The sequence below is a fragment of the Chanodichthys erythropterus genome, chromosome 10, assembly GCF_024489055.1.
Source record: "Chanodichthys erythropterus isolate Z2021 chromosome 10, ASM2448905v1, whole genome shotgun sequence".
Lineage (NCBI taxonomy): Eukaryota > Metazoa > Chordata > Actinopteri > Cypriniformes > Xenocyprididae > Chanodichthys > Chanodichthys erythropterus.
Genome location: NC_090230.1, coordinates 6,350,846 through 6,903,163, shown reverse-complemented (window position 1 = coordinate 6,903,163; position 552,318 = coordinate 6,350,846). Strand labels below are relative to the sequence as shown.

At 37.9% G+C, this 552,318-nt stretch overlaps 5 protein-coding genes and 2 long non-coding RNA genes across 23 annotated transcripts; 4 read left to right on the top strand and 3 right to left on the bottom strand.

The window, feature by feature from the left end:
• Window positions 1-127,482: 127,482 nt before the first annotated feature.
• On the bottom strand, window positions 127,483-128,958 carry LOC137028088 (uncharacterized). Its single transcript, XM_067396848.1, has 5 exons — window positions 128,875-128,958; window positions 128,451-128,783; window positions 128,175-128,309; window positions 127,759-127,823; window positions 127,483-127,572 (listed from the first exon to the last, which is right to left on the bottom strand). The coding sequence occupies exons 1-5, from the start codon at window positions 128,897-128,899 to the stop codon at window positions 127,483-127,485; spliced, it is 648 nt and encodes a 215-aa protein (XP_067252949.1). The 5' UTR covers window positions 128,900-128,958.
• A 3,097-nt stretch (window positions 128,959-132,055) lies between these two features.
• On the top strand, window positions 132,056-408,203 carry dock3 (dedicator of cytokinesis 3). Of its 11 annotated transcripts, none has more exons than XM_067395896.1 (55): window positions 132,056-132,185; window positions 132,776-133,014; window positions 210,143-210,226; window positions 221,367-221,407; window positions 249,558-249,613; window positions 258,353-258,449; window positions 290,594-290,742; window positions 301,675-301,759; window positions 307,024-307,065; window positions 308,339-308,490; window positions 331,283-331,364; window positions 331,491-331,551; window positions 335,646-335,793; window positions 352,729-352,817; window positions 355,180-355,305; window positions 363,143-363,267; window positions 363,740-363,902; window positions 364,240-364,346; window positions 366,778-366,949; window positions 367,044-367,141; window positions 367,236-367,319; window positions 368,160-368,260; window positions 368,392-368,473; window positions 370,479-370,649; window positions 372,453-372,545; window positions 373,803-373,995; window positions 374,266-374,393; window positions 374,492-374,638; window positions 376,410-376,508; window positions 376,598-376,692; window positions 377,043-377,118; window positions 378,085-378,185; window positions 378,899-378,957; window positions 379,473-379,621; window positions 380,352-380,437; window positions 380,734-380,829; window positions 382,316-382,376; window positions 382,483-382,576; window positions 383,032-383,180; window positions 384,175-384,261; window positions 384,438-384,542; window positions 384,711-384,852; window positions 385,684-385,850; window positions 385,945-386,031; window positions 387,133-387,312; window positions 387,550-387,633; window positions 387,714-387,830; window positions 388,467-388,606; window positions 390,099-390,231; window positions 391,292-391,373; window positions 391,603-391,721; window positions 391,877-391,964; window positions 392,904-393,023; window positions 400,032-400,114; window positions 402,505-408,203. In XM_067395896.1, exons 2-55 carry the CDS (start codon window positions 132,978-132,980, stop codon window positions 403,087-403,089), a joined length of 6,297 nt encoding a protein of 2,098 aa, XP_067251997.1. In that variant the 5' UTR covers window positions 132,056-132,185; window positions 132,776-132,977; the 3' UTR covers window positions 403,090-408,203. The 11 variants fall into 11 exon arrangements, 10 of the variants coding, with proteins under 10 accessions (XP_067251997.1, XP_067251996.1, XP_067251999.1 ...); XM_067395895.1 differs by lacking the exon at window positions 132,056-132,185 and adding an exon at window positions 132,345-132,681; XM_067395898.1 differs by lacking the exon at window positions 132,056-132,185 and having other exon boundaries at window positions 132,345-133,014; window positions 374,492-374,596.
• A 1,940-nt stretch (window positions 408,204-410,143) lies between these two features.
• On the top strand, window positions 410,144-412,540 carry manf (mesencephalic astrocyte-derived neurotrophic factor). The gene is made up of 4 exons (XM_067398523.1): window positions 410,144-410,371; window positions 411,319-411,446; window positions 411,545-411,686; window positions 411,867-412,540. The coding sequence occupies exons 1-4, from the start codon at window positions 410,284-410,286 to the stop codon at window positions 412,049-412,051; spliced, it is 543 nt and encodes a 180-aa protein (XP_067254624.1). The 5' UTR covers window positions 410,144-410,283; the 3' UTR covers window positions 412,052-412,540.
• Window positions 412,541-413,205: 665 nt separating this feature from the next.
• On the top strand, window positions 413,206-417,108 carry rbm15b (RNA binding motif protein 15B). Its single transcript, XM_067398522.1, has one exon. It carries the CDS (start codon window positions 413,410-413,412, stop codon window positions 415,855-415,857), a length of 2,448 nt encoding a protein of 815 aa, XP_067254623.1. The 5' UTR covers window positions 413,206-413,409; the 3' UTR covers window positions 415,858-417,108.
• A 6,408-nt stretch (window positions 417,109-423,516) lies between these two features.
• LOC137029021 (uncharacterized) lies at window positions 423,517-426,594 on the top strand. Its single transcript, XR_010896248.1, has 5 exons — window positions 423,517-424,174; window positions 424,802-424,908; window positions 425,067-425,172; window positions 425,490-425,602; window positions 426,174-426,594. It is a non-coding gene; the product is annotated as an uncharacterized lncRNA (long non-coding RNA).
• Window positions 426,595-428,357: 1,763 nt separating this feature from the next.
• LOC137029020 (uncharacterized) lies at window positions 428,358-430,613 on the bottom strand. Its single transcript, XR_010896247.1, has 3 exons — window positions 430,537-430,613; window positions 429,962-430,034; window positions 428,358-429,450 (listed from the first exon to the last, which is right to left on the bottom strand). It is a non-coding gene; the product is annotated as an uncharacterized lncRNA (long non-coding RNA).
• Window positions 430,614-443,642: 13,029 nt separating this feature from the next.
• pcbp4 (poly(rC) binding protein 4) lies at window positions 443,643-540,721 on the bottom strand. 7 transcript variants are annotated; one of them, XM_067395887.1, is made up of 16 exons: window positions 540,599-540,674; window positions 519,396-519,441; window positions 485,516-485,695; window positions 483,024-483,047; window positions 475,505-475,537; window positions 471,599-471,715; window positions 464,589-464,720; window positions 463,134-463,262; window positions 461,901-461,975; window positions 457,886-457,957; window positions 453,129-453,170; window positions 452,845-452,923; window positions 452,150-452,227; window positions 450,890-450,945; window positions 447,698-447,867; window positions 443,643-445,891 (listed from the first exon to the last, which is right to left on the bottom strand). In XM_067395887.1, the coding sequence occupies exons 3-16, from the start codon at window positions 485,621-485,623 to the stop codon at window positions 445,543-445,545; spliced, it is 1,464 nt and encodes a 487-aa protein (XP_067251988.1). In that variant the 5' UTR covers window positions 485,624-485,695; window positions 519,396-519,441; window positions 540,599-540,674; the 3' UTR covers window positions 443,643-445,542. The 7 variants fall into 7 exon arrangements, with proteins under 7 accessions (XP_067251988.1, XP_067251987.1, XP_067251990.1 ...); XM_067395886.1 differs by lacking the exon at window positions 519,396-519,441 and having other exon boundaries at window positions 540,599-540,721; XM_067395889.1 differs by lacking the exon at window positions 519,396-519,441 and having other exon boundaries at window positions 450,890-450,942; window positions 540,599-540,721.
• Between the last annotated feature and the right edge of the window lie 11,597 nt (window positions 540,722-552,318).

Sequence of the window (552,318 nt, the reverse complement as noted above, 5' to 3'; positions counted from 1 at the left end):
ACATTAATTGATTTTGATGAAACTTTGGCTTAGTCTTCGTTGTACAAGGCTGATCACATGGATTTGACTATTGTGATTCAAAGTCATAGCGCCACCAACTGGAAGCAGAAAATGTGTCACTTTCAGCATACATTGAGATCACCCTCTTATTTTTACCTGATTTGCTTCAAAATTCATCAGAATAATGTTAAAACTTGGCACATGTAATCCTTTGAAAATGGGCAGGGAGGAGGGGCTCTATAGCGGCACCTTGTAGTGCAGTAAATGTGGAGTGAATTTGACATAGTCCTTTGATGTTTAACCGTTTTAAGTGCCTATTGCCCGCTGTGCACAGTTGCCCTGAAGCCACCGGGGTGGCGGTGCCACCGGGCTTGGGCCCGCCATCGCTGCTCGCAGCTATATTTATTTATTTTTTTTATTTTTTTTTTTTTCCGTCTTCCGGGGCTTTTTGGGGGCCTTAACATGCTCAAAAACTCTTGAAAATTGGCACACACATTGGAATCCGCGGCCATTAGGACGCCGGAGAGGCTGGTACCCGGGCGTGGCAGGGGGGCTCGACAGCGCCCCCTTGAAAAAAGTCTGAAAATTTGGTCCATATATTAAACATGCTTGCACGTATTAGTATGAAACTCGGTACACATATAGACCTCATCGGGCCGAACAACTTTCGCGCTCTAAGTTAATCGCCACGCCAACAGGAAGTCAGCTATTAAGGGTTGTTTGAAAAACGCATGCTCTGGAATTTGATATACTCCTCCTAGACGATTAATCCGATCGCCACCAAACTCGGTCAGCATGAAGTCAAGACACTGATGATTAAAAATTGCCAGGGGATTTTTGATATCTCGAACGGTTTGGCCGTGGCGAGGCAACGAATTTATGGCGAGAAAAAGGAAACAGGAAATGTGTTATAACGTCTTAATACATATATTGATCTTTATGAAACTTCACGAGTGTGTTCGTTATAGGAGTCTGATCACATGGATGTGACTATTGTGAGTCAAAGTTATAGCGCCACCAACTGGCAGCAGGAAGTGTATCACTTTTTGAAATGTTTTGAGATCACCCTCTTATTTTTACCTGATTTGCTTCAAACTTCATCAGTGTAATGTCAATACACAGCAGATGTAGACCTATGACAGGATTTTTGATATTTGAAATATTGTTGCCATGGCAACAGGTCAAACTGTAATAATATTCTTGAGTGTTTTTGAGGCTCTTAACATGCTTCAAATTGCATGAAACTCGACACACACATCAATATTGTCAACCAGTAGACATGGACAAAGCCATAGAAATGGGCGTGGTGGAGGGGCTCAGTAGCGCCACCTTTTGACAAAAGTGGGGGTTAGTTTTTCCTACAGTCACCAAACTCGGTACACATATTATTCTCATCAAGCCGGACAATTTTCTAATTTACATTCATTAGCTCCGACCAACAGGAAGTCAGCTATTTTGGTTTGAATGTTAATTTTTTTAAAAAACAGGCTATGAATTTTATACTACTACTCCTACAGGGTTTATCCAATTTACACCAAGCTTTTTTAACTTGTTGCTAACACATTGAAGTTGTTTAATTGCAAACGGATTTTGGATATCTCAAACGGTTTGGCCGTGGCGAGGCAACGAATTTATGGCGAGAAAAGGGAAACAGGAAATGTGTTATAACTTCTGCATACATTGATTGATGTTTATGAAACTTCAGGAGTGTGTTGGTTGTAGTAGTCTGATCACATGGATGTAACTATTGTGAGTCAAAGTTATAGCGCCACCAAATGGCAGCAAGAAGTGTATCACTTTTAAAATGCTTTGAGATCACCCTCTTATTTTTACCTGATTTGCTTCAAACTTCATCAGTGTAATGTCAATACACAGCAGATGTAGACCTATGACAGGATTTTTGATATTTGAAATTTTGTTGCCATGGCAACAGGTCAAACTGTAATAATATTCTTGAGTGTTTTTGAGGCTCTTAACATGCTTCAAATTGCATGAAACTTGACACACACATCAATATTGTCAACCAGTAGACATGGACAAAGCCATAGAAATGGGCGTGGTGGAGGGGCTCAGTAGCGCCACCTTTTGACAAAAGTGGGGGTTAGTTTTTCCTACAGTCACCAAACTCGGTACACATATTATTCTCATCAAGCCGGACAATTTTCTAATTTACATTCATTAGCTCCGACCAACAGGAAGTCAGCTATTTTGGTTTGAATGTTAATTTTTTGAAAAAACAGGCTATGAATTTTATACTACTACTCCTACAGGGTTTATCCAATTTACACCAAGCTTTTTTTAACTTGTTGCTAACACATTGAAGTTGTTTAATTGCAAACGGATTTTGGATATCTCAAACGGTTTGGCCGTGGCGAGGCAACGAATTTATGGCAAGAAAAGGGAAACAAAGTGTTATAACTTCTGCATACATTAATTGATTTTGATGAAACTTTGGCTTAGTCTTCGTTGTACAAGGCTGATCACATGGATTTGACTATTGTGATTCAAAGTCATAGCGCCACCAACTGGAAGCAGAAAATGTGTCACTTTCAGCATACATTGAGATCACCCTCTTATTTTTACCTGATTTGCTTCAAAATTCATCAGAATAATGTTAAAACTTGGCACATGTAATCCTTTGAAAATGGGCAGGGAGGAGGGGCTCTATAGCGGCACCTTGTAGTGCAGTAAATGTGGAGTGAATTTGACATAGTCCTTTGATGTTTAACCGTTTTAAGTGCCTATTGCCCGCTGTGCACAGTTGCCCTGAAGCCACCGGGGTGGCGGTGCCACCGGGCTTGGGCCCGCCATCGCTGCTCGCAGCTATATTTATTTTTTTTTTTAATTTTTTTTTTTCGTCTTCCGGGGCTTTTTGGGGGCCTTAACATGCTCAAAAACTCTTGAAAATTGGCACACACATTGGAATCCGCGGCCATTAGGACGCCGGAGAGGCTGGTACCCGGGCGTGGCAGGGGGCTCGACAGCGCCCCCTTGAAAAAAGTCTGAAAATTTGGTCCATATATTAAACATGCTTGCACGTATTAGTATGAAACTCGGTACACATATAGACCTCATCGGGCCGAACAACTTTCGCGCTCTAAGTTAATCGCCACGCCAACAGGAAGTCAGCTATTAAGGGTTGTTTGAAAAACGCATGCTCTGGAATTTGATATACTCCTCCTAGACGATTAATCCGATCGCCACCAAACTCGGTCAGCATGAAGTCAAGACACTGATGATTAAAAATTGCCAGGGGATTTTTGATATCTCGAACGGTTTGGCCGTGGCGAGGCAACGAATTTATGGCGAGAAAAAGGAAACAGGAAATGTGTTATAACGTCTTAATACATATATTGATCTTTATGAAACTTCACGAGTGTGTTCGTTATAGGAGTCTGATCACATGGATGTGACTATTGTGAGTCAAAGTTATAGCGCCACCAACTGGCAGCAGGAAGTGTATCACTTTTTGAAATGTTTTGAGATCACCCTCTTATTTTTACCTGATTTGCTTCAAACTTCATCAGTGTAATGTCAATACACAGCAGATGTAGACCTATGACAGGATTTTTGATATTTGAAATATTGTTGCCATGGCAACAGGTCAAACTGTAATAATATTCTTGAGTGTTTTTGAGGCTCTTAACATGCTTCAAATTGCATGAAACTCGACACACACATCAATATTGTCAACCAGTAGACATGGACAAAGCCATAGAAATGGGCGTGGTGGAGGGGCTCAGTAGCGCCACCTTTTGACAAAAGTGGGGGGGTTAGTTTTTCCTACAGTCACCAAACTCGGTACACATATTATTCTCATCAAGCCGGACAATTTTCTAATTTACATTCATTAGCTCCGACCAACAGGAAGTCAGCTATTTTGGTTTGAATGTTAATTTTTTGAAAAAACAGGCTATGAATTTTATACTACTACTCCTACAGGGTTTATCCAATTTACACCAAGCTTTTTTTAACTTGTTGCGAACACATTGAAGTTGTTTAATTGCAAACGGATTTTGGATATCTCAAACGGTTTGTCCGTGGCGAGGCAACGAATTTATGGCGAGAAAAGGGAAACAGGAAATGTGTTATAACTTCTACATACATTGATTGATGTTTATGAAACTTCAGGAGTGTGTTGGTTGTAGTAGTCTGATCACATGGATGTAACTATTGTGAGTCAAAGTTATAGCGCCACCAAATGGCAGCAAGAAGTGTATCACTTTTAAAATGCTTTGAGATCACCCTCTTATTTTTACCTGATTTGCTTCAAACTTCATCAGTGTAATGTCAATACACAGCAGATGTAGACCTATGACAGGATTTTTGATATTTGAAATATTGTTGCCATGGCAACAGGTCAAACTGTAATAATATTCTTGAGTGTTTTTGAGGCTCTTAACATGCTTCAAATTGCATGAAACTCGACACACACATCAATATTGTCAACCAGTAGACATGGACAAAGCCATAGAAATGGGCGTGGTGGAGGGGCTCAGTAGCGCCACCTTTTGACAAAAGTGGGGGTTAGTTTTTCCTACAGTCACCAAACTCGGTACATATATTATTCTCATCAAGCCGGACAATTTTCTAATTTACATTCATTAGCTCCGACCAACAGGAAGTCAGCTATTTTGGTTTGAATGTTAATTTTTTGAAAAAACAGGCTATGAATTTTATACTACTACTCCTACAGGGTTTATCCAATTTACACCAAGCTTTTTTTAACTTGTTGCTAACACATTGAAGTTGTTTAATTGCAAACGGATTTTGGATATCTCAAACGGTTTGGCCGTGGCGAGGCAACGAATTTATGGCAAGAAAAGGGCAACAAAGTGTTATAACTTCTGCATACATTAATTGATTTTGATGAAACTTTGGCTCAGTCTTCGTTGTACAAGGCTGATCACATGGATTTGACTATTGTGATTCAAAGTCATAGCGCCACCAACTGGAAGCAGAAAATGTGTCACTTTCAGCATACATTGAGATCACCCTCTTATTTTTACCTGATTTGCTTCAAAATTAATCAGAATAATGTTAAAACTTGGCACATGTAATCCTTTGAAAATGGGCAGGGAGGAGGGGCTCTATAACGGCACCTTGTAGTGCAGTAAATGTAGAGTGAATTTGACATAGTCCTTTGATGTTTAACCGTTTTAAGTGCCTATTGCCCGCTGTGCACAGTTGCCCTGAAGCCACCGGGGTGGCGGTGCCACCGGGCTTGGGCCCGCCATCGCTCCTCGCAGCTATATTTAGGGCCCAAGCGAATTAAGCGCAGGGCCCTCTTGTTCTTCTAAGGATTATTATTATTTTTATTTTTTTTTATTTTTTTTTTTTTCCGTCTTCCGGGGCTTTTTGGGGGCCTTAACATGCTCAAAAACTCTTGAAAATTGGCACACACATTGGAATCCGCGGCCATTAGGACGCCGGAGAGGCTGGTACCCGGGCGTGGCAGGGGGGCTCGACAGCGCCCCCTTGAAAAAAGTCTGAAAATTTGGTCCATATATTAAACATGCTTGCACGTATTAGTATGAAACTCGGTACACATATAGACCTCATCGGGCCGAACAACTTTCGCGCTCTAAGTTAATCGCCACGCCAACAGGAAGTCAGCTATTAAGGGTTGTTTGAAAAACGCATGCTCTGGAATTTGATATACTCCTCCTAGACGATTAATCCGATCGCCACCAAACTCGGTCAGCATGAAGTCAAGACACTGATGATTAAAAATTGCCAGGGGATTTTTGATATCTCGAACGGTTTGGCCGTGGCGAGGCAACGAATTTATGGCGAGAAAAAGGAAACAGGAAATGTGTTATAACGTCTTAATACATATATTGATCTTTATGAAACTTCACGAGTGTGTTCGTTATAGGAGTCTGATCACATGGATGTGACTATTGTGAGTCAAAGTTATAGCGCCACCAACTGGCAGCAGGAAGTGTATCACTTTTTGAAATGTTTTGAGATCACCCTCTTATTTTTACCTGATTTGCTTCAAACTTCATCAGTGTAATGTCAATACACAGCAGATGTAGACCTATGACAGGATTTTTGATATTTGAAATATTGTTGCCATGGCAACAGGTCAAACTGTAATAATATTCTTGAGTGTTTTTGAGGCTCTTAACATGCTTCAAATTGCATGAAACTCGACACACACATCAATATTGTCAACCAGTAGACATGGACAAAGCCATAGAAATGGGCGTGGTGGAGGGGCTCAGTAGCGCCACCTTTTGACAAAAGTGGGGGTTAGTTTTTCCTACAGTCACCAAACTCGGTACACATATTATTCTCATCAAGCCGGACAATTTTCTAATTTACATTCATTAGCTCCGACCAACAGGAAGTCAGCTATTTTGGTTTGAATGTTAATTTTTTGAAAAAACAGGCTATGAATTTTATACTACTACTCCTACAGGGTTTATCCAATTTACACCAAGCTTTTTTAACTTGTTGCGAACACATTGAAGTTGTTTAATTGCAAACGGATTTTGGATATCTCAAACGGTTTGTCCGTGGCGAGGCAACGAATTTATGGCGAGAAAAGGGAAACAGGAAATGTGTTATAACGTCTGCATACATTGATTGATGTTTATGAAACTTCAGGAGTGTGTTGGTTGTAGTAGTCTGATCACATGGATGTAACTATTGTGAGTCAAAGTTATAGCGCCACCAAATGGCAGCAAGAAGTGTATCACTTTTAAAATGCTTTGAGATCACCCTCTTATTTTTACCTGATTTGCTTCAAACTTCATCAGTGTAATGTCAATACACAGCAGATGTAGACCTATGACAGGATTTTTGATATTTGAAATATCGTTGCCATGGCAACAGGTCAAACTGTAATAATATTCTTGAGTGTTTTTGAGGCTCTTAACATGCTTCAAATTGCATGAAACTCGACACACACATCAATATTGTCAACCAGTAGACATGGACAAAGCCATAGAAATGGGCGTGGTGGAGGGGCTCAGTAGCGCCACCTTTTGACAAAAGTGGGGGTTAGTTTTTCCTACAGTCACCAAACTCGGTACACATATTATTCTCATCAAGCCGGACAATTTTCTAATTTACATTCATTAGCTCCGACCAACAGGAAGTCAGCTATTTTGGTTTGAATGTTAATTTTTTTAAAAAACAGGCTATGAATTTTATACTACTACTCCTACAGGGTTTATCCAATTTACACCAAGCTTTTTTTAACTTGTTGCTAACACATTGAAGTTGTTTAATTGCAAACGGATTTTGGATATCTCAAACGGTTTGGCCGTGGCGAGGCAACGAATTTATGGCGAGAAAAGGGAAACAGGAAATGTGTTATAACTTCTGCATACATTGATTGATGTTTATGAAACTTCAGGAGTGTGTTGGTTGTAGTAGTCTGATCACATGGATGTAACTATTGTGAGTCAAAGTTATAGCGCCACCAAATGGCAGCAAGAAGTGTATCACTTTTAAAATGCTTTGAGATCACCCTCTTATTTTTACCTGATTTGCTTCAAACTTCATCAGTGTAATGTCAATACACAGCAGATGTAGACCTATGACAGGATTTTTGATATTTGAAATATTGTTGCCATGGCAACAGGTCAAACTGTAATAATATTCTTGAGTGTTTTTGAGGCTCTTAACATGCTTCAAATTGCATGAAACTTGACACACACATCAATATTGTCAACCAGTAGACATGGACAAAGCCATAGAAATGGGCGTGGTGGAGGGGCTCAGTAGCGCCACCTTTTGACAAAAGTGGGGGTTAGTTTTTCCTACAGTCACCAAACTCGGTACACATATTATTCTCATCAAGCCGGACAATTTTCTAATTTACATTCATTAGCTCCGACCAACAGGAAGTCAGCTATTTTGGTTTGAATGTTAATTTTTTGAAAAAACAGGCTATGAATTTTATACTACTACTCCTACAGGGTTTATCCAATTTACACCAAGCTTTTTTTAACTTGTTGCTAACACATTGAAGTTGTTTAATTGCAAACGGATTTTGGATATCTCAAACGGTTTGGCCGTGGCGAGGCAACGAATTTATGGCAAGAAAAGGGAAACAAAGTGTTATAACTTCTGCATACATTAATTGATTTTGATGAAACTTTGGCTTAGTCTTCGTTGTACAAGGCTGATCACATGGATTTGACTATTGTGATTCAAAGTCATAGCGCCACCAACTGGAAGCAGAAAATGTGTCACTTTCAGCATACATTGAGATCACCCTCTTATTTTTACCTGATTTGCTTCAAAATTCATCAGAATAATGTTAAAACTTGGCACATGTAATCCTTTGAAAATGGGCAGGGAGGAGGGGCTCTATAGCGGCACCTTGTAGTGCAGTAAATGTGGAGTGAATTTGACATAGTCCTTTGATGTTTAACCGTTTTAAGTGCCTATTGCCCGCTGTGCACAGTTGCCCTGAAGCCACCGGGGTGGCGGTGCCACCGGGCTTGGGCCCGCCATCGCTGCTCGCAGCTATATTTATTTTTTTTTTTAATTTTTTTTTTTTCGTCTTCCGGGGCTTTTTGGGGGCCTTAACATGCTCAAAAACTCTTGAAAATTGGCACACACATTGGAATCCGCGGCCATTAGGACGCCGGAGAGGCTGGTACCCGGGCGTGGCAGGGGGGCTCGACAGCGCCCCCTTGAAAAAAGTCTGAAAATTTGGTCCATATATTAAACATGCTTGCACGTATTAGTATGAAACTCGGTACACATATAGACCTCATCGGGCCGAACAACTTTCGCGCTCTAAGTTAATCGCCACGCCAACAGGAAGTCAGCTATTAAGGGTTGTTTGAAAAACGCATGCTCTGGAATTTGATATACTCCTCCTAGACGATTAATCCGATCGCCACCAAACTCGGTCAGCATGAAGTCAAGACACTGATGATTAAAAATTGCCAGGGGATTTTTGATATCTCGAACGGTTTGGCCGTGGCGAGGCAACGAATTTATGGCGAGAAAAAGGAAACAGGAAATGTGTTATAACGTCTTAATACATATATTGATCTTTATGAAACTTCACGAGTGTGTTCGTTATAGGAGTCTGATCACATGGATGTGACTATTGTGAGTCAAAGTTATAGCGCCACCAACTGGCAGCAGGAAGTGTATCACTTTTTGAAATGTTTTGAGATCACCCTCTTATTTTTACCTGATTTGCTTCAAACTTCATCAGTGTAATGTCAATACACAGCAGATGTAGACCTATGACAGGATTTTTGATATTTGAAATATTGTTGCCATGGCAACAGGTCAAACTGTAATAATATTCTTGAGTGTTTTTGAGGCTCTTAACATGCTTCAAATTGCATGAAACTCGACACACACATCAATATTGTCAACCAGTAGACATGGACAAAGCCATAGAAATGGGCGTGGTGGAGGGGCTCAGTAGCGCCACCTTTTGACAAAAGTGGGGGTTAGTTTTTCCTACAGTCACCAAACTCGGTACACATATTATTCTCATCAAGCCGGACAATTTTCTAATTTACATTCATTAGCTCCGACCAACAGGAAGTCAGCTATTTTGGTTTGAATGTTAATTTTTTGAAAAAACAGGCTATGAATTTTATACTACTACTCCTACAGGGTTTATCCAATTTACACCAAGCTTTTTTTAACTTGTTGCGAACACATTGAAGTTGTTTAATTGCAAACGGATTTTGGATATCTCAAACGGTTTGTCCGTGGCGAGGCAACGAATTTATGGCGAGAAAAGGGAAACAGGAAATGTGTTATAACTTCTACATACATTGATTGATGTTTATGAAACTTCAGGAGTGTGTTGGTTGTAGTAGTCTGATCACATGGATGTAACTATTGTGAGTCAAAGTTATAGCGCCACCAAATGGCAGCAAGAAGTGTATCACTTTTAAAATGCTTTGAGATCACCCTCTTATTTTTACCTGATTTGCTTCAAACTTCATCAGTGTAATGTCAATACACAGCAGATGTAGACCTATGACAGGATTTTTGATATTTGAAATATTGTTGCCATGGCAACAGGTCAAACTGTAATAATATTCTTGAGTGTTTTTGAGGCTCTTAACATGCTTCAAATTGCATGAAACTCGACACACACATCAATATTGTCAACCAGTAGACATGGACAAAGCCATAGAAATGGGCGTGGTGGAGGGGCTCAGTAGCGCCACCTTTTGACAAAAGTGGGGGTTAGTTTTTCCTACAGTCACCAAACTCGGTACATATATTATTCTCATCAAGCCGGACAATTTTCTAATTTACATTCATTAGCTCCGACCAACAGGAAGTCAGCTATTTTGGTTTGAATGTTAATTTTTTGAAAAAACAGGCTATGAATTTTATACTACTACTCCTACAGGGTTTATCCAATTTACACCAAGCTTTTTTTAACTTGTTGCTAACACATTGAAGTTGTTTAATTGCAAACGGATTTTGGATATCTCAAACGGTTTGGCCGTGGCGAGGCAACGAATTTATGGCAAGAAAAGGGCAACAAAGTGTTATAACTTCTGCATACATTAATTGATTTTGATGAAACTTTGGCTCAGTCTTCGTTGTACAAGGCTGATCACATGGATTTGACTATTGTGATTCAAAGTCATAGCGCCACCAACTGGAAGCAGAAAATGTGTCACTTTCAGCATACATTGAGATCACCCTCTTATTTTTACCTGATTTGCTTCAAAATTAATCAGAATAATGTTAAAACTTGGCACATGTAATCCTTTGAAAATGGGCAGGGAGGAGGGGCTCTATAACGGCACCTTGTAGTGCAGTAAATGTAGAGTGAATTTGACATAGTCCTTTGATGTTTAACCGTTTTAAGTGCCTATTGCCCGCTGTGCACAGTTGCCCTGAAGCCACCGGGGTGGCGGTGCCACCGGGCTTGGGCCCGCCATCGCTGCTCGCAGCTATATTTAGGGCCCAAGCGAATTAAGCGCAGGGCCCTCTTGTTCTTCTAAGGATTATTATTTTTATTTTTTTTTTTTTTTTTTTTTTTTTTTTCCGTCTTCCGGGGCTTTTTGGGGGCCTTAACATGCTCAAAAACTCTTGAAAATTGGCACACACATTGGAATCCGCGGCCATTAGGACGCCGGAGAGGCTGGTACCCGGGCGTGGCAGGGGGGCTCGACAGCGCCCCCTTGAAAAAAGTCTGAAAATTTGGTCCATATATTAAACATGCTTGCACGTATTAGTATGAAACTCGGTACACATATAGACCTCATCGGGCCGAACAACTTTCGCGCTCTAAGTTAATCGCCACGCCAACAGGAAGTCAGCTATTAAGGGTTGTTTGAAAAACGCATGCTCTGGAATTTGATATACTCCTCCTAGACGATTAATCCGATCGCCACCAAACTCGGTCAGCATGAAGTCAAGACACTGATGATTAAAAATTGCCAGGGGATTTTTGATATCTCGAACGGTTTGGCCGTGGCGAGGCAACGAATTTATGGCGAGAAAAAGGAAACAGGAAATGTGTTATAACGTCTTAATACATATATTGATCTTTATGAAACTTCACGAGTGTGTTCGTTATAGGAGTCTGATCACATGGATGTGACTATTGTGAGTCAAAGTTATAGCGCCACCAACTGGCAGCAGGAAGTGTATCACTTTTTGAAATGTTTTGAGATCACCCTCTTATTTTTACCTGATTTGCTTCAAACTTCATCAGTGTAATGTCAATACACAGCAGATGTAGACCTATGACAGGATTTTTGATATTTGAAATATTGTTGCCATGGCAACAGGTCAAACTGTAATAATATTCTTGAGTGTTTTTGAGGCTCTTAACATGCTTCAAATTGCATGAAACTCGACACACACATCAATATTGTCAACCAGTAGACATGGACAAAGCCATAGAAATGGGCGTGGTGGAGGGGCTCAGTAGCGCCACCTTTTGACAAAAGTGGGGGTTTGTTTTTCCTACAGTCACCAAACTCGGTACACATATTATTCTCATCAAGCCGGACAATTTTCTAATTTACATTCATTAGCTCCGACCAACAGGAATTCAGCTATTTTGGTTTGAATGTTAATTTTTTGAAAAAACAGGCTATGAATTTTATACTACTACTCCTACAGGGTTTATCCAATTTACACCAAGCTTTTTTTAACTTGTTGCGAACACATTGAAGTTGTTTAATTGCAAACGGATTTTGGATATCTCAAACGGTTTGGCCGTGGCGAGGCAACGAATTTATGGCGAGAAAAGGGAAACAGGAAATGTGTTATAACTTCTGCATACATTGATTGATGTTTATGAAACTTCAGGAGTGTGTTGGTTGTAGTAGTCTGATCACATGGATGTAACTATTGTGAGTCAAAGTTATAGCGCCACCAAATGGCAGCAAGAAGTGTATCACTTTTAAAATGCTTTGAGATCACCCTCTTATTTTTACCTGATTTGCTTCAAACTTCATCAGTGTAATGTCAATACACAGCAGATGTAGACCTATGACAGGATTTTTGATATTTGAAATATTGTTGCCATGGCAACAGGTCAAACTGTAATAATATTCTTGAGTGTTTTTGAGGCTCTTAACATGCTTCAAATTGCATGAAACTCGACACACACATCAATATTGTCAACCAGTAGACATGGACAAAGCCATAGAAATGGGCGTGGTGGAGGGGCTCAGTAGCGCCACCTTTTGACAAAAGTGGGGGTTAGTTTTTCCTACAGTCACCAAACTCGGTACACATATTATTCTCATCAAGCCGGACAATTTTCTAATTTACATTCATTAGCTCCGACCAACAGGAAGTCAGCTATTTTGGTTTGAATGTTAATTTTTTGAAAAAACAGGCTATGAATTTTATACTACTACTCCTACAGGGTTTATCCAATTTACACCAAGCTTTTTTTAACTTGTTGCTAACACATTGAAGTTGTTTAATTGCAAACGGATTTTGGATATCTCAAACGGTTTGGCCGTGGCGAGGCAACGAATTTATGGCAAGAAAAGGGAAACAAAGTGTTATAACTTCTGCATACATTAATTGATTTTGATGAAACTTTGGCTTAGTCTTCGTTGTACAAGGCTGATCACATGGATTTGACTATTGTGATTCAAAGTCATAGCGCCACCAACTGGAAGCAGAAAATGTGTCACTTTCAGCATACATTGAGATCACCCTCTTATTTTTACCTGATTTGCTTCAAAATTCATCAGAATAATGTTAAAACTTGGCACATGTAATCCTTTGAAAATGGGCAGGGAGGAGGGGCTCTATAACGGCACCTTGTAGTGCAGTAAATGTGGAGTGAATTTGACATAGCCCTTTGATGTTTAACCGTTTTAAGTGCCTATTGCCCGCTGTGCGCAGTTGCCCTGAAGCCACCGGGGTGGCGGTGCCACCGGGCTTGGGCCCGCCATCGCTGCTCGCAGCTATATTTATTATTTTATTTTTTTTATTATTTTTTTTTTTCCGTCTTCCGGGGCTTTTTGGGGGCCTTAACATGCTCAAAAACTCTTGAAAATTGGCACACACATTGGAATCCGCGGCCATTAGGACGCCGGAGAGGCTGGTACCCGGGCGTGGCAGGGGGGCTCGACAGCGCCCCCTTGAAAAAAGTCTGAAAATTTGGTCCATATATTAAACATGCTTGCACGTATTAGTATGAAACTCGGTACACATATAGACCTCATCGGGCCGAACAACTTTCGCGCTCTAAGTTAATCGCCACGCCAACAGGAAGTCAGCTATTAAGGGTTGTTTGAAAAACGCATGCTCTGGAATTTGATATACTCCTCCTAGACGATTAATCCGATCGCCACCAAACTCGGTCAGCATGAAGTCAAGACACTGATGATTAAAAATTGCCAGGGGATTTTTGATATCTCGAACGGTTTGGCCGTGGCGAGGCAACGAATTTATGGCGAGAAAAAGGAAACAGGAAATGTGTTATAACGTCTTAATACATATATTGATCTTTATGAAACTTCACGAGTGTGTTCGTTATAGGAGTCTGATCACATGGATGTGACTATTGTGAGTCAAAGTTATAGCGCCACCAACTGGCAGCAGGAAGTGTATCACTTTTTGAAATGTTTTGAGATCACCCTCTTATTTTTACCTGATTTGCTTCAAACTTCATCAGTGTAATGTCAATACACAGCAGATGTAGACCTATGACAGGATTTTTGATATTTGAAATATTGTTGCCATGGCAACAGGTCAAACTGTAATAATATTCTTGAGTGTTTTTGAGGCTCTTAACATGCTTCAAATTGCATGAAACTCGACACACACATCAATATTGTCAACCAGTAGACATGGACAAAGCCATAGAAATGGGCGTGGTGGAGGGGCTCAGTAGCGCCACCTTTTGACAAAAGTGGGGGGGTTAGTTTTTCCTACAGTCACCAAACTCGGTACACATATTATTCTCATCAAGCCGGACAATTTTCTAATTTACATTCATTAGCTCCGACCAACAGGAAGTCAGCTATTTTGGTTTGAATGTTAATTTTTTGAAAAAACAGGCTATGAATTTTATAATACTACTCCTACAGGGTTTATCCAATTTACACCAAGCTTTTTTTAACTTGTTGCTAACACATTGAAGTTGTTTAATTGCAAACGGATTTTGGATATCTCAAACGGTTTGGCCGTGGCGAGGCAACGAATTTATGGCAAGAAAAGGGAAACAAAGTGTTATAACTTCTGCATACATTAATTGATTTTGATGAAACTTTGGCTTAGTCTTCGTTGTACAAGGCTGATCACATGGATTTGACTATTGTGATTCAAAGTCATAGCGCCACCAACTGGAAGCAGAAAATGTGTCACTTTCAGCATACATTGAGATCACCCTCTTATTTTTACCTGATTTGCTTCAAAATTCATCAGAATAATGTTAAAACTTGGCACATGTAATCCTTTGAAAATGGGCAGGGAGGAGGGGCTCTATAACGGCACCTTGTAGTGCAGTAAATGTGGAGTGAATTTGACATAGCCCTTTGATGTTTAACCGTTTTAAGTGCCTATTGCCCGCTGTGCGCAGTTGCCCTGAAGCCACCGGGGTGGCGGTGCCACCGGGCTTGGGCCCGCCATCGCTGCTCGCAGCTATATTTAGGGCCCAAGCGAATTAAGCGCGCAGGGCCCTCTTGTTCTTCTAAGGATTATTATTATTTTATTTTTTTTTATTTTTTTTATTTTTTTTTTCCGTCTTCCGGGGCTTTTTGGGGGCCTTAACATGCTCAAAAACTCTTGAAAATTGGCACACACATTGGAATCCGCGGCCATTAGGACGCCGGAGAGGCTGGTACCCGGGCGTGGCAGGGGGGCTCGACAGCGCCCCCTTGAAAAAAGTCTGAAAATTTGGTCCATATATTAAACATGCTTGCACGTATTAGTATGAAACTCGGTACACATATAGACCTCATCGGGCCGAACAACTTTCGCGCTCTAAGTTAATCGCCACGCCAACAGGAAGTCAGCTATTAAGGGTTGTTTGAAAAACGCATGCTCTGGAATTTGATATACTCCTCCTAGACGATTAATCCGATCGCCACCAAACTCGGTCAGCATGAAGTCAAGACACTGATGATTAAAAATTGCCAGGGGATTTTTGATATCTCGAACGGTTTGGCCGTGGCGAGGCAACGAATTTATGGCGAGAAAAAGGAAACAGGAAATGTGTTATAACGTCTTAATACATATATTGATCTTTATGAAACTTCACGAGTGTGTTCGTTATAGGAGTCTGATCACATGGATGTGACTATTGTGAGTCAAAGTTATAGCGCCACCAACTGGCAGCAGGAAGTGTATCACTTTTTGAAATGTTTTGAGATCACCCTCTTATTTTTACCTGATTTGCTTCAAACTTCATCAGTGTAATGTCAATACACAGCAGATGTAGACCTATGACAGGATTTTTGATATTTGAAATATTGTTGCCATGGCAACAGGTCAAACTGTAATAATATTCTTGAGTGTTTTTGAGGCTCTTAACATGCTTCAAATTGCATGAAACTCGACACACACATCAATATTGTCAACCAGTAGACATGGACAAAGCCATAGAAATGGGCGTGGTGGAGGGGCTCAGTAGCGCCACCTTTTGACAAAAGTGGGGGTTAGTTTTTCCTACAGTCACCAAACTCGGTACACATATTATTCTCATCAAGCCGGACAATTTTCTAATTTACATTCATTAGCTCCGACCAACAGGAATTCAGCTATTTTGGTTTGAATGTTAAATTTTTGAAAAAACAGGCTATGAATTTTATACTACTACTCCTACAGGGTTTATCCAATTTACACCAAGCTTTTTTTAACTTGTTGCGAACACATTGAAGTTGTTTAATTGCAAACGGATTTTGGATATCTCAAACGGTTTGGCCGTGGCGAGGCAACGAATTTATGGCGAGAAAAGGGAAACAGGAAATGTGTTATAACTTCTGCATACATTGATTGATGTTTATGAAACTTCAGGAGTGTGTTGGTTGTAGTAGTCTGATCACATGGATGTAACTATTGTGAGTCAAAGTTATAGCGCCACCAAATGGCAGCAAGAAGTGTATCACTTTTAAAATGCTTTGAGATCACCCTCTTATTTTTACCTGATTTGCTTCAAACTTCATCAGTGTAATGTCAATACACAGCAGATGTAGACCTATGACAGGATTTTTGATATTTGAAATATTGTTGCCATGGCAACAGGTCAAACTGTAATAATATTCTTGAGTGTTTTTGAGGCTCTTAACATGCTTCAAATTGCATGAAACTCGACACACACATCAATATTTTCAACCAGTAGACATGGACAAAGCCATAGAAATGGGCGTGGTGGAGGGGCTCAGTAGCGCCACCTTTTGACAAAAGTGGGGGGGTTAGTTTTTCCTACAGTCACCAAACTCGGTACACATATTGTTCTCATCAAGCCGGACAATTTTCTAATTTACATTCATTAGCTCCGACCAACAGGAAGTCAGCTATTTTGGTTTGAATGTTAATTTTTTGAAAAAACAGGCTATGAATTTTATACTACTACTCCTACAGGGTTTATCCAATTTACACCAAGCTTTTTTTAACTTGTTGCTAACACATTGAAGTTGTTTAATTGCAAACGGATTTTGGATATCTCAAACGGTTTGGCCGTGGCGAGGCAACGAATTTATGGCAAGAAAAGGGAAACAAAGTGTTATAACTTCTGCATACATTAATTGATTTTGATGAAACTTTGGCTTAGTCTTCGTTGTACAAGGCTGATCACATGGATTTGAGTATTGTGATTCAAAGTCATAGCGCCACCAACTGGAAGCAGAAAATGTGTCACTTTCAGCATACATTGAGATCACCCTCTTATTTTTACCTGATTTGCTTCAAAATTCATCAGAATAATGTTAAAACTTGGCACATGTAATCCTTTGAAAATGGGCAGGGAGGAGGGGCTCTATAGCGGCACCTTGTAGTGCAGTAAATGTGGAGTGAATTTGACATAGTCCTTTGATGTTTAACCGTTTTAAGTGCCTATTGCCCGCTGTGCACAGTTGCCCTGAAGCCACCGGGGTGGCGGTGCCACCGGGCTTGGGCCCGCCATCGCTGCTCGCAGCTATATTTAGGGCCCAAGCGAAAATTCGCGCAGGGCCCTCTTGTTCTTCTAAGGATTATTATTTTTTTTTTTTTTTTCCGTCTTCCGGGGCTTTTTGGGGGCCTTAACATGCTCAAAAACTCTTGAAAATTGGCACACACATTGGAATCCGCGGCCATTAGGACGCCGGAGAGGCTGGTACCCGGGCGTGGCAGGGGGGCTCGACAGCGCCCCCTTGAAAAAAGTCTGAAAATTTGGTCCATATATTAAACATGCTTGCACGTATTAGTATGAAACTCGGTACACATATAGACCTCATCGGGCCGAACAACTTTCGCGCTCTAAGTTAATCGCCACGCCAACAGGAAGTCAGCTATTAAGGGTTGTTTGAAAAACGCATGCTCTGGAATTTGATATACTCCTCCTAGACGATTAATCCGATCGCCACCAAACTCAGTCAGCATGAAGTCAAGACACTGATGATTAAAAATTGCCAGGGGATTTTTGATATCTCGAACGGTTTGGCCGTGGCGAGGCAACGAATTTATGGCGAGAAAAAGGAAACAGGAAATGTGTTATAACGTCTTAATACATATATTGATCTTTATGAAACTTCACGAGTGTGTTCGTTATAGGAGTCTGATCACATGGATGTGACTATTGTGAGTCAAAGTTATAGCGCCACCAACTGGCAGCAGGAAGTGTATCACTTTTTGAAATGTTTTGAGATCACCCTCTTATTTTTACCTGATTTGCTTCAAACTTCATCAGTGTAATGTCAATACACAGCAGATGTAGACCTATGACAGGATTTTTGATATTTGAAATATTGTTGCCATGGCAACAGGTCAAACTGTAATAATATTCTTGAGTGTTTTTGAGGCTCTTAACATGCTTCAAATTGCATGAAACTCGACACACACATCAATATTTTCAACCAGTAGACATGGACAAAGCCATAGAAATGGGCGTGGTGGAGGGGCTCAGTAGCGCCACCTTTTGACAAAAGTGGGGGTTAGTTTTTCCTACAGTCACCAAACTCGGTACACATATTATTCTCATCAAGCCGGACAATTTTCTAATTTACATTCATTAGCTCCGACCAACAGGAAGTCAGCTATTTTGGTTTGAATGTTAATTTTTTGAAAAACAGGCTATGAATTTTATACTACTACTCCTACAGGGTTTATCCAATTTACACCAAGCTTTTTTTAACTTGTTGCGAACACATTGAAGTTGTTTAATTGCAAACGGATTTTGGATATCTCAAACGGTTTGGCCGTGGCGAGGCAACGAATTTATGGCGAGAAAAGGGAAACAGGAAATGTGTTATAACTTCTGCATACATTGATTGATGTTTATGAAACTTCAGGAGTGTGTTGGTTGTAGTAGTCTGATCACATGGATGTAACTATTGTGAGTCAAAGTTATAGCGCCACCAAATGGCAGCAAGAAGTGTATCACTTTTAAAATGCTTTGAGATCACCCTCTTATTTTTACCTGATTTGCTTCAAACTTCATCAGTGTAATGTCAATACACAGCAGATGTAGACCTATGACAGGATTTTTGATATTTGAAATATTGTTGCCATGGCAACAGGTCAAACTGTAATAATATTCTTGAGTGTTTTTGAGGCTCTTAACATGCTTCAAATTGCATGAAACTCGACACACACATCAATATTGTCAACCAGTAGACATGGACAAAGCCATAGAAATGGGCGTGGTGGAGGGGCTCAGTAGCGCCACCTTTTGACAAAAGTGGGGGTTAGTTTTTCCTACAGTCACCAAACTCGGTACACATATTATTCTCATCAAGCCGGACAATTTTCTAATTTACATTCATTAGCTCCGACCAACAGGAAGTCAGCTATTTTGGTTTGAATGTTAATTTTTTGAAAAAACAGGCTATGAATTTTATACTACTACTCCTACAGGGTTTATCCAATTTACACCAAGCTTTTTTTAACTTGTTGCTAACACATTGAAGTTGTTTAATTGCAAACGGATTTTGGATATCTCAAACGGTTTGGCCGTGGCGAGGCAACGAATTTATGGCAAGAAAAGGGAAACAAAGTGTTATAACTTCTGCATACATTAATTGATTTTGATGAAACTTTGGCTTAGTCTTCGTTGTACAAGGCTGATCACATGGATTTGACTATTGTGATTCAAAGTCATAGCGCCACCAACTGGAAGCAGAAAATGTGTCACTTTCAGCATACATTGAGATCACCCTCTTATTTTTACCTGATTTGCTTCAAAATTCATCAGAATAATGTTAAAACTTGGCACATGTAATCCTTTGAAAATGGGCAGGGAGGAGGGGCTCTATAACGGCACCTTGTAGTGCAGTAAATGTGGAGTGAATTTGACATAGCCCTTTGATGTTTAACCGTTTTAAGTGCCTATTGCCCGCTGTGCGCAGTTGCCCTGAAGCCACCGGGGTGGCGGTGCCACCGGGCTTGGGCCCGCCATCGCTGCTCGCAGCTATATTTATTATTTTATTTTTTTTATTATTTTTTTTTTTTCCGTCTTCCGGGGCTTTTTGGGGGCCTTAACATGCTCAAAAACTCTTGAAAATTGGCACACACATTGGAATCCGCGGCCATTAGGACGCCGGAGAGGCTGGTACCCGGGCGTGGCAGGGGGGCTCGACAGCGCCCCCTTGAAAAAAGTCTGAAAATTTGGTCCATATATTAAACATGCTTGCACGTATTAGTATGAAACTCGGTACACATATAGACCTCATCGGGCCGAACAACTTTCGCGCTCTAAGTTAATCGCCACGCCAACAGGAAGTCAGCTATTAAGGGTTGTTTGAAAAACGCATGCTCTGGAATTTGATATACTCCTCCTAGACGATTAATCCGATCGCCACCAAACTCGGTCAGCATGAAGTCAAGACACTGATGATTAAAAATTGCCAGGGGATTTTTGATATCTCGAACGGTTTGGCCGTGGCGAGGCAACGAATTTATGGCGAGAAAAAGGAAACAGGAAATGTGTTATAACGTCTTAATACATATATTGATCTTTATGAAACTTCACGAGTGTGTTCGTTATAGGAGTCTGATCACATGGATGTGACTATTGTGAGTCAAAGTTATAGCGCCACCAACTGGCAGCAGGAAGTGTATCACTTTTTGAAATGTTTTGAGATCACCCTCTTATTTTTACCTGATTTGCTTCAAACTTCATCAGTGTAATGTCAATACACAGCAGATGTAGACCTATGACAGGATTTTTGATATTTGAAATATTGTTGCCATGGCAACAGGTCAAACTGTAATAATATTCTTGAGTGTTTTTGAGGCTCTTAACATGCTTCAAATTGCATGAAACTCGACACACACATCAATATTGTCAACCAGTAGACATGGACAAAGCCATAGAAATGGGCGTGGTGGAGGGGCTCAGTAGCGCCACCTTTTGACAAAAGTGGGGGGGTTAGTTTTTCCTACAGTCACCAAACTCGGTACACATATTATTCTCATCAAGCCGGACAATTTTCTAATTTACATTCATTAGCTCCGACCAACAGGAAGTCAGCTATTTTGGTTTGAATGTTAATTTTTTGAAAAAACAGGCTATGAATTTTATACTACTACTCCTACAGGGTTTATCCAATTTACACCAAGCTTTTTTTAACTTGTTGCGAACACATTGAAGTTGTTTAATTGCAAACGGATTTTGGATATCTCAAACGGTTTGGCCGTGGCGAGGCAACGAATTTATGGCGAGAAAAGGGAAACAGGAAATGTGTTATAACTTCTGCATACATTGATTGATGTTTATGAAACTTCAGGAGTGTGTTGGTTGTAGTAGTCTGATCACATGGATGTAACTATTGTGAGTCAAAGTTATAGCGCCACCAAATGGCAGCAAGAAGTGTATCACTTTTAAAATGTTTTGAGATCACCCTCTTATTTTTACCTGATTTGCTTCAAACTTCATCAGTGTAATGTCAATACACAGCAGATGTAGACCTATGACAGGATTTTTGATATTTGAAATATTGTTGCCATGGCAACAGGTCAAACTGTAATAATATTCTTGAGTGTTTTTGAGGCTCTTAACATGCTTCAAATTGCATGAAACTCGACACACACATCAATATTGTCAACCAGTAGACATGGACAAAGCCATAGAAATGGGCGTGGTGGAGGGGCTCAGTAGCGCCACCTTTTGACAAAAGTGGGGGTTAGTTTTTCCTACAGTCACCAAACTCGGTACACATATTATTCTCATCAAGCCGGACAATTTTCTAATTTACATTCATTAGCTCCGACCAACAGGAAGTCAGCTATTTTGGTTTGAATGTTAATTTTTTGAAAAAACAGGCTATGAATTTTATACTACTACTCCTACAGGGTTTATCCAATTTACACCAAGCTTTTTTTAACTTGTTGCGAACACATTGAAGTTGTTTAATTGCAAACGGATTTTGGATATCTCAAACGGTTTGGCCGTGGCGAGGCAACGAATTTATGGCGAGAAAAGGGAAACAGGAAATGTGTTATAACTTCTGCATACATTGATTGATGTTTATGAAACTTCAGGAGTGTGTTGGTTGTAGTAGTCTGATCACATGGATGTAACTATTGTGAGTCAAAGTTATAGCGCCACCAAATGGCAGCAAGAAGTGTATCACTTTTAAAATGCTTTGAGATCACCCTCTTATTTTTACCTGATTTGCTTCAAACTTCATCAGTGTAATGTCAATACACAGCAGATGTAGACCTATGACAGGATTTTTGATATTTGAAATATTGTTGCCATGGCAACAGGTCAAACTGTAATAATATTCTTGAGTGTTTTTGAGGCTCTTAACATGCTTCAAATTGCATGAAACTCGACACACACATCAATATTGTCAACCAGTAGACATGGACAAAGCCATAGAAATGGGCGTGGTGGAGGGGCTCAGTAGCGCCACCTTTTGACAAAAGTGGGGGGGTTAGTTTTTCCTACAGTCACCAAACTCGGTACACATATTATTCTCATCAAGCCGGACAATTTTCTAATTTACATTCATTAGCTCCGACCAACAGGAAGTCAGCTATTTTGGTTTGAATGTTAATTTTTTGAAAAAACAGGCTATGAATTTTATACTACTACTCCTACAGGGTTTATCCAATTTACACCAAGCTTTTTTTAACTTGTTGCTAACACATTGAAGTTGTTTAATTGCAAACAGATTTTGGATATCTCAAACGGTTTGGCCGTGGCGAGGCAACAAATTTATGGCAAGAAAAGGGAAACAAAGTGTTATAACTTCTGCATACATTAATTGATTTTGATGAAACTTTGGCTTAGTCTTCGTTGTACAAGGCTGATCACATGGATTTGACTAATGTGATTCAAAGTCATAGCGCCACCAACTGGAAGCAGAAAATGTGTCACTTTCAGCATACATTGAGATCACCCTCTTATTTTTACCTGATTTGCTTCAAAATTCATCAGAATAATGTTAAAACTTGGCACATGTAATCCTTTGAAAATGGGCAGGGAGGAGGGGCTCTATAACGGCACCTTGTAGTGCAGTAAATGTGGAGTGAATTTGACATAGTCCTTTGATGTTTAACCGTTTTAAGTGCCTATTGCCCGCTGTGCACAGTTGCCCTGAAGCCACCGGGGTGGCGGTGCCACCGGGCTTGGGCCCGCCATCGCTGCTCGCAGCTATATTTATTATTATTATTTTTTTTTTTTTTTTTTTTTTTTTTTCCGTCTTCCGGGGCTTTTTGGGGGCCTTAACATGCTCAAAAACTCTTGAAAATTGGCACACACATTGGAATCCGCGGCCATTAGGACGCCGGAGAGGCTGGTACCCGGGCGTGGCAGGGGGGCTCGACAGCGCCCCCTTGAAAAAAGTCTGAAAATTTGGTCCATATATTAAACATGCTTGCACGTATTAGTATGAAACTCGGTACACATATAGACCTCATCGGGCCGAACAACTTTCGCGCTCTAAGTTAATCGCCACGCCAACAGGAAGTCAGCTATTAAGGGTTGTTTGAAAAACGCATGCTCTGGAATTTGATATACTCCTCCTAGACGATTAATCCGATCGCCACCAAACTCGGTCAGCATGAAGTCAAGACACTGATGATTAAAAATTGCCAGGGGATTTTTGATATCTCGAACGGTTTGGCCGTGGCGAGGCAACGAATTTATAGCGAGAAAAAGGAAACAGGAAATGTGTTATAACGTCTTAATACATATATTGATCTTTATGAAACTTCACGAGTGTGTTCGTTATAGGAGTCTGATCACATGGATGTGACTATTGTGAGTCAAAGTTATAGCGCCACCAACTGGCAGCAGGAAGTGTATCACTTTTTGAAATGTTTTGAGATCACCCTCTTATTTTTACCTGATTTGCTTCAAACTTCATCAGTGTAATGTCAATACACAGCAGATGTAGACCTATGACAGGATTTTTGATATTTGAAATATTGTTGCCATGGCAACAGGTCAAACTGTAATAATATTCTTGAGTGTTTTTGAGGCTCTTAACATGCTTCAAATTGCATGAAACTCGACACACACATCAATATTGTCAACCAGTAAACATGGACAAAGCCATAGAAATGGGCGTGGTGGAGGGGCTCAGTAGCGCCACCTTTTGACAAAAGTGGGGGGGTTAGTTTTTCCTACAGTCACCAAACTCGGTACACATATTATTCTCATCAAGCCGGACAATTTTCTAATTTACATTCATTAGCTCCGACCAACAGGAAGTCAGCTATTTTGGTTTGAATGTTAATTTTTTGAAAAAACAGGCTATGAATTTTATACTACTACTCCTACAGGGTTTATCCAATTTACACCAAGCTTTTTTTAACTTGTTGCGAACACATTGAAGTTGTTTAATTGCAAACGGATTTTGGATATCTCAAACGGTTTGGCCGTGGCGAGGCAACGAATTTATGGCGAGAAAAGGGAAACAGGAAATGTGTTATAACTTCTGCATACATTGATTGATGTTTATGAAACTTCAGGAGTGTGTTGGTTGTAGTAGTCTGATCACATGGATGTAACTATTGTGAGTCAAAGTTATAGCGCCACCAAATGGCAGCAAGAAGTGTATCACTTTTAAAATGCTTTGAGATCACCCTCTTATTTTTACCTGATTTGCTTCAAACTTCATCAGTGTAATGTCAATACACAGCAGATGTAGACCTATGACAGGATTTTTGATATTTGAAATATTGTTGCCATGGCAACAGGTCAAACTGTAATAATATTCTTGAGTGTTTTTGAGGCTCTTAACATGCTTCAAATTGCATGAAACTCGACACACACATCAATATTGTCAACCAGTAGACATGGACAAAGCCATAGAAATGGGCGTGGTGGAGGGGCTCAGTAGCGCCACCTTTTGACAAAAGTGGGGGGGTTAGTTTTTCCTACAGTCACCAAACTCGGTACACATATTATTCTCATCAAGCCGGACAATTTTCTAATTTACATTCATTAGCTCCGACCAACAGGAAGTCAGCTATTTTGGTTTGAATGTAAATTTTTTGAAAAAACAGGCTATGAATTTTATACTACTACTCCTACAGGGTTTATCCAATTTACACCAAGCTTTTTTTAACTTGTTGCTAACACATTGAAGTTGTTTAATTGCAAACGGATTTTGGATATCTCAAACGGTTTGGCCGTGGCGAGGCAACGAATTTATGGCAAGAAAAGGGAAACAAAGTGTTATAACTTCTGCATACATTAATTGATTTTGATGAAACTTTGGCTTAGTCTTCGTTGTACAAGGCTGATCACATGGATTTGACTATTGTGATTCAAAGTCATAGCGCCACCAACTGGAAGCAGAAAATGTGTCACTTTCAGCATACATTGAGATCACCCTCTTATTTTTACCTGATTTGCTTCAAAATTCATCAGAATAATGTTAAAACTTGGCACATGTAATCCTTTGAAAATGGGCAGGGAGGAGGGGCTCTATAACGGCACCTTGTAGTGCAGTAAATGTGGAGTGAATTTGACATAGTCCTTTGATGTTTAACCGTTTTAAGTGCCTATTGCCCGCTGTGCACAGTTGCCCTGAAGCCACCGGGGTGGCGGTGCCACCGGGCTTGGGCCCGCCATCGCTGCTCGCAGCTATATTTATTATTTATTTATTTTTTATTTTTTTTTTTTTCCGTCTTCCGGGGCTTTTTGGGGGCCTTAACATGCTCAAAAACTCTTGAAAATTGGCACACACATTGGAATCCGCGGCCATTAGGACGCCGGAGAGGCTGGTACCCGGGCGTGGCAGGGGGGCTCGACAGCGCCCCCTTGAAAAAAGTCTGAAAATTTGGTCCATATATTAAACATGCTTGCACGTATTAGTATGAAACTCGGTACACATATAGACCTCATCGGGCCGAACAACTTTCGCGCTCTAAGTTAATCGCCACGCCAACAGGAAGTCAGCTATTAAGGGTTGTTTGAAAAACGCATGCTCTGGAATTTGATATACTCCTCCTAGACGATTAATCCGATCGCCACCAAACTCGGTCAGCATGAAGTCAAGACACTGATGATTAAAAATTGCCAGGGGATTTTTGATATCTCGAACGGTTTGGCCGTGGCGAGGCAACGAATTTATGGCGAGAAAAAGGAAACAGGAAATGTGTTATAACGTCTTAATACATATATTGATCTTTATGAAACTTCACGAGTGTGTTCGTTATAGGAGTCTGATCACATGGATGTGACTATTGTGAGTCAAAGTTATAGCGCCACCAACTGGCAGCAGGAAGTGTATCACTTTTTGAAATGTTTTGAGATCACCCTCTTATTTTTACCTGATTTGCTTCAAACTTCATCAGTGTAATGTCAATACACAGCAGATGTAGACCTATGACAGGATTTTTGATATTTGAAATATTGTTGCCATGGCAACAGGTCAAACTGTAATAATATTCTTGAATGTTTTTGAGGCTCTTAACATGCTTCAAATTGCATGAAACTCGACACACACATCAATATTGTCAACCAGTAGACATGGACAAAGCCATAGAAATGGGCGTGGTGGAGGGGCTCAGTAGCGCCACCTTTTGACAAAAGTGGGGGGGTTAGTTTTTCCTACAGTCACCAAACTCGGTACACATATTATTCTCATCAAGCCGGACAATTTTCTAATTTACATTCATTAGCTCCGACCAACAGGAAGTCAGCTATTTTGGTTTGAATGTTAATTTTTTGAAAAAACAGGCTATGAATTTTATACTACTACTCCTACAGGGTTTATCCAATTTACACCAAGCTTTTTTTAACTTGTTGCTAACACATTGAAGTTGTTTAATTGCAAACGGATTTTGGATATCTCAAACGGTTTGGCCGTGGCGAGGCAACGAATTTATGGCAAGAAAAGGGAAACAAAGTGTTATAACTTCTGCATACATTAATTGATTTTGATGAAACTTTGGCTTAGTCTTCGTTGTACAAGGCTGATCACATGGATTTGACTATTGTGATTCAAAGTCATAGCGCCACCAACTGGAAGCAGAAAATGTGTCACTTTCAGCATACATTGAGATCACCCTCTTATTTTTACCTGATTTGCTTCAAAATTCATCAGAATAATGTTAAAACTTGGTACATGTAATCCTTTGAAAATGGGCAGGGAGGAGGGGCTCTATAGCGGCACCTTGTAGTGCAGTAAATGTGGAGTGAATTTGACATAGTCCTTTGATGTTTAACCGTTTTAAGTGCCTATTGCCCGCTGTGCACAGTTGCCCTGAAGCCACCGGGGTGGCGGTGCCACCGGGCTTGGGCCCGCCATCGCTGCTCGCAGCTATATTTATTTATTTATTTATTTTTTTTTTTTTTCCGTCTTCCGGGGCTTTTTGGGGGCCTTAACATGCTCAAAAACTCTTGAAAATTGGCACACACATTGGAATCCGCGGCCATTAGGACGCCGGAGAGGCTGGTACCCGGGCGTGGCAGGGGGGCTCGACAGCGCCCCCTTGAAAAAAGTCTGAAAATTTGGTCCATATATTAAACATGCTTGCACGTATTAGTATGAAACTCGGTACACATATAGACCTCATCGGGCCGAACAACTTTCGCGCTCTAAGTTAATCGCCACGCCAACAGGAAGTCAGCTATTAAGGGTTGTTTGAAAAACGCATGCTCTGGAATTTGATATACTCCTCCTAGACGATTAATCCGATCGCCACCAAACTCGGTCAGCATGAAGTCAAGACACTGATGATTAAAAATTGCCAGGGGATTTTTGATATCTCGAACGGTTTGGCCGTGGCGAGGCAACGAATTTATGGCGAGAAAAAGGAAACAGGAAATGTGTTATAACGTCTTAATACATATATTGATCTTTATGAAACTTCACGAGTGTGTTCGTTATAGGAGTCTGATCACATGGATGTGACTATTGTGAGTCAAAGTTATAGCGCCACCAACTGGCAGCAGGAAGTGTATCACTTTTTGAAATGTTTTGAGATCACCCTCTTATTTTTACCTGATTTGCTTCAAACTTCATCAGTGTAATGTCAATACACAGCAGATGTAGACCTATGACAGGATTTTTGATATTTGAAATATTGTTGCCATGGCAACAGGTCAAACTGTAATAATATTCTTGAGTGTTTTTGAGGCTCTTAACATGCTTCAAATTGCATGAAACTCGACACACACATCAATATTGTCAACCAGTAGACATGGACAAAGCCATAGAAATGGGCGTGGTGGAGGGGCTCAGTAGCGCCACCTTTTGACAAAAGTGGGGGTTAGTTTTTCCTACAGTCACCAAACTCGGTACACATATTATTCTCATCAAGCCGGACAATTTTCTAATTTACATTCATTAGCTCCGACCAACAGGAAGTCAGCTATTTTGGTTTGAATGTTAATTTTTTGAAAAAACAGGCTATGAATTTTATACTACTACTCCTACAGGGTTTATCCAATTTACACCAAGCTTTTTTTAACTTGTTGCGAACACATTGAAGTTGTTTAATTGCAAACGGATTTTGGATATCTCAAACGGTTTGTCCGTGGCGAGGCAACGAATTTATGGCGAGAAAAGGGAAACAGGAAATGTGTTATAACTTCTACATACATTGATTGATGTTTATGAAACTTCAGGAGTGTGTTGGTTGTAGTAGTCTGATCACATGGATGTAACTATTGTGAGTCAAAGTTATAGCGCCACCAAATGGCAGCAAGAAGTGTATCACTTTTAAAATGCTTTGAGATCACCCTCTTATTTTTACCTGATTTGCTTCAAACTTCATCAGTGTAATGTCAATACACAGCAGATGTAGACCTATGACAGGATTTTTGATATTTGAAATATTGTTGCCATGGCAACAGGTCAAACTGTAATAATATTCTTGAGTGTTTTTGAGGCTCTTAACATGCTTCAAATTGCATGAAACTCGACACACACATCAATATTGTCAACCAGTAGACATGGACAAAGCCATAGAAATGGGCGTGGTGGAGGGGCTCAGTAGCGCCACCTTTTGACAAAAGTGGGGGGGTTAGTTTTTCCTACAGTCACCAAACTCGGTACATATATTATTCTCATCAAGCCGGACAATTTTCTAATTTACATTCATTAGCTCCGACCAACAGGAAGTCAGCTATTTTGGTTTGAATGTTAATTTTTTGAAAAAACAGGCTATGAATTTTATACTACTACTCCTACAGGGTTTATCCAATTTACACCAAGCTTTTTTTAACTTGTTGCGAACACATTGAAGTTGTTTAATTGCAAACGGATTTTGGATATCTCAAACGGTTTGGCCGTGGCGAGGCAACGAATTTATGGCGAGAAAAGGGAAACAGGAAATGTGTTATAACTTCTGCATATATTGATTGATGTTTATGAAACTTCAGGAGTGTGTTGGTTGTAGTAGTCTGATCACATGGATGTAACTATTGTGAGTCAAAGTTATAGCGCCACCAAATGGCAGCAAGAAGTGTATCACTTTTAAAATGCTTTGAGATCACCCTCTTATTTTTACCTGATTTGCTTCAAACTTCATCAGTGTAATGTCAATACACAGCAGATGTAGACCTATGACAGGATTTTTGATATTTGAAATATTGTTGCCATGGCAACAGGTCAAACTGTAATAATATTCTTGAGTGTTTTTGAGGCTCTTAACATGCTTCAAATTGCATGAAACTCGACACACACATCAATATTGTCAACCAGTAGACATGGACAAAGCCATAGAAATGGGCGTGGTGGAGGGGCTCAGTAGCGCCACCTTTTGACAAAAGTGGGGGGGTTAGTTTTTCCTACAGTCACCAAACTCGGTACACATATTATTCTCATCAAGCCGGACAATTTTCTAATTTACATTCATTAGCTCCGACCAACAGGAAGTCAGCTATTTTGGTTTGAATGTTAATTTTTTGAAAAAACAGGCTATGAATTTTATACTACTACTCCTACAGGGTTTATCCAATTTACACCAAGCTTTTTTTAACTTGTTGCTAACACATTGAAGTTGTTTAATTGCAAACGGATTTTGGATATCTCAAACGGTTTGGCCGTGGCGAGGCAACGAATTTATGGCAAGAAAAGGGAAACAAAGTGTTATAACTTCTGCATACATTAATTGATTTTGATGAAACTTTGGCTTAGTCTTCGTTGTACAAGGCTGATCACATGGATTTGACTATTGTGATTCAAAGTCATAGCGCCACCAACTGGAAGCAGAAAATGTGTCACTTTCAGCATACATTGAGATCACCCTCTTATTTTTACCTGATTTGCTTCAAAATTCATCAGAATAATGTTAAAACTTGGCACATGTAATCCTTTGAAAATGGGCAGGGAGGAAGGGGTCTATAGCGGCACCTTGTAGTGCAGTAAATGTGGAGTGAATTTGACATAGTCCTTTGATGTTTAACCGTTTTAAGTGCCTATTGCCCGCTGTGCACAGTTGCCCTGAAGCCACCGGGGTGGCGGTGCCACCGGGCTTGGGCCCGCCATCGCTGCTCGCAGCTATATTTATTATTTTATTTTTTTATTTTTTTTCCGTCTTCCGGGGCTTTTTGGGGGCCTTAACATGCTCAAAAACTCTTGAAAATTGGCACACACATTGGAATCCGCGGCCATTAGGACGCCGGAGAGGCTGGTACCCGGGCGTGGCAGGGGGGCTCGACAGCGCCCCCTTGAAAAAAGTCTGAAAATTTGGTCCATATATTAAACACGCTTGCACGTATTAGTATGAAACTCGGTACACATATAGACCTCATCGGGCCGAACAACTTTCGCGCTCTAAGTTAATCGCCACGCCAACAGGAAGTCAGCTATTAAGGGTTGTTTGAAAAACGCATGCTCTGGAATTTGATATACTCCTCCTAGACGATTAATCCGATCGCCACCAAACTCGGTCAGCATGAAGTCAAGACACTGATGATTAAAAATTGCCAGGGGATTTTTGATATCTCGAACGGTTTGGCCGTGGCGAGGCAACGAATTTATGGCGAGAAAAAGGAAACAGGAAATGTGTTATAACGTCTTAATACATATATTGATCTTTATGAAACTTCACGAGTGTGTTCGTTATAGGAGTCTGATCACATGGATGTGACTATTGTGAGTCAAAGTTATAGCGCCACCAACTGGCAGCAGGAAGTGTATCACTTTTTGAAATGTTTTGAGATCACCCTCTTATTTTTACCTGATTTGCTTCAAACTTCATCAGTGTAATGTCAATACACAGCAGATGTAGACCTATGACAGGATTTTTGATATTTGAAATATTGTTGCCATGGCAACAGGTCAAACTGTAATAATATTCTTGAATGTTTTTGAGGCTCTTAACATGCTTCAAATTGCATGAAACTCGACACACACATCAATATTGTCAACCAGTAGACATGGACAAAGCCATAGAAATGGGCGTGGTGGAGGGGCTCAGTAGCGCCACCTTTTGACAAAAGTGGGGGTTAGTTTTTCCTACAGTCACCAAACTCGGTACACATATTATTCTCATCAAGCCGGACAATTTTCTAATTTACATTCATTAGCTCCGACCAACAGGAAGTCAGCTATTTTGGTTTGAATGTTAATTTTTTGAAAAACAGGCTATGAATTTTATACTACTACTCCTACAGGGTTTATCCAATTTACACCAAGCTTTTTTTAACTTGTTGCGAACACATTGAAGTTGTTTAATTGCAAACGGATTTTGGATATCTCAAACGGTTTGGCCGTGGCGAGGCAACGAATTTATGGCGAGAAAAGGGAAACAGGAAATGTGTTATAACTTCTGCATACATTGATTGATGTTTATGAAACTTCAGGAGTGTGTTGGTTGTAGTAGTCTGATCACATGGATGTAACTATTGTGAGTCAAAATTATAGCGCCACCAAATGGCAGCAAGAAGTGTATCACTTTTAAAATGCTTTGAGATCACCCTCTTATTTTTACCTGATTTGCTTCAAACTTCATCAGTGTAATGTCAATACACAGCAGATGTAGACCTATGACAGGATTTTTGATATTTGAAATATTGTTGCCATGGCAACAGGTCAAACTGTAATAATATTCTTGAGTGTTTTTGAGGCTCTTAACATGCTTCAAATTGCATGAAACTCGACACACACATCAATATTGTCAACCAGTAGACATGGACAAAGCCATAGAAATGGGCGTGGTGGAGGGGCTCAGTAGCGCCACCTTTTGACAAAAGTGGGGGTTAGTTTTTCCTACAGTCACCAAACTCGGTACACATATTATTCTCATCAAGCCGGACAATTTTCTAATTTACATTCATTAGCTCCGACCAACAGGAAGTCAGCTATTTTGGTTTGAATGTTAATTTTTTGAAAAAACAGGCTATGAATTTTATACTACTACTCCTACAGGGTTTATCCAATTTACACCAAGCTTTTTTTAACTTGTTGCTAACACATTGAAGTTGTTTAATTGCAAACGGATTTTGGATATCTCAAACGGTTTGGCCGTGGCGAGGCAACGAATTTATGGCAAGAAAAGGGAAACAAAGTGTTATAACTTCTGCATACATTAATTGATTTTGATGAAACTTTGGCTTAGTCTTCGTTGTACAAGGCTGATCACATGGATTTGACTATTGTGATTCAAAGTCATAGCGCCACCAACTGGAAGCAGAAAATGTGTCACTTTCAGCATACATTGAGATCACCCTCTTATTTTTACCTGATTTGCTTCAAAATTCATCAGAATAATGTTAAAACTTGGTACATGTAATCCTTTGAAAATGGGCAGGGAGGAGGGGCTCTATAGCGGCACCTTGTAGTGCAGTAAATGTGGAGTGAATTTGACATAGTCCTTTGATGTTTAACCGTTTTAAGTGCCTATTGCCCGCTGTGCACAGTTGCCCTGAAGCCACCGGGGTGGCGGTGCCACCGGGCTTGGGCCCGCCATCGCTGCTCGCAGCTATATTTATTTATTTATTTTTTTTTTTATTTTTTTTTCCGTCTTCCGGGGCTTTTTGGGGGCCTTAACATGCTCAAAAACTCTTGAAAATTGGCACACACATTGGAATCCGCGGCCATTAGGACGCCGGAGAGGCTGGTACCCGGGCGTGGCAGGGGGGCTCGACAGCGCCCCCTTGAAAAAAGTCTGAAAATTTGGTCCATATATTAAACATGCTTGCACGTATTAGTATGAAACTCGGTACACATATAGACCTCATCGGGCCGAACAACTTTCGCGCTCTAAGTTAATCGCCACGCCAACAGGAAGTCAGCTATTAAGGGTTGTTTGAAAAACGCATGCTCTGGAATTTGATATACTCCTCCTAGACGATTAATCCGATCGCCACCAAACTCGGTCAGCATGAAGTCAAGACACTGATGATTAAAAATTGCCAGGGGATTTTTGATATCTCGAACGGTTTGGCCGTGGCGAGGCAACGAATTTATGGCGAGAAAAAGGAAACAGGAAATGTGTTATAACGTCTTAATACATATATTGATCTTTATGAAACTTCACGAGTGTGTTCGTTATAGGAGTCTGATCACATGGATGTGACTATTGTGAGTCAAAGTTATAGCGCCACCAACTGGCAGCAGGAAGTGTATCACTTTTTGAAATGTTTTGAGATCACCCTCTTATTTTTACCTGATTTGCTTCAAACTTCATCAGTGTAATGTCAATACACAGCAGATGTAGACCTATGACAGGATTTTTGATATTTGAAATATTGTTGCCATGGCAACAGGTCAAACTGTAATAATATTCTTGAGTGTTTTTGAGGCTCTTAACATGCTTCAAATTGCATGAAACTCGACACACACATCAATATTGTCAACCAGTAGACATGGACAAAGCCATAGAAATGGGCGTGGTGGAGGGGCTCAGTAGCGCCACCTTTTGACAAAAGTGGGGGGGTTAGTTTTTCCTACAGTCACCAAACTCGGTACACATATTATTCTCATCAAGCCGGACAATTTTCTAATTTACATTCATTAGCTCCGACCAACAGGAAGTCAGCTATTTTGGTTTGAATGTTAATTTTTTGAAAAAACAGGCTATGAATTTTATACTACTACTCCTACAGGGTTTATCCAATTTACACCAAGCTTTTTTTAACTTGTTGCGAACACATTGAAGTTGTTTAATTGCAAACGGATTTTGGATATCTCAAACGGTTTGGCCGTGGCGAGGCAACGAATTTATGGCGAGAAAAGGGAAACAGGAAATGTGTTATAACTTCTGCATACATTGATTGATGTTTATGAAACTTCAGGAGTGTGTTGGTTGTAGTAGTCTGATCACATGGATGTAACTATTGTGAGTCAAAGTTATAGCGCCACCAAATGGCAGCAAGAAGTGTATCACTTTTAAAATGCTTTGAGATCACCCTCTTATTTTTACCTGATTTGCTTCAAACTTCATCAGTGTAATGTCAATACACAGCAGATGTAGACCTATGACAGGATTTTTGATATTTGAAATATCGTTGCCATGGCGACAGGTCAAACTGTAATAATATTCTTGAGTGTTTTTGAGGCTCTTAACATGCTTCAATTTGCATGAAACTCGACACACACATCAATATTGTCAACCAGTAGACATGGACAAAGCCATAGAAATGGGCGTAGTGGAGGGGCTCAGTAGCGCCACCTTTTGACAAAAGTGGGGGGGTTAGTTTTTCCTACAGTCACCAAACTTGGTACATATATTGATCTCATCAAGCCGGACAATTTTCTAATTTACATTCATTAGCTCCGACCAACAGGAAGTCGGCTATTTTTGTTTGAATGTTAATTTTTTGAAAAAACAGGCTATGAATTTTATACTACTACTCCTACAGGGTTTATCCAATTTACACCAAGCTTTTTTTTAACTTGTTGCTAACACATTGAAGTTGTTTAATTGCAAACGGATTTTGGATATCTCAAACGGTTTGGCCGTGGCGAGGCAACAAATTTATGGCAAGAAAAGGGAAACAAAGTGTTATAACTTCTGCATACATTAATTGATTTTGATGAAACTTTGGCTTAGTCTTCGTTGTACAAGGCTGATCACATGGATTTGACTATTGTGATTCAAAGTCATAGCGCCACCAACTGGAAGCAGAAAATGTGTCACATTCAGCATACATTGAGATCACCCTCTTATTTTTACCTGATTTGCTTCAAAATTCATCAGAATAATGTTAAAACTTGGCACATGTAATCCTTTGAAAATGGGCAGGGAGGAGGGGCTCTATAGCGGCCCCTTGTAGTGCAGTAAATGTGGAGTGAATTTGACATAGTCCTTTGATGTTTAACCGTTTTAAGTGCCTATTGCCCGCTGTGCACAGTTGCCCTGAAGCCACCGGGGTGGCGGTGCCACCGGGCTTGGGCCCGCCATCGCTGCTCGCAGCTATATTTTTATTTTTATTTTATTTTTTCGTCTTCCGGGGCTTTTTGGGGGCCTTAACATGCTCAAAAACTCTTGAAAATTGGCACACACATTGGAATCCGCGGCCATTAGGACGCCGGAGAGGCTGGTACCCGGGCGTGGCAGGGGGGCTCGACAGCGCCCCCTTGAAAAAAGTCTGAAAATTTGGTCCATATATTAAACATGCTTGCACGTATTAGTATGAAACTCGGTACACATATAGACCTCATCGGGCCGAACAACTTTCGCGCTCTAAGTTAATCGCCACGCCAACAGGAAGTCAGCTATTAAGGGTTGTTTGAAAAACGCATGCTCTGGAATTTGATATACTCCTCCTAGACGATTAATCCGATCGCCACCAAACTCGGTCAGCATGAAGTCAAGACACTGATGATTAAAAATTGCCAGGGGATTTTTGATATCTCGAACGGTTTGGCCGTGGCGAGGCAACGAATTTATGGCGAGAAAAAGGAAACAGGAAATGTGTTATAACGTCTTAATACATATATTGATCTTTATGAAACTTCACGAGTGTGTTCGTTATAGGAGTCTGATCACATGGATGTGACTATTGTGAGTCAAAGTTATAGCGACACCAACTGGCAGCAGGAAGTGTATCACTTTTTGAAATGTTTTGAGATCACCCTCTTATTTTTTCCTGATTTGCTTCAAACTTCATCAGTGTAATGTCAATACACAGCAGATGTAGACCTATGACAGGATTTTTGATATTTGAAATATTGTTGCCATGGCAACAGGTCAAACTGTAATAATATTCTTGAGTGTTTTTGAGGCTCTTAACATGCTTCAAATTGCATGAAACTCGACACACACATCAATATTGTCAACCAGTAGACATGGACAAAGCCATAGAAATGGGCGTGGTGGAGGGGCTCAGTAGCGCCACCTTTTGACAAAAGTGGGGGGGTTAGTTTTTCCTACAGTCACCAAACTCGGTACACATATTATTCTCATCAAGCCGGACAATTTTCTAATTTACATTCATTAGCTCCGACCAACAGGAAGTCAGCTATTTTGGTTTGAATGTTAATTTTTTGAAAAAACAGGCTATGAATTTTATACTACTACTCCTACAGGGTTTATCCAATTTACACCAAGCTTTTTTTAACTTGTTGCTAACACATTGAAGTTGTTTAATTGCAAACGGATTTTGGATATCTCAAACGGTTTGGCCGTGGCGAGGCAACGAATTTATGGCAAGAAAAGGGAAACAAAGTGTTATAACTTCTGCATACATTAATTGATTTTGATGAAACTTTGGCTTAGTCTTCGTTGTACAAGGCTGATCACATGGATTTGACTATTGTGATTCAAAGTCATAGCGCCACCAACTGAAAGCAGAAAATGTGTCACTTTCAGCATACATTGAGATCACCCTCTTATTTTTACCTGATTTGCTTCAAAATTCATCAGAATAATGTTAAAACTTGGCACATGTAATCCTTTGAAAATGGGCAGGGAGGAGGGGCTCTATAGCGGCACCTTGTAGTGCAGTAAATGTGGAGTGAATTTGACATAGTCCTTTGATGTTTAACCGTTTTAAGTGCCTATTGCCCGCTGTGCACAGTTGCCCTGAAGCCACCGGGGTGGCGGTGCCACCGGGCTTGGGCCCGCCATCGCTGCTCGCAGCTATATTTAACATTTAACATTTTAAAGTAAAAAATGTAAAATACTTACAGTCTACACAACAGTCTCTGTGCTCACAGCGTCACTGACATTAATATTTTAACGATTTATAAAAGATTAATCACTGTCTGGCCATCTGCAATTTTGGTATGGAGATAAATGTTATGATTATAATTTTTTGGAAGTATTACACCACATCGTGTGTGTATATCAGCACCATTTGTTGTTTTCTTGTGGTATGAGACAGAACTCTTGGACCCAGAAGTGCTGCAGCATGAAGTCAGACTTAACAACCGAATAGGATCTAGCATACCCAAATTAAACCCCAGTTTGCTGATTTTTTTTTGCCAAGTTTGCTGTGTTGTAAACGTGCACGCGTCCGATGATGTAAAACACAAAGCTTACCTCATTCATGTGCAGCAATGGTTAACACAAGGCTTTTATTTATTTATTTTTATTTATTTTACGTTATGAGTGTTGTACACCTTGCATGTTAACAAACTTTCAAGACTATCAAGTTTATAAATGACCAACTTATAAAAACAAATTTATAGTTGTCTTTGTAAAGAAATGCTCCCTTTATGCAGCTTGGAGCCGCTGCTGTGACGCTGTACAAATGCTTCCACTGTGAATATTCACCATAGACTGTAAAAAAATATGGACGTAGCATCCGTGACGTCACCCATAGAGTTCTGATCAGCAGTTTTGACGCCTAAATGAGGCCGCGGCCATCTTAGCTGCGCGTCACCGCACGTCACTCCCGGATAACTGAAAATGGGCAAAGAGGCGGGGAGGTGGTTTGAGCTGATGTGATTGGTTGCTGAAACCACGCCCGCCTAGCTCGACGTGACCACGTTAGCAAGCAAAGGAGCTATCTATCTAGATATTATCTAAATTATTAATGAAGATAAGTTTTATCATCAGAATGTTCTAAAGGTTTACTGTCAATCTACGGTGTTTCTTTAAGATATAGATGCTCCAACACCAGTAATTTGTGTTGGGTGTATAGGCCAAAACCACAATTTGAACCAACTTGTAAACATGTTTTTTTCTGCTATAAACTTGGCCAATTTAACATGGGACTCTATGAGATTCTGCTCTCTTTTGGAGCCTGTCCCTAGCGGCCAGTCGACGAATCGCAGTTTAAGTTACTTCCGTATTGGCTTCACGAGAGAAAGGGGGAGGTTGCCGCTTGATATTCACGCGTCTCTGCAGCTGCAGTTCACTGTAAAGCTACGGTCACACTAGACTTTGAACGTGCAAAATTTTTTCGGATGCTTGTGATATGACGTCATGGTCTCTTTTATAAACATGAAATCAACACACGACTTAAAGTAATACATTCAAAATGTAAAAATATATAACCTACTCGTCTTTACTGCAAAAATATAATTCTTTTAATTCAGCCAAGAGGTCATGCTCTGACGAATCCATCTCCTACTGGTCGCACATCTTCACGTGATGTGAATTAGCAGGTCAGAGTTCACCAAACTTGAACTTTGGAATTGGAACGCAGCGAAATGCGAAATTTTTCGCACAAGTTTGTGTTTCCCGTCTGACGCATTTGCATGTGTTTGAATGGAAGTCAATGGAATGAAAAGTGCAGTGTGACTGCACCTTAACGCTTGCGGTGTGAAACCGGCATTATGCTTCTGTCAGCTCGCTTTCTGATTGGATATAGTTTAGTTTCATGTCATAATCTCCAGAGCATGCGCACGTTTGTCCTTGGGGTTCCCCCACACCTCAGGATTTCTGATCCACGATCAGGGCGCCTCCGACGTCCTTCTGAGCAGATTCAGTCAGCCAGTCAGCCAGCATGGCTTCGTACACATAAACATTACAATTCTATCAAACAGAAACAAAGCACAAACATTTGCTTGACCATCCGCAACAGCAGCATATTAAAAAGTTATGTATTTAGCTCCAACTGTCGTTGCAGAACACACAATCCTTGTTCTTCGCGTCTCCCCTATCCTCTTCCATATTCTTCTTTTCTTTTTGTTGTTTTCGCTGCAAATTAGCGCACAGGCAATTTGTATTTCAAGCTTCTTGCGGGCTACTATTTTAAATAACAATCCCACCGTGTGTCTCAATCAGCTCCCAAGTTCAGTAGTCAGGGCACTGATCAGGGTATCAGCCATATTCACTTTCATTATACTGATTCACGACCTAGGGAGCTGATTGAGACGCAGCCAGGGCCAGTCTCACGTGAGAACTCCTGTCTTGAACGCGTGATATCGAGTTGTTTCCTTGTCATGTCTCGCATGTGTTTGGTTGTGAAACGCAGTTTGCGTGCCAGACAGAGTTGTTGGTGATTCTTCCTATTGTAAATGTAATTTAAATGTATTGTAAATATACAAATCATTGTGAAACCTTCTGTCGCCAATCCATCGTGCAGTTTGAACACTGCAGCGACTGAATGCTGGCCAAGATAGTCATGCAGTGTGAAAAGAACAGTGACCCGACTACTTTGAAAATCGTGCAGTCTGAACTCTGCATTGACACACCTCACACCACAGGAAAATCTGATAAGATAATCTGTAGAACCACCTAGGATTGTCGAGAGGGGAAAATCAGGCCAAAATCAGCCCGATTATCTTGTTGTGCGTGTACTTTTTTCTTTTTTTGGTTGTTGAGCCTTTCTATCCTAAATGTTTACGACAAGGCTACTTCACAACCCACCACATTTGAAAGAAAATTGATACTGTAAATGTACTGTACAAGACATGAGACGCGTGACAGCTAACTACGTGTGCGACAGTGAGGAAATGGCTAGCATCAATTACTTTGGTAGCCTATAGGTAGCAACGACTCTGCTGATTATATTAAGAAATTAACTCTCAGTAATGGCGAGACATTGTTTTCTGCCCCCTAGTTCCGCACACATCTCTGTGATGACGTTGCACAGAAACCTGTCTATTATTCCATTCGTAGAGTGAAAATTTCACTGATTGTTTACAGTTTAACAGAACAGTTTAACAGGAGCTCTGATGACGACACAGCTGTTTCACGATTGGCCGGATTCACTGCATGACAACAATCACGTGTGTTTGTGCAAATTCTGAAACCTTCAGTTCCACTAATGATAACAAATCTGTATTTTTTTAACAGTTGAAGTGCTTCTCATTTAGTCGCGATGTTACATTGTGTCATGTTTATCAAAATAAAACTGATAAAAAAATGTAGACCCCACTACATTGGTATTTAAATAATATATAGTCCAGGTGAAATGTGCAAAATTTGAGGTGAAATGTTCACTTTTTCATAGAAAGCATGCAATTTGGTACACTTGTACAGTTTGGGGCCCTCTACATTTTCAGAAATGGAGACATCACAAAAATGCCTCAGGGTAACCATGGCGACCATTTTACTTTCTGCCATAACCAAATTTTGTATTTTGTATCATATCTGAATCAAACATGATAACACAGAAAAGGTGATGTCTACCCCTATGTTTTGATGGTCAAGGATAGTGATACCATATAAAACATCATAAACTGTTCAGATGAATGTTTATCAAAATGAAACATTGGTACTTAAAGGGTTAGTTCACCCAAAAATGAAAATTATGTCATTAATGACCCTCATGTCGTTCCAAACCTGTAAGACCTCCGTTCATCTTCGGAACAGTTTAAGATATTTCAGATTTAGTCCGAGAGCTTTCTGTCCCTCCATTGAAAGTGTATGTACGGTGCACTGTCCATGTCCAGAAAGGTAATAAAAACATCATCAAAGTAGTCCATGTGACATCAGTGGGTTAGATAGAAGTTTTTGAAGCATCGAAAATACATTTTGGTCCAAAAATAACAAAAACTACGACTTTATCCAGCATTGTTTTCTCTTCAGAAGGGGGCGGTAATGCACCAATAAGCTAGATGCCAAACGCCATAGAAGAAGAAGAAGCAGCGTCACTGTGGATATACACAGACCCGGAAAAGAAGACAATGCTGAATAAAGTCATAGTTTTTGTTATTTTTGGACCAAAATGTATTTTAGATGCTTCAAAAACTTCTATCTAACCCACTGATGTCACATGGAGTACTTTGATGATGTTTTTATTACCTTTCTGGACATGGACAGTGCACCGTACATACACTTTCAATGGAGGGACAGAAAGCTGTCGGACTAAATCTAAAATATCTTAAACTGTGTTTCGAAGATGAACGGAGGTCTTACGGGTTTGGAACGACATGAGGGTGACTCATTAATGACATAATTTTTCAAAAACATTTTTGGGTGAACTAACCCTTTAATATAGTCATAATATAGTCCAGGTGGAAAAGCGGCTATTGATTCTCGTCTACCCAGCTAACACACAACGTAACAATTACATAGTGTATTCATACTTTTTGGTCATTTAATGACTTACTGACAACATAACTAGATGTTGCATGCCTGTAATTTCATTACCTTCAAATTACCATCTCACAAAGTCGTCAGTACGATCTCCAAATGTTATCCACCTTATTCCTGAATAGCCTAGCCTACTGCGTTTCGAATTATGGGTTCCACTTCCGGTTAGGGGAACTTCCATTTAAAAAGACTGAAACGAATCGTTTCAAATCATAAGGTTGCCCTGCAAATAAAGCTTATCCGTCAGTTTGACTGAATGAGCTGTCAATTTTTCTTTCATGTTTTATTTTCAGACATCATGAGAATAACGTAACGCTTAGTATTTTAACATAACATGTTATAACAAGAATATCTATGGCAAGAGCTCTTTTCAGTCGTCTGCTTTCTTTTCCTCGTGATTATTTTCTTTTGTCCCTTTGCATACCGTTGTAATAGTATGAAAAAGGACAACATACTGCACATTTGTGGTCTGTTCTCCCGATATAGTTTACAATATATCCTATTAAAGGATTAGTTCACTTTGAAATAAAATTTTCCAGATAATTTACTCACTCCCATGTCATCCAAGATGTTCATGTCTTTCTTTCTTCATTCGAAAAGAAATTAAGCTTTTTGATGAAAACATTCCAGGATTATTCTCCTTAGAGTGGACTTCAATGGTCTTTAAATGGTTGAAGGTCAAAATTACAGTTTCAATGCAGCTTCAAAGGGCTTTAAACAATACCAGAAGAGGAATAAGGGTCTTATCTAGCGAAACGATTGGTCATTTTCGAAAAAAAATGTAAATGTATGCTTTAAATAAACAAATGATCGCCTTGGAACTGGGCCTGTATTTGTTCCGTAAGTAGAATTGGAAAGGCATAGGACATACAGCGTAAGCTTTTTGAAAATACGAAAGTGCGGTTTTGGCGGAACCACTTGGAAGGCGATCATTTGTTTATATAAAGCATAAAATTACTTTTTTTCCCCCTCTGCCATGTTTAAAGTTTGTGGCCTGGACATCTTGGGAACTTGGGTATCAAAATCATCCCCAAGCTTCCCAGTGATAAATACGACTTGAGAGGGTGTTTGTCCAATTTTTAACTAGTATTTATGATAATTCAATAGCACTTGAAGGCAGCATTAGAGCTAACATGTTTCCCAGTTCATTCTCATGGACTTGAATTATATATTAATACACTTATATAAGAAATGTAGAATTTCTGATGTAGCCTACAACCCTCCAATAAACTCTGTAGCTCAAACAGTAGAACTTTGCGCTAGCAACACAAAAGTCATGGGATTCCCAGGGAAAGCAAGAACTGGTAAAACGAGTACCTTGAATCCCATGTAAATCGCTTTGGACAAAAGCATCTGCCAAATGCATAAATGTAAATGTAAACCCTACACACTAAGTTTTAAGTAACTAAACACATCATCTGGCAACTTTGGTCATGGCTGTAAAGTCCCTGTTCCCACACAAAACTTTCCCTTTTCAACCCATTCTCACTGCTCACACTGCGTATGTGTGCGCGCACATCTTTCGTGGGAGACTGCGGTGGTCCTTCTTTCTCATGGGGCGTAGGAATAAGGTGGATAGATTACCAAGAACGTTCCAGATACGTAATATATTGGTAATTCCATGACGCAACTACAACGCTGTATGCCCGTAATATCCATAAAATTACCCACTCACAACGTCTCCAGGACGATCTCCTAACGTTATAAGAAAACCAAGGACGTTCCACCTACTCTATTCGTCATTCCATGACTTACTGGCAACGTAACTGCATCATGTGCTCGTCATTTCATTACCATCATTTACACGTTATGTACTTATTACCAGAATTTGCTATTTAAAATTAAAAATTAAATGGCAGACACAAGACTTTCATATGGTCACGTGACAGCGTGCGCCTCCACAACTGGAGTGCAATACAGCAAGTAAAGTTAATTTTTATATATATATATATATAACTTATTTGTTTTGGATAAATATTTAGGCGGGACACTACCCCATCTGCCCTTACAGACAAGATATTTTACAATTTAATAATGTAAAGCAGCTTTTATAGAATAAAATAAAATAAATAAAATCTATAAAATAAAAGAGCTATCTATAAATAAAATTTGACTTCACGGCCAGCGGCAATCTCAATCGGTAAGGCCGGACTTAGAACACACCTAATCAATTACGTATTCAAAAAAGTGGTAGCCTGTGTTTAACGTAACTTGTCAACGCACAAACATAGGCCTACCTTAGTGCCATAATTCATGTAGCTATCTTCACCTTGCCTTCTTTGTTTCGTTTCTCTTTCTTCTTCTTCGCGTTATTCGCTGTTCAGCGGAAATCCGGTAACGAGGTTACAGCAAAGCCAAAAAAACGGCTAAAGCTAACGCTCCGCCCCCCGCGGTACACAGGGAGGGAGACCGGTGTTACAAAATATTCGGTTCCTGAAATATTCTGTTCCACTGGGTGGCGCTTACGCGAATATTCATGATATCTTTCTATTGTGGGCGTGTCCTTGAGAGAACGCGCAAGCGAATGGAACTGAAAATATTAGTACACGCTCCTCAAATCGCATCGGTTTGATGGATTATTTCGAAAAGGTAATAAAATATTACTTTGGAATATAAATCTTTGGAGCTTTGTTTTGATGACAGTCTTCATGCCAGCAGTTACTTAAAGAATGTTATTTTTGTTTAAAATATTATAATTATGATAAGAAAATTTTGTTTGACAAGGCAGAATATTGCAGCACAAAACCCTGAAATGTGTCAAACATAACACATACTCAAATAACCTTATGTACCTGATTTAAAACAATTTCAAAAGCAGTCAAATAAAAAAAATCTGATAATAATCATATAGGCTAATTTATTCTGTGAGGTAATACAGGACAAATGCACAGAAAAAAAATACACAGCTACTTTACAAGATGACGTTATACTTGTTGTTATCACCAATGTCTATGGTTTTGTTTTGCTTTTGTGATGTTTCCACATTACGCTAATCATCTTGTAAAGTCACTGTCTGTTTCAGACTAGATGTGAGAGCTGAAGTCTTGAAGAGCTCTGGCAGTGTGTGATCTGGACATGCAATGAAGGCTGTTCCTGAGTGCCAAGGCCCTGTTTTAATATTTACCTCATCCTCACATTTAGCATTGCTTCTTTTCACACATTGTTTTGAATTTTTAAATGTCTTTTCAGAGACATTTGTGTTACATTCATAGAGTAATTACTTCTGTACTTTTCTATGACTCTGAAAAACACCAGAATAAAGATGCCCAGGGTCTCTGATCACCTGTGTGAACGTGCCTTAGTCCTGCTGCAGGAGGTATGAGGACTGTAAATGTGAACACAGCAATAAACTGCAATGTTCCTAAAATGTGTAAAGGAGTCAAAACAGCGGCGGGAATCCCTCCATCACACACACACACACACACAAAGATGCCTGAGACAGTGCTACAGGGAGACAGAAGGACAGCTGCTTGTCCTTCCAGTACCAAACCACATGTAACCATAAGTCCCACCAGACATGTTTGAGAATGTGAAATGCCTTGATGGAAGAGTGGATTAACATCTCACAGCAAGAGCTGCAAATCTGGTGCTGTCCATGAGGATGAGATGCTCTGTAAAGCAGCTGGTGCCACATCAGACTTTCAGATACTCTGCTGATCAAACGCCTGTGAAATTTGTTCAGTTTATGTCTGAGTTGTTGAATCTTTTTGTTTGTACAAATATTTACACATTAAGAAATTTGCTGGAAAAACAGTTGCAAGTGAAAAACTCTTGATGTTGCGTTGCAACAAAAATATGTGACTGTAATGATATCCAGTAAAATATGAGAAAACAGAAAATATTTGTAGTTTGGTGTTGAGAAAGGGTAGCCTATGTAAGTCTTACTGTGGTGATAAACACTGAAAATATCAAAATAATCAAGAAATTAAGGATGACAGAATACTCACACCAGGCTATAGCTTTTTATTAGGCCACAGATAGCCTACATTTGTAGAGGTTTGTTTCAAGTTGTCAACACTATGCAGTAGCCTGTAGTCATAGAATTACAACAAAGGAAGCAAACTAATCAAACTATTCAAAAACTTTTTAAAGCCTTACAAATAAAAAAGCTTAACAGAAAACACATCAGTGAAAAACAAGGTTATTCGCTCATGTTTGCTCTGATGTATCATTACGTTAACTGTTTATCTGAATGCACTCAATCAGTCAAAATAGCTCTGACGATTTATCATATTATTACACAAAGTATGCATTGCTTTGAACATGTGAACTGTTGCTTAACACTGAATACTTTATTACCTTTTCGAAATAATCCATTAAACCGATGCGATTTGAGGAGCGTGTAATAATATTTTCAGTTCCATTCGCTTGCGCGTTCTCTCAAGGACACGCCCACAATAGAAAGATATCATGAATATTCGCGTAAGCGCCACCCAGTGGAACAGAATATTTCAGGAACCGAATATTTTGTAACAACTGGCATGACGGGTATGTTTAGGGCAGGTTTAGGAATCAGGATTGGGTGTGACATGGCCAATGAAATGTTTAGAGTCGGCTCCAGGGCGGGATTTCCGCTGAACTGGTTGGGGGGTTTCTTCTTCTGCTTCTTCTTCTTCTTCTTTTGGCTGATCGCACCGATTTCGCGCATTATCGCCGCCTGCTGTGAACTCAATTCACTTCATCTACTTATTATTATTATTATTATTATTATTTTTATATATTTTTTTTCCAATACATTTATTTAAACTTCAAACCATACAAAACAAAAAGACATACCACATAACAAACGACTATCTCACATTACACCTTCTTACAAAAAAATACGAAGGAAAAATTCTCCCTAACCAAAATGTATTAAGCACCAGTTATTTAAACAAAATAGTTATACTTTATCAGCATAATGTATTTAAATTAATAAGTACATAAAACAATAACAACTTAACCAAGGAATTAAAAATCAAACAAACTTAAGAACAATACAAGTTCCCTAACATAGGGGTTTATATCAACTGATATTCTAATATAAGTGAGAAAAAGTTAATAGCAGGGACTGTATCAATTTTCTTTAAGGCTTTACAAAATAAAGAAAAGTAATTTTTTACTGCATTCACATTTGGAAGAGATTTTGTGAAACGACATTTGTGGATATAAAATTTAACAAATAGTATTATATTATTTATCAAATTTTCCACTTTTTTATTCTTCATTAAAAGTCCATATTTGATCCCATTCCGGGAAAAAAAAATCTATTTGAATAGACTTAGAAATCAGCCAATTATGTATTTCCTTCCACAAATTATGTACAACTTATTATTTTTTAACGGCGGTTGGCATCCAGCTTTTGGTGCATTACTGCCACCTTACTCAGTGTGGATCAGATGAAGCTCAAGGGTGGAGCTTAGCCCGTTTAATGGGTGGAGAAGGGTTATGATACACGGGGCAACTTTTTGAGCAATGTTTATGGGGTTAGATTTCCGCCAATAGTGCGGTCATGGATCAAAAAAATAATAAGCGTGAATCAAAAATGTAAAAACAAATAAAAATATATAGCACAAACTTTAAAAAAAAAAAAAAGCAAAATAATCAGAATGCCAAATAACGTGGTCACAAATCGAAATATAATAACCATGAATAGAAAAATTAAAAGCGCATTTAAAAAAAATTACAAGCATGAATCAAAACTTTAAACACATTAAAAATGATATTGCACAAATCTTAAAGGTGCCCTTGATTCAAAAATTGAATTTACCTTGGCATAGTTAAATAATAAGAGTTCAGTACATGGAAAAGACATACAGTGAGTCTCAAACTCCATTGTTTCCTCCTTCTTATATAAATCTCATTTGTTTAAACGACCTCCGAAGAACAGGCGAATCTCAACATAACACCGACTGTTACGTAACAGTCGGGGTGTACGCCCCAGTATTTGCATATGCCAGCCCATGATGTTCCCAACATTATGAAAGGCATTAAACAAGGGCAGCCAGTTAACGTCTGGAGCTGCACAGCTGAATCATCAGACTAGGTAAGCAAGAACAACAGCGAAAAATGGCAGATGGAGCAATAATAACTGACATAATCCATGATAGCATGATATTTTTACTGATAACGTTAGGCCTATTTGTAAATTGTCTTTCTAAATGTTTTGTTAGCATGTTGCTAATGTACTATTAAATGTGGTTAAAGTTACCATCGGTTATTACTGTATTCACAGAGACAAGAGCCGTCGCTGTTTTCATTTTTTAAACACTTGCAGTCTGTATAATTCATAAACACAACTTCATTATTTATAAATCTCTCCAACAGTGTAGCAATAGCCGTTAGCCACGGAGGACAGCCTCAAATTCACTCAGAATAAAACTTTAAAGGGATAGTTCACCCAAAAATGAAAATTTGATGTTTATCTGCTTACCCCCAGTGCATCCAAGATGTAGGTGACTTTTTTTCTTCAGTCGAACGCAAATTATGATTTTTAACTGCAACCGCTGCCGTCTGTCAGTCAAATAATAGCAGTAGATGGGAACTTCAACTATAACAGTAAATAGAACTTGCTTAGACAAATCAAAATTAAAACCTGCGGCTCGTGACGACACATTAATGTCCTAAGACACGAAACGATCGGTTTGTGCGAGAAACCGAACATTATTTATATAATTTTTACCTCTAATACACCACTATGTCCAACTTCGTTCAGCTTCCTGTTAGTGGAAGCTGAACGAATTTGGACACAACACCACCTATTCGTCAAAAGTGATGAACCAGTAAATCCCCATTTTTGATCATTTTTCAGCTCTTTTGCCTAAAATGATCTTAATATGTCTTTAATTGCTCACTGTTGCAGTTAGTCTGATGCTCCCAGCCGTGTTGGCTGGCTTCTTGTGCCGTTTTTGTGCTTGGCCCCGTAATTGCTGCTTGCAGCTATATTTTACTCTTTTGTGCGCTTGTGCTGTTTTTCTCTTTGCTCTTCTTTCCATGTTCTGCTCTTGTGTTTCCAAATGTTGCAGTTTGAGTTTCATGTAAATTGGCCTGCGCTTAAGCGTCACCATTGGTCCACTAGTTCTAGATTGACAGCTCCACCTCTAGCTTATCAATCGAAGAGAGGGAGATGACATCACTTCACTTTGATGAAAAGAGTATCAAACAAAGCCACAGCAATTCCCAATTTGAATGAAACATTTAAATGAAAGACTCACTCATAAAGGCAGTAACTTTCCACCACCTACTGGCCATTTAAATTAATATTTCTATAACATGGATGGGCAAGTGCAGAGTTTAGCTTCAACCCTAATCAAACACCCCTTAACCTGCTAATCAGTGTCTTCAGAATTATTAATACTATAGACGGGTGAGTTTTTTTTTTTATTATTATTATTTTATTGCGGTTGGAGCTAAACTCTGCAGGACAGCGGCACTCCAGAACTGATGTTGCCTATCCATGATCTATAATTTTGTTTTTAAAGCTACATTTAAAACATTAATCTTATAGTATTGTGTAATTATGTTGTTACGTAAATAAACACAACAAGTGTGTGAATAAATCACTGCATATCAAATCCACCTGGTTTCTGTAACACTATCATAGTCAATGCAGAAATGATACATTCAGTCTTAGAATGAATTTACCAGGTTACCCATGATCGTTTAACAACAATTAAGTATATTAGCTACAGTAGCCTTAGCATATTAGCATCATGAGCTAAGTAATATTTTAACACCAAATACCATATTATGAACATAAAGATTAACAATCATAACAAGAGTGCACATTAAAAAGAATATCTCAAAAAGAGGAATTATTTGTCCATAGTTCAGATAACTTTACAGCTTGAAAGTCTTTGTAAAGTTTCAAATTAATCTGTTATCTTCCCCGTATGAGTGTGAGCATCAGTAGCCATGAGTCGCATTGAACTGATGTCATCTCTCTCTCTTCGATTGATTGGCTAGAGGAGGAGTTGTCAATCTAGAACTAGTGGACCAATGGTGATGCTTTAGCCTGGCCCAATTTACATGAAACTCGAACTGCAACATTTGGAAACACAAGAGCAAAACGTAGAAAGAAGAGCAAAGAGAAAAACAGCACAAGCGCACAAAAGAGTAAAATATGAGCAGAAAATGTAAGAGAGCCGAAAGAACAGAGTAATAAAAGCAAGGAAAACAACTTTTAAGAACACATATACACAAGTTTAAGATTTCTGCAATATCATTTTTAATGTGTTTAAAGTTTTTATTCATGCTTGTTATTTTTTTAAATGTGCTTTTAATTTTTCAATTTACGCTTATTATATTTCGATCCGTAACCACATTCTTTGCCATTTTTATCATTTTGCATTATTTTTTTTAAATTTATGTGTTTTTTAATTTTTTATTCACGCTTATTCTTTTGATCCGTGACTGCAATACTTTAGGTGGGAATCTAACCCCATACTTGAGGCAGTGCAAGCTGGTTAGAAATATTAGGCTTGTTCGACTTGATGCAGCGCCGCAAAGACCGATCGGCAGCTGACTTGAAGCAGTGCATGCCGGTAATAAATGTTGTCCGACTTGAGACAGCGCTGAAGTCATGTGACTGTGACGTATGGCTTTAAAGTATTGCGAGAGCGATTCGAGATCAGCCGCCTGAGTTAGCCAGCGCAGTTTCTCAAGAGGAGCTGGACGAGCGCTGATGACGACACAGCTGTTTCATGATTGGCCGGATTCACCGCATAACAACGATCACGTGTATTTCGTGTTTATTATCACGCCTTCAGCTCCACTAATGCTCAAAAATCTGTTTTTATAACAATTAAAGCTCTTTTCATGTAGTCGTGATGTTGTATTGTGTCATGTTTATCAAAATAAAACGGATAAAAAACAAAGACCCCACTACATTGTTATTTAAATAACATATGCTTATGTTGAACTTTATTCTTGTAAAAACAGACGCTGTAAGCAGTACATAAAGTTTTGACTGAAAAGGTCTCTGAAACATCAGTGTATTAGTCAAATATTGCATTTATTTCACTTCAGCTGTGATAAAGTATGCAAACCGATGCAAACGCAGCGCGAGCGTCACTATGGGAAGCAGAAAAGGCTTGTTTGAGATGGGCAAATTCTGCGCAGAACCGATCACCGGTGATCAACGCAAGATGCATGCCGGTTAGAAATGTGTCCGAGGGTGGGCCGCCTTGCTCTGATGTCATGCTGACGTGTGTCAAAAACCTCTCGCGAGGGCAAGGCGGACGTGTCGGATTCTGCAGTCGAGCGCAGTTGCTCTCCACCGACTGCGCTGACCAAAAGCATGATGGCAAACGACTTCATGACGACACAGCTTAATGCTCATTGGTTTTAACAACAGTGATGTACTGATCTCTTTTAAAATGTTTTATTTTAATACTCTAATATCATGATTTTATGTGTATAAATTATGTGTGATTACTCCCAAAAAAATCGGTTACATGATTGTTGTCACATTTATAAAAATACATAAAAACATGTTTGTAATTAAAATTGATACACATGCCTTTCGAATGGAAATAAATAACAAGTACTTTGGGTGTATTGTTCATTATGTTTATTTTCATCTAAAAGCAACAGAACTTAAATGAGCATTTAAATCAGCAACACAGCGCACAAGTGTGAATTCTACCGCGATATCGTACTCGGTTACGTACGTAACCTCGGTTCCCTGAGATACGGGAACGTGTACTGCGTATGGGGAAAAGCTCCTTTTTCCTCCTTGCTGAAGCCTTTTTCAATAGCGCAGTGAAACTGCACGTCTATTGGCTCAAAGGAATGGAACTCTTTGAACCAATGACGGCGTGGCGTAATCGCGCGAGCCAATGGCGAAACAGCGCGCCAACAAGCCCGCCAAAACGGGCGTGGCTTATGGCTATATAAGCCGGTGTTTCGCCATGGATTCAGTTTAACTCGACTGAAGCGACGATACTGAGCAGTACTCGTTCCCGTATCTCAGGGAACCGAGATTACGTACGTAACCGAGTACGTTCCCTTTCGATACTCTCACTCATACTGCGTATGGGGAACGAATTCAATCACGCCGTGCCACGACAGGGAACGACAAAACATAACGTGGGCGCCAGGGGGGCCCAGAGGATATGTGAGTAGAGGTCTTCACGGGTCCAAAAATTCATACCCGAACCCAAAGAGACCCGTAAATGTGCTACACGGAACCGACCCGGCCCGACTATTATTGTGAAAGTTGGACCCGAACCCGTGCAGAACCGAGAAATGCCATAAATGTACTACCCGGACCCGTCTAAGCTGGACCCGAACCCGACCGGACCCGTCTGGAACTGATCGGCACATAGGTCTATTCCACAGCAAATTGCTATTAATAAGTCAATAAACAAGTATTAGTAGGCTATAGCTTTCTCCCTTGTACCTGACTGTGATGCACTTGCCAACAAGTTCATCCGTTATTCCTCTCTTGTTGGTTGAAATGCTTAATCCACTCATTATTCCAGCTTTAAAAGTTCACTTGCTGTCATGATGACAAATGCAGATGACAATTGCATTATTTTGTTGTATCTAGAGACTCGAGTCAACTCATATAATAAAATAACTTTGACTGTTTGCCCTTTTGAACTATAATAACGATTGCTTGTTCAGTGACATGGCCACTGACGTTAGCATTAGCCTACTTATTTGCGGTCATTTCTGTGCTTTCTGAGTCGAGTCTGACCAAAACTTTAGATATAACAAGACGGCATAATGTTATTATAAAAACAGGAGAAAGAAAGTGTGCTCGCATGAGACATGCGCGTTGGCTGGAGCAACCTGAAACATAAGCTTTAAGCGTCACAGTTTTGACATTCGTGTGATAGTTCATATTTTGTTAATGATTTGAAATAGGCTATGTTAGCGAATGCGAATGTGCAAGGCTACAAGCAGTTCTTGAGATTTGAAGTTTGTTTGCATTACTGTTGCACACGATAGGATTAGTAAAACTCGATGATCACTGTTTGCTTGCATTAACTCCGCCCGCTCTGCTCTGCTTCTGATGGCTGGGGTCACTCGTGTTTTTTCACCTTATTTCCCGGCTCATACTTTGCAAGTTACAAAACACGCACAGCGCTGACTGATTCCCAACACGGCCGGGTGATCTCCGAATCATATCGGCTCGGGTATACACACAATGTTAATCAGACCCGGGAACCGAAGTAATAGATTAGGACCCGACCCGGACCCGGCTGACCATTTAAAATATAGTCCCGAACCCGTACGGGTCCCAGGTCAGGTCCCGGGTCTTCGGGTCTTCTTTGTAGACCTCTATATGTGAGGGGCTAAAGCCGTCGAACCCTAGATGCACAGGGGCCGGAAGGCTCAGAGAGGCCGTCTTTTCACACCGAAAGGACCTGAGCATGTATGGTTGGGATGTCCAAATTGTAAAATCTGACAAAAGTGGACGGCGAGGACCAGCCGCCTCACAGATGTCTTTGAGAGAAACGCCACTAGATCACGCCCAGGATGAGGCCATGCCTCTAGTGGAGTGGGCTCTTACTCTTATGGGGCAGTCCAGGCCCATAGAGGAGTAGCATAGAGCAATTGTGTCGACTATCCAACGCGAGAGGCGTTGCTTAGAGACCGGAGACCCTTTGGTGTGGCCGTCAAAGCAGATGAAGAGCTGGTCTGACTGACTGAACGGCTGAGACCGCTCAACATAGATCCTCAATGCCCTGACGGGGCAGAGTAAATGCACCGCTCGCTCGTCCGTGGAAGGAGGTAGCGCTGAGAGGGAAATAACCTGTGCTCTGAACGGGGTTGAGAGCACCTTGGGGACATAGCCATGTCTGGGTTTCAGAACGACCTTAGAGTCGTTGGGCCCGAACTCAAGGCATGCAGTGCTCACAGAGAGGGCCTGCAGGTCGCCGATGAGCTTAACTGATGCTAGCGCGAGTAGCAGAACGGTTTTGAGCGTTAAGGGCCGAAGGTCAGCTGACTGCATTGGCTCAAAGGGCAGACCCTTGAGGGCTGCAAGGACAGTGGAAAGGTCCCAAGAGGGAACGGTAAGTGGTCTAGGGGGGTTAAGACGCCTAGCACCTCTTAGGAAACGGACAATAAGGCCGTTTCTGCCCACCGTGTGGCCAGCAATAGGGGCGTGGAACACTCCAATGGCTGCAACGTAGACCTTGAGCGTGGAAGGGGTGAGACCACTATCCAGCCGCTCCTGGAGGAAAGACAGTATCTGGGATACGTCACTCTCCACAGGGTCGACGCTGCGCGTTGAGCACCAGTCAGCGAAGACCGACCATTTCTGGGCATAGAGATGCCTGGTGGACGGAGCTCTAGCCTGAGAAATGGTGTGCAAAATGTTCCCAAGGAGGCTTATCGGCTCCCATCGAGGGACTGCCAAAGTCACATGATTTCAGTAAACAAGGCTTTGTTTTGTCATAACTGTTTTGAAACATTTTGGAATTTCAATGGTTCACCACTGGGGGCAATCTCTGTGAATCCATGAATAATTTAGATTCACTGATTGCCCCAGCGAATCATTGATCAAGTGTCTATGTCTAATATCTGAGTATTAAGTCTTAATGCACAAATCTGATCTTTTGACCATATCCGATTTTTTAGTCAGTCTGTTTACATTCACTTCAGATGCGACTGGTATCCGATATCTGTGTTTACATTAATTCCCTTAATAGACCGGACTGAACGGAAAAATAAAAACCGTAAAATAAAGGTAATTTGCGTTTGTTATTTTATCTACAGTTGTTAGATCTAGAATTCTTAAGATAAATAAAGTAGCTGCTAAGATTACATTTATTTGAATGAATTCGAATATGAATGATAATGAGCATGGGCGTCGTAAGTCGGGGGGAAAGGGTGACTGAGTGCTTAGGGCCCTGGCATGTGAGGGCAGTGAGGCAGACAGTATGATGACAGTGGTAGAGGAAGGAAAAAGTGATGTTAGTGCCAAGTATGTAACTGATGATCCAGCATTATGGCCAGAGACACAATTCTATAACTCTTAAAGTCCCCGTGAACCGGAAGTTCCAAATGACCAGTGTTGTGAAGTATTTCCAAGTAAAACGGAATATTGAATAGAGGGCAGGGTTTTACTTTAGTGCTCCTCCTTTCCGTCTCTCTCTCATAGCAGACTAATGTTTGGAGGGGAGTGGTTTAAGCATTTTCATCCCAAGCTGTCAAACTGACGTCATCTGAGAAGGAACACCATTCAAGACCGGAAGTAGCTTTTCAGATTTTTATTAAAGATTACTGCAACAAACTATTTTTTTCTGTGTATTAACTTGCACGGATTAATTGTTCACCACAAGACTAGTAATATGCATATAGTAAATGGGATCAATTTTGATTTCGTGACGACTTTAAACTGGCAAACACAAATCGTGAAGAAGCTGATTTGACTAAAATTGCTCCAAAAGATAAGACCATTTCCAAATTATGTACAATATGCTAAAGCAGCCAATGGCCATGAAAAATAAAAAGGGACTGACTAATTTGCAGTGAAAGTGAGGCATCTCTGTACTGCATTCTTATTTTTATGACCTGTACTGCATCCAGCCTCCAGGGGGCGATCAAAGAGCTCGCAGCTTCACTTTTCAGGACGTATGAGACACACCTGGTTTTAACTTTGGTCAATCCTGCTGTATGTACTGAGCTGTATGTACTATGTAGCTGTAAAGCTCTTTGCTATGGCACACTGGATTAAAGTGTACACTACATTAAGTTAGATGAAATGTTAAATTTTACATTGTTGGTAAAAACTGAGTTGTTGCATAGTTGTTTATAAGTAATTTAAATATTTTAAATGTGAAATATTTTTAGTCAGTGAAACTTTTTTTTATTAAACTTTGTTAAACACCTTTGCTGAAGCATTGTCTGTTTTCTCACAGTTTTTTAGTCTTAAAATGTCTTACAATTTTGCAATATTAAGCTTTAAAGGTAAAATTGTCAATAATTTAATTAATAGGGTCTTGATTACAACAATAAATGTTAGCATGTTATTTCAGCCATACTGATGTCTAGAGAGAAAGACATTTTCCCTGTCCCACTTTCTGTGGAATAAAGTCCTGACTCCTGCTCAGATGTATTACAGTAGCTGCTTTCTGTCTAAACAAAAGGAAACTTAAACTTAAATGATTCCTGCAATGTGTTACATTACCCATCATCTTCCAACCTAAATTTAACATCTGTACTGGACAAAAGATTTAGCACTGCCTTTTATGCTTAACTTGAACAAGAAAAAAAAAAATATATATATATAATATATATATTAAATATTAAAATATGAAATAAATGTCATAAAAAACATTAAATTTAACTTTCTCATGCCATATCAACACATTGTTACGACACTAAATTTGTTTTAAAACAAATTATAAGTAAACTGTTTGTGTTTCCTGAAAATTATTGCTTCAAATAATTTTTGGGCAGATAGAACCCTATAATTCCAAGAATTAGAAGGTTATATCTGCGTTTGAGCCATTCCAAAAATCCCCATTTACAAAATTTGAGAGGATTTTGATATTGTACATTTAAAATACATTTAGGGTCCCTGTCATTTTCATGTTTGAAAGAAACTTGTTCCCCATATCATTTTTGCTATATAGAATGCAAAGACTTTGAAGCTCAATATCTCAAAACAAAAATGTTGACCCAGGAACATGTTGAACTCAGCAATATCAGGTTATGCCACACAGCTCTGTGTCTGTTTTATTATTGGCTCATTTTATTTATTCAGGATTTTTTCCATTTGTTTGTTTACTGTTTAAAAATATTTTCTCTTTTTTTACCTAAAGTGAAACAATGTGCAGTCAAGGGACATTGATGTAGGTTGATAAACTATTTTTCAAAAATGTAATTTTAAACATGTACTTTTGTTTAATAAAATAAAGGATATGTTGTAGATTATAAAACAACTTTAAATTGTAGCAGATAAATATGGATAATTCAAAAAGTTTGAAATAAATTGCAGACATCATGTACAGATCATGTACAAAGTTTTACATTTACAGAGTTCTAGATTTGAAAAAACTAGAAAATCCCGCACACTATCAACTTGCAAAACATTAAAAAAGGTACTTTATTAGCAACGTTTCGATCGTAAGATCTTCATCAGGCATCAACATTGTATTCAAACTCCATAAAACAACATGACAAATCACAAAGAATCATCAATATCCAATCAAGATTAGTGATTGAATAATCATTAACACCACATCACATTGTTAACTCGACAATTACATAGTAAATAGAAAATATATATATATATATATAATAAATAATATAAATATAAAGGGATATTATTTATGATATCATAATATGTAATAATCATATTTCATAACATCACATTAAATAATGCTTCATCATTCATACCATAGGTGATAGTCTGAAGGGTAAAAATCCAGAACAATTCATGTTCAATTAAATATCGCCCCCTCTAGGTGGCACACTCACTTTCTCAATCCCACAGAAGCATAAGGAGGAAACATCATGATTACAAGACAACAAATGGGCAGCGACTGGATAGTTAACATCTTTTCTTCTAATATAACTTTTATGTTCACTAATTCTTTAAGTTGAAATTGTGTAGTGACTGTAAAATATGTATTTTATGTATGGCAGTGGAATATTTTCAGTTTTGATATTTGGCATAGAGCCATTTGGCTATTTGGGCTTGTTTTGGCCTGTTTTTGTTTTGGCCAATTTGCTTGTTTTGTTTTGCAGACCTGGCAACCCTTATCCTATTCATGATTCTAGCCCCTTTTGCCAGACTTTTACAAACTGTTTATACTTTATATTTGTAAATAATTTTTGATGTTTTTAAAAGAAGTTTCGTCTGCTCACCAAGGCTACATTTATTGAATTCAAAATACAGTAAAAACAATAATATTGAGAAATATTATTACAATTTAAAATAACTTTTTTATTTGAATATATTTCACAAAGTAATTTATTCCTGTGATTGCAAAGCTGAATTTTCAGCATCATTACTCCAGTCTTCAGTGTCACATGATCCTTCAGAAATCATTCTAATATGCTGATCTGCTGCTCAATTTTTTTTCAGGATTATTTGATGAATAGAAAGTTCAAAAGAACAGTGTTTATCTGAAATCTAATCTTTTGTAACATTATAAATGTCTTTACTGCCACTTTTGATTGATTTAATGCATCCTTGCTGAATAAAAGTATTCATTTCTTTTATTTCTTTTCAAAAAAATAAAAATAAAAATTCTTACTGACCCCAAACTTTTGAACGGTAGTGTATAATGCTACAGAAGCTTTGTATTTCAGATAAATGCTGTTCTTTTGAACTTTCTATTCATCAAGGAATCCTGAAAAAAAAAAAGTACACAACTGTTTTCAACATTGAAAATAATCACAAATGTTTATTGAGCAGCAAATCAGCATATTAGAATGATTTCTGAAGGATCATGTGACACTGAAGACTGGAGTAATGATGCTGAAAATTCAGCTTTGCATCACAGGAATAAATTACTTTGTGAAATATATTCAAATAGTACACAGTTATTTTAAATTGTAATAATATTTCACAATATTACTGTTTTTTACTGTATTTTTATTTAAATAAATGTAGCCTTGGTGAGCAGACGAAACTTCTTTTAAAAACATTAAAAATCTTAGTGGTTCCAAACTTTTGGACTGTACTGTATGTCATGATCATCAGGTATGCATTTCAATTACTCTTGTCTAATATGTCACACAGAATTAGGTATACATAGAAATCGAAAATAAGCAGTACATTGATCCAATTTAGTGAACAAGCCTTTGCACGATATACTAATGTATTTGTACTACTACAGTAGAAAGAAAACACAACATAGTTTCATTATAATTTAGGTCTAGTCAGACATGGAATGTTATTTTTTTTTACCAGTAGTGGATAGTAAAGGGGAAAATGCTTAGAGAGTCTGCTGGAGTAGCATAACTAGCATGTTTGAACTTGTTGGGTACAGTTGGGCTAAAGGCACATAAGTACAACATGCTTTTCCTTACTACTCCAGTGTGTATGATTGCAGAATATAATATTCATATACCCCACACTCATGGTAAAAGCCTCACCAGCACGGTGCAAAAGGCATCCAGAATTACAAATACTTTAACTAAAGTAATACGTTTTGCATAATAATAATACTTGTTCAAAACAATCACTTCAGCAAAGTTTGAACTAGTCTGTACAAGAGCAGAGCTGAAACCTTCCCTGAGGAATATAACAAAAAAGACATTCAGTTTTTCCATTTGTTTCAATTTATTTTTTATATTTTTTTATTCTGTTAATTGTTGGCCAAAGCAATATGTCTGATATTTTTATGTTACTACCTTTGTTTCCATTATAGGGAATTATTTTATTTTCATAAATGTTGTTTCTGTACATTTTGCTGAAAGCCATTAAATATTCTGGTATCATCCAAAACAGCAGATTAATGCTTAATCGATTTACTCAAAACTTTAACATTAATGTTAAAAATAGAAAGGTTTGTACCGTTTTAATTTTCAAATTTACTTCTTAATCAATAAGAAATGTGATTTAAATTATTTAAGTATATAAAAGAAGGGACTGGTTTATCATAGCTATAACAGAGCATAAAATAAACAAATATACACATCCATAACACTGTATTATAAGTAGACTACAAAACTAACAGTATATTGCCGCAACCCAAGGGCACCATAAGAACACAAAGTGCACACAACCGCACACTTACATTTCACAAGATGATAAAATAAACATTGCACTTCAAAATAAATGCAAAAGAAAATGCCAGAGAAATTAAATTCCCAACAAGCACTGCACATATATCATTAGACACATTGCATTGATTGAATCCAAACAGCACAACTAAAATTGCAATAAGAATAACAAAATGCCGAACATCAAATGCAGCCTTACTACAACAAACAAATTCCTCTCTCCAAAAATGTCCACACCACCACAACATTACTTATGGCCTATACCATAATAAAAAAACATGATTACAGCCACCTAACACAATGTCAGTTATAAGCAACATGATTAATGTGACACTCAAAAGAGAAGAAAATTTAGAAATATAGTATGATTTATATTAGTAAACATTTCAAAATTATAACCACAAATGCAATGAACTGTTAAAATACAATAAAGATTGTTACCTACTGAACTGCAACTGAAACCTGTTGTCTATGCCGGATCACATGCAAAAACCACTGTAGCTGATACTCCCACAAGAATCACTTCCTTAGTCTCCTGTGTAAACTGTCCCTCCCACACAACGGCGTCTGTTTACATGCCATATCAGTCAAGTGCTTTTATAAGTGACATATAAAGAACATGCCTGGGTCACATTTCACACCAGAATCAGAAAGAAAGGTGCCTTAAGATTTGTTATTACTTGGAAAAAAAGGTGGTTCAGAAGTAGAGGTGAGAATGAACTCAAAATGAACAGAATAAGAAATAAGAAAAATGTCTAGGTTGTAGTGCAATGCAGAGCAGTAACAGAAAAAAAAAGACCAGAAGCTGAGATGAAAATGAACACAGAATTAACAAAAATAGATTTATTTCTAATAAGAAGAAGAAAGATTAGTACAATACTTATTGGGATGATAAAGGAATTAAAATGACAACATTATAAACGTTCTGTTTTCACGCTCATGCTGCTTCAAATGGTACATGGGAAGAATGAAACAAACACAAAGTGACATGCTTCGCATCTACTTCCTCAAAGTTTATTGGTCAGCTACACAGTTTACATACTCTGCTTATTATACATATTCATTTATCATAGAACAAACACTATCAAAATTGCTTGGATAAACAAATGATCAGATTATCATAAGGCCTTGTACTTCTGTTTATCATGTATGTTTTTACCTCAACCATATTTGAGGAAGTTTCAGTCTTTACAAGATTGAAATGTGTCAATTTCAACACAATTGAAGATGAACAGGAAATTCTGTGCGCTGTACACAAACACAGGAAACATTATTTCGTAATAGTGACTAAAAAGGCTAGGCAAACAATATTTGAGTCTTCTATCTATCCAGTTATCTGAGGCCTAATAATAATAAATTACTTTTTATTTATTGTTACAGTACACTGGAGACGGACACAGACGTAATAGGTAATGTAGAATTTATTTAACCACAGCAGAGCAAATGGATGAAACAGGTGAGTGAACAGATACTTGGAATTCGTGGAGTAGATATGAATGAGATAATTACTGTCCTTTCTTTTGTAGTAATGCTGAAGACCGCTGGAGAACAATGGAGTTGGTATGTGTATACACACGCACACGGACACGCGCACGCACGCTCGCGCACGCGCACGCGCACGCACACACACACACACACACACGCACGCACGCACGCACGCACGCTGGAGACAGGTAAGTATATGAAGAGTAGTCCTTGAGGTAAGCATCACACTGGGTATATGCGAACGAGACCAGACAAGTACTGCTGTGTGTGTGTGTGCTTTATACTGGTGATGATGAGTGAGGTAATGAGGTGCAGGTGGCGGTGATCAGTACTCGGGAGATGGCGTGCGCTGTGATTGGTGGAGGTTGGAACCTGACGTGTCTGTGACATTTATAATGCTCTTTTCTAAAATCCAAAGCACTACAAACAATAGCAAATAAAAATAAAATACAAAAGTACAAAATAATACAATACAAATCAACTATAAATCATAAAATAATCATTAAAGTACAACACAATAGAATACTAATCATCACAGTCTATATAAGCAATTTTAAAAAGATAAGTTTTTTACAGCATATAGAGTACCTCAGGAATGACGTGTTTTTGTAGGCCAACCCGGAAGTTAACGGCGCACGGGTTCCCTCAATCAAAAGCCTATGCATTTTTTCCCATAGACTTTTGGAAAATCGCAAAAAATAAGCTCTGTGTTTAACAAAGGGTTATGACACTTACACGTTGTGTCTATCAAGATAATCTTTACAAGTTAAAACAACATTTATACATTTTGAAGCCTAAATAAAGTCGTCAGATATAAAAAGTTAACAGTAGACTATAAACGGACTACAGCACACCATGGTCACGGATCAACGTCGTCACCACCAAGCTAGTAAAGGGCTTTAAATGGTACCAGACGAGGAATAAATGTCTAATCTAGTGAAACGATTGGTCATTTTGTATAACGATCGGTCAACTATATATGCTTTATAAACACAAATGAAAAGCTTCAAAAAGCTTACGCTGTATGTCCTACGCCTTCCCTATTCTATTATGGAACGAATGTGGTGGCAGTTTCGTTTTTTTCCATAAGTTGAATAGGGAAGGCGTAGGACATACGGGGTAAGCTTTTTGAAGAATATGGAAAGCGGAAGCACATGCAAGGTGATCATTTGTGTTTATAAAGCATATACAGTTGTATTGTTTTTCAAAAATGACTGATCGTTTCGCTAGATAAGACCCTTATGCCTCGTCTGGTATCATTTAAAGCCCGTTGAAGCTGCACTAAAACTGTAATTTTGACCTTCAACCGTCTGGAGGCCATTGAAGTCCACTATAAGGAGAATAATCCTGGAATGTTTTCATCAAAAACCTTAATTTCTTTTCGACTGAAGAAAGAAAGACATGTACATCTTGGATGACATGGGAGTGAGTAAATTATCAGGAAAACTTTATTTGAAAGTGAACTAATCCTTTAATAAGTGTTTTACAATGCGTCTCTAAGCACCTTTACCTTATTTTTTATTATTCCCAGGTTAGGTAAGAAAGTCAAATCTGACTTAAATTATAAGCATTTTAAAAATACTTACAATCAGACAGAAGACTTCTCTGTGGTCTGTTCAGGCTCAACGACTTAAATTAATGCCACATGAGGCCGAGTTTAGTTATAAAGTTATAAGTTCATTTATTTATTACATTAATACTACTAACATTACATATATTCTACTAACATTCTATACAAGTAATTAAATAAAGTATAAATATTAAAAAGTTCTTCAGTCAAGGCAATATCAGCGATGGTGGCGTGATCAGCATTGGTTCTGGTGTCAGAGGTACAGCCTCAGGTGTGAAGCAGCCCCTCCTGTTCTCTTCATGGTCCAGCCTTTTATAGACTATCTGACCACTTGATGTCATCTTCTTGGGAATTCCCCTCATCCGTCTATATATAGAGGCCTTGTCTCTTTGTTCTGGACTCTTCTCCTCTGCTGCGTCCTGTGCTTCTGATCAAGACATCCTTCAACGGTAAGACTGCCTTTCTTTCTAATACACATTAGTTCCTTTCTAATCTACTTACATGTTACTAACAAATGCATTACCAGTTGTTTTTTTATTCTTTAATAAGTGATTAATATATGCTGTAATAAAGGATACAATACTGTGTCTTCTCTTGCTTTTAATGATTAATAAAGGATTACAATACCGTGTCTTCTCTTTATTTAATGATTAATATAGCCTATATACATATACTTTTAGGCTCTTTCTTTTTTTTTTCTTTCTATATTATTTTGATGTGATCACATCCTTTCTATTGACCTGATCAAAAACCTCTGTTCTTATACACAAATATCAATCTCGTACAGACATCATTCTCGTATAAAAACAAATATCTTTCTCGTACAAATATACCATTCTCGTGCAAAAACAAATATCATTCTCGTACAAAAATAAATATCATTCTCGTACAAAAACAAATATTATTCTCGCACAAAAATATCACTTGTCTGTCACTTTAATACAAACATCTGTTGTTGGGGTTTCTTTTTCTTTTCCCACACATTACTTTCCAATCTATCAACAGTTTGTTTTTATATAAAAGTTATCTCTTCCAATTGTTTCACTGTTTACCCATAAACAAGTTATCTATATATCTCTCATAACAGCCGTACTTCATGAACAGCTAACTTCTTTTCACTTGTTTATAAACAAACATGTCATTGAACATGTTTCTTCCTCCAAGGTATCTCTTTATGATAGCTGTACCTCATAAACAGCTTACTTCTGTTTATCTTCAAGTCAAAGTTGTGTTGTCATCATTATTCTTTATAAGCTGAAGAGGTACAAGTAGCATAGAAAAGTTGCATTTCCTAATGAAACAGGGTGGCTCATATCAACATAAGACATGGGCTCCCCTGAAAACGCGATTTGTGAAATTTTGGGAGGGGGGAGGTCTCAAAAAATATTGACAATGTGTTATTTTGACGTGCAATTTCAGTTTTGTGTAATGTAATCATCGTGGATTATTATGTGTAAAATTGCAAAAATATAATTAAAGTGAGACACATTAAAGTGTCCTATGGTGGGTCATTGCTGCCCTCTTGGTGGTCAAAAACAATAATAACAAAAGGTAGGAGAAAGAGAAGGGTATTTGAGTTTAAATGAAAGGAACTAATGAAAGATGTCATATATCATATGTTGTCTACTTATAATTTCAAGTTGTTGTTTTCTTGTTCACTTTTTAAACTTTAAACTTTTTTTTTTTAATGACCTTATCCACCGTCTTTATGACCTTTGGAATTAAACAGGCTGAGATTGCTGCTTAAGAACAGTGTGCGTTTACTGATAAGCTTATGCATAGAAAACATTTACAATGTAGTAAAATAAATAAAAAGTTAAAATACAACCCCAGTTCCAGAAGAGCTGGGACATTTTGCAAAATGTGATAAAAACCACAATCTGTGATTTGTTGATTCTCTTCTTCTTACTGACAAAAGTACAAAGAAAAGATTTCCAATGTTTTCATTATTTTGTGAATATAAACAAATTTTAATTTTGATGGCTGCAACACACTCCAAAAAATTTGGGACTAGTAGGTGAATTGGTAATAGGTGAGGGTATAGTATTTGGGTCTAAAAGAGCTTCTCACACTTTGCAAGAAAAGATGAGTCATGGCTCACCACTTTATGCCAAATGTCATGAGAGAATGGTCAAACATCAAAAATCACATTTCTCAATGCAAGATTGCAAAGAATTTGTCTTTCTCCATCTACCATACATAATATTGTGAAAAGATTCAGGGAATCAAGAAAAATCTCAGTCTGTATAGGACAAGGTATAGGATACCTCAGCTGAATGTGCGTGACCTTTGAGCCCTCAGATGACATTGCATTAGAAACCGTCATGCTACGGTGTGCCTCATGGATTTAGGATTACTTTGGAAAACAGTTGTTACTTAACAGTCTGATGCTGCATCAAGAAATGTAACTTTAATCTCTGTTACACAAGGAGAAATCTACACATCTGTATAATGCAGAGATGCTGCTGAGTTCTCTGGGCCTGAGCTCATGTCAGATGGTCCAAAAGACAGTGGAAAAGTGTGCTGTGGTCAGATGAGTCCATGCTTCAGCTTGTTTTTGGAAAAAAAATTTACATTGAGTTCTTAGTCCCAAAGACGAAAGGGACCAGCCAGACTTTCATCAGCGACAGGTGTAAAAGCAAACATCTGTCATGGTATGGGGGTGCATCAGTGTAAACAGCATGAGTGACTTGCATATGTGTGCAGGTATCATTGATGTGGAGGCATATATTTAGATTGTACAGAGACATAAACTGCCATCAAGATGACATCTTTCCTGGGTAGCAAGACAATGCCAGGCCTCATTCTGCATGTGATACATGAGAGTGGTTTCTAGACACTATACACCATAGAGTGGATGTGCCTGACTGCCAGCAGTCCAGATCTTACTCTTATTGATAATGTATGGCCCATTATGAAAAAGAGAATAAGACAATGATGGCCACATCTGTTGTGCAGATGTCTTGTATCAGGCGAGATTGCGTAAAAATTCCACTTGCAAAACTGCAACAATTATTATCCTCAGTTCCCAAATGAGTAAAAAATAAAAATTAAAAGGAAAGGTGATGTGACACAGTGGTAAACATGGCTCTGTCCAAACTTTTCTGGAGTGTGTTGCAGCCATCAAAATCTGTTTATACTTATAAAATACAATAAAGTTGTTCAGTGAAAACATTGAAAATCTTTTCTTTGTACTTTTGGCAGTTATAGATTAGAGAGAATTAACAAATCACAGATTCTTGATTTTATTGCATTTTACAAAATGTCACAACTATTCTGGAATTGGGGTTGTAAATTAAAATAAGTTTTAATGTGACCTAAATTTAACAAATAGATAAAGACAGATTTAGGACATACACAGGACCTTGTGTTTTTAAAGCACATATGATGAAGGTTCACAACACAAAATACAAACTGATTTTAATCTTAACATGTATTGCCTATGTTTTTTATGAAAAATAAATAAATAAATAAAAAATCCTGTTCTTTTATCTCAACACTGCTCTCTTGTGGTCAGGAGGTATTTCTTTTGTGCTGTGGCTTAATTTTCTTTTGTTTAGACTGAAACTTATAATTAAACAGAAATAAACAAATTACAAAAGCATAAAACAAGGCCAGCAGAAGACATGAAAATATCATTATTTCTGGCCATACTGATTTTAAAACAGATTAGTAATCTTACATACATAATTAGGTATTATGTATTTTATATATACTTGCCCCTAAACAGCATAAAAATTGATGTATAAATCAATATCACACACTTAAACATTGAGACATAATGGCCCAGTTTCACAGACAGGGTTTAGCCTAAACCAGGATTAGGCCTTAGTTCAATTAGGGCATTTAAGTAACTTTTATAAACATGTTTTAGAAAAAAATATTACTGATGTGACAAAACAATGACACTGACATATTTTAAGATATCTCAGAGCAAGTTTCTTTCAGTTGAAACATAGTCTAGCTTAAGCTTTGTCTGTGAAACCGGGGGAATTTGTTCTTTATATTTTCATGTAATATATCAGTGTTTGTGTTGAGTCTTGAGGTTGTTTGAAATCCAGATCTTGAAGATTCTCTAGGTTTGTATCTTGAAATCGTTTCAAGTCATCTCTGTTTCTTGCATGAACAAACACCTTTAATAGTCCTTAAAAGTGACAAAGTGAATTTAGACAGATGTGACATTTAATGAGTAGTTTATCCAAAAAATTTGTATTTATTCACCCACATTTCATGTTTTTGTTCTTTTTGTAACATAACAATATACAGGTGCTGGTCATATAATTAGAATATAATCAAAAGTTGATTTATTTCACTAATTCCATTCAAAAAGTGAAACTTGTATATGATATTCATTTATTACACACAGACTGATATATTTCAAAAGTTTATTTCTTTTAATTTTGATGATTATTACGGAAGCCCTGAACCGCATGGTGAAAAAAAAAAAAAAAAAAAAAAAAAAACTTGGTAAGGAGAAAAAAAAAAATCGAAATGTTATCTCGTTATTTCAACATAATAAGTCGTTATAACGACATAATATCTCGTTATTTCAACATAATGTAAGTTTGTAAGTCTGTAAGTTTGACACCCCTGACATTTGCACTGTAAATTGTTTTATTTACTATGGTCTAATAAATTTAACCTCAATAAAGGTTAGCCTGGGATGAACGCAAATTCCCATGATAAACCTCTGGGATTTTGGAGCACCAAATTGTAACAGTAGTTCAACATAACTATTGCATTCTTTAATTGATTCCCTGTCTTATTCTGCCCTCTAGTGTGTAATATCGAACATGCTGCTAACCCTGCCCAATAAATACGTTTAATGTTATTAAACACTCTTTAGGCAGGTTATTTGCACTTTTATAACGTTGTTTTAATTTCTATTGAAAATAAATGCGTTTTTTGATATGTGATGTGAAACTAGAGAAGAACGAACTCGGCAAAAGGCGGATTCGATACCGCGGCGATCGCAGATTGCGCCACTGGGGACATTAATAAGTGCACCTCCTGTATCAAACTTGATAGATAATGGAGAGTTATTATGTTGAAATAACGACTTATTATGTTGAAATAACGAGATATTATGTCGTTATAACGACTTAATATCTTGAAATAACAAGATATTATGTTGTTATAACGACTTAATATCTTGAAATAACGAGATATTATGTCGTTATAACGACTTATTATGTTGAAATAACAAGATATTATGTCGTTTTAACGACTTATCTTGAAATAACGAGATATTATGTCGTTATAACGACTTATTATGATGAAATAACGAGATAATATGTCATTATAACGACTTATTATGTTGAAATAACGAGATATTATGTCGTTTTAACGACTTAATATCTTGAAATAACGAGATATTATGTCGTTATAACGACTTAATATCTTGAAATAACGAGATATTATGTCGTTATAACGACTTCATATCTTGAAATAACGAGATATGTCGTTTTAACGACTTAATATCTTGAAATAACGAGATATTATGTCGTTATAATGACTTATTATGTTGAAATAACGAGATATTATGTCGTTATAACGACTTATTATGTTGAAATAACGAGATAACTTTTCGATTTTTTTTCCCTCCCTACCAAGTTTTTTTTTTTTTTTTTTTTTTTTTCACCATGCGGTTCAGGGCTTCCGTAGATTATAATTGACAACTAAGGAAAATCCCAAATTCATTATCTCAGAAAATTAGAATATTAATTAAGACCAATACAAAAAAAAGGATTTTTAGAAATCTTGGCCAACTGAAAAGTATGAACATGAAATGTATGAGCATGTACATCACTCAATACTTAGTTTGGGCTCCTTTTGCCCGAATTACTGCAGTAATGTGGCGTGGCATGGAGTCGATCAGTCTGTGGCACTGCTCAGGTGTTATGAGAGCCCAGGTTGCTCTGATAGTGGCCTTCAGCTCTTCTGCATTGTTGGCTCTAGCATATCGCATCTTCCTCTTCACAATACCCCATAGATTTTTTTATGGGGTTAAGGTCAGGCGAGTTTGCTGGCCAATTAAGAACAGGGATACCATGGTCCTTAAACCAGGTACTGGTAGCTTTGGCACTGTGTGTAAGTGCCAAGTCCTGTTGGAAAATGAAATCTGCATCTCCATAAAGTTGGTCTGCAGCAGGAAGCATGAAGTGCTCTAAAACTTCCTGGTATACCGCTGCATTGACCTTGGACCTCAGAAAACACAGTGGACCAACACCAGCAGATGACATGGCACCCCAAACCATCACTGACTGTGGAAACTTTACACTGGACCTCAAGCAACGTGGATTGTGTGCCTCTCTTCCTCCAGACTCTGGGACCCTGATTTCCAAAGGAAATGCAAAATTTACTTTCATCAGAGAACATAACTTTGGACCACTCAGCAGCAGTCCAGTTGAGACGCTTCTGACGCTGTCTGTTGTTCAAGAGTGGCTTGACACAAGGAATGCGACAGCTGAAACCCATGTCTTGCATACGTCTGTGCGTAGTGCTTCTTGAAGCGCTGACTCCAGCTGCAGTCCAGATTGTGAATCTCCCCTACATTTTTGAATGGGTTTTGTTTCACAATCCTCTCCAGGGTGCGGTTATCCCTATTGCTTGTACACTTTTTTTCTACCACATCTTTTCCTTCCCTTTGCCTCTCTATTAATGTGCTTGGACACAGAGCTTTTGTGTCTTGCCCTCCTTGTGCAAGGTATCAATGGTCGTCTTTTGGACAACTGTCAAGTCAACAGTCTTCCCCATGATTGTGTAGCCTACAGAACTAGACTGAAGGTGCGTCCCAATTCGCATACTTATGCACTATTCTATGACTTTTTTAAGTATAAATAGTGTGAGTGCGTTCACACTGAAAATTCCAAAAAGAAAAAGTGCACTTTAAATACCCGGATGATGCATTAAAAAAACTGAAAAAATGAAGTGTGAAATGTTGGACACTTCGTGCACTCAACTGTCGCAGCTTTAATTACGTAGTGGAGGGGAAGGGAGGATCGGACTCCATTATTAAATGACAAAATAACCTTATATAATTTACGCAGTACATGGATGAGTGCATATTGCACAAGTACATTGTGTATAAGTGCATAGTGTATAGTGCGTCATTTGGGACGCAACTCATGACCATTTAAAGGACTTTACAGGTGTTTTGAGTTAATTAGCTGATTAGAGTGTGGCATCAGGTGTCTTCAATATTGAAACTTTTCACAATATTCTAATTTTCTGAGATACTGAATTTGGGATTTTCCTTAGTTGTCAGTAAATCTCCTTTATATCAAGATCACAGGTTATTATAACATCAGCTCCTAAAGTTACTGGTATAATGGGATTAATATCCTGCCATGATTCCAAACTGAAAATAAAGTTTTGAACGGTTGAAACTAAGGGCCCTATAATACACCCGGCGCAATGCAACGCAAGGCGCAGCGCAAGTGTGTTTGCTAGTTTGCGTCCGGCGCCGTTTGCGTTTTCCCGTTCAGCGCCACGTCCTTAAATTAGTAAATGCATTTGCTCCAGTTAGTGCGCCCATGGGCGTGCTGGTCTAAAAAAGAGGTGTGTTCAGGTGCATTGCCGGCGCATTGCTATTTTAAGGAGCTGAAAATAGACTGCACCATAGACCAACTCAAACCTGGTCTAAATTCAATGGTGCAATATTTTTTTGTTAGAGCGCGTTGGTAGAAACTGCGCCTCCGGGCGCGTCCACAGTGCGCGTTGACTTTACTTATTACACACAGGGAAGTGCATCAAACATGCCAAATATTAAAAACAAAAGGATTACAGTGTAAAAGAATATTATTGTGTAGGCTACATAAATATACAAATGTAATGATGAATAGTCATTGCGTGTATTAGAATTAGGCTACCAATTTAAATTCAGCCTATTGCTACTTATAATGATGAACGAAATTGGCTAATTAATTGAACAATCATGCCAATACACACACATATATATTAACTGACTAATCGCGCGGCGCTATTTGAAAGCCTGCATTTGCAAGCCCCCTTTAACTTCGCGCACGAGCAGATCGGTTTCTTCGCTTGAAAAGCGTTAAGCTTTTCCGCCAACAAATTCCGCCATGTAAATAGCAATCTGCCATGGCGCGAGGGCATCTTGCTCTTAAAGGGAATGGGAGATGACACTCTGATTGGTTTATTGAACGTTACGCCCATTACTCATTAAGAGAATAGGGACAACCCATTTCAAAAATGCGCCCCGGACACGCCCTGAGTGCACCTGCGCCGTGCGCTTCACACTTTGCGTTTAGATCGTTAAAATAGGGCCCTGTGTCTTCCTATTTTTAAAGACAGAACAATACAATCCCAAAGAACTCACCCGTGATCACAATGATCAGAACAGCATTCAACAGAGCAGATATGAGGCTAATAACCTGCCAATGTGACTGATACTTCTCAATGTACTTCATCGCTGTATGATTCTGGATCTCTGGACTTGGAGTTGGTACTGTACAAACATTGAAGGGGTTTAATATTTTTACCTTTTGTGTCTAACAAATTAATCACTGAATGGTCACTCACCAATGATTTGCAGTCTAGTGCCGTTGCTGTATTTTGGAGGTGTGCCTGTGCTCACACAGTAATAAAGTCCTAAATCATCAATAGTGACATTATTTATCAACAGATGATGTTTACTTTGCAATAAATATTTCTGCCTAAAAGTTTTACTGTAGTAAAAAGTAGCTGAAGTTGTGGAAGAGCGTAATATCAGAACTGGAGGATCTGGAAGTTTCAGTAATAACCAGTTAACTTCATTTACATCAAGATCACAGTTTATAGCCACATTTTGACCCAAATCTGTTAGTTGATCTGTTAAAGTCTCTGCAGCTTGACACCATATGAACAGATCTGTGAAATAAAAACACACATACACCTTTAACATTATTGGGTCATTAAAATAAAAATCATTGTGTTAGTTGATACACAGCACATACAAAATATTTATAAAGTACAATGAACTCACAAAGATGAAGCTGCATGATCTTCATGATGTTAAAACACTTCAACATGATGCAGTCTAGATTTCTGGTGCATTTGAGATGAAACTTTACACCAGAACTTTCAAGAGGGGAAATTCAGCCACATCAAGAGGAAGTTGAAGTCATGTTTGCACTGACCACATTTTGTAGATACTTATTCCACTGTGCATTAACCAAACTACACAATTCATATATATTTGCAATTCAGTTAGCGTTCAGTGCACTTTTTTTTTTATTATTATTATTATTGTTGTAGTTATATCAAATGTTCTCGACTGGTTCAATTCTACTTCAGAACTCAGATTTTATATTGACATCTAGTGACAACCCAACACAGAACCAAAATAGTTTATCGTATACAAATGTAACTAAAGTCAAACTTTGAAATTTCATACAAATGTAACTAAAATCAAACATTGAAATTTGTTAATATAACATAGATTCACAAATATGCAAAATTGTTTACATGACAAAAGCTGAATTTCACTTGTTGGTGGTTTATTGCCCTCTGCAGCCGATACACCACTAGCTCATTGTGGTTAGTACAAAACTTGTTTATTCTCATACCATGTGAATACAGTTTTTATTTTATTTTATTTTATTTTTTTACTTGCTTAGAATAGTTCATGGGTCTTCGTGGACACAAACATCCGAGGTCTTTTACAGACCTAAGGTTGGTGTCTTTTTAAAAAAGACAATCAGAAGATTATTGCTGAAGTGAAATCACTTAAAAAATTTAAAAGTGTAAAAAAGTTATAGAAATTTACTGTGAAGTAAATGTAAACTATGTACTGCACTAGACATTTTTTATTCGATACAAAATATATATTTTACAAAATAATTTGGAAAATTGCTATAAGATCAAAGCCATATGTCTAATCAAGTTGTGATATCACACAAATTGAGGTCCTGAGAGATTTAGGCGCTAAACCAAAAATAACCAAGGGTGACCCACACTTAGGGGCTGTTTACAGGACACCGTTTTCAACTAAAAACGAAAAACTTTTTATTTGTTTTGGCCACTCATGGTTGCCTGAAAACGTAAAAGTTTGAAAAAGGGTTTCAAAGTGGACATTTTTGAAAACAAAGCTGTTATCATCTCCATGTAAACCAGGCCTGCCACACAAGTCCTGAAAATGTACAGATACCCCTTGCTGCAGACTGTAGCGCGGTGACGTCACGTATTTTGACGTCAGGTATGTTACATATTGCATGTCTTTAAAACGCATGCCCCATAACGTGGTGACAGGCTGCAGACCATGGATGAGTGGAGCTCATATGTCACCTTCACTTGTCTTTTACTAACATCTACACCTACCCCAACCCTAAACATACCCTTACAATAATGCAAATACAGTAATTAAACTAGTGGAGTTGATGTATTTCCTGTTCGAGAGTGGAGCTCCACTCCACTCCACTCATGAGAAGTGACACAAACGTGACGTCATTGGCGTGCATGCGTATTACAGACGATATGTCATTCTTTGTGCATGCGCGGTAACACATACGTGACGTCAAAATACATGACGTCACCGCGCTACAGTCTGCAGCCAAGAGTATTAGGGAAAATTTAAGCCAAAGCATCTCAATCGCCCCCAGATGGCTGGATACAATATAGGTCAAAAACCCCGCCCTCTCCTTGTAATATAATGAGATGTGAGACAAACTAAACAGTCAAATTAAATGTCAATTTTTTTTTCCCCCAAAAGATGGTTTCTGACATTTTAGACAGTTTTTATCACGCTGATGATTCAATTGTTCGTTCTTTAAATAACTTTGTTTTTAGTTAGTTATTTGATGCTATGAAAATGAAGGTGTGTCGTTTTTTTTTAATTATTATTATTAATGCCAAGGTATCAAAAATACAAATACATATCAAAAATGTAAAAGTTACATACAATGAAATGATAATAAAAGCAAAGCATCATTTATACATATACTCATAGGGCCTGTACATACACGTTTCATAGCCTATTGTAATGTATGGTTTTGTTTCATGTTTCATGGTTTATGTCTTTAATTTTGAATTTTGATTCGTTGCTTGTTTGTGTCATGCTTCCCATGCTCCTCATGCACTCCCTTATGCCTGGCTCACACTACAGGAGTTTTAGGCCGATTTATGCCTGATTTTCCCCTCCCGAGAATCTGAGAAAAAATCTTGTCCACGACCTCGATCGGTTCCGATGTTCGGCGCAGATTATCTGTTAATGTGAGACGTTCACAGATAAAATCTTGCACCTCCCAATCTGATCTCACACAAATCGGGCTCACCCCGATCATATCAAAGATGTTTGATATTTATCGGGATGAGCAAGATTGTAATAACATCAGTACTGTCACAATAGCCAATAGGAAACAAGTATACGACGCGACGGAAGTGACAGACATTTCGAAATGGCGACCGCGAAACCAAGATCAAGGAATCTACAATGTAAAAGGTGACACTAGCGCTTTGGAACTACAGTAGGCAGGCAATATTATAACGGTAAACATTCTGGCACACTACGACAGTAATAAAAGGTCAATTTTACCTCCATTTATCGCTGAAGAACTGACAATCCACGTTGAGCCCGTCTCCTCAACCATTTTTTTCATCCACACTCGTTTATTCTTCCGCTTTTGTGTTTTCTCACAACAAACGATTATTATTGCTACAGCAAGTTTCCTTGTTTCAGTAGCCTATCCATTTTGTTTATCCGCTTTCGATCTGCTGCGTAGATCACGTGACGCGCTTCTTCTGGCAGATAATCTTAGTAACATTTTGTAGTGTGTGATGCTCCGCGAATTTCAAATCTTGTAGTGTGAGCATGTTTAAGATGTGAGGGAAGAAAATCTGCAAAGATTCTCCTGAAGTGTGTGCTGCAACCAGATTTTACAATTGGATAGGATTTTAAAACTCCTGTAGTGTGAGCCAGGCATTAGTCAATGTGTCATGTGCTGATTGGTTGTTTATGGTTATGTGGTTTCTCAGTTCGTTTCTGTCATTGGTTCCCTTGTTCCTTGTCAAGTCACCCTTATTTATATAGCGCTTTTTACAATGCAGATTGTGTCAAAGCAGCTTTACATTGATAATTGGTATATAATTTTTCCTTTTAAAGAATAGTGTCAATGCAGGCAGATCAAAAGCACTGTTGAATAAATGTCAAGGATACTGTTGAATATCAAATGTCAAGTCAAATTAAATTAAATTAGGGCTGCATTTTATCACGATAATGATATCTGCTTCTCTCGATTGATTTTAAATAATCGTCACGATATTGGCCCGCTCTATGAAAATGAACATAATTTGGAAATATTGGAAGTAATATTAGGAATTTCGCTGTTTTATCATTGTGTCACTTGCCCATTGGTTGTCTTAGTCATGTGTTCACTAAGTCCTTGTATTTAAAGCCATTGTTATCCATGTTATTTTGTCTTGTATTGGATTAATGTAACCCTGCTGTTAGTGAGTGTTTTGGTCAAGTCTGCTCATTGTCAAGTCTGCTGATGTTCAAGTCAAGTGGTTGCTTTGTTTGTTTGCTCACTTTGGATTATGAATAAACTGCACATGGGTTCATCAAGCTCGCCTTCAGAGGACTTAAAGGAATAGTTCACTTTTAAATAAACTTTTCCTGATAATTTACTCACCCCCATGTCATCCAAGATGTCCATGTCTTTCTTTCTTCAGTTGAAAAGAAATTAACGTTTTTGATGAAAACATTCCAGGATTTTTCTCCTTATAGTGGACTTGAATGGGCACCAAACGATTGAAGGTCAAAATTAGTTTCACTGCAGCTTCAAATTGTTCTACACGATCCCAGATGAGAAATAAGGGTCTTATCTAGTGAAACCATCGCTCATTATCTGAAAAAAAAATTTAAAATTATATAAGTTTTAACCTTAAATGCTCATCTTGAACTAGCTCTCTTCTTCTTTTTCTCTATTAGAATTCCATCAGTGTAGACACTGCTAAGCGTATTACTGCCCTCCTCAGGTCGAAGTTTGAACTAATTTTTATATGCAATATGCTAGTTCAATTTCAAAGAAAATATCCTAAGCTAAAAGATGATAGTGTGACTAATTGAAGCAGCCCTTATCAAAAGTGCGGGGGTCGATTTCTGTCTTTTCAAAACTGCGGGGGTCCTCATGTTCTGGATGTTGTGTTTTCCATTTTTTAATGTAGTGTAATGAATGATCTGTTGTGTTTAAATTTAATGTGTGTATGATCTGAAAGCTTTGTTTGATTTTGCCATAAGAGTCAGAAGTTTTGTGAAATTAGTTTGAAGATTGGATTTGTGTTTAATGTTTTGAGAAAATGAGTGATGGTTTCAAGAAATGTGTTTTAGCAATTGTGAAATACTGTAAGAGCGCTTTCTGCGTGCGAGGTTACGAACGCTCGCTGCAATTCCACGTGCGTTTCCCCAAAATGCCCTTAACATGAACGCGCGAGAACGCGTTCTACGTGCTACTTAAGTATGGCGGGCCGGAAGGTCCAAAAATATGGCCACCGACTTGTCGCGGGAATTCACTATTCAATTGCCAGTAGCCACTGAATTTGCCACTGAATTTACCACTGATAGGCCGGCGGTGCATCTGTATACACACTCTCCTCAAGCAGCGAACGACTCACTTTCCTAAAGCAGCTGACCACTGACTCTCCAACGCTATCTCACGACCAATTCGTACTTATTCTACGAGGTGGCTATTTCGTATAAATTCATACAACCTCACTCGTGCGAATTCGTACGATTTGTCTAAACCCTAGTGACGGTTAGGTTTAGGGGCGGGGTTTGGGGTAGGTCATTCGTATGAATTCATACAAATTTGTCAACTCGTAAAATACATACGATTTAGCAAAAAACGTATGAATTAGTACGAGTGAGGTCGTATGAATTCATACGATTCGCCGCGAGCGAGCGAACTTGCGCGAGAGAGACAGAGTGTGCGAGCGAGCGAACTTGCGCGAGAGAGACCGAGTGTGCGCGCGAGCGAGCGAACTTGCGCGAGAGAGACCGAGTGTGCGAGCGAGCGAACTTGCGCGAGAGAGACCGAGTGTGCGCGCGAGCGAGCGAACTTGCGCGAGAGAGACCGAGTGAGCGAGCGAACTTGCGCGAGAGAGACCGAGTGTGCGCGCGAGCGAACTTGCGCGAGAGAGACCGAGTGTGCGCGCGAGCGAGCGAACTTGCGCGAGAGAGACCGAGTGTGCGAGTGAGCGAACTTGCGCGAGAGAGACCGAGTGTGCGCGCGAGCGAGCAAACTTGCGCGAGAGAGACCGAGTGTGCGAGCGAGCGACCTTGCGCGAGAGAGACCGAGTGTGCGCGCGAGCGAGCGAACTTGCGCGAGAGAGACCGAGTGTGCGCGCGAGCGAGCGAAGTTGCGCGAGAGGGACCGAGTGTGCGCGCGAGAGAGACCGAGTGTGCGAGCGAGCGAGCGAACTTGCGCGAGAGGGACCGAGTGTGCGCGCGAGAGAGACCGAGTATGCGCGCGAGCGAGCAAACTTGCGCGAGAGAGACCGAGTGTGCGCGCGAGCGAGCGAACTTGCGCGAGAGAGACCGAGTGTGCGCGCGAGCGAGCGAACTTGCGCGAGAGAGACCGAGTGTGCGAGTGAGCGAACTTGCGCGAGAGAGACCGAGTGTGCGCGCGAGCGAGCAAACTTGCGCGAGAGAGACCGAGTGTGCGAGCGAGCGAACTTGCGCAAGAGAGACCGAGTGTGCCCGAGAGCGAGCGAACTTGCGCGAGAGAAACCGAGTGAGCGCGCGAGCGAGCGAACTTGCGCGAGAGAGACCGAGTGTGCGCGCGAGCGAGCGAACTTGCGCGAGAGAGACCGAGTGTGCGAGTGAGCGAACTTGCGCGAGAGAGACCGAGTGTGCGCGCGAGCGAGCAAACTTGCGCGAGAGAGACCGAGTGTGCGAGCGAGCGAACTTGCGCAAGAGAGACCGAGTGTGTCCGAGAGCGAGCAAACTTGCGCGAGAGAAACCGAGTGAGCGCGCGAGCGAGCGAACTTGCGCGAGAGAGACCGAGTGTGCGCGCGAGCGAGCGAACTTGCGCGAGAGAGACCGAGTGTGCGAGTGAGCGAACTTGCGCGAGAGAGACCGAGTGTGCGCGCGAGCGAGCAAACTTGCGCGAGAGAGACCGAGTGTGCGAGCGAGCGAACTTGCGCGAGAGAGACCGAGTGTGCGCGCGAGCGAGCGAACTTGCGCGAGAGAGACCGAGTGTGCGCGCGAGCGAGCGAAGTTGCGCGAGAGGGACCGAGTGTGCGCGCGAGAGAGACCGAGTGTGCGAGCGAGCGAGCAAACTTGCGCGAGAGAGACCGAGTGTGTCCGAGAGCGAGCAAACTTGCGCGAGAGAAACCGAGTGAGCGCGCGAGAGAGACCGAGCACACACATTTAATGTGTACAATAATTGTACAAAATATTTGTGTACAATATATATATATATATATTTTTCAGGATTCTTTGATGAATAGAGCGTTCAAAGTTCAAAAGAACAGTGTTTATTTGAAATATTATTTTTTGTAACATTAGAAATGTCTATGCTGTGACTTTTGATCGTTTTAATGCATCCTTGCTGAATAAAAGTATTATTTTCTTTAATGTCTTAAAAAAATCTTGAACTTTTTATTAATCAAGGAATCCTGAAAGAAAGCTACACAACTGTTCTCAACATTGATAATAATCATAAATGTTTCTTGAGCAGCAAATCAGCATATTAGAATGATTTCTGAAGGATCATGTGACACTGAAGACTGGAGTAATGATGCTGAAAATTCAGCTTTGATCACAGGAATACATTACTTTGTAAAAATATACAAAAAATAGAAAACAGTTATTTTAATTTATTTATTGTAATAATATTTCACAATATTATTGTTTTTACTGTATTTTTAATTAATGTAGCCTAGGTGAGCAGACGAAACTTATTTTAAAAATTAAAAATCTTGGTGATCCTGCACTTTTGAATGGTAGTTTATATTGGGATCAGTAAATATATATAAAAATGTACATGTATCAGTATATATACCTGCAAATGTACATGACTCTGATCTTACTAAATATAAAGCTTTAACAAAAAAGCTCTTCCTGTCTGCACTCAATTCATTACATAGCTGGCATGTTCATGTGCGAAGTAGAAAGTGTATCAAACAATATCAGAGCCCTGGTTAGAAGGACTAGTTTACAGGTAAGAATGTTACTTATTGTTTTGTTTTTGTATATTAATCACAAGTGGGACCCATTTTCTTGCATTGTATGCAAGAAAATGCAATTTCCTCCAGATTTAAAATATATATATATATATGCATTTGATAAGAGAAGTCATGTACATGAATGGGATCAGGGTAAGTAAATAATGAGTCTTTATTTTTAAAACTATACTGCTTTATATGTTAATCAGTATGATAACAGTTTTAAAAGGAAAATAAAAAACAATGTTAAAGAAAAAAAAAATGTAAATTGCACAGTCCAATGAGAAGAACTAGTGTGTCAATAAACCTAATTAAAAAAAAAACAAAAAAAAGGCCAAGACCTTACAGCAACTTTGAATAGATCTGATCACGCTGAGGAGGTCTGAGAAGAAAACATTAAGAAAATGTTAGTGAATAAAGCACATGCACATAAAGCAAAAATGTTTTAAATGAAAATGAACTGTTTAGTAGATTGAGACTAATAAAGTAAATACATGAGGGTGTATGTTTGTTACAGTATTGAAAACAAGACAAAATATAATCTTAACAGAATCTTTTCTTTATCTGCATGTAAACAGAAGTTGAGAGGAGTGAATAATTAAGTAATTGAGTGTGTGTCTGGAAGCTATGCTGTATGCTACACACAGCAAAACCTCCAGTGTTAAATGAACACTGTTAGTGTTTAATTAACATTGCCAGTGGATCCAACCGGATTATATAAACACTGGCAGTGTTAATTTAACACTGGATGTTTTGCTGTGCAGGTAACATGCATATGTAAATTTGCACATCTCACAAAGTCTACAAATGTACATGACTGATTTTACTAAATCAGAAACAGCCTACAATGTAAATGTAAATCATCTCTCTCTCTCTCTCTCTCTCTCTCTCTCTCTCGCAGGTTCGCTCGCTCTCTGACAAGCTCGGTCTCTCTCGCGCGCTCACTCGGTTTCTCTCGCGCAAGTTCGCTCGCTCTCGGGCACACTCGGTCTCTCTTGCGCAAGTTCGCTCGCTCGCGCGCACACTCGGTCTCTCTCGCGCGCACACTCGGTCTCTCTCGCGCAAGTTCGCTCGCTCGCGGCGTTCGCCTCGCTTTTGTCCAGTATGGCGCCTCATACTTTGAAGGGATTAGGGCATAGGGATGAGCCCTTCCGAAAGGAACGCAGGGACTTTCCTCACGCAGCGAACGACTCACTTCCCTCACGCAGCGAACGACTCACTTCCCTCACGCAGCGAACGACTCACTTCCCTCACGCAGCGAACGACTCACTTTCCTCACGCAGCGAACGACTCACTTTCCTCACGCAGCGAACGACTCACACAGCGAACGACTCACTTCCCTCACGCAGCGAACGACTCACTTTCCTCACGCAGCGAACGACTCACTTTCCTCACGCAGCGAACGACTCACTTCCCTCACACAGCGAACGACTCACTTTCCTCAGCTGGCGACTCACTTTCCCTCAAGAATCTTGCTAGCAGTCATGGGCTTGATGTGGCACAAATCATATCCTTCGTGGTGTATTTTTCATTATCACGAGCAGTTGTGACACGAGGGGTAGTCGATTAACATAATTAAGTGATATAGCATAAATGTTTTATTTTCAACAATATAGATTTAAAAACTAAATGGTCGCTGACTCTCAATAAAAGATTACAGACTGACTGGCTCCGTACTAACCTTATTTTGTGCTCTAAACACTGACACATTGCATGATTTTGTGTCATACAAGGTCATCGTAAAATCTAGAGAAATGTTCGAGGTGGTCAGCGGGGTACAGTTGAGACACATACCCACACCATAGAATCCTATTGCGACCCATGCAGTTTAGTTGCACGATGTAAGTTCTATTAAGATCTATTAATCTATTAAAATTAATAGATTTCATCTGTTTTATTATTGCTGTTTCCAGTTGTTCAATGTTTTTTACTGTTACTCAACTTTTCAACTGTTAATATTAAATTTATGGCCTAAAATTAAATATTGTTTCACTGTTTGCCATTACTGCACAATGTTTTACAAATGGACTACTTTTAACTAAACAAAATAATAAAATAAAATACTAAATGGAAATAAAAACTGTTAAATTCTCATTTTTAAAGGTATTTTACATTTGTAGTGAATTGGTTAGCATTCCGGATGGGTTTCTCAACTGGTACTGTTTCAACTGTACCTGCCTGTTTTCGACATGGGTACAGTTGGAACAAAAAAGCTTCTTGTGTTTATGAGCTAATTGTGAAAAATATGACCTACTTATGGATGTTAATTATTAATTATAGTTTAGTAGACAAGTAAAAGAAATGTCATATGAAAAATCACTTCGTTTCACTTCTTTTCAGTCCCATAATTTTGGTGTGGTAACAGTGAAAGCAAAAAGTGTATCAACTGTACCTGGTCTACCCTACACTGTGACATATTATACCCAAAAAGTCTTCATACAATGGACTACCAGTAAATTTGATAAAAATTTGGGACCAAAAATTATTCAGACACTTTGACCTGAGCATGTTTTGCTTAAGTGTTATCTGACATTATTAAGATTAATGTTTTCTGACACAGTTTAAAGGTCCCGTTCTTCGTGATCCCATGTTTCAAACTTTAGTTAGTGTGTAATGTTGTTGTTAGAGTATAAATAAAATCTGTAAAATTTTAAAGCTCAAAGTTCAATGCCAAGCGAGATATGTTATTTAACAGAAGTCGTCTACATCGAACGGTTTGGACTACATCCCTCTACTTTCTTCTTTAATGACGTCACTAAAACCGTTTTTTGACTAACCTCCGCCCACAGGAATACACAAGAGTTGCGTTTGTAGAGTGTGTTTGTCGCCATGTCGTCGAAACGATGTTATTTTCATCCCGCAGTCCAATCACCGGGTCTGATTCCGGCTCAAATTGATAGGGTAAAATTAAAGACATGTTTACAATAACACTGAGCGCATGCATCTCCACGTTATGGTAAGAGGCGTGACCTTTCCGGGCAAGGAGCGCTAAGCTGCTGTCGAATCACAACACAGGAACCGCTGGCACAATCAGAACTCGTTACGGATTTCTGAAGGAGGGACTTAGAACAAGGAAGTCATCAGCCCGTTTTTATGACAGTGGAAACAGCGGTATACACATAAGTAAATTATGTGAAAAATACTGTGTTTTTTTACACGCGAAACATGAACACATGTTATATTGCACACTATAAACACAATCAAAGCTTCAAAAAACCACGAAAAACGGGACCTTTAACTCTTAGTCCTTGTCATATTTTATTACCATTTTTTAAAACTAAATAAACTAATGAATGAAATGTTCAATGTGTACAAATAAATTATGGTTTGACCGTATATTCAAATATATTATGAAAGGGATAATGTGCAGTAAAACTGGCTGTTCTTTATCCCACTCACTGACTATTTAGCAAATGAATACATTTTGAACTGAAATTAGTTTATTATGTGAGAGAAGTGAATCCAGAGTAGAAAGACACTGGAAATAAGTTTAATGATCAGTCATTAAACAAAGATATCTGAACACTTAATGCCCCTCAATTAGCAATTTATCACAAACAAGCATATCAAGCAAAACATTTCTAATGCAAACTGTACATTTTGAGGTTGTTCTGTTGTTTGACTTCTGGTCTACATTGACATTCAACATCTGCCTGTAAACTCAATGCTATTGTTTAGCACAAATCAAATCAAAAGTTATCAACATTACAGCTATAATGTAAGAGCTCAAACTTAAAATCAGTGAAAGAGTTAAAATGACAAGTAATTAATTACAGATATTGTTAGCTATTGCATCCAAGATAAGCAAATAACCTTAACTTATAATTTAATATGCTTTACTTTATACTTTATTTATACTTTAATATGCTTATTTTAAATAAACAGTCACTTGCACAACCCTTGGTGTCAAAAACAACTAGCGAGCTAACTATGCTGATTAAAGAGATAGTTATGCAATATGTGACACTTTTTCAAATACAGTGAGAACAGAAACTAAATGGTGTTAGATTTGATTATGTGTTCTTGATTCTGGCAGCTATAGAAGAGCATATGTGCTGTTTATTTGTCTGGGCTGAAACCTTTTACATGGAGTGGAAGAAGTCTGCTGCAGTGTACTGAAAAAACAACAGATAATATAATTTAATCTCAATGCAAATGTGTTACAGTTTTATGTAACATGTAATCCAAACAATTCTACACTGACAGAAAGAATAGCAGTTTTAAGTTTAAAAAATAAACACCTATAGTTATTATTGACATCTATAGTTCCACGAAGAATCTTGAACATCCATGGAATCTTTGCATTTCACAAAATGTTCTCAATAGTGGATTTTATAGCAATATTATAATGTTCTTCATGCACTACAAAACATGATTCAAAAATGATTCTTCTGTGTCATCACTGTGAAAACCCCATTTTGAAACCTTTATTTTTAAGAGTGTATAACAGGTACTTCAAATGGTACCCCATGAAGGGTGCATATTAGATCCTTAAAGGGATACACTTGAAAACGTATACTAAAGCTTAAAGGAATAGTTCACCCAGCAATAAAAATTCTGCCTTTTTAAAAAAAGGTTTGGAATGACAATTTTCATTGTATTAATCATAGTTTTACCTGCACTTGACTTGAGTCTTGTGGCTGTTCAGAATCCATGTTCAGGATCCATGACTTCAGGCTGTTTGTATCTTGAGATTGTTTCAAGTTGTCTCTGGTTCTCTTGCTTCCAAGAGCAAAGACCTTTACTAGTCCTTTAAAGTGACAGTGAATTCAGATTATTAAAGGGTTAGTTCACCCAAAAATGTTGTAATTTATTAAGTCGTTATTTTGTTTTTTTGGCATACCAAAAATATTGTTGTCGCTTTATAATATTAATATTGAACCACTGTACTCACATGAACTGATTTAAATATGTTTTTAGTACATTAATGGATCTTCAGAGAAGAAATGTCATTGCTGGCAATGGAGGCCTCACGGAGCCATCAGATTTCAACAAAAATATCTTAATTTGTGTTACGGGTGTGGAATGGCTTGAGGTTGAGTAATAAATGACATTATTTTCTTTTTTGGGTGAACTAACCCTTTAAGTCTTCCCATCTTTACAGACAGAAAAACACAATCCTATCAAAGAACTCACCCATGATCACAATGATCAGAACAGCATTCAACACAGCAGATCCGAGGCTAATAACCTGCCAATGTGACTGATTCTTCTCAATGTACTTCACCGCTGTATGATTCTGGGTCTCTAGAGTTTGAATTGGTTCTGTGCAATCATTGAATGAGTTTAATATTAATATTTAATATTTCATGTCTAACAATGATATTTAGCTTGATCACTGAATGCTCACTCACCAATGATGTGCAATCTTATGCCATCGTTGTATTTTTGATGATTATCATTGGTCACACAGTAATAAAGTCCTAAATCATCAATAGTGACATTATTTATGAACAGGCGATGCTTACTTTGCACTGAATATTTCTTCTTTAAAGTTTGATTGAAGTAAAAAGTAGATGAAGTTGTGGAAGAGCGTAATATTGTAAATGGAGAATCTGGCAATTTCAGTAATAACCAGTAAACCTGCTTTATATCAAAATCACAGTTTATAGTCACATTCTGACCCAAATCTGTGAGCTGATCTGTTAAACTCTCTGCAGCATGATGCCATGTGAACAGATCTGTGAAATAAAACACACATACATTTAACATGATTGTGTCATTTAAACATTATAAATCATTGCATTACTTGATACACAGCACATACAAAACATTCATGTAGTACAGTAAACTCACAGAGATGAAGCTGCATGATCTTCATGATGTTAAAACACTTCAGCATGATGCAGTGCAGATTTCTGGTGCGTTTGAGATGAAACTTTACCCCAGAACTTTCAATAGGGGAATTTCAACCACATCGAGAGGAAGTTAAAGTCATGTTTGCACTGACCACATCTTGTAGATACATTCCACTGTGCATTAAACAGACTTTACACTATTCAAATATATTATTTGCAATTTAGTTAGCTTTCAAAGTGCTATAAACTATTCTTTTACAGTAGTGTTTGTTATATCACTCATTCTCAGCTGGTTTTACTTCAGATTTTATATTGGACATTTAGTGGCAAACCAACAAAAAACAAAAACATGTAAACAAAAAATGTAATGTAATAAACTTTAACATTTGTTAATATTACCATGAACTGCACAGATTCAAAATTATTGACATGACAAAAGCTTTATATGAAAACATTTTTTTTATTACATTTAAAACATTCATCATTTTATTACATTTAAAACATTCATCATTTATTTTGAGTTTGGTTTCTAAATGTCGCTTGCCTGTTGGTGGTTTATTGCTCTCTGCAGCCGATACACCACTAGCTCATTGTGGTCAACTCAAACCTCGTTTCTCTTCACTGCAAGTGAATGTAATGTAATGTCGTTTTTTTTCTTTTTTTCTTTTGCTTAGTATTTTTCATAGATTTCATAAAATCAGATGTTCACACCTGCAGTCTTTAACAGGGTGTCCGCCAATTAAAGTCTGATAGCAAACTAATTTGTGAAAACAAATACAATTAAAAACAATAAAGTAAACAAAATATTGTCACAGAGTCACAACCATCATCACTAGATCTGCCCACTCGTTCACTCTCCCCAGAGTTCTGATTCACTACACCTGTACCTCCTCATCAAGTCACCACATACAAAGGGTGCTTCTCAATATCCCTCCTCGTTTCCTCGCTCCTCCGTCCTCCATCCTATGACCAGGAAAACGATCAAGCTCAGCCATCTTGAATGACATCTCAATTCTCTAACGGCACCACAAGGAGGCGAGGATCGAGGAGTGAGGAAGCTTGCCGAGGAGTTATGAGCGAGGATACACAGGTGCATCCTTTGCGGAAGTCTTTCTCATTGAGAAACCTGATGCACGCATATATTCTCCTTCCCCTTCATATCTGTCACAATAATTTAAATGTATGCTTTAATGTATGCAGTTTAAATAAATTTTACATCTCACATATTTCAACGGGGCATCTTGTATTATTAATATTTATTATATTTGTTTTAAATAACAAACTTTATAGATCCGTCGAGTGCAGCTGATGATGCTATGAAGTGACGCTAAAGGGAGTGAGGATATATAATTTTACTTGATTGAATTCCTCTGTCCTCGCTGTGCCCTTCCCTCACATCCTGAAGTGGTGGAGCTAAGACGAGAGGAAAGGAAGCGAGGAAAGGAAACGAGGATGCACAAATAAGAATTGAGAAGTACCCAAAGAGTATAGAGGGTATGCATCGACGTGGATGAAGTTACCAGGCTGGAGCACAAGCACTTCCACATAAAGGCGATAACCCAAGGCAGTCAAGGAGCCTGGACACAATGGGACATGGCTGTGAACAGGCGCATAACCTGGGCAGATATCTGGAGGATGCCACAATCCAGGCTCAGTTTCCTGTTGAAGGCGACCTACGACACTCTTCCATGACCCCGTAACCTCTGCCAGTAGTTTGGAGATGAGGTAGGCTGTCCCTTGTGTGGTAACATCAAGGCAAGCGTCCAGCACATCTTATCAGGGTGCAAAGTGGCACTGACCCAGGGACGCTTCAGGTGGCGTAATGATCAAATCCTGGCTAAGCTCCCAGCAAGCAATAGCCGTCATTTCAATTAACGTCTCGGTTAACTATAGACCCGATATAGTCCGGCTATGTGTAACCCACTTTTAGCCTAAATAATCTTTCATTTGGTTCCATGTCGTTTTTGCCAAAATAATTTGCGAGATGTATGATATTGCATCATGTAAGCAAAGTCAACAGTGATTACAAGGTGTTTGGTTTCATATCTTTGGCAAGTTATATTGCCTAGGCAGTGCGTAGCCACGATTTAGCTCGCACTCATACTTGAACAGAAAAGTGTGAGAGACACATTAAAAACGAGACAGTTTATACACAATCTCTAAATCTAGTGTTAAGAACTATTAGCGGGCTCACTACAAATTTGAGGTTTTGACTTTAAAATGTTGTCTTGTTGTGTTTTTGGCTGCCAGAATAGAAACAGGACTTTTGGTTAAAAACTAAAGTTTTACCAGATCCCGGCAGACATTCCTTCACAGAAATCAAAAAGAGAATTGTGGTTGAAAGCAATACAGCGTATAGACTGGACGGAGACGATCATAAATAATACTCGTGTTTGCAGTGCACACTTCAGGTAAAATAATCAATGCATATGTAATGGTGTGTTGGTTTTATCTAGTACAAATCAGCAAGTCAGAATCAGAAACAGCTTTATTGCCAGGTATGTTGTTTACACATACTAGGAATTTGTTTTAGTGACAGAAGCTCCACAGTGCAACAGAGTGACAGCGACAAGACAAGACACATAATAAAAAGAATAAAATAATAATATACAAATTTACAAGATGGACAAAGTGCAAAAAAAGCAAAAAACAATATATAATATAGACAACTGTGTTATGTGTGCAAATTGAGATATAAATAAGTGTTTTAAGTAAATAATGTGTAATAGTTGTGTGTTCCGTGTTTGTCAAGTGTTCATGAGATGGATTGCTGATGGATTGAAGTTTCTGTTTTATAGGTGAAAATTCGCCAACTTTCAGCGCGCTGTCACAGACACGTCAGGTTCCACCTCACTCCCTTACCCACGCACTCAATCACCGGAATTCTAATCACCGCCACCTGAAGCTCATCACCACAGTCATCAGCCACACTATAAGAACCCCACACTCACACACACACATTGTCCGGTCTCGTTCGTGATACACCCCGTTGTTCACTTACCTCAAGGACTCTCAAAACGATACTTACCTGTCTACATCATCTCCTTCGTCTCCATTGTCTCCAGTACTCCTCGTGTTCCTACCTGCCTGTGTGTGTGAGTGTTCCTGTCTGCCATCTCCAGCGTCTCCTTCCACCATCACCTGCATCACAAGGAAAAGGACAGTATTACCTCTCATTCATCTCCAAGACCTTCCATATCTCTATTCACTTACCTGTTTGCTCTGCTGATTGTCACAATAAACTGCCCAACTGCTTTTATCTCTGCTTCCGGTGTCTCTGTTGTAACAGAAGACCGGACCTTAACAGCTATACATCAGCATGAGCTACAATGACCCATTTCAAGAGCTCGTGGACGCATTGCGCCGAGCACTCACCCCTCAACCACAGTCACCGCCGCCAGGACCCCTCACCGCTGCCACTTCCGCATCCACTGTCACCGCTGCTTCACCTGTTTACACCGCCAGTCCCATGGCCAAACCAGCGCCCTACTCAGGATCGGCGGAGGACTGCAGCGGATTCCTTCTTCAGTGCGAGTTGGTCCTGGAGATGCAGCCGCACCTCTATCCCACCGAAACGGCGAAGATAGCGTTCATAATCTCCCAACTGCAAGGCAAGGCCCTTCAATGGGCGGATTCCCTCTGGACTCAAAAAGGCTCAGTCGTAAAATCCTATCCAGCGTTCGTCTCCCACTTCAGAGAAGTCTTCGGAAGACCTTTGGCTGATTCTTCTACTGGTGAGAAACTGTACAATTTAAAACAAGGAAACCAGACTGTTAACGATTATGCCTTGCAGTTCAGAACGCTCGCCGCAACCAGCGGCTGGAATGAACAAGCTCTCATCACCACCTTTCGACAAGGTTTGGAGCCTAATGTGCGGTTGCATCTCGCTGCATACGAGGACTCCATGGGACTCGAACAATTCATCCAACTCGCCATCCGTGTGGGTTCTCGTATGCAGTCGTGTCTCCTTGAGCACCAGGGCCAACCACTGACCACCACCCTCCTCCGTCGGTCCGAACCCGTCAGCTCTCCAGAACCAGCCACCGAACCCATGCAAGTGGATAACTCACGTTTGTCTCCAGCAGAAAGGCAGAGAAGGCTGACCCTGAATCTTTGCTTGTACTGTGGATCCCCTGGGCATGTCATCTCCACATGCCCAACCCGTCCTCCTCGACCTGTGGTGAGTGCTATCATTCCTTCAATCCAAAAGATGAAACCACTCACTACTATCGTAAACCTTACTGCTGCTAATGCTTCCGTTCCAGTGGTGGCGCTCCTCGATTCAGGGTCAGCAGGAAACTTCATCTCCGGCGCCCTCTGTTGACACCTCGGGCTCAAGACCTCGCCTTCTCCGATTAACTACCAGGTCCACTCCATCACGGGCAAACCCCTAAGCCGAAAGATGATTCGTCGCGTTACTGGTCCCCTTCAACTGCAAGTGGGTATCTTCCACTCTGAGAACATCCATCTGCTGGTTCTGGAGGAATCCACCGCTGACGTGGTTCTAGGGCGCCCGTGGTTGGAACTCCACAATCCCACCATCTCCTGGCGCACGGGCGAAGTCCTGAAGTGGGGCGACCACTGCTTCTCCAGCTGTTTCCCAGAACTTCCTGTTCCAAGATCTCCTCTCTCCAAGAATATCTCCGTGAACGCTACCTCCATCGAAAGTCCTGTGGAAAAACGCTCCGTCGATGTTCCACCCGACTACGCCCCCTTCAGTGACGTCTTCTGCCCGCAACGCGCCTCCAAGCTTCCTCCACACCGGCCATGGGACTGCGGCATCGATCTGTTACCGGGTGAGCCAGTGCCTAGGGGACGCATTTACCCCCTATCTGTACCGGAGGAGAAGGCCATGGAGGAATATATTAAAGAGGCCCTTAACCAAGGATACATCCGCCCGTCTACTTCCCCTGCTGCTTCAAGCTTCTTCGTGGCCAAGAAGGACGGAGGCTTGCGGCCCTGTATCGATTATCGCTCATTAAACAAAATTACAGTGAAATTCAGGTATCCACTTCCCCTCGTCCCAGCGGCCCTGGAACATCTCCGCGGTGCCACTGTGTTCACCAAGCTGGACCTCCGCAGCGCGTATAACCTCATCCGGATACGCGAGGGGGACGAGTGGAAGACCGCCTTCGTCACGCCCACCGGCCACTATGAATACCTCGTGATGCCGTATGGCCTGGTCAACGCCCCCTCCGTATTCCAGGATTTCATCCATGAGGTGCTTCGGGAGTTCCTCCACAAGTTCGTTCTGGTGTATATTGATGACATCCTCATCTACTCCCGGAGCTTGGCCGAACATCGCCACCATGTTGCGGAGGTCCTCAAGCGCTTACGGCAGTTCCAACTCTTCCTAAAAGCAGAGAAGTGTTCCTTCCATCAGCCCTCTGTCCACTTCCTGGGATATGTGATTGACCACAGTGGCATCCGGATGGACGAGGGGAAGGTTTCCGCCATCCAGAACTGGCCAACTCCCACTACCATTAAAGAACTCCAACGTTTCCTCGGCTTCTCCAATTTCTACCGTCGCTTCATCAAGAATTACAGCACCATCGTCAGCCCACTCACCAACCTGCTCCGTAAACAGCCCAAGTCTCTGTCCTGGTCCCAACCTGCCACAGAAGCTTTTGAGACCCTCAAGAAAGCCTTCACCACCGCTCCCCTCCTCGTCCACCCCAATCCAGATTTACCATTCGTCGTGGAGGTGGACGCCTCCACCACCGGAGTGGGAGTGGTCCTCTCACAGCAGCAGGGGAATCCAAGTAGGCTCCATCCATGTGCCTTCTTCTCCCGCAAGCTCAACCCGGCGGAGGTAAATTACGACATCGGAGACCGTGAACTCCTGGCTGTCAAGCTCGCCCTTGAGGAGTGGAGGCATTGGTTGGAGGGAGCTAACCACCCTTTCCAAGTTCTTACTGACCATAAAAACCTTGAGTATCTGAAAGCTGCCAAACGACTCAACCCACGTCAAGCCAGATGGGCAATGTTCTTCTCAAGATTTAACTTCGCCATCTCATACCGCCCTGGTTCGAAGAACCTCAAGGCCGATGCTCTCTCACGTCTCCACGCTACCGAGGAGAAGAATGATGACCCTGAAACTATCCTGCCCGAGTCTCTCTTCATGAGCCCCATCGAATGGTCGGAAGAGACCTTACCCTCCTCCAATGCCTCCTCACGCACTCCGCCGGGTTGTCCCCAAGGCTTGCGTTACATCACCAGGACACGACGCACTCCACTCCTGCACTCCGTTCACTCATCACTTGGCACTGGTCACCCGGGGGTCAATGAGACCCTCTCGCTGCTCAAACAGCACTTCTGGTGGCCAAACATGGCCAGCGACTTCAGAAGGTACGTGCAGGGCTGCAGGGAGTGCGCCATCTCCAAGAGCCCACGCCATCTTCCAACCGGCAAGCTCAATCCTCTGCCCGTTCCTGAGAGACCCTGGTCACACCTGGGAGTAGACTTCGTCACCGACCTCCCTGAATCTGATGGTCACACCTGTATTCTGGTAGTCGTAGACCGTTTCTCCAAAGCCTGCCGTCTGATCCCCCTGGAAGGTCTACCCACTGCCATGGCCACAGCGGAATTAATGTTCAACCATGTCTTCCGTCATTATGGAATCCCCGAAGACATATTCTCTGATAGAGGACCTCAATTTATCTCTCGAGTCTGGAAGGCGTTCTTCTCCCTCCTGGGTGTGACCGTCAGCCTATCGTCTGGATACCATCCTCAGTCGAACGGGCAGACGGAACAGAAGATCCAGGAGATTGGCCGCTTCCTGCGTACCTTCTGTCATGGCCACCAGAACTCCTGGAACCAGTACCTGGGCTGGGCCGAGTACGCCCAGAACTCCCTCTGTCAAGCTACAACAGGATTAACACCTTTCCAATGCGTGCTCGGCTTCCAGCCCCCACTGTTCCCCTGGGACGGGGAACCCTCCAACGTGCCAGCGGACGACTACTGGTTCCGGGAGAGCGAGAGGGTATGGGACTCAGCTCATCACCAGCTGCAGAGAGCCCTGCGCAGGCGCAAGATGACAGCCGACCTTCGGCGCTCCCACGCTCCTACCTACCAACCGGGGCAGAAGGTCTGGCTGTCCACCAGAGACATCAGGATGCGCCTGCCCTGCAAGAAGCTGAGTCCCCGCTTCATTGGCCCATTCACCATCCTCCGACAGATCAACCCCGTCACCTACCGGTTACAACTTCCTGCACAATATAAAAGAATTCATCCAACCTTCCATGTGTCACTCCTAAAACCTCACCACCCTTCTGTTCTTCCTTCCACAGAACCTGACGTGGCAGCCGTCGAGCCCCCCCTTCCACTCATCCTGGACGATGGGACTGCCTACGAGGTTCGAGAGATCCTGGACTCCCGGCGCCGTGGTGGTCTCTTAGAATATCTGGTGGATTGGGAAGGCTACGGTCCCGAAGAACGCTCATGGGTCCCTAAGAATGATATCCTTGATCCTACTCTGTTACAGACTTTCCACACCAACCACCCGGACAGACCTGCCCCACGACCTCGAGGACGACCACCACGACGTCGGGGTCCTCGGCCCTCAGGAGCGGGCCGTGGGAGGGGGGGTACTGTCACAGACACGTCAGGTTCCACCTCACTCCCTTACCCACGCACTCAATCACCGGAATTCTAATCACCGCCACCTGAAGCTCATCACCACAGTCATCAGCCACACTATAAGAACCCCACACTCACACACACACATTGTCCGGTCTCGTTCGTGATACACCCCGTTGTTCACTTACCTCAAGGACTCTCAAAACGATACTTACCTGTCTACATCATCTCCTTCGTCTCCATTGTCTCCAGTACTCCTTGTGTTCCTACCTGCCTGTGTGTGTGAGTGTTCCTGTCTGCCATCTCCAGCGTCTCCTTCCACCATCACCTGCATCACAAGGAAAAGGACAGTATTACCTCTCATTCATCTCCAAGACCTTCCATATCTCTATTCACTTACCTGTTTGCTCTGCTGATTGTCACAATAAACTGCCCAACTGCTTTTATCTCTGCTTCCGGTGTCTCTGTTGTAACACGCGCTAGCTTAAATGTTAAACAAACATACAGCGATAGATGTGTGTGCCATCCTTTGAATGGTCTCTTAAAATAATCCACATTGCTAGCAGGCCCGGTTCTAGGATTGCGTGACTGGGGGGGCATTTCGAAAACTTGGTGGGGCAGCGTAATATGATTTATGATTCATAGGTTTATGATCCCCCTACCCCCTTTTAACTACTAAGCGGTTTCCTCCATTTTTCCGATTAATAACCGCTTCAAATTTAATATTAGCTAATCACAAAAGTACTTTCTATAATTCTGAAATTGAAACATTTGTTTTTTGACTATTTAGTTAGTACAACTGTTTAATTGGACTGTTTAGAGACTTTTGGTCTAAGATACGAATGGCTTAAAATTACAATTAATTTGATTACTTTATTTTCTAAATATTACATAACTTTTGGTATAATAATGGAAGATGAACACATTCAATGTCTACTGAACAATATTTTCATTTTGGGAAAATGTTATATTCATGTTATATTAATTTACTGTAAGTTCCTTAAAACAAAACCATTGTTTTCTGTTTTGCAGAAAGAATTTTGGATTTACTCCAAATCTTTAAGAATGGTCAAATTTAAAAGTGGAAGAAGACAACTTGGTTCATTGAAGAAATTTAAACGATTAGAAGACCTGGTTGCATGATTCTTTCCTTTTTCGTGTTTTATTATATATTGTGGACTATATGTAAACAAATCATAATAATACATTTTTGTTGCAGTGCCCACAAAAAAAAAAAAAAAACAATTTTTGATCTCACTTATTTATTTTTTAAATTATTGATATTTTGCAGATTCTGAAAGGTGTTATCACATCAGATAATAGGCTACTATTCAACAAACAGCGCAATATGCTGATAGAATATTTTAGAGCTGAACATAACTTAGCAAAACTATTTTATATTTTACTATAATAGTTACATCTATATTTTTTTTTTTAGTTTTTAATCTATTAATTTTCAAGATTTTTCATGACTTGGAAATCACATTTTTAAAATTCCAAGCTACATTTCCAAGTGTTCCATGATCGTGTAGCAATATATTAACGGTGTGTGCGCGTTTAAATATTGACTAGAGTGCATTTATAAAGGAGCTGCATGTCATCTGCTCAAGTGATTGTCAATGGCCGTCTTGAGAAGTGATCAGATAAGGTGTGTCTTGGAAAACTGCTTAGAAAAAGGATGTGGATGAGGACATAAATGCTTTTTACAAGTTGAAATCTTGTAATTATGGCAATTCTAGCATGGTGTGAGTAGGCATGTGACGGTGACAGAAAGTTTTTTTTGTTGTTAATGTTAGTTTAGAAACACAACTGATTATTGTTAGTTTTATCTCAGGTCCATTAAATAAGTTATTTTGATTTTAGTAATGTTATTAAATAGTAACTAAGAAATTAACATTATTTAATAATAATTAATACTTTATAAGTATTTTTATTGTCAGTTTAGTGATAATGAATTAACATGTTAACTAATGAAGCTGTAAGTTTTACTGAACAATAACAAATAATCAGAACATTTCTAATCATTAGGTCATGTTGTAGTCCAGATTAAAATATAAAAATGTTTAGGTTTGAAAATAAATTACTTTTAAGTAGTTTTTAAGTATTCAGTATTTGGTGCTGTGATGAACAACACTGAGATTACAAAAAAATGAATGAAATTACTTTGTTTGCACGGTTTCCGTGGTAACCGCTGCACGCTGCTGTTCCATCAGCGCCCTCTGCTGTCAGAGAGTGAACGCGCACTTTCATTCAGCTCGTCTCCTTGTTCCGCCATGTGCTTCTCGTGCACGTTGGGATTGTTTACATCTCTGAGCGCGTGTCCTTTTGACGCAGAATACAGCGGTGTTGTGCATTTTTTACGATTGATGGGTAAAGTATTCTTAATTGCCTTATAAAAAATTAATAATTGGTAATAAATTATTATTTACGGTATTCTGAAGTGCCGACGATTACAATATCGTGAATATTCATTATCGCGATTTATCGCATTACCGAATATCGGCATAAGTCTAGGTGTGAGTGAGCACCTGAAGTGCTGAGCATGTCTGTGAGGGAGAACTGTAAAAGGATGCGCGCCGCGAGGCGCGCCAGAAAAATACAACCGCACAATGTTTCTAGTAATTCGCGTATAAACTAATTTAGTGTTTATATATTTTTTTACATTTTGAGTGCTATCACAAAAAAATTAGTATCCTGAAGATGTTGGAGGGGCACAAGAGAAATCTGGGGGGGGGGCATTGCCCCTCCTAGCCCCCCCCTAGACCCGGCCCTGATTGCTAGCCATAATCATAGTTAGCCCAGCGTTAGGTTACATTAGACAATAAGCCTTGACAAAATTCCCCGAACCACCCGAAAGTAATTCATATGTTGTCTAGGAAATATCCAAAACTTAAGTTAATTTACAAAAATAGCTTTTACGGTCCCGCAGAGTCAGTGACTGTACATATTCGGACAGTTCTAAACCTTCTTCTGCATCTATGTTTAAATCCCTCCTAAAACATGCTAGCTTACGCTTGTCAACATTGAGTCCAGTGTCTCTTTTTGCCTCCAGCTAAGCCCCGCCCACCAGGAAACGTTGCAATGTTTACAAACTTTTAAGGGGTCTATAGGGCGTCTACTATGGAGTCAAATGAATGCCTTAAAGTTTTGCACAAAAATAAAGTTTTGCAAAACAAAACAAAAAAAAAGAATTGAGCAAAAAAAAAAAAAAAAATGTTTTGCAAACAAAAATAAAGATTTGCAAAGGAAAAATAAAGTATTGAACGGAAAAAAAAAATTTGCAAGCAAAAATAATAAATTGCAAAATAAAATAACGTAGTGCAAAAATAAAAATATAATCAATTACAAAAATCAATGACAGCTGTAATCCTATTTTATCTTTGCCACATATTTTTCATGCTCAAACCTACTAAATCATTTGCAATGCTCATTTTATTCTGCGTTTCAGACAAGCGTGCACTCACTATACCGGTTTTCCTTTGCGCTGCACTTTTCTGTGCGGTTCTCTTTATGGCACTGGTTTGACGTGGGGGTGGAGTCAAGAAACGGGGGCACGCCCCCGTGAACACGTCATCGGCAGGAGACGCAGATCGCAACAGAACAGATCAAGCATAGAAACAGAGCGCATTTATTATAATCTGAAAACCACGCCCACCGGGGGAAAATCAATCCAACCGTCTCCATTGACTTTGTATTGCGTGAGGCTGCCTTCTTGTCTTTTCTGACTCATTACAAAAAAACAGAACAATGCCTAAAAGCTGCTGTGTGACAAGTTGTACAGCTATCAAGCTAAAAAACCCAGAAATAAGTTTTTATACGCTGTTGACCCCAAAAAAACGAATGTTTAAGGACACAAAAGTGGATACAGGCAGTGAGACAGAGCGCAACGGGTCATATTACTATAAGAAATGCACTGGAGGGTGTCGTAATCGGCGACAACATATGCTAAACAAACCAACAAAAACAAACCATTCATTATTTTTAACCATGTCAAAGAATTATTTCACCTGTCACCGATTACGTTCCCCTCCAATGCATTTCACGGGGGCGTGCCCCCGTTTCTTGACTCCACCCCCACGTCAAACCATTGCAATAAAGAGAACCGCACAGAAAAGTGCAGCGCAAAGGAAAACCGGTATAGTGAGCGCACGCTTGACTGAAACGCAGAATAAAATGAGCGTTGCAAATGATTTAGTAGGTTTGAGCATGAAAAATATGTGGCAAAGATAAAATAGGATTACAGCTGTCATTGATTTTTGTAATTAATTATATTTTTATTTTGCACTGCTTTATTTTATTTTGCAATGTATTATTTTTGTTTGCAAAACTTATTTTTTTCCGCTCAATACTTTATTTTTCCTTTGCAATTCTTTATTTTTGTTTACAAAACATTTTTTTATTGCTCAATTCTTTTTTGTGTTTTGCAAAACGTTATTTTTGTGCAAAACTTTAAGGCATGAATTTGACTCCATAGTCTACCTATATGATGTCTATGTGTTGAACACCCTGTTCTGATGACGCAAGAGATGCAACTATGGCAGCTGAGATGGCCATTCTTTGTGTTCTTTTTTAAGAATTCTCGGAGCCTGATTAAGTCGGTATAAATACGTGTTTAATACTGCAAAATACACTCAATGTTACAGTTACTGCCCTTGCTGTCCAGAATAAAACATCTCAAAAGAGTGAAGGGATTTGTGGAAACTCTGGTTCCTAATTATTGTGATCCAACATTTGTCTTTATGTTTATGAAAGTTTATGAAAGTATCACACCACAATACAATAGCAAAATATATAGCCTAAGTATAGTATTTTTGTGTTACATTAATCAGTGTCTAGCACACCTTCCTAAGGAAAGGATATGGACCAGAAGACATTGCAATTACTAAATGATATTTAGACAGACTTAAAGAAGTTCCAGATCTATACTTGTGCTCTTATTTAAGTTATTTTGCCATTAATGTAAATAAACATGTGCAAACATATACTTGCTCTTGTGAATTTATTTAGATGTTTATTACATTTATGAGCTGTTTATTTAATACCGCGTGGTTTATATGCATGTTGATGCTGATTGGGCTAACATTTTTGACACACCCACCAAATGAGAGAAAACGTATCTCAAACCTGTTGCACACAGTTCCAACATGTCGTTCAACAGGGACTCTGTAGCAAAACGTTGCGCACCGGTTTGAGCTTGAACATGCCCCAGGGCTGCGTTCAGCCCGACAAAACGTTGCAAAACATTTTTTAAACGGAAACGGTGGTGCGTTGAACACCCCGTTCTGATGATGCAAGTGTTGACACTATGGCAGCTGAGAAGGCCATTCTTTGTGTTCCTTTTGAAGAATTTTCGGAGCCTCATGAAATCGGTATAAATTCGTGTTTAATACTGCAAAATACACTCAATATTACAGTCACTGCCCTTACCGTCCAGAATAAAAGAACATCCCAATCGAGTGAAGGGATTTGTGGAAACTTCTAATTATTGTAATACAACATTTGCCTCGCATTTCAGCATGGAAAGACAAACATTTCAGGTCAAGGATAATCCACTTCTTTATCTATATATTCTTTATCACTGTGTTATGATCTGTATTATTTTTATTGTGAGTATTAGGCTTATCATTATTGCTGGTCACTATTGTTGTGCTATGGTATTGTAATATTTACCGTTATATAATCAGAGGAGTATAGAAAAGTTTATTAAAGTGTAACTTCACAATACAATAGCAAAATTATAAAAAGTAAAGTATTTTTATGTTACATTAATATCCATTGTGTGAGATGTGTCTTTAATACCGCGTGGTTTATGTATGTTGCCGCTGATTGGGCTGACATTTCTGACACACACACCAAACAAGAGAAAACGTATCTCAAACCTGGGGCACGTTCAAGCTCAAACCGGTGCGCAGTGTTTTGCAACGTTTTGTCGGGGCTGAACGCAGCCCTGTTGCACACCGTTTCCAGGAAGCATGTCGTTCAACGCGGAAACCGTAGCAAAAAGTTGCGCACTGGTTTGAGCTTGAACATGCCCCAGGTTCTTTTTACCACTCACTCCAGCTGAGGGAGCACGTTCCGGCGGGAAAGTAACGTCGATGCATACCCTCTAAAGCCGAGTTCAGACTGCACGATTTTAGCCCCAATTTTGGCTTGCCGACAGGTTTTGAGAAATCGCAGACAAATGCCCGAAATCACAGGCAAATCGGTGCTCGTTCACGCGAGTGACAATCACGCAGTGTGAATGAGCAAAGACGCGATCTGAGAGAATCGCAGACGAGTCGCTGACACCCGTTAGATATTTGGCATGCTAAATATCTGGACCTGTCGGCGATTCAAAATCCTGCTGTGTGAAAAGTGTTCTGACTGAAAACTACATCGGCGATGACCGACAGCCAATGAGAGAGCAAGATACAGAGCAGCGGGGAGTTCGGGGAGGAGTTATAGACCACAATATCAGCCAGCATGGCTTCATTCACATAAACATTACAATTCTATCAAACAGAAACAAAGCACAAACATTTGCTTCACCTTCCGCAACAGCAGCACATTGAAAAGTTATGTATTTACCTCCAACTCTCGTTGCAGAACACACAATCCACAGTCTCCTCAACCATGTCCTCCTCCATATTCTTCTTTTCTTTTTCTTGTTTTTGCCGCAAATCAGCACACAGGCAATTCGTATTGCAAGCTTCTTGCGGGCTACCCTTTTTAATAATAATAATAATAACTCAGGTCTTGTACGCGTGATATCACATTGTTTCCTTGTCACATCTCGCGTGTGTTTGGTTGTGAAACCTAGTTTGCGTGCCAGATAGAGTTGTCGGCGATTCTTTCTGTTGTAAAGTCATGCAGTGTGAAACCTTCTGTCGCCGATCCATCGTGCAGTTTGAACACAGAAGTGACTGAATGCTGGCCAAGATAGTCATGCAGTGTGAAAAGAACAGTGACGACTACTTTGAAAATCGTGCAGTCTGAACTCGGCTTAATGCAATAGTCTGGGGTGGAGTGCCCTCTGGTAGCTAATACGGGCACTCCAGCAGGTGAGCATGACACCTTGTACTTCTATTAACCTTATTTTCCGCGACAACAAGGGTGGCGCCATTACGTTCGTTTTGTCATCTTACTTCCGGTTGAGGGACTTAAGCTAGTAGTCGCTAGTGGTAATCCTATATCTGTAATGGGAGTATTATGCTCAGTTACGGGCTGTCATAACAATTAGATTAAGGAAGAGAGATCAGTTGCATCAACGATGTTACGAATACAATGTGAAGTGATAGGAGTGTTGCGGTGCACTTTATTTATACCCACCACCTTAAGACGAGGAGCACCTGAGACAATGGCTGAAGGCGCTAAACTTGAAGTGCTCACCCAAGCGCCCTTATGTGTGTTCGTACCATTTCATGGACGGGAAGACGACTGACGAATACTTTACCCCAAGAAATGTCTCGCCTACGATATTCCAGTAAAGACGTCACGCCGGGTGCTTGTTAGCCGAACGTTAGATTAGTGAAGTTCATTCTATGAATACATTTGAGATTAGTAACGAGCAGTTCACAAAATACAACAAATCTTGCATTATTACAATTGCCACCTATACATAGGCGTAATTTGCGGGTGGGACGGGTGGGACATGTCCCCACCACTTTTTGAAAAGGTCGATATTGTCCCCACCACTTTTTGAAACATCTCGCGGATATCTAATATAAAAGAAACACCTCTAGTTGATTATCAATTTGTGTTAATAATAGGCGATCTGGCGCTGGGATGTTGTGTTTGAAATCATGTTGAGTGCTCATTGTCACTGTTATCAGAGGCGCAATAGTGTTCTCTTGGCGCTTGTGCACACTGCGCAGTGTTCACACGGACAAGCGCTTCAATCTATCGCTTAACTGTTGCAGAGACTCTCTATTCGTTACGTTGAATCACAAAACAAAATACAAATAAACGTGTCCCTGCTCTTGATATACAATCACTTACAAACATCTTTGGTTTTAATGAGAGAGAAAAAAAAAAATCATAGTACATGGTTGGATTCGAACCCAGAATCTCTTGCATGCTAAATTAAAATATTGCCTCCAGTCAATCAGAACAATCTATTTTTAACAGTGGATCCACGTATTTATTAACTAATATACATACCCTCGTATTGTATTATAGCAGATGTAAGGAAGAAACTATCATATTAATTTTATTAACATATTATTATTATTATTATTATTATTATAATTGTAATAATACAATTACAATACCCCCACCACCCACCACCCACACACATTCCTGTCCCACCCACTTTTTAAAACAAAGTTACGCCCCTGCACCTATATTTTTCATATGTAAGATACAGGGGCATTTCCTCCGAGTAGGCAAGGGAGGCAGTGCCTCCTAAAAAAAATAGGATAAGAAAATAATCCATATTACATATAAAACAAAACAAATATTACAAATTATGACATTAAAAAGAGCGCAAGTCATGCGTATTTCTTAAAGGGCATATTGCAGGTTAGAGCTTTAGTGATTCAATGTATAGAAAAATAATGTATGAAATAGATTTTCTTGAAAAAACACGCATAAATACGCTACATAGCCTTCTGGAGTCGTTTTTTATGAGAAAATTTAACTTCCGCATCTGAAAAATGCCCAATCAGACATGACGTCAGTGAAGGGAGCGCGATCAATATAAACTATAGGAAAACAATGGATCGCAATGACAGTTCGGACGCTGAGGAAATTGTAAATGCTTATTTATACTCGTATAACTAATCACAGCCATACAATTAGCCTGCTATGTGGTCAAGAGTCTCCATCGCGCTGTCATTAGATGTAATTGGTTGTGATTGGATATGACTGGCCTATGCGATAAATCCTGCCTCTCGTTGACGTGTGCGTTCCGCGTGTAGGTTTGACAAATAATGGCGTCAATGGGAAGACCATAGACTGTAAAAAAAATATGGACGTAGTGTCCGTGACGTCACCCATAGAGTTCTGAACAGCAGTTTTGACGCCTAAATGAGGCTGCGGCCATCTTAGCTGCGCTTCACCGCACGTCACTCCCGGATAACTGAAAATGTGCAAAGAGGCGGGAGGTGGTTTGAGCTGATATTACTGGTTGCTGAAACCACGCCCGTCTAGCTTGACGTGACCATGTTAGCAGGCAAAGGAGCTATCTATCTTAGATACGATCTAAAATAATAATGAAGATAAGTTTTATCATCAGAGCGTTCTAAAGGTTTACTGTCAATCTACGGTTTTAAGATATAGATCCTCCAACACCAGTAGTGTTGGGTGTGCAAATAACAACATGGAAAATCAAATGGGACTTCATACCTTTATAATGAAATAGAGATCGCGAGATGAATCCCATCTGTGGCACTTGGGTAAAATATGATTGTCCATTGCAAAACTTAAAAACATGTCCCATTTCTTCTGAATGATCTGCTCTCTGTCATCGTTCTTCAAGAAAGGATGCAATCTGAACAGCCTTTATCTTGTAAAACTGTATACGATCGTACCTAACAAACAAGTGAGCCTGTGTCCAAAGTATATTTTTTTCAAAATAGTGCAGCAGTTTTAGTTATAATATCCAAGCAGTGCTGTCAGATTTTGATATCCTCCCGCCATTGTCATTGTAGTAAATCTCACAACCAAAACTTTCAGCCAATGCCACGATCCAACAACGTGTGTTCTGTTTCTTCCGCATGCATGCACATCTACACAGACACACATCAGTCTCGAATATTATGCAGCAAGCCATATTTTATAATTGTATAAAACAATCAAGAAAAAAAAGCACAAAAACGGCTGAGATGCCAAATTCAGCGACAGCTGAAGTAACATGATGGCTCACAGACAGCAGCGCAATCTACCTGTCACTCAAGTGACCACGCCCTTAATTATGCAGAACTTTAAGGCTTAATATAGAGAATACGAACCGACGTCATGCCTCGTTGCATGCCGGGGCGGCGCCGCCATTTTGACAGGATCACCCTCTATTACTCGTACTGAAATTAATACAGATTCTTGCTTACCTTTTGTTTTGTTTCTGCCATTAAGTGGAACGTTAACATTTTTAATGGTATCATTTGCAGGGAATAGAAGCTATTTTATCGCATAGCATGATCATTTTATTTATTTTTCTTTTTTTCACTAAAGTTTTGTAGAATTTCGTTTACAATGTTGATCTGTTTACCGTGTCACACGCTGGACGCTCACCGCTGCTTCAGCCATCGTATGAATATCCAAATAAATCTATGTGATCAACACACTGAGAAAGTCGATTCATTTATTTGTTGGAAACATTTAAATGATGCTTAAACGAGCATATTGAGTAGGCCTACAACTTGTCATTGTAATTCCCCTTTTCCATGATCACAGATGAGGAGAATCAGAGATTATGGGTCAAATTCAGCAGACAGACGGACACAAACACACTGTATTTTTATATTTATTTAACAAACGACAACCACACTAAGCAATTTCCTACCTTTATAAAACCGTTATGAATAAAATGTATGAAATGCTTGCATTTTAAGTGATACTGAAAGTTTATATTTTGGTCTCATCCGTTTTTCTGCATGTGCTTTATTTGTAAATAGAATTTGGTCTCTTTAATATTGTAACGAAGCGGGACTGAGGCAGAGATCCAGTTGCAAGCTTTTATTCAAAGTGAGCATAGTCGTACAGGCTGGGTCGATCAGGGGCAAACAGGAACAGCAAGGAACAGGCAGAGTCGTAGTCAGAGTACAGGCAGTAGATCGAGGCAGGCGGATATCATTCACAGGTCGGTATACAAGGCAAGAGTCAGGACAGGCAGCAACAGGTCAATAAACAGGAACAGGCAAGATCAAACACGGGCAGACAGGAAACACAGAAACGCTCAGAAATGACACACTGGGAAATCAAGACTTCGCGGTGAGGTGCTGTGTGAGACAGTCCTTTATAGTCCTGGTAATGAGTGGCAGCTGGGTGTGGTGATTAGTGTGGAGTGATTGTGAAGTGAGTGCAGGTGATGAGCAATGGAGGATCATGGGAAATGTAGTCCGGGATGTGACAGGAACAGACGTGATCGTGACATAACGCCCCCCTCCCGGAAGGCGCGTCCTCGCGGCGTAGATGACACCAATAGGGAGGGGGGGTGGGTGCATTGGAGCTCTAGTGGCGGACAGGAATGGAGTCTCCAATGCAGGTTCCCGGGCCGCCATGGCGGGTCAGGCGCTACGGGCAGCCATGGCGGGTCAGGTGCTACGGGCAGCCATGGCGGGTCAGGTGCCACGGGCAGCCATGGTGAGTCCGGAGTGTCAGAAGGCCATAGGGGATCAGGTGGCTTGGGTAACCTCGGCAGGTCAGGTGACTTGAGCAACCACGGCAGGTCAGGTGGTTTGGGTAACCACGGTAGGTCAGGTGGTTTGGGTAACCACGGCAGGTTAGGGTCCATAAACGGCCATAATAGTTCAAAGGCCAATGACGGCAGTGGCCAGGCAGAGTGCCCACCCACAAGCTCCCCACCCTCAGGTATACTGCCCCCCCCCAAAAAGTTCTTGGGGATTTCAACGGGGTCTGTTGCGGCCTCGTGGGCAAGGAGTACAGGTGGTTCCGGCAGGGCGAGACGCCTGGGTTGCGTTGGCAGGGCTAGGAGCTTGGATGACGCCGGCAGGGCCAGGAGCTCGGGTGGTGCTGGCAAGGCAGGGAGTTCAGGTGGCGCCGGCAAGGCAGGGAGTTCAGGTGGCGCCGGCAGAGCGAGAAGCGCAGGTGGCGCCGGCAGAGCGAGAAGCGCAGGTGGCGCCGGCAGAGCGAGAAGCGCAGGTGGCGCCGGCAGGGCGAGGAGCGCAGGTGGCGCCGGCAGGGCGAGGAGCGCAGGTGGCGCCGGCAGGGCGAGGAGCGCAGGTGGCGCCGGCAGGGCGAGGAGCGCAGGTGGCGCCGGCAGGGCGAGGAGCGCAGGTGGCGCCGGCAGGGCGAGGAGCGCAGGTGGCGCCGGCAGGGCGAGGAGCGCAGGTGGCGCCGGCAGGGCGAGGAGCGCAGGTGGCGCCGGCAGGGAGAGGAGCGCAGGTGGCGCCGGCAGAGCGAGGAGCGCCGGTTGGGCCGGCAGGGCGAGGAGCGCAGGTGGCGCCGGCAGGGCGAGGAGCGCAGGTGGCGCCGGCAGGGCGAGGAGCGCAGGTGGCGCCGGCAGGGCGAGGAGCGCAGGTGGCGCCGGCAGGGCGAGGAGCGCAGGTGGCGCCGGCAGGGCGAGGAGCGCAGGTGGCGCCGGCAGGGCGAGGAGCGCAGGTGGCGCCGGCAGAGCGAGGAGCTCAGTAGGCGCCGGCAGGGCAAGACGCTTAAGCGGTGCTGGTAGAGAATGACGCTTGGGCGGTGCAGGAGAGACCTCTGGAGTGGTCTCCAGGCCCACAGCGACCTCTTGAACGGCGTCTGCGTCTTGAGGAGAGGAGGACGCCTTCTTCCTCCTCCTCCTCCTCTTCCTCCGGGAGTGAGGCGATGGTTCACCGACTGGAGCGGTCTCTGGAGCAAACTCACTGGCTGAAGCGGGTTCTGGAGCGGACTCAATGGCTGGAACGCCCCTTACCTCCGTGAGCACTGAAGGGGCGGCCATCTTGCCCGTAGGCACTGGCAAAGCAGCCATCTTGTCCATCGCGTCCAGGGCGCTTGAGAGCGTTGCAACAGGCGAGCCTGAGAGCGTTGCAACGGGCGAGCTTGAGAGCGTTGCAACAGGCGAGCTTGAGAGCGTTGCAACAGGCGAGCTTGAGAGCGTTGCATCAGGCGAGCTTGAGAGCGTTGCACCAGGCGAGCTTGAGAGCGTTGCACCCGGTTGGCTTGAGTGCGAAGCGGCCGGCGGGCTTGAGTGCGAAGCGGCCGGCGGGCTTGAGAGCGAAGCGTCCGGCTGGCTTGAGAGCGAAGCGTCCGGCTGGCTTGAGAGCGAAGCGCCCGTGGGTTTCGGAATGCCAGCTGCTCGTGCTGTAGTCAGTGGAGGATCATTCATGCTGGCACGCAATCCTCTCCGCTCTCTGACAGGACCAGCGACGTGACGTGACTCTGGGCGATCAGCGGAGACGTGACGTTGCTCTTGGCGATCAGCGGAGACGTGACGTGGCTCTGGGCGATCAGCAGAGACGTGGACTGGTGTTGCTGTTATGGAAGCCGCCATCTTGTGAGTGTCCTTAGGTGCGGCGGCCATTACACAGCCAGCCGAGGAATCGCATTCCACCGCGACACCCACAGTAAATGGAGAACCAACTAACAACAGAGCATAGTCCATAAAACCGCAGAGTGATGAACGCGGTCCCTCTCGTCTTAATCTACTCTGGAGAGGTTGGTTGACGCCATCACAAAAGAAGTCAATCAGAGCACAGTCCGGTAGATCAGAGAGGTAAGCAATGTCCAGATATTCCTGCACATAATCCTCTAACGATCGCGTGCCCTGCGTACTCCACAATAACAAATGATCAATATCCATACCATACAAATGTTCTCTGGTAAAGCTGCTGGATCTTGGTGGTGGCGAAGTCTTCTGTAACGAAGCGGGACTGAGGCAGAGATCCAGTTGCAAGCTTTTATTCAAAGTGAGCATAGTCGTACAGGCTGGGTCGATCAGGGGCAAACAGGAACAGCAAGGAACAGGCAGAGTCGTAGTCAGAGTACAGGCAGTAGATCGAGGCAGGCGGATATCATTCACAGGTCGGTATACAAGGCAAGAGTCAGGACAGGCAGCAACAGGTCAATAAACAGGAACAGGCAAGATCAAACACGGGCAGACAGGAAACACAGAAACGCTCAGAAATGACACACTGGGAAATCAAGACTTCGCGGTGAGGTGCTGTGTGAGACAGTCCTTTATAGTCCTGGTAATGAGTGGCAGCTGGGTGTGGTGATTAGTGTGGAGTGATTGTGAAGTGAGTGCAGGTGATGAGCAATGGAGGATCATGGGAAATGTAGTCCGGGATGTGACAGGAACAGACGTGATCGTGACATATATCAGTCTAAGTGCATTAAGCGTTTTCTTGAGAGGACATGAGAGGAAACCGTTTAAGATATAAACGTGTTGCGTTCATATGTTGGGCTCATTTGCGTATCTCCACACAGTATGCTTTAATAAATATGTACAGTTTGTCACATGAAGTGTTTTTCTTGTTAAGCATTTGAATGTCCCCGTCAAGTTCTGCTAATTCACGAGCGCAGTGAAAGTCAGACTTGCAAATGAATGTTAATTATTAAACCAAATGAAATCAAAACGTTCAAAAACACTTAGCAATGTCAATCTTTTATTGAGTGATAAGCAGTGGGTTTAATCAGTGCCATTAATAATGTTGAAGTTTCATGTACTTTTATTATTCACCGTACTGACTACAGGAAGTAACAGAACAACAGTGATACGCTAGATGGCTTAGTATAGTGACACCTATTGGTAAATTACTATATTACAACACTCCCACTTAATTTACAATATCGAGTCATGTTATAGTAAAGAACATATTACCTTTGACAAAAAAAACAAAAAACAAAAGAAAAAAGTTCAATAGTGTCAAGATACAATAACATATACTAGCACAAACTAGTAATATCTTTTTCTTCTTTGTCCCTTTTTGCCATGTTAACACTAAACACAGTCTAGCCTCTTTAGTGTTAGACTAAATAGAATTAAATGAAACAAAGTCCTATCTCACTTCTAAGATACTCAAACCTCTGTTTTACCAATGGCTTGGTCAAGATGTCTGCCTTCATGTTATGTGTAGGACAGTATTGCACTTGTATTTGTCCATTCTGCACACACTCACGAATGTAATGATAGCGAATGTCTATGTGCTTAGTTCTTGAATGATCAACTGGATTCTTTGCAATTGCAATGGCTGCTTGGTTGTCCTCCAGGATCACCACTGGCGTAACATCCATTCCAAGATCACTCAGTAGTCGTCTAAGCCAGACATATTCTTGAGATGCTTGACTAAGTGCAACATACTCAGCTTCTGCTGTCGAAAGAGCAACTGTTGATTGTTTCTTGCTGAGCCAGCTCACGGCTCCTCCACTCAGTAGAAACACATTGCCAGTTGTTGAGCGACGATCGTCCTGATCTCCAGCCCAATCAGCATCTGAGAATCCGATCTAGGTTCCAGATTCTGACTGCTCATACTTGAGAGCGAGTTCTGTCGTACCCTTCAAGTACCGTAGTATCCTCTTCACAGCTGTCAGATGTGCAGTATTTGGATTTGCGTTGAACTTTGATACAACACTCACTGCTTGTGCTATGTCAGGACGTGTTGCCATAGCAGCATAAAGTAAGCTACCTACCATAGACTGGTAGTTACTTGAGTTCACAGGCTTACTGACACTGTCGTCCTTTTTTAGCATCTGATTTACATCAGCTGGGGTTGCAGCGGGGTTAGCATCATGCATGCCATACTTTCAAAGAATTGCTTCAATGTAATGCTTCTGATGAAGAAACATACATTTCTTCTCCTTGTCTTGGATGACAGAGATACCCAAGATATAGGAAAGTTCTCCCATGTCCTTCATCTTGTAGCGCTTCTTAAGAGCAAGTTTCAGCTCTTCCATACTTTCCATCGACTCTGTGATTAGTATCAGATCATCAAGATACACAGCTAATATCTCCAGCTCCTGTCGAGATCTTACAAACACACACGGGTCGGATGTACTCTGATTGAAGCCAATGTTCTTCATGAACTCTGTAAAGGTTTTGCTCCAGCAGCGAGGAGATTGCTTCAGCCCATATATTGATTTCTTCAGTTTGCATACCAAACTTTCCTCTCCTGATTTGATGTATCCCTCTGGTTGTTCCATGTAGATTTCCTCATCCAGATGTCCATTCAGGAATGCAGTTACTACATCCATCTGATGTACATGTAGATTATTCTGAACGGCGAAAGACAGTAATGTACGAATTGAGTTAAATCTTACCACGGGTGAAAAAGTCTCATCGTAGTCAGCACCATACTTCTGTGAGTATCCTTTAGCAACGAGTCTACACTTATATCTTTCCACTCATCCATCACTTTGATGCTTGACTTTAAACACCCATCTAGATCCTATAGCCTTCCGATCCTTTGGTAGCTCAACTAAATCCCACGTCTCATTTTCCAACAGCGATTCATATTCCAAATCAGCCGCATTCCTTTGCGTTAGGACTCATCATTGCTTCTTTCATTGTGCTTGGTTCTTCAACACAACAAACACCAGCATAATGATCAACTGTCACCAGATCAGCAAACTCATCATATCCAAATCTCTTGGGTGGTTTTCTGATTCTGCCGCCTTCTCTAGCAGTCATATCGACAGTAACATCGACTGATGTTGTCTTGTCAGTTTTCATGTTAACTTCATTCTCAGAAAGAGAAATGTCCACTTCTTGTTTCCAGTGAAAGTCTGACTCGTTGAAGATCACATCCCGACGAATTAGAATCCTTCTTTTTTCTTCATCGAACAATCGGTAGCCCTTCGCATTGTTGGCATATCCCACGAAACGTAGCTTCACAGCCTTCTTGTCCAGTTTTCTTCTTTCTGCGTCTGGAACATGTGCATAAGCTACACAACCAAACACTTTCATGTGACTTACATTTGGCTGTTTATCATACCATCTCTGGTGGGGTGTCTCTTGCTTCAGAACAGATGTGGGCAGCCTGTTCTGTATGTAAGCTGCAGTCGCTACTGCCTCTGCCCAATACGTCTTTGGTAATTTAGCATGAGAGAGCATGGTTCTTGCTGCTTCAATTAAAGTGCGATTTTTTCTTTTTTTTTGCCACACCATTTTGTTGAGGTGTGTGAGGCACAGTTGTTTCATGATGAATACCATGAGCCTTCAAGTATTCTTGAAACTCTTTAGAAGTGTATTCTCCACCATTGTCCGTTCTTAGTCTTGTCACTTTCTCTCCACACTCATTGGAGAACGTTTTCTCAAATTCTTTGAATTTGTTAAGCACTTCACTCTTCTGCCTCATAAAGTATACTTTGCAACATCTAGAATAGTCATCGATAAAAGTCACAAAATATTTTGACCCACCAATAGACTCAATCTGCATGGGACCACAGACATCACTATGAACCAACTGCAATTTGCGTTTGGAACGGATTTCTCCCACCGGCTTGTGAGGCTTTCTAGACAGCTTGCCTTCAATGCAGGCTTCACAGAAGAGAACTTCTTTCTCTGCAGAAAAGTCCATTCCATTCACCAGATTTTTAAGTTCTTTCAATTTGGTGGTGTGACCCAGTCGCTGGTGCCACACACTGGCTGTTACTAATGCACTTGACGCACAATGACAGTCAGGTGAATTTCCCTCGACATCCAGCTGATACAGCCCATCAGATCTTTGTGTTCCCATTCCTCGGAGATCTCCATTTTTACTACAGATGTAACAGCGAGATTTTTTGAACTGCACTGTATTTCCTCTTCTAACAGCAGCTCCCACTGAGAAAAGATTCCCAGATAGCTTTGGAACATACAGCACATCAAACATTGTGACATTTTTGACATCATCGACTTTGAATGTCATTCTCAGCTTAACATTACCAAGTCCTAGGGCATCAACCACTCTGCCGTCACCGAGTTTCACTGACTGTGGTTTTGGAAATTGCTGATAGTTTTGGAGAATTTCTTCATGACACGTCATATGCTTTGATGCTCCAGAGTCGATCAACCACTCGATATGTTGTGTCACTTTATCCTGGTTAGTCTCTTTAGAAATAAAAGCACTCTCAGACGAATCTTCTGAATGTTCACATGTTATGTTTTTTGCTTTGTGGGTTTTATTCCTTTGGATTTTATTCCTTTTAGTTTTACTTGGACAATCACGCTTGATATGTCCCTCTTTCCCACAATTGTAACATCTCCACGAGTTGGATCTATCAGTTCTCACCGTCTTGGAGTTGGACTGCATATCACTGCCAATCTGCATTGACATCGCTGACGCACCACCGGACGCAGCACCGCCATAGTTACCATCTGCAGACATTCGCTTTTGTTCTTCATTTATTAATGCTTGCTGAACAAACTGTAGCGTTAAATTGTCCAACTTGGTTTCCAGAGCAGTGACAATTGTAGCATAGCTTGATGGCAGACTACCCAGCAGTGTTACAATCTGATCCTCCTCTTCAATCACAGCACCTATCGCTCCTAGCTGGTCAGTTAGTTCTTTCATTCGTTTCAAATGTTCAGTTATGCTTTCTCCTTCCTTCATTTCACATCTGAAGTACTTTTTCTTTAGAAACAGCTTATTCGCAAGAGTGTCTCTCTCAAAATGTCCTTTTAGCGTATCCTACGCTTCTTTAGGTGTCTTGCAGCTCGTTATCACATATAGCTGGGGTGTACTCACATTTAGCACCAACACAGAAAACGCCTTTTCTTTTCGTTTTTCAAATTCTGCTCTTGTCTGTGCATTTGCTCCCTCTGACACGTTGTCAGTCTCCGTCACCATGCCCCATAGTCCTTTTGCTTTCATCAAATGTTCCATTTGAAATTTCCACGTTGCCCAGTTCTCTGGCCCGCTCAGCTTTTCAATAAACAGTCTATCCTCCATTGTGAATTCCACAACACTGTTTATATCACACAAAATCCTGTGTAGAAGCAACCTTTTTTTAGCGAGGATCTGGGCCCATAACCTGTTGAAGTTTCATGTACTTTTATTATTCACCGTACTGACTACAGGAAGTAACAGAACAACAGTGATACGCTAGATGGCTTAGTACAATAGTGACACCTATTGGTAAATTACTATATTACAACAAATAATATATTTGCCATCGACATCTCCCTGACCTGCTTTTCCTTGGTGTTTTTACACGTAGGAAAGGCGAAAAAACGTTTTTCACTGTCTTGTTTTCTCTCAGAATGATGATCTGAGTTACTATCACAATTATCAATGCAGCATTAATGACATACAATGGTGACATTTTTCACAATCATGACAGAAAACCAATTACTGCACTAAACTCAATAACGGAAAGGCTGCGCGATCCTGTCAAGATGGCGGATAAACAAAGACGTTACCCAGAACTCAATGCGGCGTGACGTCAGATTCGTATTCCCTATAATTTAAACGGATTAGTTATAAAAAAATTCACCCCCCTAAGAGTTGTCATGAAGGGCAAAAATAGCAGTATAGACCAAAACCACAATTTGAACCAACTTGTAAACATGTTTTTTTCTGCTATAAACTTGGCCAATTTAACATTGGACTCTATGAGATTCTGCTCTCTTTTGGAGCCTGTCCCTAGCGGCCAGTCGATGAATCGCAGTTTAAGTCACTTCCGTATTGGCTTCACGAGAGACTGGGGGAGGTTGCCGCTTGGGGAAGACTAATTGAAAAGTAAGTAAACAGATCACCCAGTTAGATATCACCACTTTATGTCACGACAAAATCAAACTTGAAATAGACTGAAAACATGATGGCTGCAGCAATATATTTTATACAAATAAAATATATTGTTTAAATTATTATTGCCTTTAGTTATTATTTTGGAATTAATGTAGAAATGCTTAAAACACTAACTTGATGAGATTGACTTTGTTTTGATAAATAGAACATTTATTATGATACATCGTTAATGTAAAATTACAAAATAGAATTGTATTTGGTTTATTTTTTATGTACTGTAAAGTAATGTTCATTTAAGAAGGAAGATGTGTCAACTTTAATAGTAATGCACATTAAATTACATTGATTCATAAAAAAAAAATTGCCTCCTCATTTCAGAACACCACTGCACGCCACTGGTAAGATAGTACAATGGTACATATTTACGATAGGATTATGGTACATTATAGTCTAACAATACCTAACATTATTCCTGTAAGTTACAGAGATTGCAGATGATAGCAGGCCAGCTACATCTCTCATTGATATTGACCTAACTATTAACACTAGAGATTGTGTTAGAGATTGTGTATATACTGTCTCGTTTTTAATGCATATCTCTCTCACACAGTTCTGTTCAAGTATGAGTGCAATCTTATATCAATTCTCGTGATGTATTATTACTAATGTAAAAATATGTGTGTATGGTATATTAGTTCCACAGATGCATCGATAAGCGTCAGTGATGCAGTGGACAACTGTGAGGATGATCACATCCACATGCCCCTGAACTGTAACGCAGAAATACAATAGGAGGATCCATCTGTCTCTGACCACAACTACAATTCAAAATCACATCTCGACCTGAAGCCACCTACATCTGATGTGAGAACACAATGTGTTGAGCCGGCGCCATTGTACACAACTCTGTAGAGAAACAACCACCATTCATTCAGTCACCAAGCACCTTACCAATACATACTTCAATACACACTTGGGATCAGCTCCTGAGGACTCTGATAGAGCTGCGTCTTAATTTATTGCAGGGATCTTGCTGAAAGGTTTGGTGTTTCAAAACCTGGTGTATTGGTAAATTCAAAACTGCAAATTCAGGGTTTCTGGAATATCTTCGTCCAGGTGATGAAGTAACTGCAGACAGAGGCTTCACCATTACTGATCTCCTCTTTGTCAAGTATAATGTGGCCAGATGTTAGCTGTCAGTATTTTTTAAATAAAACAATATAATGTGAGCTCTTACAATTTAAAGGAATCAAGTCTTCTGATTTAAATAGAATAAGTCATGTCAAGTTTGCAAATTATCTTGGTTTATATGAAAATTAAATGGTGAAACATCTCTAGTCTACATGAAGGTCAGTAAAAGGTGTCTAGCTTTCTGATGACAACACTCTTACAACTGATTTTATCACAACTTATTAAACATTTTCTAAAATACAAATCACAAAGTTATTTTGTTTAACAAAATTGATTTAAAATAATTCAAGTAAGACAAGTGGCAGTCATGTGATATTAATAAGAAAAGCACAAATACAACAACCTTCAGTCTAATTATGATAGTCAATTTTTGCTGCATCATAAAATAAACCAGAAATCTGGTTTTGCGTTAAATATGTTAATAAATACATTTATTAAGCATTTATAACATGTGAGTTAAAAACGGCTCACTATTTGGCAGGTATTGCATTAAAATCGCCTTTTTATTCATGCAGTTATAACTGCATTATTAATGATTTATAATGCATTTGTAAATGACTTATTACTCATTAACAAACACCTTTATAAACCCTTTACAAAGGGAACCTTAATGTAAAGTGTTACCAAAAGTTTTAAAGGGTCATGAACATTTTTTTTTAGATGTAAAAAGATAACGTACTCGGTTACTAACGTAACCTCGGTTCCCTGAGATACTTCACTCGTACTGCGTATGGGGAAAGGTCTCCTTTTTCCCTGTTACTGAAGCCTTTTTCAATAACGCAGTGTAACTGCATCGTCATTGGTTCACTCATAGACAAGTTGTTGAACCAATGACGGCGTGGCATATCTGCGTGGCCTATGGCGACAAAGCCCGGGAATATTCCCGCCGAAATGGGCGGGGTAGCTATATAAGCAGGCGCTTCGCCATAGGATTTCAGGTCATTCGACTGAAGCGACGACACTGAAGCCGCAGCCTCGTGGCACGGCATGTAACGCAGTACTCGTACCGTATCTCAGGGAATCGAGGTTACGTTAGTAACCGAGTACGTTCCCTTTCGATACTTCACTCGCACTGCGTATGGGGAACGAATTCAACCGCGCCGTGCCACGGCAGGGAACGACTGGACTTGTCTTGGACACCGCGAGGGAACCAGAGGACAAGTGAGAAGGCCGGAGCCGTCGAACCCTCGTTACACTACCAAAAGGGGAGTAACTCCCAGAGTGGCATGAAGCGGAGCTCGATAGAGGCCGCTAGATCATACCGAGAGGACCCGAGCTTGTAAGGTCGGGATGTCCAAATGATAAAATCTGACAAAAGTGGGCGGCGAGGACCAGCCAGCCGCCTCACAGATGTCTTTAATCGAAACTCCACTAGACCTAACACCTATGGGGCAGTTGAGGCCCACGAAGGAGTAACAAGAGTAATAGCATTGACTATCTGACACGCAAGACGTTGCTTTGAGACCGAAGACCCTTTGGTGCGGTCTCTAAAGCAGATAAAGAGCTGATCGGATTGCCGGTAAGGCTGTGATCGCTCAATGTAGGTCCTTAATGCCCTGATCGGGCAGAGCAATTCCAGCTCTCGCTCATCCGACGAGGGAGGAAGCGCTGAGAGGGAAATAACCTGTGCTCTGAGTCGAGAGCACCTTAGGGACGTAGCCATGCCTAGGTTTCAAAACGACCTTGGAGTCGTTGGGCCCGAACTCAAGTCATGCAGGGCTCACGGAGAGGGCCTGCAAGTCACCAACATGCTTAACCAATGCTAGTGCAAGTAGCAGAGTGGTTTTGAGCATCAGGTGTCTGAGGTCAGCTGAACACAGTGGCTCAAAGGGAGGCCCTTTGAGAGCTCTGAGGACCAAAGAGAGATCCCAGGTGGGAACGGTGAGAGGATGAGGTGGATTCAATCGCCTAGAACCTCTCAAGAAACGCACCACAAGGTTGTTTCGTCCCACTGACTGGCCAGCGATAGGAGCGTGAAACGCTGCGATGGCTGCTACGTAAACTTTGAGCGTTGAAGGGGAGCGACCCAGTTCTAGACGCTCCTGAAGGAAAGACAGTATCGGAGATACATCACACTCCACTGGGTCTATGTTGCGTGTAGAACACCAACTAACAAAGACCAACCATTTCTGGGCGTAGAGGCGTCTCGTGGACGGAGCTCTCGCCTGAGAGATGGTATTTAGCACGTCCCCGGGGAGGTTAGCAGGCTCCCATCGAGGGACCAGAAGTGCAGAGCCCAGAGTTCTGGCTGGGGATGTCAAATTGACCTGTTTGCCTGAGAGAGGAGGTCCCGTCTCAGGGGGATCGGCCACGGAGCTTTCGTGGAAACCCTGAACAGCTCTGAGGACCAACTTGGCTCCTCTAGAGCAGGACCACCAGGAGAACTCTGTGCTTGTCTTCCCTGATTCGTCTGATGATCTGCGAGATCAGAGCAATCGGGGGAAAAGCGTAAAGGAGGGTGCTGGGCCAGACGTGAGCCAGCGCATCTTCCTCCTTTGAGAAATAAATTGGGCAGTGAGAGTTGTCTTCTGAGGCGAAGAGGTCTACCTCTGGGGGTGGAGCATCCACTCGTCTGAGGGGACATTGCTCCAAGATAGCATATCTGCTCCCAAGTTTGTTCTCCCGGTTATGCGAGTCATTCTGAGTGACTGAAACCTCGGTAATGCCCATTCCAGAAGACGCTTCGCCAGAGCGCATAAGCGGCTGGACGAAAGACCGCCCCGGTGATTTATGTATGACAGCACTGTCATGCTGTCTGACTGGACTTAAGATGTGGCATCCCGTCAGGTGTGCCTACACGCGTGAAGGGCTCGAATCACTGCCAACATCTCGAGGCAGTTGATGTGCAGATGGCTTTCTTCGTGAGACCACGAGCCGAAGGCCGGTCTGCCCTTTCAAAGAGCACCCCAACCTGTGTTGGATGCATCTGATAAGAGCACCGTCCTTCTGGACACCGCCTGTAGGGGTACACCTTGACTGAACCATCCAGGGTTCATCCAGGGTTTCAGAGCTGTCAAACAGGCCTGATTGACCCCGAGACGCAGGCGGCCGTGCCGCCAGGCATGAGGAGGGACCCGGAACTTCAACCAGTATTGCAGAGGCCGCATCCGAAGAAGGCCGAGCTGCAGAACCAGGAAGGCGGAAGCTATCAGCCCTAGCATCCTCTGGAAGTACTTCAGAGGAAGATAGGCTCTGTTCCTGACCAATGCCACGAGCTGCTGAATGGCCAGAGCGCGCTCTGATGATACTACAGCCGTCATACGGGCTGAGTCGAAGACTGCACCCAGGAACATTACACGTTGGCTGGGGAGCAGTGAGCTCTTGGCAAAGTTGACCCTGAGACCCAGGCACTCCATGTGGCCGAGTAGCACGGATCTGTGATGCTCCAGCTCGGCTCGTGACTGGGCTAGGATGAGCCAGTCGTCGAGATAATTGAGAACCCGGATTCCCAACTGTCTCAGTGGGGAAAGCGCCCCGTTCATGCACTTGATAAAAGTGCGAGGAGCTAGGGACAGCCCGAATGGAAGACCCTTATATCAAGAATCACCTGTGATGGAGGGCTATCTGGATGTGAAAGTATGCATCTTTCAGGTCCAGCAAGCAGAACCAGACCCCGGGGCAAACCTGCACGAGGATCTGCTTCAGGATTAACATCTTGAACTTCCATCGCATGAGGGAAAGTTTCAGGAGTCTGAGGTCTAAGATGGGTCTGAGGCCGCCATCACTCTAGGGAATGAGGAAGTAATGGCTGTAATCGCTCTTTGAGGGAGAGACCATTTCTATAGGCCCCTTCTCTAACAGAGACATCACTTCGGCTTGGAGGACATGAGCGTCGTCCGTTTTTACTGAAGTGGGAAGCACCCTGCCAAAACGCGGGGGTCCGCGAGCAAACTGGAGCGAGTAGCCTGAGATATTATCCCCAGAACCCACTTGATACTCCGCGTGACAAGGGGTTGAATGGCGCCGGGTGGCGGGCCGCTGGGATGGGGCCTGCACACCAGCTAGTTTTTAGAAATGCTGACACATCCTCATGAACGTGGTTTGCAGGGTGAAACCGGCAAACGACACAATGAGAAACTCAGCAAACAGATATACCGTATTTTTCGGACTATAAGTCGCACCTGAGTATAAGTCGCATCAGTCCAAAAATACGTCATGACGAGGAAAAAAACATATATAAGTCGCACCGGACTATAAGTCGCATTTATTTAGAACCAAGAAACAAGAGAAAACATTACCGTCTACAGCCACGAGAGGGCGCTCTATGCTGCTCAGTGCTCCTGTAGTCTACCACTGAAAACAACTGAAAACTGTTAACTGAAATATTAACTTAATTTTTATTAACTTAATTTTTTAATTTTTTAACGAACTCACGGAAACTGTCGACCTTAGCTTGGAAGTCTGCTGGCAGTTTCTGACACAATGTTGTCCGTGCTCTGATAGAGAGGCGGTTGCGTTGCATGAAGCGGTAACACCAAGAAGGCCCGCCAGCAAAATCATTTACCGGTATATTCATCTCCTTGGCTACTACCATGGCGTGGAGACGCAACTGCACTGTTGACAAGCCTCTCCCGGCAGCGCGTTGTTCAAGCACCCATCTGTGGACTCGTTCCTCCAGCTCTGGCCATCTTGCTTTCAGCCCGCGGTTAGCTTTTTTTGTTTTCTTCATTTGAGTTAGAGTAACCTCTGTTTTACGCCAGTCCCTCACAAGTTTCTCACTCACTCCAAACTTTCTTTCTGCTGCTCGATTACCGTTTTCGGCTGCATATTTTACTATCTGCAGTTTGTAATCTGCAGAATAGGATTTTCTTTTTGGGGGCATTTTATTTGCATTCAGTCTTTCTCAGTTGTCTTTAAGTTAATATTTCAGTTAACAGTTTTCAGTTGTTTTCAGTGGTAGACTACAGGAGCACTGAGCAGCATAGAGCGCCCTCTCGCGGCTGGAGACGGTAATGTTTTCTATTGGTTCATTTCTCTCGGTTCATTTCTCTCAGTTCATGTCAAATAAATTGATAAATAAGTCGCACCTGACTATAAGTCGCAGGACCAGCCAAACTATGAAAAAAAGTGCGACTTATAGTCCGGAAAATACGGTATGCTCCTTGGAAAAAAATATACATCATGTGTCCCACCTGAGTTAAGGGAGAGCATCAAGATATATTCAGCTGAGCGGTGTCGGAAGTGAGACCGCTCTTCCTCAATGAACATGGCTTGCAGGGCAGAGATCCAGCATAATGAGCATTTGAGCATGATATTTCTCAATAAACACGGCTCGCGGGCAGAACCGTCGAACAACGCGTAGAGAAGACTCAGTGCAAACAGCAGAAATATACATTAAATTAAGCATATAAACATGTTTCTCACTCAAGCTAGGGAAGAAAGTCATGTCATATTACTGAACTAAGGCGGCTCGCGGGGGAGGAACCGGCGAACGACGCGCATTGAGATAAGAAATACACTCACCCAGATAGAAAATGTATCATGAGTCTCGCCTAAGTCAGGCAGAGAGAATGTCAAATTCAGCTGAGAGTGAGAGCTCGCTCTCGCGCTCCCGAGTGAGAGCACGCATCCCCAACGAATGCGGTTTGCGGGGGAGGACCCGGCAAATGACGCATTCGGAGAGACGGCGTTTGAAGCAAACGCCAGCGAGAAAGTAGAAGAGAAAGTAGAAAAATAAGCTCTGTACTCACCTGACGGAAGACGGCAGGGGATGAGCTGAAAGCTCTCAAATGCTGAAGGCGGCACAAGGGCGGCGCGGCGAACAGCTGCTAGAGAGCGAAGATGCATGTGCCACAGCTGTGGCGCAGCATTGAGGCAACGCCGCCGCCATGAAAATGGCGATTATAGCTCTTTTAGAGCGGCGAGAGGGGAAAGCTCTTTAAACAGCGCCAGATGGCGGCAGGAGACGCGCTGAGAGATGGCCGGAAGCGGGCGGCTCGAGAGCGGCGCTCGAGGCGGCAGTCTGCGAGGGCACTGGCGCTATCTTCGTTTGGCAGTCTCAGCTCAGTCCGCTGCGAGTGCCTCTTCGACGGCGGCGGGAACTTCTCCCAGGCGAGCTTCTTCCAGGCGGCGAAGGCTTCAGCCGGAGATCAGCGAAGAGCGATATGAAGTCGTCGCTGAAGGAGAGAGAACTGAAATCCTATGGCGAAGCGCCTGCTTATATAGCTATTATTTCGGCGGGAATATTTGCGGGCTTTGTCGCCATAGGCCACGCAGCTATGCCGCGTCGTCATTGGTTCAACAACTTGTCTACGAGTGAACCAATGACGATGCAGTTACACTGCGTTATTGAAAAAGGCTTCAGTAACAGGGAAAAAGGAGACCTTTCCCCATGCGCAGTACGAGTGAAGTATCTCAGGGAACCAAGTATGGGCATGGTTGAACATGCTGACGTAGACCGTTTCGAGCGATTCTCACATAATAGTATGTAGTATGCATAAGATTATAATTGCGGTATTATGCATGAGGAAGTATCACTTCTCTCGCCTCGGTCTCTTGTCATTCAGAGACATATCGTTGGTGCTCGTTTCCTCAGTGCTACAACACAAGGTTTGTGTGCATGTGGATTGTTTTGCTGTAATCTACCAGCACACATGGAAAATATGTTCGCGTGAGATCGCTCATTCATCTCTGCCTGCTCTAGCTGCATTCAAACACGTGAGCCGTGTGTATGTTTCCCCAAGCAGCACGTGTTGTTTGTATTTTGCTCGCGATGCGGTCAGAACTGGAGTTTGAATACAAACACATGAAAAATACGACCGTTATGCTATACACGCGGAGCGCGCATATGATCGGTTTCAGCGCGGAGCTCCGCGATGAGTTTAATAACACTAGCCACGTGGCACATAGCTCATACAGAATAAAGTGTCTGTGTTTAAAGTTTTTATTTCACACATTCTCCTGGAACAAACATTAACCAGCCCGGTGTAGTTATGCACACATATTTCATCAAGTCTTCTTCAAATGAATTATATGTGCAAACTGGGCACTGATACGGTGGTGTAGCCTATCAGAACGCGACGACACGATTATTCTAATTGACAAAAAAAATGATTTTGAGTGCTTGTAAAGCCCTATTAAATATTCTTTCGCATTTCTCCCTTGTGCTTGGGAGTTTGTTGTCATTTTCTCCGTGCTCATATATTAATATTCATTATTCTGTATTATGTGTGTTCTATGTTCTCTCCTCTCTTCCCCCCCTCTACACTCCCACTTTTCCAGAGCTTTAAAGGGGCTCTATGTAAGATTTTTACTTTAATAAAGCATAAAAATACCCTGGTATTTTTGCAGATATTTAGGAAACATGATGAATTCACCTACTTGTTTCTCAGAAAAATAATGCTACAGCCACATATTCTACTTTGAAAATATGCGTTCAGTGTTGGAATGTCTGTTTTTGTTTTGGTCTGTGTGAAACATGTGCTGCAGTTTGTCCAATAGAGGGTATGCATCGACGTCACTTTCCCGCCGAAAGCGTGCTCCCTCAGCTGGACTGAGTGGCAAAAGAACCTGCTGCGTGACTGGATTTAACAGGGAAAACTGCGAAAACGCGAGTAAAACTAACGAATTACACTAAAGGTTGGAATTGAATGTGTTCCTTACAACTTGTCAAATAAACCTAATCCATGATGTGCAAACAAAGTTTTACAGTTATAAAGTAAATAAATTAGTCTTCATCAGAGCAGAAACCATGATCCTCTTACATTACGGTTTATTTGTAATTAAATAAACTTACGTTTCACCAGATTGGCCCCTCATTCGAGTCCTCTCATAGCATCAGTTGTCCTAGTTAAAGGTGGTAAAGAGGATGTTTTGTTTTATACATTTTTGCAATATTACTTGAAACTGTCTTTACTAAAAGACTATTTATTAGGTGCACTGAAAGGAATATTATTAATATACATAATCTGTGCTTTAAAAACATCAGCCAATCGTTGGCTAATTGGCCCTCTGGCTTGTCCATAGACAGTAAAAGAAATGGACACAGCGACCCCATTGGAACTCAATTGAGTCAAGTGAAGCCCATTTTTAGCGATTTTTAGCACTTCCGTTTCTGACGCGCAGACTCACACTAAGCTTGATGACGTCCGCAACCTGTCTGACAGATGTAAATCTTCTAGTAGCTGTGCGTGCAAACTGCCATCGTTAATCTTGCAGAGATGGCGAGCTTGAGCGGGGAGTTCTTTGGCGTGAGTGAGCAGGAGTAAGGATTCTGATTAATCATTTTGTATAGTATTTTAAAATGTAACGCCAGTACGCCATATTAAGATAATCTCCCCGATTGCCTGCGAGCTTCTCCTCCTGTCTGTACGGTAATTTCTCTACTGTGCGACAGAGAGTCGTGTGGTTATGATGCAATCGTTAGCTTATTTTTACAAAAACTGTTTCTACGGGGCCATAATGTAACATAGAAGGTAATGGAGCCTTTTATACATTGTCGTGTATCTTTGGAAATAAATAATAGACAAATGGAGTCTTTAAACGCCTCAGATGTACAGTTATTCACTGTCAAAGTGACGCCAAAATGAATGGGAGTCAATGGGGATGCTAACGCAAGTGAAGTTCTGCTACAAGATGGCAAGCACGCGGCCGACTTCAACTTCCGGTCGACTTCCTTGGGCACTGGGCTTGTCAGTCACTGCCATTGTGAGAGATGTGCGCGGATTGGCCCTCTGGCTTGTCAATCACTGCCATGACGTTCCTTGTGAGAGACGCGCGGCTGCACGCTCTAGTAACTTTCCACACTCTACATGCGCCGCATGCAATGTTTTTGACGGGAGACAGGAGTAACAACTGCAGATTATGAGTTACCTGCGGTGAGTCCGACATAATGAATCCACTAAGTGTGTACGCCGCGCGCGGCTTAACGATTGTAAGGCCGATTATGAATGTAAATTGATACTTATGATTGATCGCGCTCAAACGCGTCCAGTCAGAGCCAGTTGCGTTCAGTCTGCGATTACAGTCGGTGTTCAAATTCAATGTGAAAGAATATAAATCTGCTTCAGAAGCAGGAAACAATCACTGTATGTTGAGCATAGTCAGAATGTTTTAGCTAGTCGTAAAATGTGTGCCCGGCTTCATAACACAGCGAATGCTCACTGTATCACTGTGACGAGCAGGGCAGGCGAGAGCCGTGAGGGAACGGCGCGAGGCCGGTGACGCGAGTGATAATGAGCGTCACCTGCGAGGCGTACCGGCCTCGAGTCTCTCACGGAGGAGCTCCGGAGGCATAAAAGGAGGAGCGACTACGGTGAAGGACGAGAGAGGACCAGGCCTGGACTTTATTTTATGTTTTATTATGTTTGTGTGGCCGGCAGACGTCCGCGAGGGTCTGCCGGCATTACTTTCGTTTTGTTTGTTTATTTTGAGATTAAAGTTACGTTGAATGTTCGCCGGTTCCCGCCTCCTTCTTCCCACAACTACTAACCGTGTTACATTGGTGCCGAAACCCGGGAGGAAGGAGGGACATGCTTTTGAAGAGCCCTCGCTGCTGAGGGGGATCGCGGTGCTGCGGAGTTCGGGCAGCGCGGGAGTGTGTGTAGACCGCGAGAGGCTGCCCGAGGCGGTGGTGCTGGAGCCTTGTGAAAGGTGGGACGGAGACCCGGATGCCGTGCTCCTGGGACGAGGTGGGGTGGCTGCCGTCTTGGACCTGGAGGGAGCGGAGGAGTCGCTGCCGTGGGCCGGAGCCTGCTGCCGTCCGCCATGAAGGGGAGGAGCAGGGGACGGGGGACTCGCTTCCGGCTGCCCTCAGTCGGAGGAGCCATCGCCGGCCGCCAGGAGGCGGTCGAGGATCGGGCCGTCCACCGAGCGTCCAGTGCCACCGCATGGCACCGCGAAGAAGAGCCTCTTGGCAGGCTGAGGACCGAGCGGCAGTGTGTCGGGGAACCGGACCAAGAATTTTTTTTTTCTCTTACCTCTCTCTCGTCCTGTCGCTCCCCTTGCTTCCGTCTCCTTTCTCTCGTCTCGTCTGTCCTCACCCCCAGGTGCTGCGGCCGCCGAGACAGGCCCCGGGGGGGAGTAAGCGCAGTCGCGGGAGTACCCCCCGGCCTGCGAGGGGCGTTGGGGGTATGTGACGAGCAGGGCGGGCGAGAGCCGTGAGGGAACGGCGCGAGGCCGGTGACGCGAGTGATAATGAGCGTCACCTGTGAGGCCTCGAGTCTCTCACGGAGGAGCTCCAGAGGCATAAAAGGAGGAGCGACTACAGTGAAGGATGAGAGAGGACCAGGCCTGGACTTTATTTTATGTTTTGCTATGTTTGTGTGGCCGGCAGACGTCCGCGAGGGTCTGCCGGCATTACTTTCGTTTTGTTTGTTTATTTTGAGATTAAAGTTACGTTGAATGTTTGCCGGTTCCCGCCTCCTTCTTCCCACAACTAATAACCGTGTTACAATCACCTTGTTTAGAAATTAAATAAATTGTCCATGGATTATTTATGAAATAAATAAATGTTTCCAATCTTTAACAAAAAACAAACAAACAAACAACAACAACAACAAAAAACTTGAAAGCACAACTGCACAACTTTCACTATATTGCATTTTAAATAACATTAATATAGAAAATTAAATTTGTAGAACTATTTCTGAACATTAGTTTGATCTATGTACAAAATATATGTTCATGTTGGCATGTAGTTTATTATGTACAGTATTATGTACAGTAGGCTATTATATGCTATCAATCTGCTATGGTGTATTTGGAAAAGCACAAAAAAAATTGTAATTTGAATTGAGTCATAAACATATTTCCAGTATGTTTTATATTATCACACTGTCCGATGCTCAACAAAACTTGACTAACGTGTTTTTCATTCTCTTGAAAAGTTAAACGCATGCACAGTATCATCACATCTGATGATCCGAAAACCGTTGCAACCGGTTCTTGACTCAAGAATGAGAACTGTGACAGGCCGTGTATGTTCGTTCGTGTGCGCCGCGCATGCGCACTCATATCAGCTGCTCTGCTGCTCGTGCTCATCATCATCAGTTCTCTCTTTACAGCAGGTTAAGTCACTGTACTGGTGGAGTAACTGAATAACTCTGGAATGTTGGTTTATTTCGAGAGATAGTGTCACAAAAGTAGTAGTAGTAGGTAGTAGGTAGTGTCGAGAGCACGTCAAAAAGTCAATAACTTTAGTAATTTGTGGATTCGTGTTTGCTTACTGGAGATGCGAACTTTGGAACGATTCAGACTGATTTGGTGAACTGGGGGGCGTTGGGGGGCGTCAGCGCCTCTGCCTTTCAGCGCCTATGCCTCACGAGTGGATGATAGCCCTGAAGACGCCTAGCAATGATATACCTTTAGTGGTAGTATACCTTTAGTTAAGTTATACCTTAAGAGTCCATAGACGTTGGCACAGGGGGCGTTTAAAAAAATAAATGAAAAAAGTTTAAGTTTTATAAGCACAAATGCTCCCCTTGCTCTGTTCTGCGATGCACGTTCGTGACGGCATGTAATACGCAATTACGTTGAAAAGGTTACGCTTGACGTAGGCGGAAGTACCGAGTCAGTGTTTAAAAATAAAAAAATAAATGGCGGCGTTGGCAAATGTACATACAAGCGAAGATGTGTTTAAATGTAAGTAGTTTCATGCTTGTTTTTGTTTTAAACTCTGTTCTTCCTAATATACTCCTCTTTTGTCTCTGTAACAGATATCTGTTGTACATAAGCCAGCTCTTCAAGCATTAACCAAAATAAAACAAGTAAATACATTTTCTTTTCAAATTACATACAAATGTATTCATAATTTTCATTCATTTGCTGAGAGCACAACGAGGCAGCCGTGAACGCGTTGGCATAGCAACAATATACTTCCTGTTTCCTTTCCTGCCTGTGTGTCCTACAAAGGACGTCTCGTTTAATTATGGCTAAGGACACTCCATATACCGCAACCTTCGCAGGATTCTTCTTCTTGAGGATGCAGCCTTCTAAATTAAATGAAAAGAGACACACCTACTGACTGATTAACTACTGACTCTGTACTTTCACTTATGTCAAGCGTGACCTTTTCAACGTAATTGCGCATTACGTGATGTCACGAACGCACATTGCAGAACAGAACAAGGGGAGCATTTGTGCTTAACTTTTTTTGCGCTTAAACTTTTTTTTTTTTAAATGACCAATCGTTTCGCTAGATAAGACCCTTATTCCTCGTCTGGTATCATTTAAAGCCCTTTGAAGTTGCACTGAAACTATCATTTGGACCCTTAACCGTTTGGTGCCCATTGAAGTACATTATATGGAGGAAAATATTGGAATGTTTTCATCAAAAACCTTAATTTCTTTTCGACTGAAGAAAGAAAGACATGGACATCTTGGATGACATGGGGTGAGTAAATTACCAGCAAAAGTTTATTTAAAAGTGAACTAATCCTTTAATAAAACAGAAATAAACAAATTACAAAAGCATAAAACAAGGCCAGCAGAAGACATGAAAATATCATTATTTCTGGCCATTGATTTTAAAACAGATTAGTAATCTTACATGCATAATTTTATGTTTTATATATTTTTTATTTACTTGCCTCTAAACAGCATATAAATTTATGTATAAATCAATATCACACACTTAAACATTGAGACATAATGGCCCAGTTTCACAGACAGGGTTTAGCCTAAACCAGGATTAGGCCTTAGTTCAATTAGGGCATTTAAGTAACTTTTATAAACGTGTTTTAGAAAAAAATATTACTAATGTGACAAAACAATGACACTGACATATTTTAAGATATCTCAGAGCAAGTTTCTTTCAGTTGAAACAGTTCAAACATGCATTTTAGTCTAGCTTAAGCTTTGTCTGTGAAACTGGGGGAATATGTTCTTTATATTTTCATGTAATATATCAGTGTTTGTGTTGAGTCTTGAGGTTGTTTAAAATCCAGATCTTGAAGATTCTTTAGGTTTGTATCTTGAAATTGTTTCAAGTCATCTCTGTTTCTTGCATGAACAAACACCTTTAATAGTCCTTAAAAGTGTCAAAGTGAATTTAGACAGATGTGACATTTAATGAGTAGTTTATCCAAAAACATTTGATTTATTCACCCACATTTTATGTTTTTGTTCTTTTTGTAGCATAACAATATCATCACTTTAAAGAGCTGTAACTGTAAGAGCTGTTAAAATATTATTTTATTAATTTATTTTTTTTTAAATCGCAGATAGATATTATGATAAGAATTTAAAACAGTGTCCCCATTTGGATCCATACATGTATAATTTCATCAAAGAGCTCACCTATGATCACAATGATCAGAAGACCATTTATGAAAGCAGATATGAAGATAATAATCTGCCAGTGTGTCTGATTCTTCTCAGTGTGCTTCTCCGTTGTATGATTCTGGATCTCTTCAGTTCTCTTTGTTGGTTCTTTATTACATATAATATAATATTCAGCACTGTGCATTGAAATGTTTACTTTACATAATGGTCTATAAAGGGATGCCGTGTATAATAAATTGTTCTATCACACCAATATGATCACTGAATGGTCACTCACCAATGATGTGTAGTTTGGTGCCGTCGCTGTATTTTGGAGGTGTGCCTGTGCTCACACAGTAATAAAGTCCTAAATCATCAATAGTGACATTATTTATCAACAGATGATGTTTACTTTGCAATAAATATTTCTGCCTAAAAGTTTTACTGTAGTAAAAAGTAGCTGAAGTTGTGGAAGAGCGTAATATCAGAACTGGAGGATCTGGTAGTTTCAGTAATAACCAGTTAACTTCATTTACATCAAGATCACAGTTTATAGCCACATTTTGACCCAAATCTGTTAGTTGATCTGTTAAAGTCTCTGCTGCTTGACACCATATGAACAGATCTGTGAAATAAACAACACGCACACGCACACACACACACACACACACAATATGATTCTAATTGTGTCATTAAACATTATAAATCCACTTACAAAGAACTAGAAAATATTCATAAACTCACAGAGGTGAAGCTGCATGATCTTCAGGATGTTAAAAGACTTAAGCATGATGCAGTCTTGTTTAATTTTATCTCAGAGCTTCCGAAAGAATAGGGTGATTTTAACCACAATCAAGAGGAAGTTAAAGGCAGGTTTGCTTTGGCCACATGTTTAGCATTTTTGTCTAGTTCAAAAGTCAAACATTGATATATATATATATATATATATATATATATATATATATATATATATATATATATATATATATATATACAACTTTTGATTTTAGTAATGTATTAGTAAATGCTGAAATTAGCATGAACTTAAATGCTGTAGAATTTTTTTTCATTATTAGTTCATGTTAACTAGTAAGTAACTAATGTTAACAAATGAAACCTTATTGTAAAGTGTACCATAGTGTTTCGTGTCATGTTAACTTGGTTAAAGTTTAAACCACTTGATGCATGCAAGTCTATATATGATCGTGTTGCTCATCAAGTGACCAAACCATCGGAACACTTCATTTGCACGAAACCATGCTTGTGTTAACCACAAAAAAGAAAACTGTGCAGAAGTTAGATGTATTTAAATATTGTCACTTTGAGTTTTTGATTCTCTTTCTGTTCCATTTATGTCTGAGTGTCATTGTTATCTCTTTATTAATTAGTTCAGTTACCCTTAGTTCTCTCCGTTTGTATCCACTGATTTGATTATAGTTCTTAGTTCAGGTGTGTCTTATTAATTAGTGTCATTAGCTCCCCTGTTTCCTATATAAGCTCTCAGTTTCTGTCTGTTCTTTTTCTAGCTTTCTTTATGTGTAGTGTTATGTGGTATGTTTTTCCTTGTTGTATCTCCGGGTTATTGTTTTAATTACTTTATTAAAAAGTTCCCAGAAGATATGTCCTTTGTCTTGTGCTTTACTATAGCCACCTATCATGACAAATATGTGATTTAATATCACGAATAATTAAAATGGTTGCAGAAAAAGCTTCTTCTTCAGCCTCATGAAAGCTCATTTGCAATGTTGTTACCAACTTTTACTGCTACTGTGAAGATGTCAGCACACTTTCATATAACAAAGAAAAAAAAAAAAAAAGATTATTACTATATAAGCATGATCTCCACTCAAAACAGTACCAGCAAATAGTGTTACATTAGTACCTACAACACTGCATATTTAGATAGAAAGCAGCAAACTTATAAAAGTTAACATAATTGTATAATTCATGAAAAAGATTCTTGCCCTGAAACAAAGTTCAAATTTCCTATCAGGTTAAACACATCCTTTTAAAATAATAATAATAATAATAATAATAATAATAATAAAAAACGAATATGTAGGCACAATTTGTATTTATAATGTATATATTACATCATACATTGGCTGTAGACAGTAGTGCTCTGCTCCTGGAAAGGCCTGGTGCTACTGGAGCACATGGAAAAGTCAATTTTAGCACGCTGAAAGAGGAAGATATTATATATGAACGGCCACATACTATATGTAAGACATAATGTGCACTCAGTCAATCATAAACATTTCAGATCATTTAATGAATCTTGTGTATGCTTGAAGCTGCACTGTACAGGTTTGAAGGTAACAAAACAAGATAACACATATTAATAGTAAAGACATACTTATCTTACCTGTGGATTATTTGAGTTTTGAGCTGGAGATTTTCCAGCTGCATCCAGGTAGCTCTTCACCATACCTGAAACAGCACTGAATATGAAACATAACCGAATTCACACATTTTAACAGTCTGAAGGCCAGTTCATACAGAATTTGTTTTTGCTGTTAAAAATGTGACATACAGGACAGGGAAATCAAAAAAACGGCAAGGTCTAAAGACTCGCTTTTTGAGCGTAACAGTTAAAGACTTCTGTCTAGTGCACATTTACATTGAAAAACAATGCAAAAGTGGTGCAGCAGAATAGAAAAATAATTACTGTGTGAACCGGCCTCTAAGCAATCAAAGAGTACATATGATATTGTTACATTTGTGTAGATTTATCTCCTTGTAGTTCAAACAGATCTTTACTGTAGTAAAACAAGTATTCACCTATTAATGCAATGGTCAAAAGCACAATTATCACGACAGATGTGATGGTCAGAGTTTTCCATGGTATCTGGTGTTGTGAAGCATCATCTGTCTGATTCCTGTGGACTGAGTCTGTAATATTCTTTTGGACAAAGTCTGTAAAAGGTTTGTAACTTTATTCAGTTTCAGTCTTTAACAGAACAAAGAAACTTAAAATATTAGTTCTTCATACAGTATATTCAATATGTAATCCACTGTGTGGTTTACAAAGACATATGAAATGATAAAATATCTTACCACTGATGTAGATTTTGGTGCCGTTACTGAATTTTTGTGGTTCACTAGTTTTCACACAATAATAAACTCCTAATTCATCAATGGTGATATTTTTGATGAACAGACGACTGTTAGTTTTCACTGAGTATTTATGTTCAGAGATGCTGTTTTCATATTTAGCTATTTCATATGTGCTATCATAAGTGCGTAAGATCAACACTGGAGGATCCGGTAATTTCAGTTTGTACCAGTAAATCTCCTTTATATCAAGATCACAGGTTATTATAACATCAGCTCCTAAAGTTACTGGTATGTTTGTTAGACTCTCTGTAGCTTTATAACAAATTAACAGATCTATGAAAGAAAGAAAAACACATTTATTAAGACGTAAAATCAAAAGAAAACTCATTTACTGACTCAATCAAATGTGACGTGGGAAACTCACAGATCTGCAGCGGTATGATCTTCATTGTCTGATCCAGATGAATATCTGCTATACTGTGAGCATTCAAACATCACTTACTGTGAGCGGAAACACAAACCTCAACCACACCGACGAGAGGGGAAGTCAGAGCTCGGCTTCTCTAATACATGGTCATTCTTAGTTGTTTAAATCAATGCTGTAGGTTGAAGATACATTATATGTAAATATTCCAGTGTGTTTTATTTGAATATACAGATGTGCGAATTTTGATTTGGTCCTCAGAAAAACCACATAAATTTATATAACCATATAAATTGTATTTATTTATTTATTTTACTACCAGCATATCAGGTGGCATCTCAGATTGACATTTGAATGCCATTGCAAAGGCTCATGCTTAAAGAAAAACATTTGATGATACCTTGATGAACAGATGAAACCAAAACAATCAGTGTGAATGTCTGATTAGCTATCTGTTCAGATGTTTAATGGCAAAAACAAATGCATATGTGGAGTTTTCACATTTTCTTAATGTCATAAGTTTAGTAAAGTTTGCAAGAATTTTGTCTCAGAATTTAATTTAATTATACTGTGAGGATTGCTTATATTGTTCATTGTGAACATTACTCCTGTCAGTCCTACATTTTAATAATTCCATTTATACATTAGTATTGCAATTCACATCTCTACCACATGGTGTCACTGTAAACTTTTGTAGAGACTTAAATCAAGAAAGTGGTATTTATTCCTAAAAATATGTCCATGACATAATAGTCAGGTTTTACTGATTTTTAATATTAATTCATTCATCGAGGTTTTATTTATTATAATGCTTGTGTGTTTATAACGACTCAATGTGTGTATTTAAACAGCCTTTTATCTCTAGAAGGATTGTTCATTCTCATTTGGTGATTATTTAAATGTATATTCTTGTGCACTCTTGTCTAAAAGACTGTTGCGTTGTTGGATTCCATCTTGCGTAGAATCCATGCAAAAATCTCTTTGATTTAACATCCCTCAAATCTGAAATCTCACGCTCATAACAAATCTAATCTAATCTTTGAAGATTTACCAGAAAAAATAAACAAACTAAGGTCCCAAATGCAGCCAGAGACATGCTCCTCATGACACAGCGAAGGGAAGGATGCGTTTGATAGTTTTAACTCACAGACTGAGCAAACTGCTTTCATCTGGAGAATTCTCAGCTGAATCGCTATGACTCAGTGCTGTTCGTGTTTCAGGGCCTCTCTTAAGTCTTTTGAATCACAGCCAGCAAGAGTAACAAATAGAAATTCCCTTCACTCCATATGCAGTTTTATACATCACACTAGAGGCTGAAAATACAACTATTAAAGATGAATATTTTGGTATACTTTGCCTTTACAGCATCAATATACATTCAGACGTTTTTGGCTGATACGTGTTTCTGCATAGACACAGAAAATGCCTGCAAAAGCATTTAGATTGCAAAAATAAGCTAAAATAATATTAAATATTAAATTTAAACTCTCATGACTATAAGACAGCACTGGAACTGCAACAATAATATATTCAACTGCAATAAACATGGACTTGGAATGAATAGATGAGATTATGAATCTGATTAAGGCAATGCATGGACGACTTGCTCAGCAGGTCAGGAGAATCCGCAACACCCACAATGACCATTAAGCTGCCTCGGAAAATGCGGCAGGTTGCTGTTCGCATCACCATGGTTACCTCATGTCCGGAATGTTTATTCAGTTCTCACAGGATCTAGGTGTTAGCAGACAATCACCTTTACATCTAAAAATAAACAATGAAATTGAGTTTATGCACCAGTGGCTCGGAAAAAAACAACTGATTTTAAGTGGCTTGTGGAACATCAGGGTATCTGAGTTGTGCTTTTTTGAATGCAGTTTATGATTTAAGTTAGGTATTAATAATTTATTATTAATATTTATGATTAATTGCAATTATAATTAATACATATTTACATTTTTTATTTTATTATTATTGTAAAAATACCACACATTTTATTATTCTGTCTTTTTTTTCCTGATGTTCAGATGCACATTTATGTGAAAAACTTATAAAAGAGAATGTGCCATCTAAACACACACACACACACACACACTAATGGACTCTGTCATTTCTAAATGAATGCTTGGGTAAATGAGATGGGAAGGGCAGTGAGAGCGACTCCCACCCCCGCCTGATTCCCCCCTTCACCTGCTCTTGTCATGATAATATTCCTCTGCAGTATCATCATTGTTTTCTTTCTGCAGGATAGTAGCTGTGTTTGAATCTCCTGGATCCAAATCTGTACAGAGAAATGAAGAAAAACGACAAAAATATGTAAAGCAAAAGATTAGTATATAACTGCTGTCTTGAGCAGTTTTTATACAGTCTGGCACCTTTTATACATCAACAAGTAATGAATTTGTTATGGTAAATGAGTGGTGCAAAAACTTGCCTGGCACAGTTGCTGTTGCAAAAAGACAATATGGCCTTCATGACAACATAATTATGCCAAGATAATACATTAAGAACTATAACATGTTTGGCTGATGGCTGGTTAACCCACATTTAGACATGGCATTAATCATAGGTCTAAAACCAGATAAAACTAGTCTAAGCTGGTTGGCTGGTCTCCCATCCTGGTCACTGCCGGATTTGCAGGTTGGTTTTAGAGGGGTTTTGGCCACATCTTTAGATGGTCAGGCTGAGGCTAAGTAGGCTAAGACCAGCCAACCAGTTTAGGTTGTTTTAGCCTTTTTTCCCAGCAGGGTAATGAAACAATAATTTACATAAAAATCCCACCGTGACTAAAGATTTGGATGCGTTCAAACGGGTTCAAACTTACAAATAGGCCTTCAGTGAACAGGAAGTCGATCGCCTTCTCCCCGCGAACCCATGTAACGATATAGTATAAAGACATTGTATTGCGTCTTTAGGGATTTAATTTCTATTTCAAACTATTTTAGGTCACTCCCGCTGCTTTAATCCTCTCAGATATGAGGTCAAATCTCTGGTCTTGTCCAATTCAGTTTTTCCCTCAACGCCCAAAAGCCTAACAGGTGTGTCTCTCGCTGCCAGGCCAGCACAACATCCCTAATTCGTGACATTTTCCATAACAAAAGAGTTTAACACGATAGTTTTAATATTAGTATTATTACCATTTCTGTGGTACTTCTTCCGTTAATAGTACAGCACACGTCACCCGAACTCCCGTTCAATATTTGGTTGTGACGTCGGTTATAAAAAGCAGTTTGAATCAGTTTTGAAACTATGTTTGAAAATAACCGTTCAGCTCTCCAACAAGACATTCTGCTGCTGTGAGTCATTCTCTGGTAAAAACAAACAAACATATAACGTTAAATAAATTAATTAATAAACGAAACCAAACCACGTAAAGATTGTGAAAGGTATCATAGTTACTGTTGAGAAATCGCATATTAATTTATTGTAATTTTAGAGAAGACTATAGCCTAAGTGTATTATTTTAGTTGAAAGACTATACCATGGTAAATTTCTGGGATTTACACTGTCGCGTGAAAACTAATGTGAAGTGTCAGTTAAGTGTTTTAAAGTATTGACCATCCTAAAAGCTCAAACGTGAGTCAATAATCCAGCTCGCGCTCAGTCGAGCTTTAACTGCTACTGTAAAGCGCGTGTCCCGTTAAAGAGCGACAATCTGCGTCATGTGACGGCGGACGGACGGAGAGATGAAGATGGCGCAGCACCGGCGCTGAAGAGTCTCCCGTTCACACCGTAAAATCACGGAAAATTGTATCGATTACGCGTAGAAGAACACCACGCGCGCACGCGACTCGAGAAACGCTCAAGGTTAGTTTGTCCTAGCGCTGTTTTGTCGGATTCCAGTGTTAAATCACGACTAACCGAGTCAATGAAATAAATAAATGATCGTCTCCATCCTCAGATGTTGCTGCCGTCGCATCCATAACGGGAGATCCAGGCGAACGGATGGGAAACCTGAGCTGATGTGTGAAATATGTCGTTTGTTTTATGAAACATACTGCTGTGAGATAAACACGTCTGACCGTCTGCTTGAACTTTAATGTGTCATCGTACATGACATTTAACCGAAACTCTTTTGATATCTTGGTTATTTTACCGGGATCATGTGGACACCGACCGAGGACGAGAAAATCGGAGTGGGTGAGTTGAAAAATATATTTATTTATCATTTTAGATGTACATATACACATTAAACTATTAGTCCTGCAACTGATTTCAAGTATGTTTTATGTGGCATACAAATCATTTAAAGATTTGAGAAGGCAAGGATATCTGATGCTGTCATATGAAACTAGATGCCATATAAAATGTATTAAAAACCTATGCCATGTTGAATGTTTTATGAGAAATTCGTAACCCGTTTTATGTATTAAATAGGCTACTTTCACTATTGCTATGGATTGTATTGAATTCACCATGTAAATTTGTCTGCACGACTGTTGAATACTAAAGTGATGTTATACAGTAGTACACACTGCTGCTGTTGAGCATACTCGACCGACAGGGGGCGATAAGAGCGGTGCGTTTCCAACAGGTGCATATGGTGGAAAAACATCTAACATTTAGGTCTAACACTTATCATTCACATCACCTTAATCATCATCTCAGAGAATATAAGCTTCCAAAATAAATGGACAGTGTCTTCATTGTAGAAATGCACCATCAGCAGGTTGCAATGGTTTACCCGAAAGCTTCACGTCAATGCGTGAAATGCCAGTACAGTTTGCACCTCCCCTACTGTGCCTGACAGAATCAGTCAAGCTTCATGTACAAACAGAGGCACATTCAAATGTAGGGGTCATTAGAATACCTTCAAAAGAATGAAAAAGCCTTGTGTGAATCATACAGGGGGTAACATTGCTGCAGTAAATAGGGAACTTGAATGATTAGTCTCATAAGGGTCTGATGAGTCACCATTTTCAGAGAGAACAGCATTAAGGGCGGGTGTATGATTGGTCATGTACAATCTAGCTGTCACATCGGTCGGATAAATGCAGATTAATAAGATGCATTGTTGTGTACACTTAGTTCTGTGGGTTCACTTCCTGTGCTCGAGTCACAATACAAAATGGCAGCCTTCACTAGTATATCTTTGCTAGATGATATTTGCTGGCTGTTTTGTTGTGGTGTTAGTGATTTGAGTAAATTAAACTTATTTTTAACAAGCCTTTTTAGTCGCCTCAAACTTTAATTACTAATTTTAGTGATTCTTTAATTGTGGCTACTTTTCTGTCTTCTAGGATGATTTTATAGAAAGAAAAAAATACTTTTTTTAAGGAAAAAAAAACTATTTAAAGAATGAATTCCAATAGCTTTAAACTTTTTAATTGACTGTTGTTGTTTTTGTTTTTTCTTCATTTTTAGGAGTGTGCAAACAATAAATTGGCTAAAAATGTTTAAATCAGGACAATTCTGCTTTGCACCTTTTCCTTAGAATTTGAATGTTTAATTGTTATACTTGTACAATTTGTATAACATAAATATATGTCAAGCATTTAAGTGAACAGTTGTGTTTTACTTGTATTTGATTATTGAAATGTAATTTAAAATTTTATAATTAAAAATTAACATTAAGAGGACATACACTTAATCTGCATGCCTTTTTATAGTTTTACACTTATTAAATATATGTCAAATCAGTTAGTGGTAACAGTTATTGCTTAAATATTAGATAAGACTGAATATTTGTCTGAAAAAATGTTTTTTTCCCCCCTTTTTTTCCCTTTGCATTTAAAGTTAATTGACCAGTAACTAGCTTGTTGTATTAGCAAAAGCCAAGAGCATGTTTACAAGACACCGTTTTCAACTAAAGGAAAACTTTTTATGTGTTTTGGCTGTTTATTTGCATGATAACAGCATTTTGTGGGCCCGAAAACGACGCAAACTATTAAAAAACAGGTTGCAAAGTGCAAGTTTTTTAAAATGATACCGTTATCGTCTCTGTGTAAACTATAAAAGCATGAATTTGTGAAAATGGTGATATCACGACGTTCAGGCTATAGGCACGTTGCGTTTCTTTACAAAGTAACATCGCCAACTACTGGCCTGGCATGAATAATACAGCGCTTTTAGTCGTTTTCATGGATCTGTGTGAACAGGAATTGTTTTGACAGTGTTGTCGTCTGTAGATGAAAAACGCAAAGGAAAACCTTTTTTGTTTTTACTACATCGTTATGTAGTGTAAACGTACCCCAAGGCATACAACTTTTCCTCCAAAAAATAAAAAATTTCAGTACCATCATCACACACAATATCAAAATCACCACAGTGATAGTTTTCTTTAATTAAAATACAGCTGAAATAAAATAAAAAATATTAGTTTAAAAACTTTAAAAACTTAAACAAAAACTAGAAATGTTGTCTTGGCAATTAACTGAAATAAAATAAGATTAAGTTGAAGTACTACGATTACTAAACTTCAATTACTACTTTAATAGTATGTAAATAATAGTAAAATAACAGTACTATCACCACACAATATACCAAAATACACGTCTGGTTGATCAGGTTTGAAGAAGTTACAATATACAAGCTTTTTAGTTGGTCAAAAGTGCCCCTAATTGAAGAATCACACATATATGATGTGATATGATGAGGATGTGTTCAGAGAGCCATTTTAGAGTCATTTATTCTTCTTCTTTGAAGCTGCATCTTGTTTGCAGTTGAAGTAAATACGAGAAAGTTTGAACTTTAAAATTTCTCCTCAGGGAGTCTTACAACCTCAGATCCGGCCCATTTGTCAGAGCTGTCATCTGACATCTGCTTTAGTCTTAACGATTATATTTTAAGTGCTACAGAATTATAAACCTATAGAAACAGACCAGCTATTTGTCATCTAGAAAGCAGATCTGTCAAAAGGATAGGAGTTTTAGAAGAAGGTGGAAACTCATGGATGTTCTCCAAAAGGCCGACCCCCCCCGAGATTCTGGCATGCCATTGAAAAACAGCTATTCATGCTGGCTCTGTGTGAATGGGTCTTTGTGATGCAATGGCCATGTTGAATGTGATGCTAACCTCAACAGCCTGCTAATGCACCACACAGTTCACATCAATGAAGGCTATTTTTCTCCCTATCTTTACTTTTACTGTAGAAAACATGTTGAATCAATAGTGGTTCAATATTAATTCTGCTTATTTTTGAAGGTATTTTACATTAACAAAATCATTTAACACACTGCCATTGACTTTTGGGAACTAGAACAGGTGATATTAGTGTTGAAACGGAACATTTTGAGGTTGTAAAGGAAATTATCATATTTGAGATGATTGTTACCACCATATATTACAAATTCCACCTCTTATTTTGATTATGGCTGCTAAAGTACGGCCTCATTTTAGTAACTACACTATTCAGCACTGCTTCCTCTACATAAGTCATAGGCGACATTGTTGATATAATGGAGATAATAAGATGGAAATCTTCTGTAAGAGGGCCAGACTGCCCAATTTTATGGTTAAAAAGCCACATTTCCTCATAATGCCTAGAGGTGATGTATTATTTACTGATGTGCACAATTACATCCCATTTTGATCTGGCATTGTGTAATGTTATATCCTTGGGGTATTCGCGAATGGCAGGAATCTTGTATATTTCTACTAAGATATTTATCTCATAATTTTTCAATGTTTTGAATATAATGGTTGCGTATGAAATCCATACTTCTCCATTATATACAGGTGAAAAACAGTATGTAACAACAAAAGTATGTTCAAAATCACATTAGACAAAAAGTACCCAAATGACCTTCTACTTCCGGTGAGATTCTGAAGTGCACATATAGAATGGACAATTTACCATCCCATGAGGCCATGGGAGAGGATTTGTGAATGGCAATGAAGTGACATAACTGACGCTGGTACGTCACATGACAATGACAACATGGCAAATGTAGTAGATCCGGATTACATTCACTACACAATCATACTATATAGAGTTTTTTTGCGCTCACAAAGTACAAAATACAAACCTACTTTAGAGTATGTGATTTCAGATGCAGCGAATGTGTAAAGAAAAATGGCTGTGCTAGCATTTGTTTTGCACGATTATCAACATAAAAGATAATTGACGTTGCTGGTTAATCGTTTGCTAAATGTTTTTTGCTTAAAGGTGCACTTAGTCATTTTTTTGGTTGTGTTACACCAACTGTGCTGGTGGTCATTTTGATCTCATACTGACACCTAGTGGTGTGGATGTAGAATCTCACAAACGTTTACAGTTACTGATTGCATAAATGCAATATTTGCAGTCGTACATGATTAATTTATTATGTTAGCAAAGTTTACCAAGATGGTCATGTGATTTCAACATGGCTGCCCCATGAGGCGACCCACTCCTTCTTAAACGAAACCGCTTTTTGGGATACATATTAAACTGTTGTCATCATCATGGTAGTGTTGCACAATATGCCGGTACTAGAAAGGTAACGCGATACCCTGCTTTTAAAAACTGTCCGATTCTACATTTTATTAGTACCAGTACTTTGAGTGCCAGCTGTATTTCCTAATGTGCGACAGCAGGGGGCAGTGTGCGTGCAGCGTGCTGCTTCACATCGAGTGCGTGTTTATTCCTGTCAACTGCGCAACGGCTTTTATGACGACGGAACGAGAGGTATGGTTGCAAATACAGGTGCTCTTGCAGACCGTCCACAAATTGTTGAGAAAGCAGATGCATGAAGCGAAATATGGTATTATTTTGCTTACATTGCCGACAGTCAGATCAAGCCCACGGACACCACAAAGCCCGTCTGCAAAAGATAACATGAAAGACAAAATAACGCAAGCGAAGGGAGTCAAAAGCATCTTGCCGACAAACATCAAAGAATTTGTACAAAGAATTTAAAGAGCGACAGGTTAGTGAATGTGATATCAGTATTATGTTTATGCTCTCAAACATTGAGTGTTTTTTATTTATTTTACTCGTGCAAGCAGACCACCGAAAAGAGGTGTATTATTTAGTCTAAGTTTAATAAGTGACATCTGGTTGCAAAAATAAAATTAATTTAAAAATACATAAATATGTGAAGGGTATATACCGTTATTTTAAACCAATTTATGCTTTAATAACATTGCTATTAGTTGTGCAGCCAAATTATGTACCAGTTATCAATGTAAAGCTGCTTTGACACAATCTGCATTGTAAAAAGCGCTATATAAATAAAGGTGACTTGACTTGACTTGACTATTAAGTATTTACAGTAATCTAATTTTTACAATAATCTTACTGTCAAAAACACCTGCATATATATAAAAAAGCAAACAGCAAATAATTTACAATTTTATTGAGCATGAAAAAATAAACATTAAAAAATATATTAACTCTAACAACTTCATGGCAATGAAGATCAAATCCAGAATTATCAGCCTGCACACTGGTGAAGAAAGAAGTTCTGTCATATGTTATTTATTTACTTATCGTGATATTTAAGTTAGGTATCGTATCGAAGTCAAAATTTTGGTATCGTGACAACACTCCATCATGGTGTATATGATTTTGAATATATATATATATATATATATATATATATATATATATATATATATATATATATATATATATATATTTTTTTTTTTCCTCAAAAATACTACTGAGTTGTTTATGTAAAACTTCTTAAATGAGGGAAAATTACTGAGTGCTCTATTAAAAGTGAATACCAACATCGACCAGGCTAATTAATTAACATCCTGCTGTATAGTTATCTAATATCAGAGTTCGAAATTTCGGTAAATTCGGAAGTTAAAAGTTTAAAACATGAGCACTTAGCATGTGCTGATAGACGTGATAGTGCTAATAGCACTCTTCTAGTCCCTTTTGAGATTTGTTTATCATCTGTAACCCTGCTTAAAGGAAGGAGTTAACAGGCAGATGGGGGAACTATTATGTCCCTTAATTTAATCTGTATTGAATGGATGGCTATAGAGGCCCAGCCTCACACTGAGTCCGGGGACACTTTGGATATTCGCCATTGAATATTCATCTTTGCTTAATGAAGAGGCTGCGCTCAATTAGAATATTATAGAAGGATGTGATTGTGGGCTGTCAAAGAGACGGGTGGCCATTGTTGTTCAGTAGATCATTAAATGCAGTTTTGAGCCTATGACAGGAAAAGAGTGCTCAGGACTTCTGAAGTGTTGATGGAGGTGTTCTGGTGGCATTGTGAGAACTTTTATTGAATATGTAGTCGGTGGAAAGTCTGTTTGTTTGCGAGTCCGTCACATTTCAGACTGCAGTTAGTTATTAGCTACGTTTGCTAAGGCTGATACCTCAAATTATGCAGCTTGTTGAGGTGTGCTATTATTTTTTCTAAGTGTCCAGACTTATAATTTTCACCTGACAAGACAACAGAATTGGCAATACAATCACATACCTGTAACTGAGACAAGAATATCAATACTTTGGGGTTAGTGAGTGTTAGGTGGCTAGCAAACAAATATCAACAACATGTTAAAACATGCTAACTTGTAATCTATCAAATTAAATTAGCTCCAAATCAACTTATGTGAGAGATTATTAGTATGAATTTGCTTACCAATTTTTGGTTTTGTTTAGGCTAGTAACACAACACAGACTTACATAAAAGTAAATGAGACCAGAATATCAATACTTGAGGGTTAGCAGGTGTTAGGTGGCTAGCATAGCAACATGCTAAAACACACTAACTTATAAAATAGCAAAACAAAACTAGGTTCCTTTGAGCATTCATAAGTATAATTTGCTTACCAATTTTTGTTTAGGCAAGTTACACAAATTACTGATAAATAATTTGGGAGAACACAGTCTCAGTGCCGTGATTGCAAGATCTAAACTATTTTTGCTGTTATGTTGATAAATATCATAGATCTCTTATGTAATGCTGGAACATTTTCACCCCTTATGCATCTCCAGAATGTATGATTGTGCTGAATATTAGCAAGAGTGGAACACAGGGAGAAAGATGCAGACAGAGAAGGGAATAACAAGGCACAAAACACAGGAGATGTCAACACTTGATACCTCCACCAAACTGTTTACAGCCATCCTTAACCAGAGGGGGTTTGTTCACATGTTCATTCACAAATGTCACTGCTGCAATGCAAGCAGACATGAACATTTGGGAAGGGAATCTTGCTGGGGGAGTGGAATTGGCACGCTAGACCTGTCATCCCGAGCCCCACACAAACTCACGCACGCTTTTGTTTGTGAACTTCCTCTACATGCACTCCTGCTGAATGTTTGCTTGAGGCAATGAATGTCAATTATATAAAAATCTGTCAGCTCCTGATCGTTACTCTTATTTTGTCTTCGATCGGGCATTTAAAAGCTTCATTCTTAATGAAGTCTTATGGTCAGCCTGTGGCCTTAGTGTAGCTTGCTTAGGTCTAATGGGTTTCTGTGGATATGATTAATGTTTTTGCTTTTTATTAGTGTCTCCTCATTATTTTCTAGTTCTACACAATTATAATAAATATAAAACTATTAGTAACTTTGCAACCGCATGTCAACTAACTCTCATCAGAATATTAGTAGAGGATTATTTATAGTCAGTAGAATGTCTGTTGGGGACCATAAAAATAATGTGCTAGCAGATATTAAGCAGACAGTTTACTAATACCATAATGATCGGTAACTGACATGTAGTTTCAAAGTTATTCAAAGTTAGAGGGATGTGTAAAATGGACTATCAAAATAAAGTGTTACTAAAAAATTCTTACTGAGCCCCAAACTTTTGAACAGTAGTTTATAATATTATACCAACCTATTATACCAATTATTTATGAAGAGTGAAACCAGACAGTGATAAGACATGTAGGTTGAGCTTAATTTCATTAATAAGGAATTGATTGGATCGTAAAAAAGTGGGCGATACTACTAGAGACAGGTTTTTGTAGGGGAGGGACTAAAAAATAAGCAGCCTTGATGATGTCACTGGAAAAGAAAAGTTGTTTTAGTGTAAAGCGGCAAAATTTTATTAATTTTGTCTTTAACCTGCATGCTATTATATAAGAATATATCACTCTGTATTTTGTCTACAATGTAGTGTATGGAACAATTAGGATTTATAGTTATTGTAAAATTATAGATAATATCTCGGCTACATCCTCCTACTGAGGTTAGAGCATGTTTTAATTGCATTTAAATCATTACCACTAAGTGCTCTGAATTAATTAGAAGATCTGATAAGGAAGCAACAGAGCAAGTGGTTTTAGGGGAGGCGCTGTCCAAGGTGCTGAACACAGATGCATTGTTGAACACACGGATTGATACCTGAGACGCTCTTGCAGCAAATGGGTTTACCACGGTTTTCTAACACCCAAGACGCATTCAGCAAATCCTCAGTTAGATACTCCTTCAAAACACGTCCTCTCGTCGAAATCCCAGGTCTTATGTCAGTAGCGACATAATCGCCGTGAAAGTGGCGCGTCGGAATCCTCCTATTTACCTTTTCCTCCGGCCGAACCCGACACTCCTGAATGAACCTGACTGAGCAGCCGGCAGGTCATTAGTAAAACATTCTGGAGCTCTTGCAATAAGATCCCTGATTTTGCTAGCTGAACAAACTTGATTAGCTCTCTTTCAGTCACTCACTAGCTCTCAAATCAAACATTTACCTCTCTTCAATATTCCCCTGATTTGAAGCAAATTCCAGGCACCTTTTCTTCACACACTTCCCTCTACTCAAACAGTCTCTCTCAAAGATTGATTCTTTCTGTCAACAGCTTGCGCAAGTGCTAGTGCTAATCAGTGAGATGTGCTACAAGATTGCGATATTTTGTGAACGAACTGGACTGATGCTGTGAGTTAGTGGCTTTAGTTTTGTATCAGCGCCCACAGTGATGCATTTATGAAGGTTTATTTACTCGCCCTTTGATCATCACTCATCCCCAGGGAAGCAAAGGCCTAAAATTTTCTGTTATCTTCCCAGAATTTTTTTATGGTGCATGTTTTAGCAGTGCAAAGAATCCAGACTTTAATGCAGAGTGTCATTATGGGATGTTTTCAAGGACGTTGAATATGTGTTTATATATAATATGTGTATATAGAATGATAAAATGACAGATAGATATAGAATAATAAAATGCTGGCTGGGTGAATGGATAGGTCAAAAATGGATAATGGATGGATGAATAGATAGATAGATAGATAGATAGGTAGGTAGGTAGGTAGGTAGGTAGGTAGATAGATAGATAGATAGATAGATAGATAGATAGATAGATAGATAGATAGATAGATAGATAGATAGATAGATAGATAGATAGATAGATAAAAACTACATCTAGATGTATAAATACATTAGAATGACAAAATGACAGATATATATAAAAACAAATGGTGAATGAATAAAAAGAATTAAGAAAAGGATAGATAGATAGATAGCTAGATAGATAGATACTGTAGAAGGACAAAATATAGATAATCAACATGACAAATATATATATAGAATGAAAAAAGGATGGATGCATATATATATATATATATAGAATGACGAAACTAAAGAAAGACATATAGACCAATCAGTTTACCTTAAATTATGAACAAGGGATACATGTTCATTTAGTCTGTGCTCTGTTTTTTTCTTCTTGAAATACTTTTCTTGTGAACTGTTGTGGCATGTTGATATTCTCATTTTTTTGTCCTTTAAACTTTATTTTTTTTCAGAACCAAGCACAGCTTTTGTGTTTGTGATTGAAAGTATCTCTTCCTCATAAGGATGTGCGTTATTGCTCTTGTAGACAAGGCCGACAGAAGGGCCCTAGGCATTGTGGGATTCTGTCTGAGAGTTCCGTTGATGTTATGGCAACCGTTGTGAAACAGAAGCCGGCCTGCGGAACTCTGGCACAGGGATTCCAGCATTGCCATAACAACCCTGTTGTCACAGTCAGAAATTAGCATGGTTTAGTAAGCAAGTCACTGCCGAGGTGGTGAATCACATGTAAGCCGACCTTGTGTTATAGAGCAAATGTAGATTAGCATGAGGGATTTGGATATTTTACTACTTATTTGTAATGGATTGTGTCTCATGTATCATTTCTAGAGATATCAGCAGTATAATATTTTTATATTATTATTTTATTTTTTTACTTTAACCATCAGTATATTATCTCACAGGTAGGAAAGTGCTATAAAAACTACTCCAAACCTGTTCTCCCGACCATATCAGTCTCACTAGAACATTCTGAAAGTGCTAGTCCACAGATTTATTTTTTTTTTCTCTACTAAAAATTGCCAGGCTGCCCTTTTCACTAAGCCCAAAATAGAAGGCTTAAGTCAGCTGTTAGAACTAAACACTTTTGTCTTCTGAAAGGCCTCACTGCCTATTGATTAGCCCTCAATGACTTTGTTAATGGTGACTGTGTATGGCATGTTCACTATGGCTGACATGTGTATTTGTGTGTCTGTCTGGCCTGTGTGTGTGTGTGTGTCACATGGCTGGAGGCTGGAGTCAAACAGCCTTTAGTGGTGACATAAAACTGCATTTCCATTTCCTCTTTGGGGCCAAATGGATTTTTAGCGGCTCACTTAACAATAATCATTACCAAGCACAAATAATGCAAAAAGACAGTTCACTATATGGAGTGTCAGAATATATTCGTTTGTTAAGGGAAAGATAAGTTAATTAATAGGTGATAGACAGATAGTGTTCATTTAAAGGGTTAGTTGAATGAAGATATTTTTGATGAAATCTGAGAAGTTTTTTTTTATCCTCCATAGAAAACAACATAATTACCACATTCAAGGTCCAGAAAAGTAGTAAAGACATTGTTAAAATAGTCAACGTGACTACAGTGTTTCAACTTTAATGTTATGTTATCTATGGTGGATAAAAAAAACCCTCTCCGATTTCATCAAAAATATCTTGATTTGTGTTCCGAAGATGAACGAAGGTCTTATGGGTGTGGAACGACATGAGGGTGAGTAATTAATGACAGAATTTTCATTATTGGGTGAACTAACCCTTTAATAGTCAGTTTAATTTAATAGTTAAATTAATAGTGCCAAGTTAATGGATAGATGGATGGATACTGTAGAAGGACAAAATATAGATAGATCAACATGACAGATAGATATATAGAATGAAAAAAGGATGGATGCATATATAGAATGACAAAACTAAAGAAAGACATATAGACCAATCAGTTTAGAGCTTGTCAGATTGACAAAGCTCATATTTGTAAACAATATGCTCAATGATCAGTGAACAGACAGTGGGCGGCTGAGTTTAACAGGCTTAGCAACAAGAAATAAAACCTACAGAAAAGCAATGTCAGCCACTAAGCCATCAAATTACCTTAAATTATGAACGAGCAGAGTACGTTTCATCTTTATTTAGACTGTGCTCTGTTTTTTTTTTCTTGAATACTCTTCTTGAAGACTCTTGTCACATATGTGCCATCATTTCTTTGCCGGGTTTATGTTTCCTGTCCTACCTCACATTTTTTCCTACATTTTTAAAATCTTTAAAAATATATATTTTTTTTTCCTACCAACTTTGTCCCTTTCCCCTTCTCGTGTTTCCACAAATGGGCAATTACTTTGACCCAATTTCCAGCTGTCCTCATGCTAATGGAGCTGTGCTATGACTGTTTTTGTGTCTTCTTTACCTGAAACATGCTAATGTGCCATTAAGTTTCAACAATAGCGTAGTGCATGCATCATTTTCCTACTGCACACCATTCTTCCCTTGTGCTGGGGGTTAGTGGGTTCCTCATTCACATCTACACGAATTCCGGTAGCTAGCAGATATGGTTTTTAATTCTGCTTCCAGCACATCGCATCTACATCGCAACACACTACAGTTCATATTGAGTTCATATGGCTTTTTTTAGCTTGTCTGACTGAGTTCAACATATATTTTGCAGTCAGTAGAGTCAGAGGCCACCAGTCCCTTTGGGATAGGATGTGCTAACACAATCAAAGAATTGCACTATCCAATCCAGTTTCCCAGGCACATGGTATATAATAAATGCTGTTGGAATAACTAGTCCTAGCCAGTCCATTCACAGCCAATCAGAACACATTTATACGGAAGCCCTAAGAGGCCATTGATTATTATTATTTTTCTCTCGTTTTCTTGTGATCACAACTTAATTTTCTTCTGATCTTAATGTAACAGAAGTTGTTTTCTCATTATCACGACTTAATATTTTCTCGTGATCTTGACATAACAAAAGTTGTTTCTCGTTATGATGACTTAATTTTCTTGTGATCTCGACATAACAAAAGTAATTTCTTACGGAGCCCCGGACATGACATGCAGGAAAAAAATAGTAGGCTAAATTGTGCGCACGATTTGCTATTTTGTTCCCTCGATTTATAAATCATGCGCAAACATGTGCACATTTTAGTAAATTGTGTGCACGATTTAGTAAATTGAGGGAACAGATTAGTAAGTCGTGCGCACAATTTAGTAAATCGAGGGAACGAAATAGTAAATCGTGTGCACGATAATTCCAGACATTTCTGCACGTTTTTGAAGCTATGACGAGACAAAAAAAATATGATGGGAAAAAATAACACTGCTGGATTATTAATAATATCATCAATGTTTTTGAAAAATCAACATCTAAAAGGAATATGGCTGTCTCAAATAACCAAATCATAGTCAATAATGTCAGGCATTGCCATTTGAGCTGACGCTGAAGAGTGAATGAACACCAGTAAACTGAAGCGCTTTCCTAGCGGATTAATAAACTCAACCAAATGCATCCTATATTAAATAAGTGTGAACACTGCCAACACTGGTGCGATGTCAAAAGATGCAACCTTTTTTATCTTTAGGTCCAGTGTTAAGAACGACAGCGCTGAGTATGGTTGGTAATTACAATTCTGGAATCAGATACTTGTTGTAAAATCCCCTTATTGATTCCTGTATGTGCATTTTAATGTGGTTTTAAACCATTAAAGTGCTTGAAGACATGAAAGAGAACTCAATTCGGTACTTGTGCTGTTTTCTGTGCTGGGCAAATCCAGAGTGCGCACACAAAAAGCTGCCTCTCATATAGTGCACTATTGTTGCACGATATACCGGTACTAGAAAGGTATCGCGATACCCTGCTTTTAAAAACAGTTCGGTTCTTCATTTTATTAGTACCGGTACTTTGAGTGCCAGCTGTATTTCGTAATGTGCGACAGCAGGGGGCAGTGTGCGTGCAGCGCACTGCTTCTAAGGCACATTGAGTGCGTGTTTATTCCTCTCAACTGCGCAACGGCTTTTATGGTGACAAAACGGTATGGTTGCATATACAGGTGCTCTTGCAGACCGTCCACAAATTGTTGATAAAGCAGATGCACGAAGCAAAATATGGCATTATTTTACTTACATTGCCGACAGTCAGGACAAGCCCACGGACACCACTGCAAAAGATGTTACAAAATAAGGGAGTCAAAAGCATCTTGCCGTCAAACATCCCGATTTGAACAAAGAATTTAAAGAGCGACAGGTTAGTGTGATACCAGCATTATGTTTATGCTCTCAAACATTAAATTTTTATTTATTTTACTCGAGCAAGCAGAACTCCGCAAAGAGGTGTATTATTGAGTCTAAGTTTAATAAGTGATATCTGGTTGCAAAAATAAAATTAATTTAAAAAATATATAAATATGTGAAGGGTATATACAGTTATTTTAAACCAATTTATGCTTTAATAACATTGCTCTAATTATTTACAGTAATATAATCTCAACAATCATCTTACTGTCAAAAACACCTAAATATATATATATATATATAAGCAAAAAAGCGTAACAGCAAATAATTTACAATTTTATTGAGCATGAAAATAATAAAAAAAAATATAATAATTAAATCTAACTCATGGCAATAAAGCTCAAATCCACAATTATCAGCCTGCACACTGGTACATCTGTCATATGTTATTTATTTACTTTTCCTGCTGTTTTAGGTTTTTGCCATAGTATCGTTTAAGTATCGGTATCGTGATATTTAAGTTGGGTATCGTATCGAAGTCAAAATTTGGTATTGTGACAACACTATAGTGCACGAATACTGAATTGCTCTTTCGCATCTTCTTGCACTTGAACATATAAACGCACACAATTATGTCAAAATATTCTCGTAACACAGTTGGTTATGTCTTAAGTGAACGTAAACAGTTGAAAAAGAAAACGTGTAACATTATATTGGATCCGTTCATTAGGTCTTGAAGTCACAGCAGCCTAATAAACCTGCTGTAGTCTGTCATTACTTTCGTCACTTACATCTTTGATACAACACAATCAAGTTTAACTGTGGGCTAAATACTGTGATATAAAATTGCTTCTTCAGTTGTAACGCAAACATTTCTTTCTATTAAATTAGGCTTATTAATATTCACCTTATTTTTAACACAAGAGTAATTTGAATGTGCAAGGTATATTACATACTGGTTTTTGTTATATTGTAATTTATTATCATAATCATAAAAACATTGGTTTGTAGCGCAGATAGTTTTACTACCTTTTACTGCACTTTGAAAAATTAGGTGAATAGATTGCTCTAAAACATTGCAGACACCATATGCGAATAAATGGCTCTATCAGTCTTGGTCAGTTCCTCCATCAGTGTTTAATCTCATTGAACTAGTGAGATTTTTCTGTAGGTGGAGCAACCCTGCACAACGTGGGCAAAGAAGCAAACTAGGGTAGAAACAAAGTATTCTGATGCTTGTCGCAGCAAGTTAGCAAAAGTTATGTTAGCTTACATAGCTTGATGTTACATAGCATGCTTTATGTTGTGCCTGGCGTAAGGAATGTGTTTGGCAGATTTCTGTTGAAGAAAGCCTGATCGGTCCAGTGGGGTATTATAAATAGCTCCAAGTATTAATTAATCATGATAAGCTGCATGTTTAGCATTATGCTAAGTTAGATCTCTAGCCAGAAGCTAAAATAGTGGTTCAATCAGCAAAGCGGACACTTACATTCTGCATTTTTCAGCTTTTTACAGTAATCTGCCTATGGCATTGAGTTACCAAAGATTTAGCATTATATTTTGCATATCTTCCCCCTCTCTTTTGTAAATACTGTATGTTGCTAGCTTATCATTCTCATTTTAACATGATCTATGATCTTTGGTTGTTTTGATCGATAAATACATAGTCTGTAGTTTCACAGTAGAGAAATTTCTCATTTTTAAGTCAAAATGAAATATAAACAATAACATTACATTACAGTTAGAAATCTTTTAAAGGAGTCATGAATTGAGGAATGAGCTTTTGATATATAAGAGGTCATTGTACTATAAGATTATCCTGCAAGTTTCAGAACTGGAAACTTTCTTGTTTGTCCAATAAAAGCTTTTATTGACACCAGGCCCAGTGAACGACTCGTCCCGGAATGTCCTTATCTATGAGGTGAAACGCCGCCTCCACAGAAGAAATCAATGTCTACTTCATCATTGCAATGTTAGCCCCACTCACTGGCATGTTAGTGAGATGATGAGGAGAGAAGAGCGATACAGGACTAAAAATAACATTACCTTTCAAAGGATCCTAATGCTAGGAATATGGTTATTTATTGTAAATGTAAATGTCTCAGTTGAGCTTTATTTATTTGTATTTGCAATTTTACTGTGGATTCTTTGGTAAAACATCATTCCATAATGATTCAGGGTAAGACAAAAACACGGTTTGGAAAATGGATTCATGTTGTACATTCTCATTATATTATTTTTTGTAAATTTTGAACACCAAAAAAGTTAGGGACAGCAGCTTTAAAGAGCGCGTTAGTAATATGCACCTATATGCGGGTGCACGACGCGGTACATTCTGCTTATTACAAAGGGAAGCGCAGCAGCACACAAACATGCCAAATATTAAAAATAAAAGGATTACAATGTAAAAGATTTTATTGTGTGCATAAAAATAAAAATGCTTTGGTGGAACCCGGCTTTTCCCGTAGATGGTCTGCTCAAGCGCTTTAACCTTGCGCACGAGCAGATCCGTTTCCTCACTGTAGACGCATTAAGTTATTCTGCTTTCAAATTCCACCTTAGCGTATACGCCATGGCAAAAAAGCACAACTGGCTTTTAAAGGGAATGGGAGACGAGACTCTGATTGGTTCATTGCACGTTAACCCCAAAACACACCCATGACCCATTAAGAGAATATGGACAACCTCTTTAGACAATGACAAATTTTTCCCATCCTTAATCTAGCAAAAGTGGATTCAGACATGCCCTAAGTTTACTTACGCCGTGTGCTTTAGACCATGTGCGTTAAAATAGGGCCCTAAGTCTCTCTTCCACCTCCCTTTACACAAAGCATTCCTCATTGGTTATGTTTCTTTGTTGTCTTCCAAATGTTAGTATGTTAATGACCCAGATAATGACTCTCCAGAATGTGAAATTAACTTATTCATGCAATTCACGGACATGCCAGTCTTAAAAATCTTTCCTAGTCAATGCAGCCGGGAAAAACAACACAGAATAATTCACCCCACACATGCATTGTCTTGGGAGAAAGGCCTGTCATAGTCGATCAGCTGAAGGAATGTGTGTGCGTGTGTTCTAAAAATGTGTGTGTTTAATATATTGTTACACTAGCAGGAGGACAGAGTTATTAGTACATGGGAGACATCTAGGCACATTTGTCTCTTTCACGGCAAGGGGACAAACTTCAAATTTCCCAAGCAGTTGGACCCCTGGTAAATGTTTAGGCGGTAATATTGATTACTATGGGGTTCCCTAATGGAAACAATGTGGATAAACCATTTACTGCTTTACAACTAAGTGTACTGTAGGTCACATCCTCTGTAAAGTTGGAGTGGAGTTTTTATGTGAATTAGAACTTGCATAGCATATGATTTTTGATACCAAAACAAATTGTATTTTATTTGGATCACACTACTTTTAACTATTTAAAAATATAATTTAATTGATATTAATTCAAAAATATTTTTTTAAATAAATATGAAATTACAACAATAGCATGTAGCAAATGACAGAATGTTTTTTTTTTTCTAACTGTAGAGGTTAGTTATTATTAATGACATTACAAACAGCGGCAAGTCAGTTAGGATACATACAGTGCAGGGCCTAATGAACAGATTTATTTTTACGTCACATTTCTTGTCACGTCTCTATACATTTGACATGGCCCATTCAAATTGTGTGACCAATTTTTTTTTTTCTTCATATTGTTGTGCACCATTTACTTGATTGTTGTTAGGCTGAACATATCTGTATACACATGATGTGAAAGGAATAAACACTCCACAGTCAACTCCAAAAACTAAATTCATTCAAACACTTGACCTAATGTGATGGGAGATGTTGCTGCATTGCTAATGTCAAGGTTTTATATCTGACTGAATACATCACAGAGGTTACGTTCATGTAGCTTAACAGTTAGCTTAGAAATCTGTTTTTCTTTTAGACTGTTATTTTAAAAAATGTGAATGTTCAAGGACTCTCTTGCAATTCATAGTTGGCCATTGTTCACATCTAAGGAAACCTTACTGTAGGCCAGCCAGATTTAACAATGTAAAACGTGAAGACAAATCAGAATATATACAAATGATGGTTTAAAGAAGTAATCTTATAAGCTATGATCTGTAAAATACTGATAATGCTAATATCTCCATGATAGCTCTCACTTCCTGTTGTGCACTACTGCTGTGTTTTTCAGCAACTCATCAAATTAAATCAAGAGGTTTGTCATGACAAACCACTCCATCCACTTACACTTAAAAGGATCACCACTAAAGTTTTAGAGCTTGCATCTTTTTATCAGGTGATCTTAACTAGGTTAAATGAAAAGATAAGAGACTAGTGTGGGTTCAGAGAACCTATGCTAATGATGCTAATGCTTTAAAGTAGCAAACATCAAATGGCATTAGCGCAAATCTCGCCAACGTTCTTCCCTGTTTGATGATAAAGCTCATGCTGTTGACATCAAAGCCAGTCGTAATCGGACATGTTATATCTTATTCACAACTGTTTCATCCGTGTTGTTCATGAGGGAGGAATACAGGCCACTAGTGTAGCGTGTAGCTACTTAGAGCCAAAATAAACCCAAAAATACAGTCAAATTAATGTTTTATTTAGCCTTTATTTTACATGGAGCAGAAATTTGGACCAATGTGATTTTTCTGACAGGGCTACCCAGTGCGACATGATAGAAATAGACATTAAGTGGCTAGCAAAATCCCATCTCTAGCATTGCTTGTCACTGTTGTAGGTGGTTAGGACAAAAACTTAACAGGAAAGAGATTCCATGAATCCATTTGGTCATGTGTTAAATTCTCCAGGAATGTACATACTGATAAAATGTATGTTCAGTGTGCTGTAAGTCACTTCAGATAAAGGCACCTGGCAAATTAACAAGTTTTATTATAAGAGATAGGATTTATCGCATGTTGCTTTATCATTCCATGTCTTGTTAGGAAATGATGTAAGAGAGAGAAGGGGAGAAATATAAACAATGGAGAACAAAAAATGTGACAGTTTAATCCTGTTGTCTCTGTTCTGCAGCTGTGACATGTTGTTTGATGTGTACCATCTCTGTCATCTCCCTTTTTTATTTTCCGGGGTGGGCCTGCTGGTGATATCTGAGATTGATGTGACAGCAATAGAGTGGAGTAGCCCAGGGACTCAACCCTCAAGTCTTGGGGATGTGAACCTGTCCCATTTTTGATTCCCTTAATTACCTTCATTCTGAAAAAAAAAAGCTAAAAAGTGTGCAGTATTAAAATACATTCTCATGTCCCAGTTTAATATGCAATAACTTAATTGACCTTTTACTAAATGCTTCTTTTTTTTTGAATATTTAACTCCTTAACATTTTACTGACCAGCCCTACCTTAACAACTGTTGCTGTCCACCGTTTTCTCAGAGAGTCTTTTATTCTTGAAGGCTAATTCATCCTGGCCATACAGACGCAGACCAATGCTGACAACAGGGGCCGATCTGCTGCTGATCAGCATCTGTAGGTGCATTGAGAATTAGCCTTTACTCAGATATTTCTAGTTTATTCCTACAGGATAGGGTTGGGCCAGTTGACGATGCCATCGTCCATTGCTGATGCACAAAAAAAAAAAAAAAAAACAAACAAACAAAAAAAACATCTTAATTAATAACACTATATCGCCCAGTGCAGATACTTCAAATAATATATATATATTTTTTTTTTCTGATTAGGTAAAAATAACATAATGAAGTTGTTCCCGATCACAATACAAATTACATTCAAAACAGTTCAATGAACACAATTTAAACTACACCTCTGATATTCAAATGACAGACTGCGGTCCGCACCCCAGCATGTTTCATCTGGACTGTGAGACAGAACGGTATCATGAAGTGAACAGCGTGTCAAAACAGCGGTGCGGATCACACCACAAGCACTCTGGATCTGGATTTGCGGTAATGATATTTCAGTTTTATACCCTTTAGTAGTTTTATCTAAAGCCAAACGCGCTTCATTCAAGCCCTTTCAGCTCTGTGCACATTCTCTCTTTCTCCAGACGTGCGCCACATGGTGCGTGTCCATTGGCGCGTTGCAAAGAGGGCATTTTTAATTAATTCCATTGGAAGTTGATCTTGTAGTATTCGTCATTAGGTGGGTCTAACTCATAGAACACTGAAAGACAGTGGCATGACTTTTAGTTGTCATTTAATTGCAGCACACACCAAAAACAAGATGCACAAGCGTCGGGTAACAAGTTAACAACTTTACACATTAACATTGCAACTGTGCCCTCTAGGGGGACATGACCATAACAGCATTCATAAACAGTTGTAATAGAGTATGCACAATTTGCGCATGCATATACTCCCCCTCCCCAGACAATGTCATCGTCCATCGAAATGTTTCACTGTAGACATCGTCCAATGCTAATTTGGTAGACGTCGCCCAATCCTACTACAGGATTTAATGCATCTGACTTAGCAACAATAACCAAGGATGGTGTAGCTTAGCAAACAACATCACAATCAAAGCCAGATAATAGTCTTGCAGGGCAGTGTTGTAGTATTCGAGACCATATTTTCATGGTATTGGTCTTGTCATGAAGCATTTGAACTCGTCTTGACTCAGACTTGAGACCGATTCAGATTCTCGCGCTTGACTCAAACTCAACCTACTGAGTTCTTCGCCTGGAGTTGGATTGAATGACCAGGTCTTGACTACAACACTGCTGCAAAGCCCCTGCTCACAACTTCAGAAGCCCCAACCCCTGCCGCTTCTTGTGCCAGACCTCTTTACCTACATTACAGGTACTTTACCTACATTAAAGCGATCCTGAGCGGAGTAACTTCCTGTTGACGTTCGAAGTGTTGTCAAACAAAACAGAGGCTAGCTAGACCCTCCCTCCTACTCCTCCTGCCTCTCCCCTCCGTGCTTCCTGAAACAGTCATGAACGCGCATTTAAAATGTAAGTAGCTTGTGTATTGACGCTGCTTGTCGGTTATTGGCTGGGCGCTGTTTATTGTGTTCAGTGGTCCAGGCTGCACCAGTTTGCTTTTGTGTCCATTCTTGCAGCTTGTGGCAACTACAGAGACTGCGTTTTTTTTTTACAGTGTGTTCAGGGGACAGGCAGCTAGCGGATAGTGAGGAGAAGTTTGCTGTATGTGACAAAAAAATGTTTTGGCCTAAAAACGCGTGAGATCGCTTAGAGCGCCTTTAAGCAAGGACAAGGGTCATTTGACTTAAAAAATGTTGATTTTTTTTTTTTTGTCAGCTAAAATTAGATGACTAAGTAGCTATGGACCCTAGTGATCAGCTAATGCTGAGGGCACTGGTGTTCTTTCTTTGATGTTCTCGAGTCATGCGACCTGAGGTTTTATAGGCCTCTGACAATCTGAGGACTTGGAGCGAATTGAAATTATTTTAATTTTAAATATAAAGTAATTGATCTTTTCCTTGAACAATACTAAGCAGGAAAGGACACACCTAGAGTCAGCTACATGAGCATACATATACATATGCATGCACAAACAGACTCATCCCTAGATGACAGATGGCCCTGAAAGGGTTATAGGAGACACACGGATGGTCTGAGTATAGCAGTACATTGACACACTATTTATGTGTAAGATAGAGAGGTCAAGAAAAGCCTTTACACCCTGCTGTGTCAGCATGATTTCGTTCATACCCAATTTCCTATTGCTTGTATTAATTAGAAGCGGCAGCTTGACACACTGGAGGAACGTTCAAGTGTGAAGTCTTATTTGCTAATGCTGTTTTGTACTCTAATGCCATTTAGAGTACCTGACAGCCTTTACTTGTTCCTTTTAAGGTAACTTTCTGTTTGTGTGTGTGTGTTTGAATGCGTTTCAGACTTTAGCTCGGCTGCTAATCTGTGAATGTGCGAGCACCATCTGGCCATGGGGATTTATCTGCCTTCATCCAATGGCTTCTGTCTGCTCTCTCCACCCTCTTTCCTATGTGCTCTCACTTTCATGGTTCCAGTATCTGTCTCTCTCTTTCCTGTCTCATCTCTACTGTCTTAGAGTCGCTCGTTTGTTCTCTCTAGCCTCTCAGTGTCTTTTTGTTTGTGGCTTTCGCTTTTGTGTTCTTTTCTCCTTCTTTTTTTTTGCAAGGTGCAGTTATTTTGGTCATCTGCAATTGTCAAAGTGTCCCTAAACACAACAGGACAAAAGAAGAATGCAATGAACACAACTTAGTCTTGATTTCTCACTTGATTTCTTTAATGTTCTTAGCATAACAAAAGGATTGTGCTAATGTGATTTAGAGCGATTTCCCTTCTCGTCCATGAAAACATTGTTTTAACTCTGAATTGAAGACAGCACGTTCATTGTTTTGGTCTTAAAATCCTCTGCTGCCATTTTGTCACGAAAGGGTTTGGTTGGAACATATATATCACTCAAGATACCACCATCTTTTCCTATACTTATTTTTTTTTGTAACATCACCAGAAATGCTGTGCTTGAGAAGAATTGCTTATTATTAGGATTATCCAATTCTGCTTCTGAAGGGCCACCTTCCTGCAGAGTTTACTTGCTCCAACACACACACCTGCCTGTATGTTTCTAGTAATCCTGAAGACTTTGCTTAGCTGGTTTAGTTGTTAGTTGGTGGTAAACTGTAGGCAGGTGGCCCTCCAAAAGCAAAATTGGACACCCTTGGTTCAGCTTCTTAACAAGGAATTGTCCTGATTGGATTGTAAGAAGTGACAGTGTTTTACAATATTGTGGCTTCAACTAAAATCAGAAAAGCAATAAAAGGCATACTGTATCACAGCAGATGACTCTTTTTTGACACCCATTAGTACACTTCATTGCCATTTTTCCATTTTTGCAGTCTTTTTCTAAATTTTCTTGAGTTTCTCAGGCAATCCCTAAGGATACTGGCAACAGCAGACAGTTAGGATGTCCAGAGTTGGCACCTTGGGCTTTGCAGTTGGCTTTTGTTTTTCTAGGATACTGGGATGGCGGCGGGCACTCGGGCCTTGCCAAGTGCCTGCACACCTCAGGACAGGATGGCTTTCCCAGCGTCGCTCTCAGCACATACCCGGACACACTTTAAGTAATCCATTTATTGGGCATGGCAATATAAAACACCCTTGGCCTAAAGAGCTGCTTCTCTCTCATGGTTTCTTGCAACAAGAAGTGGACATCATGACTTAAAATTATTTTAAATGATGTTTTGATTGTCCTAGTTGATTATGACTCTAAAATATTTCATGACTTGATTTATTACTAGGTGAAGTGATTAAAGAGCTGATAACCAGGTTGCTGGTTAGAACCCTGAAGGAAGCAAGTCACAAGTGATTGACTCTGTAATAAATTAATTGAACTGTTCTTCAGCAATGTTATGTGAAAAGCATGGAAATCAGATCCATTGTCTCTGTTGTGCAACAGTAGTACAGTTCGAAGTTTTTTTTTAACTGATTTTGTGCTTTCCATTCTTTGTTGAGAACCAGTACTCAATTTGCTTTCAATGTGAATCAAATAATGAAATCTATATGCTTAATGCAATGGTCTACCTTGATCACTGGAGTTACATTATCCTTACCGTTAAGAGAAGTCAACGATTATAGTGACTTTAAGCCTGTGTAATGTTGGCTTAGCCCACTGCTCCAGTTACTGTGTAGACTCACCATCTGGACCCTAATCCCATAGAAACGCCATCTTTGGGTGCCTTTGCTTGGCCAGAGAGAGCATGCAAGTCAGTCTGATCATACTTGTATGCTTCCATAACAGACCTAATTGCAGTTATCATTACTAAAAAAAAAAAAAAAAAAAAAAAAAAAAATTATTACAGGACAGTATTAGACATTGCATCTTGGTAAATGCATTTTGAATTATTGATGAAATTCAGTGTACAGTGTGTAGATCCTAAATGATGCAAGAATTTGAGACTGGAGACATTTAATTAACTTGCTAAAATTTAATACGTTTAAGGAACTTTAGAAGAAAACTTATTTATTAACATATGTGCATTAATTAAGTTGTCTAAGGGTGCTTTCACATTAGCACTTTTGGTGCGCACCCGGGTTCGATTGACGTCAGAGTTCGGTACGTTTGGATGATGTGAACACGGTCTTCTGAACTCGGGTGCGCACCCGCGGACCGTACTCCACTTAAAAAGGGTGGTCTGGGGTGCGGTTCAAGTGAACTCCGGTACGGTTCGCTTCTGATATGAATGCAAACGTAGCAAATTGCAGAAGTGAACCGCTATTAATGCCATATAATTTGATAAAAATGTGTGTTTGTGTGTGTGTTTCACTCACTTTCCCGACGAGCTCGACTGACGTGCTGCAAACAGAGATCTGTAGCGTAGCTTTTCTCATTTCTGCTCGCCTTCAACATTCTACATTCGCGGCAGATAGACGGAGCCGTTATGAACAAAACCAACGGTTCAAAAACAAAAATATAAAAGTTAGGAGAGCAACCTTATGCATTTTGCTGCCTTCTCCTGTGTCATCGTTACTAAGCAACGTAGTAAACAGCTGCTGGTTTGATGACGCAAACGAACCGCGGGTCGGACCCAAATAATATAATGTGAACACAGTCCAGTGGGGGCAGGGGGAGGGGGGAGCAATCGAACTCGGGTTCGGTCCAGGCAATCGAACCAAGTCTGAAAGCACCCTTAAAGGGAATCTTAGGCCCTGTTTACATTAAGATGCGTTTCGGTTGATCGGATCACAAGTAGACAAGGGAGACACATTTCCATTTACACTTGGTGTTTTAATCCATCTCTTTTGTCCACTTCTGTCCTGATTTTTTTAGGGGAGGGTCTATGGAGAGGTAAGTGTATGGGCTTTGTCAGATCTTTCAGTCTAATGGATGAAATAAACTTCATCTACATGTGACTGGAGACAATGGAAAACATACAGAGCAGCAGCTTTCTTTTCTGCTCTGATAGCCGCAAGACTACACCGAATGCTGTGAGTGCGTGTAAGAAATCAAGAACATTGTGCCTGGTACATTTTTCGTCTTCAACCCAAACTTAGGTGTACAGACAAAGTTTAAATCTCATCTGGCTCAAACATTTCCCATAATGTTTACACATTAAGTCAGTAAGCAGAGAGTAGGTGGTATTTTGTGGCTGTTCAAGTGCATTCAACCACATGAGAGTCCACAATGTGTTTTTGACTACCTCTGGAAGTGGTCAAAAGTGGACAAGCTCAAGACATTTTAGACCCTCTTTATACCTGTATTTAGCATCGTCCACTTGTGATCGGTCCACCTGTCATTGGATATGATGGAAATGTTGTGAAATGGGCTCAGGAAAATATAGAGTGACAGGAAAGTACTAATGGAAGTATAATTTTTGTTGTTTGTTACTTTTTTACCAATATATTTCCATGACCTTTACCAGATAGAGTTTCTAAAATTCCCAGGTATTTCCAGTTTTGCCATGAATGTGGGAAACCTGTTTCTTGGAATTTTCCCCCCAAAAAAGACTGGCCATACATCAAAGCATGTTTTCTTCTGATATGGGAGCCTTCCTCTTGTGAGACACTAGAGAGAGAGTAGTTTTGACAATGTTTTTTATTTTTTATATCTAAGCATGATTAGCCTGTGGACAGTTAGGGTGTACTGTACTCACACTAGGCGCTCTGAACTGTGCCCGAGCATGTTTGACCCCCAAAGCCTGGTTCGTTTGACAAGTGTGACCGCTCCATTCCATGCCTGGGCACGGTTCGTTTAGCCGGCCCTGGCTAGCTTGGAAGAGGTGTGCCAGAGGGCAGTTCGTTTGGGCTTGAGCGCGGTTCGCATGCAGTGTGAGCGCTAACCGTACCAGAGCACAGAACAGCTATACTTTTGTGTGCTCTACTGTCATCATTATGACGGCAAACATCTTTATTGATACTTTGATAGTACACTTATCAATTCATGTAATTAATTTGAGTGTATCTGGGTTTATAACGGGTCTGATTCTCACCTTATTGATGAACAGAAATTGTAGTTTGCGTGTAAAGCTGCAAATTCCTCCATTAACATCAGCTGCCTTCATAATAATCCTCTGGTACGTGTTATTGAAAATCGCTGCGTAATTCTCAGCATAAATTATAAATAGCCTATATTAGGCAGTATCTTAGTGAAAGTGCATTTCTTCCTGTTTTCTTCCATTCAAAAAAGTTGCATCATATATGATGCAAGCATGCTTCAGTCAGGAACATTAAATGCAGTGTGAGTGCGGGCCAGCGGGGGAGGGGGGACAATTGAGTTTGGGCTCGGTTGAAGGCAACCGTGCCTAGTGTGTGAGTACACCCTTAAATACATCTATTCAGTATATTCAAACATATCACTGTAGTGTTGTACCAAATAGGGTACAACATACACTGTAGAAAAAAACAAAAAACTGTAAAGAAAGGGCATCATCGGGGATGAAGAGATGCCACCTGGACATCAGACATAAGGAGCGTGGCTGTCCTGGCCGCTGCAGATAAGTGCCACTGACCTCATTAACTGCATCCCTGGCAGCACAGGAACCGCTGAGATCAGGCTGACAGATTGTGAGCAGTCTGTCCTCCGACCGTGCCACGGAGCGTGGCTCTTCATTCACGGCTGATTGGAAAAGGCAGCATAGAGCCAAAACTCACTCACATTGAAAGGGAGAGAGTGAGTGATAAAGAAAAAGTGCAAGGGGCCGACTGATGTGTTGGGGAAGCTGCTTGCAAATACACTGGGACTTTGGCTCTTTTGATTTTCCATATGCCCCATGTCTACTTTCAAGGACGCTGGTCTTTTCCTTTTATCTCTCCTTAGTGAGGCACAATAAAACAACACACCCCCAGTTCTCAAGATTAAATTTATATACCTTAGAGTAAAAGCAATAACTGTTGACCTCAATAAAAAGTTGTTTCTGTAAAGGTGGAAATACAACTTCTGCCAAAAGTAACACAGCATCTAGTTCTGTTTAGTACTGTATCGTTTGAGACCCCCTCATAGCAGAGATTTTGACCTCCTGTGTTCAGTTTGTTTAAGAGACTTTGATCTCCTGTCAGTCATTTTCTTCAAGGGCTTATTTCTCTTTTTCATATTACTGTATGTGAGAGGTGTATACAGACAGGTTCAATGATTATAACGGAAGTTTTTCAAGAGTGTAGCTTTGTGTACCTCATGTTGTAATTGACAGTTTCAGGGATAATGGCAGCAATCTTTGCTCATTTTCTGTATATAATATATATTTTTATACTGCTATCTACACATTGTAAAGTTTCTGGATTGACAACTTATTTAAATACATGATTAAATCTGATAGACAGTGATAACCATAGCAATGGATGTCAAATGAGCTGTGTATTAAAGAGGGGGGGAGGGGTTTACACACAGTTTCTGCCAATCTCATGTTAATCTCGAGTACCTATATAGTAGTAGTGCATCCTTCATATCTCCAAATTTTTATAAAAGATACATACGCTATACCGAGTCTTTCCGAAATCAGTCGTGTGAGCGGAGCAAAAGAGTCACGAGCATGTGCAGCTTTTGCGCAGCGATCGTCTGCAAGCTATCAATGGTCAGCTAAACACACACAATACACCATCGCATTATCCCTGGATAACTTTTGAATCGCTATAAAGAATGTAGCGTATAGTGAACGATGAATAATTAATTTATGAATTCACTACGTTCGGTGACATTGTTGATTTCGTTAATTCCTGTGAGCTGTGCAGCGCTGCCGATCACTTCCGTAAAGCCGAACACACGTTGAAAGGAGTGATCTTGCTCTCTCGCTCTGGTCGAAGTGTGAAAGTGCCCGTACAAGGAATTCTGACACTATTGACGTCACACAGGCCCATACTCGAAACAAAGACTGCAAAGTTTATGAGGATTTGGAAGAGTATTTTTGTCACAGAAATACTCCGTTATGCGTCCAGCTCATGTTTTGAAACTTTGGCCATGTTTAGCATGAGAATCCAAGTCTTTAACAGTGTAAACAAGTCAGAATACAGAAGGAAATTTCAGAAGATGCATATTAGCACCCCCTACCATATAACCGTGAAAAAATGGAAAGCCAGAAAATTCCATCAAAGAGTTAAAAAAAAAAAAAAAAAAAAAAAAGATGTCTTGTGTTTCATGGCATTAACCCTTAAAAATATACCATCAGAAAACACTATGGAAATAAAATTATATTAATCTTGAAGAACATTACAGTACCATGATATATGAATATGATAATGAAACCATGGAATTATACTGTATATCTGATACCATTATTGAAGCATGGTACCACCACAGTACTTTTTAGTAGATTTATGGATTATTCATACATAGATTTACTCCTAAAAATAATAAGTAGTAAATAAGTCAAAACACAACGGCTCACATCAGATTCATCCTTGCAGGGATTGAAACATTAGTTTTGTATTAGTCATCCCCTGCTCACAAAGACATTAACATACACTTTACATGCTCCTCCCTTGCACAAATTTATAAAAAATGCACCGCCTGTTTCAACATGCACCTTCAAGACACAGAAAAGGGTTTGCATTTTTTATTGGTGTTTCCTTTTATTGCATTTCAGAGCGATTTAACCATCTGTGTTATCTGCGAATGCTCGCTTATATCATGCTTGCACATGGCATTGATTCTGATGAGGGCTAGCTAGAGGACCATTGCTGACCCATTATTTCAGCCATTTTGTTGCATCAGCTGCTCAAAGCCAAAAATTAGAAATATGCATAGTCGCGTGCTCATGGCAGTACAGAGCAGCAACATTTCGCCGGCTGTCCCAGTTGCGATTGCATGCATGAATACTCTCACATCCGAACTCACATCATTACCTCTCTGTGTGCATGTGTCTTGAGGGCTAAACCAACTGGCTTTCTGACATGTTATTCTTGTAATTATTCTGTGTTATTCTGACTTGATGAAAAGGGGAATACATTTCAACCGAGAGACTAATTAACAGAGCTTCCCAGCAGCTGAGAATGATGTGATAAAACCCTCTAATTATTTGAAGTGAACATCTTTTGCTTTAATGCTGTTCGCTAGCACCACCTTAACAGTTTTTCCACTTAATTCCTACACCATGCTGTGAGTTACACTGCAGTCATTAGATAGTAAATGTTGCACTTGGCGTATGGTGTTGTTGTGCAAATCTAAAGTCATATAAGTCAGCCATACTCTTAAATAAATTAGCAGATGCGAAGTGCATCCTCTATGAGACATTCATTTGTTTCCTGTGAATTGTGTGTCAGCCGGTAGAGATTCTGCTGTATTTTTGGTGATTTTTTATTTTTTTTGTATAACGTTGCAGAGCATCGTCGTAACTAGTAGCATACACACTTAAGACGACAACTGTAAAATGATAAAGATATATTCATAAAGTTTTTTTTTTTTTTTTCAGCTGATGAATGATAAAAACATTGACAGCCAATTAAAATCCATCCTATTTTAAAGAGCTCGAGCATTTAAAGTGGCAGACGACAAAAAAACTGCAGCTCGCATTTATAATAAACTGAATGATATTATACGTTGGTGTGGACGCTAATATAGTTATCATTGTTGTCTTTATAGTCATTCTGGGTGTGAACTGGCCTTTAGTGTTAAATTTGTAGGATGTAAAGTTATTTCTTTGTGTAAGTTTGAGCTATTTTACACAACAATGGCTCATCCAATCAGAAGTTTAAACTATCTGTTTTATAATGTTAGTTTTATTGTTTTGTTTTTATATATTTATTCTAGTGTGTATATGCATTAAAATGTTATTTGATTGTTTAGAATAATATCTTCTAGTTTGCATCTACAAAGTTCTAAAGAGATGATGTAATGCCTTAATTTTTTGTAATGTGTTTAATGGACTGGATAATCCAAAATTATCCAAAACATTACCACTTCATTGGGGTATATCATCCACAGTGATATTTTAGCTATTATAATATTCATTAATATTTGAATTAGCTTTTACTTTTATATTTTCAATTTTCATTTTAATTTTAGGTTAAGTTTTAGCTTTCTTTGTTATTTTAGTTTTTTATTATTTAGCTTTATTTCTTGAGTTTTAGTTTTAGTAATTTTAGTACTTAAAGCTTAAACTTGGTTATTTCAGTTAGTTGCCAAAATGACATTTCTAATTTTAGTTAAATATAGTCTAATATTTATTAAATTATTATTATATATTATTAAATTAAATTACATTTCTAAAAATAGAAAACAGTTGTAAACAGTACTGCTTTTGATTGTATTTTGTTTAATTAAATGCTACATTGGGACGAATTCCTTTCAGAAACAAGCTTGTTTGCAAGCTTTTGAATGGTAGTGTACAGGGATATAAATGACTCATAGTGTGATATAAGATTTTGTTCATACTGCCCACCCATGCTTGCTATTTGTCTTAACATTCAAAATCGACTTCATTCACACAACACCTCATAGCGCATCGTTGTCCAGTGTGAATGTGAGAAATAAGCAGTGAAATGAATATGTGGGGACTTTGGTCCCTTGTGATTGCGACTGGTGATATCATGACGCTGCAGGATGAGTGTGTTAGCACTATAGGCAAGAAAGACGATATCAGTGTAATCGCACACTAGCTTCTTTTACATACTGTCCCATCCTCCACACCGTGGCACACGACTCTACTGCTCCTCGTGATGCGACAAGACCAGGCTTTGTCCTCGACAAGGCCTCTGCTGCCTACTGATTCACGACAAGACCCAGTGATAGAGATTGTGTCATTGGGGAAGGACTGTTTTTAAGAGTATTTAATGCCAATTATTTTATATTATTACATAGCACTCTACAATACCTATTTCTGATAGGTCAGTCGCAGCATTCAGCAGTCAAATGTTGTTTTATAATGACTGTATAATAACTTGTATAATGGACCATTGTCCCAGGTAATTAATGGTTGTGCTAATTTTATGCTACGTTCTGCGATAACATGCACCCTTATTTTTCTGTGGCGGTAAACTCAGTACTGAAGGGGTGACAGAGTTCATTTCAAATGCCTGTGGCATTCAACCAGATGTATTATGATTTCAGTAGCTAGCTGTAAACATGCTCTGCAACATTCTCTTCAAACTCTTTCTCTGACAGTAGCTGACCTGAAAAAAGAACGAACTGCACACTATAATAATGAACTGCACACTATGATATTTCATGCGCAACAATATATTGGATCAGTGCAGCTCTTAAAGTTACAGCAGCCTGATAAACCTGCTGCAGTCTGTCATTAATGATAACCAGGGTTTAAATTGGGATTTGTTATGTGGGGGGGCTCTGTGGCTTTAGGCTTTCGAGGGGTGCGCGTGTATGCGAAGACTACAAAATCGTATCAGTTAGAGAGCCCTCTGCTATGAACAATCAAAGTCATTCTATAGATGCTGGTAGTGTGCAAATCTACATCTGATGACAATAAAATCTTTCTGTAGGCCTGTGCCTTCTCCTTTGTGTCAGTATCAAATACAAGAGTGATGCTGCCATTAAAGGAGAGAATATAAATACAAAATAAAGAGTACGACATTGAGCCTTGTTTTGTGCTTGTCCCTTGGGCAACTAAATTGGTCATTTACTTGTCAGAGTAAAAAAGTAGCTTGCCTGAAAAAAAAAAAAAAAAAAAAAAAATATATAATATAATATATATATATATATGATTTTTTTTGTGTGTTTTGTAAATATAATTTATTCTGAAACAAGCAACATTCTCATCGGTGTTTTATCAGCAGTGATGTACTTAAATCTGCATATTTATGTTATTTACCCTGGGGGTATTTTATTAATATTCATTACATTGTAATTGTAATAATAATAATAATAATAATAATAATAATTCCTTAATTAATAATAATAATAATAATAATAATAATAATAATAATTCCTTAATTAATAATAATAATTACCTTTTATAAAGGGCGTTTCCCCCCCCTTCCCCAATCTAAATTTATGTTTAATCTTTTATTTCAATTTCTTACGTTTGATAAATTAAAATAGTAAGACACTATAGGGCTGTTACCAAATTTAATAATTTACACTGAAAAAGTACAACTGCAATTCAATAATGTTATGAGATTCTTTAAATATTTTCGAATATACAAATAAGGTGGGAAATTTATACTTTTAAACATGGAATTAAACTGCCAGTAGATGGCGGCAAGTGACCGTCTTAATGAGTGTGCCACTGATTCATTTATTCAAACGATTCATTCAAAAGGCTGAATCAAGAATGAAGCAGTTGTTTATGATTGGGCCATTGAATCTTCACTCAGCCGATTCGTTCAAAACGATTAATCATTCGAAACGGCTGAGCGTATCTGCGAGATGCGCTGGTTCTGCCTTGTTTGGAACTATTTTCGTTGCTACAATAGAACAAAAAACATGCAATATTGCACCTAAAATGTAAGTGATTAATATGAACTACTTGTTTATTGAACTGTTGTATGAAATTATTGTCAATTTCAATCGTGTGATGCTTAACTTTATCATATGTCGTAAATAGCTAGCTATAAAAACCCCACATATTGAATTTTTATTTCAACATGATAACTGAGTTTCTTTGTGTGAGCAGAGCTCATTTGTTTTGAATTCTCCTCAAGAGGTTATGTGCGCCTCAACAGCGCAATAGGCTATCCCAGCCAATATACATTAGGCTGTATATAATAATACTATCCACTACTACTATCACCACTTAAGCTAAATGAATCATTCTCACGTTTTGGTTGTTATTGACCTGGTCAGGCAAGTAAAATTTTCTTTCACATCAAAAAATCCACTTGTCCCACAGTCCTGGACAAGCGTATGTCAAGCCTTGGTAAGCCTATGTGCGGCCCAATTTAACTCATGATGATAACCAAACAACAAATGACAAAGGAAAATCATTCACTGATTTTGACTGAATAACTTAAGTAGCTTTAATAAGGATTCATCTATATTTAATGTGTACATGCAATGTTATATGCAGTGTTATTTTACATTTGATTATTCAGTTTGTTTTGGCTATAACTTATCTGAATACCACTGTTAGTACATCTTCCTGAAAAATTTAAAACACTGTTTATTTAATTTGTATTTTCATTCTGTTGTATTTATTTTTCCATTTTGTAATTGTTTTTTTATTATTTTTTTTATTGTATTGTTGACTTTTGACTGTTTACTTGTAAACTTGCATGTAACTGATGCATACAGATGACGTAGTCAAAATGATCCCCGTTCACATTGAGCCGCAAAACCGAATAAAAACGCTGTATTATTCATGCCAGGCCAGTAGTTGACGATGTCACTTTGTAAAGAAACACTACGCGCTATAGACTGAACACTAATACGAATGCGCATGATGTCGGTTTCACAACTTCCTTTTTTTCCCGAGACGATAACGGTATTGTTTTCAAAAAACTTGCATTTTGAAACCCCCAAAACCCGGTTTCAGTTGAAAACGGTGTTATGTAAACGGCCCGAAAGGAACTCCAAAGGAAATTTACACTAGCTAATAGGCAGTTAGTAAGCTAATAGGCTAAGCAAGGGGTTATTGAGGTCCACTTTCCTGCAGAGTTTAGCTCCGATGTTGATCAAACTCACCTGCCTCACTTTTTTATTAATCCTGTAGCGTCTGGACTAATCAGCCACACAAAATGATTCAATATAGTTAATGAATTACCTATGAACTCACTTTATCAAAGCTCTGTGAACCCATCCCCCTAAAACTGCAACTAGCATCCCAAACTAGCTAAACTACAGGAAGAACTAGGTGTCCTGTTACAGATACTTGGACCTTTTACGATCAGGAACAATTTTGCAGAGACCAGTGACTCATTCTTTCTGAGAGGGACAAATAAACTCTCTTAATCCTATGTATTCTCTATATAACCACTTGGGAAATGTATAAACATGTATCCAATTTTCCCATATCACGACTTTCCTTTTATAGGCTTTATTCTATGTATTAATTCTCTCTTTTGAACTATTTTGGTATTAGTGTTCCATAGTTGCAAATGTATAGTTGACTGAGATCACATTGGCAGCATGTTTGGTATCTACGGACTCCAACTTTAATTTCCTATTTGGTAATTTATGTTACATGTTACTAACTCTGTGACACATTAGTATTATAAGAATTTAGAGGGTTCTTTTTCTCATTCATCCAATCCAGTGTCTTATGCTAATATCTTGCTACAGAACAAAGACTCGTAAAACTTCCCTCCGAGGGGGCAACTCCTTATTGGCTCAGACACCTTAAGAGGGTGTGACCTCTTCACCTCTTATATTCACTGAACACAAGATCAAACTCTTCTCTTCCTGCTCTTCCTCCTCTTCTTCTCTTTTACTGATGAATGCTGACGTCAAGATGATGCTTTAAGAAGCTAGAAGCTTCTAAGGAACCCCAAGCTTGTGCCAGGCCTCGGCCTAGACCTTCCATTCACCAAAGATCCTCTGAATCCAGCCGGTTCTCTTTCGTCAAGAAAATATCAGCAAAGATTCAACGGGAGCCTCCACAAATTGCATCAGGACAGTTTTAATTCAACTTGGAGAGACATGCAAGTATCAAACTTAGTCTCATTATCGGATACATTGAGTATCCTTACCCCTTTTAAAGAAGGGCCTGTTAAAACTAAACTGATGGTTTGCTCAAGGCTGTTGATCTGCTGAATGTCCAACAATGCTGTAACTTCTTGCTTCCTGTACTCTGCTTTCTCTCTCTCTCTTGGTAAACTGTATGCATGTATGTGTGTGAATGTTAGAGTAGTTTAAGTGTTTAGTCTAGTTAATAAAGTCTTGTTCATGTCACACGTAAGGTTGTCTGTGTTTTGCGCTCATGTACTGGAGTCCCTATTCATGTCGGTCCTGACTACAGGCTTTTAGTAGAATAAGATTGTTATTTCCCATAACCTGGAAATGAACATTTCTTAGTTAATAAACAATTAACACTGTGTGTTCATTGAACAACAGGTTAATTGATTGTAATATTAATTTTATTACATTAAGTTAATTTTATTGACTGATTAAAATATTAATAATTAATTATAACTAGTTATGATTAATTATTCATATTTATTTTGAGCTAATTTGCTACAAATGGTGGAGAATGCGGGGCATGAATAAACAAATGTTATGAGCTTAAACCACTGTCAACTTAAAAGTGTGCATTTGATAATTCCAGTCAGAATATGTCAGACGATGCGCATTTTGGTCACTAATTGCTGGCTTGTTAGATGCTGATAAAGTGATGGCTTGAATTGTCATCTCTACTGTAACTGAAAGAGTCTACTCTTGACACATTTTAGCATATGTTCAAATGGTATCAGTGTAAAGTTAATCTGATTTTAGCAAAGAAATCCTGATCTCAGTATTAGAGCGTAAGCCTGTGTTGACGAAGGAATCTCAGCTCAGCGGCATGTAAACTGTACCAGAATTGATTATTCTGCTTTGGTTGGAGAAATACCAATTGCAGTATTGCTTAACCTGTTTCTGATGAATGAATCTCAGTACAGTGTTATATAAATGTAGATTTGGGTAATGCTCCCCTGTTATAGTTAAGATTGATGTCATTCATCTAAACTTTGCCTGCACCTACAAGCATAGCTACCTTTTGACCAAAACTGTGTTTCACTCGCTGAAAGGAATATCAGTATTCATGCACAAGACGGACTTAACTATATATGCTTAAACAAGCTTTGACTTACAGCAAACTGTGTAATTACCCTTTAAACAAGTACAAGACGTTGTTAAAGTAGAGAGAAGAGTTTACATGAGTAAAATTTGCAAATGCCAAAACATATTTGCATTTTACTGAATGTAATATCAAGTTTTTGAAAATCTGAAAGTATAAGCGTCACATTTTAACTCTATACGTAACTTGTTTGAAATGAGCAGACAGTCTCAATAAACTGTTTGAATTGCCCAAATGTGCATTGGTTCCCATGACAACGACTTGTCACAGGAAGTGCTAACTCATCACCCTGTGATGCCATATTGTAAACAAACCAGGCTAGGTGGCTAAGCTAACCTCACCTAGCAGCCCTGCACCTCAGGCTAAGCTAACTAATAGCTTCTACAGTTAGTGGTTAGCATCATTTACGTGAAGCCTTTAACTATAGCTTGTGTGTATGCAGTGTGAACTGATCTAAACCAATTTCCCTTAACCACATTCCTGGTTTTCTGATTTCTTTCTTTCCTTACCTTTAATTCTTCTCAGCTAATTTCACCTGCACTTAGGTGCATTTCTCCCTGAACACTGTTCAGCTAAATCTGCAGTTACTAGGGTGATTAAATCTAAATTTAATTACATGTAAACTGTTTAACTAAAGAAGAATTCTAGGATTTATTGAGATATTTCAATAACACGTTGACTAAACTTCTGGGAGGGACACACACATGGTGTGGTCCTGAACACGCTGCAGCTGTGACCAACTATAGGATGATTTCCAAAGCTAATCTAATTGTTAATCACTAGTGCTATTGACTATTCCCAATACCAGGTCATTCTGCTGTTTTAATCACTTCTTTAAATATTTTATTGGTTTTAATTATAATAGCAGTCAGCTATTTGTTTTTACTAGTATTTCTTTCATCTATGTGATTTATTTACATTTTCCTGTTTAGTTTTGTGTGGTTTAATTTCCCAATATAACCACAAGCAACTAGACATACTCTCCTTCTTGATTTTGTTTATTTACAACAGTTGCTTCAATTTTATGAACCAGCTACAAAAGTAATCTGAACAATTACTAGGGCATAATTTTGAGCACCACTAATAAGCAGAATCTAATAGGAAAGCTCTCTTCTTCCTCTCCCTTTTTCTTTCCTATTTGTTCAGAGGTCAAGCCTGTCGTGAGCCATCAGTAAGAAATACTAAGAAATAATTTGACCACAAGAACCATCTTAAGTCATTTGTTAAACCTAGCTGTATTTTATACACCTGGCTGCTCACTGTGCCTTTAGCCCTAAATTCTGTTTGATCTTGCAGTAGTCTCTTGCCCTTACTCTCACCACAAGCGTGCCTAAATGTTGCAGATGCTCAGCCTAACTGCCCAGATGGCAGACCAAAAGGACTGGCTAGGTGTCGTGAGGAACACCCTCCTAACCAGTGCTGCTGATCAATTACAGCACCAGAGCCAAAAGCAACTGGACAAAGATGGAAGAGAAGTAAAGGCAGATGACTCAAACCAGAGGTATGGTCACAATGATCTGACTGAAGTCAACTTCTTCCTGGCCCACATCCTCACTGTTTTGAAACAGGAGGTGAACAACCTCAAACTCCAGATCACAGAGACTCACTAGGAGCTGATGCATGCTAAAAGCCACATAGACCAGCTAGAGATGGAGGCTCGGGACAGACACAAGGACCCTGACAGAATAGAGACACAGAAGAAAAGAGAACTGAGACTCTCTTACCTGCAGCAAACAGAACCACTGCAGGAGAAACATCTCACTTCACCACATGGAGTCAGCAGAAGAACCTCCCCCAGCCAAGCACAGAGGTACAGAGGGGGGGAGCCAAAGCCTTCTGCTTGACACCTTATCAGACAATTTCCTGAAATCCTCTGCAGCTTCAGAAGGAGAAGGATTAATTCAGACAGACCCAGGTACCAGACCTACCACAGGAAGAAGCCATGGATGGGAGCATCCTCATCCTGCAGACCCCGCAGGACCTCCAACAGCAGGCAGCAACCACCTCCTCATCCACGCCCTTCACACAGCAGCCATCCAGATGCTGCACAAGGACGAATGGACATGCCTGCATTGGACCCACAGGAGCTTCTAATGCTAGTAAAAGAGCTTCTTGAACAGGTCTTACCTGAGAAGTACTCAGAAGCACAAGATTCTGACCACTCACACAACACCATGCAGCCCTGCTCAAGCCAGCCACACCACAAGAGCAGAGTGACACTGCAAACTTCAGACTGCTTCTGACTGAGAGCAGAGGCTACAATCACCGGTTGCTCCTCTGCCATCAGACCTAGGTGAGTCTGAAACCCTCTTCACACTACAACTCCTGTAACCTCCTCCTACAACCACCTGCTCCACAGGCGTCCAGACGACAGGTGACACTGTCAAGGCACCTGCTACTTCGACACCTGCTGAGCAAGCTCAGAGACCTGAACCTTGCCACCAGCAAACATCTTGCCCGCATTAACTGTACCAACACTAACTGACAGGTGACACACGGTCAAGGCACTGGCTGCCTTGATTCCTGCAGCACCAGCTCAGAGACCTGAGCTTGCCTACTGGCTACATCAACCGCCATGGAACGATCACCACTCCAGGAGACACATACAACCAGAGTCCATCACAGCCTTCCAGCCTTGTGTGCTAGTGGTGTGCCTGATCTTTCTGCACCTTCACGTCGCTCGCTGTTGTCCACAGAAAGAACAACAACGATCAAAAGGGGGATATATGTAGCGTCTGGACTAATCAGCCACACAAAATGATTCAATATAGTTAATGAATTACCTATGAACTCACTTTATCAAAGCTCTGTGAACCCATCCCCCTAAAACTGCAACTAGCATCCCAAACTAGCTAAACTACAGGAAGAACTAGGTGTCCTGTTACAGATACTTGGACCTTTTACGATCAGGAACAATTTTGCAGAGACCAGTGACTCATTCTTTCTGAGAGGGACAAATAAACTCTCTTAATCCTATGTATTCTCTATATAACCACTTGGGAAATGTATAAACATGTATCCAATTTTCCCATATCACGACTTTCCTTTTATAGGCTTTATTCTATGTATTAATTCTCTCTTTTGAACTATTTTGGTATTAGTGTTCCATAGTTGCAAATGTATAGTTGACTGAGATCACATTGGCAGCATGTTTGGTATCTACGGACTCCAACTTTAATTTCCTATTTGGTAATTTATGTTACATGTTACTAACTCTGTGACACATTAGTATTATAAGAATTTAGAGGGTTCTTTTCTCATTCATCCAATCCAGTGTCTTATGCTAATATCTTGCTACAGAACAAAGACTCGTAAAACTTCCCTCCGAGGGGGCAACTCCTTATTGGCTCAGACACCTTAAGAGGGTGTGACCTCTTCACCTCTTATATTCACTGAACACAAGATCAAACTCTTCTCTTCCTGCTCTTCCTCCTCTTCTTCTCTTTTACTGATGAATGCTGACGTCAAGATGATGCTTTAAGAAGCTAGAAGCTTCTAAGGAACCCCAAGCTTGTGCCAGGCCTCGGCCTAGACCTTCCATTCACCAAAGATCCTCTGAATCCAGCCGGTTCTCTTTCGTCAAGAAAATATCAGCAAAGATTCAACGGGAGCCTCCACAAATTGCATCAGGACAGTTTTAATTCAACTTGGAGAGACATGCAAGTATCAAACTTAGTCTCATTATCGGATACATTGAGTATCCTTACCCCTTTTAAAGAAGGGCCTGTTAAAACTAAACTGATGGTTTGCTCAAGGCTGTTGATCTGCTGAATGTCCAACAATGCTGTAACTTCTTGCTTCCTGTACTCTGCTTTCTCTCTCTCTCTTGGTAAACTGTATGCATGTATGTGTGTGAATGTTAGAGTAGTTTAAGTGTTTAGTCTAGTTAATAAAGTCTTGTTCATGTCACACGTAAGGTTGTCTGTGTTTTGCGCTCATGTACTGGAGTCCCTATTCATGTCGGTCCTGACTACAGGCTTTTAGTAGAATAAGATTGTTATTTCCCATAACCTGGAAATGAACATTTCTTAGTTAATAAACAATTAACACTGTGTGTTCATTGAACAACAGGTTAATTGATTGTAATATTAATTTTATTACATTAAGTTAATTTTATTGACTGATTAAAATATTAATAATTAATTATAACTAGTTATGATTAATTATTCATATTTATTTTGAGCTAATTTGCTACATCCTGACCTTGATTAGTTTGTTCATAAATAGAGCTCATTACATTTTCTCCTTTTTCTGTTCTTATCATTTCAAGTTATTTTTCTAGTCAAAACATTACATTTTTCTAAACAAGTTGCCTTAAATAACCAACCCTATTCTAATACAAAATTACTCTCACAAATGGAGAACATCTGATACGTTCACATCCGAAATACAAACCTGCTCGAACAGGCTGAACCCTCGAGGGATGTAGCTCATTGGGGGATCAATAGCTCTAAGGACGGCAGTGTGGGATCAGTTTGTCCATGCCCCTTCCCCCACAACCGAACAACAAAAGCAAAATTCAACCACACTCAGTTTAGAAAGCTTGCATGGCACATTCCTCCTCATGGCTGACTCTGATTCCTGTAAAGTCAGGTGGGACACTTTGACTTGTTTCACCACAAATTTATCGATAAATGTTTACACCTTGTTCTCCTGCAACTCCTACTTTCCATTATATCATGGATACTAAATGCTTTTTTTGTTTCCATAAAGAGAAATGTTACACAAAATCAACCCGCCCAAGGTCCTCTTAGATCTTCCAGTTGCATAATGCATGCTGCAAGTGAGTTACAACACAGATTCATCAGCACATCACACGCACATGCATTCGCTCACCCTTTTGCAGCCGCTGCTGCGTGTCCATGAGCGGATGCATGTTTTCTCCAGCTCAGGCGAAACATATCCAGGTCAGTAAGTTGATCAGATTAACTGATTCTAACAGGACCCTGAGGGAAGGTGCTTCCTCCTGTTAAACTGCTAATTTGCAGTGCTTTCCCTACCTCACTGAGAGAAAGCAGGAGTGGCGTGTAGTGGTAGCTAGTATAGAGCAGCTTTAGGCCCACCTGTCAAGTGAATAAAATTTTATTCTGAGTATGAGTTGTCAGTAATTAAAACATCCTTCCTTATGGGGCGGCAAATGCAAAATAAAAACATGTTATAGCATACTGTTTTCTTCAAATCTAGCAACAAAAACCATCTAAGTACATATTTAATAAGTGAACTTTTGAAATGTATTATTCTTATTGAATTATTTTGGTATTGGTTTTAAATTGGAGCTTTTTTGTAACAAGCTTTAATTATATATTTGATCCACCACTGATCTTTAATATTTAGTTCTATCTATCTATCTATCTATCTATCTATCTATCTATCTATCTATCTATCTATCTATCTATCTATCTATCTATCTATCTATCTATCTATCTATCTATCTATCTATCTATCTATCTATCTATCTATCTATCTATCTATCTATCTATCTATCTATCTATCTATCTGATTATGAAAAAAAGAAGCCAGTGAAAGATTTTTTTATATTGTATATTTGTGTGTAATACACACATACACAAATTATTCTTTATATTTTATATACACATTAAATAATCAACAAACATATATATATATATATATATATATATATATATATATATATATATATATAATATATGTTTGTTGATTATTTAATGTGTATATAAAATATAAAGAATAATTTGTGTATGTGTGTATTACACACAAATATACAATATAAAAAAATATTGTAATACTGAAATATTAAAATAATACATTTAAATTTAAAAAATAAAAAAGTCCTGTGCGAATCAAATTTTATGCTACCTAATGTACAACTTATAATCCAGTTCAGATCAGAGACAAATGTCTGCTTTGAGTGGAGTTGAGAGAGCTGCATGGCATGAGGAAGAAACAACCTCCTCAGTCTGTCTGTGGAGCCCACCTTCCTCACCAGCTTGTCCAAACGTAATGTGTCCTTTTTCTTGATGTTGCCTCCCCAGCACACCACCGAATAGAAAAGGACACTTGCCACCACAGTCTGATAGAACATCTGCAGCATCTTTTTGCAGATGTTGAAGGATGCCAGCCTTCTGAGAAAGTACAAGCAGCAGAGCATCCGTGTTAGCAGTCCAGTCCAGTTTCTCATCTAACTGCACACCCAAGTATTTGAAAGTCTTTACCAGCTCCACACAGTCGCCGTTGATGATCACAGGCTCCGGTTGAAGCCTGGGCATTCTGAAGTCCACCACCATCTCCCTGGTCTTAGTAGTGTTTAGGTGCAGGTGGTTTAGGTTGCACCACGTAACAAAATCTCGTGTACTCCTCCTGCTGTCTACTCCTGATACAGCCCATGATAGCAGTGCCTTCTACGAACTTCTGCACGTGACTGCACGCACATACTGAGGTCTGCCTGTCAGGTAGTAAGCCTACTCCCATCTCTGTCAGTTTATCTCTGAGGAGCAGCGGTTAAATGGTATTGAAGACACTGGAGAAATCCAAGAAAGTAATTTTCACAGCCCCCTGTCCAGATGGGTGAGGGATCGATGTAGTATGTAGACAGTAGCGTCTTCCACTTCCACCTTCTCCTGATATGCAAACTGCAGGGGGTCGAGGGCGTGGCGGACCTGTGGCCTTATGTGGTGTAACAGTACCCGCTCCATAGTCTTCATTACATGTGACGTCAGGGCGACTGGCCTGAAGTCATTCAGTTCTCCAGGGTGTGGTTTCTTTGGAACTGGGATGATACAGGATGTTTTCCATAGCTGAGGGACCCTTTCCTGTTCCAGGCTCATGTTGAAGATGTGCTGTAGAGGGTCTCCCAGCTCCAATGCGCAGGCCTTCAGCAGTCTTGGAGATACTCCATCTGGACCCGCTGCTTTACTGGGACAAAGCCTCCTTAGCTCTCTGCACATCCGAGATGCTGTGAACATGGGAGAGTGATTATTCTGGGGGGACAGAAAAAGCAGAAGGGGGGGGGGTTGGGTGCAGCGCTATGAGTTGGGATGGTCAAACCTATTGAAGAAGCTGTTCAGCTGGTTCGCTCTCTCCACATCTCCTTCAATGGTATCACCCCTCTTTGAGCTGCATCCAGTGATTATTTTCATACCGTCCCATATCTCCTTCATGCTGTTCTTCAATTTCTGTTCCAGATTCCTTCTGTACTGCTCCTTTACTTACCTGATCTGGACTCTGAGTTTCCTCTGCACACGTTTGCGCTCCTGCTGGTCACCTTCTCTAAAGTCCCTCTTCTTCTGGTTCAGAAGACCCTTGATGTTACTCATAATCCAGGGCTTGTTGTTAGCATACCAGCGTACAGTTCTAACTGGAACAACAGCATCCATACAGAAGCTGATGTGATCAGTAGTGCAGTTAACAACCTCCTCAATATCCTCATTGTGTGACCCCTGCATTGCATCCCAGTCTGTAGTTTCGAAGCAGTCTCTCAGAGCTGGCTCTGCCTCTGGAGACCATTTCCTAAAAGAGCGTGTGGTTGTGGGTAACCTCCTCACTCTTGGTTTGTAAGTGAGGCTGAAGCAAAATAAGGTTTTGGTCTACTTTCCCCAGTGCGGGCAGTGGGGTGTCACTGTATGCATCCTTTACGTTTGCATACAGTAGGCCAAGCTCCTGGAGGCATGTCTGCCATGGGCAGAGCTAAAGAGTCACGAGCACACACTGCTTTTGCGTAGAGATTGCTGATAGCTGTGACATCATAATAAATAAAAAGTGAACAAAAACGTTCATGGTGTTTACATTATATGCACTTGCACGCCGATTGCCAACAAAACACAGACATCTGATGCAACTTTACTCACCACCCGTGATCTGCAAATCCAGCACTGAACTGGGGCTTGTTTACAAAGCATCGGTTCTGGGTTCTTTGGGAAGCCGAAAAAGGTAATCTTTCTCTCACAACCAAAAACACACTCCTTCGGTGACAGGAGCTGCGTCTCATTTCGGAGGCTGTGTCCTTCGGAGATCGCATTTGAAGGCAGAATACTTAATCAAGGATGTCATATTTAAGAAAAGTAACCATAATAAAAGAGCATGCTAAGTTCACCTACTTGTTTCTCAGAAAAACAATGCTACAGCCAGATATTCTACTTTGAAATGTGTGTTCCGTGTCGTAATGTCTGTCTTTGTTTTGGTCTGTGTGAAACCATGTGCTGCCAGTTTATCCAATAGTATTTCGACATCACAGGTTGCCAGTTGTCGGAAAACACTGCTTATTGTAGCCCTGGAAAACAGCAAACAAACTGGGTCAGAGAATCACAGATTCTACCTGACCTAAAAAGCCTCTGCATCCATCTAAAAATCTCCATGAACAACAGCATATTAAGACAGATAAATCAACTCATCAGCTTACAGTGTGTAAGTCTCCTCAGCTTTCATTGTCAATTTTGCTCCCACTTGTTGCGCGTCCCTTAAGCTGGCAACCCGCGTCTTTGAAGGAGGAGACGGGGCAAACAATATTTTCAATTTGGACTGCTGTACCCATTTCGACCACTGGGTGTCATTCCTACATAGAGCCCCTTTAAGATATTTAAATGTTTTATAGTTTTATTTAAATAAATGTAAAATGCATTAAATATATAAAATGCCTGAAAATACAAAAGCTACTTTAAAAAAACATTTTACTGAAGTGATTCTATAATACACTAGTGCCTTTCACAGGCAGTCACGACTGGCCATTCAAATGGGCTCTGTTTATGTAACAGACAGGCTCTGACAATCAGACAATCTCTCTCTTTTCACTTTAACTCTATAAACACTCTACTCTATCTCTCTCTTTCACTTTAAAGGGGTCATGAACTGAGAAATCAAAATTCCCTTGATCTTTTGACATGTAAGATGTCATTGTACTATAAAAAAATCCTGTAAATTTCAGAACTCAAAACTTTCTCATTAGTCTAAAAACAGCTTATATTGAAAACAATCTGCAAAAAGTACACGTTGTGGAATGTGCCACTTTAATACGTAATAGTGTGTCTAAACACCGCCTCTGAAGAAGAAGATCAACGCCTGCTTCTACATCACTGCCTGTTTAGCCCCACCCACTGATTTGCACATGTAGTAGGTAAATAACGAGCAGGTCTACCCAGAAACTAATTGATAAAGATGGCTCCGAAGACAACAAGATGCTGTGCAGTGCCAATTTGAGAGCCAAGTTCTTTGCCTTACCTTCTAACATTAAGAAAGAGTGGATGAATTTCTAACATTAGAAAAGAATGGATGAACTTTATTTTTAATGAAGTTCCAGAACTTGGTCCTTTGTTTACTTCATTTTACCGCGGATTTGTTTACAATTCGGCACAATTCGACGCAGGATTTTTAGAAAGATCGAAACTAAAAGACAATGCTTTGTTGACTATATTGGATCCGGCAGTAATGTTGCACCACACAAGTGTGAGTAATTATTGTGTTTTTATTATGTGGTCACTAATGCTTTGTCTGTTATTACAGACTGTTTGATATGTACTGAGTATTTATGTATTTTCAAATTGTGATTAAATAACTCTCTATTTATAGTGGATAAAGCTGTCAATCACACAGCACAAGTTTATCTGGACATGTGCCAAAAGTGGCTTACTCGGCACAATGAACCACTGGCTGTATTTACATCATGTTTGCATTGTTAGTTATGGTGAAAGAGTGTAGAAACTGCGTTGCAATGACGAGATCACTGCATTCACACGATCAATAGACTGTCATCGGCTACAATGCTCATCGATGCAACCTTTCATGTGATGGGAATAGATCTACATATAACACTATAATCAACACTGTTCACAATTTGTTAATCTTGACAGCTGTAATAGTAAAAAAAGTAGTAAATGTATTCGAGATGATTCCACAAGTAATACTCATTTCATATGCAAAGATGTCAGCCAATCACAGCAGTGGATGTTACACAGCAGACACACCTCTTCAAACAGAGGTTCAGACCAGAGGGTTAAAATCAGAGTAGAAAATGGCCTTTTATTTCTAAATTATGAAATTTTTTTATGTACAAAGGGCACCTCAGGAAACAATATAAAATAATAAAAAAATGCAATTCATGACCCCTTTAACTCTATGCACACTCTACTCTCCCTCTCTCTCACACACTTTAACTCTATACACATTCTATTGCTTACCTGCTGTACAGCCAACAGGCTGTTAAGTTTGAGTTGTGTCTTATGTTCTGTCCATCAGAATTTCCCCTCGCTAATCCAACATAATCCTTTATTCAGCTTTTGTTCTGATCCGTACTGCCATAAGACATCCCTGCTCACTCAGATGAAATGAGAAGGAAAATCAATTAAACCAGCCAGTCTTACCATTGCAGTAACTGTCATTGGTTAATTTATTGACCCCTTCATTTTTGATATATATATATATGTATATATATATATATATATATATATATATATATATATATATATATATATATATATATATATATATATATATATATATATATATATATGAAGTAATAATAAATTTAATTGCTTTGGGGCTGTTTTTAATTTCCATATTAAGAACAGCTCTTGCCATTAATTTTGCAAATAGATATGCAAAGAACATCGAGTGGGTTGACGCAACTGTTTCTGCGCACAGCCCATATGTGCTGTAGCAAAAAAACATTTAATTTGTGTAATCATGCATAATTTCAAATACTCAATTAGCAAAGCTTTTGATCCCTTGAAAGGAAATTTGAATAGATTGAGGAAAATAAGAAGTGAAAAAACAAAACCGCACCCTGCCATCAAATGCTTCAACATCTGCTTTATGCAATTATATCAACAGTCGTTAAAAAGTGATTTTTTTTGTCAATGACTGCACTGTGGCATTTTTAATTTCACTTCAACATTCATTTGCCGGACATCTTCAATTTGGAATTTAATTAGTGTCAGAGTTGAACTGAACTGCGTGTTTACAAGAATTATCACAGTTTGATTGAACCGGTTTGACAGCCACGTGGTCCAACTATATGGAGATCTGATCCCTTTCACCACACAGCCAATGATTCAGAGTTGGCACAGGACAAGCCCTGAAGGCTTGTCTCAGGCTAAGATTTGTTTTGTTAATGCTTTAATAATTTGGTTTTGTGTCTAAAGAGCCTTGGTACAAGTGTATGCCTTGCAGGCTTGGATTGTTAATACTGCATATATTGTTTGCATTTCCACTGACTTGTATTTAAGTATACCTTGAATACAAGTCAGTGGAAATGCAAACATTATTAAAATATTAAAAAATACATCTTGAGTACATGTAAGGTCACATCTTAATCATTATTTTCAAAAATGCTTTTAGATATGTTTTTCACAGTAAAACGATTTTTCATGATTTTTTCATGATTTTTATGCATTCATACATATCTTTAGGTTTTTGTGGAGTCACACCACATGACATTTAACAACCTAAAGTGACTTGACATGCAGTTTTGAGGGTCTGCAGGGGTCCTCTATCATTTCCTGTTTATTTATTTATTTGTATTTTAATATTGATTTTTGAGTGGTTTTGAATGTGGTTGCACCCTATGACCTTGATTAGATGATGACTCTGATTAGGCAGTTTGTAAATGTTGTAAGCTGTGAAAGTTTTTTTTTTTTTTTTTTTTTTCCAAAAACATAATAATAAAAAATTGTCAAACTTTAGGTTTTCTTTCCAGAAATGTATTCATTGAATGAGGCATTTTCATTATTATGTTATCAGGACAGGACCAGCCCGCCATTTAGGACTTCAAAAATCTTAAAATCGGTTTTAATTTTCGGAATAAAAAATGTTCATCACTGAAGATGTGTATTCAAGTCATTTTATAATTGATTTGCATTATTAATGTATTTGTGAATGAATTGATACATACAATAAATAAATAATAAATAAATAAATAAAATAAGCGTTATGTAGAGCTGCACAATTAATTGTTAAAAGATTTCAATCTCGATTCTCTGTTTGAGGATCATACAGCTCTAGAGTCATAAAATTGACCCATTTAATCCATAGACACTAAAGGTGTGGTGAACCATTGTTCAGTGAATTTACACATGCAGAATCCAGTCACTTTAATAGGAATCCCCCCGATCTTGAATTTCTCATGAGAGCAAACATTTCTCCATGTTTTTTATGTGAATTCAGCATGGACAGTCTTGCAATATAGCTGTTTGGTTTGAAAGACCCTTCTTTGCTACATTATTGACAATAGACTATGGACCTTTTTTGCCTGTGAATTTTTTGTGAAATTTCACTGATGTGATCACATTTTATTTAACAAGCAGTACTGTGGCAGCAGAATTTCCTGGTTTCCCTATTGTATAGCCATTTTTACCTTTACAAAAGGGATATTCCCTTCACATTTAAAGGTGTGGTGTGTAAATTTTAGCAGCATCTAACGGTGAGGTTGCGAACTGCAAACAACGGCAGCTTAACCCACCCTTCAAATCAAAATAGTGAAGCTATGGTGGCCGTCTGGCCGACACAAGTCAAAGATGTTATCGTCTGAGACAGCAGAGAGTATGTTAGCCAGTCAAGCAATGAGGTTTCATCTTACTTCTAACAAAGAACTGTCTCTGCTTCTAATAAACCAGACGACGACTACTACTACTACTACTACTACTACCTCATGCGTATTCAACATAGTGACGAAGCAAGCTGCCTCTTAAAACACGAGCAATTTAGAAGAAGAACAACACGCTCTGTAGAGTGTTTGTCCATTTAGGGCTGCTGTAGAAACATGCCAGAGCAAAATGACGACTTGACATGGAGGGGGACCCGCGGTGTATGTAGATATAAATGGCTCATTCTAAGGTAATAAAAACATAACGGTTCATTAAGTAGTCTTTATACACCACTGAAAACATAGTTATGTATATTATATTGCATTTCTGTCAATAGATCTGTCATTGCACCTTTAATATGGAAAACCCATGACAAAACCCTTGACATTGGCCTGAACGTAACCAATTCAGACATCGTTTTTCATCCAGCCAATTCAAATGCTAAAAATATTCGCACTGTCAAAATGTGCAGTACTACAGACACTGGCACAATATCCTGTTGTGGAGAATAGACATGTTAATGCATCCTGTATATATTTCATTTTAATATTATAGGAAGACTGAATGTTGCATTTTTGGCACTTTGATGTCTCCCAAAAGTTTTTGAATGGACAGGTCCAGGTGGCAACTAGGGTGTTCTGGGTGGTTTCTTTGATGTTGCAATGGACTTTTTAGTGTGGTTTCTTTTATATATATATATATATATATATATATATATATATATATATATATATTTTTTTTTATTATTGCAAAACAAGAACAATATACATACAGAGGATCACAATGTGTTCAACTATTATGTATTACATTCATAATAGCATCAAAGGAACAACAGAAAGAAGAAACAAACAAAAAAATAAATAAAAAACTACAGGGGAAAAAAAAAAAAAAAAAAAAAAAACTTACAGAGTGTTCCAAAAAGAAAAGGATTCAAAAATTCTATACATCCGTATCGCTTTTTTATTTCTTGCATCTTTTAGGGCCTCAATATAATGCTTCAATTCAATTTTAAACAATATAATGTTAGGTTTATTATTATTCCATTTCTGTTTGTGTATGTGATATTTTCCATACATAATTATTAAGTTAATCATCAAATTTTGCTCCAAAATCTTATTTTTATATAACAAAAATATATCTTTACCAGACAGTTGAATCTTTAATTTTGTTAATTTAAATATTAGATATTCAATATCAATCCAAAATGACTGGGCAAATACACATTCAAAAAATAAGTGTTTTATGGATTCTTCTTCTGAATGACAAAAGACACATGTAGTCTCCATGTCTCTGAAAAATCTTGTCAAGTAGTCTTGTCTCGCTGGATAGATCAAATGAATAACCTTATATGTAATTTCTTTAACTTTATTGGTGAGGCAGTATTTACTAGGTAAACTCCAGACCTCTTTCCATTCAACCTGATTATATATCGAGTTCCAAAAGGGTTTGCATTTGGGCAATAATGTACATCTACATAATTTTTTTATATAAAAATTATTAAATTTTTTATCTATAATTTTCACACCATTAATACTTAACTGATCTGTATATAAGGGAAAAGGTTCAGAAGATATATTGCCTGATAAAAGTTGAATAAGACCACTAGGAATAGCATCAAATACTACTGCAAACTCCTTAGCAGTTACAGGGATCTTATAATGATTCAGGAATTCACAGTAATTAAAGAGCTGTCCGTTATTCTTAAATAGCTGCCTCACCAAAATTATACCATTATCGTACCAATTTCTATAAAATAAAGATTTCTTTTTAAACTTAATATATTTGTTGTTCCAAATCACAGAGTTGTGTGGAGAAAAGTTATGCTTAAAAATGAGCATCCATAATAAAAAAACCTGTTTATGAAAAGAAGAAAGCTTTATCGGAACCTTGTTTACATCAAAATTACACCTCAAAAAAAATTCTAAACCCCCCAATTTATCAAAAATTAATTCAGGGATGACATTCCAAATCTTATCTTTAGAGTTCAAGTAGTTCTTTATCCATTTGTTTTTAAATACACAGTTTGCAGTATTAAAGTCAAGTACATTTAGACCACCATCTTCAATTGGGTTACACATAACTGTTCTCTTTAAATAATGTGGTCTGTTCTTCCAGATGAAATTAAACAAAATATAAAATCTACCTCTTTTATAACAGATTGTGGAACATCTAATGCAAGAGATGTATACACTAAGCGTGACAACCCTTCAGTTTTAGATAATAATATTCTTCCTTTTAATGATAGATCTCTCATTAACCAAGAGTTTAATTTTTGTTTAACTTTCTTAATAATTGGTGTAAAATTTAAATTATTTCTCTCCTTTTGGTCCTTACAGATCTTAATACCTAAATAATCTACAATCTCTTTTACTGGAATACTCAGTATGTTATTATGAATACATGTTTTCAAAGGAAATAACACACATTTTTTTATATTTAAACATAAACCGGAAACAGACGAGAAAATATTAAGGCACTCAATAGCTTTTTTAATTTCAGTTTCATTTTTTAAAAAAATGGCAGTGTCGTCCGCTAATTGAGAACACTTTAACTCTTTCTCCAAAATTCTAATGCCACAAAATGTATCTTTTTTAATATGAATGGCCATGGTTTGTGTTACAAGTAAGAAAAGGAATGGAGATATGGGGCAGCCCTGACGTATACCTCTACTAATTTCAAACCTGGATGATGTTCCATGTGATAATTTAATTGAGCTGTTACAGCCATTGTATAGTGTTTGAATAGCTTTTTTAAAATATTCTCCAAAACCAAACAAATTTAGGGTCTCTAACATAAAGTTATGATCAATAGTATCAAACGCTTGAAAAAAATCAACAAATAAAACAAAACTATTATCTATAATAAATTCGTTATAATCAATTAAATCTAAAATGAGCCTAATATTATTGCAAATGTGCCGACCTTTCATAAATCCTGATTGACAATCATCAATTAAAGGATCAAGATATTTCTTCAATCTTTCAGCAAATATACGAGCAAAAATTTTTGCATCATTATTAATAAGTGTAATCGGACGCCAATTTTCTAGAAATAATAAATCCTTATTGGGCTTTGGTAATAAGGTTATTAAGCCTTGTTTCAGTGAACTGGGTAAATAACCTTGTTGTATAGCTTCACTGAATACACTTAACAAAAAAGGTGACAATTCTTCTTGAAAATATTTATAAAATTCACTAATTAATCCATCATTTCCTGGTGACTTATTGTCTTTTAGTTTGTTAATACAGTGAAATACTTCATTGAAAGAAATCTCTTGGTCGCACAATTTACTAGAAGATTCACTTATCTTTTGAATGTCATTTTTAATAGATTCTAAAAATGACTGTGGCTTACTCAATTTGTTATCACATGAATATAATTTCTCATAAAACTGGGCTGTATATTTTGATATTTCTTTAGAATTTTCTGTTAAATGTCCATTAATATTCAATTTGACCATAGATGTAAGTTCTACCTTCCTTTTTTCCATGCTAAAAAAATATTTTGTATTTTTTTTCTCCTTCCTCTAACCATTTCTTTCTTGATCTTATGAAAGCACCCTTTGCTTTATATTCATATATTTTATCTAGCTCTAATTGCAGTTGTAGTAATTTATTTTTATTTTCTTGATCAATATTACAATTTCCAGAAAGGCTTATAATTTTTTGTATAATTTTTTCTTCATTCTCTCGTCTATGTTTTGCTATTTCTTTTCCTCTCCTTATGGGTAAAGTTCTGATGTTATATTTCATGAATTCCCAATTTGCACCAAAAGAGTTAGTTAGCTTTGCCTTCTTCCAGGATTCTGTGATAACCTTTTTTGCTTCTTTTCTAAACTGCACATCTGTCAATATATTCTGGTTCATTTTCCAATAAGTAAATTTTTTTATATCTTTGGATTTAGTTGTATTTAACGAGAGAAAAATAGCTTTATGATCTGTAAGAACAGATGGTTCTATAGAAACCTCATTAACATAATTCATTAAATTCCTTGAAATTAACCAATAGTCTATACGTGACTGTTGAGAAAGATTTTTTTTACACCATGTAAACTGAATTTTTTCTGGACACTTATGTCTCCATATATCAATCAAATCAAAAGTAGAACATAAATTATATAATTCTGGAAGAACAGACTTGTTACTTGGACGGGGTGGATAACAATCCTTTTCAGAATCCCATATTGTATTGAAATCCCCTCCAAGTACTAATTTTGCATTGCTATATCGTTCCACTGTTTTTTCAATTTGTTCTTCAAAATTCAAAAATAAATTTTTATTTTGTGTAGTAAAATTACTTGCATAGATATTCCCCAAAATAAACAATTCAGTATTCTTTTCAATTACCAATATTACCCATCGACCCGAATCTTGCATTTTAGTTTGAATTATTTTCCCCTTAAATGTACCTTTTAAGATCGCAACACCAGCTGCTCGATTACTCCCATATGACATCCATAAATCATCCCCCCATTGACTCTTCCAAAAACTATAATCTGACAAAGATGCATGTGTTTCCTGAATATAATAGAAGTCACATTTAAATTTCCTGCAAAACAAAAATACTGCTTTCCTTTTTAGCAAATCACGAATTCCCCTGACATTTAACGATAAAACTGACAAAGATACCAATGTGCTATATTAGCAACCTTAGGCTTAACAAATGTGAAACAAAACATGTTCCTAACACCTCAACAGTATAACTTCAACCCAAATTGACCTTAATAATACTTTACTTAAATCAAAACCTTCAAAAATACTGCACAACACCACATTATAGTGATATTTCAATTAACAAAGATCTATTCAGTCTGTAAATTGAGAAAAAAAAAAAAAAAACATACTGTGTTCTAAATGTCATAACTCCAATAACGACCGCACTATCACCGACATGTCCGTATGCAGTTCCCGGTCAAGACATATTCACGTATAACTTTACTCTTATTTAGTCTTTAAGGAGGTATTTCCTTTCCATCAACGAAGGCTCGTACGCCTACGAAGTAAGCCTTCTTTCCTACCTGCCGAGCAGCCTCCACCTGGCCACAGTTGTTTACGTATATCTTTGTCAATGTTCGTTAAGTCCTCGCCAAACCGTAGTTCCTTGGACTTTAGGTAGGTGCTGGTTTTCGCCGCTTTCCAAAGCAAGTCTCGTAAGGATCTGGATACAAACTGGATAATGATGGTTCTCCCTCTCGTGGCATTTCCATCAATTTTTCTTCCAAGCCGGTGTAAGATATCTACATCTTGTTGTATTTTGCTGGTAAGCTCTGGAAGAACTGCACAACAAATATCCACGACCTGTGCCTTTACGTCTTCACCCGACTGCTCCGCCAGACCGTACAATCTCAAATTCCATCTCCTTTTGTACCGTTCTACCTCGTTAAGCCTAGAGTCGATCTCGGACATTTTCTTACCATGTACATCGCTGACTTCATGGATCACTTTCATGTCCTTTTTCAATTGTTTCATGTCATCCTTGACATCTTTTACTTCGTTGAAGAGGAATTCCGTCGTTTTCTTTAAAGCTTCAATGCTCACCGTATTTACCCTTAGGAGCTCCTCTAATCCGTTGACTCTTTCATTTATGCATCGCATAATGTTTTCTTGGATTTCAGACAGGGACGGTTCATCCCTACTTTTCTTCGGATTAGGGGTGCAGGGAGTTGAATCCGGTAAAGGAACTATGGCGCCGCCGGCGCCTTGCACTACATATGCGTGCATTGTTTCAATGTCATTGCCATAAATGTGCACTTCGTCGTCTTTGTTCTTCATCTTTGTCAGCGGCTTTGTTAGGCTTTTTTCCTTGCCTTTACTGTCCCTCTCTTTTCGTTTTTCCGCCATTCGATGCAGTCTCACTGAGTCAGATATACAACGTTCAAATGCAATTTACAGCAACTATCCGGGTTATTTGGTTGTTAAAAAATAAGATATTACATTTAAAGATCTGATTGGTCAATTTATTCAACAAAAAAGAACGATATGAGGTGAAGGAACAAACTTTTCTCCTCAGCTTCTAAAAACTACCTCCTCAACGGTCGCCATCTTGCGCGCCCCCCTGGTTTCTTTTATATTGCTAGGTGGTTGTGAGGATGTGCTTGGATGGTTTCATGGATGCTAGATAGTTGCTGGGGAACCAAACTTTGAGCCCCCTGCATGTTTAAATCATTGCTAAAATTATGGCTACAGTGAATCCTCAACTTGTAACAGACAGTATGATTTGGTAAAGTCAAGAAACCCCCAATATAATGACAGAGCCCTTACCCATGAGGCCGAGCTGAATAATAGTATCCACTCTTCATCTCAAACCCACTAAATCCCTGTCTCTCCCTCACCAACCTCCACCTTCCCTCCCTCCAAATGTAATTGAAATAATGTCTTGATTAAATCTGGGACGGCCTCCACACAGAAATCAAATTTAATAAAGTGCAAATGCACCAGAGCTGTTTATGAAAACAATACAAAAATTGAGTTGGAGGATGTTTTTCCCAGAAATAAGAAATAAAATTGGTATTTTAGGTTCACTCAATCTCAACAACAGGATCACTATCTGCTCACCACAATAATGAAAAAGACAAGACAGCATGAAGGAAGTCAAGCTGTCCAGTCCAATTCAGACACAGTCATTAACGCCTTCACAGACAGCAGTTTTCTTTCAAAATCCCTTGCTCTTGGGCTTACCAACAAAAATGCTTTCTGCCCTAATCCTGCTGTCTCCTACCACAATGGCATTTACCCGGGCAAGGGAAAGCATGCTGTGTTTTTTTTTTTTTTTTTTTTTTTAAACACGATTCAGTTCACCTTTGTGGTTGAGAGAGACAGACTGACTGGTGCACTGCTGAAAGTACATTAGAGTTTGATGGAGGGGAAGTCTGAGAGGTCGTACCTCTTCTGGTTAGGGATGGATTTGAAAGAAGCACTACATGTGGAACACTGGCTTTTGTTTGCAGCAGAATGAATTAAGGCTGCATTTGTCTGGCATTGTACTGTATGTTAACCCTATTCTGCTTGATGGTGCTCTTGTGTAGTTTCCCATAGGTGAACTCGATGAACTCCATTAGTTGCTTGAAAAAATGAATTAACACAATAGCGTTCAAACTTTTGGGGTGATTTTTTTTTTTTTTTTTGCTCACCAAGGCTGCATTTATTTGAAAAAATACAGTAAAAACAGTAACATTGAGAAATATTATTACAATGAAAAAAAGAAAAGAAAGAAAAAAAACCTGTTTTCTATTTGAATGCATCTTTAGATTTTATTTATTCCCGTGATCAAAACTGAATTTTCAGCATCATTACTCCAGTCTTCAGTGTCACATGATCCTTCAGAAATCATTGTAACATGCTGATTTGCTGCTTAAGAAACATTTATTTTTATTAATGTTGTAAACTGTTGTGCTGCTTAATATTTTTGCAGAAACTGTGATTATTTTTTTTTATTTATTTATTTTTTTCAGGATGTTTTGATGAATAGAAAGTTAAATAAAATAATTTATTATTTATAATTTATTCATTTATTTGAAATAGAAGTCTGTTGTAACATTATAAATGTATTTACTGTCGATCAACTTGATGCATTCTTAATGAATAAAATGATTAATTTCTTTAAAAAAAATAAAAACAATTTGAAAGTTTGGTAGTGTATATAAATAAATGTTCTTCATTTACATAAATAAACTGTACCTTATTCATAAACCGGATACAGAACAAGTTGACTTTTCATAAAATGGAACGCAACTAGGCATGCTCATTTCGGTTAAATTTCTCGACCGACAACCGACGCTCGTTATCCGATTATTAACCGTTAACTGATATGATTATAATATTGTATAGTCTATATGATGATAATATGACATATATAGGCTATGACATTAAATAAAAAATACAATTGACGAGTGTCTGTGTCTTCCACGGGTTTATTTTAACATGCAAACAGCAGCATAGAACAGATAAACAACAGAACCTGGATTCACATTATCAAATTGTCACGCACCTGCAGCATTTCTGACAACAGAAAAAAATAATTTAAATAAAAGGCATAAAATAAATAGGCCTACACTAAATATTTTTCACTTAAATGTTTAACCAATTAAGATGACAAAACAAAAACACGGTGAATCCATTGAAGCTTTGAACAACCGGAATTTTAGACATTTTTTCTGTCAAAAAAAAATAGCAGGCCTACCTCAAGGATTGTTATTGTTATAACCACGGACGGTGCACGTGTGCATACCGAACGTGTCTTTCCGCGCTCATGTCCAAAGTAGTTTCTTTGAAAGGCTCGCGCACGAGACTAAGCGGAATGCGGGAAATTAAGTATACCATGGCCCTAAATTGTAATGGACTGGAGCTCACGGTTCACATCAGGAGAAATGAGAATGCGGGGGCACCGCGATGCGACCGCAAAAGGCACTTTCACTTTCGTGATCAAAGTGCATGCCACTGATAAGCTTTGTAAATGCAGTAGTACAGTAGCTATATACATACCAATTAAACGCGCAGGTCTCTCTCGTGCTCCTCCCCACGGTGTCGCCGGTCGAGGCGATAATTTTCGTTTCGCTTTTAGATATCTCTTTTATAGATGCCATCAATGCTTTTAACTCAAAACAGTCCATAAACTACAAATCCTCACGAAAACTTCAGTCAAGCCTGCTCGCGCGTCAATCTGAGAGATCAGCCTTTTACCTTAAAGTTTCAAATTTCTCGGTTTCTGAATGGACGGTTTTGCTTGATTGACAAACGCTAATGTTCGGCCACGATTTATATACCATCGACCTGTCCTAAAACGTTAGCACGCTGTGATCGATTGCTTGGAGATCGCGTGTTTCTCTGTTCGAGAGCGCATTTCCTCTTCTTCACATCTGCGACAAAACAGTTTATTATTTATGAATGAAAGCTCACAGAAACGTGAAAAAGGTCTCATTTGAAAGAAAATATCCTAAGCTAAAAGATGATATATTGTGACTGATTGAAGCCGCCCTTATCAAAAGTGCGGGGGTCGATTTCTGTCTTTTCAAAACTGCGGGGGTCCTGACCCCCCTGTCCCCCGTGCCAACGGCGCGCCTGACCCTTTCTATCGAAATGGTCAGTACTTCTTTTTGCTCACTTCATTTTGCTTGTTGCTTAGCGAAATATGTCTGGCACGTGTGAAACGCCCCGCGAGTTAACAAATAAGCATATATGTATATATAGCATATTTTTCTTTAACCATGCATCAAAAAAAAAAAAAAAAAAAACGTTTAACTGATAGTATTAATCGGTTAAAATTCTTACTTTCGGTTAACGGTTAAATGGTCAATGTGAGCATCCCTAAACGCAACAGCTTATAAAAAAGTGGTTTTGCGAACTATTTATATAGAAATTCCTCCTGATCAATGTTTGCTAATACCTATGAAATAATTGCCAGTTTTGATGTAAATAAGCTTAATCATTTGTATTTTTCGTTAAGCATAGTTAACTAAGTCTGGCTAGCTAGCTGTGTTAGCTTCAGGCTGCTTATAAACAAGCTACTCATAAAACTACAAATTAGTTTAAAGTAGTTAAATGCAGTCAAGCTACTTTTGTAAAAAAAAAAAAAAGAAAGAATAGTTTTACAAACAATTTACATAGAAATACTTCTGCTCAGTAGCCACGAGCGCGCTAGTGTGTGCCAGGGCCAGTCGTGTTTCCACTGTCTCTTAAGACATTTTAAAAAGTTTTCAGCTCAAAACTCACACCAGCAAGTGTTTGAAATAACTTCCTTGTGATCCAGTGGGGATTCTGATCACCGTATGAGGCAGAAATTTATTTATGTGATGCTAAAGGCTACTTATGCTAACCATTGCGATAATAAATACACATATGTTTATGGAAAATACCAGAGACTGCTTGTAGACAAATCATATATAATTGTATGTGATTTCTAAAGTTTCTAAAGAATTGTGACGTGAAAATATGATATTTTATCAATGTTTTTCTAAATGTGTAAGCCTTTGGACTTAAAAGACTTAATGGAGTTGTGTGACATTGTTCTATGGAGGCATGTCTGGGGCGGGTTTTATGAAAGCGCTGCGGGTCTACTGGCTCGACAGTGGATACACACAACTTGATTTTGGCCTCTCTGCTTCATGTCTGAGGCTATTGGCTCCACCCGGCACATTGTTAGCCCTGGCTCACTTTCATGTCCTAACTGACTAACAAGTATGCTAAAGACTCTAGCGTCTGTGGCTAGTGCGCCTCTTGAGGCTAGATGAGTGAGATTTTACCTGCATAGCTACCTCATTCCAGCTGGCCTCCCTAACAGTTACATGACAGGGAGTTGTAGTTCAGCTTTGTATTCACAGACAGTATTTTAGAGTAGCAGTCAATAGCTCTTGTTAGCACAAAAACATACAATGAGGGGTAGCTGTTAAATGGTATCTGTGGAGAAGTGATGTCAGTAACTGAGATCTCACATGTAGATGTGTTCATTGTGTAGCAGATGGTATTGTATCTGATGTCTCTTTGTTTTTAGAGCAGGATTAGTGAATTCCCCGACACCCTGTGTGACACTTGCCGTTTAAACTGGGACACTAGGAAAAACTGTAAACAAAAGTGTGTCTGGAAGTGCAAGGATTTGTGGGATCCATCTGTCTGTGTTCATCATTCAATATGTTTGGCTGTTTTGTGGGAGGCCCGAGTGTTATTCACACAATTCATATACAGTCTTATGCTAATCCTTTAACCCCTTTCATAAATATAATGTTATATTTTGTGTGTGTTCCTCGTACCCAATTAATGTGAGATCTTATATGCGATTGTATGTCTACACAACAAAAGGGAAATCTTTTGTGATGTATTTCCAGTTCAGATATCACGATATTTGGTAATGCGATAAATTGTGATAATGAATATGCACGATATTGTAATCCTCGGCACTTCAGAATACCGTAAATAATAATTTATTACCAATTATTCATTTTTTATAAGGCAATTAAGAATACTTTACCCATCAATCGTATAAAATGCACAACACCGCTGTATTCTGCGTCAAAAGGATGCGCGCTCAGATGTAAACAATCCCAACGTGCACGAGAAGCACATGGTGGAACCAGTGAAGGAGACGAGCTGAATGAAAGTGCGCGTTCACTCTCTGACAGCAGAGGGCGCTCATGGAACAGCAGCGTGCAGCGGTTACCACGGAAACCGTGCAAACAAAGTAACTGCACTAGTGAAGTTTTTAAAATGCTTCAAACAGCCATTCATTTTTTTTGTAATCTCAGTGTTGTTCATCACAGCACCAAATACTGAACACTTAAAAAAGACTTAAAAGGATATTTATTTTCAAACCTAAACATTTTTATATTTTAATCTGGACTACAACATGCCCTAATGATTAGAAATGTTCTGATTATTTGTTATTGTTCAGTAAAACTTTGAAAACATACAGTTTCATTACTTAACATGTTAATTCATTATCACTAAACTGACAATAAAAATACTTATAAAGTATTAATTATTATTAATTAATGTTAATTTCTTAGTTACTATTTAATAACATTACTAAAATCAAAATAACTTATTTAATGGACCTGAGATAAAACTTACAATGATCAGTTGTGTTTCTAAACTAACATTAACAAAAAATAACACTTTCTGTAACAAATGTAGCTATTGCTCAATCTTAATGCATTAAATAGAGTAAAGTGTAATCTGTTGTTCTTTATAGCCTAATTCTTTTGCATTTTAATCTGAAAATTTCAGTCAGAGTTGTTTTTGTTTTATTACAAAAAGAGTTCTTAAACCTGTTAAACTATGACAAAAATGGTTTTGCAACTTATTTTAATATCGTGATAATACCGTATACTGTGATAAAGGCTTCATCAATTAATCGCAACATGAAAATTTGATACCGTCACATGCCTAGTTGCTAAACAGTTGTTATAAAGTTCCCTTTCGAAAGGGAACTCATGCTGCGTCCAAAGCACTAGGGGAACGCCTCTGTGGGAATTAGAGCTCGCCGGACAGTTTGAGAGGGGCGTGGCCGCTCATGCTGTTCGCCGGCTCGTGAGAGTGAGCTGCTGGGAGAGGATGCATTGTCTTCTGCATCCTCAGGTCCAGCTGCGAGTGCACTTCTAGCAGAGCAGGAGATAACTGAGGAGGATGGAGAGAGTGAGTTTACTGAATCCTCTCAGCCACCCTGCCCCGCGTATGCTGAGCTGTTAGAGATTATGGAACGTGCTGCCGAAGACTACAGTTTCCATGGCAGCGCGTTAGGAGAGAGGCCACGCACATCCACAAAGAATGACGATCGGTTTCTCTCTGGCCATAATCCTACAGCTCAAGTGAGCTTTCCATTCCTTCCTGACCTGCATATTGAGGTTGAGGCGGTATGGGAGAACCCAATTTCCTTAAAAAAAAAAAAAAAAAAAAAAAAAAAAATTTTTAGGCTTAATAAGGATAAAAGACCTTAATGTTTTTTATGGTGTTAGGTTGCCATTAGAAGGAATATGGGTATGTGTCAATGCTTCTGGCTGATCATAATAATAATAATACATGTGATTATTCAGCACTTTTCTTGCAAAAAATTATTAAGGGAGCGGACACTGACACTAAAAGCTCAGAATCTGCCATCTAAGCCTCTTAGCTCGCTTAGATGGCAGGGTATACAGCAGCGGGTCAAGCTGGTGCTGCTCTGCACACAATGGCTGTGTGGCAGACGCACCAGGCTGAACTGCTGAGTAACTTAGACCAGTGGCATTCAAGACGTGCATGCTGCTGAGGTCTGAGTCCTCAACCAGCATGACCTGAGGGCCATGGACAGGATCAGAAGGCTCCGTTCTTCAACCCCAGGTGCTTCTTACATCAGGCCTGTGGCTGTTGGTCTGTCTTTAGCTTTGAGAGTGAGAAGATCCTTTCAGGCTAGGATGTGCTAGTTTGTCTCCTCTCCTATAGGTTTGGAGTGCTGCTTTTGCAAAGAGATGAGCACTTTGACTTCAGTTAGATTAAATGTCTAGTGGTGGCCCACGGGCCACCTGACATTGTTACCTGGTTAGTGTCACTCATCCTAAGATTAATTTAGGATAGCTAAGGCTTTTTGGTAATCTTTAGCTACCTTAACGGTGTCATTTTGAGTGATTCAGCTGAGAGTTGCTCTTTAGAGGCAACCATCGCTGCTCTAAGGTGCGCCAGGTAGATCTATGTGCTATGAGCTGGCCCTCACCCAGGCCACCCTGATAGCTCACCTAGGATAGTACTAGGGATAGTGAAGGTGGTCTGTTTTACATTCACGTCTCTGCCCCCTCATTAGTGAATGTAGGTTCCCTTTTGTATCCCTAGTGCTAGCCTCCTCTCATTTGAGAGTCATTTGGCCAAGGCCTGCCCCCCTTCTGCATGGTGCAGATTGGTGTAGAGGCAGAATAGACGGTTCCCTTTTCTATTGTGATTAGTAACGCTTGCTGCGGCCTGCATTTTGGAAGTTGAGCTCAGGTAGGCCCTCGCTAGGCTCCTCTTAAGCCCGCTGAACTAGCATTCACGCGTTGGGTCAAGTGTGGGTGGTTTTTCTATGAAAAGCCCCTATTCCCCTGGGGCTGAGTACAGACATTATTTCTGTCATGATGGAGTCTTTGTGGCTGGCCTCCACCCTGTAGTTTCTCAGGGTTAGGCGGATAGTATTCCCTTGTGAACACTGTGTTTTCTGAGTGATTTGCTTATATCTCTGTTATCTGCCCTGCACCATTGTGGCTCAGGTCGAGCGGTATTTGACCTTCACTGCAGGCTGGTCATTTAGTACAATCCCTTGTAACTCAGCATTGCCACGAGTTGACGCCCGTGTTCATCTGGACTAGTAGGCCCAGGTGGGCCTCCTCTAGGACATGTTGCCGTATGTTTGTACTCCCCTTGCTTAAAGGGTAAAAAAGTGCTTTGACTGAGTACACCCCTCGTTGGCGATGTGGTAGGTCCCAGGCATTGTTTGAATAGTAAACTATCTCTGCTACAAGACTCATTATAGGGTAGTAGGCCCTAACAGGCCTCCTCTCACAGTGAGTTCCCACCATGTCGGGCCCCTAGCAGCCAGCACATATGCTGTTAGGTAGCTGGCCTTAACAGGCCTCCCTGTTAGCAGCCCCATTAAATGGGTTTTCTGATAGCTATTTCTTATGCCGTCAGATAGTAATCCTTAACAGACTTCTATGTGGTCAGCCCCATTAGTGTAGATGTTGTAGCAACAAGACACCCTCTGGGTAGCTGGCCTTAACAGGCCTCCCTATGAATGAGTTCCCAGCACTTTTGTATGTGAAAGCTCAGCTAGCAATGATTTGCTCTAAATAAGTAGGCCTTAAGAGGCCTCTCTGTGAGCAAGCTCCCTTTTGTGCGGGTATTTTTTAGAATAGTTTAGCCACTTAAAACTGGCTACCAGGCAGCTGGCCTTGATGGGCCACCCTGTAGGCTATACCCCGGCAGTAGTGGACTTGCTTCAGATTGCAGGCCTTACCAGGCCTCTCTGAGGATGAGTTCCCAGCAGTGTGGGCATCTGACATCCAGCTGTGGCTTGTTTTCAGTTTGTTGGCCTTAGCAGGCCGATCTGGAAGACAGCAGGCCTCCCTGTGGGCGAGCCCAAGGTTGTAGGTTTTGGACAGCTACCTAGCTATTTGCTATCAGGCTGCTGGCCATAGCAGCTAGTTTTTGGGCAGCAGGCCTTAACAGGCCTCTCTGAGAGCCAGCCACTAATGAGTAGGTGTATGGCAGCTAGCGATGGCCACAGTCAGCCAGTGAACGTTTGCCATTGAGATGCGTGGTCTAGTAGGCCCCTTTCTAGGCGAATTTCCCACAGTATGGTTATTTCTCTGCCAGTCTAGCACTCTGAGGTCTGAAAACGCGCCGGCGTGTTTTGCAGGTTTTTTTTCACATCGCAGCAAAACAGACTTAAAATACTCTGTCATTTTTTGTCATAGAGACATAAGTAATATATCAATTGAAACTATAGAATATCTTCTTTTATTTATATACACTCAAAGTAAAAACAAAATGTTGTGCTTTTTGTAAAATAAAGAAAACTAACATGATGCGTGATCTCTCCTCTCCCTCTGAACGAAGTCCAATCTGATAGTTCTCAGAAAATGAACTGTAACAGTGAATACTAATCACAGAAAAATTTAACTTATGTCTAAAAAAACGCTAAGATGTCAGGTTTTAAATCATGTAAGTCAAATCGAAAACAAACCTTCTGTGTTTATGTAATCTGTATGAAAAGAGAGCCATGTCAGAAGTCCGTGATTCAGCTCTTTGTCCGCTAATGCGGCCACGCCCACGGAGCCAGCGCTATTCAGACGCAAATTCAGAGGCAATACATGCATTCATCGTCTCAATCGTGTATTTATTGTCTTGAAAAGTGTTTATCTGGATGTAAAAGTCATGGTTAGCGATCTCTAGAAGACATGCAGTTAGTTCCTGTTTACTTTTCTTCTATGGATGAATTTTAGATGAGTTTTTGTTTCTTTAGCGCCTTCCTGCTGCTGTATGAATTGGAAAATCCATTCATGGAATAGCATCTTCTTCTTTAAGATGAATTTGTGGACTAAAAATACACAGAGCGCCCTCCGACTTCAAGGATGAATTGAAAACACCAGCGCTTATAGTAATGACAATGAATATTAAATTAATATAACTCCTCTGTATAGAAAATTGACATAAGCATATGAGAATCCAATATTTCTCCAAATGTGCATGCTTTTAAACTAAAAGCCTATATTCAGACTCTTTGCATCACAGAAATACATTATATTTTAAAGTATAATATAAAATCATTACTTTATATTGTAATAATATTTTTCTGTATGTTTCATATATCATAATGAGCTTGAGACATCTCAGAAGGTTTTTTTCACAGCCTACCTGACTGAAATGCCTCATTAATATGCAAGTCATTTCAGCTCATTACTATGCAATTCTTTTGTCTTCTCAGGTGAGAATGGCCCATTTTCAGTGGTGATTCACGCCTCTTCGCATACTGTGTTTCTTGGCAAAAAGTGTCTTACAAAAACTAAATCAATATATTGTTTTATATGAAGGAGTAGGCAGCATAATTTTTACATAATTTTGAAGCAAAAACTCTAGTTTACAACCTCCAATACCCAAAAGTCTTGTGAACACAGATTTACTATACTTTTTTTGGCCTTATTTCAGTGACTTAAGTTTTTTGTTTTTTCAATAACCACGCATAAATGTTATTCCTTCAAAAACCCAAACATGTACATACATGTTCCTCACATATTATTGTAGCCTAGTTTGTGCTGAATACAGTGTAATGACACTTTTGTCATTTATATGTTTATGAACAAATGAAAAAAGCACAAATGTCAGGGCATGTCAAAACTTCTCCAAGCCCCAAATCAGCCTCAGACTCCAGAGGGCTAGACTCGGTACCACGTGGTTGGCCACAGTAGGCCTCCCTGATGCGAGTTCCCAGCAGCTGGTTATCGGTCAGCAGGGTCTTGTTATCAGGTGGCCTCCTTAGCGCCTTGAAACATAGGGGCTTCGTAGATCCTAGGATTGAGCAGAGTAACTCCCATCGCTTACAAGGGTCGATAGCACTTCGCTGAGTTCTGCTCTCCAGGATGCCCGTCTCTAAGATCCGGTCTGAGTTGGTCTACTGCCCTTTCTGCAGTCCCTCTTTCTGGATGTCTCTTCGTGAGACTTCTGTGTCTAGAGACTGTTTCTGAGGAAGCAGACAGGTTGTTGGCAGACTAGGTTACTTGTTCAGCTAGAAGCCAGATCAGCCTCCCTGGTGGCATTCGGGGTTGATTGTGTTCCCCTGAGAAGTGACTGGCTGGGGGTTCCTTCTGGCCCCCTAGCCACACTCTCTTAAAGGGACCCCTTTCCTTTGAAGTGGTTGGTTCCAGGCCTTTGTGCAGCCTTGGCAGGCCTTCATGTGTAAGATATGGAGGCTGCTTTGAGGCTTGTATCTGAGGCTTTGACTGCTGGGAGCGCTGTCACTGACAGCTCATTTGTGACCCGTAGGCTGAGTGGGTCTGGCATTTCATTTGAATTTGCCGGATTCTGACAGTTGTCACTGCCATGCGTGGCATGCACTCCCCTCAGCATGGCGGCATTGGTATATTGTTCCCCAAGCACTTTGGACGCAGTACGAGTTCCCTTTCGAAAGGGAACGTCTCAGGTTTCAATTGTAACCATGGATCCCTGAGAACAGGGAACAAGATGCTGCGTCTCTTAGCCATGCCTCGGGGCCCGTCTGCTTACAGTCCCTTCAGACGATATACGGATGACATGTTACTTGGGCACCCCTTATATACATGTGGGTCGCATTGTTATGATGTCATGGACTGTCGCCGGTCAATATGATATTGCTGAGATTGGATACGTGTTTCAGACACCGGTTCCCGCGGAGGCGTTCCCCTAGCGCTTTGGACGCAGCGTCTTGTTCCCTGTTCTCAGGGAACCATGGTTACATGCGTAACCTGAGATGTTCTATATGGTTGCTGGGTAGTGGATTTTTAGGGGTGTAATGGTTCAAATTACTCACAGTTCAGTTTGTATCATGGTTTTAGGTAGGGATGTCCAGATCCGATCACATGATCGGAAATCGGGCCCGATCATGTGGTTTCAGACTCGATCGGAATCGGACATTACCTCCCGATCAGGACTCGGATATATATGTATTAGGGGTGCAACGGTTCTCGGTAAAAAATCGAACCATACGGTTCTCCACTTACGGACCGCACTTGCACTGCGGTCCATCTCGAATGACGACGCATCTATTGGTTAATATGGTTTGTTTAAAATAGCAACGTGGAAAACAGACAGAGTTCAGATAATGTATGTTTCAGTCGATGGATGCACAAAACCTTACAACAACGATAATCAGAAAGCATGGACAAAACAGTCACTCTTTGTAAACTGTTAACTGCGAGTGCCGTCTGCTGTAATGTCCAGTCATTTACGCCTTCATCACCCGGGTGTTGATAGCGTGCGAGCGCAGGTGAGACCTGAACAGCACACGTTGCTGTCTGTGTTTAAACTAACTCGTTTAAGCCTTGCTGATTTAAACCTTAAAGAACAAGACGCGAAAGAGAACTCGCACGCGCTGTGAGAAGATTTATGTGCGCTCATCCGAAGCGCGCACACGCTTATTCCAGTCAGCGCGCAAATACTGTGTTCTCTTTCAAGTCTTGTGCTTCGGCGGCCACATTCATACAAAAATTATGTCAACATGCCCGTCCTAGCGAGTATCCTAGCAAACATAGTCGGTTATGTCTTAAGTGAACGTATATTAGTCGAGAAAGACAGCGCATGTGGAACAGTATATGTACTGGATTGTGCATGTCTTAAAGGGAAAACAACTATTCCTGCTGCCTGTATTTAATGTTAAATCAAACAACAAATAACAAAGAAATCACTCACTGCTCTTGACTGAATAGTTTTTGTAACTTCAATAATGATTAATCTTTATTTATTTTATACAGTAAAGATAATATGCAGTGATATTTTATATTTGATTACTATTTGAAAACTGTTAGATACCTGAAAAACCTGAAAAGCACTGTTCCTGGATCTGTTTTTTTCGCTCTTCTTTATTCTTTTTTATGTAGGCTATTAAGTATCGGATCGGGACTCGGTATCGGCAGATACTCAAAATCAAATGACTCGGACTCGAGGGCAAAAAAACGTGATCGGGACATCCCTAGTTTTAGGGTCATGGTTTCAGTATGTGCTATGTTCAGGAGGATGTGCTATGAAAAAAAAAGAAAAAAAAAAGAACCAATAATCAAACTACAACCAATATCACAAATAAATATGATTCATCAAATATGCTAATAAAATAAACAGTGCTTTTCAGGTTTTTTTGTTTTTTTTGTTTTTTTTTTTCAGGTAGGTCTAACAGTAGTTTTCAAGTAGAAAAAATTGAACAAAGTAATCAAATGCATGTATTTATAATTAAAGATGAATCCTTATTAAAATTACAAAAGTTATTCAGTTTTTAAGCATCGGCCGACTAGGTTTTCCCAGAATATTCTGCACTGTTGGCTGTAGACGGATGCCATTCAGCTTGTAGAATTGGTGTCAGGCCGTCAGAGATCTCTGATTGGCTGTTCAGTTTAGTGAATGAGTCAAAGCGCAAGAATAATAGAAAAACAGTGAGCAAACAAGTCAAGATGGTACAGACAGAAGGCTTTTCTAATTTTACATCATGAGTGTTCCTGGATGAATCTTTAATATTAATGTGAGCCAAGTGGAATATAAAAAGTGATCAGCATGAATGATATTCAAAATGGTAAGCACGCGCTGCTTTGTTTACTGTTTGTGTATCTGCAGCCTGCAGTGATGGTCTCCCTTTATGAATTACGAATATAGAGAAATATATGAAAGCGGATAAGACAGCGGTCTTACACGTAGGCGCAGAACGCACGTGCTGGCTGACAGTCGGCTGTAGTTCTCTCTGTGTGTTCACTTGCAGTTTTTTGCACTGATGTAGGCGACGCAAGGCGACAACACAGTCGGCTTTAATCAGTGCTAATTCTTTGGCATCGGTTTGGTTTGTCCCTACCCTAAGACATAATGCACACATCCAGTATACTGATACTCTTACACGTGCATTGTTTTTCTCGACTGTTTACATTCACTTAAGACAACCGACTATGTTTGCTATTATATTCACCATGTATAAGACAGGCATGTTTTGGACATAAATGTTGTCAATTTGTCAAGGGCAATAAGACTTGAAAGAAAACTCAATTTACTATTCACAAGCTGTCTGAGATGCAGCTTTCCGTGTGCGTGCTTCAGATGAGTGCACAGACAATACTTCTCACGCAGCATATGCAAGTTCTCTTTCGCGTCTTCTTTCACTTCAATGTTAAAATGGCAAGGCTTAAAACACACACACACACACACACACACACACACACACACACACACACACACACACACACACACACACACACACACACACACACACACACACACACACACACTAGAACATATGGCATTCGCATCAAACAAACTCTCTCGCATATCTGCTGTAACATATTGGGAAGCCAGAATTTTCCCAGACAGGAGATTTATATGAAGCAGGTAGTGGCTCTATTAGCGGCTTGTCTCCTTCGCTTGCCATGCTGAACTGCAACATACCAACATGTGAAGAACTGTGATGTCAGCAACAGATTTTATATACAAACAGTTGATTGGACAGCTACTCTCATTTGAAATGCATGTGGAGCAAACACATTAGTAGTGCCCAAGTCTCCATGATATTGTAGCCCCGAGATATGAATTGAGTTCCTCACTCAGAGTAATTCTATCTTATGTTTTGTCCATTTGTTTGTCCATCAGGCGAAAAACGTAAGTCTGATCACGTACAAAAAATATAATTCATGTACATAATTCGTTGCACATTACTGGATTAGTTAGGCATTGAAGTTTGATACTTTGGTTAGGGGTTTGTTGTTGGCAAGCAGTTCTATAACTGTGTTTTGTATTGGCAGTACTTTAGTACCAGATGGTAGCATTTATTACAAATATTTCAGAATCAGAAGCTGTTAAATCGTAACTTAGGCACATAATGTAATCCCATTTGGCACACGTTTCTACCCACTGATGTCAGACCGGCCCAGTCACATCCTCAGCTGTCATACGAACAACACCTGAACTGGTCACTGAACAGCATATGAAATCAAAGGGTAATTTACATACATCCTCCACACCTCAGAAGCTGTGATGGATGCAGGCAAATGGCCCATTTAGTTCATTTAGCGTGGCTGCAGGCAGTGTGCCCAGACTGAGAATGAAAGTCCAAAGTGTTTAGGTAAAATACACTTCAAATGAGGGCACAGCTAACACAATGCGCAAAAGCTTTCTGTCTTATCAATTTGCGTTATTGTCGCCCTGAGGCTATCGTGAGAACATCTTGCCAAAGTTTGTGTCAGATTCTGAAAGTACAGTAATGCTCTCAGGGGAAACCAATGCATGAAGCTGAGCTTTGATGCTTTGGATTGTGAAATTTTTTAGGGTGCTTAGAATGCCATGAGAGTGAGACAATACTGTCATAACAGTTGTTTTTGGGTGAAATATTTCTTTAAAGGCCCACTGAAGTGCCTTGGAACGCGCCGCTTTATTCACTGGGTGAAGTAATTTTAAATGAAACAGGAAGACGGGGTGGGCTATATCTAGAAAATGCTAATAGAGTTTTGCCTAGATCACAGCTCAGCCAGAGCCGTTAAACTTGTAAAATCCAATTTTTCTCATATTCTCTAACAGTTTCTCCTCCATATTACTTTAAAATATAGCATTGTTTGTAGAATTCAAATGTGTCCGAACATTTTGAGGTTTGCGCTGACTCGCGCGTATAATTTGCTCTCATGTCTCTGGACCAGAGCAGACCTGCTCGCGCTGCGGTGGTTCATGTGACACTAACCGTGAAAACGGACTTCATTCGTGTCAATGGAAAGCATATTTACACTGTCTGAATCGTTCCCTATTCTCTATATAATGCGCAATGTGCCATTCACCATGTAGAAACTAGTAAACGTGAACAATTGACCAATTTCATTATAGTGTAGGAGGGGGCGGGACTTTAGATATTTTAGAGAGCATTTGATTGGACAGAAGATTTTGCTGAGAAGCTGAAGTCCACATTGAAGTCATGAAAATCCGTGATCCATTTTATTGGAAGTAAGAGACTGTAAGTTTTGAATGCTTGTATCTCCTAAATGCGAATTTTGTCCTTGTTTTGGAACACATCAGCTTATTCATAACCTTAAGGCTAACATATTCATACTTAAAGCTAAAATATTTAAATTTTGATTTCAGGGCCACTTTAAAGTGAAATTAGAGTGGAAAGATTCGAGAAGGATTTATTCTTATAGTTATTCTTTTCAGAAATCAAGCAACTTCTACTTCTACTTCTTTATAGTCATAGTTGACATCTTTGTAATCTATTTTTTATTTTCTTTTGTAGCAACTTTCATAATGCCAAATAATTTAAATTCACTTATATTTTTTGCAAAATATTGAATAACAAACAAATTGTAATGCTCCAAATCACGCTAACTGGCATTTTATTGATAATGGATTTTGCTGATACTGCTAGTGAAGGTGGCACTTTTTTTTTTTTTTTTTTTTTTTTTTTTTTTATAGGCTTGCATTTTTGGTAGAATTTTTTTTTTTATTATTTAATTTTTAATAGTTTTTAAAATCAATATTAAATGTAAACTAAACTAAATATGTATATTTTATATAAACTTACATAAAATCAAACTAGCTATTTTATTTGTTTTATTTTATTTTTATTTGTTTTATTTACATTTATTTTATTTTTATTTTAAATACCCTTTGTTAAGAAAAAAAAGTGAGCCTTTTTCAACTTATTATTTTTATTTATACATTTTAGAATGCAAAAGAACCTACTTTATTTCGAAGATGAAGGTCATGGGACAGTGATGTAGCATACTAGTATTTGAAATGTTTATCATTGTATATCATACTATTTTAAAAAAGAACAGATTTTTTTTCAGTATACAATGAGCTGAACAGTATGCAGTAAATAGAATACTAATGTAATAATGTACTGAAATGAACGCCTTTGCTGAACGCCTAGTATATACTACTGTATATACTGAACTTTGAAAATAGCAACTGAAAAACAACTATAAATGTTTTAAACTAGTATGTTGCTACATCATTTTGCTCTGTTATATATGGCACAGTTTGAAAAATGTAGCATGCATACAGAAAATGTACATACTTTAAGCAGTATGCATGATATAATAGTAAGACTACTATGGCAGTATATTCTGAACAGTCTCTGTGAGGTTTGGGGGAGAGATGTTCTTTATTAAGGAGGCTGCCATCTAGTGTTTAATGGATTGAGTGCAGTTTTAATGACAGACAGCAACATGTCTCTGTAAATTAAATATAAAAAAAAAAAAAAACCTTGTTTCACTGCTTTTCCAATTGACTGCCTGAAATATCCTTCAGGAAAATCTGAGAAGAAAAAAAAACCTTCCATAAACCCAGATTTATTAGTGTTTTCTGCTTGTTTGTTTAGCAGATTATTGAGACACGCATATAAAACCTGCCGGCATGGATCCATTTGGCTTGCTGTTTGTTTTTTTGGCATGACAGGACAAAATTCAGAATGGCAGGAAGAGGTGTGGTCCTACGGGCTCCAACAGCTGCCATTCGTTTAATGAGAACGTGTGGATATAGATGCCACATGCAAATGTCTTCATTTAGCCTATAGGGTTAGCATAATATATGCAGATTAAAATTTGATTTGTTACTAGGCAAATACCAAGTGTATAATGAGTGTCCTCTGTCATGTTTATGGACATGAAGTCAGTGAACACTCTTGGGTTGGTTTACTGACCTGCTTTCCGTGCACAGGGTTAACTTGCCCTCGGCTCGCATGTCTGTCATAGCATCCTTGTGAATTGCGCTAATCACACACATGCGTCTCAAAGGATACAGCTATTTGCTGCAAAGCTATGTGACTGTTTTTGCTAGCAGGAGCCACAACAAATGCTAATTTGACAAGCTATTTGCCTTAATTAAAATGTAATTTCCTCGCAGGATGTGCCATATTTTTCTCTCTTCTCTTATCAAATTGTAAGTTAGCATCAGTTAGCCTAGCCGTTATATACATCGCATAAGAATGACTTATCTACTACATAACCAAGTTTTATTGCGTATTTTTAGATATTTTGTGTTCATTTTTGTGTTGCAAGTTAACAAAGTTGTTTAGCCTAGCAGTTGTATACCTCACACAAGAATTAACTGTTTATACTAAATAACCATGTTGTATTGCCTATTTTTTGGATATTTACACTGCATCTGAAATCGAATAGTTCCCTTCTATATAGCATGTGAAAAACAGTACGCCAACTGAGTAGTATGTCCAAATTTATAGTATTTGAAAAATGTAGGCAAAAAGTCCCAGGATGACCTACTGGCGAGATTTTGAAATGCGCATTTGATGAACACTTCACTATCCCATGAGGCCATGGGAGAGGATATATGAATGGAGGTGAAGCGACGCAACTGACACTGGTAGGACACATGGCAATGACAAAATGGTGAATGTACGTCCGGATTACATTTATTCTACACACATTCATACTATATAGAACATACTTTTTTAATGGTTGTGAAGTAAGTACAAATTCAAATGTAGTACCTACTAACACAGTACGCGATTTCGGACAAACTGTTAGTGTTTATGTCTGCGTTGTCAAGTCAAGTCAAATTTATTTATATAGCGCTTTTACAATTGGTAATTGTTTCAAAGCAGCTTTACATATTAGAAGCACAGAAAAAAAGGGAAGTGGTTAAAACTGTACAAACAAGCGTGGTAATATGTAACATATACAAGATGGTGCTACATTAAGCCAATGTCGGCTGACTTCCAGGGGTGGAAAAAACCCCTAGGAGAAAAACCCAGCGTGCTAGCACTGGGAAAAAAGTCCTAGGAGGGAAAAAACCCCTTGGAAGATATATATATGTAAATGTATATGGAGATCAAAATCTGAATTGTACATTTTTATTATAGAGATTAAAAATCGATTATATATAAATATATGTAAGCGGATACGGGGATCCTGGGCTACGTTGTAGTCAGGTCCAGACGCAGGTTCTCCATCTGACCTGGATACGGCCTGGATCCAGCACCCGGCAAACCTCAGGATAAGCAGAGAGACAGATATTAGCGTAGATGCCATTCTTGTTCTGATGTACAGGTATATCTAGTGTTATAGGAAATGTTCTCGGTTCCGGCCGACCTAATTATTGCAGCGTAACAATCCTTCAACGGATTTGAAAAATGTTAATGTATTGATAATGTGTTATGTGTATGCAAGAGCAAAGAGATGTGTTTTTAGTCTAGATTTAAACTGACAGAGTGTGTCTGCTTCCCGAACAATGCTAGGAAGATTGTTCCAGAGTTTAGGTGCTTATGCTGGAAAATGATCTGCCGCCTTCAGTTGATTTTGATATTCTGGGTATTATCAACTGGCCTAAATTCTGAGATCGCAATAAACGTGAAGGACTATAATGCATTAAGAGCTCACTTAGGTACTGGGGAGCTAAACCATTTAGAGCTTTATAAGTAAGTAGCAAGATTTTAAAATCTATACGATGTTTAATAGGGAGCCAATGTAATGTTGACAGAACTGGGCTAATATGGTCATACTTTCTGGTTCTAGTAAGAACTCTAGCTGCCGCATTTTGAACCAACTGTAGTTTGTTTAAAAGCCGAGCAGAACAACCACCCAGTAGAGCGTTACAATAATCTAGTCTTGAGGTCATGAATGCATGAACCAACTGTTCCGCATTTGTCATTGAGAGCATATGTCGTAATTTAGATATATTTTTTAGATGGAAGAAGGCGGTTTTACAGATACTAGAAACATGACTTTCAAATGAAAGATTGGTATCAAAGAGCACACCCAGGTTCCTAACTGAGGACGAAGGTTTAATGGAGCACCCGTCAAGTGTTAGAGAGTATTCAAGGTTTTTTCGTGAGGAAGTTTTTGGTCCAAAGATTAGGAAATCAGTTTTTTCTGAATTGTAAGTTAGCATTGGTTAGCCTAGCAGTATATGTCAAATAAAGATGGTTTGTCTACTAAATAACCATGTTTTATTGCTTATATTTGGATATTTCGTGTTTATTTCTGTGTTGTAAGTTAGCATTGGTTAGCCTAGCAGTTATATACATCAAATAAAGATGGTTAATCTACTAAATAATCACATTTCATTGCCTATTTTTGGATATTTTGCGCTTATTTTTGTGTTGTAAGTTAACATTGGTTAACCTAGCAGTTATGTCACATAAGGATAATTTATTTACAAAATAACTATGCTGTATTTTTGTATATTTAGTGTTTATTTCTGTTGTAAGTTAGCATTGGTTAGCCTAGCATCTATATACCATCACCACAGGGGTGGTTTAATATATATATATATATATATATATAATAAATTAGGTTCTTTACAAAAGATTTCAATGTTTCCATTCTGCTATGTATTTACACATTACTTAATGTTTCTTCATATATTTAATGTTCTTCATATATTTAATCCTGTCTATTATTTATACCACAGTATTCAGTGTGTGTTTTGGGGCAGTTTGTTTTCTGTTTGAAAGGTGTTTTCACTATTTTTAAGGTATTTACCAGGTATTTGTACACAAAAATGATAGTTACAGACATCTCGGCGACCTACATATTAACTGGCCAGCATTTTTATTTTTTCTTATAGCATTAGGACCATCACAATGCCAGTTCTGGTACCATTAATTGCAAAGTCTTCCCTATTCAAAACACATTTGTTTATGTCGTTTTGTCTTTTAGTGGGATTAACTCATGAAAAGCTCTTTTAATAGCTATTGAATTATTTACTAAATGCAGACCTCTGGCGGCAGTCACATGTTTTCTTGGAAACTGCAGCCAGAGTTTCTTAACAGGCATTAAATATTAAACTGTGATCTCTGAAAATAAATAACAAATGGTACAATGTCATCACAAATGAGTAAATGAACATGACAAATCCTGAAAGACGCTCTGTCCCTTTCTGATGGTTAACTCTGATATTTTGGTGTCTTGAGAACGATACCGTCGAGAAAATGTAATCATTGCTTTCAGATGCTGATTTTTTTTTTTTTTTCAGTTCAAATCAACCTTAAATATGTTTATTCAGATCTTATAACTAATTTTTTAGGCCTTATAAACGTTTATTTTGCATATAAAATCAATTATAGCTACTGCTGAACAATTAAAATGATAACCCCCTTCAAAAAGTGTAGAACCTTTCAGAATCTGTGAAACTCCTCAGGGAAAGTAGGGTTAGGCCCTAACCTACCCTAGCCCTGTCTGCATTGGGAATATGGTATACATGTATGCAACATGTACTGTAATGCCATATTTGTCATCTAAACCATTGTCGATTTCAAATAGATGTTTCTATTGTTTCATGGAGTAGCATTGTAGCCAGTTACATGGTAACACCATGAACAGTTTGCTTCTTGACAAGATTATGGAAAGAGCAGACATGGATATCAATTTGGGATTCTGAGAGGCCCCATCAGACGTCTGTGTACAGCAGCAAAACAAGCCAGACTGGATCATGTTGCACAAATACAGATGGATTCAGAGAAATTACTCAGCTTTGTTCCGGGCATTTCAGCTGGTCTGTCTATCTGACCATTATAATCTCACCCTTATATAATGAAATTATATGCATGGCTTATTTTCCATGGGGGACGTTTAGATTTAAAAAAAAAAAAAAAAAACCTGAATTCACATGGAATCAAATGTAGATTAAGGAGGGCTTTATTTTAGGAATGTGCTTTGTCCAAAAATATCTCTTCCAAGACATGTCTATTTCACTTACATACACATTTAAGCTCATTTTTGGATATTAAAGTTAAAATAAATTGTCATTTGCCATTTTATAATGATAATCAATAAGAGATGCAGGATAAGACTTGATTTTATCCTTCTGGAATTGATCGGGTGGTTAAAATTAGGTAGTACACACTAGAATGGAGCCAGACTGAATGTGACTTTGCTAAAACAATACCTAAAAAGCTAGTTGGCTATTGGTTAATAGTCAGAATGGCTTAAGTGATGTCATCGAAAAAGGAAAGTCATTTCAGAGTAAGAGCAAATTGTTGCATTTTGATAATACATTACAAAGAAATGCATTTTCCAATAAATAAATAGTGCACAATAAGACCAGTAATGCGTTTTAAGTAAGTAAATTTTGATACCATTTAGACTTTAGAAGTATTTTTACCATGTGATTCCCATGTCGCAATGGTTACGGAAAAATATCTACTCTGGGAAAACTGAAAACAGCAAGGTTTTTCATCAGCATGGATTCGATAATTCCCTGGGATGCTCTGTCCATGTTACCATGGCAATTCAGAATATCTCTGCTTTTAAATCTGCACATGTCCGTTTTTTGCTGTCCCGGAATGCATTCATTGAAAGTAAATCCTATTATTTCCACAGTGCTGCTCTGCCCATCTGCACCGTAGTGGAATCTTGGTAGATAACATAAAAAAAAAAAAAAAAAAAATCATTATATATTATATTATAAGCATAACAATGAAAACTTATATTAAAATATCAGTATTAAAAACCTTCATATAACAGTGGTGGCTGATACCAAGTTATCACAGTGTTACTGTATTAATAATAACAGTATAGCAACTATATTTTGGCAGAAACTATAGTTACCAGTGAAGAAAACAATGTGGCCAACATAAAAGCAAACAGACACCTTTTGTTCTACTGAACCCAGTGGCAAAAGCATGGACCACAGATGACCTTAATATGATAGTAGCTTTGTCTTTAGCTTTGGCTTATCCCTAAAAAAAAAATAAAAAACAGCTAAAATTCTAGGCTTCAAATATAGTAACCACTGCATCTATAACTGAAGCATTCCTCAAATCGTACCATCTGAAAAATAAATGTATGGAGAACATACAGAGCTCCCTCCTGAGGACAGCTGACAATTATTCACCCTATTCTCTGTTATTTTGCTCAAAATTATGACGCTATTGAATTTACAGACGTTTTCTAATTGTAAAGTTCCTGCTTCTATGGTATATTTTGTAATATTGCACTTGTGCTTACTTGTAAGTAAACCATTTGTAGGTGGTTTTCCTCAAAAAGTGTAAATATTGTCTCTCTGTGGCACTAACACATTGCTCTGTTTTTTGAGCAATCCGAACGAAGGCATCGATACACGTCATTTAGAATAAAATCAGGCCAAAATTAAGTTCGTTTGGAGATTGTTTCGGGAGTTTGAAACAGATTTCCAAAGCAAACTTTCTGTAAAAGCTTGCTCCAGCTGATAAACACTTTTTAACTACCATTGGTTGGTGGTGATGATGCAATAGATGAGTGTGACTCTGAGGCTCCACCTTCTTTGAAAAAATAAATCTTCTCAGCTTCATTTCTTCTGTTCAGTCCGTCGAGGTCAAATGTGAGTAAAAACATGAACACACTGGAGAGCTGCTTTATAGAAAAATTCATGTTGCATGTCTAATTGAAAGCGACACTGACACTGTTCTTCATGCTTAATACTGTGAAGCTACTTGCTTTAAAGCCAATAAAGACCATAGGCGGGCATTAGGCAAATGTGTTACTTTGTGACGTGTGGCCGTCACAGAAGTGGGATTCAAATTCCTACCGGTTCGTTTAAGTGGTTCAGTCGATTCATTATTTTGAGAAACAATAATTATTGTGCACTTTCGGCTTCACAACTTTGCAGATCGTTTACATTCACAGACAGCACATTGCATGAAAGTTAATATTCAAAAAAGCATAATAGGGGCACTTTAATTGCTGTTTTTTCGACCGCTGTTGTAGATTTTTTTATTTTTATTTTTTTAAATGAGAGGAAAACGTGCAGCACATATTTACATATTCATTGAATTCATTGCTGCTCACGCTGCTAACAGCAAAGGTATTTCGAACTTCTTTTAATCCCTAAGCGAAGAATGAAAAGGAATTTCAGTGTGAGTATATCAGGGCCTTAAAGCAAACACGGTCTCAACCAAGAGCATCAGCAAGGGGCGGAGATATCTGACCAATGGCAGACAGGGAAATATGTTTAGGAAATATATTCAGGAGAGTTGTAGCACAAATTACACATCACTTTTAACAGCAAATTGTTTTGTGGTTTTATTTTGAATGCATCGTCTCTGAACGCTTTCAATATGCATCTTACTCAATTCCCTCTTCTCTTTTATCTTTTCCCAGTGGTCTGTAGTTTCCGAGGATCTTTGTCACATGGTCTGACTCTAGAGCTTGGAGAAACAGTTCAGATCCTGGAAAAGTGTGAGGGTAAGTCATTTTCCAGAAGTACCATAAAACTTTTAAGCTAATGTTTTTGGAAAATAACTTTACAGGTGTTGATGTCTCACACAGTAACAAATTAATTTTTTTTGTCAGTTTCCAGTTGGGAAATGTAAGTAATTACAAATAGGGCTGGACAGTAATTCAATATCAATATATGTCGCGATATAATTTTTTCCGATAATGGTGATATGATTTTTAAACACATTTCTGGTATTTCGATACATTACAGCATCACTGACTTGAGGCGCAGCCGTTAGAAAGAGCAGAACGCGATTGGCTGTTTGCGTGATGACGTACACGACAGAGACATGCAGCCACCAGCCAGTGCTCAGCAGTTGCACGCTAAGATCAAACATGAACGTGGCAAGTTTTACAAAATGAGTACACCTGATGCAAATACGACGGAACAAGCTTCTACAACTTGATGAAAATATGTGTGCATAACTACACCGTGCTGGTTAATGTTTGGTGCAGGAGAATGTGTGAAATAAAAACTTTAAACACAGATACTTTATTCTGTATGAGCTATGTGTCACGTGGCTAGTGTTATTAGTTTCAGCGTGGAGCTCCACGCTGAAACTGAGCATATGCGCGCTCCGCCTGAATATCATAAAAACAATCGTATCTTTCATGTGTTCGTATTTAAACTCCAGTTCTGACCGCATCACAAGCAAAATACAAACAACACACGTGCTGTTCTGAGGGAAACAGCGTACGGCTCGCGTGTTTGAACGCAGCTAGTGCAGGCAGAGGTGAATGAGCAGCACTTTTGTGTTATTTGAATTCTCCGCTGTAATGCAATCTCATGCAAACATATTTTCCATTTGTGCTGGTAGATTACAGCAAAACAATCCACTTCCGAGAGAAGTGATGCTTCCTCATGCATAATACTGCAATTATAATCTTATGCATACTACAGTGCAGTGATTGGATTAAATGAGCTTTATGTCATGTATATATGTTGAGATTCGCTCAAAACGGTCTACGTCAACATGCTCGACCATGCCCATACTTGGGCCGAAAGAACACGATTACGTCAGATTTTGTGACGTTGCTCCGACTCAGCTTTTCAAACAGGAAGACAGAAATCGCTATGAAAAATGCAAAAATAACTTTTTCACTGATGTGCAGCCTATGCATATCTGTATACATCTCAAAAAAAGTGTTTTGGGGTTTCATGACCCTTTAAAAAAAAAAACTCACTAAAGTGAGGGAGTCTTGTGTTTATTTTTATGTTTGTATGAAGGCTAAATACAAATAAAAGCTGAACAAATTTGTACCGTTTTTATTTCTAAAATATTAGTTTTATAGGAAGAGATTTCATAGATTTGGCAAATTAATTTCAGACGTTTGTAGGTACAGACATCCGTTGTGGCCGTTCTTGGTAGTTTTTCTGAGGCTATTATATAGTTCATATCGATATCGGAATTATATCGTATCGACTGAAATTAAGAATTATATCGTGATATAAATTTTGGCCATATCGTCCAGCCCTAATTACAAACCAACTTTTGACCCCAAACTATCTCGCCCTATAGAGGGACAGCTCAGATTAGGTTTAAAAAAAAAAAAATTCAGGGCAACACTTAATTTCAAATGGTCCACTTTAGACATTCTACTTACTATAAGTAACTTTGCAAATACATGTCAACTTATTCTACTAACCCTAACACATAACCCTACCCTAACAGTCTACACCAGGGATGAGCAACTCCGGTCCTGGAGGGCCAGTGTCCTGCAGAGTTTATCTCCATCCCTGATAAAAACTCACTTGCCTATAACTTTCCTACTAATCCTAAAGACCTTGATTAGCTGGTTCAGGTGTGTTTGATTAGGGTTGGAGCTAAACTCTGCTGGGCAGTGACTGCTCCAGGACCGGAGTTGCCCATCCCTGGTCTACACCTTCTACTAATGTGAGTTAGTTGACATTAGGGCTGGGAAGACCACCACAGCAGATCTGGTAACACTGGGAACCAACATGGCTGATCAGGAGAAACTGTAACATGAAGCACAGAATGGTTAGCATTGGCCACTAGGGCCATAACTGGACAGACAGGAAGCTCAGAAAAGCCCCCCAGGGCTCTGATTAGAATGTCCTCTCTGGTTGTGTTGAACAAGGTAGACAATTCTGGTACAACCTCTGCGGTCATGTTGAGGCAGACATGAACCCCAGGAGCCACCTCTGTAGACACATTGATACAGGCAGGAAGTTCAGCGACGATCTCTGGTTGCGTTGAGGCAAACAAACCATTCTGGTACGACCTCTGCGGTCATGTCAAGGCAGACAGAAACCACATTCATGGCAACATCCAGGTAGACAGGGAACTCATTGTCGACCTCCATGGTCATTTCAGGGCAGACAAGGAACTCAGGGATGACCTCCATGGTCGTTTCAGGACAGACAGGACGTTCATAGCATGCAAGGCTGGATTCAGGGACCGTGGCAAACTCCGGAGTTGACTCATGGACTGAGGTGGACTCTGGACTGGACTCATAGGTTGAAGCAGGCTCTGGAGCAGATTCATGGATTGGAGCTGATGTATGTGCACACCAAATGGTTGTGGCCCATAATGGCCAGCGCTGCAATCTCTGTGGGCTCAGGTGTGGCAGCCATCTTGACGTGGCTCTGGAAGATCTGCGGAGACACGACGAGGCTCTGCAATGACAGCTATCTTGTGAACTGGCTTAGGTGTAGGAACCACAGGACAGGAAGGTACAGAAAGCACAGGGCTATCAACAAACAAAAGAGGACATGCTGGTGACCAAGATGGCCATGGAGCCTGACCCATTGGAGCTTGGTGTTTGGTGCCCCCCTCCAAAAAAATATTTAGGAGAAGGGTCCTCTTCAACCCCCACAGTGAAGGGGGGGACCACTTAACAAGAGCATAGTCAATCAATTGTTCTAAGGTCAGATAATTTTTTCCTCTTGGCATGAGTTATTTTATAGGTTTGTTCAATCCATGACAGTAAAAGTCTCTCAAAACAGCATCCTTCCAGTCCAAACAGTTAGCAAAAACACAAAACTGAGCAGTGTAATCCTTAATAGAACTAATACCTTGTCAAAGGAACAGAATTTCCTCTGCTGGATCCATGTGGTCTAGCGTTCTGTAATGCTGGTGCTGCAGACTTGAAGCGTTGGATCCAAATGCAGTAGAAATTTATTGAAACAGAACAACTAAAATAACTGTATACAAGGAACTAGATAAACCCAGGCTCATGAACACAACACTGCAACAAATGCACACAATACAACCATGTAATGGTAATGCTTGACAAGGAACATGAGAAACACTGGGGTTTTTATACACAAAGAGTGATTGGTAAACAAGACACACCTGGGAACAATCAGGAACTAAATCAACAAGAAAAACTACAAAAGGACTACAAAACATGGCACTAGGACAGGAAATACGACAAAAGTCTGCAAGACAGGGGAACACAGACTGGGATCATGACAATTACTATAATATTGAAAGTTAAAATTGAACTTATTTATATACAAACACTTAAGTTGCAATGAATGATGTTTTTTTTTTTTAATAAATAAAGTTTAGAATTACATAATCATATTTCTACTCCAGTTCATTTTTTTTTTTTAATATTTATAAACATTTAAATCGTGACTGTCATAACTGGTTTATTCAAACATGCATTAAGTATTGAAGAACATTAAAAATTATAATGAATACGTAACAGTGCATATTTATCAGAATGCTGCTCTCTAGAGTTCATTTTTCTAGCTGACTTACTGGTTTATGGTCACTGAATATGGTTTTTCTGAGGTAAATGTGACGTTATGTGACATTGTTTACAAGCTGTTTTATTGACGTCTTTCCGAGGTTGAAACACTGATTGAACGATTTCATGTGACATGATAAGGATGTCGGTAAGTTGTACTGTATGTTTTAACATACCTTCAGACGTTTAGTCATGTTTATTTCACGCTGTAAATGGTATTAAAGCGGAGAGGATAAGTTCACATGCGCTCTGTGCTGCCGCTTCTCTTTAACTGAGGTGCTACAGTGATCTGTCACATCACATTTAACAGTTCCAAAACAGTATTTCTTTTTTGAATTTCATAATAAGATGGACATGAATTGAAATCTGAGACTTTGCTTCATATCAAAAGTAATAAAGCACTAAGATTACTGTGATTTATTGGATGGGAGGAGTGCTACATATTCTGTTCATTTATCAACTGAAAACAGGATAGACTAATCATTTCATGGGATTTAAGAATCGATATTGGTCCATAAAAAAAAGAATCGATTGAAATTGAGAAATCGATATTTTTTTTACCCAGCCCTAGTTGACATGTATTTGAAAAGTTACTTATAGTTAGTAGAATGTCTAAAGTGTAACCAAATTCAACGCTTTTACACATTCTTCTGTTTTAATCATTGTTAAATGAATTAGTTTTTAGTTCATTTTTTTGTTTGTTTCTTCGTTTAGCCCCCCAAGGTGGGCAGAAAGCATTTTCCGAAGGTTATTCATGACCATTTGTTTAAAAAAATAATAAAAATATATTGTTCAAACCCTTTTTTGTAACCTATTCATGGAAAGTGCCAAGAGACATAGCAACATTTTCCACCCACTCTTAGTTCAGATCGTCCTGTATATTACAAGACAAAATCTCCTGTCTCTGCGTTTTTTGCTCAGTATGTAACTTGTGCTGCTGGCAGTCTTTACTTTAGAAACCAGGATAAATCTGAATACTTAAATGGAACCAAGAGACTTTCAAAACTGAATTTCAGGGCATCTCTGTACTTCAGCCTACAGAACAGTAATGCATGTTTGATTAGTGTATATTAATGCTTTGTTTTTTTTTTGTTTGTTTGTTTATTTGACTTTTTGCACTATTAGCTAGCTTTATCCTACTGTTACCTCAGCCCTGCAGTTAATGGGATTGTTGTGTACCCATCTCAGGACAAGGGCTCTGATTCATGAGCGAACCATCGATTGTTTGGTGAAAGCTGTACATCGGCACCCTGGCCAGGATGTGCTGGCTCGCTCAGATAACAGGACTGATCATGTGATATTAGCTGTGGAACGTCAGTCCTCCAGTATTGATCGAGACTTCACTCACTTTTTTTCATGAGTAATCTTTCTTTGTCAGGAATACTATGAGAAGAACACTTGTCCTGGGAGTAGATGAAGCAAGATCTTCTAGATCCAGCAAAAAGAAACAGCTCAAAATGATGTTGATGGTCACCTTTTGTCTGCATTTCTTCTTGAATGAGTTAACTTTGAGACTAGCTTGATCCCCAAGAGGAAGTGTTGAATAATCCTTGAAAATCCTCTCAAAATTGCACAAACCGATTGTGGGGTGAAGATTTTGGGTATTGACTTCTCTCTTTAAATGCATTAATGAAAAAAGTCACTTATTACAAACGTGGGTCAGCGTGTTAATACAATTTGAATTTAAAAGTAATTCAGAAACGCAATCCGCACAAATTCCAGGTAACAGAGTTTTCATGGATTTTCGCTTCAGCCCCCTCTGGGTCCTGAAAGAAAAGTGGCTCAATTTCAGAGTGTCGCAGTTTAAAGGTCAGTAATAAAAAATGCTCATTCCCAAGAGCTGTCAATGGTCATGGTTACAGCCTGATATTCAGAGCCCGCAGGCAAAGAGTGAGAGATGCATGCCGCATTGAACCACAGCCAGTGAAATACAGCCTTTTAAAGGGGGAAGAAATATGTTTCAGTTTGTAGAAGTAGCAAAACACAAAACCCTGCCATTCTACCTCAGGTGTTTGAGTGTAGAGTGTATTTAAGCAGTTCTGGGTGCAAATTGTTGCTTATTGTCAAGTTTGATGGTGATTTTTGGGACTGCTTTTTGGTTCTTCATAGAAAAATCACAGTCTACTTTCATTCTATGGTAAATAGTGACATTCTTCAAAATTTGCAGATCTGGAATGACATTAGGGTGAATAAATAATGACAAAAAATAAAAATAAAAAAAATATTCTGTACTGCACATTCTAAAGGACTGAATGTGTATTGATAGACAAACAGATTGTGTATGGGGTGTAGTAGATTAGCTGCAGGTCACCAGGTGAGGTGAGAGTTTTGGCTTTGGCCTCAAGGGCTGGGATAATCAGTGCTCTGATTCACAGGGTTAGCAGTTTGTTGTACGTATTGATTGTTTTGCTGCAGTGCCATACTTTTGAGGTAATGGATGCCTGGAAAATCGAAGCTTTTGAAAGCTCCAGGTTTTGGAGTGTCACAGTGGTCTGCAGTGGCCAGTGGTCTGATTGAAGCTTTCTGTTTTGAGAATTGAAGATTTTGCAGTGTCATCCACTGGGAACTTGAGGGAGAAGTGTGTGTCTAAAGACTTGATGACAGGATATTTGTTTGTGCTCATTGAGAGTTTTCCTTTAATTGTAAACGACACCCAGTTCAGCATTCTTTTTTTTCTTTTTTTTTTTTTTTTAAGAGTATCAAAAGACTCTAGAATAGAAAAGAACTTGAATGGGATATTAAAGGTACATTACATAGTCAGACACAGACAGGCAGGCAGATATACAGATAGACAAACAGACATGAAGATAGACAAATAGACAGATAGGCATATATATAGACAGACAGACAGACAGACAGACAGACAGACAGACAGATAGATAGATAGATAGATAGATAGATAGATAGATAGATAGATAGATAGATAGATAGATAGATAGATAGATAGATAGATAGATAGATAGATAGATAGATAGATAGATAGATAGATAGATAGATAGATAGATAGATAGATCAGTTTTGCTTTTTATTATGGTTAATTGGATCATTGAAGGTCAGCAGCAAAGACATTAGTTAGGTGAGATTAAATACATAAAGTATATTTGTGTAATTTAATAGTTAATTATTATAGGTTTACGTAAAATTCTGAGATTGCATTTCACTGTTTTTATTAATTTTGAGGAATACTGAATGGTTTTGTGCAAGTGAGATGTATCTGTGTAAGCGCTCAGTGAAGAGCCTCATATGACTATTTACAACATGTTTTTGAAGCAGTGATCATTGAAGCCAATCACAGACATATCTGATGAGCGTGTGAACACAATGGCCAGTCAGAGGTGTTTATGAATCTGCTCAACTTCGCTCAAAGCGTCACATTTTTAAAATTTCAGTACCGACGTGGTACTGAAGTTGATACTTTTGACAACTCAGATAGATAGATAGATAGATAGATAGATAGATAGATAGACTGACAGTTACAGTATACTCATAGACAGGTAGATAGACAGATAGACAAACAGACACATATGGACTGACAGACAGAGAGTAGTGGTCTAGTATTCATCCCACAAGGGTGTGGCCCCCTAAAGAGCAAAACCTCTTGAGATAGACTTGTCACCATCACAGCTGTGAATATTCTGACAGCTCAACAAGTCCCTGCAGTGTGAACCTGTTGAGAGACACACAGAGAGATGACACATTTCATCAGGTGTTTGTTGGCAGCTGCGTGTTGATGCTGAGTTTCCTCATGTCCACATGGAAGTCTCACGCCAGCAAACATGAGCCGTCTGCTAATCTATCACAGCTAATGCCTACAGTCAGCCTCTAGCACAAACACTTCCACATACTGTTTGTGTACGGCACTCACAACTTTTTTTGTGGTGGTTTTTGTCTGGATTCTTCTCTAGAGAAGACCTAAACATCTTGTTTGCTAGCTGCTATGCACCAGCTTCTAGCAAATTAACGGCAAAATCATTTGCATGTTGCTAATACGCTAAAAATGAATTGACACCCATCTGGACCCAGAAAACAGCAGTAACATTTTACGTCACACAAACTGACACAAGACTCTTTGCCGGGAATGTTGTTCATTAGCTAATAGCATGGTTTGTTTTGGTGCTAAATGGAAAGTGATAATGGAAATGGCTAACGTTGACGGACGTGGCCCGCTCATTCCTTGCATAAACCAAATAGCTAATTACAAAGTGCACCTCTTACGTTTTCAAGATGCACCTGGGGAGAATACTAACAAAGATAGACTGCAATGATTAATGCGGCAGAGTCTGGGTTGCGTTCAAGACAGATGGCCACAGGTGTGAGTGATGTTAGCAGCCAAGCTTATGAATATTTTCCACAGTTGTCACAGCAAATTGTTTACAAATGGCTACGTTAATGATTGCATCACACACTGACAATTTCACTTCCCTTTTTACACAGATTCTCTACTGCAGAGGTGTCCAAACTCAGTCCTGGAGGGCCACTGTCCTGCAGAGTTTAGCTCCAACTTACCACAACACACCTATCTGGAAGTTTCCTGTATGCCTAAAAACCTTCATTATCAAGTGTGTTTAATTGGGGTTGGAGCTAAACTCTGCAGTACAGTGGCCCTCCAGGAGCAGGATTGGACACCCCTGCTCTACTGAGTCCTAATGTCCCATCATCACATAGTTAATAGGATTTGGTTAGGCATCAGTATTACTATTCAAGGCCCATTTACGCCAAGAATGACTACAGTCATAACGATATAAGCATCTACACCAACGAACATTACTTCTGTTTATTATAAGCGCTGCATTTTTGTCGTCTACTACTTTAAATGTTCAAGCTCTTTAAAGCAGGATGTACAGTATTCTGATTCTGATTGGCTACTGATGTTAACATTTATCAGTTGGAAGAAAATGATAACAAACATTATCATTATAGTTGTGGCGTGGACTTTGCTATTCTTATGAATTTAGAACAATTTTTAAAACTAATTCTTTATTGTTATCATTACAGTTTTCATCTTTGGTGTGAAGATTTTGAAGCTTGTGGAACAATGTTTAATATTTCTGAAGTAATTTCCAAATATTGCTAAGTGAATGATAAAATGAGTGAAAAAAATATAGACTTGCATTGTAGGAGGTATTTGAGCCATATCTAAAGACCCCCTATAACACACTATTATCGGCATAACAACGTGTAACATCACTTAAGACACCTGAGCAACTGCATAATCACAACCTGGCAACCATCCAGAACACTTTAGCATTGGGACATCTGTTTTTGCAAGTATAATGGAGGCGCTCTAGCAACTGATGCTAGAGACTGCGTCCTAGTTAGCGCGCCCGCCTCCCATGCCGCAGACACCGGTTTGAATCCTGTTCGGAGAGCATCAAGTTGGACTGGTTACATTGGTGCCATGACCCAGATGAGAGTGAGGTTTAGGGGGTGAGTTTAATGGAGGCCAGCCAGTAAGAGCTGCGCAAATAAACGTCACTCTCCTGGCCTTAAGAGGCGCGCTAGCAACCGATGTTAGTGGCTGTGGTCTTTAGCATCCTTGTTAGTGCTGTCGCCTCTCATGACATAAACACCTGTTCGAATCCTGCTTGGAGTGGGGCAAGTAGGACCAGAGGGGTTATACATGGTCAAGCACCCTCACATTTTCTTCAGAACATATAAAAATCTGCTTGTATTAGTCAGGGGTGCTGCTTATGATTTTTTTTGCCACAGGTATTTGCTAATAGTTTAACAGCTCTTTAGAGGAGGTACTGGTTATTTAGGCTCTAATTAAGTGAAAAATGCTCAAGCTGAGAAAAGCCGAGTAATAATTTGGTTGATGGTGTCTCCAAGGCTTGTTTTATCCAAACATACAGTGTGAGAAAACAGCCAGAGACTGGATAAATATATAGATGTGTTTGCAATGTTTGGTGAAATTATACAGCTTTTTTGTTTCATAAATTCAGTGGCATAAACTTTATTTATACTCAACTACATAATGTTAAAATACCTTAAATTTATAAATGATTTTTTTCCCTGTAGTACATTTTCTGTTTCCCTGAATGTTTTTACCCCCAGGAAACATTTTGTCCATTAGGAGTAATTTTAAAAGATATGTCTTGTGTGCATGTTTATGCAATTTGAAAAAAAAAAACAAAAAAAAATAGAAAATTTGAACATGTTTTATTGATTGATAATAATCTTAATATAGCATATTTTTACTTCTAATTACTCCTGTGTTTTTCTAGTGACACCAAAGAGAATTTCAATTCACATTTATTTGTATTGCGCTTTTCACAATACATATCGTTTCAAAGCAGCTTTACAGAGAATGCATGTCAACATTACAACTGCAAAAATGCAGAATGCAGGATTGCAAAAATGACAATTTTCAAACGGATTTCCTGAACGATCCTCTCATTTGCCATTGGTCAGGTAGCCCCGCCTTATATAGATGCCATTGGATGCCTTGTTTCTGTGTTGAACTGGCCAGAATGCTCATGGGGTGTCAAACAGATCACTGCTTTGACATTGCGTCACGGTCTTTATACTCTTCTGGGAAATCAACCAATTAATGCTCAGTTTGTTGCAGATTCAGTTTGTTGAATCTGCTGGGAGGCTGATTTTGTTCTGGACATCAGCCAGTGAAATTGATGGCCTACACCTTAGTGTACTATAAGTTCCAGTCTTCATGTTCCACCTTATCTAAAAAAAGATATGGCCATCAACACAGCATAGTTGCTGTGAAAATGTGGTAAAATGCATTAGCAACACAGTGAAGTACTTTTTTCAGGGTCAAAACATCAAGTGTATGTGTGCGCACAGCAAACATTATGTTGACAAAAAAGAACTGACATTTGGATATGTATTTCATGGGTGCATATTGTGGATGTACAAACACTACATGGGGCTATGACCCCCCCTGGGGTAAGATGCCCCCAAACACATTTAAAATTTACTTTTTGGCCATAGGGGGCACTAGATTTCATTTCAACACATTTATTGAATGCCTATGCATTTCTCAATGTTGATATTTTATCTGAATAGCAAATTTTGTGTGATGTATTTCACCTAAACTAATTATTATTCACAATATTGTTTAATTATTAGATATTATTTATCTAATAATTTTAGACATTTTTGCTAACAGCTAGCTTTATTACTGTAAAAAAAAAAAAAAAAAAAAAAAAAAAAATATATATATATATATATATATATATATATATATATATATATATATATATATATATATATATATATATATTAGTAAAAATATCTAAAATTATTATATATTCAGATAATATATTTTCATTTTAAGTTTTTCTTACCCCACTATTGTTTCTGATGTTTGTATCTCATTTACTATAATGTCAATGTTTCTCAACTAACGTTTGCATTTTGTCTATTTCAGGATGGTACAGAGGGTTTTCCACCAAGAAACCCACAATCAAGGTAAACTTATGCATTGTTCATACTCAATAGCATGGATTCTACAATCTGTACAGTTTGTGTGTTTGTTGACCCAGAGGTCTGCAGTGATCCTGTTTGAATGTCAAGTACACAGCAAATATATACTTTAGAACTATAGTTTTCAACTGGTAGGCTGTGACTCATGACCCATGCCTGTTGTGATAGGGCAACGGAACGCAGGGAAAAGCAATGCTTTATGCAAATGACGAAGTGCAAGTAACTTTTTTTTTTTCTTTTCAGATCTGTCTTTGATTAAAAATAAATAAATTAAACATCCCTATAAATTAACATTCCTATATGATTTCAATCAATGAGACATACTCCCATACAAAAATGAAACCCATAATATCCGCTTGCCTCGCAACAGTTGTCTTGTCTACAGAAAGAAGGTTGAAATGTTTTCTTATTGTTGTTGTTTTTTTCCCAATGCTACAAAATAAAATCACTACATGTGTTTTACAATAAATGCCCTTTGACTGGTTGGAAATATGTAGCATTGATCTTTCTAAATTTTAGCAGCAAGGGACCCTCTTTGCAATGCTCACTTAAAGGCCGCGTGGGCTATTGTTTCTACTGTTGCTGGTAATGCAGCCTTTCTAAAATACTCCAAAATACGACCATTTCACGCTGAAAACTTCTGTTCAAATTGTACTGATACATTTGTTTATAGAACACATTTCAAAATGTGTTCCAAATAAAAACCGTAGCACTTAAATTGTTCCTTCATGCAGCATAAACATATTTAGTTTAGACACAAATTTTCCATAAAACCACTCTTGCAGAAATTGAGGTATAATGCATTAACGACAAAGTCATCTACAGAACAAATCTCTGTGCAAATTGTTCGCAAAATCTTTCTTACATAAATTGTGGCACCATGACTAATTCCTACGCACATTCTTTTGTAAAACCATTGTTTTGTAATTTGCAGTGGTGTCATTTCACTAAAAGCCAGGGTATGATAGACCCTGATGACGTCATCCAGCCTTACTTCCTCGACGTGACACTCCCAGTTTCTTCACACAACTTTTTGGAGCACTTCAAAGTTCAAAAGTCTGAATATTATCCAATTTAAGTGTTATTTTTAATATGATTACCAAAAACATTTTTGGTCATCCTACAAAGATTGTCCTCATTTGTAAAACTAAAAGTCAGTCAATCAAAAACCACAGCCAATCAGAACACAGTGTGGGCAGGCTCTCATGGAATTTTTTATGGCACCAGAGATTAAACTTGAAGGCACTCGCAAGAAAATGGATAAGTACATAATCAAATTCACAAATATTACACCATTTAAACAAAAATCACGTTTTTAATGTTGTTTATATGTCTATGTAGTGTTTTTAATATGTTTTAAGCCAAACCATGGTGAAATTCATAAGTCAACACCATTGCTGAGTATTTTATCTATGAAACTGCAGTAAACCAAAAACCTGCGGTTTGAAATCGTTTGTGTTTGTGACGTCACAGACTACCTTGTAAACAATCACAACAACGTGCCGGCAGGCTTTAGCATATCATTAACTATGACCGCTCGAGAAGCCAGGTTATCCCGGTATATTTTCCAGTGATATGAAAAATTGTGTAGATTTAGCAATATAGCGACGATGTTGTGTTGAACAATAAGATTCTGATTGTTAGAAGGCAGCTGTCTGACTCTGACATGAAGAACAGGAATGGTGTGTGTAACATTAGCAACACATTATTAGCTGTTTGATAACGTAGTCAAGCAAAAGGCTATTTATATTAATTCATATTAATTAATGACAGAACAGTCACAAGGGCTGTGCCAAGTGTGTGAGCTCATAGTGGCTCGCGCCAAAGTAAAGTGACAGCTGACTTGAAGTAAAGCCAATAAAGTTCATGTTTTTGTCCTTTGAAATATTTTAATACTATAGAACATAGCTTAAACAATATTGCTCTGAGTGTGCGCGTGTGACCGTGATTCATGTGCATATGTCAGTCAGTATGGAATCTGAGAGAGCTATTCAGTCCATTATAAATCCTGATTTTGGCCGCCTCTGGAATGGATCAAACCATAGATATTAGCCTACCTGATAAGTTCAAGTAAATATGCTGGAAATCCGCGCTCATTCAAGGATGTGCATTGATTTCATGTACGGAGAAGGCACGGGCGCCTACAGGATTTCATCTGAATGTTTTTTTAAATCTGAAAACTCCAAAAAGCAACGAAATTGTCATACATCCATTTGGCGCATGTTCATAGAGGAAAACGGCTGCTTATTCTCTCGATACTGTCTGTTTTACTGAGAAATCGCTTCAGGTGATTAAGTGAGAGGGCAGTCCAAATAAATGCAAGTGGATTCAGACCGTTTTGCAAAGGCGTTTTACCAATTCATAATTTAAAACACAATTTAAGCGTCGGAAATTAAACTGAATATATGAAGCGAAGCAAGCTTTTTTCTTAAATATTCATAACACATACAACAAATTGCTCATCACTATGACAACAGTAGACTCTCCGAGTTGGCGCGAGCCAGTGGGGGCGGGGCTAATTAGCATATTCATCGATCCATAAATGAGGCAAGGGTGTAGTTACATTCAAGCTATTTTACGGCATGAATACATTTTTTTTTACTTGAATTTTTTTTAAATATGTCATTTTGGTGATCAAATATGAGTTTTAAGGGATAAAATAATTGACTACAGGGGGATTTTAAAAATACATACTGAGCTACTAAAACAATCTTTGTCATCGAATACACTTGTATGTTCACAGTTTGAACGGTCTTGCTTCCAATTGTTTAATTTCAAGATCTGAGGTGAATTATCCATTGTTGCTTTTACTACGGCTACAAAGATGGGAGCACTAAACGATATTGAAAGTCACATTACATGCTTTTAACATTAAATAAAGCACATAAACTTTAGCTGAGATTAACATTGCCATACTTTGTGTTGTTGTTCCAGTCGCAGCAAAAAAAATAGAAACTTGTCACATTCACAGCTGCTTAGGACAACCAGTAACTTAAACACCTCTGATTGGTCAATATTTTCAACAGAAATCCCTGTGATTGGCTACAATACACAACGCTGTAAAATCACGTTGTGAATAGACTAAACATTGGCAGCACCGTTGAGCTTACATGACACAAATATGACAACCAGATCACTTTAATTTACTTACTTTTCTGTTTTATTTAAAAATACAAATTATATGTTACACAATATAAAAACGTTAATCCTGCATGCAAAGAATAAAATTATACAAACTGCACTGACTTGACCAGGCAGCCAAGGTATGGCAGTTGCCATACCCTGCCATACCCAATTGACACCCCTGGTAAATTGTCACATCATGCAGCACCTAAATATTTGTGAATCATTCACATAACACATAATGTTATTTATTTATTGTTGTAAATATATTATTTGAACATACACTGTATGTAAATCAATTTTGTCTGTAGACATAAATGTTACTTATGCCGTGTGTACTGTCCTTACTTCACGGACAAGATTGTGCGTTTTATTCTGCTTTTCCTGACCCTGCAAGCCAGGTTGAAATAAGGACATTATGAACCACTAATATTCCTCCCAAAAGGCAGTTTTTCTTGGAAAGGAGGGGAGAGAGACCTTGCAGAGATCTTGTCTGCAACAGCTGTTTTCTTCAGGGGCACAAAACACAGACAGGTATTACTTCAGGCTCCATGTTGAGCTTATTTGTTGCCTTTTCTCGGTTGAAAATGGTCTCTTTCCACATCTATACACCTCGCTAGAATGCATAGGGAATCGCCACATAAGACATCAGAACAGCATTATGTAAAGTTTCAATTGTTTTAATACATTTTTAAAGTCCCTGTAAAGTCAATTCAGAGAATTCTTTCTAAACATTTTATAAATGTTACAAATGTATTGCTGAAACTGTGAATTGTGTAATGCTTAATTGTGAAGTTAGAGCATTAAACAGTTTTTCACCAAGTCTCTGCTCAGGATTTTTTGGGCGGAGCTATAACGGGGGTCTGATGACGCACATCGTCCCCCGAGCATAGCCCCTCCCCTAACACTATATAACTGTCGATGACGTACCGAGCGTGGCGCCACCTCTAACTCTACAGCGGTTCACTCGCTCAGTCTCGAGTGTCATTACAGTCATACAGCCCTTTGCACATTTAGCTAGTAATGCCTTCGTCACGCAAATGCATATTACATGGTTGTTAAAATATACAATATGCTCGGCCTCCTTATTCAAATTTCCTAAAATGATGATATGAAGGATTCTAAAGTGATCGTTCTACACTGGATAGTTTTACAAACTTTCATCATCCGCTGTTTTTGGTGAATGTGACTGAACAGGCCCCCTCCCGCCTCGGCCTTCTTACCGTCCCAGCGATAACCGATGATATATGGGGCCGGATAGAGTCTCTCCCGTCCCGGCCTTCATCCTCCCGTCTCACGGCACCGTCATTTGTCGACTCGACAACAGTCCGGCAGTATGTGCCCAATGAGTGTAAGTTGTCGTGTGTGCTTATGTTATAAGTAGGTAGTCCACAGTAACTCTACTAAAATGTGCAACCCTCTAACGTGATTCTTTTGTTAATATGCATCAGTATGTTCGACTCATTAGACTCAAGTAAGTTGAGACGGCAGCTCTGAAGAGTGGGTGTGGTTTCAGCGCCGACAGCGGACACGCCCCCAGCGTTTGAGAGCAGAGAACGCTGCCTATTTTTTCGAGATTTTGATAACTTATTTCATTTACTTGCAGATTTTTTTAATCATTCAAATTTGGCTGGGTGGTTAATAACACATTTCTGCGGTGTGACAAGCTCAAAACACATACTTTAAAATGACTTTACAAGGACTTTAAGTCTTACATTTAATACATTTTAAGACTCAAGTCTTATTATCAGATAGCACTATACAAATATGTCACATTCAGCCATATGTTGACAGATCCATATCCAGTAGCTGACATTTTCCGACAATTTTCTTTTGTGTGAGTAAAGTTCACCCTACAAAGGACATCCGGAAAGTTTTATGCATACAGTGACCTTTACAGAGCTACGGTTAAACTATGAAGAAGCCCTCATCCAAACCACCAAAGATAAAGACCTTCAGGCAAAATCACATGTATGAATGAACAGAAGTTTTGTTTTGATGTCTGAGTATATGAGTTTTCTATATAACGTTCACTTGGCAGATACTAATAGGTTAGTATTTTAAGATAATTCACCCCCTGTGGTGAAAATCAAGTTTGTAATGTTGTTTATATGTCTATGTCTATGTGGTGATTTTAATATGCTTTAAGGCAAATTCATCAGTCAACACCATTAATGAGTATTTTCTCTTTAAAGAAGTCGTGAATTGAGAAATCAACTTTTCCTTGAGCTTTAAATATATAACAGGTCATCATTTTGATATATAACAGGTCATCATACTGTAAGAACATCCTGAAAGTTTCAGAACTGAAAACTTTCTTGTTAGTCCAATAAAAGCTTTTATTGATACCAGGCCCAGTGAACGACTCGTCCAAGAATGTGCCTATGTAGGTGAAACGCCGCCTCCGCAGAACAAATCAACACCTATTTCATCATTGCAACGTTAGCCCCTTCCACTGGCGTGTTAGTGAAATGATGAGGAGAGAAGAGCGATACAGGACTAAAAATAACATTACCTTTCAAAGGATCCTAATGCTAAGAATATGGTTATTTATTTTCAACAATGTGAATGTCTCAGGCCCCATTTACACTGCATGGTTCAAGTGACCCAATTCCGATTTTTTCCTCCTATGTGGCACAGATCGGATATGAGCCACGACCGTGTAAGCAGGAAAAAAGCAAGTGAGTTTTTTTTTTTTTTTACATTTTGCGATACAGACATACCTATAACAAACAGAACATCTCTAGTTGACTGGCAGAGTATTCATTTAATTTGTATGTGTTAAATAAAAGGCGATCTGACGTTGAAATGTGTTGCTCTTGAAATAACAAATATCTACCCGAGTATTATTCAACTCGCACACTTCCAGCGGAGCTGTGTACGTATACTGTCGTGAAGAATTTGGATTATTTTGATGTAGGGATGTAACTATTGCATTAAATGGGTTTCTATATGAATTTCCATGTCAATAAATTAAACTCAATGTACCATTGAAATTGATTTGTGATGTCATATATGCTATTTTTGGTTCGTTTCGCAGTGTAAAAAGGAGACATCGGATACAGGTCACTTTTAAAAGAAATGTAAGCACATCCAGCAAAAAAATCGGATATGGTCAAAAGATTGGATCTGTGCATTGAAACTTGCAGTGTACATGCAGCCTCAATTGAGCTTTATTTATTTGTATTCGCAATTTATTTATTTATTTATTTATTTCGATTGTGGATTCTTTGGTAAATCAATCGGCACAAGCTTTGCAAACAGACTTTTATGATATCAACAGTAATGCAACAACATTTAAGTAACTTTGTTAATTCTAATACCTGATCTGATATGTAATGATTCATGTACAGTCAGATGTTCTTTGTCTATGTGTCAGTAAATCAAACCAGTGACTAAATGGTCAACTTCAAATTGTTTCTCTTAGTAGGATGAAAATAATCTGTTATTTAAACGGTGATTAAATTATATAAAGCGATCAAAGAATGCTCCCTTTACAATCGCTGGAGTTACAGCGCAAGTTTATCAGTGACTGAGTTCTGGACAAAACTCCAGTTTTATTCAACGAATCTCTTAGTTACAATGCATTTGGACTGTTAGTTACGATGAAAGCATTCGTTAGCGTGCACAAATTGCAATGACGTTGCAATGACGAGATCACTGCTTTCATGCGCTACAATGTTCTAATGCCATAGATCTAAATCTAATGCAACACTTTTCATGATTAGTTTACCTTGAGAGCTATAATAGTAAAAATGTGCTAAAAGTTTTTGAAAGAGTAATACTTGGCTATTTCAAATGGAAAGATGTCAGCCAATCACAGCAGTGGGTGTTTTTAGTGAAGTCTCACAGCAGACATGTTTCAAACCGAGCTAAAATCAGGGTAGGAAAAATGTCTTTTATCTCTAAATTATGACAATTATTGATGTACAAAGCATACTAACATTATAAGTGAAGCCCAGGAAACATTATAAAACAATGTAGATCATGACCCCTTTAAAACTGTTTAACAAATACAGTCTCAAAAACACATTTTGAAACCACCCGTGTCACCTAGTGTCACAAACATGTAACCAATCCCGTCAACATGCAGCGGGGGTTTTCTCCACTGACTTTCTATGATGTTCTTCTAAAGATGCTGATATTTATAAGCCAGCTGTCTGACTCTAAGATGGCGAATGAGAACATGGCTTGTGTAACATTAGCAACACATTATTAGCTGTTTGATAACGTAGTCACACTACAGGCTTATCATATCAGTTACCGTTATGTGTTCGACTTTGTAGAGCGTCATACATAAAACGCATTACCATTCTGATAAATTTACTTGTAGACAACCCTGTATTATTCACTATTCCTCTTCTTCTTAAACCAATATTTCCGCTTTCCATTGTGTTGCGTTTACTACAGTTGCTGGTGTGTTTGAGTGGAGGCAGGGACAGATTTGTATATTCATAGTTCTGCACTACTAAAGGCATGAAGAAATTATTTTCACTGGGGAAAATAAAACCTTTAAATGTGCCATTTTGATTTTCAAAGATGAGTTTTAAAGGATACAATTATTGACTAGAGTGGGACTTTAAACATATTATAAACATATTATTAAAAACATATTTAGTACATTAAAATTACTTCACAATAATAAACTTCACAAGCAATTACAAAGAAATGGAAAGTAACAAGACATTTCGAAGTAGAAAAACTGAAATAGTATTTTCTTGTAAAACATACTCCAATAATCTTTGTTTTATTTACAACTTCGAAAAAACATTTTTTACAGTGTACAATAGTATGATTTTACATTTGATATTGCTTACATAATTATGAATATTTATTCATATATCTGAATATACATTCATAAATGTGAATATATATATATATATATATATATATATATATTTTTTTTTTTTTTTTTTTTTTTTTTTACAGTGTGTAAGTGTAAGTCAGAATATGTATCTAAATCTGAATATGTATTTCAATCATGACAACATTGAAACAGTATTCCGAGACTATTAATACTATTTACTATTTGCTTTTGTTTTGAAGTATTAGTTTATATATTTAAAACTCTTAACATACAATTGTTTAAATTTATTTTTTTTAATTTGTAATTATTTTAAAATGTTATAATTACTTATAACTGGATTGTGACTCCCAGAATTGGAATCGGATCATGAGGTGCCTAAAGATTCCCAGCCCTGCTTGCTACTGCTAATACATACAAAGACACGCTGCTGTGAGCATGTAAGATATGCTGCTCCTGCATAAATAGACATTCATAAATCTCATAACAGATCTAGGCAGGTGGAGCTGGAGGAGGTGGAGGGGTTCAGAGTAAATTTGATAGCGTGCTGCAGGACTATGTTACAGCAAACAATGAACCAGACTATTTAAATGTTGAGCAAGCAATCTTAATGGCTGCAGGATCAGCAGAGGCCAATCAGTTTGTGCCATGCGGTAATGATGTGATTGCTTGCAGATTGCATGTAAAGTACCTATCAGCCTGCACCCTCTAGAGTTTCATGACTGAACTAGGTATTTATACATCAGAGTAGTATTTTTAACTTAGTACAATAACAAATGGACTATATATTCAGGAAATACATAGCCTACACATGTTACTGAATCAAAATGTTACTATGTTGCTATGAACTTACTATGAACTATGAGCAAACGCAGACATATATCTCATTTTGGCCATCCGTTAGGCGCAGGTGTGCCACACTGCATGCCAGTTGACACTTTACTCGAGGTGAGAATCCATAGGACTGCCTTTGTGTTCACTGCATGTGTGCATGCCATGTGGCAAGACCTCAAAGTACCCGCCGGAGGTGCCCGTGATGCCCACTGTAAGCAGAGTCCTGAGCAGTGCAGTCAACGGCCAATCCTTGCTAATCTTCTGTAGAGGTGACACTGAGTTGGCACCTGTTCCTAAATTCATGTGCCAAGCCTGCGCTGTGACAACCACAGGGTTGTACTCACAGTGTGAATGAGGTGGGAAACTCATGCCATTACCTGGAGCTGCGAGGAAAATCTTGCCACCCAAACTGCTCAAAATTCCTGCTCTCTTTTAACAAGAATGTGATTTCTACAATTTCAGTCTCAGCATGCAGCACTAATGCATTTGTTTACACAACACAATTCTGTGTAAATCATAAATAAAACCATTGGCTACACATTATTTTAAGGTGTCCGTGTTACAGTGTAATGACACATTTAAGCACTGAGTATTAATAATTAACCACATGTACTTACTATAGGATAAGGGTTAGGATTAAGATTTGGTTTAGGGTTAGTTGCATGTAGGGTTGCAAAATTCCGGGAATTTTCAAAGCTGGAAACTTTCCATGGGAATTAACGGGAATATATGGGAATAAACGGGAATTAATGGGAATAAACAGGGATTTTGCAAAATTGCAGGTTAGCCTATAACAGGGTACTTAAATGTAGTTGAAAAAACATCTTGCAACATAATTTTGATTAAAACAACCATATTTAATGCAATTTTAGTTTAATTTTTACCCTGCACATTCCTCACACAGCACACTACTTACTGCAGGGCTATTGAGGACACACCCCCTGCATGCACTGTGCATTCCCCCAGTCCATAACATGCACATTCGATCAGAAATACAGAAAAATCTGTAATATTGTGAAACATAAAACAATTTAAAATAATGGAATAATAATTGATATACATAAAAATATTATTTATTTCTGTGATTAAAGCTGAATTTTCAGCATCATTTCTCCAGTCTTCAGCGTCACATGATCCTACAGAAATCATTCTAACATGCTAACACAACTGTTTCCAACAATGATAATAAAAAATAAGTATCAAACCAGCAAAATTAGACTGATTTCTGAAGGATCATGTGACACTGAAATAAATAACAAAACAATTGCTGCAATAAAAATATATTTAATTTACATATTTACTAAATTAAAAATAATTGAATGCGAAAAATAAATAACTGTCATTTCATGTTATGACCAAACAAAATGTTTATATTTGTTTTATATGATACATTATATATATGTATGTATATATATATATATATATATATATATATATATATATATATATATATATATATATATATATATATATATATATATATTATAAATCTGTATAAATTTCCCCAAATTTCCAATTAATTCCCATAAATTCCCATAAATTCCTATTAAGTTTCCAAATTGGAATATTTCCAAAATTCCCTAGGTTAAGTTCCCGTGGAAAGTTTCCGGAAATTTACCGGAAACTTTCCGCCCCTTTGCAACCCTAGTTGCATGTAATTATGTAGCTATTTATAGTTATTACTACAGTAGCTACATGTAACAAGGACACTAAAAAAATGTTACCAACCATTTTTACATAAAATGCCACATTATGCTACACTGACAATTGGTTTAAAGAACAAATTTCTTTGTCAAATATTTGTAAAACCATTATTGCGTAAAATGTAATAATGCAGTACCTGCATGTTTGTTTACAAGATGAATTTTTGTGTAAAGTGCTCGCAAAACCATTCTTACATAAATTTTCAACAAGCTGTATCCTCACATTTGTTAACAGAATTCATTCTAAAGTGTTCATAAAACCACTGAAGCAATTCATAAAACAATTCTTATGTGACGTTTACACTTTGTTAAAGAGCAAATTTCTGTTGGTAAAACTATTTTTCCCATGTAATGTAAATTTTTAACACATTTGCAGCACATTCACTTACATAATGATTTTTACCATTCGTTAATTGATTCGTCATTCAATGCAGACACATTTGCAAATTGCAACACTTTGGCCCTGTTTATACCTGGTATTAACACGAGTTTTGGTCGATTGGATCACAAGTGGACGCTGCTAAATACAGGCATAAACAGGGTCTAAAACATTTTGAGCTTGTCCACTTTTTACCACTTTCAGTGGTAGTCAAAAACGCATCCGACCAGATTGTTTTTGTAGTGTACTGTAGATGCTCATGTGGTCGTATGTGTTCGAAGAGCGACAAAAGCATAAACATTATTGGAAGTGCGCTAGCCAGATGGGATTTAAATATTTTTTCGGCTGAAGACCCACGTTTGGTTTGAAGATGAAAAATGTACCAAGCACAATGTTCTCTCACCATTCCTGATTTCTAACACACACCGCATTCGCTGTGGTCTTGCGGCTCTCAGAGCAAAAACGAAAGCTAATGCTCTCTGTATGATTTCCGTCGTCTCCTTTTGCATTTGTATGTAAATTGTACAAGGTTATTTCATCCATTAAATCGAAAGATCTTAAAAAGCCCATACATTTACCTTCTCGTAGACCCTCCCCTCAAAGAAATCAGGCCAAAAGTGGACAAAGGAGACAAGAGTAAAACACCAGGGGCCTGTACCATGATGGTAGATGAACAAACTCAGGGTTATAGGATTAGTTTCGAGTTGACAAAACCAAACCACTCCAATCCGGCTTTGTTGGTACCATGAGGCTGATCATCAACTTTCTCTGTCAACTCAGGCTTTGATCCTGAGTTAGTGGAGTACGTGCACATGAATCTGTGTGAAAAGTTGTGAAGTTAGTTTATATAGTTGATAATATATAACGATAGAGACTTAAACATACAAAGTCACATGTAGTCATTTTAAAAGAGTATATTTACTCCTTATTTAGGCCTATATTACATATGATATATATATATATTAATACTCATTGAAACTAATTGCTTAATAACTACTGTTACACTAAACTTGCGTGTGTGTAATGGATTAATAAAAATATAGATCATATAATTATACAAATCATATAAATGATATTATCATTAAAACCAGACAATTTCATCGTCACATATTTGTTTTTACTTTATAATGACCTTTAATTTGGACGAAGAGAAACTGGGGGAGTGACTTGCGTTGGGTGTGTCAGTGTCACTTAGCTTACATCTGATTGGTCCAATTTCAGTTTAAAATCTCTAACCCAGAAGATAACCTGCCCCGGAGCAGGTTAGCCGTGGAGCGTAAGTTACTATGGCGATGAACACCGCTAAAAGTCAAGTTACTTTAATGGTACCTAAAACCCTGGATTGGTGCAAAGTAATCTGAAACTTACCTGGCTAGCCAGCTAATCCGGCTTCATGGTACAGGCCCCAGGTGTAAACAGGAATGTGTTTCCCTCATCTACTTGTGATCCGATCTAACAAAACACATCTTAATACCAGGTTTAAATAGGGCCTTTGTTTTGCAAATGTCTGTTGCAAAACCTTTCACACAAACTGAAAGACGAGTCAAAATTATTACCTGTCTGTGACTGACAGCTTAACACTGATGCTGTTGAGAGAGCTCAAGTTGCATCTTACCCGGAATGTTCTTGTAAGGCACTTTTAGATGTGTTCATTATGTGTGATCTCATTAGAGTTGCATGTAATTATCATGTCATTTACAAGACTCTACACAATTCTTTAAACAGGTATTTGAGCTCTGCTACTGTCCTGTGAGTATTATCTTGGTGAGACAGCATAACGCTGCGAGTGATTGTTTTTGTTTTGCTTTGCTCTGCCTTCACTATTTTAAATCTCTTTGCCTCTCTCCCTCGATCAATTATTTTCATCCAAAATTTTCCACCCACTCTCGTCTGCCTACACACTGACACACCAGAGCCCACAGGGCAGCATCAGGAATATGTCTATAACTGCTTTCTGCTGATGGAAACAAGAATAGAGAGAAAGAGAGCGAGAATTGAACTTGAGAAGTCAAATCATTCAATCACAGGCAGATTTGTTTGCCATTATTTATGGATTTGTTCATCAGAGAGAATACTGAGAGATAAAGATTAGATGATCCAAGAGGCAGCTTGAATCAACTAATTCTTTAGAAAGCTTATGCTGCCTTACTATATATTATGATTAAATTGACAAATAACAAATAAAACGTCTTCCTAATTTTTGTAATGGCTATTTTATTTATACATTGTGTACAATAGGTATATACTAGTTACGTTTTTATATATATATATATATATATATATATATATATATCACACATATACGACATTCACAGACATTGAGTTTTAAGTCAGTAAGTTTTATTTTATTTTAAATGACATACCAATTATAACATATAATAATATGTGTACATTTAGAAACGTATCATAACATATATATATTTATATACATATTTCTAATATATATGTATTTATAATGTTATCATATTTATAGTATTTATTTATTTGTAGTTATTGTGAGTGCCAAATAAAATATTTTTTATTCATTTAGCTCTACAAACTTTTTTAGAAAATCACAAAAATAGTTCTGGTGCAAAAATGGGGAATGTGTCTCTCTGTAACGAAGCGGGACTCAGGCGGAGACTCACTCCCTCATCTACTTTCTGTGATCTTAGCTCGTAACATTAATTCAGTTTGAATGTTGCCTGACCTCACATCATCTGGTAAAAAAAGAAGACATGACATATTTAACTGCCTTAAAGACAAGAAATACAAACAGCTTGCAAGATGAGCACAGACAACAAACAATGAGCCAAATAATATGTGCACATTTGATTGACATGAAGATGAAGATTTCTGAACGCCTGTGCAGCTGGTTCTTGACTAAAAGTACTGACAAATAGACAAAACACACTTGCCATATAATGAAAGCTTATCCAGAGCATTTTGTCCTAGACATAATCCTTTTTTTTTTTTTTTTTTTTGCTAAATTACACAGTTTTCACTCACATGCTGCAATTATGTCAATTTCATTCTCTATTGTGCAAACTCCATGACAAAAGATAGAGTGTGGGAAGTGTTTATACATTATTTCTACTTTTTTGGAGTCATTGAATTACTTGGACACACTGTAGAATTGAGTTTTTTTATGAAATAATGGCAGTCCAAATTAAAGTGAAGACAAGCCATACGCCCACAAACTTCTTGTCTATTTGTATATACACTATCATTCAAAAGTTTGGGGTTGTTAAGTTTTTTTTAATGTGTTTGAAAGAAGTCTCTTCTGCTCACCAAGTCTGCATTTATTTGATCAAAAAAAGTAGTATTTTGAAAAATATAAATATATATAAAGTAGCTGCTTTATATTTGCATATATTATAAAATGTAATTTATTCCTGTGATCAAAGCTGAATTTTCAGCATCATTACTTCAGTCTTGAGTGTCACATGATCCTTCAGAAATAATTCTGATTTGATATGCTGATTTGATGCTCAAGAAACATTTCTGATTACAGTATCAATGTTGAAACAATTGTTTCAAGATTATTTGATGAATCGAAAATGAAAAAGAACAGCTTTTTTTTTTTAAAGTAGAAATATTTTGTAACATAATGTCAAATATGATCAATTTAATGCACATTTGCTGAGTATAACTATTAAAGGTGCAATATGTAAGAATTTTGCAGTAAAATATCAAGAAACCACTAGGCCATTGTTATATATTTTGTTCACTTGAGTACTTACAATATCCCAAATGTTTCTAACTATTTGTAAATCGTGAGAAAATTGCAATTTTAACCAAGGCTCTGGGACGTGTGAGGAGTCGCCTGTCAATTGCGTCATACTTGCGTTACCCTTGTTCCCTTTTGATACTTCACTCGTACTGCGTATGGGGGAAAGGTCTCCTTTTTCCCCGTTACTGAAGCCTTTTTCAATAACGCAGTGTAACTGCATCGTCATTGGTTCACTCATAGACAAGTTGTTGAACCAATGACGGCGCGGCATAGCCGCTCGGCCTATGGCGGCAAAGCCCGCGAATATTCCCGCCGAAAGGATTCCCGCGTCGCCATAGGATTTCAGTTCTCTCTCCTTCAGCGACGACTTCATATCACTCTTCGCTGATCTCCGGCTGAAGCCTTCGCCGCCTGGAAGAAGCTCGCCTGGGAGAAGTTCTCGCCGCCGTTGAAGAGGCTCCCGCAGCGGACTGAGCTGAGACCGCCGAGCGAAGACAGCGCCGGCGCCCTCGCAGACTGCCGCTTCGAGCGCCGCTCTCGAGCCGCCCGCTTCCCGCTTCCGGCCGCCTCTCAGCGCGTCTCCTGCCACCATCCGGCGCCATTCAAAGAGCTTTTCCCGCGGCTTAACGTCGCTTTCTAAAAGAGCTTTCCCAGCGGCTCTCGCTGCTCTAAAAGAGCTACAATCGCCGTTTTCACGGCGGCGGCGTTGCCTACAATGCCGCGCCACAACTGTGGCACATGCAGAGCCAATCTCTCCGCGGATCTTCGTTCTCTAGCAGCTGTTCACCGCGCCGCCCTCGTGCCGCCTTCAGCATCTAAGAGCATTCAGCTTATTCCCTGCCGTCTTCCGTCAGGTGAGTACAGAGCTTATTTTTCTACTTTCTCGCTGGTGTTTGCTTCAAATGCCGTCTCCGAACGCGTTATTTGCCGGGTCCTCCCCCGCAAACCGCGCTCGTTGAGGATGCGAGCTCTCGCTCTCTCAGCTGAATTTGACATGATGCTCTCCCCTGATTTAGGCGAGACTCGTGATACATTTTCTATCTGAGTGAGTTTATTTCTCCCTATGTGCGTCGCTCGCCGGTCCCTCCCCCGCGAGCCGCGTTAATCCAGATATATGACATGTCTTTCTTCCCTAGCTTGGGTGAGAAACATGTTATATGCTTAATTTAATGGAGCATCCTTCTGCTGTTTGCACTGAGTCTTCTCTATGCGTTGTTCGCCGGTTCTGCCCGCGAGCCGCGTTTATTGAGAAATATAACATGTCACTTTTCCCCCTCTTGGGTGACTCCCATGTTATAAACATTCAGTTTATATAGCAGATTTTCGCAGAAGTTAACAATCTCTCAGCTGAATTTGACATGATGCTCTTGACTTAGGCGAGACTCATGATACATTTTCTATTTGTGTGAGTGTATATTTCCTTATCTCAATGCGCGTCGCTCGCCGGTTCCGCCCCACAAGCCGCGTCGATTGAGAAATATAACGTGATCTTCTCCCCCGACTCGGGCGAGAAACATGTTTTTATACTGTATTAATGGAGCTGATTCTGCTGTTTGCGCTGAGTTTTTCTATGCGTTGCTTGCCGGTTATGCCCCGCAAGCCGCTTCATTGAGAAATATAACATGTCGCTCTCCCCCTGTCTTGGGTGAGACACATGTTATCTATATATATATATATATATATATATATATATATATATATATATATATATATATATATATGTGTGTGTATATATATACAGTTGATACAGCGTATTTCTGCCGAGTTTGCTGAATTTCTCAGCGCGTTGCTTGCCGGTTCTGCCCTGCAAGCGTCCTTTGAGAAATATAACGACACTCTCACCTATCTTACGTGAGACCTATGTTATTTATATTCAGCATATCAGTTGATGTAGCATATTATTCCAGTCTCTCTGCGTGTCGTTTGCCGGCCCTGCCCCTGCAAGCCACGTTCATGAGGATGCATGCGCTCACTGAAAGTGAGCTCAATGCTCACTTGTGCTTGGTGGAACTAACATGCTCATTATGCTGGACCTCTGTTCATGTGACTTGCTGGCTCTGCCCTGCAAGCCATGTTCATTGAGGTAGAGCGGTCTCACTTCTGACACCGCTCTGTGGAATATATCTTGATGCTCTCCCCTGACTCAGGTGGGACACATGTATATTTTTCCAAGAAGCATATATCTGTTTACTGAGTTTCTCAGCGTGTCGTTTGCCGGTTTCACCCCGCAAGCCACGTTCATGAGGATGCATGAGCATTTCTAAAAACTTTATTTCTCGAAGGAGGACATTGCGCTGGCTCACATCTGGCCCAGCACCCTCCTTTACGCTTTTCCCCCGATTGCTCTGATCTTGCAGATCATCAGATGAATCAGGGAAGACAAGCACAGAGTCCTCCTGGTGGCCCTGCTCTAGAGGAGCCAAGTTTGGTCCTCAGAGCTGTTCAGGCTTTCCACGAAAGCCCCGTGGCCGATCCCCCTGAGACGGGACCTCCTCTCTCAGGCGAACAGGACGATTTGGCATCCCCAGCCAGAACTCTGGGCTCTGCACCTCTGGTCCCTCGACGGGAGCCTGTTAACCTCCCCGGAGACGTGCTAAATACCATCTCTCAGGCGAGAGCTCCGTCCACGAGACGCCTCTACGCCCAGAAATGGTCGGTCTTTGTTGACTGGTGTTCTACACGCAACATAGACCCAGTGGAGTGTGACTTATCTCTGATACTGTCTTTTCTCCAGGAGCGTTTGAGTCTGGGTCGCACACCTTCAACGCTCAAAGTTTACATAGCAGCCATTGCAGCGTTTCACGCTCCTATTGCTGGCCAGTCAGTGGGACGAAACAACCTCCTGGTGCGTTTCTTGAGAGGTTCTAGGCGATTAAATCCTCCTCGTCCTCTCACTGTTCCCACCTGGGACCTCTCTTTGGTCCTCAGAGCTCTTAAAGGGCCTCCCTTTGAGCCACTGCGTTCAGCTGACCTCAGGCCCCTGATGCTCAAAACCGCTCTGCTACTTGCACTAGCATCGGTTAAGCGAGTTGGTGACTTGCAGGCCCTCTCCGTGAGCCCTGCATGCCTTGAGTTCGGGCCCAACGACTCCAAAGTCGTTTTGAAACCTAGGCATGGCTTCGTCCCTAAGGTGGTCTTGACTCCATTCAGAGCACAGGTCATTTCCCTCTCAGTGCTTCCTCCCTCGTCGGACAAGCGAGAGCTGGAATTGCTCTGCCCAGTCAGGGCACTAAGGACCTACGTTGAGCGATCACAGCCTTTCCGGCAATCCGATCAGCTCTTTATCTGTTTTGGTGGCTGCACCAAAGGGTCTTCAGTCTCAAAGCAACGTCTTGCGTGTCGGATAGTCGATGCTATCACTCTTTGTTACTCCTCTATGGGCCTCAACTGCCCCATAGGAGTTAGAGCCCACTCTACTAGAGGAATGGCTTCCTCTTGGGCCTGGTCTAGTGGAGTTTTGATTAAAGACATCTGTGAGGCAGCCGGCTGGTTCTCGCCGTCCACTTTTGTCAGATTTTATCATTTGGATGTCCCGACCTTACAAGCTCGGTCATCTCGGTATGATCCAGCAGGCCGCTATTGAGCTCCGCTTCATGCCACTCTGGGAGTTAACTCCCCTTTTGGTAGTGTAACAAGGGTTCGACGGCTCCAGCCTTCTCACTTGTCCTCTGGTTCCCTCGCGGTGTCCAAGGCAAGTCCAGTCGTTCCCTGCCGTGGCACGGCGCGGTTGAATTCGTTCCCCATACGCAGTACGAGTGAAGTATCGAAAGGGAACGTACTCGGTTACTAACGTAACCTCGGTTCCCTGAGATACGGAACGAGTACTGCGTTACATGCCGTGCTACGAGGCTGCGGCTTCAGTGTCGTCGCTTCAGTCGAATGACCTGAAATCCTATGGCGACACGCCTGCTTATATAGCTACCCCGCCCATTTCGGCGGGAATATTCGCGGGCTTTGTCGCCATAGGCCGAGCGGCTATGCCGCGCCGTCATTGGTTCAACAACTTGTCTATGAGTGAACCAATGACGATGCAGTTACACTGCGTTATTGAAAAAGGCTTCAGTAACGGGGAAAAAGGAGACCTTTCCCCCATACGCAGTACTCGTTCCGTATCTCAGGGAACCGAGGTTACGTTAGTAACCGAGTACGGTTTCTGGTTTTATTTTGTAGAAACCATGGAAACACCAAATACACTTTAATACTTTAATACCGGAAAAGCGGAAGCTCCTCATAATAAAAGCTCCTCGTTCAGCTCCCACAACACTCGGTCCTGCTCTACTTCATAACTACAGTAACGTTAATAATCGCATCCACGTACATGATTTCTGCCCGAGTCCTATCCCGATTGTTTCCACCGGCTGTGAGGTGAAGAACACATGTCCCAAGATTCTGCTCTCAAATTTGGCATCATCAAGCTACGCCTTTGTTTTGAATAGGCCTCTAGCGGACAGAAATTTTTACATATTGCACCTTTAATTTCTTAAAAAAAACGTAAATGTTTTTTTTTTTATTTTTATACTTGATAACAGATCATTTATAGTTTATTTTATATTGTTGTTTTTATCCAAATACAGAATTTGTGCTGATTTATGGGATGAGCAGTCTTGTACAGTCTATTTTCAAATGCTTCACTTCACTTTGATTCAAACTTTGTTTTATTGAGATTTATCTCCAAGTTGGTGTGATCCATAATTTAGAACCATTTATATGAGAAAAACAGAGAAATAATATGATTGTCAGTGAATACTGACACCGCAGGTTTTTAGATTTCCACTGAAATCTGGGACGGACGTTCTTTTCCACAGAACAAGGGTTTCTATTCCAGAATCCAGGCCACAGTCGGCCGGGTCTCCGGAGAGAAATTCCTGCCGATTAGAACAGATCATTACTCCTCATGGCAGAGGGAAAAGCAACCTGCGGCGCACAGGGAGAGAGGTCAAGAGGGGGGACAGAGGCAAGAGAGTCTGTTAGACGGCCCTTCACACAAAACCTGCCTTTTTATCAAGATGAATGAGTGCAGGGAAAGATAGCTTTGTTACTCAGATGAATTTAAACCTGACATATTGGTGTCTCTGCCTTGTCATCGTCTCTGTAAAAGCCTCTCTAGAGGTCAGTTGGCAAATCTTGATTTCCTGTAGCTGTTTTTGGCTGTTATGCTATTTTTAGTTCCTTCAGTTTTTTTCACATGTTTTGCTAACACTTATAACTTTAATTAACAAGTGTTTAGCAAACATAGATCAGTAGTTCAGGCATAAATATTGAAATGCATATTTACAAACCATTTCTTGATGAAAGAAGTCTCTAATATTCACCAAAGCTGCATTTATTTGATCAAAGTACTGTAAAAACAGTAAGTATTATTGCAATTTTAAATAACTGTTTTCTAGTTTAATATATTTTAAAATGTAATTTGCTCCTGTGATGTCAAAGCTGAATTTCAGCATCATTAATCCAGTCTTCAGTGTCACATTATAATATGCTGATTTGCTGCTGAATAAACATTTCTTATTATTATCAATGTTGAAAACAGTTATGATGCTTAATATTTTTGTGGAAACCATGTTACATATCTAGTTCAGTCATTAAACTCTAGAGGGCGCAATCTGATAGGTCCTGCAAGCAATCACATGATTACCACATAGCACAAGCTGATTAGCCTCTGCTGATCTTGCAGCCAAAAGAGATTGCTTGCTCAACATTTAAATCTACAATTTGTAAATGTTTCGCCGCTAGAGGTTTTCGCCTATTCAAAACAAAGGCATAGCTTGATGATGCCGAGTTTGAGCGTGGAATCTTGGGAAATGTCTTCTTCACCTCACAGCCAGTGGAAAAGAATCGGAGCAGAAATCATGTTCATGGATGAGATTATTAATGTTACTGTAGTATGAAGCACTGCAGGGCTGACTGATGTTGGAGCTGAACAAGGCCGCTGGAGAGATTGGTAATGAGAAACGAACGCGACGCACGCCTCACAAGCAGTGGAACTTTTATTATGCCGCAGTCACCGCTTCCGCTTCTTCCGGTCAAGCGTATGAGGTAACGCAGCGGTGTTTATCATATTACATGCATTTGACTGTGTTGAAAATGATGTTATGATGTTACACAGTGCGTTCGCTTGGCGGCTGCTGTGAGACACTTGATGCACACAGCAGTAAGCTAGATCGATTTTAGAATATCATATTAATAAATGCTAGGTGGCTTGTGTTGATAAATGGCATGCAATTAATTTTAAAACAATGTATGGTGGAGAAAATGCTGTATTACTCAGCTACTTGACTAAATAGTGTTTTCCTCTGAGGCATGGTAAAAGCGTGGTACTCTCCGAAAATCAAAAGAACTAGATTTAAACAATAAAACTAAACGTGTTGAGCTATATAACAATAATTTGTTTTCTGTCTATAAATGTAACCACAGTTGTTCCCTTGTCTGATAAAACATGTAATATATTAAAGCGTCTTTAGTGTTTCCATGGTTTCTACAAAATAAAACCGGAAGCTGAGGGTAACCCGGGTATGACACCATTGACAGACGACTCCCGTACACGTCCCATACCCTTGGTTAAAATCGCGATTTTCTAACAATTTACAAATAGTTGGAAACATTTGAGATATTATAAGTACTCAACTGAACAAAATATATAACTCTGGCCTAGTGGTTTTTGGATATTTTACTGCAAATATCTTGCTTATTGTAGCTTTAAATAGTCAGTGTTTGCTGTAGCCTAGTCTGGTTAAGGGGTTCAAATGTATTTTGAACCCCTCTACCTCCCCCAGCTCCACCTGCTTAGATATGCTACAGGATTTATTCATGTCTGTTTATGCCGCAGCAGCTTATTTAACATGCTCACAGCAGTGTGTCTGTGTATCTATAAGCAGTCTATACTTGTTCTACAGCAGCAATAATTAACAGCAGCAGCGTAGCAGGTCTAGTACACCAAGACCAAATACATTAACATTGCCATATTCAATCACATGCTAAAACAATTTTAAGATTTGTTTTGATTTAATTTTCTTGAATAAAAAAGAACAGCATTTATTTTAAATAGACATATTTGTACCAATGTAAAATCACTTTGATCAATGTTATGCATCTTTGCAAAATAAAAGTATTACTTTCTTTTAAAAAAAGCATCTTACTGACCCCAAACTTATTTGTAATAAATGTATTTGTGAGTAAAACCGAATGTTCAACAAGAACAAATACTCAAGTTTATAAAGGTGACGTTTATAGAGTTCCAAGTTTACAATGAATTAACAAAGATGCTTATGTTTTTTACAATTTATAAATGGTGCTGTACAGAGCCTCAGACATGACTTGCGGACATGTTCATTTTTTCCCCCCTGCATGTCATGTGCGAGGCTCCGTAATGATGCAAAATTCTCCATGGAAAGACTTTCAAAATGAACAATAGTTAACTGAAGATTAAAACTACAATGAGACAAATATGATCTTTTTTTAAACGAATATAATGCATTTTAGGAAGTAATTTTACACCAGTTTTCCTCAACTGTCATTCAAAAGTCAGTATTAATGAATGTCAAGAGCAGTGCACAGTGGGATAGTCGGCTTTCAGAAGCTTTTAATTATTTACACACCTTCTAAAGCTGGAAACCTTGATGTTGTCTGGCCTACAAAGAACTGCAAGTTCACCTTCATGACTGTATGTTTATCAAGTTAGAGAGGAGCTTAATCCAGCTCATTAAAATCCTCTGCTCCCTAAAATTAATATTCCTTATGTGTATTAATATTCCAAAAGTGTGTAAAGATTGGCTTTAACATGTTAGTTAGACTCAGTTTTCCCTCCAAAACTCTATGTTGAGACACATACGTGGAATATTCCTCGCTTTGAGCCACCAAAACAAAATATGAGAAGAAAATTGCATTCAGCTTACAAAATATTACATATTTTCTGAGAGAAACAAAGTGTTCAGTGGGAAATAATGTAGGGCAGGACTTCATTTTATTGGATAGGGAATAGTGGGCTATGATTTCATACTTAATATTATTTTCAGCAGAAAAGTTATCACATTTTGATGAAACATTATGAAAACAAGCATTTTTGTGTTCCTTGGAAATAACTTGGACTGATGAATCATGCACTATAAAGACAGGAACTTTTATTAGGAAAGTAAATAGTCAATTCTCATTTCTTTTAAGCAAACAAATATTAGCGTTATCAAGGGGACAATTACTGTCAGGAATGATTCTTACATGCAGAAGCTGCTCGCTATCTGTCTTTTACTCGTTGGCTTCACTCTTTATCCTTTTGCAGCGGGATTGCTATTCTTATTTGGCTCAACGTTGACCTTTTCTGCTAAACAAGCATTAGGCTGCTGGGAGCGAGGGAAGGGAAGCACACTCATTTTTGTTTGGCCCTCTAACTGAGTGCAGAGCTGTTAGTTACAGGTCAGCAGTCCTACCCACATGCCACGGCTCACCTGGTGTAAGATAGCTATAAACTCGCATGCATTACCTGCCATGGATACACATGTACCAGAATACACAGAGTGAACACTTGGATGTTATGTCTGTTGGAGCATTTATATTGGAAACTTTTATGTAAGACCGCTGCACTGAGCCATGTGCATTAGACAACAAATCAAGGGCCCTTGATATATTGTTAGGCCAGCTTGGTGGCCATTTTGAGAAAAACTTAAGTATATGTTTAAAAACCAAATTGCAGATCATATAATATTAAAGAAATAAAAGGAAAATTAAAGAGTTTTTTAAGCACACTTAAAAAGTGCACTTGGTAATAATGTCACATTTAAAGGGGACCTATAATGCCCCTTTTTAAGAGATGTAAAATAAGTCTCTGATGTGTATGTGAAGTTTTTGCTCAAAATACCACACAGATCATTTTTTTTAAAACATGTTAAAATTGCCACTTTTTGGGGTTGAGCAAAAACTTGTCGTTTTAGTGTGTGTCCCTTTAAATGCAAATGAGCTGCTTCTCCCGGCCTAAGAGGGCGGAGCTTCTAGAGCTGATACTTCGAGCTCTGGTGACAGAACAATCTAATGCACTAATAATGTAAGAAACTCTCCGTAGCGGTGTTCAGTTCGAACCGGAGTCTGAAAATGGTGCCTAAAGAGCCAGAGAATAAATGCTGTGTGGAGGTGGAACAGGTATAATTTAGTTTAATTACAGTTATAACTCATGGGGTCATCTTGCTTGTATCCACTATTAGTACAAGCCTGTTGTATTGGACCCCGTTTGAATAATGGCCAAAACTTTACTGATGAGCTTTATGAAGTTTATTGTAAATCACACAATCTATGCTAACAAGGCAGATCGTCACCAGTCATGGGCAGGGTTTCCCTACTCTTACGTATAATATAAAACAGCATGTTCTGAGAGATTGAAAATGATAAATGTGGAAAAAATAATAAATAAAAAAAAAAAAGTATTGGGTGGATTTTTACCATTATAGGCTGGTTGTTTGAACACAGATATGTGTCCACAGTTTGTGTAAACACCTTATAGACCCCTTAAAAATTTGTAAACATTGCAATGTTTCCTGTTGGGCGGGGCTTAGCTGGAGAGCAAAAAGAGACGCTGGACTCAATGTTGACAAGCGTAAGCTAGCATGTTTTAGGAGGGATTTATTAAACATGGATGCAGAAGAAGGTTCAGACGTAGGCGATTAAGGGGTCTATAAAAGTGAATTTTGCATAATAGGTTCCCTTTAAATTATTTTAAGCATACTAATTTGCAACTTCAATAGAAGTTTCAATTAAAATGACATTAAAGTGTGTTTTAGTTTATCATAAATGCCTGATTGGCAGTACACGTGTTTCAAAGTCAATAGAAGTAATTATGAAATTACATGCAAATCATGGCCACATTGTACTAATTCATCCCCTCGTTTTGATTAAACTAAAACAATGTCACAAATTATAAGAATGTGGACACAATTTAGTAAAATGACATGACAAATTCTTCAGTGTTGGGGAAACACGTTACAAGTAATTTGAGTTAAGTAATCAGATTACTTTTTCAAAGTAACTAGTAAAGTAACACATTACTTTTAAATTTACAAGAACATATCTGAGTTATCTTTTCAAATAAGTAATAATGTCATTTTTTTAAGTTTTACTTTAAAGTAAACTTCAATAAAAGTTTCAATATAAATTACATTAAAGTGTATTTTAGTTTATCATAAATGCTTGTTTGGCAGTACACTTTAACTCTATTTCAAAGTCAACGGAAGTAATTATGAAATTACATCTAAATATGTTCCTTCATTAAATTAACCTGTTTTATAAATGTTTGCAGCATTTAGTACTACTCTTCGGAAGCAACAAGATATACTGTTTCCTGGAAGACAAATTAAGTACAATTTACCTTGATCCTCAAATTAAAAAAGCTTTTACCCCCTGGGTCTTAATGCATCATGTTTCCTTCTGGAGCATCAGTGAATGTTTGAACTTTTTTTAATAGTTGTGTTTCAGTCCCTCAATTGTCCTCAGTGTGAAAAGGTGGATCTCAAAATCATATAGTCACTGCTGGAAAGGGTTCAGATATATCTTTTATGTAAAATATCTTAGTCAGGACAGTACTTAATAAAAAAAAATAACATGCATTTTATATGATCTCTCTTATTTTGTTAAAATGATTCACATTTTCACAGATTCTGCAAGTGGCTCCCATACATTTTCATGTAACTGTACATGACAGAACTATAGTTAGTCCACAGAGCTTTTAATAAATTTGAGACCATAATAACTGCTTAAGTTTTTTACACTAACCATTACTGACCTATTACTGATTTATTAAAAAAAAAAAAAAAAAAAAAATATATATATATATGCAAGTTGCATGAGAAAGTTATTATATTATATTATATTATATTATATTATATTATATTATATTATATTATATTATATTATATTATATTATATTATATTATATTATATTATATTATATTATATTATATTATATTATATACATTTTTTTATCACTGGCCCTTTAAAGCATTCTTGCTGACTCAGCTGTCATTGTTCCTGTCCTTCATGACACATGCTGCTTTATTTCCAGCACTCAGCTTTGGTGCTCAGGATAAAAATAATAAAATAAAATCTATGCTTCTGGCACACACACACTGATAACATGAGTTTCAACAGATGGAGATGATGTGTATTTACACGCACATCTGTGCCGCCGCAGGGCCTACAATAACATTTCCTCTCAGTTCAGCTCATATAGGAGCAGCTATATTATCTGCCTCCAAAATGGATGCTGAATGCAAGACAAAATGACAATGCTAGAGTCCGTATGTGGATCAGTGCATGATTCACACGCAGTCTGGAAATGCCACACACCACGCCTTCAGCTTGAATTATTGATCAAACCAATGAGTCGTCTTCAAGTCTTTTTGTTAACCCATTTTCTTTTGTTACTCTTTTTGACAAGTTTCGGTGTCCTGTTTGATTTAAAAAAGGAAGTTTTTGGCATTAAAGTAAATCTCATAAAAACCTGTGAAGAATGTCCAGGTCATATTTCATCCCAAATCATTTTTTTCCCATTATATTTGCCTGATTTTATGATAATTTGTGGAATTATTGTAACGCCAATATTATTTATCATTCATGACAATGAAGCACATTTTACACAACTGTCATTAAAACCTCATCACATTATTGTTGAAAAATTGCAATTGTAAAAATATAGTAAAAAAAAATAAATAAATAAAGTAAAATTTCTGAACATTACGATAATGAGAATTGGGTTGAAAATAGATGAAATCTAGACATGTTTTCACTGACATAATTGATATTTCTCCTAAGGGGTAAAATGATACATATTATTTAGATGTTATTACCATAATGCAACTAAATCCCATCACTTTTATGTGGAAAAAAAGAAATCGAGAAAAAAAAAAAAAAAATTGGATGTTCCATCAACATGAAAAGGCCTCTCCTCAAGCAATAGGAGGTCTTCATGTATGACTGCAAGAGGAGATTAGCGAGTGACCACCCATCTCATGAATACTAACATATGCTGGTTTGTCATCCATGCACATGGAATCCTTCCTACAGCAGATGGAGGTTTGTTTGAGCGCATTTGGTGTCCTCAATTACTAATTAATCTGACCTTTGAAAGTGAACAACGAAGACAGACAATTAGGCAACAACTGTATGTGGCAAGAAACTCCACCATCTGGATTCTTCAGCTGAGATTTGTGTGACATGTTCTTGCTTTGTGCTAAATTGTGTATCTGTCCGTTTCACTGTTCTAAAGCAACTTGTGTGATTAATTACATTTTTAGTCCCCTAAATCCCTTAGATTGATCACTTTTAAAGATGAAAAAATACATTAAAGGTTTGCACCAACTGACAGTTAACTCTTGACATTTGAATGTGTTCATCTCAAATACAATTATTGACTGAGCAATTTAGAATGACTGTTTTCGTGGTCAAGATTCAAGCATGTGTTGTGTTGTTCAATCATTAAGTTAATGTATTTCAAGGCAAACACTGTTGTGTAAGACTTAAATCACAAGTGAGATCTCTTTACAGTATGTCTCAGTATGTTCAGCAAATCTGAAATGTTTGTCCTAGACAGCAATGATAATAAATATAAAGCAAATGGAGACTTTTGGTTAAGTCTCTTGGTTCCTGAGAAAAAGACCACGATAACAATCTCACAAGTCTACTCAACAGTTTCAGAACATATTTTAAATGTCTCAAACTGTGCTCAGATTTTCCTAGATTCCACAATTTGCAATCAAAAGTCAGAAATCTCAATGTGCACATTTTGCACATTTGTGATTACCATAATGCCAAATAATCTAAGAATTGTTTGTTTGTTTATTTATAACTTTCTTTTCTGCAGAACACAAAAGAATATATTTTGAACAATTTTTCACCTGTTTCCATGTAATGAAAGTCAGTAGGGTTTAAAACAGCATTGGTTCCCTTTGAATTCAATTGTGTAGACAAACAAAAAGAAACAAAACAAAACAAAATGCACTAGACGAAACTAAACAAGGCTAATCACACAAAACAAAACAAAATACGTAAAACAAAACAAAAAAACAAAGCAATACAATATGAAACACAAAACAAAATGAAATTCACAAAACAAAACACACAAAATGAAACACAAACCAAGCAAGAAAACACATGAAACAAAACACTGAGACATTTTTTTAGAATATCTTCTTTTGTGTTCCACAGAATATAGAAAGTAATACCATTTTATAATGACAATAGGCTGAAGAAATGTATTATTTTTGGGTGAACTATCTCTTTAAGTCATGATAGTTCATATTCAATTGCCCTTACTTCCACTACACTTTTGACAGTGATATAAGGCAAATATGAACAGTCTGAGGAGAACAAATCTTCTTCTTCTGAGGGCCTTTGACATGTCTAGTTGAGGAACCAGGAACTTCCCGAGGTTGATTCAGCCTCAAGCAACATAAGCACAACAAGTAAAGATTATGACATGATCTGCGTCCAGCAGGGCCTGAATCATCTTCTGCTCAGTCACATTCCCAGAGACGCCCATGGCTGAGCGTCCACTCATGGAAGCTTATAGTCACAGAAGTCTAATAGTCTTCCCTTTTGTTTCACAGGGAATCTTCCCAGCTGGCTACGTCCACTTGAAGAAGGCTGTCGTCACTAACAGGGGGTAAGTGTCTTTATACTAAATTATGTCAAGCTGTTCCCTCGATAGAGAACAAATGGATTGGATGAGGAAAGGTGACACAGAGAGAGATGGATGTTAGAGAAACGTTTTATTTATTCATTTATCTCAATCCTGTGATTCCCTTTCTCCTATCCTGCTGTCTCATGAGTTTCGTCACATGTCTGAAAGGCTGAGGTTTCATCGTTTGGAAGCTCTTCTGCTCTCATTTCTTCCTATCAAATATTTGCTTCAAGCCTGGTGTGAGCTCTTGGTGGTTCAAACGCTTCATATATTATATGGTATTTTTTGGGAAATTATTGATTTATATAATCTTCCCTTGTGAAAAATAAGTGAACTTGATTGTATTGAATGTGCACTTGTGCACTTCAAAACTTGCAGATAATACTGATAAAAATAAAACCCCACTTAAAGTGTAACTTCGTTGATTTTCAACCCGCTTTACAATGTTACAATGTCGGTAGTATATGCAAATTAACAATGTTTAACAATGCTCTCTGTGTTACCTGGACCTGGAGAAATTCCAGGCTTTCAGGAAAACTACAGATTATACTTCCACATTTTTGTATCCTCGCTTACTTGAGATTATTAACAGAACAGTAATTATAAGGGTAGGTTTATCACTGAAAATTGTACCATACCAAGTCTACTCTTTAAACGCCATTATGGTAAAAATGGAACATGGCAACAGCTTTTTTGTACCTTTTCCCTCAGTTTCAAACTGGTCATCCAGTTTGAAAGATGGACTACAAACACTGAGGTTTTTCTCTCCATATTTATGGTTCTTTGCAGCCTTCTTCTTTGCCTACAACGTGCTGGATCCTTCATTGGAAACCGATGTACCGAAGTAACTCACTCCTGCTAATCATTTATTCTTTGAATTCTTGCACCTGTGAACAATACAAGTCGACACTATTGTGACTAAAAGTTTTCTAAGAAGTATTTCCTACTAAAGAAGGGCCGTATTTGATTCTAGTAAGTGTATCTATAGTGGGAGTGGCCTTCGATGGCTATTTGCCCAGTGTATTATGGATGTTGAAGTTTTCCTACCTATTTGGCAAAAGGTAATACATTTTAAATGTATTGAATTGCAACTTCATCATTACAAATGCATAATTAAAAATATTTTTAAATACATGACATACAAGTTTCAATAGAAATCATATTTTTATGAAATGTTATAGTTGGATGTTTACCATAACATTTTTTTAAATGTTACTACTTGTTTAGGAATGAGCAGGGAACATTAAAAAGTATTGTTCCCATAATATTTGCAAAGTGATAAAATGGAATCTTCCCTTAACACTTGAATAACCAAGAAAAAAAAAAAAAAACACTTGACGTTTTAAACATTGAGATATAACCTTTTCATATACAAAAATGTTCTTAGAATATATTTTTGAGAAGAAAACTTTGTGAGTTTGAGAAAATTTAGGAAAATACTTGAAAACGCTATTTTGGACGGAGAGCATTTTAAAACAGAAACACCATTTTTGAATGTATCCAGATTAATGTAGACATAGCCTATGTGTACTTGCACTTGTGCAGTAAAAAAAAAAATTAAAAAAAGGAAAATGAGCAAAAAAAAAGAACATAGAATATCTGGGCTGCCACTCCCAGTGGGAATTAATTTCCAAAAACACATGGGCAAACTGCACACCAGAGACTGTAGGTCGACAGTTTCTCCTGTTTGTGTAAGCTTTTGATATTTTCTGACTTTTTCACAGGTCTTTGCACATGTAGAACTTCGCAGTCTTACCGCAACACGTGCACACACATCTTTATTGTGTTCAGGCATAAGGGTAGAGCAGATCCCAGGGACTGTGTTCAACAGTTACAGCTACACAAACTTGTTTACAGCCAGATTTCAAAAGGTAGTCTGAAAAAAATGCTATCACTTAGAAATTTTTTTAAATAAAATATATACACACTCATCTGCCACTTTATAAGGTCAATGCAACTCAATGCAACTCAGTGCATTTAGATATTTATTAGACTGTTGAAATTCAAACTGAACATCAGCATGGTAAAGAAAGGGTATTTAAGTGACTTTGAACATGGCACGGATGTTGGTGACAGACTGGCTGGTCTGAGTATTTCAAAAACTGGTGATTTACTGGTATTTTCAGGGATATAGGGTTTACAGAAAATGGTCCAAAAAAGAGAAAATATCCAGTGAGCAGCAGTTCTGTGGGAGAAAACACCTTGTTGATGCCAGAGGTCAGAGGAGAATGGCCAGACTGGTTTGAGCTAATAGAAAGGCAACAGTAACTCAAATAACCACTCGTTACAACAGTGGCGGTTCTACATTGAAATACACCCTGGGCGAGACCCCTTTCGAGCGCCCCCCCAAGTCTACTTCATATGTACACTTCAGGCAGCTCCATAACCCACAATGCAACACGATTGTGACGTCACCGCATATCGCGTTTATTTTACCCAACCACAAACAACTCTATGATACATTAATTATTTTTTAAACATTAAAAACACACATATATACATATAGAATGCTGTATTAAACAATTTTGGAAGGGGAAAAAATAAATAATAAATCAGCTCCATTGCGGATTCCAAGTGATCAAGGGCTTAGGACGTTCCAGTTCAGCCAAAGGTTCCGCCAGAAGTGGGCACTCGTGCAACGTAAGCAATGATGTACATCCGAGTCAACGAGACCGAGTGAAGTTAGCGAGGGAAGGGCATTTAAAAACCGAACTGGAACGCAGCCTTGGTGTGGATCCCCCTTCCCCGTCCACCCCCCGCCCTGTACGTTCCATTTGAGAGAGGACCAGAGGTGAAATGTCGCCCGCGCCTCTCGCCCCACCCCCTTTTACACTTCTCTCACAACACACAGCTTCTGTGCATGGTACATTTTCAGCAAGCAGGGGCGCCGGCAGCTGCAGGTAGCGCCAATTTGCCAATTCCACACACAGTGAAATTATATAAATGATTTTTTTTTTTTTTTTTATCTGCCCGGTTCGCCCGTGCCTAAAACCGCTACTGCGTTACAACCAATGTCTGCAGAAGAGCATCTCTGAATACAATACATATCAAACATTGAAGCAGATGGGCTACAGCAACAGAAGACACATCGGCTGCCACTCCTGTCAGCTAAGAACAAGAAACTGAAGCTACAATTCACACAGGCTCATCAAAACTGGACAATTGAAGATTGGAAAAAGGTTGCCTGGTCTAATGAGTCTCGATTTCAGCTGCGTCATTCAGATGGTTGGGTCAGAATTTGGCATAAACAACATGACAGCATGGATCCATCCTGCCTTGTATAAACGTTTCAGGCTGTAGCTGGTGGTGTAATGGATGTTTTCTTGGCACACTTTGGGCCTCTTATTACTAATTGAGCATTGTTTAAAGGGGACCTATTATGCCCCTTTTCACAAGATGTAATATAAGTCTCTGGTGTCTCCAGAATGTGTCTGCAAAGTTTCAGCTCAAAATACCCAACAGATAATTTATTATAGCTTGACAAATCTATCCTGAATTGTGAGTAAGCAAAAAACACACCTTTTTGTGTGTGTCCCTTAAAATGCAAATGAGCTGCTGTTCCCAGCCTACTTTCCAAAAGAGGGCGGAATTTTAACAGCTTGTGCTTTGGTTGCTCAACAACAACAAAGCTAGAGAATCCCAAGCATCCAAAATGACTATTGTCAGTAACAGTGTTCAGCCTTACATTGTTCAAACCGGAGTCAGACACTGATAGAGGGACTCAGGAAGAAGTTACAACTATTAGAATGCAACTGCACATTTCTGGTTAGTGGATAAATTTATATAGTTGTTACCTAGCATGTGCCATCATGTCACGAATCAAGCGTTGAATTGACCCTCTTTTGTGAAACAGTCCGACTTAAAAATACTTAAATTGTCTTCATCTGCAGCTTTGCCTCGTTCAGTTGGTATCGCTCCCTTGTTCAGGAACAACTCTGAAGCAAATCTTGCTTTGTATTGTCCAAGGTTGAGAAAGCACTCCGGCTTGAAGTGATTAGCGCACACAATCAGGTTTTTGCTTACTGTTTCTGGGGGATTTCCATTGAAAATAAAATAAATCCACTGCTCTCTTATCTCCTCTGAGGTTGGATTTAGTGTTGGGTTTGGTTTAAATAGTGTTTAGTGTTCATCTGTGCAACCAATGATAGAAGTCACCAGATCTCAGTCCAATAGATAGAGCAAGGCTATTCAATTAGGTTAATTTGTGGGCCGGATTATCAAACAGAAAATTTGAGATATGCCAAGGGTGTTGTCCCGATCTATTTCTGGAGGCCTATAAAAAGAGAAGTTAAAGGTGCAATATGTAATATTTTTGCTGTAAAATATCCAAAAACCACTAGGCCAGTGTTATATATTTTGTTCATTTGAGTACTTACAATATCCCAAACTATTTGTAAATCGTGAGAAAATTGCAATTTTAACCAAGGCTCTGGGACGTGTGAGGAGTCGCCTGTCAATTGCGTCATACCCGCGTTACCCTTGGTTTCCGGTTTTATTTTGTAGAAACCATGGAAACACCAAATATGCTTTAATATATTACACGTTTTAATAGACAAGGGAACAACCTTTTGTTTACATTTATAGACAGAAAACTAATTGTTGTTATAAAGCTCAACACGTTTAGTCTTATTGTTTAAATCTAAATTTCTTGATTTTTTTTGCAGTACCATGCTTTACCATGCCTCAGAGAAAAACACTATTTTGTCAATTAGCTAACATAGCATAATAAGTTGCAATTTATTTTTTTTAGTAACAGTAATACCGAATTTTTCATTTATCAACACAAGCCATCCAGCATTTAATATGATATTCTTAAATCGATCTAGCTTATTGCAGTGTGCAACAGTGTCTCACAGCAGCCGCCGAGCGAACGCACAGAGTAACGTTATAACATCACTTTGAACACTCTCAAATGTATCTAATATAATAAACAGAGTTGCTTTACCTCATACTCATGACCGGAAAAGTGGAAGCGGCCCTGGCAACTAATAAAGTGGCCAGTGAGTGTATATATACAATGTAAAGCCTGTCCAGACAGTGACAACATAAAAAATATTCTTGTCTCTCATTCACTTTTGCACATTTTTGGTACAAAACTAAAGGCTGTCACAATTTAATAGTGATTAATTTTCATACAAATTATTCCTTTACAGAAATTGTTTTGTCCATGTCAGTAACTGTATCAGATTAGGACACATTGTATTTGTTTAAATATATAGTATCATAATATTTTTACATGCATGTATTTTAAAATAATAAATAAATACTAAACATTATTTACATGTTTTTATTATTTTGTTTAATTCTCTTTTGTCTAGTGTTTTTATTAAACAAGGGCATGTATATTGTATTTATAATGATAAATAATTATTATTTACAAAACATTATTTATGGCTGTTTAATCAGCTCATAACAATGAATTACACTATCGTTCAAAAAAATTGGGGTCAGTTTCTTTTGCTCACCATTTGCTCATTTTTTGCTCAGGCATTTATTTGTTCAATTATGCAGTATAAACAGTATTTTATAATGTTACTATTTAAAATAACTGTTTGTAATGTAAAAATGTAATATAATAAAAATGTAAAAAAAAAAAAAAGTTAAAAATATTTTTTTTTAAATAAAATGTGATCAAAGCTGAATTTTCAGCATTATTACTCCAGTCTTCAGTGTAACATGATCCTTCAGAAATCATTCTAATATGCTGATTTGATGCTCAATAAATTATTACAATGTTAAATTATGTTGTTAATAATAATACGTTAATGTCTTATTATTACAATGCTATTTTTATTTATTATTATTATTTATATTTATTTATTTATTTTTTTTATTTGTTAACTCAAGTTCTCCACCACCTAAAAAAAGAAAAAAAGAAAAGAAAAAAAAAAAAGCTTTAAAACTTATGATGATATGTTTTTGTCACTTAGCTTCAATTACAAATTTGGGCATGTCCCGGGATCAAATTATACCCTCTCATCAGAATTAAAAAAAAAACAAGGAGGATAATGACTCTATGAAAGCTGTTACTTTGGACACATGTGATGATAAAGCAGAACAAAGAAATCAATCTATTTCCACTCAGTGTCAGAGAAGGACAGAGGAAGGACACTGGAGGTAAAACATTATGGAGAGATGAATGGACAGGAAGAGCTAAAGAGACAGCAGGAAGATGAAGCAGGGAGAATTTTATGAAATTGATTTTTGATGATATACCTCTGTGCACACTGTTATTTAAAGACCCCATGGAATGCCTTAATGAACGCAAGGTTTCTTTTTCGTTTTCTTTTTTTTTCCTTCTCTTCCAGATTTATAACAGGACGTTACAGCAAGACATATCAAAGGGCTTGTCCTTATTTGTATAAATAAATGTAAATGTAAATAAATATGTGTGTTTTATCTGTAAATAAATAAATAAAACACAGACAAATAAATATTATTTATACATAAATGTTTATATATATATATATATATATATATATATATATATATATATATATATATATATATCAATGTTTGTTATTTTCTGCACCAGTTTATTTGTAAAAAAATAAAAATAAAAAAACAAACACAAATATTTAATTTAACTTAATTTATAAAACTTAATTTATACTATAGTTATTATTCATCAGAGGTATAAAGAGTACCTGAAAACCATATTCAAGTAAAAGATACCTTACAGCAAAAATGACCCCATTACAAGATACAAGTCACCAATTTCAATACAACTTGAGCAAAAGTCTGTTTTAACAGTACTTAAGTACTTTACGCATACTGTATGTAGGCTTAAAGATGCACTAGACTTCAACACCTAAGAGTCATGCCAGTGAAAAACAAGAAACATGAGAGCAAGCAAACTCAAAATAAAACTGAACATCTCAATATTGCAATCGACACAGCAGCCTCTTAAACATCTACAGACACTCAAGTCTCAGTCAAGTGCTCTAAAAGGACATAAGTAAACTAATATCCTTCAAAAAGGTATCTTCAATATAATGGATAAGTAAAATAATGTTAACTATAGTTAAAGCCTAAAAAAGTCAAAGCCTACTTGCACTGGAATTCATGTATATGATGCACATGTGATTCAGCAACTACCTGCTAATGCATTCACATTCATGTAAAGTAAGTTTGGGTGAGTGAGAAGATATAGTACCTTCAATGCCCTGTAGATGGCGAAATAACTTCTTTTGTAGCAGAAATAAACTGCTGCAGAAAAAGTTGGGTACCATGCAAAATGTAGGCCGAATTCCAAATGGCATTTTTTGCACCCTTGAAGGGCAGTTCGAGAAGGTGACGCCGTTTGTAGGAGTGTTCCAAACGAAAGTGAACTGAATCCCTTCATGAAGGGCCTTTCCTCAGGGACGTTAGCGAACGGTACATGCGATGGTCACTTCGAGGAAGTAATTTTATTATTTATGGTCATGTGACCCAGCGAATACTTGTGATTCATTCATTTTAACGCTAGATGGCGGGAGTGTTCGAGTTAACAAACATAGCAATTCGAGTTGTTTTTTTTTTTTTTTTTGTTGTTGTTGTTTTTTGTGATACACATTTTTTGTCATGTTATGTTTAAATAAGTTGCATAGGTTAGAAATGTGTTGAGTAATGCATTGTCCAAAGATGAGATGGCAAGTTTTGAAATTGAGAACAGAGGAATACACTCACACACACATATAACATTTTAAAATATATAAAAATGTTTCTTTATTTGCAACAGTTATGTTAACAGCAATAATAAGACATTTCTGTCGTAAGAACAGCTAATCAGCTGATGGACACCGTGCTGCGTTGCCATGGGAACATCCCAGCTGAAGATAATGAAGAAATTACGTGCTCCCTTTGACAAGTGCATTCCAAACTGCTACATAATGGCATGCGAGTACCCTGCTCCCTCCAAAGTCCCCAATTCAAGGGCTCTGCCCTTCGAAGGGAGTAGGGTATAGGGATGCTCCCTTCCGTTTGGAATTTGCCCGTAACAAAGAATTGCATTAATCATCACAAATATATTGGAGTTAAAGGTGCTAAAGAGGATGTTTTGTTTTATACATTTTTGCAATATTACTTGAAACTGTCTTTACTAACTGATAAAAGACTATTTATTAGGTACACTGAAAAGGAATAATATTAATATACATCATCTGTGCACGAGGTAGGGCCTTAAAAACATCAGCCAATGATCGCGTAAACGATTGGCCCACTGGCTTGTCAATCACTGCCATGACATTCCTTGTGAGAGACGAGTGCGGCTGCGCGCTCCAGTAACTTTCCACACTCCACAGGCGCCACATGCAATGTTTTTGTCAGGAGACAGGAGTAACAACTGCAGATTATTAGTTACCTGCGGTGAGTCCGACATAATGAATCCACTAACACACAGCGAATGCCAGTGGTAAACACTCGTGTTCCAATACTCGTGCACGAGTTTTGGGAGGCGTTCCCTCGAAATGAGCTGTGAAGGAGGGGGGTTGTTCTTACGCATGCGCTCATTTCAAAAACTCACTAACAGTCTTTGGTTTCTCAGTCGACTAAATGATCCTCTTTAGCACCTTTAAGAGTACATATACTTATTTGATAATGTAGTCAAGTAGAGAGTAAAAGTTGCTAATATTAATATCTACTTAGTCAAAGTACAAAGCAGCCAAAAATATACTATGATACGTTTTGGTGGGTAATCACACTAACCTCTGGTCAATGTTTTTTGCATATGTTTCTGTACAGGCAATATGAGACAGTGGTCCCCCTGGAGGACCCCATCATTACAGAGGTCACCTCTACACTGCAGGAGTGGTCTGTCCTGTGGAAGCAGTTGTATGTAGTAAGTACCAAAACATCTGACCCGCTCCTCCTCCTCCATCTTGACTCAGATGTGGGCAGTCGCAGTTTCCCTGTGGTACAAAAATATTACTGGAGAGGCTGGAGTATTGCAGTGATGGAACTGTCTTATGGACAGTACAATATTTTGGTAGCAGCGTTTGAGAAGCGTCTAGCAATAATCAATCTTCAGATAGAATAATGTTATATATATATATATATATATATATATATATATATATATATATATATATATATATATATATATATATATATATATATATATACATTAGTATATTTATATTTATAGTATATATTTTTTTTCCTTTGCCCTCCCTCTGAAATGCAAATGAAAAGCTTTTGTGAATGTTATCTTAGATTAATTATTGAATATCAAAGACCACTTTTAAGTTACCTAGGCAAAGGCACATGAAGATGATTTGAATAATTCTCAGGCAGGAGAGGCTTTGTGGAAGTGGTGAATGCATTGCTCTCCTTGCACAGAGAGACTATGAGATCTGACAGAGCCCTTTATGTAAGCCTGTACTGAGGATTACCAAGCATTAGTGTACGACATGACAATGGAACTCTCTCTCTCTCGCTTTCTCCATGGCTGTCAAGGCTTTTGGGATGTCAGACATGACGTAACCACAAAGATTTTAACAGTGTTGATTCGTATCATTCGTCATCGCTTACTGCCATTTTGACTATCTACTGCTCAGCACAAAGATGACACAGCATTTTTGTACATGTTCATTATCCATTTATTAGCACTCAATTTAGCTGCAAACAGATATTATGATTCTTTACTTAAATTGTTTGATTATAATAGTAATAATAATAATTATCATTATTGTTGTTGTTATTTTTGATAATATTATTATTAATAATATATTAATTAATCAATTAATTTTGTCAAATCAAATTGATGATTATCAACAACAAGAAGAACATCAGTAAATAAAAATAAAAAAATATTAACAATAATAGTTATCAAAAATCAGTCTTGTGGACAAGTAAAAAAAGAATAATTATTATTATTATTATTATTATAGTTGTATTCATAATATTGATTAATATCAAATGAATAATAAGTAATATCAACAACAAGAAGAACATCAGTAATGAAAAATAATAACAGTAGTTATCAAAAGCAAAGCCTCATGGACAGGCAAAAAAATGATAATAATAACAATAATAATAATAATAATTATTATTATTATTATTATTATTAACAGAATATTTAATCAGCAGAAAAGTTGTGTCAGGAAAAAAAATAATTTTGGGGAAAAATATTATGAAAACATTTGTTTACCAACTTTATTAGAGCAACTGTAATGTACCTCAAACTGCATATGATTCTGAACAAGATATATGATGTCTTGATTTTATTTTTTTTTTTTGACCTATTTTGTCTAAATCTAACAAAATTGAGTTATGCTTAGAACATGAATAAAACAATTTGCTAATAGGGTAAACAAAATAAATGTTATTTAAAATACTGTATAGTCTCTGTCTGAATGTCATTTTTGCTTAAAATGTTTAAATACTGATTAAAATTGTTTTTGCCGTTTACCATCACCCATCACAGCAGAGGAAATAGCTTATTTTTTGCATTTTCCTCTGAGGACTATTTTTAAACCGCAACATGGCTCCTCAAACACCTTTTTGTTCTCAATCATTTCACCAATTCAAAAACATGAAAGCTTGTAATAAGGCTTCCAGGATTCTGACAGCACTCCTAATGCGGCTCAGAAAATAAACGCTAATTTGGTGGCCAGCTGAATCAAGGATGACTAATTCGTACTGATTTAGATTGCATAACAAGGCGAACACAGAGCATTGCAAGGCTGCGGCTCAGCAGATAGCGAAGATTCACGCTCCACGGCTCTGGTTAGAAATGTGGAAAGGACAACAAGCAGCCAGTCACGTGGAAATAGTTGTTGTAATGGCTTGTAACGGTAACTGTCTCAATTAAGATCTCGATGTATCTGGGACTCTGACCAAAGCCACCACTCTTATCAGAAACCAATGCAGGTGATAAATGTATCTATCATCATGTAACGGCACACGGACATGATGGTTCAGTGCATATTGAGGTCACGGTTCAGTGCCACTTCGGTAAAGCAGGGAAGGAGAAGACTAAACATAATGTTTTTTCATCTTTTTTTTTTTTTTTTTTTTTTTTTTTTTGATTAAATAGAAGAAAATTTACTTATCTTTATTTAGATAAATTATTTATGTTTAAAAAATCCAATTATAATTAACATTTTCTTAACCCTTTGATGCACAAGCTATGAAAACCCCTTCTAATGCATAACATGGGTCTAAAATGACCCGTATTCATTCCCTATGTTATTTAAATCATGGCTGAGTGTTTCTTTGCTGAATCTTTGAAAGAAATGTATTTTATCAGGGACAATGATAGACGTAAAAGGTGACCAGTAGCATTGATTTATGACAAAAAATAAAAAAAAAGATGAAATATAATATACTGTATATCCTATTGTATGAAATATAATAAAACTTGCATCCATCAAATATACAAAAGCAGCCAAGTTGAGATGTGAAATGTGTGGCAGATGAACAGTTGTCTGCAGTAAATATGTTCCTACTTGCAAAAATTTGCAAATATTAAAGGTTTCTATATAAGAATAAGAATATTTTGTCATTGTATGCATACAGTAGTACACAACAAGGAAATTAAAATTAGCCACTCTAAAAGATGCATAAAACAATAACAATAAATAACTAGTAAAAATAATAGCAGACAATATAAGTTAAGTAGTATAAACAGTAGTGCAACCACAATGTACTGCCACATAAAATGAGGTATAATGCAAAAATACTGTAGATACCTAGGATTGTTTGTAAACAGTAAACAGTAAACAGCTCCATCCATTGTCTAATAACACTTTACGTTATACTGATATATATATATGTGATAAAATACATTTCTTTCAGAGATTCAGCAAAAAATTATTGAAATAACATAGGGAATGAATATGGGTCAATTTAGACCTATGTGCATTAGAAGGGTAGTGATACAAAATGATTTTTATTCAAAAATAAAAACACGGATTTGTGATGATCAGAAACAAATTCATTGAGGAATACCTGCAATACTGAATGATGAAATTAATTTCTTGCAAAGAAAAAAAAAAAACTTGACTTCACTTTTGCCCCATGTTGTGCATTAAAGGGTTAAGGATAAAACTAAATCTATCTCAGCTAATGCTGTAAACTATGCATTACTATAATATTTACCATTAACAACATAGCCCAAACAATCAAATTCAGTTGCTATATATTTTTTTAATATAATAAACAACACTCAAAAACAAACCAACAAACAAAAAAACTAAATTTTTGCAGGTTTTGCATTAAAGGGTTAGTTCACCCAAAAATGAAAATAATGTCATTTATTACTCACCCTCATGTCGTTCCACACCCATAAGGCCTTCATTCATCTTCGGAACACAAATTAACACTTATCTTAAAAGGATCTTTATTTGTGTTCTGAAGATGAACAAAAGTCTCACGGGTTTGGAACGACATGAGGCTGAGTTATATAATTGGGTGAGTGAATAATTTTTGGGTGAACTAACCCTTTAATTACAATGGCCAATCCATCGTGGCAGAGAAAATGAATCGTAAACTGAGGTTCCCTTTCGAAAGAGAAGTTCTACTCTGCGTTGGAATACACAATGGGGAATGTCACGTGACCCAGGTGTCTGAAAGCAACTATCCAATAACTCCAATCCCTATTGGCCATTGACAGCCTATGTCGTAATATGGCATGACCTGGACGTATAAAAGGATCGTCTCATCGTTTTTCGGTCCTGTTCTGTCTGATTGCGGGTTTTTATATATGCCTAACAAACATTCAAGAGAGTGTGTTTATCCGTGTCCCAGGGTTTGACACTTGATATACACAGGTTAGAATTCTAATCCCTGATTTGTCAATATGTGTTTAAAAATTAAGTGGTGCAACACAACCCAATTTAAAATAAAACCCAGATCAACAAATCCTTGATTAGCTCTAAACTTTGCTTAATTTAATCCTCAATCCTAATTGTAGCTAAAAACATCTGTTTCAGATCTTAGATTGACCACTCAGTTGTGTTCACTATTTCTGTGTGAAACTAATGGGGCATGCTGAGCTTGCCTTTATATTGACTGACAGGTTTCCCTATGGGCAACCGCTTTTAAAATGCAACACCGGGTCAGGAGACGGTCACAGAGAAACTTGTGATTGATCCGCAGCCTTGGCATACGGACAGAAATCTGTGGTATTGGGATGAAGTTCCTTCCTGGGTAGTGCGGAGTGACAGTGAATTTTTGTGTCATGATATGAAAATCCTCAAAGCGTCGTTTTCCACTGAAGCCTGTCACAGAACATACTGTATGAGTGACCTGAGCCAAATATGTGCATATTTTATGTGTTTTAAGGCTTAGTCATGCATATATTTGCTAGATGCGTTGAGGATCCAAGCTAAAATGACCAACTGCGATTATAAGTAATACCATCTTTTATGACTATCCTCAGATTATGGGAAAGTGCTTCAGTTTCTCAGATGTTTCATGAAATGAGCTGTACTGTACATCGCTCATTAAAATATCTAAACTGTCCAGAAAAATTTGTTCAGCAACATTCTAATCTATCTGTCTCTTATGTTTCTATATAACACATAATAGTCTCTGTATTTAATTCATTATTCAATACTAATCTGAGTTTGACTCAAAAGAATCATTTTGTCGATAAGAACTGGACATCGCTGCTTTAACTCTGATAGTGATTTCGGATAGCTCAAGACTGTTCTCTAATGCATCATGCTTTAAAACGCTGTTCTCTCACAGTCGCTTAAGCGTTCGGTCAGCCTGTCATCTTTACAGTAAATGATCTTTACTCATGCAGAAGGATGCAGCTGTCAGTGTGGTTCTACTTCCTTGTGTCAATAACCCACAGGAAAGAAAAAAGAAAAAAAATCAGAAAAGTGGAATCTAATTTCTTTTCTGTTCAGAGAACAAACAGATTTCAGTGAGATACAAAACAAACAAAACAGACACACACACACACAAACACAAAAAAAAAAAAATATATATACAAAACAGAATACTGTCTGTCTGAACAAATCCCAAAATCAAATGGTTTTTGTTTGTGACTTTTATATATTCCATAAAATGCATGTTATTGATGCACCCATGCACATGTAACATGCTGCTTTAATGCTTAATGCTTAACTGGGCTTCTTTTACACACAGGCAGTTATTTTGTTCACGTCAAGACCCGTTTGGTGCAGCCCCCATTTGCGATGTTGCCTGCAGGGCGAACTAACAAAGATGTAGGAGCACATGTGTGGAAGCTTTTTCATTTTCGTTCCATCAGTGTGATGAAAGCTCATGTCACACTGTCACTTCATCCTGGTTAACTGTCATTCATATCCCCCCCATTATATCCCCCCTTTGTGCTAAATTAGCTACTTTTTTTTTTTTTTTTAATATCCTGTTTGTTACATTATTGAAGTGAAATGTTTCAAGCTACTTGCTAGTTGCTAAAACAAGAAGCTAACTATTGACAGGAAATAGCTTTTTTTGCAGACAAAACAATTAATCTGTATGAAACAATATTCACAGAATTTCCCAGGTTTAATGCAAGTTAAGCTCACTTGACAGCGTTAATATATGGCGTAATGCACAAAAATAATTTTGACACATTTCTTGTTTTCTTTAATGACAGCAAAAATCTGTAAATGCATTTACAACGAAAGAGAATGGGACAAATTTGATACCTCTAATTTTATAAAACCACATTATTTCTTCTTAGATGGTAAGAGTCATATTAGATTTATACTGACACCTAGTGGTGTGGATGTAGCTTTATGCAAAAACATTTATAGTAAACATAGCATGGTTGATTTATTAGTAGTTTACTAATGGTTTTAATAGTTTCTCTACCTCCAGTGGGTTTTCCTCAAACACTTTTCTTAACACATTAGCTGATGTTGAATGGTACACATACTGAATGTGACTTGTACAGATGTCATGACCCGGTAAGGTGAAATGCGTGGTGAGAGCCTGAGGCAAATTGTTGCGCCGGGTTGTGGTGTGTTCTGCAGAGATTCACACATTGACTCGTTCTGTGTCCGTGAAAGACAGAGGTGAACTGTCGGGGTCAAAGTGTCTCTGAATCTGTCTATGTGTTAAAGACAACTCACACCGTTTTTCCATCATCAAGAACTTTCTTGAGGAGGTCAGCTGTCAACTGTATACTAGCTTTCTGCATTAATTTACTGAAGTATTAAGTAAGAATAAGTGTTTTATCAGGTCATTTTACAAGTCAAACCCCCAAGGTGCAAAACAAGGCTCCTAGAATACACCACAGGTTTAAAACAACATGTTTAATGTCTCCTAGTACAGAACTATCCTCTTTCGCTTATACACTATGTGATGGGCAACAATTTAAAGTCCCTGTAAAGTCAATTCTGAGAATTCTTTCTAAACACTTTATAAATTATACAAATGTATTGTTGAAACACATTACAAAGTCTGTGAATTGTGTAATGCTTAATTGTGAAATTTGGTTTTTCAACAAGTCTCTGCTCAGGATTTTTTGGGCGGAGCTATAACGGGGGTCTGATGACGCAAATCGTCCCCCGAGCATAGCCCCTCCCCTAACACTATATAACTGTCGATGACGCACCGAGCATGGTGCCACCTCTAACTCTACAGCGGTTCACTCGCTCAATCTCGAGTGTCATTACAGTTATACAGCCCTTTGCACATTTAGCTAGTAATGCCTTCGTCACGCAAATGCATATTACATGGTTTTTATAATATACAATATGCTCGGCCTCCTTATTTAAATTTCCTAAAACAGTGATATGAAAGATTCTAAAGTGTTCGTTCTACACCGGATAATTTTACAAACTTTAATCAGACTCTCCCGTCCTGGCCTTCATCCTCCCGTCTCGCGGCACCGTCATTTGTCGAGTTTGCTTATGTTAATGTTAATTAGTAGGTAGTCCACAGTAACTCTACTAAAATGTGCAACCCTCTAACGTGATTCTTTTGTTAATATGCATCAGTATGTTTGACTCATTAGACAAGTAAGTTGAGACGGCAGCTCTGGCGAGTGGGTGTGGTTTCAGCGCAAACAGCGGACACGCCACCAGCGTTTGAGAGCAGAGAGCGCTGCCTTTTTTTTTTTTTTTTTTTTTTTGAGATTTTGATAACTTATTTCATTTACTTGCACATTTTTTTAATCATTCAAATTTGGCTGGGTGGTTAATAACACATTTTTCTGTGGTGTGACAAACTCAGAACACATACTTTAAAATTACTTTACAGGGACTTTAAATTGTAAAAAAAAAAAACAAATTCAATCCACAAAAATCAAGTGATTGCCTTCAGACTTAGGAGTTGGTTTTAATCCAGAATCACAGTTCTGTTTTGGTGCATACTGTCACTGGCTGAGTTACAAATTAGGAAGTCGTAATGCAATATTGGTTGGAATAAGAGAATTTGGTTGGCTTAATTTTGACTTGCATTGTGATCATTACCAATTAGTTACCCATTGATAATTACGACATTGTGTCATTGTTGTAAATACATTCATTCCGTCATGACATGAAAGCAGCATGACAAAGTGTTGAGAAAGGCCAGATGCTAAATAGACAACATCAAACTGATATGACCCTGGGTATCTTGAAGAAACACTACAGATCCTGTTAGCCTTTGTGTTAAATGGCTGTAGGCCTGATTGTGGTTTTACATCATTGTAATTGCCGGTCCTGTTGACAGCAAAATGTTTCTAAATGTCGAGACACTCATTTTTGAAGTGCTACTCTAGATGTGACACTTTTGTCGGTTTGAATAATCATTGAAATGGCATTGACGCACATGTTCAAACAATATCTGTACTAGAGGCCTAAATATCTAACAAATAGTGCAGAAACAACGTCAAAACCCAGAAGACTAATTTGCCACCTCAAGATTTTCCAATGGGGTTTTATAATGGGGTTTTTCAATTTAATATAAGATTTGTGGTAAACTTAACGATACTTGAATGTTTTGTTCTACAATGTAAACTGCACACACTCACACCACAAATGTTCTTTTCTACAGGTAGTTACTCAGTAGAAACATATTTTTTAAAATAAACATAACAGCTTCAAAATTAGAATATAAAAAAAAAACAAGTTTGTGAACATACAAATTAATAGTAATATGGGATAATATAATAACAATTTAAAAAAAAAATAGTCTAATATATATATATTATTATTTTTTTTTTACAATTTTATTGAAATTTTGTTTATTATTGTATTTTTGGTATACATGAAACTTAATACTAATATTTGTTAACATAACATATCCTAAAACTAATACTAATAAGTAACAGTGTTGTTTTAGTGTCATACTTAAGTTTTTCTTCATATTTTTAAAGGTGCCCTAGAACTTTTTTTTAAAAGATGTAATATAAGTCTAAGGTGTCCCCTGAATGTGTCTGTGAAGTTTCAGCTCAAAATACCCCATAGATTTTTTATTTTGTTTTAATTCATTTTTTTAACTGCCTATTTTGGGGCATCATTATAAATGAGCCGATTCAGGGTACGCGTCCCCTTTAAATCTGGTGCTCCACGCCCCAAGAGCTTAACAACATAAAAAAAAGTTCAAACAGCTAATATAACCCTCAAAATGGATCTTTACAAAGTGTTCGTCATGTAAGTACAGTGTTTATTTTGATGTTTACATTTGGTTATGAATGAGTTTGATGGTGCTGTGGGAGAGATTTATAAAGAATGAAGTTGTGTTTATGAATTATACAGACTGCAAGTGTTTAAAAATTAAAATAGCGACGGCTCTTGTCTCCGTGAATACAGTAATAAACAATGGTAACTTTAACCACATTTAACAGTACATTAGCAACATTTAGAAAGACAATTTACAAATATCACTAAAAATATCATGTTATCATGGATCATGTCAGTTATTATTGCTCCATCTGCCATTTTTCTCTATTGTCCTTGCTTTCTTACCTAGTCTGATGTTTCAGCTGTGCAGATCCAGCAGTGTAATCCATTTCATAATGTTGGGAACATGGGCTGGCATATGCAAATATTGGGGGCGTACACCCCGACTGTTACATAACAGTCGGTGTTATGTTGAGATTCGCCTGTTCTTCGGAGGTCTTTTAAACAAATAAGATTTACATAAGAAGGAGGAAACAATGGAGTTTGAGACTCACTGTATGTCTTTTCCATGTACCGAACGCTTGTTATTTGACTATGCCAAGGTAAATTCAATTTTTGAATCAAGGGCAGTTTTCCTTTTTATATTTTGTTTTCATTTTAATTTAACAAAAAGGCCAAAAATTCTGGTTATACATTGAAGATCTTACTGAATAACTCACTGAAAATCGCATCTTCATTGCTTATTTCACATATTGTGATATGTGCCTTGTTTTTGCAAATGGAATTTAAGGACTTTGACAGACTTTGTAATCAGATAACAACTACAGTTTTAATTGTTTTGTAATTCACTTGCATTGTATGGAAAAGAGCAGCATTAACTTTCTGCTAAATATCGACTTTTTTGTTCTGCTGAACAAAGAAAGTCATTCAGGAGGTTTGAAATGGCATGAAGATAAACTATGCTACATAAATTACTTTGATTATTATTGCTTTATTTTAATACAGAAAATTAATGTCAAATATTTAAATTCTCACATATTAGTGTAAAGTCCTCGTTGAGCAAAAACAATCTCAAATACTAATATTATATTCCCGTGACACTGCAGATTGTTGGTCATTACTGGCCTCTTTCCGTACTAACGCCTCTGTCTGCCCGACAGCAGGAATCGTCGTGTCAGTGAACTGTGTGGGCTGGCGCATAGTGTCTGACAAGCCTGCCAAATTGCTGTTACTAAGGCAACCCCCCTTTCCAATGGCAGTCTCCACAGAGGTGAGGGGGCGATCCGTTCGTGTGCTTGGCACCCGGACCTCTGTCCGGATCAGCCTGTGAAATGTCTTTTTACCTCAGATCTTAGGTAACACAACAAAGCTAAAATCGTGTGGACGCCGGTGTACCAGACCCTCATCAATGGAGTGTCCTGTTCCTGGAGCTTTCCTTTGATGCTGCTGTCTGCAGAGAAACACAAAACAGAAAAAAAGACACTTATTTTAGAAGCCAAATGATGGTTTTGAAATCATTTGAGTTCATTGTTTTAAGGGGCTCGCACACCGGACGCGAAACTCAGCGCTGCGCAACGCCGCGACATGTCTTAACATTGTTTTCTATTGTTTTCTGGGCGCCGCGGACAGGCGCCGAATATCGCCGCCGGTGTGCGTACACTCATAGAAAATAATGTGTTTGAATTTTAACAACGTGTTGTGGCGCTGCACGGTGCTGAGCTTTGCGTCCAGTGTGCGACCCCCTTTAGACTCTGTGCTGACCTAAACCAGAAGACTATACGTTTATCCCTTGAAAAATTAGATATGACATCTATTGTACCCGAAATAAAACCTGTTACCAAAATTAAATATGATCAATAACTTTTTTCTTTATTCTATTCTATTCTATTCTATTCTATTCTATTCTATTCTATTCTATTCTATTCTATTATAGCTCTGGCAAATTGTTAAATACATAATAAAAACTTGCATTCATTAATAATTCATTAATTTAAATATTTGTTTAAACATTTATTATATTATATTATATTATTTTTATTGTGATTTAATAATTAAGTTAGTGATTTTTAATTATTATATAAGGATTTGTTTGAATATTTGTTTCATTCCTGAATGAATCAGAGTTTTTGAACAAATCAGTTGAGTGAATGATTCAATGATTTGCTCATAAAATAGTCACTTGGTTAATTCCTGAATTATTTATTATATTATATTTTATTACAGCGATGAATGGTGACTTCTTTAACCAGGTATGCTGGTTGTCTCTAAACCCCGTGACGTAACTAAACAGTGGTGCGTTGACGAAAGCATCGTTAGCAAACTATACTTTCAAGTTTTACCAACATAGTACAACAATTTGGCATTTCCCGAAAAAAAAATGTTTTAACAAACATTCGCAAACAGCATTGCAAACTTGCATGGTTGGAACTACAGCTCTCAAGCTGTGGTTAGAAGCATAGTTTCTTAAATGGATCAAGCTCTTGGACACAATAAGCAAGCTATCATACATTCTATATCTTTCATTCTATTTAAATATATATACACATTTTAATCTACATATTTTAGTGTCAGTGTCTATATTCAACAATTAGTGCTTTTGCGCATGTGTGTAAAATGCACAAGGGAGTATGACGTAGTCATTAGGTGACATGTTCGATACAGCAACTTCTTGGAGATCTCGAATAAATTAATTAGCAGAAATTATTACTCCACCTGTGCATGACATCCTTAATTTTCCTATGGAAAAAATTAAATACTATAGTTTCAGTTATTACTTTTTATTTGATTCAGTCTAGTTAGTTTTGTGTCAAATACAATGTAATTTTCAGTGATCGAAATCTGGTAGCAAATTGGTAAAAACATAATGAACTTTCATTCATTAATTAATAACTAATTAATTTAAGTATTTGTTTAAATATTTAACTATTTTCATTTTGAGTCATTTGTTTTTCAACAAATCAGTTGAATTAAGTATTTGCACACACTGTTTCATTCCTTAATGAATCAGTGTTGTACAAATCTGAATGAATGATTTGCTCATGAAACAACAGATATTAGTATTTATAGTTTGGTGAATTAAGTTCATTAACAAGATTTATGTTTTAATAACAAATTGAATTATTATTTAATGGTTTTGCTGGAATATTTGTTCATGAATGAATCAGTGTTTTCAGTGATTCTGTCATGATTCAGCAAGGTATGTTGTAGGTAAGCAGGACAGCAAAGAAGATCAATGCAATAAACTTTATTAACAGAAGATTTAACATAACCAAACTAGTATAAACATTAACAAGAAACAACAAATGAGAACTGAAACACAGGCATATAAATACTAGGAGCAAACAAAGATAATTGGTTAAACAAAGATGAAGCAAATGAGGGATCTAATGAGTAACTATATTAATTAACAAGAGGGTAATGAGTAACCTAGGAGACAAATGAGAACTCAGGCAAACAGGAACAAAGCAGACAGAGTGAAAATGAAGCCAAACTAAATTAAACAGACTGTCCATGTGACAGATTCAATGATTTGCTCATAAAATAGTCACTTGATTCATTCAAAAAAAATAATTAAATAAATAATTGAATTATCAGTTAAAACAGAAACCATTTATTTGATGATTTAATAATTCATATAATTATTTAAAAATATATATATTAACAGTTTTATTATTTAATAATTATGTAATGATTTAATTTTGCTTTTGAACAAATCAATTCAGTGAATGATTTGCTCAAAGAGAGTTTGTTTCATCCCTGAATTCATTTTTAAATATAAGTAATTAATGATTTGTAAGTTTTATTAAAACATTAATGTATTACTTATTATTATACAAATTAAATTATTATATAAAGATTTGTTTACATATTTAAATATTTAATTATTTCTTGTTTAATAATTTTTCCACCCATAGTATTCAAACATAACTTTCATAACTTTTTTATTCTTCAGCAATGTCAAGTTTCTCTTTTTTAGCTACATCTCTTCTACTCCTCCTCACCCTCCCTCTTTCCCTCCGTCTGTCTCGCTTTCTCTTATTTTCTCGCCCACCATAGTGCCCACTTTGTCTAAACAAATTTCACAAATGGCCGCAGCGGGGCGTCTTGATCGCAAAAAGACAAACCGGAATTTTCCAGAGGCACGAGGATCCAGAGAACTCTTAATGCACAGCTTGTACTCAGAATGAGGCATATTACCACTTTCCTAAGGCAACCCTACTCCATTTCCTGTGTATTTTTAGCATTTAGCACTATTGTTAACTGGGCTTAATGATAATGCATCAGCCTGTGTGTCGTCTCCTTTAACACTGTGCTGTGCTGTCGCTAAAAATGGCTCGATCTGATTGGTTGATTTAAGACTCAAAAAGACAATTGGTTTGAATCAGTCTAATTACTCACTAACTCACTGAATACATCACACTTATGATAACGTCACAAGGGGAGTCCTAATAATTAACATTTTGCATTCTCCATAAAAAGTGCTCATAATGGCAGTTTATTTTCATGTTTAATGTATCTACAGTCTTTAATGTGTAAAGCATAACACTTTGTTGATAATACGTGCTACGTGTTTCCTACTGCAGATAGTTTTGTTGTGGAGTGTCAGAAATTCTCCTGCATTGCCCTGCAGTTCTTTGAAAGGTTGCTAAGCAACTAGTTGTGCAGTTGTGTTATCAATCACTGATGAGCGAAACGAGAGAACAGGAGACGCCCGGAGATGACCTGACGGACAGCCTGAGTGCGTTTGTGGAGGAAAAAATATAGCAAGAGAGGGTGAACCAAAATAAGAGGGAATTTTTACAATTGATCACCAAAGACGATACTCAGTGATAATCTTTATTTTTGGCATTTTTGAACTGAGCCTTCCACAAGAATGAAAATGAAAGTGAATCAGAATGAATTTGATCAGATTAGTCTGTAGGCATCTCAAATCGTGAGTTATTTCCATATAGTATTGCTTGTATCTGTATGAATGATTAATGTTTTTGTTGTCAGGAAGAATTTTCACACTTAAAATTCAGCACAAAACAGAATTGTTACCCCAAAAGGTATTTGAATACTCAGTTTATAAACATCTTACAGCTAATAAACATCTTAAAGTTTGGATTTATACATTCAAACTCATACTAGTTGAAAAAACTAATTGTGATCTAATTAATTCAAAACCACTGATTCACTGAAGCACTAATTCATACAGGCATGAAACAAGTGACTCAATATATAAGCTGTTCACTGAATTATTCACTCAACTTGTTCATTCAATAACACTGTTTTGTTCAGAAATAAAATAAGAGCAAATCATTGAATCATTCACTCAGTTGATTTGGTCAAAAACTGATTTGTTCATGTACAAAACAAGTCACTGTCTTTATAAATGAGTCTTTTAATCATTAGGTGTGTTCAACATGAAGTAGTACTGGCATCAAAGTAGAGAGCGATTCGAAAACATGCAGAACCGTCTGATCTCTAATTGTTATCGCGGTACTTTGATGTCACACACCGTTTGGTCTGTGCAGTGCCTGTCTGACACACATATTGACTCAACCAATTTGTTAAAAAGCACTGATTCATTCAAGAACAAAACAAGTGACTGACGTTATGAATGAGTCATTGAATCACTCTGTTTTCTGAAGTACTGATTCATACAGGAATGAAACAAGTCACTGACTAAATGAACAAGTGATTGTATTATTCACTCAGCAGATTTGTTCAAAAACACTGATTAACAAATAATGGTCTTTATGAGTGAATTATTTAATCATTCACTCAAGTGATTTGTTCAAAAACATTGACTTGTTCAGGAACAAAACAGGTGACTGTCTTTATGAGTGAATCATTGACTCAACCAATTTGTTTAAAAAACACTTCATTCAGGAATGAAAGAAGTGACTGGCTTTATGAGTAGGGGTGGGACAAAATATCGATAGGGCGATATATCGTCGTCCCTCTCTCTGCGATATGAGAATCGATACGCTGGCGCCAAATATTGATATTTTAATTAATAAAATATATAGATCTAAATAGATTTCTCTGCTCCCAGCATTGTTACTTCAAGGCGGCGCTCAATGAGGGAAACGTGAACATAAGTTAAACAGCCTAAGGAAAAGAGGTTTTTAATGGGATGGCGAACAGCAGTGTGAGTAAAATAATATTTGCCCCATTTGCCCCAGTTCAAAGTCTAGACGCACTTAGGATTTAATACCATTGATGTGACAAACGTAGACATCTTTGACATTCTTCACCCAGCGCTTACACAAATATACAAGGGAGCATTTAAAAGCAGCAGTCTATCAGCAGATTCGTCTATCAGCGGATATATTAGGGATCCTAGGGATCCGCCTGCTTTCAAACGCTCCCATGTGAATCATATTGTAATATGTCTATTTACAGTATGTTTTGGAAGCATTAATCATTGTAGCCAATCACAGACATACGTTGAGCGCGTGAACACACAATGGCCAATTAGAGGTGTTTAAGAATCCACTCAACAGTGCTCAAAATGCTAGGCAATGCTGGTATCGTCAAATTTTTAACATTTTAAAATACCCAAGACGGTACCTTTGACAACACTATTCCCAGTGTTCATTTTAAAGAAGCTGGTAAGCACTGAGATGTTCAGAATTTTTTAAATGTACCAGGTTTTTATAAAATAAGTCAATAAGCAGTTAACTTAGGCTAAATGTGTCAGTTTACGTGCAAAAAAAAGTTTAAGCTTTTAAAAAGTATATGCATAAAATGTTTAATTTACTTAAAATGTTCAATTTAATGTAAAGACTGAAAAACTTTTTATGCTGTTTTCTAACAGTTTGGACTTTAATGAAGAGAGAAAACCTCCACTTAACCTTTTCACTGGCATTTTGTTTTCATAGTTTGACAGATATCGTGATGTATCATTATAGGATTGTCTAGCAGTATATCGATTATCGCAGAATCGCTGTAATCTGATATTATCGTTACCGTGAGCTGTATATCATGATCGTATCCGTATTGTAAGGTACCCTGCGATTCCCACCACTATTTACGAGTGAATCATTTAATCATTTACTCAACTGATTTGTTCAGAAGCATTGTTTTATTCATTAACACTGACCTGTTAATTAAACAAGTGATTAAATGAGTTTGACTTGAAACACCGAGCGGTGTATGACATCAAAGTACCACGAGAGTGATTATTGATCAGAAGGCTCTATTTGCTTTCATATCATACACCGATTGGTCTGTGTAGCGCCTCTTCAAGTCAAACACAACTAATATCTTTATAAGCAAATCACTGACTCATTGACTCAACTGATTTGTTTAAAAAGACAAAATTTATCTTTATTAGTGACTGTCTTTATAAGTGAATCATTTAATCATTCACTCAGCTAATTTGTTCAGTAATGCTGATTTGTTTTGAAATTAAACAAGCGACTGTCTTTATGAGCACATCATTGACTCAACTGATGTATTCAAAAATACTCATTCCTTCAGGAACAAAACAGGCGACTGTCTTTGTGAGCGAATCATTGACTCAACTGATTTATTCAAAAATACTCATTTGTTCAGGAACAAAACAGGCCACTGTCTTTGTGAGCGAATCATTGACTCAACTGATTTATTAAAAAATACTTATTTGTTCAGGAATAAAACAGGTGACTGTCTTTGTGAGTGAATCATTGACTCAGTTTCTTTAAAGCACTGATTAATTCAGGAATAAAACAAGTAACTGTCTGTAAGAATGAACCATTTAATGATTCACTTAACTGATTTGTTCAAAAGCATTGTGTTTTTTTTTATTTCATTGTTTTCTTTATGAATAAATAATTTAATCATTCACTCAAACGATTCATTCAAAAACACTGTTTTGTTCAGGAATTAAACAAGTGACTCTTTACATGAGTGAGTCTTGAATCAATCCCTCAACTGAAACACTGATTTATTAATTCGTTCAAAAACAAAGATTCGTTCAGGAACAAAATGGGTGACATTTTTTATTTCATTCAGGAATTAAACAGTTGATCCTTATGTGGCTTTGTTTTTTTTTGTTTTTTTTTCAATGACAAATCAAAAATAGATGTCTAAAATTAAATTATTGACATTATATTAAATGATTAATAATTATTTTTAATTAATAATTAATCAATAATCTTATTGTTAATATATTTATACATAATTATTAATATAAAATATTATTATTTCATTAATATTTGTTTTAAAATATTACATTATATATATATATATATATATATATATATATATATATATAATGTAAATAATGTTTAATATATAATTTACGTATATAATGTCTAAATTATGTAATATTTTATCTTATAATAAATATTATATTAATTTCTTGTTAATTGAACTGTTGTATAAAAGCAAGATCACAACTGCAATTATGCTGTTTTTTTCACAACCATGCTGATCTTTTGCTCATGTGATATTGCCTAATTAGCAAAAATGCTAAAAACACCATCTTCCAGATGCAAATGCTCACCTCAAATAGACATGTAAAGGATAAATATGTGTGCAAAGATCCCCAATATTGTATCAGGGACAGTCCAATGATGGCTATACGTGTGTGACGGTGGGATGTAAGGTGTGTAATACAGTGTTAACCGAGTCTCTCTGGGCTCCGCGCTGCTCTGAGGCTCAGGATGATGATTCACACCGAGTGACTCATTCAGCTGGAACATTCCGGTGAATTCTAGCATAAAGGAGCAGCGTGCCCAACAGGTTTACAACAAGCAGATCTGGGATCGACTGCGCTTTATATATAGAGCCACAGTGACAAAAGATAGGATGGAGGAGGGCTGTATTTTTAGCTTTATTTTTGCCTGTCACGTCTCAATCCATTAGCGAGATATGTGTGACTTGTTGGAAATGATCACTGATTTACAGGTTGTTCCTCATCTTTGAACTTTTCCATTGAAGATTCTGGTATTGTATTCCAGTCTTGTCAACTCCTACCCACAAACCGCTCATTTATCTGGCCCTTTTGTGCAGTGAAATTGCAGATATTTCTTTCTTAGTGAGCTCAGTGTATCCAATCACAGCAGGAAGATTCCTGTTTTAAAGTTTTATGAATGTTTCATGCTGTAAACTTGGTAAAACAAAAAACAAAACAAAAAAAAAAAAGACACAGATATGGACAAACAAAAAGAAGACCTCATTGTCTTCTGCTTTAATCTATTTTTTCTCTATCAAAGGATAGCTCTCTCACAGTCTTCCCATAATGCATTGTGATTCATTCCGCCCCCACCCATCGCATTATTATCCAGGACCATTTGGAGCTTATTTGTTGGAGCCGTTTCAGTCCAATCATTATATATCATATTTTGAAACACAATGTTCCCAGTTGAAGCTTGCTTTCTAATTTTCTCTAAAGTAATCACTTTTAAAATGAGCAAAAATTTTAAACTGCAAGTGTATAATTTGGCTCTAGTGGCACTGAACAGAAGTGCAGTTTGCTTGTTTTAGTCAGCTGACTCTCTCAGCCTATGGTGTGAGTTTAGGGCGGGGCTACCTGTTTATTCAACCAGTGGCTGATGGGGAGAGAGTTATTTTTGCAGTTCTGTTTGGTGCTGCTAGTGGTGCAAAAATGACATGCTTAACCTTTAAGGAAATATTCTTCCTGCTTACCAAGTTTTAATGGCGATTTTATGAAGACATTTAGTTTTTGATGACATTGTTGTCCTTTTGCAAGACCACTTTAGGATGGACTCACCTTTAGTCACTTTTCCCCTCACCCTTACTTCTTTTCCCAAGTTCCCCAACACTACCTACAACACAAAAAGTTGCTTTGTTGCAAGTGGAAGTTCACTTCCACAGTATGGATCAGTTTCAGCATCAGTGCCACAGACTGTCTGGTCCTTCATAACAATATGGCCGCACAGATGCCTCGCTCAGCTAGTGTGGCTTCTTGCGGATCTCTCGCTGTTTTCAAGGACTCGCACAATTTGTAATACCCATCCATGAGTGAGAATTATCAGCCTCACGATCTGACAAAGGCTTCCTGGAATCCATATTTGAACAATCTGATAGCTGCACCTGGACAGAGTAGCCCAAGATTGTGGGCTTGGATTTGATTCATTGCTTTAGAGCAGCAACATGTGCCTAATCAGTATGATTGTAGGTGGTTCATGGTAGTTTTGTTTGAACATTGTCAGCTTGCCAAGACACCACATTTGCCACTCAACTCTGTGAAACTGTGGTCATGAGAAATGTTTGAGCCTCTCACATCAGTGGTGTTTGCTGAGGAACATATTTAGAGATGTTAGAACATGAATGATACCTCAAATCATCAAAGTGATTGAACTCATCATGCATAATCAGCTTCTTTTGGACATAATTGATCAGTATAGGTCCATATTGGAAATATCTTGCTCAATTTTGGATATTTATGTTTATTATTATACGTTTTTACATTCATTATCATCATCTAACTCTCAACTAAAAGTTACTCTTTTAAAACACTTCAATGTATTCTTTGGCAAATTATATTAATCTTTGTACTTTTAACTTTTTCATACTGTACATTTTTTGTGATGCTACAATTTACTTTATTTATAAAGAATAGTTTAGATTTTTAATATCTACCTTTTATCGGTTACCAGCCATATCATGAAATAATTATCGACCTTTCTGTATCTGCCAGAAAACTACATAAAGTATTATTTATATACTATTACAGGATTTATTAATGTTTAGCTTTTATTTTTTATATTCTCAGTGTTTATTTTAATTTTAAAGTTTTAGTCGCTTTATGTGCTTTTTTAAGTTTAAGTTGTACATCTAATATTTATATTTTATTTTATTTCTGCTTTTAATTTAATACCAAAAACAATATTTGATAGTTTTAGTAAGCAACCACCCAGAACACTTTAGCAACTACCTAGCAACCACCCAGAACACCTTAGCAACCACCTAACAACCACTCAGAACACCTTAGCAACCACCTAGCAACCACCCTGAACACCTTAGCAACCACCTAGCAAACACCCAGAACACTTTAGCAACTACCTAGCAACCACCCAGAACACCTTAGCAACCACCTAACAACCACTCAGAACACCTTAGCAACCACCTAGCAACCAACCTGAACACCTTACCAACCACCTAGCAACCACCCAGAACACCTTAGCAACCACTTGACAACCACCCTGAACACCTTGCCAACCACCTAACAACCACCCAGAACACCTTAGCAACCATTTGACAACCACCCTGAACACCTTGCCAACCACCTAGCAACCACCCAGAACACCTCAGCAACAGAACACCTTACCAACCACTTAACAACCACCCTGAACACCTTAGCAACCAAAACACATTAGTGACCACCTAGCAATCACCCATAACACCCTAGCAACCACTTAACAACCACCTTAACACCTTAGCATATTATCAGTGAATTTTGTGAAGGCTAGTACCACTCACATTTTCATTAAATGTTAAAGTCTTTTTTTTTTTTTTTTTTTTTTTTTATTAGCATGATGTTGGTGTTTGATACTGATTCAGTGGGAAAGCTCGCACTCATCTCTGTCAGCTTGTTTGGGAGGCACAGCTCTGGAAAGCAAACTGGCAGCGGTTTCATCCAATGGCAAGCATCCCTGGCATGCCTCTGTGTTTCTTCAGAGACGGTGAGGGAGGGAGCGTGTGTGTGTGCGTGTGGGCTGCTGAGAGCTTCACACAGCGCTAGTTAGGTAAGTCCAATAGAATGAGGGAAAGAAAGGCAAGACTTCAGGAAGAGGGAGCGCAATCACAAGCGCTGTCCAAAATAGATTTGCGATAAATTAGTGTGCGCGAGAGGGAGAGTTTCTACATGTATACTGCACGCTGCTCGGGAAAGCATGCACTCCTGGTTGACGTGGGTGGTAACGTGTGTCTGAATGCGCGTGTGATAGAGAGAGAGAGAGAGAGGGAGAGACCAGTTGCAGAGGAAGAGGGATCGAGGTATTTGACAGCCTATGATTTCTGCATGTTTAGAGCGGCTGCACAAGAGCAGTTGGAGAAAAGACATGATGGTCTGTAGTGGTAAGTAGTGGTGTTTCTTACTTTACCGTCAAAAGTAGAAATTTGAGACCATATAGCGCATTGATGCATATTGCAAGGCATGTTGGTCTTGTTTGACAGAGAAGATATTGTGCTTGTAGTTGTCAGTTGCATTCAGGCCCTCAGGTAGAACCAGGGTTATGACCTTAGAGCATGATGCTCTCTGAGGGTTGCTGTGGTACATGACGGGTTTGTATTTGTTGCGTGTCGTGATGACTTTTATTCTCATTTTTCATCAAGTTTAATTGCACTTTTTTTACGAAAAAATTGAGCATTTCGCAAAGTAAATGCCCAGTTTGTGCTTGTTTCATAATATGTTTGGAAGTGGTCATTGTTTTTTTTTCTGTTTAAATGAGTAGTTCTTCCACAAATGGCAATTCTGTCATCATTTACTTACCCTCATGTTGTTCCATTTTCATCCAGTTTAATTGCTCTTTTGTAAGAAAAAGTGCATTTCGCATTACAGATGCCCAGTATTCACTAATGTTTACGTTTTCTATGCTTGTTTTTTTTTCTTTTTTTTTTCTGTTTAAATGAATAATTCACCCACAAATGGCAATTCTGTCATCGTTTACTCACCTTCATGTCATTCTAAATTCTTTTCCATCAAATTTAGTTGCTTTTTTGGGAGGGCAGTCGTGGCCTGATGGTTAGAGAGTCAGACTGGTAACACCAAGGTTGCGAGTTTGATTTTCAATACTGGCAGGAAATGGCTGCGGTGCCCTTGAGCAAGGCACCTAACCCCCAATCGCTCACAAGGCACCACAGCAAAATGGCTGCCCACTGCTCTTGGTGTATGTTCACGGTTTGCAGTGTGTATATGTTCACTACTCACTACTCCTAATGTGCACTAACTTGGATGGGTTAAATGCAAAGGAAAAATGCAGAGTATGGGTTACCATACTTGGCATTAACATGCCACTTTCAGTTTTTGTACAAAAAAATAAAAAATAAATAAAGATAACATTTTGCAGCGCAGTATTTATTAATTTTCAAATCTTTGAAGTGGTCATATTGGTTTTTTGCTGTTTGCTGACAAATTACCATTCTGTCATTGTTTACTGACCCTCATGTCATGCTAAACCTTTACTTGTGACTTTATTTCTTTTGAACAACACAAAGGAGAATTTTTATCCTGGCCATTCTTTTCCATTTAATTAAAGAAAATATGGACTGGTACTGTTAAGTATAACAATAAGACAAAAGATTAGTCTGATTCACAAACAAATGAGTAAGTTTCTCAAACTGGGGTTCGTTAATAATTAATTGGCAATAATTAATTAAATCATAAAAATGTCAAAAACATAACTGTAAAATAATCACTTCATGAAAAAAGATGAAATATTTCATTTGTTTACTTGCATGCCATGTGACCATTTACTGACACCAGAGAACAGTGAACATGCAAATGTCTTGTTAAATAATTTAAATATTAACTTAATATCACAGGTCGTTATTCAAATAAATATTTTAGGGTAAAGGGGTTCAGCAAACAAAAAAGTTTGGCAATCACTGATTTAATATATAAATCAAAAATATATTTGAATCAGTCTGATGAATCCTTCACTGAACTGAATCAATTGGCTGAATCTAGTGGTTACTGAATCAACATCTGACTAACTTACAGAACTGCAAGTTCAGAACACGAGGATTTCTGGGTGGACTGTCCCTTTAAGATGTTTTTGCATTTATTCATTTAGCCGAAGCTTTTATCCAAAGTGACTTGCGGTTGCACAGGTTAGCAGCTCCTTCTCCTTATGTTTCCAAGATACTGTAAAGCAGGAGATAGAGTATCACTTTAAAGTGTTTATGGCTGCTGGAGGTGGAAAGATGTTTCACCTTCTTCAATTTCTTGGACTGTATCTTTAGCTTAGACACATCGGGACATCTGATTCATGATTAAAGACTCAATTATTCTTCTGAGTTTTCACTCAGAAATGTCCCCAGAAGTCGTCACATGACATTTCATGATTTGTGTTATCATAGAAATGCAATTTATTGCTTGTGTGAAATTATAGATTGTGTCAAATGCTGCTGTACCGTAGGGATGTGCAACGATTAATCGCGATTAATCGTTTGCAAAATAAAAGTCTGTGTTTATGTAATATATGTGTGTGTGTTCTGTGTATAATAATTATGTATATATAAATACACACACACACACACACACACACACACACACACATACATGCATACATTTAAGAAATATATGTATGTTTAAATAAATATATACATTTATATATATTTTATATTACATATAAATATAAATATTTTATATATAAATCTAACATTTTTCTTAAATATATACATGTATATGTCTGTATTTATATATACATGATTTTTATACACAGAACACACACACGTATTATGTAAACACAGACTTTTATTTTGCAAACGATTAATCGCGATTAATCGTTGCACATCCCATGGCTGAACATTATGGTTGATAGTATTAATAAATAATTCATATTAAATTTTGCTGTCAAGTCGATTAAACAAGATTAATCGCATCTAACAGAACATAAACGTTTGTAAATACATAATACACACACACAAACTTGTATGTTAGATGTGATTAATCATGATTAATCGCTTTGACAGCACTACTATTAAATGAAGAATGAAAGGTAGAAATATAATAATTTATAAGTAGATCAGTAGGTATATAGAGCTCCTATATCAGTGGTCCCCAACCTTTTTTTCCAGGAGACCCCTATTTTCACATTCAAAATACTTAACAACATTAAGTAGGCTGGATGAAAATGTAAATTCACTCTCTGTCAAAACTTTTCTCATGGCAGTCAGTTCCCTTCAGAGATACATTCATAGAATTCATTCATACTTAAATTCATATATTTTTCCTCAGCTCTCACTTGTAAAGGTTGTAAAACCTCTTACTACATTTTTTCAGACAAAACGAAAACTGTGTCTGTTTGAGACTGTTGCTTAATTTGCTTAATAATGGACGGTATTTACTGTGAGCTTTTCAAATCCTGCCAATCAAAAACGGTTTTAATGATGATTCAAATATTAAACTGTGATACTAACAGTCAGAAATTGCATTGTGGTTTATCATCAAACTGGTAACCGTTTCATCCTTAACTCTCAAACGAGAGTGAGGTTGGCGACTCCTCGTAAATCTTTAGAATTAAACAAACACATTAAATAACTGTACAACCCACTGAATAGATGTATGTCTATCCCTCACAGCCTCGCTTTCTTTCCCGTCAAAATTCAAAGATGAGTTTGAGTTTCATCTGAACTTTTTGACAAACTCGCCTGGATGTTTGCTGTAAAATGGTTGTAAAAAGAGCTGAATTTCAAATCAACTAGGTCACATGAGGTTTGTTGCAGGTCTCTGAACAGTTTGTTGCATGGTTTCTCTTTGCAAAATCACCACAATACTGTCTGACCTTCCCATATGGTCTGTCATTTCCACCGCCCTTTGTTGACCCAGAGCAAAGGAATACAAACACTGACTGACTGACAGTGCTGCTTGGCAGCGTGGAACTGCGAGGGAAGTGAGATTGCGTGCCCTGAGCAAAGGTCATGTTGGGCCATGAGAGGTTTGCCGCTAGTGTGTTAGCCAGTTAGTGCACATACACACTAAGTCACACACTCTCTGCATGATCATCATCTACCTAATAGTACCTTCATAGCATATTCAGACCTGTTTTTTTTTTTTTTTTTTTTTCAGATTGTTTTTTTTTTTTCATCCTTTGCTATGGTTATTATTTTTTAATCATGCATTTAAATACGGTTGTTAATCCAGAAACTTTGCAATGTGTAGTTAGCTGTATGAAAACAGAAAGCGAGCAAAGATCGCTGCCATTATAATCACTGAAGCTGTCAATTACAACGCGAGGTACACAAAGCTACTCTCTTGAAAAAAAACGTCTGTTATAATCAATGAGCCTCTCTGTCTACACTGTGCAATGCATCTCTTATTAGCATTGTGTTTATACTTTGTTGGTTATAATGAAAGGATTCGTGAGCATGCAGCAATCGCGCTGAACAAAAGATCAACCGTTTTGTGTGGTTTAAGCAGATTCTGACTTGCTTAAATGCATCTGATTGGCCATTGTGTTATTGCACTCAACACATAAACAAACGTGAGCATTTAAAAAACAAACAAAAAAACAGACGTATGGCAGAGCAGCAGATATCGTCACATTAAATTATCAAAGAAACATTTGCCGGGGCTAAAATGTATTTTGGTTCCTGCTAAAATATTTTCAGTGCAGGAAAAACCCTGCAGACACAAAGACTTTTTGAGCTATTTTGGAACATTTTACGCTAGTTGACTGCGTTAACATGATACTGCGCTAATAATCATCTCAAAGTGCTGAAGCCTTCCAGACAGGACAGTACCCTGAAGAATTATCCATAAAAATAGCTAAACAGTCATACTGTTTGAAAATGATTCAGACCGTCTACCCTTAAGTTAATGTTGCATTTTAGTCTCAGATGTGGCAGCTTTCCCATGAGTTGCACTTTAAATGAAGCATTCTTAAAGAACTTATATTTCAAATGAGAGTCCGCTTTGCATCAATATTGTCATTTGGTCAATATTGTCACCAATTTGCCCCCATTGTATAAGTTGCGTAATATACTGTGTACGCACATTTCTTTACAACCGCTAGCATATTCGTAGCTAATAGTCTTACTGAGATTACCATTTACCATCTGTTTTCTTTCCCGCAACAAAACCTGAGAGTCAAATGTGTGGTTAGAGAAGAGCCCCTGCGTGTGGGGCGAGATGAGTCGGCTAGCGCAGGTGAGCATTAGCATTAGCTCCCGAAGGATCAGCAGTGACTGTATAGAGCGTGGGTGAAACGGTGTGAGTCACACTCCATCACTGACTGAAGAGTATCAAATGGAGGACATGGAAAGCTAATAAATGGCTTTTTCATGGTTTACAAATTCATGTTTTGTGTAATATGTCTGTTTCCTGTTTGACAAACTTGTTAAATTAGGATTTGTTTTTTATTTGTTTTTAGCAATAGCTTCTTTAATACTTTCTATTAAATGGCAGCTGGTCACAATTACTCCAAGCACATGTTATGTTTTGTTGCTTATTCAGCTGTTAATTGGGAACTCTGAGTATTTAGCAATGGTTAAATGCCACCTGATAAACTTTGATCCTGTTATTGGTACTTCCTCAAAAACTCTCATTGTATTCACCCAATGTCTTGTAAACTAAAAGCCAAAAGTCAGAGAACTGAGATGATATTGATAGTTTTGTTTTCTCCTGAGAGCTAACGGTCATAATGGGTCATTAAACCAGCTAAACAAACATGGCTTTAAAGAGAAATGCTTTGATGCTATTTGAAGGTTCATTGCTCTCTATGACTTCAGTGGGAGGTGAGAGCAGTATATAGAATGTATGGCTGGTCTTATGTTGAATATGTAAGGAATAATTGACGACAAGCTGTTGAATTATTAGAAAAATAATGCACACCCGAGGTCATGGCTATTACACCTCGGATGTGCATTATTTTTCAATAATTCAATGGCCTGTCATTAATTATTCCACTTATACTATGATTTCCACACCTCAAAACATGTTGTCAGCGTGAACAGATGATCTATTTCAAGACATTTGTCAGTTTTTTGTCATTAAAATGCTCTTGTGTGTAGGACTAATTTCTTACGGATCGAATCCAAAGCCTCCGTTGCTAATTCCAAAACATAATTTTAGAGCTAGTGATGGATGCTTGAGCCTTGATAGCAGAATAATACAGTTATTAATGCAGTTATTAGAGAGAGAGAGATTAAGCATATGTGAATTACCTAAATCTGTGCATCTCTCAACAGTTTTCGATAGCAGCTCCGAAAAGTTTATCTGCTCCAAGAACAGTGGTGTTATTACCTCGCTAGTGATAAATGTCATTTTTTTTTTTTTACTGAAAAAATCATCAGAGCAACACTGACAACATGTTTCTGTGCGAGTGTGTGTCCATACTGAATGTGTGTGCGTTTGAATGAAAGAGAGTATGTGCTTTCCGCACATAATATATACAGAATATTGTTGAAAAACAAAAAACAAAAACAAAAAAAACATAGAAATAAGTTGTCGTTTTTATCCTCTTGTTTACTATATTTATTTGCTTGGTCAGTGTTGTTGTTGTTGTTTTTTTTTTTTTTGTTTTTTTTTTTTTGTGCGGTTGCAGGCTGTAAAGATCTTCGAAATAACTGAAATAATTTGGCGAAGTAATATGGAACTGTAATGCAGTCAAGACCTGCCTGGACCTACTTTAGCCGTGCATTTCCCTGAAAATAATTGCACACCTTAGAACTTTCATCAACCAAACAGATTTAAGCATCAACAGCCCTTTAATATATGTGTACTTATATAGAATCAACTCCTACCCTACTTTCCACTCTCCATCCCATTATTTATATATATATATATACACATCCCATTTTATATATATATATATATATATATATATATATATATATATATATATATATATATATATATATATATATATATATATACACATCCCACTTTATATATATATATATATATATATATATATATATATATATATATATATATATATTATAATTTTAAAATTATAATATATTTATGTGACTTATTATTTGCATTGTTTTATGTACTTATGTATTTTCAAAATGTATGTATATATATATATATATATATATATATATATATAGGGCATGACCATTAATGATATGTTGTTTTGAATAGAATTATTTAGATATAGAAGTTTCACATGCTATTATTTTTAAGTCTTCTTAGTTAAAATTATTTTACTTTGAATTCGATTATTGTGAATTACTATTTTGATTCTTGTGTTTTACATGCTATGCAAACATTTTGTAAGTTCCTCCCCAGTCCTGAATGACCCTTCATTGCAATTAAGCTGCAAAAAGAGCTCAGATTTTGATGTCAGAAAGTCACATGACTAGGTTGTAACATCTTCCAGAGGGGTTGTAGTCTGCCATGGTGAAGTAAAAGACGAGAGGCGAGAAGGGAAACCCGAAGCACAGAACTGGTAGTCGCACATGTCTTTATGGTTAGTTTGCACAAGCACACTCTTCACATACACAAAGAGCGGACATAAAACAGGAAAATAAACAGTCTGTTAAACACTGCAAACAAAACAAAAGTGAATAGACAAGATAGTGTTGCATAACAGTCAGTGGTAGAGCGGCCATCTCTCTTCCATGCAAACTTTCTCCTTAATCTGAACATAAGAACATCGTGCATACGCACAATAACAATCATGCAACAAGTCGTCATCAACATTCATGTCATAAACAGAATTTAACATTAGGTGGCCGTTACAACATGTATTGGCGTGCCACTGACTCCTGTTTTGTGTTTGTCAACTTGATCTGCTTAGTCATTATGAAATAATATGGATTTTATTATTCCTATGGACCAGAAGAAGAATATTGGCCTACTGTTATTCCAGGTGGTATACGACTAAACGATAGGAGTAAGACATGGAGCAAAGTTTGCCAAACAGTGTGCTGTTCCTGGCTGTGTTGCACCTGCTATTCTGCATATCCTTGAGTGGCTAAAGTTTAGTTTTAATAATCAAAATGCTTGATCATGCACAAGAGTGAAGCATTTATTTAATATGATTTCTTATGAATATTTTTCTACGAGATGTTGATGCATTGGCTGAGAGCTGGACATGGTAAAATGTGCTTCTGACACCATGTACTGTAGCTCAATTCAGTCTCTGTATTTAAAGCCTGTGAGTCATGCAGTTGTGGAAAGTGTGATAAATACATGTTCTTCACACTGCTCAGTGCTCAGTGGCTCCTCTTCCCACACACTCACAAACTGTTCTTCAGCTGTATTCCCTAAACCACAGTCCACAATGGTGCTTTGCATGTGTGTCTCCATCTGAGCTCTTCAGCTAAATCTTCCCGTTACAAAACGTAACGGTACTGAATGATTGATATATTTATATACCAAGGTATTTACATGGCACTTTGAAGAATACCTTGGAGAAATTCCAAAAATCATGGTGTGATGGTAACTGGCATTAAAGCACTAAAAATAATATAAGATTGATATTTTAAATATTTATTTTATTAGTAGTATTAATATTATTCAGAAGTATTACTTTATTAAGTAAGTTATATATTATTTGGAATGATATTTGAGAAAAAAAAAAATCTTTGAAAATTGGCTCTGGCTTCAGTACAGTAACAGTATAAAGCCAATTATTTATTTTAGCATGTTGTTGTCACACTTTATTTTTTCCACAGTGTGAATGGTGCCTTGTAAGTAAGAATACGGTAACACTTTACAGTAAGGTTTTTTTTTTTTTTTTTTTTTTTTTAACATTAGTTAATGTATTAACCAATCGCTACAGACCATGGTCTCGTGTCAAAAAAATGCACATCTCATGTACACTCAAAAAAAAAAAAAGAGAGAAAAAAAGACATGTTTGATGTACAACAATGCTAAAGATTTTAATAAAAGTCTGGAAAGGATTTTCTTAAAGCACAACTGTTCCAACTTCCTGAAATTATCATTGGTCAATGCATGTCTACTTCAAAGAACAATTGAAAAGCAATAGGTATAATCTTTTTAAATTTTGATCACAACCACTTTCACTTTTGCAAACCCTTGCAGTTTTTCCTGTAGGAACTTGTGTCGCAATTAAAGTCCCAATTAAAGTCAGTGAATTCACATCATTCTTGCAGGGTAAATTCTAATTTGTAGGCACCCAAATGGTTTTTTTTTTTTTTTTTTTTTTTTCAAAACATTTCCAGTAACTTTGGTGCTTATTGGTTTTACCATTAAGCAGTCTCAGATGCATTATCTGTGGATAACTACTAAAGATTCGCTTTTAAAACAGACTCATGAGGTTTCTTTTCCAAATACAAAATCTTTGTTGACATTTGAAGTCTCTCTTCTGAATACCCTATTGAAATATCAATGTCAATCGTTGACTAGGGACCCCTTAAGTGGTAGAGAATCCTCATGGATTGAACTGGATTCAATCCATCTTTCACAAAATGCAGAGGTAGCGAGGTTGTTGCTGTTGGGGTGTGGGGCAGGCTGTCAATCTGAGCTTTTATTTCAGTTAAAGCTCAAGGATTGATACAGGTCTCTTGACAGCCAACTTAAAACGATCATAATCACATTATACTGCAGAGGCTGACAAATCTGTTTTTCATTGGGTAAATGGATTGGCATGTTTGTGGAAGGAGAGAGAGCAAGAGCACTGGAGGGTGGATGACCCCACACTGTGTTCTAAAATCTACTTGTGCCAAGATCCCAAAATACCTTACATGGCAGCCATGGAGAAAAGCTAGAAACATCATGTCTTTTAAAACTAGATCTCATGTATGAAATCCTTTGTAGAGGCCCATAGAATTTTGGGATACATATGTACATCTTTCATTCATTTTGTGCAGCAGATCAGAGCAAATGGAATTGCCTAAATCTCATTGATCAGATTGAGTCCTATCATTGAGATACAGTCCGAAGTCTGATCAAGTTTTACTGGTACTGAAAATGAGTCCATGGGCAGCAAATTAGTTGAGTAGATTATATCTGTTTGGATTGTTCAGTTTGATATCAGTCAACATGATTGGATGTGTTTGGGTCTCTAAGACGAGTGTAGGGCAATGCAATGCTATTTTGCTCCTAAACCCATAACAACCTAGAATTTTTCCACAATGAACTGCTAGTGAAAAGTTGTTAGAATAGTTACACAACAGTAAAGAGTTATCAAAAGATAATGGCAGCAATATAATACAAGCATCTTGAGACATTTAACTTGACAGTAATTGTCTTGAAATGTATTGTTGAAGGCAAAAGTGATGTTTTGATAGCTGTAGTTGAATTAAAGGATGCAGCATCTTGGAGAGTGTTGATATGTTTCTAAAATGTATACCCACAGAACTTCACTAGAGAACTAGGTGATTGTTAGGTGACTAGATGAATAATCAACCATTCCAAACATCCTTAGAAAGTACATCAATGCTCCTTAACTAGCCCAACTAACTTCAGCACTATGTAGGTCCACCAGCTAGACGAGCACTAACCAGCATAATCCAGCTTGGACCAGTGTAGGAATGCAATCTTGTCTATCTAGCATGGGATGCTAGTTTCCCCACCAAGATCAGCAAACTTCATCAAAAAGACTATGCTGTTCCACCAGCTAGAGGAGCGACATCCTGTTAGCGACATCCTAACGGGAAGTGGACTTGTGATCTGCAGCTGGTCATTGAGATTCTTCTCCAAGAAACTTACCATTGAGACTAGCAGGATATGAATCATGCTGTTCTGCTTGCATCATTGAGGAGTAATTATTGATGCCACCATGAGTAGGGGGAAGCTATCAGTCTCTAGAGCCAAGAGCAGTCAGGGAAAAAGACTACATCCAGTACAGAAGTCCAAGTGAGTGTAACGGAATTTGATGGATGTGGCTTTTACATGAGAGTGTCCAAATCCCATCTGATTTCACCAACAACACATTGTGGAATAAAATACTGACAAATACTTCATGCTATGTAGGTATCCAGGGGCACAATCTTGTGAAAACTCCAGACAAACCTTCTTTGTTTCCAAGAGCACATCACACTCAAGTCTTGAGATGTTTCAGCGATGGAGGACACTGGAGACCACACGCACAGCCGGCACAGCATGTCGGTATGACAGATGCACAGATCTGTTTGCTGCATGTTTCCCTGAGGGCAGATGAGGGAGACGTTATCAACCATCATACACACATTTGGAGGGGAAGCCTTGCGGTTTGGGACATGTGCTTAGATGATGCCCGGTGGTTGTTCCACTTCTTTGACTATCTTTGTCTTCCATTATCTATAGTACTGCTACTCCAACATCATTGAAGGCAGCCTAACATCATTCTCACTGACAGTGATTTGTAGCTGGGCAACCTGAAGTCATTTATTTCAGTGACGCAAAAACAAAGTTGAGCAGAGTTGAGATAATTATGTACAAATGTGAATGCTGTTTGTGTGACTGTCCCTTAAAGGCTAATTCACACTGCATCAACAGACCAATTGACACATTCATCTGATTTTGTTGGATCAATGTGTTACCCCATCGGTGTCTGATGCCGTCAGAATGGCATACCATGGCATTCTTTGGAGTACCTTGAAGTAGCGTAAAAATGCCATGGTAGATGAATATGGTGCAGTCTTTGAAGAACCAGTGAATTTCAAGTATTAAGATATTCTGTAGTACAGTGTCAGGAAATACATTTTTATCTAAACCTCAGTAAGTTTGAATCACTGTGTGCACAGTATGTACTTACTGAATGATCATTTACTGACACTATGGTATGTATAACATGCAACTAATGTACTTTTGCCTAGTAAAATTTTAGACTAGTTTGTCATGTGTGGATGGATGAAATAAATATTTGCCTTTCATTTGTTTTTGTTTTTACAGAAGCATAAAGTCGACCTCTTTTACAAGCTCCGTCACGTGATGAACGAGTTGATTGATTTGAGGCGACAACTGCTTTCAGGCCACCTGACCCAGGATCAAGTCCGTGAAGTCAAACGCCACATCACTGTACGACTGGACTGGGGCAATGAGTGAGTTACTGTCTTTTACCTCCAAAGAAAATGCCCTGCACAAATGAAGAACCTTGTCTTAATCATAAGGAAGAACCAGCCTTAAAGGTGTTGTTAGCAATGCTAGTCATATTGCTAACTTCCATAGTTCTAAATCTTGTGTATAAATCGGCAAAGATGCCTTTAAGATGTTGTTAGCAATGTTAGCTATCATGTTATCTCCCACCATTGCTCTAACTCTTGCGGAAGAACCAGCAAAGATGCCTTTAAAGTGTAGTTAGCAATGTTAGCCTTTATACTAACTTCCACACGGGTTTAAATCTTGTGTGTCAGACAAAATGTGTCTAAATACATCCTATTAAGTCTATGAGATTGTCATGCATTTGTTCTGCATCCAAATAATTTTTTGATATTAATGTCCAGTCCTGGCATGCTTCTGTCACAATGCAGAAAGGACCCAGAAGCGAATGCTGGTTCTTGTAATTTATTAAACAGTCAGTAAAAGGACAAAATAGGCTGTCTGCCGGTCACCGGCCGTGCAAGGCGGACGCAGATCAGGAGAAGGAGAACTCAAAGGAACCAGAGATCAAACAGGCGGAATGCCAGGTACAGGAAGCCTGCAGACAGAGGGTGCCCGCTGGAAACGCCGATCACACAGTCCACTTGGCAGTCACGGCAGCACAGGAGCGCAGACTTGAAGGCAGAAACAAACAGGGTGAAATCCTCGTTCGCCACGCACACACTGTGATACAGGACTAGATGAGCACACAACGACAAGGCGTAAACTGCAGACATGAGTGAACAAACAATAACCCGACAAAGACGAGAGAAGGGCATGAGAATTAAATAGCAAGGTAATCAGGGCAAAGGAGGAACAGGTGAGAGACTGTGCAGAGCGCAACCGCTGATTAAGATAGCGAACAGCTGAGGGAGAGTGAAAGCAATTAGAAGAGAAAGGCAAAAAAGGAATCAAACCAAACTCCTGACAGTACCCCCTCCCTGACGGGCGCCCCTGGCGCCCCGAGGAAGACTGACGGGAGCGGAGGAAGTCCTCGATGAGCGAGCGGTCCAGCACATCCCTTCCCGGTACCCAGCTTCTCTCCTCCGGACCGTATCCCTCCCAATCGACAAGGTACTGATGGCCCCGACCCCGGGGTCGGACGTCAAGCAGCCTCTTAACCCTAAAGACGGGGAGTTAGCGAGAACAGCAGGGGGGGGAGAGGGGGAGAACGAGAGCGAACCGCAGGCTTAATGCATGAGACATGGAAAACGGGGTGGACGCGCTTAAGGGAATGGGGCAACCTGAGCCGTACAACCACTGGACTGATAACTTTAGTGACGGCATAGGGACCAATGAAACGGGGAGCCAATTTCCGAGCGGGCGTCTGAAGGGGTAAGTTGCGTGTGGAGAGCCAAACCCTCTGACCACACACATACCTAGGTGCTTTAGACCGACGACGGTTAGCGGCACGACGGGTGCGTTCCCCTGTTCGGCAAAGAACCGATCTCACTCTTCTCCAAGTGCGACGACAGCGCTGAATGAAAGCCTGGACCGAGGGAACAGCGGCCTCGGTCTCCTGAGAAGGAAACAGAGGCGGCTGGTAGCCCAAGCAGCACGAAAAAGGAGACAGGCCAGTGGACGATGACGGCAACGAATTATGAGCGTATTCCGCCCACGTCAATTGCTCGCACCAGGAGGAGGGGTTATGGGCTGCTAAACAACGAAGCATCCGACTAAGATCCTGATTAGCGCGCTCGGCCTGGCCATTGGTCTGAGGGTGGAACCCTGACGACAGACTGGCAGTAGCCCCAATCTGTCGGCAGAATTCCCTCCAAAAATTAGAGACAAACTGGGGTCCCCTGTCCGAAACCACATTAGTAGGAAGCCCGTGAATCCTAAAGACATGGTCAACGACCGCACGTGCAGTCTCTTTAGCGGACGGAAGCTTAGGGAGAGGAACGAAATGAACTGCCTTAGAAAAGCGGTCAACGACCGTAAGAATCACCGTATTGCCACTGGAGGGGGAAGCCCCCGAGACAAAGTCCAGGGCAATATGGGACCAAGGACGGGACGGAATAGAGAGGGGCCGAAGCAGACCATCGGGAGGCGAATTACCGGACTTTTGCTGAGCACAGACAGAACATGACGCAACAAAGCGACGTATCTCACGTTCCATGGCAGGCCACCAAAATCGCTGGCGAACGACTGCCAGAGTGCGTCCCACCCCCGGATGCGCAGCAAATTTGGAGGCGTGACCCCAACGAAGAACAGCTGGACGAACTGACCTGACGACGAAAAGCCTACCCTCAGGACACCCCTGGGGAACGACAGTGTGAGCCAGCGCCCTTCTCACCAACCGTTCCACACCCCATGTGACGGACCCCACCACGCATCCTTCTGGTAGGATGGTCTCTGTGGAGGAATCGCCCTCAGAGGAAGAGAACTGGCGAGAAAGAGCGTCAGGCTTAACGTTTTTGGACCCAGGTCTAAAAGAGATCGAGAAATCGAAACGCCCAAAAAAAAGAGCCCAGCGAGCCTGCCTAGAGTTAAGTCTCTTAGCAGAGCGGATGTACTCTAGATTACGATGATCCGTCCAGACAATAAATGGAGTGGAGACACCCTCCAGCCAATGGCGCCATTCCTCCAGGGCCAGCCGAATGGCTAGGAGTTCCCGATTACCCACGTCATAATTGCGTTCCGCAGGTGAGAGCCGAGCGTGAAAAAACGCGCACGGGTGAACCCTTTGATCAAGAGCGGAGCGCTGCGAAAGCACAGCTCCCACCCCGACATCCGACGCGTCAACCTCAATAATAAATTGTCTCTCTGGATCAGGCGAAATCAGAATGGGAGCGGATGTAAACAATCCTTTAAGACGTTCAAACGCGCATTGAGCCTCCTTAGACCAGACAAAACGGGACTTAGCAGACGTAAGAGCAGTCAAGGGGGCGGCAACCTGACTGAAATTACGTATGAAGCGGCGATAAAAGTTCGCGAACCCTAAAAACCGCTGAAGTGCCAAGCGCGACTCGGGAACGGGCCAATCCGTGACAGCCTGAACCTTGGAGGGGTCCATGCTAATGCCCTCTGCAGATACGACTGAACCAAGGAAGGTAACCGACTGGACATGGAACGCGCATTTCTCCGCTTTGACATAGAGACGATTCTCTAATAATCGCTGTAATACGCGACGTACGTGTTGGGTGTGTACCTGGAGAGATGGAGAGAAAATGAGGATGTCGTCCAGATACACAAAGACAAATATGTTGAGCATATCTCTCAACACATCGTTTACGAGCGCTTGAAAAACGGCTGGGGCGTTGACCAGCCCGAACGGTAGAACCCGGTATTCAAAATGTCCTAATGGGGTATTAAACGCCGTCTTCCACTCGTCCCCCTCTTTAATGCGCACCAAGTGGTATGCGTTACGGAGATCCAACTTCGTAAAAATCCTTGCCCCCTGCAGGATCTCGAAGGCCGATGACATCAGAGGTAAAGGATACCGGTTCTTAATGGTGATGTCATTCAGCCCACGATAATCAATGCAGGGGCGCAAGGAGCCGTCCTTCTTTTTTACGAAGAAAAATCCCGCACCAGCGGGAGAGGAGGAAGGGACAATAGTACCTGCCGTGAGAGATTCGTCTAGATATCTCTCAAGCGCCTTGCGTTCGGGAGCGGACAGGGAATACAAACGCCCACGGGGAGGAGAGGTACCCGGAAGAAGATCGATACTACAATCATACGGACGATGTGGGGGAGAGAAGCAGCCCGGGAACGACTAAACACCGCTCGCAGATCGTGGTACTCCTCCGGAACTCCAGATAAATCAATAGACCCCTCCTGAAAAACAGACAAAGATGAAACAGAAGGAACAGCAGAGACAAGACAATCAGTGTGACAAGACAAGCTCCATGATATAATAGAACTATTAGACCAGTTGATCTGGGGATTGTGCTGTATTAACCAAGGATGTCCTAGGACAATAGGGGCCATAGGTGAATGAAATACTAGAAAAGAAATTGTCTCTTGGTGGTTGCCCGATGTGGTGAGACTCACCGGGGCAGTAGTCCACCGAATGTTAGAAAGCACACGACCATCCAAGGCAAAAGCTGTGGGAGTCTCTTTTAATTCAAGAAGGGGAAGCCCGTGTTCAACAGCCCAGGTCTCATCAAGAAAATTTCCCTCCGCCCCCAGAGTCAATCAGGGCAGAACAGACAACTGAAGAGGTGCCCCAGCGAAGAATGGCCGAAATCATGGTGCGAGATTTGAAGGATGGGGATAGAGGAGTTGCGCTCGCCAATACTCCCCGATCTACTGGCGAGCTCTCTCTTTTGCTGGACATGCGGCAGCAAAATGTCCAGTGCCACCACAGTAAAGACACAACCTCTCCCGGATGCGGCGTTGACGTTCAGCGGACGAAAGGTGTATTCTACCCAGCTGCATGGGCTCAGGCTCTGGGTGAGCCTCAGCTGGTGCCGATGATGTGAAAGGGGATTCCCGGAATCCCGTGACGTCAGCACGAGCGCGTCTGCGCAGATCAAAACGTTTGTCTAAACGAATGGCTAATTCCACCAACTCATCCAGGTGTGAGGGAAACTCACGGGCAAAAATTTCATCCTTCAGCTCATCATTTAATCCCTCCAAAAAGCGAGCCGTGAGAGCAGCCTCATTCCATTCACAGGTGGCGGATAAAGTCTTAAAGTCAATCGCATAATCAGCTGCAGAACGCCTTCCTTGACGAAGAGCCGCCAGCTGGCGAGAAGCCTCACGCCCAAAAACAGAGAGATCAAATACCTTCAACATCTCTTCCTTAAATGAAATGTACCGATTACAGCAAACAGCCTTAGCCTCCCAGACAGCCGCACCCCAATCCCGGGCCCGGCTCGTGAGAAGGGACACGACATACGCAACCTTGGCGCGGTCTGCAGCATACGTGACGGGCTGAAGGGAAAACACCACCTCACACTGGGTGAGAAAAGCCCGGCACTCGGTAGGCTCACCGGAATAACAGGGAGGATTGTTAATACGAGGCTCGGCCGTTTGTCGCGTCCCCGGAGATGAGGACTGGTCGTGACGTAAGTGATGTAGCTGGCTGGTCAAATCTGTCACCTGGGCCGTAAGTGTATCCACGGCGTGTCTGGCGGCTGATAACTCCTCGGCATGTCTTCCTAGCATAGCTCCCTGGAGCTCGACCGCTGAGCGGATGGCCGTCTCATTCGCTGGGTCCATAGTGGTCGGGTTATTCTGTCACAATGCAGAAAGGACCCAGAAGCGAATGCTGGTTCTTGTAATTTATTAAACAGTCAGTAAAAGGACAAAATAGGCTGTCTGCCGGTCACCGGCCGTGCAAGGCGGACGCAGATCAGGAGAAGGAGAACTCAAAGGAACCAGAGATCAAACAGGCGGAATGCCAGGTACAGGAAGCCTGCAGACAGAGGGTGCCCGCTGGAAACGCCGATCACACAGTCCACTTGGCAGTCACGGCAGCACAGGAGCGCAGACTTGAAGGCAGAAACAAACAGGGTGAAATCCTCGTTCGCCACGCACACACTGTGATACAGGACTAGATGAGCACACAACGACAAGGCGTAAACTGCAGACATGAGTGAACAAACAATAACCCGACAAAGACGAGAGAAGGGCATGAGAATTAAATAGCAAGGTAATCAGGGCAAAGGAGGAACAGGTGAGAGACTGTGCAGAGCGCAACCGCTGATTAAGATAGCGAACAGCTGAGGGAGAGTGAAAGCAATTAGAAGAGAAAGGCAAAAAAGGAATCAAACCAAACTCCTGACAGCTTCACTCAATTGAGGAGTGATTAAATAAGCTTTTGTCTGTCATGGAGATTTGCCAGCACTTTTAATGTGTTAGAGGCCAAGGCCTCCTGCGTGTGGAGTCAACAGAGCTAAAACGTTAGACATGGATTGCTGTGGCTTTCTCGTTACTTTTCTCGTGTGGCTTTCACCCTAAACTGGCTTGGTCCAACTCAGCTAAGAAATGAGGATAACAGTAACGTGTCATTCACTGCCTGGTTAATGTGAATTACATTGAGATTTCAAATACAAACACTGAGGCCAAATGAACCAACACAACATGAGAGTTTTTTTCTTTTTCTTTTTTTTTAAATTCAGACTAAATTGCCTTTTCACTGCAATGAAAGGCGGCCGTGTTTGTCCTTCAGATACCGCCCCCATTTCTAACTTACACAGCTGTGCAATTCTTCACAGCTTTTGAGTTTTGAATGTCAGTATTTACAGTTCTTGCATCATTATTTCATCTTTTTCAGAGCTTTTCAAAAGTTCTATGTCCAATATCCATTTGCTGATACTGCAAATTGAAGTTTCAGTCAGCTAAAAAAAAAAAAAAAAAAAAAAAAAATGAAATAATAATAGTTACAAAATAAGGTACCATATGAAAACACTTGTGAAAAATAAATAAAGATGCAGTATGTAATATTGACAACTAGCAGTTGAAATGGGTACTGCAGTCCAAATTCAAAATATTGGAGAGAGTTGTTTCCCCCGCCCCATCCTCCTCAGAATCGACACTCACGCAGGTTGCCAGATTGAGGAAGCGCAACGGGAGCGAGCGTAATTGACAATGGAAGGCGAGGAGACTTAAGGGGGTCACACACCGGACGCGAAGCTCGGCACCGCGCAGCGTCGCGTCTCTGACAACTCACAGGTATCGCACACCGGCCGCGCACATTATATACGCGCAAGCTCAATTTTGACTCGACTCCTGATAGAAGAGCTGTTCGAAGACAGTTCGTTTGCTGGCTTCCATGGCTGCAATAAGCTGTGTTTTCCACCAACTAGCAACCTGGGATGTCTAAATACTATTGGATAAATTGGCTGTGACCAAAACAAAAACAAACATTCTGACACGGAACACACATTTACAAGTAGAATAACTGGCTGTAACATTTTTTTTTTTTTTTTTTTTGTGAACTTAGTGAACTTAGCATGTTTCTTAAATATCTGCAAACATATTATGGTATTTTTATGCTTTAAAACAGTCCAAAAAATAAAAATAAAAATACATACAGCATCTTTAATGTATATATATTTTTTTTAAACCATATAAAATTTACTATAAAATATACTGTCAATTTTATTTAATGTATGTTTGTTATTTTCAGTTACAATCTTTAACCACTAGTTTAACTGTTTTTAGACTTTTTCCAAACACATTAAAAATCATAATTATTCCCAACTTTTAATGAGTAGTATATGGTTTTCACTGTTTTATTATTACAGTAAAAATTGTATTATTTTTGATCTTCATATTTGATGCTGTTTTAAGTAAAAGTCTATACAATACAGTAATTTCAGAATAAAATGTTGTTTTTTCAGCAATTATCTACATCGTAGAAACAGCTTACAACCTTACCAGACCTCCAAGACAAGTCATGGGGTTCACCTCTTATAGCTATGAATGGAAGCTGAGTAATCCAAACCAACGATCTTTTAGAGGCCAGATGATCCAAGTATTGTAGTGTATCAGCATCTGTGTCAGGGTTATGTTGACCACTCATCCCTCTTCTTCAAGGTCACCTGAAGATTCACTTCTGTTATGAGGCACTTTGTGGTTCTGGGCTTTCAGCAGTAGATCACTGCCAGGTTTTTAGATCAGCAAACTAAGAGATAATTGAGTAAAGGAGTTAAAATGGATTTGAGATGCGAGCACTTACCGATGTGTTCTATAAATACTTGAAGCATGAGTTGAAGAGCATCTCAAGTGTTTTTCAAACAATCTAATAATGTTTTTCATTATACGTTTCTTAGGTTATCAGTTTTCTCTTAAAGTGATCTTGTATTTTTTGGCAAGTATCACTGTTATAATATTATGTGAAAGTATTCTGTGTAAGACTGCGAGAGAGTTAATTCAGCCTCAGTAATAAGACATTTATATACTGAGCAACGTCTTGACGTAGCAAATTAAGAGGTATTCAGGCTGCAGTTGTGGAGTATATCAAGCTTGTAATTGCTAGGAGCACTTAATTGTCACATAATAAGTTTATTACTGTCTGTTTATACAAAGTCATCAAAAAATAGATTTGTTTATGCTCTGATACAATCCAATGATGCAAGATGTCTCTCTGGAGAGCTAATTTGCATTGAGAGATTCAGAAAAAGATACAAATTTATACCCCTGGCTAGGTAGGGGCATTGAGTGATGCTAATGCTAATGCTTTGATTGCACTACAACCAGAGAAAAATAAACTCAAGCCACCTAGCAAAGCCCCAGAAACCCTCTAAACACCTATCAATGACCTGTCAAACATACAGAACACTAAGGCCCAGTTTCACAGACAGGGATTAGACTAAGCCAGGATTGGGCCTTAGTTCAATGAGGACAATTACATAGCTTTTATGAATGTACCTTAGGGAAAAAAAAAAATAAATAAATAAATAAAAATAAAACACATTACTGGTGTGCCTCTTGAAACAAAACAATGGTACTGGCATATTTTAAGATATGTCAGTGCAAGTTGCTTTTAGTTAAAACAGCTCAGTCATGCATTTTAGTCTGATACTAGCTTAAGCCTTGAAACTGGGGGTAAGTGTGGCTAGTTATATTTGCATTATCATTACTAGCATTATTTCCCTTTGTTTGACCAATAACAAACACCTAGAACATCCAAACAAATGTTTATATATATATATATATATATATATATATATATATATATATATATATATATATATATATATATATTGGCACCCTTGGTAAATATGATCAAAGATTACTATAAAAATAAATCTGCATTGTTTATCCTTTTGATCTTTAATTAATAAAATTTGCAAAAATCTAACCTTTCATTGAAGGAAAATAATTGAAAGGGGGGAGGGGGGGGTCACATTATGAAATAAATGTTTTTCCTCAAAACACGTTGGCCACAATTATTGGCACCCCTAGAATAAATTAAGGGTAAAGATAGAGTAAGAGTAAAATAAGTATATTCTCATTCATATTTACATTTTTTTAGCACAGCAGGGTGATCATGAACATGAAATTGTCCAACCATGACTTCCTGTTCCACAGGAATATAAACATGAGAAAACACAAAGGCTAAATTCCCTTAATCATTCATCACAATGAGTAAAACCAAAGAATATAGTTCTGATGTGCAGCAAAAGATTGTTGAGCTTCACAAAATAGAAAGTGGCTGTAAGAAAATAGCTAAAGCATTGAAAATCCCCATTTCCACCATCAGGGCAATAATTAAGAAGTTCCAATCAACTAAAGATGTTAAAAAAAAAAAAAATAATCTGCCAGGAAGAGGATGTGTGTCTAAATCGTACTAATGCGTGGTGAGAAGGAAAGTTTGAGAGGTCAAAGACTCTCCAAGGAGCTGGAGAATTGCGGAGATTAGTTGAGTCTTGAGTCTCAGAAAGCCTAAAAAAAAGATCAAACAGCACCTACATCACCACAAGTTGCTCGGGAGGGTTTCAAGAAAAATCCTCTGCTCTCATCCGGAAACAATCTCCAGTATATTCAGTTGTCAGACAAGACTGGAACTTCAAACTGGACTGGCTTATATTCTAAAAAAAGAGCTTTTTGGCAGCCAATCCACCAGATGGGTTTGGTGCACACATGGATAAAAAGTGCCCCATGCCCACGGTTAAATATACTGCTGGATCTTTAATGTTGTGGGCCTATTTTTCTGCTGGAGGTCCTGGACATCTTGTTCAGATGCATGGTATCATGGATTCTATCAAATACCAACAGATACCAACATAAAAAAAAAAAAAAAAAAAAAAAAAAAATCAATCCCTGGTCGCTTCTGCTAGAAATCCAATAATGGGTCATGGTTGGATCTTCCATCAGGACAGTGATCCAAAACAAACATCAAAACCAACACAACAATGTGTCACTGAGCACATAATGAAGCTTCTGCCATGGTCCCCTGACCTGAACCCTAAAGAAAATGAGTGAAGTGAACTGAAGAGAAGAAGCACCAACATGGAGCTGGTAATGTGAAGGGTCTGGAGTGATTCTGTGTGAAGGAATGGTCTCTGATCTCTTGTCAGGTGTTCTCCAAACTCAAGCATTATAGGAGAAAACTCAGAGCTGTTACCTTGGCAAAAGGAGGTTGCAAAAAGTACTGAATAAAAGGGTGCCAATAATTGTGGCCAACGTGTTTTGGAGAAAACCATTTATTTCCCCCCACTTCTCCTTCAATGAAAGATAAAATTTTTGCTAATTTTATGAATTAAAGATCAAAAGCATAAACAATGCAGATTTATTTTTATAGTCATCTTTGATCATATTTACCAAGGGTGCCAATAATTCTGATCACCACTGTATAGCAATGTTTAGCAATAAAAATGTGTATTTCAACAAACTATGATGAGACTTTCAGCTTCAACATTTAATATGTTTAACTGCTAACCAACTTATTTAATGCTAGTTTGTGATTTAGGCTACTCAGGGTGTTGATTGGGTTTTATTTATGTCTGGGAAGTCTGGGAGAAGCAATGTTTATGTTATATTAAGATACAGTATGGCATGCCATCACTTTAGTTGGGTTATGAGGGGAACACCTGTTTCTATAGATCTACAATGCAGCAGCTGCACATAGCGTTAGCGTTAGCGCTAGCAGCTTTCTGTGCATCTGAACCATATGATCCTGCCAATATTAACAGCTCTCTGGGGATAAACCAGAGTTATCTGGAAAGTAGTGTGTAAAACTTGTCTAGAAACATTCTTGTCATGTTTTTCAATCTAGCAGCCATCAAATCACTGCGTTAGATATCAGAGTATAGCAATGTAGCGACTGATGGATAAAAAAAGATACTGTATGGCTAAATGCCCACCACAACAGGTGGACACAACAGCTTGACAGATTTTCTGATCTTTTATTATCCACAATATTATCCATTCTTCAAGTATTTCAGTCTCAAGTAATCTAGTTAATCTCTGTCCTGTGCTTTTCCTGTGTTCAACAGACACTTAGGCTTAGATCTGGTACCCAGGAAGGAGTTTGAAATGGTCGATGCGGACCAGATCAGCGTTTCAGATCTCTACAAAATGGTAAGTACACTGACTGCATTCAAATTTGTATCCGATGTGTGCATTTTCATCCCTGAAGCAGTGAATTGCTCCAACATCCTCTGTAGGTCTTAGAACAATGTTTAGTAGAAGTTTTTGCAGTGTTTATGATCTAAAATGAATGAATTATTTTTAATTCAAAGTCTGTTTATCAGATGTTCTGGTTTGAATGTCTCTGTTTTGAGTGGTTTTGTTGCTTTGAATTGCTGCAAGTTGTGAGTTAATATGTGAGTCATCTGTATAAATGAGTGCAGGAATTAATGTTTTAATGTATTCCTGTAACTGCATATGTGCATAATGTAGGCATAATGTGCAGATGTTGCCAAGTTCGCACCTGTAGAATGAACTGAACAGTTAGAAAGCAGAAATGTTTTTAAACACTCCATTAGAGGGCAAATTCCCAAGATGGCTCATCAGAATGAATCATTTGCATATTCTATTTCCCAGTAAGCCTGATAGCACATTTTCAGCTTTATGGAACAGTTAGACTTTGGTGTTTAATAAGAAACAATATTGGGGAAGAAAAAAAAACAAAAAAAAAAACAGTTTTTTTTTTTTCACCTTTTAATTATATTTTTACCCTCAGTAATTCTCTTTATTCTCTATACCTCCATTCAACAACAATAACGTTTTATTCGAAACTGTTCTGACACCAGCATCTGTTTCTAACAGATGCTTTTAAATTGCAGCTTGTGAAAAAAAAAAAAACACTTTACACTTTCATCAGTATTTTTGCTACTAAGTTTAAATCAGAGATGCTATTGAGTATTCTTTTGCTTATATAAAATATTGTTACAGATATTATGAAACTTATAAAAGCACATTTAAATAATTTGATATGCATGGTGTTGTTTAATTTTATATCCGCAACATTATAATTATCTGTCTGCATAATCTAATCTGCATTTTTCCTCCAACCTCTGAAGTTATAAACTTGGAGAAAGACTGAACGAGGTTGGAAGAACTAGTCAAGAGAAGGGAGAACTATTCCAAGTGCCTGACTAAGAGGATTAGCTAACTTTCTGGGATAAATTCAGAGGAAAAGCAAGAATCTAGACTTGATTTTTAAGTGCATAGCCAAATGTTGAGGTCACAGAAAGATTTGTATAGCCTGATATGTGGGAGGCGGAGGAGTTTCACACAAATACCAAAAATAATGAAAGAGAAGAAAGAAACGAGCTTCTGCGGAGAACATAGAGACATAGATGTGAGAAGACTTTTACTTGCCCTCAGGCAACAGAGAGCACTGAAGCTGCAGAGACTCGAGACCTTTAGTTTTCTCGGAAGTTGATGCTGAATTGTCTCCAGGGGAGCAAAAGATAGATTAAATCAAAGAGCCGAGCTTTTCTCGTTCTGAATTACATGTGAACTGTTCGCACAATTTACTATGTCTATCCATTTTCTGTTTACTTTCAATATTCTTGCCATTATTTTTTTGGCTGTTGCAATAACAATCTCAAGAAAAAAAAGTCTGAAGCCCAAAGTATACTTCGGCCGTCTGTGATCCGCAAAAATCTGTGCACTATCCACGTGACGTAATTTTCATCATCTGGAGGGTCCGTGCACACCATCCGCATGCAGCCACGCGGGTGGTGCGCGTCCACTAGGTGACAATACGCACAGTTGTGATGTACTGTGCAGTAGTTGAAGAAGACGTAAAGAGTGATACAAAACAGTAAACAAAGCAGCATATCATTCTCCAAGTTTTTTTTTTTTTTCTTATTCTAGACTCTAGAGTCTAGACCATGCAATGGCGGATCCGCTACTTTTCTTATTCTGGGCTTCCGAGCGAATGTCCTGTAAATTAAATTACATCTGATAGAGTATAGAAAAGCAGTTGTACTGCGCATGTGTCGAACTCAGTCCATCCGCGCTCATCTGCCATTGGGTATACTTTGAATGCTTTGTGGACACAATGCACGTCCTGATTTTGCCTAATTAGACGTGTTTCTGGGTCAACATATTTTGTTGATCCTGGAACAACATTGCTGTCTGAAATTTTAGTCCTAACCTTATCCCAACCCCTAACCCTACCCATAGCTTACCCCTAAAATTAGAGGAAAATGATGGGTGAATAACACTGATGCAGAAGCATAACCTAAACTTGACATAACCTGTAAATGTGTCCCTCAAATCTGACTGGTTGAGTGGAATGTTGTTCCAGGATCAATGGAGATGTTGATCCAGGAACATGTTACACTTAGTGAAATCAGGTTCTGTGGACATGACAGTGAGCAAAATGGAGCGGAACAGAGAAAATTAAGTATACCTTTAAGGCATTTAAAGATTCTTTTTTATCTATGGTCCTGTAATGACACAGAATGACTGTCTCTATTTGAATTGTAAAGTTTTACAATTATAAGAGGACCCTTTCTCATTCTTATGATACAATCAAGTTTCCATGATCTCCACATTCCCAAGATTTATTGAATATAACTGAATAAAAAAAAAAGTTAATAAATTATCAATTCATTGTTACAGAAATAAATGTAATAATAGCAATTGCTTGACAAATAAGTACATTTTTAAAGTGATTTATTTAATTCATGTTTAAAATGTTACATGTAATATTAAAATTGTGCATCAATGTGGTTATATTAAACTTTAATATAAATTTAATTAAGCACAAACTGCCAAGTACATATTGATTTGTAAATGCTTTATAAAAATTCAAGGTAAATGTTGCATCATCAATTTATTTTTAATCTAATTTTTATTTTATTTTATTAATTATTTTTCATTTTTATTATTTTTACTTAAATTTTTCTTATTTATTTGTGTGTGTGTGTGTGTGTGTGTGTGTGTGTGTGTGTGTGTGTGTGTGTGTGTGTGTGTGTGTGTGTGTGTGTGTGTGTGTGTGTGTGTGTGTGCTTTTGTTTATATTACATTGTGGGGACCAAATGTCCCCATGATGTAATATAAACCTGAGTTCACCTACATCGTGGGGACCAGCCAGCGGTCCCCACAATGTAAATGGGTTTATAAATCATATAGAATGAGTTTTTGTGAAAAAGTAAAAGTTTGCACAGTTTCCTGTGAGGGTTAGGTTTAGGGGTAGGGGCAGGGTAGGGGGATAGAATGTACAGTTTGTTCAGTGTAAAATGCATTGAAGTCTATGGAAAGTCCCCACAATTCACAAAAACAAACATGTGTGTGTGTGTGTGTGTGTGTGTATGTGTATGCATTAGGGCTGTCGATTAAAGTGCTAACTTAATTAGTTATGTGGAAAAAAATAATGCGTTAAAATTATTAATGTACCCTACTGGCAGTTTTAGTTTCTTATTTAGAGTATCATTTAATTAAAACAAAACAAACAAACAAAAAAAACATTACAAGTATAGTTCACTCAAAAATGAAAATTCTGTCATAATTTACTCACCCTCATGGCTGGAGAAACCTAAATCTTTGTGATTTTTGTGATATTTATGTATATATTTATTTATTTAGTTAGTTATTTTTGGTCTATGCTCTTTCTCATTTAACATGATGACTTTAAATTATCTTTTGGGGGTAATTTCCCAGCCAAATGTGATCTACGTACTTGCAATTATAAATTTCAATGGCAAAAAGTGTCCCAATCATCATGAATTCACCCTATATATATTCTATATATATATTCTATATATACTCTGTATGGATAGAAAATATAAATTTCTGCCATGAAACTCTAGATATCAAATACTTGGTCAGCTTTTGCTGTAGCAGTTGCAGCCTGCTTTCAGAAACCCTCCGCCTTCCCCAGCTCCACCTGTATAGATCTGCTATGGGTAATTCATGTATGCTATATTGTACAGCAGCATGTCTTACTTGCTCTCAGCAGCATGTCATGTATGTACTGGCAGTAGCAAGTCCCATACAGCAGTACTTGCTATTATATATATGCCCTATGAGATATCAGCCTTGTTGTACCCTTCAGCCAGGTGTCTTGTACCTGTAGTAATGTACGGTATGCATGAATATAGTCTATTTAATGATTAACATAGTTTTTATTTCATAAAAGGACAATATATTGATATTAGTTAGTCAGGGACTAAAGTCTCACAGAAACGAGTTGTAACATGGCTGTAAAATCTGCCATGTTCACAGTGCCGCAAGGCGCTGTTTTAGATTAATGAGTCCCGCCAGGCATGCGTTTAGCCTCCCTGATGGTGAAAGTGAGAACAGAAGGAAAGATATTTGTTTTCAGACATTTCTCAGTTCGGCCTGAAATCCTCCACTGGGTTTGCAAATGAAGCTCTACTTCAGTCCCTTGTTGCCAAGCACTATATCAACTCTTACTTTTTATCTTGAGATAAAGTGCATGCAGCTTTGATGATTTCTTTTGCTGGTTCTAATTGAGAAGGTAATTATTAATGTTGTTTATTAACGAAAGCATCAGTAGCAATACCCTAGCAACCATTCGGAACACATGAATAACACCTAGCAATGCACTAGCAACCTTCCAGAACACTGGACTACCACCTAGCAATATCTTGGCAACCATGCAAAGTACTCTAGCAACGACGACACCCATCAGACCACCCAGAACAACATAGTACTTTGTCTTTTCAACAGGAAGGCGCAATCTATTTTATATCCTTACGCTAGCATGTTTTGCATGCCTCCTTTCCCACCATGCATTCACCAGTGGGGGGTTTGTGTTGAATGCTGTGTAATTTATTCTAAACGCAGTCAAAAGCACTGGAGAGAAAGATGCAAGCTAAGAAATACAGACTCATAAGTCACCCAGGCTCCCGGGCAAAATATGTGTATGTGTGCGTTTCACCATGTGATTATGAGCATGTGTTTGTGCAGATGATGCCTCTGTGAATATGATTAATCTAGATTTAGATATTGGTCTTGTACGTCTAAACATTCTTGTGGGAAAATATTTAAACCCTTAAGCAAGTATCTTATTTATTCAATTGCAGATCAAACATGACATTTTGTTCCCTTTGATACTTCAATCTCAATGCACTCTGCAACCCCTAAAGAATTATTTTAATGGGATATGTTTTATGTTTGATGATTATTTAAGAGGTTTCAATGCAAGCAAGTTTATAGTATTTATTATATAAAGTGCACATTATGTTTCAGTTTCAATAACAATCATTATAATAGACAGATTTTTTGTTTTAAGGATGTCAGTTCCTGTTATGCAGGTACAGCCAATACGTCTAACTGCAGTCAGTATGCTTTGCACAGTATATACTGTACACATTGGCTGGATTTAAGTTGTCTTTCTCTCTCTCTCTCTCGGTTGACAGCACCTATCCAGTAGGCACAGCGTCCAGCAAAGCACATCCCAGGTATATTTGTCATCCTTGGCACCATCTGAGGGCTTGTCAGACATGCTTAGTCGTTTACGTGTGCAGAACTTTTTGTAGGTCATGCTTCACCATGGGCTAAAATGTGACATGACATGTTTTGTTGAGCTAAACACCCTGTTTTGGTCATGCTAAAGACATTTGACAGTTATGTATAAATCACTAGTTCAAATATAGGTCAGTAAAACAGGCCAAAATTTTGCAAGCACTAATAAATATGCAGTTGTTTTTTTGTTTTGTTTTGTTTTGTTTTTCAATTTAGGTGCTTCTGTGGCTCAATATTGTTTTGAAATTTATAAATTATTATATTTAATTACAGTATATTATATTGCCTCCTTATATTATATTTTATTGTATATTATATTATATTTGAATACATATTTAAAATGCAAGAAGTGTCTTAAGCCTCATTCAGACTGTCAGTCTAAATCTGGTTTTTGTGCATATCCGATTGGATTTACATGTTATACTGTTATGCAATGTTATATTATACCATGTTGTGGTACATCATTACATGTTGTGATGTCATGCTGTGGTATTGTTACATGTTATGTTATATTGTAACATGTTATGTTGTGGCAACACAATGACATAATAGCATAACACAACATGTAACTATATAACATTTAACAATATAAGATAACAACAATATCAAAGTCCCTTTAAGACAAGTCATTTCACTCGGTGGCCATTTTTGAATTGCCTCTTGGGCATGCAAGTGCAGCTCCTATCTCTTTGAATGGGAAACATCAAATTGCCAAAATTTCGATGCATATTAGAAATCACCAATGAAATCTGACAAAAACTGTCTCCTACATTTTATTTCTGAACACTCAAATTATGATTAAAAAAAATGTATTTTTCAGGCTGGATCAAGCTAATGCGCAGCACGTCTGGCTGTTTCTATAGGAACTGGAGCTTCCAACGGCCGCTGCAGCCACACAATGAATTTACCAATCGATGATTGGCTCTTAATTAGAAGGCGGAACTTATTCCGCCATATTGCTCATTGTACTTTCTCCCATTCAAAACGATACGAGTGATAGTCTTTGACGATGTACAGTACCATAACATAACATGTAACAATGTAACATAACATGGGACAATATACCATATCATGTATTATAACATAACAGAGCATCATAACATAACATAACATACAATATAACATCTAACAACATACCACTTTAACATATACTATAACAAACATTATGACGAAATGTAAAGCTGTTGTACAATTGTGTTGTGTTTTCAGGATGGTGGAAGACAAAGACACGGGGATTCGTGTCGAATGCCTGTGCCGCACCATCTCTTCGTCAACCTAAAGAGCTTCACGTACAACACCATCGGCGAGGACACAGACATCTTCTTTTCTCTGTATGACCTGAGAGAGGGCAAGCAAATCAGGTAGGAAATATGTAATTTACATGTTTGCTTATGCAATCAGCGGTTGCATCCTTCCACCACTCAAACTGTTTACAATTAAGAGGCTTTCTTCTGTAATTATTCAAAAGGAACAGCAAAAAATAGTACAAGATATTCAATAAGCAATAAAGTAAGCCATCATTTTTAAAGCATCAAGGTCTAAGAAATGAAAGCTTGCGCAAATACTGCCTACGTGTACAGAGACTTGTTTAAAATGGCACACAGTGAAACTGCAGAAAGATGAGATAAGGACAAGAGACCTTGATGAAGTATTCATGTAAAAGATATTTTCGCTCCAGTTATGCTTGAAGACATCTCAAGTAGCATTTTCAGGGTAGAGGACATCCTAACTAACTCTCTCTGTCCAAACTAAACTTATTAGCAGAATTTCACACTGTTTTAGATGGATTTTACAGCCATATTTTAAGACTACAAGATTTTCATAGGCCTCTTCAAAAATGTGCCTCTATCTACTTTTTTTTTTCTTCTTTTTTTTCAAAACTCCAAAAGCATACATATACATACAATTCACTGCAGTTTCCAGCTGAAATGATATCTGGTGGCAGTAAAATACCAACAACATTTTTTTTGATTATAGATTAATAAAGACTTTTTTTGTCCCTTACTACTATATGACCTCAAAACACATTTACTATAATGACTGATTTGTAAACTAATGCATTTTGATGTTTGCATCACATAACCAGCTCCATGTATGTCTTTTCTGATGTAGTAAACTTGCTTGGTAGCTCAACTGGTACAGCACGTGAACTTGAGTCATGTTAAAAGAGCTCAAAGACTTGTAGAAGCAAGCAAAAATGGCATAGTTGCCTCAGCAAATGTGTTTTTATCTCACGTTTGCTTTTGTTAACACTATCGGGTATGTTTACGGTAGAGGTGTTGCGATATACTGGTATTGACGGTAATTGTGATATTTAATAAATTAAATATTATTATTGTGTTTATTAAGGGTGTCGCACTGGTATTGCCGATAACCGTAATATTTAAAATTAATTGTACACATATGATAATATAACTTGTAAATAATCCAGAGCCAGTATCTGGTTGACATCCCAACGTACAGTAGGTGTCGGTATTGCACCTTAAAGGGGTAGTTCACCCAAAAATTAAAATGATCCCATTATTTACTTGCCCATAAGCCATCCTAGGTGACTATCTTCTTTCAGATGAACACAGGAGGAGTTATATTAGGAGTTATAATAGGAGTTATATTAAATAATATTCTTGCTCTTCTCATCTTTATAATGGTAGTGAAGGGGTGTGAGATTTTGAAGCCCAAAAAAGTGCATCCATCCATCATAAATAATGCCTCCAGGGGGTTAATAAAGGCCTTTTGAATGGAAGCGATGGGTTTTTGTGGGGAAAAAAAAGTCTATATTTAAAACTTTATTAACTATAATAACTAACTAACGTATTGACAAAAGCGGAAGTGCAGAACAAAACAAAACACCGGTCATGAATTAGAAGTCTAAAACAAGATCCTTAAATAGAAATGTCAGAGGATTTCGATATAAGAGAAGAGGAGCTTGAGTTTGTTGCCCAGCCCTATTTGTTTGAACCATGACAGGCCTCTAAGTTACGATACTTGTATATCTAATGTTGCATCAGAGGTTACTCTTTCGCTATAAATCAATGCGTACAGCCATCTGCTGAAAGTTAGTTATTATAGTTAACCCTCAGGGGTCTGAGGATTTTTGGGACCCTGGAGAAGTTTTGACATGCCCTGACATTTGTGCTTTTTTTCAGTTGTTCATAAACATATTAATGGAAAAAGTGTCATTACACTGTATTCAACACAAACTAGGCTACAATAATATGTGAGGAACATGTATGTACATGTTTGTGTTTTTGAAGGAATAACATTTATGCGTGGTTATTGAAAAAACAAAAAACTTAAGTCACTGAAATAAGGCCAAAAAAATATATATTAAATCTTTGTTCACAAGACTTCTGGGTATTTGAGGTTGTAGACTAAGAAGAGTTTTTGCTTCAAAATGAGGTAAAAATGATGCTGCCTGCTGTTCATATAAAACAATAGAGAGATTTAAATTTTCTAAAACATCTTTGGTCAAGAAACACAGTATGCATGGAGGCGTGAATCCTCATGTATAATGGGTGATTCTCACCTGAGAAGACAAAAGAATCACATAATAATGACCTGAAATGACTTGCATATTAATGAGGCCTTTCAGTCAGGTAGGCTGTGAAAAAAACCCTCTGTGATCATGATTCAAATCTCATCATGGTGTAAATCAAACATACAGAAAAAACAGCAATACTGTGAAATATTATTACAATTTAAAATAATGGTATTCTATTATATTCTTTAAAATATAATGTATTTCTGTGATGCAAAGTGTCTGAACAATTATTATTACCTCTATGGTATTTCATATAGGCTTTTAGCTTAAAAGCATGCACATGTGGAGACATATTGATGGATTCTCATATGTTTGAGTATATTTATTCAGGATTTATTGTCATTACAATGAGTGCTGGATACTGTCCACAAATGCCTGAGCACTAAAGAAGAATAGGCAATCCAGGAAATAACTGAACTAACAGAGAACAGAGATCGCTATCTATGGCTATTCAAAACACTTTGCAAGACAATAAATACATGTTTGAGACGATGAATGCATGTATTGACTGAATTTGCGTCTGAATTTGCGCCCTCCGTGGGCGTGGCCGCATTAGCGGATAATGAGCTGAATCTAGGATTTCTGACATGGCTCTCTTTTCATACAGATTACATAAACACAGAATGTTTGTTTTGACTTCCACGATTTAAAACCTGACATTTCAACATTTTTTTAGACATAAGTCTAATTTTTTTTTTGTGATTAGTATTCACTAAGTTACAGGTCGTTTTCTGAGAACTATCAGATTGGACTTCTTTCAGAGGGAGACGAGAGATCATGCATCATGTTAGTTTTCTTTATTTTACAAAAAGCACAACATTTTGTTTTTACACAAATAAAAGAAGATATTCAACAGATTAAAATGGTGTATAACTCTTAATTGTATGTGCAACATTAATGGAGTATTTTGAGTCTCTTTCACACTGATAAGAAAAAAACCGCGGTGGTATCGCCGGCGATACCCTCAGACCTCAGCGTGTTAATAAAGTTTTAAATATGGATATTTTTCTTACAAAAACCCATCGTTTCACTTCAGAAGGCCTTTATTAACCTGCTGGAGCCATATAGATTACTTTTATGATGGATGGATGCACTTTTTTGGGTGTGTGTATGAAGACTACTGTCTTGTAAAAGCATGTCATTGGATATGACAGACACTCTATACACATTTCAAGAAAGTTTGCTCACCAGTGTGGAAGTTTTTGGATTCTGCGAGAATGACTCGTTAATCTGTAGGACTTGCTGATTAACAGTGAGGGCAAAAGCACCAACCTGTTCTCCCATGTAATGGATCTTTAGCAATATTGCAAGTATTTAATCAATTTATGGGTGAAATATATGAATATAATTAATCATAAAGCCTTATGATTAATTATGATACATATATCGACCCAAGAGGGAATTATGCACATATATTGTGAATCATTTAAAGCAAATTATAATCAACTAAATATATGATCAATTCTAGTTTAATAGTTGTTTAGAGACACTATCCAAGTTTGTCCAGCAAACTGTTAGTTTTCTCACAGACTAGTATAAAAGGAATGTTATTCTCTGGCCACGAGAATAAACTCCTATTATAGCATCAAAGCGTAAAGCAATGGTGCCGGACCGAACGTAAAAGTGACTTGCATGAATATAATGTATTTAATATATGAAATTGATAATACAAAGGTTAAATATGGCTAAATATACACGGAGGATATATATATATATATATATATATATATATATATATATATATATATATATATATATATATATATATATATATATATATATATATTATATACAGAAGCAGAAAAAAAAAAAAGGGAAAGACAAGTAGCAAAACTTACTAACAGTCCTTGAGAGCCAGCAGAGAAATCAGTTTCATTAGGTCATATTAGATTTGAACTGAGGACTTGAAAGTTAATTTCGCCGGAGATGGTGGTTCCGAAAGAAGATGAGCACGTGATGGAAGCATGGTCGCCTGAGACGTCCGTGCACGAGAGGATGATGGACAATTCAGGGACAATTGAGAGACAAAGGAAAACTGTTTGTGCTTGTCTTTTATGGACAAGCAAGCCAACACGCCTCCTTGGTTGAAACAACCAATGGTCAGGGTGTACTGTTTGGCGGGCAGGACTTTCTTTGTCTTGTCTTGCGGCTCGATTTGCATAATTTATGAAGTGTTAGATCAGAGTACATTTTTCTTCGAAGTACCATTAGAAATAGAACAATGCATTTTACAGTGATGTGACATACATTGTCGAATAAGGCATAAAGAGAGTTTTACAAAGAAACCAAACTTGTCAGGTGAGAAAGGTATACAAGAGAAGTTACAGTTTATAGTCAAATTTTATCATTAGAAATGACACTAGCACAACTACAGTCCTAGCTAAACTTATACAGTAGGGATATCTATATGCAATTTGAAATACAACGACGGGTACACTTGGCATAGTCATATTTTGCACATACAACCTTCAATACGTGTTTGTGTGTGTGTCTCTGTGGGTGCATGTATGTGTATTCGATTTTAGGGATGTCTGGTATGTGGGCACATGGCTTGCAGTATTTCGATCCGAGGTGGCCGCGGTCGTTTGAAGTCACGAGGGAGATGTTAAGGAATCTATCGAAATATCCATAAAACGTGTCCCGTGAGCTGTTAGTGTCTGCCAGGCTGGAACAAATACATGATTTACATTCACAGTTCAGCAGGCTAAAAGCATTCTGAAAATTCCAAAGTTGGTTGACTAAGACGGCTATTGTACAGGCGTTACACCTCCGCCTCCATTATCTTGCAGATTTGGCCACTGTACAGAGAGTAAGTTTTAATTATTTTGCTAGTCCTGAAACAGGAAATGTTACATTAACCTGTTAACTGCTGACACATTTTTGTGTTTTATTATATTTACATCCCTCTGGGCTTATTTAGTCCACAAATGTGCACAATCTCATAAAAAAACATGGATTTTTATATGTTGATTTCAAATATTTTTAAAAGCAGTATTTTTTTCTATTTTCATGACAACTCTGAGGGGGGTGAATTTGGTTTATAACTCATCCGTTCAAATTATATTAAGCCTTAAAGTTCTGCATAATTAAGGGCGTGGTCACTTGAGTGACAGGTGGATTGCACTGCTGTCTGTTAGCTGTCACTTTACCTCAGTTAATTCCAGCCGCTGAATTTGGCATCTCTGCCGTGTTTGTGCTTTTTTTTTAGGATTATTTTATACAATTATAAAATAATATGTCTTGCTGCGTTAATGGTCAAGACTCGAGTCGAAACAGATGTACGTCTGTGTACATGTGCACACATGCAGACGATAAACAGAACACACGTTGTGGATCGTCTTGGCATTGGCTAAGTTTTTGTGAGATTTACTACAATGGCAATGGCGGGAGGATATAAAACTCTGACAGCACTCTGGCACTGCTGGATATTATAACTATAACTGCTGGACTATTTTGAAAAATTATACTTTGGACGCAGGCTCATTTGTTTGTGAGAGTCTAATGTATACGATCATATACAGTTTTACAACATAAACTGCTCAGATTGCATAATTTCTTCAAGAACAATTATGGAGAGCAGATCATTCAGAAGAAATGTGATGCAAACAATGGACAATATATCAATATTTCATGGATTTAACGCTTTTGTGGACAAAAAGTGCTTTTGTTTGTTTTTCAATGGATGCTCGTGGACATTTTACCCAAGTGCGACCGATTGTATTCATCTCGCGATCGCTATTTCATTACAAAGGTATGAAGTCCCTTTATGATTTTGCTTGTTGATATTTTCACACTCGACACAAATTACAATATTACTGTTGCTGGAGCATCTATATTATAAAAAAGACATTGTAGATAGTAAACCTTTAGAACTTTCTAATGATATAACTTATCTTTATTAATATTATAGATAGACAGATAGATAGAATGATAGACAGATTGATCGATCCTTTGTCTGCTAACATGATCACGATCAGCAACCAGTCACCCCAGGAAGAGGAAGAGGAAGAGGAATTGATTTCCAGTGCATGAGCTAGAAATACCCTTGAGGGAAGTCCAGTTTGAGTGACTATAATAAACTCAACTGAGACTCAAGGATGAAGATATATATAGTCTTCTATTATATAATGGAAGCTTGTTTTGTTTTTCCTCCGCAGTACGCTGTGTTAATCTTAATAGAAATAAGGCGACTGAACAATTTCTCCAATGGGAGTGTTTAAAAAGTAATTCATACACCTCATTAATTAAATTAGAGAAGCGTTTGTAGGCCACTAAGAAACGATCCCTTAAATGTTTCTGTTTGAAGCAGCAGTTCAATAAGGTCATGCTTTACTCTTTTATTCTTTTGAATGCCAAAAGAAACAACAACAAAAACATTAATTAGGATGGTCAGACCCCCTTAAACCGCCCACAGTATTACTCATCCCTACCATTTTTGGTTTCACTCCAGGCTCACCTGAAGGAGTCATGTTGCGTCATCATCCCTCAAAACATCACGGGTTAGCATGACTATATTTGCGTGATTTCAAAGCCTTGATTTGCAGAAAGCGCTAGAACATTGCTCGTGTTCGTCCTGAGGGATACTGCTCTCATGAGAGGCCCCATGCTGATGAGGCTCACCATGGAGACAGAGCCATTTCTCTACTTCTCACATTTTATTTCAAACGTTCTCATTCCATATTCCCTCTGAGAGGTTTTGGCCAAGTCTAGACAGCATTTTTTGAGCGAGTTAAGCTTTGTTTTTACATCATTCTTTCTCACTGCTGTTCTTTATGACGGAATGCATACATCTCTAACAAAACCCACAGTTCTTTTTGAGGTTAAACATGTTTAGTTTTGACCATTTCTATTTCATTTTAAAATCTACGTAAAATCAAAATCGTTTGTTCGTTCATTCATATCAGAATAAATGTTCTGTTCTTTATGCTGTAAAGATATCAAAAATTATGGAAGCTTGTTTCTGAAACTAAATAAAAAATTTAAAAAGGTAATTGGACTTTACCTCACAATTCTGTTCTTGCTATTGCGAGTTTATATCTCACAATTCTGAGTTTATATCTCGCAATTCTGACTTTATTTCTCACAATTCTTACTTCTCTCGCAATTGTGAGATTATATCTCGCAATTATGAATTTTCTCACTATTGTGAGTTTGTCGCAATTCTGACTTTTTTTTCTAGGAATTGCAAGTTTATATTTTGCAATTCTGACTTTATTTCTTGCATTTGCAAGTTTATATTTTGCAATTCTAACTATAAACTCGCTATTGCGAGTTTATATCTCGTAATTCTGACTTTTCTCGCTATTGCGAGTTTATCTCGCAATTCTGACTTTTCTCGCTATTGTGAGTTTATATCGTAATTCTGACTTTTCTCGCAATTCTGACTTTTCTCGCTATTGCGAGTTTGTTGCAATTCTGACTTTTATCACTATTGCGAGTTTATATCTCACAATTCTGACTTTATTTCTCACAATTTCGAGTTTATATCTCACAATTCTTACTTTATTTCTCGCATTTGCCAGTTTTTGTGAGTTTATATCTCGCAATTCTGACTTTTCTCACTGTAGCAAGTTTATATCTTGCAATTCTGACTTTTCTTGCTATTGCAAGATTATATCTCACAATTCTTACTTTATTTCTCGCTATTGCGAGTTTATATCTCGCAATTCTGACTTTATTTCTCACAATTGTGAGTTTATACACTATATTGCCAAAAGTTTTGGGACGCCTGCCTTTACGTGCACATGAACTTTAATGACATCCCAATCTTAATCTGTATGGTTTACTATGGAGTTGGCCCACCCTTTGCAGCTATAACAGCCTCAACTCTTCTGGGAAGGCTTTCCACAAGGTTTAGGGGTGTATTTATGGGAATTTTTGACCATTCTTCTAGAAGCGCATTTGTGAGGTCAGGAACTGATGTTCGCGAGAAGGCCTGGCTCGCAGTCTCCGCTCTAATTCATCCCAGAGGTGTTCTATCGGGTTAAGGTCAGGCCAGTCAAGTTACGCCACACCAAACTCACTCATCCGTGTCTTTATGGACCTTGTTTTGTGAACTGGTGCGCAGTCATGTTGGAACAGGAATTAGCTATCCCCAAACTGTTCCCACAAAGTTGGGAGCATGAAATTGTCCAAAATGTCTTGGTATACTGAAGCATTAAGAGTTCCTTTCACTGGAACTAAGGGGCCAAGCCCAACCCCTGAAAAACTACCCCACACCATAATTCCCCCTCCACCTAACTTTACACTTGGCACAATGCAGTAGGGCAAGTACTGTTCTCCTGGCAACCGCAAAACCCAGACTCGTCCATCGGATTGCCAGACACTGAAGCGTGATTCGTCACTCCAGAGAACATGTTTCCACTGCTCTAGAGTCCAGTGGCAGCGTGCTTTACACCACTGCATCCGGCGCTTTGCATTGCACTTGGTGATGTAAGGCTTGGATGCAGATGCTCGGCCATGGAAACCCATTCCATGAAGCTCTCTACTCACTGTACTTGAGCTAATCTGAAGGTCACACTAAGTTTGGAGGTCGGTAGCTATTGACTCAGCATGCACTGACCCCGCTCTGTGATTTTACATGGCCTACCACTTCATGGCTGACTTGCTGTTGTTCCCAATTGCTTTCACTTTGTTATGATACCACTAACAGTTGACTGTGGAATTTTAGTAGTGAGGAAATTTAGTAGTCAGGAAATTTCAAGAATGGACTTATTGCACAGGTGGCAACCTATCACGTTACCACGCTTGAATTCACTGAGCTCCTGAGAGAGAGACCCATTCTTTCACAAATGTTTGTAGAAGCAGTCTGCATGCCTAAGGGCTTGATTTTATACACCTGTGGCCATGGAAGTGATTGGAACACCTGAATTCAATGATTTGGATGGGTGTCCCAATACTTTTGGCAGTACAGAGGGTATGCACGTGACGTCACCGTCAACCGTTATGACTGCGGTTACGCCCACTGAGTGGCAAAAGACTGAGCGGCAGCATTGGTTTTAAGCGTGAATGAATGCCACGAAAAACACACAAAACACATCCAAAACGGGAAAGAGCTTTGAGATTGACTGCACACATACCTTTGACACAAAACCTGAGGTACATATTTAAAGACTGCTGAAAGCTACAGAAAAAAAGCAATGGATCACTGCAATTTACAGAAACAGCTGGACTACAGCAGAGAAACATGGATTTGCAGTTATCATTTTGTGTCAAACTGTTGGATCTTGAGGTAAAATCATACTGTATATATTGTGTTGACAAATCATTATTTTCCATTTTATATTCTGCATAATTGGGTGTTTTTAAATAAACACTGACAAAAACTATACTATAGAACTATATAGGGCTGGACAATATGACGATATAACATTGATATAAGTGATTACTCGGATTTAAACCTACTGATATTGTAGCCTAGTTAATATAATAATATAAAATATTCACAGGCAGATTTGCTTTATGTGTTTCCCCGTCGTCGAAATCAGGCACATTTATTTGACAAGTTGTAAGAAAGATTTTCGAGTCCAACCTTTAGTGTAATTCGTAGTTTTATTCGCGTTTTCGCAGTTTCCCCTATTAACACTCTGAGGTCTGAGGGTATCGCCGGCGATACCACCGCATTTTTTTTTTTCTTACCAGTGTGAAAGAGACTCAAAATACTCCATCAATGTGGCACATACAATTAAGAGTTATACACCATTTTAATCTGTTGAATATCTTCTTTCATTTGTGTACACTCAGAGTAAAAACAAAATGCTGTGCTTTTTGTAAAATAAAGAAAACTAACATGATGCGTGATCTCTCGTCTCCCTCTGAACGAAGTCCAATCTGATAGTTCTCAGAAAATGAACTGTAACTTAGTGAATACTAATGACAAAAACATTAAACTTATGTTTAAAGAAACGTTGAAATGTCAGGTTTTAAATCGTGCAAGTCAAATCGAAAACAAACATTTTGTGTTTATGTAATCTGTATGAAAAGAGAGCCATGTCAGAAGTCTGTGATTCAGCTCATTATCTGCTAATGCGGCCACGCCCACGGAGCGAGTGCTATTCAGACACAAATTCAGAGGCAATACATGCATTCATCGTCTCAATCGTGTATTTATTGTCTTGAAAAGTGTTTATCTGGATGTTAAAGCCATGGTTAGCGAACTCTAGAAGACATGCAGTTAGTTCCTGGTTCTTCTTCTTCTTTATATGGATTTGTTGCATAAAGGTGTACAGAGCATCCTCCGGCTGCAAGTATGAATAGTATCCAACACTCATGGTGATGATATATAGAATAAATATAGAATAAATATTACTCCTCTGTATAGAAATTTGACATAAACATATTAGAATCCATCAGTATTTCTTCAAATGTGCATGCTTTAAGCTAAAAAAGCCTATATGAAATGCCATAGAGGTAACATAACTGTTCAGACACTTTGCATCACAGAAATACATTATATTTTAAGGAATATAATAGAATACCATTATTTTAAATTGAGCTGAGACATGATCACAGAGGGTTTTTTTCACACCCTACCTGACTGAAAGGCCTCATTAATATGCAAGTCATTTCAGGTCATTATTATTTGATTATTCTTCTCAGCTGTAAATGGCCCATTATTCATGATCATTCACGCCTCCACGCATACTGTGTTTATTGACAAAATTGACTTACAAAAACTAAATCAATAAATTGTTTTATATGAAGGAGTAGGCAGCATAATTTTTAAATAATTCTGAAGCAAAAACTCTAGTCTAAAACCTCCAATAACCAGAAGTCTTATGAACAAAGATTTAATATACTTTTTTTGGCCTTATTTCAGTGACTTAAGTTTTTTATTTTTTCAATAACCACGCATAAACATTATTCCTTCAAATACAAAAACATGTACATACATGTTCCTTACATATTATTGTAGCCTAGTTTGTGTTGAATACAGTGTAATGACACTTGTGTCATTAATGTGTTTATGAACAACTGAAAAAAAAGCACAAATGTCAGGGCATGCCAAAACTTCTCCAGGCCCCAAATCAGCCTCAGACTCCAGAGGGTTAAATCCAGTCATGCAGCAGGTTCTTTTGCCACTCAGTCCAGCTCAGGGAGCGTGGGAAAGAGACGTCGATGCATACCCTCTATAGTGTATCCCACAATTCTGACTTTTTTTTCTCTGAACTATGGAACTTTGGCTTCTCTTGTTTTAAGGACATTTAGATTTTTTGCTGAAAAACAAGATACTGATGAAAATGAAGAATTTTTCAGTGTCCAGTCTTTGTTTTTCTTTTACCTGAATAAATGGTTCTTTAAGGACTGTGAAATGATGTTTTAATTGCTAGTGCTAACTCATCCCTGTAATTACTGAAATTATTAATAATATCACAGATTATATATTTCACTAACTACATAGAGGTTTAAAATCTTGAAAAATACAGCAAAATGCATCACATTATATAAATGGCAACAGTCGAGGAAAGCTGGCCAAATGATTCTTCACACAACACACCTACAGAGCTCTCTCTCTCTCTCTCTCTCTCTCTCTCTCTCTCTCCACCCACTCCTCACAGTTTTGACAGGCTGCTAATGGTGCCTCTGCCTCCCTCTCAAAAGCTGTCTGACCCTGGAGTGGGCCACAAGTTTGGTCCAAAATTATATCATGCCTGGTCAAGTCTGAAAAGAGAAACGTACTGTTTTTGTTTTGTTTTTTTAGTTGCAAGAACTTTCCAGATAGAAGTTTTGTAAAAAAGCATCCTCAAAGCAATTGATTCTGTAACAGAACAGAATTTGACATTGACTTTAAAGAGGCACAATGTCTGTCCCTGAATAGTTTCACACTTTTTCTGTCCCTCTGTCTGTTTGAAGGCTCTCTTTTTCAATCTGTCTAACACCTGTTTCTCCAGTAACACATGCACATCATGACAGACATATTCATGGACGCTCACACACTCCAGTCACACTGTAAGCATCTGCAGTGCCGACTAGAATCCTCTCTGTGGGGGCAGTTTATTAAGGCAACAAATAATAATTATAAAGTTGTTGTTTAAAAGGAAAATAATAAAATATAATGACATATTAAATATAAAACAGACAAAAAAACTAAATATTTTATAACAAAAATAATCAAATGAAATGTTGTTATATTGTTAATACATCTTATTAATTCAATCAGTAGAAAAGTATAATAATAATAATATTTTTTAAATTTGTATTAACAACTTATGTATTTAATAAAAATATAATGAGATATTAAATATAAAACAGACAAAAACCAAAATATTGAAACCAGGGACACAAGTCGGCAGCACAACTTTCGAGCAAAATGAGAAAGAAGCATTTTTTTTCAAAATTGGTGATTTTAGTTTTTTTGCAGAATCTGTTAGTTGAGATCATGAAGAAGCCTTTCCGTGTTTGAGATAGCAGTATTGGTATATTTAAAAGCGTACATTTTGAGGTTGAAATCGGCTTGTTTTTCAGAGATTCTAGCACGCAGTAGGGGCGTGTCATTGTCTGTGTGTATTTCCATACTGGGAAGCGTGGCTACTTATTATGCAGCGCTCTGGCTGGCTCTAGCTGATATCAAAATTCAATGAAGAACCGTGGCCGTTACACCGAAAATGTTTTGAAGTACTTCTTCGACAAGCCGGATGCTTATGAACAAACGCTCACTGATTCTGAAGACGATCTGAGCGACGATGAAAGCGGCATAATAAGACATTACCTCTCTGGAGTCGAGTAACGCGTCGGCGCATTTTGCAGGATTTTTTTCACATTGCAGCAAAACAGACTTAAAATACTCCGTCATTTTTGTCATAGAGACATAAGTAATATATCAATTGAAACTATAGAATGTCTTCTTTTATTTGTGTACACTCAGAGTAAAAACAAAATGTTGTGCTTTTTGAAAAATAAAGAAAACTAACATGATGCGTGATCTCTCATCTCCCTCTGAACGAAGTCCAATCTGATAGTTCTCAGAAAATGAACTGTAACTTAGTGAATACTAATCATAAAAAAATTATACTTATGTCTGAAAAAACGTTGAAATGTCAAGTTTTAAAACACGTAAGTCAAACAAACTTTCTGTGTTTATGTAATCTGTATGAAAAGAGAGCCATGTCAGAAGTCTGAGATTCAGCTCATTATCCGCTAATGCGGCCACGCCCACGGAGGGAGCGCTATTCAGACGCAAATTCAGTCAATACATGCAGACATCATCTCAATTGTGTATTTATTGTCTTGAAAAGTGTTTTCAATAGCCATAGTTAGCAATCTCTGGCCTCTGTTAGTCCAGTTAGTTCCTGGATTGCCTATTCTTCTTTAACAGGCTTCTAAGGTGAGAAAATTTCATTTCATGATTATAGTGACCCAAATGATCACGGTTATCACATAATCCTGTTCAAAAAGTAAATTCACCAAGTTTCATGTGGAAAACCAGCAAATAACAAATAAAATTAGTATCAATATGTACTAGGGGGTCCGGGGGCATGCCCCCCCGGAGGAAAATTTTGTACATTTTAAATTTAAATGCATAAATCTGGTGTATTCTGAGAGCAAAATTACGTGACTAAATCAATAAAGAATTTTGTGCTCTAAAAGTAATTTATTTATTGGTGATGGTAGGGCATATTAGTCATGTACACAACTTATAGGCTAAATGATAGTTCATAAGTGGTCAAACATGTAGAGTACACATTTAAACCATTAAAAATATGTAGCAAAAGAGGTTACCTTTTGTTGAATTAATTTATTAGTGGGAGCCTGTATCTTTGATTTGTTAACCAATCCAGAATGCACTAAACACTACATCTCATTATAGAGAAAAATAACAAATGAATAAAAATATATTCATAAGCTGACCAATAAATAAATAAGTAAACTAGGTGAGTATATAATTAAGCAGCGAAAAATATTCTATACTAAAAACTTTGCACAGTAATTTTATAAATCCAAATGTTAATAAAAAGTTTAAAATTACTATTTGTATTATGCAATTAGATTTATATTTAAATAATTATATGTATTTATATTAATGTAACATTAAAAGACGCTTATTTTAAATGTAAATGTAAAGCTTTTTAATGGGGCAACAAGCTATAGATATGACAGAACAAAATAGGCTATTAATAATCTTTCAGTGTGCAAAACCATGCTCACTTCAAAACAACAGCAAAAAAACGCTAATGCGCATCCCGGGTGCAGAATGATGCGCTTGAAGCAATATCGAGTCAGAGCAAGCAGTTGTGCTGCGCATTGAAAAGTTCAAGGCACAAAGAGAATCCCTGTGTACAGTTTATTAATCATACGTTTCTTTCATTTTTAAATTCCAGTTATTGTGCGTGTGATTCAATTCATAGTCCTTGTGTTGAGCGATCTAACAGACATCCTGTAGCCAGTATGACATCGTTCAGAAACAGCAATAAACTCCAGCAAGATAAAGTCATTTTATGCAAATCCACAGCTCTTTATCTACATAACAAGTGTTATAATGGGAATATAATGGGAGTTTTACCGTGCTGACTGTCGTTACCGAAAGCGACGCGCTGTTTAAATGCTGAATGATTGACAGCTGTAGCGGAGGGAAGACGAGTTTCTGACCGAACTTATCAATGTATATTTCTTCTGTCCCTCACATGAAGCTATGGAATGGTTTCAGATGACTTTGAATATAGTGCACGAAAACTTAATTGGTGCTAGTTTACTTATTTTGCTCTATGTCTCCCACTTTTGCCATATAAAAGAGCACAATTTATTAGTGTTAGGGTTAGATGAATAGGTTTCATGCAAACTGATCTTTTGGGTCAACATCGAAACCTTTAGTTTTGAAGCGACACAAGTTTACCATCAAAACACTACCAATTCTTTGTTTCAAAATAGGTGTTGCCAGTCAGTATCGGCCATTATTATTTGCCATTATGTTCTTTTCGTGATTGATTAAAATGCATGACAGCTGCTTGTCTCCATTCAAACTCAGATTAATTACTCCGCTTTGAAGGTGCCTTTAATATTTGATCTTGTTAATTGCAGTATTCCACCGATTCCCAGAAGTTCATTTCATGTTCAGAATCCCTTGTCTTTTTTTTTTTTTTAACCCAAATGCACTCTCTGAACATGTTTCTTTACGTTATAAAGATCATACGGCAACCTGAAAGCCTGTCAGCCTTTACACACTCAAGACACTAAATGTGTTATTACCGTGTGCGGCATGACCGAGCGATCGCTACACAATAGGATTTGAACAATTGCAGCAGAGTCATTTGAATGGGACAAAGCTGGGAAATAATAGCGCTGCTGATGTTGGAAGATTTTAATGAATACTTGTCACTGCTGCCAGAGGACAATACCGTCTCCATCGGGGAAGTGGGTCGGCGCCTTCCAGCGACATGATTGGTTGTTCTCAGCAGAGCCGTTCCTTCAGGCGGATGCACAGGGAACTGATGAGTCAATGTGAACATGTGAAGCATGTGCTGGAATGTGCAATCGTGTTCATTTATGTGCACATATACACATAATGGACATGTGAGATCAGAAATTCACATCTGTGTCAAATATGTTCTCTTGCATGATTGCACATGATTCCATAAACAACTGATTAGCAAGTTTAATAATATATTTATTATATTATATTATATTATATTATATTATATTATATTATATTATATTATATTATATTATATTATATTATATTATTATGATATAATATAATATTACTTTTTGCAGTAACAAGTAGTGTAACTAATTACTAATAAGATAAAAAAAAAAAAAAAGACCATCCACACTGAAAATAATGACTTTGTGGTATGGTAAAATCTATTACATTAATTCATGTAATTTATACATTGTAAAATCAAGATTAAGTTGGTACTATAATATCTTGAGTAAAATTTACACAATTTATTCATGTAATAACATAACTGAGAAGAAAAAGTAAATTGTATCTTATATTTACAAATACTATTTAACTATTTTATAGTCACAGCACATTCACCAAAAAAACTAAGTAAATTTTAATCTGAAAAAAGCAAAGTGTGTCGGTGCGGTTTTTTTTTTGTTTTTTTTACAAGATCCGGCTTGCAGTGGCAGAGACGGTCCGTAGACATTGGTCTGCGAAGCATCAATGGAAACTTTACAAATCCTGACCGCTGTTGGAAGCTTCGCAACCGCGTGCATTAGATACAGGGCATCCGTACTGTCTCATCGCGCTGCACCGCATATTATTTACCTTGCTTTTTGACCCATCGTGATGCTCGTCGCATTGCTGTAATCTTGTCTTTATTTATTTAATTGTTTGGAAAGTCGTGTTTTTTGTTTGGTTTTGCTACTGAAATGGAAGCACTCACTTAAAACGAGGATGTTTGCTGCTTTTTTTAATAGGCCTATATTTAAATGAACATTTACTTAATTTTATTGTGTATAATCTACTGGGGGATTTATAGTTCCCAGAATGCTTTGCATCGGATTTAATTTGAAGAGAAAATGTTTAATTTGTTTATCTTCATGTGTTTTAAGCAAGATAAATAAGTAAAAGACTTGTTATTATTGTTTAATGTTCTATTAAGGTGGGATTTAGAAAAGTTTTTGTCATGTTGGGAGTTTTGGGGGTTACCGTCGTGGTGACAAGTGGAGCCTGACGTTAGTTTGACGACAGGTTAGACCGGCATGTAAAACAATTACTGAATAAGTAATTGTAAGTAGTAATACTGTTAAAAGTTTTATTCTTACAACATTCTGCTTAGAATGTGTGAGTTTTGCTAAAGTTAGAGTAAAACCAAGGCAAGAATTATTGCAGTGTATATAATAATAGTGAGTAATATTAATTTATTAAACTAAGTAATTCAAAATGTGAAATGGATAGACATTATAAAATCTACTTAATTACTTCATAACAGTAAATGTTAAAGATTAATAAAATTTACTTGATATTTTCACATTTTAAATTTAAATTTACTTAATTTTACTTAATGTCTTCACAAATGTTACATTTAGAGTTAAGTACATTTTACTTGATACTGGCAAGTAAATTGTACTTGATATCACAGCAGTAAAATTTACTTAGAAAATCTGAGTGCAAATTGTTACAATGATTTTATCAAGTAAATCCTACAAGTTGTTTTTATCAGTGCATAAAACATCTCATTACTTAGTTATTTTTGATGCCTTAACCCCTACTGATTTGAAATCCAACAATCCAAAATTTCCTAGATTTATTTTCGTAATTTTCACGATTTGCACAGACACATGATTTCACCAGTGTAGCAGGCAAGCTTGTAATATGGAAAAGCTTACATTCAGCGGATGGAAATATTGCCATTACATTGATTTTTTTCAGGAGAAAAGACGATCTGAACACCGTTGTGTAAGTTTTGGCATTACTTTAGTCTGGCATTACATAGCTTGCCAACCCACATCCCTCTGATCCTAAAATAAATTATATTACTATAATTAAAAATCTATTTCTAAAACAAAACATGTTCTTATGAACTTATGTGATATAATGACATATAATTGTATATGGGTAACAGATAAATTATAGCTAAAATAGCTTCAAGCTACACATGACAATTTATGAGATTAATACAACACTTTTACTTAAAAGTTACTATCAATCACCATTGAGTGTTTGTAATAAATCCAATCCAATGTGGATTTAGTTCAAATCACAAGGCAGAAATATGTCGTTAGTAACATTTTAGAACAATTTTATGGGGAAGATATTAGTGTTGTCAAAAGTACCGACTTTGATACCAAGTCGGTACTGAAACTTTGATCGCTGTTGAGCAGATTTGTAAACGCCTCTGATTGGCTATTGTGTTCAGGCACTCAACATTATGTCTGTAATTGGCTACAGTGATCAACACACGGGAGCATTTGAAAGCACACAGAAGTGTTTGAATGTGAAAGTAGGAGCGTTTGAAAGCAGGCGTCTATCAGTGGACCGGTCTGCTGATAGACACCTGCTTTCAAACGCTCCTGTGTGTATCTGTGTAAATGCTCGGTGAAGAGCTTCATTGATGTCTATTTACAACATGTTTTTGAAGCGTGATCATTGAAACCAATCACAGACATATCTGATGAGCGCGTGAACACAATGGCCAATCAGAGGTGTTTACGAATCCACTCAACAGCGCTCAAAACGTCATATTTTTTTAAAATGCCAGTACCATCTCAGTAATAACTCTTTTGACTACATTAGTACAGTGGTTCCCAACCTTTTGTCCATGAAGCCCCCCCTCCATACATACAAGAAACCCTGAGAGGACCCAAAAACAAACAAACAAAACAAAAAAAACATGCAAATTCACTCTCTACCAGCATGTGGTTCTTATGGAACAGCAACAAAAAAGGCTTTTCTTAGTATTTAAATATCTAAAAAATCTTAAATCACTATACTTTTTGATGTGTGTTTTTGCTTAAAACAAGCTAAATTATCTGCCAATGGGGTAAGAAAATAATCTTTTCTGTTTGGGACAGAAACAAAAAACAAGATTTCAAACAGAAACAAGAATATTTTTCTTACCCCATTGGCAAATAATTTTGCACATTAACTCTTACTTTTGTAGCTTTAGTAAGGATTAATCTATATTTAAAGTGAACTGTGAACTTTATACAGTTTCTGTATATTTCCTACCTGTTAGATCAAATATTTCAAATATACTGTTTTTATGTTGTTTATACATTAATTTGTGAAATTATTACAATATAAAAATACATAAAAAATAATAAAAGACTGCTTAAAAAATACAGTAATATTATATGTAATCTTTGGATGTAAAACTTTATTTATTTATTTATTTATTCATTCATTCATTTATTTAAATAATTGTTGTATACTTCATCTGGCTAGACATCCTAAACAAACTGAGACTGTGTTCCTGAATTCATTTTTTTGCTGTTTTCTACATCAGTAATTCCAATGCCTAAACTTCACATTGGTCCTTTTAGCTGCATGAAAAACAAAACAGCTATTCAAATTTTGAATAAATTATACATGGGAAGCGAGCAACGCAGCAACCCCCATTTTATTAGGGTCACTGAAGTTGTCACTGCAATTTTACGTGGTTTTCCACTCCTGTTTCAGCTCGGTAGTTCAGCATGGACTCACTGACAGAACTTGAGTCTTTAGACTATAGTCTAATTTAACTGCATGCATGTGCTTGACAGACATATCAGTGATCATTTACAACCTGCAATCTCTGCACTAAAACACATTGTAGAATATACACCGAATATATTCCACACATTTGTTTGTGCATGACGAAAATACATGTTCCCTCACAAAGCCTGTATCGCGACCAAGAAACTGAAGACTTAATACTCGTGCTAACAGCAGAAGTAGCATTGAGATATTTTGATCTGAGTTTTCATCTTGATGCTGTGTATTTGTTATGCATGAGGACTGGTTCCTGTGGATCGGATGTGCCAAGTGGAGAATTCTCTGCAAGGAGAACTGGCTTGAAATCATGAATTAATATCTAATTAAGATCTCAAAAATAACATTTCAGAGTTTGTTGGCACTCAGACAGTCATTAGGGCTTCACGTTTTTTTCCAATGATGCCATTGCCAGCATTTCAGTATTTCACTGCATGAACATTTCAACATCAAATAAACACATGTTTATTTGATATGTAGAATGCTTAACAAATTATTTCACCCAAAAATGAAAATTCTGCAATTATTTACTCACCCTTGTGTTGTTCAAAATCCAGTTCGCCTTGCGTGCTCACATGGAACATAAGAAGAGTTAGTTTGCAGAATGTTCATGCTCCCTTTTTCCTTAAAATGAAGAAATTAATTATAGATTTATTCATTTAGAAATAACAAGGAAAATAATTCATTCATTATACAAAAAGAGATACTTTGCAGTAGGTTCATGCTCTTTTCCATAAAATCAAGGAATTATCAATTAGTTTTAAAAAATAAATAAATAAACCACTTTGATTGTATATTATTTAATAATAATAAAAAATATGTATTTATAAATGAATTATATATATATATTTTATATATATATATATATATATTAATTCAAAAATAAAAATGTAAATAAACTCATCTATCTGATTTGATGTAATTCGGATTTGATCCAATTTATATTTATATATATATATATATATATATATATATATATATATATATATATATATATATATATATATTAATTCAAAAATAAAAATGTAAATAAACTCATCTATCTGATTTGATGTCATTCGGATTTGATCCAATTTATATATATATATATATATATATATATATATATATATATAAAACTATCAATTTATTAATTCAAAAGTAAATTCAAATAAACCACTTTATTTGACTTTAATTTAATTAAAATAAATATTTGATATTAATATATTAGAATTAATGTCTAATTAAGATCTCAAAAATAACATTTCAGAGTTTGCTGGCACTCAGACAGTCATTAGGGCTTCACGTTATTTTCTGATGGATGGAAGGATGGATGGATGGATGGATGGATGGATGGATGGATGGATGGATGGATGGATGGATGGATGGATAGAATTGGTTAACCACCTATAATCATAATGTTTTGCCACTTACAGAAGCACTAATTGGCTTCTCATAATGCTGTTCATCTGAGAGTCGGTTTTGTCTCTCAGAAATGACAAAAAGGTGGCATCTGTCCTTCAGTAAAAATATCCAGGCAGCACCTTTCATACAGATGTGGCGGTATGCAAGTATTGTATTCGTATCCATCTCTCTGGTGCCACAGACTCCATTATGTTCTATCAGAGCAGGCAGGAAGCGTGCGGCTCTGTTTCCTATGATCTAATTACAGCACAGTCAATTCACTTCATCTACTGGAAACTCACTTTATTAACTTTCTCAGTGTATGCCCACATCTTTCCTGTACGGGGTCTGGAATAATTCAGAAAGGTCTGCTTCTTAAATTGATGAAATACAGATGTGTTGCAATAAGGAGCCACAAGTGCTCCTTTATATTAAAATATTTAATTTGTTTGTGAAAAAAAATATTTAATAGTCCTGTCAACTGTTAAGTTGTTAATAAAATAAAATGGAGTCAATTATCACTGTATTCATTCAGAAAAAGTAATGTGATTAAATAGACATATTTCAAATGTTTTATAACTAGATTTAAATACAGTTAAAAGTTCAACTTGTGAACTTTCTAATAAAGCAATTTAAATGTTGCATTTAAAAATATTTATTTCTTGTTATATTTATCTACATTTATAAACATGAATTAAATAAGCAGTATTAAAAATGCCTATTTATTTGTCATTTTGTAAAGTGATTTAGTTACTTTTTTTATAATAGCATATTCTATAAATAACACTCCAATAAATAATTAAATAAACAGTTTTGAATAATTTACACATTTGTCAAATTAAAGGATATTTATTATTGTGTTGTTATATTTAACTAGCCTTTAAAAAATAATTAAATAACCAGTGTTATTTGTGGATTATTATTTTTATTATTATTATTATTATTATTATTTTTTTTTTTTTTTGTACACTTTTTAGCATGAATTGCTATTTATTTGTCACTAATTTTTATTATATTTATTTTTGATTAAATAAAAGTGTTCTTTACACATTAGTGGCATTGTTTTTTAGTTTTTATTTTAGTTTAATTATAGTTTTATTAACTATTTCCCCACCAGCGTTTTTTTTTTTTTTTTTTTTTTTTTTTAAATCATGTTTTTGTTAAAGACTACATCTGGATCAGATTCAGAATGATGATGAAAACACAGATGAGTGGATTGAGTTCATCAACACCCCCAAAACTTGCATAGTCCTATAGACTCTTCCTGAGTCGACATTTAATTCGGGCAGTTTTGTATGCTGCTTAATGCTGATGATCGCGTTATTTTACATATGCTATCGCTGGTTTCTGCTTCTTTTTCACCTGTGTTTTGATTCAGAGAGTCTGTACTCTTTCAGAAGATGTATAACAGTAAAAGCACGGAAAGCCAGAAAATTCCGTCAATGGCGGAGAAAGAGTTAATATTTTGAATTAGCTTTCATATTTTTAATTTTCGTGTTAGTTTTAGTTTATTTTAGTCATTTCGTTATGCACTTTTTTTTTTTAATTATTATTATTTAAGATTTTGTTTTAGTTAGTTTCAGTGCTGTCAAGCGATTAATCGCATCCAAAATAAAAGTTTGTTTACATAGTATATGTGTGTGTACTGTGCATGTACTGTATATATAAATACACACACATGCATGTACACTCCAAATGTTTCAAACAGGTTTCAAAGTTCAAGTTTCTGAAAACGATACTGTCATTGTCTCCATGTATACAACAAAAATGCAAATTTTTAAACGTTATGCGCACATGTATTACGTGTTCAGTCTAAAGTGTTTCTTTACAAAGTGACATCACCAACTACTGGACTGGCATGAATAATAAAAGCGTTTTTAATAGTTTTCACAGATCCGTGTGAATGGGGATCATTTTGACAACCTTGTCGTCTGCACACGGAAAAACGCGAATTAATAACTTTTCAGTTTTTAGTACATCGTTATCGTGTAAACAAATTGATAAAATCTGGGTCAGACAACTTGGGTCTTTTAAATGACAACTTGCTCATGTGAACTTTTATAGAATCAACTTTTTCTTTTTATTCCTCCAGTGAAAAGTTTATGGTGAGACTCAACAAAAATGGTGGCCCAAAAAACCCAGAGAAGGTTGACCGCCTCTGCGCACTATTTACGGTAGGAACACATTTAATAAACAGCATTGGTATTGCTATGGCTAAAAGGTACATACTAATTTCATATAAAAATAGGTACTAACTTTTATAAAAAAGATGCTGAATTGCTTCATTTATTTTCTCACAGGACCTAAGCAACAAGGACATGAAGAGAGATCTGTACATTGTGTCCCAAGTCATCAGGACGGGTGAGTGTCCCGTCTCATTTAACGTCTTTCCCTTTCTGTCTCTTCTTCTATCAATTTCCTTCATTTGGAGCCAAATGTGCCTCAGTTGCCACAAGGCATTGCATTTCTGCCAGCAATTGCATCTCTAGAGTGGTTACATAAGTGTGGCGTTGCAAGTTCCATTCCTTTTTAAAAAGGGACGGGTGGTTCGAACAGACCATTCAACCTCCCCCCAAATGAGACAAAACTTCCTGCTGCTCTCAAAATGGAAATGACACTGAATGACCATTTTAACCTCATTTGTGAGCATTGCGGAAACTTCAGTTATCTTTACATATTGTCACGATTAGGAATGGAAGTGTTTGAAATTTGTTTGAATTAGTTTTGCAAAATTATGAGAGTAGTAAATGTGATTCAATTTCTTTCCATTTCAATTAATGAATTAATTTAATGATTCATTTGTATAAAAAAAAGATTTATTATAAAAATGTATTATTATATTGATGCATATAACAATTATTAAATAGCCTTAAAAAATAAAGGCCACAAAATATATGGATGTACAGTAAATATCACTGTTCATTATAATGTATTATTATTAGGGATGTCAAGCGATTACATTTTTTAATCAAATTAATTACATGATGTGCCGATTAATACATCTAATTAATAGCAAATTTAGTCGCAAATTAATCGCACATTAAATTTACACATACACTTTTAGCTCCTGAACAACAGCCATGTTTTGTTTTTGTTTTTTTCTCTCCCAGAAGCTGCATCTGAATTGGTATTTAGATATATTTACAGACTGTTTATTACAGTTCAGAGGTGCCATGAATGCATTTACACTGCAGTTACAATTGCATAAATAATGCCATGCATTTTAAATGGGTATTAATGGGATAGTTCACCCAAAAAGGAACATTCTGTCATCATTTACTGTCATCATTTAGAAAATAATTTGACAAATGTCTCAGTATTTATTAATTATTTATTATTATTCATACAATGAAAGTCAATGGTAACCAGAACAGTTTGGTTAACAACATTCTTCAAAATACAAAAAAAAAACAAATTTCTCAGTATTTTATTTTATTTTATTTTATTTTATTTTATTTTATTTTATTTTATTTTATTTTATTTTATTTTATTTTATTTTATTTTATTTTATTTTATTTTATTTTATTTTATTTTATTTTATTTTATTTTATTTTATTTTATTTTATTATTTTCATAGAATGGAAGTCACTGGTAACCAAAACAGTTTGGTTAGCAACATTCTTCAAAATACAAAAAAACTAATTTCTCAGTATTTTTATTTATTTATTTATTTATTTATTCATTTATGTATGTATGTATGTATGTATGTATGTATGTATGTATTATTATTATTATTATTATTATTATTATTATTATTATTTTCATAGAATGGAAGTCACTGGTAACCAAAACAGTTTGGTTACAAACATTCTTCAAAATATATTATATGTCCTGCAAAAGAAAGAAAGTCATACAGGTTTGAAACAATGAGGGCGAGTAAATTATTACAGAATTTTCATTTTGATGTAAACTCTCCTTTTAGTGTTGTTTTTTTTTTTTTTTTTTTTTATGGATTTTTTTTTTATGACTGAATGAATGAATGAATGAATGAATGAATGAATGAATGAATGAATGAATGAATGAATGAATGAATGAAATGATACTCTAAATAACAACTAAAACTACCAGTAGCTGGTGGTAAATGTCTTAATGAGCAAGTCATTTAGTTGTTCATTTATTCAATTCATTCAAACAGCTGATTCATTTAGGAATGAAGTAAATGACTCTTTTTATAAATGGGCCATTGTTTCAGCTGATTTATTCAGAGAGGAAACAGTGTTGAGATGCACAACAGTTGTGCTCTGGCTTTATAGGTAATATTTTTGTATGCAAAATTGATCTAAAACTGATGCTATTGTGTCTAAAATGTAAAACAATAATAACTTAATAATATTTACTATAAAATCAGTATCACATTTGCACTCGTAATAATCTGGACAAAAAACATTCTTGTGTGATATTGCTTGACTATATCATATGATATCATATGAGAAGAAAAACTCATACAGGATCATTTTTGCAGAAATGTCTTGAATTTTAGGGTGATTCTAACTGCATTCTACAGGCTCCATCACACAGTGAGTTGTTGTACTGCTTCATATTAGTCACCCAACCAACTTTATGAAATGTAAGATGAAATACGTAGCTTTGGGTTGGCATGGGGCGGGTGTGTTAAATGTGTTAATCAATCGATTTAAAAAAACAACAACTAATTAATCCTACTTTTTTCTGTAACTAATCACTATTAATCACACCTAAGATTAATGTTTTTAATATTTTTTATTATATTTATTTTGTAATACGTTCACATTGAATCTCCAAAATAATGTAGAAACAACATAAAGACAGTATATTTGAAATATTTGTTTAATGGCATCTTTTTACTAAGCACTATGAATGAAGGCCAGTATCACTGATACCAGTACTGATACTGATGTCTCTATATGCCCCCCCCCCCCCCCCCTCAATTTTAGCCATTAATTATAACCATTCAACATTACAGTATAATTGAAAGCCATTATTTTTAAACATTTCATAGGCTTTAAAAAATATAACTTTTAATTTAAGTGAACTTAAAAAATGTTTCAAATAAACCCTTTGTAATAAATGTGACATTTAGCTCTGCCTTTAATATATCAGGGCTCATCGCTAAGGGTTTTTTCTCCTGGCCTAATCAGACTGATTCAGATTTTTACATGCCCTGCCAAAATGCACATAGTTATTGTTTTCATTGTTTTTGACCCGTGTAACCTGGTAAACCGTTCTTTACGATTTTCAAGCACATCTAACAGGTAAATTTACAGAAACTGAATAATTTTCTGAATAATCTGTACAGTTAATAAACACTGCTCAGTCTTCACTGCATAAATTATAAATTGAATACTTATTAAAGCTACAAAAGTGATTTAGCCAAGAACAGCGATTGATTTTTTTTTTCTTTGTCTTTTGTTCTTTGATTAACATTAATGAAAGAGAGCAGCAGATTTATTAGGCCACTGCCACTTTACGACGTGACACACATGAATCAGATCTGACACGCATCCAATTTTCTCTAATGAACTCTACATTCATTTAACACTTTTTAACTAATTTAAGTCTCTGCTTACGAGAATACTTGCCAATAACGGGCACACATAATTTTGTGTGTTTTTGTCCGGTTTCAGGTGTTTGTTCACAGAGATCCACTTCACACAGACAGCGCACCAGTGCAGATTTGAGTGCTGTTTTGTGTCTTATTGTGCTTGAATGGTTTAATAGCACTTGAATGAATGATAGTGTCGTCATATATTGTAACACTAGAAAAAAGTGCCGGGAAAAAAACTTGTTTAACGCGTTAAACTGACAAAAAATTAATCACATGCGTTCATTTTGACAGCCCTAATAAAATGATTAAATAGCCTGATTAAAAAATACTGTTAAGTTCTGAATAATTCATATGTAAAATTACATATAAAAGGTGATTTATTATTTTATTGTTATATTTAACTAGATTTTTAAACATTATTTAAATAAACAGTTGAATAAACAGTTGTTACATTTTTCATGTTTTAGTAATAAATATATGTGAATATTACTGTTTATTAATATGTATTGTTATATTGGTGCCTATAAAATTATTAAATATCAGTGTAAAATACTGTTTTTTTTTTTAAACAAAACCTGTCAAATTATACATGATTTATTATTTTATTGTTATACTTAACTAAATTTTTAAACATTAACCATAATAAATAACCTTATTAAAACAAACAAACAAAAAAAAACCTCTTAAATAAAAGATGCATTGATTATTTTAATTTATTTTATTTTAACAATTTTTTTTTTATGTATTTGACTTCTTGCATTAAACATTTTGTATCTAATTGGTAGCGATGACTGTCTGATATACAAAAAATATAAATTTTAAGACATTTGCGATTGTCATTTGAAATGTAAATTTTCCACTGAACAAGATTTGTGTAGTTCATTCAGATGGTAGGATGTACATTTCTGACAATGTATGCACTTTTGTTCAGGTCGAATGCTGTTAAACGACTCGAAGAAAGGACCCCCTCACGTCCAGTACCGTCGACCATATGGATGTGCAGTGCTAGCCATGAGCGATGTCCTCCAAACCATCTCTGAACTCAAAGAGGAGAAAGACTTTGTGCTCAAAGTTTACACGTAAGTCTCTTCTAATGCACTTTGGAGCCATTTATCTGCTTGATTTATCAATTAAATTGAAAAGAAAGACTGGGGAACTCAGGTCTTAAAGTTTTTGATTCTGATTTTGATTGGTTCATAAAGTATTTGATTTATGAATTGCTGCTCATTTCATAGTTTTCACACATTTGTGTTTCATATCATCTATCATCTCGCAAGGTTTAAACATTTAAATACATATCAAATAGTAGAAAATATTTATGATGCAGTATTTTATTGATGTATTAGACTAATTTTGTCAAAGCTCTGATTTCTGAGCGCGGCTATTTGATTTTCACTGAGCTCAGTTTACACTCATTCACTTCATACACACATTAGACTATTGCATAATAATTTGAGATTTGTGTAATTTTGTGCTATCCCTTGGCTCACCTGTTATTCATCAAACACAAGGAGTGACTGACTATTTTCCCATACACTGGAGTGAGACCTGGACGTCTCTCGAGCTGTCGCGATCTTTCTTGGCGCTCTGAGCGACTAATTGCTGTAGCGCTTCAGTTCACGCAGAGAGCACATGAACCGACCACATAGCCTACCTACCTGTGTCAACACTCCTGTTTTTGCCGGAAGTCTCCAGTATTTCACGCCCATCTCCCTCCCCCCTTCCGTTTTGCTATTTCTCCCAGGAAACTCCCGTAATTTGTATGGCTCAAACCTCGTTATAAGAATAATCAAATAATTATATTATTCCAAGGTTGTCCAGTTGCCAGATCTTGTATGAAACGCATTCTACTCGTGCAATCGACACATCACACAAATTCAAACCCATTTGTGACCTCAACCTGACAACCTACAACCCCGTTGCACTGTTGATATCTGCGAAGTCGACGCGAGAAGTTGAATCCAGGCAAGCATTACAATAAACCTCACAACGATCGAAAAAATAAATAAATAAAAAATAAATAAATAAAAATAAATATATATATATATATATATATATATATATATATATATATATATATATATATATATATATATATATATATATATATATATATATATATGATGCCCCCAGACCCCCCAAACAATTTAATCTGTACACGTCACCTTTTTAACCTCTTTTGAGTTTGCAGGTATATTGTTAGTTTGAAGAAAAATAATTTTCAGATAACTTTTTTTTTAGGCCAAAAAACCCTGCATATGTGAAATCATGTATGTTTTGTGTTGTTTATGATTGCTCTAATCAATCAAACCAAGAAACTACAATGAGCTTTTATCATGTACAAAAACGTTGTTGTTCATCAGGGGGAAAAATGTAAGAAATTGACTGAAAAACGCAGGAAAAAGTGGCTTGTAATTCTGCGTCTGCGGTCGGGAGGAGGCGAGTTGGATAATGCTTGTGTGTGCAGTGACCACTTTGTCAAAAGTTAATACAACTTGCATGGCAAATGACGTGTGCATGGCAACAATTGAACTTTATAACGGCAAAACCTGCATCGCTGCCATGAAACATATCAAAGACTTTATGTGCAACACCCTTAAGTTATATAGACACATAATCTGTGTTGGGTAAGTTACTTCAAAAAAGTTATTAATTACTAATTACATCATCAATGTTGTATTTAAAATACTTTTCTAATTATTCTGTCTGAAAAGTAATTTAATTACTCAATAAGTAATTTAACTCATTACTTATTACTTCTTAAAATCCCTATAAACCTTGACTGGATAGACAATAGAAAGGAAACTCTTTCAATAATTTAAATATGAGTCAAACATGGAATAGTTTAGCCTTTTATAGCTTTTTAAAACATTTTAGCTTCATTAAACCATACTATAATACTTAAAAATCTTTAGTAACAAATAGAGATGTAACAATACCAAAAATGTAGTAGTTGGTACCAATACCACCAGAAGTGCACAGTACTCGATTCCAAAGTCAGGTAGGTCTAATAGTAGCAAGTGAAATTACCACAGAAATTGAATAATCAAATATAAAATAACTCTGCATAGTCATAACTATATAAATTAAAAATAGATGAATCCTTATTAAAGCTTTTATTTTGTTGTTTGATTATCATTTATAATACAGACAGCCAATAGTAGACAGTAGCATGTTTTAAAGGCTGCTGTCACTAAGACCTAATGGACGGAGAATATGCTTTTACACATGCTCTTCACATTCACATAACGCGAACCCACGCGAATCTACACCAAGACGGGCATTTTGACATAACTGTGTGTGTATTTGAACATTTATATGTAATAAACCTCGAAAATCTGACACGAGAGAGAGGCGGCTATGTGTGCGCGCTTTGGTCGAGAGCGCACTGACTGAAGACAGTCTCTCAGAAAGTGCGCGAGTAGTTTTTTCTCCCTAGGACATAGCTTACGTTTTACCGTAATGTTCTTGCCTACCTGTGTCAAAAAAGTGAAGTAATTGGAATATTTCCATTCTGCAAAACAGCCACTCGCTTCTGCCAACATCTTCAGACAGCGACTACACAGCGAACTGGTGCAAAGTTGCAAACTCACGCGCAATTGCACTACAACTATCGATTTTAAAGAGGCAGCGTTCACTTTTACCTTTAGACGACAAATTTTAAATTCAATATTGATTTAACTGTTGAACTAATTTACAGTATGTAACAGTATGTACTTAAAAGTACATTATAAGTAACTGTAATTAAATTACCTAAAAATGAACAGTAATCCCTTACTTTACTTTTTCTTTGGATAAGTAATTTAATTGCAGTTACGACTTACACCCAACACTGCATATAATATAGACATTCCAACAGGTAAGGAGAAATCACGCTTTATGTCTCATACTTAAGGGAAAAACTTGAGGTGCTTTACGCAACCGGGCACTGGAGAAGTTGTTTAGATGACAGGCAAATATTCCAATTCAGTAGAACTATTGCTCCTTTTTATAATGTGAGGATCAAGCCCAACATATGTTGTGATTTTCTGTTTATACTTCTCTTGTAATAGTGTTTAAACCAGTACATTTAGGACTTTCCTCCATCTTGTCCATTCTGCTTTTCACTTTCTGCCCTCCATCTGAATTCATCACGTCATCAGAATCACATGATTGCAAACAAGCTATTATTCATACCCTTGGTAAAAAAAAAAAAAAAAAAAAAAAAAAAGGCTGTGAAAATAAATCTACATCATTAATTTATTTAAAAAAATTACAAAAAATATATAACCTTTCATTGGATAATAAGAATTTTAAATGGGAAGGGGGTGGCGGGGAGAATCTCATTATGAAATTAAAGTTTTTCTCTAATACACATTGCTCACAATTAATCATACCCTCTCCAGACCCTTTAAATTCCCAGGTCCATGTTGGGACTTTTCCTCTTCAATTTTCTATAGGGTTCAGGTCAGGGGACTGGGATGACTATGGCAGAAGCTTGGTTTTGTGTTCAGTTACCCATGTTTGTTTTTGGATCGTTGTCCTATTGGAAGATCCAGCCTTGGCCCACTATATGATTCTAGCAGGGACAGTCAGGTTTTGTTTATCTGTTGGTATTTGATAGAATCCATGATGCCATGTATCTGAACAAGATGTCCAGGATCTCTGGCAGAAAATTAGGCCCCCAACATATTTTTTCATCCCTGTTTGCACTAAACCCATCTTGACCATATAACGTCTGAAAAGTAACTGACACTTAAAAGTAACTGGAGAGAAAAAAAAAAAAAAAAAAAAAGTAAACACTCAAGATGGGTTTGATGCACACAGGGATAAAAAAGGACCCCATGTGTAAAATGAAATATACTGCTGGATGTTTATTGTTACAGCAGTATATTCTGCCAGCGATCAGTTTTTCTTGTTCAGATACATGGCATCATGGATTCTATCAAATACCAACAGATAAAAAATCAAAACCTGACTAGAAATCATATAATAGGCATGGTTGGATCATCTATCAGGACAATGATCCAAGACAAACATCAAAATCAACTCAAAATGGGTCACTGACGAGTAGCACCAACATGGAGCTGGTAATGTGAAGAGTCTGGAGTGATTCTGTGTGAAGGAATGGTCTCTGATCTCTTGTCAGGTGTTCTCCAAACTTATCAGGCATTATAGGTGAAGACTCAGAGCTGTTATCTTGGCTAAATGAGGTTGCAAAAAGTATTGAATAAAAGGGTATGGTTACTTGTGAGCATATACACAAAAAAAAGCATATACAATTCTTATTCTCCAATGAAAGGTTAGATTTTTGTACATTTTTTTAAATAAAAGATCAAAAGGATTAAGATTTATTTTCACAGCCTTCTTTGGTCATATTTACCAAGGGCATGAATAACTTTGAGCACAACTGTATATTAAACCATGAATGAAAAATCGCTCGCTTGTCTTATTAAATCTACAGTCAAACACTTGAACGCTGATGGATTAAAACCACTCAGGAATATATTAACTTCTCTGTTCCAAATAGAACTGAGAATTATTGTAGCACCATTTGAGATTTGCAAAGCTGAACATTGTAAACACAAATTCATGTAAAATTGATGTACACTATGCAGTGTACGGATCAGAGGAACATATTTGCTTCATGACTGACAGGATGTTTTCTCAAACTCAGATTTGTCATTGCATCTTGATAAATGATGTAAGATTTGCATGCCAGAACAGCTCTGTTCCAAATCTAAAGATGCTGCCTACTTACAGTATACAGCATTTTAAAGCGTCATAGACATGCTTATGTCATTGAGGCTTTTTCATAAGGTAGTCAAATTTAAAAGAAAGAAATCATTAAAGTTAGTAGACGGTTTAAGAAAAATCCCAAACTATACTTGTTTCATTCAATATAGGTACACTGTAGTTGTATTTTACATTTCATCCAAGGGGTGTGACGAGACAGGTATCTCACGAGACGAGACGAGACTCGAGATTGAGTTCACGAGACGAGAAGATTTTTACTCACTATTTTTAATAAATCCTCAATGGCGAAATACATGACTAGAAAAAATAATCTGCAGGTGTATTTGAAATGTTTTAACTAATCATCTTGTAATGAATGTCATTTCAGTTCTACTTTCTGAGTATGAGTTATCATATGCAGTAAAAGACAACAATACTCAAGCACTGTAAAAGGTTTTGACTGACTTCTGTCCTGTATGATTTCAGTCTCTTCAGACCTTACTGTACATGATTTATGAGCTTCTACAACTCTTGACCTCTTAACTGAACTCCTTTCCACAAACTGATCATAGAAATAAAAACAGTATAAATAAAAATGGCAACACTTTACAATAAGGTCTCATTTATTAACATTAATGAATTAACCAACATCAACTAACAATGAGCAATATATTTGCTACAGTATTTATTAATCTTTGTTTATGTTAGTTAATAAAAATAGTCATTCATTGTTAGTTCATGATAGTTCACAGTGCATTAACTAATGTTAACAAATGAAACCTTACTGTTTGTGCTTAATACGATTAAGAGAAAACTGTTATTAATTTTTTATGGTAACGCTTTACAATAAGTGCAACCATAATCACACTCTCTCTATATTCAAAGTGCAAATAAGACCAAAGTTTTCTCTGATTCAGAGCTAAGAGATGGTTACAACTACACTGCCCAGCCTAAAATAGCTTTCATATTGAGAGATATTTGCGTTCATCTAGGGCTGGACGATATGGCCAAAATTTATATCACGATATAATTCTAAATTTCGGTCGATACGATATAATTCCGATATCGATATGAACTATATAATAGCCTCAGAAAAACTGCCAAGAACGGCCACAATGGATGTCTGTACCGCACCGAAACCGTGACCCTAAAAATAGGACTACTGTCAAATAAAAATAAAGAAAATAAGAACAAACAATCAAACTACAAGAAACATCACAAATAAGTACAATAAAGCAAATATTCAAATAAAATAAACAGTGCTTTTCAGGTTTTTCAGGTATGTAACAGTAGTTCCCTTTCAAGGGAACTCGCGTTGCGTCGAGATATTGACGCTTTGGGAACGCAACGCGTGATGTCGTCATGAAGCACATGTGAAATCCGTCCAATGGTGTGATGAGACGTCAGAGGCGGGTGACGTCACGACCAGGAAACTATAAAGCACACTCAAACAAAGCAGCGCTAGCTTCTGTGTCTTCAGTAGCGCTTTATGTGACTCGTTTGTCTTATTTGGTGGTGTTTGTGACTCTCTATATATCTATATATTATGGCGGATCAGCAGTTCAGACCGTGTGTTCATCCCTGCCCACGTTTTATTACGAGTGGGGACACACATGGTCTTTGTGTTGCTTGTTTGGGAGCGGAGCATGCACGGTCAGCACTCGAGGGTGCTGGCTGTGAGCATTGTGAGCTGCTTCCTTTACGGACGCTCCGCTCCCGCCTGGCACTCTTTGAGGAGGGCGCTCAGGCTCGCGGTCCTCAGGGTTCGGGTCCCGCTGTTGCCGAGGCACAGCGTCGATCTAGATCTTGGGGATCGCAAATGGATTTATCAGAGGGGTTTGAGACGGGCGCTGCCTTATCTCAGCCTTTACCTGATAGATCTAGTGCCTTTTCTCAGTGTTTGGAAGCACGCCCTGCGGTTCCTTCCACACTGGATCAGGCACCGGTGCTCGAAGCGTACAGCTCTGAGGAGTTGGATGTGGAGAGCATCGATGCAGCGGAGAGTGTGGACTCGCCATCCCACTCTCCGGCTTATGAGGAGTTGGTGGAGGTTGTTACTCGCGCTGTTGCTAGATTAAATCTTGACTGGCCAGCAGAAAGGCAGGACGTTCGTCCCAAAAGCAAATTAGATGAACGCTTCCTGCCCTCGCGAGCACAGCCTCCGCGTCGGGGTCTCCCGTTTTTTCCAGATCTCCACACCGAGGTGTCGAGATCTTGGAAGAAACCAGCCTCGTATCGTGTGCATAGTGCTCAGACCACGCACTATGCATCGATAACGGGGCTTAAAGAGCACGGTTATGGGGCGATGCCTAAAGTGGAGGAGACGCTCGCGAGCTATCTTTCTCCACAGTCAGCATCGTCCCTAAAGGCCCGACGCTGCCCACTAAACCAGTCAGAGTCACATCTGGTTTGGTGGGCAAAGCTTATACAGCTTCTGGTCAGGCGGCAGCATGTCTTCACACCATGGGCGTGCTGCAAGCCTACCAGGCTGAATTATTGGGGGATATTGATGAGAACGGGGGCATTTCGCCCGACGTAGTCGATGAGCTACGTCGGGCTGCAGATTTATCTCTCCGTGCCACCAAAGAAACGGCCAAATCTGTAGGCCGCGCTATGGCAGCTCTAGTGGCCACGGAGAGACACCTATGGCTGAATCTTAGTTCCATCAAGGATAAAGATAAAAACTTCCTTCTGGACGCCCCACTTGCGCCCCCTGGCCTTTTCGGCGACGCCGTCAACACTGTCGTCGAGAGGTTTCAGGAAGCTAATAAGCAAGCGGCGGCGTTCCAAAAGCTCCTCCCCCGTAGATCTCATATCCCCGGGGCTGCTCAGCAACACCAGCAGCCCCAAACATCAAAAGCCAGCTCCTCACAGCAACACCGTGCCACTCAAAAACAGAGCGTCACTACCCGCGCTCCTCCTCAAAGATACGGGGGGTCGGGTGGTCGTGCTCAGCCGCAGCCTTCAAGGGGTAGGACAGATCTGAGGAATGTCATTATCGCCAAGAAGGCTGCGGCGAAGAAGTCCTGACGCCACGAGTATCAGGACTCTGAGGGCAGCCCCCTCTGGAGGGAAATGGTGTACACCTCCTCCTACAGTGCCCAGTTCCCTTCAGTGCCCTCAGGGGGCCGTTCTGCTAACCCTGCCACCTCGTGTGTTTCAGGGCGCAGTGGTTCCCAGCGAGCATTTATCCATGTGTCCGCCCGGAAACGTAGCGGCACTGGGGTGCTCGCTCCCTCTGAGGAGGGTCTCAGAACAGTCAATTCTGGTGCCCCCTGCCGGTGCGCCGCTTCAGGGCACCGAATTGATTGTTCAAATTACACCAGAGGCCAGTCTCGAGAGACTGGTTCCCTTAGTAGAATATCTGACAGCGTGGAAACTACTGCCAAATATTTCTCAATGGGTCCTGCGTACAATCGAAATAGGTTATGCCATTCAGTTCGGGTCTCGCCCGCCCAGGTTTATGGGGGTCCTTCCCACAGTAGTGGGTCCCGAGCAGGCTCTGGTTATGGAGCAGGAAGTAAAGACTCTCTTGGAAAAGGGGGCCATAGAATATGTACTCCCAGCCAACAGAGAGAGCGGCTTTTACAGCCGGTACTTCATAGTTCCAAAAAAGGATGGGGGGTTGCGTCCCATTTTGGATCTGCGTCTGCTGAACCAGTCAGTGATGAAGCTCAAATTCAAAATGTTGACTTTACGACAAATCGTGTCACAAATCAGGTCCGAGGACTGGTTTGTCACGATCGATCTCAAAGACGCGTACTTCCACATCTCCATCCTTCCACATCACTGGAAGTTCCTAAGGTTCGCTTTTGGGGGCAAAGCTTACCAGTATCGGGTTCTTCCGTTCGGCCTAGCACTTTCACCCCGCACTTTCACCAAATGTATGGATGCAGCCCTGGCACCTCTTCGTCTTCAGGGAATTCGCATCCTCAACTATATCGACGATTGGCTAATATTAGCGCAATCACAGCAGTTAGCGATTCGGCATCGAGATGTCGTCCTCGCTCACATGGGAAAGTTGGGGCTCAGGTTAAACGCCAAAAAGAGTGTGCTCTCTCCGGTTCAGAGGACCACTTTTTTGGGTGTGGTTTGGGACTCAGTAACGATGCAGGCGCGTCTTTCGCCTGCTCGTATAGAATCGATCCTTTGTACCGTAAACCGAATGAAGCTAGGCCAGTCACTCACTGTGAAACAGTTTCAGAGACTATTGGGGCTGATGGCAGCAGCGTCCAACGTGATTCCGTTTGGCCTGCTGTACATGAGACCCCTACAGTGGTGGCTCAGAACCAGGGGGTTCTCTCCGAGGGGGAATCCTTTTCGCATGATCAAGGTCACGCGGCGATGCTTACGTGCCCTCGACATGTGGAAGAAACCCTGGTTTCTATCCCAAGGCCCGGTGTTGGGAGCTCCTTGTCGTCGCAAGATGCTATGTCCTGTCGAGGCAGGGGCTGAGGCCGGGGGAATGGAGGCTCCATCCCCAGGTGGTGGAACAAATTTGGGGGGTATTTGGAAAGGCTCAGGTGGACTTGTTTGCGTCTCGGGAGACGTCTCACTGTCCGCTCTGGTTCTCCCTCACGCATCCAGCTCCTCTAGGGCTGGATGCCATGGTACAGACGTGGCCGAGGCTTCGTCTGTACGCTTTTCCCCCGATCGCTCTGCTCCCGGGAGTCCTAGAAAGAGTTCGCCAGGACCAGGTCCGGCTCATCTTGATAGCCCCTTGTTGGCCGGGCAGAGTATGGTTCTCAGACCTAATATCCCTTCTCGACGGCTCTCCTTGGAAGATTCCGATCAGGAGGGATCTCCTGTCTCAGGCGGGGGGCTCAATATTTCACCCTCGCCCAGAACTTTGGAGCCTGTGGGCTTGGCCTCTGAGGGGGCTCAGCTCATAGACTCTGGTCTTTCAGCCGAGGTTGTTAGTACCATTCTTCATTCTAGGGCTCCCTCCACGAGGAAGTTATATGCGCTGAAATGGAAGCTTTTCACTGCTTGGTGTACTGTTCGTCAGTTGGACCCAGTTATCTGTCCTGTTGGTTCAGTTCTCGAATTTTTGCAGGAGAAGTTCTCTGCAGGGTTATCTCCCTCCACCCTTAAAGTTTATGTGGCGGCCATTGCGGCTTACCATGTACCTTTGGCTGGGGTATCCCTGGGGAGGGACCCTCTGATCACCCGCTTCCTTCGTGGCACTCTGAGGCTGAGGCCTGCGGTACGCTCGAGGGTTCCGGCGTGGGATTTGGCCGTGGTGCTCCAGGGCCTTTCCCTAGCTCCCTTTGAGCCTATTGAGGAGGTGCCAATTAAGTTTGTCACTTTAAAAACTCTTTTCCTCCTCGCTATTTCTTCTCTCAAGAGAATTGGGGATTTGCAAGCTCTTTCGGTGTCTCCGTCGTGCTTGGAATTTGCACCTGGTATGGTTAAAGCTTTCCTTTATCCCAGACCTGGGTACGTCCCTAAGGTCCCCACTAATGTGGCTAGACCCATTGTACTGCAAGCCTTCTGTCCTCCCCCTTTTAGGGATTCAGACCAGGAACGCTTCAATCTGCTTTGTCCTGTTCGGGCATTAGACACTTATGTACACAGAACTGCCCTGGGGCGTAAGTCAGAGCAGTTGTTCGTATGTTTTGGGTCCCCTAGTGTTGGGGCCCCGGCGTCTAAGCAGAGAATGAGTAAGTGGGTAGTTGAGGCTATCTCACTTGCGTATGAGTCGGCCGGGCTTCCTTCCCCTTTGGCAGTCCGGGCCCACTCCACTAGGAGTATGGCGGCTTCTAAGGCTCTGCTTTCAGGAGTATCCTTACAAGATGTTTGTGATGCGGCAGGCTGGTCCTCACCACATACATTCGTCAGGTTTTATGACCTTGACCTTGGCTCCACTCCTGGGGCCAGGGTTCTGTCTAGTGCTGACGAGTCACATTAGACAGGCATTGGTCAATATGGCTGCGTGGGTATATACGTTCCCAAAGCGTCAATATCTCGACGCAACGCGAGTTCCCTTGAAAGGGAACGTCTCGGTTACTTATGTAACCTTAGTTCCCTGAAGAGGGAACGAGACGTTGCGTCGCCCTGCCATACTTCCTGCATGCTTGTCAGCGACTACTTCAGACTCTTGAAGCTAGCGCTGCTTTGTTTGAGTGTGCTTTATAGTTTCCTGGTCGTGACGTCACCCGCCTCTGACGTCTCGTCACACCATTGGACGGATTTCACATGTGCTTCATGACGACATCACGCGTTGCGTTCCCAAAGCGTCAATATCTCGACGCAACGTCTCGTTCCCTCTTCAGGGAACTAAGGTTACATAAGTAACCGAGACGTTTTCAGGTACAGAAAATGGATAAAGTAATCAAATATAAAATAACACTGCATATTATCTTTACTGTATATAAGATGAATCATTATTGAAGTTACAAAAACTATTTAGTCAAGATCAGTGAGTGATTTCTTTGTTATTTGATTTAACATTAAAAACAGGCAGCAGGAATAGTTTTTTTTCCCTTTAAGACAACCAGTACATATACTGTTACACATGCGCTGTCTTTCTCGACTGTTATACGTTCACTTAAGACATAACTGACTATGTTTGCTAGGATACTCGACAAGACGGGCATGTTGACATCATTTTTTGTATGAATGTGGCCGTCGAAGCGCAAGACTTGAAAGAGAACTCAGTATTTGCGCGCTGTCTGAAATAAGCGTGTGCGCGCTTCGGATGAGCGCACACAAATCTTCTCACAGCGCGTGCGAGTTCTCTCTCTTTCGCGACTTGTTCTTGAAGGTTTAAATCAGCAAGGCTTAACGGAGTTTAGTTTAAACACAGATAGCAATGTGTGCTGTTCAGGTCTCACCTGCGTTCGCGCGCTATCAACACCCGGGTGATGAAGGCGTAAATGACTGGACATTAGAGCATACGGCACTAACGTTAGCTGTTAACATTTTACAAAGGGTGACTGTTTTGTCCACGCTTTTTGATTATCGTTGTTGTAACGTTTTGTGTATCCATCGACTGAAACATACATTATCTGAACTCTGTCTGTTTTCCACGTTGCTATTTTAAACAAACCATATTAACCAATAGATACGCTGATGGCAGCGTGTCTCTGTGGTGTACGTCATCACGCAAATAGCCAATCTTGTTCTGCTCTTTCTAACCGCTGCGCCTCAAGTCAGTGAGAAATGCTGTAATGTATATCGAAATACCGGAAATGTGTTTAAAAATCATATCACCGTTATCGAAAAGAATTATATCGCGATATATATTGATATTGAATTATTGTCCAGCCCTACGTTCATCAGGGAGCCGCTTTCAAAATGCGGGGTATTGGAATCGCGTTTGAATGTGTGCTCGCGTTTACTTTCACGATCGCGCGTAACTCTATAAATATGGAGCGGTGGCAACCGTTATCCAACTGAATTAAATGTTTTAATTTAAATACAAAACAAAACGACAGTGGAGGCATAATGTAAACGTAGCAGTGGCATATTCTTTCCTAATCCTCCTAACACTCTGTCATAGCAACATCACAAGACTACTTTTCGCCTCGACGAGAAATCTTGTCACATATTAGTCTCGCGAGATCTAGTGACACCCCTATTTCATCCAATATTTATGTGCTGTTTTGTTATGCTCACTTAATTGTTGTGCTATTAGCATCGCAACATGCTAACATGAAACTGTATTGGAACAAATTGGGAACATTCTAATTCAGTCTCTCATGAGGTTTCATTTGATAGAATGCTTTTATATTTTGTATTTCATCCAATGCACAGTGTATTATGCTTACTAGAGTATTACGCTATTAGCGTAGCAACATGCTTACATCATAATTTATTGGAATGATTTGTGAACATTCTAATTCAGTCAATAATTTCAAATAGTATGCTTTTATAATTTATATTTCATCCAATACTTATATGCGCTGTGTATTGTTATGCTTACTAGAGTATTGCGCTATTAGCATAGTGACATGCTAACCTCACACTCTATTGGAATTAATTGTGAATGTTCCAATTCAGTCAGTCATGATGTTCCATTTCAGTTAGTATGCTGTCAAAGATGGTAGTTGTCAATGTAGGCAGCATACTATTTTTTTTTTTTTTTTTGGGAAATATGCTAATAATTGGCTACATTTTTAATTATATTTGCTACAGTTAATAATTAGCAACAATAGCTGCAGCCTACATTTGCTGTTGTTTATTACAGAAAAGATACATCATACATTATTTCTGCTGTGAAGCTCTCTCTAAAACCCTTCCCCTGTGGACGGTGACACGTGGTTGAGTCCTCTAGCTATCTCCATCACAGACTTTCATTACCTCTGTGTGCAACCGTGCAGAAAGCCTCCTCTGTTTTATTGGCTGGGGAACTGACAGAACTGGTAAAAGAAAGAGAAATCAAAGAAGAAAAAAATAAAGGTGTATATTTGGACAAAGATGGAAAAAGGGGGCAAGATTTGTTTGGATACCCCAGCAATCAAAATGACAAGCAATCATGTGATATTAAGTCATCAGTGTCTGTGAAACTGTGAGAAATATAGTAACATTGAAGTGAAGAATCTGTCTGTTTTCACAAGCTGTTTCTCTTGGTGCTGCGGGGATGCATTAGTCGCATTGTCGTGATGAACCTCTGGCTGTTCTCCATCAATAAAACATATTAATCGTCCATTGTGCGTGAGGGGTGAGATCTTTTTGAATGAGATGAGATTATTTCTAGTAATTATTGTTTTGTATGTATAAAATGTGCTAATATAATGCATAATTTTCATTATCAGATTATTGGATTGGGTTTTTTAAGCACTAGATAGATAGATAGATAGATAGATAGATAGATAGATAGATAGATAGATAGATAGATAGATAGATAGATAGATAGATAGATAGATAGATAGATAGATAGATAGATAGATAGATAGATAGATAGATAGATAGATAGATAGATAGATTTGCATGCATGTTTTTGAGGGTCTCATCATGGAAGTGTGTGTTCAGGCTGTGCTTGTTTCTGGGGACATCTAGTGGTTGACTGCTGGGTTCATAACGGCATGGCACACCAGGCTAACAGTTGAGCCAATCAGATTTGCATGAGATATCCCTTTATGTTCTGTAACATAGCACTTTCCATCAAACAGCCTGTGTTGGTGTAATGCCGTTGTGACCCTGCGAGCAACAGACCAGAACCACCCTAGACGCCCTTGGAGCCAGTCGCCATGACAGCCAACCAGATGGACTCTGTGGGAGTTTCCACAAAGCATCTGCCCGCTATGCCACCACAAACCCTAGCATTAGCATAGCACGGAAGTCCCTTTTCAGCTGCCATGGCGGGTTTAGTCACTTCTAGATCAGGCATTAATGATATCACTTCCCCTCAGGCCAGAAACTGCTGTTCTCGAAGCTCCATCAGCTAGCCCACAGCGATTTAGCAGCTTCTGATGCTGGAACGTAGCATATGGCTCTTTTCCCTCTCCTGGGAGCTCCACACTTCTCTACTTTTAAGCAGTAGAGTGTCGTGATTTGCTTCATTGTGTGATGACTCTTAACCCTTGGCTGTACTTGACTGCTTGTGTCTTTCACCCACCAGCCTATCGTTCAAAGTGGCAATTGACAAATGCAGCATGCAAATGCTAATGCAGCTGTGCCAGTTGGAGTTAATTGTCTTGATTGTAGGTTATTGTACTCTCAAAGTCAAAGATATCCCCCTTTTCTATAGAAAAAGACACTGGATACAACCTAAACCTTTATAGCACCAGGGTCATTCTAATCATATTTTATTTTATTTTATATTTTAATCTAATTCTAGTACAATCTTTCTAACACCAATGGCAAAAAAAAAATAAAAAAAAATAAATAAATAAAAATTGCACAAAACTTTTTAAATGAATTATATTATTAATTTCCTATTTGTATTATATTTAATAACCTACACATAGAACAATATCTAAAATATCTAATAAACTGCTAAATTTTAAGTTGTTTTTTTTTTTTAATTATTATTCAAAATAGATTTCACGTTTGTCATATTCCTGTGTCATTCTGAAAAGTAACGGCAAAAGTCCCACAATGATTTTTTTTTTCTCTCTTTTTTTTTCTCAGTGTAAATCCTGTTCTACTCGGAAATTCGTCACATTAACATACAGGGCCCTATTTTAACGTTCTCAGCGCATGGTCTAACACGCATGCCGCAAGTGCACTTAGGGTGTGTCCAAATCCACTTTTGCTAGTTTAAGGATGGGAAATATGGTTGGCGCTCCCGGCACGTGATCTAAAAGGGTTGTCTCTATTCTCTTAATAAGTAATTGGTATGTTTTGGGTGTAACGTGCAATAAACCAATCAGAGTTTCATCTCCCATTCCCTTTAAAAGCCTGTTGCTCTCGCACCATGGTGGACTCGCTATTTACATGACGGAATTTGCAAGCGGATAAACTGAACGCTCTTCTAGCGAGGAAACAGATCTGCTTTTGCGCAAGGTTAAAGCGTGTGAGCAGACCATCTACTGGACAAGCCAGATTTCACCAAAGCATTTTTATCTTTATGCACACAGTAATAATCTTTTACATTGTAATCCTTTTATTTTTAAAATTTGGCATGTTTGTGTACTGATGCTTGTCCCTGTGTGTGTGTAATAAACAGAGCGTATGCATGTTGTGCACCCACATATAGGCGCATATTATGAACGCACTCTTTACATAACACAACAAATATTGCGCCATTGACTTTAGACCAGGTTTCAGTTGGTCAATGACGCAGTCTATTTCAGTTGCCTCAAAATAACAATGCGCCAACAACACACACCTTGTTTTCAGACCAGCACGCCCATGGGTGTACAAATGGGCCGCGCAAATGCATTTGCTATTTAAACAACATGGTGCTGGACATGAAAATGGTGATTCTGTTGGGCTGAACCTAGCAAAAAACACTTGCGTAGCACATGCAGCTGCATTGCACCAGGTGTATGATAAGGCCCACAGTAGTTACATATAAACTGATGAATTACATTTGTGACTCCAAGAATCTAGGAATCACCAGAATTAGGGATGTCCAGATCCGCTCACGTGATCGGAAATCGGGCCCGATCACGTGGTTTCAGGCTCGATCGGAATCGGACGTTACCTCCCGATCAGGACTCGGATATATATATGTATTAGGGGTGCAATGGTTCTCAGTAAAAAATCTAACCGGTTCTCCACTTACGGTTCGGTACGCACTTGCACCGCGGTCCATCTCGAATGACGACGCATCTATTGGTTAATATGGCTTGTTTAAAATAGCAACGTGGAAAAAAGACAGACAGAGTTCAAATAATGTATGTTTCAGTCGATGGATGCGCACAACGTTACGACAACGATAATCAGAAAGCGTGGACAAAACAGTCACTCTTTGTAAACTGTTAACTGCGAGTGCCATCTGCTCTCATGTCCAGTCATTTACGCCGTCATCACCCGGGTGTTGATACAGGTGAGACCTGAACAGCACATGTTGCTGTCTGTGTTTAAACTAACTCGTTTAAGCCTTGCTGTTTTAAACCTTCAAGAACGAGAGCTCGCGCGCTGTGAGAAGATTTGTGTGCGCTCATCAGAAACGCGCACACGCTTATTTCAGTCAGCGCGCTAATACTGAGTTCTCTTTCAAGTCTTGCGCTTCAGCGGACAAATTCATACAAAAATTATGTCAACATGCCCGTCTTAGTGAGTATCCTAGCAAACATAGTCGGTTATGTCTTAAGTGAACGTATTAGTCGAAAAAGACAGCGCATGTGGAACAGTATATGTACTGGATGTGCATGTCTTATAGGGAAAAAAACGACTGTTAGATACCTGAAAAACCTGAAAAGCACTGTTCCTGGATCCTGGATCTGTTTTTTCGCTCTTCTTTATTCTTTTTCATGTATTATAGAAGTATTGGATCGGGACTCGGTATCGGTAGATACTCAAAATCAAATGACTCAGACTCGGACTCGAGGGCAAAAAAACGTGATTGGGACATCCCTAACCAGAATACTCGTGCACTAGTCTGATAGCGCCTCCCCCTCTACTACGTAATTAAAGCTGCGACAGTTGGCTGCATAAAGTGTCCAACATTCCACACTTCGTTTTTCTGTTAATTTAGCACATCATCTGGGTTAAAATGTAATTTTTTCTTTTTGGAATTTTCAGTGTGAGCACACTACTTGCACTATTTATACTTAAAAACATCATAGAATAGGCACCAATTGGGAATGAATTGGGATTCACCAACTGATTCCACCTGCTTCATCCATACGACAACATATTTTTCTTGTTTTAATGGATTGTCCTCATTCTTTTCTCTTTCACAGGTGTAATAATGAAAACGAGTGGTACCAGATTCATGAGAACATTATCCGCAAGTCCAGCACCAAATACACCGCCCCCAGCACTAACTACGGTAAGTGCACTTTGAAAATGGTCGTACACTTGATTTAAGTGTTATCAGATGTGAAACGTGTAGCTTCACTGAAACTGAACGGTCCTTGCAAAAAAGCATGTCTGTTATCTTGCTTTACTGTCGTAGTTAATGCTTCGCTTATTTTGCTGAAATCACTATAGGAATGCATATGATTGGCCCCTAACTCTCCGTAATTTTCCTGTAATAAAGCAAAGTATGATGTCAAAGTCCATTTATGTTCTCATTAGGTGCTATCATACCTAAAAGAACATAGAATAAAATGTGAAAGTAGACATTACCATGCCTGGTAACTAAGAATACAAGAACATCTGTGAAATGATAAAGGAGTCCAAAAATATATTGAATAACTAGATCAGGTCCCTAATAACCCTTAAAATGAGCTGCATGAGCAAGCAAAGTAAGGTCAGTCTAAAGGCCCATTCACACAAAAGAATGATAACTAAAATGATAACTACACCATAGACATGTGACGGTATCAAATGTTCATGTTGCAATTGATTGATGAAGCTTTTATAACGGTATACGGTATTATCACGATATTAAAATAACAGGTTTAAGAACACTTTTTTTAATAAAACAAAAACAACTCTGACTGAAATTTTCAAACAGATTAAAATGCAAAAGAATTAGGCTATAAAGAACAACAGATAACACTTTACTCTATTTAATGCATAAACTAAGATTGTGCAATAGCTACATTTGTTATTTTTTGTTAATGTTAGTTTAGAAACACAACTGATCATTGTTAGTTTTATCTCAGGTCCATTAAATAAGTTATTTTGATTTTAGTAATGTTATTAAACAGGAACTAAGAAATTAACATTAATTAATAATAATTAATACTTCATAAGTATTTTTATTGTCAGTTTAGTGATAATGAATTAACATGTTAACTAATGAAGCTGTATGTTTTACTGAACAATAACAAATAATCAGAACATTTCTAATCATTAGGGCATGTTGTAGTCCAGATTAAAATATAAAAATGTTTAGGTTTGAAAATAAATATCCTAAAAGTATTCAGTATTTGGTGCTGTGATGAACAACCCTGAGATTACAAAAAAATGAATGGCTGTTTGAAGCATTTTAAAAACTTCACTAGCGCAGTTACTTTGTTTGCATGGTTTCCATGGTAACCACTGCACGCTGCTGTTCCATCAGTGCCCTCTGCTGTCAGAGAGTGAACGCACACTTTCATTCAGCTCGTCTCCTTCACTGGTTCAGCCATGTGCTTCTCGTGCACGTTGGGATTGTTTACATCTGAGCGTGTGTCCTTTTGACGCAGAATACAGCGGTGTTGTGCATTTTATACGATTGATGGGTAAAGTATTCTTAATTGCCTTATAAAAAATGAATAATTGGTAATAAATTATTATTTACGGTATTCTGAAGTGCCCACGATTACAATATCATGCATATTCATTATCGCGATTTATCGCATTACTGAATATCGGCACAAGTCTACTACACCAGCGATTGCTATATTTATTTTCTCTATTTTTCTAGCACGGTTGTTTTATTAGCAAAAAATCCAGGCGTCCAGGTCACACTCAATGGGCATTCCATGTATGCTCTAAAATGCAATTGCCCTCATGTTTTGCAAAAGGACAACAATTGCATTAAACATATCAACGAAATAAACAGTATAAACTTAGATATCTATCACAGTTTTCAAATACCTCTATTTTCTCCATTTTCAAATGTATCCACTTGAGAAAACATCTTCAAAAAAAACTTAATTTTCCCAAGACAAAAATGGTATCTCTGTGTGAATGGAAGGCCAAAACAGAGAGAAAAAGATGTGTTTTCAAATGTATCTGGAATAGTTTGAATGTAGCCCTAGTCCTAGGGGAAATCCTAGGGGAAATGAGTATCGTAGAGGTGTGACTTGAGGTATCGTTCAATGGAAATTGGTGTGTTAGCTGTCCTAATTGAGAGTTTATTTCACCATCGAGGGGAAGGCCTAGAAAAATTTCTGGACCTGGATGAACAGAAACCCTTCCAACTGGGAACTGACAGGAGCCAGGCAATCAGAATGACTGATTGCAGCAGGCGGGCTGGTGTGTACGATTTAATGAAGGATTGAAGGTAGCGGGGAGCCAGGTCATTAGCGGCATTGTAGACCCAAAACAATGTCTTGATTGAATTGAATTGTAGCAGTTACTGGCAGTCGGCATAGAGACCTGAACAAAATTGTAACATAAGAGACACAATCTCTCTGGTACGTTCTTTGAAACAAGGGCCCATTTTACTAAATAAATACTAATGTAATCACAAGGATAATTATAGTGGTCGTCATGAAGTCGTCTCACATTTCTCCGGAACTCTTTCCTTTGTGCAGGTCTAATCATCTCACTGCAGCTGTTGAGAGGTGACATGGAGCAGGTGCGAAGGGAAAACCCCATGATATTCAACCGCGGCGTGGCCATCACACGCAAACTAGGTTTCCCCGATGTGATCATGCCAGGTAAGTCTCATGAAGGTCATGGTTGCAGTTCACTATTCCTTCAGGACTGAATGAATCCAAGAGATATGCCAAGACTTTGTATTCAGGGTCTGAGTATAAGTAGACGGCTGCGACAAGTTAGAACAAGAAAATATAACCAAAGTGAATATGTGTATAATAATAGTTGAATATTTAGGTTAATATTTTGGACATACTAATTTCCCCTATTTTTACATTTTGTCCATTTATCGGTTATTGGTCTTAGCATTAAAATCGACTTATTGTATCAGCCAGAATTTTAATATTGTCACACTACTCAAATTAAATAATTGAGTTAACTCAATGCTAGGGTGTTGCGTTGTTATCTTTAAAAATCCTGTTGTCAATTGTCAAAATTGTACGGTCCATTGTCAATAGTGTAGTGTTGTATGAAGCACAGCTCACACAGAAGTCGCTTTCAAACCAAACATCTTTCTGTTGGCAAACACGTTGATTCCAACTATTTGTTGTGAAATCTGCATGAAGAAATCTTTCGTGAAATTCCTGATTGCATTGATTCCTACTGAAATTACTGGATTTTGTCTGTGAAAATTTGGTGAACAGTGGTAAATTTATTCTTCTGCTGTATCAAACAAATCTCTGAGATTTTTTTCTGTTCTAAACTCAGAGTTTTCAGTGTTTTCTGTGCACACTTCTTGCTTTTTCACTATCTAGGAACTTCATAAAACCACCCTCCTGTGTCTCTCTGCGATGCTTTTCACATGGAGGTCAAAGCGATGCGTAAGCCCTGAAGCGAGTCTTGTGAAAGGGCCTTTAGCAAGACCAATAATCGCATATAACAGCACATAATCAGCCTCATTGCCTTTTAACTGTGTAGAATCAAGCTTATATGAATGTATATGACCCACATTTTGACAGACTGTACCGGCTCTCTGCTCTGAGCCTCAGAGGGCCTGTAAAACTAGCTGGACTCTTGCCACGTCAAAGTTGAGTTAAGAAATCCCTTCCCTGTGATTCAGAAGGAGCCTTGGGGCTTCTCTTTAGTTGCTCTCTTAATAAAATCATGTCACTGTGTGTTCTTTAAAAATTCAGTGGAGCTCTGGCTGAATTCCCCAACAGTCAAAATCGCGTAACCATGTACAATATCTCTTCTCTTTGTCCATAAATTCACACATCAGTCTTGTAGTCCCATATGTCCTTCAGTCCTTCAGTATAGGTGGATTGATGGGTCCTCCATCTTCTTTTGTAGAGCCCTCTCATTTGTCTCTGAGTTAAATGCTTCCTCCTTCTTCTGAAGAGCTCAATGATTGGTTTATCATCCACAAATCGATCCACCTGAGTTCAATTATAATCACAGACAAGGCTGTGCTCTTTAAATTCAGCATTTTGAAACGCCAATAAGTCGATAGGCCTCCGAGAGCCATGGTTCCTTGGGTTTCTGAGGTACGTATTTTTCTGAAAGAGGCTTATATGCTATTGAACCACAATGTCTGGGAAAAACCCATGTAATCTTATTTCAGATTGCTGCATTGACTTTATTCCCTTAAAAGATCAAACTTGGCAGGTTTCTAAAAAAATGTCCCAGCATTGGGATCCATTGCACTAAAACACAATGTCTGTCTTTCAAACAATATTAAGTCTTGGAGGCAGCAATTAGATGGAGTATTGAACTGTTAGCATTATGAAATGTTAATGACACTTGAGGTGCCACAAGCTTTTGAAAATTATTCATTCTCATGACATTTTCAGTAAGCCGGAGATTAGTTTGTTCAACAAAACCTGTCCAGAATTATTTGTACATTCCTTTTCAATGCCAGATGTGATGGGTTGGGATTGCATCATCCACTTCGTTTTCATTTTAGCCATAAAATGACCAAAAATACAACTTAAAGGTGACCTATAATGCCCATTTTAGAAGATGTTATATAAGTCTCTGGTCTCCCCAGAATGTGTCTCTAAAGTTTCAGCTCAAAATACCCCACATATAATTTATTTTAGCTTGTCAAATTTGGCACTATTTGGGTGTAAGCAAAAAACATGCAGTTTTTGTGTGTGTCCCTTTAACCCTTAAATGCATGACTGTTTCGCCAATCATTCTTACATTTTCGGGTCTTTATCAACCCGGATCTATATCTAACATGGAATGATCTCTACCTGTCGTGATAATATAAAACTCCTCTGATATTAGAGTGACAATTACAGAAGAATAAAATAAAGCATATTTTGTTACCTTTTGGAGCTTGAAAGGGCTCAGTTTGAGCAGACGTTTTATGCCATCATCACTGTCCTCGTCAGAGCTCATTTCCCAGTAAATTCAGCAAATAATAGGCTAGTTTTATGTTTGAGGTCACAAATATGAGCCCATTCGCGATCTCAAACATATTCTCAGAACTATATAATTTTCAACATCTTCAAAATCAATATTTCGATCGCTAACATCTTCACCAGATCCATCCAGTGACAGTTACAGTCATATTTGATTGCGTTCATTACTTGCCCCACAGTAAATTGCTGAGCCATTTCATGTTTCTCTTATTATTTCGTTTTCTGTCTAAATGAGTCGTCACTTAAGCATTGTATATCAGACATTGCCACCTTGTTGAATAAAGGTGAATTGCACTTATTCCGTCATCTAAGATTCAATTATTGTTGTGCAGAAAAAATATATGTGCACTCATACACACCTCGGGTCGTTTGCGACCCTATACAATTTTTACAAAAAATGAATACAACAATAGGCATTCTTTTATAATTTTATGATTTTTTTCTTGTTATATTCTTTATAATGAATTGATTGAGGAATAACAAGAAGGTTGATGTCTAACTTTAAAAAATGAACGAGGAGGAGGGTAGTGAATGACGGTTTATTTCTCAGAATAAGGGTTAAATGCAAATGAGCTGCTTCTCCCAGCCTGCTTTCCAAAAGAGGGTGGAGCTTTAACAGCTTGTGCTTTGGTTGCTCAACAACAAAGTCCGTCATAAAATGGTGGCATGGTAACAACACTATACTACAACAACTCTTCCTCTTCTCTAAAGCATCCCAACATGGTCTCTCCCCCTTTGTTGTGTATTCTCGGGGGCAGGGTTTATGTCAATTTTAGAAGAAGCTTGTTGTAGTCCTTAAACAGCGAATTCTTTAAAAGAAAATATCTCCCTTTGCGTTGAACTTTGAGCGTCATAACTTTACAGATGTTATGTATGCTTTAACAGAAACATTACACAGTAACTAAAGTTTAAAAAATCATAATTAACCACCCTTTTCCAGATGTTTCCATGGTCCTGTGTTTTGTCGTCCTCTTTATATACATAAAACAGAAAGTGAGCACATGCAAATACCTAGATACTAAACCGTAGCATCTGCTTTCCCTTCTCTATACACTAGCTACTGCTGTCAGGCCATTTTTTCCTCTTTCCAGCTGGGAATGCACCAGGATTGTTCCTTTTTGGAAAAAAAAAAAAATTGTGCCTGAATAGAGGGCTTTATGTGGATTGTATTCCACAAAATAGCTCTGAAGCAGTGGAGAGAAGTGTCTTAACGCTGTAGCCATAACAGAAAGCATCTAAACAGGAACGCAATCCAATGAAATACCAGTGCTCACAGGGAGTCAGCCTGCTGCTGCCAGATAACATTTTTATCAGGGTGTGAAACTGTAGGGTACTGTCAGCCAAACAGACAAACACACAAAGCTTTATTTAGGCTTTTACAGTGTGTTGTCTATTCCATCCACTGTTTCTGAATGCAGCTGTGGCCATATTTGCTTTCTTGTCTAGATTTGCTTCTTGCTAGATTCATTAACAGTAGTATTTGTGTTGTGGGACACTGAATGTTTGGAATGGACAATTTTCGATCTGATACCATGTACCATAAAGGCCAATATTGTCAATATGTTTACTAATACTCGTACTGGTTTTATTTATTTATTTATTTGTTGCATTTTTAAAAGATATTTAGGGCCCGGACACCGATGGTGTGAGGACCCTACTGTAATTGCTCGGTCAATTCTTCTTCTTCTCCGAAATGAATCACATTTTTGAGGACCTAAACATGCTAGGAAACTCATGAAACTTTGCACACGTGTAAAGGCTTTTGCACACTGAGTCAGAAATTTTTGTATGCGTTTTTTCGTATTTGTGATCCTAAAAATTCGTCACGCACAGAGACCTTGCACACTGAGTCTGTTGCGTATTAATGAATGCTTTGCGGAAAAAAAACGCGAAACAACACAAAATGGAGTCTTTAAGCAGTGAGCACGATTTAGTTGTCCTCTCTCTTCTTAAAAAGAGGAAAAGAAAGGAAATATTGGGTCCATCCCGAGATTGCATAGAGAGAAAGAAGAGTTCACCTCATCAAGGAGCTGTGTGATTATCCCGAGCGTTTCAAAGCTTACTTCAGGATATCAATGGCTCAGTTTGATGCTTTGCTACTGGCGATCTGCTTTGCTATATGTCTTTATATTCTGTCTGTTTGTATTCCACACTTCGTTTGTCATACAGTGCTGCTGCTTTGTTCTGAAGAGGACATGGATCAACTTGTCAGATGGCATTCAGGATTTTGGCGTTCGCTTGTACGGTGGCTCTGAATTGTCAAAAAGTCTCTCTAAATGCATACCACGGATGTGAAAAATCCAGAAAATCGAAACTGATCCTAATATTTTTATGACGGACGAAAGTTTCAGAGGCATTGTGAAAACATGGTTGTCATAACGTGAAATCGTATTTGTTTTTTAACGTACGAACGTTTCAGACGCGAATTTCTGACTCAGTGTGCAAAGGCTTTAAGAAATGGTGAAAATTTGCATCTGATATGGGTTTCAGAATTAGGTGTGGCAAAATGGCTCGATAGCGCCACCTACAAAAAGTCAATTAAGCGCCTTTCACGCTACATTTCTCATACAAGTATGAAATTCCCCCAATACCTAAAAAAAGTCCCTGGGTGCAAAATCTGAAAACCCAACAGGAAGTGAGATATTTTGAATTTCCTCTGCAAAATGTTTGCAGTTTTTGCCACTTCCAGACGTTGTACTTTAACGAGCTCCTCCTAGAGATTTTATCAGATCAACATCATATTTGGTCAGTCTAATTTAAAGCCCTTTGCGACAAAGTTTGATGTTTCGCCATGAAACAGGAAGTTGTTGTAACTCGGGCATACAATGTCCGATCTGCCCCAAACTTCACATGTTTATTAGAGTCCTAGCCTGAAGTCATCTACATGCCAATATTCAGTTACAGTCATAGTGCCCCCTGTGGGTAACAAGAAATATCTTGTTTTACACTGTGATTAACTCCTCATAGAGATTAAACCAGATAAACACCATATGTTGTCAGTCTAATCTTAAGGCCCTAGTGATGTTAAATTGCGAAGCTCTTGAGTTTTCGCTGAAGGGCATGTCCATAGCGGCCTGACAAAGTCTAATGTTTTGCCATGAAAGAGGAAGTTGTTTTAACTCAGGCATACAGTGGCCGATCTGCCCCAAACTTCACATGTGTGATAAGAGACCTGGCCTAAAGACATCTATATGCCAATATTCAGTTAGTTACAGCGTCACTTGCTGGCAACAGGAAATGGCATGCTTTACTCTGTAATTCACTCCCAGAAACCCATTTCAATATGCCACAAAATACCAAACATACTAGAAACAAATTAAATCATGCAACACTTGGCTAAGTGCTAATGTATGTGATTAACACTTAAAGAGGAAGTTGTTGTAACTCAGACATACAGTGGTACAATACAACAGTCCTGGCCCAAAGACATCTACATGGCAGTATTCAGTTACAGTCAAAGCGCAACCTGCTGGCCACGGGTAGTGTGGCACTCAGAAATCACTTTGCCATAATTCTACTGTATTTACTCGCTTACACGCATGTCGCCACTGTTCACTGTTTTCTTGAGGCCAATGGGTGGCGGTGAGGGCCCTTTCATTGCTGCTTGCAGCTTTAATTAGTAATTATAGCCCTTTAACATTTTTTGAAAGACATTGTTAACAGGCCAATTTCACAAACATTTGCAATTAAAAAATGCAGTTGTCAAATGTAGATTTCTAAACACTTATTGTGTAATAAAACAAACAATCAAGCAACAGCTATTTAAAACACTGTGGGATGACCTCTTACAGGTCAATACAACAACTAAAATTGCTCCTTGTTACTCAGAATGAACAAGATATTCTCATTTTGTGAACAAAAGTCAAGGAAACTTTTTCATTATGCACATTACATTCAAAATAGAGCAATAGTTTTATTGCGTAAGGCATTTTATATCATTCTCCTTCATTATATCAGCCCTCAGTAAAGATATCTGGTGCATCAAAGCAAATTTAAGCTTTTCTTTAAGGTATATGCCGAAATATACATTTCTACACTCATAACTGTCTGCATATTCGCTGCAGGGTGAGTGTCAGCAGGAGGGATCATTTCTAGCAGCGCTCAGAAGATGCACGCATTCTCTTTTATTGCATCAGCTGTAATTGGAAGAAATCAAATTAAACCCACAACTTCTTTCACTAACAGCTAAAACTTTTTTTTCCCCCGAGTAGACGGGTAAGAGCTCAGCACTATTCCAAAGAGAGTCTATGTTTATTTTGAGTATTATGATTCAGATGCTTGCCGCTCTGCAGAGAGAATGTGGGCTGCTGTGTCATGGATTGAATGAGGTTGATAATGAAAGAGTCATCTGAAAGCCAAGGTCACATGTGGAATGACAGTGTAAAAGACAGGTTGAATCTCAAGTTTGATGATGTTTCTTCTAGCCAGTGGGTGCAGTTTTTGCTCCTACAGTTTAGTTGGACAAACGATTTGACCTTTATGTAGCAATAGCTTTTATTACAGTCTGTAAAAGGGTTTAAAAGTGAAGCTAAATTAAGTGTTCTGGGTCTGTCGGAAATTAAAATTTCTTTTAAGCGTGAACAAAAAACACATAGATATAGGAACATGCTAAAAAAAAAAAAAAAAAGTTTTTGTATCTATCCAACTTTTATGTGTTAGACATAGTAGACTAAGGTACGTTTCTTATCACATATCTGCAAGCATGATCAACAATGATTTTCTGAAAAAGTGTGGAAAAAGTGCCATTTATAATTATAATAATAAAAAAAAAAATTTACTAAAGAAATAAAAAAATGTGACTCTCTTACAGTTTCTTGAAAATGTATCGTCAGGGATGTTTTTGAACTCCATGTCGCGACACACAAGTGTTGACTTTTTCTTGCAATAATTCACCAGAGAAAAAAATATAAGTAACAACAATAACCACAATGTTTTTTTTTTTTGTTTTTTTTTTGTTTTTTTAAGGGTACAGTTTCACCAGACAAAAATTAGAAAACAAAAAAGTTACTAAACAATAATATTCTGAAAAAGCATGTAAAAAGTGTCATTTAAAAGTGGCAAAAAATATGATAACACTTTAGGATGACACTTTACAATAACACATGCATATTACTAGCATATTGACTGTTTATTAGTACTTATAAAGCACATATTATTGCCTTATTCCATCTTCATGACCATATTCTACATCCCTTAATTCTACCCCATATCTAAACTCAACCACTACAACAACTACCTAACTATTAATAAGCAGAAAATTAGGAGTTTAAAGTCTTATTTATTAGTAAACATATGTTCCCCAAATTGTGTGACTAAAATATTTGTGCATTTCTAATAATTTCTTGGAAATGTATCATCAGATTTTTGTCTAGGATGTCTGAACTTTTTTGAACCCAAAGTGGTGACATATGATTGAGTTTTTCTTGCAACAAAATGAAAATATAAGTAACACAGATCATATTAGTTTTGTAACAGTGCAGTGTTAGCAATATTACTCATATTACCTAACAATGTTGTTTTTGTTGATCTTTAGGTGACATACGCAACGACCTCTACCTCACGCTGGAGAGAGGAGACTTTGAGAGAGGAGGAAAGAGTGTTCAGAAGAACATTGAGGTCACCATGTATGTACTCTATGCTGACGGCGAGATCCTCAAAGTAAGTAAACTACATTAATAAAGGAATAGTTTGCCAACAATGAAAGTTCTGTCATCATTTACTCACCCTCATGTAATTCTAATCCATCTATAAAGGGAGATTTTTTTTTTTTTTTTTGTGCTGGTTGCTCTTTTCCATGAAATTGCACCATGATTATTGGAAAACAAAAAAATCGCATTCTGTGTTCCACAGAAGCAACAAAGTATGTGTTTGAAACGACATGAGGGAGAAATTAATGACAGATTTCTAATTTCTGGGCAAATTATTCCTTTGAAAAACATACAAGTGATCTGTAGCTCATGTGGTGAATCATTTAGTCCAAACAAATTTCAAGTCAGTTTGAAAGGAGTAAATGATTTTGGGATTTTCTGATGTATTTTACATAAGCCCATCATAAATTTTCTCAAACTTTGATGCACACTATAAAGCCACATAAAAGCAAACCATTTCCATTTCTTCTATCTTTTATCAGGAGTGCATTAGTCTGGGCTCAGGAGAACACAGCATCAGTGAGTACCGCTCTTTCGTTCTCTACCACAACAACAGTCCACGCTGGAGTGAGGTCATCAAACTGCCAATCCCCATTGACCGATTCCGGGGGTCCCATCTGCGCTTTGAGTTTAGACACTGTTCAAGTAAGGATTTATACACCTCCAGTAAAATTTTGCACACATTTGATTATTTTTCTCTTGACATTTTGATCTTATGCCCAAATTATTAAAATTAATCAACTAATACTAGTGCCTACATATGAACTTCTCTCCAAAATAACATTTCTATAAAAAAAATGAATAAATCCACTTGCTGGGTTAAATGCTGCATGCAACACTCAACATATTTAAAATTCAAGGGTCTTTGACTTAGTTCATGAAGTGAAATGATTTTTTATCATTATTATAATGAATTGAAATTACTGGTACTTAAAACTTAACAAGTACTTTAGACAGTATTGCCATTTTATTGTTTTTACAGCAAAGGACAAAGGAGAAAAGAAGCTTTTTGGCTTTGCGTTCACTCCTCTCATGAGGGAAGACGGCACCACACTGTCAGATGAGAGCCATGAGCTTTACGTCTACAAGGTGAGGACAGTCTCTGTCAAACTAGGGCTGTTAAGCAATTACAATATTTGGCGATTAAAGGTAGGGTATGCAATTTTTGGGGCACCTAGCAATAGCAAGGTAGCTTTGAAAGCATTAAATCCCACCCTCCCTTCAGAGGGTCTCCAAACCAACGCCTCCTTCAAAACTCATGAACTTACACAGCACAGTTTGCAAAGCGTCTCAAAACGAGAGACGGCGTTAACCTACCTTAGGTCTGAAAGCACATAACATTAAAATAGTAATGAACATAAACAACTTAAAGAGCACTGACCTGTACCACCTGACTGGTGCCATTGAAACGCATAAATTTGAGTCACAAACCACTCCAAGTAAAATGTCATGGTTTTCCATCTCTTCCAAATTACAGTTACAGCATGAACGCAGCATAAGCTTGTTGTTTTAGTTCAGGAGGAACTGGATGAACATTTTATGGTCCTACGCCTTCCACAGATGATATATATATATATACATTTTTTTTTTTTTTTTTTTTTTTTTTTTTATAATATACAGGGTGTGATTTGTAGGGGGGGATGGGATCCCTTCCTCTGCTGAAATATTTTTACCCCAGGTGGGGATAAAAAATTTCCCCCCTGGGGTGATGCTACTCCACAAACCACCAAGAGCATATAAAAAAACAAAAATAAAAATCTTTAAAAAGTAAAATGCTGCATTTATATAGAACTGTCTCTTTATGACCACAACAAACGGGACACTTTTCAGACGCGCATACCAACATCGCCTCAGCGTCCAGCGCAAATCAAACAATCGCGGAAAAGGTAACGTTAGGTGACAACGAAGGAGCTTCAGTTGAACAACAGTGAACTGCGGTCAGGTGAGATGTTGTCAGGCTATGTTGGTAAAACTCAGAAAAATTAACATGCCTGTCCAATTAGCCGTTATACTGTGCTCGTGGCATGCACTCAAGAATTGCATGCGCAAATGCGCCGGCGCACGCTGCATAATTACTTTATTATAGCTTATAGAAACTATGTGCAATGACCGTCATTGTTCTGTTGTAAGTTAAGTCATGAAATTACCAAACATGCGATTAAAGCTGCCTCAAAACTGTGCATGCATGTATGTAGTATTTGTTGACATGGTTTTAAAGCTATTGTTATCCAATTTGTTGGCCTTAAAACATCTTAAATATGCACATATGTACACCAGGGAAATCTAAATTTTCTCGGGGGAACATGCCCCCGTACCACCCTAGAAAAATAGTATATAGCTCCACTGTTTTTTTGTTTTTTTTTTTAATTTAAAAAAAAAAAAAAAAAAAAAAAAAAAACTTTTCAAAACTATATATATATATATATTTAGATAATTTAATGTAGTGATTGCTATCAGGATGTGAAGAGACTTTCAACCAGCATAACAAAAAAAATGCTTCTGGAACAAATCACCTACCCAGATGGAACAGTATTAACTTCTTATTTATTGAACTGTTGTATTAAATCAATATCACATTTGCTGTTGTGCTATTCAGGACAAAAACAGCACTCGTGTGATATTGCTCTTGTTACTCTTGTGATATTGCTTAACTATATCATATTATATAAATATGAGACAAAAACTGATACAGAGGCATTTTTGGCCACATATCCTAAATATTCAGCCCATTCTATCTGGATTCTGTAGGCTCAGAATTGTGAGCAGAGTTGTTGCCTTGCTTCATGTGACTTGTAAGATTAGAATAAATGTACCTACATAAGTCTGGGGCAGAACGGGTGCTTTAAATGCATTAATCATTTTAACACATAATTTTTCCCCATAACTAATTAATTAAAATGTTAAATCGACAGCCTTACTTTAATTACATCATAAATTATGTGCATTTGTCCTTTACAAGTACTTTATATTTAAATGTTGTTAAACATAATATTAAAAATAATATATTAATATGTAAGATTAAAGCACATTTTAAATTGGATTTAATTTTTTATCCACTTACCAAGAGTTAAAACATTCCAGCTTTTTAAAAGATATGTAATCAATAGCAATCAGACAAGTTAAAGTCACACAATCAGTAACACATTTGTTGTGTGTTTTTGTCATTGTCTATATTGGTTTTATCATTATTATGTTTTAATAAATAAAATGTAAGTTTTTGTTATCTTAATACGTCAAGTTAAACTAAACAAAAATGAGAAATGTTGCCTTCAAAATAAAGTGTTAGCAGATATTAAGCAGACAGTCTACTAATACTCTAATGACTGCTAGTTGACATGTAGTCGCAAAGTTAGTAGAAGTGGACTATCAAAATAAAGTCTTATCAATGTTTATTTTATTTAGTAAATAAGTAAAGAAAATAGTTTTTTCTACTTTTAGTTAACAATAATAACCATGGTACAGAAAGTGCATAGCATGTTGATGTCTAACTTATATAACTCTTTTCTGTATGTGGATCAAGTGTGATGAAAACACCACCTTCAGTAACCATGCGCTATACTTGGGGTTGCCCTGTTGTAAAGATGACTTCAACGGCTGCCCAAACATCCCATCCAGCCTCATATTCCAGCGCAGCACTAAGGAGACCATCTGGATATCCACTCAACTCTCTTCCACCAAACTAACACAGAATGGTAACTTACTAACACTTCATGCAATTTTTCCTCCGTTTATCAGTTGTTGTGTCTACTTCACAGAGTAATAACACTTTCTTGTTGTTTTTTGAAGTCGATTTGCTAGCTTTGTTGAAGTGGAAAGCACATCCAGACCGTGTAATGGACATTTTGGGGCGATTGCGTCACGTCTGCGGAGAAGAAATAGTCAAAGTGAGAGCTCTGACTTAATAATAATAATAAAAAATTATTATTGACAGTCTGCTTAATGTAATTTACACCCACATTTTCTGTTTTTCTTCTCCAGTTTCTTCAAGACATCCTCGACACACTGTTCTCCATTCTGGATGACAACACAGACAAATATGGACCCCTGGTGTTTCAGTCACTGGTTAGAAAACTTTAATTAATTACATTTTAAAGAATGTGCCATAGCTTACCTAATGTTAATAATTCACAGCTGTAATAACATGTCCGATTTCCATTCATCAAAAGAGCTCATTTTTACTTTACAAGCGTGTATTTGCATGTGTGAACACCCTTAAATGCACACGATTCATCTCTTTCAGCAGTTTCCATGATGTACGTGTGTGTCTGTTTTGAAAAATGGAAGATTTCAGCTGGCATGGATCCAGGCATTATTAGGCGTTCACAGCTGCTTGGTAGTGGTGTCTCCAGAGAGCCTTTAGCTTCTCGTACTCCTGTAAAAAGAGTCAAGATGTTCTAGCCTCTCTTGGCTTGAATACATCTGTCATGTTTCTGTGTGGAGAATAGAGAACCATTGCAGGCTGCATCCTTTTTGCATTGATATTCATTTTGCATTATGCTGTCGTGATCCTTTAGACTTCAGCTTATCTAGTTTGGGATTTCTGTGTAAATTTAAACCAAATTCACATAAGAGAAGTTTTTGCAAAGTTTATAAAATATTATCTTTTTTTTAGTGATCATACTGTCAAATTCAGCTGCATTGTTCAATCTGACAAGCAGTGTTTAATTTAACAAAAAAAAAAAAAAAAAAAAAAAAAAAAAAAAAAAAAAAAAAAATATATATATATATATATATATATATATATATATATATATATATATATATATATATATATATATATATATATATATATATATATATTGATTATATTGATAAAACTATATGAGTAACTCAATGATACTAAAATAACACTGATGCAATTGTGGATCTGATCTGTAACATCAGTTTCCCATCTCTGTCCAGGTGTTCATCATAAATCTGCTCCGGGACAGTAAGTTTTATCACTTCCGGCCTGTGATGGACACCTACATCCAGAAGCACTTTGCTGGAGCACTGGCTTACAAGTGAGCTCATCAGTTTTCCCAGGATATTTTTGTTTAGAAATAGTTTAAGCAAACGTATCTTAGTAATGGAATAAAAATAGTATTTCATGTTTTCTGAATATAGTGTAACTAGTGTTCAATTCCAAATGCAGAGAGTTGATTCGATGTCTGAAGTGGTATATGGACCGGTCAGCAGAAGTTGTACGACAAGATCACATCCAGGAAGCCATGAGGGTAAGACCTCCTAGTATGCTGTATAACCAAACCAACGGAAGTCAAGAAAAAAATCCACATAAAATCAAATAAACATGATTCAGCTTAAACAGGAACTTAAATAAATAAAATACAATACATTTTAGAGCATTCCTCAAAGGACCTTTGCAAATAACAAGCTCAAGCTGATTTTTTGTTATGTTTTTTTTTTTTTTACTCAGTGTAGGGTTTTGTTAAGATGTATTGTCATTGCTGGTTTGAGTGGTGATTCATTTTGGTTCTGACAGTACCCTCATATTAAAATGTCAAAGTACAGAGAAATTATTCTTTAGTTAAAGTGTGGGTGCTGTGTCAAATATATCAAAAGTATCTAGCTGGAAACATACTTGAGCGAAAGTGAGAAGTTTTATTTGTACTTAAGTATTTAGGTGTAAAGCCTTTTTTTTTCTTGGCTTTTAAAACTGGCTGATGAAAGACAACGAAAGACTTCTAATGTAATTTTGTTGCACAAAGTGTGAAAAGCAGCCCATTTAATCACAGTCTCAATGTTGTTTTTTCACATTTTTTTTTTTTTTTTTTAATCTTCAGCAATGGTTATAATGGTATCTGTACTGTACTCAGTACAAATGAAATTGTAATTAGTAAAAAGTGTTTTTCTTTTTATTTTTTTTATTTTTTATGTAAATGCAAACAAGTATTTAGTTTCATTAGCACTCTAATTGAGTACAAATTTCCCAAAATAATATTTTAGTAATTAAAGAGTTAGTTCATCCAAAATGAAATTCATTCATCTTCGGAACACAAATTAAGATCTTTTTGATGATATCCAAGAGGTAGCCTGGGTGCCAGCCCGAACCCCGCCCACAACATTTTTTGGACGGAATAAAAGAATAAAAGAAATCGACAGCGCATTAATTTTAAAAGACGAACAAAGAACCACAATCAAGGCATTTGTCGATGGGAAAGATGTGTTTGCCGCCCTTCCAATGGGATTCGGCAAACGTTTAAGTACAAGTTCAACATACGTCACTTGCTGCGTTGCTCTGATTGGTTGTAGGTCTATCCAATTGAGTGCAGAGTTGTTTTTTTTTAACTGGTTCGGTTAAGACACGCCCCATAATTCAAGTGCAATGGAGCAGTATCAGACTCACATTCTTCCTAGAATATGAGTATGACGAAGTCAGGCTATCCAAGAGGTATATGACTCATCCATAGACAGCAATATAATCAACACTTTCAAGGTCCAGAAAGTTACTAAATACATCATTAAAACAGTCGACGTGACTGCAGTGGTTCAACCTTAATTTTAAGAAGCGATGTGAATACATTTCGTGTGCAAAAACAAAACAAAAATAACGACCATAACAGACTTCAACAATGTCTTCTCTTCCCTGTTGTTATCCTTTCACAGGTGACGCAGTAAGCACAGTGCAGGCTTCTACGTCTGAATGCCGGCTCAGTATTGGCCAAAGCTGCAATACTGCTGATGCAGGAGCTGCCCAATAATGAGTCGGCGTTTTCAAATAGAATCTGGAAGCGCTGAACGTAAACAATGTATGAGAATGACACATTGTTTTATTGTTGCTCATAAAAAAAGTATTCTTGTTGCTTCATAAAATTATTGTTGAACCACTGCAGTCACGTCGACTGTTTTAATGATGTATTTAGTACCTTTCTGGACCTTGAAAGTGTTGATTATATTGCTGTCTATGGATGAATCATAAACCTCTCGGATTTCATCAAAACATATCTTGATTTGTGTTTTCCGAAGAAGAATGAAGGTCTTACATGTGTGGAATTACATGAGGTTAAGTACAATTTCTTAAGTACTTCCCACCCTTGATGTAAAAAAAAAAAAAAAAAAATGTTCTTACATTTTTTTAAATTTTCTTCATTTGTCTTCAAGTAAAAGCACAAGAATTGGCCCTATTTATTTTAACTGGAATGTTTTAAAGACATTTTATAGCATAAATGTGGAGCCCAGACATATTCAGGGTACACACATTAATTGTAAATCTTCCTTCAGGCTCTAGAGTATTTGTTTAAATTCATCGTCCAGTCACGGATCCTCTACTCCCGGGCCACCTGTGGGATGGAGGAGGACCAATTTAGGGCCAGCATCCAGGAGCTTTTCCAATCCATCCGTTTCGTCCTCAGTCTGGACAGCCGCAGCTCTGAGACGCTCATTTTTACCCAGGTCAGATATAAACAAAAGAACCATTTCACATTTCATGAAATCTGGTGTATAAATACAACTGTGTCAAAAATAAAAAGCTTGAAATTACAGGAAGTGGGATGTAACAGGTAAATGTTTGTTACTGTGCTCTTTTTCATATTAATTAATTTATTAATTTATATCTCACTTCTGTTTAATTAAAGAATTAAGCATCAAAAACAAACAAGAACAAAAGAACAAGATGGTGTAATGTGTTTGTAAAGGAAAGGTTTAGTTGTAACGAGTTGCTGATCTCCAAAGCCATGGTTGTTGACTCAAGATCAAAGCTGCTTCCTTGAGGCCCAGGTTTGTTTAGTCTTCTATCAGAATTATGCATCTGTCTATCTCTGCCCTAAAGAACACAGTAGTAAGGTTAGTTGATACAGGAATAAGGAGGTGGGAACCGGTGAACGTTTAACACAACTTTAATACCAATAAAATAAATAAACAACAAAACGAAAGTAAAATGCCGGCAGTTGTCTGTGAGGACAAACATAACAAAACATAAAGTTAAATCCATGCCTGGTCCTCTCTCGTCCTTAACTGTCGTCGCTCCTCCTTTTATGCTTCCGGAGCTCCTTCGTGAGAGACACGAGACCGGTGCAACGCGCAGCTGACGGCCTCGCACCGTTCCCTCATGGCTCTCGCCCCACCCTGCTGGTTAGAAACATGTACGTCTAAGCTGTTTAGACAGGCCCGTCTCATGGATATCCTGTGAAATCATTTCTCATTTAGAATGAGTAGTGATCATACGAAACAAGGTTTTTCTTGAAGGCTGCAGGAGTATGTTTGAGAAGATATCTGCTTGCTTCAGATTGCTTGCTCATTGAAGCAGATGTAAAATGTTCTGAAGTATCAAATTTGAAGAATAAAAGACAAGAGGACTCAAGATGAAGATAGAGAGACACCAACACCACCAAACAAGTTTTTGAGAAACTGTACTATCATTAGCCACTATTTTTACATTTTACATATTCTGAAAATGGTGTGAATGTTATTTGCTGCTATGATGCTTGTATGTTGTCAGGGCATTACTGTATGCAGTTGTGAGGGTGTTTTAGATTAATGCTAAAAGCATTTCTAGGTGGATGCTAAGGTGGATGTTTACTGGCCCGAGTCAAACTAGCCCTCCTCCAAGTTACTATGATATTCTGATCCCTATATATGTTTTATTGTTCACCAGGTAATAGTTCCCCTCAGTAAGGCTCATGACTTGAGGTATCATTGAGTTCCATAGGACAAACAATGTGTTAAAGGTTTATGTGCCAAAGTTTAATACATAGGGTTGGGGGTTGTAGACAGATGGACTTTGTTATAAGTCTCTTTTGTTTAATTATTGGTAGTGTTTGTACAGAAAAATGTGAAAAATCTTTCTCTATTAATGTTTGAAATTTTACATTCATGTAGATTATGTACAAGGAAAATTTTTATTAGGTAATGAAATCTTTGTTGTATTTCTTCCACATGACTTTTTCTGTCGCCACCATATTTTATTGTTCATGTCTCCAGCATTCATCAGTGGATCAATGGATCCACCAGGAACCGAAGAATAAAAAAAAAATAAAAAAAAAAGTGGCTGTACTCAGTATCTGGACACATTACAGTCCATCCTACCAACAATTCTTGAACAAATGCTTTGATGAAGATTTAGACTTTTTTTTGTTTTTTGTTTTTTTGTTGACTTAATGTTTTTCCTAAATTGTCCCATATTGTACCTTTGTGGACTTTTTCCATCCCTGCCCTGTATCCTGACCCAATCCTGCCCAACCTCATTGTACCCCCTAGGGTCCCCAGCCAACTACAGGACAAGCCACTGCCATCCAGGGCAACTGCTTGCAGCCGTTGAGCTGTAATGCCCCACGGCCCTCTCCACTGTCTGTAAGTAGATGCAGCTTGATGAATTGCCCCACAGTAATGGAATGGAGATTTCCTCACAACCCAACCCAATGCCCAAAACTACAGTCACATACAACCATTCAGTACGTTTTCAGAACACCAGACCCCAACATGAACCAACAACCAAAACACACTGCCAACAAATGTTTCCCAATGTTTCTGCTGGGTTCTTTGGTGTGTTTCTTGGTTTTGATTGCTGTGTTTGACACCAAGTCTTCTTCTGCACAAAGTTCAGTCCTTCCAAACACCTCAATTATTCACCTTTCCTCTTCAGTGGCATTGAACCAGTGACCAGAGATCACCTTGCCTGTAATGGATCGCACCATGGGAATGTTGAGCAAAGTGGGGAAGGGAAGTCCTCAGAAGCAAGAGATGTGGAAGTTCATGTAATGGTAGATTTGAATAAAGGAATAGATAAGTGTCAATTATGAATCACAATGCCAATCTAGTTGAGAAGTTTTTGGCTGTGCCCGTGACTCTATAGCAGTCTTCAACCCTGCTCCTGGAGACCCACGGTCCTGCAAATTTTAGTTCCAACCTACTTTAACCATCTGCTTGTAATTTTCAAGTGACCTTGAATTTTTTATAAAAAAATTCTGGGTACTCAAAATGTTTACATGTAGAAGGAGGAATCTCCTCAACCACCACCAATGTATAGCATCCACCTGGATGATGCGACGGCAGCCATATTGTGCCCACCACACACCAGTTTATTGGTGGAGAGGAGACTGAGTGATGAAGCCAGTCAGCATATGGGGATGATTAGGAGGCCATGATGAACAGAGGCCAATGGGCAAATTTAGCCAGGATGCCGGGGTTACACCCCTCTTTTCAAAGTACATCCTGGGATTTTTAACAACCACAGAGAGTCAGGACCTCGATTTAACGTCTCATCCAAAGGACGGAATGGTTGGTTCAGGTGTGTTTGATTAGAGTTGGAGCTAAACTCTGCAGGGCAGTGGGTCTCCAGGAGGTTTAAAAGCCTCTAATATAGCACCATAGATGGTTTGGCATCTTCCTCTCAAAAAATTTACTTTACTGACTCTCTAATCTACAAAGTAACCATGAGGTCTTGACAAAGCCTCACTGTTACTTCATCTCTTGCTGTATAGGTGATGTCCATCCCGTCTTTGGCCAACAGTCCCTTCACATCTTGAGCTGTCTGAAAAGGGGAACACAAACCATGACGAAAATGCAAATCTCAACCTTTCTTTCTCTTGTCCTTTCCCATCTCTTCAGGCTGCCCTGCTCAACTCTTTCCCTGCCATTTTTGACGAGCTCCTTCAGATGTTCACAGTACAGGAAGTGGCAGAGTTTGTGAGAGGAACTCTGGGTAGCATGCCTAGTACGGTCCACATCGGTCAGTCCATGGATGTGGTCAAGCTTCAGTCCATTGCTCGAACGGTGGATAGCAGGCTTTTCTCCTTTCCAGGTATTTATTAAAGAAACATACTATTTTTTTTTTTTTTTTTTTTACCTTTACCAGGTACAACTGTACCTGATAAATTACACTCAAAGGACATCTTTGTATCTTATTTACCCCTAAAGCGGTTCATTGTAGTACTACTCTAAAGTACTAATATGCAAATTTTAGGAATAGATAAGATGCAAAGTTGTCCCTTTAATGGTGCTGTCCCAAGCTGTTGTACCCCTTAAAGTACAAAGTATTGCTTTAATAACCTCCCTCTGTCTCTTTATATAGAATCAAGGAGAATTCTCCTTCCTGTTGTTCTCCATCACATTCATCTGCATCTTCGGCAACAGAAGGAGCTTCTGATCTGCTCAGGAATCCTGAGCAGCATTTTCTCCATTATTAAGAGCAGCTCATTGGTACAAACACTTCAGTCAATGTGAACGTCGTCAAAACTTTGAACATCCCGTTGGTGACATTGATCAAGTAAACAATGTTTCTCTTTTCCTGTTTGCAGGAGAGCTCTGTGCAGGAGGAGGTAGAGATGATGGTGGAGAGTTTGTTGGATGTGTTGTTGCAGACGCTGTTGGCCATCATGAGTAAATCTCAGTCTCAGGAGGCGGTAAGAGGGCAGCGCTGTCCACAGTGCACGGCTGAGATCACTGTTAGTAACTAACAAATCTGATATTCTACTTCCTTCCTTCCTTCCTTACTTCCATCCCTTCATCTCTGTTCTTCTCCACCGGCTTGGCAGCATCCTTACTGAGATCTTTTCTTCATATTCTGTTTCTTTCCCAGTATCTTTCTGGAACTCTCCTTTTCTGCCATTGAGTGCAACAGTCAAGTTCTGAAAGCAAAATCACATAAATGTTATTCATAGAGAGATTAATTTCAACAATAACATTAAACCTTTGAAAATAGTCCTACCATCATCTCCAACATTAATCATACCAATGTTTTAAATTGAAAGACCTTTATAGACCTCTCTCTCTCTCTCTCTCTCTCCCTCCCTCTTTCGAATTCATGGCTTTGTGTTTATTATGTCTCACACTCACTCACTGACTCACACATGTCTTCATGCAGCTGAATTTCATTAAAACTGCACAGAAATGTCCCGGTCATATTTCTTTAACAAAAGAAAAAACTAAAAATTTTGTTTTGCGTGGAGATATGAAGCATATGTTTAGCATTTTATAGGGTGGGTTGTTGATTTCTTTCTGTAAAATACACATGCAAAATTACTTAATTTCTTTGGATTTTGGTATGAAGTATGACCCTGACGTTTCTTGACAGGTTTCGTTAGACTCATCCATGCATGTTTTCCTCACGTCTCTTATGTTTAGTCTGTTGTGACACTGTCTGGGAAAACTAAGATCAACAGTAAACTATTAGAACACAAACATACTCTGATCTATACTCTGCTGTATGGGTTTGCATCCTTTGATTTACACTCGCTTGCTTTTAATGTTTAATTATTAATGTATTCATCATATATTGCTTATAAACAGAACCCAGCAGAAAATAATATCATGTCTGTCTATATGTAGTTAAAAGAAAGCATGATCTACTCAGGCGGGAGAATTCACTGAGAATAAACTGCGCCCTTTGAAAGCATCACCTATTTGCAAACATTGTCTGAGTTTTATTGGCATCTGAATTGAGTATTTAAATATCGAAAGTATGTACAAAGAAATCTTGCATCAGGATACATGCCTGGTTAAAATCATTTAATCATTGTTTGAGACACTACCACTGCCATGATCACTAAAAAAAGTCTATATTTTGTGGCCGATACTATTGCAGTGTCAGTTGCGTCAGGTAAGTTTGTGTTGACGTTTATGAAACCGTCACATTCTACAAAGAGCGTCATTTACATGGAATTTACAGGCTTGGCTGCCCAATGTAGAACGACAGTGACCTAATATAAATATGCATATTGTGCCTGCTGTCATTGAATTGTGGGTGGTTAGTGAATCAGACAAAGAGATTTGCGCTAAAATACCACGCACTAGTCTCACATTACCAGACTTGTGATTAACATTAAGCCTAGTCCACATTTCAGCTTACTCTGGCCAAGAACTGCCCATTTGGACAGAAAGAGACCGCCTGACCAACAAATCATTTATATCAACTGATTAAAAAAGTTGTGTGAAGCCAGCTAGTCATATTCGATCTGGTGATTTCAGCAAGCGTTTCCATTTTTGTCTTCAAAATACTTCAGAAATTCAGTGAAAAGACTGTAGGCGGTCTGTGGCGTGCCATCTGAGGCTAAGACTAAGTGCCGCAACTGTTTAGTGAATTCATCCCACAATGTCTTCATGTCTCTCATTCATTCTGCTCCCCCGCTCCCTTTGGATGCGTTTGATTGTCTGTTTGATTGCCAAAATTAACAGATTGATTGGCTCACAAGGACTTGCCTACTTTCTAATTGGCAGGGGGAGTATGTGTCCTGCTTGTTGTCCCTCCTGCGTCAAATGTCAGACATTCACTTTCAACACCTACTAGACAACTTCCAGAGCAAAGAGGAGCTAAAGGTAAATTTCAAAAGTCAAGCATATGAATGTTTTATAATGAAATGCTTTCCTCTAACCAGCATGTATATATACAATCCCGTCTCTTGCAGGAGTTCTTGCTGAAGATTTTCTGTGTGTTCAGAAACCTGATGAAGCTCAGTATATTCCCACGTGACTGGAACGTCATGCGACTGCTCACCAGCAAGTGAGAATCGACCATTTTTCCCCCCTTTTTCCCCTTTCTGCTTCTTTCCAGAACGTTTTACTTAATGTTAAACATATTGTTTTGCTTTGAATAAAACTAATTTATTTCTCTGGAAATATCATAATTTGGGTACTTGTACAGTGGCTTCCGGGCACTTAAGTCACACTTACAATATGAATGTCATTAATGTGAATCATGAATGTGCATTAGACCAAAAAGTGGCATTTATTTTTACAGAGCATAAGTGCACTTTTGAACAGATATGTAAAAACTACCTTTCAGAGGTTTGTGGTCAGTAAAAAAAAAAAAAAAGGGGGGGGTTTCTGATTATCCCTTTCTCTTTCTTGCAGTATCATTGTGAGCACAACTCAGTATCTGTCGCCTGCTCTCCATAAAAGCTTTACGGATGCTGACTTTGATTTTAAGGTGTGTGATTGTGATGAACATCAACCTGCACACATTGCACATTGCGTGATTTTTAAAAAATACACACATCTCTTTTTTTAAAGTTCACATTCACATGTACACAAACATGCTTGATGTGGGCCTATATGGTGTCCTGCTGTTGGACACTCTTGGCTCTCTCTAATCCACTCTAATGAAGCTCTCTTCCCTGATCAAGACAGATGGTGCCACTAACCAGGGAGACTGGAAAAGTTCAAATCTCCTGAATTATTAATGAAGGTTATCTTTCAGAGAAAAACATGGCCCTGTCTGTCAGTGTGGGCTTTCACTGAATATCCCCTGGAAAGAAACAGCACATAGATCATTGTAGAGAAGCTTAAATCCAGAATACAAACTGGTTAAGGTAGTTAATAGTTGCAGGTAGATCAGTTTGACCAGTAAAGCCATGGTAAAACTAGCATCAGAGTGCCCAAAACAAACCATATACTGGTTATTATGTATCAAATATTTGCAAGTAATTAATTAACATATAATAATTCTACTGCATATTGAGATGTCAGTAATGTCAAAAGGTCAATATGAACTTTTTTGATGGCAAAAAAGGTTAATTTTCTATTGTCAATAGTGTGGATGTATGAAACAGCTCTCTCAGAAGTCACTTTCTATCCAAGCATTACTAGCTGAACCCATTGCGAAATCTGCTTGGGGATATATTTCACCCTCATGCCAAATTCCCGATTGCGTGAATTTCGCCAGCTAAAATTTGCCAAGAAACGGCAAATGTGAAATGGAAAATAAATGGAAGGTGTGTCTTCCTTTCTCGGAGGGGTTTTAGCTAAGACACAGCCACCAAAGAATCAATTAGTTGTGTATATCCATAGTAATGCTCCTTCAAAGCTTTGTCAAGATCTCTGTTAAAGAAATTTGGCAGCACAGAAAGCATCACAGTAGCATGACTAAGCGTTTATGTGTTTCTTTTTCCATCAGGTGTGGAATTCGTACTTCAGTCTAGTGGTGTTGTTCATCAACCAGCCCAGTTTGCAGCTGGAGACTCTGACACCAGCCAAGCGGAAGAAAGTCTTTGACAAGTAAGACTTGATCCTGCTTATTCACACACTGTAATGACCTTCAAATCTAAAGAAACTACAAAGACATCAATGTTGTTTGTTCTAAATGTATACAGATTGTAATATTTTCCTTCCTCAGACTTTCATTGTCATTTTGTTACAAACAGAAGGACAAAAATCGGTGGTTTTGTCGTCATGTCACAAATGCTGTCTGTAAAGCTTAAGTTGTATTTAATCCAGAATACTGATTTAATACTCATTTAATTATGAAAAAAAAAAAAAAAAAAAAAAAAAAAAATATATATATATATATATATATATATATATATATATATATATATATATATATATATATATATATATATATAAATAAAAATAATAATTTGAGTGTTGTAGTGAGGGCTAATCCATATTAAATCCATTCAGAGTAAATGCTACATCTCTTTGTATTCCATCTTTTTCTGTCTAGCTCTCCCTCCTTTTGTTGTTAGCCATGAGATCTGCATCTCATGATTAATAAATACGGGTTCCTTCAGCTACTGGTCAAATACTTCAAAAGAAAAAGCAGTAGATGCAGAAATGGACGGAAGTCTGCTGCATGGCATGCATCAGTAATCTTCAGCCTAGCATGTAGCTCTCCTGTTCTTCTAAGTCTGTTGTATGTTTAATGCATGCTGTTTGTATCTTACAATCTTGCACGGGTTTAGAGGAGTTTGTTTTTGTTGTTTTTGCAGGTATGGTGATATGAGGGTCATGATGGCTTATGAGCTATTTAGCATGTGGCAGAATTTGGGTGAGTGTTTTGATTCTCTCTCTGTCTTTTCTCTCTGTTTCATTCTCTTTTCCTGCATTTCTCTGCACATGCACAGACACAAACACAAGCATTCACTTGCTTCCGAAAAGCAGTACTGAACTCTTGAGGTGGAAGAAGGTACTGCACTGCAGAAATTCCCCCGTAAACCACCATAGTTGCATCAACTTTGGGAAATTTTGTCCCCAAAAAAAATTGATTTCAGCCTTTTTTTGTTTGTTTGTTTGTTTGTTTGTTTGTTTGTTTGTTTGTTTTATATGATGCTCATGTTAAAACTTCTTTTTTTTTCTTTTTTTTTTTTTTAAATAGATTTTAATCTTGTCCCAGACCCAGACATTTGATAACAAATGCAAAAGAGTAGAACAAACAAATGTTTTCTGTATTCATTATGTTAAATTGATTTATATGAGCGTTAAAGAAACACCTTGTCACGTGAAAATCAAACATTATTTTTTAATGAATAATCACGGTTGTCGGTTTGCTTGGTTTGGCTGCAGGTGAGAATAAGATCCACTTCATACCAGGAATGATTGGCCCATTTTTGGGTGTGACGCTCGTACCTCAAAATGAAGTCCGAAATATAATGATCCCCATCTTCCACGATATGATGGACTGGGAACAGAGAAAGAACGGCAACTTCAAACAGGTCCATTATACCTGCATCTGCTTTTCTGTCTTTTCTTGGCTATTTTTCTCTTACTCTGAGTTATGTTCCAAGGAAACAAACAAATACAACTATGTTCATTTTGACTCTACCATAAATGAACCATAAATTATAATAAATAAATGAAATGTTTATTATCATATTTTATTTATGATGTCTGTTACGATGGACATAGTGTACAATAAATTAATGAAAAGAATGGAATGAGTAAATAAATAAGCTAATGCAAAATAATTGTATATTCTTGAGAAATAATGCCATTTTGAAGTAAAAAAAAAATGAAATAAGATTAATATATAGAAATATTTAATATATTAATATGAATTTATACTATATATATATTAATATATATTATACTATATTAATATATATTTAATTGTAATGTAAAATATTAGTACAAAGAAGGATCATTTTATGTATGTATTTATTTTAGAAAGCATCTGATCCAATATTATTTGGCAATTTGGGTGAAAATAATGAAATAATAAATAATGTAATTTTCGGGGGGTGGGAGGACAAGCTATAAAAACTTTTAAGTAATATTAATAATTAAATTTTATTCTGGATTATTATTATCAATAATAATAAAAGTTTATATATATTACATTACTTGGTGCTACCTCCAAAAAAAGGCAAAAACCATAGAAAATTCTCCATTCGTCTGTCATCTGTTCATTATCGGCGCACAATTCAGTTCATGTTTGCGGTGCAGGTGGAGGCAGAACTGATAGACAAGCTGGACAGTCTGGTGTCTGAAGGCAAAGGAGACGAGAATTACAGAGAACTCTTCAGTTTACTGTAAGTGTACACACACACACACACTCACACACTCCCTCTGCCTTCTCCACTGACACACACAGCTACACATGCACCCGTTTATGTCGCATGTCATAACCTGAGTGTCTCTGATTTGCCTTGTGCTGCGGGATTATTAGAACTCAGCTGTTTGGGCCGTACCCAAGGTAAGAGGAAACTAACCCTGTTCAACCAGTCAGATGCCACTAAAAAGGATCTTCCTTTACAAGCCCCTCTTTTACCTTCTGCCCATGAAGTGACCTTAAAAAACTATGTATATGCGTGCCGTTCATGTCTAGTCTGCTGGAGAAGATCGAGCAGGAGACCTGGAGGGAGACGGGCATCTCCTTTGTCACATCTGTCACGCGCCTCATGGAAAGACTGCTGGACTACAGGTAAAACTCCCATCTAAGTGTGAGTGTTGTTTTAGTATTATTTTATATACTATTATAATACTTATTTAGATTTTGAATATATTGATATTTATGTATTATTTATTATTTTTATATATTTCTATTTAGCTATAATTTACTTTTACCGCAGTTTAAGTAACTTTAGTAAATCAACTTAATCTTATTTCAGTTAGCTGCCAAGGCAACATTTCTAATTGTCTAAGATTATGGGTCCTATAATACACCCGGCGCAATGCGACGCAAGGCGCAGCGCAAGTGTGTTTGCTAGTTTGCGTCCGGCGCCATTCGCATTTTCCCGTTCAGTGCCACGTCCTTAAATTAGTTAATGCATTTGCTCCAGTTAGTGCGCCCATGGGCGTGCTGGTCTAAAAAAGAGGTGTGTTCAGGCGCATTGCCGGCGCATTGCTATTTTAAGGAGCTGAAAATAGACTGCGACCAACTCAAACCTGGTCTAAAGTCTAAAGTCAATGGAGCAAATTTTTTTTTGTTAGAGCGCGTTGGTAGAAACTGTGCCTCCGGGCGCGTCCACAGTGCGCGTTGACTTTGCTTATTACACACAGGGATGCCCATCACACAAACATGCCAAATATTAAAAACAAAAGGATTACAGTGTAAAAGAATATTATTGTGTAGGCTACATAAATATAAAAATGTAATGATGAATAGTCATTACGTGTATTAGAATTAGGCTACCTATTTTCAATTCAGCCTATTACTACTTATAATGATGAACGAAATTGGCTAATTAATTGAACAATCATGCCAATACACACACATATATATTAACTGACTCATAGCCAAAAAATTCCGCCATGTAAATAGCAATCCGCCATGGTGCGAGCGCATCTCGCTCTTAAAGGGAATGGGAGATGACACTCTGGTTGGTTTATTGAACGTTACACCCATTACTCATTAAGAGAATAGGGACAACCCATTTCAAAAATGCGCCCCGGCGCACGGACCATTTTTTCCGTCATTAAAAAATAGCAAAAGTGGATTTGGACACGCCCTGAGTGCACCTGCACTGTGCGCTTTACACTTTGCGTTTAGATCGTTAAAATAGGGCCCTATGTTTTTCTTCTAATATTTATAATTATTATTATTATTATACTTCAGCTTGATTTCAGTTACCAAAAATGATTAATATTAGTTTTAGTTTCAGCTTTAATTAATGATACCACTATAGTATAGTACGTGGCATTAGAGGCACATGTAGTCTATCATAACTAATTTGTTTCACTTCCTGTGCACAATGCAGATTTTTCTGACCAATAGCTGCTTTCTTAAACAGGATGTGGCCATTTGACTGGCAAAGTGTTCAGCCACAGCTCATTCGACAGTTAATACTTCTGGGGACAAATAAAGTGGAAGTCTCTAGAAATTGTGTAGAAACCAGCCAATCAGATTTGATGGTCAGTGGGCGTGGCATTGTGTATCTACTAAGACTTTCTGTTTCTTTTGTCGGCAGAGATTGCATGAAAGGTGATGAGACAGAAAACAAGAAGATTGGTTGCACCGTCAACCTGCTGGTGAGACTTAGCCTTCGTTCGAACCTCTGTGAACCTAATATATGCTGTATGGCTTTTTTGCAATCAAGCAAAAGTAACCTGGTGATCATATGATGTCATTTTGTAGAATTTCTACAAGTCGGAGATTAACAAGGAGGAGATGTACATCCGATACATTCACAAGCTGTGCGACATGCACCTGCAGGCTGAAAACTACACAGGTGAGAGAGTTATTCAGTTACTTCACATTTGCACATTTAAAAACTGCATAGGCCACATCACATAGAATTGCGTTTAAAAACATGAGACGCAGGGCAGTGGAATGAAAAAACAATGCAAGGTCTACATGCACAGTTTTTAAACTTATTTTAATTTGATCGCCACATTTTTAGAACGCCATGTCATGTGCGAGACTGCAAAAGATGCAAATGTAACATTCAGACATCCACCTGGTGCATGTTTATATAGAAAACCAATGGAAGCATAAAAAGAAGCATAGTGGAATGCAAAATTGGTGCATATAACAGTGCATATAAAGTATACATTTTATCACTGTGTGTTTCCTAAGAATTAAACCCGTGACCTTGACCTGCTAGCACCATGCTCTACCAGTTTAGGTAAAAGAAAGTATATTACGCAAGAGTATTTCAACTATATCAACTGTTGTGTCCTACAGAGGCGGCGTTTACACTCCTGCTGTACTGGGAGCTGCTCCACTGGGAGGAAAGACCCCTCAGAGAGTTCCTGCACTATCCTGCACAGAGCGAATGGCATCGTAAAGAGGGTCTCTGTCGTAAGGTCATCCACTACTTCAACAAGGGAAAGGTATTTACAGATACCACTTTTTTTGTCCCGTAAACAACGTTTTACCATTTTTTTTGAGCAATTTCTATAAAATTCGAACTTAAGTTGTCCAAACACAATGATCCTCCTTAGACTTACATTAGAAAAGAGCAAAATATTGTCTGACAAAATGGACGTCAACTGTTGCAGGATTGGTCTATAATGTTCTTGAGACAAATGGCCAGTTAATCAGAGGAATTTAATGTACAGACTCTATTCACACTTCTGTGGATAATTTATGCCTACAAGTGGCACAATGCGACAAAAGCAAAGAGAACCCATTGTAGTCAGTGATACTGTGTACACTTTATCTATACTATTTCTGAAGTACTCCATGCCTTTGCGCTACTTCTGACATCAGTACATATAGATTTGGAATTTCTCTTGAGTCCAGACAGCTTCAAGCTGTTGTGGCTTTGCACCCAATCTGACGCTACTTCCAGTTCATCGCAACTTAAACAAATGAATTATTTTTTTCGAACTTTCAAACCTTATAATGAATATCAATGGGGTCCAAAAAAAGATGTGTTAAGATGTGGAAGTGGCTCTCAAAAGTAGTCTGATCAAAACAAACTAAATGATTAAAGAAATCATGCATTTGTCACTAGATTTAAGGGTTTTTTTTTTTTTTTTTTTTTTTTTCACTAGAAGGTTCAATTATGACATTTTGATTAAACATTACATAGATCTATAATATGCAAATATAGTATAGATAAGGCACATTGTAATTTCATGGGTACTTTAACATTTTTAACATTTTAAAAAATCAAATGTAACTAATTTTAATAATTGAATACTGAATACAGATTCACGTTTCTTAGATTAATTTGCATATTGACAGTAATCAAGGTGCAAACATTAAGTTTTTAAAAACTTGACTAAAACTTAACATACCAGAATTCTGCTTTTCTGGAAATGCAAATCTAGTTTTAAAATGCACATTAAACTTTCTGTCCTGCCATTGTTCACTTCCCAGTGTTGGGAGTATGGCATCCCGCTGTGCCGAGAACTAGCCTTCCAGTACGAGTCCCTGTACGATTATCAGAGTCTCAGCTGGATACGGGTCAGTGCTTTTTGATGTTCTTTTTTTTTTTTTTTTTTTTTTTAAATGTGAATATATGAATGGAGATTATATAACAGCACTTTGAGTGGACCACATAGCTATTAATGTACTGTTATGTATTATTCTCAGAAGGAGGTCAATGCTGTGTGAATATTTAGCTCTTTCTTTCTGTACAGAAAATGGAGGCGGCGTATTATGACAACATCATGGAACAGCAGCGACTTGAGCCGGAGTTCTTCAGAGTGGGATTTTATGGTCGGAAATTTCCCTTCTTCCTCAGGGTGAGCTATTGCAATATTTACACGCTATATTTGTCATAATTGTAAGGATTAAGGGATTGATTTTTAATTTAAAATAAATAAAAAATAAATAAGAAATGAAACAATTAATTATATAGTATTTATTTATAAATATATGTATTTATAGATTTTTTTTTTCTCTCTACACAGAATAAGGAGTTTGTTTGTCGGGGGCATGACTATGAGAGGCTTGAAGCCTTTCAGCAAAGAATGCTGGGAGAATTTCCACAAGCAATCTCCATGCAGCACCCTAATCAACCAGATGAGGGGATTTTACAGGGTGATGCTCAGTGTATCCTTCACCACAATAAAAGCATTAGATGTTTGTTTGTTGTTTGTTTTAAAGAAAATGACTAAATAAAATAAAATAAAAGATGATAATTTGGCTGGGCAGCCAAGATTTTGTCCATGGACATAAAATCTTTTTTTTTTTTTTTAGAATATATATACTTATTATTATTAGAATATTACATGGTTTGGGGGGGCTTTTAAGGGAAAGGGGTTAAGGAAATTGCCTTTTTTTTTTTTTTTTTTTTTTTGCATTTCAGTTCAGGGTGAGCCAATTTTCATGCCATTAACAATACGAAACCAAGCATCATTTATATTATTTCTATTGGTGTACAACAAAAGTAAGATAAAGGTTGTTTGAGTGGTAAATTTCATAGCAGATTTACTTACAAACTTGCAGCGAAACTTGATATTTCAACATTAGTTTGTAGTTTATTTGATTCTGCACTAAATATTTTGTATACCTAAAAAAAATGCTCACCCAAAAAAAAGTAATATTATGTATTTATAATATTATATACATTTAATTATATAAAATGTTCCACAACAGTAATCATTCATATGTTCATTCATTAATCAGTTAAACAATCAATTCATTCATTCATTCATTCATTCACTCACTCACTCACTCATTTATTCATTCATTCATTCAATCACTCACTCATTCACTCATTTATTCATTCATTCAATCACTCACCCATTCACTCATTCATTCACTCATTTCACTCACAACATAAAATTGTGATGGACTATTCATTTTTAGGGTCATCTGTCCTTTTAACCTGCTTGTTCGAAATATAGTAGCTGTTTTTTTCCTTCATGTAAAGTTCCATAGACCTACAGATCTACGCTGTGACTCCAGTTCCAGAAAACATTGATGTGCTACAGATGGACCGCGTGCCTGACCGCATCAAAAGTTTCTACAGAGTCAATAATGTCCGACGATTCCGTTATGACCGGCCCTTCCATAAAGGGCCAAAAGACAGGGAGAATGAATTTAAGGTGAATTTAAAGTTCTTCTCTCTGAAACACTAGTGGGTAAATGTATTTAACATCAGGCGTTGGCTGAAGTTGCATCATGTCTGCGTTTTTTCAGAGTCTCTGGATTGAGCGGACCACACTCATCCTCACCCACCCTCTGCCCGGGATCTCCCGCTGGTTTGAAGTGGATAAGCGTGAGCTGGTGGGTGACTCGCCAAACGAAGTCTGAATATATCATCAACATAATGAGGCCACCATTTTGGTTTGCCTTTTGAATCTCAAAGCTTTTCAGTCAATAATTTAGGAAGTGTCTTTGTGTATTATACACTGGTACATTTACCAGTACCTATTTATACTGTGTTTTAAGAAAAATTTAATTGAATAAAATGTTCATAATTTGTTCTGAGCTGATAGCATCATGGGCACGGTTTTGCTTTGACTGAAGTCCGAGTCCAGGTTTCTGTTCCTTTCCGATCCCACTTCTCTTCCTGTCTGCTCTCTGTACTGTACTGTATGAATAAAGGCAAAAAAAAAAAAAAAATCCATAATCGGGCTGAGATTTTGGACAAGATTTTATCCATAAACATAAAATGTTAAATTAGTGTTTATTATTATTATTATTATTATTATTATTATCATATTGTCCACTTAAATTGGAATATTGATGTTACATAAATAATTAATTAATTAAATAAATGTCTGATTTAAATTTTTAAAAGTTTACTGATTCACTAAGTTAAACTTTTTTATTATTAAAAAATGTAACTTTCATGAGCATTTCATAAGTCAAGAATGTACATATTACATCAGTTTTTAATATAATGTTGCATAAACTATTAAATAAATAAAACATCTGTAACTCACGTTTAAACTAACCAAACACTAAAATTATTTTCAATTTTTAAAAATTTAATGATTTTTTTTTTTTTTTATGTAAATTTCATGAAGTCATGGATTTATATACTTGATGTTTTTATTATGATGTTGCATAAAAAATGTATTAAATAAAACATCTGTAATTTACATTTAAACTACCCAAACACTAAAATCAATTTAAACTTAAAAACGTAACTGTAAAAATTTAAACTGTCATGAATTTACATATTAATTTTTTAAATGTTATTTTACATTAATAATTAAATGTATTTAATTAATAATAATATAACAAATCTCTCAATTGTTATACCCAAACACTAAACTCAAGATAATAATAATGTCACAATAATGTACAGATTCACTGAAGTGAAATTGAAGTATACATTGAGAGCACCTGTATTTACCAAATGTACGTCATGTACTCTAGGTTGAAGTTAGTCCCCTGGAGAACGCCATTTACGTGGTGGAGAATAAGAACCAGGAGCTGCGCACCCTGATCAGTCAGTACCAGCACAAGCAGCTTCACGGAAACATTAACCTGCTCAGCATGTGCCTGAATGGGGTGATCGATGCAGCTGTCAACGGGGGTATCGCCAGATACCAGGAAGTGAGTGGTGTACTCGCTACTGCGAACTCTACCAAATTTAACATTGCGAGGTTGAAATGAACATTGTTTCTAATTGTGCTTTAGAAACTTCACACTAGCAGCACTGCTTTCTTTACATTTCTATTGCGTTGACAAGATTTTTGTTGCTCAGATGAATGAACATCAGACATTCAGCCTTTATATAAAATAACAGATCATTATAAGTTGTTGAACGTTTTTATGCTTATTGTCTCGCAGGCATTCTTCGATAAAGAGTACATTAGCAGTCACCCAGAGGATACAGAGAAGATCACTCAACTCAAGGATCTGATGCAAGAACAGGTGAACACAACTTCTTCATTTTAACAATGCAATGAAGATTTTGAAAAGGTCAAATAATCATCCTTATTTAAACCCCATAGGTTCATATCCTCGGTGTGGGTCTGGCCGTCCATGAGAAACTGGTGCACCCGGAAATGCGTCCCCTGCACAAGAAGCTAATCGACCAGTTCCAGATGATGAGGAGCAGCCTCTGTCATGTGAGACCTCATACCTGCTTCTTATGAAATGACAGATTTGTCAACAAAATTTTAATTTTAACCCAATAAATAAAAATTTAGATAAAGACCCCAATAAATCAAAATGTATTCAACTTTTATTTAATTTATATTATTAGATTTTATTATAAGTAAGAAAATAAAAAAGCAAGTTTGTGGATTTAGTCCATGTCTGTTAGTTTGAGGTACAGTTATTTATTTGTTATTTTACACCTAGAAGTTTAAATAAACTTAACATTTTTAGGAAAACAAGCCAAAATCATTGATGACTCATCCTGCACTTTTGGGCGTGTCCAAATATTTGTCCAATCAAATGCTCTCTAGAATGACAATATGCTAATTGCATCTATGATGTAACCTAATTTCTGGTTAGGTCCAGTAATGTCCAAGCCATTCAATATGTCATGCCTCAAACTTCCTGTTTGAATAGGAAATGCCAATGTAGGAAAAAAAATGTGATTTTGAAAGTATTTCATGGGGTCTTTAAATACATTTTGATTTTCTCACTTCATTCTTTGTGTAGATTCAGTATCATACGATTTCTTTTGTAAGATGAGCATGCATGTTAAATTAAATATGTGTTGGCATCAATGCAGACAGTGTGGATATTCAGAGTAGTGTTTCTATGTGGCCCTGCAGGGCCTGCCCGGTCTGGATAAGTTGAGTCCGGCCTGCTCAGGGGCGAGCACCCCACGCGGCATTCTCGCCACTCACAGTCCCATGAGTCCTGAAAGTATTAAGCTCATGCACAGACACAGGTAAGTACACCCTTACAGATACCGTTCTGCATGCACACAGATGTATCTATTGGATATAAACTATGTATACAAGCCCGAGAACATATTAGAGCATGAACAGTGTAATATGTGTTTCAATTTTTACAATCTGATGTATGTATGTAGTTTTTGTGGTATTTGACAGCACAATACAGATGCTGTAGATTGAGCTTAGCTATAACATTCCTTTAATTTAACAAAGCCAATCAAATTCATGCACAGATTGCACACTAATGAAAATCCATTGAACATACTTATTATATATGAGTGCAATATACTAAGTAGTACTACTTTTATGAGATATAATAGCTCCATGATGTGATGCCAAAAAGAAAATAAATATGGGAACTCTTTATGTTCTTAGATTTTTATTTTAAATTTTTAGATAATATATTCTATATTTATGCTTAGTTTTATATTTTAATGAATGTATTAATTTGTATTACATTCATTTTATATCCAGATTTTTTTATTTACTAATATTATTATTATTATTATCTACTCTACCAGTGGACACACATACTCATTTTTTAGTATTACTTTTTCTTTATCAAAAATAATAAAAAATACTGTCTAAAATATTTTCTAACTCACCCATTTAAAAGAAAATAAACAAATTACAACTTTTTATTTATCTACAAAAAAAAAGAAAGAAAAAAGAGTGTTACAATTAAAATTTTAGTATAATTTATTATACTATTATGTTTTTTAATATTTTGAATAGGCTTTTACATTATTTTCAGTTTTCATATTAATTTTAGTTTGTTTTAGTGATTTTATTTGTTAATAATAATAAAAAAAAAAAGGTTTAGTAACTTTTGTCATTTTTAGTAACAAAAATTATTTTTAATACTTTTATTTTTAGTTACCAATAACAACCTTGGTCCAAACTTTGTGTATTTATATTCAGGATTTCATTATTCCACATGTTTATTTCATGTGTTGCACCTCACAGGAAACTTTATAAATCATATTGTATTGAATGAATTTTTGTAGTCTGTGTGTTCTACTCACATGTGAGTTATAGAGAGATCCCTGCTCTGTAGACAGAGTCCTTCCTTTCTCTTCACAAACACTCCTCGACCGTGTATTCCTCATGAACACGCGTACACACTCATGCTGCCCACCCTGAACACACTAGCTTCAGCTCCGCCACGTCTCTCTCATGTCTCTCTGTTTGTTCCTCTTTCTCCTTCTCTCTCTTCTGTCACTTTACCTCACATATGTTTGACATCTTTCTGTGTGCATGCTTTATACTCCTCTTTCTTTCTCCTTTCTTCCTCTTTTTCGTTCATACTTGCATGGCTGCCTGTGTTCTATGACCCTACAATCTCTTTTCTTCACCTTGATTCATTTTCCTCATCCCTGCATGCATTCCTCTTCCTCCACACTTTCTCCTGCTTTTCTTTTCCATCCCTGTATTTCCCTTCCCTCTCTTCCCCCTGTCTCGCTCTCTCTTTCTGTCTGTCTCTAGCCCTCTGAATGTGTTGGGGTCTGTCCGCCACTCCTCCTCTTCTCTCTCCTCTCACACCTCCAGTGAGACTGGAAACTTGCTCATCCTGACGGACAGTATGATGGAGCACCCGGAGGACCTCTACCGTATGCAGGTGGGCTACATGAGCTCATAATACACACATTTGGTGTACAAGTATACCCTAGTGACCAACCAAAACACCCAAGCATCCATTTAAGGCACACAAGCATCTATCTAGCAATATCCTAGAAACCACCTGCCACCTAGCAGTGTCAGTGCCTTTGCACCACTAAGCAACACCACAGTAACCACTCAGGACACCCTAACAATTACCTAGCGGCTCCTTGCAGTGCCCTAGTTACCACTTAGAGCACTGTATAAACCTAGCATCCACCTAGCAACATCTTAGCAAACCACCCACCACCTAGCAATTCCTAACAACCATCTGCACAACAATGCCCTAGCACTGTTTGGCAACCACCAAGAACATCTAACCTAACAACCTCTTAGCAATACCCTAGCAATCACCCATACTATCCTAGCAGTGTCTTAATGTCTTGTGACACTCATAGCACCCTAACAACCCATTCTAACCTAGCAAACCCCTCAGAACAACCTAGCAACTGCTTAACAACCTCCTAGCACTGCTTAGCAATATCCAAGCAACTGCCTAGCAGCGCCCTAGAAACCATCTATCACCTAGCAGTACCCTAGCAATTTCTCCGAATAATTTAGCAACCACCTAACAACATCCTAGCAATGCTTAGCAACACCATTGAAAACACCTAGATCATCCAACCTAGCAATACCCAACAACCATCCATAACATCCTAGCAATGTCATTATTGCATATTTCTAGCACACTAACAGCAACTAATTACCTACCAATACCCTAGAAACCTTTTAGAACAACCTAGAAACTGCCTAACAACACCCTAGCAACACTTGAGCAACTGCATAGCAGCACGCTAGAAACCACCACCACCTAGCAATTCCCTGACAACCTTTCAGAACACCCTAAATTCTTCATAACATTACTAGCATCACATATCAACACCACAGAAACCACCCATAATATCCTAGCAACACCTTAGCAACCTTTCTCTGCCAACCTTTCAGAACACCATAGCAACTACCACAAATATATTATCTGGTCTTTTAAAGTACTGTTTCCCACCTGTGTAACATTTCAGCCCAGTCCATCATCATCCAGTTTGAGCTCAACGCATTCAGCTCCATCTCAGATGATCAACTCAGGGCACGGCAGCATCAGAGGTAAGCAACAATAAACTTTATAATACCACAAGTTTTTGGTGTTTCCCAACTAATGTTTGGGAACTATAACGCATTGTGATTTGAACATTAATTTACTGTAATGATAATCAATATCTTCTAGATTCACTCAAAGGAACAACTAAGCTCAAAGATGACTTTTCTAGTCTCAATGTACAAATCTTTTACAAAAGCTCTAAACTAAATGATGTTTAATTTCCTTTTTCTCCAGTTGGGTCCCCATCACTACCTGACAGATACAGGCACAACCGAGAGATGTTGATGCTTCTACCACCACACAGGGACCGTCCCAGCAGTGCCATGTACCCCAACATAACCGAGAATGGACAGGTGCGTCTACCACAAGATGCAACTAATTCGCATTTTCACAAATCCATTAAACTTTGTCAGAAAATGATAGGACCTCAGTTTTGAGGGTAAGATAATGGCAGTAATGTAACATTAAAGTACATGTTTTTTTTACATTTTTATTTTTTTTCCACTAGCCTACTAACCATCAGAGGGCTCTATACCATCAGGTCATTGGTCCCTGCAAACCCTGCAGTGACCCTAATCTCTCTGTGGCTGATAAAGGTATGACTGGGTGTGTATAAATCTCTGAACCCACTGTACCCCTCTATCCGTCCACAAACCCACAATCCCCTCACCCCAGGCAGAAATCACAATTCTGCATCAAAAAGTGCATACAGTCTGAGTAGGTACTACTGACTTTGCAACCAATTAAAAAAGTATGTTCTATTTAGTATATGTCTGTGTAGTATGAATGCATTCCCGACGTTCTATATTGGTCATGTTAGCTTTGTCATGTGACCTACTATGCCAGTTGCTTCGCGTATTTGCCATTCACGACTCCTCTCCCATGGCCTCATGGGATAGTAAACACGATACATACATCAAATGCACACTCCAAAATCTCAGTGGAAGTTGTAGGTCACTTTTCTTCTTAATTTTTCAAATAATGTATTCTGAAACACTACTCTTTTGTTGTACCATTTTTCACATACTATATAGTAGGGAAGTAGTCATTTTTGGATGCAGCGACAGTTTCAGGTATATTCCCAGCTGATCAAAGACCAATGTCAGCACTGAAAGTCAAGATAGTCCGCACACAGTCCAGCCTTATTCTAATGTTTGAGCTTATGGCCACTTAATCTTTAAGACTTAATTTTTGCAGTTAATAAACCAGACACTTTTTAATAACAATTTATTTAAACAACAGTGGATAACAGAGTTGACACAGTCTGGTTAGTGCTAGTTTGGAGTTAATGTAGCTGATTTACCATCATGCATGATGTTCTCCAACACTGCCTAGCTGGAGAGGTCTGTTGACCAGCTGGTTTGCTAAGGAAGTCTCGTTCAATAGTCTACTTTAGCTAGTGTCCAGTTGGAAACACTAGAATCCAAACCTCAACATGCTAAGCAGGAATTCCTGAGATCTCTGACCTTCAGATGAGGATCCAGCAGGTTAGTAGTGATGTGTAAAGTGATGGTGGTCTTTGCTCTTTCTGGCAGTGTTGACAGCTCCCAGCAGCTGGAGTTTGGACAGTGGCACCAGGGACACTCTGCCGTTCCTCTCTGCTCATGTCGGGAGTGTGATGGCCCCACCTGTTCCCCCCCGCACCCTCCCTCCCGGTAAGAAACAGTATCTTTGAGGAAATGTTTCAATGAAGAGAAAGACATTTCATTAACCCATTGCTTTTACTTTTGAAATGTTATGAAAGAAACTGACTACGCTGGATCATCTATGCATGATAAGGCACCACGGTGTGTTCAGCTACGCAAGCTCATTTGACAGACATTTGGAATGTGTATCTGCAAAAGTGCATGCACTGTTTAGAAGAATTTATAAAAACATGAAGCCAATAGAGTTAAAGGGTAAAATGGCATTTCTGTCATTAAGTACTCACCCTCATGTCATTGCAAACCCATAAGACCTTTGTTCATCTTTGGAACACAAATTAAGATATTTTTGATGAAATCCAAAATGGAAGGGTCAGAGAGCTCTTGGATTTCATCAAAAAATATCTTAATTTGTGTTCTGAAGATGAATTAAGGTCTTATGGTTTTGGAACAACATGAGGGTGAGTAATTGATGGAATTTTCATTTTGGGGTGAATTAACCCTTTAAGAATTCAAAAGGTGTCTATTTAAAATATTTGTACATTGTTGAATTCTAGTGGAATCTTCATGAGATTGAACTTGGCTTCATTAAATATTCTCCTCTGGGCTAAACAACTGTCGCTGCATCTCAAGGGACATTATTGGATTATTGGAGATAATATAATATATTTTTATATATATATATATATATATATATATATATATATATATATATATATATATATATATATATATATATATATATATATATATATATATATATATATATATACATATATATACATATATATACATATATATATATATATATATATATATATATATATATATATATATATAAATAATTTACTTTCTAACTGTGCACCTTTTATACATAAAATTTATAAATATATGTTAGTTTAATGGAGTTAAATGTAGTCTTCAACTAAAAACAGAAAACTTTTTATCCATTTTGCCCATCTATTTACACAACAACGGCATTTTGAAAACATGTTTCAAAGTGCAACTTTTTGAAAACAGTACCTTTTATTGTCTCTGTGTAAATGTCTCAGGTTACATATGTAACCCTGGTTCCCTGAATAGGGAATGAGATGCTGCGTTGAGACGCTGTGTGGGAACGCCTCTGCGTTATTGCGTTGTGAAGCACATGTGTAATCAGTCCAACTATAAAGCATACCCAGAACAAAGAACGCTAGCTTCTGATAGGATGAAGCAAGGCACTCACAGGTATGCAGGGAGTATGGCAAGGTGACGCAGTGACCTTGCTCATTCTCTGCTTAGATGCAAGACACCCTTTCCTGGGTGAACTGAAACAGACAAACAATTGATCTGATGTTCGGCACTAGACAGCTCTGTGGACATCTAAAGCCCGAACTTGCCATAGCTGATTAAGGTTTTCCTGATCTGATGAGGTGAAAGGTGGAGGACAATGGCCTGCAACACAATAGGCCCTGAAATATTAGTAGGGGCCTTAGGCACATAAACCGGTTTAGGATGAAGAAAGGCTTTTACCATGAGATGGTGTCCTAGTGCACTGTGTGGGCCTCAGCCTCAGAGTGCCATGAAGAAACCATGTGACATGTGGTCTCTCCCCAAAGATGACCCTGCAGAGAAACGTTCCTGCAGAAATTCTAGCACTGAACCCACAGGGCAAATGACCGTGTCCAGCTAAGCCAAGAAGAGAACAGTCTCTACTTAACAGCATACAGTTTCCTCGTAGAGGGAGCTCTGGATCGGAGTATGGTCTCCACAACCTCAGTTGAGAGACCGGAAATTATGAACTGAGCCACCTCAGGGGCCAGGCCCACAGCGTCCACAACTCCGGACGAAAGTGAAATATCGTATCTCCTGATTGGGACAGGAGATCCTGACTGATCGAAATCTCCAGAGGAGAGCTGTCGACAAGGGACATCAGGTCCGACAACCATATTTGTGCCAGCCAAAATGGGGCTAATGGGATAATGTATCATCTCTAGAGATTCAAACAGGCCACTCAACCGAATTTCTCCCACAGGAGCTCAACCAGGGTGTGGAGCCTCTATTCAGCCTCTGCCTCAACAGGACGTTTGCTCCCTGATTTTGATGCCCTGGGATGTATACTGCCATCAGTGAGAGCAGCTTCCCTTGGGCCCACAGGAGGATCTGATGGGCCAGCTTGCAAAAGTGATGCGACCTCAGACCTCCCTTTGATGGTTGATGTAGGAGACCACTGACGTGTTGTCTGTGCAGACAAGCACGTGATGGCCCCTAAGGTCTGGGAGGAAGTGCTTGAGAGCTCGAAACACAGCCATCATTTATGTGCCAGAAAAGAAGATGGCCCTGCCACAGACCCTGAGTCGAGCGACCACTAATGATCGCCCCCAACCTGTGAGGAATGCATCCATCATTAGCATTACGCGACGACAAAGAGCTCCCAACACAGGCCCTTGGGAAAGGAACCAAGGTTTTTTCCACATGACTAAGGCACGAAGACATCGTCGCGTTACCTTGATCATGGGAAGTGGAATTCCCCTCGGGGAGAATCCCTTGGTCCTGTTAGGGTCTCATGTACAAAAGGTATCACGTTGGATGCCGTTGTCATCAGGCCTAACAGTATCTGAAACTGTTTAAGAGTGAGTGACTGGCCTAGTTTTACCCCAGTTACGGCTGAGAGAATCGAAGCAATACGAACAGGAGAAAGACATGCCTGCATCGTCATTGAATCCCAAACTACACCTAGAAAAGTGGTTCTCTGAGCTGGAAGAAGCATACTCTTCTTGGCGTTGGTTCTCAACCACAACTTTCCCATATGAGCAAGAACGACATCTCAGTGCCAAACCACCATGAGTTCGGATTGAGCTAGAATCAACCAGTCGTCAATATAGAGAGATCCGAACTGAATTCTGTAGCCCTTTCCTATTATATGCAGATATTTAGATATATATTGGCAGACATTTTCATTCTGCCAGAAAATCTACTAAGGGAACCAGTCTCTTGAGTCTGGCCTCTGGTGTTGGTTGGGCAGCCAGACCAGTGCCCTGAAGTGGCGAACCGGCAGGGAACAACCAAACTGACTGCTCTGCGACCCTCCTCAGAGGATCGCTGGAGACCGCTGTTCCCTGAAGCACACAAGGTGGCAGGGTTAGCAGAACGACCCCCTGAGGGCACCAAGAAGAACCGGGCACCACATAATGAGATGTAATCCATTTCTCCCCAGAGGGGACTGCCCCCAGAAGCCTGGCACCATTGCCGTTAGGACTTCTTAGCCAAAGCCTTCTTAGAGATAATGACAGTCCTCAGATCTGTCTTATCCTTTGAAGGCTTCGGCTGCGAACGCCACCCAGAGAAGGATCCAGAGTGGACGTGGTCAGCCTCTGCTGCTCCTGCCCAGCAGCTTCTATCGATGACTGAGGTGACAGGTGGTACCTGCAGAATAGACATAGTGTGCAGGCATGCCATGGCCTCAGCGCTGAAGTAGTCTTAAGAGGCTAGCTGGGTAACGTCTGGGATTTTAGTGATGATGCTGCCCCAGGGGGAGAGATAGCTCACAAGCGTCTCTCCAGGCCTGGGCATTGCCGGATAGCCATAGTATTTCAACCCCATACTATTCTAATAATTAGGTGTCTGGGGCTGAATACACCGTAAGACACAGGTCTATTCCACAACCTTGACACCATGGTGTGGAGGTCAGGAAAGAATGCCAATCCCTGACAAAGAGGTTGTGATCTGTATGGTAAAATCTTTCATCCAGTTTGATTTTATGTTGTACTTCTTCTTGTTTCTCAGCTGGCCAATCAATATTTAATTTAGCAACAGCACAAGTCACAACCTCCATAAGCCCCTCGTGAGCAAGGAGCCGCTGAAGGCTCAGTGGAATAGTTTTGTTTTTGAAGGGAATACGCCACAGATCTAATATACACATGTAATTTTTGTCCCTGCTGTTTACATTCACAGACTTAACCGACTGTGTTTGTGAAATTTGTGTTTTTGACAGAACCTTGTGTGTATTTGACAGTTTAAAGGGGGCCTATAATGCCCCTTTTATAAATGTCTGTGAAGTTTCAGCTCAAAATACCCCACAGATCATTTATTATAGCTTGTCAAATTTGCCCCTATTTGGATGTGAGCAAAAACACACAATTTTTGTGTGTCCCTTTAAATGTACATGAGCTACTGCTCCCAGAAGCTTTCCAGAAGAGGGCGGAGCTTTAATAGCTCGTGCTTTAGTTGCTCAACAACAAACCTGGAGAACCTTCATATCGCCGAAAAGTCTATATTTATAAAAGATACATACGCTGTACTGAGTCTTTCCAAAAACAGCTGAGTGCCTGGAGGCCTGTCATGTGAGCTGAACTAAAGAGTAGCACGAGCAGCTTTTGTGTAGTGATCGTCTGCAAGCTATCAATGGTCAATTAAACAACTGTATTTAAACGCACACAATACACCATCGCGTTATCCATGGATAATGATGAATAATGAAAAGTTCTTCTGGGAGAAGTGCCCATACAAAGAATTCCAACCTTTCTTATGCCACACAGGCACATACTCGAAAAAAAGATCACGAAATTTAAAAAGAGTATTTGGAAGAGTATTTTTGGCACAGAAATACTCTGTCATACGTCCAACTCGTGTTTTGAAACTTTGGCCATGTTTAACATGTAAATAAGTCAGAATGCATGAAATAGCATTATACCCCCCCTTTAATCACGAGATGTGCTGTCTGACAGCCAGTGCTTCAGATGTGTGCGCTCAGAAAACAATACATTAGAAGTTTAAACTAATATAGCTTTAAAATGCATGCAGAAAATAAACTTTATTGATGAAGAAGAACTGCAGTGTCTTTGAGCATGATTACGATATAGATCATCAAAACCAAGCCGATGGCTTGTTAGTAGAGCCCAACCGATATGGATTTTTGGGGGCCGATGCCGATATTAACTCGAAAAGAGCCGATTTATAAGCCAATATTTTGATTTTGAAAATAAACTGGATATTAGACCCATTTCCTATAAACTACACTTACACAACATTCAATAGCGAAATATCTGCCTGTTCTATGTATGTGGGCTGTATAAACCATTTTCAAGAAGGGATTATGTTAAAAAAAGACTTAGATTACAGTCTCAATGACTAAACAATTGCACATCAAAAGTATATATTTTTTAATGATCAAAAAACAGTCTGGTTTTAAACATTTAACAGTTTTACTTACTTCCAGTTGAACCTGGTTTTAACAGTCTGTGTGTACTGTAAATAAATTATAATACTAAAGTTGAAGTAAAAGAGCTATACCAAACAAATTCAATATTCCACAAAACCATGTCGATGAATTGAAAATAAATTTTTAATAAGTTAAATGTATAGCTACATATAAAATAAATAAATAATACCAAAATATAATTTAAACAATGTAATATATGTAATAATAATCTAATATAGCAATGCATTAGCGGCTGTAAGTGATGTTACAGAATATTTAGAAGTGATAATGATAGGACCGTTAGCTAGAACTACCACACTGTTTTTATGTACAGTGTATGAACTAAATCTACAATCATTTCACATGACGAACGACAGACTCACCGTCAAAAGAGTACATCTCCGTGGCTTGGCTGATAGCTTTCTTCTGTAGTGGATTTCTGGTGCTGTTGTCAACTGGGGAGTTGCAGAGCTCCCTCTGGTGGGCAAACTATGCAACACTCATAACATGAGTGAAGCATGAGACTCTGTTTCTCATGTTTCATCGGCCGTTATAAATGCAGAAGCCGATTTAAATGCAATTAGCTCATATCAGCCGATATATCAGTCGGGCTCTATTTGTTAGTATTTGGCAGTGTATCCGATGCAGGCAGGAGCTGTTGAAGGAAGCACTTTCTTGAAAAGGGGGTGGAGAGCTGCAGCTCATTTGCATTTAAAGACACATGCACGAAAACAGCATGTTTTTCCATGCGCTCAAAAATGGGTGTTTACAGCATGGTATAATAAATGATCTGGGAGGTATTTTGAACTAAAACTTCAGACACATTCTGGGGACTTAAATTACATATTGAAAAAAAGGTGCATAATAGGTCCCCTTTAATATATTTGGCTAAAGGCTTGTGTTATAAAAGACAAAGTGTCTTTTAATACCAGACTAAATACCAGACTAAGACACTCTTCTCCACTCTTCAAATACATTAAACATTAGCCTTTACACACATCATCTTTTGAATAATGAAAATGCTGTACTCATTTTTTTTTTTTTTTCTACTCTATGTTCACATATGTCCTGTTAAACAGGAAATTGGGACAGGATACATTGACAGGCCAAACTAAATTAAAGTCTTTAACTTGCATAACCATAATTTGTTATTTGCAGTTGCAGGTTGTATGTATTAAGGTGATATTCTCATTTCAAATTGGATTTTATTGGACAAAAATGTATGTATACACCAACATTTTCTGTCAAGAGTAAGACTACAAATTTTAAATGCGATGTCTGCTAAATTTTGTCATTTTAGGACCACACTAGCATATACAGGGACTTTGCGCTAATAGAAACTGACTAATTTTGTAGTTTCATTTAATGTGATCTTTAAACTATTTAAAACAATATAATCACAATTTGAATATTTTATTTTGTTTTGTTTTAAAATACATATGCCAATCATTTATAAGAAAAGGGGGGGATGCTGGCTGAGAAAAGAAATACTGCTCCCAGCAGCACAATTTTGTTTTGATTACAATAATGTTAAACATCATGTCAACTGCCCAAATGTGTCCTAAGTGTGACATCCTCCCTTTCATTTCAATAGCTTTTTCCCCACGTTTGATCATTGATCCTTTGCTTCTAGCCTATATCCTCACATGATCTAGAGTCATTTCCTCCTCGTTTCCTCTTCCTCAGCCATTATTCTCCTCTGAACATCAGCTAAGTTCAGAAAGAGTCCTCCATAGTGCTTGCTGAGTGAATGTGCATGCCAACAATTGTTTACACGTGAGTGTGTACCGTTGTGTGCTCTTTCCAACCCCAGTTCTGTCCAACTGTGTGTCCCCCTTTAGGACACTTCTCGATGCACTTTGATGCTTTCCACCACCAGATCAGCGAACTCCCTCCAGCTCTCCCCGCGCGCTCTTTAAGAAAGGTATCCTCCGCCTAGATGTGTCCTGTTAGTCCTCCTCATGCATGCATTTTGCGCTAGCATTACTAGATTGACCTCGGATGTCTCTGCCTGTTCTCCGGTCAAAACACCCCGAGCAAAATAGATCTTGAATTTGGTTTTGAAGATAACTGTTTTTGGTGTCCCTAAGATGCTAGTGTTTTGGGTTCTTATTGTAATCGTTTCATATGCATTTGTATATGTATGCATCAGTAGTGCAATTAATGTATGTGTGTACAGTATGTGTGTGCTTGGGTTGTAGTTTCTCTATAAAAGGGAGATCAGTAGGATGAAAGTAAGTCATTTTAACTTAGAAATCTTGCTGTAATATCTATCAAACTTCTGCTAAGTTTCCCCTTACAAAAAAAGAAGTTTATTCAAGTGTGCTATTAGTAGACTTCTTTTAGACTAATGATAAGAAAGTATACTTTTAGTCTACTTTGTATGTACTTCTCAGAAATAAACTTAAAATTGCACTTAAGTACTTGTACTGACAGAAAGTTCTAAGTATATTTACCCTATATTTGTCTTTTGATTGAGATATACTTAAAAGTACAATTAAGTATTCTAAGTATATTTGGCTTGTAGTTGTGTTTAAGCTTATGGTTGAGTAGCCTATTAAATACTTTCACGTGGTTTTAAATACTGTCTTATAAACTTGCACTGTTTGAAAATACATTAATCCATTAAAAAAAAAAAAAAAAAAGACAATTCTGAATATCTGAATTTTTGTGTAGGTTAGGACTACTAATTTACTAGTACATAGTAATTTACTTCACATCTAATGTACTCTTTCCCCGCCACTGACTGATATTTCTGGTTATCCATGTTTCCGCTATTAAGTGGTAGGGAGCGCTATCAAAACAACACAACCATCAAACATTAAACAAGATATAAATCAAAACTGCCTAGCGTTACCGAATGAAATGTCGAACCCATGAAGAAGAAAAAACTGTGCTGATGGACGTGATCTACTCCATCTCCATCTATGCAATCTACATGATCTAGTGTTTTTATCATCCTTCTGAATCTGATTTGGATGTAGTCTTTGGCAAAAATGCATTTTTCACACTTTTTTTTTTTTTGATATATAAAAAAAAAAAATATATAGCTACTGTAGAATAAATGTTTTTAAAATGGAAAGAGTTGATGTAAAGTTACAGGTATATTTCAAGTATAAAAAATCAATACCTATATAGGAACATATAAATATACTTAGAGTATATATATGCACTAAATATACACTATACCTAGAGGTGCAAAATAATATATAAATAGTAAACTATAAGTATGATGCTATGTCTACTACTCTCATTTGTAAGTCGCTTTGGATAAAAGCGTCTGCTAAATGACTAAATGTAAATGTAAATGTAAATGTCCACTTAAAGAAAACTTACAAGTATACTTGCAGTATAAAACTACTAAACTAGTAGTTTACTGAAAGATATTTTAAAGTGTACTTTCATAAACTAAAAAATGTACTAACATTTTTAAAAACGTTAAAAATATAAAATATAAAAATGTTAAAAATATTCATAAAATGTTAACATAGTAAACTACTAGTATGCATGCAGTACAAATAAGAAACGTAGTTGTGAACTATTTGTGCACTTAGTTTACTACTATTACACTTATAGTACACTTAAATGTATACTTTTATATACTTAAAAGTAGGCCAATTTAGTCCCAAGCAGTATTGAAATAGTACATTAACAAGTTTACTAATAGTACATTGATATTAGTATACTTACTACTTAAAGTATACTTAAACATTTACTTTAACATTACTTAAGCATACTTCATAAAATGAACTTGAAGTATACTTCTTTTTCAAAAGGGTCAGTCATCCAGAAACCACAAATAAACAGTCAAAAATGGAGAACCATCTAAATGTCTTTAGAATAGCAATACAAATCTCAAGTGTTATTGTACTGTAAAATAATTAGTCACAGTTAAAAGGTACACTTCTGTTATGATAGCAGCTTTAAGACAGTGGTGTTCAATCCTGCTCCTGGAGATCTACCTTTAAATCCAAATCCAAAGCTAACATGTTTACAAGTCTCTGAAGTACAGTATTGAAACATTTTTTGTCAACAGTTTTCCAATGTAGGTCAGTAGACAAGTTCACCCTCATGTTGTTAAGGGTGAATTAATGAGGACAGAATAGTATTTTTTGTGTGAACTATTCCTTTAATGGATGTTCAAATCAACAAGTGTGATACAGCAGGGTTGGAACTGGAGGATGTTCTCCAGGAGGTGGATTGAGCACCATTACTCTTAGCTCTTCTTAATGTTATCCTACTGGTCTTACATTTAAACATTGCAACAGATACACTGTATTGAATATAAAAACCTTGTTTACCTTTCCTCACCAGTCACCCCTGCACCCTATACCTGCCTCACCCACCAGTCCACAATCGGGCCTGGATGGCAGTAACTCCACCTTGTCCGGCAGCGCCAGCAGTGGCGTCTCCTCTTTGAGCGAGAGCAACTTCGCCCAATCCTCCTCCGAGCCTCCGGCTCGAGCCGACACCTTGGACTCAATGCCGAGCAGCCAGGCCTGGACCACGGACACAGAGGAAGCTGAGAGTCCCTACCTCCCCGTACGCTACAGCGTCTCCGAGCCTGAAGTTCTGGACCCTCTCAAGCCTGCTCCATGCCGTAGTCACTCAGCCCCATTGGGTGTAACCCCAGGGATACCCACCGATGGCCACCACCACCATCACCTCCATCTCCACCATCACCACCCACATGCAGTACACATCGCCCACCCGCACTACCACCACCATGAGCCTCCACCTGCTCTGCCTCCCAAACCCTACCTGAGGGAAGGGTGCATCCCTGAAGAGGACTTGAGGCCGGTTCCAAGGCCCATGCCCCGCAAGATCTCCCAGCCTCTGCTCACTAACAAGGAGGAGCAGGCCAAGGTGGCGTGGGAACATGGCATTAGTGAAGAATAGATGAAGAACAAATTGTACATTGGCTTTGGTGTGATAGGTGGTTGGGGTTTTTTGGAAAGTCCCAAGAAATGACTGATTTGAACCTTCTTCTCTACTTCCCATGTATCCAGTATAGGTCTTTTACACCTTTTAAGAAGTGCTTGCCATGTTGCTGTGCTTCTACATGCTAGTGAGATTTTTTGTTTTGCACTTAGTGGTTGTTGGTTGGGAGTTGCCCAGGAGACTTGAGTTCAAACTACTTGTAGGTCCCAAGCTACTTCCCCTCATTAGTATCAGTATGTTGATTGGATAATACATATATGGTAAGAATCCCGAAAGTTGTAATGGTACGAAAAGAGACTTTCAGATGAAACAGGAAGCACAAAATGAGATTTGGGTGGTTTTGAGGTGTACCAGATCCAAGAGTTTTATGTCCCCAGAGATAGATACACGTCTTGTCAGAGTCTTAAACTTGAAAACACTTAATAATCATAATTACAATAGTTTCAATTTGTAATACATACACCTTCAAAAAGAGTGTTGACAAACCTTACCAATAGGCATTGTTCCGTTTTGGTTGGGTTGCACTTTAGCACTTAACCTTTGCGCACCAAAAACTTTATTAGTTTTGCCTTTTATCATTATTAAATACTGAAATAATTTAGAAAGTGCAAAAGTGGATCTGGGATTTAGATAGTGGCTAAAATTTAAATTAAGTTGAATTACACTCACTAGCCCACATAAGGGCATGCATAAGTGAATTCTCACTAGCCCACATAAGGGTGGATCTCAGATGATCTTTGAAGAAGTTTGAAGATCTCCTCATCGACCAAGCATGCCCATTGTAAAAGCCTCAGACGCAGTTTTGTTAACACAGCGTTTGATAAAACATGCTAACACTTCATTAGAGACCTTAAAACACTTCACAGACCGTCTGCTACCCCCTGCACTGTAGAGGGAAGCTTCTCCTCAGAGAGAATCTGCACTGATTTGACAGTAAGAGGCTTTTACAATCTTTGTAAAGCCTCATTACACCCACAATATTGTCGTGCTGCGAAAGCAAATCAGCCACTCTAAACGTTACTACCCCGTTACGCTAATAACACAACAGCCAAAGCGCTGTTAAATCAAAGCCATTTCACAGATGTCTCTTCACAGTAAAGCAGCTTTTGGTCTCAGCAGGTTCCTTTGGGAATTGATTTCTGTTCCTCTGAGTTGACAGTTTTCATAAAGAAGTATATTTTTAGAGAGAGCCATTATAATATTTCAAGACTTTAATATAATTGTATTGTAAAAAATACAGAGTTAGAATAAATGCAGCTTAGATTATATCATACTTTATATGGCTATGAAAGATTATATCACATTTTTAAAGGAGGAAAGGAGGCAAGATTCACAAGTGTGTTTTTTGTTGTGAGTTGAGTAACTTTTCTAAAGTCTTTCAACTGCTGATAGATGCAAATTTGGTACCTGATGGTGTTTGCATATTAACTTCTGACGACTTGAAAGTATATGTTATTTAAAAAGCTATTTTTTATGTACAATGTGCATGTTCTCTTCAATGGTGATGATAATATTACCCTACATCACTTGAAGGGAGGGTCTGTTAGAGATATCGCTTATACTGTATATGTACACATCCTCATCCACATCATCATAATTATTTCTGATTTGAGCAACTCTGCATATTACGATACATTTATGTGGCTGAGAAACCTAAATTTGCTGGCCAATTCTAATTTTATTTTCCAAAGGAAAGCAAGAACACCCAGTCCAAAAAAGTGACAAGCTGTGAAAGATATATTTCCCATGTTAATTTTAGTTAATTTTAGGCAATTTGTGTTACGATGGGTTGCTCCGCCCACAGTTAAATCTCACTGGTCCAAAATCTTGCTTCACACAACTCTGTTAAAGGGGTCATGAACTGTCTTTTTTGTTATTATTTTATAGTGTTTCCTGAGGTGCACTTACAGTATAATGTTAATATGATTTTTACATCAAAAATTTTCATAATGTAGAAATAAAAGGCCATTTTTGACCCTGATTTGAACGCTCTGTTGGAAGGGGGCGTGTCTGCTGTGAGACTTAAATGTAAATTACCACTTCTATGATTGGCTAACATATTTGCATATGAAATAAGAATTACATGAGGAACTCCCTCGAAAACTCTTACTACATTTTAACTATTACAGCTGTCGATATTAACTAATGGTGAAAAGTGTTGATCTACTAGATCTACTCCCATGGCATTAAAGGTTGCAGTGATGAGCATGGATCTCATCATTGCAACTAGATTTCTGCACTCTCACAAATGCTTTCATTATAACTAACAGAGCAAATACGATGTAAAGAAGAGATTCGTTGTGCAGTGTAAACAGCGTCATTGATTATAACGGGTGTTGTGATGAGAGCCCAGAACTCAAATGCGCGCTGTGTGATTGACAGCTCTAGCGGTTATAAAGGGAGTGTTTTTTGATCGCCTTCTGTATATAATTTAATCGATTTCAATATCAGATTATTTTCATAAACATCATTCAATGAGTTTGAGACAAAGAACGTCTGATTGTACATGAATCATTACATATCAGAAATCACTGATCACAGATCAGGCATTAGAATTAACACAGTTACTTACAGGTAGTGGCATTACTGTCCGGTCCATATCTTACAGTAAAAGTCTGTTTGCAAAGCCTGCACCAAAATCGCAACTGGTTTACCAAAGAATCCAAAGAAATGTACCGAACAAACAAACAATGCACTACTGAGACATTCACATAGTTGAAAATAAAGAATCACTTTCCAAGCATTAATATCTTTTGGAAGGTAATGTTATTCCAGAGATCCTGCATCTCTCATCTCACAAATGCCAGTGGGCGGGGCAAAAGCTGTGATGATGTAGAAGTAGGCGTTGATTTTACATCATAATGTGACAAAATCCAATTTAATTTTCAGAGCTTGGTTTCAATAAAAGCTGTTTTTGGACTAACAAGGAAATTTTGAGTTCTGAAACTTACAGGATGTTTTTATAGTACAATGACCTCTCACATGTCAAAAGATCAAGGAAAATTTGATTTCTCAATTCATGACCCCTTTAAACTTCACATATATTCTGATTGGCTGTGATTACATTGTGTCATATGGTATTTTCACATTCTTTGTAGACAGACAAATTACTTTCACTTGATTTGACATATCTTTTTATTTTATTAATATTTTAAATCCACTGTATTTTTATTTATTTATGTTTTTATTTTATTTTTTGAGGTATTCTCCCATTAATTTTGCAACCTATAATATAAATAATCTCTCTCTCTCTCTCTCTCTCTCTTTTCTTTTGTACTGCACTGTTAGGCCCCAAACAAATTGATGATGTGGTTTAATTTGGTTTTGTGTCACTTAATTAAGAGGATATATTATGGGTTTTAAAAGTACTATTATTTATTATTATTTATTTCTGGCATGCAAACACAAAAAATATATACATAAGCTTGCTCATAATATGAAATGTACCTAAGCCCCAGAATATCAAAGGCAAAAGGCAAGTTTTTAGGTAAACGTAAGGCATTTATGTGTGCTTTTGCGAAATGAGAATGGCAGGATATGTACAGAGAGAAATGCATGTATCTTAATAGCTGATATGACTGATGGTTCATCACTAATGGTCTTTTTATGGCCAGAGAAAGCAAATACACATGATAGAGGGCCTTCTATAAATGCTCATTACATTAAAAATATTCCCATCTGTTTTCCTTTAGTCAGAAAAGACTGCCATTGTCTATTTATTTGTAAGCACTTCCTCATAAAGTAAAACTTGGGTAAGTGCTGATGGTATGCAGTTGTATATTATTCAATATTATTCTCTGTACTAAATTATAAAGACATATAATGATGAAGTAAGTGTGTTATGTCTCCAAAGACATAGAAATGGGTTGACTGATGAGTTATTAATAATTGTTTATATTAACCTTAATCATTTTAGGGTTATTTCAGACAATATAAATCATTTTTATACACATAAATATTGAGTGATCAGGGAAGGAACTGGAATCTATGCAAAGATTGAGTGTTATAAGACAGAGTGTCGAAGAATATCCGTCACAGCCCATTCTGTGAATATTAGCACTGATCAACTAAAAAGCATTAATATTTGTTGTTTTGAGCATTTCTTATTATGCTTTCTTGACATTTTGCATGTAAATATGGTCTGACGGATACTGTGTGTCTTGTATTCGCTCACCATCGTAATTTTGCTTGCATATCCAAGCAAAAAGATAAAAATAAAAAAGTATTATAATCACAATTCATTAAAACCTCATGCTTTAAATGAAGGTTACTCATTTGGCACAAGCAACCATGTAAAAAAACAAGTGTACATATTTTACATGTTTGATATCTCAATGGAGGCAAGCCGACAGTTTTGGATTCAAAGTTTCAGATTGAGGGTGACATTTTATTTTTTACATGATGAGGTTGCCCTGATCAGCATCTATAATTCAATTCCAGATCAATGCTGTTGTTATGTGTGAATTGCTGATGAAATATTGGGTTTATTTTCCTGAAAGGATTGATGAATGAGGTAAATATTGTCATATATTGGAAACAACAGTTTCTGATAATGTGAGAGGATGAAATGGGTGTGCAAAGCAAAGGGAAAAAGTTTTTTTTTTTTTGTCTCTGTACATATGAAAAACTGAGTAAAGAGGGGTACTAAACGCTCTGGCCTGCATTACAGTTCGTACCACACCATGTCTGGCTTTCTTTTGTGTATATAATCCTTCAAAAGCTTTGTATTTATATGGTCAAGAGGGACAAATCATGTATAGACTGAGATTAATTGTCTGCCTTGTACTTTCTGATGTAAATGTGTTTTTAAAACTAAATTGCAAACAAGTGAAAAAGAAAAAAAAATCTTTCAATGGCCTAATCACTACAGTTATTTTGTGTATTTTGCATTGAAATCTGAAGAGCGTTTTGTTTTACCATGCAGAAATACGAAAACCTTTGTACAAGTATTCTCAAAGTATTTTTTCTGTATATATTGTGCTAGCATGAATAAATGTGGTGTGGATTTTAGATGTAAATACACTTTTTTTTTTTCCTACTCACTTAACCGCTGTGACGTGTAATTCATTAATAATGCCTAATATTAAAGATAATGTTTTATCGACTGATATTTGCCTTCCTTCCTTTACTTGGAGTTGTGATTGAGTCATTAAGTTTCATGTATTTTTATTTTTAAATTCTTGAAAGGACCTTGAAAAACTATACAAACAGCAAAAGTATTACACAATATGACCCACCAAAAAACAATTTGCCCCAAAATGAAATTTATGGCGGTTCACACTGAAAATATAACCAAAATGTTCATTAAATTCAATCCACATGTAGTAGTCTAGTGCTTTTTACAATACATATTGTTTCAAAGCAGCTTTACAGAAAATGCATGTCTTAGCATTACAATTTAGAGTGATCTATTATCAGAGGTGTTGGATTTCAGAAATGTACATATACAGATCAGGCAGTTAGCTAACAATGTATTAATTTAAACAGTGTATTAATTTAAGGTAGAAACAATGAGCTCATTGAAGAGAGAAGTCAACACAGATAAAAATACCCTTCGCCGGGAGTTTGATTGACAAGCGATCTAACCAGAACGCCGAATCTGCCATTTTGTCCTACAAAGCAGTCAGGAGTTAAAGGGTTAGTTCACCCAAAAATGAAAATTCTGTCATTTATTACTCACCCTCATGCCGTTCCACACCCATAAGACCTTCATTAATCTTCAAAACACAAATTAAGATATTTTAGTTGAAATCCGATAGCTCTGTGAGGCCTCCATAGGGAGCAATGGACACTTCCTCTCTCAAGATCCATAAAGGTACTAAAAACATATTTAAATCAATTCATGTGAGTACAGTGGTTCAATATTAATATTATAAAGCGACGAGAATATTTTTGGTGCACCAAAAAAACAAAATAATGACTTACTTAGTGATGGCTGATGAACACTGCTTCAGGAAACATCGGAGCATAAATTAATCAGTGTGTCGAATCTGCTTTTCAGAGCGCCAAAGTCACATGATTTCAGCCGTTGGCAGTTTGACACACGATCTGAATCATGATTCGATACACTGATTAATTTATGCTCCGATGCTTCATGAAGCAGTGTTTTGAAATCGGCCATCACTAAATAAATCGTTATTTTGTTTTTTTGGCGCACCAAAAATATTTTATGGAGGCCTCACGGAGCCATCGGATTTGAACTAAAATATCTTAATTTGTGTTCCAAAGATGAACGAAGGTCTTACGGGTGTGGAACGGCATGAGGGTAAGTAATAAATGACAGAATTTTCATTTTTGGGTGAATTAACCCTTTAAGATTAATTAATTAATTAATTTTTTCAGCTAATGAACAATAAAACATTTATATCCAAGCAGAATCCATCAGACTTTAAAAGAGCATTTAATGTGGCAGACAATGTAAGTACTCTTGTAATAAACAACATGGTCAACAAATATTGTTTATGTTATTCACTGCAGTTATCTTTCTTGGTGAGAACTGGCCGTTATAGTCCTGGAAACCCAGTTCAGCTTTTTGGTTATTATCTACATTCATGAGCCTACGGAGTGGCATAACTCTTACCTGAATGAAGGCTACTGTGGATTTATTGTGTAAAGAGATCGATTTTGGAATTAAAGTCACATGTCTGAAAACAAACATACATGGTATGTTAGAGAAATATCACAAAATGGTCCTCTTTTATAATGTACTTGCTGATATAAACAGCATCCATTATTAGCAGTTTGCCAAGTGGAATAATGACAGTTATTTATGTAAAGTGTCACAGGATGACCAGGAACTACAAACATGGCGCTGGTGCAAACCACACATCATCAAGCTTTGATCGTCACCAGGAAAGTTCACCTTCAGAACCAATCAGAGGCCGCCAACTGGACTCACTCCCGGGATGAACACTGCACATCCATTCAGACAACAGTGCGTGTTGCGACGTCATGAGCCAGCCAATAGACGAGCGAAGAGTGGACCGGTAACCAATCAGATGGGAGAGTGGGCGGAAACTTTCAATAGGAAGCGCTGTTGAATCGGTACGTTGCGTGTTTCTTTAGCCGGTATCTTTAATGATCGTTCAAAACTAAGTCCAGCACTTTTTCATAACGTATTTAAGTAGTTAGACACGTTTGATTGGTTTTAGGATGTTATATTTAAGTGGGCTTTCTGTGGCACTGGCCCTGGCGCTGGTTCCGAGTTGCAGTGATGCTTTGAAAGATGGAGAGTGTGAAGGTGAGTTTGTGTAATAATGTGTTCATAGAGTAAACGTGTGGAGGAAACACTTTCCCCGTCAAGAGCATCTCACTGCTGCGTTTCACTCGTCTTCTTTAGTTTAGCTCTGCTGTATGTTTAACTGAGGTCGTTTTATTGTGTATTTTTGGTGTTCGTTTTTAACTGTTAACTACTTCAGTTATTCAGTTCATTAATCATTATTTTTTCCTTTAGGTTTTAAGGCACTGTTAAGCTAAACGCATTTTATAATCATTTGTATGATGTATCTTTATAATATACAGTATGTTTCTAATACGATTTATTAGAAAATAAGTATTTTAATTATATAAAGCATTTTATATTAGCATTGTAAAGGCATTTATTTATGTAATTTTGTAAATTAGGCCACTATTTTCTTTTGTTTTCAATGAAAATCTTTTGGACAATAGTATCATACTGTAAACAGTGGATTACATAATGCAGGTTATTATCAGAAACCCATGTAAATAAATACGCACTTCATATTCAGAACTATCTATTCAGATATTGGTCATAATTTCCTGTTTTTCTAGTAATAAACTGATCAATAAAAAATCATTTTGAAATGAACTGATATAAGCCTGGCAGGAGAGCAAAATAAATGTAAATGTGTCTAATTTAATGGACTAATTGTGTTGATCAGAGGGTTTAACAGGGTTTCCACTTGTAAATATCAGGGAATTCCTTACCTGGAAGAATTATAGGAGAAAAAAAAAAATATATATATATTTATATATATTTATATTTTATAAAAGTATATTTTAATTGTGAATACACATTTTCTTCAAGTTTTGTTCTCTTGCATATTTTTTTTCATTTAGATATTGCTGTATTATCGAGTAGAACTTGCTTTTAAGCCGTAAAGATGTCTTAGTGAATCATTTTCAAAGAAAAATAAAAGTTCTTTGTGTACGATTTTTGCATTGCAGTCTGTGTGGGTTTCCTGGAACGGTTTTACCAGAAGCTAAACGACGACAACGTCAAGTTCAACAGTGACGCCATTGAAAAATCTCTTCTAAAATCTTGCAAAGATACCAAAGGGAAAGAAAACCGCTTTGTAAGTCTTGTGTATCAGATCAGTGAATTGTGCTTTTTTTCTTGCATTATTTATGTTTGTTTATTCTTACTTTGTATCTGTTTTGTGTGTTTGCGCAGTGTTATTATATAGGGGCAACAAGTGATGCAGCAACAAAAATTATCAATGAAGTTTCCAAACCGATGAGTCACCATGTGCCAGTGGATAAGATTTGTGAAAAGCTCAAAAAGAAGGACAGTCAAATCTGTGAACTCAAATATGGTAAATTGAGAAGTTTGTTTGCATCGGAAAGTAGTTTACTGTGATTAATTTATTGCTTCTGTTTTGTGTTTGACCAGTATGCATGTGTAACCATATCATATCCATTGTTTGTTTGAGCATCCTGCCCAGCCCAAACCCAAAATATACTGCAAGTCATTAAATGCTTTTGTCATCTTCTAGATAAACAAGTTGACCTGAGCTCCGTCGACCTCAAGAAGTTGAAAGTGAAAGATCTGAAGAAAATTTTGGAGGAATGGGGTGAATCCTGCAAAGGATGCGTGGAGAAATCTGACTTCATCCGCAAGATCAATGAGCTAATGCCCAAGTATGCACCCAACGCAGCCAAGGCACGGACAGATCTGTAAACTTGCAGAGAATTATGGGACCAAGGCAGTGGCCAAAGGCATTTAGGGTGGAATATTTGCGCTGTGCAGCTGACTGACCACCTAAAAGTTGGGTCTGCATTGTGATTGTCACGTTACCATGTACTCCAGGGGTAAACGTCAAGAAACCACACACTTCCATGAAAATACAACCTTTAATTTATGACTTGCAATGTGCAAGCTTGTAGTTCTAAATAATATCCAACACAACCTCTGTTTGCCACCTGACGTTATGGGAACTAAGTTTGACACACTTTGCCTAGTTTGATTTACATTTTCTTTTCTTTTTTTGAGGGTATAGGCTTTCTTAGTTGACTCATTATTTGAAATATAATGGAGGAGAGTCTCATCTTCAAAATATGACAGTCAGTTTGAGTGGACTTTGCTGTAAAATGTTTAATACAGTTATACTGTCTTTTTCATTAAAAGAAGAAAAGAAACTGGTCTTGTCCTTTTATTATTATTATTATTTTGTTGTTGTTTTATTTGTTTTTTTTAATTATTATTGTGTTTAGTATTGTATCTTTTTCATTGAGGCCACTTTTTATAAAAGTTCTACATTTCCTTCAGGGCATTAGCATTTTATTTGACTAACAAAATACCTAGTTACCATGTGATGGTATTGAATTGATTTATATGGTTATATAATGCAATACTCATTGCATGTATTTGTATATCTTCTTACAGTTTTTGGTACATTAAATACGTTAATGTGCATTTTTTGCTCATGACACTTTTTCATTATAGTATCAGTATATGCTATTTCTGTAGAAACTGCGTAGTATGTGAATTTTCTGTATACGTAATGGACCTACTACATTTGCAAAAATGTGCAGTGCAAAACAGGAATACTGTATGCAATGCACTCTACAGGATATGATAAGGTTTGTTGTTGCAAAATATACTATTTCACATTCACAGACAGACTGTACAATAGCATAATAATACAGGCATTGTGTGTTTCTCAGCTCTTCTTGAATAAGTATTATATTCTTATGAAAATAGTTAATACATTTAGCTCTCACATCTTTATTTTAGTGTCAATATTGATTTTCCATCATTTTAAAGCGTCACGCGAATGCGTTCTGACGTCAGCAGAGTCTCCTCCCACTCGCGGAGCGCGCACATTCCTTTTGTCCAAGATGGCGGAGTAGATGCAGCCGAGGCGACGCTAATGTTTGTAGTTTTATTTTTATCGGTGAAATTTAACATCCAGGCGAATATTTTTCCGTGCAAACGTTAGTTAAAGTCCTCCTCACGGATGTGCAAAATCTCCTGGAGCCGTGAGATTTCACCTCGGAGCTGATTTTATATTTTTGCTGGGGGAGCATCACTGTAAAATGAAGCGGCAGGCCGAGCGCGACGCGAGTCCGTCCAGAGCGCTCACCAAACGCGTCCGCGAGCGAGACCGAGAGCGCGAACCGAACCCTCCGCTCGCGCTTCTGCTTGCAGAGAGCCGAAACTATCATAAACGAAGCCGCAGCCGAGAGCGGGAAAAACCGCGGGTCCGTGAGGAGAGAGAGAGTCTGCATCACCGCCCGCATCATGAGCTGGGTCTGCTGGGTCGAGCCCCCCTCCGAACCACCTCAGTCCTGCCTAAAGGTAAGACACCATCCACAGAAACAGTGGGAACACGACTAGAATACAAGACACTACTTATCAGCAACCTTGGATCTCAGCTTTCTGATGAACATGTGGAGGACGGACTGTTTCATGAGTTTAAAAAGTTTGGAGATGTGAGCGTCAAGCTTTCTCATACGCCTGAACTGGGTCGCATCGCCTATGTCAACTTCAGACACACGGAAACTGCACGGGAAGCACGTCATGCCAAAACCAGGTTGGTGCTATATGATCGTCCACTCAAAGTTGAACCCATGTATATGCGGCGCCGCAGTGTCACTCCTCCAGATGTTAGTTATGTATCTCTGCACAGTGCTGCCTACACCTACAGACAGCGGTCCCTGTCACCAGGTGCCGGGGGTAGCGCCCTTCGAGAAATGAGACCTAGGCACTACGTTGATGGCATGGGACTCAGCAGGGACCGTGTTTTGGACTATTACAGCGCTTTGGAGGAGAGGAGCCGTGCATATGCATATCAGCTTCCCGAGGAGGACTTAAAACCAGAGGACGATCAGAGAGCCACAAGGAACTTGTTCATCGGCAACTTGGATCATAATATTTCTGAGGTGGAACTACGACAAGGATTTGACAAGTATGGAATTATTGAAGAAGTCGTTATCAAGCGCCCCGCTCGTGGACAAGGGGGCGCGTATGCTTTTCTTAAATTTCAGAACTTGGATATGGCTCACCGGGCTAAAGTGGCCATGCAGGGACGCATGATTAACGGAAACCCGATTAAGATTGGATACGGGAAAGCCAATCCGACGACTCGGCTCTGGGTGGGCGGACTTGGCCCGAATACATCGCTGGCTGCTTTAGCCCGCGAGTTTGATCGCTTTGGGAGTATTCGCACCATTGACTATGTGAAAGGAGATAATTTTGCTTACATTCATTATGAAAGCCTGGATGCAGCCCAGGCCGCTTGCGCGCAAATGCGTGGCTTTCCTCTGGGCGGTCCGAACCGTAGGCTACGTGTGGATTTTGCTAAGGCAGAGGAGACGAGGGCATACCCTCAACAGTACCAGCCGCCTTTGCTCCCGCCTCCACATTATGATATTCTCGCCGATGGTTACGGACGCCACCGCAGCCTAGAGAGAGAGCTAAGAGCGAGAGCCCGCTCGCCATCACACCCTCTGTTCGCCGAGCGAGAACGAGAGCGCCTTTCGGACCGGGACTGGAGTCCGCCGAAAGGACTAGAGCGGCGGGCGAACCCGGAAGCGTTTGGGCGGGTCAGGCAGCGCAGCCGCAGTCGTAGCCGCAGCAGGGAGCGCTGGGTGAAGGAGCGAGACCTAGAACGCGGGCTGGGGAAAAACTGGGAGGAGCGGCGCAAGCGAAGGAGCCTCAGCCCCAATGACCGTCCCACCGAGGAGCGCGGAAGGTCAAAGCTCAGAGGAGGGGCGCCATCCACTCCTGAAGACAGCCCGGACCGGGGCCGCGGCCGTCTTCCGGACTCCACCTCAGAACCCCTTGATCACACCCCTGACATCAGCAGACATTCCAGCGACGAACGTCCTGCACAGGACGAATCTTTGCATCCGAGGAAGGATGAGCGTGATCGCAACCACCGCAAAAGTGAGAGCGACCCCGACTCGCAGACGGACAAGTCCAAAACGGACTCCAAAAAGCCCAGCACGCTCTCCGAATATGCCCAGACGTTGAGTCGCGTGTGGCACGGTTCTCTCGTTCTTAAGAACAGCTGCTTCCCCACAAACATGCACATGCTTGAGGGAGGCGCGAGCTTTCTCCAATCCCTCATGAGAGACAACCAAGCAGGTGGCTCCAAGATCACACAGCTTAAAATTGCTCAGCGGCTGAGGTTGGATCAGCCCAAACTGGATGAGGTGACGCGTCGCATCAAACTAGGCAGCCCGGACAGCTACGCTGTGCTCCTTGCCGTCCAGGGGCCCATGGACCGCGACGCCCCTCCTCCAGAACCAGGCCTTCAGCAGCGCCTTCTCCGCAACCTGGTGACGTACCTCAGGAACAAGCAGGCAGCAGGGGTCATCGGCTTGCCCCTCGGCGGCCCCAAAGAGAGAGAAATGGGGGGCATGCTGTACGCCTTCCCACCATGTGACTTCTCGCAACAGTATCTCCAGACTGCTCTGAAAACTCTTGGCAAACTTGAGGAAGAACACCTGGTCATCGTGGTTGTTAAAGACTCACCTTAACATTTCAATTCCAACTCTCTAAGAACTTTCCACACAGATTTTATGCCTTTTATGATTTTAGGATGGATGTACCTTTTTATTTTAATACTTCCACACAGTCCATATGATCATTCCCTTCTTAAAATGTTTTGAAATTGAATAGCATCCCAGAGAAGTTGTTTTATATACGTACAAATGAGGATTTTTTTTATTATTTCTCTCAGCTGTGTTCAAAATTTTCCATTGTATCCTACTTAAAAATGTGTTTTATATATTTGCATGCACAAAGCAATTTAACTGAAGCTTCCTTCCGGTGGCTCGCTAAAATAGGTGCAAAACATACTGGGCCTCAAACAGAATGAATTGGTGTAAATTGTAAATGCGTTTGTTTTTGAATTGTAGCATTCAATTCATTCTAACAGTTTACGTAAAAAAAAAAGTTTATGAAATGTCAATTTCTGTTGACCGGAATTCAAGTATGATATTTTGTTTGTGGCTTTTTACTCCGTAACACATTCAGTAACAGGTCTTCGCTCCCATATTACATCCACTGTCTGTTTCACAACAATCAGATTAAGGCCCTAAAATGATTTTCAGAAATGAAACGGTGCTTGACGAGGCAGTGTGTTCGGTTCAGATGAGGCGTTTGTGTCATAATGTTGGCTTCTACCTCTTTAACCATGTAACACATCAGGTATGTTTGACAAAATGAAGAGAGTTTTTGAGCCCATTGCATTTTTATTGTTTGTTTTAAATATGCACCTGCAGCACTAACAGAAAGGTCATGTGACTATACATGTTACTTACTGAATGAGTACTGTACTGATCCAAACACACTAATGTTTTAAACATTACGAACACTACGGTTTAAGCTCGTGTTTGTTTGTACGCAGTAATGTCTTTTTAAGCATTAGTAGTGTTTCATCTGCCCTCCACTGAATGACTATTTGCCAAGTCATTTAAAGCAACACACATCTAAAAGTGCTGTTATGAGGTGTTTTTTTTTATTTTTTATGTCAAGTTATTTGAATTTCATAATAATGTATAAACCTGAAACAAGTGTTATTTTTAGATTTTAGTTATTAATGATGGGGTTTGAAGGTCCACCTGCCAACACTACAACAATTTGCACTGAACAGTAATTTTCCATGGTTTATTTTTAATCATATTCTTTTGTTTTACATCTCTTTTAACACTCCTTTTTGTAATACTTTTATAGGAAAGTCTTTTTTCTGTCTGTATGCAAAACCTGTATGAGTATAAAAAAGTAAACATTTCATGTGCTTGTTTTTAAAATCGTACCTCCTGTCATTATTTGCAAAACTGTGCATTCAATGTTTAGCCATATGTAATGAAAATGAACGGCCAGTAACCTGTCTCCATAGTTACCTCTCCATCTCAGTCCAGCCTACAAAACAAGTTGTGAAGGTTAAAGTGGTAACCAGGCAACTACATCCATCATAAAAAAAAAAAAAAAAGATTCCAGAGTTCAAATGAGGCTTGACTGTGAAGCTCTTTGTAATAACCACTAGGTGGCAGTGTGGTCAAAGAAAAACGATATTAACGCAATCTATGAAACCAGCGAGTTCCTGCTGTGCAAGTGGGAAGTTGCTTCAGGGGAAACAGTCAGTGCGGTGCATATTAAATGCTTGCTGAGACATTGTTGCTGCATTGAACAGACTTAAAAGCGTTCTTCATTTAGTTTCTCCTTATGCCAGTATGCAAATGAAGTAGTTTGCGTGCGATATTTATGCTGTTTAATATATAGATCTGCATGACGCTGGAAGATTAACCAGCCTTATTGTTTTCAGAAGCTTGTTAATTATTTATAATGTAGTTGAGTGACTGTACTTCAGACTAACACTTAATTAACTAATTTCTCAATGTCAGAATGAGAGAATCTACACTGATCAAGCCACAGAAGTCCAGTCTGTCAAATCCTGACAGATCTCTCAATGTTTCCTGCTGACCAACTATCTGTACAGAAAGGCTTTAGAGTTGCTTAATTGACTGAGCACTGCTCTCAAGGTGACAGGTAATTTTAAATTGGCCATTTATACAGCTTTTTGTGTTTGTGCTTGTCAACCTGCCAACAGCTGCTGTTATTTGAACAGGCCACTGATTTCTGTTGTTGGAGAACTGTGATTCATGAGTTAATACTGTATATGATGTTGGCCTGAATCACAGCTCTCATATTTGACTCTTATATTTTGAATTTGTCTGAAAGAATTTTAATGGAATCCTGATAAACTGCCAAATGTCTTTAAATGCCTAAACCTATATAATGTCTTACATATATATACATATATACACTCTAAAAATGCTGGGTTGTTTCAACCCAAATTTGGGTCAAATATGGACAAACCCAACCATTGGGTTAAATTTTTTTAAATGCATATTTTAACCCAACGGTTGGGTTTGTCTCTCTCTCTCTCTCTCTCTCTCTCTCTCTCTCTCTCTCTCTCTCTCTCTATATATATATATATATATATATATATATATATGTATACTTGATCAAAAATACAGAAAAAACAGTAGTATTGTGAAATATTACAATTTAAAACTATGGTTTTCTATTTTAATATACTTTAAAATATAATTTATTTCTATGATGCAAAGCTGAATTTTCATCAGCATCATTACTCCAGTCTTCAGTGTCACATGATCCTTCAGAAATCATTATAATATGCTGATTTATTATCAATGTTGGAAACCGTTGTGATGCTTAATATTTTTTATTTTTTTTTATAATCTGTGATACAATTTTCAGGATTCTTTGATGAATAAAAAGTTAAAGAACAGCATTTATTTAAAATATAAATATTTTGTAACAATACAGACTACCGTTCAAAAGTTTGGGATCAGTATTTTTTTTTTTTTTTTTTTTTAAGAAATGATACTTTTGTTTAGGATCTGTTAAATTGATAAAAAAGAGAGACTGGAGTAATGATGCTGAAAATTAAGCTTTGCATCACAAAAAATATATTTTAAAGTATATTAAAATAGAAAACCATTATTTTAAATTGTAAAAATATTTCACAATATTACTGTTTTTACTGTATTTTTTATCAAATAAACGCAGTCTTGATGAGCATAAGATATATACAGTGGGTACAGAAAGTATTCAGACCCCCTTAAATTTTTCACTCTGTTATAATGCAGCCATTTGCTAAAATCATTTAAGTTCATTTTATTTGTCCTCATTAATGTACACACAACACCCCATATTGACAGAAAAACACAGAATTGTTGACATTTTTGCAGATTTATTAAAAAAGAAAAACTGAAATATCACATGGTCCTAAGTATTCAGACCCTTTGCTCAGTATTTAGCAGAAGCACCCTTTTGATCTAATACAGCCATGAGTCTTTTTGGGAAAGATGCAACAATATCGTCCAGGATATCCCTGTACTTGGCCGCATTCATCTTTCCCTCGATTGCAACCAGTCGATCCTGTCCCTGTAGCTGAAAAACACCCCCACAGCATGATGCTGCCACCACCATGCTTCACTGTTGGGACTGTATTGGACAGGTGATGAGCAGTGCCTGGTTTTCTCCACACATACCGCTTAGAATTAAGGCCAAAAAGTTCTATCTTGGTCTCATCAGACCAGAGAATCTTATTTCTCACCATCTTGGCAAACTCCATGCAGGCTTTCATGTGTCTTGCACTGAGGAGAGGCATCTGGTGTAGGCCTGCAGTGATGGTTGACTTTCTACAACTTTCTCCCATCTCCCGACTGCATCTCTGGAGCTCAGCCACAGTGATCTTTGGGTTCTTCTTTACCTCTCTCACCAAGGCTCTTCTCCCCCGATAGCTCAGTTTGGCTGGACGGCCAGCTCTATGAAGGGTTCTGGTCGTTCCAAATGTCTTCCATTTAAGGATTATGGAGGCCACTGTGCTCTTAGGAACCTTAAGTGCAGCAGAAATTGTTTTGTAACCATGGCCAGATCTGTGCCTTGCCACAATTCTGTCTCTGAGCTCTTCAGGCAGTTCCTTTGACCTCATGATTCTCATTTGCTCTGACATGCACTGTGAGCTGTAAGGTCTTATATAGACAGGTGTGTGGCTTTCCTAATCAAGTCCAATCAGTATAATCAAACACAGCTGGACTCAAATGAAGGTGTAGAACCATCTCAAGGATGATCAGGAGAAATGGACAGCACCTGAGTTAAATATATGAGTGTCACAGCAAAGGATCTGAATACTTAAGGACCATGTGATATTTCAGTTTTTCTTTTTTAATAAATCTGCAAAAATGTCAACAATTCTGTGTTTTCCTGTCAATATGGGGTGCTGTGTGTACATTAATGAGGAAAACAAATGAACTTAAATGATTTCAGCAAATGGCTGCAATATAACAAAGAGTGAAAAATTTAAGGGGGTCGGAATACTATAATATATATATATATATATATATATATATATATGAGCGATCATTAAGACATTATTGGGCTAATTGTAACTGGGGATGTTAATGAAAGCTAAAAAAAAAATGGTTTTTTTTAAGCATAATTCGTTTTGAATCATCTAAATCAAACCTGCAAAACATCCTTTAATCCTTTTTCAAAGATATTTTTAAGACGATTTAGTTAGGATAGACTGAATTTTCAACACTTAACTGTTTGTCATAAATGCATTTTTTTTTTTTTTTTTTTTTACTTTTGTGACATTGATGGTTCCTTTGAAGCAGCACTTGAAAGGATTTTTAAGAAAGCATCTTTCCATGGTGTGCTGAGCCAGCAGCTTGTCTGACCTGTATATGTCTGATCGCTTTATTTTGCGCTATTGCACTTGAATAAATTAAAGTCCACAATTCACTTCAACCCAGTGATACAATATTGAACACAACTGTAAGTTGTGTTGTTGATTTTTCTAACTTGAAAGCCCACATCTAGTTCTTTCAGGTGCAGCATAGATCATTTGGCCAAAAAACAATTCAAACCAACAAAATAACCTTGCTCAGGTAACAGATTTTCAAATGTTCACATAAAAAATGTACCAACTGCAACTGAAATCTCAAGTACCACAAGGTTATTTATTTACAAGCACAAGCACGTTAATCCCATTGCAACTCAGGGTTGTTGTGCTAGTGTGTTTTTGTACTCTGTTTACTAATGTCTTTAACCTGTTAGCGTTTCACTGTACCACATACCTTTCAAAAGAGACCAAAACCATGCATATACTCCAAGTGGTTCAAGAACAGCATGCAATTAACTTTGGGTATGCCCCTTTTTTTAGGTGTTTTAGGCAAATTTAACGGAATGCTAAGGGGTTAACTAATTTTTTATGTCCTTTTTGTCATTTCAAATCACATTTTATCCCCTGGGTGTAGACAGGGATCGTGTGTTTTCAGGGATTCGGCTGGTTCCTGGTAGCAGTCCATCGACCCAGAGCACTTCACTGTAAGCTAGCCTGGTGCTCTTATAGTGTAGGAAATGGAAGACACAAGTAATGAAATATTAATGTGGAATCATGAAAGGTCCAATGAAATCCATTAAAGCAAGGAAAATCAATGAAACATGGCCCCACAGCTTCTCAGCTGGGCTGATGAGTTGATCGTATCTGGTGATGTAGTTTTCTTTGTCTTTATAGTCTTTGGTAAGAACACACAAGAAGGATACCATACTAGAGTAAAGCCATTAGTGACACATGGGGCCTGAAAGCCATTATAGAGTGCAGCAGTGCCCGCCCCTTTTGTCAGCAGGGCTGCATCGTTCCGGAAGTTTTTTTTTTTTTTTTTTTTCTTCCCTCTCTCTCATAATTTTTTTCCCCATATGGATTATAAAATAATAAGTCTTTGTTAAAGAGCTATAAGCCATGAACCAAACCAAGCAGCTACGAGGTGAATCACAACACTACAAACTTTGATTCGAAGCAATTTTTTTTTTTTTTTTTTTTTGAAAATCAGACAAAAAGACAAAGGTACAAGACTGTGTGTGTACTTAACAGCTTTGGTGAGGGAAAGAACTACAATTCCATGAAGCTTTGCAAACATAATTGATTTAAAAATGGAGAAATACTCATTTCCAAACATTGATTATATATATATATATATATATATATATATATATATATATATATATATATATATATATATATATTTATATATATATAATATGAAGACTTCAGATGCAAAAGCCTCTTAGTGCCATCTGAATTTTTCTTCTAAAATGAGCATTTTTTTCAAGCTTGTAGGTTTAGGTGGGGTCAGTAATTTCTATCTAATGGCAATGAAAAGGACCTATTAATTGTGATTAAAATGAAACGACTATCAACATACAAGCTTGATAAAAATTGGGAGTGAGTGAAGCTAAAGAGCTATTTTGGAGCCTGTTGATTTTTTCGACTCTAGGATTGTAGTCAGGATACGTTTTCATATGAGACTGGGTTGCAACAATCTAGCATCACAACGGTTTCCAACATTGATAATAAATCAGCATATTATAATGATTTCTGAAGGATCATGTGACACTGAAGACTGGAGTAATGATGCTGATGAAAATTCAGCTTTGCATCATAGAAATAAATTATATTTTAAAGTATATTAAAATAGAAAACCATAGTTTTAAATTGTAATATTTCACAATACTACTGTTTTTTCTGTATTTTTGATCAAGTATACATATACGTATTGCAACCCAGTCTCATATGAAAACGTATCCTGACTACGTTGGTCCAAAGTGCAAAATGTAGAGGGGTTACAATAATGGCCCTTAAATTGTATGACTGTTACATTTTTTTTTGCCTATTGTTTTGCGTCCAAGTCACGTGACTTTAGAGAGCCCGGCCGTGAGAACAAAAAACATGGCGGACGTTTCTCTACTTTTTAGTGAAAAAAACAATATTTTGAGTTAGTTTCTGCATAAAAATAAGTTTTGATTACATTTTTAGCGAGAAATATATATTCTATTTTCATAATATTCACTCAGTGAATGTACATAATCACTCGCTTGCGCGTTGTTGCAAAGATTTATCTGATCTCGCCAGAATAATGTGAAACTGCTACGTTTTGGTTGCTATGGACAATATTTTGAGTTAGTTTCTGCATAAAAATAATTTGATTACATTTTTAGCGAGAAATATATATTCTATTTTCATAATATTCACTCAGTGAATGTACATAATCACTCGCTTGCGCGTTGTTGCAAAGATTTTTCTGATCTCGCCAGAATAATGTGAAACTGCTACGTTTTGGTTGCTATGGACAATATTTTGAGTTAGTTTCTGCATAAAAATAATTTGATTACATTTTTAGCGAGAAATATATATTCTATTTTCATAATATTCACTCAGTGAATGTACATAATCACTCGCTTGTGCGTTGTTGCAAAGATTTTTCTGATCTCGCCAGAATAATGTGAAACTGCTACGTTTTGGTTGCTATGAACAATATTTTATTTTCTGCATCAAAATAAGGTTTGATTACATTTTAAGCAAAAAATATATATTATTTATTTTCATAATATTCACTCAGTGAATGTACATAATCACTCGCTTGCACGTTGTTGCAAAGATTTATCTGATCTCGCCAGAATAATGTGAAACTGCTACGTTTTGGTTGCTATGAACAATATTTTGAGTTAGTTTCTGCATAAAAATAAGGTTTGATTACATTTTTAGCGAGAAATATATATTCTATTTTCATAATATTCACTCTGAATGTCAACCCGTTCTCACTCCTGACCGTTCTCACGCTGAAGAAGTCTCCTTCAGAACACATCGCGATATTTGGCATCAGTTCGCGTGTGCTGGATGTTGGTAAGTAGTCGTAAATACGCTGTTCTAATGTTTGATATAATGTCTTTTCTGTTTGCAGATATTAATCAGATTAACGTTAGCTCCCTCATGTTCAGTCACTGCATTATATCTGTCACCTCCGCTGAGGTTTTGCTTTTCATTGCTTTCTATATTAAATACTAAACTAGGGTGATTAAACACTGTCACGTGACGTGCAATATATTGCACAATATATATAACATATTCATATCAGGTTCAAAGTAGTACAAGTGTAGTTTCAAAATGGTATTTGTTGTAGAAGCACGGTAAAAAACAACACTTACCATGCTTTTTACCACAGTATTGGTCGTTTTAATGTGATTTTTGTTGTAAATACAGAGTGACCACAACACTTATCATGCTTTTAATGCCTAATAATGTTAAATCCAAAAACTGTAAGGTCAATAAGAACTTCTTTCCTATATATATTTATATATAAACCTATATATTATAAATAATGATATTTTCTTTTCTCTTGTTTTAGCTGAAAAGACAAAAAGGGCCTTTCGGAAATGGATGAAGGAGACAGAAAGCTGCAAAGGCAAATAATTGCAATGGTATGTATGTGTTGCTTTTAACCCTTTATCAAACATTTTATCAAGCATTTGTTAAATAGTCTCACAGTAAATTAAAATTAAAGTCAAATCCTGTACATATTTATCACCTTATTTGTAAATCAGTTGTGCCCCTTCTTGGACAGTTGGACGTCCCACACATAAAAGTTTATATTAATTCCATTGAATTCTTTAAAATGATTACAGATTGGGCCCAAAATGTTCCAATGATACATGATGTCTCTCCGCAACTCATAACTACCTCTGTTTGCAAGAGTGGAAATTATCATTTGACCTGTCACATGACATCAGATATACAATTATTTTGTCATATTCAAAATAATTGAATATCTGATGTCTATTCAATATCTAATCAGTTACACTGCTGATAATGTCCTGCTTGCATGTGAAACATGTTATTTTTTTATTTATTCTTTTAAATATAAATATAGCTTGCTATTAAAGACATATGTTTAATCATGGAAATGCCCACATATCAGTGAACTTATTACATAAATGCATTTAACATTTAATTATGCAACACTCTTTACAGAAGGAAATCCTACAGTTATGTGTAAATTGACAACTTGAATGTGATGTAATAAATTTACCTTCCTTTCTGTCTTGCAGGATTACTTGCAGTTTACAACATCAAACTCAACAGCTCTTTTAAGAGCCGACCCTCACAAGAGCTACTAGTGAGTCGCTGCAAACCTGCCGTGATCAGCCCTTTCCAGGTAAAGTTTCTAGATATTTAAATCAGTATTTACTCATCAAATGCTCTCCTGGATGGTATGGTAAATTAACTTATTTATAACTGTCTCAATTTGTATGTTTTAAGAACAAGAGTAATTGCACACAGAGTAAGTAGAGACTTTCTTGTTTTTCTGTGCAGAGAAGGAAGACCAGTCCTTATATCAAAGCAAGCTCATCGAAGTCCTTTGTTTAGGGTGAGGAAGGAACATGACCATCTCATGCCCAAAGAAGACAGAAGTCCATTGGTATGTCTTGTGTTGAGGCAATGCTGTAATATGTAGTACAGAATTTAATGTTGTTCTCTCAAAGGACTATTAAGTTCTTAAAAAGTTCTTAAAAACTGTTCCTTCTGTTTTTTTTTTGTTTGTTTGTTTGTTTGTTTTTTTAGATAAAAGCAGACAGGGAAGCTTTGGAAGATAATGAGTTAATATAATATAATATAGTATAATAGGAATTAAATAGTAAATGTTCTTTAAATTATGTGTAATACCTAGTTTTTTTGGCTTGAAATAAGGCCTTATACTGCACAGACCTAAAACATTGTATTTGTGTTTTAAAACAGATAGCAAGTGAAGTCACTAACAGAAGATCCTAGAGGAAAAACGACTGATGTGCAGCTACGGAGGAACACAAGAGGCAGAAACTATGCATGGCCATGGCTTCTTCATGAGTACAGTAAGTCCTGTGCCTATTCTTAATTCTTGCCTTAAAGTTTTTATTGCAGTATTTTAACAATTTTACATTGTACAGGTTATCACTTGGTTTTTGACCAAATTATGCTCTTGAAACAAGAAACAGAAGAGTATGTTGTCCTGAAAGAAATCAAGGCTCAAAAGAGAGCATGCCTTTCTAAAAGATCTTTTAAAACATGTTGCTGTTAATATGGGTAAAACAGTTTTTGTTCAGTACTTAGCTTACAGTCTGTGCTGCATTATATTATGTACTGCTGTTTTGTAAAGTTAAATCAGGAACAGGCAACTCTAGCCCTTTTGCTGTCTCCTTTTTGAGGTGGAGAGTTTACCTCCAACCATAATTGAGCACACCTGAAAATTTTAACCAAAGTCTTCAGGTGTACTTATAGACAGTTACAGGCAGTTGGGTTTGAGGTTGGAGCTAAATCTGCAGGACCGTGGACGCTGAGGGCCAGAGTAGCCCACCACTGTTTAAATCATGCAGAACATAAGCTGACCTGGCTGTCCATTAAACTACTTAACTTGAATTGTGTGTTTTTTTGTTTTACTTTTAGACCAGGACTGAAGAACGCCTGACAATGGGATGTTAAGACTTCTTCCTCTGGTTGAGAAAAAGCTACAGCACATCAGTGATCACATCTTCTGGTCATCAGTTGTACTGTAGAGTACAACTGAACAAACTGTTTAGAAGAAGAAGAACATGAACATGATAGAGACATGTACAGGGAAGAGCAAGAACCCAGTTCAGCTGTGATAATGAATCTTTATTTTAAACTCAATATCAAATCTGTTTTCTGGATCATAGTTGACTGGATGGGATTCTGTGGCGCTCATTTGTGCAATAGGAGTAAAGTCTGTGAATGGATTATTATGACGTTAACGTATTTTTGAAGACACGTTTTTATTTATCTTGAATCTCATTTGTCTTTATGCAAATTTCAACCTTATGCTGTATCCTCCAATAAAGTGTTGTGTAATAAATTATGGTGACCGTGGTGTTTGGTAGAGTAAATACAATTTAACTAAGCTGAGTTTATTTCATAATTTAAAAAAATGACATATAATTTCCATGATTGTTTGGGACAACAATGCACCAAAAGTTGCATATACTTTCATGTTGTGACAAGGATGGCAGTTTCCAGATAAATAAAGGGAAGGAATGTGAATAAAGAGAGGCTGCAGTGGGTTATACTGACACAAACACTTCAAGCAGAACTGAAGAAGATGGATGTTGATCATTCTGGTACATCTACTACTGCATTCAAAATGACAGCTGGACATTACTGATGTCAGGCATGTGAGGAGCAAGAAGAGGGGGTGATAATGACATTTTGGCACAGTTTCTTATTTTACTGAATAGTGCATTATCCTTGTGTAAGTAATAGTGAAGTGTAAATATAAATAGTTTTTAGTTTACTGCCAACACTGGCAGCTGGATAATGGCAAGTTGTTGTGGGTTCATCCATTATATTTATTGGTGTTCATACAAAAAAAAAGCAAAGAAATAATCAACTACTATTCAATTAATCAATTATTATTATTATTATTATTGTATTACAACATTTTGTTATAATATTTCCATATTTCATCAGATGGTCTCACAATACCCATCAAAAACCTATACAAGCATGATGTTAGAATGGAAAATGAGGAAATGATAAAATACTGCAATATTTAAATGTGATTCAACAACGTTTGTTATCCATGATGAGGAGTACACACCTGTGTAGATTTTAATGCCCTTCCACCCCCAAGGGGCCAGTACCGGCCCCTGGAAGAGCAAAAAAAATGCACATTTCAAATGGCTGTAACACAAAGTCCGGTTAGCGTATCAAAGAGAAAATCAACAGGACAACTGCTTATGCTATGATTACTAAATAATGTTGGGCACAGTTTTCAGACATACATGGAAAGCTGGCATAAAGGTTTTTTAATAGTGATTACAGTAAAATATTAAATTTCAGCCTGTCCCTCATATATGTAATAAATGTTTGCAAAATAAACATATTTAGATATCGAGTTGTCCATTAAAGATCTTATTATTTTAACATTTATCATTTCTTTACTAAACGTTTTAAACTACATTACCCATATGTCTCTGTCATTCTATCAATGAACGGGAAACATGGCGCTGTAGTTCATTGAGAAGCTAGGGTTAGGGTTGGGATCTCGGTAAAGGAGTAATTTCTCACAACATGGAAACACTTTATAGTTAACTTAATGTATGAGTAACGTAATATTCACACTAAAACAAACTTTGTAAGATAAAGCGCCGTTTTATATGGGTTGAAAGGTAGTCCAATCACAGCGAGTTCTGCGATAGAGTCACAGCCAATCACAACACAGCTGAACAGATGCGTCACGCTTACTTGTCCATTTATGGTAAATGACGACAGATCTCCTTCGGTTCCGGCTGACGAGAAAGATTCCTTAAATATATAATTAATCTAATTAAATATAATAAAAATCACATTTTACAACGAAAGACTCCTTTGTGTTTTAAACTGATGCATAAATATATTTGAAAGAGATATAATTGCATCTACTAAAGTGCTTCTAACATTTACAGTAGATATGTAGTATATTAAAGGTATACATTTAATCACTTATTTATACCATTCTTCACCATTTGAACTCTTGGAATTAAAATAAATATAAATAAAAGCATAATGAATGTACTCGATTTTGTAATCATATTCCAATATTTAGTGTCAAAGACAAATGTAGTCCCCAAACTACTGCACAACAGTATAAAAATCAGTTAATTGTGAGAAAAAAATATATCCAGTTACAGAGGCAATCTATTATAGTGAAATATAACTACACAAATCGATATGATGAAGTATTATTTTTACAAACCAAGAGATGAGATAAAATTCCATGTGAAAATAAGTTTCTTTAAAGAATAGGGGGAAAAAATAACATTTTACATTCTCAACTTTAATACAATACAATATTGTGTTTATTGTTCACTTTTACTGTAACTAAATGAAAGGCAAATTCAAATAGTTAATGCATTTTATAAATGTTAAATATTTTCAGCAATAAAATGCTTCTATAAAATACATTCATGGGTATGTTACATTTACATTATCCAGGTACTGATATAATGATACCATAGATGTAGTTAAGGTGGACATTTACTATAGTGACACTGTAATAAAAGGTTTAATGAAACAAAATGCAAGACATTTTCAAGTCCATCTAAATGAAGAGGTAACAAACTCACAGAATAATGTCCAGAATGTCAATGTGTCATTTCTGTAATACTCTATATCAGCACCAAACAGAATTAAATAAATATTGATTGTTCTCAGAGGGTTTTCCTGAACACTCTCACTAACTTCAATTGTTCGGACAAACACCTGCTATACACACATGCAGAAATACATATTTGACTATAGTCGCAGCATTACTAGAACTTTTACCAAAACTCCGGATGAGCACTGGTGCTTCTTTGGTAAAGGCAAGAATATGGAAAAAGATAAATTACTATTTTCAATATTGGTTCTGCACGTTTCAAGGAGATCATAAGGAGGAGTCCACGTGAAGACTTTTAAAAACTGTGACAGAGTGAAGGGTGCACCTCCCTGGACACACCCTAAGCATGACCAAACAACAACACCCAAAGACAGATATGAAGTGGACACCACCAGGAGAATGCAGGGGAAGACATGGAAACGAAGGCCTGAAGAATGTTGGTGTCCCATGGGAAGATGTGGAGAATGTGGTCACAGATTGGATACGTTGGAGGACACTTGTTACCCAATGTGCCCAGCACAGCACTTGATGATGATGTTGTGAGTTCATACATAACCGTAGGATTTCCTTCTGTAAAGAGTGTTGCACAATTAAATGTTAAATGCATTTATGTAATAAGTTCACTGATGTGTGGGCATTTCCATGATTAAAAGTATAGCAAGCTATATTCATATTTTAAAAAATAAATAATAAAAATAAATAAATAACATGTTTCACATGCAAGCAGGACATTATCAGCAGTGTAAATGATCATGACAAAATAATTGAATATCTGATGTCATGTGACAGGTCAAATGATAATTTCCACTCTTGCAAACAGAGGTAGTTATGAGTTGCGGAGAGACATCATGTATCATTGGAACATTTTGGGCCCAATCTGTAATCATTTTAAAGAATTCAATGGAATTAATATAAACTTTTATGTGTGGGACGTCCAACTGTCCAAGAAGGGGCACAACTGATTTACAAATAAGGTGATAAATATGTACAGGATTTGACTTTAATTTTAATTTACTGTGAGACTATTTAACAAATGCTTGATAAAATGTTTGATAAAGGGTTAAAAGCAACACATACATACCATTGCAATTATTTGCCTTTGCAGCTTTCTGTCTCCTTCATCCATTTCCAAAAGGCCCTTTTTGTCTTTTCAGCTAAAACAAGAGAAAAGAAAATATCATTATTTATAATATATAGGTTTATATATAAATATATATAGGAAAGAAGTTCTTATTGACCTTACAGTTTTTGGATTTAACACTATTAGGCATTAAAAGCATGATAAGTGTTGTGGTTACTCTGTATTTACAACAAAAATCACATTAAAACGACCAATACTGTGGTAAAAAGCATGGTAAGTGTTGTTTTTTACCGTGCTTCTACAACAAATACCATTTTGAAACTACACTTGTACTACTTTGAACCTGATATGAATATGTTATATATATTGTGCAATATATTGCACGTCACGTGACAGTGTTTAATCACCCTAGTTTAGTATTTAATATAGAAAGCAATGAAAAGCAAAACCTCAGCGGAGGTGACAGATATAATGCAGTGACTGAACATGAGGGAGCTAACGTTAATCTGATTAATATCTGCAAACAGAAAAGACATTATATCAAACATTAGAACAGCGTATTTACGACTACTTACCAACATCCAGCACACGCGAACTGATGCCAAATATCGCGATGTGTTCTGAAGGAGACTTCTTCAGCGTGAGAACGGTCAGGAGTGAGAACGGGTTGACATTCAGAGTGAATATTATGAAAATAGAATATATATTTCTCGCTAAAAATGTAATCAAACCTTAATTTTATGCAGAAACTAACTCAAAATATTGTTCATAGCAACCAAAACGTAGCAGTTTCACATTATTCTGGCGAGATCAGATAAATCTTTGCAACAACGCGCAAGCGAGTGATTATGTACATTCACTGAATGAATATTATGAAAATAAATAATATATATTTTTTGCTTAAAATGTAATCAAACCTTATTTTGATGCAGAAAATAAAATATTGTTCATAGCAACCAAAACGTAGCAGTTTCACATTATTCTGGCGAGATCAGAAAAATCTTTGCAACAACGCACAAGCGAGTGATTATGTACATTCACTGAGTGAATATTATGAAAATAGAATATATATTTCTCGCTAAAAATGTAATCAAATTATTTTTATGCAGAAACTAACTCAAAATATTGTCCATAGCAACCAAAACGTAGCAGTTTCACATTATTCTGGCGAGATCAGAAAAATCTTTGCAACAACGCGCAAGCGAGTGATTATGTACATTCACTGAGTGAATATTATGAAAATAGAATATATATTTCTCGCTAAAAATGTAATCAAATTATTTTTATGCAGAAACTAACTCAAAATATTGTCCATAGCAACCAAAACGTAGCAGTTTCACATTATTCTGGCGAGATCAGAAAAATCTTTGCAACAACGCGCAAGCGAGTGATTATGTACATTCACTGAGTGAATATTATGAAAATAGAATATATATTTCTCGCTAAAAATGTAATCAAAACTTATTTTTATGCAGAAACTAACTCAAAATATTGTTTTTTTCACTAAAAAGTAGAGAAATGTCCGCCATGTTTTTTGTTCTCACGGCCGGGCTCTCTAAAGTCACGTGACTTGGACGCAAAACAATAGGCAAAAAAAAAAATGTAACAGTCATACAATTTAAGGGCCATTATTGTAACCCCTCTACGTTTTGCACTTTGGACCAACGTAGTCAGGATACGTTTTCATATGAGACTGGGTTGATTGTTAAACACGATCATTTAAAAAAATAAGCTATAATAATATGGGCTGACGGTTTCAGCAGAAGCAAATACCATCGATTAACAACCTCATAGCTCACAGTAGGTCTGTCTTTAAAGGTTTAAAAGTTATTGTTCAAAATCAATTTTGAAGTTTTGACTTCTGGAACCCGACTATATTACAGCTATATTCTGTCATCATTTACTCCCCTTGAAGTAGTTCCAAAACCTGTATGAATTTCTTTGTTCTGCTGAACACAAAGGCAGATATTTGAAAGAATATCAGTAACCAAACAGATCTCGTCCCCATTGACTACCATAGTATTTATTTTTCCTACTATAGTAGTAAATGGGGCTGAGATCTGTTTGGTTACTGATATTCTTCCAAATATCTTCCTTTCTGTTCAGCAGAACAAAGAAATTCATACAGGTTTTGGAACTACTTCAAGGGGAGTAAATGATGACAGAATATTCATTTTTGGGTGAACTATCCCTTTGGATACATTTGAAAATGCCTTTTTTTCATTTCAATATGTTCTCCGTCCACACGACCATTTAAGCTTTTTTCAAAAGTTTCTTGTGTTAGAGCTCACTGAGATGATACAGAGGGACCAGACATAATTTATCTCTCACGCTTTTTTTCTGGCACAATCATCTTATTAGTAAAGTATCTCACCACTTACTGGTACATCCAGGTTGCACTCAAATGTCATTCCATGCCTGGAATAAAATGCATTTGCCCTCATGTTTTGCCACAGGACAGCAGTTTCGAGTAAATTTTCTGTCATCTTTGCAGGAATATATTATGAAGTAACAAGTAACATTTAAGTAACAAGTACAAGTAACATTTATCATTAGAAACACTGAAAGTGAATTGCACATAGCACATACTGGTATAAACAGATATCTCTCAGTACAATATGCGTCATATGACTAAACATGCATCAGCGATTTCAAAGTCCATAGTATAACTTGAAAACAGCCGTTTCATATTTATTCACCTTGGACAGTGTCTTCAGAAAGCCCAGTTTTCTAAGTGTGGACAGAAGGCCAAAACAGAGAGAAAAAGATGTGCTTTCAAATATATCTGGATTAGTGTAGACCACCAGGGTTCCTCAAATCCTGCCCTCCAGAGTTTAGCTCCGGGATGGGCAACTTTAGTTCTGGAAGGCTGCTGTCTTGCATATTTCAACCCTAATCAATCACATCTGAACAAGCTCATCAATGCCTTCAGGATTAGAAAGCTACTGGCCATGAGTTTTTATGAGGGTTGGAGCTAAACTCTGTAGGACAGTGGCCCGCTAGGGCTGGATTTGAGGAACCCTGGAGTATTCGTAGCCTTAGACCTCTATGGAATTACAATTATGCATGTCTTTTTATCTATATATATTTTATATATTTTTATATATATTTTTTTTCTTTTTTTATGAAAGAAATAAATGTGTAGGCTTGATGTTGACTCAGTATTATTCTCCCTCACCAGATATTCTAGAATCAATGAGATCCAACCATCCAACCAAATCAGCTGCTGTAAACCCTACACTGCATGGATTCCTTGTAAAGCTTTCAGGATATGGTGCAACCACAAAATCACCAGCAGTCCCGAAAGGCCTGGCAGATGATGTCAGCTGAGCCACTTTGAAGCCTGAGCTTTGCATTCTGTCAAGCAGGCAGGTGGCGTTGTGGCTTTTGGCCTTCACATGTATCTGCGACATACCTACCATATCGCTTTAGGCATTGTTACACGACTACAAAGAAAGCTTCTCATCGCTGTCGGGAGCTTATGGCCCTGTCTTGCAAATCCGACTCAGTTAAGGCAGAGACAGGAGCAGGAATCTCCCAGAAACAATTGTCGACTGTTTTATCCCAATGAGATTGCCGGTGTATTTTTAAACCATGAAGCAGGCACAATAGAACAGGCAGTGCAACCCTGCAGAGACGTGACTGTACAGTGTTATAACGGTCTTCCCTCTCATTGCAGATGGATGAATCTCACAAAACGAATCAAGAACATTTTGCACCCCGTAATAATATACACACTATCGTTCCAAAGTGGTGAACATGATTTTACCAAGTAGAATATCAACATCTGGAACAACATTCTAACATTCTGATCCTGGAACAACATTCTAATCAAACATTTAGATTTGAGGGATAGGTTTACGTCAAGTTTAGGCTTACAACCAGGGTGCTTCTGCATCAGTGTTATTCACCTATCATTTCCCTCTGAATTTAGGGATAACTTATTGGTAGGGTTAGGTTTAGATGTAGAGATAGGGCTAGGACTATGTTTTTGGATAGGAATGTTGTTCTAGGATCAACGAAAGATGTTGATCGACCTTTCACAAGTTTGGGGTCGGGAATGTTTTTAATGTTTTATTCATTTTTTATCATTTAATAATTTGTCTGAATAAACACTTTAAATGGGGTATTATTTCTTAAAGAACAACTAAGATCAAATAAAAATGATTTATGGGCTCAAGCATAGGCAGAAATTCTACGTGTTTTTGCAGTTTTTGCCAGTGTGGTGCACAGGTGTCTCTCACTAACAATCCCGTCACCAGCATCCCTTTCCCAAATCATAATGTTAATTACATACAGTTAATTTACATAAACATCAAATTCAGATCTTGGTTAAATGTTACATAGCAAATAACACATGCTATTATAACTATCAGAGAGACATTATCAGAGAGTCATTACACATATATGTAATCAAACAACATATGTGGTCTTAAATGTTTTGCAGCTCATCCTAAACCTAACCACAGGCTCTACTCTTCACCACAGTGGTAACCCTACAAAACTAACATAACAGAACCCCCTGAATCCCAACATAACACAACATTAAACATTAACTTATATCTCCATATGTTAATCTTGTGCAAAAACACACAAAATAACACTTCATTTTAACAGTTATTTATATGTCTGTCTCAAAGTATGCTGGGAATTAGAAATCTGCTGCAGCTCAACTCAATCATATTAAGTTCAGCTTACTACAATGAAATTTTGAGTTCATGCAACTTTTTTCTATTAAGTAAAATTAACTTTCATTATTTTTTGAGTGAAACAAACTCATTTAATTTAATTAATTTCACTGTTCGGTTTTACAGTGTGCTCTGTCTTGCGCACAGTTGAGCGCGTAAGCCTTTCAAAGTTTACTTCTTTTGCTGTGTGCTCGGAAAGATGCGTGGACTAGTGGACTTTGATTTTTGGCTGCCGTGTGCCTGTTCAGCCCACGAGATGTATATTCATATATATATATATATATATATATGATTTTGTGGTATCAAGTTTAAGACAACCCATGAAGCAATTCATTAGATTTGGAGATTTTATAACAGCACTGTAACATATTTTAAAGTCGCCTTAGGGGAAGCACATGTATCCAGTTTCTAATTAGAAATAAATGTTAATAAAGAGCATGGTTTACAGCAGGGAGATTGTCAGAGGGGAGCTGTTTGAACTTATGATACAGCAGTTTCCATTAACAAGTGAAGGCAGTCTGTAAAGCAGTTATTAACTGCAATTATGTAATGATGAATCAATGAACTTAGTGCTTGCAATATTTTTCCCACTATCTGCCATTGTACATTTATCTCTCCACATACAAATACATGACAATACACAAATACACTACAGGTCAAAGGTCTGCTGCATTCTTACCAAGGATGAATTTATTTGATCAAAGAACAGTTAAACAGTAATATGGTGAAATATCATTAAAATTTAAAAAATTGTAATATACTGTAAAATGTAATTTATTCCTGTGATCAAAACTGAATTTTCAGCATCGTTACTCCAGTCTTCAGTGTCACATGATCCTTCAGAAATAATTCTAATATGATGATTTGCTGCTCAAGAAGCATTTATTATTATTGTCAATATTGAAAACAGTTTTGCTGCTTAATGCCATTCAAAAGTAATTAAAATTAGATTAAAAATTTGACATAATTAGAGTAAAAAAAGATTTAATACTTTTATTCAGCAAGGATGCATTCAATTGATCGAAAGTGTAAAGAATTAAATGTTGAATTTTATGTTGTTACAAAAGATTTCAGTATAAATGCTGTATGCTGTTCAAATAAATGCTGTTGTTTTGAACATTCTATTCATAAAAGAATCCTGAAAAAAAAAAAAAAAGATTTCCACAAAAATATGAAGCGGTTTTCAACATGATAATAATCAGAAATGTTTCTTGAGCAGCAAGTCATCATATAAGAATGATTTCTGAAGGATCATGTGACACTGAAGACTGAAGTAATGATGCTGAAAATTCAGCTCTGATCACAGGAATAAATTACATTTTAAATTACATTTAAATAGAATTTTTTTTCACAACATTACTGTTTATACTTGTATTTTAAATAAAATAAATACAGCCTTGGTGAGCATAAGAGACTTCTTTCAAAAACATTAAATAATCTTAATTTTTCCAAATTAGTGTACAAAAAAAAAAAAAAAAAAAAAATCAATGTTACCCAACACAGCTGCTGATTGATTTCAGTTTTATTTATTAAGTGAACAAAAAGGCCTGAGATTTCCGAACAAACAAAAGAAACAAACTAATAGCTAACCAGATTTCAGCACAGGTGTATATTTTGATCTTTGCTGTTTTCCCCCAGATGAGCGGCTCCAGGCTAGCAGGTGCTTCAACCTCCTCCTGTTTCAGACCTTGATTGATCCCGTTTTCTGAATGTCCTCCTGAACCATCAGGGCACGTGTGGCCCTCTGGGACACTGGGAGAGAAAACTTCAGAAGCCTTTGATTCGAGGTGAGGAGTTTTACAGTATTGGATTGAGGATCGCTATTACAGAAAGGGAGAGGGGTTTGGTGTCGGCTCAAAGAAATGTCATTCAGCCTCTTCCTCTGAGCTCCAAACGAAGCTTTAGTTCTTCAGAAGGGTTGTGTTGATAACCAGGTCATTCAGTGGTGCCTTCAGTTTGTTTTGCATATAGTGAATAGGAAGGCAGTTTGTACATGACGTGTGTATGAATAGCTTGATAAATAGGCTGTGTGCTCAACGGACTGTAGTGAATGAGCATGAGGGACAGACCCTCTCACAAGACCGGTGTTTAATCGCTTAACACACAGACCTCTGGCATTAGATTGTCTGTGCTGAAAACCCTCATTGTCGCTGATTGTAGGATTGCTGTATAAGTTTCAGATCTGCCAGCGTGACTCACTCTCATAGACACGTAATTACAGGGACTGAGAATGAACCCACGTGCCTTTGTGGCATCTTATGGATCCAAATAATGGTTAGGAGGCAGAAAAATCAATTTAGTTAAAACTGCTTTCACTTTAATTGGTCTACTCTGCACTGGTTGGTCAGATGGCCTAGTCTGGGCTACGCAAGAGTTGCAGCTATGACAGCTGTGAAGGCCATTCTTTGTGTTCTTTTTGAAGAATTGATATGCTATATTTTTACTATAAAACTCTTACGACAAACATGTCTTCTAATATCTTCAATGGTTGCGCATACCGAGCTGCAGCGGACACGTTTGTAAACAACTTTACTTGGACCCATTGTGCGAGCTGTCTCTTTAATACCACATGGTTTGTATACAGGTTGCTGCTGATTGTGCTGACATTTTTGACACACCCACCAAACAAGAGGAAATGTATCTCAAACCCCATTGCACACTGTTTCTAGTAAACATGTTGGTCAACCTGAAAACTGTAGCAAAACATTGCGTACCGTTTTGAGCTTGAACGTGCCCCTGTTGTGATTGGCCTACTCTGCTCTGATTGGTCAGATGGCCCAGTCTGTTGTGATTGGACTACCGCTTTCAGCGCATGTAAGAAACAAAATGTCCATTACCATAACATAATTAGGACTTGATACACAGTGAATTCAATTTTTTTGATTTAACGATGGGGTCGGTTTTACCGCATTGAGTCCTCATCCTTTGGAAGTGCATCAAAGTGGATTTGCTTTGGCAGTGCAGAAAACAGCATATTCTCAGCATGTCGACAACATGAACCAAACTCTTCCAGTCTCAGCTAAACTACAGTGTTTAAGGGTAAAAAAAAATAGACACAGTCAGCCAACACAGGGCATAGACCGGCATTATGTAAATGTGTTACAAACATACATAGGTTCATGCAAGAAGACTGGAATTACTGATGACTCGTTTCAGGCAGTTCATCATTTACAGTAATTTTCATACAATGGAATTCTCGTGAGGCTTAAGTAAGTTTAAATGTAAGGCTAGTGTAATAAAACTTGTCTGTGCAAAATTATAACCATTTTTCATCTTTATAATGTTATATATTTTTCAACTCATATTATGATAATGTAGGCCGGCAAATGGTAATTCACATTATATGCTCTAGAATGCCATGAAATGGAGCCATCTACATATTAAAAAATTGAATTTCACTTCAACTGAACTGCTTTTTTGTTTTTACAAACTGAGTAAAAAGAAAATTATTTGTAATATTGAATTATGAGCACAGAACATTTATTTTAAGTTCTTAAAACAAAAATTTCCAGTCATTTCAATAAAAGTTGCAATGGAACAGAAGTAGCGACAGATATTTTCTTCCGTATTGTGATGTATATCCAAGTTTGGATTATCAGAAATAAAAAGCGGAGACTTGTTTTTTTTTCCATCGGTTGTTGATTGGATTTTGACTTGCACAAAATGAATTTTGAATTAAACATTTATGAGACAAAAAATTAAAAAAAAAAAAAAAAAAAAAAATATATATATATATATATATATATATATATATATATATATATATATATATATATATATATATATATATATATATGATACATGGATGAAATGTTCACAATAAGATCCACAACATGCATTTACAAAATAGATAGGGTGAATTTTTGCATGGCACCTTTAAAGCAATTGGCCACATACACACTGCAGCTAAATTCGGTTGTCAGTTCACCTTTTAGTGCTTAATCTCGTTCTGTACACACACAGTTCAGTAAAATACGGGAGTAAAAACCGCATTCTACAACCGTAATAACTCACGAAAAATACAGGTAGTGACAACCGCATTTACAGAAATTATATGCAGTGTGTACGGAACCGAACTGAACAATTAGTTGTTGATGTTTACGTGCACCGGTGTAATGTTTGTCTCTCGTGTAGGCTATGCGCGGCGAATCACAGGGAAAGCACAAGCCTATCCAAATGCTTTATGCTGAAAATCGCGATTCATGTCTGCTCACTTTAATAACTCCATAAACCCGTTTGCTTTATGAGACGAGCTTAAACAACAAGCGTATAATGAGTGACCATGGCAACACAGAATGAGTGCCGCGCAGCTGTGTGAAACAGGCTATACAAGCATAAACAAACACGACGCCTCCGTCGACTGTGTTAGTGTGTTTTGTGAAATTGCTGAAAATAACGAGTTTTGTCACTTTAATATTACTTTGGTCACGATAATTGATACCAAACACGAGAGACGCCAGAACGTCACTATGGTATCCAAGCTGTCAATCATCGCATTTTCGAGAGTGAGTCGTGTTCCGTACACACATGCAACGATAATTTAGGGGATTCACTCCCGCATTTAAATGCGGCTGTCACTCCTGAAAACTTACAGTGGCCATTGTGTAAAATGAATAGCTTAAATGCTTATCTCAAATGACTTGCTAGTCATCTGCTATTTTATTTCAATCCTAATCATTTACGAAGTGTAAGTTTCATTGTCGCAATTTAATGACAGATTACCAAATCTTAACATAACAGGATAGCAAAATCTTGAATGAGGAAGTAGTTTTGGTGTTTTATGAAGTGCTCACCTCTCAAACATTATAATTATTGCAAACACAGTGAAAAGAAAAGTTCAAATCTTGAATGAAGAAGAAAGTGGGATTTATATAACAATCCAGTTGTTTAATACATTTGAAGAAGACTTTCATTTTCTACCTGTTTAAATCACAGCAGCACACTGCGAAAATCCATGACTCATTAACGGGTCACCCGAGGCCTCGTTTACTTTGATCGTCTTTTTTGATCTTGGAGAAATGTAGGCTATTATACAAACCTTTAATTTTTCATTGAACCTCAAAACAGACCAAGTCCAAATGGTTAATGACTTGTAATAGTATATCTCATGATGCTTCTTGCCCTGGCCCTGGACAAATGATTGGCTGTGTGTGTAGCATTGAAGGCAAAAGGTCACTCTAATGTGAAGGACGACAATTATATTAGTCACAGAACCCTTGTGACCAGTTTGAGATTTCAACAAGGGTGTCAGTATAGGAATCATCAGGAATGATGATAGTGTTATTATAGTTTTTATTTCAGTTTTATTATAGTTAATAATTTGAATTAGCTTTTATTTTTATATTTTTAGTTTTTGTTTTTTTTGATATTGCTTTTTTTTTTTTTTTAATTTCATTTTAGTTTTAGTTTGTATTTATTTCCAGTTATACATTATTGGTTTCAAACATATTTCAGTTTATTGGCAAAGCAACATTTTTAAGTTTTGTTTAGTTTGGTACATGTATTTTATTTTATTTTGTTTCAGCTTTATTTCAATGTTTTAAATAGTTTTAGTTAACGATAATAACCCTGACGATAACAGTTTAATGCAAACAGATACACTACTGTTTTTGTCATAAAAGTTGTCATTGCGTACATTGCTAAAACAATATGGGTATTATTGTCTGTTGACTTTTCTTGTTTACGTCTTTCCTTATTAAGCTTACTTTTTTGTTAATTTTGTTGTGTAAAATAAGTGTCAAAACAATATAACATTTTATTAAGTTTAAGTTTTTTTTTTTTTTTTTTACGATTTCAGTATAATAAGCCTATTTGTAAAAGCACTTAAAATCACATTTACAGTAATACTCTTACAATGGAATTCTTGTGGGGCTCAAAGATTTAAAAGTAAAACTATAGTGAAAAAAAAAACCTTGTCTGTGTGAAATTAGCATCTTCATAATGTTATAAACTGTTAAAACCTTAACATTTATAATTCATAAACTGTTCCATTTTAGTTTCTGTTCTCATCTTACATTGCCTGACTGCAGAAATTAGACATTTTGCCTTTAAAATATAAGATTATCAGCCAAAAAGTTGGAAGACATGACCTTGGTTATTGACATAATTAGATTAAACTAACTAAGGCCAAATCCAGGCCAAAATGTATAGGGAAAATCCATAGAATCTATGCATCTCAAGAATATTTTCATGTTACAGTGAAAATGGGATGTTTGGCCTGTTAATAGGAAATGGCAAAGTTGCTGTTTTTCCCTGTTTCCAGTTTCAAAATATTTTACAGGCTTTTACATTGCCTCTTGGGAAGGTTACAGTGGCCCTAAATAATTCTGGATAGCTTTAGGCTAAAAATACACTCTAGTTTCTTTTTAATGGGCTCAGCTGAATTTTAGTTTCCTGTGAATTCAATTCCAATTTTAATGTTTTTTTCCCCCAAGTACATGGCACAGAGCATGTGCTTTTATTCGCATGCCAAGCCCACTGGTGTTAGTTCCCACCACAGCCAAATGGCCAACACCATATAATTACAGGCTTCCGTTTCAAGCTGCTTTGTCTCCAGATTGTCTTTAATTGTTGGTAAATTGCAAGTATTATTCCACTCACTGGCTGTAGGAGGTTATTGTTGCATAATTACTCTTGTAAAGTGTGCGCCTCAGACTGTGGACATCAATGGAGGACACCAAACCTGGTGGGTTTTTCTTGCGCAAGATGTCATGGATTACCGTGTGTGGGCATCAGCAAGTTCCTTTGTGAGAGATGTAGACTGTGTTTAGGCTGTCATTATGCACACCCCCACCCGTTCGGAACAGAAAACCCCGCCTGTAAGAATTTGTTTGTGTTTGAGCAGCTGCTGTGAGGTGTAAGCTTTATTCATAGACTGCTTTCATCTCTGGCGTCGTTGCATTTAGTGGAGTGATGGCAAACCGCCATGGGCGGCACTCTCAGCCCAGGTTGCACTGGGATAGTAAGATAGAGGGGTGGCTGATGTGTCAGCATGTTATTATAGCTGAGTTTGTTTATTATACAGATGAATTTTGGCTATCTCTGTTGAGATTCAGCTGTACTACTCTCAAGGGGCCTTTCCTCACAAATGAAAATACACCGTATGCACTGAGTGACACAACAGAGACTTGTTCAAACAAAGTGGGATGTCTTATTTTAGACTGCTTATTTTAACGGCCCACAGCGCAATGGCTTTTTAATTAGCTTTTGAGAGGATGCTAACATCGTAACATTAATGTTGACAGACCAGGCAAATCTTCCAATGACAGTGTGGTGTCATTAATACTGCATAATGAATGTTAAAAAAAATCTGATTTGACAACTTAATTTTTTAACAATAGCATATTAACCTTTCATTACAGATGTAGTGTGGGATTAGTGATGGTATATGCTTCTGTAGAAGCAGTTAGTTCAACACTATTAAACAGAAAAATGTTTAACGCCAGCATTTTTTAAAAGAAAGTTGCCAGCCACTGCCAGCATTTTTGATCATTTTCATAAAAAATGTCATGGCCCCCAGAATATTTTGTTGTATGAGTATCGGAACATGCAATATATCAAGTTTTATTTTAGCTTCATGCATTCTTTGTTTTTTGGTCAACTCTTGAATGTGGGTAAGTTTAATAAAAAATGCAACATTTTGAACAATGAATTCTCAAACAATTTTGAATTCTCAAAGCTGAGAAAATAGCATTTTTTCCCCCCCAAAGACTACATTGTGCATAAGCAATGCTTTTACCACTTGTTTCTTGCCTGTGTTTTGATCCGGAGATTCTGTACTCTTTCAGAAGTTGCATAATAGCGCCCTCTACCGTATAACAGTGAAAACAAAAAAGCCGGAAAATTCCATCAATGGTGGAGTCAATAGTGAAATTCCTAGTAAAAAAAAAAAAAATTCAGTAGTGATGGTCCACTTTCATGAAGCATTCTAGATGTAATCAAGTCAGTCTCAAATTACTTACATTTTGAATATATCCATTATAAATACTTTGCATAAAATTTATGATCTAACAGAAAAAGCGACAGATCTTTTCTTCCATATTTTCTTACAAATATCAGAGTGTAACAGATTATCAAAAAAAAAAGAAAGAAAAAAAAGTAGGTTGTTGTCAGTAGTTGTTGATTGGAATGAGGCAGATTTGAATGCGAGCTTGCAGTCGATTGTAAGAAAGGGGCGGGGTTTAAGCAGACAAAATGATTGGAGAAATCCAGCATACATCACCAGAGAGAAGTGTGTTGTTTCACTGGAAGATCTCAGGACATTTTGTTAAAATGACAAGGTCAAAAAAAAAAAAAAAGTAAATTAATTAAATGCATGCATGGATGAATTGTTCACAATAAGATCTATAACATACATTTAGAAAATAGAATAGGTGAATTTCTATTTAATGCCAACTTTAAACTTAAAATAAGTAGTTTTAATATATTTAGAATATTTTTTTTATATATATATTTTTTTAATATATTTTACCATAGTTTCTGGTTCAATTATGTCATTCCCAGTCTTTTTTGCTTTGAAGCAAAGTTTCGAGATTATCAGAGCTGGTTGTTTTGTACTGTACATCACTCCAGTTTTCAAGAAAATTTATGTAAAAAAAAAATGAACACTGCTGTCTTGTATTATATTACTGTAGCTGCTGTTTCATGCACGCAACATGGCACTGGAGGTTATACAGTACACTGATTTTACCATAGTTAATGGCCAAACACCCCTTACCCATGATAAAATCACTGCAATGTTTTGGCCTTGAGTGGATTATTGCTTTAATAAAACACACATTGTACCTTAGGGCTTAGTTTTAATTGCTTGTTTATTTGAGGTCTTAAGTTTAAACTCTTTTCAGGTCTAAAGTCCCCAAAAAAATAATAATAACTATAATAGATGATTAATAAAAAACTGACTGTGCATTGTTAGTCACTGTGACTATCCCAGCATGCACACACACTTAGCTATTAATGTTAATGTTGTTCCATTTCACGCAGCTGAAAAAGAACAAAAGAGACTGGATTACGTTAATACAGTATTGTTTTTATTCATTTGTATGGCATTGATGAATAAAACTAAAACAAGAGTTGCATTTAAGCCAAGGCTGACAAATGAAACCTTGTGTGAATCCAAAAACCAGACCTCGGATAATTCAAGCATCTGAACAGTTTTTAAACCTTGTCCGGCTATCGTGGAATTATCACGGTGAAGTGTGACCGTGCGTAACATAGCCACACTGTGACATTTTGTATAGTGTGTGAAAGGGTGGTTATGTGTTAGGCTTTGGAATGGGAAATATGGATATAATATAACATATATATATATATATATTTATGTATATATATTATACATAGCATGGTTCATAAATTCGAGAGCATCATTGTCCTTGTCTTGGATTCCATCTTTGCTGATAGCCCTTTTCCAACGGTGGTTTATTTAGGGCCATCTATGAAGCATGACATAGGATACCTCACTGAACCACCCCCGAGATGTTTTGCATAGACGCCAAGTTAAATTCATGCAAATGAGTATGGGACAGACGTTTGAGAAGATCTAAACAAACAAACAAAAAAAAATTACGATAAAGAAAAAAAAAATGACAAACACGAGTCAAGGTTATACTACATCTACCACATGAATGAACTGTGTGAGTGGTCACATTCAATTTTTAGGACTCTAGTTTTAGAAAAATAAGTGTGATTATTTCTATATTTTTTAAAAAAGAAAAAGAAAAAGTCAGTCCATGTAATATACTCTGTGATCGAGCATAATGATTACTGTAGCTACACTTGAAGCATGTTTATGTGTAGGTCTGCTATATGTGTATATTTTAGTACTTTCAGACGAATATTGCTCTTCTGCAGCACTGCCTATTTTTAACGGCATCAACAAAGAGACCTACGCGTTAGCTATCTTTTTAGCTAGTGTGTACTTGTGAGGGGCCAAGTCAACATGCAGCATTAGGTTCCGACAAGGGCAGTCACCATGCATAGTAGTCATTTTATGCCATTAGAAATGGTGAAAGAAACCCCCTGAAACAATAATGTTCATACTCAGCCATGGCTAGCCAAGTTTTGAAACGAATTTGCTAGCTGTTTCGTAGTCAGATTTTGAATTATATCAGAATTCACCGTTGCACCATTCACTTCCCATCTAAAGAAACTCACTACTTAAACTACTGTCTTGTTCGTGGTTACTCAGGCTTGTGTCTTTATCAGGACTTATGTAACCATGATTGAATGGAAGAAATTTGAAAAGATTTTTGTTTCAACCTGCAGCCGTTACAGAAAACAAACATTGACTGTAAAAGAAACACTCTGCACAATAAATAAAATAAATAACATTTCAAAACGAATGTGAACAAAACATAAAAATGTAACACAAAAGCAAGTTTTAGATCTGTTGTCATTTTAAAAACATTTCCTTTTTTTCATTTTTTTGTTTTAATACATCATTTAAAGATTTCTAAAAAAATCAGGAAGTTGTATACAGAAGCATTCACAGACATCATTGTATAAAAGCTGATACATAAGAGATTAGCATCAGTCAACAGTGTTCTACGTTATAAACTCTTTGCGGGAATATTTCGTTGTTATCAATAAATAAGAGCAGACAATAAACGTGTGTAAAGATTTTGGGAAAATAGGAGATTAGGAATAGTCTATGGCTTTAGCGGCTACCTCAGCCAAAAACAAAACAAAACAAAACAAAAACAAAACCGTTAAAATTTATGCCATTATTTTCCTACAGTTTTTCAGGACAAGCTACTAAACCAAAAAGAAAACAAATTGGTACCGTCTGTTTCTACATAGCTACATCAGGCTAGAAGAGAAGAACCCTCAAAGTATTCCTCTTCGGTCGTTGTCTCGGAAACAAAGGAGGTACTGGCTAGTTCCTCTCAGCGAACTTCAGTAGGGCGCAAACTTCTGACGCTCTGGTTTCTTGATGCCGTTGGCGGAGGAGATCTTGGCGGTGTAGGACGCCAAGGTGCCGTGGGCAGGGGCGGCAGCGGCGGCGGCAGCAGCTGTGGCAGCAGGGGCCGAGAGTGCCAGGAAGGGGACGGATTTGATTCCCAGGAGGCTGGAGAGGGGGAGGGTATAGGGGGCGCCCAAGATTGGAGCGTGGGGCAGGCCGCCCATCGCTGCCAGGGCTGCGGCAGAGGACGATGCAGGGGGAGCAGTCTGGGTGAAGCTCATGTTGAGGTCTACAGGGGTCGACATGGAGGAGGACTGGGCAGTGGATTTGGCGGTCTCTAAACTGTACGAGGGAGGGAAGGAAGGAGGTGGAGGAGAGGAGGGTGGAGGGACAAGGGAGGGGAGCCGGATGGAGAAGGGTTAGAAGGTTAAATAAAAGACATGTTAAACAAAAATTGAGAAAGATAAAAAAAAAAAATCAAAAAACAGAAACAAAAAAATCATAAGAGAGGTGTGTTTTGCTGGTGGTTGCAACAGATTATTTGAGGGGGGACCTTGGCACTCATGGGAAAGGAGCTGTTTAATTGAGGGTGATGGCTTGGGTAGGGGCTTTGGGAAAAGAAACAAAATGATTTCAATTTCAGTAGCATTTCCTTTATCTTTTATCAAGATGCATTTGTCAACATGGTACTAATTGCAAATGCATGTAATCAAACGTGCTTTACCATTAATGTATTTCGAGGGCGTAGAAATGATTCCTCATTATCAAGTAGGGGGTGTGTTCAATATGCAGAACGTTCTGATGCAATACATTGAAACGAGACGATTGTCTCTTAGGAAGTATTCTTACTGAGTGACACTGATTGGGGGTGACGTCTCCAGACTTCTTCAAGGACATGAATAATCATGTTTGATTTTTAATGGCTTGATGGAGCTGACTCGTTAAGGAAATATTCTGACGCTAGAGTGCCTTGGGTTGCTCTGAGGTCGGCGTTTGTTGCTGTCGCTTGGCGAAAACCAAACTGATATGAATTCAACTGATGAGAAACCAGTAAAATCAATAATATTAAGACAGAAGCAAAACAACAAAAGCTTTCCCAAAATATCTTGAAACCAAAATAGTAATCTTCCCATGCAGGGAGCCTGAGTAACATATTTCAAATAAAATAATGAGGGGTTTCTCAGAGTGAGTTTGACATTCTGCACCGGTCTGCTTGTTGAACACACCTGAGACAAGCATTAATATTTCATTCAAGACCCAATTATTGCTCTCTTGTCGACTTGCTGAGTCATAATATGCTAAAAGAATTAATAAATAATTTTGTACATGACACTGCATCTGTTAGAAATCTTAATTTGTTTTTTTTTGCTAGCCAATACAGAATATAGAGAAAAATGCTTCAACTGATTGTTAAATAAAGAAGCCACTAATTTGGAGTTGAGTCTTATTCTGTTCCTTCATTATTATCCATTAATGCATATGCTCTGGTCAACAGAATAAACTGGTCATCTTATTCAGATACTGATTTGAACTCTTTACTAACAAGAACTATAAAAATGTTCTTGTGGTTTGAATTGTTTCGATTCATTATGTGTGTTTTGCAAATTCTACCTTATGTTAATTGAACTGACGTTAGAAGTATACAACAATTTTCATTAGCCTGGGTAAAGAACAGAACTATTCATTTTGTTGCATTAGCAAATGAAATTTTGCCCCAGCATTGACGGAGAAGTCTTTGCCGAGGAACTGAGCTGTCAGGAATTTACTGCTTTCTTGCCTGACACAACATTTGATCAAATTGCAAACGCATAGATCTCATGGGAGAAAATTACAGTCTGTCTATGAGGCGGCCAAAATGCTCTGCCTTTAAGCTTTAACAAGCTCTGGCTTGAAACTTGGCCAATTAATCCCTCAGCCTGGCTTCTTTCTGCCACATCTTCTTGCTTTGTAGTTGTGCAATGCCTTTGCTCAAGAGTGCTTCTCTTCTGGTCAGACCCCCGAATGAATATTCCCAGAGGTTTTGTCAGGGTCTCCTACTTCAGGGACCTCTAGAGGTCATTATGGTGTAAAATATGCCACATAAACACATGGAGTGGTCAAGTACAAATACCCTGAATCTGTCATGATGGGATGACTTCCAGTGCTTACCAGGATGTGATTAGATACTGGGCCAAGTTGATGCTGATTGGGGAGCCTGTGATGGTGACGTGTCGGTCACTAGTGCTGTCCAGTTGACTGCCGATCTTGATCTGAGCCCCTGACACTTGGCGGATCTCGTTGATTTTTGTACCCTGCCTGCCGATTATTGAACCAATCAGCTGAAAGGAAAGTACAAGACCAATCAGGTCAATAAATATATCTCACTGTCAACAGATTTAAACAGCTATTCCATGACACTTTTTCCCTCTAAGACAAGGGTGTCAAGTTCTGCTTCTGGTGGGCCAAAGTCCTGCAGAGTTTAGCTCCAATACACCTGCCTGGAGGTTTCTTGAAATCCTGAAGACCTTGATTATCTGGTTCAAGTGTGTTTAATTGGGGTTGGAGCTAAACTCTGCAGGTCAGTGGCCCTCCAGGAGTAGTATTGGATACCATGGCTCATGGGATAAATTGCAACGCTAAACATTATGACAACATGACCGGTTTAAAGAAAGCCAAATTTATGTTGGTCAAATTCCACATCAGGATAATTTCCCTGTCGCATGGTCAACTGCAATTCTGAAATTCATAAAATATGGCATACAGCCCTACCGCCCATCTTTGTGGCTAAGTAACTATTGATTTCAGGGACAGTGTTTGCACTCTCATGCCCGTATCTAATGTGTTTCTTGACAAACACTTCCATCTCTCTTTGTGTGCATGTCATCATGGTTGGCTCTGAAGTGCTGGTTTATGTGTTTGTTCATCTGGACCTAAGATGACACGGCATTGTCTCTGTAACAAGCATCTGCTAATAGTTCAGTGGATCTAGATGGTCAGTTTAAATCAACAACAGGTGGTGGTGAACTAATTCATCCTGCTATGACAGCATCAAAAAAAAGTTGAGGACATGCAGCACCACAAAAACTCACTGTATGGATCCAGATGGTCACTGTACCTGCTGTGGAAGGTTTCCACAGCTTGAAGGAAAAGGACCATGGGGGTTGGGTGACCTTAGGGCTTGGTGTCAAGCCTGGACAATGATAAAGTGGAGTGACCCCAAATGGGATGGGTTAACAGTTTATCATTCAAATGACTGACAGCTTGTCTTTTGTCCACCCTGCATCCCAGCCCCCCAACCCTCACTTTGAGTGCAAGTTGGATTATGTAGGCAAGAATTGCTCCACAAAGCATTCCTTTCCTCACGAGTCATATGAACGTCAAAGCTCCTGATTTGTCACACCGCTCTCCCTGGTGCCCAGGGGCTATTAATGGCTCAGCTGATTGTGGCTAAGTGCTTGTAGTCGACCGCCAGGTCTCGCTGCCGCCCTGACATAGAGTACTTCAGCATGTCCTTTGCACTGCACCACATATTTGCCCACTGACATCCTTCATTTTTAGAAATCTATGAATTATACATCCTCAAGCAATAGGATAATGAAACAAACAATGTACTATCACCCACACAACCTCCCCCAGCCTTCAAGTTTACCAAACAAAAAAATTCAGTTTGGTCTGTTTCATTGATTTCTTTGTATCCACTGAAATCAAGGTGCAATCTATGGCTCAATTCTGTCCAAAGCAAGAGATGGGTATAACCTAGCCTAGCTGGAGACAGGCCTATTTAAGGTGAATCTACTATTTAGGCCTTAGTTTTGAAAGTCTGGGGAGTGAGGACACATCTCCTGCCATCAAAAACTGGTGTCACTGACGGCCTCGTCCACCTCTCACAGGGCAATCTTTCAACAGGTAGAGTTCTGACCCAGCTGCATCCGCTGCCACTGCTGTGTTCTCGAGCACTGATCCGATCCCAATCTAATTGTAGCATGTTTCAGGCGAGTTAGGGGGGATGGTTCACCATGGAGAAACTGCTCCTCTATAGAGAGAAACCTGATTGCGAATGATAAACAACTTAGTCTGCCAGGCGTTTGATGTCTGTTTGATGTCGCCTTGCCTTGGAATTGCATCGCTGTGAGGGAATTTCAATAATACATGCTTTCCATCACCCTGTTTATGGCTTTATGCAGGAATATGACTGTACAAGCATGCTAAATTAGCCCTTGATTGGAGAAATGGGTGAAGTTTCTTTGAAGTTTATCATGTATGTTGAGGTTAAGAACCTAATAAATGTATTCAGGAAGTCAAGTTATATTTGAAGCTAGTGTCAATTTGATAAGAGCTGAGTCCTGTTCTGTTCATGTGCATCAAGGTAGTAAATGACTTCACTTGTATGGAATCATTCTAGATAACGCATTCACTCAATTTTTCTGCCATTACAGCTGCACAAGAAATCAAAAATGCTTATACACTATGTAAGCTTAAAAACTCAGACCTGTTTAGAAGTATTCAAGTCTGCTTTTATGTGTTGCTTGCAAATGTACCATATTCCACTCACTTGCTGTTTTCAGTGAAATATAAATATATATATATATATATATATATATATATATATATATATCAAATATTTAAATGATCAAAATCTCAAAACCTGTTTTCAAAAGTAAAAATGTTATAAATGTTTTTAACTAGAAAACAGTCAGATAAAAGTCAAAGAATACAAGAACATGTCCTATGTGAACAGCCCTGGTTGTATTAAAAACTGTTTCCTTTACTAGGCACCAGTAGATTATTATGAGTCGGGCATGAGGCCTTAAAATACCAAAACAATGGGAGTTGAAAATATGTATTGAGTATTGAGTCCACAGCTGGGCCCTTCGCCAGTCGATTAATCCTGTGATCTCAGGGAGACGTGGAGGCGAGAGGGAGCCCTGGTCAGCAGGCATGAAGGGAACGTCCCATTGGCCCCTGGGGTGCAGGGTCTGCACCACAACCTAGAGCTCTGACAAAAGGTTCTGGCTTTATTTACCGTCTCTGTTTTGACAGCAGAGGAGTGCTAAGCATGTCAGATGCCATGACAGGATTGAACTGGATCTTGTGAAGCTCTTCTGGCAGAGCAGGGGGTGGACAGATAAAAAGACACAAGTCAGTGTGTTTGAAACAAAAAGCTTCATGATTTCTGCAAGGCCAAAGTGTGCCAAGAGAGGTGCTCTCAAAAATATCAAGAATGTCTAAAAAAACATCTGACATTCATCTGATATTCTCCAAGGCTTAATATAGTCTTAAATGTAAGATGAACATAAGCATCATTACAAAAGAAAAAGTGTTACTGTACAGAAATATATCTTGAAAAAACGTTTTTCTTACGTCATTTGGAATGAGAAGTTCTTGTGATGCTGTCTGGGAACTGGACTCAATGCCTGCTGGAAGAGGAATAGGTACCAAGTTAACAAACCGTAGGACAATTCGCTGTAGTTTGTTTGCTTTCTTATTTCCCTTTCTTTTTGTTCACTGTTTAGTTCTGCTAAATTTGACAGAAGCTTCTCTGAACTTATGTGGACAAGAGTAATCTCAAGACAATTTATTTTCTCCCATCATGCACAGTGCATTTCTTTCTCCCTTTACCCTTTGTGTGTTCATTGTAAATGACATCACAAAATAGAGCAGTGAAATAGTTCAGAATGAATAAGTTTTTAAGATTAAGTGTACCAAATCAGAGGCATAAAACCGAATTGCAGTCTGTTTGATTGGACCAAAATAGCACACTGGAGTATCTATTTAACTGAACAACATAAAAGGCAGGTCTTTACTCTTGTTTGGTACCTTTGAATATTTAGCCCACATATCCCAGCAGCTTCTAGTCCAACTGATCAACCACCTAGACCAGCTTACCTCAAAAGTTACAAACAGTGTTAAACCATTCAAAATTGGTCTACCGCAGGGGTTTTCAAACCTGTCCTGGAATCCCCAGCACTGCACATTTTGTCTCACACACTGTCTCCCTTAACTGACACACCTACGTCAGGTCTTGCAGTCTCTACTAATGAGCTGATGAGTTGATTCAAGTGTGTAAGATGAGGGAACAAAATATCCAGTGCTGGGGATGTTCCAGGACAGGTCTGAAAACCCTTGGTCTACCAGAGAAGAGATTCAATGGCCTCAACATAGGCCTATTTCTGACACCAAATTATCTTGCAAATTATCCACAAATTTGCAGGAGAGATTAACTTGTATTGAACCCAGAATATTCTTTTAAGCATTCTCCTATCTGTTAGCAGACCGCTATCACCTAACCACTAATGACGTGCACAGAGCTAGCCTGTTTCTCTTTTCCTTTACTTCCTGTCTCAGCAGGAGGCCCAGACCCAACAGTGCCTCCTAGCCCAACAAGGGCCTATTTAATAGACTGAAACATTGCCTTGACTGATGAGCTTTTTACCTCCGACATAATCGAATTCCCCAGCCATATCAAGATAGGATGTGCTCTTGTAGTTTTAGAGGCGGGGGGCAACTATTACATTTGTTTCGACCCCTCAGTTCCTCTAAGGGGATTTTTGATTCTCACATTTGCACCGAAAGTGCTTATTTACCATAATGTTCAACAGTCTGTTGGCTTTAACAACAAACCTTTCGCAAATGTTGGGAATCTCCAGACATCTTGAAAGACATCACTGAAAAACTTGGGGTGGCTGTATAATTGGATGTCTGGTTGTGAGCAAGAAAAAAAAGAGAGGGAACAAGAAAAGGAAAGCTTTAGCTGGACATTTATCACAGCTCAGAGAAGCCCCAGGAGCTGACTGTGGAGCCTTGTAAAATTTGTCCCCATTTTTGCAGCTGTAATCTGCATGTGCCATATGCTCCATGGAGCTCAGGTGTATTACCTTGAACCTGGGTGGCCTATGGGTCTTTGAGAGGTCTGTTGGAATCGACTTATACTTAAGCTTGAGTTGTCTGATGGAATTGTGTCACATCAACAATTGCTGTACGTGGGGATATAGCGCTGCTAAAGCACATTTGTGCTTCTGGGTAAATATAGGGTGTTTTTGCACTTTATAATAAGAATAGACCACTTCAGTATTACAAACTTAACTGATTGGGGGAAAAAAAATCTACTTCTCTTTTCTTTCACACTGTTCCTGGCCTTGAAATGGATCACTTGTTCACCAAATTACTAATTCATGTGAACTTTAAAAAAGGGGAGTCCTGCATGTGTGAATAAGATGGCGACAAGTTGATTACAGTCTAAGCCCATGTCTAACCCATAATAACCCATCCCAACCCTTATCTCCCTCTTCAAAGAGACTTGGATTGGCAAAACATACCGGGCAGAACTTGGGTGGCCGTGGGCTGAGCCATGGGGGCAAGACCCTGCTGCATGGACAACTGGTGCAACTTGGCCAACTGAGGTGAAAGAAAAATGGGAGTGAAATGTCACTTCATTTTTTTTATGAAAAGGTTTTATTACTCTTATCAGAAGACACAGCTGAGAATTGAATCATATAGTTCATTTACAAGTGTAAAACAGGCTCATTACCTTCACAAAAGGACACTCAACTAATGAAAGTTATGCAGTATGAGGACGGAAATTCTCTCTAAAGCTTCTTACCTCTGAGTGTGGAATGCCATATTGGTTTTGTACAGTATAAGCCTGAAAAAGAAATAGTGACAAGTGTTAAAATGGAGAACATCTTATTCAATCATTCTTTTTTAAAGCTCCTCATAATCATTTAAAACAACTGCAAAATTGGAAACGGGGTAATTCTGTAGCAGAAGTGTTTCATACTTTCTTTTTGCATTTTTTTTCTTAAAACAAAAAGAAAAAAAACCTTTTTCTCTATGACCCTAATCATTAATGAGGTTGTTTGTTCTTCTCTGTCTTTAAAGTAAACATGAAATCCAAATGTACTAAAATGAACATTTCACCCAACATTGTTTTCTTTCACAGAATATACTGTTTTCTTACTCTGAAATGACACAGATTAAATAACAGATGGGTTACACATGCCATTTCATGATGACATTGACTTCAGTATGTAATTGAACTCTGTTGTGATTGGCTAACTACTTAAATCTTTCCCCGCCTGCATTTTTTTAAAAACTTGCCAGGCAGCGCCAGCATTTTTGGTAATTTTCACAAAACTTTCATGGCCCCAATATAATTTTTTAATCTAGCTCTATGCATTCCTTTTTTATCAACACATTATGAAATTTAGAAAATCGTCTTGTTTTTTTTCAAAGACTACAACGTGCATAAGCAATGCTTTTACCAATTGTTTCTGCTCCTTTTTTACCTCTGTTTTGATCTGGAGATTATCTACTCTTTCAGAAAATGCGTAATAGCACCCCCTACCATATAACAGTAAAAACAAGGAAAGCCGGAAAATTCCATCAATGGCGGGGAAAGAGTTAACAAGTTCATACTGTTGTTCATCAAGGCGGGATGAGTTACTAAATTATGAATATGTGTTGATATGTAAATATTGGTATATCTACATAAGATATACATGTACACATTCCAGTCTGAATTTGTTTGCTTGTCTTCACTGGTCCGTTGTTTGATTTTAGAAGAGTTTTGGATTGGTTATGCCAGAACTACGGGGTCTCTGCCCCCACCACACCTACTCTCATAGTTCAAAAAATGTCTAAAGGGGACAGATGTGAAACTAGAAGATCTCTGAATCAAGGCTTCTGCATCAAAGAGAATGAGAAGCCAAATAGCCAGACGCAAAAGCTACAGAGAATGTTACGTGCTAGTCCCAGAGGTTCTCTTGCATAAGCCTGTTTAAAAGTTTAAACACGTGGAAGAGAGAAGGAGAGAGAGAAATCGAGGGAGGATAAAATGGAAAATAAAATAAAAAGATCAGCGATGCAGAAATGGCAGTCCATGTTTAAGAGCAACCCTAGTTTGTGTCTCTGGCAGCCAAGTTAATGAAAATGATTGGTCACAGCTCTAAAGGCAAACACTGTTTAGGGGGGAAAACCTGACCCTTCCTTGTCAGGACGGATTTAGCTTGTCTTCGAAGGTGAGCTCAGAATGTGCTACATGACTGCCACCTCTACTTTCAATGTCTCTGATATTTTCCCATTTTGTTTCACTATCCTTGTTTATGTCCCCTTTTCAATTTGTTCTTAAAATGTTTAAAATATCACTTGAAAGAAGAACAGAAGGTCCAGTTAAAAAAAAAAATCCAAAATTGGAGGAAAGACCGCAATTTATGTTCAAACCTGAAAACGCATCTTGATGCGTCATTTGAATGCAAATGAGATTTGAATGTGGAGAAGACTGAAAATTTGCCCTTTTGTAAATGCATGTTATACTGTAGATCTTACTTTAAACAGTTAAATCATCCTTGCATGTTTCATTTTTTAGAAACATTTTGGCTTCGTAAATTTTAAATCAAAATGTCTTTACTGTCAAGTGAAAACACCCACATTTCTAAATCCAATCAACAATCAATGGATAGAACCAAATCCCTGACCAACATTTTTTTTTTTTTTTTTTTTTTTTGGACAATCCAAATTACATCTGGATGAACTTCACAATACGGAAGAAAAGATCTGTTGCTACTTTTGAACAAAGAAATTTTGGTCTATTTCTTACACAAAGCTATCATTTCACTTCAGAAGATTTGGAATATTGTGCATAATAAATAAAAAAAATTAAAACAGGAATTTATTTTGGGTAAACTATTACTTTAAAATATAACACAATGCTTCCAAATGCTTGGCAACGTATGTGTGCTTACTGGGGAAGGAATTAAGGTAGCGAAAAAGGAGGAGGGGGAGCTTCCATTATTTCAGTCATTGCCTTATTATTTCTTTCCTTCCTGTTCTCCAAGCTCAGAACGCTCATAAATAACACAGAAAAGCATTAATCACCTGGCTGAGCCACTTAACGCTGCGTAATCCTTACGCACACACACACATACATGGGGCCTTCATTAGCGAGAGCCGTGGTGATGTTGTCAGTCCCGTCTCCTGGCAGACAGCATTTATCTCCGCTCGTTTAAGAGAATGTCACTGCTCGGGCCTGACACCTCGTCTTTACAGCTCTCGAGGAAGAGTGTGTGTATTGGAAGGTCACGTGGTTCCCCTTTTTAGCCTTTACATCAGCATTAGTCAGAGGAGGCTGACACTTAAAGGAATAGTTCACCCAAAAATGAAAATTCTGTCATCATTAATTCACTCTCAAAACACACAGGATGATTTCTGTAATATTTATGCTGAGGTTTTCCATACAGCTAAAAATTTTTGTGAGAAAAAATTTAAATTTTAGTTGTTTTACTGAAAATGTTTTTCTGCCACAGCTCTCAATCTCAAACATCTGCGTATTCAAACTTGGCATATTATATGCGTTACGCTTAAAAAAAAAAAAAAAAAAATCGACAAAGACAACAGATGCCACTGGTTCTCACATGTCTTTAAAACAGGTTTGAGAGCAAAACTGTGCTTTTATATGCATAATATACACATCTCCTTTTGGGTTTCACAGAAGAAAGAAAATCATAGATTTCCAATGATAATTTTTGAGGATATATTCCTTTAACACAAGCTTAACTGTCTTGCCCTTGATATTTTGTGTCTCTCCAGGCCATGATAAACATTCTTTCATCGCTATGTTTAACGGCTGACATGGGAATGGGTGATGCTATCAACTGTTCCTGTTAATCTTATAGTAGAACATGCGCATATACACGGATAATTGTCTGCCCAAAAAGACCTCAACTTTAAGTCGAGAGATTAACAGTCATTCACACCATCATAGTGTCCCCAAATGAACTTCCCACAATGACAGAGAATCCTGTTACTTTAAAACATCAAGAATAGATGTTTGTTCCTAACAGAAGCGTCAGTGATAAGCACCTCTTAAAGTGTGATATTTTTCTGCCCTGTAAATTACATGCTTCAAAGCTAAACTGTTTGCAAACTGTTTTTTTTTTTTTTTTTGCCTCATTTAATGGTGTAATTTATGTGATATTTTTTGTTTTGGAGCTCATAGTTGTATGGACAAGAGCTATGTAAAATTCTTCTTTATATATAAATTATTTTTTGGTAAACAATTTCTTATATACTGAAGCTTTAAAGGTGCCCTAGAACACTTTTTCACAAGATGTAATATAAGTCTAAGGTGTCCCCTGAATGTGTGAAATTTCAGCTCAAAATACCCCATAGATTTTTTTTTATTCCGTTTTTTTAACTGCCTATTTTGGGGCATAATTAAAAATTGTCCCTGTTAAATGCTCGCGATCCCCATTCCCAAGCTCGCGACTCTATAATACGTTGCATAAACAAAGTTCACACAGCTAATATAACCCTCAAAATGGATCTTTACGAAGTGTTCGTCATGCAGCTCAGATCATGTGAGTATAGTATTTATTTGGATGTTTACATTTGATTCTGAATGAGTTTGAGGCTGTATGCTCCGTGGCTAACGGCTAATGCTACACTGTTGGAGAGATTTATAAAGAATTAAGTTGTGTTTATGGATTATACAGACTGCAAGTGTTTAATGATGAAAATAACAACGTCCCTGGTCTCCGTGAACACAGTAAGAAACGATAGTAAGTTTAACCAAATTTAACAGTACATTAACAACATGCTAACGAAACATTTAGAAAGACAATTTACAAATATCACTAAAAATATCATGATATCATGGATCATGTCAGTTATTATTACTTTTTTCGCTATTCTCCTTGTTTGCTTACCTGAATAAAGTCTGTGTGCTGCTCCAGACGTTAATACTGGCTTGTCTAATGCTTTGAACATGAGCTGGCATATGCAAAATTTGGGGGCGTACATATTAATGATCCCGACTGTTACGTAACAGTAATGTTGAGATTTGCCTGTTCTTCAGAGGTCTTTTGCACAATTCAAATTTACATAAGGAGGAAACAATGGAGTTTGAGACTCACTGTATGCCATTTCCATGTACAGAACTCTAATTATTCAACTATGGCGAGGTAAATTCAATTTTCAATTCTAGGGCGCCTTTAATTTTGTAAATATAATAGGACCGAAACCATGGCCTTGGGGGACTAATACCTGTAAAGTTTACACAACTTTACAAAATCAAGTCAAAATACAATTCTTAGCAAAAATCAATGCAATTGCAGTGGGTTGAGGGTAAAGCCATGCCCAAATGGAACGTCAAGTGGAATAACAATCTCATGTCTAAAAACAGTAATTGCTGTAGTCTCGCTCCCTTGCTCAAGTGGGGAGGACACTGGCTGCAACATGCGGCAAGAGGAATGACAGAGGGGAACAGAATTCCCATCTCCATGCAGGGGTGAAAGAGGCAAATAAAGAAAGAGTGGGAAGCATGGCTCCCTATATTATCCGTCATGGATAAATAATACTCACTTGTTGCAGATCCAGCCCTCCCTGAGCCATTGAGAAAAGCGGGTGAGACGCAAACTCTGACGTTTCGAAAACCTTAGAAAAGGCAAATAGGGGACAGAGACACAAACCAAGGCTTCATTCGCATGTCATTACTCATTAGTCTTACGAATATGCATATTTCGCATGTACATTAGCGGCAGTTTTGCTGTTACTGCTGTCATTACCAAGCATGATTTGAATACAGACAGAAAAGGGTTAATGAAGAAAAAAAAAAGATGTTCTCTGATATGAAGCAATGAACATTAATTTCATTATTAGACATTAATCTTCCTTTTTTCATGACAGACACATAAATATATCAAACAGACGATGTATCATACGTACGCACTTCAAAGTTTATGCCACTGCGATTAATTACACCATTGGCGAATGACTCCACAGCACTTTTAATGGTGAGGAATATTCATGAGCCTGACTGATCTTAATGCTACTGTTATTCATGCATAGGAGTGTTGATAATGAATAGCCGTGTCAACATGAATAAACATAACGGCCTCTCTACTCTCTTCTGGAGACATGTTAGAAAATTATGTGAAGTGAATAACAGGCAAAACGATAGATTAAAGAGTGGAACAATAGACCTTAGTCCGGGTAGATGGCAAACTTCATTTGACAGGGACGAAAACAAGGCTGTGAAGGATGGAAGCACAGTTTGTTCAATGGCCATTCAATTAAATCTGACAACCTAGTTAGGAATAGTTGCTAACACTTTATTTTTACACTGTCATTGTTACAAGTTGCATGTACCTACTATAGTAATAATAGTAGAATATGCATAACTAAACCCAAACCGAACCCTAAACTCATAATAAGTGCATGTTGTTAATATCCCACACCTAAATATACCTAAATGAGTAATTACACTGTAACAAGGACACCTTAAAATAAAGTGTAGCCGAATAGTTTTACGAAGGATTTCGTTAAAATTGCTACTAATTCAATCATGAATTAAATCATTTGCACACGGATGTGTTACAAGAGGTTCTTTGAATAGAAACTGAATATACTTCCATCCCTCAGCCTCGCTTTCATTTGCGTTAAATTAAATATGCCATTCACACTGAAATTGTATTGAGGTTTTTCACAATATGTATTAGATATGATTTTAGCTGCAGGTTTAAATTCAACATGACATGTATAAACCAATAAATGGAACTAAACTAGATGACTTTATACATGTTTGCAACACTTTTACATGACTTCACTCCATGACATTAATAATAGCAGATAAAACAAATAAGCTTCAGAAATATTTCATAAACACAGACTGCCCCCCACCAACACCCTTCATTGATGGACAGACTCATTTTACAGGAAATAAAGGCAGCATGCTGTCAGCTGTGTGAGGCTTTATGAAACACTACTATATTAAGAATCAAATGAATATGAAAAGTATTTTCAGGACAGACAGCATATTTACAAGTGGGTTTTATGTTTTTGGATCTGCTCAATCCCATTAATTATATTTGAGACAATAAGGCCTTGCTCACACAGGCATCAAAAATCTTTTTCTTTTTTTTCCCTTTCTTTTTTTGTAGACTAAACTACATTCATACTTGGTAAAATACTGTAACGCCTTATATATTCTGCACCATGGTTAGAAGCCATAATGACAGCTTTCTAATTTCTTCTGTAGAAGAAGCACCTATCTTGGCATCATGATGACACCTACGTCATGACTGTCACAATCGATGTAGCTGTAGCAGACATTGACTATACTGTTTGAACAAATGGATTCCAATTTCTTCCCTTGCAAAATGTCAGTTTAGACCGCCAGTCCTGAAGACTGGATTTGAAGAAAAAAAATCAGATTTGTATGCAGCGAGAACAAGGCCTTGAAGGAATAGTTTTGCCCAAAAATTAAATTTGATTTGGATTACAGTACACCGTTTGTGGACCACTTTTGTAATTGGTTTGTCATTTTGTTGCTTGACAGCCCATTCACTTTCATTACTCTGAGGGGGAAAAAAAGCTCTGGGATATTCAAAATTTCACTTATGTTCCACAGAAGGAAAAAGTCATAAAAGTTTGAAAATACACAAGGGTGAGTCAATTATTTAAAAAAAAAAAAGTGTTTTTTTGAGTGAACTGTTCTTCTAACGCTTACTAAAGGTGCACTACTGAAGATTTGCCCTATAGCAGTTGAAGTTTAAAGGGGTCATGAATTGAGAAATCAAAAGAGGTCTTTGTACTACAAAAAGCATCCTGTAAGCTTTAGAATTCAAAACTTATTCTCATCAGTCCAAAAACAGCTTTTATTGAAACCAAACTTTGAAAACAACTAATTTCGGATTTTGTCACGTTATGACGTAATAGTGCGACGAAAGACTCTGCAAAATCAGATTCTACAACATCCACTGGAGATTTAGTGAGACAAGGAAAGAAGGTACAGGATCACTGGGCTAAAAATAACATTACCTTCCAAAGGATTCTAATGCTTGTGAATGTTCTGGATTCTCACCAAAATGACGCTGTCTACACTGCACAATGAATCTTTACATCGTGTTTTCTCTGTTAGTTATGATGAAAGCATTCGTGAGAGTGCAGAAATCGAGTTGCAGTGACGAGATCCCTGCATTCATGCACTCAACAGACATGTGCTCTGTCATCGGCTACATGCTCATCACTGCAACATTTAATGCCATGGGAGTAGACCTACATATAATGCTATAATCAACACTTTTCACCATTAGTTGATCTCGACAGCTGTAATAGTTCAAATGTAGTAAAAGTTTACGTAAGAGTTACGTATATAATACTTATTTCATATGCAAAGATGTTAGCCAATCATAGAGACAGAGCGACACGCGTCATAATCTGAAAACCACGCCCACTGGGGGGGGGGAACAATCCCACAGTCCCCATTGACTTTATATAGCGTGAGGCTGCCTCTTTGTCATTTCTGATATAACAAAAAAACAGAACAATGTCTAAAAGCTGCTATGTGACATGGTGTACAGCAAACAAGCTAAAAAAGACCCAGAACTAAAAAAAAAATGAATGTTTAAGGACACAAAAGTGGATACAGGCAGTGAGACAGATCGCAATGGGTCATATGAATGTTTTTTTTTGTTTGTTTGTTTAGCATATGTTGTCGCGATTATTTTCCCTCCAGTGTAGTTCTTAGAGTAATATGACCCTATGTGCTATGTCTCACTGCCTATATCCACTTTTGTGTCCTTAAACATTTGTTTTTTGGGGTCGACAGCTTATAAAAACTTAGTTGTGGGTTTTTTAGCGTGTTTGCTGTACACCATGTCACATAGCAGCTTTTTGTCCCCCGGAGAGGGCGTGGCCTAAATGCACTCTGTCTCTATAGCAGCAGTCGTTTACAGTGAAGTCTCACAGCAGACACACCCCTTCAAATCAGGCAGAAAATCAGGGTAGAAAATGGCCTTTTATTTCTAAATTATGACAACCTCAGGAAACATAAAATAATTTTAAAAATGCAGATCATGACCCCTTTAATTGAATTAAGTTAATTGCAGAGCATTGTATCTGTGATCACATGAGTTGGGCTTCAGCTGATGATATGATGGATTGACTTTTATCTGGTTACCAGTGGTTACAGGCACAAAATTTACATAAATAATACCTTTTGAGTATTCCACTGTTGTTTTGATTAATTGAAAACAATTGTTTTAAAATAAAGTTACAAAATTTATGAATGTGACAACCACACAAAGACAAATGATGTCAAACTCAAATTTCCTGCAAAATCTGACCTGACAGCTCAAATTATATTTCATTATTATAAGAAGATTCACTGTGAATCGGGTAAGGCATGGAGACAACAGATTTTTTTTTTTTTTTTTTTTTTTATGTACTCAAATTTGTATTAATTTGAATTATTAAAAAAAAAGAAAATCTTTCGTAGTGCACCTTTAAGTATTGTGATTTCTATGAGAAGAAAAGTGGGACACTTAGTTTTGTTGATGAAAGAATCACGTTTTGCCATGTTGATGTGTATTTTTACCTGATTTCCAGCAAGAAGAACTGCACCTGGAGCAGGACTGGGGCGGTACGGGATTGTAGCACCCTTTGGAGGAGACTGCAAACATAAAATAAAGAAATTGTTAACTTCAACTCAGGACCTTACAGATCCAGTCTCTCTTGGCTGATTAGGCAGTGGCGCTAAAAGTCTTGAACAAATCATGGTTTCTCTTACCTAAGGCATTTGCAGAGTCATTTAGTCATATTATCTTAATGACTGGAAATGCTGACACGGTGCACAAATGCAACATTTATCGATCAGCTCTTCATCGGATCACTTAAAGCATACCATTATCCTCTCACAGGAAGTCATTTGACCAGATTATTTCATAATGCTATTAATGCTTGGTCACGATATCCTCGGATGGAAAACTTGCAATGCAGAAAATGTGCCAGAGCATAATTTTTTTAATTTTGTTTGTGTGTGTGTGTGTGGGGGGGGGGGGGGGGGACATCTTACAACACATCTTACACAAAATTTTAACAGATAACTATACCGTTAACTAACTATATCTGCTCATATGAAGTAATTTGATTAAAATGCCAAAATACAATATGTCAGAATAAGGCCAAAATGCTGCAAACCCAGTGAAGCACATCCCCCATGCTTGCTCAACCAAACAAGAATCTTTTTAAATATTCATTGGGTGACTTTGCATAATTTGCATCCTGGAGCAGGCAGACAGTTGAGGATTCCTAAAATGGGCAGTGTAGCAGTCAACAATCTGCCCCTCATCCAGTCCATTAAAAATTAAACAGAATGGCCAGGATGCATGCAGTACAATCCCACTGAATAAAACCTATAAAATCTTTTTCCTGAACCATTTATGTGGAAAAGAAAACCATTTGAGAGAAAATGCATTTCATGCTGTGGGAGATCTGAGAGAACACATTTAATAATCATTACTGTAATGATTTTTAACATGCAGTTAGTTAGATCAAGTATCTTTAAAAAAAAAAAAAAAAAAATTATTTGACGGCAGCAAAAAGCAATAAAAATATCTATTTAGAAAACAGAAATGTATTGTATCCATTCTTTCCAATGCCACTAAAGCTACAACTGAAAACCAGTATGCTGTCTTTGAAGTACAGCAGCCTTTGAAGTCTTGCAGATTAAGAATATCACACAATAGTCATCCACAACAGTTTTTCAAGGCCAATGCATGCATAAAAATGTGTTAATGAAGCCAAATGGATTTGCTCAGAGTCAAATTACCTCCAGTATTACAGTGCAGATGAGCTTGACACACTGGATGATGGCGTCCTGACTGCCAGATATCGTCACGCCTCTCTCTGTGGAGTTAGGGAGCAGATCTCCTGCCACCTGTACCTGAGCTCCTGTTTTCTGCCACACAAAGAAAGAACAGATCATTAGTACAGCTTTACATAAGTCAGGTGCCCAATCTTGCTCCTGGAGGGCCAGCTTCACATAAAGTTTAGCTCCCACACACCTGTCTGAAAGTTTCGAGTAATCCTTAAGACCTTGATTAGCATGTTTAAGTTCAGGTGTCTTTATTTAGGGTTGATGATCCTCCAGGAGCAGGACTGGACACCCCTGAGTGACCTAGGTAATATAATGAGGACTAACCCAAACCCTAACTTTACTGAAATAAGTCATCTTCGATGGTTTACTGCTAGGTTACTGCTTGGTTAAAACCACCACACACACACATTCATAACCAAAACCACAGATACTGTATTCAGTATCTATCTAAGGCCGCATTTATATGCATGTTTCAAGTAACTCACTTCCAATTTTTTTCTTCCCATTTTGCACAGAGTGGATATGGCACACCTATTCTCAGATCATTCATATGTGGAAATTAATCTGATATGATATATAATGGAAGTAAATCGGATATGTGCATTTGCGTCTGCCACGTAAGTGGACAGATCAGATATTTCCCTGTCAAGTTGTACGGCATTAAAAAGTGATGGTGGTGAGTGACGTCAACTCAGGTGAACACCAGCTGCTATCACATGACTCTTTTCAATGGCGCAATGGAGGACGACGGCTCAAGCGATTGTTTTGCTGACCTTCAAAGATGGTGCGGAAAGCAAAAGCCAGTATTATCATTTTATCAGCGTCCATTGAAAATTGCGTCGTCTTTACTTCCTTTTCAACCTAAGCTTTTTCCGAGTCAGTACGTCTACCTTTGTTTTTTTTCGCCAAGTGTATAGTGTAAATGCAGATATCGGATAGGGGTCACTTTTAGAAGATGAAGATGAAAAAAAATCTGATCTAGTCAACAAATTAGAACTGTGCATCAAGACCTGCAGTGTGAATCAAAACCCCATGAACCGAGAGGAAAGAGCTCCACTGTTTACTTGGTGCTGCAAACTTGTAAGTCTCCAGCAACCAGCCAAACATACCCTGTTTTAAAACGTACTGATTGTTTTGATTAGTTTAACGCACTTGATATTCCCCCAACTCCAGCAACCTTCCCCTTGCCCACACCCCCTGCAACTGCATTACAGAACACTCCAAATTTAGCATGACAGACCATTCACCATTACCTCATACCATTCTGACAGCCCAGAGACCATAAATGTAAAATAAATGGGCTTTTACTGGCATCCAAACCCATGAAATATGCAACAGCGCAAGCAGTCCTAACATGGACGTCCTGGGGCAGAGGAAAGAAAGATAGGGATATGGAAAAGCACTCACCTCTCTGATCTCTTTGATTTTGGAGCCGCCCTTGCCGATGAGGGAACCGCACTGGCTGGCCGGGATGACCAGCCGCAGCGTGACTGGAGGCTTACTGGTGACTGTGCCATTTGCCACAAGAGCAGCCAAGTCCTTGAGGGCCAAACATAGAATGGATGACATGTTAACTGAAAGTTGTGGTGCGGCTTTATTGGTATTTTCAAAAGAGCATATTTTTTGATTCAGGGTGGTTTGGAACCATGGATAAAGATCTGGAAAGTTTCAGGTTTGAACCTGCAAGCATTGATCCATGATCTATCACCATTATTCCCCCTTGAACAAGAGACTAAACCCCAGGTTACTCCCAGAGGGAACTGGCTGTATGATATGCTTCTTCTACCAAGACTGCTGCTACCGACTTAACCTGGATTTTCCAAATGGGATCAAACAAAGGCGGAATATTGTCCTTTTGCAAACACAAAATGATTGTTGCCAGCTGGTTTGCTGTATCTCATATTTTACTGTAAACTAGCACCAGTTATTTGTTACTTGGTTCATGTAAGAGTTAAATTTGGTTATAAACAGGGGACAGCATACTCTGGGATCAACAATAAAGACTGCCTGATGGCTGTGGGCCAGCTTGAAAGGGATTGTCAATGGTGCCCTATGTATATTTTAGTCAGGAGCCTAATATACCTGCTGCTGTCTGTGTCCTTAAAGGATTAGTCCACTTTTAAATTAAATTTCCTGATAATTTACTCACCCCATGTCATCTAACATGTTCATGTCTTTATTTCATCAGTTGAAAAGAAAAGTAAGGTTTTTGATGAAAACATGCCAGGATTATTCTCTTCAATGGCCTCCAAACGGTTGAAGGTCAAAATTACAGTTTCAGTGCAGCTTCAAAGGGCTCTAAATGATACCAGACAAGGAATAAGGGTCTTATCTAGAGAAACGATCAGTCATTTTCGAAAAAAAAAAAAAAAAAAACAACTGTATATGCTTTATAGACACAAAATATCGCCTTGCACGTGCTTCCGCGTTCTGAATTCTTCAAAACGGTTATGCTGTATGTCCTACACCTTCCCTATTCTACTTACGAAAAAAAAAAAAAAAAAAAGCGAAATAATTACGAATAATGTTTTTGTTTTCATCAAAAACCTTCATTTCTTTTCGACTGAAGAAAGAAATACATGAACATCTTGGATGACATGGGGGTGAGTAAATTATCAGGAAAATTTTATTTAAAAGTGGACTAATCCTTTAAAGTTCATCAAACAACAAAAAACAAAAAAACAAAGAGAAAAATCACTCACTGCTCTTGAATTAATAACATTAATAAGGATTAACTCACTCTATGCAGTGTTTGACTAGTAGACCTACCTGAAAAACTCAAAGTACTTTTTATTTAATTTCTTTCTCACTCTTTGTTCTGTTGTTTTTATTTGTGCTATTTCTTGTAATTTGTTTATGTTTGTATTTTACTACTGATTGTTTACTTGTCTTTAACAATGTTTTAACATATTAGTTAGGCTAGTATTTTTGCTGCGCTATGGTAATTGGGTTTGAGAATTTTGTCAAGTTACATGTGTGTGTGATGGGGCCATTAAAAAAATTTGGAGGGCAAGAAAAAAAACTGAACCTCTGGCCTGACCATTAGAAAAAAAATAGTATTGAGTATTAAGCATACTTCAACAAGATTCGAGGCATGCCATGAGTTAATCTGGTGATTCCCATTTAGAGGATGCCCTCATAATTCACAAGGATCGTTAACGTACGTGCTTTGTTCCATGGTTTGAAAATGCCATTGTGCACCACTGACCCTTCATGGCTTTTGATTGCAATCTGATGAAACGTTCTTTACCAAAGCCACTTTAATCAATTTCTCTATTCAGAGTTTGCAGATCGATGTCCCCGCTAACAAAAGGTTATAGCTGACTGAACACAGTTGCACCGCCATTGAAGACACCCATTGATTTTTATGACCAAATTAAATGATATTTACCCACCTGTCATCCACACTTGTCTCTATCAAGGTGGGACTTGTATTTGCAAGGTGGGCTACATTAAGGAAAAACCTAGTCAATAAGTGCATCTTGAGTCTGCTGAATGTCTGCATAGGACACAAGTTGTACCAATTTGATGATACTTTTATAGTTCATTTTTGGTCATCTTTTTTTTTGTTCATTTTGGTCATCTTTTAGAGCTTTACATATGGTCAAAAAAAAAAAAAAAAACGCTGAATGAATGACATGAGAACCATCTAAAATGACATTTAACCCATCAACCAGAATGCCAAAATTAATTTTTAGGTGATCTATCCCTTTAAGCAGAGGAGGACAACTTGTTTTCCACTCTCATATTCCTGCCACTACAAGAAATCAGCTTCAACGTCCACTATCCAGCCAGTGCAGATTCAGAGGCTTTCTCTTTAATTAAACCAGGTAATAAATATCAGCCAGAATCGTGGCCCACCACTGCTGCAATCAATTAGTTGGGAGCAGGAATCTTGCTGGGTTTGAAATGTAAATAGCGTGTGCTGTCTCTCTGCCCATCAACCCAGACCTCACCTACGTGAGCCGAATGAATACGCCTCGAGTGGTGTCTCGGAAAGTAGAGCTAGGGAGTCTTTTTCCTCTCTGTTTAGTGTTTCCATCATTGCTAGGGGTTTTGAAGATTCTGTTGTTGTGTTCTTTCAACGTCTTGCCCTGAAACCTCCAGAGAACGAAGGGGAGGTGGAAAAAAGAAAACCGTGCATGTTTTATTGCCGACGCCATGGAGTTTTAGGGAAGGAATATCCAAATTATATTCTCCATTTCTATCTTGTCCTTCTTTATGGCTTTCTGTAGTCTTTTCTCTGCGGAATTAGTAGTGATATTAATATGCCTCAGTCTTAATAACAGTGACTAAAGGATGTCCACTCCCCTGATTCATTCTTGACGTCAGACAAACCCTTTTCCAGTCATCCCTCTTGTCTCATTTAACAGCCCTCCATAATAAAATATCCATTTAGATATTACTCTCAGCAGATTGACTCTGTCTTATTTGCATATTATCTGTTGAGTAAAAGGGGGTCCTGGCCCAGAATTTATGACAATTTGTAAGGGCTCTTGAGCTGATGCAACTAAGGAGCTATTTTAAAGCTGCAATATAAAGCATATGCAACAGCAACCTAGGGTTGAAAGGGTGAACGTGATTTCACCAAGTACAACATGTTCCTGGATCAACATTTTTTGTAGATCCTGGAACAATCAACCAATCAGATTTGAGGGACTAGATTACAGGTTATATCAAGTTTAGGGTTACAACCAGGGACAGGTGTTTCTACATCAGTGTTATTCACCCATCATGACTTTAGGGATAACTTATGGGTAGGGTTAGGTTTAGAGAACCACTGGTGTCAAAAGTATTCACATTCATTACTCAGGTAGAAGTATAGATACTAGGGTTTAAAAAGACTCCTGTAGAAGTTAAAGTATCAACTCAAGCTTTTTACTCAAGTAAAAGTGTAAAAGTACTGGTTTCAAAACTAAGTATACAAGTAATGTAAGGAAAAAAATGCCATTAAGGACAAAAGCTTAGGCCGTGTCACAGGGGCCTATTGTGCACTACCCCACCTCCTAAAAAAAACATTTTTCTAAAGGCCATAATGACTATAATGTTATATTAAAATGTTAATGTTGGAAAATTTGGGATGCACTAGGCTACCCGTTTCTACCAACCTCCTCACTGGTGCTTGGTTGGGACATTTCGCTCGAGTGCTCTTCTTGAGTCTCTGCCACGGACATCTTTGTACGTGGCTACATACGTCTGCTATGTCCAGTGTTGGGGGTAAGGAGTTACAAAGTTAAAATAGCCTACTTATCCAACATAGTCAATCGCATTGTCAATCGCAAACGCTAATTTATTCAAACGTCTCTCTACCGAACTACCTACTGTAGCTTAATTTGCGGAGGATGAAGAGAAAGCATCTGTTTGATAAATGAGCCAGCAGTGGAGAAATAATATCTTTTAAGAAATAATTTTTTTAGAGTAACGACCCCAACACTGGCTATGTCCTCCTTGCTGGTCGTGATTCGTGTCATGTGCAGTTGCGATGGATCGCATACAAACCAATAGGGTGTTGGAATGTTTATACTTCTCATCCAACCACAATCAAATTCACTCTATCCGGATGGTGCGATTTATCTGGATAGGTTTTTGTTTTGTTTGTTTTTTTTTAACAATGACAAGCCGGAATGAAAACAAGCCGAAATGAAATAGGAGTAATGAGGCTATTTTTAAAATGTAAGGAGTAGAAAGTACAGATAATTGAGTGAAAATGTAAGGAGCAGAAGTAGAAATTAGGCTGAAAAATAATTACTCCAGTAAAGTATAGATAACCAAAGTTTCTACTTAAGTAAGGTAACAAAGTATATGTACTTCTACTTGACACCTCTGGATAGAACTAAAGTTTCGGACAGGAATGCTGTTCCAGGATGAACAAAATATGTTGACCCAGGAATTTGTCTAACTATACATGCTTGGGATAAAAGCAGGTATAAAACAATTTCTGATGCTGAGAAAGGAATGTAAATATTTTGTTGTTTAGTGCCATTCATGTGCCTTCAAATTAACAGCAACAATATGACCTTCTAATAATACAAAATAAGTAACAAAGTAAATTATCATTGTGTATCATTACCGGTGTGAATGCATTTATTTTTCTATTTAATATTAGGCCTATTTACTATTTAAATTTTAAACTGCATTTCTATAACTGGCTATACATACAATCTTCAAAATATATTTAACAACATTACATAAATATTATAATATTAATAATACTAAATTTTACTTCATCAAATGCATCGTTTCATGGAATGAGGAAATGTTTGCACATAAGAACCTTGTGCAGTTATTAGTGAATGAGACCTAGTCTTTCATGACATTTTTGGCATCCAGACTTTCACAATCTTCTCCCTAAGACCCACAATTCTCTGTCTATTCAGTCATATATCATCCAAAACTGAGACATGGCCTTTAGAAGTTATCCGTGTTCTCAGCTGACTGCAAGAGCAGGCGAAAACATTCAGGATCAAAGCCGGGCCAAACCTCAACAGAGCTTCTTGTAAAATTCAGCCAGTTATGCACATGATATTCTCCGCATAAATGAACCTCGCCACCTCAGGGGTTTCTATGGTGACTCTTCGGTTATGGATAGGGATACGGGCTTGTGCGGCGGACAGGGAGAGGGAGATTCCTAACAGATGTTTAATGAATGGCTCCCTCCCTGCTATGAAAGGAAATCAAATACATAATGGATTTAGCAGGAGTGAGAAGATTCATTATTACTTGGTGGGTGTAGAGCTCACATGCTTCAGGCAGACAGACACACCTCATTGACTGGCAGTTATATAACTCTACTGATGCTATTAATAAAAATATGAATGTGTGACTCATCTATATGTATGTTTCTATAAACGACTGTGTGTTTTCAGATTTGCATTTGGTTCTTTATGCATTTATTTATTTATTTTTTTTTTACAATTTCCTCCAAATGTACTTAAAGCTTAAAGGCCCTTTCACACAGGACGCGGTATGTGCTGCGCTGCGCTATGAAACCCATTTGTTTCAATGGCTTGAGCCGCGCGAGGATTGCGTCGACCAAAGGTGAAACAACAATCAAATGACTACTTATAGAACTCCCGGTACAAGTTTGGAAAACTCCGCCTACTGTGCTCTGGCCAGCGCAGCGCAAATCGCTTCGTATCTGAAGGGCTGCGCTGAACCCAGTGGTCTGTAAACTGTAATCACTAGCTTCAGGTAACAGCTGCACCATGTGTTCACAAGAGAGTCGAATTCCAGCGTGTGACCTCCGTAGGCTCAGGCAAAAGAATTGACATAAGCGCAGAGGATAGAGCAAAACAAAATGCCGGTCATGAATTCAAGTCTAAAACGAGAAGTTTTAAAGAAAAATGTTGGAGGATTTCAATATAAGAGAAGAGGAGCTACGTCATACATCGGGTCAGAGGTCACCCTTCCGCCAGATCTCGACTCACTCGTGAATACACGGACGGCAGCTACTGGAAGCTAGTGATTACAGTGTATAAAGTTATAAATATGGATATTTTTCTTACAAAAACCCATCGCTTTGCATCAGAAGCTTTGCCTTTACTATGCGCTTTTTTGGGCTTCACTCCATTCACTCCCATTATAAAGCAGCGAGAATATTTTTTTAATATAACTCTGATTGTGTTTGGCTGAAAGAAGAACGTCACATACAGCTAGGATGGCTTGAGGGTGAGTAAATTATGGGATAATTTTCATTTTTTAACTAACTCTTTAAGACTGCCATTGCTCTGCAAAACGGATCCCGACCCCTAAACTCAACGTTAACATTGCTGTCAGGAAAGAAATTATTTGAAGTATATGACACACATCAGCTTCAAATGTTTTTATTTTTGTAGTCCCATCGCATTCTGGGACGTCTAGCATGTTTTTTTGTTTGTTTTTTTTTCTTCAGAGAGCTGTATGTCTCTTTTTTAGCATTCGTTCACTGGCATCACCAAGGGAACGTATTGTGTAGGGGTTCAAATTACATTTCTGATTCTACCCTACAACAGATAGGAACCCCACTGATATGGGATATAAGAAAACTACCCACGACTGTTTCATCCAGCTGTTCTCACAAACCATGTCTCAAAAATAGCTGAAATTCCAACACACAGAGTTCGAAAGCGTTCATCCTAACAGCTTTATTGCTGCAAATCGACCAAAAATCATCCATTTTCAGCGCAAGTCATTATTTGCAGAGACTCTTGGCGATGCAACAAAGTTGAGTAGACTATACATTGGGATAAAAATATGCCTTTTTTTTTTCAAATAATTTTATTTGTTATTTAAAATAAAGATCCACAATAAGTACAAGTTTTAATGAAGCAAATAAGGTCATTTTTTTCATGGAAAGTATTTTCATGCATGCTTATGTTATATTTTATGGTTATTGCTCTGCGTGATTGTATATGCAAGAGCAGTTTTCTAGTACTTACCTCTTCCAGTTTGATTGTGATCATAGTGAAGGCTCTAAACACACATTCTGTGGCGCCCGTGATGGTGATGATTCTCTCTGGGCATGAGCCTTCTGAGATGTTGATACGTGCACTGCTCTGTATGGACAGAATAGTACATAAATAAATGGGATGTACACTGAAAAAATGGTGTAGGAAAAATTGTCAGTAGTACTTAAACCACTAACTGTTATTTTACACTGCAAGTTGGCAAAAACACCTTAATCCTTAATGAAGGTGCGCTAGGCAACGCAACAAGAAATTTAGTTTTAGGCTTGGTATTCAACGTTATGAAAAAATAATATACTACAACACATTCCTATACAGACAGGATTAGATTTCTCAGAGGATGCTCAAGAAAATAGTAGTCAATTTGTTCTGTATTTTTTATTTTTTTACCAGGGTTGTGTGAGAAAAACACAGGCGTGTTCGATTCGGATGGGATTAAACTCAAAGTACGTCTATGAAACACAAATTTACCTGACCTCCTCAGGGAAACTAGTTCCGCCCGCATAGGTCTCATGTAAGGTGTGCATATCGCATGTGTTCGGTCCAAATGTGTGCATGTCTCCAGCAGAGATCTGGACTGGGCTGAATGATTCATTTTTCTACAGGGCTCTGACTGTCGGCTTCACTTAAACTGATCTCTCTATCAATCATCCACAAATGCGTGCAAATGCAACCGAGTTAAGTCAATGGTGTATCAACGGTATCATGTACATCATAATCAGATATTTTATGCAATTTATGTATAATAATCAGTATATATTATTATTTATAAAATGTATTGGTATTTATATCAATACTAAATGTATGCAGTAATAAACAGAGTTTACTGTAGTTTATGGACAATAATCCATTTTTTTAATCACATAACAGTATATAATGCAATTAACGTCTAGCACACAAAACATGTTAGCGCATATATTTGGATTTAAGCCAGGTGAGAGCTGTATGTGAGCCCAAGTTTATTTCCCACATGACTGCAGTTTTAGTTTCGCTTTAAATAAATTTGTTTAGGCTTGGCATTTATAATAATTAGTTCACTAGAATTTATGTTTGTTTTATACTTATATTTTTCATTTCTGTTCTGAATACAGTTACATTTAAAGGAATTGTTTTGTAGCAAGGGAACCTAAAACAAATGTTATAGTGTTAATAATGTTTGTAAATGTTTCATTTTATATACCCGCATTTTACTTTATTTCTGAATGTAATAATAAATTGTGACTTATACACCGATGCAACTTATGTATCTGTTTTTGTTGTTGTTGTTGTTGTCTTTCTCTTAACAATGCAATTTTGACCCAGTGTGACTTAGTGTGCTTTCACACTTGGTTCGATTGCTCCCCCCTCCCCCTGCCCCCACTGGACTGTGTTCACATTATATTATTTGGGTCCGACCCGCGGTTCGTTTGCGTCATCAAACCAGCAGCTGTTTACTCCGTTGCTTAGTAACGACGGCGCAGGAGAAGGCGGCAAAATGCATAACGTTGCTCTCCTCACTTTCATATTTTTGTTTTTGAACCGTTGGTTTTGTTCATAACGACACTTGCCTCCATCTGCTGCGACTGTAGTACGAAAGGTGAGCAGAAATAAGAAAGGCTACGCTACAGCACTCTGTTGCATCACGTCAGTCACGCTCATTGGGAAAGTGAGTTAAACACACACACAAACACACACTTTTATCAAATAATACGGCATTAATAGCGGTTCACTTCCGCAATTTGGTACGTTTGCATTCATATCAGAAGCGAACCGTACCGGAGTTCACTCAAGGGTGCTTTCACACCTGCCTCATTTAGTTCGGTTGAATCGTACCAGAGTTCGTTTGCCCCTTTGGTGCGGTTCGTTTGGGCAGGTGGGAAAGCAGCAATCGCACTCGGGTGCGCACCAAAAGCGGACCAAACAAGCGTACCGAGACCTGCTTGAAGAGGTGGTCTCGGTACGCTTTCAAACGAACTCTGGAGCGGTTCGCTTGAGATGTGAAAGCAATCGACCCAGTTAACGGACCAACGAACCAAACTATATAATTTTCATAACGGAAAATATGATATAAAAATCAGTAATGTCTGATTCTGTGAGTGAGCACATTATTTACAATATCTGAAAGCCAACGAGCGCCTCTGGTGTGTAATTACACTTCTCCGTGCGAGAATGCTGTCCCGACGAAGTCTCAATTCCCGCTCTGCTTCATTATAAAATTCAAATGGTCTCTCTCGACAGACGGACAACAGTTCGCCTACTAGACAGCGCTGGGAAATCCAGAGATGGAGAGAGAGAGAAAGAGCGCGGGTTTGAATTTGCCGCAGCAAATATGAATTAACTGCGGGAGAGAGCTACATTTATAAAGTGTTTGTGTGTGTCTCGACAGTTACAAATAAAGCCACAATAAACTCATGGAGCAAACTTGTCAATCATTATTTTGATGGATGATGCAGAGAAAATTCTGACCAATAAGAGGACAGTTTTACTCCCATGTGACTTACCTTAACGCATTTTGGTACGCTTTGAAATTTTGCCATGTGAAAGCGAACCGAACCAAGAAAAAAAGCAACATTGTAACAAATTTAGTCCCTGTTTCGGAACAAAACAAGCGATCCATAGGTGTGAAAACACCCTTGAACCGCACCCCAGACCACCCTTTTTAAGCGGACTCGGGTACGGTTCGCGGGTGCGCACCCGAGTTCAGAAGACCGTGTTCACATTATCCAAACGTACCGACCTCTGACGTCAATCGAACCCGGGTGCGCACCAAAAGTGCTAATGTGAAAGCACCCTTAAAGTATAGTTCAGTTTTGACTTATTTTAAAGAATATATGGTAGTAGAAAGCAAAATGTATTTTTATTTTTTTATAGATGCAACTTACCCCAAAAATTACAGTTTTGTCATCTTTTACTCGCACTCATGTCATTCCAAACCTGTTTCTTCAAAAGATTTGGAATATAGTGCACTTTTCTTGTGCTTTTTTGTGAGCTTCAAAGTCCCTGATAACTATGTTTTTGCTGTATGGAATAAAGCAGTGTGAACATTCTTCAAAATATCTCCTTTTGCATTCCATATATGAAAGAAAATCATTTGGAATTTGTGTGACAAGAGGCGAGTACATGATGACAGACTTTTTTTTTTTTTCTCAGGAAGAGCTATTCCCAATCCATAATAATAGCACTGAACAGCAGGGAAAAACATCCAATTGCAATATATCGGGCCCAGGATTGACCCCTGTGGTGTCCCAACTAATGCAATAGAAAATGCCTCATGTGCAGGCTTGTGTTCACATTTGCCACCCTCAAACCATTAATTAGGTTGAAAAAAACAAACATTTTATGTAATTTTATGTTGTTAGGATGCAAAAACCATTAGATAAGGGTGCAAGCAAGCTAGAGAATAAGAGTCAGTGTGTGTTTCTGTTAGCTGATGAAGAATTTCTACTGATCATCAGTATTAGAGAGAAAAAAGAAAAAAAAAATTCTCCGAGGGACATGCTCACCCACGCCTGGGTTTTTCTTCCTGGTAACCCATTTAAATCTTTATCCGGAAGCTATTGTTATTAGCAGCTACCTTGAAAATTCCAACGCATTCATATGAAACTAATGAATTTGTGTTCGCTGCATGTGCGCTGCCATGCGCCCTTGAGATGAAAGGCTTCATTTAAATATTCATGTCTTCTGCAGTCTTTCAGCTTTAAAGTGGCAGACATCAACATGTTTTGAGGACATATATGGGAAATAAGGGCGTTTCTGTGTCTTTTTTTTCCCAGCGTAAAACCCCATTTATGTATACAATTCCATGTGGTGCTAGCTTCAAAGGAATGCCTTCGGTTCTACATGCATGATGCATGCTGAGAAGCTGAGAAAGACAACATCTATGAGTAGCATGTGGCGTACCTCCTCTCGTATCCTTTTCACCGTCTCTCCTTTCTGTAGGGGAAGAAAAAGAGGATCATAAAGCACTCATTGCCTTTGTTTCATGTTTGTTTGTGTGATATGTTGTTTTCTCAGAGTGACTGTCTTTCACTATGCCATATAGCAGAGGATAAAGTGAGTTTGACTAGTTGAACAGATAGCTGAAATTAATATCAATTCTGCTTCACTACACAGCAGTATGGCATCTGCATGCATAGGCCTCGGGGGAACAGGTTTTTCAATCGAAGACCCTGCAATTGGACTGACTAGGGAATCAATAGTCCATGAATCACTTAGATAGCCTCAGATAGTGTCTTGCTATCTCAGACACAGAAGCTAACATGTGCGGCGTAGTCTTGACTGCAGATCCGAAGACCTGCTTTATCATGCTTGACTGGCATTTCATTGTTTTTAGATGGGCTAAAAGGATGATTGGATGTGTCATAACAGAGGTGAAGTGGGGCTTGGGTGGTTTTAATTTATCAAGGAAATTGACATTTCAGATGAGACGTTTTCAAGACCACCCATCTTAGAAAACTACCCTTAATGCCAATACAAATTTCATGTCACAAAATTATTTTAAACTTCAAACTGATGCATGTAGCCACGTTTGCAGATGCTTATTCATTAAGCTAAATATAACCTAAGCACTCTTTTTCAGAGCTGTCAACATATTTCATTTGAATTGAACAAAAACAAGGATGCAGAAGAAGAGAAGTACACTTTTTTACAATGTTGTACAGTTGTGTACTTGTGTGTTGATCGTTTGGCTAATGAAACTTATATAACAAATTATATATAATTTGCACGAAAATTACGCAACTGTACAACATTGTAACAAAATGTATATATATATATATATATATATATATATATATATATATATATATATATATATATATATATAGTTTGTTTCCATGAAATGAAGACAGCTTAAAAGCGAGTCAGCATTATTGACAATGAGTTGTGGAAAAAATAGTTTTATTGAGACTGATCACTGGAGGTGTGGACAGGCTGCTGAGTGGAACTGAAGCGAGAAGGTTCTGACTGCAGACTCTTTAGACTCTTTTTGTGATGTGCATTTTCAGTCAACTGCGCTTAACCCTTATCACCTAACCCAATTTTCACCTAACCTAACCCAACCCTATTTTATTTTTTTTATCATTATTATTCACTGTAACCTCTGTTCTCTCTTTTATGTTTTTTTTTCTTTCCCTGCTCTCTGTCTCTCCTCCATTTCAAGGTATTTTGCCCTTTTTTTCAGGATCTGCATCTTAAGAAACTTAAGAAACTACTATCATCTGTAAAGGTGTATTAGAGTGCAAATATAAACTAATATATATATATATATATATATATATATATATATATATATATATATATATATATATATATATATATATATATATATATATATATATATATATAATATAAAAACCTATTTAAATAGTTAATACTTTAATAACTTGATGCATGTACCAGCAGTACTAATACTAACAATACCAACAATACTAACTAAAAATGTAACTGATTCTCATATGCCAACCACACTGAATAATATAGGCATTAGCTTAATAGGCTACTACACTAGGGGTGGTTAATCTGTCTGATTTCCCGATTCGATTCGATTACGATTATTGAAGTCCCGATTCGATTACAGTCGATTTTCGATTATTAACGATTCTCGATTAGCGATTATTGATTTTCCATTTCACAACAGTAAACGAAAATACACTACAAAGTGATTGCAGTATTAAAAAAAAAGTCAGCTACTGAATTACTTAACTCTTTCATTGAGTAACAACAACTCAAAGCACTTTCTGTGTCTTGTAGTTATAACTTCAGAATTATTTGTATGTAGCTTATGTTCTGTAGAACACAGAAATGAATACATCACATTGTGTTGTGACTCATCAAGTTGAACTAAACAATAACAAATAAATGAAAGGCTTATTTCCTTTAGGAAGTAGATCAGAACCAACATACTGTAGAAATTTGACAATTTTCTTCTAGAAAGACAATGTGTTCAGGTGGAGGAAGACTGCAGGTTGCAGTCGAAACATGTCAAGGTAAAGAAAAAGTTTCGGTGGTTTAAATCGGCGCTTGTGACTTAAAGTCGAGTGCTTTTACTGTAATTTAGGCAAGCGCGCTCATAATAGAAGCGATTGAGAGCGCGGCTCATGGTTGCATAGCAACGACAGACGCCACTGGAGCGAAAGCGCATTGGAAAGGAGAATGCGGCGCGGACGCGATATGTGAATGCCCCTTAGAACGGCGACTTTTTCTTTGCATATCAGACAGGTAGCAACTAGAGAATAAGAATAATTTAGCGGGCCGGATTATGTTTTATTTTTGAGATCAGTTGCGGGCCGGCAGTTTGAGACCACTGATCTAACGTCTTTGCTGCTTACTTGGCGGCCACGGCCAGTGCAGCTGGCATCCAACTTAAAGGTACATTGCTGCCCCCTACAGTACTGGAGTGTGAAACAGATTAGTGGGGGAAAAAAACAGATGATGACTGCGTGCGTGGCGGTGGGTGGTGGGCCGGCCCGCCGGCCGTCCTGGAGTACCGGCCGTTCTGTGATTCTCCAGATCACACAGATGGCCAGTCCGCCCCTGGCTGGGTGGATCGGTTGGTTGCTCGTTCCTGGTTCTTCCATTTTACACACCTGCTCTGGCTGCCGTTACACGCGCTTGCTAACTGGAACTGGGCGCGTTCGTGACGTTCAACTCCCGGTATAACATTTTTTACAAAATAAAATAATGCAAAAAAAATAAATAAATAAAAAATCGATTTTTGAAAATTTAATAATCGATTCATACTTGTCCATAACATACTCGCGATTAATCAATAATCGATTTTTTTCACCACCCCTATACTACACCCAGGATAACTTTTTAAAATGTTTGCATTTTACATAGATAAACTTTAAAATCAGTTTGGCTAAGGTGACACTTAATCTATGTCATCCTTGTTACCCACATGTCAAGAGCTGTTACTCTGGAAAAGTAACACGGCTGACAGTAACAGGTTTGACAATTTCAAGCTAATTTGCTATTTGCAAGCTAATAGACCAGAGTTGCGTCCCAAATGATGCACTTATACACTATGTACTTATGCTTATGTACTCACCCATGTAGTGTATGAATTTTATTAGTTTATTTTGTCATTCAACATCGGAGTCTGATCCCCCCTCCCCCTCCACAACGTAATTAAAGCTGTGACAGTTGAGTGCAGGTGTCCAACATTCCACACTTCATTTTTTTCTGTTAATTTAGTGCATCATGAATCCTGGTTGAGAGATGATGTAACTTCCTGGAAGTGATGTCACTGGAATATACCATTATTTTACTATTTTTGTTTGGCAAGGGTAACAGGGCTGACATGAAATCAGTGGACACGGATTACATAATTTATATTTCATAAAAATATTGTATACTTATGCCAAAATATTGCTTAACAATAGGACTATATATAGAGCAATATGCAAATATGATGTTTATATCATTTTGTCCTCAATTTGCAAATTAAAGTCCTGCTGAAAAAGAACAATCATAGCAAGGGACAGGCCAAAAACCTTACCCTTATCAGCATAAATGCAATTTTAATTATTTAAAATAATATTTAATTGACTTTAATTTGATGTAATAATAATGAAAGTATTCATAGTATTATTATGTTTTTAAACCACAAATTTATTTGTTGTCATAGTACTTCTATATCTAATTATTTCTTAGGGACACAAAAGGCACCGATTTCATGGAATGACTCATAGACATATTTATTTAAAAAAAAAAAAAAAAAAAAAAAAAAAAACTTATATAAATATATATATATATATATATATATATATATATGAAAATAAAAATATATATATATATGAAACACAATACAATTTCCAAAACTTTAACAAAATATAAACGAAAATGAAAAATATAAGAACAAATATTTAAAAAAATGAATGAATATAATATAAACTATAATAGTATCTCATTGATACTAAAATCTAACTTAAGTTTTTCATAATTGTGTACATTATAGTTTTGTATTTTTGTCAGCTAAATTCAGCAAAATCTATGACTACAACTTTTTTTTTTTTAAATAGTTTTCATGCATAACATTAATTAAAAATGTAGAAAATTTCAATTCATTGCAACAACCTATGCAAGAATGTTTTACGAACAAAGAAGCTAGCATGAACAAAGAAATTTGTTCTGCTTGTGTTTTATGAATGACGCCCACTGAATGACTCTACATCCATCATTGGAGGCCTCTTTTTTATGTCAAATGAAACATCGTCCACTGTGGCCAAGCTCTTTTTCTCTTTATAATACACAATTCACCTTCATTTCTTTCTCCTGAAGATGCGTTATGAATAGTAATCGACTCTAGATAGCCCTCCCCCACGAATATCTCCAATGAAGATTTGTGATGGAGAACCACCGGTAACAGCAGAGATTTAGTCTAGGACTGTGTTTAATCTATGTCCGGGAAACCAAGCCTTGGTATATTGATTTCACAGTGTGGAGATATACACCACAGCCCTTCATTCATTTATTATGCTTCAGAGAAAAACAACAGAGGGAAAAAGAAGACAACAGAAGGTGTCAAAGTCATAATTTATCTGATCTTATACTGGAAGGTGATTAAGCATTACATGATCATCATTCCATAAATGTCACCCAAAAGCCTTGGGACAGCTACATGCGATTTCAATCCGTGATGAGAGAACATATTATTTAAATTAGGCCAATGATACGACTAACTGTGGAATAAATTAATGCATCAAACAGATGAGGGCTTTTTAACTTTTTCTTTTTGATACAGCAGTGTTACACTTTGATTTAGGAAATTTGCCAGTACTGGGAACTACAGCCAGAAAGATACTTTAGTATTGATGCAGACACGAATGCCTGGCCAACAAACTGAAACAATGCATAACCTTAGTACTCAAAGGGCGATAGAGTTATCAGTGTGTTACCAATGATAGTAGTTGATCTGAAATAAAAAAACTCACTGTAGTAGAATATAATTTAAGAGTTAATGAAAACTATAGTGCCCCTTGTGGCAACGCTGAAAATGAAACACACACAATGAGCTACACTAACTCAATTTTTTTTTTTTTTTTCGCTGCATTTCCAAAATATGAAATCGAGTTTAGGAACGTTTAGTCACAATTTGTTACTATTGTTCACTGGAGAAATGCTGGCAAAATTGTATAAATTCATATAACTTCATTTTCGTACAATCTGTTTACGACCCTCTGATGGTTAGATTTAAGGTTCTGCCATGATAGTAACTGATCTGAAATCAAAAACTGACTTAGAATATAAATTAAAGGGTTAGTTCACGTAAAAATTAAAATTTTGTCATTAATTACTCAACTTCATGTTGTTCCACACCCGTAAGACCTTCATTCATCTTCGGAAAACAAATTAAGATATGTTTGATGAAATCCAAGAGCTCTCTGACTCCTCCATAGACCAATTTAATCTAACTCCAATTTAATTACCACTGTCAAGGCCCAGAAAGGTAGTAAAATAGTCAATGTGACTATAGTGGTTCAAGCGAGAAATTGTTGAATAAAGTCGTTATTTTTGTTTTGTTTTTGCACACTAAAAGTATCTTTGTCACTTCATAAAATTAAGGTTTAACCACTGCAGTCATGTAGACTATTTTAACAATGTCTTTAGTACCTTTCTGGGCCTTGACAGTGGTAATTAAATGGCTTTCTATGGAGGTAGAGAGCTCTTGGATTTAATTTGTGTTCCGAAGATGAACGAAGGTCTTATGGGTGTGGAACGACATGAGGGTGAGTAATGAATGGCAGAATTTTCGGATGAACTAACCCTTTGAGCTAACGACAACTATAGCGCCCCTGCTGGCAATGCTGAAAATGAAATGCACACAATGAGTTACAGAAACTTTTTTTTTTTTTTTTTTTTGCATTTCCAAAAGAAATTTTTCAACATTTTCTCAAGGGGCGAGAGTTATCAACATGTTATAATTCAGTTAGCTATGTATTATCATGTTGACAGTTTAACTAATTTTAGCAAACTTACTCTGCCAAATTATCTTTAAACTCTTGTTCTGCCATGATAGTAGTTGATCTGAAGTCAAAAACTTCAGTAGAATATTTAAATCAACTTAACGACAACAATAGCGCCCCTTGTGGCAACGCAATAATGTAACGCACATGTTGAGCTACGCAAACATGAGTTTTTTGTTTCTCTGCCTTCCCAAAAGTGTCAGAACACAATATGAAATCAAGTTTGCAGTTATCAACGTGTTATAATTCAGTTAGCTACCTATAAACATGTTGACGGTTTAACTAACTTTCAGCAAAATTATTTAAACTGTTGTTCTGCCATGATAATGGTTGATCTGAAATCAAAAACTGTAGTATAACATAATTTATGCTATCAACAACTATACCACCCCTTGTGGCAATGCTGAAAAATAAACATCAAGTTTGCCTAACTAGGAACAAGGAACTCAAGGGGGCGATAGAGTTATCAAATGATTTAGTTAGCTACGTATAAATCTATAGCGCCACTTGTGGCAGAGCTGATAATGAAACGCACAGGATGAGCTACCCAAACACAATCTTTTGGACTGACGCTGCCTTCCCAAAGTTATCAGAACACCATATGAAATCGAGTTTGCGTGGCAATGAAAATTTGAGGCTAGACTCTATTGTATTGGTCAATGAGATCCCTGCAACAGGAAGTGCAGCCAAGCTTGTTCTTGATTTGTTCTTTGGATGTTTTAATCTCTAAATACCACTTTTAGGACATTGCAACATACTTTATTTACTTGTCAATTCTTTTAGTGCTAGACAAAAGTGTGCAGTGTGTTTTCGAGAAGACGTATTTTCAGCAACGGAGACCCCAGTGGAGCTCAGAGTGGTCTGCCTCTTGTCCTGAGGCCAAACTCTGGCAAAGGCCCAGAGACCTATTAGCAGGCCAGTTCTGAAGAGAGCTTTGTCTCACAAGAGATTTATTTAGAGCCAAAGAAATGCCAACAACTGTGTATTTGTCTGGGTATGTGTTTTGTAGCTCCAGGACCTAGAGTTGGCCAAAGTAGGAAAAAAAAATACAAAAATCCCACAAAAATCATCTCATCAGTAGCTGACACAATGTTTACTAATCTCTGAGAGATTGTGCCATGTTCAGACAATTGCACTTGCTCTGGGGATAAACAGAGCTAGCTGTAGAATTTAACAATGTAATATATCCAGATCATTAATACATATGATGCACGACTCATCGCATTTAACAAACCATTTGCTAGGAAACATCAAGTCTTGTAGTGATAGATTCTGTTTGTTTTCTAATCTGGGCTTTTGGACTGTAACCTAAAGGTTTGTGAGAAAGATTGCAAGAACAATCTAATACAGAGGAAAAAAAACAAACCCAATAGTGACAAAAATCTCAAGATGCATCCACCAAATTTAATAAGTCAACAGCAGGGACAACAGGAACAAAGAGATTCGCTCACCTTGCCTATGATGCTCCCGACCTCCTGTGAAAAGAGAAACAAAGCAAATGTCAGCTTATTGATTACCAAGCTGCTCGTCTGTCTGTGGGTTTTGATGAGGTAGGCTGGGTCTGGAGTATCTGTGCACTCGGGATCACATGGAACCATATTAGTTCAGAGCCCTCCAGGCTGTGGAAGCACTCTGTCCCTTTTAAATTTCCCATCTAAATTTTAAAGTGAACACAAATTGGTGTTCATAACCAATTTGATTTATGATGCCAAAAAGTGCAAAATTTAGGAATAAAGTTTATTTTGATTGAATATTAAAAAGCCATTTTTTTTCTTCTTTAGAGTAACATGCGCTGATTAACTGTTCCAAATATGGGTCAATTTCATGTTGACTTTAGTTCATCCAAGACTACTAAAGTGCAATGCACATTTTAAAAATGATTGTCAAGTGGCTCAACACATTCTTATTACAATTTGTAACTATTTTAAGTTTTGTTGAATTGGTGGCAAATTCGTACAAGCTCATTCATATGTTTTTATACGTATTAGGTGGACCTTCATGCACTCTTAAAACCATGTTTTTCTTATTGTGTTTTAAAGTCCCCCTGTAGTCAATAATTTTATTCCATTAAAACTCATCTTTGATCACCAAAATTACATATTTAAACGTAAAAAAAAAATCTTAATGCCTTAAATAGCTTGAATGTACTGTAACTCTACACCCTTACCTCATTTAATATACATGGGTCTATGAATATGATAATTAGCCCCGCCTCCACTCACTAGCACGAGCTCAGACGAGATCCACTCGGTCAACTTACTGAGGTAAACACTGTATAATGGTATCGCTTTTTACAACGTCTGACACATAACGTTCATATGATGAGCGTTTTGCTTGACTATGTCAATAATGTGTTGCTAATGTTACACAAACTATGTTCATATTTACGAGTCTGACAGCTGCCTGCTAAGAATCGGTATCCCTTGAAACTTTGAACAACTCAGAACGTCAGCGGAGAAAGGCATGTAGTTCATCATAACATCGTAATGTGCATCATACACACACCATATTGCTAAATCTACCTGATTTTTCATATCAACAGAAAAATATACTGGGATAACCTTCTTTTGAGACTCCTTGCGTGGTCAGTTAATGATATGCAAAAGCCCGCTGACACATTGATGTGATTGGTTACAAGGTAGTTTGTGACATCAGAAACACTAGCGATTTCAAACCGCGGGTTTGAGACTGTCTTTGGTTTATTGCAGTTTTAAAGTGAAAATACTCAGCAATGGTGTCGACTTATGAATTTGAACATGGTTTGTCATAAAGCATGTTAAAAACACCAGATAGACATATGAACAACATTAAAAACTTGGTTTTCTGTTCACATCTATTTTACGAATTCCTACAAAATTGGTACCTCATAAAACAGTTATGTTTTCCCATGAGATTGGGTTGGGTTGCTTTTGATTTATGTGAGTGCAAAACAAAGTTTGCAGAATGATGTCATGAACCATTAATTAATCCGTGACATCATGTACAAATATTTCTAGAAAAGTTTTCAGCAAGAATATGTGTTTAAAGTGCCAAGAATGTAAGGTATCACTTAAGTCTTGAAGCATCCCTGTTTATCCTCATTGAAAGATCAAATCACAATCTGTTGATGGAGAATTAAGAGAACATAAATTGGCACATAAATCATATAAATGTGGCAGTTTATTAACGGTTCATTATGTTTTCATTGGTTTTTCATGACTGTTTTTAATGACTCATTCCTTTTTAGAGATATGCAAATGAGAAATATCAAGGAGTTTTAGGCATGTGGGAGGAAATCTGTCACTGGCAGCTGGCTGACAGTTAAATGAACATGTTGACAACACTGTAATGACATGGCAATGAAATCTACAACCATTTGTTTACTAATAACTTCAATTCAAGTAGATTTAAAACATTTGGAAGAAGGAAAATACATCAAAAGAATCTAGTTGCAAATAATCATAGCATGATTCTCAGTTTTTTCACTGAACGAACACATGAAAGAATTATCAAATTAATAATTTATACATTTATAATGTTTTCTAAATCTATAATTTAAAATGTTTTGTTTATATACTGTACATTATATATATATATATATATATATATATAGACAGTATATATGCACAGTATATAAACAAAATATATTTAAATGTAAAAACCCACATTTTTGATGATGATGCATTGAAACTCAGTTCAAAAAGCTGATTTGCCCAGGCAAAATCTCACTTCCCGATACTATCTGCATGCTGAGTTTAAATCAGAGATTGTATTAAAACATCTCTGTATTAACAGGTTGACCCACTGGGAGTAGGTGCGAAACGAATCTACAGACACTGAGTTTAAGAAGTTTCAGTACAAAGCATCATCATTTTGAAATTTACCTTTAGATGTCAGGTTCCTACTCCCAGTATTGTCTTGCACTGAAAATACTAAATGTCTGTGGTGTCTATGTGCATTTTACCTTGCCGTGCATGAGCAGCCGGAGAGTTAGAGTGACATTCATGCCTCCATCTCCAAAATCCTGCTCACAGTTCATCCTGACGTGGGATTCAGACCCAGGGAGACGCATGAAAGATGCTCTACGGATGATGGAATGGGCAGGGAGGGGGGGAAGCAGGACTCTCTCCTTCCACTCACCACTCTAGAACGACAACACACAAAACATACGTCAATAACTCAAAGTGCCCTTATTATGCCATTTTAAATATTGCTCATTTTGTTTTGAAGGTCTCCGACAATAGATTAAAAACCGACAATAGATTAAAAACCGACAATAGATTAAAATGATGAAAAACTTTAATTTTCTCATAATATACATTGCACATCACCTCATTTCTCAATGAGTTTGAAAACGGTTCATTCAAAGATTCTTTTTTCTCTAAACCCCTCCTTTCCGAGAGCCTACTCTGCTCTGATTGGTCAGATGGCCCAGACTGTTGTGATTGGTCTACTGATTTCCGGGGAAAAAAAGAGCTCATTACCATATCTGAATTTAAGGATCTTCCTAGGTGCTTTTATACACAGTGATACAAACACTAACAATGGCTTTCTGTATCAATTCCAGCATGAGTCCTCATCCTTTCGGAAGTGCATGCAAAGTGGATTCACAGCACTAAAAACAGTGTATTCTTGACATGTCGACAACACATTCCAAACTGTCAACTACTTCTATATTTATGGGTATTTTGCCTTCATTGGGACTTGAAAGGTTGGGTGGGATTGGGAAACGAGCCCAACTTAGATTCAAACCGGTGTTGGTTTCTGTTTGCCTTGACGGGAGTCTGCGTGTCTCACAGCTGTAAATAAGATGATCTGTAATAGCCATGCCATCTGCTCTTATGTGCAAAGTATTCAGTTAAGTGAGGACAACCGTGACATGAGAATCCAACAATGCCTCAGCAGATGAATGATGACAATGAGGTGTTCAGTTACAGTGGCACCAAAGTCAGTATCACCAATTTAGCCAATCTCACAAAGCAGGAGAGGATGATTGTAAGTGCTTGCTGAAATCACCCCCACTGCATGCTCCACGTTTTTTGGTGAAGACCCAGAAGTGGAGTATGAGGTGATGCTGGTTTTGGCATTTTTTTTCCTTCTTTTGTGAAAGGAAATTGCAGGTTTTGTGCACCCATACCTCTACATGAGAAAAAAAACCACAGACTCTATTGAGACCATATGATGGCTTTATTTAGGCAGTGTGGTGTAAATAGTGGTGTTATTTCGTCCATTAGATTGAAAGGTCTAAAAAAGCCCTACATTTTTGTTACGCACAAAACGGCAAAAACTGGGTATTTGTTCACAAATCCTTTCATTATAACCAACAAAGTATAAACACAATGCCAATAAGAAATTAATTGCACAGCATAGACAGGTTCATTGATTATAACGGAAGTTTTTGCAAGAGTGTAGCTTTGTGTACCTTGCGTTGTAATTGACAGCAGTGAATATAATTCAGTGAATATCTTTGCTCGCTTTCTGTATATAATATATATTTTTCATACTGCTAACTTCACATCACAAAGTTTCTAGATTGACAACCGTATTTACTGTAAATCCATGATTAAATCCGATAGAGAGTGATAGCCATAGCAATGGACGAAAAAAACAACCTGATACTGTATGTGTGATCGGGCTCTTTATTGTCATTAGGGTAGGGTACTTTGTACTCTGTGTGTGAATGACTGTGTTTGACTGTCGTCCGCCACCATAGATCTTTATCCCTCTTTATCCACCCATAGACCCTCTCCTTGAGAGAAATCAGGACAGAAGTGGTCGAAAATGGACAAAAGACCAGGTGGAAACGGGAATGTGTCTCCCTCGGCTACTTGTGATCCGATCAACCAAAAAAAGTGTAAACAGGGCCAAAGTCATGTAATGTGACCAAAAAAGTCATGAGGTCAAAACAACACATAAAATACAATTAAATATACAAGAAATTATATTATAGACCCTTATGACTGTGTCAAGGTCAAAAATATCAGGCGGTTAGTTATATAAGGTTAGTTCAGGTTGTAAAATGTCATGCGGTGCACTCCCCACAAAATGTAATAATTTTTTGTTTTGAATCACTAAATCATATTTGTTAAAAAACCTTGAAAAATATATGTAAAAACATTTAGAAAAACAATGATTAAGATGTGCACATGGTATAAAATGTTATATACACCAGTGTTGTTATTGTTAACTATCATTTTTGGTAATTGAAACAAAGCTGAAGTAAAATGAAATAAAAAATATTAGATAAAAAGCTTAAGTGTAATCTTATAAATATTGCCTTGGCAAATAACTGAAATAAGATTATGCTGAGGTATTACAATTACTAAAACAAATATAAATAAAAGAAAGAAAGAAAGAAAGAAAGAAAGAAAGAAAGAAAGAAAGAAAGAAAGAAAGAAAGAAAGAAAGAAAGAAAGAAAGAAAGAAAAAGCATTGCAAAATGTTTTGCTTGTAGCCTACATCTCCTGAGGAATTGGAATCAAGGCTGCTTAGCACTTAAAAATTTACGTCAGCTTCTAAAGGTCCCCAAAATTAGACTGCATAAGTTATAATTTAAAAATTGATTGGCAAGTGTTGTTGAAGCTTCAGGGTGAATGAAATAAGCTGTCGGCTCTCAGAGGAACTGCTACATCAGACGTCACGAGTGCTAAAACAGCCGCATCACAGCATGCTTATGCAGTTGATGATTCTTAGAATCAAACGCTCCAACATCTGCTCGTCGTAACACCACCCAGATTCACCCACGTCGCGGTTTACTGAAATCTGCCGACAGGTTAATTAAAGCTGCCGTTGTCACGGCCGCTCAATTACAGGTGTGGGTGTGTGTTTTCAGATAACATCGGAAGACATCCAAGATTTCGACGTCAGCCGGGGCTCCAAAAAAGTAGGTCAGAAATCCAAAAAGCAAAGCAGCATCACATGAGAGGCATCGATGAAGCCGTCTGCTGCTTGTGTAGGAGTTTGGCAGTGTGTCATTTGGATAGTCATGTCCACGGGTGGTGCTGGCGTATGCGTGTCATTAGTGCAAAGCGATCGCTACTTGTGCCTGTCTCGTTTTCTTCTCTTCCTTCAAGGCGATCCACCAACCAATTAGAAGAAGAGACAGCGAGATGAACGGGAGAGAGATGGTGCCCACTGGTTTGCACCTGTGATTGCCATGATTTTGCCAAGTTGAGTGTGTTTACGAATTTTCTGTTGGTCCTGACAAAACATTACTGTTTAAGCAACCCCTAAGCCCTAAAATAAACCCTAAACTAGGGCCCTATGAGACAGGGTTATTGGCATTTGCTAAAAGTATCTCAATGATACTAAAATAACACTGCTATGAAAATGTTTTATTTTTCCCAGTTTCCATTTTATTTTTTTATTTTTTTTTTAACAAATTTCATGCTTTCCATTTTACTTTTGGTATGATTCAATTTTATTAGTCAAAATGAATTTCTAATCATTTAAAATCTTAATACTATAACAATTCCATGATTATTTTTAAAGAGTTTAACAATAGTACTCTATGAAATTTACTTTACTTTTTCAGAAATTCTGAGTTGTCAATTTAAATTTTTCTCAATTCAGTGATAATTTAATACAAATTTAGTAGGGATGCACCGATATCGGCCCGATACCAAGCTCATGTACTTGTACTCGCACTCGTAAAAATAGCCCGGATACCAAAGACCGATCCCTCACGTAACGTAACTGACAGAATTAACATTTGTTCTGTAATATTTGTTTAGCACTTTTTGAAAGTTAGGTTAAAAAATACTTATGCCCTTTGAAGGTTTTTGTGCTTTAAGTTTGTGACAAGCACATAAAAATTATTACTTTTTTCAATGGAGTAATAATAAAAAAGCTGTCCTTAATTTATTAGTCTCACTGTGTTGTACTTGGAAAACTGCCACATCACCCAAAAAAAAAAAAGAAAAAAAAGAAAAGAAATTAATACATGTCTAGGCATCTGTATTGATATCGGCGAGTACCCGGAAAAAAATGGTATTGGTGCATCCGTAAAATTTAGCATAAAAAAAAAGGTGGTAATCAAACATAAAACTTTTTCTTTAATGTTATCAAATGACATTTTAACAATTCCTTTCATTTTTGGGGGGCAAACAAAGTACTGCACAACAGAGGTTTGCTGTTTAAATTAAAACATGGATGAAAAATTGTGATAATGTGTGATATTCCTAAAAATAATTTTGTTAATAAACAGTATTATTACTATTATTGTTATTATTACTTTGAGAACTAAATTCTATTGTACAATAGTAATATACTGTTTATCTATCATAATTTATTCAAGTTAAACCAAACTTTTATTGTGTTTTGTATCAGTGTGTATCTAACGATAGATTTTCTCAAATGAAATGGTGAAATTCTTGTGAAGTGACTCTCAGAGCAGCTCTTTAAATAGTGAGACAACAGACGCTTAGTGTCACGCATGCCACTGTAAAAAATAATACACTCTATTGACTCAATAAAACAGATTACAAGCAATATCATTAAATTCAATTCAACAAATAGAATTGAGTTAGAATTAATCAAATGAATTCCTTAAAAGTCAACCATTTAAAATGTGTAAAATTAGCACCATTACAAAAACCACAAACTGACATAAAAAGCAAATAGTCCAACTAAATTAAACACTGATAACCATAATGTTGACCAAAAATATTCAATAAAATCAACATCAACTTCTAAACCTCTGTTAATTCTTGTGTTTCTCTTTCCTTCAGGGTATTTTTTTGTTATAAATTTTACTTAAATTTTACTCGTTTGAAATGGTTGACATTTAAGGAATTAATTTGATTAATTCCAACTCAATTCTATTTGTTGAATTTAATTGATATTATTACTTGTAATCTGTTGCCAAAATTGTATGGAGTAGATATAGCGTATTACTTTTTACAGTGTATGTGTAATAGATGTAACTGTACTGCTCATTCAGAGACAGACTTTATATTTAAATAGCAGCCATTTTGTAGTTTAACATCCACAGACACTATTCTATATCACCATGCGATTAAGCAACCCTACTTTTGATTTATTCATCCCAAATTTTGCCAAATTCTATGACATTCCATGTTATACAATAAATTCGATTTTTATTAATTGATTCTGCGATGCCATCCATAATTTTCGCATTATGGAAATCACAGGGCCCTAATCATGTCATAAACCCAACCATAATCACTCACAAGGAAATAATAACAACTAAAGTCAATATGGCAACAAAATTTCAAATACAAAAAAATAAAAAAACAGCAAAATGCTTAACAGTTGACTAAGATACATTTATCAAAGCTGTGGTAACTTACTGTAGAAGAAAACATTGAGGAGCAGAACATAATCAAAGAATAAATATGTCCATTGTATGTTTTTCAAACCAGGTCTTGGAAATGAATCGGCTGCTTCTACTGATGTCAACTTTCAAATAGTCTGTGTTCCTACCAATTTAACCAAGAAATTCAACCAAGATATGCAAATGATGTCGGTAGGTATTAAATCAACCTCCTGGACTTGTTTGAATAAAAAGTGCAGTGCTGACTATTAAGGTTTCCCTGCTAGCCAGCAATCAATTACATAAAAGTGTAAAAGCCAATCTGATTTTCTATGACTCCGGCAAAGGCCCCTTTGGGTGTTCACTGTCGCCGTCAATCCAGAACCACTAAACCACAGCCCTAACCCTAAAATGAAGCCAGAAATGGTGTTCCTTCCTGGACCAACAAGGATGTTTATGCATCTGACTGTTTATCTTCCTACTCTAGGATTATTTACACCTGTATATCTACGAACCTGTAGCAATATTTCTGTTGGAACACAATCTTCCATTTAATTAATGCTAATCACCTGTAAATCTCTCTTCTCTTTATGTGTAATACAATGCCACGTCTAACGAAGACTAATTGGCAGTGCTAAATGATGCTTCGCCACCCTGTAGTGTGTGAAAATATGGATTGTCAAGAGTGTCCACAATCAATTACAGCTGAGGTCTATACTCTATAAGCCTTTATTCTGAAAAAAAAATAATTACATGCCTCACAGGTACTGGATTATTTCTATTTAAAAAAAAATTAGATTACTGTGAATAAACTACTACTTATGTTATGCTTCATTAATTTGAAAATAATAATAATAATAAATTCTTGTTTGTCCTTAATAATAATGCATACGAGTTCAATGAATTACAAAATGTAAGTCAAGAATTTTGTTTTAATGTTTGTAAAAGTGCATTTTTTTGAAAGATGAAATCAAGGCATTTAAATTTTATTCCACAAAATTTTGGCAAAATTTCACTAATGTGGCCACACCTTAAATCAATTATTAATTTCTTCAATATCTGAGATTTTTAGCTCTTTGGACATGCACAAATTTTCTGAGTAAGGTGTTTGAATGGCCCAAAATTCTGAATAAAGCAAAAATATGTACCCGTGTTATTCTGATTCCAGAAACCAGAATATTGGCTTAATCTGATTATAGCGATCAAGTTCATGTTTTTACATGATGCTTACATAATTTGAATACAGTATGACCAAATTCTGATCAATATCAGAATATCCTTGTGCATGCAAATGCAGCCATTGATGATATCAGAAGGTAATAATAGGAGCAATTCCATGGTATTTACATGGTACTCCAAGGAAAAGATTATCATGTTAAGCATGTCTGAACATAATAAACAGAATGCCTCAGGTGTCCTTACATAAATGTAACATGTGATACTGACCACATGCTGTGAACTAGTATCCCAAATGCACGCGATTTGAGTGCATTTTAGAGCACAGCTTGAGATCGATACATGCTCTTGCACTGACATTAAGGAGCACCTGCCCTCATGCTGGGAGGGTTTGGATATGAACACAAACTCAGGATTCATTCAAAGCATCTGTATGCAGGGAGGCGTTCTAGGTCACGGCAGAGCGCTGCTATTTGCATTGGTCTGGTTCTCTCTTTCGCTCTCTCTCTTCTTCCATGTTTGACACGCAGCTCGAATACACACCCTGCCAGTCAAGGCTGTACGCGTTAATGTGTCGGTTCACTGCGTGCTTGTCCCGCAGCCCCCACCCCCCTCACCCCGTCGACATTCATAATGGCGCATTCCGTAAATGCAAGAGCTGTTATAGGAAACCACCAACCCGAGAATGGAAGGGGTGCCCCAGACAGGCCTTAATGATCACTAGGGCCTTGATGAACACTTGGGAATGATTTCATTCTGCATTGTCAAGTCAAGTCACCTTTATTTATGTTGCGTTTTCTACAATATAAACTGTTTCAAAGCAGCTTCACAATAATAAACAGGAACATTTTTCAACTGGTTCACGTTGGTTACGGAAATTCGTAGTGTTGACCAACAGAAAGCAGCATGGTTAAAAGCCCAATATATCAGTATGATATTTGGCACTTTTTAAATATCGGCATCGACAAGTTTTTCTGTTTGGCCGATGTGTCAAGTCGAAGACTTTTATTTTGACAGCGCCTGAGCACACAGCTCTCCCATTCTCCGTCTTTATTAGTTTGCGGTCTGTGTTTAAAGGATTAGTTCACTTTAAAATTAAAATAAAAAAATACCCCAAGATTTACACACCCTCAAGCCATCCTAGGTGTATATGACTTTATTCTTTCTGATGAACACAATCAGATTAATAAATATCCTGACACATCTAAGCTTTATAATGGCAGTGAACAGGACCAACGAGTATGAAGCTCAAGAAAGTGCATCCATCCATCATAAACATACTCCACACAGCTCTGGGTGGTTAATAAAGGCCTTCTGAAGCAAAGTAATGCTCTTGTGTAAGAAAAATATCCATGTTTAACAAGTTAAAGTAAAACAAGTTAAAGTAAAATAAAGTAAAATATCTAGCTTCTGTTAGAACGCCATCTGTATTCATCTCACGGAGAAAGTGTAATTACTCTTGCAGGTCAAAACACTATGTCCTATGCCTTCCGTATTCAACGTACAGAAAAGAAAAAAAAAAATTTAACTGACGCAGTTATGCTTTTTTCCTAAGCTGAATACGGAAGGTGGTCTGGCAGAAGCTAGATATTTTACTTTATAAATTATTAAATATGGATATTTTTCTTATACACAAACCCATCGCTTCGCTTCAGAAGATCTTTATTAACCACCCAGAGCCGTGTGGAGTATGTTTATGATGGATGGATGCATTTTCTTGAGCTTCAAACTCGTTGTCCCTGTTAACACTGATTGTGTTCGTCAGAAAGAAGAAAGTCATATACACCTAGAATGGCTTGAGGGTGAGTAAATCTTGTGGTAATTTTAATTTTAAAGTGAACTAATTCTTTAAAAGTATTAAAACTAATAAGTTAACACTAATTAAGTATAAAACACTAATACTTTCTCATTTATTGTCAGCATTCAGCAAATACGCATTTTTGTCATTTAAACTGATCTTTGAATATCTAATAAACATTTCATTTTACAAACCTTGCAGACTTGCGGACAGGAGAGTTCAGCTTTACTGGAAACACACGATCAACAAACTTTAAACCCTTGATTTCAGACTATACTGCACTATATTCAGTTGCCCACTATGTCATGTTGTCATTTTCACTGGTTTTGCTGTATGCAAATTTTGTTACCTTGCTTTATTTGAAAGAAAAAAAGATTCCCAGTGCACACAAACTTATCAGATTACCGGCTACTCTGTTGTTTACTTCCTTTTTATTTATATATATATATTTAATTTTTTAAAGGTGCCCTAGATTCAAAAATGTAATTTACCTCGGCATAGTTAAATAACAAGAGTTCAGTACATGGAAAAGACAGAGTGAGTCTCAAACTCCATTGTTTCCTCCTTCTTATATAAATCTCATTTGTTTAAAAGACCTCCAAAGAACAGGCGAATCTCAACATAACACCGACTGTTACGTAACAGTCGGGGTGTACGCCCCCAATATTTGCATATGCCAGCCCATGTTCCCAACATTATGAAAGGCAGTAGACAAGGGCAGCCAGTATTAACGTCTGGATGTGCACAGCTGAATCATCAGACTAGGTAAGCAAGCAAGGACAATAGCAAAAAATGGCAGATGGAGCAATAATAACTGACATGATATCATGATATTTTTAGTGATATTTGTAAATTGTCTTTCTAAATGTTTCGTTAGCATGTTGCTAATGTACTGTTAAATGTGGTTAAAGTTACCATCGTTTCTTACTGTATTCACGGAGACAAGAGCCGTCGCTATTTTCATTTTTAAACACTTGCCGTCTGTATAATGCATAAACACAACTTCATTCTTTATAAATCTCTCCAACAGTGTGTAATGTTAGCTTTAGCCCATTAGCCACGAAGCACAGCCTCAAACTCATTCAGAATCAATGTAAACATCAAAATAAATACCATACTTACGCGATTAGACATGCTGCATGATGAACACTTTGTAAAGATCCATTTTGAGGGTTATATTAGCTGTTTGAACTTTTTTTATGTTGTTTAATGCAAGCGCGAGCTCTTGGGGTGTGGAGCACGAGATTTAAAGGGCCACACACCCTGAATCGGCTCATTTCTAATTATGCCCCAAAAGGATCGGCCATCAAAAAATTTTGACCTCTGCGTGAGGTGTGCTTCATTCAACACTGCACCTTTTTTGCCCACAAAATTTCAGTAATGTGACCGCGCCTTTACTAACTCCATTATGTATTATCTCAAGCTACAACAAAGCTATAAAAGTAGTCTTAGCAATAAACTGCTCCTCTGGGATGTTTCATCCAGACCTGATTTGAGATAAACTATTTACTGAGCTCATACACTGTACCCTCTAAGGTTGTGGATTACGAGCTGGATTAATTTCAAATTTGAAGGACTTTCTTGGACGTCCATCAGTACACACAACAGAATTTCTATTACAGCCCATGACACTTCGTCTCAGTGCACATGAATTATGGAACTGATTTCAAATACTTGTAGGATGGGGTTAAAACCATTCTTTAGATCCCTTTCCACCCCCAATTCCCTTCCTCTTTCCTGGTGACCCATGGATGACTGATTCACGGCCTATCCCAAGGGTTGTCCGCCAATATCACCATCACTCCACCAAATAAAACAGACAAGCTTCCATCTCTATAAATGCTGTGCTGTCCTTGGACTGGATGCTTTATTAACATCACACAAGGGCTGAGTTAATGTTATTGTTGGGTGAATTGAATTGACGATATGAAAAGAAGCTGTTTAAAAGTACTGGGTCTAATCTCTAATGCAGGACAACAATGAGCCAGCAGGCCTTGGGTAAATAATATTTCTCTGCTGAAAAAAAGCATTTATTCTTAGATTTAAATCCCCACATGAACTCATTTCCCCAATTTCATTTGAGTTTGAAGCATTAAAATGCATGCAGACAGTGTAATATGTAAGTAATAAGATACGAGAGGCTGTGCTCTATCGTGAATAAGTCACGGCTGAAGGGCGTTGTGCCTAACAACACGAAGCGGAGCGCCTGCAACCCCTTCAGCCGTGACTTATTCACGATACAGCACCAGCCTCGAGTACCTTATTGCTTTTATAAAACGGTTACCACACTATACAAATATTAAACTCAAAAAATATATGTATCAATACAACTTTCATGAAGTAAAATCGCTAAAAGCCTTCCTTCCGCCGGAAAAAAAATAGTCCCTGACTGTGAACAGCAACAGAAGTTACATTATTACTCCATTAGATGGCGGCAAAGACTGTCTTTATGAGTGTGTAAGTCAGTAGCAAAGACTTTTATATTGAAAAGACTGAATTGTTGTGAACACGGAACAAGAAGCAACTGACAAATGCTTTGAATAGTGCTGTCAGTCATGGAAAGCCCCTTAACTGTTCAAAGGACAAGATAAAACATTTAAACAGATTTTTTCTTATGAACTTAGGACTGACCTGAAGGAAAATGCTAAATCTGAATGCAGGTAATAAACTCGCTCACTCAATCTCTTTCTCACAACTCTCTTCTACATAATAAAGTAAGCTTCAATAAATAATATCAATTGAGAACATATGGTTTATGTTGCTAAGAGTGGTTGCTGAGGGTGTTGTGTAGTGACAGAACCATGGGGTGAATTGTGAATAAAACACAGCTAATGACCAATCAGAATCATGGAATCAGAATAAATATATAATACATAAATTATTATTTGTAAATAAAATGTTAAATGTTACATATAAAATGATTTAATGATTTATGATTTTTATACTGCAGATAGTTTTCCTCCAATTTGCAGTGCACTGATTGTCATACATTAACTCGTTGATCAGTTTTCAGAAACAGATCCTAAAATTATAACATTGATAAGAAAATTTGTTCAGAGATCATGTAATAATGAATGCACTGAAAAAAAGAGGAAATACTAAAATACTTAATAAAAAATAAATACATATATAAAATATACATTAACACACTTATGTATTAAATAAAAATATATATAAAAAATACATAAAAACTGCCCTGCATCTTTATTTAATACATATGTTTATTTAATGTATTTTTAATGTAATGCTTGAATATTACCGTTCTCTGTTATTCATACCATATCTGAATTATTTGAAATATCCTGAACTAAAAAGAAAAATCAAACAAGTTAAACATATTGCATAATTGTCCCAATTATGAATTTGTATGCCAATCTCAAACAAGTTTTGCCCTTTACACACATGGAACAACAATCAATCAGTTGGAGAAAATGTGTATAATAAAGAAAAATACTTAATAGGACAAATAAATACATGAAAAATACATTAATACACTTATGTATTAAATAAAAATAAATATTATAGTATTTTAATTTAATGCATATGTTTATTTAATGGATTTTTAATATAATGTTTATATATTACTCTTATCTGCCATCCATCACATACAGTATCTGAATTATCCAAAATCTGACACAAATATATAACCAAAAATCAGATTAGTGAAAGTGTCAAAATTATGAATGTGAATGCCAAATATCTGATCAATTATCTAGTTTTTTGCTGATTACACACAAACAAGATCCAATCAGTGGAAGATTGGAACTGATTGCCAATGTAAGTCATTAAAAACAAAAATTACACCTAACATGTGCTGTTTTTCACAAATATCTTGCACAGAGGGGTATTCACCGACACACACACTATTTAAATAGCCGGAGTGTAGGGTAGCATGTCTCAGCTTTGACAGGGCCTTGCCAGAACACAAAGACAAAACAAGATCATGCAGTTTCGCCTTTCCTCCCTCCACCCACTCCATCCATCCTCACGTCTCACCCTCCCTCTCCTTCCATCACTCATCCCGCGCTCATGATCACTATAATTATGCTGAGTGGGATAGCAGGGGCGTTGAAGAGCTCTCGAAAGAAGCCAAGTTCTCCACTCTGAAGTACGCGTGCTTAAGTACAAAGCAGTCAGACTCAATTTAGGCTGATTTCTTTTGTGACTGTTGCGTCACAATCGTACATTATTACGTTTTGTTACGATAATTGCCGCAACTGACGGCGTAAGTGGCTCCGGGTGAACTGCGAGAGCGGGCGAGTTAAGGATGGATTTCTCGTGATGGGTGGATTTTCTGATTTCTATCTTTTCTGAATCAATTTCCTCGCTGACAGCTCGTGCCACTACAACAACTTAAAAGGTCAATAAATGCATTCGCAAGCCCCTGAGGTAAAGATAACACCATGTTATCAGGAAGCCGAGAGCGATTATACAGTCAAAGACTTAGCATAATTACTGCGCTGTGGAGATTTTAAAGGCGAGTTGACTTTAAGCGCAAACTGAAGTGACAGTACTTTTGTAGCTGCGATATTATTTACTCTCACGCTTCGTGTCTTTATGTCCCGCTCTCTCGTTCTCAGCAGAGAGCTGAGTGTGCAGCGCAGGGTAATGTTGCTTTGTGGATGCAACTCTGCCGGATGACTGACAGCTAAATGGCGTCGGTGACCTTGGCCGCCAAGGGGCTCCGGCCGTCTGAGATTTATGTGACAGGTCTGAAAACAACTAAGCAAAGGGATTCAGACCGGAGGAGGAATCCTGCATGCTGCTGACGGCACCTCCATGCAACAAGGGGCAAATGTGCAGAAATGCACAGAGGAAAAATCAAAAGGAAGATGCAATGGTGAATACAGACACAAACCAAATGTAAATTTCATACTAAATTGAGAAAATTACTAAAGCAATAGTTGAAAAATATACTCATAATGTATTCGACTTCATGATATATATATATATGTACATTGATAATCATAATCATACAACACTCTCTCTCTCTCTCTCTCTCTCTATATATATATATATATATATATATATATATATATATATATATATAGATATTTGTTATTAAATTAAATTACCATTATTATTATTATTACTATTAATAATACTACCACTACAACTACTACTAATATGTTGCTGCTAATAATAATACTAATGATAATAAATGATGAAAATGTATTTTGGGGGGAATTGTTTCTTTAAATTTTGCAGCTGCTAATTATGTACATAAATGTCTGTCACCAGCTAAACATTTACTAAACTACGGCAAGGAAAAGATCAAAAGGAAAATACAAATAGTCAGAAAATCTGTGCGAAAGGTGATATGACTCATGAGATCACAGCCACCCTGAGTTTTCCATAGAGTGCTGATCTGGAATCAGCCTCCTCAATAAAAAAAGAAGAAAAAAACATAGTAGAAGAGGAGTAGCAAACATACTCCTGACCTCAGATCAGTGAACAAGGGCATATAATCTAAACTGCTGTTTGCACAAGGACAAAGAGAAACAGAATGCTGGGTAATATTCAAATTACGGACATCAAACATTTGAATCTCAGCACTGGAAAGGCATGATCAACATACTTCAGCTATAGGACATAAATTAGGGGCTAGTTCATAGGGATAATGTCAAGTCAAATCATTCTAAATTAAACCTAGTGTAGTTTTACAAGGACTGTTTTCTAATATGGATGATACTATTGATCGTCTGCACCAAAATGACCTCTACTTCCTTTACAGTCTCTTATTCCATTTGAGGACATTTTTCCTAGACAAATGTAGCCAAATCATGTATTGCATTATGCTGTACAAGACTCAAGCCTTTACCCCAAAATATAAAGCTGCTAGAGAAAGAGTTAGCTTAGATGCTAATGCTAATTACAGATTTAACCTAATGCTAATCCTAACAACAAGGCTGCTGTTTTTTGCTTATTGTTCGTGTGTCTGATTCTCATCCTATTTGCATTTTCCTCTGATAGGTTTCTTGTGTCAGGACCACTTATAAAAGAGAAATAGTCAGGAATACTTTTTCTTGCCTAGTTCCATCATCTAAATTACATTGCAGACATTTTCTTGGATAAATCAGCCTGTTCATGAACTACAAAATAAACAGACTTTTACCACATAAAATCTAAACCTTTAGTTAGCTACTTGGACTAAAAGCTTAAACTACATGTTTACTGTCCTTAAAGGTGCAATATGTAAGATTTTTTGCAGTAAAATATCCAAAAACCACTAGGCCAGTGTTATATATTTTGTTCACTTGAGTACTTACATTATCCCAAATGTTTCCAACTATTTGTAAATCGTGAGAAAATTGCAATTTTAACCAAGGCTCTGGGACGTGTGAGGAGTCGCCTGTCAATTGTGTCATACTTGCGTTACCCTCGGTTTCTGGTTTTATTTTGTAGAAACCATGGAAACACCAAAGACACTTTAATATATTAAATGTTTTAATAGACAAGGGAACAACTGTCTGGTTACGTTTATAGACAGAAAACTAATTGTTGTTATATAGCTCAACATGTTTAGTCTTATTGTTTAAATCTAATTTTCTTGATTTTTTGCAAGTACCATGCTTTACCATGCCAAGTAGCTAACATAGCATAATCAGATGCAGCTTTATTTTTAGTAACAGTAATACAGTACGTTTTAAAATTAATTGCATGCCATTTATCAACACAAGCCATCCAGCATTGTAATACACATTGTTTGGTCATCAAAATTACAGAACGACATAAGCATACATCTATAAGACTCTGATTTTTAAGATGGTCTATTTCTTGTCTCAAAGCAGAAATGAAACTGTATGAATAACTCCAAATTGGCTGGTTGTGAAATTGTTGAGGCCAGCATACTCTCTTATTGCAAGAGGAGCACTTAAACCCTGAAGTAAAATTGTAATTTTGCACATAATAGAAGTAGTTAAAGTCAAACACATGACTACTAATCCAACCGCTGTGCCTAGCATATGAAGGTATCAGCGATTTCCCTAATGCTTAAACCCAATGCAATTCTACTCATCATTTTTTCTCATTTTGTGCAAAAGGCTCCAGCTGAGTGGCGGTGCCGAATTAAATTTGTTCAGTGATCTCAGACTCCAAGCAAAGCTTGGAGTACAAGGACTGGGTAGGTACTTAATGAGTGTAGGCAATAACCTGAAACTGCCCCATTTTGATTTAATTAGATGCTCCACACAAGCATCAGAGTTATTTATCCTTCCAGAGGCTGTGCCGATGGGTTTTGGCGCACCCGGCAGGAAACTCCATTTCCACTTCGCTTTTCTTAGCTTTCATTTCTTACCCCTCGGTTCCTCAGCCGCCACTTGGCTGCCCTCCTCTACTCAAGTCTGGGTGAAGGTCACCGGCCGAGAATATTGGCAGAGGAAAATTACCCCAGCTTGTTTTCTCATTTTCTATCTCTGACCCCGGTTCTGAAGTGGCAAAGGATTACTCGCATACCAAAGGATGGCGTGTGAATACAACGGAGATTGGAAAGAAAGGACCAGAGAAGCAACGTAAAGAGTTATTAGATTTTGAGTTCCCAATTGCTTCCCGTGAAACTATGCTGAAATCACATGGGGTGGATAATCTGCCATTAGTTGGACATCTGCAAGTGCTTCCTCTTTACCAGAGCCATATTGCATAAGCTTGTGATTGCCACTGTGGAAGACTTCCTAAAAGACATTGTTAAATGAATCCGCCACTTTATTTCAGACTGTTTCCCAAAGCAGACTTGAGAGCACTCCTATCTTGTTTCTTGCCTTACACGGAGATTATGGGAAACTTCGCTCATGATGAGCCAACCCCAGCCTTCCTGACACAAACTGACCCAAATACATAATATACCAGTGCTGCAGTGCATCTTCCATTTGAATTAAATTGCGACTGATGCCTTCAGTTGCTGTCATGACTCTGGCTTCTCTTTCTTTCTTTCTTTTTTTCAAGGGTTGGCTTGTGATATCTGTGCCATTAGAGGCCTGTGTTAGCCAGCCCTTTCAATGACAGATATGTGGTAGGTTTCGGGACTTGACGCCTGAGCCCAGTAGAGCATGGTGCTAAAACAACACAGCGTGCCACCCACCCTTCACACAGGGGTGGATTCCAGGACTGTTGCACAAAGCAAACTGAGCGGGGCTGGGCAGAGGGTCGGGGAAGGGCTTTTGTCAGCTGCACAAGCAGAGCGGTTCGGGCGTGTGCCTCTGATCTTTGGGAAGCTCCTCAGCTGTTCCATGCTGGACAGCTGGACCCCTGAGGGATCCAGACAGCCTGCTCAAATTAGAGTACAGGCGACAGGACTCGACACATTTCCCTTGTGAAAACATGTCTTGCTTTTGCTACACACAACTGTACAAATTCCACCAATCACCACATTTTTAATTATTCAAAGTATATAATTCGGCACTATGTGATGTCGCCAAGTAGGACCTATTGCTGGATCAAAAAACTTTGGACTACCATTCCTGAATCAATGATGTAACTCTCTATTACTTAATTAAACATATATTTTAAAGGGACAGTTTACCCAAAAATGAAAAAACTCATAATTTACCCTCATGTCATTCCAAACCTGATACTAATCAAAGATACTTTGAGAGATGTCTGAATGTTTTTTGTTTATACAATAGAAGTCAATGGTCACCAAAATGGTTTGATCACCAACATTAATCAATTATTATTTTTATTTTTTTCAGAACTTTTGTGTTCTGCAGAAGAAACAAAGAAGGGCTTCCAAGTTTTTTTTTTTTTTTGTTTGTTTGTTTTTTTCACACGTTCAGTGATGATGAACGTTTTCAATTTCTGTATTAAAATGTTGGGGGCAGAGTACAGTAATATCAAAATTGTCAGTGTGAGACAACATAACATCATAAAAAACAAGGGTTATTAAAAAATATATATATTCTTAAGTAGTTTTGTATACTCTTTTTAGAAAATAAAAATCAAGAAATTGTAAACTGTTGTTGGCAGCTTAAACAACCAAGTAAAACCAGAAAAAAGTCAAACAATTGTGTCGACTACATGCAATTGATACACAGCAATCCTAGTTGTGTCTACTTCACCTAGTTCCTAAACCCATGTGCCTAATCTTATCCCAAACCCTACCTACACAATCAATACCGATTTAGATACTGATTCACAGAGGTTCAAGCCACCAAAAGACTAATCCCATTGGTTGATATATTTGTTGTTCTAAGAATTTTCTTCAGAAAGTTGTAATAGCATGAAGCAGTTTAAAGGCACTCTGCCTACATCCAAAGCTGCTCCACAGGGGTGACAAAGAACACAAGAAATTCATAGCCATTCCCACAAATATTTGAAGTTCCCAATGCTCCTTTGAAGGCCTGGGCACTTTAACTTCAACCAAGCCCTACACTTCAGTTGAACAGTGGTCAGCCTCACACCACTTCTCCTCAAGGTTTTAATGAGGTCCACGGGGAGCAAAGCAGCCTGCCCGTCGTGCCCTAACACTCTGTAAGAGCGCTGACCTCCTGCCCCATCATACTGTCAAACTGTGTCATAAGAGACCCAAGAACTATTAAAACCAAATAAGAAATGAAAAACGAGTTGCAAAACTTGCACCGCTAATGATCCGTTCAGTGTACATGTTGGCTTGCTGCTGTTTATTTCTCAATTTTGGTCAAAGATACGCCAGGCTGATTAATGTTCAGTCACACGGAGGTGATGATAATTACCCTGACTGATAAAATGTCAGAGAGGTTATATTCGGCCCTGTTCTTGATAACCAGCTCCCTTACCATTTAATCCCTACATAATACAGATATATTGTTACTCTATATCATAGCCATTGTGATGACTAATCTAACCTAATCTTCTTTAATTATCAAACTTTATGGTAATAGCAGCAAATTATTGCTATTTTTGCCATTTGCCCTATAATCTATAAAGCAAGTTATCAGTAGATTGAGTCACGGAAAGTGTAAGCTCTGTGATGTTTTCAAAACATTTCTCTGTTTGTTTGAGCAGCCCGAGCAGCCCGGCGACAACAGCAAAATTGACCTAACCAATGGGGCGAGTTTGGGGTGGAGCTATCAGTTTGACAGACCAATGGCAGACAGGGAGTGTTTCAGTTTGAAAACCATTTTTTTTTTTTTTTTTTTTTTTTTTTTTTGCTGTTATTCAGTGTAGTGACACTAGCAGTGTTGGAATTACACACTTCAATTTATATAAATCAATTTCAGAGATCTTTCTAACAAATCAATGCATAAACATGATGCAACAAGCATGCTACTTGAGTTTGTGCGTACAATGAGCAAGTGTGTGTGTGCATTAATGAGACAGAGATGGCCTTTTGATTTATTTGCATTACAAAGCAGGCACAAAGACAGACTGTAATCTGATTCACTGAAAAGCATTCTTCAGATAAACAAAATTACTGCTTTAAAAACTTGCGCACCATCAAATCCTGCACTCCTGGTGTTCAGAAGGATAGATTTGGAGAGATATAAATAAATATATTATAAACAGATACATCTGATTAAAAATCCTCTTTAAATAACGTCGCAAATGAATGTATCGTCACAGACGAATCTCATTATTCCTTCAAATGACAAATGGTAAACCCAGGCTGTAATATTCATATACTAATATCCTGGATCCCGTTGTGATTTAATAAATGCACTGCTGACATTTACGCATCTTTATCTTATTAGTATAACAACAAAATATTAGTCCTAAACGAGGAGCAGCATAACAACCCACCACAACACAGTGCCAATTAGGTGAAGGGACAAATGATCTAATTATATAATCGTAATTCTGGGGGTTTATGCTATGACGGGCAAAGAAGCAGGAACGGCAGACAGGCTTGTTAAGCCATGTCATTTTAATTGTGATTTACAGCTCTGTTCAGTCAATGTGCGTGTATGTGTGTGTGATGGAGGCGTCTGACAGGCTGAATGGCCTGCTCTCATTAGTAAATGTCTCCCTTCGTCTGTACCAAAGAACAGAAAGCGCTGACCACTATATGTGCGGTGTCGTTTAACCATCCTAGGGGCTGGGCAAGGCCTGGATCCACTGTTGGTTTTGTCAGCAATTATCAGTGCCGACGAAGCAGGTAAATTTGGTCCTCGCAGAAGCGTGGAGTAGTGCATGCTTCAACGCATGGGCAGCTTGTTAAGAAGTTCACGTGGTGTTAGCCCTTGTTAATTTACACATTACTTGGAATAAAATCCAAATTTGCGGTGTTACTTTCCAGCGTTGTTAAAAATAGAAAACCACGTCGCGATGTTGACTCAAGTCACTGGCGCTGAGCTCAGCCGTCCGTGTCTGGACGGTGAGAGCATGTCAGTCCATGTTTCGTCTATTGAGTGAACACTCTGTCTCCGTCTCCAGGGGGTCCGTCGTGTACTAGAACACAGTCTGGCCCCATGGCGCTTACCTTAGGCTAAGCTGTCCAGAGAGCATTCAAACTCTTCTACGTAGCATACATCTGCCTCATTAACCCACAGGACCTATTGATTTTTTACCCCCCATGATTTTAAGGATCCTCAAGCTTTCCACAGCCGTTGTGGTAATTCCAAGTTACAAGGGATAATATAATGCTGGCCTTCCTGTATCTGCTGCAATCCACTAAGACAATAAGTCAAGATAATTTAGCCATCTGTTGGTTCTGTGCTGAGACGGCAGAATCACGTTTTCCGTTTCTTGGCTGTTCAGTGTTCCAGCCTAATGATTAAATATATTTAGCAAAATTGCCTTTATATTTCACTTACGACTACTACTACTACTACTACTAATTATAATAATAAATAATACCTATATTTTACATTAATAATACTAATACTAATAATAATACAACACATATTATTATTCTATTATTTAATATTAAATATTTTGTAGTTAATAATAATACTTACATTTTACATTTTTATGATTTTATATTAAATTTTATACCATATTTTGTAAATGTGCCTTTATATTTTATAATCATCATCATCATCATCATCATAAATATTTCAACATAAACCATTACGTCCACTCAAAAAACTAAATTGTGCAGTTTAAAACATAGTTTTGGCTAAATTCAATGCAAACCCTGCTAGGTTGTAGTGGTTGCACGTGGATAAAGCTAATTGTTTACATCACCTGTTGTTTTAAAGCCCAAAATAGCCACCGTAAATCAGTCGCCAGGCTCTAAAACAAAAATTGCTCTGCGTTACATTGCTACTTGAGTTAAAGTGTAGCTGTAATATTCAGCGATGGCATCTTACTGCATTTGGTCATGAAGGTTTGTGTCTCATTTTATTTTCCTTGATTAAAATCATCTATTATATTGGACATTATAATTATTAGAACCAGTAATCCCACGCTTGCTTTGACTATTAATCAGGAAAAAATAAATAAAAAATGCTCAAAATATGAATGTCTTGAGCGGATTAATTGTGAGTTAATTAAGGGGGCACAATTTATTTGCTAAGGACAAAATGGCTCATAAAAAGCATCTCCTCCAGCCTATGGTATATTCCTAACCACACTGCCAATTCATTATAGAAAATTGACAGATTTATTTCATATTTTCCTTTTGATCACAACACTTAATCACATAAATGGTAGAAGAACAAACCACAGTTAAAATGCAGCTAAGACAAATTTTCTCATATCTTCTAAACAAGCAGTTGGTGTAAAATAAAAACCATAGACAAGACAATTATGAACACAGAAAATCTAAAACGCTGGTATGAAAAGGATGGAAAACAGAAACCTTTCAAAACAAATACAAGGCTTTGTCGCTAAGCTCGGCGTCTCCACAACCCAGACTACAGTCCCTGTGAGAGCTACAATGTCACATAAAAATACCCCTTTTGTCATTCTAAACGACACTGGAATGAAGCGAGCCTCGACCGATGGTGACCACTTCTGAGCTCATCTAGCAACATGTGTACCTCACAGTTGTACATGACTGAAAGTCATAAGTATGCAATAAAAATGTTTTAATACATCAGAGGTCTCCAAACTCGGTCCTGGAGGACCGCTGTCCTGCAAAGTTTAGCTCCAACCCCAATTAAACACACCTGAACCAGCTATTTAAGGTCCCACTAGACATACAAGTAACTTTCAAGCAGGTGTAATGGAGCTGGTTGGAGCTAAACTCTGCAGGACAGCGGCCTACCGAGTTTCGAGACCCCTATAATACATGGTCTTATTGCACATGATTCAACAGGGAACAAAAATGCTTTAAGAATGTTTAGGACAGAACAGAAGAGAGATCTCATAACAATTTTATAGACAGAGGATACATTAATACACCAGCAGGAAGACTTTAGTTCTATCTCTTAGAACAGAGGCAAAGTGGAATGCTTTGACCAGGAATAGCTTCTCATCCCTGCACATTACCTCTTCCTGTTTTATCTTTGTCTTTCTCAAACTGGCAGTCTGCTGTTCCTTACTCTCAATTAAAGTAATGGACATCTGGACAGCAATCAGGATGGCCCCTCTGGGTAAAAACACCCACAGAGGATCTGTATGTCTCGTCTCTTGCTAGATAGTGGGCTTTAATCGATGAGCTCAGAAGACTAATTGAAGAACACACTACAGCAATACAGAATCCCGTTAATATCCGAGTCATCATTTCCTCTCACTTCCCGGATGAATTTCCTCCCAGGCCCATTTAAAGGGTCATTTAAAAGGTCTGTTTATTAGAAAAGATCAAATATGCGTTTAAAACGTCAACGTCGATGCTTCAAGAAACCCAAACTTGTTGTATTCTTAGCATTGCCACAAGTTGTGCTATATCGGGCAGTAGTATAAAAATGCAAGTATGTAAATGCAGATGCTTCAAGATACACAAGATTCGTAACAGTTAACACATACAAGTATGTGTTAAATCCTTAGAGTTGTTACAAGTCGTGCTATAAGTGAAAAAAATGTCTTTGCAAGTATATGAACGTAGGTGCTTCTAGCTACGTAAGCTCAATATCATGCCTTGTGTCAGAGTTCAATTATTTTTACGATGCACTGCATTTGCATTAGCATTAGCGTAAAACATATTTCTTTGGTTTTCCTTTTTCTGGTCAAGTACTAAGTAAAAACATTTGGAAGTCTTGCTGACCGAGTTAGCTAAAGTCATCATGTTTAGCTACCTACAAAAATAACATCTGACTAATGGCACAAATGTTTGCAGGTAACTTTCGCCCCCCTTGTGGATGGAGGTTTGTAAATAGCACAGTAAGGGGTCATTCACACAGAACGTTTTTGCGTTAACTTGATAACTGTCAGTGTCCTAGTTTTGAAATTGGAAATTACGTTACCATAAAAATGGTACTTTAAAACCTTTTAGCAGACTTCAAATTTGGACTATAAACTAATTTCACTATAAACAAAGCATTTTTTGATCAAGCTCTAAAAATGGCTCTTTTTGATATTGGGGTATTTGTGACATCACATGGGTAAATACATTTGCATATAATTCCCTCAAGAACAAGACATCGACGAATAGTTATACATTATTGCACCATAGGCCCCACCCACTGGCATTCAGTCACCTAACAGCTGACATTTGCCTACACTGGATGTCAAACAGAACCCATTATAATCACTGACGCTGTCTACACTGGGCAAAATATACAGATATGCGTTCAGTTTCCGACATACTCCACAAACTTGAGTCTGTCAACAACACAATAAATGGAAGAGTGAAAGAACGTCTGCTTTGCCGCATCTAGTTTAAACAGCTTGTTTGCGTCTCTGTATAGACTACTGAAGGAACTCAAGAGTCAGAAACAAGTGGATGGTTTATTTTAATGGCATCGGAACATTTCGGAGGATTATTTGTTTGTTCTGAACATGTTGTTATGTAAACAAGGCACAGTGTAATGGAGAGTTTGCAAATAAACATTTGTTGAAAGACGAAGCAGCCAACTGTACTGGATCTGACAGCAGCTGCTTCACAAACCAAATTATTTCATAATGCTTTATCTGTAAATGACGGTTTTATATGGATAATGTTTTCAGAACTCACGTGTAATAGCAAGTATGCGTTGATACTGCTTCAATGACGACATTAGCCAATCATAACAGTGGCCGTTTACTGACAAGCCAAAAAGGAGCTGTCACTTAAAAACAGATAATTTCAGAGGATCAGAACGAAGGTTGAAAATAATTGTTTTTCCATATACACTATATTGCCAAAAGTATTGGGACTCCCCTCCAAATCATTGAATTCAAGTGTTTCAATCACTTCCATGACCACAGGTGTATAAAATCAAGCACCTAGGCATGCAGATTGCCTCTAAAAACATTTGTGAAAGAATGGGTCACTCTCAGGAGCTCAGTGAATTCAAGTGTGGTACCGTGATAGGTTGCCACCTGTGCAATAAGTCAATTCGTGAAATATAATTTCACGATTATGGTGTGGGGTTGTTTTTCAGGGGTTGGGCTTGGCCCCTTAGTTCCATGGAAAGGAACTCTTAATGCTTCAGCATACCAAGACAATTTAATGCTCCCAACTTTGTGGGAACAGTTTGGGATGGTACCTTCCTGTTCCAACATGACTGTTCACCAGTGCACAAAGCAAGGTCCATAAAGACATGGATGAGCGAATTTGGTGTGGAGGAACTTGACTGGCCTGCAAAGTCCTGACCTCAACCCAATAGAACACCTTTGGGATGAATTAGAGTGGAGGATGCGAGCCAGGCCTTCTCATCACTGCCTGAACTCACAAATACGCTTCTAGGAGAATGATCAAAAAATTTCCATAAACACACTCCTAAACCTTGTGGAAAGCCTTCCCAGAAGAGTTGAAGCTGTTATAGCTGCAAAGGGTGGTTAAACTCCATATTAAACCCTACTGATTAAGAATGGAATGTCATTAAAGTTCATATGCATTTAAAGGCAGGCGTCCCAAAACTTTTGGCAATATAGTGTATATATGTATAACTGTATTAACATTATAAGTGAACCTCAAGGAACATATTAACATAAAAATAATAATAATAATAAAAAAAAAAAAAAAAAATCATGCCATGATCCCTTTAAGTATATACAAGTCTGCATTGGCTAGTAGCTCACATTGGCATACTTGTGAAAATGATGTTTTTGGCCTAAACATGATAATGTCCTTATCACTAATGAAATCTAACCTCAAACGGCCAACGTCACAAGGCTAAGCATCTAGACTGAGTCTTCTCACAGGACACGGAACCAAGGCTCGCTAATGACATGTAGCCCACTTCAGATTGAGCAATCATCTGTTAAAATCCTCTTCATGCAGGAGTAAATGGGCGCTCTGCAGCGGGGACCACTTTGCTCTCACGGGACACATTAGCCCCTCAGGCGAGATCCCTACATATGCTGCCGATTCTCTCAGATTACAACCAATTTTCAGGATACATTCGGTCACATTGCCGACAGACACATCATAGCTAGAAAGCACATCTAAAAATATATGTGATACAGTCCTGTTGGGAATTATTTAGCGTGCATTTGTTTCGTACCCTTCTGTAAAATATAACAGGCTTTAACTTAAAAGTTCTGTTTTGTATGGCTAAAGTTATAGAATTAAAAAGTAGGACAAAAATAGAGGTACTTTCAAATGTAAACTAAAAAAAAAAAATATCCCTTGATACATAAAAACTTAAGCATGTTTTACCTTACACTCTCTTAAACTATGGAAAATGAATTTCTTACCTCCCTTGTTTTCATTTATGCTCTTATACAGTTGAGTAACCCTTCTTTTCATCCTTCTCTAGTCCTTGTTCCAGCTCTGACCTTAAGCCATTGTGACTATGTATGGCCTGTCATTTAGGAGAAACGCCTATCTGGACCTTTGACCTCTGTCTGGGTTGAAGGTCGTTTTATCAATCTGTCGCTTTACTCTGGTTCCACACAATGATGATGATGCAAGCAACCCGAGAACCCACTAGAGATGCTGGGATGGGGCTGTCGAGTCCTATGATCAATAGTTTTAGAACGGTCAGGCGGTTCAGGTTATGGATACTCACATTACTTGCTGCTTGCTTACGGGAACTCTTCCTATCTGTTAGACCACTGCAGATTAGGGCATGGATATTTTTTCCATAAACATGCAAAGGATAAATCACATGATGTTTAAATATAAACTTAATACTGTAGAGAAGACAAAAGGATAACAGAGAACAGAAGTCCTTTCAAGAAATAGGGTACAAAATGAGATAACATATCTTGAATATAATACATAAAATAAATGAAAATAAAATATTTTAAGATTGTAAGACAAAACAAATTAATATAGAATATTTTCTTTAATTCATTTAATTGCAACCCTGTTTACAAATTTGAGGCATTTCTTATGTTCTAATGTTATTATTATTTTTATTATAAAAAAATAAATAAAAAAATACAGATACATTTATAATAGATGTATAAATAAAACACTGATTTTAGAATAAGTAGCAGGGTTGTAAATAACAGGGAAGACACAAACAAACAAACAATAAAACAATAAATAAAAAAAAACAAACCAATAATCTTTTGTTTGTAATTTTTGCAACAGTGTTTAAAATTTGGGACATGATGTCTGATGTTTTCATTGTTGTTGTTGTTGTTATTATTATTATTATTATTATTATTATTATCATCATTATTATTGTTATTATAATTATTAAAAAAAAATTACAGATATAAATGTATGTTTTATGTAACAGGGTAACAGGGTAGACAATAATATCTAATATCTAATAAACCGAATTTACAAAAAAAAAAAAAAATCCAGGGTTTGTGTGTCAAATTCTTTACAAAAACATAATATGACTTCAAACTGTACCTTACTCACTGAGTGCCAGAAGATATTTTGTAATATTTTACAATAGGACATTGTGACACTTGGGAGGAAACATAAACTAGTTAATTATCATACAGATTTCAAAATATTCCTAAGCAAGATAAATGTGTCAATTAGAAGCATGGCATTTCTCATCTGAAATAGTCATCATATAGACCTATCAGGGTGCTTTGTTCCCTGCAATGATGCCTGATGAGAGTCTGTAGAGATTCAAAGGTTAAGAGCAGGATAAGAATGGATAAAGAACTCCGGTGGATTGGGATAAGACTTTCAAAGAGTTCATAAATAAATAAATAAAGATTTTTCTACAGTGGCTTGCTCTCGATTATCTCAGCGCAGCGTAACTGATAAACTAATCCTTTACTGAACTTTGACTCTGATAATTTTAGTGAAATAAACTTTGCAGAGGATTAAAGGTAGAGGATGTGCAGAGTACAAAGAAGGATTGAGAATAATAAAGAATTTAATCATTCAAGTTCCTTAACAGATCTTTTAGTACTTTTGAGGAAGACATTTTTGGAAACAAGAAATACTTAATGAATGTACTGACTTCAGTATATAAAATTAAAATAGTATTTTTTATTTATTTTTTTATTTTATAAAATACCACTTATTAAAACAGAACTGTAAATACACATATTTCAAAGTCCCTCACTTCAATGAAAGTCTATGTGATTTTGAAACTTTTTTATTTATTTTCCATATACAAATGTTCAAATCCCAACCCCAATAGTGATGTTTGTCTGAGCAAAACGTAAACCAGAGTCCTCTGCCCTTTTTTCTTTCTTTCTTTCCGCTTTTCCTGAATTCGTCTGTCACCTGATCTCTGAATGGCTTCACTAACCAGAAAATGTAATGAGGACACATTATGGATATGTACGTTTTGTCCTTGTGCCTAAATTGGCTGTAATTTGAGCCGAGTGATTCTTCATTCGATTACATCTGCAAGTCTCTGTTTTTTTGGCTCCTGTGTTTTACCATCCACTAAAGAGCGAGAAGGCTAACAAATCATTTTTTGCCAATCGGCAGACAGTACGTCATGCTATTTTTACATTTGAAGCACATCAGCTTGCCTGAGACCCTGTGATGGCGGAGCACTGGCAGGAGACGTCTTCAGTAAAGTACTTTGCTTCATGACAGAGAGAGATAGGGGAATGAAAGAGTATATGACTTGCGGGAAAAGACATCTCCATCTGGCTCTGACTGATCTCTCGTGGAGGAACTAGAGCCCTGTGGAGTGGTCAGGGTGGAAATTAAAAATGCAGGTGCACGGATGTCAAGATCCCTCTCTTGCAGCCAGAGGACTGCCTCTGTATTTTATTGTCTTCATTTTGTTCTATTTGAATTGGATATCACTCAGAGGAGCTGTCATTTAACTGAATCTCATTAAACCTTTTAAGAACACTTTTTTATTTTATCCCCAAAATTATATAAAATATATCATTATTATTATTATTATTACTGGAAATTGCCATTGAGGATAGAGATTTTAGTATTTGTCCTTGAGATTTTAGGTTTTAAAAAGAGAAAGTGTAATTATTTTTAAGTCATTTTTATATATATATATTTTTTTTGTTATTTTTAAATTAACTTTTCCTTCATTAGTTTAATTTAAATCTCCATTTATTTAAATTTACTTATAAAAATATCCATTTATAAGTTTGCAGCATGACAAATACATTTTTAAAAATACAAGTATTCCATGTAGTCTCTTAATTAATGACATAAGAACTTTTTTGCAAAATAATTACTCACTCACAATCCACTCACTCACTCGCTCACTCACTCACCTCTCTCGCCCGCTCACTCGCTCACCTCTCTCACTCACTCACTCGCTCACTCACTCAGCTCTTTCACTCGCTCACTCACTCACCTCTCTCACCCGCTCACTCACTCACTCACTCACCTCTCTCGCCCGCTCACTCACTCACCTCTCTCACCCGCTCACTCACTCACTCACTCACTCACCTCTCTCGCCCGCTCACTCACTCACTCACTCACCTCTCTCACCCGCTCACTCACACACTCACTCACTCACCTCTCTCGCCCGCTCACTCACTCACTCACACACTCACTCACTCACCTCTCTCGCCCGCTCACTCACTCGCTCACTCACTCACCTCTTTCGCCCGCTCACTCACTCACTCACTCACTCACTCACTCACTCACTCACTCACTCACTCACCTCTCTCGCCCGCTCACTCACTCACTCACTCACTCACTCACCTCTCTCACTCACTCACTCGCTCACTCACTCACCTCTCTCGCCCGCCCACTCACTCACTCACTCACTCACTCACTCGCTCACTCACTCACCTCTCTCGCCCGCTCACTCACTCACTCACTCACTCACTCACTCACTCACTCACTCACTCACTCGCTCACTCACTCACCTCTCTCGCCCGCTCACTCACTCACTCACTCACTCACTCACCTCTCTCGCCCGCTCACTCACTCACTCACTCACTCACTCACTCACTCACTCACTCACCTCTCTCGCCCGCTCACTCACTCACTCACTCACTCACTCACCTCTCTCGCCCGCTCACTCACTCGCTCACTCACTCACCTCTCTCGCCCGCTCACTCGCTCACCTCTCTCACTCACTCGCTCACTCACTCACTTGCTCACTCACTCGCTCACTCACTCGCCTCTTTCACTCGCTCACTCACTCACTCACTCACTCGCTCACTCACCTCTCTCGCCCGCTCACTCACTCACCTCTCTCACTCACTCACTCGCTCACTCACTCACTTGCTCACTCACTCACTCACTCGCTCACTCACTCGCCTCTTTCACTCGCTCACTCACCTCTCTCGCCCGCTCACTCACTCACCTCTCTCACCCGCTCACTCACTCACTCACTCGCTCACTCACTCACCTCTCTCGCCCGCTCACTCACTCACTCGCTCACTCACTCACCTCTCTCACCCGCTCACTCACTCACTCACTCGCTCACTCACTCACCTCTCTCACCCGCTCACTCACTCACTCACTCGCTCACTCACACACCTCTCTCACTCACTCACTCGCTCACTCACTCACTCACCTCTCTTGCCCGCTCACTCACTCGCTCACCTCTCTCACTCACTCACTCTCTCACTCACTCGCTCGCTCACTCACTCACCTCTCTCGCCCGCTCACTCACTCGCCCACCTCTCTCGCCCGCTCACTCACTCACTCGCTCACCCGCTCACCTCTCTCACTCACTCACTTGCTCTCTCTCCCGCTCACTCACTCACCTCTCTCACCTCTCTCGCCCACTCACTCACCCGCTCACTCACTCACTCGCTCACTCACTCACTCACTCACTCACTCACTCACCTCTCTCGCCCGCTCACTCACTCGCTCACTCACTCACCTCTCTCGCCCGCTCACTCGCTCACCTCTCTCACTCACTTACTCGCTCACTCACTCAATCGCTCACTCACCTCTCTCACCCACTCACTCACTCACTCACTCACCTCTCTCACTCACTCACTTCATTCATTCCACTCACTCACTCACTCACCTCTCTCGCCCGCTCACTCACTCGCTCACTCACTCACTTCATTCATTCCACTCACTCACTCACTCACTCACCTCTCTCGCCCGCTCACTCACTCACTCACTCACCTCTCTCGCCCGCTCACTCACTCACCTCTCTCGCCCGCTCACTCACTCACCTCTCTCGCCCGCTCACTCGCTCACCTCTCTCACTCACTCACTCGCTCACTCACTCACTTGCTCACTCACTCACTCGCCTCTTTCACTCGCTCACTCACTCACCTCTCTCGCCCGCTCACTCACTCACTCACCTCTCTCGCCCGCTCACTCACTCGCTCACTCACTCACCTCTCTCGCCCGCTCACTCACTTACTCGCTCACTCACTCACCCGCTCACTCATTCGCTCACCTCTCTCACTCACTCACTCGCTCACTCACTCACTCACTCACCTCTCTCGCCCGCTCACTCACTCACTCACTCACTCACTCACCTCTCTCGCCCGCTCACTCACTCACTCACTCACCTCTCTCGCCCGCTCACTCACTCACCTCTCTCGCCCGCTCACTCACTCACCTCTCTCACCCGCTCACTCACTCACTCGCTCACTCACTCACCTCTCTCGCCCGCTCACTCACTCACTCACCTCTCTCGCCCGCTCACTCACTCGCTCACTCACTCACCTCTCTCGCCCGCTCACTCACTCACTCGCTCACTCACTCACCCGCTCACTCATTCGCTCACCTCTCTCACTCACTCACTCGCTCACTCACTCACTCACCTCTCTTGCCCGCTCACTCACTCGCTCACCTCTCTCACTCACTCACTCTCTCACTCACTCGCTCGCTCACTCACTCACCTCTCTCGCCCGCTCACTCACTCGCTCACCTCTCTCGCCCGCTCACTCACTCAACTCTCTCACCTCTCTCGCCCACTCACTCACCTGCTCACTCACTCACTCGCTCACTCACTCACTCACCTCTCTCGCCCGCTCACTCACTCACCTCTCTCGCCCGCTCACTCGCTCACCTCTCTCACTCACTTACTCGCTCACTCACTCAATCTCTCACTCACTCACTCACTCACTCACTCACCTCTCTCACCCACTCACTCACTCACTCACTCACTCACTTCATTCATTCATTCCACTCACTCACTCACCTCTCTCACTTGCTAACTCACTCACCTCTCTCACCCACTCACTCACTCACTTGCTCAATCGCTCACTCACTCACTCACTTCATTCATTCCACTCTCACTCACTCACTTGCTCAATCGCTCACCCACTCACTCACTTCATTCATTCCACTCACTCACTCACTCACTTCATTCATTCCACTCACTCACCTCTCTCTCCCGCTCACTCACTCACCTCTCTCACCCACTCACTCACTCACTCGCTCACTAACTCACCTCTCTCAGCCGCTCACTCACTCACTCACCTCTCACTCACCTCTCTCACCCGCTCACTCACTCACCTCTCTCACCCGCTCACTCACTCACTCACTCACTCACTCACTCACTCACTCACTCACTCACTCACTCACCCACCCACTCACTCACTCAATCGCTCGCTCACTCACTCCATTCATTCCACTCACTCACTCACTCACCTCTCTCACCCGCTCACTCACTCACCTCTCTCGCCCGCTCACTCACTCACCTCTCACTCACCTCTCTCACCCGCTCACTCACTCACCTCTCTCGCCCGCTCACTCACTCACCTCTCACTCACCTCTCTCACCCGCTCACTCACTCACCTCTCTCACCCGCTCACTCACTCGCTCACTCACTCACCTCTCTCACCCACTCACTCACTCACTCACTCACTCACTCACTCCATTCATTCCACTCACTCACTCACTCACCTCTCTCACCCGCTCACTCACTCACTCACTCACTCACTCACTCACCTCTCTCACCCACTCACTCACTCACTCACTCAATCGCTCGCTCACTCACTCACTCCATTCATTCCACTCACTCACTCACTCACTCACCTCTCTCACCCACTCACTCACTCACTCAATCGCTCGCTCACTCACTCACTCCATTCATTCCACTCACTCGCTCACTCACTCACTCACTCACTCACCTCTCTCACCCACTCACTCACTCACTCACTCACTCACTCACTCAATCGCTCGCTCACTCACTCACTCACTCCATTCATTCCACTCACTCGCTCACTCACTCACTCACCTCTCTCACTCACTCACTCAATCGCTCGCTCACTCACTCACTCCATTCATTCCACTCACTCACTCACTCACCTCTCTCACCCGCTCACTCACTCGCTAACTCACTCACCTCTCTCACCCACTCACTCACTCACTTGCTCACTCACTCACTTCATTCATTCCACTCTCACTCACTCACTTGCTCAATCGCTCACCCACTCACTCACTTCATTCATTCCACTCACTCACTCACTTCATTCATTCCACTCACTTCATTCATTCCACTCACTCACTCACTCACTCACCCATTCACTCACTCATTCTCTCCCACTGCTTCATTCACCCACTTGCTCACTCACTCACTCTCACTCACCCACGCACTCACTCGAGAATAGTAAATAAAAAAATAAAATAAAAACTTTTTATACATATAACTTTTTTACCCGCTCACTCACTCACTCGCTCACCCGCTCACCTCTCTCACTCACTCACTTGCTCTCTCACCCGCTCACTCACTCAACTCTCTCACCTCTCTCGCCCACTCACTCACCCGCTCACTCACTCACTCGCTCACTCACTCGCTCACTCACTCACCTCTCTCGCCCGCTCACTCACTCACCTCTCTCGCCCGCTCACTCGCTCACCTCTCTCACTCACTTACTCGCTCACTCACTCAATCTCTCACTCACTCACTCACTCACTCACTCACTCACTCACTCACCTCTCTCACCCACTCACTCACTCACTCACTCACTCACTCCATTCATTCCACTCACTCGCTCACTCACTCACTCACTCACCTCTCTCACTCACTCACTCACTCAATCGCTCGCTCACTCACTCACTCAATCGCTCGCTCACTCACTCACTCCATTCATTCCACTCACTCACTCACTCACCTCTCTCACCCGCTCACTCACTCGCTAACTCACTCACCTCTCTCACCCACTCACTCACTCACTTGCTCACTCACTCACTTCATTCATTCCACTCTCACTCACTCACTTGCTCAATCGCTCACCCACTCACTCACTTCATTCATTCCACTCACTCACTCACTCACTCACTCACTTCATTCATTCCACTCACTCACTCACCTCTCTCACCCACTCACTCACTCACTTGCTCACTCACTCACTTCATTCATTCCACTCTCACTCACTCACTTGCTCAATCCTCTCACTCACTTACTCGCTCACTCACTCAATCTCTCACTCACTCACTCACTCACTCACTCACTCACTCACTCACTCACCTCTCTCACCCACTCACTCACTCACTCACTCACTCCATTCATTCCACTCACTCGCTCACTCACTCACTCACTCACCTCTCTCACTCACTCACTCACTCAATCGCTCGCTCACTCACTCACTCAATCGCTCGCTCACTCACTCACTCCATTCATTCCACTCACTCACTCACTCACCTCTCTCACCCGCTCACTCACTCGCTAACTCACTCACCTCTCTCACCCACTCACTCACTCACTTGCTCACTCACTCACTTCATTCATTCCACTCTCACTCACTCACTTGCTCAATCGCTCACCCACTCACTCACTTCATTCATTCCACTCACTCACTCACTCACTCACTTCATTCATTCCACTCACTCACTCACCTCTCTCACCCACTCACTCACTCACTTGCTCACTCACTCACTTCATTCATTCCACTCTCACTCACTCACTTGCTCAATCGCTCACCCACTCACTCACTTCATTCATTCCACTCACTCACTCACTCACTCACTCACTCACTCACTCACTCACCCATTCACTCACCCATTCACTCACTCATTCTCTCCCACTGCTTCATTCACCCACTTGCTCACTCACTCACTCTCACTCACCCACGCACTCACTCGAGAATAGTAAATAAAAAAATAAAATAAAAACTTTTTATACATATAACTTTTTTTATAAATTGTTACCTAGACATGGTTTAAACATGGCTAAGCTTAAATTGAAGTGGCCCATGTGTATATTTTCTTGATACTTAAATTATGTTGGTTACTCCTCTTTCAACACTCTTTAAACACAAATTTACACACTGCGCTGAGCAGAGACAGAGCAATGCACTAGAACACCTATTCATTTATGCTGGAGTGAAGCCACACCAATAAAACAGCAGAACCAGTGGTTAAATGAGGGCGCTTACTTTGCCTAGAATGCCAGCGCTCCAAAACAGGCACCCAAATTGGCAACTGTGAGTGTCAGGAAAAAACAAGAAATAAAAATAATTGATATGCATGATTCCAACATGACCTGCCAGTTCCTGTCCCATAAGTTACTGAAACCCACATTGATCTCATGAGTCTGTCTTTAGAAATAATGAAATCCCAATTTAAAGCCAAAATACTCCATTTAAAGGTGCTCTAAGTGATGTCACGCGTTTTTAGGCCAAAAAAAATTTTTGTCACATACTGTACAGCAAACATGTCCTCACTATCCGCTAGCTGCCTGTCCCCTGAACACACTGTATAAAAACACGATCTCTGTAGTCGCCACAAGCTCCGAAAACGGCAATAAAAACAAACTGGTGCAGCCTAGACCACAAATCATAATAAACACGCTCCAGCCAATAACCAACAAGAATGATTTTAAATGCACGTTCATGACTGTTTCAGGAAGCATGGAGGGGAGGCGGAGGGGGAGGAGGAGGGGGAGGGAGGGTCTAGCTAGACTCTGTTTTGTTTGACAACACTTCGAACGTCAACAGGAAGTTACTCCACCCAGGATCGCTTAGAGCACCTTTTTATAGGTTGTTTACTAGGAAACAATTTTTTACCAATAACCAGTGCTGTGTAGTAACTGATTACATGTAATCTGGATTACCTAAAGCTGCAGTCCGCGTTTTTGGCCCTCTAGCGGTTAATAAACAGAACTGCATGCATCTTGCGGAAGAACATTGTAGCCGGAGCTACTTTTCTCCATGTATGTCTATGGCGAGTCACGCAGTTACTGTGATACTCTGCGGCGGGTCCTACCAGTCCTGTTTGAAATAGTCAGAATATAAACACTTATTATGAGTGTACCATAATGATTCAGGGTAAGACAAAAACACGGTTTGGAAAATGGATTCATGTTGTACATTTTCATTATACAATTTTAGGTAAATTTTTAACACAAAAAAAGTTACGGACAGCAGCTTTAATCAGATTTTAAAAATCTAGTACTTGTAATTGTATTATATTATGTTTTAAAATGCTCATAACCAGATTACAGTCACTTTTTTATAGATTACATAAAATAAATGATAAATTTATTTTATTACATGATAAATTTTTCTTTCTAAAAAATCCTGTTGTGTGTCATGCAGTTTAGCTTTAACTATATTCACAATATAGAATGGCCAAGTAAATTTCATGGAAATAAATTTGTGATGCTTCCAAATTTGGGGACAAAAGCACCTCTCATTTATACCATGTATGAGATGAATAATTATGCAAATTACTAAACAATGATGCTGTGAAACACTATGTTTTCATCATATCCTGTGACCTTCACTAATTATTGATCTGGAAAGAAGACTCTGGACAAAAAATATTTCCAACCTGGAAAACTGTTTCCGTGTTTATTATTGGTTTTTCATGTAATGCAGAGATCCCCAAACTTTTTTTGTCAGACCTCTTACCTAAAATATTTACTTGGAGACTCCTTGAGATTTTAAACAAGTTAGGTCAAAAGTAATCAAAAAGTAGACAGAATTCATGACCTAAACTGAGTGATCTAGATTACATTACTAACTACAATTTTTGTCATGCAATTTGTAAGTAGTAACAAACTACAATGTGCAAGTTATCTGCCCAACATTGGTTTAAATCAGCACAAAAGTGTGGAGGTCTTGTTTTCTGACTTGTTTTGTAAGCAAAATAAACTAGGATACTAAGCAGCAAGCAATCTAAAATGTCTCGACCACCAGTTGTATAATCTATCATGGCGGTAATCCAAAAGCCAAATCTTAAAATGTACAACACTAGTGCTTAAAGTCAGAGAACTGGATAAAAGCAGCCAGCTCTCTAATGAGAAACCATCTCACTGCTACAACAAGGTCTTTTGTGTTTGGCTCTGGGAAGCCATGTGTGGAAAAACCTCATTTGAAGCCACTTGTGTACTTGAGACACAAGGAAAATCCTACATGCTGCTCTTCAGTCGAGAGGCACATGTCCTGGCAGGTATTCAAAGCTATTCTTCAAACAGTTCTCTTTCATCTCACCATAAATGGCACACTTACTGGGACATATGACCTTTGAGTCTAATCCCAGACAGCATGTTTGGTGGTCACGCTTGAGGTGAAATGCAAACGAGAGGATGGGTTCGTAGGACCTGCGAGTGTCGCAATAAACCTTATTACAGTTGGGTGCTATAGGTGACGTGAATACAGTAAGAAACGATGGTAACATTAACCACATTTAACAGTACATTAGCAACATGCTAACGAAACATTTAGAAAGACAATTTACAAATATCACTAAAAATATCATCCAGACATCCTGCCCTTGTCTAATGCCTTGAACATGGGCTGGTATATGCAAACATTGCCCCGTACATATTAATGATCCCGACTGTTACGTAACAATCGGTGTTATGTTGAGATTCGCATGTTCTTCAGAGGTCTTTTAAACAAATCAAATTTACATAAGAATGAGGAAACAATGGAGTTTGAGACTCACTGTATGTCATTTCCATGTACTGAACTCTTGTTATTCAACTATGCCAAGATAAATTCAATTTTCCATTCTACGGCACCTTTAAAGGATTAGTTCACTTTAAAATGAAAATTACCCCAAGCTTTACTCACCATCAAGCCATCCTAGGAGAACACAATCGGAGTTATATTAATAAATATCCTGACACACCTGAGCTTTATAATGGCAGTGAACGGAACCAACGAGTATAAATGTGTACTCATGGCTCCAGGGGGTTAATAAAGACCTTCTGAAGCGAAGTGATGTGTTTGTGTAAGAAAAATATCCATATTTAACAAGTTATAAAGCAAAATATCTTGCTTCTGCCAGACCGCCTTCCATATTCAAAATCCAAAATGCTCACGGTACGTCCTACAACTTCATACTCATTGGTCCCGTTCACTGCCATTATAAAGCTCGGATGCGTCAGGATATTTAGTAATATAACTCAGATTGTATTCATCAGAAAGAAGAAAGTTGTGTACACTTAAGATGGCTTGAGGGTGAGTAAAGCTTAGGGTAATTTTCATTTTAGAGTGAACTAATCCTTTAACATTCATCACTGATATTGAGAACAACACTTCAAACCTTTCAATTAATACGTCTCATGACATTCATCAAGACTTGTGACAGTCCTTTGAGAATAATGACTTCACATCAACACCATGTGGACAACTGACAGCGAGCCAACGTGCATCCAACCTTTTGCCCTGTGGGAAATCACAGCAGGAGACAAACTGTACTAGGAAGAGTTCTGATTGGTCGGGGCGCGGAGACTAAGAGCATTACGAACAGAATCTGCTCTTAGATTAGCCTTTTCTGGCTAAGATTCATCTACAAATACAGGACCCTTGTCTTTCTGTCTGTCACAACAGCAGATTTCCATGTAGATTTTTTTTTTTCAAGGGTACATCCCAAATGTCTGTCATTGTGATGGACAGGTGCACAGCAGGGAGAGGAGGGGAGGAAGGAAGAAAAAGGTGAAAATAGACAGATCTAGGATGCATGGAAAGTGATTAACATGCAAGCTGATAGGCTGTGTGTCCTTAGTGAATGGTGACACCTGCCAACTTTTTCAATTTGCATGCAGAATATCTTCAAAGAACCAGTCGCAGTGGAAAACACAAGTTGTTTTGGCCTTCATATACTAAGACAAAAAATAAATCAAATATATTGAACAGAATTTAGTGAGGTTTAGTTTTTTTAATTAAAAGAAATTTGTCAACTGAATAAGAAAAATTGCTCAAACTATATTCCCTGGAAAAAAAGGTAACATTATTTTACAGTGTTGTTACGTCGTGTTACATGTAGTTACTGTAGTAATAACTATAAATTATACATAATTACATTCAATTAACCCTAATCCAAACCCTCATCCTAACCCCAACTCTATAGTAAGTACATGTTGATTATTATTATAACTCAGTACTTAAATGTATATTTACACTGTAATACTGACAATAAAGTGTAATCAAAACATCAAACTATCTAATACAATTGTAATTAAAATTGTATTAATGATGTGATTTGGATATGCACTGATGTAAAAATTCTAATAATTATTTTCATGGTATGGCCAATATACATTACTATTAATATTATTATTATTAGTAGTAGTAGTAGTAGAAGTAGTAGTAGTAGTAGTAGTAGTAGTAGTAGTATTTTACCTAATAATAATAATGAAAATAATAATAATTAGTTGTTAATAATTATTTATTTATTGTGCTATTTTTAAAATATATTATAGTTTTAATAATAAACAATTATTATTACTAATACTACTACTACTATTTATGGTGTTTTATTTTTTTAGACTACTAATTCTATTATTCTATTCATATTCTATTATTATTAATATTAATAAAAATAAATCACATGACAAATAAATGCATAATAATAATAAACAAAGATTATATATAATACTTTATATTGTCATTATTACTATTTATATTGTTTTATTTTTTAGACTACTAATTACCAGCTATTATTTTCAGAATTATTATTATTATTCGTTTAAAAAATAAATCACATGATAAACAAATACATGTGTTTTATTTGTATTTTTATTTATTTTACAGTATAATAATAGACAATAACTTAAAATATTTGTTAAAAAAGATTCCTAAACAAAACATCACTGTCGGAGAATAAGCTCTAGTGTTCTACTTAGTGTTTTTCATCTTGAATAGAACAGTTTTAGCATCACTGAAATACAGTGGTATAAATGGTATAGCTGAATCTCTACGCAGTAACAGATTTCAACTGTCGACAGGTAAATACAGTCATACCCCGAAGCCCTACTCTCTGCTGGTTCTTGGCAAAGCTAAAAACTGCATCCAACTAAATTTCAGAAGTTGTTGTATCATAGATAGAAAAGAGAAAAAGAAAAGGAACGCACACAGTGGGGGAGAATGAGCTTCCATCCCAAAATAGAACAAGCCTTGTTAAATATTTTAGGCACTCGGCAGACAGAAAGAAGGAAAAAAACCTAGCCACAAACAAAAACACTCTAGTGTTTAATGATTAAGATCCCATCTTCCATTATAAGCGCATGAATGCGTTTAGCGGGCCGCATCGTGTCGCAACTGAATGGCGTTGATTCAGCTACAGCGATGAACCGTGTGCCATTCTCACCTCCGTAATTCCCTCCACCTCGGCCTGGGCTGGCTCTTAAAAGCCAGCGATGTTATTTAAGCACTAGCTTTTGGAAACCAGCAGCTTGGCGAAACAAAGTGAGATTAGCCAGTGCTAGGAAAAGCAGGCCACTTTTAGCAACGGTTAGCGGTTGCAACTGTCACGCCAGCAACAAACGGCTTAGTGCGGTGCAGGAGAACAGGGCAGGGGGAACCTCTGAGAGCTTGGCACTTCTCACCCACTCATAACAACCTATGACATTCCATCAAAACCCCCCATAGGCCATCAGGAAATAGCGGAGAGGATTTCTGGGATAGATGCAGAGGTAATGGGCGTCAGGTTCTTTCATGGCAAGCCGAGTAAAGGCGGAGCAGAGGGGTGTCTAGAAACAGGGTTTGATCAAAGCCAGCGAGAGGTAACCAGCCTCTAGAATGATAAGCAGCTCAGTGCCGAGTTAAAGAAATGCTGCATGCCGCAGAGGAACACAAACACTGGAGCGAACAGTGTGTAAAAATAAAAGTGCATGCTCAAATGCAAGTGTGCCAGCTCCTTCACCCAGAGTTACGCTGCTCGCCGCTGCCATTGTTCTCCTCTCACAAAGTAATCAATGCTACATGAAAACATGTGCAGTCACATCGCCTAGCTGGCAATTTATTATTATTATTTTTTTTTTCTGAGAAGTTATGTCCTGTATCATTAAATAAATATTTTTTATAAATATTATATAAAATATCTTTATAAACCTTCCAACATGCTACGATGTATCACCAAAATGTTGTTGCGACGTTTCTTTGAAAGTAAAGAGTTTACTAAAGAGAAAATAATGCCTCATTAACACAATTACATTATAAAAACGTTTCAAAAGTCCTGAAAAGGTTTTGATAAGCTTCTTATTCTACGTCCTTAATAGACACTTAGTGTTTTAAATATACTGTACTTACGTATACCTTTATTTTATTTGGTCTTGAAAGCTTTGAAATGTACTGCAATGAAACCTATTGTGAAATCATTGCAAGCTGTTTGTGACTTAGGAGCATGTATTTGAGTCATAAACATAAAATGTTTTAACCTCAAATATGAAGTTATTTGCCTGAGGGTTTTAATTTGGGAGAATGCATTAAAAGAGAGACAAAGCTAGAGACGACAGACAAAATGAGGATATAACTGTCCTGTTCTGTCCACTGGATCACACGCTTCTGAGAATTCTAAAGAGAATTAGACTATTTCCGAGGACTGTGCAGGGTACGGCCTTGATCCCAGAATGACTAGATGCCTGCTGCTAAAACTAAGCTGGAGCGTCACGACCATGCCATCATCCCACCAGCATGGGAGACGCTAAACCTCTACTAAACCTTGTCCTGTTTATAAACCTCAAATCAACTAGGTCAGCCTAATCGATTTATTTTGCTGAAACCTAGTGGGCTAATAATAGCGATTAGCTTGTATTTTATCCTTAAGAGTAGGTGGGGACGGAAACAAATGCTGGTGGAGCCACGAGGGTGGATGATTATATCTTCAAAACGAGTGCAGACGTCAGCTGCAGGGCTGTCTCATCCCTAATTCATACTGACACCACATCCTCTGCGCTACATAACAGAGAGATCTGTGCAGTAATTACCAGCGCAGACATGTATATTCAAGAGAAAACAAGGAGCTGATCGGGAGAGAGAGAGAAAGGAGCGCAATAAGCCAAAGAAATATTTTATTGCTCAAAGATTTTATAGCTCAGGAGACGTAATAGTTCCCAGTTATGTTCATTTAAAGTCAACATGAAATTGAAAATCGATCATGTTTACATTCCCTCATGTTGTTCCAAACCTGTATGACTTTCTTCTGTGGAACATAAAATAAGATATTTCAAAGAATGTTTCAACTGTTTCTGTCCAAACAATTAAAGGGTTAGTACACCCAAAAATGAAAATTCTGTCATTTATTACTCACCCTCATGCCGTTCCACACCCGTAAGACCTTTGTTAATCTTCAGAACACAAATTTTAGTATTTTAGTTGAAATCTAATGGCTCAGTGAGGCCTCCATAGGGAGCAATGACATTTCCTCTCTCAAGATCCATAAAGGTACTAAAAACATATTTAAGTCGGTTCATGTGAGCACAGTGGTTCAATATTAATATTATAAAGCGATGAGAATATTTTTGGTGCACCAAAAAAAACTAAATAACAACTTATTTAGTGATGGCCGATTTTCAAAACACAACTTCAGGAAGATTCTGAGCATAAATGAATCAGTGTATCGAATCTTGATTCAGATCGCGTGTCAAACTGCCAACGGCTGAAATCACGTGACTTTGGCGCTCCGAACAGCAGATTCAATACACTGATTCATTTGTGCTCCGAATCTTCCTGAAGCAGTGTTTTGAAATCGGCCATCACTAAAAAAGTCATTACTTTGTTTTTTTTTGGCGCTCCAAAAATATTCTCGTCGCTTTATAATATTAATATTGAACCACTGTACATGAACCGATCTAAATATGTTTTTAGTACCTTTATGGATCTTGAGAGAGGAAGTGTCATTGCTCCCTATGAAGGCCTCACGGAGCCATCGGATTTCAACTAAAGTATCTTAATTTGTGTTCCGAAGGTTAACAGAGGTCTTACGGGTGTGGAACGGCATGAGGGTGAGTAATGACAGAATTTTCATTTTTGGGTGAACTAACCCTTTAAAGTCAATGGAGTGCAAAACAACACTGGACTTTTACTGTATTGGCGAATACAAACTGAGACATTTTTCATCTTCTTTTGTGTTCAATATAAAAACAGTTCATTTTGCTCAATTAGCTCTCCATTTAATCGCTCTGCCATCTAAAAGAAACAATTGCGATATAAAACGGATATCATTTGTGATATTTTTTTTCTAAAAATGGAATAACAATAATTGCAGTACTCAAGATGAGACTCATGGACTCATGTCATGACATCTGCACTTCGGTCTAGACTCTTATTCGATCCTCTTCAGTTCTTTTTCTTTACTCGGATTCGACCCGTTTCTGGTCTCAATATAGACTCAGACTTGTCTCTCTTTAGGACTCTGTCTTGACTTGGACTCGACCCTCTTCTAGTCTTAGTCTTTACTCTGTCACACCCTACTCAGGTCTCAGTATGGACTCAAATGAGCTGGTCTTGGCTTCAACAGTCAAAAATGTGTTTTTAAATGGACAAATATGTGCTGTGGAGCAATAATCAAAACCCTGAACACTACAAAAAGGTGGGACAAAGGAAAGGGTGATGGAGAGGGAGATATAGTTGAGCAGTCGGCTGTTTCTTTTACACTAGCTGGATTGGCGTTCACAGTCAGCAATGCTTCAGTCTTGAATTTTCCACCCTGCAAAGCCCTTTTACTGCTCGGGACTGCATGTGCCGCATCTTTGCACTACAAATAAGTCCAGATATTGGCATTTCCAAGAGCTTTTGGAGACGTGCGTGTCACTTCCTGACTCGGTAATTTATGGTAGGCCTCTTTTGCTCTCTCTCTCACTGCTTGAGAGATTTCTGCCCAGCTTTCATTATTGAAAAGGGCCACCCTCTTTCTTTCTCTCCCTCCCTCCTTCCCTCCCTCTCCATCTTATTAAATCTGCGTTTCCAAGAGTGCATTAGGATATTAAATTCAGGATGGGAATGGATGCTGCCTGCCGACTTGGCAAGACTCCCCATTGCTGCCTAACCAAGCTCCTTCTACTCCTCCTCGTCGGACTTGGACTGGACAAATCCAGAGAGAGCGGGCATCTCTCGTTGAATGGGTTCTGCTCGTTGTGTCCTGCCATCTCTGTACCGAGGTTGACGAAGGCACAAAGCAGCCACTTGTGAGCGAGAAGCGATGGCGGGGCCAGCACAGTGGCTTCTCTGTCATCGTATGAATCATTCTGACGTGTTTGAGGATAAAGACGTGCATGCATGCACCCACACAGCATAACACCCCCCTCTCGCGCCGCCTTAGGAGCATTCCTCATGACATGTGAGCTTCCATTATGGCAGCTCCTTCGCCATTGTTATTTATTTGACTTAGGGGAAACTGTTTCACAAACAAGGGTGTATTTTTCTTGCTTTCTGGAGAGACGCAAGACAGTTGTTGTGGGGCAAAACACAAAAAGATAAACATGAAAAAATGAACTCTACTGTTAGACAAACAGAATTTTTTGCATTTTCTGTGCAAAACTAACCACCACAGTGCATTCTGGGTGGTTGCTGCACTGTTGCTAGGTAGTTGCTTACTGGCCCACCTCAAAGATACACTCCAAATATGGTCCCCAGATATGGCTTGACTCCTTCCTTCAATGCAAATGTTTAAGGTTTTTCCTCTGCTTTTTTTTGTCTGCCAGATGTAAATCTGATGGTCTAATCATTTAGAAAAATCATGATTTGAGGCAACAGTCATGTTCATAGCAAGAAATAATCAAGATCTGATATATATTTGTATAATAGGATGATGGAAATACATTCCATAACATTTTGGCAACAGATTACAAGCAATATTATTAATTAAATTCAACAAATAGAATTGAGTTAGAATTAATCAAATTAAACCTTTAAATGTCAACCATTTAAAACAAGTAAAATTTAAGTACAATTTAAACAAAAATATATGAATAACAGACAGTGTCAAAGATGAATTAAGAACTCTTCATTTTTTTATTGCCAAAATTGAAGACACCTGATGAAAACAAGCAGAATCACTAAAGGAAAGCAAAACACAAGAATTAACAGAAGTTTAGATGTTGATTTTATTGAAAATGTTTGGTCACTATTATGGTAATCAGTGTTTCATTTAGTTGGGCAGTTTGACTCTTTGCTTTTTATGTCAGTTTCTGTAATACTTTTTGCTAATTTTTACACATTTTAAATGATTGACTTTTAATGAATTAATTTGATTTATTAATTTAATTAATAATCTTGCTTGTTATCTGTTTCTACAATTTTATTGAGTAGATATAGCGTATTATTTTTTACAGCGTATTAAACGCTGTAAGTCAGGAAACACATACAAAAGATACCAAGGTATTACCATGATTTTTGAACATGTTAGCATGGTAATACCATATTCTTTGTACCATGGTAATTACATCGTAGTACTATCCCTTATAAAAAGTACTCTGGTAGTACAATGGCATAGTTATGGTATCACATGGTAATAATATGGTACTTTGAAATATGGTGCCATATACATTACTATAGTATTTACAAAAAATACTATGGAACTACTATGGTAAATGTCCAAAAAGTACTTTTTTTTTTTTTTTTTTTTAAATCACATATTAAGTTGCCAGGTAAATAACATGGTAATCTTCAAAGAACACCATATTATTACTATGATTTTTTTCTTCTTCAACATGATACCATTAAAATTCAATTTCTTTGGATTTTAGAGTAAACTTTCCAGTTCTTGCTGCTTATAGATAATTTCACATCATTACATTTTCCTCCAACATCCAACACAATCAAGTGAAATTGTCGAGCAACGTCTTCCTCTGTTTGTCATATCAGTTTGACCTCATTCACGATGCCAACCCACCCAGCTTGTGAGACGAAAAACCTTACATTTTTCAAAATCACCTAGGGTTCCCTTTTTAGAATATGAGATGAGATGAAAATTTACCAGGATTGGCTGCATTCACAAGACACAGACATCTAAATTCCCTGTCGACTATACCGATGGGATATACAAACAAATTCACTTCATCTAAACTCAGGAGATGCGGTAGAGCTCAAGTCTCGGAAATGAGCATATGATGGGTTTTAAATAATAAAGTAGTTGAGTGCTTCTGCGATATTCTTTACGACCAAGTGCACCATTCAGGCGCTTGTTCAAGCCAAGGCATTGCTTGACATAATTGTGCACCCATGCTTAAGCGGGAGAAGCAGAATAATGCATGTTGGGTTGGGGGTTGACTCATTTAAAATAAAAGGCAGGCTGGAAGTTTTCTTTCTCTCAATGAGACGTACTATTTGACCTAGATCTTACTTAAAAATTGGGCATTAGATGTGAATTAGTGGAGCATGCTCTTGTACAACTCGATTACGTGGAAACGCTTCTTCCATGGCTGCTTGATCGCGGCGTCTCGCTTCGGTCACTCTGAGTAATTCGACCTGTCATTCACATTCGCAATGGACAATCGAACAAGACGTCTGCATATTATATAGAGTAGACTACCCAAAAATGTAAATAGTGTCATATTATTCACACTCATCATGTCATTCCAAACCAGTATGCATCTATTTTTTTCCTGTGAGCACAAGGGCAGAATTTTGAAAAATGCATCTCTTTCCATATAAAAACAACTCATTATGTCCATGTCTGTCAGTGATAGTAGTATTTTCATTTTTTGGGAGAACTATTCATTTAAAAATAGAGCCTATGTATTTGTCAGCGATACTATGTCTTCATTTGATACTATATAATAGTTATATATGTGATTATTGATGGAAAAAAAATAATAATGTTAATGCTATTATATTTGTATAATATTTTTAGATTTATTAACAATATTAATATGAATACATTAATAATAAATTAATAAAATGTTCATTTATTTTAATATCAATAACATTATGTTAATATATTATTATATTATATTATATTACTGGCTGCAATTGGGTAACAGATCAGCAAAAAATATTTGTGAACAAAAGAAAAATGACTGCTACAGTTATGATTCAACTACAAATGAATCATGGCAGTAGGGAAGCAGTATATTTATAACAGTGTCATCAGACAGCTGCGAGTTTCATCTAAAATTGAAAAGCTAAACTGAGTGGTTGTGAAGATCTCGCATGATAAATTAAAAAAATAATAATAATATATTGTATATTTAAAATATCATATTCAGTAAATATGATTAACTGATTTGAGCACTAAAATTAATATATCATGAATGAATTGGTCCTGCAAAATAATCTAGACCTAGTTTTTTCAGAGGCAGAAGAATATTGGTGAAATGGTGCAAAAAACTTTTTTTTTTTTTTTTTTCTTTGGAATAAGATGCTCCAAATAAATCACAATGAAACCAGGAACACATTAATAAATGAGGTCAATTTTGAGTTGATGTCCACTTTAACATCCTGCTATTACAGGCAAGCCCTTCCGCTATATGCTCATGTTTGCAAGACACAATTTTCACTTAGCTTGAATGCCAAAAAGCATTCATTCTCCTATCCTATTTCCACAGTCAGTTATTAGCCTGTAACCTTTCAGTCTAATGGAGGATTCCGACTCTTCCCTATGCGCTAAGCCGTCCCTCTGAGGATACAGAGTGCTTTCAAATGAACACTTTTTTTCCACCCCTCTTTCCCAATATCAAGACTCCCAATGAGTGGCGGAAACTCCAGAGGTCCCTCCCCTCCTCTTAAGTACTACTTCAGAACATAGCATTGTGCTAAATCTTTACTCTTAATGTAAAGGCAGGGTACACACAACGTTCAGGTACATGCGTGCCATTCCAGAAAGGACATCATTGGCGCCTGTAGGAGGTGGATAGTGCGTCACATAAATATCGCTTGGGGGGATCTCTCTGCAGAGTGGCAATAGATCCGTGCTTTTTTGGGGAGTGGATAAGAGGTGGTAGCTATGTCAAGCACACCATGGCAGTTTTCCTATGGCTGATTAAAATGGAAGGTGGCAGCCATTCTGTTTGGGGAAAACAGGTGTTTGATACACATGTCAGATTGATTATATCCCAAAAATCACTGTGGAAAAACTTGTTAGTCATCAGGAAATCCACCTAGTCTGAAATTAATTACTTAAGCTTTATTAGAGTACCCTAGAGAGCTTTTTTTTATTTCTCTCCGGCCAATGTTTAAATTGATGCCAGTGTCACTAAACAAATAATTCAACTAAATCATTATTATTATTATTATCTCAAGTGTTTCTTCTTCTTCTTCCATAAAAATCGTTGGCGCCTAACTCGTCCTGCACCATTTGTTGCAGACCCATGAATGAGGTGTCAAATTGTGCGGCTTAGTAAGAAGGTGTGTTGTGATCAGGCGTATAATGTTTGCTTGGCAGGAAAATTTGTCACATCAGAATGTCGTAGAGACTTGAGGTTAACCTTTTTTTTACTCGGCTTAGCAAGTAGCCAATAAATAGTGACGTATCAACTTCATAGCCACAACTTAGCAGCAAACAGCCAATCACACTGAACACTTTCCAGCCACGCCCTAGCAACCACTGTTGAGCACCCTAGCAACCCAAACCCAAAGAGGGATATCTTCCAATCTGAATGTCATAGAGGCATGAAGTATCATCACTGACAGCTGCCAAGCCACTCCCTAGCAACCAGAACATGATAGAGACATGGGGGTTAATTGGCTCTTTTGACACATGCTAGCAAACAAGACATCCAACATGCTAGTCATGCTACCAGTGAATAGCTACATTCTAATAATGATTAGCTAAGTGCCAAAATATGTAAAAACAAATGTTAACTAAAACATAAAAGTAACATGCTAATCATGAAAGCATCTTGCTTAGCATCATGTTAATAATGTTAGCATTAGTTAGCCTACTAAGATGTTATTTGTGTTAACATCTTGCTTAGCATTGTGCTAGCCACATGTTAATCATGTCAACATCATTGCTATCAACATGCTAATTATGTTAACATTATGTTAGCAACATGCTACTTGTGTTAGTGACTTGTGTTAACAACATGGTAATCATTTTAGCATCATGCTCAGAATATAATTTGCTATGCCTTTGCTAGGGTATTCTGGGTGGTTGCTAGAGTGTTGCTGTGCGGTTGCTAGGGTACTTAAGTGGTTGCTAGGGTGTTCTGAGTGGTAGCTAGGGAAATTAAATGATCAGCTTATCATTTATTAAAATTATAATATATAAAAAGTATAAAATAAATATGTATGGAAAACAAAAGATGTTGTTTAGTAGAATGTTAAGGCTGCTCTTATCCAGTAATAGTGACTATGTCTGACAAACTCCAATAACAGTGTATTATTTATATACTATTATACTATAATAGTTTTGAATGATGAGTTTTGAAATTTTTGATTTTATATGATCAGTTTTAATTTTAATTTTAGCTTAAGTTTCAGTAATTTTAATGTACTTTTGTCAATTTATTTTTATTTCAGTTGTCAGTCAGGGCAACATTCCTAATTTTCATTTCAGTTTTTTTTTTTAAATGTACGTTTTTCATAAAATATTAATAATTTATTTCAGTATTACTTTAACAAAAACCATTCTTAATCTTAAAAATTGTATGAGGAACAGACTGAAATTTAAGACATTAATTAACTTCCCTCACTGTGTTGCATAAGGTTTGACATCAATGACACTAAACGGCATTGGGTTTGAATATGCAGAAGTACAAATAAAACTTGTTGCTTTTGCAGCTGGACATTCTGTGGCCACTGCTTTCACTGTGTGGAAAAAGAGCAGCGTGAACATTCTGCTAATCATCTTCTATTGTGTTCCACGGAAAAAGAAAGTCATTTGGGAAATGAAACGAGGGCGAATGTTCATTTGTGGTGGAACCATTCCTTTAATTTATTTTTCTCTTGACTAGCACTAGCTTGCAGCAGAGACAAGAGCCCGGTAATTAATTGAAGGACATCGTTAGTTGCAGAGATTCAGGGGAAAAATATCTCACACTAATTAACATGTGTCTGTGTTTCAATTAACAATGACCTCAATCTCTCAGAAAGCAGGAAAATAAGGGAAAGCTTGTTCGGAAGAGTGGGCTGCGTTCTGTGCATTCTGCCTGCTAGAACTCATGAAACAATATATGTATTCTCTCTCTATGAAAGGAGCGTTCTGTTGGAAATTATTCAGAAGAGGCCTGTATAAACTGACTGAACAATTACACAATCCTTGCTAACTCTAACAGTCGTTATCAACGGCAGTAAACCGCAAATATCTGTGCGTTCTTTTATCAAAACGTCAATGTTCTTTCACTTTTCGTGAGCAGGTCAAACAAGTCGCGTTTTCTGAAAGTCATTTTCAGCTTTTTGATTGCAACCTTGCCAGCTGGCTTTGATACCGATGGGAATTGGAGAGATAGAGAAAAGTACGTCTTGATCTAAAAATTCTCAGAGCTCTAAATTGCAACACCTCTCTTCCAAAGAAATATATCAAAGACGCTCTGAAAAAGTTGGAAGCACAACACTGACAGTGGGCGAGAAAGGGGGGTGGTGTTGTGACATTGATGGGAGAAAACTTCGACTGAAGCAGATATGAGTGTCAAACAACATGCATAATGGCGAATCACTTCTAAGTTTAGATACAGTCTCAAGACAAAAGCAACAACCTTGACGATATATGTTGGCAAAATAGTGAGATATGGTATGTGTTTCAAATTAACGTTTGTTAATCCCATTCCAGCTAACAGGGAACAGTGAATTTTAACTAACGTTCTGGCAAGGTTCTCTCAAAGTTAATAGAACGTTCGTTCAAAGTTATGTGGCCTTTAATAATGTTCTCAAAATGTTATTTATACGCAAGTAGATTAATCGTGATTAATTGCATCTAACATAAAAGTCTGTGTGTGTATATATATATATATATATATATATATATATATATACATACAAATAAAATAGTATTTTCTTACTCGAAAACAACAACAAAAACCCATAAAAAACGTTATTTATACACAAATTGATTAATCGTGATTTATTGCATCTAACATAAAAGTTTGTATATATTATATACAAATAAAATAGTATTTTATTTTCGAAAACAACAAAAAAAACATAAAAAACGTTATTTATATGCAAATTGATTAATCGTGATTAATTGCATCTAGCATAAAAGTTTGTATATATTATATACAAATAAAATAGTATTTTATTTTCGAAAACAACAACAAAAACCCATAAAAAACGTTATTTATACACAAATTGATTAATCGTGATTAATTGCATCTAACATAAAAGTTTGTATATATTATATACAAATAAAATAGTATTTTATTTTCGAAAACAAAAAAACCCCATTAAAAACGTTTTTTTTATACGCAAATTGATTAATCGTGATTAATTGCATCTAACATAAAAGAAAATACTATTTTATTTGTGTGTATATATATATATATATATATATATATATATATATATATATATATATATATACACACACACACAAATAAAATTGTATTTTCTTACTCGAAAACAGCAACAAAAACCCATAAAAACAGTCCATGCAGCAAGATCTAAAATATCAAATAAAGCTTTGTATCATAGGACAGTCTGGAAAATCCTTTCTGTCAAAAACAAAATTCATAGTATTACCTATAAATGTACCAGACAGGAAAAAATATACCCATGAAAGATGACAAATTTAGCTAGAGGAAGCGCTAAAGTCTAGTGGAACATTGTATCAGCACCAAACACACTGTGACAGCAAGTTTCATCTCTTTCTGTGAGAGTCAATGGATCTAATTTGCTTACCTCATACAAAGTTAAGTCATTATTATTCTATCAATCTGTCAATAAGCGTTTTTTCTTTACTTAAAGAGATAAATAGTTCATATAAGTTCTGTTATTATTTATTCACCCTCATTTAATTCCAAACCTGTATACTGTTATGTTTTCTGTGAAACACAAAAGGAGAATTTTTGAAGAATGCTCATGCAGCTCTTTTCCATATGACAGTCCATAGTGACTGTCATATGAATGAATGAATGAATGAATGAATGAATAACTCTGGATGCAGTGATATTAAAATAAATAAATAACTATGGATGTACCAATATTAAAACAAACAAACAAACAAACAAATAAATAAATAAATATGGATGCACAATATTAAAATAATTACATAAAAATGTAAAATAAATAAATTAATTAATTAAAATAAAAAATAATGCACCAAAATTCTGACTGAGACTGATCATGAAGTCAATAATTATGTTCATGTCATGGCCAATATTTGATAAATGGCTGATATTAAATTAGATATTATCTTTTCTAAAAAATATATTGCATGATTTAAATAAAACATAAAAATAAACCATAATATTAATAAAATGAAAACTTGTATATGTGCCAAATGAAGTCAGTGCTTGATGAAAAATGTTTTAAATGAAAAATGACTGATGTTTTTAAATGTAAAATTAGGCAGAAAATAGGAAAATATTGGTTGATAACTGATATTGATGTAATTTTTGGTTCTTTGGTCAAGCATGCATACATTTTTTTTTTCTTTAATTTACTTATTATACTTTTAGAAATTGTCATCGATTTGGAAATTAGCCAGAGAGAAATAAAAGCTTGTTTGGCTACTCTAATAAAAGCTTCAAATAATTGGAAATTGAAACAATTTCCACCATGATGATTTTTGGGAAATAATCAAATGTTTTGGAAGCTTGAAAAGACATGGTCATTGCACTGTAGAGAAAAAAGCTACTAAATGTCTCCTTTCATGTTCCACAGATGAAAGAAAGTCATACGGGTTTGTGATGGAACAAGGGTGAGCAAATGATGATAAAAAATTTGTGCCTTTAACTAAAAGCCACTGTTGTAATAGTTTTGACAGTCAGAAGTCACATTGCAGGGCAAGTTTGTGGACGCCAATGTACTTACACTAGCAGTCAATATCTTCTCCGATCTTTTTTTAAACAGAGAATCCATGTATGATCAACTGCCTGAGGGCCTCGTGATGCACCACGCGCCGTGCTGAACCACTCAAACTCGCTCGAAACAAATAAACAGTAAAGACAAGGCAGAATTTGCATGAATCACATGCATGTCATGCTGATAAACTTAGCATCCTCACGCAGAGCCTGCGCTCTTATCTTAAATGCTGGATTCCTCACAGACGCCTGCAGTGTTTTTAGGGGGTTGGGGAAGCGGGGTTGTTTTGTGGGGCTAAAAATAGTGTCGTAGATCAGAATGTTGAGTAGAATAAGGCCTCGTGCAGATTAAACTGCAGTTAATCGCCTGTCTGCCACGCCAAATTGAAGCAGGATCGTAATGCCATTGTGTGTTAGACGCCTCGTACATGGTGAACTTCAATGAGGAGGTCTCAGAGAACTGCTCTTCAGCTTTGTTTTAGAAGGATGTTTACACTTCACCCTGTTTTTTTTTTTCTTTCTTAAGTCATTCATCACTTTTTTGCCTCCTCTCATTTCCTCAACCAGAGAAGCAATTTGTTTTCCTATAAACTCGCTTTGAGGGAATATCAGTTTGAAGGGTTTTGAGTTGACAAGGGACTTAATCAAATAACCAAAACTAATGTGCTTTGGTGCAGATTTGTCAAAAAATTAATGACAACAATTACATCGAACCTCTTATTTTGTAATATACATTTTGAGTCTCACTCTTAAAAATAAAGGTGGGTTTTTCGCAATGATGCCATAGAAGAACCAATTTTTGGTTCCCCAAAGAACCAATCAGTGATCAGTTCTTGAAAGCACCATGTTTTTTTGTAATGTGAAGAACATTATAATAATATAAAGAACCTTTTTCCACTTTAAAGACCCTTTTGTGCAATGTAAAGGTTCCAAGGAAGTTAAAGGTTCTTTGTGGAACCATTTTTTTCAGTGTACACTCTAAAACTGAAACAGATAGATAGATAGATAGATAGATAGATAGATAGATAGATAGATAGATAGATAGATAGATAGATAGATAGATAGATAGATAGATAGATAGATAGATAGATAGATAGATAGATAGATAGATAGATAGATAGATAGATAGAGTAGATAATACTTTGAGGCAATATCTACACATAATACCTTCAACAGGCAACAAGGACAGAGCTATGAACATGTCCCAGTACACCCTATTAATATCCAAAGTTAACTTCAAAGCTAGTTTGTACAGAGAGGCAAAAGAACACCAACAAAGAATTCTATTCAGTGATTCAGAGAAAAAGAATTAGCTGCTCACATGCCAAACAGTTTAGCAGACAAAATGCCACAAACACAATGAGGTTTTTCATTCTACGTAAGTTCAGCTGGTGCAGTCAAGCTTTTACTTAATTTCTAGGTGATGGAGAACAAATAAAATAACTAATCAACTCTAATATTGTACAAATGCCTTAATATTTAGAAATACATTATGTAATGTGGACAGACAGATAGACAGAGAAAGGGACAGACAGACAGAAAGACATAGATAGATAGATAGATAGATAGATAGATAGATAGATAGATAGATAGATAGATAGATAGATAGATAGATAGATAGATAGATAGATAGATAGATAGATAGATAGATAGATAGATAGACTATAAAAAATATGCTGTAGTTTTTACAAAATAGTTTTGGCAGCTGTGGTTGCCAGAATAATTTTGTAAAAAAATACAGAAAATTTACAGAACTGTACATTTTACAGTATAAAACTGTAGTCTACGAACAAGAAAATTTGAATGTAAACCAGAAAATTCAACAATGCACACTACTACTAAAAAGGTTTTGTACCTTTAACATATACTGACAACCACCATAATAATGCAGGTGGTAAAAGAGAAAGCCACATGAAGAATCAGAGTTCATCACAAGTATACTAATATAAAGAAGGTGCAGGTCATTCACGCAAAAACACTATCATGGTAACCCACAACAACTTGCATAATGCAATAAACATTCATTAAACAACAGAAGATGTAACATAAAACCATAATGTACATAACTGATAACAAAAAACTATTAAGAAACATGATTTTTTTTAAACAAAAGACTTTCAAATGTGGAGTGTCACACAAGGAATTGTGGGAATATCAGTTTACAAGTTTAAACTGTAAATTATACATTGATTTGTTCTTTTTACTTCTACAAATTGTAAAAATTTACAGCATTTTACTGTGAAAATTACATAAAATGTCTGGTAAGAACTTTTACAGTTTTTCCCTGTATATAGTATGGGAACTTACTGTTAACCTATTTACAATTTTTTCCCATAGCGTTTTTTTACAATATTTTACCGTTAAATCACATTAATTTTTTATCATGCTAAGTCATTCAATTACTCGCCCTGAAATATGCATGATATAAGTAGTCTAGTTATTCCTACATACTATTTGACAGTGAATGACAGAAGAATAAAGATACAAAAACAAACAAACAAACAAAAAACAACAACAAAACAGTTTGATTAGACACAAATTGAGGGTAGACTAAAAGGTTTGACTCTGTATGAAAATTTGTTCCAAGTCTAAGTTGGAGAATTGCTGCATTTTCTGGACCACAAACAGCCAATACACTCTCCTAGATAAGTTCAATTACAAAGATGCTCAGTCATTCAGTCAGTGACCCAAGCAAATTAGTATTTGCACTAATTGCAGGGGTTCGGCTCCCGGTCAACCTAATCAATTACAGCATCTAAAATCAAATCAGATGTCCAGAAGGAGTGATCACCCAGACCCCTGGCATCCGGCCACCATTTGTATCTATGAACTTCAGTCCAGACCAGACCACAGACATATCAGCCACCACACACGTTTATAAAGGCTCCAGTAGAACCAAAGCCTGATGCCACATGAAGATGCTTTTAAAGTACAAAGAACTTTTTAACCTCTGTATTAAATCATTATGATCTATAAACAATTCTATAGCTACATAATCATTGCTTGATACTGAAGAGTGCTGCAAAGAACAAATAAAGAACCTTTATATTAAGAGGAGGTTTGAATCCTAAATCACTCAGGGTTGGGTTGGTTCAGCTTTGCCTTAATCAGATTAACTAACAATCTAATTTCACAAGTCAACATGTTCCCCTAATCTTCTACACAATATACGGACGCTATATACTGCTCGTTATGCTTTTAAATGTTACGTTCAGACAGCTGCGAGTTAAATTGTTCCATAAAACGTTCATAATGCTGTAAACTTCTCCGTTCTGATCGGTTAGTTGTTCAACTTGTATTAGTAGTGCTGAAATACACCGGTACGCAACGCGCTATGATTTTATTGCCATAACAACAGCAGCGGTTTCCTACGGGATAACAGCGCGAGTCTGAACCATCTCTTCACTTCTGACCGGATCAGATTAACATCGGATGCATTTACTGAAACCTATACTGTTATGATATGGATACATACAAAAGGTATCTGTCGTAATAATTCCGTCTTACCTGGTAATAATGAAGTTGAATGCGCTGCGAACACGACGCGAATTTAGATGATACACTATATATTCCCCGCTGATGTCCACATTGTCAGTGTCAGGCGCTTACTGTAAGAGTGAAAACCCCGATGTCAAGGAGAGAGAGAGAGAGAGAGAGAGAGAGAGAGAGAGAGAGAGAGCGAGAGAGGGAGAGAGGTGGGGGCTAAATGAGATAGGACCATCCTATCCAATTACAAAAGACAAACGAGGGTTAAAAAGAACAACAATGCACAACCATATGCCGAGGACAAAAACCCACTGCGTTGGTTACGTCTTTTCAACCCCTGTTCTTTTTCGGATATTTCATAAGAAATTAGTCTTGACATTTCCTCGACATAACGCCATGATATTTGTCTATCCTTCGCAGTGAGTTATGAAGTCATTTGACAGTGACGGAAGGGAAAATGTTCGACTCGACAGTGCTCGGTTGAGAAGATTCGATTCGATTCGATTCCTTACGAGGATTCAATTTGATTCGACATGGTTAAAAATGATTTGACAGTAATTCACAGAAAACAAAACATTCCGTTCAAAAAAGATTTGAATTATTTTAGACATCGATTGATTACAGAAAAAAAAAATCAATTTCGTACATTGCTCTTTGATGCTACACTGATGGGCTGAAGGAAAAAAAAAGATTCGATTCTGCATGAGCATTTGATTTGACAGTCATTGACAAAAGAAAAAAAATCCATACAAAGATTCGATTAGAGTCATCAGGAAATATCACGAAAGAAGAACAAAGACAATCAAACAAAATAGGCTATATTGTTATGGTCAGTTATAGATGCTATTTATTTCGTAAACCAGACATCAACATTTTAATAACTTAATTAGGCCTACTTTAACACACCTCAAAATGGTGACCTATTGCATTTAAAAATATTGAAGCATTAGAACGTGCATATTTGAATGTATATTAGTGCTGTATTTATCTTTTATTTTAAATTAAGGACATTAGATGGTTAACTTTAGTTTTAGGGTAAAAGTATGATAATGAAAGTCTCATCTCATTTTGTGATTAAGTTGATCAACTTTACAGCTCATTTGCTTGCAGAATAGCCCTGACTTTATAGATTTCATCAATGAAATCCATTTGGCTACCGTGGACAGACTCGTCAGTCTTCTGCTACTTAAAATCCAGACTGAAGACTCTGCATTATGCATTATATTGATCAACAATAAATAGATGAATGAATAAATTCATGATAAACAGGGCAAATTGGAATGTCCTAAGAAATACTGCCATCTAGTGACAATACATCGTAAGTTTATCAGCACTGAAATGTATTATTATTATTAGTATTATTACCAGGCCCAACTACAGTATAGACTATATGACCAATTATTTTCAAAGAATTTAATTAACCTGTTAGCTTTCCACTGTATCGCCTGCGGAACACATGCCTTTCAAAGGCATGTGACCTAGACCATGCATGTACTCCAAATGGTTCAAGAACAAATTGCACTTTACTTTGGGTAAACCTTTTTAGGAGTTTTAGGCACACTTTACAGGAATGCAAATAAATGGACTAGGTCAAATAAAAATGTACAGAAGATAAATGTAGTTAATTTTTGAAAATAATTTTATTCTATTAAAATTGTCTACAGAAACATTTTTTGTTGTATTGGTTGAAAGTCTCCTCACATCCTGATAGCAATCACTATGTATTTTTATAAATATATATAATCTGTGGACAGCATTGGACCATAACATGTTCATCCAATCAATATATTCGGTCTGAATGAAGTAATACGATGTCCTACCTGCCTGTCAACGTGTGCTCTTATATTCAAATCCAAACTCAAAACACATTAATAAAACATGCAAATTAAATCGATTAGATGTACCTGTAATTTGTAACTTGCTTTGGTCATGTCACATAACTCTGCTTTCTTCCCACAGGTGATTGTAGACAGACAGACAGACAGTCTCTCGCTATCATATGGTGTTACTGGCAGTCTTTCTCCATCTCTGGATGTTTTAATTAATTTTCCTGCTGTAAAAATGATATAAAGTCAGCGGGAGCCTGAAGCTGCCTTTCTCAATATTCTGCGGCCTTGTAACAAGCAGCGGAGGGCCACTCTGGGTCACAGAAATCTTTCATTTCAGCCAGACACAGAGATGATTTGAACACTAGATGTGACTTCCTGTTGATTACTAATAATCCCAGACGTCTGCTGCCATATTCGTGCTGCTATGTTCCAAAGAAATGCTAAATGAAAATATATAAATACACTAAAGGAATATACATACATAGGGCTGTCCCAGCGATTATATGATGTGCCGATTATTCTAAAGTATTTTTTGTGTTACATGAGAAAAGCATCAAATAGACATTACTTAGCTTTAGAAAGAAATATTTGATTTGATTCAACATAGAATTTAGTTGGCTACACACAAACTTTTAGGGGCCCGTTTACATGAGACCACTTTCAACAAAAAATGGAAAACGTTTCATAGCCTATGTTTGGACATTCATTTACACGACAACGACATTTTGAGGGCCTGAAAATGCAAATGTTTGAAAATGGTTTCAACATGTACGTTTTTGAAAAAAATACTGTTATCATCTGTTTAAACTACAAAAACGCACATTTGTGAAAAACAGTGACACCATGCGCATGCGTATTATGTGTTCAGCATGTAGTGTTCCTTTACAAAGTGACATCGCCAACTACTGGCCTGGCATGAATAATACAGCGTTTTTAGTCATTATCATGGATCCGTGCGAACAGAGAACATTTTGACAATGTTGTCCTCTGTATGCAATCCAAAACAGTTTGGTTACCAGCATTCTTCAAAATATCTTCTTTTATTTGGAATAAATATAATGTTATTTCAAACTTCTGTTTCAAATTAAACATTTCAGTTGTAGCTAAACCCTGGAGTGTTATTTTAGTGTCAGTTTTTTATTAATATTTTTGAATCATTTTTTTTTTATTATTATTATTATTTTAATTTTAGTTAAAGTTTTGGTAATTTTGTAGTGTTTTTAGTCATTTGTAATAGTTGTTGTTTTTAATATTTCTATATATTTTTCTTATTTTTTAGTTATTTAGTACATCAAGTGAAACTAAATTAAAATGAGAAATATTGCTTTGGCACCTGCTGAAAAAACAAATATTTTTAAATATTTTATTTATTTCAGTATGTAATTGCAAAATATGTTATTGTGGTACTAACACTTGTTTATTACGTGCACACATTAAGTATGAAAACCTAAGCTGTGCTTTTGGCCTGTCGTTCCATGGTTCTTTGAATTAATTACAACAGTGTAATTATCTGTGTATATTTAACTTGGCTGAAACTGATACACTAGTATTTGAGTTCCTGTGGAATGAAGGCAATGGTATATGTGGTCATGTGACAATGAGAAATGGGCACAGGTGATCTGGTATCATATGTCACCTATTTCCATTGTTACAGAGCCGTTTAATCAATTGTTAGGCATAAGAAACACAAAAACAACACATAATGTGTCACATACGCAATAACCAAATAAAGAAATACAATTATGTCATCATTTATTCACCCGCATGTTGTTCTTTTGCAGAACATATTAAGTAGCATGTTCGCACTGCTATTTTGCATTTACTGTATGACCAGTCCATTCCCTAATGAATGACTCTTATGAGCCAGTTCTTTTAAGTGAATTAAAAACAAGCAGCATCATTAAGCTTTTAAGCTGGTTCTTTTTTTGTGAATCAAAAGCATAACCAATGTAGTTTGACTCCATTACAAACAAGCAGCTTATGAGTGATACTAGTGATTCCAAATCATAAAGCACAATTAGTGTAGTCCAATTACCTTTCTTTTTAGCGAAACAAAACACAGCCAGTGTAGCCTAACCAATTCCCAATGACTCTTACCGGTTCCTTTTAGTGAATCAAAAACATATGCACTGTTTGAAAATGCCTACTTCTTACGTGAGCTGAGTAGTATGTCCAAATTCATATATTGATAAAAAAGTAGGTAAAAAGTACCAAGATGACGTACAATTTCCAGCAAGATTCTGAAGTGCACATTTGATGGACACTATCGAGGCCAAGGGAGAGGATTTATGAATGGCGCTATGTCCATAATTGAATGCATCCCTTCTATGTTGTATGTGAAAGACCATATATACTCATATAAACAGTTGGTCAAAAGTATGTAGCTGACCTACTACTTCTGCCGAGATTCTGAAGTGCAAATTCAATGGACACTTTACTATCCTGTGTGATGGGAAGTTCGGATCATTTTACCAACTCAGACTTTTGAGTCTCGTTCAGCAAAATGAACGAATCTTTTTTCGAGTCATTCCGTTAATTTTAGCAAAATGTAATTAAAATGTTACGTGTTACTTCCCCAACACATCTACTACTTACACAAACGTTGATCACACTACAAACAATACAAAACTACAATGCTATAAGATACAGAAAAGATTAATTCATTCTTTATCTTGGTCTTCAGTTTATGATAAGCTCACCTCACCTCTTGTCTGACAAGTCTTCGGGTTTAAGTCATTCCTTAATCAAGTGACAGGCAGCCCCATATGCTAAACCAATGCAGTCTGAGCCGGAAAGAGAATTGATTAGTTCATCTCATGAGGCTTTCGGGTTTTTGAGTCGTCACGTGACAGACCCATACGCTATTTCTGACATTTCTGTCACTATGTTTTTGTTACTGTTTCTTGAGGATCTGTGGTGTGTTATTATTTAATAAATAAGTAAAACCCTGTTATAAATAAAATATTGATTAATTTGTCTTTTTGACTGTCTATCTGTAAATAAACACTAGGCTATATAATAATATACTAATCCAAGCCTACAATACAAATATTTATAGCCTAGTTTGTTCATTTTTACTCAAATTTTGAGTTTGCTGGTATAATAATTGCTTTTCCTAGGCAGACTTGACATATTGGTCTAGTATAAGAAGATTGCTCAAAAAGGAAATACTGACACAAATTAAAAGCAAGTAACATTTTGAATTTGAATTATTAACAAACAGACAGAAAAAAAAAATCTCTTCTTTATCAAAGTGATTTCGCCATCATATGGACAAAAATTAAAGCATCACCAACTCTTTATTACCACATTCAGTGTTATGGAAAAGTACCATCATGACAGAAATTAAAGCAACAATTTGAGACCAGAAATGCATCGCGTAACTAAGAGTAAATAATAATTATAATAAATAATAATAATAATAATAATAATAATAATAATAATAATAAATATAGCTGCAAGCAGCAATTCGGGGCCAAGCCCCAGAAGGGGCAGTAGCGCAATACGGAGCAGGAAGAGCAAAAACAGCAGAAATTGAATGTACATGCAAAACAGCTGGTTCAGAAGGACAGGTGGAAATGAAATGAAAATCAATAGTTCAGAGAATGAACAGGGAATGAACTAAAAACACTTGTATCTCATTCAAGAGGAATAAAGATTAGTACAATGCTTATTTGGATAAAAAAGGTATCAAAATGACTCATTACACACAATTGTATAAAGGAACCCCACACAGGATTCGAACCCACGACCTCCGAGTCCAGTGTCCATTTCTCATCTCATTGCACCACTGTGCAGGTGAATGTTGGCACACCTGCCGAAGTTCATTAGTTCATGTGAAAATGAACTCAAAATGAAGAATTTTTATAAAACTGCACTGAATGTTATATTTAATAACTACTTTAGATCATTCTGCAGCTCATCATGCTGTAGCGCAATACAGAGCAGGAAGAGGAAAAACAGCAGAAAATGAACAAACATGAAACAGCTGGTTCAGAATTACGGGCGAAAATGAACTCAGAATGTACATAAGCTTAGATGAAAATGAACACAGCATGAAACAAAAAGCATTTATTTCTAATCCAAGAGGCAGTAAAGGAATCAAAACACACTATTTCATAAAACCACTCCACCTGGGATTCGAACCCACTATCTTGGGGTGCAGAGCTCATCAGGTAACTGGCTTTACACATTGAGCTACTTGAGGATGCACATTCAACAATCTGTGGAAGAGAACTTTTAGTGTAAGAAAGAATTTACAAAAAAGCATTACTTAGCATTCTAACCATATTAGCATGCTAAGCTAACTTAATGCTAATGAAGCTCATGGTTAACTTGATAGCTGAAGAGCCACATTAAAGAGAATGACAACTGGTTAGCATGCTAAGCAATTAGCATGCTAAGCTAACTAGCATAAGACAACAAACACAAGCAAGGTCACATTCAGAGATGAATATCTCGGGAATGGTAGCGAATATCAAAAATCCGTTCAGTCATTTCTGTGCGGCTCGGTCCAAAGATCATCTGAGCTGATTTTGGACAAAATTGACCAAAATTTGTGGGAGGAGTAGCGAAAAAACTGTTTTTGATTTAATTCAATATGGCAGACAGGTACATTTAAGGAAAATGACAAATGACACATTGTCGGAATCGGCATAAACCAGGGAATAAAATGACATAAAGCAGACAAATTTTGGATAATGTTTTCAAAAGTTATAAGCAATTTTGCAAAAATCATTATATCTGTGGAACACTAGGTGGCGCTGTGCTGAAACTTCTCATGTACCTTCAGGACACTCTGATGGTCATATGTACCAAATTTTGTGATGATATGTCAAATTGTTTAAAAGTTATTGCAATTTATGACAAAATTCAAAATGGCGGACACGTGGTTCATCCGATGTTGACGAATTTGATATCCTCGGATTCGGCATGGCACAGGGAATCCATAGACACCAAGATCTAGATTTTCTAATAAAGTGTTCAAAAGTTATTGGCCAAAATAGCCATTTTTCAGATCTCATGACCTGTAGGTGGCGCTGTTCCCAAATTTGGCATGGAACCTCTGATCATGATCTTGATCAACTGTACCAATTTTAGTTTTGATTGCTCAAAGTTTGGCCGAGATACAGCCTCTATAGCAATTTTTGATCAACCTCGTTAACTTCGTGACATCATAACTTTTGAACAAAGATGAATAAAAAAAATCTGTTCAGTCATTTCTGTGCGGCTCAGACCAAAGATCACCTGATCAAAGTTTGGACAAAATTGGACAAATTTTGAAGGAGTAGCAGCGAAAAAAACGGAATACTGTACTTTTCAAAATGGCCACTACTGTACTGGGTGGAGACTTAATGTAAGATATTGAATGTGATCAGTATGAAGAGAGGAATCAGTTGTATTGACATTCATTTTTCTGGAACAAAGGGTTCAAAAGTTATAACCTTTACAAAAGTGAATATTTGAACTGGTGGTGGCGCTATAGACTTAGTCCTAGATACTCCAAAGTTGGTCAAATTACTTTTAATTACTATCACTACAAGCATGCCAAATTTAATAATTTTCCTTCTTATGGTTCATTGATTACCATACAGGGGGAAGAAGAATAACTACGAATTTGGACATAAAGGAATTGCATGTGATAGCTTCAGATTAGACCAGTTTTAGGCAGAATGCCTAGAACAGACACAAGTTCTGCATCTTTTCCTGCCACAGTACCTCATGCGGTCTGGGCATGTGTCACACTGAGTTTCGAACCCACAATGCAGAGCATTCGGGATCCGTGGCATAACACATTGAGCTAATCAGCCATGCAAGTTCATCAGTATGCTAAGCAGAGGTTTCAGTGTGAGAAAGAGTTCACAAAAAAAAAGCTTCATAGCATGTTAACCATATTAGTATGCAAAGTTATTTAATGCCAACTAAGTTTTGGTTAACCTGTTGACTGAAGACCACATTAGAAAGAATAGCAATAGTTTAGCATGCTAAGCAATTACTGTGCTAAGCTAACTAGCATAAGACAACAAACACAAGCAAGGTCACATTCAGAGATGAATATCTCGGAAATGGTAGTGAATATCAAAAATCTGTTCAGTCATTTCTGTGCGGCTCGGTCCAAAGATCATCTGAGCTGATTTTGGACAAAATTGACCAAAATTTGTAGGAGGAGTAGCGAAAAAACTGTTTTTCATTTACTTCAATACGGCAGACAGGTACATTTAAGGAAAATGGCAAATGATACATTGTCGGAATCGGCATAAGCCAGGGAATAAAATGACATGAAGCATACACATTTTGGAAAGTGTTTTCAAAAGTTATAAGCGTTTTTGAAATAATCATTACATCTGTGGAACAGTAGGTGGCGCTGTGCTGAAACTTCTCAGGTACCTTCACGACCTTCTAAAGGTCATACATAACAATTTTTGTGAAGATATGTCAAATTGTTTAAAAGATATCGCAATTTATGACAAAATTCAAAATGGCGGACACGTGATTCATCCAATATTGACAGAATCGGTATCGTCGGATTCGGCATGATCCAAGGAATACATAGACACCAAGATCTTGATTTTCTGACAAACTGTTCAAAAGTTATTGGCCAAAATAGCCATTTTTCATATCTCATGACCTGTAGGTGGCGCTGTTCCCAAGTTTGGCATAGACCCTCAGACCATGGTTCTGATGAAGGGTACCAATTTTTGTTTCGATTGCTCAAAGTTTGGCCGAGATACAGCCTCTATACTAATTTTGGGTCGACCTCGTTAACTTCGTGACATCATAACCTTTGAACAAAGATGAATAAAAAAAATCTGTCCAGTCATTTCTGTGCGGCTCAGTCCAAAGATAATCTGATCAAAGATTGGACAAAATTGGACAAATTTTGAAGGAGGAGAAGCGAAAAAAACAAATACTGTACTTTTCAAAATGGCCGCTACTGTAATGGGTGGAGACTTAATGTTAGAAGTTGAATAGCATCAGCATGAAGAGACGAATCAGATTAACTAAATTTAATTTTTCTATGACAAACAGTTCAAATGTTAAAACCGTTAGAATGTTGAAATTTTGAACTGGTGGTGGCGCTATAGAGTTGGTTCTAGAGACTCCAAATTTGGTCCAATCACTATTCATGAGCATCTCTACAACTGTGCCAAATTTCATCATTTTCTCATGTTCCGTTGATAGGGCTGCCATAGACTCCCATTCGGGAGGAAGAATAATAATAATAAAAGGGAAAACGTACAATTACAATAGGGGCTACAGCCCCTTCGGGGCTTGGCCCCTAATAAAAGGGAAAACGTACAATTACAATAGGGGCTACAGCCCCTTCGGGGCTTGGCCCCTAATTACTATGCACCCATTGGTAAGGAAGGTTGTAATAACTAATTTCTAATTTCTCTAGCCAATGATGTCACGTCACAGGACAAAAAAAAAAAAAAAACGAACAATTCGAAGACCTGAAAGATGAACTAATCAATTCTCTTTCCGGCTCAGACTGCATTGGTTTAGCGTATGGGTCTGTCATGTGATTAAGGAACGACTCAAAAACCCAAAAGACTCATGAGATGAACTAATCAATTCTCTTTCCGGCTCAGACTGCATTGATTGAAACAGGTGAACTACTACTAGCAGTACAGAACCAGGCAGGTTTTTGAGCCCGTAAGTCACGATTTCAAATCACGACTCACGACTTTGTAGCGTTCCAGGAAAGTCACGCCAAACTGCGTAAAAATGTAAACAAACCAACATGGCGGACCCTATGGGGCTTATGCTCATTAATTATTTCTGTCGCCAAAGGTGCTTACTCCTTGCTTATTTGAGGGAAACAGAGGAGGAAAACGGCGCATAAGGCAAGAGAAGCTGTTATACCTTTTATTTCACCGTGCACTTGCATAAACACCGCATCCGTAAGGGCTGCCATTGTTGTTTCACGGGCTATGTGACGTCAGAACTCGTAACTGGGAGTACATTGATCTAGTACGAGTTCACGGGTGGGAAGTCACGGTTACGGGTTGCCTGGAACGCTGCATTATTTCTGAGGCGCGTCTGACTGTAACGGCCGCTGCAGTGACTTTACCAATCGGCGATTGGCCTTTATTTAGAAGGCGGGACTTATTCCGCCATATGACAGAACATACTTTTTTAACGGTCGCAAAGTAAGTTTCAAACCAAATGCAGTACCTAGTACATGATTTCAGACACAGTACAGTGTGATCCCTCAACAGTCTGCTAAATTTCATTACAGCGTCTTTACAAATAAAAGCCATAGATGTTTGAAATGACTTGATTGCGAAACGCTGACAGAAGTTTTACTCCACGCCCTTCGTATCTGGGTGCAACAGTTTTCATACTGTGAACGGAAAGACTGGGGTGGGGGTCAGTAGATTATGTTTCCTTTTTTATGCCAGTATGGCTGGCATCTAATTTTTGACATGTACTTCAGTTGACACAAGCATTTGTCTCTGGTAAACATCTATAAATGTTTTTTATTTATTTATGTTAGGCCTACCTGCCTTCACTTATATGGCGCACACCTTTGCTCCTCAACTTCAATGCCGAAATCTCAATACTTTACACCCCAAAATCTGGTCTTTATTTTTAAGAATCTATGACATTGCAGATCTGCGTTATTAAGGCTCTTGAGCGATTCAAATGGTGTCAGATTTGACAGACAGGCCAACTGGTGTCCCGCATGCGAACAGCCGTGAGAAATACCGGAGATTTCGCGGCACACGACCGCACCGAATCAGAGTGAGTGTAACGCGGCGGGGGAAGCGTGTCGAGGTGTGAAAGGGTTCCAGACAGTATGTAAGTGCAACATGACAGGCACGTAGTAGTCTAGAGGTAGGGTATTCCAGTGTCTCAGATATAGCCTAGTAATGATGACAATAGGGATTGTAATTGAATTCTCTTTCGGTGATAAAGCAAGTGACATTGCTTTATAATGCGCACCGGGTGTGAAGCTCTTTACCGGACTTCTTCTCTTCAAATTCAAATGTTGATCCTTTTAAAGAGGATTCTTGGGGACAGTCTTACATGTGGAAGCATACCTCCCCCTAGTGGCTAATCAAGGCAGCTTTTCTGTTTGCACACATCCCAATAAGCAATAATCCATTCCAACCGCTTTTCCACTAATAGGAATTTGTTGAAGTTTGTCACACTGTTGTTCTGCAGTTTAATTTGTAATTTCACTGCTAACATGGTAGATTTGTCTGTTAATTTTCTTGTTATCTAGATTATTTGGGGAGCCCCAAGGGTATGTGTACAAAATATTGCAAAAAATACAAAATATTTTGCAGTATATAACAAAAATACAAAATATTTTAGCATAATATTGAATAAAACCCGTTATAAACCTTGTATATATTTTAATGTATATCTTATCTAAAATGTGCTTTACAACACATTTAGCCAATTTTGAAGATCTTTTGAACTTCAAAACATTTTAAGCAGTATTTTAACAGTGAACTTTACGTCCTGGCAAGGTTCTCTCAAAGTTATGAACAAACATCTTCCAGTAATGTTAAATGAACGTTTGTTCAAAGTTATGTGGTCTTTAATAACGTTATATAGCCTAAACATTAGCACAAAAGTGTTATTTACACATCATTCATGGAACGTTTTTCTGAAACAGTTTAATTGGATGTTAGTCAAAAGTTTTTATTTATTTACTATTTTTTTTAACGTTACTTTTTTAGGTGGTTCAAAGAACACTCAAAATTATCATTCTTATAATGCTTGCAAAATGATGAAATAGAGAAAACATTCCCTTAATGTTTCCTCTAACGTTCACAAAACCAAAAAAAAAAAAAAAAAAACATTTTTAAAACATTTTTTTTTTTAAATGGTATGATTTGAACATTCTGAGAACATTCATAAATAACGTTTTTATAATGGGAATGTTGGAAAAACTTT

What these genes read in the sequence shown, in the direction of transcription:
- LOC137028088 (XM_067396848.1), bottom strand. Translation starts at nt 128,899, where the DNA reads ATGAAGATCATACCGCTGCAGATCT. An exon ending in CACCAAAATCTACATCAGTG is followed by an intron (nt 128,310 to 128,450) that starts GTAAGATATTTT and finishes AACCTTTTACAG; the next exon opens with ACTTTGTCCAAAAGAATATT. An exon ending in TTTGACCATTGCATTAATAG is followed by an intron (nt 127,824 to 128,174) that starts GTGAATACTTGT and finishes GTGCTGTTTCAG; the next exon opens with GTATGGTGAAGAGCTACCTG.
- dock3 (XM_067395896.1), top strand. Translation starts at nt 132,978, where the DNA reads ATGTGGACACCGACCGAGGACGAGAAAATCGGAGTGG. An exon ending in GCTGGAGCACTGGCTTACAA is followed by an intron (nt 368,261 to 368,391) that starts GTGAGCTCATCA and finishes TTCCAAATGCAG; the next exon opens with AGAGTTGATTCGATGTCTGA. An exon ending in AGAGCAAAGAGGAGCTAAAG is followed by an intron (nt 376,509 to 376,597) that starts GTAAATTTCAAA and finishes CGTCTCTTGCAG; the next exon opens with GAGTTCTTGCTGAAGATTTT.
- manf (XM_067398523.1), top strand. Translation starts at nt 410,284, where the DNA reads ATGTTATATTTAAGTGGGCTTTCTGTGGCACTGGCCCTGGCGCTGGTT. An exon ending in GAAAGATGGAGAGTGTGAAG is followed by an intron (nt 410,372 to 411,318) that starts GTGAGTTTGTGT and finishes TTTGCATTGCAG; the next exon opens with TCTGTGTGGGTTTCCTGGAA. An exon ending in AATCTGTGAACTCAAATATG is followed by an intron (nt 411,687 to 411,866) that starts GTAAATTGAGAA and finishes GTCATCTTCTAG; the next exon opens with ATAAACAAGTTGACCTGAGC.
- pcbp4 (XM_067395886.1), bottom strand. Translation starts at nt 485,623, where the DNA reads ATGCGTCTCCCTGGGTCTGAATCCCACGTCAGGATGAACTGTGAGCAG. An exon ending in GAGGGCTGGATCTGCAACAA is followed by an intron (nt 453,171 to 457,885) that starts GTGAGTATTATT and finishes TTTCTTTTTCAG; the next exon opens with GCTTATACTGTACAAAACCA. An exon ending in AACTTCTCATTCCAAATGAC is followed by an intron (nt 447,868 to 450,889) that starts GTAAGAAAAACG and finishes CTTTCCTTTCAG; the next exon opens with CTGATTGGTTCAATAATCGG.
- rbm15b (XM_067398522.1), top strand. Translation starts at nt 413,410, where the DNA reads ATGAAGCGGCAGGCCGAGCGCGACGCGAGTCCGTCCAGAGCGCTCACC.